This window comes from Dermacentor variabilis, chromosome 4 (assembly GCF_050947875.1).
Source record: "Dermacentor variabilis isolate Ectoservices chromosome 4, ASM5094787v1, whole genome shotgun sequence".
NCBI classification, from domain to species: domain Eukaryota; kingdom Metazoa; phylum Arthropoda; class Arachnida; order Ixodida; family Ixodidae; genus Dermacentor; species Dermacentor variabilis.
In genome coordinates this window covers 113947083-114523798 of record NC_134571.1, presented here as the reverse complement: position 1 = coordinate 114523798, position 576716 = coordinate 113947083, and the positions used below count along the sequence as shown (strand labels likewise).

The window sequence follows — 576716 nt, the reverse complement described above, 5'->3', positions numbered from 1 at the left end:
TCATAATTATGTGATTTGTAAAGAGTGCAAAGATGAGCTGCAGGACTACGCACTGACTAACCAGCACTGAATGCAACTTGTTGGTCAGCACGTTGTTCTGCTGCTCTCGCTGGGTACCGCATTTGGATTCTTTATACGCACGGCATTATGCACCAATCGGCCCAAATACGTACCAGCCTGAAATATATTGTAAATTACGAACAGCACTAAACAAAGACCGGACAGACAAGTACATGTCGATTTAGTTAGTGCCGTACACAATAAATTTATTCTGTCATCATACCAACAGTTAAAATACCACATGCCGAAACCGGACGCAGGTACGAGCTGCAGCTGACTGGCAATGCCATTTTATTGCCGAAGGTTTGTTGTCGATACGGCAAACGTTCGTCATGTTGGCTGTCTGTGCGTTTGCTGTTATGTGCTCTACCTCGTGTGCAAGATATGAAACTTGCTAGCAGCGAAAAAGAACCTATTGCCGCAAGGCTGAGTGCTATGTGCGAATTGCAGGCCGAGTGCTGATGTTGACTACGGCGCAGTAGAAACGTCCGCGCATTTTCAAACGAAATAACGCGCAGTTATCAAACCACAACATCTAGCTGGTAGACGGGCCTACACATTCCCCATATTGAATCCACCAATAAGAAGGAAAACAATAAAATTAGGGAAACGGCGATGAATTGAAATAAGTGCAATGTACCAGAAGCGGTATGCATATCAAAGTGCCGCTCTGCCAACTTTCTTTAGCTGAATGGTAAAATTTGTTAATGAAAATCGCATAACACTGCATATGAACCAAGATATTGAACCAGGGACCAAGATATTGTTAACGTAGAAGAATATAAATTTTCTTCAGTGTATTGAGGGTATCGATGTGGTTTTTACTTTAACGTGGTTCTTCACAATTGTTTTGCTGTATATCATAAATATTCCATATTAGAATCAGGGCCCGTATTCACATAAATTCGTACGCTATAATTCTCCGTAAGAGTGAACTCAAGACAATCCTGATGCTTGATATGCTATTAGCGACGACGGCTGCCTGGAACAATAGCAAACAACTACTAGCGAAAATCTTTGTGAATACGGCTTCAGACTTTTTTTCCTTTTCTTTTGATTTTGTAATGAATGCTCCCATGATGTTAAATTCCAGGTTCTCACTTCGCACACTGTCCAGCATTGGCCCTCGAACAATGTTGTGTGTGCGTTTAAGGTAGCTGAGCGCGATGGGCCCATTTGTGTGGCAAGACAATGCCCACCGATCTGGAGATGGAACAAGGCACGGGCTCCGCACACTGTTCGTGCAATGGCCAGAATGTTAATGAGCCTTCAAGTATCATTTTGCTTGACGCACGCGAAGTGTCCTCAAAGCCTTGAGCTTTAGAACTTACATGTTTTCAGAATCAGATCAGTATGTTTTGTTGTAACATGTTGTTATTACATGTTCGTAACTACAAGGTGGAGGGCCCAGTGTCATAGACTGAATTGGGGCCAACTTTGCACAGTAAACAATACAGTACTTATGTTTTCAAGCAGCACCAATAGAGCAACAAACTAGCACATGCTCAGCAAAGGAAGGAAGTACGCATTTCATAGAAAGAGAAAGAACATATTCTGCACAATGATTGACTTCAATGCACAAAGATCAAAAACAAAAATGACGAAACAACTACACTAGGACATGTTCAACAATAAGACCCACGCAGGAGCCCCATTGCGCACACAAAAGAAATCTAGACAAGTATGAAATTAGACGCATACATTGATTAACAGTGCATGCAGTAAAAAATGTGGTGCGTAAGATTTTTAATTTAATATCGGGGCACATAACAGAAAATGATTTAGTCCATGGTAAAATCTGTCTTCTTCTTGAACATTAATAATAAAAGGCAGTGTATTCCACAATTAAATCACTGATTTACTAGTGGATCGCTTCTTAGCCGTACATTGCTTTTGCGTATATGGCTTCTTTGTTTGTCTACAAGATTGAATGACAAATAAAGCTGCTGTTAACTCCGGTTCATACAGGAGGTGTCCGGTGAAATGTACCTAGTGGACGACCGGATGCTGGAGTCCCTCGACGGCCTCGAGTCGTATCCCGACGTCTACGTCAGGACGCAGCAAGACGTCGCGTTGCAGCCTTCGCCGCTCAACTCGTCTATCCCTGACGCCGAAGCGAAGTTGCGCTCCGGGGGTTTGTCTTCGACAGAGGGAAGCCAAAGACGAAAAGCCTGGATTTACTTCGTGCGCAAAGTAGAACAAGAACACTTGTCGCTGCCCTTCGTGTCTTGCTACACCTGCAGGCAAGATATTGAATACCCGACGTCAACTGCGGACAAACAAGAGTCGCTGCGCTTTTTCAACAATCACTTTAAACCCAATGCCGCAGACCAAAGCCACTACAGAGCCAAAGCATGATACAGATACACTCTGTGTGTGTAAATAAACGAACTATAACGAAGCAATATCTTAAGGGCATTGCTTGAAGTGCTCCCTTCGCGATTCTTCGAGAAATGCAAATCTTACGGCAAACGCGACAAATCACATTTGGTTGGTACCCCCCTTATTATGTTAATATTATTGGGTGTTGATGAGGTTCCGAATAAGGTTGTGATCAGACGTCCGAATTCACAAGGCTTTTACTTCGTGAACTATCTCTGCCAATGGACGGTCGCCTTCCCTATTGACATGTCCTGCATCAAAATTGGCCCTAATTTGTCTCTTACGAACAAATCTGGCATTAAGGGCTTTTTGTGAATGCGAGCCCGCTTCCGAGATCGGTGGCAAAATTTTGTTTCAAGCACACGTCAGAGAGAAATAACTTTACACGACCACGCTTCATATTTAAATGTTTAAGATTATTCGAGGAAATTAAAAGTGACACGTCGTAGCTATGCGCATTCTTCAACTGGTTAGGCTGCTAAGGGTAGGCATAGTCTTTTAACACTTGTATTTTAGCCGCCATGGAGTTTCATGCATTCTTCCTTTGCGTGAATGCTATTAGAAAGAAACGACTTACATGCGCACGCGGTTGAAACGAAACATATAGGAAATCTCCCAACTTTCATTGCCGGATGATTGTTTTTGCTCTTTCATTATACGGATGATTTATGTTTGAGGCACTGTTGTTGCGTACGTACTCATCCTTCATTACGCACATTGCGATGACTCCCGCTGAATTAATCAGTATTGTAAAATAAATAATAAAGAAATAAATGCACGGCAATGGAGTGAAAGAATAATAATAAAGAAATACTGATCGGTTATGATATGTTAGTATATGTTATGAGCTCATCCTAATAGTCGTTTCAGTTGGCGATTTTGTCCGCCGCCGCCGTCGCCGTGGACAACATCGCTCCCACCCAACATGAGGGATTGGCGAGAAAAAGGTTGTGTTGCCTCGAGGAAGGAAACGAAGATTAAAGAGACGTATGAAAAATTCTAGAAGGGAAAATATATATGGCATTCCTCATTAAATCAAGCAGGCTAGGTGACTATTTGTCACCGCTCTGTTTCAAAGGCAACGCCAATTTACAATCCTAAATATTATCGCAATGATTAACATCGTCTCCTGTTAATTTTCCCGCTATGTGAAATGCCCGTCACGTAGCGTTAATACGTGCGCACTTTGCATTGGAGTATCATATTTTTATACTCGGGGTGGCACGACATGTACCAGTTGCATAGGCACCGTTACAAATTAGTTTGCATTTCATCAAGCATATGGCTCCTACGCACTATAGGGAATTCGCCGAGAAATGGGCGGATTGTTTCGAGGAATAAAATGAAGAATAACGAGACGTATAAAGAAATGCTAGTATGAAAAACGTGCGCCGCATGCTTGATTACATGAAGCAGGTTAGGAGGCTGCCTGTCAGCACTACCTTTCAAAGGGGATGCCAATCAGTGGTCATCATCAGCAACAGCAGCGTAGAGTCCTGCCACTTGTGATTCGATCTAACATGCGCACCGCGTAGCGTGCCAAACTTTGCGTTGCAGTTGCGTTGTATTCCACCAGGTGTGCCCACATGTAGCAGTGGCAAGTAGCGATTGCGCGTTGTATGTATTTCGACCTCGTTAAGTCAAGTATGTCAGTGACTTTTTGACAGAGCCCCATATCGAAGGGGATGACAATAAATCATCATCATCAATAGTATTGTATCGTGCCACGGGTCAAGAGGTGTCACATGTGCGTCGCGTAGTCTCGATACTCGTGTTCACTCTTCGGCACTGATTATGGCGCCTGCTCGCAAAGTAGCAACCGCTGCTGAAGAAGCGAATCGTAGATATGCGCTCGCGTCCGCAACCAATCAGCGTCGGGCTCAGAACCGCTGTGCAGAGAGCTGCACAAGCCTTAATTCCACGTCAACGCCGGGCGGGTAGTTGACAGTGTTCTCATGAGAATGACGCAAAGAAATTTCGCCGCGAAGACACTCTGGTGCGCGCTGCCAAAAATGGAGCTCCCATGATGCCGCTCCTCTAGCTTACACTGTGATTGCGCTGGGTGTGTCACGCAGGTCTCAAGACTTCTTTAGTTCAGAAAGCCTTGCCACGCCCTCCTCGCGCCTAAAGGGATCACACATATCAGTAATGAAGGTTTGAAAATACTTATTCGATGTTTTCATTTCTTACCAAAATCGGACTCGAAATACCGGATCATGGCACAAAGCGAAACTCACAGACGCCGTGTAATAAAAACGCAAGTTATGATAACCTCGCGCACAAAAAAAAGATCAGTGGAGATGTAACTGTAAATGTTAGACGAATGCGTGAGATATTTCGTCGCACCTCTTTGAGGTCAGGAATCAATCATATCCAGCTTTTCTGGATGGATGGATGGATGGATGGATGGATGGATGGATGGATGGATGGATGGATGGATGGATGGATGGATGGATGGATGGATGGATGGATGGATGGATGGATGGATGGATGGATGGATGGATGGATGGATGGATGGATGGATGTTATGAGCGTCCCCTTTGGAACGAGGCGGTGGGTTGCGCCACCAAACTCTTACTATTATACTGCCTAATGTCATACTTAAGTTAAACAATAAAAAAATAAAAATAGAAGCACTATGAACACCCACACCCAAATTTTCTGATCCCCTATTGCTAACTGTGCTTTTGTACGTCTCCATTTTTTGTCGTTTCCCTACTTTTCGTCCACCAATCCTCCAATCGTCTCTTACTAATGCCTATTGCAGACATGTTTACTTTTCCACTGCTCCCGCTGAACCCAAGGGCTTCAAGGAGGCCAGTGGTGCCTAAATCGACCGCTGGGTAGACGTCTTCACATTCTAATAAAACACGCTCCATAGTTTCCCTAGCTTTACCGCAGCAAGAACATGCTTCTTCTTCATTCTTATACCTCGCTTTATAGGTGCGTGTTCTCAGGCATGCCGATCTCGCTTCGAAAAGTAATGAGCTTCCCTTTGAATTATCATAAATTGTTTCTTTCCTGATTCCGTTTTTTAATCTTAAGTAGTTACTCGTGGCAAGTTTGCTTTCCATTGCCGCCACCCATGAAATTATTTCAGCCTCTCTGACTTCCCGCTTGACCGTCTTTGTTGCTGTGTTACCCACCCTACCGGCCACACACTTGCTGGTAAGCTTCCTAGTTCTTTTCCTCCACTGTGAATCAATGTTTTTCCTGTACAGATACCTGAACACTCTCCCAGCCATTTACTTTCTTCCATACTCGCCCCATCAGGCGTTCTTCATACTCGATTTTACTGCGAGCTTCCCTCACTTCAAAACTAGTCCAGCCCATATCACCCTGCACAGCTTCATTTGTAGTCTTCCCGTGAGCTAGCAAAACAATGTCATCCGCATAAAATAAACCTGGGAGCTGCTGCTCTACTACTGTACCCGCCTGTTTCTAGGAGAGATTAAACCCGATATTACTTCCTTCTAGCACCCTCTCCATTCTCACCATGTACATCATAAACCGCATCGGTGATAAAGGGCACCCCTGCCTCAGTCCCTTGTTCATACGAACTTTCTCCTTGCACCTCATTCCTTCCCATTCAACGCAAGCGGTATTTTCTAGGTAAATCTCTCTCAAAAGCTGTAGACAATCGTTACCTAAGCCTTCCCCTTCCAGAATATCCCCCAAAATGTTGCGGTCTACGTTGTCATAGGCTCCTGTAATGTCTAAAAAGGCCACATATAACGGTCTGCTTTCTACTTTTGATATTTCAATACACTGAGTAAGAACAAATAATTTATCATCTAAACGCCTACCTATTCTGAATTCATTCTGAAGCTCTCCCAAAATGTCATTATTCTCTACCCAAACTTGAAGCTTTAATTTGATTGCCTGCATTGTTAGCCTGTATATTACCGATGTAATGGTGAATCGTCTATACGAGCGAATTCTATCTTTCTCCCTCTTGCCTTTATAAATTAAATACATTCTACTTTGTCGCCAACTGTCTGGTATTCGTCTATTTTTTAAAGATTGTTCCACTACTTTCACCAGAGCTTCCAACTTTTTGGTCCTAGTTCATTAATGAGCCTAACGGGAGCCTCGTCTAGCCCTGTGGCTGTGCGCTTAGGAATTTTCTCTTCCGCTTCTGGACACGTACAAACTAGCGCCCAGGTGGTCGCGGCGCAGAGCTAGCGCATTTTCAGCGGAACGTGCGTGCTTTTCGCGATTAAAACTGCAAGTCGCTTATTGAAAAAGACACGTGACCGACATGTTCTACAAGGCAATCCACACGAGCCAAATACAGTGATCACGCGGTGGCCAGCTAGAAGTTTCCTAGAATGGTTAAAAATTCTGCAGTGGAAGCCTAAGAAAACGACGAGAATTTGTACTCGATTGTCGAGACAAAAATGGTAGCTGTGACAAAACTACGACTCATATCGTAATATCTCCTACAGAGCATGTACTCCGGAGACTCAGCATTCGATTGATGCCTATCTCGACTCTCTAAGCATGACGTAACACTGCTCCGAAAAGCGATTTTTGAAACGCAGTCGTCCACGTGGTATATACAGAAACCCAAGTGTAGCACTGCGGAAGCGTTGCAAGCGATGGTCAAATGGTTCAATCGCTCGCACCTATCATTCCGCGTCATGGTGGCAGCGGTTCGATGCCGTGCTGCGCGATATTTTACAGCGAAGCTGTTTATGCGGACCCGGTGCGGTCATTTTCGGAGTTGCCTGAATGTATCATCATCAGCAATGGCTCGAGCCTCGTCGTCTTATTCTACCTCGCGCTTGTGTTCCTACCACTGCTCCCGTGCTAGTCGTCATCGTCGTCTTCTTCCCCAGCTGGCTCTGTTACCGCTCGTCATTCCAGCGTAGAATTCGCTTTTCAGTCGTCGTAACGGGGAGTCCACACATGTGGGGGTACGAGCCATTGCCTAAGAGGGTATGAGCCATTCATTGTCTTACAAGACGTACATATCTAAATTTCAAGAATCGCCAGCGGCAATGCCAGGCGGATGCTGCTAATCACACCACCGAGCTAACTCGAGACATCGAACGCAAACGAGAACGGCGGACTGGGCATACTGTCACTGACCTCGATCTCTCCGTCGCAGCCGAACTTGCGTGTAACCTCATTAAGAAGCACAAAGAGGTCAATTGTCAAAGCACGCTCACCGAAGCACGCTCACCAAAAGTGAAAAATTAAATGAAAGAATGCTAAAACAAAACATTTATAGTATAGACCACTTGCGAAGTATGACTTGCATGGTATAACACCCTGTGTAGCTGACACAGCTTAGCTGTTCGAAGGACTAGAAGGGCTGGTGATTTAATTTTTAATTTAAGCGTAAGAGATTTTTCTGAATTCGTGCCCTGATGAGTTACCCAATTCCCAAAGCTACTTGGTTCTACGTGTTGCTTCTCATCGGCCGACCACCGTTGCTAATATGTCCGTCATCACAATTAGCTTTCCCATCTGCGCTTAAGAACAGCTTTGGTGTGATGAACCTTTATTGTTATTTCCTTTTTTGTAAATGCCGGCCGTATTCACGGAAAGTTCTTGCTGTACAATTGTTCATAAGAGCAAATTTCACCCAATACTGAGGCTGGACAGATGATTAACGAAGGCGACTGGCTAATGGCAACGAAGCCTTACAAACGAGAACCGATTTGAGAAGGCTTTCCGTTGGTAAGTGCTGTTTCCAGTTACCTAAACATACTTGCTAATAATGTGTCCTAGATGAACAAGTGGCTGTCGTGAGACTTGTACACGTTGCATAAAAATAATAACCAATTACAACAACAATAACTTCTTTGAAAGAAAAATTGTTCATTGCAGTTACCAATTATCGCCACACGAAAGTAAGTGCCGAAGTATTCAAACGTAATCGAGTTTATTAATGCTACTTGCCTCACTACGTTTATCAACATCGCACAAATACAATAAACGGATCGAACTGGCCTTGCTTTTCCGACGCGCCCTCTGCAGCCTTCACACTGTGTTGACCTTTGCTAAAATTTATTTTCAAAAGTTGCTTCCGTAATCTTCTCCCGTGTTCTTGTGAAGGCATCTGCAGCAACACTGCGAAAAGAATGCTCGACGTGTGCGCTGAAGAGATGGGCGGTGTTGCAAACTCCGAACATGTTGCTCGCAACATGGTTACTCATGGCCGCCGTGTTCGGGTCTGGGTCTTCTGGAAACCGCTTGATTTTCATTTGTTGGAAAGCACTTCGTTGGGAAAGCGCTTTGGGTAAGGGCAGTCGAAAAAAAAACTGAAAAATCGTGCATATATAGGAGATTCCCGGGCATCAACGTCTGAAGTGGACATTGCTTTCGAGGCATAGCAGCGCCGTTTGAATTTATCGGCCAACATCTGCCGAGTCTCCACTGGATACTTTTCACTCGTTAGCCATTTAGACTTGAGCGATCAATTGCAACCGACGCCAGCAAACGCTCATGTTTCTTGAAAAGGTAACCTAATCTACATATTGAAAATGGTAGAATTAGATACATTAGATTAATGGTAGGAATGACATGATACCGTCGTAGTCGTTTCTTTCACTCAATATACCGGGTGTTTCTGCAAAGCAATTAAGTAATATTTAAAAGTTTCCTGTGGTGGATAGCACAATTGCAATCTTTGAGCTGGATTGGCCAAGCAGGCGGGAATAATTTTGTGCGATAAATCGAATTATACGGTCAAATAATTAACAAATATTCACTAATTAAGTTATTTAAATAATTACTTGACAGCACATATTGCCATTTACAAATTGTAGTCAGGGAGTTCGCAAGGGAGGATCAACTGGAACGAATTCTGGGTATTAAACAAGTTTCCAGATATTTATTCCCGATTTTTGCGATGGAATACATTGGCGGTTCGGTTACTTTTGTTGTTCAATGCATTATACGGCGTTTTGTTAAAAAAAAGTAAGTAGAATGACGGTTCATTTTGGCAGCAAGTTTGATTGTACATATCTCGAAAATGATGCCATCCTCAGAATCCTTTTCAAATGCAGATGCCTTGCCGTCTCACGAGCTACAATTTTTGAATTGCACTATACGACGTAAGATAAGCAGTTAAAAACCTAATAAAATAATTTTGTTTGATTATAGATTATGTATATTGATTTATCGAGAACATATTGTCCACCTCTTTGAGTAGACCAGCTCAAGGACTAGATTTGTCTGTCCTATCTTCAACAGCCGATTTTTTAATATTACTAAAATATTCGCAGAAGCACCTGGTATATAAATATATTAACAAAATCCATCGATGACATGACATTTATGGCATGATATGACAGGAATGACACGGATTTGATTACCCGTCATGCCAATGACACAAATGTCAAGACATACAGCGTATTCCATGTCATGACGTCAATGACACCACATGGTTTTCATCGCATGTATGTCATGGCATAAATGGTATAAATGACATGGTGCTGTCGTGGTCATTTCATTAACTCGATATATATCTGGATATAAATGACATGGCCTGCATCTGACATATATGTCATCACAAAAATGAGATGCGTGTCATGACATGAATGACATAAATTGCATGACATGACATTAATGACAAGACATGCATAAGCTTGTTAGTTCATGTCATTCTTGTCATGTCATACACGTATCTCGTGACACGCATAACCTGGTACATACGCAGTCAAAGAAATGAATGGCCCCGACGCCATCACCTCCTGCCATTTCACTCATATGTCATGCATGACAATAACATCATGGCCTTAGTTGAGCCCCCCCCCCCCCCCTGCTGCCTTGCACTCCATGGAAGACGGCGCGCTTCCTCCCCGCATTCCTCCCTTTCGAGCGCGAAATCGAATCACCATACTTCTCGGTTCACCCTCACACACTCTCACTCGCTACCACAGCATATGGAGCGCGGCCACGATGTTATCGCATTAAGGAGACGAGAAACAAAGGGGAGGAAAGACAGGGAGGTTAGCCAGTGTAAGTACCGGCTAGCTACCCTGAGCTGGGGAAAGGGGTAAAGGGAATAAAAGGAGAAAGAAGAAGTAGAGGAAAAAAGGGAAACCGAAAAATTCACACAGTAGCACGATACCACGCGCTGCAACACTCAAAGATGGTCGCACAATTCGCATGTCCTTAAAGACTGCAGCAAAGCCCTTAAGGCCTTGAGTGCCGAAGCCAGTCTGGACCAGGGTCCTAGAGTTTCTTCCTCTGTAAAGGGACGATTGTCCAGTTTTTCGAGCGCCGTTACGAGCACTTTTCTTGGCACTTTGTAACGGGGACAGTCACAAAGGAGGTGCTCAATCATCTCCTCGCAGTCGAAGGTGTCGCAAGTAGGGCTGTCGGCCATTCCAATGCGGAATGAATATGAGTTGGTGAATGCCACGCCAAGCCACAGGCGGCACAAAAGTGTTGCTTCCGCTCGTGGCAACCCTGGTGGCCGGCGGAGTTGCAGACGTGGATCCAATCTGTGGAGACATGCGTTCGTGAATTCACTTTTGTTCCACATATTCTGCGTAAGCTCGCGGGCAGGGGAGCGAAGACTTGTGGCTGCATCTGTTCGTGACAGTGGTATTGGTATAACATGTGCACCATCGTGGGCAGATCGGGCGGCGTCCTCCGCACTGTGATTTCCCGAAACTCTGCAGTGACCCGGTATCCACTGGTAGATGATGTTGCGCCCCTCGTTGTTTGCATGTTGATGGAGTAGTCGAATGTCTGCGACTAGTTGCACATTTGGCCCGTGGTTGAAAGGGGACATCAGACACTGGAGAGCTGCCTTCGAGTCACATAAGATGGACCATGACTGTGATGATTTGTGACCAATAAACTCCAGAGCAGCACTGATAGCTGCGAATTCTGCAGCCGTCGACGATGTAATGTGAGACGTGTTGAACTTGAGGGTGACATACTCTGCGGGAATTACCACTGCTCCAGCTGAACTTTTAGAGGAGACAGAGCCGTCCGTGTAAACGTGGATGCGTTCTTTGTGCTTGTCATGTAGGAATGAAAGCGCGGTTTGTTTGAGGGCGAAATATGCATCTCCGTCTTTTTTTTTATACCGGGAATAACAAGAAGAGCCTGGAGTGGATGGAGGCACCACAGCGGTAGAGATGGTCGTGCTGCAGGCGTGAACTTTGGCGGTAAAGTTCCATCGTTGGTGGCAATAATCCTGCTAAATGCTGAACACGGTCGAGCGGCAGGAAGGGATGCTAGATGATGCGATCAAGCAGAGTGCCTGATATGCATCCTTAAAGCGTTGACATGAAGATACGTATTAATGGGATGGTGATGCGCGATGGCTATTGTTGCTACCGGAGATGCACATCTGGGAAGACCAAGGCAAGTTCGCAGAGCTTGAGTTTGTACAGACTGGAGGTCACGGAGCTTGGTCTTACCGGTCCCACCCAGTACAGGTAAGCTATAGCGCAGGAGACCGATGAACATTGCGTTATAGGGTTGGAGCATCGCCCTCACCCCGTTACTTTCCCTCAAGAAATCTGAGCACGTGGGTTATCATGACTAATTTCCTTTTTATGTAGGAGATATGAGGACTCCAGAAAAGCTCTCGATCTATTACCACTCCTAGAAAGCGGTGCGTCTTCTCGTAGGCAATCGGCTCTCCATTAATTCTGACAACGTACGGTTTCATTGCTTTGCGCGTGAAAGCGACCATAGAGCACTTCTCGGAGGGCACCTCCAGACCTCACGCTCGAAGATAAGCTGATGTGAGTGTGGCCGCTTCTTGAAGTCTGGCGCGCACCTGGGGACGCGTCGCTCCTGATGACCAAATGCATATATCGCCTGCATAGATCGACACATGAACGGATTGCGGAAGGGTATGAACCAGGTCGATGAGCACAAGGTTAAACAGAGTGGGGCTCAAGACTCCGCCTTGTGGTACGCCACAGTAGGTGTTGTGTTGTAATGATGCACCACCCCCTGTTTGCACAAATAATGACCTGTCCTTCAAGAAGCTGTCTACCCATCTAAAAACAAGGCCACCTAGGCCGACATTGCCCAAGGCGTCCAGGATGGCTCGATGGATTACGTTGTCATAAGAGCCCTTAACATCCAGGAACATCGCCGCTAACAGCCTCCTTAGGCTTTTTTCGTGCTGAATAGACGGTACAAGATCTATGCCGTTGTCTACAGAAGAGCGTCCGCGTCGAAAGCCTGTCATAGCGTTAGGGTATAACATGTAGTGTTCTAGATACCATTCTAGACGCGTCAGCACCATCCTGGCCAGAGCAATGGGACGATAAGACGCCACGTCTAGGGAGTGATTTACATGGTTTCAGCAGAGGCACAAGGCGACTGGACTTCCATGCAGCCGGAACCACTCCTTCACGCCGTGAATTACTGTACAAGTCTAGAAGAGCATGCCGGGCTGTTTGACCGTGGTTTCCAAGAGCTGGGTATGTCACCCCGTCAGGCCCAGGTGATGAGGAACGTCTGCACGCTGCCAACGCCGCCTGCAACTCCTCGATGGAAAACAGATTGTCCATACGCGAATTTCGCGAGATTGGAACATCACGGGGATCACGTGTAGCGAACGATCGCGGTAGACCAGCAACATTGAAACAAAAGTCCTCCGCTACGTTGATCTCTCTGCGGCCTTGGTAGAGAGCCAGGCATTTGAAGGAGTGGCGTTGTTGCGGTGATGTTCGAAGACCACGCACCGTTTTCCATATCTGTGACAGTGGTGTATGCGGATGAAGGGAATCGCAGATTTTCCATTTAGAGACTGCAGGGTGTTGATCCGACGCTGGATCTTCTCCTGTTTGCGTCCCGCCTCCCTTAAGTCGTAGATGGACTTGGTGCACCTGTACCTTCGTTCCGCGTGACGGCGGATTGCTCGAAGCCGCCGTCGCGAGAAGGAACAGGCCTAAAAGCTATTGTGGCTTCTTGAGCAGCGGCGTTAATTAGCTTCTCGATGTTGCCATGTAGACAGTCCTGGATCACTAGGCAATTCTTCTCCATGAGCAACGTGTATTTAGGCCAGTCGATGGGATGAAGGACTGTGGTAGAGTGTGACTTGCGTATGCCGTCGATTTTAACATATGTTGGAATGTGGTCACTACCATGCGTTTCGTTGTCCGTAAACCATTTCACACTGGCACTGAGGCATTTTGAAACAAAAAATAAGTCCAGGTAGCTGCTACATGTCAATCCCCGCAGAAAAGTGGGACTGCCATCATTTAGGTAGCAGAGCTCATGGTCCGACGCGAAGGATAGTACACGTCTTCCTCGACAATCCATCTTTAAGCTTCCCCATAGCGGATGATGCGCATTGAAGTCGCCGGTAATAATCCATGGTCCAGGTGTCGTTGTTAAAATTGCGCTTAGTCTTGCGTTGTCAAATCGACTCGAAGGTGAAATGTAGGCACCTACGAGCGTGAGTGCGACGTTCTTGCATTTTATACTCAAACATACGTACTGATTGGCGTCATCAGGTGCCGCTGGGTATAAAACGTACGTGAAATCGCATCTGATATAAACGATGACTTTGCTGCGTTCGCTACAGGTGGTAGACATGAAAGCTTTATATCCTGATAGGCGGATGGCGCTCTCAATGTTTGGTTCACAAATCACGTTTATTGGAAATTTGTTCTTAAAAACAAACGGACGAAAGTCCGAAATGCGGGATTTAATGCCTCTGACATTCCATTGAAAGATAGACGCTTCCTTGACCTATTTAAGGAACGAGTGTAGAGGAGCAGCCATGGTGCTTCTCAAGACCGGACAGTACCCGATTCAGGGCATCCAGTATCTGAAGTGCGCCTCGAGCCCCCGGAGTGTGTATGGCGGTCAGTGGTACTCGTAGCGTGTCCATAGGGCCCTTATCATGGCGACAACATGTTTGTCGTCGTCTTGGCTGCTGCCAGAAGGTGAAACATGATTCGGCGAGCGTGCTACATCTTGTCGCTCCGCTGGTGGATCTAGCCGTGGCAACGGCGGCCACTCCGCTCATGGGGCAATGCTATTGGAGTCTCTCTGCTTAGGATCCTCCTTGCTACTATTGCTAGTTGTATGTGGAAGTTTGTGGACTGTCAGTGGAAGCGGTGCATCCTTAGCAATAACAGTGGGTTTCCTAGATCTCCGGCGACGTGAACATCGACGTAGCACCTTAGCGGCAGCCTCCCTGTGCGAGGAACCATCCCTGACCATTTGCCTCACGACTTTCGTGTCATATTTTACACATGTGGGCAATTCTTTGAAGTTGCATCGTGATAGCCTTGACAATTGGCGCACTTTGGTTTTCTGCACGACAGGCGTCGGAGCTGTGCAACCCAGAGCATCGTGAGCACACGGCAGCATTTGCGCAAACTGCACTAACGTGCCCTATCCTTTGACACTTCCTGCACTGAAGCGGCTTTGGCACAAAAGGCCATACTGTGTGTCGGAAGTGACCGACCTTGACGTCTGACGCATCGCATTAAGACTTTACATTCAACATCGCGGTGACGGTGAAAATTTATCCCGGGTGTCCATATAATTCCTATCGCAATAATCAATGAACAAGAATCGTATCCCGCTCTTACGAGTAAACATAAGGGCATCTCACTCAGTGGAATCTGTTCTTTAGTTGTGAATCAACGCTTGTCATTTCTGCATTTCTGCCGTCAGTGTATTTTTGGGCTCCACCCTTCATACTGAGTACCTATATTGTACACTGGTGAACTCTGGACACAGTTGGTTTCTGAAGGCTTCAACAACGAACACTTTAAAACCGCGTAACAGAAAACTCTTGATATTGAGTTTAAAATTTTTGTGAATCCCACGCATATGTGATAAAAAGCGGTGGCATGCCAAGCTTTCTTTGATGCTTACGAGAATGTCTTCGTTTCTTTTCCTTCTTAACTGCCGCGTAGCTCCACGCCTCTCACTCAGTGCTGGACCTGGTCCTACTTTGTTCACTTCGCTTCTCTCTCCGTAAGCCACTGCTTCAATTGCCGACTTGTTCTTCACCTTCACTGCAGCCGATTTCTTTGCTTCTCGTCTCTTATTCTGCTTGCATATTTGGGCACCTACGCAGTAGCTCGTATACATTCTGAGGTAGTGGCGAAGAATGTTAACACAGCATGTGGATATGCTCAGTTGCAGATATCCAGTCGCCCAAGTTAAGTTGTCTATTCTGACCCATAACCTGTGGCACATGCTGAGCTGCTCGTACCCAGCGGTCCAAGCGGCTTTAAAGGAGCCCGGGACCACTTTTTATTAAAGTGGAGATCTGAAGTTAAAATGGGCTATTTCAGGAATACTTTGTCGGCAAAAAGTACTTCAGTGCGTTCAGCAGAAGCGGAGTGAGTAATCAAACACGCCCTTCCTCATCAAATAAAACACTCCGTTACTTTCGATTTCAGCGACTACGACGCGCCAAAGGTAAGCCAAACGTGGTTGTCCTTAGCGAGCCGCAGTACCCTTAGCAAGTAGACACGTCGCGGCACCCCGCGGCGGCCGCGGTATCTACGCTACGTTGCAGATCGCAGCTACGTGTAGTGCGTATGCGCAGAGTTTGCCTTGTGCAGGACGGGCTTGAATGCGTGCTCGCGCTCATATGGTCCAGTCTAACCGTCCTACATGGCACGGGCCGGCTTTGTCCTCCACCAGTCTTACCAACAGATCGTGGCCTTGCATATAACTTGCGCGCTTTGAAGCGCTATCAGTAAGTCTGCCACGACGTCTAACCAAAAGCTTTAGTATAACCAGGGGTGACCAGGAGTCAACGTGAGCTGGCAAGTGTGCGTGTGGTCTGACCTTAAGTTTTGCGTGGTTCAAGGCTAGTCGAGCGTTCAAAACTAGTCGAAATTGGCGAGACCCGACGGCTACGATTCCGATAAGCAGGGTAGCGAAAGTTTGAGGCCTACGCGGGCGGCCGCTGCCGAGCGTGAGCTCGGCAGCGGCTTCTTCTGGAAGTACGTAATTCTTACCAAATTTGAAAGCAGATTTTCCCTTACTTAAGCCTGTTTGTTAAACCTCATCATTAGGAAGGAAGGAAAGAGATAAGTAGAAGGCAGGGAGGTTAACCAGAAGAACGTCCGGTTCGCTACCCTACACCGCGGGCATGGGAAAGGGGGAACAAAGATAACAGAGAGAGAGAGAGAGAGAGAGAGGAGGGAATGAAAGAAGGAAATTGCGCTGAGTTGGCTGACATGTCTGGTATTACATAAATTGCATTAATAGTCACAGATGGGGCCCAATAGCGTAAAACTATTCCAATATGTTTCTATTCCAATCTCCTGACGTCAAATTTGCGTAACCACCAACGCAAGCACCGGGCGGTCACCCGCAAGGTTGTCTGAACAGACCAATCAAACGCTCTCCGCGTTCATAGGAGGTCACTTTTGTTTGCTTGAAAAACGAATAACATTGCCTACACTGAGCGGCTTGTCGTTTCTAATTGGCTGACAAGAGGCGAGGAGAACGCTCAAGTGGAGAGGGATTCGATGGGGCCGAGCCACTGCACTGAAAGTCGATAACCGGATGAAGAGGGTGGTGCCGGCGGCTACAATTGGTCGGCTTTCCCTTACTTAGCTTGCGGTGGCTGGTCGAAAATCGCGGCGGCATGCAACGGAAGCTCAAGAATGACGCTAAAAGGGACCCTCAGCAAAGAATAGTTGGCAGAATGAGGGGATAAACGTGCCGAAAGTGCTAGAAAACGTTACACAGTCACGCAAGAAGCTTTATTATACGCAAATACACCCATGTTCTCCGGCAGGTGCGAGTAGCCAGCGTCTGAGCGATTGGCGGCAGCCATCTTTTATTCCTTTCGGAACGGGGCAGCCTGCGGCTATTCCGAAGCAAATTCAGTTTTGTTCGGCATATTAATGCATCTTTATCGCGTACACGTCACTTTGACGCGGTGAGTTCTTGCGGTTTTGTGACGTCGCGTGACAGGCAGGTGAAGTGGGTGCAGCCCGAAAACTTTTTTACCAATAGCCGAGGGCTAATGGCGAAAAGGGGTTGAATCAGAAATAACTGTTTTTCTTTTTTCTGTCAAATCATGCATAATCAGTGTGTACACATCATATCAGATGGGGAGGTATCGCGGTTTTCGTGTCGTCGCGTGACAGACAGGTGAAGTGGGGGTGGTCGAAAAAAGTTTTTGGCCAATCGTGGAGGGCTGGTAGCAGAATTGGAATAGAAAAGTTTGGAATAGTTTTACGTTATAGCGTCCATGGTCGCACAAGCCCGTCGTCCTTAAGAAGCACAAAAGCGCCTTCACCGCTTTATGGGCCGACGGGCGATGGGGGCGGTGTTCCAGCAGCACCTGCACAGAAAGCGGCCGATTGTCTAGTTTTTGGAAGGTTTTGGCAAGTTCTTGTCTTTCTGGGGTGTATCGTGGACAGTGGCACACCAGGTGGTCGATGTTTTCTTCGTTACCACAGACCTCGCATGCTGCACTGTCAGTCATTCCAATTAATGCAGAGTATGCCTTTGTGAAGGCAGCTCTTAACCAAAGGCGACAGAGAAGCGTAGCTTCACGTCGAGGAAGTCCGAGTGGAGGTCGGAGTTGCAGGGAGGGGTTTAGTCGATGCAGTCGTGTAAGTCGCAAGTTTGGCGAGTTCCACTCGGTCAGTGTGAGACTGGGTGCCAGGTGTCGAGGCTGCCTTGCGGCGTCTGTCCTCGAGAGCGGAATTGGAACGCTGTGCTCTTCTTGATGTGCTCTGCGAGCAGCGTTATCGGCGGAATCATTGCCACTGATTCCACAATGGCCAGGTACCCATTGAAAAACGACCTCGTGACCTTTTTGTTGAACGTGATGGTAATGTTTCGCGACTTCGTATGTCAATTGGTCATGGCATCCGTGTCGGTGAACTGACTGCGTACACTGTAATGCCGGTTTTGAATGACAGAACACCGCCCATATTATAGGCCTTTCTGAATAAATGAATTCCAGTGCTCGACGCAGGGCCGTTAGTTCTGCCACTGTTGAGGTCGTGACATGCGATGTCTTGAACCGAAGTGTCATTCCTCGCGTTGGTATAACGACGGCACCAGCAGAACTGCACGATGTAGTCGATCCATCGGTATAGATGTGCACTTGGTTACTCTACTTCTCATGCAAAGAAGTAAGCTCAGCTGTGTTAGAGCAGGGGCCGGTATATCTGTCTTCTTCTGTAGTCCTGGAATCATTATATGTACTTGTGGACGGGTCGAACACCACGGAGGAAATGCTGGCTTGGCCGCAGGTGCGTACCCGGTAAATGTCGAGCAGGGCCTTGCAGCAGTGAGGCTCGCCGAGTGGTGGGAAGAGGTTCTAGCATAATGCCTGAGATGCATACGCATTGTCTCAACGGTAATGTGCGTCGTGATTGGGTAATCCTGCGCGAGGGCAATGGTTTCAGCCGTTGCTGCACTACGTGGTAAGCCAACACATATCTTAAGGGCGTGGACTTGAATACTCTGAATCGTACGTAGGTTAGTCTTGCAGGTGTTGGATATTGCAGGCAGGCTGTACCGCAGGAGACCAACTAACAACGCCATGTACAGCTATACCATAGCGTGTATAGATAATCCCCAACTTTTTCCTGCAAGGAACCTGAACAGGCGACAGAGAGCAGTCAGCCGCTTTTTCACGTAATTCACGTGCGCAGTCCAAGATAGGTCTCTGTCAATTACGACTCCCAAGAACCTGTGACTTCTGTTGTAAGGTATAAGTTGCCCGTTAATAGATACGCCGTAAGCAGACATTCGCTTCCTCGTGAATGCCACCATTGCGCACTTCCCGCATGAAATTTCAAGTCCTTGTTCACGAATGTAGCATGATGTCATTGTGGCTGCCTTCTTAAGCCGAGCGCGAAGCTGAAGTCGTGTCACACCTGATGCCCAAATGCAGATGTCGTCCGCATAGATGGAAAGTCATACGGTGCTTGGCAGGTTGTCAACTAATCCACAGAGAGTGAGACTGAAAAGAGTCGGGCTAAGCACTCCGCCTTGAGGGACTCCTCGGCTATCGTAATGCTCGGATGTCGGGCCATTTTCTGTGTGCACGTAGAATGGTCTCCTCTGTAAGTAGCTGCACACCCACATATATACCTTACCACCAAGTCCGACGGCTTCTAACGTGCTAAGGATGACTTCATGGCTAACATTATCATAAGCCCCTTTAACGTCTAGAAACAGAGCAGCAGATAGTCGCTTACAGGCCTTTTGGTGTTGCACAAATGTTATCAAGGCAACAACGTTGTCTGTTGACGAACGTCCACGTCTGAATCCGGCCATAGCATCTGGCTAGATTTCATAGTGCTCTAAGTAACATTCCAGACGTGTTGAAATCATTCTTTCCATTGTTTTTCCGACACAGCTGGCAACTGCGATCGGACGGTATGAGGAAATGTCCAAAGGCGACTTGCCAGCTTTGAGAAGTGGAATGAGGCGAGTTGACTTCCATTCTTGCGGAACCGTACCCGTCTGCTAGGAGTCGTTGTACAGGAGCAAGGGTGCCTTCCGAGCTTGGTCTCCTGGGTTACACAGGGCACGGTATGTAATGCCGTTAGGTCCTGGCGCTGAAGAACGCCTCCACAAAGCCAGCGCAGCTTCTAGTTCTTCCATAGAAAAAGGGCATTCCATGCGGAGATCGCGTGAGAGCAGTGGGTGGTCGAGCGTTCTCGTACCCGTTCCATCGGAATTTGCTTAGCCAGCAATCTTTCTGCAGAAAGTTTCAGCGACGTCAATATCTCTACATAGTAGTTGGAGTGCCAGAGATTTAAACGGGTGGCGCTGACCAGAGGTTGTGCGAAGGCCACGAACAGTCCTCCATATAAGCGACAAAGGTTTTCGCGGATCCAGGGACTCGCAAAAGGATACCCATTGTCACGAAGCCAGCTTGTTCATGTGACGCTGTATTTTCTTTGTGTTCGTCTAGCCAATCTCAAATCATAATTGGACTTCGTGCGTTTATATCTTCGCTCCGCACGACGGCGAATTGCTCGAAGTTTCGCTAGTTCGATGTCCAAATCGGTGCGGGAAAAACTCTTCGAAAGCAAATGCGTGGTTGTTTGTATGGCATCCATTATCGCGCTCTGTAGGTTATAGGAGGTGCCGTCGCGACAACAGTCTTCCATTATTATTTTGTATTTAGGCCAATCGGTGCACTGGACTGTTCTGGAGGACTTGGAGCTAGTCAAACCTTCGATCTTCAAATAGGTTGGGATGTGGTGCTACTCCGCGTTTCTAAATCCGAAAACCAGTGCACTCTTCTCGAAAGCGAACGTGAAACGAAGGTAAGGTCCAAGCAGCTGCTATACGCTGATCCACGCAGATAAGTAGGGCTTCCATCATTTGACACGCAAAATTCAAGTTCGTAGGCAAAGGACACCAACGTTCTGCCTCTAGAGTTTAGATTGGAGCTTCCCCATAGTTAATGGTGGGCGTTAAAGTCACCAGTGAGCACCCACGGTTGTGGAGTCGATGTCAAAATTCCCCGTAAGCGCTCACAATCTAGACGGCTTGTTGGACATAAATAGGCTCCAAGAATTGTGAACGTGAGCTTTTTCTTCTTCACTGTTAAGCAAACGTATCGATTTGCTTCGTCAGGTGGCACTGGGTGATGTACATAAGTCAAGTCACGGCGTATAAACACAACAACCTTGCTGCACTCTCAGTGGGTAGAGGACATAAAGCACTCATACCCGGACACACACGCTGGCAGTACGAGGAAGCGCACTGATTCAAACGCCGTTTTTGACTGACGTCAGCTTTTGGCCAATAGCAGCTGCATATGGGTATCTGCTACTTTACGAACTAAAGCGACGAGAAAAGAGTGAGGAGAGGACTGCTGTTGAAAAGAGAGCCTTTGAGAGAAAGGCGACTTCGCGCTCCGCTGGCGAGGTCCACGCACCGCGCACTACCACAAAACTTGGCTGATATGTTCACAGCAGCGTACGCTATCCGCGGACTGTGTTGTTTCACCAACTCTGAGGGGTGGTTCAGGACTCCTTTAAACTCGGCAAGACAGCAGCAGCCAGCACCCTCAAGGTGGGGTGATTAGGCAAATGCTTGAAAACACTGAGTACAGTGAGTGGGCCCTTCACTTTAACCTTAGCACTATATTGACGAGTAACAGCAGCCGATGCAGAACCTTTGTAATAGCAAGCACTCGCGCTGGGCTTCACTGCGCCGCGGGTATTACACTGCTCGCGGCTTAGGTTGCAAGCTTTCCATGCTGTGCTTGCTACCTATGTACGGAGCTCACGTGTTGAGGCCATGCGACTTGGTAACCTCTTTTTTCATCTTGAGACTGGGAGTCTTGGCCTAGATCACCTTTTTGTTTGGCAAGTTGTCTCCCTGTTAATCTTCTTTCGTCATGTAAACAGTCGATTTCTAAGAGAGATGTTAAAACTTCGACTAATCAATTACCTTCCAGAAATAGTTGTGTCGTCATCTGTCAGAGATCCACCATGGGCTCCTTGGCGCTTCTTGAAGGAGGTCGTGGAAAGCTATCACTTTCTTAAAGCTCGCTTTAGTGTGAATTATATATTCACTGCCTCCCGCAAGGAAATTTCTGCCGCACTCAGAGACACATTGTTTCCTGTTCCCCATTATCATGCGCCTTATTTGGAATGTCGTTAACTAGATGTACTTAAGCGTGTCCGTCTAATGATCATTGGATCAAAAATCTTTACAGCGAAGCTGTGTAGCTCTACTGTCCAAGGAAATTTTCGTGTCGTAAGCAAAAACTCCCCATACGTGGGCCGATCCCGGAGATAGTGCAATGCCGGGCCGACACGCGGCGGATGTGAAGCAGGCGTTAAGAACTCCCTATACGTGTGCCGATCCCGAAGATAGTGCAATTCCAGCCCGACCCGCGCAGAGCTGAAGCAGGCCTTAGGCACTCCCTATACATGGGCCGATTCCGAAGATAGTGCAATGCCGGGCTAACCCGCGACAGAGGCGCAGTTCGCCACTAAGGCACCCACATACACAGCTTCGCTGGTTATCCTTCTTCACAGAGCGTAGGGGCAGTGAGCTTTTTTTTTCTTTAATTTAAATACGGCAACCATTTCTGCCAAAACCTGGCTAGAAAAAAGGGCTGTTTCGTGCCAGGGTCGAAAAACTGCCGCTTGTATCCATATGCTGAAGCGATTGATCACTGTTCTGTAAATTTTAGAGCTGCCATGTTATTCTGTGATATTCTCCAAACAACACTTAAAAATGATTTACATGTCACACCATACACAATTCGTTTCCCACCTTTTAAAGATTCCTGTGACCCACCATGTGACATGTTCATTTTAAAACTAAATTATGATGTTTTGCGCGTCAGAACCACTTTCTGATTCTGAGGCACCCCGTAGTGGAGGACTCCGGAAATTTCGACCACCTGGGGTTCTTTAACGTGCACCTAAATCTAAGTGCACGAGTGTTTTACCATTTCACCCCCATCGAAATGCGTTCGCCGTGGCCGGGAATGTTCGTGTTAATTGGGGTACATAGCCTTTGGCGCAGTAAGACGTGTGACAGGCACGCTGAACCACCACGAAGCACTCGGTGGTTTCTTTTTTTTTTTCAGGCATCTGTTGTCTACGTTCGCGGCGTGTACGCTGCACACGAAACGGTGCGGGACTGGACGCCCTTATTGGACGCTCGCACTTGCTTGCCTGACATTTGAATGTGTTTTCGATCACCTTAAATTTCTGTAGCGCTTTGTTTTTCTTATTTTGCTGAAGATTCTTTTCCCATGTAATAAAAGAAAAGGTTTCACTGCGCCCCGGAAAAACATCGGGCTTGTAATTGTGGGATCGGGGGTTCCAACAAACTGATTGTGAGAACTTCCTCTTTTTTAGAAAATTGCTGCATTATATTTTCCCGTGCGTCATCTACTGTACTTGTTACCTTGTTCTACGCTTCACCACCACGCCTGACACAGAGGGTTCCTGCCAAAGGAAGCGAAGCGACCCGAACCGTCGCGTAGACCATGGGGAGAGGGGGGGGAGCATGGGGAGGCGCTGCTTTAGCGGCCGCAGACTAATGATTAATCACGCATTAACACGTTGTTACTGCGCGCCACACCGATATGGGCCCTCCAATCCACTGACTAGCGAAACTTTGAGCACATAACATGCGATGGAATGAATAGGGGTCCCCTAAATTTAGCAGTGAAGGGTCCCGACCAAACACCGTATATACATTTATGATGGGCCCTCTCAGCGTAGTGAGTGCCTTGCTTTAATATGACAGTGGGACATGAAGAGGTGTCATCTGTGTTACAATGACAGATTACCTACCACGCTTCAAGTATTGCATCTTAAGAAAAAGCGCTTTCAGATTTTGTTTCAGGAAATTAATTATTCACAACATCGACAGCTTACACCGTATCAAAAGATTTCGTTTATTCGTCGTTTGATCAAAGTTTACCACTCGTCTTGCAGTAGTTCTTCTACCAACGTGCCCACTCGCGTTCAAACGTGCCGTGACTTTATAAGGGGACGAAATAAATTTATGTTATTTTACAGAGCTTTTAACACCATAAATATGTCAAAGGATGCATTGCTCGGGATTAGCTTAGGTCACTCGAGTCAGAGTGCGCACTAGACACGTGATATTTACGGTGCATGCTCTCAGCCTGTTCCAATCTCATTTTCACAGGTACATCTACGTGCTGCGGAACCCATATGACACCTGTGTGTCGTATTACCACCGGGTGCGAAGGGGAGTTTCAGGTTGCAGTGACATCAGCTTCGATGACTTCTTCGAGCCGTCATCACATTAAGTTCGCGATTTTATTCCCGTGCGCTCATGAACTAATATTAGGTTGGGACTTTCTCTCGTCAGCGTCCGCTTTAATCTCTTGCCGTCAAGGTGCAGTCCATATGACCGAGACTGTTCATTATAGCGGGAGTGCCGATGAGCCACGACTGCGTTTTCTCGCTGCTGCCGATTCTGTACTGCCTCCCGGCCACGAGCAAATCATGAGGTTCTCTTCTACGGACATCACCAATGGCGACGTGTTCATCACTCCTTACGGCCGCTGTCTTGCCGTGCGATTGCCTTCGCTTCCTGCCTGGTGCGGTTCAAAGAAAGTTCTGCAATAATCATCGCGTTAAACGCGACCACTGAGATAATCCTCCTACCTCAAGGCTACGCAGTGACCTGTTATGTGGACACCCAGCACCTCCACCACTTGACATACCACGATCGAGACGACGCTTTATTCCAAGAAGGAAAAATGGCGTCGATGCAAAAACGAACACGTGCCGATGATTGATGAAGACTTTGTACAGATGAAGATGAAGTCCGCATAAATGCTTACACTATATATATATATATATATATATATATATATATATATATATATATATATATATATGTATATATATATGTATATATATTAACATAAGCTGGTCCGCGAGCCGAAACGTCAGAAATATGTCTTGCAAGACACAACGAATATTGTTCGTCTTCTCTGAAATTCTCCGAAGCCACCGTGAATATACAGGGCGTCCCAATTTACTATCATGCACTCAGATCTAAAGATATGCAAATACCACGTAGCTGGTCAGAACCAAGGTAATGTTGTTTGCTGTCGCTTGGAGACACTAAGATTATTTTTTGCATTCGGCCTAATTAGGGGATCAGTTTTAATTAATTAACTTTTCAATATTCGCGACTTCAACTTTCCTTCAATAGACTGGTCAACGCTCACAGTTGTGTGCAAAGATACCGAAGCTAACGAATTTCTTACCACTTGCCTTGACCACTCGCTAACACAAGTAATAGATCAACCTACGCGGCACTCGGCAACTTCTGCAAATATTCTCGACCTCATCCTTACAAACAATCCTGACCTTTGCTCTGATATCACCCACTTAGATGGCCTTTCTGACCACGCCATTATCACCGGCAACCTCACACGCCCGTTTAACACACGACAAGCCACCAACAAAAAAATCAGATGCTACAACAGAGCCAACTTTGCTAATATGAATTCCGAATTATTGAATTTTTCAGAGCACTTTATTGACAGGCACCTATCATTCACGGTAGAAGAAAATTGGCTTCTGTTTAAGAACTTCCTCAAAGAACTAATAGAAAAATTCATACCTACCATTACAATAAAAAGCAACCGTACTACTCCCTGGTTCACGCAGCAGCTTCGGCGTTTAAACAATAAAAAAGCGACTCTACAGACAGGCCGATAGAAACGTTACGTCGGTTTCTTGGCTGCGTTACAAAGCCTGCGATAAAGAATACCAAACATTACTTAAAACCACACGCCGTCATTTCTTTTGTCATAACCTAACATCTATGCTTAAAAATAACCCTCGAAGATCCTGGCACATCGTGAATCCCAAACAACATCCTGGTATCACTCTTCATGATAGCAACAACATTTCACTTCCGGAATCACAATGCGCACAACTTCTAAATGAGGCATTCACGGCTGTTTTTACCTGCGAGGACATTACTACCGCACCTATGAAGGATTGTATATCTGACATCGACATGCCAGAAATTGATGTAACCGAAGCGGGCATATTTTCCCTTTTAAGTAAACTGAAAATTTCTTCTACATGTGATCATAATGGTATCAATAACACTATACTGAAAAATACACGCCATGGCATCTGCAGTATTCTGACGGCCCTTTTTTCACAATCTCTCGCGACAGGCACTATCCCCGATGATTGGCGAATAGCCAAGGTAGCACCCTTTTTCAAGTCAGGCGACCGTTCTTCACCATGCAACTACAGACCTATTTCGCTAACAAGTACCATATGCAAGGTCATGGAACACGTCATTCACTCCCAAACTGCCAAATACTTGGAAAGCCACAACATAATATACCAGTATCAGCACGGTTTCCGCAAGGGCTACTCTTGTGAAACACAACTTGCAGGGTTTGTTCATGACTTACACTCATCCATTGACGCTGGTTTACAAGTAGATGCAGTTTTCCTTGATTTCTCCAAAGCTTTTGATTGCGTTCCGCACCACAGATTACTTCTCAAACTTGCATGCCTAAACATTCACCCTAACGTCCTCGCATGGGTTAAAGATTTTCTTTCCTCCAGGCTCCAGTTCACTTCCGCTAACAACTACAATTCTTCTTTTGCCCACGTTACTTCCGGTGTCCCCCAGGGCAGCGTGTTCTTAACATATATTAACGATCTTCCTTCTTGCGTAACGTCCCGGGTTCGTCTCTTTGCCGATGATGTCGTAATTTACCGCACAATTTCCTCTGATATCGATCGCCAATGCTTGCAATCTGACCTTGATGCAATTGCCTTATGGTGCTCCAAATGGCTAATGTCGCTTAATATATCTAAAACCAAGTTCATGACATTTAACGGCCGAAAGTCTCGAATTGGAAACACTTACTTCATTAATAACAGCACGATTGAGTCTTCCACTTTCTACAAATATCTTGGCCTTCATTTCCAGTCTGACCTAACGTGGCATCACCATATAAATTTAACCCTGGCAGCTGCTAACCGTACTCTTGGAATACTTAAACGAACCCTCAAGCAAGCGCCACCACTCGTACGAAAACAGGCATATACCACAATCATTCGCCCGAAAATTGAATATGCTGCGGCAATTTGGGATCCCATCAGGTATATCTAGCCTCTAACCTTGAAGCCCTGCAGAACCGTGCTGCTCGATTTATTTTTTCAGATTATTCTACATTCACCAGCGCTACATCTTTAAAAAATCGTGCCGGTTTGCAATCCTTGAGCCTTCGTCAAAAACATTCCCGCTTATCACTATTTCATAAAATTTTCCACCATTCCTCACTTCGTGATGATTTCTTTCAGTCACCGCCGATTATCTTTCCTCGCCACGATCACCCTAACAAAGTGAAACGCATTTTGTGTCGGTCATTAACTTTCGCTCAATCCTTCGTACCACGCACTATCATTGATTGGAACGATTTACCCTCATACATAGCCATGGAAACTGACATAGCCAAATTTAAGGAAACAATTTGCACTACTGTGAGAAGCTGTTAAAATGTTTCCTTATTAAGTGTGTTTCCCTGATAATTTTTATGCTTTGTGATTTGTTGCTTGCTGCTGACGTTTTTATGTAACTTTTTTTTTTGTTCCTTACGATGTCTACACTGCCTTGTTGAACGAAAATCAAAAAACACATGTCTTGTAAATGTTTTTCTTTTTATGTATGCTGTACCTGAATGTACACTTGCTTTTCTTGTATCCCCCCCCCCTATGTAATACCCTCCTTCGAGGGCTTTTAGGGGTATTGTAAATAAATAAATAAATAAATAAATTACAATTCCATAATAAGTGTCAATGAGAAAATGGCAGTACAACTTGAGAAACTCCCAATACAGCTTTCTGTTGCTCAATACGTGCTACGCAGAAGTTTTATCCCAGAGAGAAAGCAGCCCGCCAATGCACGCAAGATTGCCCCGCGACTGGACCTTCGAGGCACATTGCGCGTATTCGCGGGCTTCATTCACGCTCGGAAAAAATACTTTTATGTAGCACGTGTTGAGCAACAGAAAGCTGTGTCGGGAGCCTCTCATGTTGCTCTGCAATTTCCTAATTGAGACTTTTCATTTAATTATAATAATTGAGATGTTCAATAATAAATTAAGATAATTATCTAATCAGCGTGGATGCAAAAAATAATCTGAGTATCTCAAAACGACGGCAAACAACATTACCTTGTTTTTTTTTTCCACCTACGTAGCATTTGCATATATTAAAGTTTGCCTCAAATTAAGTGAAACACTCTGTATACTTCTTTGCAATTCGAATTATTCTCCACGGTTTCCTATATCACCGCCGATGAAGTCCACAGGGTGGGACGTCACCAAAGATCATGTTAACTCGAACAGCCCGTATACCGATTGTGGTAAGGCGTGAGATGAACTAGAAAACAGCCGACATTGAAAAAGCCTTGTTTCTTCAGGTTTACATGCCGTCTATAGATTGACTAAAGAAAAAAGTTGTTGATATCTTTCCGACCCGTGTACGCTGTAACCAAACGCACGTATCGGCGGATAATACCGAGCTACGTTAGATGTAGGCCACTGGAGTTGTATGCTCCTGAGATTCCTTTAGAGCCTATTTGCAGACTTTAGTATACGTATACCCAGTCCTTCACAGGCGGTACTCCCGTGCGGCCAATTATATGTTTACGTCATCACTGTATTAATTGCTTTGACCTATCATCGGAACAGAAAATTTGCACTAACATGTGTGCAGGTATCCCATTAGGCGGTACGCTTTTAGATATGCTAGAAATACACTGTATTACTGATCGTCGTTGGCGATAATGGAAACGCCTGACGATCTTTTTAACGGCTTTTAGAAACAGTGCATTCATGCAACTGTGCGTTCCAGTTCCATACGATAGTACAGAGCGTTTGTAATACAGCGTTCCAACGCATTTCCTTCATCCATGGAAAAAACAGAAAAATGGAAAAGAAAAGCATCACGTTTCACCTCGCACGGCACGCAGAGAGTGAAAGAGATGAACAAACAAAAAGCTTTCGGACTTCACGCAATGGCAGTTAAAGCCGCTTAAACTTATGGCAGCAATGGCGGCGCGCCATCTGTCCGCGTCAATTTGAATTCTCTACGAGTGCGCCAGGCACGTATAACGCTTGTTGCAGCGGTGTACAAATGTTGTAGCGCTTTTTCAGAAACATCAGAGTATTTCATCTATATGCTATACGATAGCTGACCTGCATAACTTTTTTCCGGCTTTTCTTTAAGGTGTGCGAAATTACCAAAAAAAATACCACGTGACTGCCGGCTAATATACCGCACATTTAGTGCAGTCAAGTGTAGAACAAATTAACAAAGGCTGCTCCGCGCGCAGAGATCGACTGAACAGGCTGTTGGTGACTGCAATGAACGTTAAGTGGCAAAAGTGGCCTGTCCTTTTAAGAAAAAAAATCTTCAACGCAACAGCGACCGCCACGTGCAAATGCGACATACGACCGGAAGCAGTATTTGAAGCAGCGCAGGCGTTCTTTTTCTTTTCGGACCAATGAAGAAACACTTTGGTTGGAGGCGAGACTGGTAGTGCGATGAAGGACGGCGTTGAAAACCATGCTGCATCCGGTGGCATATCGCATTCGCACGCGGCAGCCGCATTTTCGTTGCAGAATTTTCTTTTCTTAAAACTGCACGCCCCTTCTGTCACTTAATGTCCATCGCAGTCACCGACGGCCTGTTCAGTCGATCTCTGTGCGCGGAGCAGCCTTTTCTAATACCTTTACCTTACATTTGGGGCCGCTAAAAGCGCGGCGCGTTAGCCAGCAGTCACGTGGTATCCTTTGAATTTCACGCATTTTAAAGAAAGGCTGGGAAAGAAATGAAACAGGGAAGTTATCTTAGCATAGATGACATATTCCGATGTTTCTGCACAAGCGCTACGACTTCTGTATTGAGGATTTTTCCCTAGAGTTACCGTTTAAAGAGTGAATTAAGCAATATTTGTTAATTACCCAGCGGGACGGATAGGGAAGAATATGACGGACTCCATATGGCTCAGAACAATACTGCGCCAATTCGGCACGCGTAGCGCCTATGTTTTTATTTATATACTTGGCTCAAGTTAGCTGAAACGCCCTGTATAGATTAGCTATAGACTGGTCTAAAGGAATTGTCTATAGGCAGTCTGTAGACCACAATCTACAAAAAGTGTAAGGCCACAAGTTCATAGACTAGACTGGTCTATAGATATACTCTATTGATAGCCTATAGGCACTTGCCTTTAGACATTTCATAGACTTCAATCCACAAAGGTATAACTGTATAAGCCTATATACACTTTTGCCTATAGACATTCTGGAGAAATTTGTCTTCATACGAATTTTCATTAATATATAGACAGTCTATAGACTGGTTTATAGGAATAGTTTATAGATAGCCTATAGACATTAAATAGACTTCAGTCTACAAAAGTAGAACTGGATAAGCCTATACACTTTTGTCTATAGGCGTTCTGCAGACATTTGTCTACAAACGAATTTTCATTAATCTATAGACAGTCTATAGACTCAGACATTTTATATACTAGTCTACCAACAGTGTAAGGCCATAAGTCCATATACTGTCTGCAAAAATTTTCGTAAAGGGAGGGGAACTCTGGCAAATTGGACCACCTGGGGTTGTTTAGGCGTGCACCTGAATCTAAGTACACGGGTGGTTTCGCATTTCGCCCTCATCGAAATGCGGCCGCCGTGGCAGGGATTCGATCCCGCGACCTCGCACTTAGCAGCCCAACACCATGGCCGCTAAGCAACCACGGCGGGTGGTTTGAAACCAACCACTGGACCAACTTGGGTCACCGAGTGTGTGACGTCTACATACGTGCGGCTCTTCAACGAACCTTTTACACGCCGACATGGGCCAGTATATCGACGCGGGACTGGGCAGGTACTGCTGTTCAAAGAAACTCTTTCACGCCGACATGAAGCACTGAATGTGCGCCACTTGGTCTATGCGGGCCTCCAATGAACCTCGGCGATACCGACTTGGGTGAGTGGGTATGTGCCATTGGAAACGTGCCTCCCTACTACGACGCTGGGCGAAAAGGCATCACGCCGAGAAAAAAAGAACATTCACCATAGTTGAGAACTATACATTACAAAAATGACAAAATATTTAGTAGGGTTGAGAAATGGGCGAGCTGGTATTGCATTCTATAACTGGTACAGCGAAACATGGAAGGGAAGAAACAAGCTGAGCCGGCCAGAAGAAGCAACAGAGCGCTGACTTCCAAAGGTCGGTTGCAAGTCAGCACTGTGTTCCTTCTTCAGGACGGCTCGGCTTATTTATTCCTTTCCGTGTTGGGCGCTGTATAAGTTTTATAATATTTAGTTCCTTAGCAAACTCGTGCAATGCATGCTTGGCGCAAACTATTCGTTGCTTACCGCTCCGAAATTATTCCACTCTTGTTCTTACAGTTAGAAAAAATTGGCGGCAGTTTTTTATGTTTCTTCCTGCTGCAAATATGAGGAAAGTTTGGTGTGACACCATGCGAAAATCTAAAGAAGAGGTGGGTAATTAAGAGCATGAACTACTAGGACAAAAGCAAAGGCACGAGAAAAGTCAAGGCACAGAAGAGACAAGACAGAGCCCCTGTCAATCTGGCGCCTGGCTGAGCTGGGCTGCGCGTCCACAGCAGCCAGGCGCCAGATTGACAGGGACCCAGGTAACCACCACAAGGCAGACATAGCGAAAGGGAAAGTAAGTCCAAAAATAATTGGTACAAAAACAATGAAAATATGAATACAAGCAAAGCAGTTCGTATATCTTCCAAAATGAGAAAAATAACATGTTAAAACATTTGAGGAAGAGTGGCGACATGTACAATCACTATACAAAGCTATATACCATAACATACATTATATATATATATATATATATATATATATATATATATATATATATATATATATATATATATATATATATATATATATATATATATATAACATTGTGCCAAAATTTACAAAAACAGGGAAAAAATGGAAAGAAACACAGCCTGTCATGTATATGCAAAATGATGTTGTAGCGGACATTTTGTTAAGTTGCCCATGTGCTTTTACTTAGTCAAAATTGAGTGGAGACTGTATTTCTACATCTGCAGCTTGTAAGTAGTAGAACAGCGGTGTAAAAACCACGCGACTATTTTCAGCGAATTAACGAGGCGCCCATATTCGTACAGGAGTGCTGTTCCGTCTTTAAAATGCCTGAAGCAGACATTAGAATAATCAAAAGAAGATTTAATGTGATAATCACACATATTTTCAACACTAATTATATTACATATTTTGAAGTAACTTACAGTGAAAGCAGCGTAGTCTGGTTTAGAGACGTGGCGAAGGGCTTTCTTTTGCAATCTTGCGTATTTTTTCTTCTCTATATATAATTTAGAAGTTGTTAATCCTCAATAACCAAAATAATTTATTCGAGAGTCAAGTAATGCAGAATATATTTCCACCATTACCTTTGAAGAGGCCCTTGACCACTTCTCATCGAAGTAGAGAAAGACATTTGAAGTGAAAATAGGCTATTTAAGAAATACTTTGCCGCAAAAAGTACTTCAGTGCGTTAAGCAGAAGCGAAGTTATTGGCAGTCAAACGCGGCCTCTAAAGCCCCTTAAACTTCGTTAACGGCCTCTGCAGTGCTCCCGTTGCTTCTTCAATGCCTTGCACTACGAAGGCTACGGCGCAGTGGGGCGTGGCCACAGCACTCCGCCTTCTAGATGTCACCGTGTCGCCCAGTTCAAGTTTCATTTCGGATGTTAACGTAGGCGCCACGACTTCCGCCTTTGGTGCCTGCGACGCGCTAAGCGCAAGCGAAACGCGGTTGTCCACAGCGAGCCGCAGTGCGCTTAGCCAGCGGACTCGTGGCGGCCGTGGTATCTACGCCATGTAGCCGACCGCAGCTTTGTGTCAACTACCGGCCAATAGCAGCCGTCTAGGGGAATGACGAAATAAAGCGTCCAGAAGAGAGTGAGGACAGGGCCCCCGGCTGAAAAGAGAGCGTTTGAGAGAAAGAGATCAGCTTGCGAGCTCAACGCAGCATGCATGACAACAAAACTTGGCTGAGATGTTCCCAGCAACGTATGCTACCCACGGATTATGTTATTTCACCAAGCGGGAGGGGTGTTTCAGGGCCCTTTTAACAGAAGATGTGCGTGGCAACGTGAAATCTTACGAGTTGCTGGCACCAAATTTTACATAGATTAATAACATGTGCGTCTCCTTTCTGATAGAACGGCACGCCCAGTAATCTGTGTTTTTGAGACTATATCTATTTCTTCATCAGCACACTTTATACCCTCTTCTATTTTCACAACTTAGTCTCTTGCACGAAATACCATTGTTCTAATTGTTTTTGCGGGATTAAGTTTAGTCAGTTTCTTGAGCACTGACGATAAAGGTTGTATAATGCTTCATTACATTTAGTTGCTGATACATACGCATCAGTATCAGGAATCATTGTGGTGCAATCATCAGGGTAGATAATAAATTTTTCTCCACTATCAACACATACTATGCTATTTATTTCATCATCATAATCATCATCATCATTAGCCTATTTTATGTCCACTGCAGGACGAAGGCCTCTCCCTGCGATCTCCAGTTACCCCTGTCCTGAGCCAACCGATTCCAACTAGCACCCGCAAGTTTCCTAATTTCGCCGCACCACCTAGTCTTCTGTCGTCCTCTACTCCGCTTCCCTTCTCTTGGTACCCATTCTGTCACCCAAATTGTCCAACGGTTGTCTAATTATTTCTCCGCTGCATGAAAGTAACAGCCCCAAGCCTTGACGGAGTGATCTATGCGGCCTTAGCCAATCTTGGTTCTCAATATACAGAACGTTCGCTAGCCGTTACAACGAAGTGAAATGATACCAAGTTCCCGAAAGATATCAAGAATTGACCATGAGCCAACGCCAGGAAAATGTCCCATGATATGGGATCACTCGGCTCAATAATCCTCAAAAACTGCATTTCAAAAATGTGGAATAAATGATCAATTAATATATGCCGCGGTGGAATGAACCATCCAGTTTGTTGCCCCAAGATTTGTCTGGATTTTATATAGGCCAATGTACAATGGACCGCATCATAAATCTGGTGACAACTGCAGGACACGAAATGCGAAAGAAAAAGGTCACAATATCTATTGTTCAAGATATTGGAAATTTTCACGATCTTGACCACTGTCGAGCAAATATGGCATCTGGATCCAGGTTTCCGTCGATGTTCAGTTTGAGCTATATCAGATCTTTGCTCGACTGTGATAATAAATGGCGGTGTCTTGTTGAAGGCGAACGTCTTGTGTCGGCCCAGCGCTTTGTGGTTGTTACTCTAAAAGAAAGAAAAGACGACGCAATAGAAGTAGTCAGGCTACGTTTGCAAATTTCAGCCGTGCAAACGGAGCAGCATGCCGTCTCGGTTCGTTTTCGTGATGCTTTCCCCTAATTCGGCGTTAGTGATGCTCAATATGTCTTCACAGAGGAAAGATCCAAGTACAAGCACCTCTACCGTACGCTAATATGCCGCTGCCGGTAAGAAAAACTTCAATTTGTCGTATTGTGTCATGAAGCAGGAAATCAACTGATGCGACTCACCGCGAAGTCGCTTGTTTTTCAGTGCAGAAATCCAATCGATTACAGCATTAGACACGCTAGAAATTCAGCGAAAGCGAGTGCTCGTAAAATATTTATTTCAATATTATTTTACTGAATGTACGAGTATATATATATATATATATATATATATATATATATACATGCTAGCGATAACACTGTGGAGTTGTCTACTATATTATGAAGGCACTTTGTAATCGAGAGCTGCCACTTCGCGATGCCAGCGAGTCTTCACCTCAGAGGCCGCGAGCGCATAAAAATTAATTATACGAGTTGCTTTAAGGTCGCCCGACATTTTGCGTAGGCATGAACTTCATAAAGCTTCACGTGCCTGACACCCGCATGTAAGCTTTTTAATCGGCACTACCGATTAGGACGTATGTCGACGTTAGTGTTCAGTGCGACTTCAAAAGAGATGCTTGTTTATTTGGGTTTTGCGTCGCTCAAGCCCATAGTGTGTTCTCTTAGGATCGGATTTACGGAGCTACCTGACTTAAGCTGCAGTGACATGGAATGTGTCTAGGCATTGGAAAACAAGTCGGTGCAAGAGACGTTCTCTGCTGCGGAAGTGGCAGAGCTGTGCCTCCGTACTACGGCATTTCTCATTTGGTATCACGGCAGAATAAGCATGTTGATGTGTCAAATTGAGCACCGATGTACATACATGTGCCCGGCTTCGTGTACCATCCTTTCGCGAATGAACGCACCTCGTTCTACCCAACACGCAGAATTGACGCAACAATTTCTGAGCCAAAGTGATTGCTTAACGTTTTCCTGTTCTCTGCTAGAATCGCCCGTGCAATCACTAGGGCTGTGTTCCAGTACACGCCGTAGACGGCAAAGTAGACGGCAATTCCGACAGCGGCCACTTCAAGTTTTATTCCAGTTCTGACTAAGACGTGAAGGAAAACAGGTTCGCGAAGGCAGCATCGAAATTAAAAAAAAACAATGAAGGCTATTTCGCTGTCCGAAAAAAATGGCGGCTGAGCAGGAATCCTGGAAACTCAGCGGGAGGATAGTTGCGCACAAGAAAACGCAACCACGAATTCTGGTGCGCTTAATGTAACTAAGGTTGTGTTTTTCGTAGATTCACAAGCGCGAACAGTTAGAGCACAGAAATACTACGCACTTTTCTCAGCTTTTTCATTATTTTCTCATTAGCTTTTCTCATTATTTGTGCTTGAAGCTGCCTCTTCAGCTGCTTGCGTAACTCTCTCCGGTGCTGGTCAGAATTGAAACACCCTAGGAGAACTCGAATGAACGACGTGCGTATAGCAGACCTCATCAGAGTCACCCATAACATGTAGTGTATCTGATCATCTGAGTGGTGCATGCCGTTGGCGAGGTTTGCCGACAATATGGCCAATAACGTGAAAAAGCATAGTGTAGAACGTTTTAAGGAAATTTGTTATGCATGCAAGCAATGCTTTTCGTGTGATCTAAGATTTGTTATCACTGATAAATGTCCCGTCACTCACATGCATGCGCACTAATCGCGGACCGAGTTGAATGCTGGATACAGCGGTTGATCCCATTAGCAGTCGCTCGTCGGCCTTAGTGCGAAAGCATGCTAAGCTAGCGACAACTTTGTGGGCTCGTGATTCGCGATAAAAGTCAAAATTAGTGCATTTGTTTATAACTGTAGAGATGTAGGAGACTGTGCGAAGTAAAATATTGAAGGGCCTTAGCTCTACAAGAGTAGTGCCAAAGTGCTTCGCCATCAAGCATGAACAATCAGGCTCTGACGTCACGTTTTCGAAGCCGCAAATGCAGCCACGTTGGTTTGCCATTTCCCTCTGCGCCTCCAATCCGCTCGCTCGAGCAGACAGGCGCGAGCTTCGACCTTGCACTGCTACGAGCCGCCGGAAGCGCCGGAAGTGTGTGCTGCCGACGCGCGCCAGAACAAAGCTTACGAAACGTCTGTAACCGTTTTAGTGAAGCAGATGCGCTCCTGTGGTCTTCCGAGGCACGTTGAAGAAGACGACGAAGACTCGCGCCATGATTACTTGAGCGTTTGTTGCTGGCTGACACTCATGCTCCTAGACAATAAACACAGCTTTCGAGCTTACACGCCACGCTCCAAAGTCAGCTTGTCTCGCGGACAGAATGTGCAGCTACGAGAAAGCCACGGGCCGAAAAAAAAACGCATCTCACTTTTCAGAGACCTAGAGCAGCAGCGAGACCTTCAGAGGCGCGGTTGCTTTGGCAACGTTGACGTTTGGCGCACCAGTCCCAGTGCTCCTTTGAGAAAAACAGCACGTGACTTCCACCACACTTTCTCCAACACGTCCGTGCTGGCCGGGGCCTCTCCAACACTTTGCTTCGTCCATGCCGTCAAAGAAAAAAACACGAAATCACGTAAATTCCCCTTCCTGAAAAAAGGAGTCATGTAAGTGAAAATGCAGCGAGCATACAACCATCGACGCTGTTACTGACAGGCCAATCCGCAGTTCCCGCCCCCGATATATCATAAGTCACCTCGCTGGCATTTGGGAAACAATGAAAGGATATCCGACTACTCCTCCATCTTGTTTAAGTGGAAAAGAGCTCGCAAGAATGTTCTCAAGATACTTTTTTTTTTTCCGCCGTTACCTGATGACATCTGAATCAAAGCGATCTACGCATCAGACGCTGTGATTTCGGAATTAACTCGCACGGTTTCCGCGAAGAGTACCTTGCCGCGCGGCTGCGCTGTGGCTTCCGTTTTATGAAAATCGCGAATATTCGCGTTCTCGAAGTGTTCATGGCTTTTGGTATGGAAGAAAAGGGTCTTCCTTTGCATCGCATTTTCTACAATAAATAAAGAGGGTTGTGGAAAGGGGGATGGCAAGACGCTTTCACAAGGAGTTCCGCAAAAAAAGCATACATCGTGTAATGCAGTAATGAATTGCTGCCCCAGCGCCTTCCACCAGATACCCCGTGCTTGAAGTACTGAGGCCGACGGAAACTGCATTAGGAATTCGGCACCTTCGAAAGAAGAAGCTCAGCAGTCATTACAGGCCGTATTCACTGCCGTGAGAAATTTGCTTCCTGAACGTAACACGGTTCCTCCGGCTGCAAGTCTTTTATTGTCTGCTACTGTGAATCGTTCAAAATACTTAAGTATACGCATCGACGTTTAAGCCATCGCTTCTTTCTTTTATGTTTCTGTTGTTTTTTTTAGAGTTACACTGCATAGACAGACGTGCCTCGTGGGGAAAACACTTGGGACTGTTGAAGACGAAAGTAAGCAATGTGGTGGGTGTTTCACGCTACTTGGTGAGTGCGCCATGAGAAAACTCTACAGACGCCTTGTTTATGCTCGATGCGGCTCAGGTACAGTCCGCACTCGAGTGCTTGTTGCCAGTAGTGTACAGGGTGTTTCAGCTAACCTGGGCCAAGTATTAAAAAACACTTACAGGCGCTACGTGTGTCGAATTGCCGCAGTACTGTTCTGGGCCATATGGAGCACGTCATGATATTTTTACAATCCCCAAGGTGAGTAACGATTGCTTAATTAACTTTTTAAATATTACCTCTAGCAAAATATCTTCAATGCAAAAGTTGTAGCGCTTGTTCGGCGACTTCGTATTTCTTCGTCCATGCAAAGATAAGTGCCCTGTTTAGTTTTTTTTTTCAGCTTTTCTTTAAAGTGCGCGAAATTTTTTTAAAATACCACGTGACTGCCGGCTAACACGCCGCGCTTTTAGTGCCTTCGAATGTAAGTTGAACTAACTAGGCAAAGGCTCGGCCACGCGTTGAGATTGATTGAACAGGCTATCGCTGACTGCGATTCGGCTTGAGCAGCCGGTTGTTGCGAAATATTTGATTAGTTTCGAGTATTCTAATATACTGAATAGTTCGTTTTCGTATACGAATCAAATACATTATATTTGCCATTCTTATTCGCATTGAGAACTTCCTGTATTCGCCGACTCCTACCTTTAAACATTCAAGTAATTTTGTGTCCATGTCTAACATAATCATTACAAAGGCGGGCTATAGTGACCCTTCACACATTTCAGAAGGCAAGCGATATATTCGGCAAATGTTAAATAGCGTTTATATTATCTACTGTAAGCTCAACGGATCTGTTTTATTTCATTATACTTTATGTTCCATTCTGTACTTTACTTATGATCCTTTCTGTGACCCAACTTCGTGTTTTCATTCGTGCGCTGTATACTTATGAGACAGGACTTAATGTTTCAGTACGTTTGACGCGACATCTTTTGTGAGTTGTTCTGAAAGTGTTCATAAGACTTGACTTTAGGTTTCGTGACTTTTAGCCTGACTGTATTTGACTTATGTATACTAGTTGACCTTAAGGGTTCGTGTGTTTTATGTAATTTTTCCATCGTTGTTGCCCGCTATCTCCTGAATGCAATATATTAAAAAAAGGTGCGGCTTCGTAGCAGGCAGCTTCCTGAATTTCTTTCGGAGGTGTGAAAATTGCTTGCACTTTTTTTTTGCAATTATAGAGGAACAGCCTATTACGGGACACTTTATTGAATGGACGTCCAAAAAAAAGAAATTACGAAAAAAAAATGTTGCATGCAAAGCATGCAAAGCGCCAACGACGCTTCGTGAGAAGCAGTCAGACAAACACGGCGGTCTATTTCTTAACCGAGAACGTCTCGCCTTGGAAGGAGAAGCTCTTGATAGGACCGCTTTTTCCGGCCACCTTAACACCAGCCGCGTTGAGCGTCTTGCGCACTTCATCCCAGTGCCACTCGCCCTTGGATAGCGTCTTCGCCAGCTTGCCGAGTTCTGCCGGCACGCGGAACATTGCTCCTGTCCTATCCACTTTCACGGCCACGTGGAACTTCTTAGGGAACCGCATTAGGCGACCCTTGAATCGGAAGCCGTAGAAGTTGCTTTCCTTGTCCGCCTCTACCTTAGCTCCCATTCGTATCAGAGCGACGAGCAGCTCGGCATACCTGAACCCTTTGAGCTTCTTGGACAGACTGAGCATTTCTCTGGGTATCCAGAACATCTTCCCGCGGATCTTCACCTGGACGCTGCCGTCATCCTTTTTTCCAGCGTTGTTGACGCTGTATAACTTTCCATCCATGAGTATAGAGAGGATAAGGCCCTTGGGCGACTGGTTGACTTTTATTCCGTGCGATTTGAACAACTCAACGAGCAGCTGCATGACGGCGGCTCCCTTGCTGTTGGCGTATGACACAATCGCCTTGAGATCTTTCGGGATGTTAAAGGTCATGTTGCTGATGTGTACAATAAGTCCCAGGTTGGTACCCACGCGGGACTTCAGAGATACTTCGTGCTTCATGCCATTCAACATTATGACGGCTTTGGTGCCCTTAACGGCAATGACCGCGCCATATCGGTTGAGGTCGGCTATAACTTTGGCCATATCTTTCGGCTTAAGTCTACTGATGGCGTCCACAAGGGGCGGAAGATCGTTAGGCACCCTGTATCGCTTTTTATTCAAAACGACGTACATGCGGAGTGCGAAATTAAGCTTGATTCTTTCAGCACCCTTCTGTATCGTTTGCATAGTGCCATCAGGTCCCGGGACAAAAGTGTAGCCAACCAACTGCAACGCCTGCAAGAGCTGCACCGGGGTGATTTTCTTGCTGGTCATCAAACCGTACATTTTGTCTGCATCCCTCGGCAACAAAAGCTTGACGCCGGCAATAACGAGGGCGGTCATTGGCCGGGCTTTCACGGGGATTGTGAAGTTGTTGAATGACAGTGCAATGACCACCTTGTTAGCGTTGAGCACGGGGGAGACGCCGTAGTAGCTGTACAGGATCGAGAGTACTTCGCTGGGCATATTTTTCTCCTCGAGCACGCTGACTATCTTGGCCAAGTCCCTAGGTATGACATACTGCTTCCCGTAAAGCTTGAAACGTAAGTCGAGCGCGACCGGAAACGGAATGGTCTCACCATTCACGACTACTCCTGTAACGATCCCGGTGTCCCTCTCAACATTCAGTGGTATGTGGGCGCGCTGCAAGGCCTGTAACACTGCACCGACATCTAGTCCTTGCTTGGTCTTGAATATTTTCTCAAGGTCGGCCGGAATGTTGAAGGCCAGTTCACCTAAAGTAATGCGCGCAGAGCCCTTTACGGGGATGTCGTAAGAATCTTTGCCGTAATTAATCCGAACCACATTTCTTGCGGAGGATTTGATGTAACGTACGCCGAAAGCTTCCAGTAGCATCTGTATCTTGAAAAACTCGGTTGGATTGTTTTTAACGACGTTTAGGAGTGCCTTGATATCCTTGGGAAGGTCATACTTCTTTCCTTTGACGAAAACTGCACCACCCAAGGACTGCGTGAACGATTGTTTCTTGCCGAAAATTTCGAAGCTGGTAATTTTGCCCCCACGGTCCACGCTGAACTCTGTTCCAAGCTGGCGCAATAAGGTTATTGCCACGGTAAGAAGGTGTTGATGAGTCCCGACGTAACCCGCGAACTGCTTCGCTTCCTGCGGTAGGTGAAAGCTTCTGCCGTCGATGTTGATTTTGTACCCCAGCTTGAGTGGCCTCGGGAGCCGGACAACCCTGTTGTCAACAGTGACGCTGTTGATCGGTTTCGTGAAATCCGAAAACTTGACGCCCTTTGTTACTAGGTAAGTTATTATGGTGGGAAAGTGGTTGGGAAAGTTGAGCAACAACTCGAGAATGGCGTGCGCTTCAGTGCGGACGCCCTGCGAAGTGGGCGGTATGATGATGGGCTGGCTGGCGTCTGGAAGCACGGTTTCCGGCTTCGGCGGGGTGAAGCGAACAGGAGGTGGACGCCGCGGCTTCGGCGGGGTGGAGCGGACAGGAGGTGGAGGCCGCCGCTTCGGCGGGGTGGAGCGGACAGGAGGTGGAGGCCGCGGCTTCGGCGGGGTGGAGCGAACAGGAGGTGGACGCCGCGGCTTCGGCGGGGTGGAGCGAACAGGAGGTGGACGCCGCGGCTTTGGAGTGCTCTTCTTCTTCCTCTCGTTCCGCGGAGGCTCAACCTTGGAGATCACCAATTCCAGCAGGATATTCGCAAGCTCCGGGAACCTCTTGAGGGCTTTCTCTACTTTATTCCTCACGGTGTTCGGCACCGCGACCGTTCGGCCGTTAAACTTCATTTCGCTCTTCCGGACGCCTGGTCTGACCTGCTGCAGCACGAGCGCAATTTCGGCGATGATCTTGGCCCGGGGTCCTTCCTCGGTGGAAACTGTGTTGTTGCGCACGTAGACGACGCGCTCCGCGCTGCAGTGTGCAGGGCACGGGCTCAGGCAGAAGCCCGCCTCAGTCCCCGTCCACAGCAGGAGCAGCGAGACGACCAGGAGCGTGGAGAGAAACCGCATCGTCCTCGTCGCTCACCGCCAAACACGTCACCGAGAGTCGCTGGCCGTCTAGGGACGCCTTGAACTTCCTCCTGCGCCCGACTCACTTTTTTCCTGCGAAGAGGCAAGCAGTGGCAGTTTATTATTATTATTATTTCTTTTTCAAGTGACGCAGCGGATATATGCGTCTTCTGCCAAAATGCTTTAGGCTTACGCGCAAAAGTGAATTAGCTTTTTTTTAGATATTGTTCCTTCTACTCATTCTTTAGTAGCTTTAAGGGAAAATTTTTACCTGAAACAGTATTTACTACGTATTTCCCGGCTTATTGTAACGTGTTTCGTAGGGATCGACATTACTCGTCCTGGAATAAGAAAGGTGGTGGCGTCTTTATCGCTGTAGATAGCGCGATCCGTCAGTTGGATCTAAAGCGCGATCACGATGCTGTTTGGACAGACATGCGCTGTCCACGTGGTAAATAGGTGCTACTTGGTGCATTCTATCTAGCACCTGACGTAGCTCCTGACGCATTTGGTCTTATCCTGGCATCAATCGAAACCCTTATAATTTCGCATAATAACCATGAAGTGCTAATTATTGGATATCTATTGTACCCGGAATTTAATGCACTCATGATATTGCCTGTCAGAATTCCTTTTGCATTTCTCAAAAAAATGCCACTCCTTGCTTGACTTTATCTCTTTTGATTCTCTGCAGCAGTTAAACTTCACTGAGGACTGATGAGGCAATGTCGAACATCACTGCCTCCCAAATTTTGATGCAGTTCCCGTCGTGCGTAGCAATGCCTATCTGATTGCGCCAGACAAGTCTTCCTTTAATTATTTCATTAGCTCTTGCAAAACTGAGCTTCAACTTGACCCTTCGAGACTGCGTTGGTTTGTACCAGTATTTGAAAACGCTGGCTAGTCCTTCGTGGATGGGAGAGCTGGTGTTAACTGCATGTGCCATCTTAGGCATAGACCTAAGGCATAGACCTTAGACATAGGCCTAAACAGGCGTCCAAGTCCACTTGGCGTATTAAGCACAGGGGGCAGTTCGTGGCATGCTTTGTGGAAGTTCTGTACGTCATTCCACTTTCGTGTAAAAAGTACTTTGGGCAGACCGGACGTTTCCTTAACACCCGCCTCCGGGAGCACCTAGCCGCTATCAGGAATTCAACCGGTGGGTGGGAATCTGGCAGCGCAGTGTATAATTTGCCCAATACAATCCACTGTTTCAGAAAACTTACATACTGTATAACAATGGAAGCCAAACCAACCGCGATATTGTAGAAGCTTACTTTGTGCGTGCCAACTCAGGCGCATGCGCGAGCCAGACTTCTATCGCTGTGCGTGATGGCAAGATAGGCTGACACCCTTTCATCACTTGTACGAGCCACATGATGCCATTCTGCCTATATTTAATCTCTTGCGTGGAAAAAAACTAAACCTTTCGGCCTGCGCTCGTATCGTCTGCTTCCTCTTTACTTCGTCCTGGTTGCACTGTCCACCACTAGGAACATGTTCAGTCGGTTAAAACACGTTGGCGGGCTAGTTGGCCAGAATCCATGGCAGAGTGTAGAAGTGCGTCTAAACGAGGACGTAGAAAGAAACAGACTCGCAGATACAGTGCTGTGTCTGTGTGTCTGTTTCTTTCTACATCCTCGTTCAGTGGCGCTTCTACACTCTACCATGGATGTTCAGTCGCCAACTCACCCAGCTTAATAATAAATAAATTGTGGGGTTCTACGTGCCAAAAGCACGATCTCATCATGAGGCACGCCGTAATGGGGAACTCCGGAATAATTAGGACTGCCTGGAGTTCTTTACTGTGCACCTAAATCTAACTTAACTACACGGGTGTTTTCTCGTTTCACCCCCATCGAAATGCGGTCGCCGTGGCTAGGATTCAATACCGCTCGCCCAGCTTCCTGTGTTAATTTAGCGCTGCAGTCTTCAACATTGCTGATGCCTTCGCAGAATATTTCCATTGTGCGTTGGGTCTGAAAGATGCTTTCTGTGCCAAGTAACCTTCCTTCCCAGTCTGGTGTAGTGTGTACGCTATCAGTCAAGGAATACCTGAGTTTCCAGTGCACGAAGCGCCTCAAACTATCCCTTTCTTGTGGCGGCGAAAGTATCTTTCCCACACTTCTTCAGACGTCTGAAAGCATACTGGTTCGTGTTTTTGCAGGCGTCTTCAAAGATCCCTAAAGCCGAGTAAGTTTCTTAGCGCTTGGAAAGAAGCACGAGTAGTGCCCGTACACAAACCGGGTTCTAAAAGTGTAGTTACTAACCACCGGTCTATATCTATCTTCTGCCTGAGGTCAAAAGTATTTGAATCTGTATAGCATTCCCTTCTTTCTGTTAGTGCTGAGAAGGCTTTACACTGTACACTTTTGTATGAGGGCGCTCAACAACAAAGAACTTGGTCGCAAAAATGACCCATGCTTCCGGTGTGGTACATAACAGGGGCCAATTCGACGCTATTTACTTTTACTTAAGCAGAGCATTTGATGTGGGTTCCCATGAGCTCCTCATTACAAAGCTCCCACAAATGGACACAATATCTTCTTCTATTACTGCCCTGGTATCTAATTACCTAAGCAATAAATCGTGCTTCGTCGGCCTTAATGGAAAAGTCAGTTAAGAGGTTACTTGCGGAATTCCTCAAAGAACCCTTTTTGACCATCGTCTCTTCCTACTGCTCATAAATGACTTTTCTTCAGCAATTCGAAACTCTTCGTTCCTTCTACATGCTGACATCTTAAAGCTATTTAAGAATGTGAAGTATTCAGGCCTTCATTGAACTCCAAAAAGACAATTTGTTTTCCCTTTCTCACTGGTGCGGAAGCAATAAGCTACTCTGAAGTGCTTCCGAAACTATGCTATAAGTTATGCGTGGGAAATGCACCATCTGCCATTTTTATACACCATACGGGATGCTCCATTGCCCAGGGTTCATGAAATGAAAGATCTTGGCGTGTGCTTCAGAAAAAAAACATTACGCTTCACTTCACAAGCTAAATATCCGAAACAACGTGTCATTCGCGCTTTTTGGTATTGCAATTCGTATGTCGCGTGACTTCCCCTCCCCCGTTGCCTTTCTGAAATTCTGTTGTACTGTATTGTGTCCCTTCCATTACTTGAGTAAACCTCTGTAGTTTAGGTGGGAATGTACAAATCTTATTGTGACCTCATTCAGCGCGTCCAGATTCAATTGATACCTATTTTCAAGCACTGCTTCTGCTGTTCTGGCGACCATGGTCCAGTCCCCTGAAATATAAATCAACTCACACCTTTAAAATGAAGATGTATTGAGTGAGACCTTCTGTTCCTCTATAATGTGGCCCATGGCATTATACATGGTCCAAAACTTCTTCATCATGTGCAATTTTCCGTGCCGCAGAAGTGTACCAAGCAGCATTACATATTTACTGAGCGGCGGTGTTATATTAAAGATTGCACTATGGCTCAACTCCAAAAAACATGTGGTAAGTTCGCTGCCTGCATTGACATATTTCAGAGTTCATTTCCTGTGTTTTGTATATATGCAGACAATCATGTTGCATGATTAACTTCTTTTACGCCATCTTAATATCTTCTGTTTACCTATTTGTTTCTCTCTCTCACATTGTTTTCCCTATCAAATTTACCTTCTTTGTGCATCTCGTCTCGCGTATTATTATTATTATTATTATTATTATTATTATTATTATTATTATTATTATTATTATTATTATTATTATTATTATTATTATTATTATTATTATTATTCATAGGCGGCAGATTTTGCCACAGCCTGACGTTTATTTTCTGCACAGGCGCTTCAAGGGAATGCAGACAAGGAGCATGCGTCGTATAGCCCGGGTCATCTAGCAATCGTCTGTCAGCAACCAAGAGTGATAACCGAAAGATCTTCACGCGGTGATTTTCAAGCTGGTATAAGCAAGATCGCCTCCCCATCGACCAGCCAGAGCACCAGAGAGCTCCTGTTCGTCTCAGCGCTGCCTTTAAAAGCCTGGACTAACTCCCGGCCTTCTGCAGTCGGCGGGAGATTTTTGCTACAGCCTGACGTCTATTTGCTGCACAGGTAGAGTGCTTTTCTCTTCCTTGTATTTAGTTTGTTAGTTTGTTTTGTTTGTTTGTTTGTTTTTTTGCCGCCGACTGCTGACTGTCGAGTGTTAGTGTGTATTGTTGCGCTGTTATGGGTGACGGTGATGAATGCATTGTGTGTCAGAAGGCGTTGCCTGACGATGGCCGTTATATTAGATGTAAGGACTGTAAAGAGCCATAATCATTTGGGGCAGAACTGCTCTGGCATTGCTCCAAACACGTTCAATACGATGGGACCACCAAAACGAGAAGTCTGGATGTACAAAACCTGCCGTACTAGCAAAAGATGTACTGGCTCCAGTTCGCAACAGGTGCCACAACCTACGGACTAGCAGCACTTTTAGCGGAGATAAAGGACGTCAAACGAAATGTGGAATCGCTGCCAGAGCTCCACGCGAAGGTGGATTCCCTGTTTATGTTAAAGGCAGAATTCACAAGGCTTTGTACAGTGTTTAATGACTTAGAGGAATCCGTGAAATTCCTATCTGCACAATACGATGATGTGGTCGAACTACTTAAAGCTGATAAAGAAGAAGTCTCGGCTTGCAGGAAAAAAAGTGCAGCAACTACAAGAAAAGGTGCTCGCCCAAGAATCATTGATTCATCAACGGCAGCAAGGCCTAAATGATTCCGAACGACATAGCAGGAACGTCAACATGGAAATTCGTGGCTTGAAATCGAGAACAGATGAAAACCTGACTGAGTTCCTTGATGAGCTGGCCGAGAAACTTGAGCTAGAGAAGCCTCGTAAAGGGGAAGTGGCGGCTATTTCCCGTCTTCCAAGCAAGAAGCCATCTCCGCCGATCATGGTACGATTCGCTTCAATTGCCGTTCGGGAACGCTGACACGCAGCGCGAGGCAAGCTGCAGAGCCTTTGTGAATCGGAATCATTGGACCAGCTGTATTTCAAAGAAAATCTGTCGGAGTTCAACAGGAGGCTATTTTGGTTAGCAAGGAACACAGGAAAGGAAGCAGGCTACAAATTCATAGGAGTAAGAGGCGGCAAAATCTTCGCAAAGAAAGACGAAGCCGCAACACTCCTTCGAATTTCTTGCGACTCGAACATCGATAAGATAAAATGATTGATCGATCATTACCTAGCACACTAGAATTTCCAGACTTTGCCACGTTTAAGGCAAACTTTGGCCGAAACGAAGATCATGAATTCACGTTGATAAACTTTAATGTTCGCAGTCTCCGCAAATATTGGGCACAATTCAAGATTTTAGCAGAAGTATCTATAAGTTTTGTGGATATATTTATTCTCACCGAGATAAATGCACCAGAGTCCTGTTTAGATACGTTCACAGTGAACGGTTATCGTGCCAGTTTTATTGTATGCCCGGTACGCCGTGGAGCAGCGATCGCTGTCTTTGTGAGTGAAAAATACAATGTTTCAGCTGTTGACATTACATTTATGCATGCGGAACGTTTGGCTCTAAACCTTAATTTATTACACGTGGCTTTTACATTATTCGCGGTATACAGACCGCCATCTGGTAGCATGACAAGATTTGTAATTGAACTCGAGAAAATACTTCTCAGGTACAAAGATGCTGAGTTGTTCTGCTTAACAGGTGATTTGAACATTGATATCTTAAGCACAAATAATTTCTATTTTAGATTACCTATCCTCACTTTCAGCCTATGGAATTGAAAGCACGATCACTGCCCCCACACGTGAAGATTTCTTGAACGGTCGTCAAGTTAAGTCATGTCTTGACCACATCGCTGTTCGTGCGCCAAATCGCCCTTTGACCTCATGCATCATTTCTCAGCGGCTAGCTGATCATTATTTACCCTCCTGTCTTTTTTCTCCTCAGTCTGGAACTGCTTCATCAAGTTTCAGTGATGTTAATAAGATACCCGTGTCAGTAACCGATGAAAGAAAGTTGGATGCATTAGTGGCGTCATTTCACTGGGCAAGTTTAATTGCGGACGATTCAGCAGAGGTAGCTTACTCAAAGATGTGCCGTAAACTGGACGAGCTCAAAAAAACTTGTACGCGAAAAATTACGCGTAAAAAAAAGGCGGAATCATGATTGGCTTATTCCTGAAATTTTACGGACAATCACGAACACAGACTGGCTGTGGAGCCGTTCCAAGCATGCTCCTAAAAACTCAGACATTCGCTCAGACTACACAGCCTCCAGAAACAACTTTGTAGTACTTATTCGATCAGCTCGACGGATGTACTTTCAGCAGCAGTTCAAACGAGCATTTAAATATCCTCCAAAGATATGGTCACTGATTAACCATCTTCGTAGACATGATGGGAATGTGCCTAATTTTGATCTTTTAGTAGAAGAGCCTGTTTCAAAAGCTGATAGTTTCAATAAGCATTTCACGCTCGCAGCTGAAATGGCTGCGGCTCGACAAGGCGTAAAATGCACTTTAAAAGAACCTTTCTCAGCTTCCGCATATGTTCCTAAGTTATTATAGGAAGATCTTGCCAGATTAATGTTTAGCTTCAAGCGGAGTAAGGCCTCTGGAATAGGTGGCTTATCGGCGGCACTGTTGCAACGGAATTTTGACGCTCTTTGGGACATTATGCTCTTTCTGGTTGACAATTTCTTAGAACATGCCGTCTTGCCAGAAAAGTTGAAGACCGCTATTGTAAGACCACTGTTCAAGGGAGGTCAGAAGAACGCAGTTGAGAACTATCGACCGATCTCTGTTTTGCCGATCTTTTCCCAAATACTGGAGAAATTTCTATCGGAACGCATGATGTCCTTCTTAAATAAATTTGCTGTACTTTCAAACCGTCAATATGGTTTTATCTCAGGAAGGGACACAATACGTCTCCTGGAGGAATTTGCAGACCAGTTGTACGAAGCATTTGAGGAAAACTCGTTTAGCTGCGCTGTCTTTCTAGACGTAAAGAAAGCTTTGGATACGGTTAACCATACTATTCTTTTAGAAAACTGTACTTACTAGGCTTTTGAGGTCCCTTTTATGCCATTCTCAAGAATTTTTTAGGGGTCGTTCTCAAATTGTTAGTTTAAACAACCAATCAGAATATAGTAGCAAGCTGCCTGTGAAGGCTGGTGTACCACAGTAATCCATTATATCCCCCTGCTCTTTAATATATTTACAAATGACTTGAGCTTAATAACTTCCAAGTGTTCAATATTTGAGTACGCGGACGACACTGTTTTGCTCACAATACACATAAACTACGAGACAGCAGTTAATATGTTGCAGGAAAACGTGAATCATGTTATGAAATGGTTCGTTGAGAACGGAATTTGTGTGAACACACAGAAAATCAAAATAATATGTTTTAGAAATCCGCTTAAGACAGCCCTTATAGACAAACAAGTATTTTTACATGATCATGATTCTCTCTCTTGTCGTTGCGAACCCATTGAATACGTATATTCGTACAAATGTCTCGGGGTGGTTTTCGATAGCAGTTCATCATGGCATGACCACATGGCTTACGTTTGTACCAGGCTACGGAAGGTTTCATGGTTACTCTTTAATATCAGATCTTTGGCTCCAATGTATGTGAAGAAAACTACAATTTATGCACTTGCGTATAGTGTTCTTATACGGAATCACTTTATTTGCGTCATGTCCTTCCCGCTGGCATTACCGAATTGATAGCATCTTAAAAAACATGTTAAAGAACATTGCGTATAATTGTCATATCCCATCCGAGGCGGACATTTTTCGCTTCATACGTCTTCCTTCATTCCATTCTCTTTTCGTACAAGCTGTTGTTCATCGCCACTTTTGGAATTCAGACTTTTTAATTAAGTATGATCCTAACCGGAAGTTGCGAAAAACCATTGGATATTATGTACCACAGAGCGTAACAAGGTATGGAAAGACAAGACGGTGTGCTTATGTGCCGGACATTTTTAATGGGTTACGAAAAGAACTTTTTGCTGTAAACTCTATGCGGAACCTAAAAACGCATTTAAGAACATTGTGTTGATTGTTGTATTCTTTTACAGTTGTGCTTAGAAGTATGAGATTATGTATTTTAAGTTTTGTTTCCTTGATGACTGATGTCCTTGGTACTGGTTTTGTGATTGCCTTGTTTTTTCTATTTCTTCAGCTGAACCTATTGTTCCTTTCAATCAGTGTTCTGTTTGCTGTTGACATTTTGTTACCTCGGCCGCAAACAGCCGGGCCCAGTCCTTCAAGCCTCCTGTTGGCTTTGACGGGCCTGAACCTCTCTGTATCCTCTACAAAGTGGCAATTATTATTATTATTATTATTATTATTATTATTATTATTATTATTATTATTATTATTATTATTATTATTATTATTATTATTATTATTATTATTATTATTATTATTATTATTATTATTATTATTATTATTTCAAGGCCAGCGCGCATGGAATCATTTAGGTGCCCCCCCCCCTTTAAATAGGATACGCTAAACTCTGTAAGCAGAAAACTACAGATTTATTGCCTTCTACCAGTACTAACATACGAAGCGGAAACTTGAAAGTCAGCAAGTAAGCTTGCAAAAACGATAACCGCACCCCAAGCAATATAACGAAAAATTACAGGGTCATCATTTTTTTAAGTTCTGCGGCTTCTTTCACCACCTTCGAGACTACACACGACGCGAGTGCTCAAATTCCTGACGCGTTAGGCGAGACAGCCGACTGGGTATTAACGGAACAACGACCTCTACAAAGGTGCAGCTCCAACCACAGTCACGTGACGTTCATCGCGTTTCGTTAGACAGTGCTTCGCCATTCGAACGATGAGATAAGATTGGGACCTTGTGACTCCGTGCGTCCAGGCTGCGACTGTCTGAGCCTTCTTTTTCAGCTTGTGTATTTTGCATAATAACTCAATAGTATACTTTGTGTTTCTTCATTTACGTCCCCTTATTATATCCGCACTAGATATACCCATGGGTGATGTTACCGGACGACTATATACGAGTCAAACATGTCCTTATTATGCCTCTGGCACACGAAGTCATATCCGTCGCTTGCTGTCCTTCGCGTTGGATATCACCGAGACAAGCATGATCTTTTATTTCTGTAACGCGGAAAAATTTTCACCTCAAACAAACAACTGAGTAATCAACGATGCACTCAACTATGTGCGAGAGGATTGGGAACCCTCTGAATTGAGCTTATTTGTCATCGCTGAGTGGAACATTCGATAAATGTCCTGTGGAGGTCATTGCACGCGAACAGCTCAGCTGCCACGTTACTGTATCCGCTAAAATAGAACGTAAAATAATAATTTTATAGTGTGTCAAACACAGGGCATTGTATGTTAAGTTAACGCCAGCTAAAAGGTAAAAGCTTACGACATACAAGACTCTTATTTTACCCATCCTTGAGTACGCTCATAATAGTTGGGACCCTTTTACTGGGGTAATATCAACAGATAAGAAAGAGTTCAAAATAAAGCGGCGAGATTTATTTTTAATCGCTATGACAGAGTATCGGTTTCAGGATTGGTCGCAAAAGCTGGTCTAAAACAACCTCGGAGAGGAATAAAATTGCACGATTACGCTTTATGTTTAACATCATGAAAGGGCACTTCGAAAGTGGCACTTCTAACTACGTGCGTTTTTCTGCATGTTATGTTACTAGAAGGCGCCATAGTCTTTCATTTGTTCCCTTTCAGCCGAAAAATAATGTGTTTCACTATTCCTTCTTCCCGCGAACGCTAATAGGTTGGAATGACTTAGACTCGCGCGCAATTGAAACAGAAGACATCGAAAATTTTGAAACAATCATTACCAGTTGATCGGTGATTGTATGCGTTTTCTTTTTTATGCACACATATTTGTATATATGTAATCACGGTGTGTTTTCTTCCTTCTTCATTTTCTTTACTGCTCTCTGTTTGAGAGACTTGTCATGATGTAATTATCGTTTCCTAGCCACTCTGCAACGACTCCCAATGGAGTCAGGAGTATTGTTAAATATATATAAACACACTAAGCTTGCGCGCCAGCGTGCGAGTCAGAGCGTACATCAGAGGCTTTTGCGATCAGGTGCCCCAGCTGTGGTTACATTCCTTCTCTGGCCCATCTCGTTGCTCTTTGAAACCGAAAGTTGGACCGGTCGCTACAAACAAGGCTCCAAATAATTACCTGTCGCGCTCTGAAGTAAATGAGGTTTTGCGCCGTGGTTACTGAGTCATTAGCTACTAAATATAGCAAAAAGGAAACAGATCGATTTTTTTTTTCTGTGTGTCAGTACTTCTTTAAGGTTGTTTCGGGTGGCACTTAAGGACTGCAGTGGTCCGACCCATTGAGCATGTGCGTGTGCATGTGCGTGACTCAGGAAAGACTAAGACGTAAGCAAGTGCTATTTGTTTATTGAACAGAAGGAAAGGGTGCGCGAGCGCGATGTCGCAGAGCGCGGCGTAGGGGCCATCGACTGACAGGAGTCGTCGTACGGCCTGGAGCTGCTATCCCTTGACGCCGCCAGACTTCAGGTCCACCACGTACCTGACGCTGTTAAACAGTATGGTTAGCTTGCTGTTTTTCTTTTTGACTTCTACGTCGAAGGCTTTGAGTTGTTGTATGACCTGCCTGACTTCTTTCGGTCCTGAGCTGCGGATGTCTTTCACGAGTCGCATCAAGTCTTTGGGCACGTGGTAAACGGTTGGGCCGTACGTTACCATTATGCGTATCTCCATGCCGAGCTTGATTATCTGGGCCCCCTTCTGGATCGAGCGCATCGCGCCATCGTCGTCGTTGATAAGCATGAAACCAGCCACCTTTAGCGCCTTCAGAAATTCGAAGCCAATCTTCTTATCTTTTTGCTGGGAATGCACCAACTCAACCATTTTTTCAGTGTCCCTCGGTAGCAAGAACTTCTTACCTCGTATAACAACAGCAGTCAACGGCTCCGCCTTGACCTTGAACTGTTTCCCGTTGAACGAGATGGCGACGACAATACCATTCGAATCGCGGACTGGGATGACTCCGTAGCGGGTGTACAAAATGGACAGGATCTTGCTAGGCATGCCTTTCTTTTCGAGAACAGCGACTAGCTTGCCGAGGTCACGGGGTATAAGGTAAAGTTTGTCATCCAGCTTAAAGCGCAGGTCGATGGAAACCGGGAACGGAATTTTGACTTTGTTTATGATGATGCCAAGGATGACACCAGTTTTTTCATCAACTTCAATAGGAACGCCTTTTTCCTGCAAAGCCGCGATCAGTGCGCCCACACTAAAGCCCTCCGCCTTCTCGAATATGTTCTCCAGGTCAGCTGGAATGTTATATTGCTTCTTTTCGATCGTGATCGTCACACCGCGCATTGTGTTCACGTTGTATTTTTTATTGCCATAAATCGCCTGGGTGAAGCCCTCTCCTTTCTTGACGAATTTCACGCCGAACGCTCCTAACACCATCTGGATTCTGAAGAACTCCCTGGGATTGTTCTTGACAGCAAGCAGAATCAAGTTGATGTCCTTCGGTAAGACAAACCTCTTGCTCTCAATGGAGATGGTCGTGGTTATGGCACTCGAAAAGCTGTACGTGTGATTGAATATACTGAAGCCGGTAATCTTTCCCATGCTGTCGACGGGGAAGGACGCTCCAATCTGGTGAAGAAACGTCGCTACCGCGCTGAACTGATCCATGTGGTGGGAAAGGTAAATGGCAAGCTGCTTCGATTCTTTCGGTAAGTTAAACAGCTTATTGTTGAGAGCAAAGGCGTAGCTTACCACAAATGGCCTCGGGAGTTGTATAACATGCATTCTGTAAGTGACCGAGTAGATCGGCCCAATGAGGCTCGGGAACGTTATGCCGTATTGCAACAGCATTCGGTAAATGGCGGCGAAGTAGTTGGGCTGGCTCATCATATATCCAAGCATAAGGAGCACCTTGATGTCGACCCCACTTCCAGCTGTGATTGAATTCCGGTAGTCCCCTGGGTTGGACATGGTCATATTCGGTACAGAAGTCACTCTGATGAGTTTGTTGCGACGTGGTATGTTCTTGGTCGTCTTCGCAGTGGTGATTCTAGCTGTTCGTTTAGTCGTTGTTGTGCGCTTTTTTGTGGTAGTGATGGTTTTAGCTGTTCCTTTAGTCGGTACTCTGCGCTTTCTTGTGGTAGTGATGGTTCTAGCTGTTCGTTTAGTCGTTGTTTTGCGCTTTGTTTTGGTAGTGATGGTTCTAGCTGTTCGTTTGGTCGTTGTTTTGCGCTTTGTTTTGGTAGTGATGGCTCTAGCCGGTGGTTTAGTCTTGGCTATGCGTTTTGGCGGAGGCCTCTTCGTGGGCTTTGTCGTCGTCGCGGGCGGAACGACAAGCTTACTACTCGGTGGCACCTTCTTTGTTTGCTTGAAGCTCATTTCATACCTGATGATTTTGATCAACAACTGCACCAAATCTGGGTACTTTTTCGCAATTATTCCGAGCGAGACCTCCAAGGATGCCGGCACCCTTACCTTTGTGTTGCCCATCGATATTATCACAAACTTTCCAGTACCGGAAGCCTTACGAAAATCATTCGTGATGCGAATAAGGACCTCCTTCCGCTCCTTATTCACAGTCTGGAGCGACCCGTCGGGCATAAAGATACTGACGCTGGCCGAACAGTGTAGAGGGCAGGGAACCACGTTGTTGCATAGGCCTATCTCGGCCACTGCCCAAAGCACAAGCAACGAGGCGGCCGGGAAAACGGTGAGAGAACGCATCATCTTCCGTGGTCACGGTATGCCGGACAGGGTCGGGACGGGTTGGTGGCGCTGGTTGTTCGTGTTCCTTCTTTCCTTCCTTCCTGCGCGTCATTAAATGGACACTATAGGGAAGCAATAAATCAATGCCGAATAGTATATTGTTACTTTGAACATCACTCGCCGTTACTTCTGCGACAGAAAAGTGGCTATTCAGATTAAAAACAAGTGCTGACGTTCCATTTACTTCGACCTTTTGCCCCAACGGCCATACCAATGACGCTACCGTGGGACGTGAAAGGTGTTGCTATGTGTTTCTGCGATTAGGACTCTTACAGCGAAGCTGTATACCTCTACCTTCCCAGGAAATTTTCGTGTCGTAAGCAAAAAAAAAAAAAAAAAACTCCCCATACGTGGGCCGATCCCGGAGATTGTGCAATATCGGGCCGACCAGCGGCGGAGGTGAAGCAGGCGTTAAGCAGTCTCCATACGTGGGCCGAACCCGAAGATAGCGCGATGCCGGACCGACCCGCAGTGGAGGTGCAGCTCGCCATTAAGGGGCCCACATACACAGCTTCGCTGGTCATCCGTCTTCACAGAATTGAAGGGCACTGAGATTTTTTTCTGCTTATTATTATTATTATTATTATTATTATTATTATTATTATTATTATTATTATTATTATTATTATTATTATTATTATTATTATTATTATTATTATATGTCATTGTCTTCGCAAATTATTATAGCAACAATCAGTGCAACCAGATTGAAAGTGTTGAAGCTAGCATGATTTGTAATTCAAAATATTTCTGGAGCTTCGTGCGCTCTCACTCCTAAATAAAGTATGCCAAAGACGTATCTCTTGTCGAGGAGATTTGCGATGTTTTGTAGAACACTGCTGAAGCCTTCGCCGAACATTTCCGTTCTGCACTTGGTGTAAAAGGCGCTTACACCTCAAGTAGCCTTCCTTCTCAGTCTAGTGCGATACCTGCAACATGACTCAATGAAGTCATTGTGTATCAACTTCTTTTTTCTCATTTTCATGTATTTATTTTTTTCTGAAAATGCCCAGGAGCAGCTTGCGCCTTAATATTGGTGCACTTGTGTTACAACAAAGAACATAAAACCGATAAACAAAACAGAATATCTCAAACAACAGTGGTGCAAAGTGCAACAAAAAATTTAATTAATCAAAGGCAGAAGTCAGATAATGGGCAAATAGCAGAGCTGAATATATCTAGATCATGACGCTAGGTATTTTGTTGTGTTACAAGACGGGTTATAGTGTTAGAGGTGCAAGAGGAATTCACGTAGAAAATGCTAGGATTACACAAGTTAGGGCAAGGCACGCAGAACGTTACAGCTGACAGTAACCGCGCACCGGAGAAGTGCTTGTGAATTAGTTGATACATGAATACGTAATCACTGTATGTCCGCCTTATTTCTAGGGATCTTATATTAAACGTGCGCAGTGTGCGCTCATAGGCATAAAATACGAGGCGTCCAAGAAATCGATCGTACAGGATACGAATGAAACGTCGCTTGAACACATTCAATTTTTTGCAACGTTGGTCAAATTAATAACGTTCCACACAACAGAACTTCGGGCGGACAAAAGAAGAATACAAGATAATAAGGCAGTCACATCCATAAACTTCTTAGTCATCCTTGATATGAGGCCTTGCTTCCTGTAGGATGCATTAAGGATGCTTGAAACGTGTCCTTCGACCGATACCAATACCGCAACCTCAACCAATACTCCTAAGCCCCGCGCACAACTCGCTCTTTTCAACGGAATGTTATCAAGTGAGTATGCATATAGTAAAGGGTACATTTCTTTGATTGAAGGAAACAACAAGTGTCTCAGTTGTATTAATGCGCAAAACGTTGCGAGCACACCACTCCGAAATAGAAATCACGTCTTCCTGTAATAATCCCCAATCCTGCTCTGATTCTCTTTCACGGTAAAGTTCAATATCGTCAGCGTATAAAAGGAGACGCGAATAACGCGAACATTCTTCAGGGTTATTAACAAAGATATCGAAAAATCACGGGCCTAAGATCGACCTTTGCGGAAAACTGGAAGTTGATTCATAAGGCAAAGAGTACTTAGCACCAACGCGAACATAATTTGGCCGAGTTGACAGGTAGTCTTTGATCAGCGTGCATAGGCAAGTACTAAAGCCGTAACTCAAGAGTTTATGGATAAGAAGGCCATGAGAAGGCCATCAAACGCTTTTGACAAGTCGAAATATATGGTGTCTGTCTTCGGTTAGCAACAGCAAGTCCTGCAGCATCAAGAAAAAAAAACAAGGTTTATTTCCCCAGACCTACCATGAATAAAGCCATACTAGGATGCACTAATCTTCTGCTTCAAGAAAAATGACAGATGCGTAAAAATAGCTATTTCAAACACTTTTGCAAACGGAGACAAGAGGGACACGGGCCATTAGTTTCTCATGCTGCCACTTTTATGAGCCAGCACAACTATTGCGTTCTTCCAACAAGAAGGAAAGACACTTGTACGCGAAGCAAGATTAAAGATGTGCGTAAGGAGAGGAACAAAAATAGACGAACAGCCTTTGATAACAAGACTTGGTATACGGTCGTAAGCAAGAGTGATTTGGTTTCAATTTACTTACGGCCGCCGCGATACCGTGTTCTGTAAAACTTGAAATGTTGAAGTGGTCGCTTAAGCTATCCTGCCAGTCACCAGAGCTAGGAGCATGCGATGTATTTAGGAAAACCGAGGAAAAACGTTCAGCAAATGCTTTGGCAGTATTGTCGCAGTTTCTAAGAATGCCACGATATGAATGATTTATAACATTAATCTCAGCCCGTTAAGAACTGTAATCTTTTACATAGGACCAAAAACGTTTTGGATGGGATTTTACGCGCTCTTCGACAAACTTACACACTCACTGTCTCTACTCATTACGCAGTTCACCTGGCTTCGCAAGACACTAAATATTTCGTACCACTCCGATGATTCTCTTTGCTTCAACTTCCTGTGGCACCTTAGCTTTTTCCGGCGTAGACCGCGTAATTCCTTAGAAAACCACGTAGGACAGCAAGCAGCACGAAACTCTTTGCAGGGAATGAAGGCTTCCAAAGCACATTTTACATTATCAGTAGGTATGCTGACTGCTTTGTTGGTATCTGTGGCACGGTACAATTCAGGCCAGTCGGCTTCATTCAAGTATAGTGGTGAAGACCTAGATAATCGCCGTCGGGAAAAACAAATGAGCGAACAGATCGCTCAACACATGAATCGCCTCAAGGAAAATTGCGCATTCGAGCGGAACATGCCAGCGGTGAACAGGAGCCGAAATTAGCCAAGATCGGATCTAAAACATTGACAGCGGAATTTGGAACCGTGTGAAACTGCTTTAATCCAAGAAATTCGATAAAGCCGAAAAGCGCATCACAACGAGGGGATAGCAAAGGCATGAATGTCGTGGGTGAAGAATTCCAAGCAATAGACGGAGCATTAAAATCGCCAGCTACCAGGACATCAATTTGCAACATCAATAACTTCAACTAAGTTATTCATATGCTCAGAAAATTGTCCGTTACTCAGGAGGGAAGTAGGCTGCGCAGAGCAACGAATTCTTGCCGCTTATACCGGGAATTTCAACCCACACAATTTCTCGTACAATCCGCAAGCCTTGTAACGTTAAGATTGTTCCGGACGGCAATTCTGCCACCACCACCGTATTTAACACGCGCATCATACACGCGGTCACATCTATGAACTGTGTATTTCGGTGGAAAGTAATTCTTCGGGCGCTATAACATAAAGCTATTTCCAAACTTTTCTATTCCGATCCAGCAATCAGCCCTACGCGATTGGTCAAAAACTTTTGGACCACCCCCACTTCGCCTGTCTGTACCGCGACGTCACGAAAACCGCAATAGCTTCCCATCTGATATGACGTGTACACACTGATGATGCATTATTGGACCAAACAAAAGTAAAATAGTTATTTCTGACTCGACGCCTTATCGCCATTGGCCTTCTGCTATTGGTCAAAAGTTTTCGGGCTGCACCTACTTCACCTGCCTGTCACGCGACGTAACAAAACCGCAAGAACTCACGCGTCAAATTGACGTGTACGCGTTAAAGATGCATTAATATGCCGAACAAAACTGAATTTTTTTCTGAATAGCTGCAGGCTGCGCCGTTCCGAAAGGAATAAAAGATGGCTGCCGCCGATCGCTCATGAACTGGCTACTCGCACCTGCCGCAGAGAATGGGTTTATTTGCCTACAATAAAAGCTTTGCGTGGCCGTGTATCGTATTCGAGCACTTTCGGCCCATTTACGACCTCGCTCTGCCAACTGTTCTTCGCTGAGGATCCGTTTTAGCGGCATTCTTAACCTTCCCTTGCACGCCGCCGCGGTTTTCGACCAGCCACCGCAAGCTAAGTAAGGGAAAGCGGACCAATCGCATACGACGGCACCACCCTCTTCATCAGGTTATCTATTTTCAGCGCGCTGGCTCGGCCCTATCGAAACCTACTCCACTTGAGCTTGTTTCTCGCCTCCTGTTAGCCAATTACAAACGAAAAACCGCTCAATGTGGGCAATGTTACTCATTTTGAAAGCAAAGAAAAGTGACCTCCTCTAAACTAGGAGAGCGTTTGATTGGGCTGTTTAGGCAACACTGCGGGTCACCGCCCGATGCTTGCTTTGGCGGTTACGCAAATTTGACGTCAGGGGATTGGAATAAAAACATATTGGAATATTTTAAGGCGTAAGCCTTTAGTGGCTCATGAGTGTCCGGGCGCAGTCCAAGGTGGACGCAGGAAAGCGGTGATCAGCGGCGAGGGGAGCAAGGAGAGGAGGCGTCATGCCAGCGGGCGCGTAGGAGAGCGCGGACATGCGCGGGGGGGTGCGCGCGCATCGGCGACCAACCTTGCAGCCATATGGCTGGGATTGCATCCCATGCTCGCGGCCACGTCGGCGTCCGTTCGCCGAACAGTTCAGACAGCAACAACAGAGGCAGTCATAGATAGGCTTTCGCCTAGCGCAGTTTAGCTCAGCAAAGTGCGCACAGATTTCTGCGTTATAGGACCCTTGGACAGTAAATCCTTGCAAAGCCAAGTTTCAGTTAAGCATATAACATGATATTAACAGGCTAGCACGTTCTCATAGAAATAGGAGGACTTCGTGCGTAGACCACGAAAGTTCTTGTAAAAGAACGGAGCACTTCATTAATGAGGTTAGAAAAGAAATAGCGTTATTTTGTTGCTGGCATCACTGGATGCATCAAGATGCCATAGAAAGGCGTGAAAAGGCAATACTTCGGCCAAATATCTACCGAGTTGATTTTTTCGAAGTCGTTTATGAAGCACCTCAAACCTTCCCTTTCTGGTGGCGCCGAAAGTATCCGTGCCGCGCTACTTAAGACGTATGGAAGCACACTTGTACCTGTTTTCGCAAGCGTCTTCAACTGAACCCTAAAGTCTAGTACGTTTCATAGCGCTTGGAAAGTAGCACGAGCAGTCATCATCATCATCATCATCACCATCAGCCTGGTTGCGCCCACTGCAGGGCAAAGGCCTCTCCCATGCTTCTCCAACAACCCCAGTCATGTACTAATTGTGGCCATGCCATCCCTGCAAACTTCTTAATCTCATCCGCCCACCTAACTTTCTGCCGCCCCCTGCTACGCTTCCCTTCCCTTGGGATCCAGTCCGTAACCCTTAATGACCATCGGTTATCTTCCCTCCTCATTACATGTCCTGCCCATGCCCATTTCTGTTTCTTGATTTCAACTAAGATGTCATTAACTCGCGTTTGTTCCCTCACCCAATCTGCTCTTTTCTTATCCCTTAACGTTACACCCATCATTCTTCTTTCCATAGCTCGTTGTGTCGTCCTCAATTTGAGTAGACCCCTTTTCGTAAGCCTCCAGGTTTCTGCCCCGTAGGTGAGTACTGGTAAGACACAGCTATTATATACTTTTCTCTTGAGGGATAATGGCAACCTGCTGTTCATGATTTGGGAATGCCTGCCAAACGCACCCCAGCCCATTCTTATTCTTCTGATTATTTCCGTCTCATGATCCGGATCCGCCGTCACTACCTGCCCTAAGTAGATGTATTCCCTTACGACTTCCAGTGCCTCGTTGCCTATTGTAAATTGCTGTTCTCTACCGAGACTGTTAAGCATTACTTTAGTTTTCTGCAGATTAATTTTTAGACCCACTCTTCTGCTTTGCCTCTCCAGGTCAGTGAGCATGCATTGCAATTGGTCCCCTGAGTTACCCGAGGTCCCGAGCAGTACCCGTACACAAATCGGGTGTTGAAAGTGCATTTACTGACTACCGGTCTCTAAATATCCTCTACGCGGCGTCAGAAATGCTTGAATCTTTATTGCATTCCCTGCTTTGTGTTAGTGCTAAGAACGTTTCGATAGATAAACAGCGCGGCTTTGTATGAGGGCACTCTACAACGACGAACTTGGTCGCGTCAATGACCGATGCTTCCGGTGTAGCATATAACAGAGGTCAGTTAGATGTTATTTACTTCGACCTAGGTGAAGCATTCTGTTTCCGTTTCAGTTTCAGTTTGTTCTTCATTCAAAAAACGATGAGTAAACAACAAATAGTATGCAGACGAAGGTCCCAAAGTCAATGACTGCAACGGGACCCTCGATGTAGTAGTAGTAGTAGTAGTAGTAGTAGTAGTAGTAGTAGTAGTAGTAGTAGTAGTAGTAGTAGTAGTAGTAGTAGTAGTAATAGTAGTAATAGTAGTAGTAGTAGTAGTAGTAGTAGTAACTCCTTGATATAGTTCACCTTGAGCTCCTTATTACGAAGCTCCCACAAAAGGACATGATACCTTATTCCATTACTGCCCTGGTATCTAACTACCTAAGCACTAAACCATGATTCGCCCGCATAGATGGACAGAAATCTGTTAGCATTGAACATACTAGAGGAGTTCCTCAATGATAATTTCCTGAGCCTCTTCTCTTTCTGCTGTTCATAACTGATATTTCTTCATCAATTTCAAACACTTCATTTATTCTACATGCTAACAACTGAAAGCTATTTGAAGCTGTCAATAGCGTTCACGACTGCATTGAACTCCAAAAAGACATTTTTGATGCGTAAGCATTCTTTGGCGAGTACCCCAGCAAAATCTCCGTCCAGTGACGCCTTATATCTGCAAAATAAATGCATAATTAGTCAAGTTAACACATGTAGTCGTTACAATAGAGCTATAGTAGAGCATTGTTAGCGTTAGCAAAAAAAAAACAATAAAGATACTTCAGACTGGGATTCCAACCACGGACCGCAACGTGGTAGGTAGATGTCTGTGAGAGTGACATTACATTTAAAAAAAAAACCAAGAGCTGGTTACGTCGCCGTAGCCGGGTCAAGGTATAGTAACAAAACAGAAAAATAAGAAATTAACGCATGTAATCCTTAATACTGTAATAGTAGATGAGTGGTAGCGTTAGAAAAAAAGAAAAGAACTAATAAAGTCACCGTCACCGCGTCAAGGTCGTAAGAAAAAAGGAAAATAAACAAAAGGAAAGTAAGAAAGAAGCATTGGTGTGCAAAAAGAGACCTGTTGTGAGAACTTCTCGGCTCAATTGATACGACGTATCTGCAAAGCACATGTGCAATCAGCACATATCATCCTCATAATCGTGTGCCAGCGATGGGCTTACATGCTTAAGCTAGCTAAATAAGTAAGCAAAAGCGAAGTAGCAGCCGAGGCAAAAAATGCTTACGCATTAGTCGGCTATTCTAAGAATTTCTGTAGCATTTTTCTTTCTAATAGTGGTGCAAAAACAATAAGCTTCATGCTTAATGCTTAAGCTTAAATGCTTCAAAAACTATGGTTCTATGTTTTACCCGGAAAACACACGATCTGTTTCGCTTCAAACCCATTCCTAATATTCTAAGCTGCACCGAACTCCACAGTTGTATCACGTTTCGCATTCGCCCAAGGTCGCCAGAGAACATAGACCTTTCAATGTTTCTGCATTTCATCACCGACACTCATCCTTTCACAGAATATTGAGACTTTATAATGCTTATTTTAGTGATCTCGATATTCTTTTCAAAACTCGCTGTCATTGCTCTTTTCCGAGCTTTGCGTTGTTGTGTCATAGTTTCAGACATTCTTCAACTGGCCTTGACCTCCTTTTCCTTTTATATTTACTTTGTGCTTTGTTTTATGCACACTCTTCTTTTCAAAATTGTTCGTTTCATCCATTGCTTTTTTTATAGATATATTCACGTACAGCTTTTATTTTCGTTTGGTTTTCAATTTAGGCTTGCTTATGCTTACTTATGCTTTTTAAATTGTGTTTCTTCTGTCATCCGCAAGTCATCCTTTCTGCAATATGCCGATGACATCAAGATTTTCAATGATATTCACACTACTGGTGACTCTCGATTTCTTCAGTCTAACCTGTTGTCGCTCGCACAATGGTGCAAAAATATTGGCCTCTGCCTCGACGCTTCTAAGACCAAAATTAGGACCTTTACTCGTAAAACCGGGAGCATTTTGTTTTCTCATTCTGCGGATTCTTCTCCGGCGAGTAGGGTTGCTGAGGTCAATGGCCTCGGTGCGCTCTTTAATGCCGCGTTAAGCGTTTTTATCCCATACTGTGTGCATTGCTATGTATTACGTACCAGTCCTATCTAGATGCTCGATCTTACCGTCTCTCACGCGGATTCAAATCTCCCACCCCTTTCGTAATGTCCTATCTGGCTATATGCTTCCGCAACTTGAATACGCATCGAAGGTGTGTAATATGAAACGTATAATTCCAAAGTGTGACAGTCTAGAAGGAGTTCAGAAAAAGGTCTTAGCAATTTACCGCCATCGTTTTTTTTTCTTTTTTTGCGCAGACATTGGTGAATCTTGTATCTTTTTTGCACTTTACCCTCACCACCGTCCCGTAGCTGCCGACGTGTTCGCGCAGACCTTCTGCTTTTTGTATGAGCTCCCACACGGAAACTTGAACTGCGCTCAGCTACTTCACTGTGTTGCGCTTCGGATTCCAGAGAAAGTCACAAGGAAGCACCGACCATTCTTCGTTCCGGCTGGTCAAAGCAAACGTTCTGCTATCTGTAGAATTGAAAATCTGTGTAATACCTATTTCGCTGATCTTGATACTTTTCCTCAGTCATTTTCGTCATTCTGTTTACAGCTTCGCATTGCCGTGTCCTGGTGGTTTTTCACAGTGTACGCGCTCTTTTTCTCCGTGTGATTTCGTACGTTTCCATCTTGCTTGCGATATGTTTCATGTTTCAGCGGCTTTTTTTTCTTGCATTTAGTGTTCATGGTGCATTGCATTTACATGTATTTCACATTACTCGTTTCCCCTTCCTTTATGCATTTGCTCAAGTTTCTCCCCTGTTTTTATGTTGTGATTTCACATTGCTTTTTGTTGATTCTTAAATGCCCTTTTCGTACATGTTTTCGTTTCCATGTTTCTTTGTGTATTTATATTTTTATATTGAATTCTTTGAAGCACTCAGACCTTAGGGTTCCTCCAGGGCGCGTTAAACAAACTGATTTATAAACAATTATTATTATTATTATTATTATTATTATTATTATTATTATTATTATTATTATTATTATTATTATTATTATTATTATTATTATTAATAATTCCAACAATCTTGAAATAATGTAAGCAAAACTTGGTCTTTTGTAAATAATCTCAGGGAGTGAGTTCCAGTAACCGGTCTGTTTTCGGTGCTTTTCAGCAACCTCCCACCGAAGTGGCTGACGCTTTCAACGGACACTTTGTTAGAGCGTCCCAAAGGGCTGTCTCTCCATCCACAAGCACTCGGACGTTAGGGCATTCCGTATCTGCGTGAGCTTTCCTTCCGAGAATTTTGAGGGGTGATTTGGAGGAAATTATTTTCAGTTTCCGTCCTAAAAAGCCCACTGGATGTGATGGAATTTCTTTACACACCATCAGAAGGAATTTCAATGCACTGTCAGATATTATCCTGCATATACTGAATGGTTTTTTGGAAGGCGACGAAATTCCAGAATGCTTAAAAACTGCGGTTGTACCACTACACAAGTCAGGGAAGAAAGGTATTATTGAAAACTATCGGCCAATTTCTATATTGCCGGTTATTGCTCAGGTCTCAGAAAAATTTATTTTCCACACTATGCTTTCTTTTCTGAACAAATTTTCTATCCTGATCAATCGACAGTTTGGCTCTGTTTCAGGGCGTGGTACTGTGGCACTGGTTGAGGAATTTTCAGATGAACTCTTCTCGGCATTCGATCGGAATCTTTTCACATGTGCGCCATTCTTAGATGTAGCGAAAGCATTTTACACCCTGAATCATCAAATCTTGTTTAGTAAACTGCATTTCTGGGGATTTCGTGGGCCTCTTTACAAAGTTCTCGAAAATTACTAGAGCAACAGATTTCAGTTGGTCGCTACCGATGATAAGGGCGTTTTTAGTTCTAAGCTGTCAGTGAAAGCTGGAGTTCCTCAGGGGTCCATTTTATCGCCATTGTTGTTTAAGATCTTCGTTAACGACTTCCCTTTGGCAATTTCGAAATTTTCAGTATACCAGTACGCTGACGACACTGTATTATTGGCGAAACACCTTCCTTATAAAACGTCCACTGAAATGTTGCAAAATGACGTGTACAAGGCAACGCTTTGATTCTCTAATAATGTAATTGTTGTTAATGCCCAAAAGACACGACTTGTTTGTTTTCGCTCCCCACTCAAGGCTACTGTTATTAACATGCCTCTCTACTTACATGTATCGGACTGTGTTTATTGTAAATGCGCGCCTATTCCATACGTGTATTGTGTGAAATATCTCGGAATCTATTTCCATAGTAATTTATCGTGGCAACATCACTTATGACTTATTTGTTCCAAACTGAGGTCAGTAGCTTGGCTGTTGTTTAATATCAAAAGTATTGCACCCTTGTCTGTAAAAAAAGATTGTAGCGCATGCACTAGGTTACTGTGTATTGAGATAGGGCATTACTGTCTTTGGCTTCTGTTCGGATCGTGGGAGATGCAGGGTATACCGGATTATAAAAAACATTCTTAAAAACGTTGCATACAATTCCCCAATAGTAACATCTGCAAATATCTTCCTTGAACTCCCTGAAGACTTCCTTGAATATCTTCCTGAGCTCTGGCGCCGTGATCGTTCAACCACCATAGGAATAATGTGAAGTACACGGATTTGTATGTTCTTCGTACTTGGGGCTTCGGGCGTTGTTGCGACATCGTTTATTACGCCTTATCTGCCTTTATTGTCGGAAATTTCAGAGCGATCAATACTTTTTCTAAGTGCAGAAGACTCTGTGAGCACACAGAATCATTGTAGGAAGCTCTATGCGCATAGTCACTACTAATTGCAGCGGTTCAGCCTGTCCAAGGGGCCGAATTGAATTGACTGGAAACAAGCGTCTCAACGTGCTGGCTTGCCCTCGTGAAATTCACAAGGGCTTCTGTCAGTGCATGCGTCAGTGTCCCAATGGATTCAATATCGGGCTGTTATGCCATAGGTCCTGTGTTCCAATCCTGCCATAGCGAAATTTTAATAATGTTTCCTTAATCATTATTACACAGCACTTTGTTAGAAATTATGAGTTTACAAAGTCACGAGGACGTTTGAAACCAGAAGGACGAAGTTTAGGCGAATCCATGAACTTCCCATAATTCCCATGATTGCGTAACCGCCCCGATTGCAGCTCCCGTAGATACTAGCTTCACAGTACCGTCTAGTAATTATTGTGTGAAACTTTATGCCCAACACCATCAAGCATACACACACATGTAACCCGCCGTGGTTGCTCAGTGGCTATGGTGTTAGGCTGCTGAGCACGAGGTTGCGGGATCGAATCCCGGCCACGGCGGCCGCATTTCGATGGGGGCGAAATGCGAAAACACCCGTGTACTTAGATTTAGGTGCACGTTAAGGAACCCCAGGTGGTCGAAATTTCCGGAGTCCTCCACTACGGCGTGCCTCATAATCAGAAAGTGGTTTTGGCATGTAAAACCCCATAATAAAGAAAACACACACGTAGGCCTTATACGTTCACCCGATTGCGTCATCCCGGAGCCAACGAAGTGGCGGCAGCGTAGATAACCGCCATTTCACATATTCGTGACTCTCACATGGCGTCACAGACCCAGCTTATCACCATGGTGGTCCACCAGCATGGCAGCCGCGATGACGTAGGTGCAAGCCATCGATACGTCAAGACTTCACCGTGCCGCGACTGTAGATAAACGCCTAGATTATACAATCCACTGATATGAAACCTGATTTACCGGCGCCAAGTTTAGACGCGACGGAGCAAGACATACACCGTACAAGCGCCAAAATGGCGTTTGTTCGCTATCACACGTCTGCTTTGTACCCGTCTAAACATGGCGCTGATCACTCACGTCCCGCAGCACTTGTAGCCAACTAGGTGCGTTTCCTTATTTGATGACCTGAAGTAGTCGTCGTAATTCGACTTGGGCAGTCACTTGGGCAGTCACTAAAAAATTAGAATGAAGTTAATTTTCTGGGGTTTTGACGTGCCAAAACCACGATGATTATGCGGCACGCCGTAGTGGGGGACTCCGGGGTTCTTCAGCGAGTCCCCAACGCACGGTACACAGGTTCTTTTTTTTTTTTTTTTTTGCATGTCGCCCGAATCGAAATGGGGCCGCCCCGGCCAGGATTCGATCCGGCAACCTCGGACTTGGCAGCTCAAGACAAAAGCCACTACGCCACCACGGCGGGTCGTGCTACTCTTCGCCACGGATAATAAGGGAAAGGGAAATGAAGATGGGGAGACAGATGTCAGCAGACGATGGCAACTGGTAACACAAGCTATGTCTATACGTTGTACGCCTTATATGACCACATCTGCAGTAATGCGGCTACACAAAGCATACACGCTCCTACACATTTTACGCATTGGAATTCACAGTGCCAACCCATACTAAGGACGACCGCCTAAGCAAATCTGACATAGGAAGTCACGTAGAAAGAAATGATAAAACTCGAAATAATTGGAAGGTACCGCTCAAGTCAAACGTAAACCTATCATAGCTAGAACGAAACTTTAAAAAAGGCTGCAGCCACATTACGCAATCTGCGCGAGTGAAATTCCGTAGTGTGCAGTGCTTTCTTTATGCTTTTAATATTTATTGCTTTTCATCATTCACCTTTTTTTTTCTTTATTCTTCCTTCGGTTTTCCTTTTCCCATTCTCCCTGCCATGTTTTTCTTTCAAATTCTTGGGCTTTCGTTCACTATTTTCGTCAGTCTGCGTTTTTTTTTCTCTTTTTCCTTAACTTCCTTCACTTCGGATACATCCTTATAACTTTCTGAATTTCTTCTTCTTCCTTGCTGTCTTCTTCAAGCTTTTTTTTTTGTCTTTTTCTTCGACTTCTTTCTTTCTTCGTTGCTCCTTCATTGCTTCTTCTAATACTTCTTTTTGCTGCTTCATATTCTTTCTTCGTGTATGTCTTTCATTCATCTTTCTTTCTCGACTACATCTCCACACATCGTTTTTATTTCTTGTGCGTTTTTCTTTCTTCTGTCTTTTCTTTAATTGTTCTTCTTTTCTTCTATTGGCTATCTTTCTTTTTTCTTTATTTCTTTCTTCCCACCTTCTATTTTCTTCCATTTAATTTTCTTCTTGTATTGCTTTCTTTACTTATCTCTCCTTCACATTCTTTTTCTTGCTTTATCTTGCTTTTCGTACTTTTTATTTGGCTTCGAATTTTCTTCTCTTTCTTCCTGCCGGTGTTTTCCTTGTTTATTTCGTTTTTGCGTCTTCACATTATTCTTTTTTCATCTTATTTTCGTATTCTTTGTTCTTTTGTTCATGTGCTTTCTGTCTTGTCTTCATTTTTCCCTTCTTTCTTATTCTTTTGTTGTTTTTTTCTTCTTCTCCTCACATCCTTTCTTTTTTTTCTAGGGCCTTTCTTCTTTTTATCATGTCTTCAATTCTTTTCTCTTTATATTTCCTTAGCTTTCTTTTCTTCGCTTCTTCACTTCACATTTCTTTGTCTTCTCTTTCTTGTGCTTCTCTTTCGTCTTTATTTTTCTTCTCTTCACATTCTGCTTTTTTTTATAGTGTCCTTATTATTCCTTCCTATTATTCCTAGTGTTCTTATTAGTCCTTATTATTCCTGTTATTATTATTCCTTAAGTCCTTTATTCCTTCTTAACGTTCTTCCTTTTTTTTCTTCTTCTTCCTTCTTTCTTTCTTTCTTTCTTTCTTCGTTTCGTTCTCAAATATATTCTTTTTCTTCCTTTTATTTTATATATACCTCTTTTATTCCTCCTTTATTTTTATCTTCTTCTTTCTAGAGCTTCCTCTTTCTGTCAGCCTTACAACAAAAAAAATGCTCTACGCGGGAGTCGTTAAGGTGACGTGACGTCACAAACACCTGCGAAAAAAAAAATTCGTCCAGCGGTGCTTCGGGAAACCGGGAAAAGCCCGGCTTGCACGTCGCACACCACTGTCCGCACGGCGGCGTCGCCGCCGACTAATCCGTTTTAGGGAAACCAAATGTACCGTGACTTCATTTCCGAGAAGGGCCCGCGAGAAATTGACAAGAGTGCTCTCTCCCTCGTCACGGCGGTCGCATCAAGGGCGACACCTTTCCTCCTTGCGTGTACTTTTCGTGCCCGGAGCACGCCCTGCGCCAGCAGTGTGAGACGAGGCTGCAAGGTTCTATGGATGCCACGCCATAACTAGACACACTCCGCTGGGTGCACGGGAGCCGCAGCTGGCGATAGCAGATGTTTTATTATTATTATTATAGTAGTAGTAGTAGTAGTAGTAAACAAAACAACGGGAAGATGCGCACCACGAGAGCCGGCTATTCCGAAGTACCAAGTACTCTTATTTCTCAGGGAAGAAATAGAGAAGCAGCGAGAGGAAGATAAAGCACGGCAAGTTTTTTTTTTTTTTTTTTTACTAGACTGTACGAATGACCGCCTGGCCTTGATCCCTGTTGCGGTTGCTGACGACAACGAGATTCTTCCCGGCAGCTTGTAGCCACATACAGGAGAAGTGCCTTCCGCGCCCCGTGCCTCCTAAGGTGCATAAGGGTGCACCTCCTGAAGGTTTGAAGGGGCACGTGTGGTACAAAACACGCGCCGACGCCCGAGCTCGACAGCGTCGGGAGGATTATAGAACTGCGAACGAAAGCGAACTGCGCATGTTGTTGTGTTCTAAGAATCATCGTTCTTCTTTGCATAAAAAGAAAATAGAAACCGGGCGATGCAGAACCTGGTCGTGCGGGCACACCTAATCGAAGCTGTAGCGCGTGAACACCTAGGTCCATTCGGTCCCCGCCTTCTTCAGTGCTTTCTGCTAGGCTTTTAGTCCGCAGGGTGCGAACGAGTAACGCGGTTCGTTTACTTTCGCCCGCAGTTCGCAGGAGACAGAGGGCTGAGGATGAGGCTGCTGGGCTTTGGGTGGACTTCGCACATGCGCCACCTAAGCACAACCTTTTGAGAAGATAAGCGCTCTTGTAGTAGTAGTAGTAGTAGTAGTAGTAGTAGTAGTAGTAGTAGTAGTAGTAGTAGTAGTAGTAGTAGTAGTAGTAGTAGTAGTAATAGTAGTAGTAATTGGCGCATTATTAAATAAATAACAAACAGGAAAGGGAAGGCGAAAAAGTTACGGCTGACCGAAGTCTAATTTCCGAGTGTGGTGTGCTGACACCTGAAGGGCGGTGAACGATGGGCATGCTGTAGTAAGTGGGTGATATGGCAGAAGAGAGCGGATAGTAGAGAGGCTAGGGTAAATAAGACGACTATTTACACACGCACACAACCCAGTCGCTGTGTAGAAGAAACGCCGATCAAATAGGAGCGGCGACGTATCATTGTCCCGCTCAGGGACAGCGCTCCACCGCGCGCCGCGGCTCGTCGCTCAGCCACGAACTGCGCTGTTCGATCGTCCCAATTCAGGGTGCATTCCCCAAAATTCAGAGAGAAGCGATGTGTAAATTGTTGAATGTTTATTGAAAGCCTCAGCGCGCCGCGTCCGACGAGTCGCAGGACAGTGGCGCTCCATTCACGTCTTCGTCCGGACGAAACGAAATGTCGTGGCACGGGGTTGTTAGCGGCGCTGTGCCCCGCCGGCGCCGACGCCTCTAAATGTTCACTGTGTACTTGACGCTGTTAAACTGAATAACAAGTTTCGAGCCGGCCTTGGTGACTATCACGCCGACCTTTTTGAGTTCCCGCAAAAGCTCCTTCATGTCTTTGGGAGAAATGCCCTTAACGACCTTCACCAGTCGGGGAAGGTCATAGGGCATCCTGTAGAAGACGTTTCGATACCTCACGGTGATTTGAATTCGCATGCGAAGAGTTATCATCTGGGCGCCCTTCTGGATGGTCTGCAAATATCCGTTCGTTTCGGGAACGAACATGAAACCGGCTCGCTGAAGTGCCTGAAGCATCGGCACGACGCGTTTCTGATCTTCCCTCACAAATGATATCATTTTGTCAGCGTCCCTAGGGAGGAAAAACTTCTTCTTCAGTAAGACCACGACTGTCTGCTTTTCCAACTTGATGGGATACTTTTTGCCGTTGAAGGAGAGGGCAATGACAATGCCAGCGGAATTGCGAACCGGAACGACGCCGAAGCGTGTGTACAGGATGTGCAGGGCCTGGCTAGGCATGCCTATTCGCTCAAGGTGCGCGATCAGTGCCTTGAGGTCGCGCGGTATATTGTAGACCTTGTCATTCAGCCGGAAACGCAGGTCGATGGTGAGTGGGAGCGGAACCAGGATTCCTCGGATGATGATGCCCAGCACGACTCCTGTACTGTCGTCCACCTTCACCTTCACCTTTTCACGCTGCAAGGCGTTGAAAATCATGCCGATATGAACCTCTCCCGGCCTCCTGAAAATTTCCTCCAGGTCAGCGGGAATGGAGTACTCCCGTTTGCCGAGTGTGATGCGCACGCTGCCAGGGATCTCTACTTTCGTCGGCCCTTGACCAGGTACACGAAGCTCAAAGAGCCCTTCGGCCGTCTTGCCGGGTTTCACTCCATACACTTCCAACAAAGGCAATTTATCGAACATTTCTTGGGGTCTGGTCTTGGCGATATCGATAACCAACTTGATGTCCTTGGGAAGCTCGAAAGCTTTGTTTCCGACATTAATTTTCATGCCAAGTGGCCGCTCGAAACTGTGAGTGATGTTAAAGATCCTTAAGGCGGTCAGCCGGCCTTGGCCGTTGGTAGGGAAAGTTGCTCCAAACTGCCGAAGCAAGGTAATCACCAAAGCCAGCTGTTCTGGGTGCTTGGACACGTAGGCAGCGAGTCTGTTCGCATCTCTAGGAAGGTTAAAACTCTGGTCATTGATGTGCACTACGTATTTCACTATGACAGGACGCGGCAAGGGAATTTTTACCCCACCCGCAGTCACTTCCTTGATAGGATAGTTCAAGTCGGTAAAGACGACGCCTAATTTGATGAGCGCTCGGTAGATGACAATAAAGTAGTTGGGCTGGTTGAGCATAAGTTCGAGCCAGAAACGGATCTGATCGGTGACGCCCCGTATACCGGGTGGAATAAACATCTGGTCACTGGGTGAAGGCACAGGAATTTCGGGCTTGTACGAAGGTACAATAATTTTCCCGAGTGGACGCCTCACGTACCCGCCGCCTCTCTTTCCCGGCCTTTGCAGCCTGCTCTTGCCCCTCTTTGGCGGCTTCTTCGGTTTATAATTCTCCAGAATGTACCGCACTGTTCCCGAAATATTCGAGTGCTCCTGGATTATCATCTCGACTTGCTTCTTCAATTTTCTCGGCACTTTGACCTTCCTGCCTCCAATACTAATGTATATCATATCAGCTCCCGGTTCGAGCTTTTCAAGCGTTTCGATAAATTTGATCACGACGGAAGCGTCGGTTCCTTGGACAAGCTTTGGGCCGTCCGGTAAAGCGACGCCGAAGCGTGCAGTGCAGTGAGACGGGCACGGGGTCAGGCACAGGCCCGTCTCGCTCACAGCCCACAGCGCCAACAGGGCTGCGAGGGTTATCGGCAGCCGCATCGCCATCGGTTGTCTCGCGACGAGGCTGTTCAGGCGGCTGGGCGATACCGGTGGCGCCGATTACTGCACGGAACTCCCCCGTCTCAAGGTTTCCTACGAGCAGGCATGTGTCATTAAAAAACGCGCGCATCAGCACAGCAACAAGAACATCAACAACAGCGATGATTGACCGATTAGTCGAGTGTTCTCCGCGGGGCTCAACTAGGAGGCACCTCGTATACGCTCATGAATTAGGCAACTTGAGTCAATTTTTACTCGAACAACATAGACGCACACTACGCAAAGCAAGTGGTCAGTGCTCATTTGTTGCCGCAATGTGGACAGTCGTCCCATGTAGCTAAACGAAACCACCTTCGACTGCAGCATGACAGTGGTGTGAATGAAGTTTATTATAGGCTTACGTCGGAGAAGTCAGATCATGCGCAGGGATAACGCAAAATTGGTTTGATTTTCAGTTGTTTCATTTATTCCGTTTCTTTGGGACAATAAAGTAAATGTCTGTCAATTCATATATATGCAAGAAAAAAACGAAACTCGTGGAACTTTCATGAAATAGATCTATTTGTCGTGCTGACAGAATTTGTCATGTTATGGCGATCTCACATGTGTGCACGTTGGTCATGGCGTACTATACGACTTGCAGTAGCTTCTTCGTTCAGCCTTTTACCTAACTAAAAGGGTAATTATTTTTGACAGTTAAACGCGAGGACGCGGCTGTTTTCTCGCGCCGTAGCGGAAGCGAGAGCGGGTCCGCGCGGCCCACAGCGTCCTGCTGCGCAGAGCTGACGCGCAACTTAATAGGGACGAGCAGTTTTGTGAAGAACCAGGGGTCGCGTTCACAAAGCCTTTTGTTCGTAAGTGCTGTTTGTTGTTCGTAAGTTGTGGGACGCCTTCCCTTGCATATGGGCCAGCAACGTCACGTGACTAGCCCTCAAAGATCTTACGAACAAATATTCCTCGTATATATAAGCAAGAGAAAGGTTATAACAAAATTAACTTGCGCCTTAGTCCAATTGTGCCGCGTTATGTCCGGTGTTGCCATCGTCCTTTTTCAGTCTGTTACTAAACTAAGGCAAAAACTTCGCCAAATCTTCAAAAAAAATTTTTTTTGTTTGCTCCAATGACGTTCAATTTGTGGCTAACTGTTCGAGAGAATTTGATATAATGAAAAGTGTTCTTGAAACACTATAATACACTCTAACCTAACATGGCATAACGCATCTGCCAAGACATTTCACGTTCGTCTAGTGCTCGTGCCAGTAAGGAGGAAACGGTGACTTTATTAGCAGGCCGTAGAGTACTTCGTTAAATGTAACATTGCGTTCCAAAAGCGATGCACGATTACAGCTGAAATCCTGCGTTTGCCATTACATATCAAGAAAAAAATTTTGCACGCTTCTAAAAATCGTGGGTTGCCTGATTCTCCCATCATAAATACGCACTTTGTACACGTTATGCCGGTAAACTTTCTGGCTTTAGGCACTCGCGAAAGGGGAAGTAAATTTTGCGATACCATCTTGCTCATGTTAACACGGCGATTAATATACTTGGCACTTGTGCAGGTCAACTTCTACGTTACCACTCTTTGATCCACCTGATTGCTTCGCGCTGTGCTGATTTGTCCGAAAACCAAGGAAAACGAAGGCGGCGCATCGACTCGCGTGAACTAATTCAGCCGCTTTTACATACGCACGCCTTTCTACAGTTTATATGTCCTATTATTCACCTGCTGCGTTCTAAATCTCCCCATAAGACTTAAATTTATGCCAAAAGGTCTTCGTGAGTTAGTTTACGTAAGTAAGTTTACGTAAGTTTAAAAAAAATGAAAATAAGAAAGAAAGAACTCAGTGCCCTTTCACTCTGTGGAGAAGGGTAGCCAGCGAAGCTGTGTATGTGTGGGGCCCCTTAATGGCGAACTGCAACTCCGCCGCGGGTCCGCCTGGCATACAGCTATTTTTTGGGATCGGCTCATGTATGGGGAATGTTTAACGCTTGCTTCACTTCCCTCCGCAGGTCGGCCCGGTATTGTACTATCTTCGGGATCGGCCCACGTATGGGGAATGCTTAACGCCTGCTTCACTTCCGGCCGCGGGTCGGCCCGACATTGCACTATCTGCGGGATCGGCCCACGTATGGGGAGTGCTTAAGAGGAAGCTTTAGCTCGGGCCCAACTCCGACGCGGCCTATTCAAATACATGTAAAACGCAAAAACGTTTTTATGAGATAACCCCTGGACCGATTTTGATGAAATTTGTCGCATTTGAAAGAGAAAGTTAAATTCTAGTGACTGTTGGAAGCGGAATTTCGATTTAGGGCTTGAATTTTCTTAAAACGATTTTCAAATATTTGACCGTTTGAAAAAAACAGAAGCAGGAAGTTTATAAATTCATAGCTCTGCATCAAGAACCGATATCGCGGTTCTGTAAACGGCATTCATTAGATCATTCAAAGCGGACAAATTCAATATGTCATTTTACATCTTACGTGAATTTGTTACGTTGGTTACAACGGTTTTGCAAAAGTTGTATTTCTCTAATAATAGATTTTTTTATATTTATGTGTAACATATCAATTTTGTCCGCTTTAGATGTACTATTAGATGCAATTCACAGAATTGTATTATCATTTTTAGTGGTTAAGTTACAGAGTTGTAAACTTGATAGTTTCGTTTTTTGAAAATTTTCGATTTTTGCCAATTTTTAATAAAAAATTGACAATCTAACTCAACAATTCGAAACCAACAGTCACTAGATTTTAAGTTTGTCTTTTAAATGCAACAAACCTCGTCAAATTTCGTGCAGTGGTTGCCGAGAAAAACGAATTCTCCTTTTACATGTACTTAGATAGGAGCACTCGAGCTAAAGCTTGCGTCACCTCCGCCGCGGGTGGGCCCGGCATTGCACCATCTTTGGGATTTTTTTCTACACGCGGACACGATAGTGTGGTAAGTAGCCCTTAACAGCTTCGCTATAGAAGGAGGTGGGGGCTCGACGCGCCAGCATGACGCTGTCTCTCGGCTATAGTGTGGGAGAAAACAGGGAAGGAACGTCGCTTGCGGATGCTACTTGAGGCAGAGGGAGAGAGTGCCCCCAGTGGCAGTGACCCTTGCCTCCTGGTGACCTGCTAACAGGGCAGTTAATTTCTGCTATCTTCTACAATAGTGCACCGATTTTAGAAATTAGGTTGGTAAAACGCACCTTAGACAGCGCTTTACAAATTCCAGTGGATAACCAAAATTTTCAGTGGAGCCTGGTGACGGCTTCTTTAGGTTGAGCTTGCGTTTCGGCGCGTCATTTCTTCGTCCTTTGTCCATAGCATCGCACTCATCTTTCCGGAATAAAATATATGCCATTCCTCGCGGCCTCAGATTTTGGCACAGAATGAGTGAAGCATGGACGACAGGATCTGTGATTACGATGTCCTTACGTAGTGGACATTAGCGCTCTGTTTCCGAACAATAAAAAGAGAGAGAGAAAGAAAAGACTCGAAAAAAATGTACGTTTGTCGTTACAGATAGTCAGTGATTTCAGAGATGTATTCTTGTACTTTCACTGCCCATCGTATGTTCTTATTATGAGGTGTACATGGTGTATAGATTATCTGCTGTCTGCCTCATTTTATTACCTTATTTCTGATTTTTTCGCACGAACTGCACTAGATCATTTTCCCACTTGAGAACTGGGATTGCGAACTTGTGGCCTTTGTGCCACGACTTGAGAACTATTCGCGGGCACTCGTTCTCGAATGCCTTTTTTACCGCTATGGCTTCGTTCTTCTCATGGCAGTTTTATCTTTCTTTTATTTTTTTACATGCCGGGTCAAGAGTAGCCGGATCTTCTATGTATATGGGGCGTCATTATCTCCATGCATAGATACATTTAATCACTCAAAAGGTTGTTAAGTAAGCCTAGTTGGTCGTGAAACGGCTATGGCTAGCACAACCTGGAAGGCAGCACAGTAATGTTGTCGTCCAATCGCTCTAGACGTGTCTGCTTTTCAAGAAACAAAATCACCGACAATTACGATACTTTCTAAGACGAAATTTAAGCGCAGCTCCACACGCGTTATCATTTCGCGATATATTGGCTGGCGAGGACAATCTGTCTCGTGCGGCACGTTGCAAACGGAGCGAAGTGTGACGCGACTGCCTCGCTAATCTTGAGATCGCATGAGCCAGCGCGTGCGTGAAGCGTCGACGCGATCTACAGGAGCCGCCTCCGACAGACCGACAGACCTCCCATACGACGCGCTCTACGCTCGTGCCACTTCGTAGCAATCGTCGCCGCACTACGCTTTCCTTCTCACTCTTTCACCGTACCCTTCTTCGCTTTCCGACTTGCGGTTCCGCTGCACCCTCCTCTCCGCTTTCCTCCTCGCGTCTTTCATCCCCCGCGGCGCTCTGCGTTCGCTCTTTCATCTTTCGCTGCCCTCGTTCACTCGGTTACACCGCCGCCGACGCCGACGCTCGCCACAGGAACCGGCGCCTAAGAGCTGCGCTCTAAAAAAAAAAAGAACAAAAAGTGTGGCTAACCGGGTCATGCAGTTGCTTGAGTGCGGACCATTAACCAGAGCAGCGGCGAAAACAAAAAAGATATGAGGTGGCGGCGGCGGCGGCGGTGGTGGTGGTGGTAGAAGGGTGGCCTTGCACTAGGGAGCGAACCACGTGGTTCGAATACACTAGAAGTGCGGGGACTTGCCACCTGCTGCTTGTCGTTCGGTGCCGCTTCTCAACGGTTTTCCCGTAAAGCGGTAATGTTTTCCTGCTGCCGAGCGAACAGGTCCGAGCGCTATTTTTGCCGCCGCCTTCCAAGCAAAGCAGCATTCAGGTCCTCGCGCGGGCGTCGTCATAGCAACGCACGCGGGAATAGTCTGAGAGCGACGGCGCCCGAAATAGCGTCCCTTTTTCGTGGCACCCAGCGGCATAAACTTGTACCTAAAGAATTACTTGTAATTAATTACTTGTACATATCTCGATAATTTTCCAATTTAACGATTAATTTGTTTACTCGGTAACCCTCACTGTAATTCAATTACTTTTATTTCAGTAAATCAATTACATGTAACCGTTTACGTTGCTGACGAGACGAACTGTGACAAGCAGTGGAGCTTGGAGCCACTCACTTTGGCGGGAACTGCAGTAGGACGCCCGAGATCGTGCCCCGCAGCTGCCTCTCGAAAGTGACGTTCATACAGGCAAATGCATGTGCTCAGTTTTGGTTTCCTCAATATAAGGCTCCACGAGTTGTTGGCCGATGAATTGAACCGGGGCTGGTATGTTTCGATAACGAGGACCACTTAGGGCACTAATGCTGCAAATCGCATACGGACTATTTTCTTCTCTATTTTTATTCTTTTTCGGCTTTCCATTGGCCGAACCGGTAGCGTATTTCCCAAGTATCACCAACAATGCAGCACTGCGCTTCATAGAGGACTCGGATGCTGATTAACGACAATGCTGTGCACTAAGTCCGCATGTTTTTTTCCCTCACTTTTATTTTCCTCCTCGAGGTAGTTTTCGGTGTCGTTGTTGACGGTGAAAGGACGGTGGGCGGAGCACCAAAAGTACAGTCCAGCTCATTCTGCTTACTATGCAATAGTAATAAATGCTTGGAGGAAAGTAACATAGAAGTAATCAATAACTCTCGAGTAATTTCTCAATTTTCGTGGGGTGGTAATTGGTAACCTTAACCAATCAGAAATTGAAAATTCAACCAGAAATTGAAATTGCGATCGCTTACTTTTCTTTTTCTATAATGCGTAGAAGTCTGCCCTGCGGAGACAACGCGCACGGACGGCGAGAGCGCGCGCCATCTCGCGCGTGCGCTAGCGGTCTCGACGGGTGTCACGTGACTCCCGCGCCGGCAAAATGGAGAACGGCAGGCGCGCCGCAGCCTGCCACGTGACGGCGGCAGCGTCACACGTCGTTTGCACAAGGCTTACCGCTAGCGGCTTTCAGCCCTTCATTAAGCCGACGCAAGCCGATCGAGTCCGAAGTCCTGCTCACACAGCAAACGTTGAGAACGAATACATTAATTAGGGCCAATTTCTGACTGTAGCGCGGTCGGGACGAGATCGCAGCGCCAGCCAACGTCGAGGTGACACAGCGGAGTATGCGAGGAAATTGTAGATGGGCGGTGTCTTCCAGGCTGCCTATATGAATTTAGACCGAAAGGTGAACAGCCTGTTACTAAACAAGCCCAGAGAATCGGCGAAACTTGACCATAAACATCCCCTTAACAAGTGGAATATGCTCCCAAAGCTTGTTGTTTAATTCTGCATTTCAACTAGAAATACAGCTTGTGACATATGCTTATGCACCACTTATGGGATGTACATGGGATTAGCAATTCTTCGTGCACCATTGAACAAACACTGATCCTCGGCCTTTGTTTTAAATCTAAAGTTGGGCTAAGCAATGATGCATACTAGATATAACTGGTAGAAGCTCACCCGACATATCTTATCGCATACCATTTACAGAGCAGTATGCCATGCCAGGTTATACATCTGGTTATCGGTCCCTCGGTTAGAGTTGTCCGAACTCCAAAACGCCCCTGTTCTGTCAGCTCATTAATTCAACAAAAAAAGAACGTTACAAGTAGGTAACGAGTTTCACTTGCGAGTCTTCGGAATACGCAAGCCCTATCCGTGTAACTGGGGTGCTATACTCGGCACCGTAAAATTCGGCCGTTAGCCTTTCTAACCAGAGAGGACGTGGCTTCCCTCTCACCATTAGAGCTGTCAAAAGGGCGACTTTGCAAATGAGGTGGCATTTCACCGTGTCCGGAATTGGTCAGGCTTGTGTCTGCATGTCGCCGACACGACTGCGTGTAGGCCCGTGTGCCTTTCCTAGGAGTCCGGACTATAGAGTTACTGTGCAGGCTCCCTAAAGGTAGCTTATATGCAGCAACTCTACTCCTGACTCGGCCCGCGCGCACTCTGTGAGCACATGGCCTGCCTCAGCATGAGCCGTGGTCACCTCGGCGTCGTCGGGCACAGCGTTTTCATCAGTCACAGAGTCAAAAGTTAGCCGAATATGCGGCTCCGGAAATGCTCCAAGCGGAAGACATGCGTAGAATCCATATTCCTCAACCGCGTATTTCCCCTTGTGATGCCAGTACATGGATGTATGTGCGCTCCTCCCCACACCTCGCTCCCTTTCTTTTTACATCACGGAGTCGGGCCCCGATTCCATGGCACAGCCGCTATACCTCAATAAGGACGTTTATTAACACATGCGCCAAACATGTCGACATCAGCCGTTTTTCTTTTTTCCTGTGAAATGCCATGTTTGAGCAAGGAAAGAACGTCTGTCTGCATGGACATGCGTGATCAAATCATCATAATCATTATCAGCTTATTTTACATTTTACATCTACTGCTGGAGGAGAGCGATCATCGAGTCTGCGACCGCCTAGTCAAAGGCCGTGCGCCGAAATATCATAGCTCCAATAAATACACTCGTCATCTGATCAGCGTTCCTCTTTTGAACATGATATAATTTTGCGTGTATGTGTGTGTTCAAAAAAAAAAACTGGGGTTTTACGTGCCAGAACCACAGCATGATTATGAGGTCCGCCGTAGTGCGGGGACTCCGGATTACTTTTGACCACCTGAGGCTCTTTAATTTGCGACCATCGCACATTAACCCACGCTTTCACCAACCCCCAACACGCACCGACCAAATCTCCAAGTTGGATCCCAATTGACATCGGGAAGGTCGAGAGCCGAACCCGCTACCTTTGGTGTTAACTAGAGCGAAACTAATTAAGGTAGAGTTAAGATAAAGTTACAAGTAATATAATGTAACAGCGCATACGAATGAAAGTGTCAAGTAATGCATTGAATGCCTCGTGAGTGGGTGGGCTTTCGCCTTCATCCTCTTTAGCGCATGCTGAAGTGACTGTGAACCAGTAGCTCGTATCGCTACTGGTCGGAAATTTCAGCCCAGGTTGGTCACGAGCACGTAAAGAGCTGTGGTCAAGGGCGAGACCTATGCACAAAAAGAATTAACCCAACTCACAGTACACGGGCATTTTGGCGTTTCGCCCCCATCGAAATGCGGCCGCCGCGGCGGCAATTTGACCCCGCGATCTTGTTTTTAGTGGCTAAATCACCACAACTGGTGTCTGTGAGTGTGTGTGCGTGTAGACGTGTGTGTGTGTGGACGCTTGCGTTCACGTTCGAATGTCTCTTGCGTCATTTTATCTTTGTTTGCCGTTATCAGTCTTCGAATAATTGACGTTCACAAAGCATTCCTATAACATTTTCTTTTTAAGGCGGTGGCGCCAATAAACCGTCTGCCAGCATCATCTCTTCACTCTCATCTTGCCATCTAGAGTTGGATCAGAAAAAAAATACATGTGTAGCGTAGCTCTTCTTCGGCCGCCGTCAGAGTTCGTGGCACGCGCCCGAAGAGAGACGTTAGAAGCAGCCTGTCAATTTGCGAAGAGTGAACTCGGTCGCTACTACAGCTCGGTTCAAGACATATGGCCTGGACTTAAGAAGCGCACATGCACATGCGACTCTCAGATTTCACGGCGTGTGTCGCTCACAAATTATCGGGCACGCGTTTCTCTATACTTTCATGCAGGGTCGCCTACCTAACTGGCGTCAGCGATGAAAAAGGAAGGAAGAGGCATCAGGCCATCGCGCAAGGATCGGGTTACAAGGACGTTTTGTTCAAGGATATTGCATGTACTGCGTGAAGCCATAACTAGACCTTGTAATAATCTATCTACGTTTTATTTGCGGGAGACATCAGACTATTCTCTCAGAAAGGTTGAAGAAGGTATATACGGAGACAGAAAAGCGCCTACTATTTCACTTGTATAGTACCGCGGGGCTGATGAAATCGTAGAGCGCAGTCTTTTTTGGCAGACAAAAGGTGTTCTCGTCACAGAAGCTTTCCTATTCCTGAATTGCAAAGCGATAGGTTCAAAGGCAAAGATTACAACTGCGTGCGTGGCACTGGCGTGTGCACGCTGCACGTTGTAGCGTCTAAAACGGCGTAAGAAATCATCGTCTGTTCTCATTACCACGGGTTGATTTATCAGCAAACAAGTGTACATGCGTTCCATCTTAATGGAGGTGACACTACCAGCCACGGCGTCTTTCTTCATTTTTTTTTCTCATCGGCTATACAGCAAAACTGTTACTGCGACCTCATGCGGTCAACCATGTCCGCTTCAAATGACGATGAAAAAATCATTGAGAGAACCGTGGGGATGACCACTGATAATGGCCTATTTCACATTGTTGCATCAGTAGCGCAGTTCGCAGCAACGCTTCGCATGCATTATCACTAGCCGTGTAATAGTTTCATCAGTGACAAAGAGAAATCAAAAACCTGCGGTTTCAGCTGAGAAGCCGATCGGACGTAGCTATCCTCTCAATATCTATGCTATTCTGCTGTCGCTTACGAGAAGGGCAGTTATTGAAGGCGACGGCGATAAGGACGAAGATGAGGAAATATATTGAAGCACGTATCTCTTTAGAGACGTGCGTCCAGTCCCCAGCTTCGAAATAGCTGATCATCGGCCCGGATCTGTGACACGTCCGTTATAGCGCCTCAAATAACAAATCCACGTAAGTAATAGTCGTGCGGAGAATTATTGGAACCGCCACGCTTCAGAGTACTCAGACGAGATATAAGAAAGAGAGGCTCATTTACAAGACACAGAAAAGCAAGGGCTAAAGGGCGACCGAAAATAATAGCGGCCTTCTGATTTTTCTGATCATATGTATTCCTGTGATGCGCACATCGCAATTCAAGGCCGGCGTAATGCAAAACGTAGCTCGAGAGGTGCGCGCCAGCACTGCATCTCACACTTCGGCCTCTCACTACCCCAATGCGGACAGTAAGTGCTGACACTTGAGGTTTTACTTAACTCTAATGGCCTCGAAGATAACTGGTATTGCATGCACTGAGCTAAAGGAAATGATCTCGTAATATACCGGCAACTTGCAGTGGCATCTACGAAGTATTTTCTTTCTCTTCCCGACGTGATTCCGCTGCCCGTAGGCTATGGGATGGCACGACAAGTGATTCGACATAGTATGAGCTGTCATTTAATTCTTCATACAATCTAGGACACTCTGCAAGTCGGCGCTTACTATGGCTTACGTCCTATGTGGCGACCTGCGTTCAGCGGATGTGCGGATCGGGCCTTCGCAGCACGGCAGAAAACTTTAATTTTCATTCGTGCACGCCGCTTAAATGGGCGAGACTTGGTCATACAACCATTTCGCGACTATGTGCTCATGCGTTGAAAGCGTAATCATATGGATACACTGTGTCGGTGTTTTTTGTACTTGTGAAGCGCATCGTACACGCACGCACGCAGGCGCGCACATATGCGTCACTGAATTCCACACGGACAAACAATACCCTTAATATACTGGCATGAGGCACTTAGCATAGTCAGCATTTGGGAACGAGCTCACAGCAGCGAAAAATATGAAAATGCCGCCTTACCTTGCGCCATTTAAACAGGATGCTTCTTGTTAGAAGCAAAACGCCTGCGCGAGCGCATCTCCAGAACTCTTCATACTGCGTGACCGAGCAGCACATGATTTATCGCAGCGTTTGCGAAACAAGAACGACATGAAGCGCAAGGCTGACTGCATTGCAAAACAACGCCGCTAGATATCATTATAGATGCCTGCATACGTGATCAATTAGCCCAATGCGCCAGCAGGAAAACGTGGAAAATAATGTAATATGAGACCGTCTTTGGAAAGAGCGCCTTGAGCCATCCGTCAAGGGAGGTGATCTATCGACTTCACACTTGAAACCTGCATGGTAAAGCATGTGCGGTATAGCATCGCTAAGAAATTTCGCGTCGTTCCGTTAGCTCAGTATCCATGAAGACACAGATAGAGCTCGCAAAAAAATTATGTACATGGTGTCCCCGTTTAGACAGTGACAGTGTCTTCGCTATCGTAGTGTTGACCCATCCTGTTGTCGAGAATCACCAATCCCCTCACGTTGGACAATCGCAAAGCACTCTTTCACGGATTTCTCTCTTTCTCGGTGCTCTGTAAGCCCACGCATTAGATAGCTAAACGAGCAAGCGTCCGCAGTGTATGCTATGTATTTGTATTTATTAATGAAGAGAAAATAAAGGGTATTGTGACATTGTGATATGACCATTTCACAAGCGAAGAGAAAAGCTCGAATAGGCAGTCTTTAGGCGAGAAACATCACAACCAGCTCTCGCCCGTAGAGAAATAAGTGGTTTGTTGTCATTTATTGTTTTTCTCACGCTCAACGCCGTAGCTTCCACCTCGGTTCAAAGGGGGAACACTCCATGTCCGCAGAAGCAATCGTGATGTTAAATCGCGGTCATAAGAGCGATAATTTCGCCTCACGGGAGTTTTTGTTTGACACGTGTCCCAACAGCGCCACGTTGCAGCTCGTCAAACACTGCGTGGAAAAATCTAAGCAGAGTGTGCGTTTTATTTATTAACAATAGCGAAGTACGCGGCTTCGCCACGAAGGTCGAGAGAAGTGGTAACGTTGCACCTATACGTATAGATCTCTGACTCGAAAGGTGGGCAAATCAGTCTAGCCTTTGATCATGCGGCGCAGTTCGAAGAACTTGCCCTGGAATCCGATGGCGCGAGGAGCGCCAACGGAGCCTCCCTGCACCTCGACGCCCGAGTTGTACAGCACTTTTCGGACGATCTTCCAGTTCCAGTTCCGGCCACTGGAGAGTCCTTGAGCCAGCTCCGCGAGGTCTAGCGGTACGCGATACTTGTGACCGCTCTTCTCCAGCATCACGTTCACCCGGAAGATGACGGCGAACTTGATCAGCCGACCTTGGATGCGCATGCCGTAGAAGTTACCTCGCTCATCTACTTCGAGCAAGGCCCCGACGCGATGCAGCGCTAATATGAGTTCACCGTACTGGAAACCTGGCAACGAACGGCGAAGGATTTTGATGTCCCGAGGAATCATAAAAGTACGGCCCCGGATGATGACCTGCACGTTCCTGCCGTCACTGACGCCACCGGCGACGGAGGGCGCCCGGCCGGTTCCCTGCACTGGATAGAGTTGGCCTCGGATGACTATTGATATGATGTCACCGCCGTCGGGTGTCATGTTGACAGTGATGCCTTGCGAACGCAGCGTCTTAATGAGAATCTGAATAGCCACCGGTCCGCTGGAGCGCGCGAAGGTCATCATATCCTGAATCTGTTCAGGAAGCGAGAACCAGCGGCCGTTTAAATTCACGCGAATGGTCATCGTTCCCGAGGGAGGCGCGGACGGTTCCCCGCCGGCACCGCGGCCGCCAATAATGTACGGGAATGAGTAGCGTTGGCCATTGAAAATGAGCGTGACCTGACTTGCGCTCCTCTGAAACATCACTCCCATCTTCTGGAGGCTACCGAGAATATCTTGGATTCCGCTGGGATTCCTTATGGTCTGTAAGACCTGAACGATTCGAGGCAGGTCTGCGGGCAGCCTGTAGCGGACCCCGTTGATGTTCACAATGAGGCGGATATTCATTGGCAATTCTAGCACGTCAAATCCCCTTTGGACGCTGTGAAGAACGCCATCGGGGCCCGGTATGAGCTTGTAGCCAGCCTGCTGAATTACGATCAGAAACTGTCCAATGGAGATTCTGTTATCTTTTAGCATGCGCAATAACCTTGGTGCTTCCCTGGGCAGCGTGAAGCGTCCTCCTCCGATATTGACTACGGTATCTGACTGACGCTTCACGGGGTACATGCGTTTGTTGAACGATATCGCTGTCACGGCATTGCTGCTGTCTCGCACTGGGACGATGCCGAACTGGTTGTACAAGAACGACAGGACTTTGGCAGGCATGCCATGCTGCTCCAGGTAGGTGACGACAGCGGGAAGATCACGTGGTATCCTGTAGACTCGGCCGCCAAGGTTGACGCGTAAGCGAACAATCACGGGGAATGGGATAGGCACACCGTCCATGACGATCCCGACAACATTTCCAGTGTCCGGGTCTACAGTCACGGGGATGCGTAACTTTTGAAGAGCGCCGATGAGTTCGCCAACGCTAATGCTACCAGGCTGCTTCAGTATGACGTCAAGGTCCGCGGGAATGGTGTACATTCGTCCATTAATAGTGACGCGCAGGGGTGCCACGGAGCGCACAGGATAGTTCCGGCCGTTAATTGTGATCGTTTTAATTTCCCCGGTAGGAGACTTCTGAGGGCGAGCGCCAAGCGTAACGAGAATAGGCAGTACTTTGTGGAATGCTTGAGGATTGCTCTGCACGAAGCTGATCAAGGACGTAAAGTCTCGAGGCAAAGTGAACCGGCGGCCGTTTACGACAACTTGCGTGGTGACTGGGTTTGTAAGAGGATATCTCCTGCCAAACAAAGTGAAGCCCGTAATTTGGCCGGAAGGGTTTGTCGTCACAACTGCACCGAGCTGCCGTAGTATCGTCGTGATGATGGTCATCTGACCCGGATTCTGGCTAATGAAGGACGCCAGCCTCGGAGCGTCTCTAGGCAGCACGAACGGCTGACCGTTGATCCGTATCGTAAAAAGTACCGTGACAGCCCTAGGCAGGTTGACGTGCCGGCCATTAATTATAACGTAAGTGAAAGGCCTCGTAACGTCGGGAAATCGGACGCCCTTATTGATCAGAATGTTGTAAATGGGAACAAAGTAATCAGGATTTTTGACGAGAAGCTCAAGGTAAGATAAAATGTCCGGTGGCACGGTTTGAGAACCGGTCGTAATTTCAACGGGCTTCATAACGTCGGGAGGTACATAGCGCCCACCGGGCTCTGGAAGGGCAGGCATAATTGGCATCCCTGGCGCTCCTGGCATCCCTGGCCCTCCTGGCATCCCTGGCGCTCCTGGCATCCCTGGCGCTCCTGGCACCCCCGGCATCTCCGGCATGCTCGGCACACCCGATACACCCGGAACACTCGGCATACCTGGCATACCCGGCATACCCGGCATACCTGGCATACCTGGCATACCCGGCATACGCGGCATACCCGGCACTTCCGGCATACCTGGCATACCCGGCATTCCCGGAATTCCCGGCACTCCCGGCATTCCCGGACTTCCTGGAATGGGTAACTCAGGCTTGAACATTGTCATTTCAGTAGGCACTCCGGGTTTCCCAGTGAATGAAGGTATGACTCCAGGGGATATAATTGACCCGGACGGATTGCCAGGAAACCCAGGCATCGGATGAGAAGCCCGCACACTTCCAGAAGGGTTGCCGTGATCGAAGGGCGGCGTCAACAAATCCGGTTGCATCGCACCTCCATTGGGCGTGCGTCCCGACGGGTGTAAGGGCCTATCCCGCAGGAAATCGATTATAATCTCGGCGAGGTCCGGGTGCCTCTTCAGTATTTCCAAAATCAAAGATTTTGAGTTTGAAGGCACAGGAACGTCAACGCCCTTGATGCGTATCGTGACGGTGGTCGTCGACGACCCGGGATTCAACACTGTCTTGAAGATCCTCACAAAGCTCGAGGCGTCCGGGCCTTTGATCCACCTGATGCGCCTGTCCTCGGGCCTGAACACCGCGAACGAATTGACGCAGTACGCCGGACAAGGCACATCACAGCGGCCGCTTTCGCTGGCTGCCCACAGCACCAGCAGCACGGGCGGCAGCAGGCGGGCCAGCATCTTCGTCTTGCGAACGCCGGTGCCGGTCGGGCATAGGAGCCACCCCTCACCGTACACTGCAAGAGAAAGTGGGAGTCGCGTGCGTCATGGGTTGCACACTGCACACAGCGCACGCATAGACTCTCCGAGAAACGCGGAACCTGCAGGGGGAACAGACAACTCGGCCGCACTGGCGAATATTCCGAGTTTTCACGCATGTTCTCCGGCGTTTGAGACATGCGACAAGGATAAACGTTTGTTCCGTTCTCAGGCGCACGCACAAGACGTTTTACCGCTAATACATGTTTGGTCTCTCGAATCGCAGCCTTACTATCACAAGCCTTAGCTGACAGGTTACGGCGTAGAAGGCTGCCCATTGGGGTCTGGGTACATTTACATTACTTCTCGCGGAAAGGAAGGCATCATGTACAGCCCATTGTGGCGATCGCGATAAACCTTCTCATGTGTCGCTCTTCTTGTGTGAACTTTAAAAGAATGCTTGGAAACTTCCTGCTAATCGTTGCTCAGATTACGCCCAGGGGGATTAGGTTAGAATACGTGATTTATATAAATTCATTTCTTTCTTTCTTCGTGGATGAAAGACAATTAATTCAATTTATATAACTTTTTTAGGGTGACATCGCGCTTTAACCATTTTGGCACCTTGCAGGGCAGAAACAATGCACAATATGGCACTGAATGACACGAACGTCAAATCCTTCCGTTTTTCTTCACAGGGTCCCGTAAACTCTTTTGGATCTCAGCTTACACGAGAACACATCAGCATGTCGTCATGACACTTCACTTGTTATCCAATAAGCATAGGTGACGTGCATCTCGACCAGTTCCCTGTGAAGTTCTTGCTCTCAAGCAAAGCGGCAGCGGGTTTTCCCTGTGATATTATCCTAAATGCAGGTGTGAAAGCCAGAAGAACTCATTCGCGATTAGCACACGAGTCCCTAGGCGTTCACTACTAAACAATCTTTGAGATGGCTGCACCAGAAGTTTCGTATCTGTAAAATTAGTTTCCGACATTTCGTTGCATCGTTTTAGGCAAACTAGTGCCCCGTAGCCAGTGTAATGGAAAATGGTCTCACACTCAGCCAACTGTCTTCGTTCAGTCATACTTGTTTAACTCAATACTAAATTCATATTCTGCAGAGGATGGCGCGAGCTTACAGTACACGTCGCTTGCCAGCAACTTCATGGAAAACCATGCCTCACCAATAGAAACCCTTTTTTTTTCACCTTCTGCTACCTCTACCAAGCAACTCTATTAGAACCTGGTCTGCATACGTAGCCTCAATGACGGCGCCCACGACAAAGTTATACCTAAACGTGGCGGACGCTCCTCTGAGCATGCTCCAGAAAATTCCGGTGAGATAAGAGCTATCTTCGAGCTCTGGAAAGACAGAAGTCACCGAGTCAACATTTCTACCACAGTGCCATCGCAGGGTTTATGACGTGCTCGAGGGACCCAGCTGAAAGAACGCAGCCGTTGCATGACGAGCGTAACACCACGGCACTCAACCATTAGATATCTTCCACGCCCGATTATCCGGCGCGCAATCTAACAACTGCGCCTGCTTCCGGAAGCCTCAACCCCTACTCACGAGAAGCTCTGTGCTCGGTCCGTGGCTGTCTAGGGAAGCCTCAACCCGAAGCCGGCAGCTTGGGGCCCCTAAGACCAGGACGCGGCTGCTTCTGCTGCTGCTGCTGCTGCTCGCAAAGCCGACGGCTCCGGACCGGAAGCTCCGGCGGCTTACGTGTAGTAGGGAGCGGATTGTCCGAAAAGGGTCCTTTTATCAAGCGCGCTTTATTTATCGGCCAACGGCCCGCAAATATATGACCAAGCAGGCATGACAGCTTTCCGGCAGTTGCCCCCGTTCAATGGTTGCTCTAATGAACTCCGTCTGGAGACGTCGGCGCGCGGCAGCCAATCCCGCAGCCCCGCGTCCCTTTCCCTGTCTCGCTCTCGATGCCGGGGTTTGCGTTCGCGAGCGCTCAAGCTTTCTCCGGCTCAAGCGCCATCAAAGAAAGGCGACACTTTACGGCTTCCACGAAGGCTTTCGAACCGCATCCCCTCCCTCTAAGCCCTCCCCCCCCTCCCGTCAGTGGGCAAGCCCTTCCCCATACTGCCATCCACCTCCGCATCTAACCTCCCGGTGGCACGACACGGCGTCGCCTGTCGCGACGGCAGTGCTTGCCTAACGCGACATATTCGATTCGGCGAAGATTTACGTCGGTAAGCGAACAAACGAAAGACGCCCTCTCTGCTGTTGCGCTTTCTCGATTCGCTGCAAGCGGGAGCCACGCGGGTTGACAGGCTGTTAAGCACCGCGATGCATGACACACGACACGTCTTCTGGCGGTTCGTCTTACCCCGGGAGAAAGGTGCGCGCTTCGTCGCGGTAATCGCCGTCGCTAAACTGAGAATGCGGTCCGTTGGTATGCGGGAGCTTTTGCCATCCGCATCTCCCGCGTCGAGGATGCTAAGTAGCCACCGCTTTAAATTTTCTTATCTCCCTCTCCGTTTCCTGTGACAGCAGCGAGCTATCGTGTCTCAGTTCTCGCAGGATGTTTCGACCTCCTCGGTTCCTTTTTGTTTCAGCGTGTCTAATATTGCAAGTACAAACGAGTGATACGAGACTCGTGTACTCTGATTCAAACACATGTATAGCACGTGCCACGACGCATCTCGGTCATCGACTCTCGTTCCTTCTCGTCTTTTGCATTATCTCGCGCGTTATGCATCCTAGAACATACTCTCGTGGCGGCTACAAGTACGATTGTCACAAACATGGCACCATTACGGCAGCCATTCGCTTTTCTTTTTCGCGTGTCAGCGCGAAATGACTCTGCGTTGAATTGCGCTCCATCCAAGTATACTTCGGTGACGCAACGAATTGGTGGGGCACTGCACAGCTAATATTGTTGGTCCGCTAACCCTACCCTCACCTGCAAGTGCAAATCTGTTATCTTTCTTTTCTTACTCCCCCTCAGCTGCACCACTTTCCCGCCAGTCAATATAACCTGTTTACTCGGGCAAGTCTTTCTTATCGCTGTTAGGAAATCGAATAGCGTGTTCACTACGCGTTCCCTAGGCTAGGTTACTGGCTTTACTTCCAATGTGGCAGTCAGCAGCGGACCTCCATCTCATCAACGTCAAAGGCGACGCAGGCCATAGGGCCCAAGCAGTCTGATCTTTCCTTATCTGAGAAAAACGGCGCGATATTTAACACCGCCCTCGGACGGTCAATCTTTGTTTCCTTTCTCTCTTCACCGCGATCAAGGAAGCAAAAGCAAGACTCACCTGCCTTTTTTGAAGAGGCGTCGTCCACCGTGGAGTCCGGAGTCCGGCCGTCGATTCTCCTTTATAAGGCTCGGGCTCTCGTGCGCTGCCTCCCTCCTCACTCGCACGGGTTGCAGCGGAGGGCTGATGGGTCGCGAGCGCAGCTCAGACGCGAGAAAAATACGGCCGCCGCGAGCACGTGAGCCTGCCCGTAGCCGGCAGCAGCCTCCCCTCCCCCTCCTCCCACCCCCTACCACACAGACCCCAGCTGCCGATCGACCATCTTCGGTCTCATGATTACTCTGACGCTCGCCGGTGAGCCCGGCAGCTGCACGAGGATTAACCGACGCCGCTGTTACTCGCCGAGGCGACGACGACGACGAGCAGCGAGAGGACGGCGACGCGAAGGCGCCGCGCTGCAGTGAACAAGCACGAGTTCTTCTTGCAAACTTGAGGACACCCGCAATAGCTTGTCTTAAAAGCACGGCAACAAAGAGGAACGTCGCACGGAGTTGTCCACAAAAAATTGCGCAAAATACCACTGACGCTGTACTCAGAAAATGCACGCTTGGTGAGAAATTTTCATAAGAGTGTTGCTGGGAAATTGTGAAAGATGAAGTGTAAGAAGTAATGTCACAAGGATGTCTGACGCCACAAGCATGAATATTTGACAAATGCGTGGGCTACGTATTGTTCCCCATGGTTGCTTAAAAATCGCAGTACCATAATTTCCTGCTCATAGTTTTTGTAGGAAACTCCATGTAACGGTGACATATTGGGCGCATTTTGTTGCTTCTACTACTTCTACTTCCATCTACTTCCACCCGCACGATGCAGTCAGTGTTCTGATCCTTCCGTGTGAGCGGATTTTCAATGCCTCCCCCCCCCCAGAGCGCTTTCCATTACAGTCATGATATAAGCGCAAAACAGATACGGCTAAAAAAAAGTAATCTGATCTGTCGTATGGCTACAGCCACGCGAACAAAGGGTCCCAAAAGTTCCTAACTGTCGAAGCAAGCGACCCGCCGTGGTTGCTCAGTGGCTATGGTGTTGGGCTGCTGAGCACGAGGTCGCGGGATCGAATCCCGGCCACGGCGGCCGCATTTCGATGGGGGCGAAATGCGAAAACACCCGTGTACATAGATTTAGGTGCACGTTAAAGAACCCCAGGTGGTCAAAATTTCCGGAGTCCTCCACTACGGCGTGCCTCATAATCAGAAAGTGGTTTTGGCACGTAAAACCCCAAATATTATTGTCGAAGCAAGCGATCGTCCCGACGCATAAACAGGCAGATTAGGCTTCTTTTTTTTTTTTTTGACGCACATGCGTTGCCCACTTCAATCTTGGACGTATAGCGTGGCGATAAATACATGCGGCGATGCCACGTCAGAAATAGGTACGAAATAACGTTCGGCCTAGTTAGCACTTTACACGTGACGCCCGAAAGCGACGCTCAAGCGAAAAGCCACATGAGGCTCACGGGACTGCACAAATCACGTTTGTACAATTGTATCCGAGCTTCCTTCGTTTTAGTCCGCTGACAGAGCGAACAAATAAAGCGCACAGGTATCGTTTCAAACCTGTTGATCTGCTATTGAGAACGTCGTGGGCTTGAGCCTTACAACGGCTTTGGCCGGGTGCATACTGGTGGGAACTGGTTATGCAAACGCACATTGCACCGAGCCTTAGACAGATGCGCTAAACAACCCCATTGAGGTGGTCAAACTTAATCCGTAGACCTGTACAACGTCTCTCATGCTTTGGGAAGCCAAGCCTCAAACAATCAACGTATTCTTAGACTTCACTCACGCTATAGAACAGCTGGAACGATGAACGTTTTGTGGAGCTAGATATTTACTAGCGCTATAGCTGATTTGTCCACTTTCTTTTCTGGGGAATAGGAAAATTACACCTACGCCAGACTTGTCTTAGCTCTAGAGCTTGAATATTCACCGCATGGCAACATCTAACCGAAGTATTTCACCCGAGGGCGGATTTTATTCTCGGTAAAAGGGTCGTCCCAGCAAGATGCCGCTGTTCGCTACTTTTTCGCGATGACGATTCTTTTTCTTTTTTTTTTTAGCGCTCATCAATAGAAACAGCTGGTCTGCCGCCCGTCTTCACGAAATTATCCTGTTTAATATCAGGTTCCAAGGGGCGGCAAGTCGTCACACTACAGTGGCTTATGTGGCAGAGGAAGGGCCGTGACGCAATGCGGCGAAGAACACGCACCGCACCGAATAAGACAGTATATGGTTTTGAATATGCTTTGTTCTTACGTTGGTTTTATTTAGAGATTACACATCTTTGGAAGTAGCGTCAATGCTTTTGACAGGGCGACCGTGAACACCATAAAACGAAGAACAAGATTGCGCCCCAGCTTCATGGCAAGAAACATGCCTCTTTTGTAACTCTGTTTCAGGTTGCTACCAAACAGAACCCGCCGTGGTTACCTAGTGGCTATGGTGTTGGGATGCTAAGCACGAGGTCGCGGGATCGAATCCCGGCCACGGCGGCTGCATTTCGATGGAATCGAAATGCGAAAATACCCGCGTATTTAGATTCAGGTTCACGTTAAAGAAATCCCGGGTGGTCCAAGTTATTCCGGAGTCCCCCACTACGGCGTGCTTCATAATCAGATCGTAGTTTTGGCGCGTAAAACCCCATAATTTTTCCCAACAAAGAAGAAAGTTTCGAAAAACACTCGTTACATATTGACGTTGAGAGGAACGAAAAGTTAGGTGGCTTTTATTATCTTTAATTCAGAGTATGATAGCGACCTTAAAGTGAGCGAAGTAAACCATGTCAAAATTAACCGGTGGCATGTTTCAGTGAGTGAGTGGGTGAAGAAACTTTATTGTAGGTCCGGCGAGGATGGCGAACTCGTCGTGCACGTGACTAATCTCGCGTCGGGACCGGCAGGTCTAGCCCACCGGCCCGGTCGCGGGCACGCCAAACAGTCAGGATTCGCTTTTCTACAGCGGGGCTACGCAGAAGCGAGTCCCACTCCTCCTTGATGAACTTGGGGTATGCCTACCCTCACTCCCGGAGCATGTGCGCTAGAGTGGAGGTCTACCCGCAGGACGGACAGGCGTCGTCGCGACATACGTCGGGGTAAGCCTCGTGGGGAGCGGACAGACACGGATATGTGCTGGTCTGCAGAAGTCTAAGCGAAACGGCTTGCGCCCTATTCAACTTTTGGTGAGGGGATGGAAGGACCCTTCTAGACATGTATAAGAATTTCACGTAGGGCCGGTCGAGGATGCTCCCCCGAACCTCAATGAGAGTCTGCTCACGAGGCTGCGCGTGACCTCACCGACCACGCTTCCTCTGTGAGGAGCGCCGACTCCGCTCCTCCCTACGGCCACAGGGACGCTCCCGCTACTCACAACGAGGCATGCTTCAGTGTCTGGAGATCCCGTTCAACTGCGTGGATATATCCGACACATCCCGGGACGAACGTGCAAAGAGCGTCTCATGTTTCTGCGCCCGGCTCTCATTGCCCACGCAAATGAAAGCATGTTTCGCGTATATTAATCTCAATATGACCACTGAGATCTGGTCAACGTGTTGCGCGTATGGAGCAACATCTTGCATTTTATCGAAACAGCAACACATACACAGTAAGTTCTCCTTGCGGTCCCTACTTCGTTGCTAGGCGTGTTGCTAGGCAACTTGCACGCTCCCGATCGCATTAGCATCCGCGGGTCGGTTCTTATACCTTGCGCCAGCAGTACGGCGACCTAACTGAAAACATTGCGGCTCAAGATGTATTGAGGGTCGTAACATTTACATTACTTTGGTGTGATCCTCCGGAATCTGTAAGACTGTGCAAAAAAAAAAGAAGAAAAAGAACACAAGAACGCACGTGTTCGCTTTCTTTTTTTTTGCTTTTTGCCAGTTTTACGAATCACGGGAACAGTATTTCCAATCCGCTCGTCAAGCTTTCGTGATTTAACGAGAAACTCCGTTTCGCATTTATTGCGGTGTAAAATCGCCGTTCGTTATGGAACAGATGCCATTTTCAATCTTGCACACAGACCTTTGATTCGGCCGAGAATCCCAGGCTACCTCCCCCTGAAACAACGCTAGCAGCACTTCCACCACTACGAGAGAGAAACACCTCACACATACGTGCCAGAAGAGGCCATGTGCATCTCGTAGCTTCCTGACCGGCAAGTTTAAGCCCGTAATCGCTTCCCAAGGTAAGGGACCCTTTATCTCGTTTTTCACTCCTCTTCGTTCCCTTGTGTAGGGCAACCAACCGGGCACTTTCTTGGCTAACCTGCCTACATCGCTCCCCTCATACTCTCTCTCTCTCTCTCTCTCTCTCTCTCTCTCTCTCTCTCTCTCTCTCTCTCTCTCTCTCTCTCTCTCTCTCTCTCTCTCTCAAGAAGAACCTCAATCCTGCCAACCGCGCTTTTCGCATCATTTGTTTGTACGTCTGCTTTCCTACCTCGGTGATGCATTCACAGTCACATGCCAAAGAATGTCGCAAAGAAACGTCACGATTGCGCACAAAAATTAAAAAAGAAAGGATAACCTAAGCATCGGTTGTCGACACCTGACATCGGCCGCTATGGGGGTCTACGAATGTGTCGACGTAGGACACGGTGCTTCCGTGTACGGCAGACTGGTCGTTTGTCACAGCGAACGAGCGTTTGCTGGACCTTTATTGCGCTTTTATGGGTCATTCTGCTTGCGAAAGCAGCTGTCGCCAGTAGCATCGCGGTGGCGAGCCTCTTTCAAAGGAACAACGCGCTCCTCAGCCGCCCACGCGCGCACCAACCCGACGGCCGAGCGCACGCGTTTTGTGATTTAAGACGAGTCATTCCGTAGTCAAGGTGCACCTGAAGCGCGCAGGTGGAAAAAAAATGAAGAATCTTCAAAATGCGTGTTCGGAGCGACACGCCGCTCGCGTACTCATCATAGATCGCACACGGGGCTCCTTTGAAGGAGCTTTTGCAGACTGAGGATATCATTTTTTTTTTAGTAAACGTTCCTTTTTTTTCACTTCTCGAAGCATAAAAAAAACACTGTTTGGTTCGTGAGTCCTTCGCAATTAGGTAGGCGACGACGCCGTGTAACAGCAATGATAATTTCGTCACCTGTGTTCTGGACAGCAACGCTGACTAGAAGCATAATAATAATAATAATAGCATCATTATACGTAACACATCCACGCTTGATAAGCTCATCAAAAAAAAAATTACGACCACTCGGCGTCACAAAGATTGCTTGGAAATTTAGATGAGAAAATTACGGTAGTGAACATTTTTTTATGCACGTCTGTGTAGAGGGTATAATCTTGAGAAGAGGCAGTCGCAGTTCCTTGTGGTAGTTGGTTTTTTTCCCCGTTTTTTTTTTGTGCAAGTTTCGCCAGTAGCCTTGTAGGCGATTTACTAGAGGAAAATAGCGGACTGGGGCGTCACTGTAGCACGCCGAATGAGCAGCAGTGTGGCACAAGGGGCAAATAAGCCATCGCGTTCAAATCCTAGAAGAAGGAGCCATTCTTGAACTTAATCTTGAAATGCCAGAAAACAAGCACGGACAGCAAAACCTACGCGCCCATTACAAAAAACAAAATAGGAATACTTATGTTTTTACGGGACCGGTGTAAATGCGAGTCTTTTTGTATTCTCTTATGCTTTCGGCATTCCCAAGTTTTAACAACGACCACAACTCTGAGCATGTACTTAGTCTTGTCCTAAAACGTCGTCCCAAGTCCAAGAATTGTTTCGTGTCGTCTTGGTTTCTTGAGCGTTCTGCCTACACCGTTAATCAGATACTATTGTCGGCGAAGCGGTGTCTCATTTGGCGGCCGTGTGACTTGGTTGACAAGTTTCGCATTTTGGAAGAGTTTGGTAATCCAAGAGAGGCGACAAAATTTGCTCGTCTTCTTTTTTTTTTCAATGCTGAAAATGTGTTGCTACTATGGTTTGACTTAATCAGCATATACCAAAATACTGGGACGCGTATTCCTAGCGTTGCGAAGTGTTTAAAATTCGATTGCATTGGAGCATCATTAGATTACCAGAAGAAGAGACGGAGACGGAAACGTTCTCCCGCGGTGCGATTAACACGAGCACACTTCAAGTTCGCATTTGCGAAGGTGTTTCGTGTGGCAAGGAAGGTTGACCAACAGTATGGTGAACATTTCTATTTCAGCGATATTATAAGTTCTGAAGCCAAGTTGAGCTTCATTTCGTGTAACAGCTTTCGAAATGCATTTGGTCTCTCGAAAGGAACCATTTATGTACGACTTCTGTGAAAGTGCGACGAACTCGGTGTTCAACTAAGTGCGGAAGGTCTTACCTTTTGCCGGAGGTAAGTTGGCCCGTACTCACTGACGGCGACCCATGATGAGGAAGGAGAAGTGGTGACTGGGTGACCGTTTTTTCGATGAAAGTGACTGGCCGAGGTGTGCGAGGGTTTTTTATATGAAGCCGAAAAGGCTTTGCGTACGTGTCTCAAATGCATTGGCGCCCCCGTGAAGTAAAAAAAAAATCTATGCTAGCTTTTTTTTTTTATATATGCATTATGCACACTCTATGCATTAAACAGCACTGTTTGTCTGTGTCAAAAAACGAGAAAACAATGTTTGACGGGAGAAAATGTCCTGATGATACGTTTGTCAAATGAACTAGACGGTATCATCATATCCCGGATCAATACAGAAATAAAAAGAAAAGGACTATTGACAGCCAAAATGGAATATAAGAACAAATGGAGTGAACTTAAAAAGTCGCCTTCGATCTTTCTGTTGCTCCTTGAGAATCTCCTGCATATCACAGAGCAGAAAATGATCATTTTCTGGAGATGACAATAAAACAATCGCCACTATACACGAGCACAAGTTTTGAAATACTTGCATAGGAGGATTTGCAGATCCTTCTTTTTCTTTTTCTTTTTTTATGCTTCTAATCGACAGTGAACTTTCAATTCATTCAAGACGTCATTCATTATTTTTATTTAAAAACGAAGCATATATATATAACTGTCACTCGCAAACAATACCAATATTATCTTCGTATATTTATTTAACTTTACAGTTCAATTGAATAGACCAGGTCAAGAGACGGTACACGCCTACCCAGATGCGAAATGCAAGTTCACAATCTCAGTAGCCTGCAGAGACGTTTTCAATTCTCTCCACACACAAGAATCCCGAGACAGAAGGCCAAAAGAGAAACGAAAAGAAAACACTTCAAACAGTCGCCAGATGTAAAGAACAATGGCCTTCTTTTGCGAATTCAACGCGCTGATCGACGCCACATTTCACACGAAACCGCCAGTGCACACGTTCGAACGCTGCCACGAAACTAACTACCGAAAAAAAAAAATAGGTTTGAAGCGAAAGGGCCGCTGCGGGGGCCCAAGAACGGCACCTGGCGCGAGCTCTGATCACCCGCACGAACGGCGCTATTCAAGAAACGGAAAGGGCCGCGTGTCACCGGGTGTCGAGGTTATATATAGGGCATACCGCATTATCCCAGAGGCTGACAGCCCCGACGTGGGCTCAAATGGCGCCGCTGGTGGCCGGACACTGGCCGCTGATTGCCGAATGTAGCAGGCCAAACACGCGATCGCAGTCCGTACGCGCACGCCGTAGCTCCGCCGGCCAGTCTATATTCACCGGAGTCGTAACTCCTTCGAGACACGGCGCGGGCAGCCCCCGGCGTGTGCCGACTCTGGCGTAGTGCTCCCGTTTCTTTACTCCCTACACAACCGAGCCACGTCGCTCCGTCGCACGCCATAACTCCGTTGATGCGGTAACCCGCGCGTCCCTACAGCAACCTATGTGAGGCTATATAGCAACTCTCAATGACTGCATGGGAGCGCGAGCCCTATATGATATATTTGCAGCAGAGTCTGGTGACACACACCGGCGTTACCGGTGCCGTTACCGGCTTGTGGTTGCACTCACTTGCTGCTGGATGTATTAAAGTGCCAGCAACGCCAACAGCAGGTCACTTGCTGTAAAACCTGGCGATTGTGCACTTAGCACTGGTCGAAATTCGTACGTGCTTTACACTCACGTGTTCCCTGCAGCAGCGGACCACATGGTATTACACGACCGCCTGCCGCGCAACAAACCATGCCCCGATCGCGTGGCCTTCAAAACTGGGAGCACTGCCTTGTTAGACTTCACGTCGAGACGCTGCCTCCAGCCTGAGCATCCTTTTCTTCTTTTTTTTTTCGACCATAGTCTAATAAAGACCAGGGGCCAGTGCGACACCCCCGTGACCAACGTATATGTGCGCAGGCGTATGCAAGCATTTACATTTGCGCACCACTCCTTGAGGCCACATCTGCACGGCCCCGAAATACATTCACGAGACATCTCAGTAGTCGTCGTTCATCAGCTGAATACGGCGGTTTATATCCGATCCCCCAAGTGTAGCAGCATTGCGCTTAGTCAATCATCGGGAGGAAGATCAATTGAATGAACGCCGAGCGATAATGGATCTCTTCATGGCGCATGTGCAGTTCAAGCACACTGTGGTGAACTGTTAAAAAGAACAGTACAGTGGGCGGCTCTCACTTTGCTGGCACTCTATACATAGCCGCAAGTGCCGGCTGTATACCTATAAATGTGCGTTGCACCCGCATGCGCATGGGGATTGGTCTTCGGCAGGCCCCCTGACGAAGGCAAATTCCCTTTGTGAAAACACTTGCTCCAGCTGGAGCACCCCTTGTTCCCCGGAGTTCATCACATCGAGTCCCAAATGTTCTGGTGGTTTGAACACAGATTGTTCACAGTGCACCGCAGCGCGTGTGTGCGTGTGGATGACGTGTATAGCCGGGCTTCGATAGGAACAATTACGCCCAAAAAAATGAGTGTCGCGCTACCAGCATATATACTTCCAAATATGCAGTTGTCAAGTTGCCAATGCAAGCGAAGATGCCCATGGCGCGGACATGCGGATAGCTAGCTATTCTAAAACCTTGATAGATATACACTGCTTTGTCAGCCAGTACACTAAGCTGCGGTGAGTTAATGCTGTACTTTACACCCTCGCATATCGTAGGATTCCTCCGCTTTAACAGAGAAATGTACACGTTTCATAACTGTTGCATAGTACATGTGAGCGCGTCGGCTACACCGATTTTCTTTTAATGTATATTTGTGCTTGTGTGAATAGCTGATTCAGAGTCACTCACGTCACGCAAATAAAGGCGCAGGGGCCCGGTGCTAACAGCTGTGATCAAACGGCTCGATCTTGATCGCAAAATGAAAGATGACTGTTATAGTTCCGAAAGAATAGAGCCACATATACTACGAGACGCGATTACTGCAGCCACCTAGGGACGCAGGCAATGACATGATTGACTTACGTGGAAAGCCGAAAAAAATAGATGTGCAAGCAAGTCTGAGAACTGCGTTAGGGAAAGGCCATATCACCTGCCTGTTTTCACGGGCAAGCGACGGAAACGAGCGGCTTCAGTGATTCTAGCATACGGAGACTATATGCAAGAGGTCCTCCTTTGTTCCCAATGTAGCGCTAATGAAATCCCGCTCTTAATTAGTAGGTATGAGTTCCTATACTGCCTGTCAGGTCGTACATGCTCCGAACCCGCCCCCTCCCCGCTTCCATAGCTTTCTAATTCTCTTCCAGCTCGCCGGAAAACCTGCGTATCGAGAATTGAGGGGATATTCGCGCATCCCACTTTCCTTCTCTCAGCGCGCGCGTGTGCGTGCGTGTGTGTGTGTGTGTGTGTGTGTGTGTGTGTGTGTGTGTGTGTGTGTGTGTGTGTGTGTGTGTGTGTGTGTGTGTGTGTGTGTGTGTGTGTGTGTGTGTGTGTGTGTGTGTGTGTGTGCGTGTGCGTGTGCGTGCGTGCGTGCGTGAGCGCGCGCGGATCGTGTAATTCTTCCAAAGCTAGCTTACTACGGCGCGATGCTCAATGCGTTCGCAGAAACGCCGGCGTTCGCTTCTTACGATCTGTCTGTGGGAGCCGTGCCCTCGAAGTTGAAGCGCGTCGCGCGCACGTGTTCTGATCAGCTGCGACTAGCATTGCGCGTTATGCTGCGCGCAATTCTAGCGCTGCTTCGCGCAAGGACGTCACGGCGCACCGAAGGAGCAGTTTTCCGGCGGCGTCCTCGCCCTTCAAACGCGCTGCACGCAATCTCGGAGGCACGGATTAATATAAGGTTCCCGGTCGTGCCCGCCGTGTCTCGCCGAGTGATTGCTGGCGATGCTCTGTCGCGCGCACGCGTCGGCCGATGGCGTCAAAAGCTGCGAATCGCGCTTGCTCCGCGCGCGCGCCTCAATGAGGCTGACGCGCGTACGGCCGTCCGACCGCAATGTAATCGTGTGCGCGAATTCGCGAGTGCTATAAAGAATCCGGACCGGACCCTGCGAGGCGGAAGTGTTGGACGCCTGGGCCGCAGGCCACACGTATCAGGCGTTCTGCTGTTCTCTTCTATATGCGCGAGGTTTGCTGGTCTCCGAATGCGCAACTCTGAATTGTGACGAGCTTCTCGAGGCATGCGTGATGCGAATTAAGGATGAAATATGGCGGCAGTGTTGCAAAGGAGTATCCCTGTATTTAACGAGTATTAAATGTGCAAAATATAAAACCTGCGACACATTGTGCGCCCTGGTGCGATGTATCGAGTCAGGCTGTTTTCCGTAAGCGAAAATTGCTGGCGAATCGCATCAATCATTTTAAAAAGTGGTAAAAATTGGAATGATGGCTCGGAAACACCTCAGCGAACAATTTGAGGTGATGGTTGAAGGAGCTTTCCGGCGCTTTTGGAACTCTTGCTTATAAATAAAAGCTGGGTTTTTTTTTAGAGCGTAGGATGCGAACCATTGAAAACTGCAACGTTTATCATTGCGCAAAAGCTCCTCAGACGGTGTTCTAAGAATACATGGGGGTGACATTTTCGCGCAGCACAGGACGCGAGGCACCTCATGCTAGCCGTTGCCGACGTCGCACTTCAGTCGCACCTGAGTGGTACACGAGACAAGACAGCAGGTAATTCAGCATTTGCAGCTTGAAGTGTTACTACCCGTCACGCTCAGATCACTGTATGCACAGCAGCGTGGTATGCACACAGCTGATACAGCAAGAACGCTGTAGTGTCTTGTAGCCCGAACGGTCATGCGGCAGACAAAGGCAGAATGCTGCCCTGCTGCAGAGCCGCTTGAGCGGAGCGTGAGCATACGTCAACTTCGATTCATCATTCTTTTGCAGCCAATGGCACTGCGCGTCTCCCTCGCCTCTACATGCCTTCTAACCCTTCCCACACGGGTCGCACATGCGTCGTCGACACCGTTACAACACGGCGGCGGTGACAAGGGAGGCGCCGACGGTGCGAACTCCGCCTTGATTGTCCGTATAATTCATATCACAACAAAATGAGGCTTTCGTGCTATACTAAAGGACAACTATCTGTGGCAATGAAGGCTATAGGCTACGGGGCTGGGGCGCGCACAAGAATGCTCGTGAAAGAAATTGCGGCAAAACTCGTCTCACGATGACTATCGATGGTAATGCGATTAGCATTCGAGCAATGTAGCGACACCCCGTATTTCTGAAATCGCGCTTATTTAGGACCTGTAGTGGTTATCGTGAGACTTCCGTTGCTTCGGCTATGTGCCATATACTGTGGTATTGTCCCGCTATGCTATCGCTTCGATTGTCAATGTCATCCATGAGCATGATGGCACGACGACGACTGCATGACGCCGGTAATGGCGGTGGAACGATGAAGAAGGAATGAACGTCGGTGCAAGACAGAGGTGATACGAGAACGACGGCATGACGACGATGGTATAACGATGACAGCTTGGTGACGACGACACGAAGACGATGGAGAGAGGATGAGTGAACGGCGACGATTGCACGACGACGAAAGTATGATGAAAACCGGATGACGAAGCTGGAATGACAACGATGACGCAACTACGACGTCATGACGATTATGGCATGACAACGACAGCGTGATCACGATTGACTGACGACAGCATAATTATGATAGAGTGACGAAGAAGGAACTATGTCGATGGAACGATGAGGCTGTACGTATGACGACGGTGTCATAATGACAATGGTGTCACGATGAATGTGTGACGGCGACCCCGTGACGATAGTCGGATGACAAAGTTAGGGTGACGAAGATGGAACAACCGCCGCAGCTTCACGACGACGGCATGACAACGAATGCATGACGACGACTGTATGACTACGATGCAATGACAAGGATGACATGACAACGGCACGAGGACAATGGGGTGACGACGAGTGTATGACAATAATGGCGTGAAGATGACTGTATCAGGATTTCTGTGAGACGACGACGTATGTGGAGAGTTGGATGACAAAGCTGGAGAAACGTAGATGGTACAGCCACGATGGCACGATGACGATGGTATGACAACAGATGCATAATAGCGACTGTGTGACGACGACGCAACGACTACAATGGCATGACAACGGCGGCATGATCACGATTCAATGACTAAAGCAAATTACTATAGAATGGCATTGACGTCGATGGAACGGCGAAGGCCATATGACGACGCCAGCGTGACGACAACGGGATGACGTTTCTGAAGTGATGACCATGAAAACCGACAGCGTCACGACAACGTATGACGAAGACTGTGTGACGACGATGGCGTGAAGACGATGGAATGAAGAGAGTCGACTCTCGAAGTTAGAAGAACGACGAGAGAACGACCGCAGCTATATCTCGACGACGGTAGGACAACGAATGCATGATGACGACTGTATGACGGCGACACACTGACGGCGATGGCATGACAACATCAGGACAATGAGATAGCGACTAGTGTATGACGACAACGGCGTAATGGCGACTGCATCGCGAAGGCTGTGTAACGATGATGGCGTGACGAAGACGGCATGATCAGTCGAATGACGAAGCTGGAGTAACAGCGATGGGATGACCACGACAGCATCACGACCACGAGCGCATACCTTGCGGTTCAAGCTATTAAACAACTGAGGCCACTTAATCGGCGGAGAAGGCGTCACGACGACGGCATGACGAGAGCCACTGGGTCGCCGTAAGACAGACAGACAGACAGACAGACAGACATAGGCATTTGCATCAGCGTTAGTTTAAGCTGTGGTATAGAAAATACAGGCGTCCTAATTACAACAGTAAAATGAAACAAAATACACAAGTAAATGTTCAATTTCGTTTACTTTTCTGCTTTTATCGTCCGCGTTTGACAAATGCGAAACGGTTATACGTGGAAGCTACGTTGGCTGAGTATCCATTCCAAGAAACCGATAGCGCTGTCGGACTATGCCGGTCCACTCGGCATGGTAACATATATGTGAAAAAATTTCGCCCCCGTATCTTACCCTTCACTACCACAAAAAGTTGTCCGCGTTAATAGCCTCCTCATTCCTAGTGGAGACAAGGTGGCCTGAGTTGAGCCCACGGTGAGTGAGCCTGCAGCAGCGGCAGTGTCGCCGTGCCTCCCGCTTTCCTGCCTTTAATGCGTTAGCATTCCTAGGGTACTTCACGCATTTTCCGGGAGCCAACTATCTACCTACAATTGTATCTAACCGTTTTCCCGCCTACCTTGTCCACTAGGTATAGTCAATGGTCGAATGGCTAGCGCATCGGACTGCTGTGCTGAGGTAATAAGTTTCGAAGCATGGGTCCCTGTGGACGCGACACTCGGTAGGTATTACTGTTCGAAGACGCTCTTTGACACCAACTTGGAGTACTGGATGTATGCCACTCGGTTTCTCTTGGTCTCCAATGAACCTCTTTGATGCGAACTTGGATCACTAAATGTGTCCGTAGATGTGTGCCGCTCTTCATTGAACGTCTTTGACGCCAACTTGGGTAACTAGGTATGTACCACTGTTAATGTGCTCCTCTACAATGACGTTGAGCGGAATCGAACTCATGTCACAAGGGTTCCTCAAGGACAGCAACCCGACACATTAGCGAGCTGCGTCACAGATGCACTGGGTGCGTGCCGCTTTTCAATAAACGCTTTCATGTCAGCGCTCTAGCGAGCTGCCCCATGCATGCGTTGGGTTTGTGCCGTTATTCAATGACCCTCTCACCAGCTTTTGTCACTGAGTATATGCCACTGAGTGTGTGACAAGCGAGCGAACAGTTCTCAGCGTTCACAGGAACCGGCACGCCATGCTTCTCGTCTCGGAAGGCACGCGTGGACTTCTCGGCAGTGCCGTTATACATGACACAGCGTGTTCAGAAAGAAGCAAGGTGGAAGAGCCCGGTCGCCGCATGACGCGTTTCTTAGCGTTCGCACGCAGAGGTACCATGCATTTCGGAAGCCACGCGCAGGCTTCGGGCGGCGACGCTAGAGGGCACCGCGTGTTCTTGGGGAACTTGGGGAAACGCGAAAGAGGAATCCCGCTGCAGTAGGCACCTCATACATAACTCGTTTCGACGGTGGCAATACGTTGTGTCGCTGTGTTGATTCAATGCGAAACGCATTACCGTCGACAGTTATCATGAGGTGTGCGCCGCTGAATTATTTTCTTCTTTTTTTACCCTCCCTATTTTCCAAAAATTCTGGAGGAGGTGAAGGAAGGATCGCCTAAAAAATTAACTCATTAAAACATTAGGACAGATCCAACGCTTGTTGGAATCTGCTTTAGGCGAAGCTTTCTTGAATTATTTCTCAATGAAATGCTTATCAATAGACGCGTGACGCGTGCAATTGTATTTTATTTCCCACTTCTGTGATTGATTAATCTTCTGCTTATTGCGAAAATATGTTATATGGCCTCATATGCATACGGCCGCAAGGATGCAACGCTGACTTGCCATGTTATACTGTCATGTTCTGCAAGTGCGATGTCTTTCAAATGCCACGTTTTGCAAGTGATGAACGAAGCATTGTGAGCAGAAGTGTACGTACACACAAAGAAATATTAATCGTAGTGATGCATCTCTCGCGCTTCAACATCTCTCACAAACATCACTACATCACCCCCACTTCGCGACCGCGAAGGCCTGCCGCTGAGTTTTTCCCGCTAGAATAACTTTGTAAATGTCATTTGTGCTGCAGACGTTCTTCGTGTTTTCCCAATCTCCGCGCCACAGCTGTGCGGGAGACATCCACCACGTTTGCTTAGTGATACACGGATGCCAAACCCAGAAGAGACAGAACGGTAGGTCCACATGCAATATCTCAGCGATCGTAATGCGATAGCATATCAGGATTGTCAGGGTTGCCCTGCCTGCATGCAGGATCGGGTCGCGTTACAAACCACATTGAAACGCTTGCGAGGACCCATATCCTGCAATGATGCAAGGATCAGTCCGCCAAATCCCCAGCTTTGATTACTACGCCTCCGAGATCGGCTCTCTCTACTCGGTAAGAAACCGACCGACGGTCATACAGGAGGAAACCAGGATGATAGTCAAAGAAAGCTTAATTTTAAAAAGTTGGGAGTTCAGTGCCAAAGATGTGAGCAGGGAGATGATAACCTCTGAATCTTGTTAACTAAGCGAGAAAGGCGCTAAATATGGCCAGTATTTAGTCACATTAGCACAACTACGCCTTTTTGAATCTTAGACACATTTCAGTGACGTAAATAAGCGATAAGCTTCCTTCGAAAAAATTTTAAGGGACTTTTTCTAAGTTTAATGCCTCGCCTCCCTTTTATTCCAACTCTTTAACTGGCTCTCGGTTTCAGTCTCTCGAAATGACTCAAAACGCCAACATCTGACTTGAAGAAAGAAAGAAAGAAAGAAAGAAAGAAAGAAAGAAAGAAAGAAAGAAAGAAAGAAAGAAAGAAAGAACATGGCGGAAAATCGACATCATCGCCGAATTTGACAGTGTCCCAGAAGAGCAACGCAGCAATGCCTCTCGTGCTATGTATATAGTCGGACAGTCTGCGAATGCCTCCACCCAGTCGGTCCACGGAAAGGGACGCGCCGTCTTTCGCGAGCGTGATCGACTCCTACACGCCTGGCGCGGATGTACCGACGAGAGCAGAGGAAGCGCCGCGTTCTCCTAATTGCCGGCCGGCAGCGCGGAGGCGGCTTCGTGAGTGATGCGGCATCGCGCGTCGGCTGCGACTGCTGCCGCCGCCGCCGCCTCAGCCGAAGGCCGAGCCGTGGCCGCCGTAGCAGCGGACACCGCATGCGCATGGTTCTGCATCACGCGCGCCGCGAACGAGAGGCCTCCCTCATTTGCGGATCGTGATGGTCTCGTGCAACAGCTGTCTCCGGCAAGGGGTAACATATTGGCCACCGCCGGCCGGGCTAGCGGCAAATTGTTCCGCGCGCCGGCCAACGAGCCCGAGCCTTCGGGCACGGCCTGTCTGCGACCTGTTCGCGGATGAAGTTGGCGTCGTGTGAACTGCAGCGCTACTGTGTGCGCCGCCTTCGCGCAACAGCAGCAGGAGAAAGAGCTCGCAGAGCGCGTTGTTAGTGGACTCTATAGTATGCTCGGTAACGTATAGAAAGGTGCACATTCTCACACTTTAAAGGAGCACTGACCGTTTCTCGCACCTAAAATGGCCGTATAAAAGTCGCAAACACCCCCCCTCCCTCCCGCCCTTCTTAATGTTACCTTGCATCCGTCCGACTTACCTGCCTCTGCCAGGTGGAGCCAAGAAAAAACGTGCAAACAGTACACTCCCTGTGTATAGCTTCATTCTGATTATTATTATTATTATTATTATTATTATTATTATTATTATTATTATTATTATTATTATTATTATTATTATTATTATTATTATTATTATTATTATTATTATTATTATTATTATTATTATTATTATTATTATTATTATGACGACAAGAAAAGGGAGACACTAGCTCAGAGCGAGCCCACATTGTAAGGTCAAGACACGGGTGGTTGGAAGAAATGCGATAACGAAACTTTGTGGCGGGGTATATAGCTGCATGAGTGATTAGGTATGTGGTTCACTTCTAGTGCATCATCGCGGACACATGAAGCGAGAACCGAAAATTGGAGCTCCTCTTACAAGTAAAAAAGCTCGAGAGCACCGTACCACGCCCCTATAAATATACTTGCTAGCCAAAGTAGGTGCAAGTTCCAGACTAAGTCTACAAGCCAAAAAACATACTGACATCACACAGAATGACCAAAGCGGGAGAGCGAGAACGCGTTCTCGTAAGCGCTAACTTGTTCGCGTTTCACAGTGTTCATGTAAGAGTGATTACATCGATGATTCACATGCGGATGCTTGCGATCCGTGCACGTGTTATCAGGCAATGTTTTACAATTTACTGCCTCCGCCGAATCAGTGGGACGCGACCTTATATATACTTATGTAGCGTATTCGATTATATCTTTGTTTTTGTTTTTTTTTCTATTCATGATCGTTCGGCCTATATGGCACTTTCATAAGCACGTCTAGGCTCAACGCTTAATTAAGCGCTGTGAGAGTACGAAGGCTCCCTAATTCAGCCTCGTCAATAAGCTTCTACTGATGAGGTACCTAGAGGAGTTCGCCCGGCCTCAACAATATCGTCAGCAAGCCCCAAATGTCCCTATACAACTAGTCCGTTGTTAGTGCAGACAACTTCGAGCAGTCGGACCCGTTCCCTTTCATCTGCGTAAAGCCGCGTCAGCGGCCAGCGCTCTCACCGATTTCCGCGTTCCTTCGGCGCAGCATAAATCGGCATAAACCTCAACGCCCGCCTTTCGTTCTCCATATACAACGGCGTTAAGTGCGAAAGTGAACGACAGCTGCGCGCAAGAACACGCGTAGTCCGAGTTGAAGGAGACCACACCGCGAGCCGTCTCGTGTCGTGTTTCTGTTCGTTTTTGTTCGCCCGAGGTGCCGATCGTTACTGGGAAAGAAACAGCAGAAGGCGAGGCAGATCGAAAGGTCCCGCACCTAAGAGCAATACGCGAGAGCAGCGTGTTTTTTCACAGGAAAGCGCGTCACTCAGACGGGGGCACAGCACCTGCGCTGCTCACGGTTGAAAGCTGTTCAGCCGTCAACCGTGGCGGCGCGCAGTGGCTCGTAATTAGGTGGGTACGCCAATTGGCGATCGCGCCTCCTTCGCCGAAACATGGTTAGGCCTATTGCTCACACGCGTGCCGCTGCCCCAGTTGCGCCTTGTTTCGGCGCTCCGCTTCACATGTTCCAGGCAGTGCTGCGTATATAGCCCTGCGGGTGCGCTTATAACCCAGTCACGAGGGCGAATGAGTTTCAAACTCTGTGTCACTCCGCACCCGCCTGTCATCTTTATTTCAATTCACCAAACGTCTCGTGCCAAGAGAACTTGTTATCGGTAGCTCTGCAGTTTATAAATTCACTCCTTGAAGAGTGTGGATGGAGCAGAGTAGCCGTCGACAGCGCGTCGCAGTGCGGGCACTATTTTGTCGCGCGCCAGAGCAGGCGTGCGTCGTCCTGGTCCCTGGCTCCGTAGCGCTGCACGGAATTAGCGAGGTGCAGAATCAGCGCGAACACGCCTATTCCGCTAAAGGACTAGCAGGAGCCGATGTTTCTGTTCCTTCAGTGTGAAAGGCGTCATGCAGAGAAGAAAGGATCGCTGTTTGGCGTCAGCGCCAAGAAAGGTACTATGGAAGCATTGGGTTCTTACCTTGCGCCGTCGAGCTAGGCTTTGTTCACCATACAGAGGTGACAGGCGAATCGTGCGCGAGTGACCTGACGGCGCTGTTTGTCGTATGTTTGTGCCAGTGAGCGCGCAACACTTGCACAAGCACTGCCCCCCCCCCTTTCTTTTAGAGTAACAGCATATTTTTTTTTGTCATGCCAGCGCATGTTCCTAGCCTGTTTTGGACGAAATACGGCGACAACACGAGAATACTCACTGAAGTTGAATCAATTTCTGCTGCCACCCGAGATGTCCTGCCGTCACAGAAAGGCCGCGAATACCCAAAGTGTGTGTGTGTGTGTGTGTGTGTGTGTGTGTGTGCGTGTGTGTGTGTGTGTGTGTGCGTGTGTGTGTGCGTGTGTGTGTGTTTGTGTTTGTGTGTTTGTGTTTGTGTGTGTGTGTGTGTGCGCGTGCGTGTGTGTGTGTGTGTGTGCGTGTGTCTGTGTGTGTGTGCGTGTGTCTGTGCGTGTGTGTGTGCGTGTGTGCGTGTGTGTGTGTGTGTGTGTGTGTGTGTGTGTGTGTGTTTCAGACTTGTACCCGCTACAGAAAAAAATTTACCGACTACAATTACAACTACTTCGTTCAAAAATTCAAATGATTACAGTTACCAATTGCGGCTCCATGAAAGTAACTGAGGGATTACTCGAAAGTAATTGGATTATTTTTTTACGCTACTTCCCTTCCAGAGAGATATATTGTATTTATAGGAAAAACTGAGAGGTCAATAGTCCCCTCTTAACATTGATAACACTGCACAGATAAAGTAAACAGAACCAGCTGGTCTCGCGCTTTCAGTGCGTCCTCTGCAGCTTTTCACACATTGGTTTTCTTCACTAAAAAATTTCTTTTCAAAAATTTATTTGGTCATCTTCCCTCGCTTATGTTGTGAAAACACCAGCGTCGACACTGAAAGCTCCCTCGATGTTCGCTCTGGGGTGTTTGTTGGGCGGTGTTCTAACGCATACGGTTCTTACGCACAAGATTGCGGTTACTCAGCATCAGTGTCATCTACATGAAGCGCAGCGCTTCATTGTTGCTGATGCTTGGAGAAGACGCTCCTAGTTGGGCCAAATGAAAAGTAGCCAATCGAGACATTCCAGAATCGGTTCAAAATTCTTCGGCCAACGTCTTGGAGGGAGCGTTAAGATTAGGAAATAAATACTGAGCTCCCGAATTTGCCCTTCTGACCATCCGCCAGGCCAGGCACGTACCCAGGAGGGGTGGGGGGGAAGCCCCCTCCCGAAATTAAGCAGCATACCCCCACCCCCGCTTCTTCGCCCACGACACCAGCCCTCACACACATTCCTAAGGCGCCGCCAAATCAACGTTGAGACTTGACAGCTATTCGGCGGTCAACATTTTGCTGGCTTTTTCACTCCTTTTGGATGGCGGTAGTTATCAGCACCTCCTGGAGTGTGCAGGCCAGTTTTCTCATCGATTCGGTGCCCGCGCGATTGACTCGAGATGCGCTCAGTTGTCAGCATCTATTCAGCGGTCACGCGCGTCGCTGTTGCTTCGTTAGTTCAACCTTCTTTGTTTAGACTAATCCAGGGACCAGGATTGGAATTCGGTTCGTGGTCAGCTGGTCCGCATGCTCGTTAAACGAGTTGCGGCCGAAGAATACGCCAGCTGCGTTTAACTTTTCCTTTTGCTTCATTATTTCCTCTAGTGACGGCTCGCCGCGATGCTGGAAGATCCTCGGAATCATATATACCCGCGATATGGGTTAGATAAGGTGGAAAATAAAGTAACGCGAGACAGCGTCCATCATCAAACCCTGCAATAACCTTTAAACCCATAAGCAATATGACTGTCACCCGTCACCTCGTCTGTTTCTTTTTTTTCCTAATTGTACAGCACTTCTCGTGCAAAATGGGCAACTGGAAACAAGAGTAGCAAGGAGTTGAGAAATTAAGCAATATACAAAGCGAGAGAGCCAAGGCAACAGCCAAACAGGAAGGTAAAGCGAAAATTAATAAATTTAACCGTTGTTTATGAAAATATTTATTGATCAACATTTTTATTTAGAAAGGAAGCAGAGAAAATGCCACCGGAAGTGGAGAACGATTCCGTGTGTTTTGAATCACGCTTCTACAGTTATCGGTCGAGCTGCCTGAGATAGCCACTTCTGTGATGTGCTTATTTGAGTGTTTTTCTGACCTTCCGCAGTGGGTACAGTACGTCTAGAACCGCAGCGTCCTGCGCTCTATACGCGGTTGTACGGGACTGGCGGCCACGCATCATTACGCAACTCCCCAAAATTAAGTGCCAAAACGAGTCGGTTTTGGCACTTAACTTGGTAGAGCATGCAGTAAACGAGGGATCCAAACGAACTGTGATTGTTCCGCAAACATATATTTCTCTATAATTCTTCCAGAGCTAATTAAAAAAAAACGCTAATATAGTCGGATACAACTTAAGTCTGCAATGAAGCCCCGCCCACGCCCTCATAACCGTCAGCCACTGTTCCTCCGCGAGGCTGCAAACAATTCGTACTTCAAACTGTTCCTGTTACCCAAGGAAGGCGGTAACCACAAAAATAATATTACTAGCGCCTAATTTTATACGTTTTCCCTCGCCTACAATTGTGGAATGGCGAAAGCCTAATTTTTTATTGAATTGAAATAAAATACTTCGTTTCGCTACAACTATTTATTGTCAAGTTTCACTTCAATTGGCAGTGAAGTTTCCTAAGTAAAAGGGGTTCAGCAGTGAAATGAACTGTACCGTAGACTTTTGAAGAGTGAAATGCTCAGACTCCACACACTTCGTCCGTGTCTGTTGCACACCTCATTGCTTCTGCCGATGAAAAGACTCTTCAATAACAGCAGATGCTGTTATTGATTGGCTGGCGGAGTAACACAACTCCGCGCGGTCCGTGTGCCTCGGCTGTGAACTGCTGTTTTTTTTTAGTTGTAATCTACTATGGTAATATTTATTTCACACTTACACTTGTTTATTCATTCTTGGCAGTGTTCTTCCTGCGCGAGTCCGTTTGACGTGGTTCCTTGTTTGTCAATAAATGAGAGGTGTATCTCACAGGCGTACTACCTGTGAGATGACGTAGTAGTTCTGCGGAAACCCGCAAGGTGGAGAGAAGGCGGAGAGAAGGAAGGCGGAGAGAAGGGAAAATCAGACATCCACCCGTTCGTAGCAATTGCTACAAAGGAAACCCATACGGGTTCCTCGAAAGAAAGGCCTCATAGTTGAAGAAAATTTCGTCCTGGTCCGGGACTCGAACCCGGGACCACCGCCTTTCCGGGGCAGCCGCTCTACCATCTGAGCTAACCAGGCGGCTAGCAGATGGCAGGGCGAAGTCGAATTTGTCGACAACACGAAGCAAAGGCAAGAGTTTGACGTAGTAGTTCTGCGGAAACCCGCAAGGTGGAGAGAAGTAATGAATAAAGGGAAAATCAGACATCCACCCGTTCGTAGCAATTGCTGCAAAGGAAACCCATACGGGTTCCTCGAAAGAAAGGCCTCATAGTTGAAAGGCCTCATAGTTGGCCTCATATTTGAAAGGCCTCATAGAAAGGCCTCATAGTTGAAGACCACCGCCTTTCCGGGACCACCGCCCGGAAAGGCGGTGGTCCCGGGTTCGAGTCCCGGACCAGGACGAATTTTTTCTTCAACTATGAGGCCTTTCTTTCGAGGAACCCGTATGGGTTTCCTTTGTAGCAATTGCTACGAACGGGTGGACGTCTGATTTTCGCTTTATTCATTACCTGTGAGATGCACCTTATTTCATTTCTGTTTTGCGTGTTTACGCGTTTTTATGGCGGATGGTGAGCGTTATTCACCTTCGTACTAGTAAAGGCGCCCCCCCCCCCCTTATTTGCTTGGAAAAGTTACCTTGGGTTGCCCCCCCCCCCTTCCCCTCCCCATAAGACGTGCCTGCTCGAAGCTGCTGCGTGGCACGATTGCGGTCGTTCTGCTGCAGTTCCCCGCTGAATTCGGCTTCTCAAAGCTACGTCGCATGTTACAGCTTGTCTCGTCAATAAAGTAACTGGCCACATGTAAGTGGTTACTGAAGAAATCAACTGAATTACCGCGAGCGCTACCGAATAAACAAAGTAATCGTTAAAAAAACAAAATTGCTAAAAGCTGTAATGAAATAAAAAGTAATTAATTACATTTAATTCGTTACGTACAAGTATGTGTGTGTGTGTGCTTGCGTGCGTTTCTTTCTCAGTACACCGACAGACTTTAGCGCTCTCAGGCTCCCTCCGTCTCAGTAAGCTAGATTTGGTGTATTTAATAATAATAATATTTGGGGTTTTACGTGCCAAAACCACTTTCTGATTATGAGGCACGCCGTAGTGGAGGACTCCGGAAATTTTGACCACCTGGGGTTCTTTAACGTGCACCTAAATCTAAGCACACGGGTGTTTTCGCATTTCGCCCCCATCGAAATGCGGCCGCCGTGGCCGGGATTCGATCCCGCGACCTCGTGCTCAGCAGCCCAATTGGTGTATTTAGTTCAGATGTGTGGCTTTATGGGAACTTTATTTTTATTTTTTTATTTGCTTTTTTATCTTGCCAAGAACAATTTCTATGCAACGCACGTTATGTCATCCTTGTGCACGACAACGTTACTGGTTCTGGCCTCCGAAATACATGTACAGACGCCACAGCTCTCAGAGTCTTTGTGGAGCGCAAAGCCTCACTCTAATTTCCCAGCACTCTTTCTGCGCGGCAGTTCGTGTAGAGCTTTGCAGACTTCTACGTCTGATTTTCATGTACTGACAAGAAGAAAAAAAAAGAAAGCTGCGCGATAGCTCTGTGGTTAGTGCGCTCGACTATCAAATGCACATTGCTTCACTGACGTGGGCTCAAATCTCGGTGGAAGCGGTTGTAGAGAATCGTTTTCTTCTTCAGGCTGTCGCAATAGCAAAACTGGGATTGACGAGGTGGCCTAACGACGTCCAAGATCGTCGCTTTGAGTCGCCGATCAACGATCAGCACGTAACTACGAGCAAAATGGTTGGACGAACAAGGAGAACCCAATTTTGGGCACTTAACAGCTGTCGCAGTAATGTTTACGGCTATTTGATTTCTGAACCAAACTAGGTTACCGCGGAAGCTGCGACAGCTCAGCGTCTCACAGGAACAGTTGAAGTGGTCAAAAAATCCGGAGTTTTTTTTTTTCCTTTCATCAAAACGCAAGCAATGAGCAGTGTCAATAGGTACATGAACGATGCGGACTGTAATCAAATTTGGTGCAAAACATCAGCAGGAAAAAAAAAGCAGTGATTAGTGCAAAAATTGTTTTCTAAGATTGTAAGTCAAAAACGGATATCCCTGTGTACGCCGATGCGCTATATGTGGTGCTGTCCTCTGTTGAGTTTTGGGGGGCGATGACAGTTTCCGTGCAAGGGTAGCCAACGGGAGACCTTGGGAAACAAACATTTCTGCAGTAAAAAAAAATGTCGATATGAATCTCCGTAGAAAATATATTCGTATGTTTATTGAGTCTGCATTTCTTTTCTCGCTTTATTAATTCTCTTTTAAGTACTGCGATCGTCTTGCCCAATGTTATGTAGCGTTGTGTGGCACACACACAACACTAGGGACATTCCACTGATTCGCTAGTACTAACCCTGTGCTTTATGTACATTCTTGGAAGAAATAAAAAATTACAATGGCTGCGTAACAACATGGCTCAAACAAAGTCTATGACCTCGTACAGGCATCGAGGATGTTGCGTACACCTACTTTTTGTACGTACAAAGCATAAAGTACTTAGAGCTTAAGCAGAGACGTGCTAGATGACCATTTCGAACTTCACTTCGAATTTGAGACTAAAATGATGCTGAACAACTGCATATCAAATGAAGGGGCTGCTCAGCGCGAAACCTGTATAGCCTTCGTCGAGCTCCTTTCCAAACGCAAATGTTGAATTCTCTCGTTGCAGACTTTGGTATATTCGTTGATGCGGGGCTCGGCAAAACGAAGGGCTTGATGTAGAAGGACTGCTTCCCAGCAACGCGAAATTAGGCATGAAAAAAGAGCAAGCTTGGCGCGCTCGTCGTTAGCTCATCGCACCACGTCCAGCGTCTCGGGTCTAACAATCGAACCCAGCGACTCATGATATCGTATTGCCTGGAAAACGCTGTTACTCTCGGCACGGCAGAAAGGAGACGAACACTCGCCGTGGTTCCTTAGTGGCTATGGTGTTGGACTGCCAAGCACGAGGTCGCAGGATCTGAATCCCGGCCACGGCGGCCGCATTTCGATGGGGGCGAAATGCGAAAACACCCGTGTACTTAGATTAGGCGCACGTTAAAGAACCCCACGTGGTCCGAAATCTCGCACTACGGCGCGCCTTATAATCAGAAAGTGTTTTGGCACGTAAAACCTCATATTTTTTAGGAGACGAACGACACGACAACTGATTGAAAATTTAAGATGAAAACGAAGCGGTATACATCGAACTACGCTTGCGCGCCGAGTGGTCCGGCTGTAGTTTGTCAAAAAAAATGTCAAGAAAATGAAGAATGTGTCGAGCTACAACAGCCCGAACATCGCATCGTACACGGCAGACATTCTAAGTGGGCCGCCCTCGTATGCGCACTGTTAGCTTCTCCGCCTCATTTTATTGCCATGTACAACGTATATGGCACCAGAAAACTGCCACGATCACCTGCCCTTGTACGTTGACGCAGAGTGCTATATTACGCACTTTTCACAACGAAAACTGTGGCTTATGTTTAACGTACTTATTTGCTGATGTACTTTTATTTCTCCTTATTCTTTATTTGTATGTTGCACTTGGGAAAGGGGAAAGCTCACGTAATTATTTAATTATGCATTATGCAAATGATGTACTAATGAATACCCACCCCTTATGCAATACCCCAATTAAGAAGTCTTTAAAGCATCAAAGTGAAGATTGGCCTTGCTAGGAGACGAAAGGCAGTACCAGTTCCGTCGAGGCCAACGCAAGGAGTCATTTTACGAAAGGCAAAGAGAATCACTTTTATCACGAAAACAATTTCGGACTAGCACAACCGCGACCTCTGGCTGCGCCGTGAAGTCAAAACTGTAAGCATTTGCCACGTTGTCGTATCATGTATATACTCAGATGCGATGCCTATTTCACCTCCTAAAGCATATTAAGGCAAGACCACCAGAATTTCACACTGGGGCTTGTCTCCACCTTCTTCCAGCAGTCTGGGCGTGGCTGTGCAGCATGCCTAGTCCTCTTTTTTGTTCTTAGGTTGTTATAATTCAATAAACGGGAGAGAGAGAGGCGTCTAGCACAAGAAAGGAGTGATAGAGCAACTTGACGTTGGCACCGTCACGCCTTTTCGGTTTGTTTGTTTGTTTGTTTGTTTGTTTGTTTGTTTGTTTGTTTGTTTGTTTGTTTGTTTGTTTGCTTGCTTGCTTGCTTGCTTGCTTGCTTGCTTGTTTGTTTGTTTGCTTGCTTGCTTGCTTGCTTGCTTGCTTGCTTGCTTGCTTGCTTGCTTGCTTGCTTGCTTGCTTGTTTGTTTAATTGCCCGTGACACCAGTTTCCCACATAATCAGACGTTTCCGTGTAACAGCTTCCGAAGAGATGCGAAAATGCCGAGCCAGAAATTTCCAGCATGCCGCCTTTCCAAACCCCGTCCCGTAAGCGGAAATGCCAAAAAAATTAAGCTGGCGGCTAGGTGAACCTCGTTCTCCCACGCAATCAAACATCAGTGGAAACCGGCTTTTTTTTTCTCGTTTCAGAGTCTGCATTCTAGTCGCCAGTGCAATTCCAGAAATTGCCGCACTATATATTCCAGCGTACAGGTGCTGTCCTTTTTCTCCTCTCTAACGAGGTTGTAAATCCAGCCACCGACCGTTTCCTCGAAGCCACGTCTGCGGATCTCAGCTTCACCGATCATAGTCGAGAGAAAAATTAAATATAAATATATAATAAAACAGCTGCCGTATAAGCCCCGCTATATAACTTGCCCGAAATCCTGCACGCGCGACCTGTGCCACGTTCTATGGTAACTGCGCGCGCTTGGACGTATTATTCGCTCTTTCCGTCACCCGCCTAACCGTCTCCTTATACGTTCGTACTAGGTGAACAACTGAATTCCCCCACGCACTCAAACATCAGTGGAAACCGATTCCGCCTCTTCTTAGTCAGAGCTTTACTTGTCTCACGGAGACAGCGTCATCCGGGGTCGCGTGGCTCACGTGGGTCGCACCTCACTGATTTACCGGTCAGGCACTTATAATTACTACGCTGCGAAGCGCTTTGCATAATATGAACGGTATTACGTACTTATTTGTCGGCTTCGCGAAATCATGAGATGAATGTTACCGCATTCTCGCTTCACTTTCACCTTCGATCATGTGCTGTCGATGATTCGAACTGTCCAAAAATTGTTTGCAAGAAATATTAGGATTTTCAAATTATGACCATTCGATGCGAAAACCGAAGTGAATAGGAGAATATTCGATTCGACATTCGAAAGTTTTGAATATTTGCACACCCTAACTGCACACACAAGCCGATTCGTTATATGCCTGTTTGACCAGCGGCGCCAAGCGCCGACGCAGGAGGTGACCGCCATCCTCCTTTCCTGAAGCCCCCACATTGGGGAGAGGGCAGCAAGGAGAAGACGAGGGCGGTGCTTGCCGAGCACTCCACCGCAGCATCTAAACATTCAGACGTCCCAAAGCTCTCAGCCGATATATAGTTCTCCTCAAGAAAGCTGTAATATGCAAATGTTACAGAGTTACTCGCAACTGCTGGCCCCGCTTAACTATGAGTACCTTTACAAAGTCTTTGGCTTCGGGATTTGTTGTAGAAGACTGCCGCGTCTCCCGTGCGACTCCTCTATTTAACATCTTGTCGAGAAGGATGATGAATAATTGCCGACCCATATATTAGACTTCTAACATCTGTCAAATGCTTGAAGATATAACAACATGCTTGAATAGGTTCTTAGAACTGGAGAATATTTTTTTCAGAATCTCAACTTGGCTTTCGACGCTCATACTCTATAACGACACAGCTATTATTCACTGTACACGAATGTGATGAAGAAATTGCGGTCACTGACCTAGTCAAGGCGAAAATAACACAGAGACGTTTCGGGACCCGAAACGTCTGTGTTATATTCACCTTGACTTGGTCAGTGACCGCAATTTCTTCATCATCACGTTACCTGACCAGAAGAACTTTCGTTGAACTCTTGACTGTGCACGAATTTGCCGAGATCCCAGATAACGGTGGTCAAATTGATGCTATATTTTTCGATCGCTCAAAATCTTTTGATAGGGTCATTACTAACCCTATCAATAATTATAACTAATCATTAAACTGATAACGATAGGTAACGTACGTACTCGCGTAAAAGCCAACCTTTTATTCGCAACCTTGACAAGGTGCGGCCCTTACATGCAGGTTGACCACTGCGCTACAGTTTTTCCTGATCTCGCAATAATATCCTTGATTTCTTTGTGCAAAAAAGAAAAAACCGAACGCTATTGCTTTTATTTGTCCACGCACGCACGCCACCACTCCTGGTGCCCGTCTATAGTCTTCACTACTGCCCGTGTCACCGCTTCTCAGATTCGGTTGGGTAGCGCGCTCATGGATATCCTCGGTGCCCTCCATGGCCTTGGATGTGACTATGACGTCAAAGCTTTTCACGACGACGTCACAAGACCGCGCACGCCCCGCGCTCGGAACCCAAGGGCATCCACCACAAGTTGCGACGTTCTCCGCATTATTCAAATTACATATTTCAACACCTCTTTCTTTCTTTTTCGAATTATGGGCTGCCCAGTTGGGCGTGCGGCTCTCATACGAGTGCGCTCCTTATTTCAGCGTACGCGGTGTTCCCTTTCAAATAGTAAGTCGGGTTATTTCTTATCTGCCAGAAGGTAAGCAGTATGTAAACGCTAATGGGTCGTACTCTCGATTTTCAGTAGTTAGCTCCGCAGTACCTCAGGGTTCAGTATTGAGACAGTCATTATTCAACTTCGGCGTTAATGACATCGTCAAAGTTGTACAACCAGAGGTATCTATCGAAATATTTGCGGATGATTGCATTATTTGCACTTTTCTTAGGAGCACATACGACCACTGCAGGTTAAGTGAAACCTTAGATTGCTTAACAGGATGCTGCGAAAAATATTTAAGGTGGTCGAAATTTTCGCAGTCCTCCACTACGGCGTGCCTCATAATCAAAAAGTGGTTTTGGCACGTAAAACCCCATAATTTAATTTTTGTAATTATTTAACTTCAGGGGTTTTACGTGCCAAAAACACGTCATGATTATCTGGCACGCCGTAGTGGGGGACTCATGAATAATTTTGACCGCCTGGAGTCCTTTAACAAGCACGCGATGCGTGGTACAAGAGCCCTTTTGCATTTCGCCGCCATCGAAATGCGGCCACCGCGACCGGGATTTAGTTCCTCGCCCTCGGGCTTATAGCAGCGCAAAGCCGAAGCCGCTATGTCACCACGGTGAATACCAAATGATATGAAAAATGGAAAATGATCATAAACGTAGAGAAAACAGCATATATGTATCTAACAGATAGGGTCACGAATTCAAATACGACTGTATAGCAAGAGGTAACTTAATTGCGAGTGTAGAGATGCTTAAGTAATAAGGCGAAAGTAAAACATCACACCTTAAATAGATCACTCATATCGATGACGTCTGCAACTCAGCACGTAAAAAGCTTTGTTTTCTGAAGCATAAATGAAGAACTTCTACTTTATCCTTAAGACGCATAGCCTGTAAAACATACATTAGAATCTCACTATAGCACGCGGGAATTGTCTGGAACACTTGCACAGCAACTAACATTGAAAAACTCGGAAAGATTCAGAAGCTCGCTGCTCTTTACACATATCAACGGTTCAGAACACGTGATTTCTTTTTTGGGATGTTGTAATTAGCGCATCTGGAACCTATGGCGCAGACTATGAACGACCAGCCTAAACTTCTTTCGCTTACTTCCCATCCGAAGACCAGGTTTTAACCCGGAAGACTAACTACTGAAGCAGGCTGGTAGGGTTCCTCGCCACAGACACAGTCAGAGCATAAAACCTATTTCTGCACGTACAAAAAAAATTGTTTAACGTTTCTCTACAAAAAAAATTGCTCTCCTTCCTTTCTTCCTAAAAATATCAACTACTGGAACGCATTACCACCGTATTCTTCACAGTTAACGCCACCCCAGTGATATTCCCCCCCCCCCCTTTTTTTTCTCTTTGTTAAACAATTGTTAAACTATGTAACATTTCTGGGCCTTCTTATTTTGTACTTCTGTTCCCTTCAATTATGTTCTCTTATTCACGTGTACAAGGGTTCATGGTGAATGTGGTGCACGACTGACTTACTCAAACTCCCCTCGTCTGCTTGGACTGAAAGTCTGCAGCCTTGTGGAGGCAAATAAAATATATATAAATAAATCATAGCTGGGCATTCGGCGACGAACACGCCCACCAACTCGGTGGCGTGAGTGCTCGTGCCCTTTGCGTCGGCGCTGAAGGTTCGATCGCCACCGAACAAGGAAACGCACGAAAGCGCCGCAGTGCAGAGGGAAGCACCATCAGCGCGAACCCGCGCGGCTGCCCATCACGTCTGCCGTCGGTCGTCACTGAGGCCAGTCGATTTCGCATCGCTTTGTGAACCTGAGACCAGTGGCGCCACGATCGGGGGGATACTTTGTCTCTTAAAATGTACGTCTTGTTAACTTGTGTTCTAGGAGGCAAGTTAAGGGGTATGCACGCAGTGAGGGAATTTTTTTTTTTTTTTTTTTTTTGTTCAGTTCGGCTGGGTACATAGTTCGTCCGTTTAGCGGTTACTGAAGAAATATTTGCTCAAATGTCGCCACGGGAACTTGAGTGATGGCTAAGGTTGCAGAAAAACATAGCTAAGAGGTTTTACGTTTTACAAATTCACAGTGGCATTGCAAATGTCTCGGGCACTGCAACCATCCTCCAGCACCGGTGTCCATCTGGTGCGAGCATCTATTCGCCCGTTTCGAATGTGGCTCTCGATCGTGACATTGGACGATGCTCGCAACTTCGCCGGCTATCACGTTTTAAGGGAACCGGCGAGCAAATGCTCTCTCCGCGGACGGACGACGGTGACCGGACGGAGCGGGCGACGACTGTGCGAACCAAGCCTTACAGAGCCCAAAGCTGTAGCATCGCAGCAGCTGGGCGAAGCGGTTGCTTTTTACAGCGGAGCTGAGATCCACACAGAAATGCTTGGTTCCACAGCGCTTTTCGGTCGATGTGGGGTGTCGGGGTCGGTGTCAAGTGTCAGTTAAAGAGCAGCCAGAGACACAACCTGCGTAGGAGCGCCAAACTTGACTTGAAACGTGATGATCAATCTTTATTTGGATACAGGTTATATGGTGTACAGCTCACTCGAATCGAAAAGCCCAACGTGACTTTTCTATGCAAAAGAGGGGAGGGGGTACCTTTACTAGTACAAATGTGAATAATGCCCACCATTCGCCACAGAGACGCGTAAACCCGCAAAAGAGAAATGAAATAAGGTGTATCTCACAGGTACGCCTGTCAGATACACCTCTCCTTTACTTGGCAAACAAGGAACCACATCAAATGGGCTCGCGCAAGAAACAAGTGCAGAAAGAACACTGCCAAGAACAAGTAAACAAGCAAAAGTGTAAAATAAAGATTTCTAATAGCGTTTTCTTTCATTACCTCTGGAAGAATTACAGATAAATATACATTTGCGGAACAATCACTGATCTTTTGGATCCCTCGTTTACTGCTCTACCAAGTGCCAAAAGCGACTCGCACTGTTATTTGGGAAGTTGGGTAACGATGCGTGGCCGCCAGTCCCGTACAACCGCGTAGAGTGCAAGACGCTGTGGGTTCTAGACGTACTGCGCCCACTACCCGGAAGGTTAGAAAAACATCCACATAACCACAGCAGATAAGTGACTACGTCAGGCGACTCGACTAAAAATTGTAGAAGCGTCATTAAAAACACACGGAATCATTTTCCAGTTCCAGTGGCGCTTTCTCTGCTTCCTTTTTAAATGAAAAAAAAAATGTTGATCCATAAATACTTACACAAACAGCGGTTAAATTTCTTAATTTTCGTTTTTCTTTCCTGTTTGGCTGTTGCCTCGGCTCTCTCCCTTAGTAAATCGCTTAATTTGTCAACTGTCAATTTGTCCAGTTGCCAACTTTACACGAGAAGTGCTGTGCAATTAGGAAAAAACCAAACGAGTGACATTCATACTGCCTATGGGCTTAACGGTTATTGCACGGTTTGACGATGGATGATGTATCACATGATTTTATTTTCCACGTTATGTAACCCATATCACGGTTACACGGTTCCGAGGATGTGCCAGCCGTCACTCGAGGAAATAATGAAACAAAATGAAACGTTAAACGCAATTGACGTTTTCTCCGGCCGCAACTCGTTCCACAAACATACAGACCAACTGACTACAAACTGAATCCTTATCCTGGCCCCTGGATCAGCCTAAACAAAGAAGGTTGAACTAACGCAGCAACAGCGATGCGCGTGACCATTGCAATAGATGGTGACATAAAAATTGTGTTGGGCATTATAGATAAAATAAAATAAAATAATGAAAACAACAAACTACGCCCTAACTGAACGCAGCTCGAGTTAATCGCACGGGCATCAAGTCAATAAGGAAACTGGCCGTCACACCCCAGGAGATGCCGATAACTACCGCCATTCAAAAGGAGTCAAAAAGGCAGCAAAATCGATCAAAAAGGTGCAAAAGCCGCAGCATCCGTGAATCCAAGGAGGATGTTCGGAGCTCCCGGTCTCCGCCTTAAGATGCGTGTGCGCACTCAGCGCCGGCGTACAGCGTGTGACTGACTCGTGAAGTCCTTCTTCCCAGTTGTTACTCTTCTCTTGCTCCGGAGGTGCCTTCGGGCACTTTTTTTAGGTGTTAGTTGGCCATCACGCGATTTATTTGGTTTAAAACTTGTTTGACGTTGAGTGTACATTAAGTGCTGGCCCTTCACTATCGAAGCGCACGCAGCGGGTCTGGTAACTTTAACTTGGAAATGCTGTTGTTCCTTTTTACGTAACTGAGGTACAGCTGCAAAACTGCTCTCTGTATGCCTCAGGAAATCCGTGGCGTTGTTGCCAGCCCAGGAATAAAGCGGCAGGCTTGAATGCTGGTTTTTGTTTTTAAAAAGAAATGTGTCGTTACAGCGCTCTCTGGGATGCGAAGAAAATTATTTATTTATTTATTTATTTATTTAAAATACCTTACAGGCCCTATGCGGGCATTGTGTAAGGGGGGTACAAAATCAAGGGGGAAAAGAAAGAGTAAACAGCCTTCTAAAGTGTAATACAAAAGATACGCCTCAATGCAGGGCTCATTACTACCAAAAACATGTTATTACCAAAATTATTATTATTATTATTATTATTATTATTATTATTATTATTATTATTATTATTATTATTATTATTATTATTATTATTATTATTATTATTATTATTATTATTATTATTATTATTATTATTATTATTATTATTATTATTATTATTATCGATAGTAAGCACCCGCGCAGCCATCGTCATCATCAATCACCATCTCAACGTCCGACCCCTCCCCCTTTGAAAGAAACCTGCATCCACACCGGCATCACAGTACTGCTCTTCGCCATCGCTCGAATATTTGTCCGCCTTCGTTTCCTGGCAACTAACGCAAAAATATTCCCGACCGCTGTGGGATCCGCAGCAGTGCACCTTGTTATAACACCATCTTCGAAATAATTTGCTTCCCTTCAACGATGCGCTTCTCATTCATCCATCAGGATGTGAATGGGTTGATCTCGGTTTGTGCAAGTTTCAGCATGACACCTTCATTCCATTGCCTCAAGGTATCGCTCGTGAATCACAAGTGTGCATCTGTGCTTGCGGGGATGCACTTGCACACAAATATCATAGAAGTGGTCGCGCGTGGTCATCACGTAATTATTACGCGCTCGCCGGCAGCTATACGTTGCGCTGAGAGGGCAACTTTCACTGCCCCCGCAGCTTTTCGCGTCTTGCCACGACGCCATAGCCAAGTCACCCCCTTTCCTCCTTTCACCTTTCTTCGTGGTTGGGAGACTCCCTGTCCGCACCGCAGCTCGGTGTGACACGTCTTTCTTGCGAGGTGGTTTTGCCTTTCGGCTGAAGAGTGTGCGACCGGCTGCATCTTAGCTCAGCCACGTAGACTGCCACATGCCGTCTACCTGCAGCGCACACTTGTACACGCTACACAAAAGGTAGCCAGTCACAAATACAGTCACTCCATTCAAAAATGTAATTGATTACAGTTGCCTATTGCTGCACCACGAAAGTAAATGAGGAATTCTGCAATAGTAATCGATTACTTCTAGGTTACTTTCCTCCGAACTTTGCATAGGTGAAGTAAACAGAATAGAATTCTCAGTGACCCGAGCTGGCCTTCAGTGCATCATCTCCAACCCTTGATACAATCCTCTTTTACGCTTCCCTACGAACAGGCAGTGCCATCTAGAGCCACCGCCATGAAACCTGCGCGTCGCCTCCTAAATGCATGGCGCGCCGGTGCGTGCGGACACTGGCAAACGCGTCATGCGGCAGCCGGGTTCCTCGCGTATCGGATGGATGGATGGATGGATGGATGGATGGATGGATGGATGGATGGATGGATGGATGGATGGATGGATGGATGGATGGATGGATGGATGGATGGATGGATGGATGGATCGATGGATCGATGTTATGCGCGTCCCCATTGGAACGGGGCCGTGGATTGCGCCACCAAGCTCTTGTTATTTAATTGCCCAATGCCATACCTATGTGAAAAAAGGAAAAAAAAAGAAAGGTAAAACACCCACGATGAATTTCCATAACCAAAGTTTCTGAACCCCTATTGTGAACTTTGTGTTTGTATGCCTCCGTTGTTTGTCGTTTCCCTACTTTTCTTCCACCAATCTTCCAATCGCCTCTTACTATTCTCTATTGCGGACATGTTTACTTTCCCCCTACTCTCGCTGAACCCAAGGGCTTCAAGGATGCCAGTGATTCCTAAATCGACCGCTGGGCAGATATCTTCACATTCTAATACAACATACTCCATCGCTTCCCTAGCTTTACCGCAAGAAGCACATGCTTCTTCTTATTATTATTTCTCGCTTTATAAGTGCGTGTTCTAAGGCGTCCTGATCTCGCTTCGAAAAGTAATGAGCTTCCGTTTGAGTTATAAATTGTTTCTTTCCTGATTTCCTACCTTTCCGGACACACTGGGCCATCTAGTGGCACTGCCGAGAAGTCCTCGCGTGCTTTTCGAGACTAAAAACATGGCGGGCCGCTGCCGCCGAACGCTGAGAGTTGTTCCCTCGCTTGCCGCACACTCAGTGGCACATGCTCAGTGACCCAAGTGGTCAACGGGTTTGTTGAATAACGGCACATGCCCAGTGCATTCATGGAGCAGCTCGCCATAATGCCTACGTGAAAGGCATTCATTGAAAAGCGGCATGTAGCCTGCTAATGCGTTGTGTTGCTGTTGTTGAGAAATCCTTGTGACGTCGGTTGAATTCCGCTCAGCTTCAAAGAGTTCTTCGAACAGCGCCGCCTACCCAGTCCTACATCTACAGTGACCTATATCCTACTCAGCGAACAGTTGGTGCGCTGGTTGGTTTTCAACGCTCTTCCCTGAGTACAGCAGCCCGATGCGCTATCCATTTGTCAGTGGGCTAACCTGTAACCCAGGTAGGCGGAGAAATGGTTAGACACAAACATAGATAGATAGAAACATAGCCCCCAGAAAATGGTTGAAGTATACTAAGAATGCTTACGCATTAAATGCCAATGCGCGATGCTGCTTACGCACGGAGTCTTCGTCTTCACCATCGAGCACTCGCAGTCGCTTGCAGCAATGCCATTTGGCAGTGGCACCACAGTTGATATTGAACCCTGTTCCCTCAGCACAGACCGAGTGGCACAAACCAAGTACTGCAAGTCGGCGTCAAAAAGTTTCGTCGAACAGCGGTGCCTACCCAGTCCCACATCTATAGTGACACATGTCGGCTTTAAACAGATTCGTTGAAGAGCAGGGCGTAAGTACACATTGCCACGTACACAGTCACCCAAGATATCCCTACGGTTGGTTTCTAACCCTGTTACGTCAGCGCAGCAGTCCAAAGCGCTAGCCATTCGACCACTGACTACCCAGTGAACCAGGTAGGTGGGAAAATGGTTAGATAGATAGATAGATAGATAGATAGATAGATAGATAGATAGATAGATAGATAGATAGATAGATAGATAGATAGATAGATAGATAGATAGATAGATAGATAGATAGATAGATAGATAGATAGATACATAGATAGATAGATAGATAGATAGATAGATAGATAGATAGATAGATAGATAGATAGATCAGGGTAATGAAATTTAGTGGGCGCAAAATTAGCACTGCGAGAGAAACTAAAATTGTATCGTCAAAGATAGCAAGCAGTAGGCGTTCAATGAAGAAAAAAAATATTATATGTTAAGCTAAAATAAAATTGCCTAGACCCAACGTCTGCCCTCTTATGCATATCGTGCATGAGTGAACTATTGCGAGAGTTGAACTACACACATTTTTCATTTTTGCTTTTCCTTTCCTTTCTTGTTTTATTTATTTATTTATTTATTTATTTATTTATTTATTTATTTATTTATTTGATTGAGGAAGTTGGAAACAGAATACCCCGTGCTTTTGTGAAACCCGGTCTAATTTTTAGTCCGAAGTAAAGAAAGACAGGGCTTTTTCAGTCGACATCATTCGCCCCTCTTTTAGTTTTCTTTGTCCCTCGCGCCTGCTAATCTTGGCATTCCGTATTAAAAACACTGCTGATATAAAATAAAATATGCGTAGGCAGTTGGCGAACGCAGCCCGCATAAAGGAGGTGCGTGAACGATAAATCATTCAACGTCAACCATTAAATCGAGCACATTTCATTCTCATTTTAGTTTCATTTCTCTTTCTCAATTCTTTCACTTCAATCGGCTCTTGTTAAAGAAGCAGTAAAAGCATACGGCGATGTCTGCAGTGCTGATGTTCTCATTTGAGAGATCTCACAGGGCCATGGATGCCTCTAGGAAAGTAATAGCAGGCAAGGCAACTCGCAGTGTACAGCCATGTGAACAATCACTTTTATTTTCCTTTTTTGCCTTAGCAGGAATCTTTCAGTATACGACAAGCACTGTGCCTTAAAATTGTCCCGAACTACTTGCTGTTGTGGTGCCCTCTTCCAGCGGGTTAAGAAGGCTTGCAGAATTAGCAAGCACAAGAGGAAGAAGAGAATAACGATTCATGGTTCGACATGGCGGGCAGACAGGTGTCGGAGTTAGAAGTCTTGTCCTGATATGCCGCTCTTACACTACTATGCGACCGCCGCAAGTTCGTTAGCGATCACTTACCCAAGTGAAACGTAGGCACGGGTTGGTACCATCAGACTGAAGAGGTTGGCGAGCGGGGCAGAGAGTACTATATTACTGGGGGAAAAAGAGTGTGGACAAAAAAAAATAACTCGGCACTCCTTCTTCCCGCTTTGAATGATAGAAACACGTTGCACTAGACTTCGCCCGGTTATGTGGTGGGTTCTATACCTAGTCGTGGTGACCGAATTTTACCGGGAGCAGAACGCAACAAACTCCCATGTGCCGTGCTTCGAGTGCCCTTTAAATAACCCCAGGAGGTCAAAATTAATTCGGAGCATGCACTCCGCTATGGCGCCCTTGCTAACCTGTGTTATGCCACTTTCGGTACGTTAAACCCCATTATTTTCCACGATAGAAACGTCATCCCCAAACTGTACGTTGCGGGTCGTACAAATTATTCGGTTTAATTTTAATCCTTTTCTTTTCATTTTGCTTACGGGCGCCTAAGGTAGAGTACGCTGGCGCTATCGTGTTCTGCCTTCACTCAAATGAGGTCCCCGCTAGGCTGGTGATCCAAACCGACTCCTCCTAGCCCGCAGCAGAGCTCCATACCCGCTGAGTCAACGTGGCGAATAACGTTCATAAATGGCGTAGCGCACAATAGCGGGCTGCTAGCGGTGGGACAGATGGGGATCTCGACGCCAGTGCCAAAATAGAAATCACTCGCGAGAACGCGCACATATGTCGCCTGCTGTAGACGCGGTTTCAAATATACTGAGGTCTCTTTTTTTTTTTTCGAGAATGCTTTAACGCACGAGAATCCCTTGAGAAATTGCACCAAGCTTCTTCACAGCGTACTCCTTTTCTCTCCTAATCATATTTATGCCGGGAGAGAGAGAAAGGAAGCTCCTTCTTGAAATGCAGAGAATTCTGCCGGCATATACGTGGACGCTTACTTGATATTTCTGTATATAGAAGGGGATCGGGGACAGAAATGTCCAGGAGGAGGAGGGCGGAAAAGGAAAAGAAAAGCTAGGAATTATCTGATCATGTTATGTACAGGTGAGATTCACTTTTCCTCTCCGTGAAAATAAGCTCAAATGTATTGTGTCATTGAAAGCTCCTAGCAAGAGGGATTGCGAATTTTTGTCGTGTTCTTGATATCCGCAATTCCACTCGATGTTTCTAAGTTTCAATGAGCAAAAAGGCCGTCTCTAAAAGGCAAAGTAGTACCTTATTATTGTCCTCGTTTTTTCTGCTGAGACCGCCATAGCGAAGCTACCTAAGCAGAATGGTACATATAGGTTCAATCGCTTTAGAAAGAAAAAATACTAAGCCACAACTTAGCACCGCTAACTCTCTATGTATGCGACAGCATACCTGGATTGCAATGTCTCGACAGCTGTACGCGGTACGGGTGACCTCCATGGTACGCTGTCTTTTATTAATGTGATATTAAAACCTCTTTTCTTTTTTTGTTCGCTATGACGCGCTCGCGTACGCTCCACACTCCTCGAGTTTCCTGTTAGGTATATACCATCAAAGTGGGTGAAGTCTGCCTATAATGCTATAAATAAATGAGTGGCCGATGGTGAGATAGAACCCCTGTCCTTTAGCGCAGCAGCCCAATGTGCTATTATTTCCACTAAGCCATGATCACATGCATTCTTTTCTCGTGAAAAAAAAAAACATTTAAACCTTGTGAAAAAGTATCTTTTTGAAACATCTGGTGCCTACATCACGTGCCATTTTCTCGCATTCTTCTTTTGTCAGAGCTAGAGCTTTAATGCTAGTAGCATTCTTTGCCTCCTTCAAGCGTTTTGGGCCTACCTGTCTACCTGTCCATCCATCTAGCCTCTTACGCAGACCCAGTGACCCGAGTTGTGTAGCAGCTTGGGCCACTATAGGTATGTGCTTGTCGTCGGGATGTCGTCGCGGCCGTTCCATTCTCTCAATGCCAACTTCCTCATCCGACTCTCGTTTTGCCATCGTCGTCACACAGGCATTGTCGTAGCATCGTCGTCACGCTGTCGTTTTATCATCGTGATCACTTCAGAAACGTCATCCCCTTGTCGTCATGCCGTCGTTCGTCATACTGCCTTCGTCGTTCTTGCGGCGTAATTCCTTCTTCTCCATTTTATCATAATCATGCTGTGGTCACTCAGTCATAATTATGTCGCCGTTGTCATGTCATCTTCCTCATTGCGTCATCGTCAGACAGTCACTGTCATGCGTCTGTTGTCATACCATCGTCGACATGCCATTGTCTTCATTCCACCTTCGTCACCCACTTCTCACACTGTCGTCGTCCCGCTGACGTCATCACTTCAGAAGCGCCATGTCATTGTCTTCACGCGGTCCTCATCGCACCGCTTTTATCTTTCTGTCACCGTCATTCCTCTGCCATTTCATCGTCGTCACTGCGCCATAGCCATGCCATGGTGCTCATTGGCTACCTTTTCAAGCGAGGGACACAGCAAAGTGGGCCGGTACCGGAGGCAGTGCGGGTCGCACGTAGCCGAAGTGGCGGAAGTCTCAGAAATACCAATACATATTTTTAATAAACGTAGCTTCAGCAATTAACTGTGTCGCTACATTGCACGAATAATAATCGCATTACCATTGACAGTCATCGTGACATGGGTTCTGCCTTAATTTTTAAGCCTTGTGTTGGACTGCACTACCTTCTGGACCTGCCCACATTTTTCGTCAGACTGTAGTCTGAAGTGTGTGAGATCTGCCAATAACGCTATCGCTTGCAAACATTTCTTTGGTAAACTTATTCGATTTCAGCCCCCCGTCCGAGGCTACTGGGTGTTGGGGAGATGATAAGAGGAAGCGGAAAACGGGGCTGAGAGTGACGTTCATGGCGTCGACACTAGATTGGGCTTGATCGGTCAGCTCCTTCAGGTATGACAAGCATAAGGACTGCGGTACGTATTAAGCGAAGTTTAACAGACTGGTAACGGGACATATCAAAATAACAAAGGTCAACGATCAGTGACAATGACGGGACAGGAAACGTGAAAGTAGAGTCCTCAAAAGCTACAACAGAAATGACCATACGCCAAAATGTCCATGTCACTTGTTAACGAAAGTTTGAAGTAAAGTCCAGGGACAGATGCCAGTGGCACACACAGAACTTTCAAGGACAGTCTACAAAGAAGACAGTCGCGGACAATAAATAATGTTATTACTGCAGCATGGGCAACGACACACTATTTTGCGTAACTATAACAAAGCGCATGGGCCCAACAAGGTATTCTTCCTCGAGAACCACAAGTTTGCTAGGAAGTTTTATTTTATTCTTGCAATGTATCCTAAAACGCACAAACACGAAATGCAAAATATGCAAACAGAACATTCATGGCCCTCACTTACATTGTTTGGTACAATAGTCATCGCTCAACCCAACTGCGAACATCTATTCGAGCAACAAACAAAATGATACACATTGGGTCATTCCGGACTTAAGGGGCATTATCACTCAATCAAGGAAAACAATTCTTGCTGAACCCATCTCAAGGTGACTGTCGACATTAATGCTATTAGCATTAAAGCAATTTAGCGATACTCCATATTGCCACTGCGGAAATTATCACGTATGAGCCGTGTACTGCAGCTGGCCTCCTCCCTCGTGCTTCCCTCTAGACACACTGCTCCATCTAGCGGCGCGCCCGCGAAGTCCGCGCATGGCCTATGGCATGCGTGGAGCGCCGGCGAGTGCTGACGCTGAGAATTATTACCTCGCTGCCCGCGGGCATTCGTGGTGCAGCGCTAAAGCGTCGGGCTGCTGTGCTTGAGGATACCGTGTGACAAAGGATCCCGTGTGATTCCGCGCCCCTCCTCAGATGGCTGTGGTCCGGCTTAACTTTGAAAACATCACTTCCACTCCAGACACATTTCTTTTTCAAACCTCCTTGGCCACTAACCACCAGAAAGTTCGCGAGACGGTACATTCAAAGAGCGCGCTTGATCATTTCTTTAGGGCCCCACTGTAGGGATGAGAACAGCAGTTTACGAAGAGAACAGCAGTTTACGATAGGTAGCGCGGCACTGTAAGTGGTAAGGGTAGTTGGAGAGTAGTTGGAGAAGTATGGGAGAGGCCTTTGCCCTGCAGTGGGCGTAACCAGGATGATGATGATGATGATGATGATGATGATGATGATGATGATGATGCTTAGACTATGGTTGAGCAGGCCGAGCAGCGTGGTGCTCCCTACAGCCGAGGTGCAAACCAAAGAAAAGTAGGCTGAGGGTGTTGTGGGTGAACTAGATATTAGGGAGGCACACGCTGCAGCGGGTTCAGCGGGTGGGCTTCTCTGACCCCAGGGCTGGTGCAACATAAACTATTCCAACCTATATTTATGCCCATATGGGCGAGGCCTGAGCCACTTTGACCTTTGACCGAAGGTCAGTTCGCTCGCTGCTGCGAGCGAACTGACCTTCGTGCTGTATATCGCTTCAACGCAAACTGAGGGGCGAGAACACAGCACACGCAAAGATACGAGCCGTCGGTCCACCTAGACTCTGCCCCCAAAGCAGATCGCTTTCACGATTAAGCCCGCGCGACCACGTGTTGCTGCCGAGTACAACGCCCCCCATACATCCCCTGCCCCCTAATTCCGTGCGCGCGACGGAAGACGGCGCGCTTCCTTCCCCCTTTCCTCCCACCCTTGAGCGCGCGATACTGATCCGCAACCGTCGGCCTTTGCACGCGGTCGCGAAATACGGAGCTGTTGCCAGAGGACAACACCGCACCCGCTTTCGCCCTCCCTTCCATCCCCCGACGGCCTTTCGCGCGCCAGGTTGAGCCGTGATCGCCGGCTCCCGTCACGTGTTTTCACTGGCACATAGTACAACATACTGCGCGCGGCGACGATGTTATTGCCCTTGGAGTTTTGTACGTAACATCACAGCGACGGTGACGCCAACGGCAAAAATGCGCCTGAAGTGTCCATATAGTTGCTATCGCAATAAAATATCGAGATAATGAAAATAAGCGCTATAAAGTCAGTATTCTGTGGACGGTGAAGTGATGGCGATGACAGGCAGGAGCACGGAGAAGTTCATGTTCTCTGGTGACCTTGCGCGGAATGCAAAACATGATGCAACTGCGGAGTTCGGGGCCGGTGAGGATACTGTGAAGGAGTTTCAAAAGAAACAGAAGGTAAGCGCGATTACTTCAGCAGCGAAGTAAGGGAAATGACAAAAGTTGACAGTCACCTCAGCATACGTTAAAGATGATGAAGGTGAAAGCCTGCGCGCTCACGAGACATTAATTACATTACTTGACATTCTCATTAGAATTTGTTGTTACTTTCTATTACTTGTTTTCTCCCACCAAAGGTCGTGGGTTTGAGTGCCTTAATTAACTGTATGTTACTTAAGTGTACTTTAACTTCGCCCTAATAACATCAAAGGTCGTGGGTTCGACTCCCACCAAAGATCGTGGATTCGAGCGACTTAATTAACTATATATTAATTAACTGCACCTTAATTAATTTCGCCATAATTTACACGAAAGGTCGTGGGTTCGACCATCAATAGTAGCACCATCAGTTTTGGTGCCATCATAACACCAACTGTCGTAGGTTCGACTCCATCAAGGCTCCTTGGTTCGAGTGCCCTAATTAACTTTATCTTAGCTAACTGTGATTTAATCAACTTTGCCTTAATTACCACCAAAGATTCCACCAAAGGTCGACGGTTCGACCATCAATGGCGGCACCACCCATTTTGGTGGCATTGAATTTTGGCGCCATACCGCCGGACGGTCAAATTTCAACCCATGAGCCACCTAAGGCTTTCGCCTTCATAATCCAATAGTGATCACACACTCTTTTGTCGCGTGCCTGCTTTCACCAACGGGCAGCTGGGACACGTAGAGACGGGCACGATTTCCCAGCACTCGAGCCTGTCCCGAGTAGGGAATGGCCGATTCCATTGCACTATAGGGAACGCTGGTCTGACGGAACCAAAGGTAGCGATATCGTTCATACGCTCTGTTCATCGCTGTCGGAGCTCAGCTTCCCTACGCGACGCTGGTCATATCATATTCTACAAACCCTTCGTCGTGGTTTTCGCATACTGAGAGTTATTTGTCAAAGCACGTTCACCGAGTTCGAAAAGACCGAGGCGCACAAGATATTACAACGCCGAATTTCGCTCGGAACGCGAGGCTGCTAACGTGGCAGCAATATCTTGGACGCCAAACATCTTAGAGCACAAGATTTACGTTGAAAATTACAAGCTGCTGCATGAATTTCGGCGACATTATTCCCAGATGAGCAAAGGCCTTCTAGGCGCGGACATACGGATATTTACGTAGATAGATACAGACATACCATAAATTCGGAGAAGTTCCCAAATAATGTTGATAGTATTACGAAATAAAGCAAGATGAGCGAGTGGCTTGTTTTGTATGCAGTTCTGTATGTCGTGGCATCTCCTCACAAAAGCCCGAACCCTGTTAGACTCTTACTCACCCCACCGAGAAAAAGAAAAGAGGAGATATTGTGGCCCGAACAGGGGCTGAAGAATTTCTCTAAAGCTTTCTTTATTTCTTTGCTTTTCTTTCTTTCTGGATACAGGGACAGAAACTGGAGTAATAAAATTGCAATGGTCGACCAGTTACTCAATTTGACAGAAATCCGTTAACACTAACCCTTTGTTCGACACTTCAGCCGCCTTCTCTTGCCGTTCGCGTCGATTTACCTCAGCTCCTGCTCGTGGTAATTCGGCATCTGCATCATGCTTAGCTCGTTTCGCATCGGCTTCTGCCTACCGCGTATATAGCAGGGTACCTGTGGCTTAGCCTTCTTCGTTTCAGCCTCTCCTACTAACCGACGTTGGCGTTCTTCCTCTGACTCTGCAGCACGATTTCGGCGCTTCGTTTCAGCTACTGCAGTCAAACGAGCCTTTCGGGCTTTTTGCGATTCGGCCTATTGTCGCCGTCGCATCACTTCGGACTTTCTTTCGGCGACGTTCCTCAGCACGACTTTCCATGCCACTCATTGACGGCACTGCATCCATTTTAAACTGTACTCAGGGACATGCGCCTACACAAGACATGTCTGAACCTGCCAAACGCCGCAGGAAATCTGCCAAGCCCGCCGCAGCCCGCCATAGCGAGATTCCCGCCTCTCGCCTCATCTCACGTCCGTAATAGGCAAAAGGTTCAACAGAAGGTCCCTCCATGGGCTGTTGCATGCGGACGACGTAGTACTACTCGCACACGATGCAAGGTTTTACAGAGACTTGCGAATATACGTGGCAATGCAGCAACGAATCTAGGCCTTATGTTTAGCACAGATAAATCTGGAATTATGATCTTTAATGAAGAGACAAGTAATAACGTGATATCAATTGATGAGGAAGTCATACCCAATACAGAAATGATGAAACATAGAGCACTTTGTGGCTACAATAAATGAAAGGTGGTGCGGGGAATTTGGAAATCTGTAATGGTGGCAGCGCTAACGTTCCCAAATGCAATTCTGTGCTATAATTCAGAAATCTTGTCGGCTTATGAGGTTAACCTGAGGTCGGTGGGCCGACTGGCTTTGGAGGCCCGATGTAAAACCACGAATGACGCAGTGTAAGGTGATATGGGTTGGACTTCTTTCGAAGTCACAGAAGCACAGAGCAAAAGTAGCTCTGAGGAAAGACTAAATAACACGGATGAAAAACGGCCGGCTAAAATGCACAAATATATGTACCTCAAAAGCGTGGGCACGGAATAGAGAAGTCAAGAAAGTAACCGAGAGTGTAAATAGACAACCAGAAGTGATAAAAAAGAAAGTCGGAGAAACAGAGACGATAAATTGGTTGTAAAGCATGGAAACAGATAAGACCATGGACATTTACAAAAACGGCAAGAAAAAAACCAGGACAGAAAATTTTTTCTATGCCAACTCAAAGGCCCTTGCTATTTGAGGTTCGAGCTGGCTGTTTAAGGACAAGAACACACCGGAGCTAATATGCGCCACGTGATGAGTCATGAGTATGCTGCAACAAAAGCCTGGAAACGACTCCGCACATCGTAATGGAATGAGAAGATATTCACACTACGAGGCCAGTAGAGTGTCCACCTTCTAGAAGCGTTGGGATTCAAAGAAGATAGAAGGTTTAACTGGTCAGTAGTGTCAGTAGTCAAGATAAGCAAATGATGATTAGAGCATTGGTGGAAAAAGAACAGGGAAGAAATTGATAGAACCGGAACCATTGCAAGCACAGGTAATGGTATAATATAGTGATAATCATCATCAGCAGCGGCAGCGGCCTATCTTTGTCCACTGCAGGACGAAGGCGATCTCCAATTACCCCTGTCCTACGACAACTGAGTCTACCTTGCGCCTGCGAACTTCCTAATTTCATCACCCCCCCTAGTTTACTGCCGCTCTCGACTGCGCTTCCCTTCGCTTGACAACCATTCTGTAACTCTAATGGTCCACCAGTTATCCATCCTACGCGTTACATGATCTGCCTAGCTCCATATTCTACAGCGAAGCTGTAAATGGCTAGGGTTCCGTGCATGTTCTCCGTGAACAAAAGCTATTATCATCAATGGCTCGATCATTACCCCCGTGCACTATAAAAACAGTTGCACCCTTTGGGGTGTATATTTGCCACACAACAACAATCGTCATCAGTCTTGCCCATAGGCCGGCAGTGTGGGAGAATACTCAGTCATACTCACTCACGTCAATTTTTCCAGGCCCCGCGCTCACTCACGTTCACGCTCACCTCCCCTCACACTCACAAGCGCCCACTCACGCTCGCACTCACCTCCACTCACACTCACCGAACTCATTCGCACTCGCGCTCACCTCCGCTCACACTCACCGACACTCATTCGCACTCGCACCTTTGAAATGAATGCGAGTGAGTGTGAGTGCGCCGACCTATGGTCGTGCCCGCAATTCCTTTCTTTAACGCTGTGAGCCCGGTACTTCCAAGTCACGAACGGCATGCGCGTTATCAGCGTGACAAAGCATTCTCGACAGGAAAGTAACGAGCGCAGCGTTTTCAAGAAAGGAAACGCAAGCAAGACAGATGACAATCATCGTTGTGCGGCAAATATGCACCACAAACGGCGCAACTGTTTTCAGAGTGTAAGCAAGCAAAAAAATGAAATGGCCCATAGCCCCGTAGGGTTCATGGCTACTCCCTTTGCGTGGATTAGTTGCGATGACACTACCTGATCGTTGTCGGTGATTTCATTGTGAATGAGTCGGGACCGAAAAGGGAGGGGTTTACGTGTTTTCTTACATATATATCGCTTGCGATGCCGCTCCGATCCGGCCCAACCAACCAACCAACCAGCGACGTGCGTGCATCGATTTGACATTATCAAAGAATGTGTTTGCAGTTGTGAGTAAAATAATGACCACCTATCAAAACAATAAATGAGCGTGCGTACCTTTAGTCACGGTGACCACGCATCAAGGCAATTGATGTCAATTATTGCTCTTTTTGTATTAGAAATTATCTTGGTGAATATTTTATACAATACTGAAAGTAAGCTAATAGGCCTGTAATTTTTCATTTCTTTAACGTCTCTCTTTTTGTGGATTAGTATAATGTTGGTATTCCAGTTCTCTGGAACACTTGAAGTCGTGAGACTGCGTATAAAGGGCCACGAGCTTTTCAAGCATGATATCCCCTCCGTCTTTGATTAAATCGACTGTTATTCCATCTTCTCCTGCCGCTTTTCCCCAGGCCATGCCTTACAAGGCCTTTCTAACTTCATCGTGAGTTATAGAAAGAACCTCTGCATTCCATTCATTACTACTTTGAATGAAAGTAGCGTGGCTGCTCTGGGTACTGTACAGGTCAGTACAGAATTCTTCCGCTGCTTTTACTATATCTTCTAAATTGCTGATCATGTTAATTTGCTTATCTTTCAGTGCATACATCTTGGCTTGTCCTATGCCAAGTTTTCTTCTCACTCATTTCATGCTGCGTCCATTTTTTTACTGCTTCCTCAGTCTTTCTAGCGTTATAATTTCGAATATCCCTTACTTTCTCCTTGTTGGTCAGTTTTGACAGTTCCGCGAATTTTATCTGACCTCTTCAGTTGGACACTTTCATGCTTTGTCGTTTCTTTATTAGGTCCTTTGTTACTTGGGAGAGCTTACCTGCTGCTTGCCTTGGTGCCGTACCGCCCACTTCAAATGCTGCTTCTGAGGCCAGCCTGGTTGCGGTTTCGTTCATTACCTCTATGTCATCTTCATCTCCCTGTGCGTGCGCCAGCCTGAATTGGTCTGCTTACTGCGTCTAGGTTTGCCTGTTTCTTCTTGACCAATTTTGCTTTCTTCCTTCATATGCAGAGAAATCCTAGACCTCACTGACCTATGATCACTGCACTCTTCTACATCCTGCACTATGTTGGTATCGGAAGGGAGTATGAAATCTATTTAATTTCTTGTTTCTCCATGAAGGATTTTCCAGGTCCAATACCAACCAGTTGCTACGCTTCCTGAAATAGCTATTCAGTATTCGAAGCTTATTCCTTTCCGCGAAATCTACCAACATCCCTCCTCTAGTGTTCCTAGAAGCGATGCCATAGTTGCCAATTGCTTGTTCACCAGCCTGCTTTTTCCCCAATTTTTCACTGAAGTCGCCCAGGACTACAGTATACTGAGTTTGCACTTTTCTCATTGCTAATTCAACATCTTCATAAAGCTGTTCTATTTATTCATCATCGTGACTGGAGGTTAGGGCGCATGCTTGTACTACCTTTATTTTGCACCTGCTATTCAGCTTTATTACGACTACGGCTACCTTCTCATTAATGCAGTAGAGTTCTTCAATGTCCTTATGAATTAGGGATCCTACCCCGTATTGTCTCACATCTGGAGGTCCTCGAGTAGCAGAGGACGTGGCCGTTAGTCAACACTGTATAAGCCTCCCCAGTTCTTTAAGCCTCATTAAGGTCAATAATATCCCGTGCAATGCCTGATAATTCCTCAAGGAGTTCTCCTAGGCCAGCTTCACTCGAGAGGGTTCGTGTGGTGAACGTCGACAAGTTCAGTTTCCAGTGGCGGCCTGTCCGGATCCAGAGATTCTTACCACCCTCTGCCGCGTCGCAGGTCTGACCGCCGCATTGGTCAGGTGCTCCGCAGCCGCTGGGGTCTGAGTGCCATGGGTTAAATGTAGGAGTCATTAGGGAAGTAGTGGCCGAATACTTCACCAGGGTTCACCAGAATTTCTGTTCCGGTGAGGGAGTGTTTTTTGTTGAAGCTAAGTGGACCTTGCTAATTTGGTTGCCCCTGGACTAGTATAGCCCCACTTGCACTCGCTATTTTCTTCACTACAAGCCTGGAGATGTAGTGTACTGGAGGAGTATTCGAACTTACCACCTTCAGATTAGAGGGCCGATATTCTACCTCTGCTCCACGCTACCGCCTCAGTCAGATAGCTACAAATGAAACACTTCCAAAATACATAGCTACAAAAAAAAGGGATTTGAACATCTGACCTATGGCAACGGAGCATCCGAGATAGCTCACTGAGATAACTTTGTAGGTGGCGAGGCCACCTTAAGGCGCCGAGGACGTGCCCAGAGGATCCTGCATGCCTAAAAACTCACTTGAACTATCCTCGAGCGGCCTGTCGCGCAGCAATTTTGTGCGTATTCGCGGGCTTCTTTCACGCTCGGAAAAACACTTTTATGTAGCACGTGTTGAGCAACAGAAAGCTGTGTCGGGAATTTTTCATGTTGCTCTACAATTTTCTCATTGACAGTTTTCATCTAATTATCATAATTATAGAAGTTCGTTCATTAATTAAGACCAATTGTCTAATTAGGCGGAGTGCAACAAATAATCTGAGTATCTCCAAGCGACGGCAAACGACATTACCTTTGTTCGGTCCAGCTACGTGGCATTTGCATATACTTAAGGTTTGGCTCAAGTTACGTGGAACCCCCTGCATAGAGAGAGAGAGAAAGAAGTGGTTCTTGTGGGGGAAAAGGAGGAAAGGCTGGCATACGCAGCAATCATACACGGAAAGTCACATCGAAACGCGAGAGGGGAGAGGCCGGTCATATGCGCGCTGCGTGTGCAGCCTTTCCAGTACGGCGAATAGCCTTGACGTCATGCCGATCCGCGAGCAATTAAAATGGCGGCTTCGCTTGAAAGCGCGAGGGGGGAAGGCGGTGCGGGCCCCATCAAAAGGATCCCGCGCAAACAGCTGCACGGTGAACAGCCGTGGAGTGAGTTCCTCCGCAACAATAACAAAAAAAAGACAGAAATAACTAGCCCCGTGTTCCCATCCTTCTTGTTTTTACCTTGCCAGCATCTATCACCGTATGCCCAAAGGGAAATAATAATAACAAATATAGATAACTATAGCAGCCCACGTTCCCACTCTCTTGTTTTTGCTTTACTGACATTTATGGCGTTACCGAAAGATTCCTTCTACGACACCATAGTACGGAATAAACGGCTTCAATAGCAAGTAAGTTTTAATTTTAGGCATATAAACATTTTTGTAGTGCTAATTGGCAAATTTAATTGTTTGTAATGCGTAATCTTCACCAGGTCTGGCCATTTTGAGCTGACAAGCGCCGTGTGTACAATGCACGCTAACAATCATGTCTGCTAAGTATTACGCCGCTAGCGTCGCGGGAAGAGCCGTTTGCCCTCCTCCTCGCGGGCGCCGCGCTCCCCGCCGGAGTCGACGCATATCGCACAAGTGCGCCTACGTACATGGCAGTGCTGTGACGTCGCTCTTATTGGCACGTGATTTGGATAATTATTCCAGGCAAGATCTGCTATTGCTGTAATATGTGGCTTCAATAGACGACTTAAAGTTTAGAGAAATAATAAAATCAATCAACTTTATTTCACATTTGTTCCTCTTACAAAAATGGGGGGGGGGGGCAAAATGTTTGGACAGGAACAAAAAGCTACAGCAAAGTAGCTTGACGAGGTTCCTGCCCATGTCTTGGCATAGAGGATAACAAGCAAACCATACAATTTATACGGCCACAAAAGAAAACGTACACACAAACCGACTGTTAGTATGCTTTTTTGTTTTAATTCCCACCGCAGCAAAATAGATGTACTTCCGTTTTGCCTGCTTATTTCCACGTCGCGCGGTCGCGCGCGCAGTCAACGAAACTATGTAATCTTCTACCGTGTTCCAGCGCGCGATCATGCTCTGTGATCCGCTTCTGTCCGCCCCAGTGTTCGTGTAGCAGTGACTCATACCGCTAGCCAAGCGCTCCCGTGCACAGAGCGGAAAATCGTGCGCTGCGCGAAGCGAGAGAAACGCAACAGCTCGCGCGCGACACCGTGAGCGGAAGTGCGCTGCGCAGCAAAAAAGCGCGGGAAAGAAAACGAAGGCGGGGCCCCTCGGGTATGGGAGAACATACGGAGGGAATTTCGCTTGCGGAGGCAAGACGGGGCAAGTGGAGAGAGCATCTCGCTTGGCAGTGGCGCTCGCCTCCTGAAATCATAACATAAGAGTTCGCAGCACTGAAATACTTCTATCTCGGCGATTGATCAACCAATTTGAACAATTCTTGCGGCAGGGCGCTCCCTACAGAGCACGTAACTTCCAGCGTATAACCGATATGTGCTATGTGACCTGGTGAGGGGCCCTTTAATGCGTTAGCATTCTTAGGGTACTTCGCGCGCTTTCCGGAAGCTAGCTATGTATGTCTATCTGAGTCACTGGGTAGTCCATGGTCGAATGGGTAACGCATCGAGTTAATGTGCTGAGGGAAACAGGGTTCTAGGCCAACCATAGGACCAAATTGGATGGCTGAGTATGTGACAATGTCTACATATGCGCGGCCCTTCAACGAACCTCTTTCACACCGGCATGGGTCACTTTAGACGCGGGACTGGGTGGTTTCAAGGAAACTCGGACGCCAACTTGGACCCACTTGGTATGCGCCACTCGGTCTGGGCTGGCCTTCAACGAACTTGTTTGATGCCAACTTAGGTAACTAGGCATGTGCCACAAGGAATGTGCCGCTCCACAATGAAAAACACGAGCACTTAAATTTCTCCGATACTGGGTGGAATTGAACCCACGTCACAAGGGTTGCTAAAGGACAGCAACCCGACGCATTAGCAAGCTGTGCCACAAATGGAGAGCGTAAGGGCCAATTTTCAATGGACGCCTTTCACGACAAACCTTTAGCGAGCTGCACCATAAAAGCATTGGGTATGTGCCGCTCTTCAATGATCTTGTCGCCAACTTTGGTAACCGAGTATGCGTTACTGGGTGCTCGGTAAGCGAGGGAACATTCATCAGCGTTATCGGGCACCGGCATCCTACGCCACTCGTCTCGAAGGCCACGCACGGACTTCCCGGCAGCTCCACTAGATGGTGCAGCGAGTCCAGAAAGAAGCGCGGGAGAGGAGTCCGGTTGCTGCATGACGCCCTTCTCAGCGTTCGCACACACCTGCTCACCGTGCATTTCGGAGGTCAAGCGCAGGCTTCGCAGCGGCAGCGCTAGATGGCGCCGAGTGTTCTTAGAGAAGCACGAAAGAGTAGTCCCACTGCAGTACACACCTCATACATAACTCGTTTCGACGGTGGCAATACGTTGCGCTGCTATATTGATTCAGTGCTAAACGCATTATCGTCGACAGTAATCTTGAGATGGGTTCTGCCGAATTCTGTTTCGTAAAAAAATTTGACATACATTTACATAATTTGACATGTAGCTAAGGCTATTTATGCATACTAGTTTTATGTCACTATGTAACGTTTATTAATAATGGTGCGCAAATGCGTTAGCATGTTTGTAGGATGTTTACATTAAGTGTTGTAATAACTCATGTTGGGAATAGATCCAACGATGTGCTAACGGATTGTTATATCGATGCTTGTTATGAAACAAAGAGAAATGTATGATGTCACTGATTTTTGTATGCGCATGTTCTCCTTTTAGCATTTTAGAAATGATAAATATGGAAAGTTGGGCGAGTTGGGGGGGGTGAAACTGCCTAATGCATGACGTAGATAATTCAGCTGTGTAGTCTTCTTTTCAGTTACAGGGTACGTACAGTATATTCATATATAAATGTAACACAATGTCTTGTCATGAGCAGCCATTGTTTTATGCAGTTGCAAATGTTATTCGTTATATTTTGTGTAGTGTCATATAACGATTTTATTTCTATTTATTTTGATCGCATGCTGCTTTATTAATCTACAGCCTGTAGATTATCAAGGAGTTGCGGCCTCGTCGAGCCGTTAATCGCAGCTTTTCTCCACTCTCTATGAGTCATGTATAGAAAGAAATTAAAAAAAAACCTTCATTCATTCATTCATTTGCACCGAAATACCTATACTCAGTGAACTATCTATCCTTAGACGTATTTAGAGCATTCAACTTGATGCCTGGACTGCTCTGCAATGAAGTGCAGAGCAGTCCAGGCAGCTGAAACACGCGGTCTGGTGTAATCGCCTCTTTTATCCTATGCAGTGACAATCGCTTCGTTCAGCGACAAACGTCGAAGGTACGAGGCCTTGTCGTCGCTGGCATATATGCTGAACTATCGGCGCCGTGGTCTACCCTGGAAACGCCCAATTTGGTGCCTGCGCAGGAGCTACTGACGTCATGGTCATCCAGCGATAAAAGACAGCAGCTTCGGTTCGCCGTCATTCATTGCAGAGCAGGCCAGGCAGCTGAAACACGAGGCTGGAGTAATCGCCTGTTTTATCCTATGCAGGTATGTGGGCGGAACACTTTTCTTAAATATTAAATTTCTTAGGTTTTCTGTAGCTCCTGGAATGCTCTGTACTACAGTTGTACTGACCTTGCGCATACGTGTAAACAGTTGAAATGTGGGTGATAAGGCACCGACGACCATAAAAGAGGTAGCTAAATTGATTGCCGAGCTTTCGGCTAAGGTTGATGAACACAACAGCCTTAAAGAAATTGGAGGACGCTTAAGCTTCGCCTTCAAGAGTCGAACGCGACAGCGTTCCCGTCGACTCGCCAAGGGGTGTAAGACAATGCGCTACTGCGCAGCGATCACTTACGAGGCGCCCCGCATCGAAATTTGCACCCACCAATCACGCGGTGAGCGTGATTGGTGGGTGCAAACGTGCCTAGAATTGCCTAGAATTCTTTAAAAGTTATCTGGAAACCCTAAACAGACACTGCGAATAGTTGATACCCGGTCCGAGCTTTTTTTAAAACAATTATAGGTTTACTCGAAGGCGCTCAGTTCTTGAACCAATATTTTTCTCAATATGCATTAACGACCTTCCTTTTGTCGTAAGAAACTTTTCAGTAGACAGTTTTAGCAGAGCGTTTGCTTGCGCTACGCTCCGCACACGTATCACGCGCACCGGTGGCTGCATAGAATGCATCGATTTCGCTTATCTAACAAGCGCGTCTCCCAGAGACGTCACTGACGTGCTCTAAGCTTGGCGGTAAAACGATTACGAAAGCAACTACACGCTCCCTGACGCACCGCTAAATCAGGTTCCTAGCGGAACGTGGTCAGCGTCCCACGTTCCGCTGACGCTATGTGTGCTGTGCGCACGCGCGTCAGAGTTCCCGGTAGCGTTTTGCTGAGCGGCTGCGTGCCAGTTGTTGTGATAGGCCGGTCTGAGCGGAGCGGACCGTAAACGCTCTGCTAAAACTCTCTAGTATTTATGTGTGCTGACGATACAGCTCTCATATGTGCCCAAGACTCTCCGGACCATGCCTTTATTTGTGCGAATTCAGAGCTTGATGATATCCACAAGTGGTTCTCTTCAAACAAGCTAACGTTAAACACACAGAAAATCAAGTGTATTGTTTTTAATTCACTGCGCAAAATTCTGGATGAACGCTCCATGTACACTCACAATAAATAATTCAGCGCTACAACGAGAGAGAGAGAGAGAGAAATTTATTTACAGAAAGGCAGAGAGGTCGGCCTGAGCTATAACTTGCTCTGGCCTGCTACTCTACTCTGGGGAAAAGGGACGGGGAGGGAAAGGGCTGATGAATGATGATGGTATAAGGAAGAGATGCGTATATACAAATTCACAGAGTTGTGGTATCTCTAAAGGCGTGCGTCCAGCCCAGTGGCTTGGAGAAAAGCTACAGCGGCTCTTGTTACCAGGGCTGGTTACCAGGGCTTGTTACCAGGACGAGTTTCTTTTAGGTCCTTGGCCTACAACGAGTGATTTCTATAATATACCTAGGCGTTATACTTGATTAATCTTTTAACTGGAAACCTCACCTAAACAAAGTCTGCAAGAAAATTAATAAAGCTTGTTCTCTATTGTACAAATTCCGAGACATATTTGACATGCTGACATTACAAATAATTTATTTCAGTATATTTCATAGCCACTTAAATTAATGTTTAGTTACCTGGGGTCAAACATATCGCCACATATCTAGAACCACTTATAACACTCCAGAAAATAGCAATAAGCTTAATGACAAATTCAGACTACCCTGCACATACGCTACCACTCTTCTGAAGACTAAATATTAGCATGCCGTTCACCACTCTAATTGATTTTAAAACTGCAGTAATGGTCCATTCTAGTATTAGCATCAACTATCCAGACTGCTCATCGCATTTTTTTTATGTTCTCGCTACGAAAGTCCTAACAAAGTAAAAGGTAACTACCTCACTCAGTAAACAAAAACATATATATGGTAATAAAAAACGTACAGCTAATGGAGTCGCCGTATGGAACAACCTTCCACTAGAACTAAAAAAGTGTACGAATTTCTCCTTAGCATTGAAAAGACATTTCCTACGTAATGTATAGCCACTTAACATATTAATTGCTAAAAAAACATTTTTCAAGACGAGTAACCATTTTGAATTGACTACGATGTATAGTTGTGTTGTACGTTATGCTCTATGCATACATGAATGTGTTGCTTGTATAATTGTAACAATATATGTGCTGATCTTGTGAAACAAACCTGTATAAAGGCGGAAAACATTTGAAATAGCTTTGCAGCGTAATAATCTTGTTATCATTAGTTTTCAAATGTTATAATGTTAGTAAAAATATTTTTGTTTGTATCATTACTGTTTTGTTATGCGACGCGCTCTTTTTCATAATTATACTTGAATGAATCCCAACCAGCCTCAGGCTAGGGATTCAGATGCATTATTGCAATTCCATCTTTTGTAAATTGTAATATGTCAATAAAATTCAATTCAAATTCAACTTGCACGGGCCTCGTGTGCTCAAGAATGCGGTTCTCGGATTTTGTGTATGACATCACACTATATATCTTGCAGGGGGCCCGGCAACACCATCTTCGGATTACCATATTTCCTCTAGGCATATTCTCAACATGTCATAGCACAGGAAGCAAATAAAATTGTGAGAATTTACCCGCGCAAACCCAAGCTATCGGTCAGACAAAATTCAAAATACAAGCAATAGCAGAATTACTGTCCGCTTGAATTTTCGCGGCTTTGAGTTGCACATATTTCACTCTTTCGTGACGTCAAATGACGGCACCCAATAAGAGCACGGCGTGTGGAAGTCGGTGCACCACTGTTGCAAATCCTTCTCAGCCTGTTGATGATGTTCTCATGGCCCATGTGACCGGGCGGCGAGGGTGTGATCTCGGTGACCTCGGTGACCTCGGTGTCACATTCACTGTTACAGCAGCTTCCACGAGGCAGCCGTTGGCAGGGCCGTCGGCTAGGGTGCCTCGATGTTAGCGCCGCCGCCCAAGACATATTCAAGAGTTCGGATGATGATGATGTATGGGGTTTTTTGGCGCAAGGGCCAGGTATGGCCAAAGAGCGCCATGTCTGTGCTAATGGGTTTGCAATGTACTTATGATTACTATGAGGTTGGTGTGACGTGGCTGTAAAGGGGCCTTAAAATATACGCAATAAAGTGTGTAAAATCTGTATAATAAAATTATGGCGATGACGTATGACTTGTACTATGAACATTTAGATGCAATTAAAAAGAATGATACGATAGGTAAAATATAGCAGATTATAAGAAATGCTAGAGCACTACTGCCTCCATATGGCCCTTGAAAACACAAGGGCCTGGAGGCATCTGCTATTCAGAATAATTATCGCAGCAGCATCCTCTGGAGCGAGGATGCTCTACGAATTTATTGGGCTTATAACGTGTAGAACTACATCCTTTAAGAAGTCGAGGACTGCCTTGGTGTTAAAAAGCGGTTCCTTACCAAGAAACATAGCTGGGTGAAGAGGTATGCAATGACGAAATGCAAGAGGAAAATGCTTCTTTCTTTCAGGTTCGGCTTCGCGACACTCCAAGAGAACGTGGAGGACGGTCAGCCTCTCACCACATCGACCACAGGTTGGCGGTTCGTTTCCAGTAAGAAGAAAATTGTGTGTACCAAATGTGTGCCCTATTCTGAGGCGGCAAAATAGGACATCTGTTCGCCGTGATTTTGATGGGAAGGGCCAAAAACCTAGCTGTGGCTTTATAACGTGCAGTTTATTGTTTATTTCTGCGTTCCACATGCGTTGCCAGTGTTGTCGCAGTTTCTTACGCAAGAAAGGCTTCAGATCTGTGACCGGGACAGCAACTGCAGAAGAAGTGTTTAGTGATGTGAGTGATGTGGCCATTTGATCAGCCAGTACATTGCCCTCGATACCTCTGTGGCCAGGTACCCAGCATATTATAATGTTCTGGTTAGATGTGTACACTTTACACAATACCGAATACAGTTCATTGAATACTGGATTTTTATGTTTGTAGAGTGACATTAGGGCCTTCACGACGCTTAGAGAGTCTGTATAGATCGCTGCTTTTGGAAGTTTTGATCTTCTAATATGCTTCACAGCAGAGAGTAATGCGTAGGCCTCGGCCGTAAAGATGCTTGTTTCCGGATGCAGTACATCGGATTCCGAGAGGATGGGCCGACGGCTGCATAGGATACCCCGGCATTTGACTTCGAAGCGTCTGTGTAGTACTCTGCGCAGGAGTGTTTGTACTGCAGTTCTAGGAAATGCATTCTGATTTCAGCCTCAGGAGCGTGCTTTGTAATTTTTATAAAGGATATGTCACATTGTATAACCTGCCACTCCCAAGGAGGTAAGAGATTGGTTAGGTGCATTAAGCGATGCTCGAGGAGTGGGACATGGATTTCATCGCTAAGCTCGTTCACACGCAGCGAGAAAGGCTGTCTTATGGAGGGGCGATTGCTGAAAAGTGTAGCGCACCTCATATCGGTAACGGTATCAAAACATGGATGTTCAGGATTAGAGCGCACTTTAAGGAGATATGTAAAGCTGATGTATGACCTCTGTAGGTAGAGAGACCATTCATTGGATTCGGCATATAGGCTTTCAATCGGGCTTGTTCTGAAAGCGCCTGTGGCTAAACGGATACCTAGATGGTGAACAGGGTCTAGCATCTTTAGCGTGCTTGGGGTGGCAGAGTTATATATCACGGCACCATAATCTAATCGTGACCGGATTAGGCTCTTATAGAGATTCATTAGGCACTTCCTGTCACTACCCCACGTAGTCTGGGATAGAAGTTTCATTAGGTTCATTGTTTTCAGACACTTTTCTTTCAGATGTTTAATGTGTGGGACGAAAGTGAGTCTATTGTCAAGTATAACACCTAGAAATTTGTGCTCTTTGTTTACAGGTATCTGTTGTCCACACAGTTCTAAGGAAGGGTCCGGAACCAGGCCTCTCTTTCTTGTAAACAACACACAAGAACTCTTGTGAGGATTGATTTTAAATCCATTTTTCTCTGCCCACCCTGACACCTTGTTCAAACCATGCTGTACCTGTCTCTCGCAGACTGCGAGGTTACAGGACTTGAAACCTATTTGAATGTCGTCCACATAGACAGAATACAGAATGGCCGGTGGTAAGGAAGCACGAAGTGTTGTCATCTTAACAATAAAGAGTGTGCAACTGAGCACGCCACCCTGGGGTACACCAGTTTCTTGTGTAAAAGGACGTGAGAGGACATTGCCAACTTTTACCCGGAAGGTGCGATTAGACAAGTAGCTTTTTATTACGTTAAGCATATTACCATTAATTCCCATTTCTGACAAATCTCTCAAGATTCCGTAGCGCCAGGTCGTATCGTACGCCTTCTCCATATCGAGAAATATCGATAAGAAGAACTGTTTGTGTACAAACGCGTCACGAATATGTCCTTCAATACGTACAAGATGGTCGGTTGTGCAGCGCCCTTCTCGGAAGCCACACTGATAGGGATCAAGCATTTTGTTTTGTTCAAGGAAATGGATGAGACGCCGATTTATCATTTTTTCAAATACCTTGCACATGCAGCTTGTGAGGGCTATCGGGCGGTAACTTGCCACTGAAGAAGGGTCTTTTCCTTGTTTCAAAACAGGGACCACAATGGCTTCCTTCCACGCGATTGGAAGGTACCCTGCATCCCAGATGGTGTTGAAAAGTGTGAGTAGTGTAACTTGCGTATCCGTGTGTAAATTTTTGAGCATTTCATACATGATTCGATCCGATCCTGGTGCGGAGCTCTTGCATGCGCTCAAGGCAGCTCTCAATTCAGCAATGCTAAAAGGACGGTTGTAAGGCTCATTCTCTCGTCCTTTTCTTGTTAATGGCTTACGTTCTTCTGTTTCTTTGTATTTGAGGAAGGATTGTGTGTAATTTGTTGGACTTGACACGCTCTCCAAATATTCCCCAAGTGAGTCTGCCTGGTCTTCCAGTGTATCTCCCTGCGTGTTTACCAGGGGGAGTGAATGTGTTTGCCGCCCTCTAATCCTATTTACTCTGTTCCAGGCTTTGGCCTCATCCCTAAACGAGTTAATACTTGATAAAAACTTGTGCCAGCTTTCTCTTCTCGCCTGTCGGCGGGTTCGCCTGCCTTGGGACTTTATTTTTTTAAAGTTCATAAGATTCTCTGCAGTGGGAGAAGCGCGTAGCAACCCCCACGCCTTGTTCTGATTCTTACGGGCGATCCTACATTCGCTGTTCCACCACGGCACACGTCGTTTGCATGCCAGACCACTCACTTCGGATATGCATTTTGATGCAGCATCTATTATAAATGATGTAAGATATTCCACAGCAGCATCAATTTCTAAAGAAGACATGTCGGCCCATGAGATGTTAGTGAGAGTTCGAAATTTCTCCCAGTCGGCTGTGTCTATCTTCCACCTAGGAGCTTGCGGAGGATATTCGTTTTCTTTAGATGTTCTTATCAGTATAGGGAAGTGGTCGCTCCCGTAAGGATTGTTCGTTACTTCCAATTCGAGTTCGGGCAGTATGGACGGGGAAACTATGCTAAGATCTATTGAAGAAAAGGTTCTGTTTGCTAGGGAGTAATACGTGGGTTCCTTCTTATTCAGTAAGCACGCACCTGAAGAAAAGAGGAACTGTTCAACGAGACGACCTCGCACGTCTGTACGAGAGTCGCCCCACAGGGAGCTGTGCGCATTGAAATCGCCGAGAACAACATAAGGTTCTGGCAATTGATCTATATAGGATTGAAATTCTTGTTTCGTTAATTTGTAATGTGGGGGTATGTAAAGAGAGCTAATGGTGATGAGTTTGTTTAGGAGAACAGCTCGAACCGCCACTGCTTCGAGAGGCGTTGGTAGCTGTAAAAGTTGACACGCAATGCTCTTATGGATAACAATGGCGACACCGCCCGATGATGCAACAGCATCATCGCGATCTTTGCGAAAAGTTATGTACTGTCGGAGAAAGTTTGTGTGTTTGGATTTTAAGTGTGTTTCCTGTAAACACAGCACATTTGGATTGTGTTGGTGGATTAGTTCTTGTACATCATCAAGGTTTCTAAGGAGACCTCTGACGTTCCATTGTATGATTTGTGTATCCATATTTAATGTAAATTAGTGCTGTGTGTACGGAAACGGAAAGATGCCTTAGGTTACAGTGCCCTTTCGAGGCCCTGTAATAGGCGCTTGGTTCTTTCTGAAGCGTTCGAGCGATTCTCGACGCTCCTTAGCCGTTTGGTGCGCCTTGGGTACAGGTGTAGTGTCCATTGCCTCTTGTGAGGCTCCGGACACGTGCTCTTGCGAGCGAGAGGTTTTCAGGGGGAGTCCCGCCTTGGAGGGCAAGACCCCTGCGCCCACCAGCCCGGAGGTCGATGGGGCTCCCTGAGGGATTTGGCTGTGCTGGCCGTTGCCAGCGCTGGAGGGGGCCTCGCAGGTTGGGGCAGCCTCGGCTGCGCCCACCTTCGGGGTCGATGGCTCCGTCTGCTCGGTTGGCGGAGCAGCGCTAGCTGCAACCACCGTGGGGGCAGATGGCGTGACTGCCGACTCACTGACTGTGGGTCGGACAGCCGCCGGAGGCCGTTGTGACGCTGCCCCCTGACGCGCCACATCGGCAAAGGTTTTGTTTGGCAGGTATGCTATCCGCCTTCGTGCCTCTTTGAACGATATATTCTCTTTTACTTTTATAGTCACAATTTCTTTTTCCTTCTTCCAGGAGGGGCACGAGCGCGAGTACGCGGCGTGGTCCCCGTCACAGTTTACACAGTGTAGAGAGTTCTTACATGCTTCAGTGGCGTGTTCAAGGGCACTGCATTTGGCGCATGTTTGGCGGCCTCGGCAGCTCTGCGAGCTGTGGCCAAAACGTTGGCATTTGAAACATCTCAAGGGATTCGGCACATACGGTCTTATACGAAGCTTGATGTACCCGGCCTCGATTGACTCGGGCAGGACACTGGAGTTGAAGGTGAGTATTAGGTGTTTGGTCGCAATTTCTTTTCCGTCTCGCCTTATCTTGATTCTTCTGACATTTATGACATTCTGTTCGCTGAAGCCCTCCAAGAGCTCAGCCTCAGTCAGCTCCAATAAATCATCATCGGAGACTACGCCACGGGTGGTATTCATGGTACGATGAGGAGTTACTGTTACTTTGGCGTCACCAAATGAAACTAGATTGGGTAGATTTTCATATTGTTTCTGGTTGCGGAGCTCCAAAAGGAGATCGCCGCTTGCCATCCTGGATGCTTTATAACCTGTACCAAAAACTTCGGTAAGAGACTTGGACACGAGGAATGGAGAGATTGTTCGCACGGGTTTGCCTGGTGTTTCAGAGTGCACTACATGGAAACGAGGAAAAGTTTCTTTTTGGCGGGCAAAAAATTCAAAGACATCATCGGTGCGCCCCCTCTTGAGGGAACGATCAGGTAATGCGGGGAAAGAAGAAGCCATAAGAGATTGTAATTTCGGCAGTAACGCCAGCCACCCACCGTGGAGTCCTACAAGGGGACGCTGCAGGATCCGTAAAACACGGCCTGCAAACGCCAGCAGTACGTTACCACTATAACCAAATACGAAATAACCTAGGTTGGCTATTCACACAAGGTTAACCCTTGCTGCCTGGAAAAATTGGAAGTAAGTGGAAGCTAGGAGAAGACAGGAAAGATAAAAAGTGAGAGAAAGACGAAGATTAGAGGAAGAGAGAGACAGGAAAAGGCAACTACCGATTTCCCCCGGGTGGGTCAGTCCGGGGGTGCCGTCTACGTGAAGCCGAGGCCAAAGGGGTGTGTTGCCGCCGCCGAGGGGCCGTAAAGGTCCAAACACCCGGCATTGGCTCAACCCCCAGGATCCCCTTTTCCCCGGACACGGCTAAGCCGCGCACGGCTACACGCGGGAGGGTCCAACCCTCGTGTGCTCGGGTCCGTGGCGTCGCAACACACCAAACGCCTGCTGACGCAGACGCCCCTGCGGGGCAAGAGTTCGGGTAATTGTCAATAAAAACATGTCATGCCATAAGGCACGCCGTCGTTGGCGCGGCTGATTATAATACTTTACAATCCCGCGCCCTTGGGTTAAATATAGCAAGCTAACTTTGTTTTCAAATGTGTTTATGTGGTCCCAAAAACTGGGCATGATGGAAGAAGCGCAACGTGAAATTCGTTGTGCCCCTCCACTTCTGACAGTGTGAGGAGGGCACTTGCCCTCCCCCAGCAAATACGCCTATAGTAGGATGCCTCGATGACACGCTATGGAGGCGGCGCTAACATCGAGGCCCCCAGCGTACGGCCATGCCAACGGCTATATATATATATATATATATATATATATATATATATATATATATATATATATATATATATATATATATATATATATAATGTTCACAGGCTGTCAAATTTTGTGTAATCACCACTTTTATATATTGGTTAAAAAGATCTTCAGGAACGTCGACAGTTAGGCGAGTTGGTGACAAATAATTTTGGCATCAGTTGTCCTATGCAGTACGTCTTTCTACGTTTTCTTTTTTTTTTTTTTGCGTTTCGTGCGTTAAGAAGAAAACGACACTGCGGAACGTGGAGAGCCATAGCAATACCATTACAACACTGCCTTGAATTTCTTTCTTATCGGCATGTGTCACTTCTGACGCTGTCTGTTAATTTTATTTTTAGGTTGTTGCAACATAAGAGTCACACTAGCACACATTCCCTGGCAGAAGCAAAAAAAAGTATAGATTTCATGTTTTCAAGAAATGGGGGTAATAATAATAATATTTGGGGTTTTACGTGCCAAAACCACTTTCTGATTATGAGGCACGCCGTAGTGGAGGACTCCGGAAATTTTGACCACCTGGGGTTCTTTAACGTGCACCTAAATCTAAGCACACGGGTGTTTTCGCATTTCGCCCCCATCGAAATGCGGCCGCCGTGGCCGGGATTCGATCCCGCGACCTCGTGCTCAGCAGCCCAACACCATAGCCACTGAGCAACCACGGCGGGTAGAAATGGGGGTAACTTTTTGAGTGTTATTAGCGAAAGTTTGAACCGTGTAGGCTGCTTATGTGCTTTGAAAATACTAAATGCCTGCTTCCTTCCAACATATTATGCGTTTATACAAAGTATATATAGTTGCGTTTCCTTGCTTCCTCGGTAAACTATGTGATTCACGGTGCTTATATTTCGTTGAATTAGGAATCGTGATCTGTGTGACGAGTGATAATTGTTTACTCTATCTGGGTTCATTGCAGCCTTTGTATAAAGTTCCTCATTCGAGCGCTCCAACGTGTTATACCGTCGTAACACCAAATGTTTCTCAGACTCCTAAAACAACGGCGCGATAGGGATATTTTTTACTGTAATGCGCTGCGAAACATTTACGTACTTGCTTTAAATGTAGCGTTGTAAATAATGACTGAACCCTCGTTTTTTCCCCTATTTTTGTTCGTCCTACGAGGTTCGCACTTTGTTTATTCACTGTATTTGGCGCACTAAGCAATAAGGCGCATTGTTCATATTTGGGGAAAATTAGAGGCACGGTATGCGTAACGTGAAGGCAACGTTCCAAAAAGGTGGGTTAAATGCGCCTTTTTGCGATATATTACGTATGCAAGTGGTCTGAGGCGTTATAAGTGCGTTTAACGAGCGGCGTAAGACATGTCGCTGCCCTGTCATAATTACAATTACAATCGAGTTCAAATTTTGCTAACATACGGGGAAACGTTACCCCAAATTTGTATGCGTTGTTAAATGAATTTTGATGAAATACACGTTTGTAAAAAAAATATTTACAAATATAAAAAATGTTCAGCAAGCGTTCGAAAGTGTCAAGCTGCAGTTATAAGCTACGTTTCCCAAATTCTCAAGAGTACTTTGCATTTCACAAACTTCGCATTTAGAAGGGATGGACGTAGCTTAAGTGGAATGTGTCGCGAAGTTTTAAGGTTTCTGGATTACTTAGGAGCGTTACGAATAATTATTGAACCCTCGTTTTCTTGTTGTTGTTGTTGTTGTTTTCTTCCTTTTCCTTTCTTTGTGCGTCTTTTTTTTTTCTTTGTGCATCTGACTGCTGGGTTCATCTGAACAGCTTCCTTAATGGGTAATGGGCAACGTTCAAAGTGGGTGGGTAATTAAGGCTGGTGGTAATAAATTACCAACTTAAGTGCTCTATATAGCGTTACGGGTATGTCCAACGAACGGGGCAGAAATAAACCCGTTGCGCTGGCAGAACTAAATGCCACCGAGACCAAATTTAGCACAAGTGGGCGGAAGGCTATGCAAAATCTTTCTGCAAAGTTAAATGAGTTGAATCAAAGACAGCTTTTGTAAAACAAAATGTCTTAATCAAGTTATATAGAACATGAGATATGGCCGTATCAGCTACGCTTTTCATTGTCCTGACATAGGTGTAAGTTACAACATGTTCATATTTCGTGGAAATTAGTGGTGTGGCCATGGTAAGTGCCATGTCTGACAAAATTTTTTACGTTTCTGGTCCATTTGGAACCATCGCAAATAATTACTAAACATACGTGTTCTTTTTTTTCCTATCTTCAAGCGACACAAGACGTTCGCAGTTGGTTTCTGCGAGCTCTTCGGTGAACTAATCGAGGTACCTTGGTTATATTTGGCGAAAATAAGGGGCGCGGTATGGGTAATCTGTAGGCTAAGTTCGAAGTGAGGGGACAAATTACGAAATTTGCAGTAAATTACGGATGCAAGCTTTATCAATGTGTTTTACGAACAAATCAAAATTTATCTCGCTGCTCTTGAACGTCTGGGAACTTAACCGAGATAAAAGTTAGAAAAAATGAAGGGCGGGGGGATGCTATGCCATCGGCTATGGTTATTGTCCTGGTGAAGTTAAATATGTGTTGATGGATCACTGGCTTCCAATATTCCTAACAGTAAGTGCTTGAAAGGGTTACATGCGGGCGAGGTTTCAGACGGAAGCGAACAACCTTTTAAAGTGCGATTACAGCAAACTAAAACTTACATCAACAGCTCTAAAGAAACAGCTTCGCTGGAAATTAGTTTGTAGTTATGCAAGGTCGCAAGCATCTGCTGACGTTTTCGTTTTTTTTTGTTTTTTTTTTTGCTATGGATATTGCGAGTCTCATATGTTCACTACTTTGATATGTATAACCTCAACAATACAATTGCCTTAATTAGCGATAAATTTGTACTGTAGACTTATACACCAAAATATATAGTATTATTTGTTGAATTATTGAAATTGTAGCACACGTCTATTTCTATAAGTGGGGTACTGCTGCTACTATGTGTGGTGAGGGACTTCGGTCAAGTAGTGATTGGCTTTTGTCACTGAATCATCTGGAGATATTACACAATTTCAGGGAATATATTCAAATAATTTTTGGTCCACCATGGTTCACCCTGAGGGGTGCGATCGATAATTGCGCATATTACTGGTAAATATAAAATTAACTGACAGACGCATTTACTGGCTTTGTCTTAATGCAACTACATCAGAGGACTCATCTCGTTCCAAGCGCCCCGCATTCTCACCTGCACACGCCCATCCCGCCGCCGCAGCGTCCACTTGATATGGGCCCCGAGCCACACAGGTCTCACGGGAAACTAAGCCACGAACGACGCCGCCCGAGCTAAGCGTCCACCGAGCACGTCACTTCTCTTCGGCCCAGCAGTTTTCCGAACGGCCTCCCCATCCGCAAGCTCCTCATCATGAAGTCGTAACCTCCTGGCGCAGCCACGCGTGCGAGCATATCATCACCTGTGGTGGGATCCTCACGTACTACCGTAAAACACGCCTCAAATGCCCCCTCCCGACAAATCTCTCAACAAGCATCAATCGAACACGTGGTGGCTCTTACAGACACGCACCTGTCCTACACCATCCCTGTATCATCACATCTACCCCGATGCCTTCACACCGAGCTGCAAAACATGCCACGCGCCACGCACGGACCTCGACCACATTATCTGGGCATGCCCGACAGCACCACACACCATCAACCACAGCACCAATCCTACGTCGTAGTACTCGCAGCAGCTGCCTCTCGTTTCAACGTGAACTAAGCGGCGAGAATACAGCACACACGAAGGCTTCGGCCCTAGGCGTACCTATACTGAGTACCCACCGCAGATAGCTTTCAAGATTTGGCCCACATATGGCCGCCCCATACGCAGCCGCCGCCGGATTAGGACGGCCCCTGCTGCCTCCTGCGATGGAATACGGTGCGCTTTGTCCCCGCCTTTCTCCCTTGCGCACGCGAGATCGAGCAAACTTCCTTTTCGACTCACGCTCACACGCTTTCACTCGCACCCACAGCACACGGCCGCGATGTTATCGCACTCGGACTTTATGCAGAACAAAGCGGCGACGGCAGAAATGCGCCTGGAGTGTCCATGGAATCGCTATAGCAGCAAAGTGCTCCGATTGCATTCGACTGGCCTTTTCAGTTGACTGATATCCAACTAGGAGCGCCCAGAAATGCTCTCACCGACAACGTCGGATCGGGCCGGTTCCCGCTCGCGCGAGCCCTAAGCAGCTGCCGTCAGCGCACTTTTGCCAGTATCGGCACGGCCGTTTAAAGGGACACTAAATGTTGATATTAGCATTTCTGGGCGCTCCTAGTTGGATTTCAGCCATCTGAAACGGCCAATCGAATGCAATCGGAGCACCTTGTTGCTTAAGTCAACGTGGATTGTTGAAATACCATCTCAGAAACCTCGAAACGCTTGTTTCATACGAAGAGGAGGCTTATTTTAAGAGAAAATGCGTTCTGAAGCGTCCGCGTACCTCTAGCGCAATTCAAATCGCCCGCCCTTCGATGATGATGATGATGATGATGACAATTTATATCACCGCCGGATAAGGAAGCCCCTACTCCCCGTCCCCGGCACACAGGCCTTGGGGACGGGGGTCGGAAATTAGAAGTAAGCAAAGAAGTCTTGACTCTTCGCGGCTTCTTCCGCCAGGCGGATGGCGTGTTGCTGTGGGGTAGGGTCCTCGCTCCGCAGCAGGGCTTCCCAGGCCTCTCTACGATTTATGTTTGCTTTAGCCCCAGGTAAGCTAGCGCATTCCCAGATTATGTGATCGAGGGTCCCTCTCGCCCCACAGTGTTTGCACTCATCGTTTTCTCTATCATGCATAACATGGTATGCCCAGACCGGTTTTACGAAGTTCCCAACTTGCAGGCGCCGCCATGCGACTGCCTCTCTATTGTTTAGACTTTTATCCGGTGGTGGCACCAGTCTCCTGCGTAGCCGATAATTTTCGACAATCTCCGTATAATTTTGCAGACGCTCGTCCATGTTCCGGCAGTCGGGCGGTTCCACAGCCACCCGGAAATAGAGAGCTCGGGCTAACTCGTGGGCCGCCTCGTTGCCAGGAACGGACGTGTGTGCAGGGGTCCAAATTAGGCTAATTTTTCTGTTCAGCAGTCTACTGGCCAGAACCCTTGCCGCTTCCGGCGAGATTCTGCCCTTTCCAAGATTCCAGATGGCCATTTTGCTATCGCTAATTATGAAATTTGCTTCCGTTCCCAGGTAAGCGAGCGCTATCGCAACTTCTTCAGCCGTTTCCGAGTTGCGGCTTCTAATGGTGGCGGCCGATACGGGGGCACCTCGGCAGTCGACCACCTAGGCGACCGCCGCACGCGACTTGCCACTTGCCGCGTTCACGTACGCAACCGACTTGCTGTCCATTGAATCAAAGCATTTGATTAGTGCTTCTGCTTTCTTTTCCCTCCCCTCCGTGTTGAATATGGGATGCATGTTACGAGGGAGGGGGTGAATGATTAGATTTTCTCGGCAGTCCAGCGGGATGCTTGTCTTGCCTCGTAGTCCCCTATCTGTTTGCAGGCCTACCATTTCGAGGATAGCTCGGCCCGTGGTCGTTCGGCTTAATCTTTCGAGCTGCGAAATTCTGACAGCCTCCACTATTTCGTCCCAGGTATTGTGCACTCCCATAGAGAGGAGCTTCTCTGCGGAGGTGCTAATTGGTAAGCCTAAGGCCCACTTTATGCACCGTCGAATGAGCCAGTCGAGTTTCCTCCTCTCCTCTGACCTGATGTTTAAGAAAGGCGTGGCATAGCACACGCGGCTTATTACGTATGCTTGGGTTAGTTTAAGCAAGCTTCTTTCCTTCAGGCCTTGTCCTTTCAGCGCGACCCTTCTAAGTATGCCAAGTGCTTGCGTGGCAAATCACTCTAGATTTTTGATTGGCCCATCATTATATCCGTTATCCTGAAAAGTCCTAAGATTCTGATTTGGTTTACCTTTGGGACTGGTTTCCCCTCTACTTTAATGTCAAATTCCCAGCTACGCTTGCAACGGAGCGACTTTGGGTCGTAGACGAATAATTCCGATTTTTGCGGAGAGCACGAGAGACCCCTACTGGCAGCATAGTCCACGACAGTGTCCGCCGCCGTCTGCAGGCGCTCCTCGATGCTCGCATCACTCCCCTGGTTGGTCCAGAGGGTGATGTCATCCGCATACATACTGAAATTTAGCCCCTGTATGCATCTCAGAGCTTTGGTGAGGCCCCTCATCGCCACGTTGAAGAGGAACGGGGAGAGAACCGAGCCCTGCGGCGTGCCCCTGCTTCCTAATTTCAGTGTTGGAGATTCAATATCTTGGAACTTCATGCAGGCAGTTCTGTCTGACAAAAAGTCCTTGACATAGTCGAATGTTCGCGCGCCTGCCCCGATTTCTTGGAGACCGTGGAGTATCGCTTCGTGTTTAACATTATCAAAAGCCTTTGTCAAGTCCAGGCCGAGGATTACCTTGGCGTCTCTAGAACGTGAGTCGATTATGTCATGTTTTAGTCGGAGCATCACGTCCTGCGTGCACAAGCCCGGTCGGAAGCCGATGATCTCGTGCGGCCACAGGTCGTTCTGCTCCATGAAGTGCATCAGTCTGCTCTCGACTATGCGCTCCATCAATTTCCCCATGCATGAGGTTAGGGAAATGGGTCTTAGATTTTCTAGTTTTGGGGGTTTGCCCGGCTTTGGAATTAGGATCACGTTTGCCATCTTCCACTGGCGTGGCAGGTGGCCTTTAGTCCAAATTTCTTGCATGTACTCCGTCAGAGCGCTGATGGAGGCATCGCCCAGATTTTTTAGAATTTTGTTAATTATCCCGTCAGGGCCCGGGGCTGATTTGGTTTTTCGTCCTAATATTACTGCCCTGACCTCCGCCTTCGTGATGGGTGCGTCGAGCTCCTCATTGGGAGCTCCGTCATACTCCGGGAGGAGGGTGCTATGAGTATCGCCAATGTACATGGTGATTAGTTTGTCCATAAATTCCGCGTCTGTACCCTCATACGCGTGCCTGGCTTTTGATAATCTAATTCCCGATAGGGTTTTCGAATTGGTCGCATCTAATAGGTCTCAGCAGACCCCACGTTTTGGAAAGCCTCATGCCCCTCTCCATCTCGTCGCATCTGCTGCACCAATTCTGTTCGCATAATTTGATAGCGTATTTTCAATTTCTGTGTTATATCTAGCAATCCGCCTTCTAAGATTACGGTTCCATTTTTGCTTCTTTAGTCTGCGCTCCATACCATGTTTTGCCTCCCACATGTGAAGCAGTTTGCTATCGACTACTTCCGGGGCGTCGTCCCCTTCAAGCGTCTTGGTTACCTCTTCAACGTGACGCGCGATGACCTCCGTTCATTTCTCTCTGTTTGTGATTTTCCCTATGGCAGCTTTCTATCGCTTCTCCCTAAATAATCCCCATTCGGTGATCCTCAGTTGACGCGCACGACGCGTCTTCACCCCTTTTTTAAGGATCGAGGCCAGAATGAAATGATCACTCCCGAAATTGAGCTCCGAGTTTTTCCAATTCAGATCTGTCATATTTTTGCAGAAGGTCAGGTCAGGGGAGGTGTCTGCGCACACGCTGTTACCCACCCTGGTCGGACTGCTAGGGTCCGTGTGTAGGGTGAATCCTAGCTCGTGCGCGTCCTCCCATAGCTGCCTACCTTTTGGATCTTGTTTAGCGTAACCCCATTCCGGATGCGCTGCATTAAAGTCGCCGACTATTAGCAAGGGATTAGTACCGGCTGCCTGAATAGCTTTGCGAAAGAGGGCCATAAATCGCACCTTTCTCTGCTGTGGAGTACTGTACAAGTTTAATAGGAACACGCACGGTCTCATAGTGACGTTGCGCCGTCAGTGAGTAAAACGGCGCCCGCAGGCGGCGCTGCAGCTTTTCTGCGCAAAACGCAAACGCGTGGCCAGAAACAGAGCCAAAACAGAGCCGACAGCAGCGCGAAAGCGGAACTATGGTGGATAGCGGAAGGGAAAGCGCGCGACGATAAGCTGGTTCTTCATTTTATGACGCCAACTTTGACGCTCGTTGCAATGGACGACCCTGACAACGACACATTGGCTCGCGATGCTGGGCTTGATTTCAGCGATTTAAGCACTGATGAACGTGACCTGCTGCTGAGTGCTCGCGCTGCCAGCGTGGTTGCGTACTACTACGACGGCAACTGTATGTCATGGTTGTACATATTCGCACATTTGTAGCTTTTCCTTCGTGAAAACCAAATGCCGCACTCACCGCCCCGTCTTCGACCTGCAGTTCTTGCGCTTCGGAGAATGCAGGCAAGAGCGACGGAACAGCGCTACGGGAAAGCATTGCTTTGAAAGGTACTCCACGCGACTTCAGTAAGTCAGCGTTGAACTCCTAACCCTCTGGACGAAAGTGCAGCGAGCACACTAAGCGATTTTTCGGCTCTTTGTCAACGTGCTGTGGCAGAGGTACGGCACTTAACCACTTCGAACGGAGAGGTTCACTCGTTGGCACACAGTAATAACGTTGGATTCGCCGCTGCAACTGCCCTTGGCCAAGTTGCGCGGACCGTTCGCGCATCACATCACATAGACGTGGCATTCTTGCTGCTTGTTCCAAATGCAAGTTTCGCGAGCCAGCAGAACCAGCGCAGCACGACGCGATAACGAAACAACTGAAACTCCTAAGCGCACGCGGCGCAGAGTCGAGCGAAAACGAAACCTTTCGACCATATACTACTAAAGGGTAACGTCAAAATGTTATTTTTTCTTAGAATCGAACATCAGTAGACAAGCAGCATTTTCTTCCGTCTTATAACCTAATGAAATGATCTTTTTAATACGAGTAGTTGAGTATTAGTCACATAAATTATGATGACGAGTGCCTTTGTCATCATGCTAGTACCGGAATGTCGCTGGGGGATCTCAAATCGTGTCATGCATTTACCTTAATTTCTTGATTACTAAAGCTCTGTTCGCAATTATATGGACGCCTTAGACGTTCTAGAGCATTGCTTTATCACTTTAACTAGACCTCATAGTAACCTTTAGTGTCCCTTTAAGCAGTTTCGTAACTGTGCCTTGTGGTATCACGTCAATGTTGGCAACGCTGCAACATTTGCATTTGTAAGCAATTTCAGTTCTACTTTTGAGTGGTGAGGCAAACCGTGGGACAGCATCATAGTGCTGAAAACTTGTTGTGCTGACTGGCATATGACTGTCTTGCAAGTGATGGTCACTGAAGCGGTCGCTTTCGTAGCCTACCAATTCCTGCGTAGCCTACCAATTCCTACAGTTCCTGCGGCGGGCGTTGGCGTAACCGGGCAAACGAGCACATTGAAGGATGAAAGGGCGAACGCGGAGCGCAGCGGATGATGAAAGACGACGATGAAAGCGGAGTGGGAGTGTTCAGCGGCACCGCGAGGCGGAAAAGCGGAGGAGGAGGGTATGGAGAAAGCGTGAGAAGCATATGAGGTGGCAATGGCTACGAGATGGCGCCAGAGTAGCGCGCGTCTCTGAGAGGTGTCTGCGGCGGCTGCTGTGAATCACGCGTGGGCGTGATTCACAGCAGCCGCCGCAGACATCGCAGATATCGCTGCCTCTCGCAATCTCCAGATTAGCGATGCAGTTGCACCACACTTAGCTCCGTTTTCAACGTGTTCCACGAGGAAACTTTTCCGCGCGAGTCAATATATCGCGAGAGAGAGAGCAAAAACTTTATATGAATATAAAAAAAATCGCGAAATGCAAACCCGTATAGGCTGCACTCAAGTTTTGAATTTGGGAGTATCGTAATCGTTGCTGAATTTTCCGTACGACTTGCGCTCTCGCTAGCCGTGATGCTATAAGGTTTCGCTATATGGCAGCGCTCAGTCGAGCATCACCAAAAGTTTGCCTCAGCCCTCGCTTCGTCCTTTCTCACTGATCCAGAAAGTGACCTGATAGTGTAGTTCGGGTGGCGCAGGTTTTCTCCGACTCTGAACTGGGGTGTCTTGCAATCAAATTCGGAGAACCGGATTGACCACCAGAATTTAAACCGCAATGCAAGTTATTGTGCCAAGTGTTAGAAAATGACGTAGGCCCTAAAATGCAATCTTTCTGCGAAATGTGAGCAGAAAGAGAGCATTCATAAGCAAAAAATTTTTTATGTGCTTTTGTGCTTATAAATTTTAAGCAAAATATGCATGTCCCTGAAGTAACAGCACCCTCACAGCTACCAGGCAACTCACAAAGCTGGCTTAATGAGGAGCATCGCCTGTAGCATTGCAGGTGTCGCACTTGAATGGAGTGTGATACGAGCTGACAGGAAACCGTTACTCAGTGCCAGATGAAATATTAGGTAATGTTAGCTTCATGCTAACATTACTAACTGCTAACACAGCAGTTCAGCAGTAACGCTAATGTGCTCATTACAGTGACGTGTGCACAACGTTCATGCCACTGATCAGTGGCCCATGTCAACAGTGGGAAGCAGAATTCAGGTGCTCAGACTTTCCATACTGCTTTGCGGCCACCGCTGAAGGTGTGTGCGCATTTCTGGAAAGGTCCATCATCACGACTCCACCAGCGAGCTGATTGAGCATAGCGTGGACGGTGAGTAGACTTTGCTTCATCTTTGCAGCCAAACGCACTCCGTAGGGAGGCCCACCTAGCATTCCGTGCCTATACCCTCTAACTCTCTGCGCGCTAACCGTGCATGCACCACCGATCGGGATCAGCACAACGGCAGTGGCGACGGCGTTCTTGCGCCTCGTGCATCCGTATAATTACTCTTGCTATAAAACGCCGTTTGTTGCCGAGATATTTAAAAGTATTCTATATGCACCTAGGTCTATTCATCTGGTATTCAATTCGTTCTGAAAATGTACTACTTGCCGCCTCTACTAAAATACACTGGCTGGGGTGTTCATGGGCCGTCGACCCTGTGCAGATGGGGAAGAGGACCGTGAAGATGGCCAACCACATCTGCCACCGCTACTTGCTAACCAATTAGAGCAAATAACGTTTTTCCTCCTCCTCCTCTCGGGCACAATAGCAGCTTTCCCATTGGAAGTCGGGCCTTTTATTCAGAAGTAGAAAAACTCACATTAAAATTTTCTCACATTAGCCAAGTAATTAGAAAATAAAGATTATCCTGGTGGCCATAGAGGACAGATGATTGAACACCATATGCCCTGATAATGTTTGTTGTATTTTCATTTTTCATAACAGGATCAAGTAGTTAGAAGCTGCTAAATTATTTGTTTCCTGTAACATTTCGCAACATTCTCAGTAGTTTTGGCCTAAAGTTATTACTTGCAAAGTTCGTTAATTAATCTAGACTAAATGTGCAATTAGGCAGAGTAAGAAAAACAGCAAGACTTGCTCCATACAATAACCAATGACACACATTTGGTTGCATCCTCCAAGAGTTCTGCAGCTAAAGTTAGCAAGGGCACCCTGTATAATCACTGAAATAGAGAAGCATTTCCCATCTGGGTAGCTTTTGCTAACAATGGTATGTAAACTGAAGTAGGTGCTACAGAATACACATATTACTTCTGAAATGAGCTTCTACAATGCAATGTTTCTTCTATCTTCTTGGGACCTAAAATTTGCAAGAATAGCTTTTCTTGAGCATTTCCATGCAGCTCAGAAGCACTTTCAATGTTTGTACAAAAAATTTTAACCTGTTTTCCTTTCATTATTCTTGGGTTAAGCAAACACACATAAACTGGTCACTTTCTCGCTCTGAGTTAACACGAAACCAAACCATTTTAGCTGAACCGTAAGAAAATAGTTCAGTTTGACACTCTGCTCACAACAGAGACAAAGTAATGGAACCAAAGCTGTGAGAACACATTTATTAAAAATTTAAACTTTAAAACAAACTTGAGAATTGGCATACAAACTTCAGCAGCAATGTTAGACTGCACAGTTCTAATTTTGATCTTGCTGGCCTCATACCCTGCTGTGTTAGGAAGAAGAAGAATGGGCATAATAAAATGCCTAACTAATGCTGCATTTCCAGCAAAGCTCGTTATGACCAGACAATAATGTAACTGCACTATGGCAAAGTATTAGCCCCCTCGAACAAAGTGAAAAGATTTATTTTCAGCAATAAGTTACTATGGCATCTCGTCGCATATTCCTTTCAGCCACTTAAACAAATATGTTTCTTCTCGCTCGCTAGAACAATCGGACAACACTGTGTGCATGACTATTGTGATCTTACAAATCAGCATACGAGGATTTTACAGGTCGTGTTTAAAATTTGAAGAGGAGAGACATTGCTGTTGGCAGTGCCAAGTCAATTCGTCACAACGCTAATGAAGTTTATCTTACACGCCTAAAAAGTTGCACCACAGCCACAAGTCTGAGGTTTACAATGCAAAAACCATTGTGAGCGTCACGCAAATGTGAAAAGAATACTTTCCCACTTCTATTTACAGTATCTCGTGCAATATATGTGCATTAGGACTTCACTCTTCTTACATTAGCATCAAAGCCACTGCCATCACAAAAGTCGTCGAAGTGCATTAATAACACGTTATAAGTAGAAATATATACAATCGGCGTCTCCTTTTACAATTAGAGAAAGCAGAAGAGTTGAAACTATTGCATGAACTGTAATCACATTAGTACTGTAACTAGGGGAAGTTCAGAGCCTTTATGCACATATCTGCGAGCTTGCATCGTAAATGAGCCCCATAAAATCACTATGCGTTTGTTACTGTGACGCCACAGCAAAACAAAAGTATACAACCCTGCCGCCAAGTAATAAAATGTGCAGCAGTGCCTCCCCTCCAATTCAAATGTAAGAAAAGTGCTGCAAGAACGTTACTTTTCGTTCACACCACATTTACCACATTGTGCAGACACTGGGGCAGAACACAGCCAAAGGCACACTCCTTGTGTCACAAGTTCAGACTCCCAAATCCAGATGTGGCTGACTGAAGCACACATGCCAGCCCATGTCACAATTCATCTCCCTGACACGGATGCAGGAAGATATGCAGTGCGGTCCCAATGCTGCAGTGAAAACCTCACAACCCAATGCCAAGTTGTGTGTTGTTGTAATGACCCCATGTCACGGAAAGTAAAGCCCCGAAACACCCCCTACCTGCATACCGTGTCTGAGGGTGCCTGCACACACAACAACAGCAACGAGTGATGAGTTCACAAGTTGGCAGTCCTTGAATTTCTATCCACATGGAGCTCAGTGGTGAATCACAGTCGGAGCTGCAGCTGCTTGTGCAGCACCTGCTGGAGCTTGCACTTGCTGATGGTGCTGCTGCTGACTTGAGTCCTGTTGACAAAAACACAGTCCACCTTGAGAGGTCCCGAAAGCAAAAGTCTTGCCACTACAGAGCAGTTATTCAAAGCTTCAACAGTAAACTGCTAGGCATGTGCACCATGTGTCACCTGCAACAGATGTTAACCCTAACTGCTGACTGTTTAACCTACAACTTGTACAGTAGAACCTCAGTGATACATTCCCATTTAGTATGATTTCCCAGTGCCAACGTCTGCAATCAGAATGCTACAATTGACTCGCATCATTGCGCTTCTTTCTTACCAGATATGTAATATGTTACTGAAGAATGTGACTTTTTAGCACTGATCTTCGATACGTCGGCAGAATGCGATCGAACAATACGTTTTTCATACCGAATACCATGTAAACAAGAAGAGGCACGAGGCAAGGCACTTGCAGCCAAGAGCAGTAGCTGCCCACCGTGGCAGCTTCCCCACAGTGCTTGCTTGCCCATGTCAGGCAAAAATGCCAGCACACACTCAGCGGTGCTAGCAAATCTTCTTGTGAGACTTCACACATAACTTTCATTGCAGTTTCCATGCTTGCGTTTGTCTCTTCGACAGCTGTGGTGACAGCGTTGAGGATGTGCAAGCCTCTGTACCTCAAGAAAACTTTAGCCAATACACTAGCAGTTGTCAAGAAACTGAAGAGAAATCACACGGACATAGTCAGCGAGTTTGGACAGTGGGCATCAATTGTCAACATGTCCAGCCCGCACGCAGCATTGGTGGTCAGGTGATCTCCTACGAGTGAGAGGCCAAGCCCGCGACATCAAGATGTGAAGGCTGGTGGCTTGATGCGGGGCCGTCTTTCTGTGCGCTAAAATTGTTGTACTTCATGCAATCAAGCCCGCACATCCAGGCATACATGCAGCCTCTGTCGTGTATGCCGCATGTCATGCTGCAAGTGTCGGGGCGGAAAGCTGCTAGAGAAAGCTAACGGCTTCACGTGAGCATTGCAGGCACGTGACCTGCCGAGTTTAGTAGACCCCTCACAGCTGAAATGATGAAGTTAGCACGGTACATAATCTTTAGGACAGGTATGCATGCACTCTATCATTGTGATAGCAAGTGCTTGCAGTCATCAGGTGAACTCGGTTAATGTTATCTCTTGGCTTTGTAACACCATGCGTATTTATTTAGTGAGTGAATGTTTACTGCAATTTATACTTGTCATAAAACTATAAGTCTTGCTTTGTGTGAAAGTCCGATAATTTGCTATTGCTATCAATGCTCTGACTTTCAGGCAGAACTGCAATGTTTCTTTAATGACTTTTGATTGTATTTTTTTTGTCGCTTTTTTCCCCAGAACATATGAACGAGGCTCTATTGTAATTTGTGGTATGTAATATACCTCACAAACTATTTTTTACAAGTAGAGGCGCATGTAATAAACACAATGTTTAGCAAGATTTGGTGATGCACAAAAGATAGCAGACCATTACACACATTGCCCACACACACTTATGACACTTCTGTAAGTGAAGAAGAATAAATTTATGCAAGTGCAACTTGGAAAGAGAGACAAGCACCTTAAGGTCTCATTGGGGGAGTCAACAGTTCTCACTGATAAATATAAACACTAAAGACCCTTCATGTTACCCAAAAAAAAAAATAAAAAATTTGCAGTAATCCGTGAGGGGTGAGAAGGCTGGCAGAAAGGAATCTTTGAAGACTCATGTCCCATCAAAAACAAAACTTCGGAGAGTTTTGATTTCTTTAACTGAACCTCGGTGCTGACAATCTCAAGATCATTTTATCCATCAGAAGAAAGTGCCATGCAGTCAGCGAGTTAAGAGCCCTTCCTGGGGCTGTCCTCAGCCTCAGTGTGGTGACAGTGCATGCATGTAAAGTTTCACCATGGTGACGTTCAAAAGCACAAAGTTGCTACAGGTTAACTCTTGCAAGGAGAGAGAGATGGGGATATTACTGATAGAAAAGTGAATATTTTGGCATGAGTAGTGTTATTGGAGGAATTAGAGGGTAGTAAATGGGATATAATAGGGCTCAGTGAGGTTAGGAAGACAAAAGAAGCATATACAGTGCTAAAAAGCGGGCATGTACTGTGTTACCGGGGCTTAGCAGAGAGACGAGAACTAGGAGTCGGATTCCTGATTAATAAGGAAATAGCTGGTAACATACAGGAATTCTATAGCATTAACGAGAGGGTGGCAGGTCTTGTTGTGAAACTTAATAAGAGGTACAAATTGAAGGTGGTACAAGTCTATGCCCCTACATGCAGTCATGATGACCAGGAAGTCGAAAGCTTTTATGAAGACGTGGAATCGGCGATGGGTAAAGTCAAAACAAAATACACTATACTGATGGGCGACTTCAATGCCAGGGTAGGCAAGAAGCAGGCTGGAGACAAGTCAGTCGGGGAATATGGCATAGGCTCTAGGAATAGCAGAGGAGAATTATTAGTAGAGTTTGCAGAACAGAATAATATGCGGATAATGAACACCTTTTTCCGCAAGCGGGTTAGTCGAAAGTGGACGTGAAGGAGCCCGAATGGTGAGACTAGAAATGAAATCGACTTCATACTCTGCGCGAACCCTGGCATCATACAAGATGTAGACGTGCTCGGCAAGGTACGCTGCAGTGACCATAGGATGGTAAGAACTCGAATTAACCTAGACTTGAGGAGGGCACGGAAGAAACTGGTACACAAGAAGCCAATCAATGAGTTAGCGGTAAGAGGGAAACTAGAGGAATTCCGGATCAAGCTACAGAACAGGTATTCGGCTTTCACTCAGGAAGAGGACCTTAGTGTTGAAGCAATGAACGACTATCTCATGGGCATCATTAAGGAGTGCGCAATAGAAGTCGGTGGTAACGCCGTTAGACAGGAAACCAGTAAGCTATCGCAGGAGACGAAAGATCTGATCAAGAAACGCCAATGTATGAAAGCCTCTAACCCTACAGCTAGAATAGAACTGGCAGAACTTTCTAAGTTAATCAACAAGCGTAAGACAGCAGACATCAGGAACTATAATATGGATAGAATTGAACAGGCTCTCAGGAACGGAGGAAGCCTAAAAACAGTGAAGAAGAAACTAGGAATAGGCAAGAATCAAATGTGTGCGTTAAGAGACAAAGCCGGCAATATCGTTACTAATATGGATGAGATAGTTCAAGTGGCTGAGGAGTTCTATAGAGATTTATACAGTACCAGTGGCACCCACGACGATAGTGGAAGAGAGAATAGCCTAGAGGAATTCGAAATCCCACAGGTAACGCCAGAAGAAGTAAAGAAAGCCTTAGGAGCTATGCAAAGGGGGAAGGCAGCTGGGGAGGATCAGGTAACAGCAGATTTGTTGAAGGATGGTGGTCAGATTGTTCTAGAGAAACTGGCCGCCCTGTATACGCAATGCCTCATAACCTCGAGCATACCGGAATCTTGGAAGAACGCTAACATAATCCTAATCCATAAGAAAGGGGACGCCAAAGACTTGAAAAATTATAGACCGATCAGCTTACTGTCCGTTGCCTACAAAGTATTTACTAAGGTAATCGCAAATAGAATCAGGAACACCTTAGACTTCTGTCAACCAAAGGACCAGGCAGGATTCCGTAAAGGCTACTCAACAATAGACCATATTCACACTATCAATCAAGTGATAGAGAAATGTGCAGAATATAACCAACCCTTATATATAGCTTCCATTGATTACGAGAAAGCGTTTGATTCAGTCGAAACCTCAGCTGTCATGGAGGCATTACGGAATCAGGGTGTAGATGAGCCATATGTAAAGATACTGGAAGATATCTATAGCGGCTCCACAGCCACCGTAGTCCTCCACAAAGAAAGCAACAAAATCCCTATATAGAAAGGCGTCAGACAGGGAGATACGATATATCCAATGCTATTCACAGCATGTTTACAGGAGGTATTCAGAGGCCTGGAGTGGGAAGAATTGGGGATAAAAGTTGATGGAGAATACCTTAGCAACTTGCAATTCGCTGATGATATTGCCTTGCTTAGTAACTCAGGAGACCAATTGCAATGCATGCTCACTGACCTGGAGAGGCAAAGCAGAAGGGTGGGTCTGAAAATTAATCTGCAGAAAACTAAAGTATTGTTTAACAGTCTCGGAAGAGAACAGCAGTTTACGATAGGTAGCGAAGCACTGGAAGTGGTAAGGGAATACATCTACTTAGGGCAGGTAGTGACCACGGATCCGGATCATGAGACTGAAATAACCAGAAGAATAAGAATGGGCTGGGGTGCGTTTGGCAGGCATTCTCAAATCATGAACAGCAGGTTGCCACTATCCCTCAAAAGGAAAGTATATAATAGCTGTGTGTTACCAGTACTCACCTACGGGGCAGAAACCTGGAGGCTTACGAAAAGGGTTCTACTCAAATTGAGGACGACGCAACGAGCTATGGAAAGAAGAATGATAGGTGTAACGTTAAGGGATAAGAAAAGAGCAGATTGGGTGAGGGAACAAACGCGAGTTAATGACATCTTAGTTGAAATCAAGAAAAAGAAATGGGCATGGGCAGGACATGTAATGAGGAGGGAAGATAACCGATGGTCACTAAGGGTTACAGACTGGATTCCAAGGGAAGGGATGCGTAGCAGGGGGCGGCAGAAAGTTAGGTGGGCGGATGACATTAAGACTTTTGCAGGGACAACATGGCCACAATTAGTACATGACCGGGGTAGTTGGAGAAGTATGGGAGAGGCCTTTGCCCTGCAGTGGGCGTAACTAGGCTGATGATGATGATGATGATGTGGCTGTAGCCTGCTACTCCATGCTGGGAAAGGGCTTTGTGGGAATGACAAAGACCAGGTAGGAAGATGATGGAGGGTGGCATGGCAAAGATGATGAGAGCCGCACGGTCTACAGCAAGGAAGCTGCAACATGCTTCAGGGGCAGACAACTGCCTGCTGACTCCCCGGGCTATGTGAAACTGCTAGTCGTACCTGAGGAATAACAACGCCAGGAGCCACCTGGGCCGCTTGGTGCACACTAGCCGGCTGTACCACATGAGGCTGCACAACCTGCGGCTGAACCACCTGTGCATGCTGGCCCGTCGCAACGTGCTGAGGCTGTGCAGCCTGTGGCTGTACCACATGCTGCTGAGTGCCAAGGTGCTGCTGCTGCTGCTGCTGCTGGGCTAGGTGCTGTTGTTGGGCCAGGTGCTGTTGTTGGGCCAGGTGCTGTTGCTGGGCCAGATGCTGCTGTTGCTGGGCCAGATGCTGCTGCTGTTGCTGCTGTTGAGCCAACTGCTGCTGGGCTGCGTACTGCTGCGCTGCGGCATGGTCATTTACATGCGGAGGAGGCTGGGGCACACCACCACTGGCTGGATGCAGCTGCTGCTGCTGCTGCAGGTGTCCCTGTTGTGGCTGGAATTGACCCTGCTGAGGTTGGAACTGGCCTTGGTGTGGTTGGAACTGGCCTTGGTGTGGTTGGAACTGACCCTGCTGATGCTGTAACTGGCCTTGCTGAGGCTGGAACTGTCCCTGGTGCTGCTGTGGCATTCCTTGGTGGTTAGGAACACCTGAAACGAGGAACAAAATCATCGGATTCAGGATGTCTTCAGAAAGCTCAGGTGTGAATGAGATGGTGTCAGGACCAGCACAAACAGAACTGCTAGAACTTCAAACTAAAGTGCTGTAAGGCTATGGCTATATTTGTGGTGTGCATGCGTAGCGTGTCGGTACGCTCAGCTTCAATACACAGACAATAAGAAATGCATGGCACCCACATGGCGCAAGTACAGGCAAGTGCAGTGCAAGATACATAATTACGACTGTCTGAGACACTTCTCACGTGAAGCAGCCAGAGCATGTGCACAGAAACTGCACTAGGTGCAGACAAGAACTGAAGCAGCCATTAAAAGAAACTTACTGGCGAAACTCTGCCAATATTTTCTCCTCCTAATAAGTTCAAGTTTTCGGTGGTCAAAGAACACTAATACAGAATTTTAAACATGCGCCTGAAACTTTTTTTTCTCTGCACCTTCGTGGCAGCCATTACAGTGGTTCCAGCCAATTATATCAACAAATCACCTGGGTATAGCTAAATTAACTGGAAGACAGAATTCTTGACATTCAGTACAGATTTCCCCCCACCCTTTTTTTTTTCCCTCGGGGCAAATGCAATTGTAAAAGATGGGAATGGCAGCTCATCACAAGGTATTGTATTAGTTTTAACCAACAAAGAAGTGTTCAAAGTCAATTTTATATCAAGTGAGAGCATGGTAAACTTTTAAATTAAGAACCCCACCCAGGACAAATTAATTACTTTTTGAAAATTTCTGTAACATTATTTGCTTGTATTATAGTCCTACTGCACTCTATAATTGTCTACTTTTTTTACAAGAATATCATTATTGTGATAGGGTAAGTAGAAGCAGAGAGATCATCACTCTAGAATTGTGCTACCATCAAAAACGACATTTTGATAAAATGAGAAAGAACATTTCACAAGATGTTCATAGTGGTTGTGGCAAAGGCCAAATCAATCAAGGATGATACAGACACCCAATCAAGCAAAAACAAATGCTCTACACCAGTCTGGAGCAAAGGAACACGGAAAGATATTTAGGCCAATTTCTGGCTCCAAAGAGCATTCTCCTCCCTAAATAGGGCCCTGAACCACTTTTTATTGAAGTCAGGAAATGCATTTGAAGCTAAATTGAACTACAGTAAAGCCTCATTAATTCGGATTTCACGGGACCGAAAGAAATGTTTGAATTAAACAAATGTAGAATTATCGAGGTTGTCAAGAAAACAACAAACAAACGTCCACACGCTTCTGTTTACTGGATGAATAAGCCAATCATGTTTCTATTTTGCACAAAAGCAGTGTGGAAGCTGCAATTATCATCATCTCGTGGCTGATTAGTGCTCGCAGCAGCGAAGGCCTCGCTACTTCCTTCACAGCATGGCCGCGGCGCGTAATCATCTGAGACAGGCTTTTCACTACCGTGCGCACATCCCGATTATTTTTTTGCCAGTGAGCTGGTTGCTGTCCATCACAATGCAGCCGGTGCTGTTCATCTTCGAAAGCTTGTCAAAACGGAACTACCGTTTGCCGCAACCACTGCGGATCAAGGCGCGGCCGCTGTCGACGCGACCCAGCGGTGCTGAAGGCGTGTGACCGACGCACGCACTGAGTCATAACGAAAGTACTCAACTTATACAAGGCATATTCGAGAAAGCTTTTTGCTGGAGAAGATTCACATGCTGTTCCTCAATACCAGGCACACACACTACACCTTTTGTAAAAGGCATTGCACCTCCTCTACAATTGTCACCTAAACTGTTCCTGACCTTGGTACTGGGCTCCCTGAGGCGGCATGTGTTGGTACTGGGGCTGTCCCTGGTACTGGGGTTGTCCCTGGTACTGAGGGGGCATCGGACCGTCATGGTACTGCTGGTATGGGTGCTGTAGCTGAAGGTCTGGGTGCTGCTGCTGGAACCGGCGCAGGTCGTCCTCAGAGTACACTTGCTGTTCATCCAGGCCCTGCAAGCAGGAGGAGAGAGCAGTGCGCCGGACCATTGCATGCCTCCTCAACAGTGGTGCTAGAGTGAGGAACAGCCACAGAAGCAGGAGGCCCACGCAACTATCCACAGTGGCAGCTTTTCCCTCGCTTGACTTTTCCGGCAACTTCGTTTCATGATTCATAACTAGGACTAGTTGCTACAACTATCTTATTACTATGGTAACCTTATGTACCGCTCAGACCAGGCAGAGAAACAGTTTCTGCTCCTTCGACACTTCATAAATTTCTTTTTTTTCCAGAGTGGGCTCAAGCTACGCATACAAGTAGTGCCCTTCTACTTCACTGTAGTACAGTTGCATTGCTTTCAGGATAGACATATATCTTTGCTTCCATTACAACTGTTTTGGGTACCAATACCTTGGAGTCACCTGATAGTGCCACTCTTTGTGATAACTTTTGCACTTTTACTACAGCACGGGGTTCTCACTACAATGGGTGGTGAGGAAAATGCCGCCCACTATTCCAGTTCATTGCTGCCACTCCTGTTGACAGTCCACCCCTTTGAGCTGCGAATGGACATTTAGAACGGTGTTTTTTCCAGCGATCCACAGGTGGCCTCATCCATTGTGGCCATTCCGTTATCACGGGGGAAATATTAACAAAAAACATTTATATAGAAGTTGGGGATATAATGCATCTTTAACGCACTGTTGACAAAAATTGGATAGAAAATTGAGCTTTGGGATGTGCCATTGCACTGTGAATCGTGTGGCTTCCATTGACGCAATGCCGCCACCTTGGCACTGTCATAATGACACCATCTTGATACCATCATAAAGACAATGTCATAAAGAGAGAGATAGAAGCTTTAAATAGTCGCAGCATGCTATTTCACTGCGCAAAAATAAAAGCAAGTGAGAAAGTAAAACTAGCATCACAGTTTATTACTGCTGGTACAATACACAGGGTAGTGCTCCTATTGGTTGATGCAGGTTTAAACACTGGCACGAAATGCACGCCATTTTAACAATGACGAGCTGAGCGTTTCTTTGCCCCAGCAACATTTGGCAGTCGCAGTAAGCTGCGTCGCTGGCTCAACTTTCTTTTGTTCACATGTCCGAAATGCAAAATTGTTGAATATGCCAGTAAATATAGCAGAATGGTCATATTGAAAAAAAAAGAAAGAAAGAAAAAGAGCTTAGTTGTCTGTGTGTGTAAACCCCTAGACAACTGTGTAAGTACTCTACAGCTGTTGCAAGTGTTAGAGAACTACTACAACAACTTAATTAGGGCAACTACATAGTTTGTGTACTACAATTGACTTTCTTTATTTTCACCTTGACAGGACTGCCGAAACTATCGAATTATCCTGAAAGTCAAACTAAAGAACAGTAAAAAAGAAAGAATGTCCAAACATGCTTAATTTGCCAGAATTTGCCCAATTTTAACACAGGTCCGAATCTAATGCACACCTGGTTTTAATGGGTTCAAAGCAACAAATTAACACAAGGAACTGACTAGGTAAGCAATTACAGTGATCGCTTCACAACTAATACAAATTTACCACAGAAAAAAAGAGCCTATCGTGCTTCTTTTCACTAACAGGTATTTCCTCTTCACAACGCAAATTCCATGCAACTTGCATGTGTGTTCATCACACTTTTCATTCCTAATAATTATCAGAAAGTACTATTAAAAAGAAGTTAAAGCCAAACGAGCAACTTTCTGTACCTTCCAGCCTTCGTCTTGTTCAAAATCACGGCGATGGGTCATGTCCAGGAACTCCTGGTGGCTTAGCAGGCCATCCTTGTTCGAGTCTCCCTGTACGCAAAAGACAAGCAAACATGCAGCTCAACTCTATCCAGCTTGCTGAGATATTCAAAGCTAAGAAACACAGCAACACAACTGTAACCAGTAAAATCGTTTACGAACTTCGACATGCAGTTGGTGGATATGCAGCTAAAGAAAAGAACACTTCAGTGCTAAAAGGCCAGTTGTAGAAAGGACGACCTGTTTGGCATTTCAGAAGTATAAACTATCAATCTAAAGTAACGTGGCATTTATCTATAGCGTTCCTTAAAGAAAAAATATCTCACTTCATTAAGAACATGCTCTCGCATGCGCTCTACTTCTTCATTTCTTTCCACCAGGTCGGTGCTATTGTCACCAGGCTTGTAGATTTTCTTCACCTGAAAGGTGAAGCCATATGTTACAGAGTGAAAGGCACAGGCAGATGAGATTCAAGAAGAGCAGAGCCTACCTCCAAGTTCAGAACAGCAGCGATTTCATCCGAATCAAGGTATCCATCTCCATTAAGGTCTGCAAGAAAATAACAATAAGATGCACGAAAGCCAACAATGACATAGCAGCAAAAAGCATGTGTGAATCCGCCACTGCTTTCTGTCACTTTGCATCCATGAAGGAAGCCTCCATTGCTTCACCACAGATCGTGCAGCCAAAGTGGAAGAGGTGCCCCGTAACCTTCAATTAATGCAGATCCAATCCAGAAAATGCGAATGGATGTTCAATAATCGTCAAACGAAATGAATGAGAACAAAATCACCGAGTATCGAGCCCATGTTTCAACATAGAAATACATTCTTGCTACGGTTTGCAAGTAAAAAAAAAAAATGCATATGCAGGAGCAGGACACAAGTACCAAAAAAATTGCTGAAGCCCAAAATAATTTCAACAAGGCACACAGTGCATTAAGCCTAGCATACATACTGACTTGCAAAATATAAGCACAAGCAAATGCAAGCAATACTGTGAAAATTTCAATGTCACTTTTTATATAATTTCCACATAGTAGTACATATTAAATAACTTTTTTTTTACCATTCTAGCTCACTTTTGCTGAGGATTACACTATTCTTTCTTTTTTTTCTTTTTGCGATTCAGAGAAATCATTTAGAATAGAACTTTCAAATCAGAGGAGCATTTACAAATTGCAAATGCACACGTAGGCTAGTCTGTCAGTTTGTCAGTCAGTAGGTTTATTGTGTTCAGTGACCCAAAGCAACAACTGTGCTACGAGAGACGTAGGTAAAGCTCCACATTAATTTTGACCACCCAGGATTCCTTGAGATTAAGTCAGACCTAACTGCACAGACAATTTTCCATTTTGTTTTAAATGAAATGCAGTCACTTTGTGCAGTAAAAGCTTGTTAATTTGAATTCCGTGAGGATGCTAAGAAAGTTCGAATTATACAAAATTCGAACTAATGAAAGTCAGAAAAAAAATCGATCGGTTAAGGCGTGTATATAGTCCGTGTATATAGACGCAGCCAACGTGGTCCGATATGCCCGACGTCGAGATGGCTCTTGCTCCATGCACGCATTCGTTGCGCTGACTGGCATGGAGAAAAAAAAATGTTGCAGTTTCACCCAAAAAGCAAAGCATCAACTGCGATAGCAAATTAGTAGATAGCTATACGAAGTAAGTATAGAAGTTTTGCCGGCCATGTAAACTAGTAAACGTTCGCTTACTAATTAAATTAACAAGCAGGGTGTCACGCGCGCACAGGTAAGCACGAACACATCTTACTCGATGAGCGCGGAAACTCGCTGAAGAACGCTGGAGTGGAGTGAGGAAACGCGGCAGTAGCAGCAAGCGAATTGACCTTTGTACAGCTCTCGCTTCAATGTGAACGAAACGTATCGTATTTGCATGATTGCAAGTCGACCTATTTCTTAAATTTGAAAATCTGAAGTGGGGGGGTTGACTTACAACCGAAACCGAAACATGGCACCACCAAAAAAGAGAGATCAATGAGGTATCAGGGGAGCTACGACGTAGATACAATTTTGTTTGCTCTATAGCCCTACCCATAGCTTTTCGCTATCCCGCACGTTCATTCGCTTTCTGGAAGGGTTTTTCAACATTTTTGAGAGTTTTACAGTGCACAACACTCATGGGAGGGGTAGGTTCGATAGTTGATGAAAGTGCCGCTGTTTGATTCGCGGCGGCACCCTCAGAACAGCAGCGCTTGCAGGAAGTAATGATAGTTCATGGAAAAGCAGACACTGCTCACGTGTTTCTCCTTCCCTGTAGCTAGTTTGACGTGTTCGACTTGACTGCCGGCTATGTGCTACCATGCTTCCTCAGCTGTCATGAGTGCTCCAGGCCCACTTAACATTCGGTGCTCGTTCACAGCAGCGTTCAAGAGGGCTGCCATCCTTTACGCCAAACAAACAAAAGCAGACCGCAAGTTCGATGTTTCTGAACAGGTGGTGCGAGAGTGGCAACCGCAGCGAAGGAAAATTTTCACCTGTGATAGCAAGTGAAGAATTTCCAACAGGTCGAAGTTAGGACACTTTCCAGAGCTGTAGGCCAAGCTTGCGGCTTACGTCGCTGAAATGCGTGATCGGTCCCTGCCACTGAAGTACGACATGGTCATGAAACAAGCCCGGATCTTCACCTTTTAAGGACCTGCTCTGCCGTAAGTACAACAAGTGGCTGGCGGCAGAAGACCGCTAACTTACGCCAACCGGGTCTGTCAAAAGAGCCTCGCCGACGGCTGCGTGTGGTTGGGTGCATTCAGCGTGGGCTGCTGTTCCACAAGATGTCGGGGTGCAGTCGTTTGCAAAATGTCGAATTTCGCTGGACGACGACTCGCTGTGGGAGCATAGCAGCGATGACGATGGCAGCACTAGTGAGGACGATGGCACAAGTGAAGACAAGTAGTCCAGTGACCATGTCAACTACTAATAAATTTTCGTTATCAAATGCATCCTCGGGTATGCTCTTCTTTGTTTTTTCCCTTGTCACACACAATATGGGGGGTCGACTTACATTTGAGTTGACTTACAGTCGTGTATATACGGTAGCACATCGCCGACGAAGCTACCGGCACTACACGCACTCTGCAAACATCACAGATTGCTTTGAAGATGAGGCCCACGCAGGCACACACTATGGCCATGCCACAGATCGCTTTGTAGATACGGCGCCCGCATGGCCGCGCCGTAAGCAGCAGACCCTGAAAAGAATGTTCCCCCTCCCTCCTCTCCCTCCCCTCACTTCACTTCATGCCTCACGCGCGACGAAAAAGGGCGCGCTCCGCCCCGCGTTTCTCGCTCGCACAAGCGAGATTGAGTCACGTTTGCAGGCTCACCCTCGCACGCTTTCGCTCGTACACAAAGAACACAGCACGCGGCGACGGTGTTATCGTCCTTTCCTTGCCGGTGATGGAAAAAGCAAAGCTGCGCGGCCCACGCGGGGACACCAGCGTCGCCAACGTGCTCTTGCGCACTAGCACTCTCCCTATCCATGATGGCGCGGAGTTCTAATTATCAGTGACAGTGCAGATTTCAGTGTTCAGGATTTCAATTAGCGGGATGTCTTACATATTGCTTTCAATACATTGTTTGACGGACCGCAGTGGCTACTTTGAATTATCCGAAATTCAAATTAATGAGTTGTTAATTAACAAGCTTTTACTGTATGGGAGTCAGAGCCAGAATCTCATCCTTAATAGCAATTCACTAGAGACGAGAAATCACTGCAGCAGAAACAAATTGCAGGATCCACTGTTGGCAATTTAGTGAGAGAGTCGCTAAATTGAGCAAGTTTTTTTGTCACTTTAATGACAATTTTGCCTTTGTGGAGTCTTAAGAACCTTTCTTAGCAACAGTTTTAGTAATGTAAACAGCCAGTGAATTGCCCAGGTAAAGTGCCTTAAAAGACTGGCTAAGTACAATGCCCTATCCCAATTTATTCTTTTTCCAAGGGGGGTATATATATATGTGCCTAAAATTTGTCTCTGCCCTTAAACACATACTGAATGTTTTTGGCATCCAACAAAGGACACACAGCATGGAAGCAACAAGAAGAATGATGTTTCTTCGTGATGGCTTGACGATATATGTAGCTTTCAGATAACTACCTGATAACAGCCACGTCATACCGACATTGTGCTAGGCGAAGGGCCCATACAAAGAGTGCATTTGCAACTGATATGATATACCAAAGAGCTTATTAGTGAGCCATCTGGGAAGCATCAGAGCTGCTTTTCTAGGCAAAGCACAGTCTTGACATCAGATACCATTTTAGAATATACAGTAAAACCTCATTAAACCGTACCCGCTTAAACAGTAGTTTCGTTTTAAAAGTAGTAAAGTCAAATCCCCGACTCAGCGGCTATTGAGGATAATGTGTTTTGTATCCACATAAACCGTACCAGCTTATTGCGTACGCATCGGTTAACATGTAGTGTTTCCACTTTTCGTCCCGCAAACATGGCGGTGCGTCGTCTCCATCGGGCGGCCCAGCAGAACAACAAGCCTCAGAGATCGGAACAACGGCCTCCAAGCGCCCTGTGCGTTTGCGCGTGAAGCCACATCAACATAATTTTGGCGCCGTGCAATCAAGAAGTCGCATCATACTGAAGCTTGCATAAAAGAGACGCCGGGTGCGCAGTATAGAAGAAAAATTAGACATTGTTCGTGCTACTGAACATGACACGAAGAAGTCGGCGCTGGCACGCGACAGGGATCTGCTGTTGACTATGGTGTGTGGCATTTGGAATGCAAAGTTGCTAGGCAGCGCTGCTGCGATTGTGAAGAGATGTCGGCTATGAGGTTCGACTTTTCACCATCATTGCCTCTGTTGTTGCCGAAGTGCCGACTAGCGACAGTGACGAGAACGACACGGAAAGTGATAGCACGGGCGATTAAGGCCCGACAGTGGCAGAAGCTTCGCGTTACGTCAGCCTCATGAATGCAATCATCATGACGAGAACAACACCCCGCGATGAAAAAGGCACCCCGTGACTTCTGCTACGCTACCGCGTGCGTGCACAGAGAATACGTAATGCCAACGAGGAATCTGCCATGCCAGTGTTTGCCAAGAAGAGGGGGCTGGCTGATAAGCTGGCTCACAGCTTCAGTAAGTCTGAGGCCACTGTCGTCGTTGCTAGGCCGCCGCGACATCGAATGAAAATAACACTTTTGTCGCGTGAAGGGAATAAATACTGCATGTTTTTCCCCTTTCATCACACTCTCTCTGAGTTTCGTTTTTGACAGGTAAGTGGGCGATCGCAGGCTATTTCGGTTGAGCAGTACCACCATTTAGTAAGTACTTCTTCCGAGCTGCGGCCAACTACGGCTTAACGAGGTTTCACTGTAGAGGGCTGTTTTACCTTTTCACATTCTGACTGTTGACTCACCACTGCTGAAGGCAATGAAACATTGAAGTCTATAGTTTTAAAAAGAACAAGCAAGACAGCCAGGAGCAATTAAAACAACGACAATATTCTTAGCAAGTTATTATTATCGCAACTTAGCAACTTCTCACTAAATATTGAGTGCTTTAGGCAGCGACCTGGCACAACTTTGTAAAAAAAAAAATTTTACCAGCACTGGCACGAGCAACAGTTGATTGGTATCAAAAGCTGGAGAGCCATACACGGTGCATTGCAGCAGAACATGCACCACTCACCGTGCATGGAAAAGAAAGTGTTGGGATTGAAATCCTCAGGGTCCATGTGATCCTGCTCTTGCCACACTTCCTCCAGTTGAGGCTTGCTGCCCTGCAAAGGAAACACTACATAAATTTACACTGCTGAAGTACCCTTTCAAGACTCTACTTGCATTAATCCCAGGGCAACAGGTTGATTACAAGAAGCAAAAAATTAAGGCCCAGGTTGCTTTTGTTTTTTCCTGCGTCGAAACTTCAGCACTGGTAAGTCAGTGTGATGTCAAGGATTTTCAAATTATTTTGTCCTATTTGGATCCTTGTGGCACGATACAATTTTGTTAGGACTTGCCAAGTTGAGTGTTTCATTCTTTATAATTAAGTGGGAAGATAAAGCCTTCCCCCAACCCCCATTTCTTTGTCCTCCCACTTCTGTCACCAGTGTCGGCAGGCAAAAAGAAGCAAATCAGCAGACCAAGCCCATAACGCACCGGCTCATGAACAGCAGGGTGCTCCTTGTGCTTCTTGATGGTCTCGTTGTGGTGCTGCTCTATCTTGACCCGTTCCTCAGCCGTTGCATTCTCCAGGGCCTTACGGTACTCGAGCTCCTTGCGCATCTCATACTCCTTGAATTCAGCCTTACGCTGCTCATCCAGTGCTTCCAGGTCCTTTGTCGCCTGCAGGCAAGAAGGGCAGCATACTGTTTGCATCTGCCTTGCACTTCACAGCAAGAGCAGCAGGTTACCATTAGAGCTAAACCACTACAGGTAAATTTCTGTCGCATAACTTTTTTTACAAAAATCGAATCGCAAGGTTTCACTGTCTAAATGCAACATGCATCTGAGAGGTACACTCGAGTTGGAGAGCACTGGATTAATATCAGCCAGCTGGGAGTCTTTAATGTGACCAGGTGGGCTAGTTAAACATGTTTTGGGAGCAAACAGTGCTAAAACACACACAGAACTAGAAGACACAGTGCACCATTCTGTGTCCACTTGCATTTTGTTCTGGGTTCTTTAATTCAGACCTAAATGCAGGTACATGAGTATTATTACATTCCGCCCCTACAGAAATGTGGCTGCGGCAGTTGGGAATCAAGCCTGCCACCTTGCGCTCAGTGGCTTAACATTGCAGCCATTGAGCCACCATGGCAGATTCAATAGCAGAATCAATCAAGCACAGACACAATTTTCCTAAAATTCCCTCTTCAGAACACTACATGTGCACCTACTACATGTCCACCAACATACCAATGCACATGTATTTGTTCAATGTGGAAACTTTTCAGCAGCAGGGCGTGCTGCCAGTTCATGCAACTGCCGAACAATCCACTTGACTAATACCAAGCAGTGCGACATCTCAAAATGAATGTGCAAGTGTTGTAAGATGTGTAAACCTGACTGCTCTGATGTGGGCAGTTTAGACAGCAGAACATCAGTCCTTGCAGAAAGCGCAAAAGCTCGACTTTTGATGTTCCCACTCATTTAAACTATTAACAATCAACCTGCTTGATCGACATGTGCAGTTCTGTAGTGACTCCATTAGCCAAGAGAAAAAGCAATGCTCTAGACAGCCACTACAGTGCGCCCCCGACGCAGCTACATTTGACTTGAACTTGAGCGTGGGCCTACATGCTTGACCAATGCTACACTACTGATGCCTGTTATGCCTCAAAATGGCAATGGGAATTGTTTGGGTGTTTCCCAGGAAGCGACTACTTGACAAGCCCACCCATATCACGACTGGAGCTTGGCGTTTGCTATTGACAGGTACACAAAGAAGCTCCCTTTGAGGCAACAGCAGCCATGGCATTCTGCAAAGTGGTAACGACAATCAGGGCCAGGCTTGTTAACTCACTACAACCCGACCGTCATGGAGAGCCCACTAATTCATGCAAGGGGCCAACATCGACAACTTTCATAGGAACAGTGTCGAGTTTAGATTCCCAATTGCCACGACGCTGAAACGTCATTGGGATTTTGTGAACAGTTTGACCATCATGGTTGGCTGACACACGGTCATCAAATACCATCATCTAGTTACTTAGAGTAAACAACTGTTTTAAAAGCAGACATCTTTGGTGCTGTCAGGTGTGTGCTCAGACATGAGTGCGCTGGCATGTGTGTTCTCATAGGTGCGGTGAAATCAGACACTTAAATTTCTCCAGCATGGAGTTAAATGCTATAAAAGTTTCAATTTTGAGCTAGTGTCCTGCTACTGCACACCTTTTTAATGAGACACAATAAACAAAATACCGGTAAATAAATCTACACAGGATCATTGCTTTTTGTCTAAACATTTTGGATGTTACAGCGTTGAGCACCTTCGGCTGCTCACTGTGCCCACTGCAAGAATATTTTTACTCGTAGAAGCTGGCAACCCCAGCAATCCTACTTTGCCATTCTATTTCTTTCTGCAACTCAAACAGCAAGTACATTCTATGGACAACATTTCACATAGACATTAGAACACAAGGCTTCCTTGAAAAACTGTCTTCATTGAAGGTTTCATACTGTAAAGAAAGCTCAAAACATTGCTTGCCTAAGTAATGAACAGAGCAGGAATAACCAGCTTACTTCACAGACATGTCTTTCAGCTTACTCTCATAACTCACAATGTACAAGGCAAAAACAGAAAAAGAAAAGAAAAACTACTTACAGTGACAATCAGCTTCTTCAGATCTTCAATTTCAAAGGTGTGTGGATTCTGGTAATCAATATGGTGGGGCATCTTGACACTACCACGGTCCAGGCCTGCTAGGTAAAACAAAAGCATGTACATTCGAAACATGGAGAAAGTAAGGCAAGCAGATGTGAGCCTGACACCACAGGTAGCCAAGTGTAGCTTTGAAATATGTTTATGACAAAATTGTGCTAATATAACTTGTCTATCTTGTTGAAAACAATTATTTCTTTTATTTATTATTTCATTCTTTTGTCAGTTTTTGCTGTTAGTGTTCTGTATCGCCCACTCCTGCTTAAAGCCTGGCACTCAGCATAGCAGTACTTTTCAAATAGATACATTCAAACAAATAAAGATATACAATACATACAATACATTCAATAAATAAATAACAAGTTAAAAGAGCACAATGAGTAAATGACACAAATACAATGTTTACCAAGAAAAAAAATGCAACACTGTCATTTTACTATTGAATCAAAAGTGTGACGCCAGTTAGAATCATGTGTTAAATGGCTTCAACTATTACCACAACTGTGAAACTACAATAAACAGCAACAGCACTGTGCCAAGAATGTTGTCGCTCATTGACGCTGATGTGTATGGTGCTGGTCACGTGTTGTGAAAGTCGAGGTATCCACAAAAGTCATCATCCGAGAATATGCCACACTTTTTTCGACCACTTTTGGAATCAGTCACTTTTTTGCTGCTGAATTCGATATTCCAGAATTTTAGGCAGTCCCCTTCAAGTCCAGATCATTGGTCAGTGACTGTAAATCCTTTAGAAGCTAAGTCGTGCATAGTGTTTTTGTTTTGTCATTTAACAGCATATTTGTGTAATAAGTTTCCTGGGCACGTTTTATTTTCTCACGAACCTGTGGCAAGCATATCAGAGGAGTTCTACTGTAGTATTAATTTAGCCTCGTCTCCAAAATAGAGCGCAGAGCCAAAGAAAACAATTGATCCAATCATCCACCAGCATGTTGTCACAGGCCGTCATCGTCATAACCGTTGATTTACACGCATTATGTAAATGAACAAGACTGTGCCTTTTATATGGCTAATTGCTCATTACATCCACATCACAAAATTTCATTGCTTATATTACATCATTGGTGCTAGCAAACAATAACTACATTCTATATCCTGCTACAATAAAGAGCAGGCCACATGCTTATGGAAATACCAAGAAACTGCATGCAGGGCTTTAAATATCACACAGTTGGCTGCTTAGACTCAGCCATGTTAAACTTATGAACTGGATAAAAAGATTAGGAGCATTAATTTATTAGCTGAAAGGTTAAATGAACAAATACTGAGCTTAAATAATAACTTTTACAAGGAAACTAATTTTTCCCACAGCTTATGTCTAGACCAGACCACAGGACTAATGTTTGTTAATTAAGAGCACTGACTGCAGCTGACATATCAGTTGGTTTCAACTGAAACTGGCTTCAGAATGAGCAAACAAGCAAAGAAGAATTACGATCACAACCTGGAAACCCCAAAACAGGAAAGGCTGTAGTCAAGCTCACCAAGTTCTTTCTCCTTGGCCTGCACAGTGAGCTTTCGCAACCGGTCCATTTCGATCCTTTTGAGCTCATCCAAGCGGTTTCGGACATCATGCTTCACAAACTCAAGTTCACGGGCCACGCTGCCAGACTGCAGGAAGAGAAACACATTTCTTGCTGCTACCATGATCGAGTACCCACATGCACCAACAGTCTATGCAACAGTCAGCAAAATATATTGGGAAGTATAGGTTGACCACATTGACCTGTAGTGCTAAAGACAGATCAGAAGGAAAGAAGGCAGTGATTGTATGTGTCTCCTTCTCTTGTGATTCGTCTTTTGCACTACAGTTCAATATGGTCAAAAGAATGCACAGGCTACAGTAGTAAACCTACTTAAAGAGACAATAAAGGCAAATACTAACTAGACGTGGACTGTTTAAATACCATTCCAGAAACCTTGCAAGGCTTGTTTCGTGCCAAGAAAAGACTTAGTTTACAAGAAAATTGCCTCTGAACGGTTCAAATACCAACATAGCAGTTCAAATCTCCCGCCATCCAACCGGGGACTGGTGATGTTGCATATGCGATAACCACCCTTTGCAGCCGTCAGTGAGTAAAATGGCACCTGGCAGATGGTGGTACGGCGTTCTGCACAGAACACAAATGCTCGGCCATGGAGAAACCAAGCCACGACAGAGCAGTGAATTCACCACTGCAGATGCTTCTGGTCAACTGGTGTGGACCGTTCGGGCACCCCACGACATCACATGGAAGTGGAATTCTCTGCTACTTGCAGTTTGTACGAGCTTCATGGACCAGCATAACCAGCCCAGCACTACACGATAACGAAACTACTGAAATGCGCAAGTCGAGCGAGAACGAAACCCTCTCACTGCCTGCGTCATTATGATTGGTTCTATTATGAAGCCAATGAATTCCTTTTCCTAAAAACGAAAAAGAACAAGACAAGGAGCATTTTCTTTCATCTTATCATGAAATACAATGATGCTTTTAGAACAAGTGGCTGAGCTCTACTAACAGAATCTAAATGAGGAGTGTCTTCACCATTGAACAAGTACTTGAATGTCCCAGGGGATTCTAATCGTCTCCTGCATTTACCTCAATTTCTTGATTACTAAGGCTCTGTTCGCAATAACATTGACGCCTTAGATATTCTTGAACGCTAATCTACACTTTAGCTTGACTTAATATTTGCCTTTAGTGACCCTTTTAAATACATTGTTTTTTTCCACAAGACACCCCATACTTTCGCTAGTGTTCACATAATAAAGGCCTGAATTTGTCCCTGGAAGTGCCCCAAATGCATCCCAGTTCAAGTACATTAAGAAGCAGACAGAATATTCTACACCACATCAGTTGCCTATTACGTTACTGCAAACTACTGCCAACTAGACCATGATGATGAGAAGCATGCGACTGGGCTCCACTCCAACAGATAAATCCTAATTCAATTCAATTCTGGAGTTTCACATGTGAAAACCACAATCTGGTTAAGAAGGCACGCCATAGTGGGGGACTCCAGATTAATTTTGACCACCTGGGGTTCTTTAAGGTGCACCTAAATCTAAATACAGAAGTGCTTTCACATTTCACCTGCATCAAACCTGCAATCTTGAGCTCAACAGCCCCAACGCCATACCCACTGAGCTACTGCGTCAGGTTAGACAAATCCAGAGCAGAACAAACATACGGCACATTAGAGTATTCCGCTATAGCGTTACCATTCTATCGTTACACTTACCAATACTACCTGCTGTTGATTAAGCATTCAGGCAGCTTACCACAAATGCGCAGTTCGGAGGAAGAGGTGGGATGGTGTAAACCTGTGCTAATGTACTATGTATTGTGTCATGCAACATCTGCAACACCTCCCACACTGAGTACATTTTACGACATCCGTGGCTCCCAACCATGGAGTTTTACGCAAAAAGCCTGCATGGCAATCTGTTCTTGCTAACACTAACATCATTTAAGCCACATTTTTTGCAGGCCTCAGAATGGAACAGCCTCCACACAGAATTTGCAACGCCTAAAATTGTTTGTAAATGAACATTTTGCACTTTTGCCAAATAAATGTATGCCTTCTTCTTAGCAGAATTTTATTAGCCCACAACTGCAGTTTAAACAGCATGTGTGAATTATGCAATGCAGTTTAAACAGCACGTGTGAATTATGCAATGTGTAATTAATTCACACCTGTTTCTTTCTATTCTCAGGTCTCTCAAATGCATGAACTTAATCTTGTAGAATAATGACACTGAGCAAGTGATGCAGTCCTATGCAGCATTAATAATATGAGCTACCCAGGCACAAAATGTAAAATGTTTGTGTCATCCACTTTGTGCGACATCAGAAGAGGTCAAGTCAGAGCTTGAAATGCCATCGTAGCATCACCGATTCCACTGTACAATTTGGCTTATGTTACTTGTTTTATTGAATTTACTTAGTTCACTTGGTTTACTAATTAAGAATTAGCAGAAGTTGCTTTTGTTGCTTGGTTTCGGTGTACCTTCTGGGGTCTGCTTAAAAGTGAATTGTAAAAATGGTTCACAAGACCTCAGAGCGATTACAGCAATTGTTTTAAAGAAGGTGGTTGCACTCATTCACAAAAAGAAGCCAATGTGGTGATGCTGGGCTTTCACACAGAGTGCAAAGAAATGTGCGACAAGAGCTTCTGGCACATGGTGCAACCTTTGCTTTATGAATGACCTCTCTCTTCCTTTGGCTGCTTCGAGCATATCAGCAAGTCCTCTATCACTGCTTCACAATTCACTCAAATATGAGCCCGAGCAGCATGGACTTATACATGCTAAGAAATGATCATCGGCAGAAGTACACCCAGATCACCATCACAAACCAGTACCCTACACTTTGCAAATAATGCCCTTAATTGTAATTCCTCTCACGTAGTATTTCCATTTTGAGTTCAAGGATGAGTCCAGCCAAAGAGTTAATGCATACACTCTTCCCATAATAAACTCAGCTGAGATTCCAGCAATGTCTTGCATCGTTTCTTGATTCTGAGTTTGAATGTGTTTTGCTCGCTGCCTCTTTTGTTGTTGTTGTTGTAATATCATGAGGAGTGAACATTTCCTAACAGCATGACATAACAATGATGAAATGTTCAGGCTTTAAAAGCAAGTCATAACTAGAAACAAACATTTTCCTAAATCATGCCATATACCACCTGTTGACAACTTTCATATGTTTTGAATGAGTACAATGGCTATGAAGTCAATGACACTCAGTTTTTTTTATTGTGATGAAACATGCAGGTACTGAATATTGCAAATACTGCTTAACAAAGCATGGAATATTGATGAACAAGCAATCAAAAAACAAACATGGAAAAAAAACCATTGTGAATCGTATGACACTTGATATGCCTTTTCCTCTGTGGCAAGACCTTTTTCTAATAAAAGGCAGCCTCACAAAAAAATACCATAGCTCACAATAAGTAATCAGTCACTGTCAATAGTGAACAAAGCACAACAGATGAGTAAAGAACTGAAGTTCTTTGTTAATGCAAATGCCAAGATGAATAGACACTTCAGATGAAATTTATATGCCCCAAGCAAGATACTCTGAGGCCACTTCTGAGTAAAAAACAAATGACATAACTGATCTTGTAGGCATATTACATGATACCAAAAATTAGATTAGAGCAGCTTTCTTACACTACTCTGCAGTGAGATGTCAGCTGATAAACAACTGCATCAGTACACTTTGAATCAATTAAGTGGCAGTCTAGAAATCAGATTGCATGCACATGTGGTCAGCCACAATTTATTTTCAAAGGAATATGTTTGCAACCTTTGAGGACAGACAAATAAGGCACAATTAAATTATTAGGTCAGATTAAACACTAAAAAGAAAGGCCGCACTTCCGATGGCAGGACAAATGATAACGGCAAGCTTTGTTAAGGCCTCTTGCAAAGCTATATTACTAACTCAAAAGAGACAGGTCGAGTTAGCAAGTGGGTGATGTAATCTGAACAAAAAGGGTAAAAGAGAAACTAACTGAATAGAAAGCACTAAAAAAAAAAACATGAATGACGTGCATGCTGGGCATGAATTTGGAACAATTAATGATATACAGAACATTAATGTACTTACCCTAATGTCATCTACGTTGACCGCTTTTAGCTTAGAAGAGAATTCTGGGTCCTCCTCAAGTGTTTGCACTACTTCCTGAAGGTAGCGGCTGTATTCCAGGCCCTGTTCAAATGACGACAGCAACTTCAGTGCAACTGGCAATTTGGCCAGGTAATTTACGGACACGTTACTATGCCAATTATGCATGCGTTGGCAAAGGTGGCACGACGGAAAAGCTGAAGGGTTGGCCGATACGTACGAAATCAGGAGGCTCTTCTACGGTGTTAGCCTTGGCTGGTTCTTCCTTTTTCCTCTTGTCTACTGGCGGGCCGACAACTCCTTGTAGAATAAGAAGCAAAAGGCAAGCTGCTTGGTACGCTTTCACGGCCATTCTGAAAAGAAAAAAAAAAATGGAGTGGCATATAGGTCACAGGGTCAACAAACGCCAGCGAAATCTGGAGCCTCACAACAATCACACGTGTAACAGCGAGATTCGAAGCGCTAAGGCAGATGATATGCCGAGGTCACGATCTGACAACGCTGACGAGGGTTTTCACACATTACGTGTAACCGGCGGTGTACTGCCTAGGCGAGACACAAAACCATTGATCAACCGGCGTACACTCACAGGGAACTGCGCTTGCTTTCTAAACGAGGAGACTAGAACGGGGTGCCGACTACGAGAACAAAATGTCTGTACGAAAACCGTCGAGTGACAAGGAGAAATCGGCTCTGATGCCAGACGCCGATAACTGCCGGAGAAACTGGCCCGAAAGAGAAAACAAAACGGAAGTTTCATCACATTTAGAGCGACTGATCGCAAACAAACGCGTCACAGACCGGTTTTCTCCAACGAAGGAAATCTCCAATCAGGCCCAGACGCTGAAGACCGACGGCAATTGAGTTGATTTAATCAAACAGATGCTAAGAGCAACCTGGCTCAGCTGTGGAGATTGAAAGCGCAAATAAATATCAATGCGCAAATCGTCATGCGCATATGCACGTCGCGTGCGTGAAGACAGCTGTCTAAAAGCACGAAGGACTCACGTTTTAGTTGAACTTTAACGAGGAGCGGGAACGGCGTGCTGTTTAAACAGCCGGCGGCGAGAAGAGTATTACGTCTCGCCTCATACGCGACGTGGAACTAGCGAGATTCGCCCTTCGCTACCCGCTGGATTCATTGCAGGCTGACAGGTAACAAAGGTATCCGCCAGGTGTCGCCTATCTCGAAATTTGTAGCGATGGTTGGGGTGCTGCCGGCAGAGCACAGAGCCTTTCTGTACTTTCAGGCGCATAAAGCAAGGTATAATACCTAGTTAAAGGTAGAATTACGTGATTAAAAGTAGAAATTACGACAAATATAGAACATACTGATGGATTAATTGATTATATTATATATGTGCTCGTATGTTCAATCAAAAAGGCATCGGTTCAATCGATTGAACTCATAGAGTTTCTCACTGAGAAACTCTATGATAGAACTGATGTGTCCTTATTAATGCTTGATAGCAATCGTATTATTATAACAGCAGCACAAAAAAGTGTATATATTTAAGGAATTCTCAACTGTCGCTCAATAACATTCTGGGTTCCAGTTTGGCAATACTTGTTGTCAGGGCTCACGGTTTTGGTTTCGATCATTTTCGCGCGCGCTCGTAATGCAGGGAAGAAAAAAAGAGTACACTGTAGAAAAAAGCTAGGCAACTTACTGCCAGCACTCTATGACTGCCAGCATATTATTGTAGGAAACTCTAAGGAGTGCCAGCAAATGCAGCCGTAAAACTACAAAACACACACGCATACAAATCGGAGGACACCTAAGTACTTCTTACGATTTGTGAATACGAAAGCGCGTTGAGACGCTTGGAGCGTTTTGATTTGACCTTAACGAAACCGATGACGAAGCGCAGTTAGAACGAAGGCGAGAGCTTGCGCGGACAAGGAAGGCGCGGATAGCACAGACTTCCGAGAGCGAGGGTAACGGGTCATTGCTGCGATGCCCTCCCCCCTCACGCAATACCGCGGCAGCAGGTGTACCTAAAGCCCCTACACCAGCTTCCGCTATTGTGGAGGGGCTTTTAAAAGTTCGATTTTGCCCGCTTTGTTCCGTCGAGGCTCGAGCCAGCAAACGCGAGCCAGCGTCACGAGCACCTGGCGTCGCAGCCAATGGGGATTTAGGCGTCGTTTTGCTGCTACAGACACCGGACGCCGGCTTTTTCGCTCAATGAGGCAGTTGACGCTTCCGAATCAATAAATTTTTTTGTCATTGCTCGTCGCATTCATAACTGTGTCACACCATGACGTGCTAATTTAGAATGACTGGGCAATGTATCGTTCTAGGCTACAGGTGTCAACTGCCTGCGACCAAAACTGATTACGGCGGTCGTCCAAGGTTGCGTCGTTACAAACAACAGGGCCAACTAGGTTTTCCTTCATAGGCATAGGAAGGTAATTGCCTTAGAGGAGGAGCAAGGTACTTGATCATTTTCCAGTATGACCTGCCCGAAAGCCTTCCAATCAAAGCACAATGTCACCTACAAGAGCACTATCAGTCGGTAAGCAATCCACCAAATAAAAAACGATAGGGGGAGGAGGTACCACATGGGGACTGCGACAAAAGCAAATTTAAATCACTGCTTCTTCTGTTTAAATAAGAGGAAAGAAAAAGAGCAACTCGCAATAGAACCAGGACATTCATCCGTTATGCAGGTAATTTCGTTGCAGAGGCATTCATTGTAGAGGCACTTGACTGTACAGAGACATGCATATTTCGCTTGAAGTGTTCAAAAGATTTCACACTTACCACTGCACAATTGTCGTTAAAATTTTGCAGAAAGATCATGTTTTCAAGTCTGTGTCGTTCAGTGTAATGCTTTGCACAGTTAATTGCCTGGTTGTTAAGAAAAAAGTGCAAATTTGCCTTTCTTTATGGGGATGCAAGCTGCTGCCACAGCGGTGCAAGCATAAACATTTATCACCACCTGCCGGCAGCTACAGAAAGCATTTCAGGGAGGGCTGCCATGCATTCCAGAGGAGCGGGCAACATGCGTCAACCCTTCTCGACAGGATGCTTTATTCAGCTGCTGGCAGGCAGCGACACAAGTTTATGTTTGCGCCGTTGTGGCAGCAGCTTGCATCCACATAAATGAAGGCAGCTTAGCACTTTTCTTCAAAACCAGGCAATACTGCGTTACACTGAATGGCGTAGACTCCAAAATACGATCTTTCTGCTCAATTTGAGCAAGAACAGTGCAGCGGTAAGCACAATATCCTTTTCTAGGTATACTTTGTGGCGCAAAATCCAATATATCCAATATATACAACATCCAATATATACAATATATATATATATATATATATATATATATATATATATATATATATATATATATATATATATATATATATATATATATATATGTATACAATATCCTTATTCGAACACTTGAAGCGAAGTATGGAAGCCTCTGTATATTATGCATACTTTAACGTGCGTAAGCCTATTATGGCTAGTATGGCAATAAAATTGGACAAAATTTGTTTCGTTTTGTAGTTGGACATCTGCTTCTTGATTAACTTATGGCATGTTGCCAGAAAAGCTGGTTCAATCATGCATATTGAACCACAATGTACAGTCAGTGCTATAAGCTCAAAGCACCAGCTCGGACAGGAGGTCTGATGAACCTTGCATAGTAAGGAAGCCAACAAACAACAGTTCAACAATTTTATTGCATAAAACACCATTCCAGTCAGTAAGCAAACAAACTTGATATTACACAACTGAGGCACGTAAAATTTTATAAGAGGATGTTTCCATCAGTGCAAAATCCAGTGATGCCTAGAATAACACCTTGCGTCGGTATATAAGGCACATGCTGATTTTCACTCGGCTTTTACAGTGAACAAATGCAGATGAGTTACCTGCACTGTCTTAAGTATGTGTATACGAAATGTGTCGTCACACTTTATTTCACCTCAACAAGCAAGGATGTTTTAGACTGTTCTCCTATATCAAGTGAAGTAAAACGTGTCATAAGAGCTGAGATCTTTAAAACAAAATCGTTATATCATAAACCTGTTAAACTACCACAACAGAACAAAATGGCAAAGCAGGCACTCGGATGACATTTGCTGCCATTTTCATGGTGATAATAATTCAATCTATCACACACCCACACACACACACATATATATATATCCTTTGTACAATAAAAACCTAACTTCCGCGTGTAGTGGCAAGATAAGACTAAGACAAGTGAATGTTCAATGTGATCCCGATGCCACAGACTTGGCTTTGAAGGGCCCTGAAACGAAAAACAGCCGAGCATTTAGCAGACAACATGCGAAAAAGATTAAACAAACACTTAAAATGCTAATCAGGCTCATGAATTTGGGACAGGTACATGACCGTTGTACGAGACCACACAAATGTAGGTGCAATAAGTGGAAATGAAGTCTTCCAGAAGAACTCTCTTGAGTTGTCCCACCTCCACACTGAAGCGGCCTTAAAGGACACTAAAGCGAAATGTTAAAGGGACTGCTTATAAGGCTTTTAAGTATCACCAATGTTATTATTTACTTATTTATTTATTTATTTATTTACTTATTTCACTTACTGTCAATCCATCATGGGATTATAACAGGAAGGCCAAGTACAAATGCTAGTATTTGCAAACAAAGAATATAAATACATTTTACAATCACGAGTGTGTTATTGCAAAGGTTTTTGTTTTGCTGAACAAAAGAATTTAGTACTCCATCACAAACGCAATATATCGGTACAATATACTGTAACCAAGAAGATTTTGGGAAAAGAAACCAAATAAGAAAGAAGAACACCTGAAAACACATGTGACATAAAACACCTAATGAAATGATAAACAGGATGCAGTCACACGTATAATGCATCATACAAAAAGAACACTTAAAGATTAAAGCGTTAGGCTATGAACGTCACTAACAAACCGGAGTAAGTAAATCAGAGCTGTAAGACGAGGAGATGTTTTTCCACTGAATTAGCAAATGTATCTCATGAGGTGCTGTTACTAATGGATTCACTGAGTTTGTTACACTCTCTTATCGCTAAAGGAAAGAATGAATTCTTGAAGCAATCGGTATAAAAAGAATACTCATTGAGTGTTTGTGTGTGTTTATGTTGCATTGGCAGTGTTTCATTTCTGGAGATGTATCTAGAGGCATCAATATTAAGCTTGTTGTGTAGGAGCTGGTACATAAGTTTAGAATGGGCTAGTACTGCTCAGTTTTGTACTGTTAAGATTCCGGTTTTGTTAAGCAGTTTGGTGGGCGAGTCTGTTAGTTTGTTTATTGTATATACACCGTAGAGCTTTCCTTTGTACACCAAGTTTTTTAATTGTTTAGTGTATGGGAACCAGATAACATTTGCATACTCAAAGACTGACCTGATGAAAATTTTGTAAGCCGGAAGTTTTGTATTGGGTGGTGCTAGTCGCAGGTGTCTTCCAAGAAAGAAAAGGCATTTCATTGCAGTCGCTTTAACATTGTTTATATGGGAGTTCCATCTGAAGTCATGTGTCATTCCGAGGTACTTAATCCGAGGTACTTGTGTTCATGAACTCATATTAGTGTCACGTCGTTAATGGCTTGAGTTACTTTTTTTTCTAGTGATTGAAAGAACAGCAGATTTCCTAGTATTGACGGTCATTTGCCAGTCAGCACACCAGTTAGACACAGCTTTCAAGTCGTTTAATGTTATGCGGTCCTCATGTGAGTTAATATTTCGATAAAGAATGCAGTCGCCTGCAAATTGCCTAACGTTTCTTGTGATCTTTTGCTGGTAGGTCATTAATAAAAATTAGAAATGAAAGGGGAGCCAGAATGCTTTCTTGGGGGACTCCTGATGTTACTCGGGCTGTCCGGGAAATCTGTCCATTCACTTCCACAAATTTGGTTAGTAAGATAGTTGCAAATGCAGTCAATTATGGGGCCTGTACCTAACGTAGTCTCAAGTTTCCTTATGAGCTATTTGTATGATACCTGATCAAATGCCTTTGAGAAATACGAGGTCTGCTTGTCTGTGTTGATCGATATTAAATGATATGTCGTGGGTTACTTCCAGTAGTTGACTAATTGTACAAAGGCCTCTGCAAAAGCCATGTTAATATGGTGATATGATTTATGATATATGATATGGTGATATGACTTTCCTACAAAAATGGTTATATGTTTTAGTATGATGTGTTCAAGAAGTTTGCGCACGGTACCCGCAAGCAAAACTGGCCAAAAGTTGGACAAATCATCTTTGTTACGATCATAAGCTTAGCATTGAAAGCTTATCCAGGGTTCATACAGGATTCAGAGACAAAAATTCAAGGGTATTCAAGGGCTTTCAAAACTCCGTCAAAGCTTTTTTAACATTGCAGAGCAACAGCCCATGCAGAAATTTTTACTGTAACGTTTCCAGGACACTATAGATAACTTTATTGCACTAGAGATACAAAAATTATACTGGAAATGTTCAGCTTTGATCATAGGTTCTCAACGAGACGTGAAGAAAGCAGCGTAAACATGTGAGGGGAACCACCACCAAGCGCCAGTGTGTCTTGCTCTCACCCGCTGCTGGGCTTTCCAGTTAGGCACAAGACGTAGTACGAAACAGAACTTGTGCACTCAGGCCATGGATTTTTATATATAACATCGTTTCTAAAATTGGAATTTCGCCGGCTCCACATTGACCTTCATAGTGGGCGTATCATATAATTGATCTTGGGTTGTATAACTCAAGAAATTCAAGGGTTTTCAAGGGGAAAAAACAATTTGAGAACCTTTCAAGGGCCTCGAAAATATACTCTGCAATTTCGATGGTTTCAAGGACCTGTGCACACCCCCTTATTTTTTTATTTCCTTGCATACAATAGTATTCAAGAAAGTGTTACATGTGTTTCAGCTAGCTCACATTTTGTATACAAAAAGCAAAAGTCGTGCATTTTGCATTGGTGCTTGCACTTGTTTATTTATTTGTGTTTGTTTGTTTGTTTGTTTGTTTGTTTGTTTGTTTGTTTGTTTGTTTGTTTGTTTGTTTGTTTGTTGAAAATACCTCAAGGACCCTGTACATAGGGTTTTAGATGAGGGGTGGGTGGAGTTGATGTTTACAAAGTTAGTTGATGTTTCCAAAGAGAGACTCAACGGCGGCTTTAAACTGAACAGGGTTGACGTGAAAGACAATGTTGGAGGGAAGTTTGTTCCAGTCGATGGCTGTTTTGATACACGACTGTATTTACCCGATTCTAATGCAGTTTTTTTTTTTTTTCAGAAAATGTATGTCCTGAAATTGCTTGGAAAGTGCAATCTTAAAACCAGAAGTGCGTTCACAACAGCCTACTGTCAGAGCCAGTCTTGTCAACGTCATCACCATTGCCATCACAAGGTAGTGACTACGGATTGCAACAGAATGAGTTCTTGCATAGCATGATGACGACAATGACACATCGCTTTCAGTCAGATTACGAAAGCACATTCATACAACCAAGTTATCTAACTTATTTTACATGTTTAGCCGGCAGCAACAAGTCTCGTAACGTGTTCTTGGCGTTCTGGAGAATTGCATACTTTGCAGGACGAACTAGACAAGTGGGTAGTTGAGGCATGGGCCACCATCCTGTTTACGATTGATGGAGGGTTGTATGATAAATGTATATAATATCAAACACGCTATGGACCATACGGAGGACAACATATTGTGGTTCTTCAGAGACAGTGACAAAGTGCCGTCTGAGAGTAATAACAATGGATGTAAATAAGCTTCAATTCTGTAAAGTTAAGGTATGCTTGTTTCGCCTTTTTCTTTTCACCAGAATCAGAGGCATTTGATGTTTGTGTAGCTGAAAAATCGGGTGCACGTTCAATTTATACATGTGTTTCCGAGCTCTGTCATTTTTACATTGGTTTTCCACTTTGAACCCACAAAAAGGGGGTGCACATTCGATTCAGGGATGTGCTCAATCCGGGGGCAAATACTGCCAAATGAATCAGCGGTGTGTGCTGGTGTTTCTTCTGCCTCTTGTTTAATTCGACCCGCCCGATAATAAGACCGATTTCCTCAGTCCCGTTAAGGGTCGATTAACCGAAGTCCACTGTGTCAATATGTGGGGCATGTTTCATATCTCCATATGGATGTATAGGAATCCTGCATTAAAACCTGCAACCTGCATGTTCCCATATTTTATATGGGGTGCTCCTACATGATGTATGGCAATATATGGGTTTTCTCGAGAGAACCTTAAGCCACTGCGGTGGGAAGCACACCGATACCCACCTATGTAGCTGAGCAGGACGGGAAGGAAGATGAGCCCGTGTGCGGCGCCCACCAGCACAATGGACAGGTACATGCGGAAGTAGAAAACCCGGAACAGCTGAGACTTCGAAAAGGCCAGCACTACGACACCGCCAAACTTTGTCAGCGTGATGCCAGACAGCACCTGCAAACACCACATGCAAGCACAGTCATTCACTGCCAGCAGCAAGCATCAGCAACTTACGATAGCCGCAACTTGCACTATGCCACACACAGTGGTAAAGAGCTGTCATGTTCAAAGAGCTGTCGTGTTAGTGGTGAATCTACCTGCTATTTTGAAAAGGCTTCGCAATATATCTACAAAATATTTTTGTCAGGGCCTTAAGCATTTAACACTGTTCAACATTTTGCACTGCTTTAACTTTAGTAAAATTTCACTAATTAGCTGCTTTAATTACTTTAGCAAACATATTGTAACTGCATGAGTGAAGATGGTCAATGCTCAAGGAACGCATGCACAGTAGCAAACACTGGGATTACCACCAATCTCATCCACAACATCTACCAAAAGATACATCGATATTCCACACACTCATGCCATGCAGCGTACATGGAAGGCTAAGCGGAAAACAGCGAAGGAAACACCAAAGCATTCTGATGCAGGTGTCAGCTGGAATCCTTGGCACACTGACTTGTCAGTGCATGAATTACCTTACGGTTCACATCGAGTGCAATTCAAAGTTTACAAGAAAATTAACAAAAGCCAGTGAAATAGGGCAAGCTGGTGCCAGTTCAGGATTGTAGACAGCATATAGAAAGAAAAAGAAAACACACAAGAACATACAAGAATTCAAACAAGACAAATGCTTGCCCTGTTCAATTTCTTGCAGGCTCTTATTTTACAGTACCCACAAGCATGAATCACTGAAACTCTTTGTCAAAGCAAAAGTGCACTGTAATGTGTTATTGGCATAGCCTGTTTCACAATACCGTAAGAACCCAAACATCACACGAGTGGGAATTTTAGGATTGCAAATAGGAAAAAAGATTTATCTGCATATAACATGGCTCTGAACAATTAACATGCTTCGATAACCTTTTTTTTTTTTTATCAGAGCTGCACTCCCTGCTCATTCACCATAATTTTCCTCTGACGACATGTTGTCAGGGAGGAATAATTAGAGGTACTAATCTGTGCCGTCAAGAGCATTCAATATTCTGCACAACTCAGAGATATGCAACATAGAAGCCAGTGCAACTAATAAAACAGGTCATCCAGTGCCTACTAGCCTTAGGCATCCATCACAGTGCAGTGATACTGTAAACGAACTAGCACACACAGGGGCGGTAAAATACATGATCATGCATTAAGGTGCAAGTTAGGAGGCATGGTCTGGTTCTCAAGGATGTGCAGACCATGCTCCAACACAGAACACAAGGTATAGCGATATGGGACAATCACGAAGACAACTGCAGCACAAAAGAAAAAGATATGAACATACAAGGGGAAACAAAGCAGGAACAAAATTACACCTAAGCATGCGATACGAAGCAAAATTATTAAAAGTGCGGCATACACCTTTCCAGTCACTTTGCCTCAACATCAATCTGATATTAGAGAATGCATAATATTTGCCTTTTTTCTATTTACCATAACAAAATAATATAAATTACCCACCCTGGTTACTAAATGGAAAGCTATGCCACAATTATACTTCGTGGAAGGAGAGTTAGAATTTGTGCATTCTTTTAGTCAGCGTGGAGAATGATGGCACCACAGAAAAGAAGGGACATGGGACGAGCACTGCTAAAGTGATAAATCTAAGACGTCAAATGATGCCTGGAATATTAGTCAGCTGTTATTACGAGACTTACTACAGCATTTGTGTTGTAAACTAGAAGTGCAACATGTTGTGAATTGCCTTTCTCTTCCTTTTCTGTACACTTTATTTTACACCTGTTCTTCAAATACTGAAGCATATGTAAAAGCGAATTTGTTCACTCGGTAGGCAAAACATAACTTAGGATCAACATCTACTCACAGAGCTTCCCATGGTTGCAAGAGATTCTTCAGACCGTGCAACACGAGAGGGCTGTACACTCATGAGGAAAGCCCGGACAATGTGAGAGCAAAACTCCACAGATATGCCGACAGCCTGGGTTGTTATAAGACAAAAAATGTGAAGTGTGTCAGCATTCCAACAAGCTGCAACAAGCAACAAATTACTGGTCAAGAATGGGTAGCATCACTGAATGCCAAATCAAGTTCAGGATAAGCTTCTGAGGAAAAATGCTTGAACTAGTAAGAAACCAAACTTCCTCGCTTCCCATTTTGTGTCGTGGCGCAGTTTACCACAAACGGCAGTTGCGACACAGAGGTTTGGCATGCTACAACATTGTCCATTCATGGCATGTGATGTCATGCAATGCCAAAGCCAGCATTGTGGGCAGCGCTAAAGCATGTCCGTTGTCACCTTCTACAGTAAACCAAAATAACTATAGGACTAAGGAAAAAAAAATAAGTCAGATTAATAGTCATTATTTGATACGCTACATTTTAGGCACTCTTGAAATGCTCACTTGAACAGCTATTCTGGTACTTATAAACTAGCCATAACCAAAGCATGAGGGCAGTAACTACACTGCTACAGCCTTGACAATTAATCAATGCAGCAGCATCTTATTGCTTATGCTAAACCATTTTCACACAGACTAAGAAAGAGTAAATGAGCTGCACTTTACACTAGTGCAGCATAGAGTGGTACCATATCTGCATGAATATATAATGCATATTTCTTTTTTTGCGGAACTGCAAACTCAAGAAAGCATGTCATCTTATATCCTACTAACACAATATTTTTTTTTTCTTTCTCTTCAATACATTGCGCGCTCAGCTAGCTGTCTTAAAAAGCAGGTCTCTCATTACATAAGGGAGAATGCACCAAGAAGGTGCACATGTACAAGGATGCAAAAGCGTAACGAAACGAAAAGGGGCATGACAACGAAGACACGTGCCTGCATTCAGTTACAAGGATCAATGCATCATGACCTTTTTGGGATGTCTTTAGCACAGCATGATGGCAATGTATTACGGCAATGCATGTTGGTTCCCATCTCTCTAGCAGACTGTTCTCATCATGCTAAACAAAAAAAAACACTTTTTACTCCGAGTCTATGGCTGCTGTTAACGCTAACCACAATAATTTTTTATTACCTGGTTCATAAAAATGAGCTTCTGGCATCGTATCTGTGAAAGTATGCTAAGCGGGTGTTCCTCGCCAGAAAATGGGGTGCTCACCATGACGAGGTTGACTAGAGAGACCGCATTGAGGGCAATGTCCCACAAGTACATGATGCCCAGTATGTCCACAATGATCATGACAATGGTGAAGCAGACAATCGCAGCCGCCTTCAGGTTCAGGTCGAGCAGCAGAAAGGTGATGCCAAAGATTCCCACCAGCGAGATGCTCAGGTGGACCGCAGACTCAGCCTCGATTGTCAGGTACTGCTCGTAGAACACGTGGAAGATGCTGCACGCACAGGAACGAGAGGCGGAGAGGCAAGTTATGAGTGACATGCACACTGGCATGAAAGCAGTGGACCACAAACTGACAGAGATCTGCGACAATGCTTGAAACTGGGCCAATTGGTGAAGTTATATCATATTGCACTAGTTTAAGGAAACAACTCAGACCAAGACTAACACAGAGACCGAACAGTCAAAGCAAGATGAGAGTCATCACCTTGCAGCAATACAGAACCACAACCAATGCTGTGTCAAAAATACTGGACAAGTGGTCCCCGTGCTCTTTGGTTCTCAAGGAGCTTTATATAAATAAGCTGCAAGGACACTAGTCGGTAATAGAACAAATTGAGAATGATATATATTACATGTAAAAAAATAACTTCACAATGTTTGTTCCATTCCAAGAGAAAATTAGGTTGCAAGTTAGACCCTTTGCCAGATTTGCAAGTATGCTTATCTGCACTGGACATTTTCCCTACTAATGGCAGCACCCGTAATGGTTCACATGAAGCTGAAGTGCTAGCTGCACATTTGTGGCTTCACTACAACAGCCGCATCTACATTTTTCATGTCAGAAGACAAGCAAACTGTGCTCGCACATGCTAGCTGCAAAAATACCTATGCCACCATTAGCTTGGAAAGCTGCCTTGCAGAAAAGCTAGATTTACAAATATGAAAAGGTCATACTTTTGCACAATTCCATTATATTTATTTTGCAAGAGAAAGAGAGGAGCACGATTAAGTGAAGTAACACACATTCACAATCCAGCGGTAGCAATGGTAGCAGGCAGCATTTTCAAAATCTGCTACTATGTATGTAGGCCTATAGAACTTAGAAACTTAATTGCAGATACAGTCGACTTCTGTTATTTCGACCCTGATAGGACCGATGAAACTGTTCGAATTATCCAGCGGGTCAAACTAAACAAGATTCATATAAATGCCAAAACACATCGCCAATTCATTTGGCAGTATTTGGCAGAATTTTAATGCGCTCCCGAATCAGATGTGCATTCGCTTTATATGTGTGTTAGTTACACTGAAAGCAATGGCCTAGCACTTTCTGTTCTTATATAGTGGATGAGCGTCCAGTCTATCAGGCACTGCACGCTCCACTTGTCTCTCAGCACTATAGCGCAGGCAGACAAAAAGGAGGTGTGTGAACATCTCATCACAGCTGTATCACATGCATAACTGTCGGCCATTCTAATGAGGAATGCACAGGAGTTAGTAAAGGTCGCACCAAGCCACAAACGGTAAAACATGGTCTGTTTGTGTCGTGGTAACCGAACTTGGGCGAGAGATATCGCAACCATTCGAGCCCCACAGGAGCAATGCATTTTCACCTTGCAACATAGCAAACATGACCGTCCTCACAGGTAGCAATCAGCTAGCTCAATATCAGCATCCATCACCCCTGCTCCACTCAGAATGAAGCCCATTTTGCGAAAAACCTTTTCAGTAAGCAATACAGGCCCCCAGCTGCTGCCCAGCTATACACAGGCAGCAGCACACACAGTTTTAGCTGTTCCTTAACACTTGAGTGTCACAAAATTGCACACACACAAAAAAATGATACAAACCTGTATGGAAACACTGTGGCATTATGAGCAGAAGAGGAAGTTTGGAGTTCATGCGTGACATTGTCAGCCACGAATCGTGCCATCCTAAGTGCACGTGTGAAGTCATCGGAGTCTGCCAACGCTGTGTGGTAAGTCATGAACTGTGTCGCTGGGAAAAGGAATAAAGGTAGAAAGAATTCAGTTGCTGAACCCAGACAAAATGAGAACATGACAGCTAACTCCCTTCAATTTCATTCACACTAGTGTCTGTCTCTCACATATACTGCCATCAACTTTCATTGTTTTTACATTGGTTATACTAACCTTCTGTTTAGGCTGACAATAAGTCCCAAAACGTGCCCATGCTATTTTAATGTGCCCTTGTAAATTTGTTCAATTTTTAACATCAGATAGTTTTAAACCTCCTGCCGGGAGCTAATTAGCCAAAGTTAGCTGCCATATAAAGTGAAATATAGGTCGAAATTGTTTCCTGAAAAAAAAAAGGGGGGGGGGGGGGCTAAAGTCACCCCTTCTCTTGTATAGCGGTCTTAGCACACTGTGAGTCATATGGCCAAGTTGAGGTCAGGGGTCGAAATAATCACACATCCTGCCCACTTCTCACTGAATGGCCTAAACTTGAAGGAATCCTGATAGGCAGCTATGTTAAATCGAAGCTAGATAATTGACAACTAAATCAAAAATACTAAAACAGGATGACATATTTCGGGTATACAGTAAACCCTGTTCCACTCGAACTTGGATATCTCCAAATATCAGATAAGTCAACATTTTTTCCCCAGCCATGGTATCACCCACGTGTTTTTCATCTCACATCTCAAAAAGCTTTTGTGTCAAACTGCGGGTAACTAAAAATCTCGACTTCCAACATACAGGGTAAAAGGCAACAGGGCAGCATTGCTTGCACTCGCTTTACCCCTGACGGCAACTTGCTATCCAAATCGGGCACCGCATCAAGCCGCACTCCCCGTTTATCTTTCCCCCTTCTTTACTCTATCACCGCTCATGCACACTTGCTTGGTTGTTCGCCACCACTTTGTTGTGGCTTCATGCAGCAGCAGAGAGCTGGAAGCCTGTCATTTTTTATCCCCTCCCATTTAGGACACTGTCAGTCACGCATCAATGTCATGACAGGGTATTACTCGTTACCCTGGGCTAGATGATTGGCACTTTTGATCAGGCACGATCAGCCTATGCATGAGCTGCACCCACAAGAAGCCAATGCGAGACCACAGCATTTCAGTGAGATAGTGGCTTCGTAAGGATGCTCACACATGGCTCTAAATGCTGCGTCACTAGTGGGCATCTGCTAAAGGCATGATAATTGCATTCTTATGCAGTTGAGGTTTTTCATGACGGTGCAGAAAGTAGCAGCATCAGCTTTTGAAATGTCTGAAAGAGGTTATACTCGGATGTCTGGCTTCCAATAATGCAGTAGGATCAATAGTCTTGATTCCACAGCTGCACCAAGCATACACGAAGCATGCCTCACGACTGCACGAAGCATGCTGTATTGGCAGAGTGGCAGTAACGCCGCTGCCTGTAGATGCTGACACTTCTAGTGCTGATGCACGTGAAACTGGTCGAAAATATCCCTAGTGGTACTATGGAAAGCCTCCATATGGTCTATGCGCAGCCAACTGTATTCTATTCTTGCAATTTCATATATCTCAAAACTCTGCTTATCTCAAAATTTCCTCTGATTTTTACAGCTTCGAGTTGAAGGTGGTTTACTGTACACAGCAAAGAAAAAGCAATATTACTGAAAAAGCACTACAGTAGAATTCTGCTATGTCTTCTGCCAATACATATACAGCAAAACCTTGTTAAACCGTACCCACTTAAACAGTAGTTTCATTTTAAAAGTAGTAAAGTCAAATCTCTGGCTCAGCGGCCATTGAACATAATGCATTTTGTATCCACATAAACCGTACCAGCTTATTGCATACATATCGGTTAGCATGCGCGTTTCCACTTTTCGGCGCAAAATCACAACGGTAAAGCGCCCGGGAAGAACAACGAGCTTCAGAGATCGGAACGGGCTCCAAGCGCAAATGCAGAGGGCACTTGGAAAGGTGAAGCTACATCACCATCAGAATCATTTCGGTGCCGTGCCAGAGTGTGAGCGTTGTGGCCCGTGTTGTGGTTGTGGTGTCATGCAAGCTAGGACAAAAACCGGGTGCTCAGCATAGAAAAAAAATTGGACATCATTCGTGCTGTCGAACGTGGCACGAAGAAGTCAGTGTTGGCATGCGAGAGGGGTCTGCCGTTGACTACGGTGTGTGGCATTTGGAATGCGAAGGAGAAGTTGGTCCGCAATAATGCTGCAACCGTGAAAATATGTCAGCTACAAGGTTCGACTTTTCAAGGTTAGACTTTTCGCCATCGTTTGCCTCTGTTATTGCCAAAGTGTCACCTAACGACAGTGATGAGGACAACACGGAAAGCGACAGCACGGGCGATTCAGGCCGGACAGTGGCAGATGCTGCGAGTTACGTCAGCCTCATGCGGGTGTTTGCCGAGTAGAAGGGGCGGGCAGAAAGGCTGGCTTGTAGCTTGAGTGAGTTTGAGGCCGCCATCATCGCTGCTAACCCACCACGACATCGAACGAAAATAACGCACTTTTGTCGCACAAAGTGAGGAAATACTGCATGTTTTCTGACCTTTCATCGCACTTTCTCATGCTTCCGTTTTTGACAGGTAAGTGGGTGACCTCACGCTATTTCGGTTAAGCAGTACTACCATTTAGTACATACTTTTTCTGAGCTCCGGTCAACTACGGTTTAACGAAGTTTTGCTGCATCCTGTTAGATTGCTGAAACTGTGTCTCCATGACTTTAGCTGCATGTTTACGCACTATATTCTACTAAAGTGTCACAACAACAAATTAGGTTGGTTTTACTGCATCTAACTGCACTAAACTTACAGTGGAACAATGCAATTTTCATTTGATGTGAAATTAAATACAACACTGTAAACCCTTAATCATTTTGGAGGAACCCTGCTCTTCCAAGCCCTCGCATCTCCAAAGTGGTTAGGAAGACCGCTGCTAGTCCTTGCAGTATTTGTTCTCTCCTTGAGCGTTTTGAACAAAAAACTCTTGTGCGCAGCTTAACTGATGTCTTGGTCGACAGGTGGCAGTAGGACCCTGTTGATTTCTTCCTTTCTTATACATATGGAGCATGTTTTTCTATGTGGCAACCGGTGTTTTGAAAATGGCATCTGATGGAGGCAATGCGTGTATGGCTGGCCCGTCTTCCGAAAAAGAGGGATTTCATCATCTTCCAGCTATGACTGTTCAGGCATTGAGGTGTACATCGTTTAACAAAGAGAAGACAAAAGAGATGATGAGTGAGGTCGGCAGCTCCTCTGATGAAGACAAATAGAAAACCTCACAGAATTACATCACAAGTGTGCATCTGTGGAATGAAATTGATGTGAACAGCGTTTCGCCAAAACCTTCCCTGCTTCCTTTTTTTCTGTCCCCATAAGAACTTGACTGCAAGCTCGCCAGCTGAATATTTACAATATATTTATTGTTTTGTAGAGGATGAGCTGGTTTTGACGATGGTCGACGGAACCAATCGGAAAGCAACTATGTGTAATTTCATGTTTTGAGCTGTACTACACCCTCCCAAAGGTCTGTTAGTCTAGTCACAGAGTGTTAACATGCACTGTCAATGTGACAAAGATAAATAATTTCTGTATACCGTATTTACTCACATAATGATGGCACTTTTTTGTAAAAAAAAAAAATGACTCAAATTCAGGGGTGCGATAATTATGCAGGCTAAGTTTCCTGCGAAAAGAAAAAAAAATTTTTTTTTTCATCTCGCTTGCTGCGGGATGAGAACAAGTCAACAAGCAGGCGGCTGCCACTGCGATCAGTATAGTAACCCTATGGCTGTGACAGTGCAGGAAAACAAAAACAAAAATGGCGGCCGGCAGAGCAAGCCGAACACGATTTTATTTTCTTCTCGCGCGTACATTACGCGCGAGAAGAAACAGTTTCTTCCATATCAGTAATGAATAATATCGTTATTATCGGCAAGTTTGCGACAATAACATAGCGATGTCCACTTTGAGGGGACAGAAACAGATATGGGCATGTTTAGCTGCCAGTGACATAGAAACACATGGCAGGCATGCTGCGGAAACTGCGGCATTTGTCTTCACTACTATCTTAATACAGCAAGTTTCCGCTAAGGGTGGGCGAATATCTTAGCCATGTTATAAGCGTCTGTGTATGAATAGGCTACACTTCTAACGTATCAGTGTAAACGTGACCACTATCGTTGCCGTTCGCGATTTGTTACGCGAGTGCAGACGAGAAGAATCGAAAGGCGCCTTTTTTGTTGTTGACCAAAACCATTATGAAGCCTACAAGTGATAAAGCCAAGGCAAGTTTGGTTGTAGCTTTTCTTTTTTTTTTTTTTCATGGAAGTGCAGAAAGTGATGAAAAGAATGAAACGGGGCATCTACTAAAGAATGTTGGGTTCGTGCATACCGCTTGGTGTGCCTTCAAGAGTCATTCGCATAGCATTTTGCAGATGGTAAGCGCGATCATCATTAGCTAGACTTGGCACACGACATATCGCTGCGACAAGTTCGGGGTGCGATCATTATGCGAGTGCAATCATTACGCGAGCTAATACGGTATATTCCTGCCATATTTTTTGCTGCTTGCTAGCATGATGTTGGTGCATATATATTATAGCATATAATAAACTTCAGTAACCTGCTTTTATTTATTCTACAAGTTGGTTGTTTCTTTCTTCCTCAAAAACCTGCTTTTTGTAACGATGTACTCACAAAAAGCAATATAAAAATAAGCATTACAGGGCAGAAATTTCTTGATAAAACAAAACGGCTAAGGGTTTAAAGTGTCAAAGAATCCGCACTCAGTACAATGTGCAATGTAACAAACTAAACAGCAGCACAACGGCCTTAGGTGGCTTTGTCCCTAACTTCTGCCCAAAAATGAGTTGACACAGTAAAACAAATTACACACACACACACACACACACACACACACACACACACACACACACACACACACACACACACACACACACGTTTTTCCAACTAATGTCACCAAGAATAAAAAATAATGGAGGGTTTTACATGAACAGCACCCATCAAATTTTGAGAGGCACTCGTGCTAGCCAAGAGCTTTCTCGTCTTGTTTCTTTTTTTTTTTCACTCAGCAAATATACTTATTCAAATCATTCAAATCAAACCTAACTTATCAAACTCTTCAATCTATAAGCTCTCAATGCAAAAGCTGCGAAGGATATTAAAAAATGTCCAATAATGGTGTTAAACCACCCTACACCATAAGAATTCTTTTTCTCCCACAGAAAAGGAAGCCTACAAAATTTCAACACGTGACAATGCATCCACAAGCCAGCAAAAGCAGTGGTCTGAAACGTAAATCTTGTCATTTAGTACCTCACGCATCTTATGCATGTTCAAAGCCAGGACTTCACATCTGATAAGGACTGAGATGCTTGCCAGAAGCTGCTGACGCGTTGGGAAAACAGCATGGTCGCTTGTTCCCAGTGCAAATAAGGCAGACCGAAGATTGACAAGTTCTACATTCCAAAGTGCTGCAAAAGTGGCAAGAAAGAAGACTTACCTCCAATATGAGAACTGTTCTTGTTATAGATCTGCACTGCATTTGCATAGGCAGCATGACCCCTACACAAATGAAAAAAAAAAAGTGTTATTACTGAATTTATTGTTTGCAGTTTGCACTACATGTAGTCCGTACCAAGGAAAAGGATCGTGAAACAATAAAAATCTAACTGCATCAAATTTCAATACGAGAGAGTTCTGTTAACAACCAACACTACTTCACTAAGGCTAACGCATTTCTGCAGCACCACTCCATACTTTAAAAAATTATTCCCACTATACCTAAGCATTCCTTGAACAAAAGACAAAAAGAAAGTCAGTAGGAATTTGAGTGATAGTAGTCAATTTGCTGGAGTAACTCAGGCTATCAATTGAATCCATAAAAGAAAAGCAGAGCAACGGCTGACAAAGTACAGGAGCATGCTGTAGACTTAGTGATGCAACAGCGAAGCCCCACCGCAGCTCATAAGGATGTGGTAAGGTTTTCACTCCCTACCGATTCCCTTTGTCATGCACTTGAATAGCTTGCAATTTTTTAATAAATTCCTTAGCATCAGGAGAAAAGAAAATTGTATTCAAGATGTCAGTGATCAATGGAGAAAGAACAAGAAAATGCACTACACATGATTTGCTAAGGCCAGCACATCTGTCCTGTATATTACTCGTCCCATCGTCTACATTGTTCGCCGCATTTAGCGGGAAGGAACAGGCTTCAGCCTGTGGCTTTCTCGTTTACCCGCTCTCAATTGCTTCCAAGTCCAACCCACCACGGTGGCTCAATGGCTAGGGTGTGGCACTGCCAAGCTCGAGCTCGCGAATTCAATCCTGGCTGCGGCGGCAGCATTCCAACAAAGGCAACATGCAAGAATGCTTGGCTCCAAAATAATTTTAGCCACCTGGATTTCTTTAAAGTGCACCTAAAATCTAAGTACACAAGCATTTCTGCCTATTGCCCCCATTGGAGTGACACCACCGTGGCCTGGATCAGACCTGCAACCGGTCAAGCAGTTCAGAATGATTTTAGCTGTAATGACAATGCATACTTTAGCAGATTCAGGGGATGGACATCTCAAAACTTTGCTAGCATTAGGACATCTGCCAAGCAGACAAGGCTTCCCAACTGCTTGGCTTCAATTTTGCAAATGTGCCCTAAATTTTATGATTAAAAAGGGTTAACTGTTGGATCTTTTTAATTAGTCACCCTCACATGTCAATTTGTCATGCTAGTAATGTCTGCCTCTTCAGGTAATTCCCTTCAACAGGCCAAATTGCACTACATGCTTTATACGATTTCTAAAAAAAAATTTCATAAAAAAAAAAAGGAGGGGGGTCATGCAATATACAGGACGTCTGCAAAGATGGGAGGCTCAGATGGTAATGAGACAGCCATGTGATCAAAGAGCATTACGAAACTAACAATAGCCCTGTCAGCTCACGGAGGCTCTTGTCTGTCAGCTGTGACGTATCGAACTTTCTTTGCAGGATTCCTTACATACATCCTCACAGGGTTTACCACGGGATCCCTCACAGCATTCTCTCCAAGGCTTGTCAAAAGCAGCTGGCCTGACAAGGCGGCAAGACAGTAAGTGCCAATTCTTATTTTTTTTTATCTATTGCCACATTTGTCCATTATATAAATAGTTCCCTTCATCCCAGCCTATCCTCTCTTCCAATCCTCTATCTATACCCTTTACCCTAAACCCCATGCATCCTCACTGCTGACCACCGTTCAGGTGTCAGCAGACTTGGATAGATCGTTGCAGTGCAGTCGGTAGCTATTTCCGTCACCTTCCTTTTGATGTTATCAAAATAAACAACCAATTACTACTACTGAACGACATCAGAGCCTCAGTAGCATCTTTCATGTGAACAGGCAAATTGTAAAAGGCCGCTCAAAGGGAAGTTGTAAAAGAACTTGGTCAGACAGCTTGGCAATTGAACATTCATTGTTTAGAGAAGAAAAGGAAGCCTGTTGCTTGCCTTTCTATTACGCAATGCCAGGTTTCGCACCGTCATTTTGAGATTTGTAAGCCAGAAATTATATGTGGCTAATTCTACGAAACAGTACACCATGAAACTTATCCGGTTCTGCTCTACCAAAGGTTCAAACAAGGTTTTCCCTAGCAGAGGTAAAGCTGCTAAGGCATTTGCAAAGGTTTCTCGTATGATTCATGCAGAAATGAAAAAAAAAAGTGCTTTTTTTTTTTTAATAAAGGTGGTACTGAAGCAAGAATAGTTAATAAAGAAAAAAGTGCAGCAACAAGTAAAAAAATAAAAGAACACTTGTCACATGTGGCTCTGAAACATACCCTTTGGGGCACGTGGCATCAGGGTTGTCATTCAGGAACTCCAGGAGGAACCTCTGAAATGTGTCACCAACAGGGCGTTCCTGCTGCTTTTGCTTTGACAAGCAGGGCACGCAAGTCTTTGGCCCTAAATAAAGGGAATGAAGGCCTTTACTCTTTCTAGAATTTGAAAGAAAAACTAATTTCCCAGCAAATCTGTTTCAATAAAGCAAAACAAAGCAAAACCAAATTTACAGATTTTGAACCAGTCAAAAAGCAGGGCTCAAACAAATCAAACTGCATTGCCACAGAACTTACCAATTTGCATGAAGAATACAGAGTTTAGATGAATAACGCTGATGAAACGGTAAAGAAGCCAGGTCAAGCACAACTACAATGTCTCCATGTGCAGCATATGAAGCCAGTAGTATATACTATGTACAGTGAGCTGCATTTTCCTTATAACTTTTTTTTTTTTAAATTTCATGCTTACTTCTTTGATTTTGCTCATATGTTGTGAGATTTCATTTTATGGTCCAGATTGTTCAACATAACGCTTGACACAGTTACGTGCTTGGTCTGTCAACAAAACAATGTGAATTTGTCTTTTCTTTACCTCTCTTGGCAATCAGATGGCACTTCCCACGGATTCACGGGAAAAAAAGGCCATGCTTTGCCATACTGCAGATACCAGAAGTTGCAAGGTAATGTCATAAAGCCGTGCTTTGATCATCACTAATTGGGAGAGGCACAGACAAAGGCAAGTTTGCATTTTTTCCTTAGCAAACCAGGCAAGTAACAGTGCCAAGTGTTATACTCAAAATGAGGACCACAAAATGTGACATTGCTGCAAAATTTGAGAAAGCAGAGGTAAGGTCTCTGCGCTGTTAGCTTTGTAGAAATAAATTCGGTGTTCACAGCTGGCAAAATGCGGGGATCACAGCACACAAAATACTATGGTCAGTCTGCGCATATTGCAACGAACTTACTTGTGTGGTTGCGAGGACAAAAGGCCATTGTAGAGTTGTCCATTGCACAGCACGATTGTGTCTTGGTCCACGTGACATAGTCATCCAGCCAAGACATTGGGGGCTGAGAAATGGTTGTCCTGTTGATAAAAACGGAAGACATGCCGAAATCAGGTTCATTTTAAGCAGCACAGAGCAAACAAACAGGACAAAACAAAATAATTAAACAGAAACAGCATTAGTTAGCCTGAATGTGTTGATTTTCTCTTTCTTCGTCCAGCCAGCACACCCGTGCTAATGGTCTCGCAATTCAATGCACTGCCTCACTGCCTTACTTTCTTAAACCTTTCTCGCTGCATTACGTATTACAATTTATTGTAACAAGTGTCGACCATACCACAAACCAAAAACCCTTCCTTTCAATGCTCTCCCGTGAAATTGCCAGGGGCCACAGAGCAGACATTCTGCAATACTAGTAATGTACAATGAAGGAGGAGGTCATCATTCAGAATTAATGGTAGAATTGAGAACGAGTAGCAGCCTTGTTCACAATGAGCAAGACACGCCTTCAACACCTGAAGCTTTAAAGGAGTACCTGTATTTATTTTCAGAGTTGTGAAACTTTCACTACATGCTTCTCATACATGAAAGGATGACATTTAGCCAGTATGGAGGCAGAGAGACACTTAAAACAGTCTTTAAGTTAATACTGAAAACTGGTCTCGAAATTCCAGACCAGGCATCATCAAGATTTTTCTCACGTCATAGCACAGCAAAATTTGCTTTGTGTAGCAATAAGGCTAGGTATGATGGCGTTGCTCATTAAAGAACTAACAAGGGCACTGTGGATGTTTCTCCCGATTTTGCTCAAGTGTGGCGCTGCATCAATCACAGGAACGGAGCCAAGCCAGAATATCATGACCCCACGACACATGCTCCTGAGTACCGACAGTGAAACACACTTGTAGAAACAAGCACAGTAGCAAATTAGTTGGGGTGCTCCAGCACTTCTCAGCACTGTGTCTAAGATTTAGAGGGCTTGAGCGTTCGTTTACCAAAAAAAAATTTTCAGAAAAAGTTTCAAACCCACACCTCCCCAATCTCAACGAGGTCACCCACTCCATTGCGCGAGGTCTAGTCAACCGCGCCGGAGTCACTGGAGATGAGTTGGACACCAGGGACAGTCTGACAACTTATAACGATCTCGTTAAGGCCTTTCACCTCAGTCGCCGAATCTTCCCCCCGCCTCACCCAAAGTTCAGCCGGGCGCAGGCTACCACCCTGCGTCTACTACAAACAAACACGTACCCTTCACCCGCCCGCCTCCACCTTATATTTCCGGACGTCTACACTACCCCCAACTGCCGGTGCTGTGGAATTCACCCGGCTACGCTTCCGCATATGCTATGGGAGTGCCCAGCACAGTACACCCAGACTAACACCACGACTCTCTCGTCGAGGTTGCACGAGGCTCTGCGGAGCTCAGCCCTCAACGACCAAACCTGGGCGACCCAGCACGCCCGCGAGGCGGCGGCGAGGCAAGCCCTCGACGTCCCTTCGTGGGAGGTTTAGGCCCGGCCATCATAAAGTGCTGGTTCTACAATAAAAGTTTATTCCTCCTCCTCACGTCAGTACTCACTTTTAATGCTTTGCCTTCCCTACAAAAACCTACACAAACCTATGAAACAATATGATGAAACAGGGAGATGCGTGCTCACAAGTTGTGGTAGAAAGCAGCCAAGCTGATCTGCGAGTACAGTGACTGCGAGCTGCATCCAGGCAAGCCGCAAATGAGATCCTGGTCCTTGTAGCGTGTGTAGTTGTAGCCCGGCTGGACTACAAAATACAGTGGTGGCCCAACGGCCAGTGCAGTCTTCTGCATATGGAAGTACTCTTGAAGGTAGGAATCCTGCACAAGAGAAATTAACACAAAGGAAAAGGAAACAGTAAAATGCATAAGTAAACAAGGAAGTTCTTGTGTTACTAAAACTAAACTTTTTTTTTTCCGGCCCTCATACACAGCCTGAAACTGAAGTTCAGCATGGAGAAGCAGAGGCAAGTGAAGAGCACTTGTCTACTCAGTGCTATTTGCACAAGACTGCTCTTTTAGCAGCCAAAGGTCTGTACCAGACCTAAGAGTATCACAAGTCACCGGAGGTATCTTAAGGATTCCTGAATGAAATGAAAATATGTATAAAATTATCTGCGGTTAGAGCTGGTGGAGGCAACCTTACATCATTAAAGCTATAAGCACAGCTCATTACAGCAAACAGCTGTGTACAGATGTTGTGGACAGTAGATACACAAAATCACATTCCCCATTTGTTACATCAGAACCATACTTTCATATTACAGACATCACTGAAGAAAACAGCAGTAAAGAGAAGTGGTGGAGTCCTGAGTAAATGATGAACTCCTGTCACAATAGAGGATTCCTTTACAGTTTATCCATGCGTCAAATTCACCACACGTACACATCAGCCTCAACAAATCTAGAGCCCTGTTAGAGGAAACGCATGACTAGCGAGCCACTCACGATAGCAAGTGGCATGGTGCATAACTTCATCATGGTTTACATATACATGACACCACTGAGAAAGCTGCTGCGTGAAATTTACCCCCATGCATTTCTTAACAGACATAAAAGTGCTATGAGTTATAGGTCATAATGGCATCCTGCTCTTATCAGAACACAGCCATAGTACTCAAGACAAAAAAGACAGTGGAAAGAAAAAATGCACACATTCGAGACAAGGCATGGACAATATGACTACTCGACTAGCAACTCGTTATTTTACTAGTAAAATAGTTCATAGCAGCTACTGCATAAAAAATTCTGAAGTTTTCAAGGACTTTCAAGGCATTTTTCAAGAATTGGTCAAACCTTCAAGCGCACTGGTTCTTGTCATGGTATACCTAATAACACACGGAGGTGATGCATTGTTGCTATTCGTGGAGGAGGTACAGGTTGTTTTTTTTATGTGCCATCTTCTCAACTACAGCTTTAACACATAACAAAAGGAACTCACAGCCACCACCAGGGATAAAACTTGCAGCCAGATGCACTAAACATTGGGCTATCACATAACTTAAATGCTTCGCAGTTTGTGCAGGGGTTTGTAGTGTGCTCAGTGCGGACTCAAAAGGCTGGTAGTGTCCTTGCATGCATTTTTAAGGGAGCAGCAGGCATTTCGCTTACACAGCATCATACACTCACAGCTGGTGCCTGATGCAACAGCAGTTCGCAATGCAGCTTTCAAATAAGATGTGTACTTGTTTATCCTTTTTACAGGGGCTCCATCTCGCCCGCCAACAACTTCAGGTTATCGCTCAGCGCAAGACGCACCTGCATGATTTGGAACTTACTCGAAGATTATCGTTGATTTCATCTGCCGTGTCGGTTGCCATTGAACATCGTTTAATCTGACTGTATTCGCATCACAAACTGGGTAGTATATTCTGGAAGATGCGCTGCCACCAGCGATTACGCTGGAACCTTCTACGAATCACGTATAGAAGTCGACACGCTTGGCCCACAGATCAGATTTCGACAATCACCGACTGTACTCGCCGCTATCGTTGTGCTTGGAGGGTCACTTGCATTTGTGGGCACAGGGTCGCCCGATAAAAAAGCTAGTTTCGCGATTCACAGTTTTGCTATACTGTGTTCTTCACTGTCACTACAACATGACACAACGTAGCAGTCATTGTCAGCATTTCTCTCGCAAAGACAGCTTTTTGCTACAGCTGACATGCCCGCAGCTGCCATAAGTACAATTATGTCATGTATGTAAGGAGCCCCGTACATGTTACTGCTTGCCTTACATGCAGGGCCAGCACCAAGCGCCGTAGCAGTTCTACAAATACCATGTGCTCCATGCTTCATTATTGGAAATCTGAATTTCAGAAACAAAAATCCAAATATGTACACTTCTTTACTGTAATGCCATTAGACTAAAGCTGAAAAACGAAGAGCCTATTTGAATTATGACTCCACCAACAAGATGCAACTCACAAGAGGCATGGATATCTCTTGGTCCAAGCCTATCTTAGTGTTTCCCAGAAATGCAAATGACAAGCACATCCATCCAACAAACACGAACATCTGCAAAGTACAGTGAAAAGAGAGAAAGAAAAAAGAAACATTAAACAATTGAAAGCGTAACTGCACCTATGTTTTGAAGTCTGTTACAGTCTCGAAGAAAAGCATTCCGTTGTGCCAGGCCACCAGCACAAGAAAAACACTTATTAAACAAAATAAAATCTAACAATCATTGGTTCTATCAGAACACAAATAAAAACACAAAAGTCAGAAATTAATTTTTCCTACCAACACTATGGCAAATTTCTACTTTTGCACTGATTGTGTGAGTAAGGATATGGCATATCTTTCTCAGCATTCAGCATTCTCATATAAATTTAGGTAAAATTTTTTGCGAAAAGAGATATGCAAGATTGAAAACAGGCATCCATCTGAAAGCAGCACAAAGCTAAAGTGAGACCCATACAGGTTCTTCAGGTGTAGCTTCGCAGTTGAAAAATTTAACCTGGGGCTGTATTTTGTAATGAATCTGTAATGAACGTAAGAATTTACATTTTTTCTGCCTTTTGCCACTGGCTCACGTGACGCTAATCTAGCCAAGTAAATGTGAGAACTGCCAATCTATCCAAGTACACACGAAGCCATTTAATGAAGTAAGTACTGCTGTTAGACCATTACATCGCTGTACAGCATGTTAAATTCCACATGAGCTTACTGAATGACTGACAGAGGTTTAGCATCCCTAAGACCCACAGGGGCTACAGGGGCTGCCATAATGAAAGGTTCTAGGTAAATTTGAATTGCCCGGGGTTCTATAGTGCTCCCTCGGTGCTCTGTACACAAGCATTTTTGTATTCCAAACCCACTGGAACCATGGCTGCCATGACTGAACCAAACCCATAAGCTTGTGCTTTGCAGAAGGATGACATGCCATTGACCTACTGTGATGGATAATGCCATATCTGCAGTGACCTTTTAAAGTTAAATGGATCTCTAAATTTTAAGGGAAAAGGTCAATATTCTGAGACAGCTAACAAAAATAGAAAAATTAAGAAATTTTGACATGTTTTTAGAATTTCTGCAAGACATTTTCATTAACAATTGCATAATCAACTACACACACAAACACAGAATGCTATATATGGGATAAAGCAGCCTGGCCAACACTAACCACGGTGAGACGAATTGGTTCCTTCATCAAGGCAGGGGCATAGTGGTTTTCAAAAAGCCTGTACAAAAATCCTTGCGATGACCCATCCTCGATAAGGACTGTTCTTGATCCAGAAATACAGCAGCATACATCCATGCGTTGCATCTGGGAAAAGAAGAAAGTCGCAGCATGAGAAGAATGGTGAACTAACGCCCCAATTCTCACAGCAAAAACTATCACAGGTCTACGTGCATCTACATGATAACGAATGTCAAGGTGGAATGATAGAACTCAAAGGGCAGACAGTGAAGTGCTTTGTTGTGTGGGGTCTAGAGTGACCTTGTGGGGTCTAGAGCGAGTCCGCAGCTGATGAAGTCCCACAGCCGAAAAGGAGGAAGCAAGTTCCTCTTACGCATGAGCATCCATGCCGTCAAGCCTCCCAATTGCCGGACGTAGAAATAGTGTGGACTCCAGGACACGAGTCCCTCCGTGGAAATCAGCGTGCGCACGCTGTAGCCCGAGCTCATGCCTCCCGGGCGCCACAAGAGAGGGATACGGCCGCCTCCATGGAGCCCGTACCTTTACAATACAACGCCATACTACAACACCACAGATTGAACAGACGACAATACCCGCCTCCACACAAGACCCTCTCACGTGAAGACGCCGTAACATGGCGACAACTACAAACCAACACATACCCCCATCTAAGCAGACTACACGCAATACACCCTACACTATATTCATACAAATGTCCCCTTTGTAATGATTACGCCTCCCTATATCACACCACATGGGCGTGCCCCAACGTGCAGGCGGCCCCTCAAATACCCAACCCCACACCCGAGCAGTGGGAGGCCGTGCTGACTAGTTCGGACCCTCGTAACCAGCAGCAACTGGTGCGGCGGGCCCGGGAGACAGCAAGAGCCGCAGGAGCCCTGGACTAAGGGCGCCTCCCGCACAAGCAGAAAGACACCTGCTTGTCCTTTCTTTTTAATAAATGTTTCTCCTCCTCCTCCTCCTCCATGCCGTCAGGTGACCCGATCATTAGAACACTCACTCCATTTCTCATACTGCAAAGCTACAGCACCGACTTCCTCCAAGCGCACATGCATATGCATGCGGGGAAACTGGATTCCAGGAGACAGAGCCATGTGGGGAAAACAACATCAGGAGATGGGAAAGAGCCGAGCATCCCCACAGCTGTGCTTGTCTTACTCTGCCATATCGAAAGAAGACGCAGCCCCACTGTGCCTGTTCTTTATGTTTCAGACAAGTTCAAGATGTTCCATTGCAGAAATTAACTAGCGACATACTGTTTTGTGCAAGACCACATGCCCGCATGGGCCCACACACAAGAATGTGTACATGTGCCGTGATATGCATTCCACATTGAAATGAGTCAAGAATAATTTGCTACTGGCATCAATTACCTGGCTGTTAGTAGTGCAAAAGGACCCAAAAAACTTCACGGAACATGTTAAGTTAGCAATCCAAGCAAGGTAAACCCACCAAACAAGATTTAACACAAAGTTACGTACCAGACCTGAAGGCAACCTGGAAAATTAGGCTTCATCTAGACAACGCAAGCTATCAAAAAGTTAAAGCAACTATAAAGTTGGTTAGCAATGCTATTTAGTCACATAATTGTACTGCAGACATCTGGTATGTTGACAACAACTCTGTTCCCTTCGGTCGCTTCTTTTTCCACAGGATTTTTCTCTGTTTGTGGCCATTTTTATTTTGATCTCATTTGCATAAATGACAGACTCTAGAACGGGTTTGAAAAAAGTGTTCACAATTACAATGATGCAGCTTCTGTGTGCCAAACAGAATGATCACAAGTCTAGCAACAGTTGTGCTAAAGCAGCGAAAAGCAATATCATACAGATACACCCCTATAACGCTTGCATTCAATGGCTTGCTGTCACTGGTATGTGAAATCCTGTGCTAAGTGTTAATATGTAGATGAACGTTCCCACTGAGCAATGTGCAAATGACCTTACAGGAAAAATTAGCTCAATGACAATGTTACCTGCTGGTTAAAATGCATGAATGACAGCAAGATTAATGCTTAGAGCAAAAGTTTACAACAAAGATTGTAATATTGTTCAATGCAGCTGAAGGCGTCACAGTGCCCTCTATGGTTGCACAACTGCATGTAGAATATTTCAGCAGTAAGTGTCAACCATGCATCTGTAAACCATAGCAGTACAATAGGCACAGGCAGCAAAGCATACCCGAAGTTACTGCAGCCTGTGGGTATGCTCACTTGTTGCGTGTGGATGCACACAGATATGTCAAGAAGTCTGCATGCACTGCTGTCACACGTCAACTTGCCACAGCCAAGCCAAGTCACATTCGAGATTGCTTCAGCAATTTCTAGATTGTAATAAAGCAGATGAAATCTCACCCTCTGTCTCTTTGCGTCGAGCGTGAGCAGAGCAATGAAGCAGGTCATCTGAAGCACAAAGTCAAGGAGAAGCGCGACGCCAGCATAGAGGGCAAACATCCTCACAGCTGGCATGGTGCTTAGGCCCCCTGCAATGAACAGAAAAATGCTTTGTATGCAACAGTACAAAAAGAATACCACATATTTACTTGTCGGCACACAACTACAGCCTTGTTCACAGCACAAGTTAATATTTAGCATGTGAAACCTCATCTGCTATAGTAACTTGTCGCCACAGAATGCTATGGATTTGTTTTGAGTGTGAAGAGAAAACGGCATAGAACCAACATTCACATATGCCGTGAAATCTGACTTTCCAGTTTCTGCCAATTTCACCGGTAAGTGAAGCTTTCCCTGTAATGATTTTGACAGCATATTACCATGTGACACTTATATGAGTAGTAATGCCAGAGATGTCACGCTGCAGATGAACAAGGGCAATGACAGTGCGCCTCAAGTGGGTGGCTTTCAGTATTGCCTGCTGTGTTCCAGCAATACATTTCACCACATTTTTTACAAGTTACAATATGAGACTACGTTTTTACGATGAGACTCAATTGCTGAATGCTTAGCGACAAAGCTAAAAGCCATATTAAGGACCCACAAATGCCCGGAATCCATGCTCTCCAGTGCTCGGCAAGCCCGCACATGAGATTAGTGATGCTGCTTTTTTGACTGTGGTAACAAACAGGAAAAGAAAAAAGAAATACAAAAATTATGACGAGCAGGTGTTGCAAGTTCTTACCTAGGAAAAAGCAGGTAGCCTCTGAGAGACTAGCCAGGAGTAAAGATGGCCCAAGGTTTCCGACCACACGTGCTACTTTGTCTTCAATAGGCTCTTCTTCTGAGCCATCATCTCTCTGCACCCCCAAAGTAAGAAGACTCGCATAAAACGGCTTGTTGTCGCAATGGCAGAGCCATTAAAGGGACACTAAAGAGAAACAAATCAGTTTAGACTGACACAATACACAATGATTTTTTGCATGCCCTATTTTTTAGGCATGTCCAACGCCTTCACGGCATCACCACATACCCCATAGAGCCAATGTATAAGGATGTTTGAAATTTAGGACGCTGAAACCCTTCGCCATCCGATTTATTTTTTAGGCATGTCCAACGTCTTCACGGCATCACCACATACCCCATAGAGCCAATGTATAAGGATGTCTGAAATTTAGGACGCTGAAACCCTTCGCCATCCAATTTTATGCACTTTTTGCTGTAAATGCAGGTTCAAGATGGCATTAGTTGAAGCTACCACCATTGCTATTTTGATGATCTCGCAGCCACAAACCAGAGCTCTCACATGCCGATATGCTGGCAGCCATAGCCACTGTGGCCTAGCTGCTTCGATGTTCACTAACAGGCTTCCTGCTGTTCGGTACCATGTTTTTCATCACAAGAATTCGCTGCTGTCAGCAATAATGCTGACTCCACCTTTGTCATCTTCACTGATGAATTCAAAGTGCAGGAAGCACTACATTGCATAATGTCGATTCCCAAATGTCAGTTTTGCTGGAATGCAGCGGGGTTACATGGTCAAGCATAGGTAGCATATTGCAGTGAAGCATACCAAGAGTGGAAAGGGGCCACTGTCACGGGACACAGTATGCGTTCCTTAATTATGCACGCATGCACCCATCTTTTGTCACAGCCCATGCACTGATACGCCTGATACGTGTACTGGCAGGCCCTGAAGGGATATTTCAGATGTGCCTGTGGTGAATTTGAGCCCTTGGGGGCAGCAAAAGGCATGATAGGCGATTGCAATCTTGCTGCAGCCACCGTACTGCCCCGATGTTAGCCGAGGAACCTTCCGCTGAGGAACCTTCACGAGGAACTTTCCGCTGCACTACATGGAGCACCTGGATACGTTGGAGAAGGATGTCGGCAAGCTACGCGTAAAGCATGCAAGCCTGATGGACATACGGTTTTCTCATGCAAGCCAGTGAGAAGTATGTGGCAAGAAGCTTGTAGCGATTTTGCCTCAGCGTGACTCAGCGCGTGATTTCTCAAGCTGACAGGCTGCCACAGCAACCTTCTCGCATTTTTTAAAGGGCCCCTTTCAGAGGCACCAAAGCAATGTCCCAGCGATGCTTGCATACCCCTTGCCACCCATGACCCTTCTTTGCAGTTGTTATAGCACTGGCATTCTTGTTACACGCAATTGGAGCGCCCAGGAAACACTTAAAATGAGCTAACACAACTAGCAGCTATGACAATTATGAGTTATAACAATGGAATTCACGTGGCACTTGAATATTGTGATAAGGGAATACTGTTATAAGACTGTATGTACCATCGGATCAATAAATTCTTCTAACCAGACCCAGTCTCATTACTTTACGGATGAACCCTGTACATACTGTAAACAGAACATACATTTTGTAATGACTGAACTGCAGTTTTCTATCGCATAGGAAAAAAAAAACGTCAACAAACTTAATCTTTACAGGTTTGAATACAATGACCAAGAGAGAAAATGCAACACAAATTATTTTATAAGACCAAATTGTTTAAAGGAGAAAACACAGCGCAAGTCCAAAGCCTCTTCGACAACCTCACAAATATTTTCCACACATTTGGACTTCAGCCACTTCAAGGGATACATAGTAAAGGCAAATGCTAACTCAAGCTAAATTAGTAAATTACCCTCAACCACGAGCAAGAAAATTATGCGTACGTAGGACAGGATCGGCACCACAAATGCGAAAAAAATGCTGCTGCCTCTCATAATGTAGTACATCTGCATCCCTATCATTGGCCCTATATACAGCAAAACCACATTAATATGAACCCGCTTAAAACACACTGGCTAAAATGCAGTTGTGCCAAATCCTCAACCCCATCTCCATGGAAAATAATGTATTGGCTCATTATATTCCTACCAGTTAGTGCTTACCATAAAATTTTTGTCAAGTAGAGGCAAATTGTGGCACCTCAACTTACAGTGTGGCGTGCTGTGCTGCAAAAGATCTGCTCTTTTTGTGAAAACTCTTCAGTGTAAAGAGCCTCCAAATTTTTTAAAGGATTTTGAAAATTCGTCCTTACATGCACAACAAAATTTGTTTCCAAAATTGTGGAATTTTATGGCTGTGAGTAAGTACAATTGCCATTTTTCAATGTTCTTTTGCATGCATTCTTAGTCAATGGCACGTCATGTGTACATATCTTGCTTTTATGTCATGTGTACAGGCCTTGCTTTTCAGTCACAAATATATCTGCAGCTAAGCCACCTCTTGATATAAAACAAATGCTGAGAAAAACTTAGAACAGCAACCTAGCAGTCTAATAGCCTACATTTATTCAATACATATAGTGACCCTATTCAAGCGTTCTTTTTCTTAATAATCTAACCTCTAGTGCAGCATGGCCATTATACACCCCGAGAAGCAAAACCACACTGATGCTCATGAAATGTATCCTCATGCTCAAACTATGCTGAATAACATGAAGTGGCCATGTCCTTCGTTGTAACTCGTCAAGAGGCAGCAAGGGCAAGCCTTGTTTCAAAGGCAGCCTTACTGAATTACACAATCTCTGCACTTGCAATGTCAACACGATCGTACCTGAAATCCCTGGACAAGAATGAAGATGTTGTCCACACCGACAGCAAGCACAAGGAAAGGAATAACTTCGATGATGATAAGAGTGGTTGGCGTCCCAAAGTAGCTGAAGAGCCCTAGTGATGAGGCCACTGAGGCAAGGACTATGACAACCCCTGCTAGGCCCAGCGTCACCTGAGAATCCACCTGGAGTTGCAGCAAGAGACACAATGTTGCCTCAACTTAGCCTGGGTTACATTTTTAGCATAATAAAGGCAGGCTTCTCAAAACATAAACATTGTGTATCTTCAATTTACCATGCCGGACTGCCCTGGACAACCCAAGGCACTGCTTTCAGCCAATAAGCATTGCCACGCATAGCTTCTCAGACAGTCTTGGGCAGCCCAGGACGACAAATCGTAGAGGCCCACTGTGTGCAGGGCTATTATTCGCACGCTAAAAGTTTGGTACTGTAAGGCGCATAGTAGATTCTGGATTCGAAATAATGTCACGAACTATCAATCGCCAAGACAAATGCCCTTTTTTTTTTTCTTTCTCTCAATTGGCTGGCGATACATTTAGTTCCTAATGGCACATTCAGCTGGTAATTTTAGAATGCTCCAAGTGCTCTGACGGCGTGGCATGCCTCACATTCGGCTGGTCAAAAGCGAGGGCTCTGAACACGTTCAGCTGTGTTCACATTCAGCTGTTTTTCACAACACCATGCCCCAGCTCAGAGCACTCGGAGGAGCGGTCACCTTCGACCTGGGAGTGCGACCGAGATATGGTAGAGTTTCAGTCACATGGCTCCAGTAGCTGTTGATGTGCAAACATGCCAACCTTAACGATGAGAAATACTGCAGTCGAAGCAAAAAAAAAAAAAAATACTCAATTTTGGTGGAAAATATTAAAATTGTTTTAATAGTGAAGATGCTGACCGTTGTGGTCTCCTCACTACGCTCACGGCACGCGCGCTCCGATATCGCGCGCGCCGGACGACCACCGCGAGAGCCCGAAAAATGCCGCGAGAGCCAGAAACCCCACCACCGTGTACTAAAAAAAAACGCCAGAGCCTTTGTTCTCAAGGAACACTGTAAAGAGGCAAACTGCTATATATAGGGAAAAAAAGAATGGTATGTGCCACAGACAAACGAAAATATCCACGAACTATATTTCATTAAATATTCAGAAAACGGACGTTGAAATTTCAGTTGCCATTATACATTGATTTTGTGAGAAAGAATGGCACTGTTGTGTTGGTAGGTAAGAATAAATGAGTGGATCCAAACATTAACCAATGAGAAATCGGTAGGCTCCTGCATTTGTATTCCTTTAAAAATGGGTTTCACCCTAAAGCGGGCATGAATGAGAAATTAAAATTACTGGTGTCAATATGACAACAGTAAAGAAGCTCTATAAATCGGGTATTTTATGACAAAATCGTGCAGGTTGGCAAGTATGGGCATGTATCTGCACTTGCCGTGGTTGAACAGGTCAGTGCCTCAGCACCTGTGCGCGTTTGTTTGCAACAGAAGCACTGATGCGTTTCTTCTTCCGGCCTCAGACTGCTCCAGTTAGTGGCTTCACATACGCCTCAATCACACTTCCTCTAGCTCCGATCTAGAACGAGTTCTGCATCATGGCAATCTCGAGTTTGAGTGCAGTAGGAACCAGCCAAACGTATACTAAGATATGGCCACAGGCCATCTTCAGAAATGTAGAACCTACTTTCCCTCCACATCATGACATGGCTTGCCAACATGGTAGCGACACCACTAAGTGCTCTCATTTGTTGTTTTGAGTTTTAACCCCCACAAGGTGTGTGTGGCTCACCTGCTGCAAGACAACAGAGACATGATGATTGCATGATGTGATCATGTGCAAATCTCAAGTGTTTGGACTTTGAGTTAGGCGAGTGACAATCAATGCTGTCAATGCTGGCTCGGCAAAAGTGCAATGCGAAATAGCAGCAGCCACTGCTTGTCGATGTGGTCCAACCAACACCAGAAAACATTACATAACTTGACCACGAAGACTAAACTGCTTGTCAACGTAAGCTACAATATTTCCCAAGCTCTCTCATATTCCACATGGCAGGATATCTGCCCAAACTATTTCAGAGATGCATGGAAGCATAGCATTCAGTTGGCTAAGTGTGCCAATGATAGAAAGAATAAGTGTACAAAGTAAAGAAAGAGGCTCTGCTCACCAGTGCAGTTTTGACGGAACGGTACTGGCCCAAGGCAAGAGACACGTACACAAACATGACAAAGTAGCTGAGTAGGACAGTAAACACATCAGACTGGCTCTCTCTCTCCAGCTCATCTTCTACGGAATTCTGCCAAAAAAGAAAAAGGACAACAATAAAAACACACAATTTACCTTGAGGCGATGCTTAGTAATACAGGAAAGAAAAAAAATGTGAGTGGTGAAGTCATGACATGGATTTCAACAGCGTCTGCTCGAGTGTGGTTATATCTTTATTGGTAAAGATTTACCCCATTGTATTCTAAACAAGCTGGCGATTGAACTTAGCAAACCGAGAGAACTTTTGCTGCATCAGAGCAACCGAAATGCAAGAAAATACTTTTATATTCATGACATGACACTGATGTGCTGGCCCTTGGGCTTTGTCATGGAATTCGAAACTGAAGTATTACCCTAATTTTCTCTTAAATTAAGAAAGCTCTTCCTGCCAAACTGACAAAATAAAATGAATTCTTCAAACACTACTTTACCAGTCAGGACTGATCTAGCGTCTCTTTTATGTATGAAAAATTGTGAAATAAAAAATATCATCAATGAACCACAAAATTACTGAAACAATGCTTCATATCTGTACAGGCACCTTGTACACAATGAATAGCAATCACCAATGAAACAGTTTATTCCTGCTGGGGTAAAGGGTAAAGAAGCTGCATAAGCAGTGCAGTCACAGATGTCACACTCCATGCATTTAAAATTGGAGCTGCATTTGATCTGTGATGCTTTCTAAAAAATAACCACTTCATTTATCACAACTAGAATGTGTAGACTCAAGGTAGAGCTTAAGCTCGGGGCCAACTCTGATTCCTCTATTCAAGCACACATAAATGCAGAGATGTTTTTACAATACAACTGCTGCACCCATCTGAATGAAATTTGTTGCATTTGAGAGAGAATGCAAAAATTCTAGTGGCTCTAGGAAGAATTACAATTTAGAGCTTGGAATTTTTAATGAAAATTTGTTAAATTTTTAAATCATTTATGCATAATTTCCAGAGGTCCACACATTGCACCAAAAACAGATCACAGATGTGCAAAGTGCATCTGTTGAAGCATCTAAAGCGGACAAATTTTACACACAAAGGTTTTGCAATAGTCCTACTCACAAATGAGTGGTATACTACATCAGAGCAGCGTATAATACATCAATTTTGTCTGCTTCACATGTATTATTAAGTGCAATTTAAAGAATTGTGATGACATTCCTTACTGCTAATTTACAGAGTTATGAACTTGCTACTTGTGTGTCATGACGGCACAAATGCCTCAGGACATTGTGCACACTGACTGCGGGCCACCAAGCTAACAAGGTAAGATGCGCCATCACACATTTCAATTAAACGAGCAACTATGACTGGATGGAATAGTGTTACTTTGCTGCCATTACTCTGGCATTTCTTGCAAAAAATCCTAACAGGAATTTGGCTTTCAGTCATATCACAAAGAAGCACCACAGGAATGAGTGCCGCATCAGCGTGCGATATGCCACCCGCAAGCTCAAATGGCAATTTGCTTCGTCGTGTGAATACAACTTTAAAGTTACATCAAATTATCTGTGCACCTTTGTGCTGCCTGTATGCGAAATACTATGTTCTGGTCGCAAGCGCAGGTGCTGTGCTGTGGCCTCTGGTCACATAAATGTGTCACTTCGCTCGTTCGGTAGCAAATAGGTTCAGATCTGCAACGCCTTTCATGTAATAATTGTGCTGCATCCTGAGACATACAAGTATGATACTTAATGCTAAATCTAATTGCATGATGCATGTCAGTCTTTTTCTTTTATATGCGATGCAATATTTTTTAGTCGCAGATGCGAGCGAAATCGCTCTAGGCTTGGCAGTGTTGCCTGCTATGCATGAAACGCGTACAGCACCCCTGTATATCCTCTTCCCTTTTGCATTGTGCTTGGCACCTACGATACTATGACGCCCACATATACCAACTAGGCCAAATTTCAGTTCTCGAAAGAGCACGATGTGCTGTGGTGCACCCTTCTTTTCTTGGTTATTGCTTCATGTTCCACTGTTGCAGCCACGAATGCATACAAACTTAGCCAATTTTGATGGCCTTCAGGGAACCTCTGTTACGCTGAACTTCTGATAGAATGAATGGACTATAGAAAAAAAGTTATGTATACTGTGTTTAGTTCTTTACCGTGTTGTGGTTTCCTAATTGCCAATTCTAGTACATGAGCCTAATTGTTATCAGGTATGCCGACGAAATACAGACAACTTCTGCTAATTTGACCTTGACAGGACCAACAAAACTTTCAGCAGGTCGAACTAAAGAGGCACAAAAAACATCCAAATGCATTGATGCTCCATTCGGCACCATTTGTTTGGTTTTAACACACCCCCAAATCTAATGTGCATCCAGTTTTTATGGGTTCAAATTAGAATCCTAAAGTAAAAATGACATTAGAACTTCCAAACAAAGCAAAAATCTAATGCAAGCCTGATTTTTTTTAAAGAATATATTGCACCTTCCATACTGGAAAACAGGAAAAGGTGAAAGCAGCAAAGTTTACTTTTACTGAACAAAAATTTATTAGTAATTAATGTAACCAGACAGCACTTTATCGTTGTGTGTAGACGACGACAAGTTGCCTCTCATACAGTCTACTATGCATCTGACACTCAGCGTTTACCAAATGACTCTGCAGAAATCGTAAATGGGAAGGTGACCCATGCCTGGGCCATGATATTGTAGTAATGCCTCTTTATATTGTAAATGCAAAGGCGGCCCACACGTGGGCCGTGATTTTGTAGGGATGCTTTTTTTTTGTGTGAGTTCTTTTCACACTTTTCATTCTTTAGCAGTGGCTCTACCTGCATTCTCAATGAGATCAGCTGGCCATGAATAGTCAACAATAAGAGTGTCATAGAATCGAGCGCGAGGCATCGCTACAACATCACTGTCCAGGACTAACCATTTCGCTAGTTGTCCTGTGACACATGCAATTCTCAGAAACTCTAAAAACATGTTATGCAATCGTGTTACTGCCAGCTTGGCATTTAAATATAACATATCCTTTAAATGAGGTTTTGTAACCAAATACTGAAAGTGGCACGAGCACTAGTTCTATCACCATTTTGTGATGACGATGAAGATGACGCTGACTATAACTGTAGGCTGGTGCAAACACAGGTTTGTATCAAACTGCCCTGTGCAGCCAATTTTCAAACCAATGTTCATGGAAAAAATTGTGTGCATTAGAAATGTATAAGTATGGTATTCATTATAAGCTGCTGTTTTCACTAGAAAATCTTCCTACGGCAGGGCACAAATAGGCAATTTTGGCGAGAAATAATGTGTGACGCATCAATTGCCCCTAGCACTGCCAAAGCAGACACTGCAGCCATTGGGGTAAACATTCGGGCCAGGTGTATTCGTGCTGACCATACAAATTTGCCTATCCAATGAGGGTCAGCTTAAGGACTGAAATAATGAATGTTTTGGCCCATAGAAATGTATGGGTGCCAGCCGGGACTTTCAGTCATAATCAAACGAACAGAAAAATCAAATTGACCGGAATTAATGAAAGTAAACTGTATTAAAGATGTGTGCAAGATGCCAAAGGAGAATATGAGCCATAAAGTTAGAACACTAACCAAATGTATCGCATGCACATCTTTCATGTTCAACACAAACAGGCGCAGCATAATTTGAGAGCAACTCTCACCTCTGAAATGAAGGCGATGCTCATGTTTGCATTGGAGAAGTTTTTGAGAGTTTCAATGAACCTGCATGAAAAAAAATTGATCACACATGCTTCTACACTGCACCGGTGAGTTACGAAACCAAATGCCTTACTAAACATTTGCCTTAGATTATTTCACTGTGCAATGAAATGTTTTCTGATGTTGGAAATACCATGAAATGCACCTTAATATGCATATATTTTTATCATCCTATATCATCCCAGAGAAACAACAGCTTACCATCTTTTTTCTAATGCCAATTTACTTGTGTATTTATTGTTAGACTTTTCTCAATTTATCCTCCAGGGTAATATGATCATAAAGTTTTTTTTCAAATAACATTCAAGCTTTGTGTACACTTGGAAATAACGGATTGTTATTGTGGTGGTTATATCATTTTTCTGTCGCTGTTGTGTGACCCACATGAGCAAAATTAGCTAACGGGATAAATAAATGGATAAATGGTCATTCAATTCATTTGTGCATCTACTTTCGAGCACTCGTCTCGATTGTAAGGCCTCCTTTTCCCTAAATGCATCTGCACAGCTAAATTGAACAAGATCGCTAAATCTTGGCAAAACAGAGTAAGGCTGAAGAGAGACTCACTTCCGCTCCCAGGCAATGGCAGGTCCGAGAAGCAATGGGTTCACATTGTTGTTCACAAGAATCGTGATGACAAGGGCAGATGCCGAATAGTACTGGTCACCAACGATGCCGCCAAGACCAACATAAGGGAACACAGGACCTCCGTACTGACCCAAGCAAGGCATACCACCAAAAGCTTCATCACTAGGCGACAGTGGCGAGCTGGGAAAACCAGAAGGCTAACTTGAGCATTTCACAACGGCACACCCAAACAATCATTGCAATCATTTCTTTAAGGAACCAGCCAGAAGTTTCATGAACCACACAAACACACTTTCACTGCGAATCGCATTCTTGGCATTGTCAGACCAGTTTTCTTTCTGGCTATCTAACTATACCTCCCTATTCCATAGCGGTTTTAGTTACGAACTGATGTTGGCAATCTTGGGTCTTTTGACTCTGCATGAAAGACTTCTTCATTGTGACAATACTTCTGTGCCAAGTTGTGCAAGGTGACATTGACTGTGCCACACTGTTCACGACCTTACACTTTCATATATCATCTGGTAAAACTACCAAGTGTCTGTGTACATTTTGTCCTGACATTTTACCATGCCCACTGTCATGACTGCAGGAAACATATGATTGTACGTTTCTGAACAGTGACATTTTTCTTTGACTTTACGTGGAAGTTTGCGTGTATTCTGGTTTGATTTTGTAGTTGTATTATTCATGGTCAGCTTTGTCATCGCACTTCTGCTTGTCTGCTGCACCAATACTCACTTGACAAACGTTTTTTTTTCTCTTTCTGCATTATTCTTTTCCCATTGCGCAAAAGGTGTGATGTATATGGTGCAGTGAGCTGTCACCAAGGCTGTAAGGCTGTTAGCAGCCACTAGAAATAAGTAACTCAAATCCAAATAAAGAAAGTGTGGGCTGACCGCGAAGACAGTGCCGCCTACAAATGCCTGCTGATCTTGAAGGTAGTGCAGTCTTGAAAATGTGGGCAGTTCGTGTAGATAATGCGCCCATGGGTATGTTCTGTTCTTCAATGAACCTCTTTACCGTCAATTTGGATCACTGTATACGTGCCAGTGGGTATATGTGGACATCATGGCAATGCTGTCAGAAGGTGCAGCGTGTCCAGAGGGAAGCACGAGAAAGGAGCCCAACACAGCTCGTACATGATGTGTTTCAGCTATTCACATACTTTGACAGTCATTGTAGACCCATTCTGCCCGTATTTTTTTCTTCAAGCATCATGTGACTTAACAAAACTCTGCTGTAAAGGTTTTTTTTTTTTTTGTTCTGAATACGAAGCGGGACACCACATGGCTCGGTTGACATAATATGAAATAATAGGTGGCTCATTGCCTTTTGTGTGCCTACAGGTGACTGCCACAGGAAAGAAGACAAATGGCACATGGCAATTCACTGTTTTAAATTTGCCACAGATAGGACATATGAAAAATAGGGAAGCTACAAACAAGCATAGCTATGCTAATGTATAGCACAACATCAAACACGAGAGAGCTCTAATCTCCATTCTACTGAGGAGCAGAATATGTTAACAGACCTAACATACTTAAAATGAAGAGGTAGATTTGCTGTGAGGCATGAAAGGTCAAGGAATTTAGTTTATGGCCATCTGTGACATTATGTGCCACTCTGCATAGAAATTTCAGAAATGCCTAAGCCATTCCTAATAGTTGTGTTTAATGCTTTTACACTGTGCTCTTACTGTCAGTCTATGCGTACCAAGAAGATTTCATATAAGGTAAGTTTTTTTCCATGTCTAGGTGACCAGACAATCTCACTTGACACAAGACACAATGAAATGCTCTCCCCACATCTGTTTAAACTGAGATGGCTAACCAAATGCCTAACTGAAGTTAGCAAGCACTGGCATGTGCCTAGTACTTCCCAACGGTCCAACCACTAGTTAGCAAGCCATGATTGAGTTTACACATTTCCAAGTTTTGCAAGATCACCCTAGCGTCGTGAAGAGGTGCCGCGACTTATGTATAAAGTTTGTGCTCGCTTCCGTGCTGTTTCAAATATCCAGTCATTCACTGAACACATCTTATATGCCACCGTTACCTGCCAACCAGCCGCTTTTTTTGCCACAAACCCCACAATGCCCTTGCCACAAACACGTAGAGAAAGAATATTTTAGAGCAACTTCTGCATTTTAACATGTGCCTCAACTTGAAGCTCTTCCTTAACTACACCCAAATCAGGACAGGACTGCCACTTAACTAAAATGGTCACTGCACTTCAATAAAACAGTTCAGCAATTGTTGCCATGAGTTTTTGATGAGATCACCCAATTATGAAATTCTAGCACATGAATTGGAAAGGATCGCTACTGCAGCACACTGGCCACTTCAGTCGAGGGCAGGCACCGTCCTCTACTTGGCAGAGGCGAGGAAGAGCAGCATTATCAGACTAATTATCGTTGTCCGCTGCACTGAGGAGGACTTCTCCGAGCGATCACCAATTGCCCTTGTCTTGGATCAGCCGACTCCATCCGTACACTGATATTCTTGAAGAGCTTCAAGTAAGAGAATATTTGTGAATTCAAAACGAAAAATTAACTTGTCACTACTTGACATGCATGTCTTAACGCAAAAGAAATTGCAGTCTATGCTACCCTTGAAAGGCCTTTCTTGTGGAAGAATTGCACCAGGGGTTTGTGGCACAGCTTTCTACACCTTTCAAGGACCAGCAGCTTGCAAAAGAAATAGGCAACCTAGAGGAAGTGCTGTTAAGAGAAGAGCCTCACACCCCCAGACAAATATACAAAGAAAAAAAATGCTGTTGCGCTGCTTTTCACCTGAAGCAGAAGAAGAGGTGTTCCAGGTAGGTCCTGTTATTGTACTGCTCGTCCAGACGCGAGGCATTGTTTTGGAACCAGTTCAGAGGCGACTGCACCATGCACTTTCCATTACTGAGTGGTGAAAAGCAAATGTCTTCCAGGGTAACATTTCGCCCTTCGTACTCTGCGCTGAGTCCCAGAAGCTTCTCTTGCAGTGTAGCCACCTACACATCAGCAGGAAGGACAGACACTCTTGAATTATATGAAAGGCCTTGCTGGGGACAAAAGATTCACTACACGATTGATTCTAGCCATCCAAAGCATTACTGTTGCTACAGTGTGTTATGTACACTGTAGCCCTCCCCTCGGATGGTTTCAGAATAAATTCAGTCACCACACATACCTGTTTGACCACCTGTATCTAGGAATACGGCCCCTGTAGCCATAAATCAAACCTGCACCTTCACGACTCTCATCAGCACTTGACCACAATGGCTAGCAGGTGGAAAACATCTGATAGGAGATGATCCATATTGAAACCATACCAAGGATATTAGCTTTTTTCGGCAATAGACAAAGCGGCTCACTGTAGTCGTAACCTCTGCGCTCTGTCAAGCTATACGCAGCATGCCTTTAGCAGACAGTAAAGCACACATGCTAGTTTCCAGCACAACACCGCGGCAAAACCTAACTAAACACACTAGGACTGTGGTATAATGTACTCTCTTTAGTTCTGAGGCTTCACGCGCCAGAAATTATAATTTGATAAGGAAAATCAGGGGTTTGGACTTCAAATTAATTTGAACACCTGGGATTCTTTAACATGCAACTAAATCTAACGACATGAGTGTTTTTACATTTCACCCTCATCGAAATGCGGCTGCCATGGCAGAAATCATAGAATGTATTCTCATATGCCAAGATGCAATGTCATGATACTGTCTCCAGTAGAACAGGCAGCACTGAATACCAGCTAGAAAACTGTTTACAAAGCAAATTTGTCTTCAGAAATCAAGAGCAACTCAGTCACACCAAAAGTATGAACCAAGTTGAAATAAAATCTATGAACCTGAGCTTGTTCTAGATGGCACAATGCTCCATTGTGGCAATTATGATAACCATCAGTAGGCATTCATTCAACTTGCAATTAAACCATTAGGGCCATGACCATATGTAATGACTAAACAATAATCTAACTCTTGCTCAGCTCAAACATCACCATCTGCTAGGAAGTGCTCCACAGCACACAAATGCTGTTCAAGTTTGTAAGGGCAGTTTCTGCAAAACTGAACAAGGCAGTCCCACATTGAAAGTTTATTCAAAGCATGAACCATGGCCTGCTTACATTGAACCAACAATAACTACACAAAGGACACAACTTTGCAGCGCATTTTCTTTCAGCAGTGTTAGTTGTCAGGAGCTCATCCACCCTTTGCGCCATCCATCCCCCATTCGTCCCCATAAATCACCCACTCATACTCATCAACACTCCCTTGTGTTCATACTCACTTGCATTCACATTTACCAACACTCATTCACATCCAGCCACACTCACCAATAGTCGCACTTGTTCATACTCCCGTCCGCTCAAAATCACCATCACTGAATTTCATTTGTATTTGCATCAACTGGCACTCCCATATGGTCGCACCTTTCGACACTCACTAGTGTACTCATGAGTGAGTATGCCCACATATGGCAGAAAATGTACATACTGGTTACCTGCTTATTAAAGTGTGTCTGGTGAAATCCTGAAGACTGTATATTTAACAAATTAGCAAAGAACCTTGTAAGCATGGATTGGTGCATTCAGGTGGACATATCCTTCAGTGGCACCCCACTGCAAGTGTCAGTGGAGGTCATGCTTGTGAACATCGTTTACAAGGAATACTCACAGCCAGAAGCACACAAGTTTTGATGCAAGACATTGCAGGTACACTCACAAACAACGTTTTATGGCAATAAAGGTAAAGCTACGGAGGGAAAGTGCGTGCAAAAGAGTCACATTCTCATCCATGTCGACTTAAGCTGGGGATGAGGAAACATTAACATCTTATTTACAACAGCAAAATAAGACAAAATACACCACTCTGTGTAAAATGTGGCTTATTCTCCTGCTTTTCTCTTCCACGTTTGGGGATACGCAAAACCATCGCACACTGAAGCCACGATGATTCAGTACCTGTTCAAAGAAAGCAAAGTCAAACACTGCACGAATACTTGGCACAGTCCCATGTACAAAGGCTACACCCCTGTAGCTTTCCCTTCATCGCCACGTAAAGTTGTTCACGGGTATGGTTAGTATAGCCAGTACAGCATACTTCCATTAATTTGACTCTGGTTAATATGATTTTTTGTTTAATTCAATCCAGACCAAAATCCTGGCCGGCACCTATACATATATATGGGCCCAAACTTTCGTTATTTAAACCCTAATATTGGCCTTTGCTGGATAATTTGAACCTGACCAGCCAACACGAACATGGTTGGTCCCTATGTTGACCCCAATCGTGACCCCTTTAGTAGAAGCGTCTGTCTCCACAGAGCTAGGGGACAGTGAATGTGCTGAACACATGCCATGAAATAATCTCTCCCATCAAAAATGCCTATTTTCGGCCTGCCCTAGAAAGATTTTCAAGCAATAACATTAAATCACTATGTCTGAATACAGTATTTACCCAATTCTAATGCACAACTGTTTCCTTTCTTCTTTTTCTAAGAAAATTGGGCCTAAAATTGCCGGCATAGTGCCAATTGCCAAACACGAAACCAAAACAGTGTTTGCGACGTTCATTCGTTTTACCGCATAACACGGATGCCCTGCGGCGAAGCCGACCTTAAAAAACCGGCCACATTACACAACACATATATTAAACCCTTGCCCATTTTTCATGCTAGAAGACGAGCTGTACACTGTATTTATACTTTGTTTAGGGAGCTTAAATGATATTTATATGCTAGTTCTTTAGTGGGCACGCATTTGATTCGGGGGCGTGTCATAATAAAGACATTTACCTATATGTACGATTTTGCGACCCTGTTGAGTGATGCAACACGAAACGGGCTCACAGGAGGAGCTACATGCTCATTTTTGTTACTTGCTCAACGCTGTGGTTGCTACTTGCGCATGAATTTAGGCTTTCATGGCAGTAACATTCTATGCCCCAAAGCTCCGCAATAACTATAGCATCAGTCCTTTTAACGTGTATTTAAATCTTCATGCACGAGGGTTTTCAGTTTTTGCCTCATCAGAATGCCGATGCAAAACAAACCTGCCTTCTGCTTAGCAAGCCAACTGGCACAAAAAAGCAAAGCAGACGAAAAATAGGCAACCTGTCATGCAATATTAAAACGGGAATTACGATTCATCTGTAACTCAATTTGCATGCCTACTGTTAAAGGGAACAGTGCAGAGCACGTCCCGATTTTTCTGTCTCGTAAGAGTATAATCGCATATATTTGCAGCAGATAACTTGAGGTTGGTAGCTTCAACCCCTTTCAACAAACCTGTGCAGTGCACTGACATTGCTCCCAAAGCCACTCGCTGCTAGAAGGCCAGCAAAGTTAGAGCTGAGCATTTACGTTCCCACATTAGGTAGCTAGCAAGACAGTCTATTGGGCTTGTGCTGTGGTCTTCCTTGTTTGTGCCCTATTTTGCGCTCTTTTTGTCTAAAGTGTTTATTAGCTACTTTTAATGCGAGAATGTTAAAGGCCCCGTGTCCCAAAAAATCCAATGTTGGCGTCAGACGTCGATTGGTGAAAAATAATTCCGAACCACAACCACGCAGGCCCTCCGAGTGGCGCAGAGGTGTTACTGAACTAACTGAATTCCTCAAATTAACATGCGTCAGAAAAATCGTAAAGTACAAGTCAAGCACAATCTACAGACAGGATAGCGTCAGATTGTCATTTGAGTATACGAAAAAAACATAATTCTCTTACAAAGAAACAAACACAAAACCCTTTTCCAGCATTTTCTACCAGTCATAGGGCAGCCATAGACTCCAAGATTTGCGCGCGCCGGCTGGTGCACATGCGTACGCCAATCTCTGAAGCCATGGAGCGACGTGCCCATTACCTTGCAACAACTCCAGATGGCACTTGCCTCTGCCACATTGCGTTCCATTTCTACCAGTGACCTTTTGTGTTAATGATGCCTTTACCTGACCAGGCTGTGTTCCATCAAACTCTTGATTACATCATTACATTATCTATTCTGATAACTGGCTGCTGAACTGCAGCGTATAAATAGCACTTGACATCTATATTCTCTGCATACAAAGATAAAAACAGAATAAGTTAGTGCAAGTTCTCACCTGATGGAGGAACTCCTTGTCAAAAACTGCTCCAAAATTGATGGTCAAGTTGTACCGCTTCAGGCGAAGTGTGTATGGGAATGGCTGGCCACCGTTACGTGTAATGACCACCTGTTGAACTCTGTAGAAGGGCCTGCGCAGCCAACACACAGCCCAACGTCCAGTCAGAACACGCTTCCACAGAGCCCTCAGAGTGTGCTCAAATTTGATTGAACGGAGACATGCAACACATTTACTTCAAGCATAATACAGCTCGCTCATTATTATTGAAGTTAATTATCGAAGAGCATAATGACTGATCTCTGATGCTTTACAAATAGAGAAAACCTTTCTCTAAAGGAAGCTTTGTGTTAGTTTGTGATTGAATGTACACACTATGATGCGCCCATGTGTGTTGTTTATGTAATGAAGTTACTAATGAGCAACTCCAGTGACGTAATTATTCGAGAGAGAAGATAACTATGCTATAATTCACTGTTCCTGATCAGTTCTTTCTACTACAGACTCAATGGTCTGAATTCCTTCCAAAGCCATATTCATTTAATATCAACCAAATACACCTGGCCACCTACAAACTGTTTTGCTGCATATTTCACAAGCTGTTACAGTTCACATTCGAATTTGTGTGAGACAACAGGAAGGTCAGTTCAGGCAATAAATCAATGTGAAAAAAATGTTAGAAGTAACTACCACATGATCAAACTGAATATTTGCAGCGCGGGAACAAAGGACAGCATATTTTAATTTAATTTATTGCATACTGCAGACCACAACAGGGTCCAAGCAGGACAGGCACAACATAGTAAATAAACAACAAGAATAATAATGCGGAACACAATACAGTACAGATGGCAAAAAAAAAGTGTTATTAAAATTACGACGAAGTTGTAAGATGGTTCCATTAAGATATGGTACGTGGGAAAAAAAGAAAATTTATGGCAGTTAAGTTTTTGCAAAATATGGCGTTAGTGACTGCGTGTGATGGTGTCAGGTATGTCGGGTAGATAGAGGAGATAAGTATAAGGAGGAGTCTATTGTGAGTTTACGATTCAGTAGCAACTGAAGGAAGTAAAGGCGAGATTTACTTCTCCGATCTTCTCTCGGCTCTGACTTCATCCTTGGACCACAACTGGCATTCTCTGGTGCACCAGAGGGCCTTTCATTAATTGTCCCTGCTTTAGTGGGGTTATTTTTGGGGGCAAGTGTTTCAGTATTGTGTGACCATAAGATCGGCAGGAGAATCCGTTATTTTAAATTTTGAATAAATAAACATGACAGCCTTTCATTGAATTCTTTCAAGTTTATTCATGTTTTCTTTAGTAAAAGGGTCCTACACTATAGATGCATGTTCTAGTTTCGGTCTGATGCAGATGTAATATGTTAGAGGAGTTTAATATTTGGGGGAGGGAAGAGGGGGTGGGCATTTCCAAGTTTATGCTTTAGAAAACATAGCTTACGGAATGCAGACAAGCATTTGTTTTTATTTGCATGTTCCAGGTAAGATTGTTAGTTATCGTTACACCTAAATATTTGTGACTATGAACGGGATTCTTTTTATGGGTTATCTGAATAAAAACAGTTTTCTTTTGTGTTAACAGTCATAGAAAATTCACTGCACCAATCAAGCACATTGTCTAGACTCACGTTAAGTTCGTTTTGACCTTCCGGAAACTTAATTTGACGAAATAACAATTACATGGACAGAACACAATGTATAAATTTTCTTACGACCATTTACATAATCTTTACTTAAATTAACAAGGTTATTTGTAACCATATTATTGATACATTCAGCAGTTGACTGCACCAGTAAGCTGTTGGTTGGTAGTCGGCATTATGTCGTGTCCTGCTCAATGTCTTCGTCACAAACATTGAAATGCCTCAAGTTTAGCAGTATTCCTTAATCATTAAATGAGTCAGATGAAAGGCAATATATGAAGCATGTTAAAAAAAATTTCAGGACTTCAATTCTGATAACAGAGGTTTTCGGGACTGAGGTGCACCCCAGCACCTCAGTAGGTGTGCAGGCATTCACCTATATTGCCATAACTGCACCACTCCCTTCTCACTGCGACGGTTGTCAAGGGCGACTGTTCCCGCAGACCAGCTTGCGACTGTAGCACTGAGGAAGCCTTCTCCAGGACAGCACCAAGCACATAAACATTTCTTCTCTTGTCTGCTGTCCTCTTTGTTTTGGGCACCTTTTCGACCTGAGCTCGTCTACGGTGCCTCCATCCACAGCAAGTGCATATCTGGTGTTACTCCTTTTCCAAACGCTAAGCCGAGGAGTGGTGCCAGCACTCATGGTGCGCGGTCATACTACACCGAGGTTCAAGTGTAGTGCTATATTTTCGCCATGTTAAGCTGATAAACAAAGTCAGCACTGTGGCAGCCACATAAGTACACCCACCCGAATTCTTGGTTGAACTGCTCCCGCTCCAGGCGTGCCCGGCTCTTTGGTGCAGACCACAGCTCAACAGGATTGGAGCGAATGGTGAAGAAGGTAAGGCCAGCGCAACAGATGGCCACGGCAAGCACAGAAACCGCAATAGCCGTCAGCGGCCAACGAGCGCACAGTCGACCCCACTTAGCAAACTGGGCCACCAGCTCTCGCTGCAGGCGCCCGCCCTTCAATGCGGATCCATCCTTTACATACAGGGGTGCATCGTCGGCACACTCAGACGAAGTGCCTGGCGACAAAACAAAAGGAATGACCGGATGTTGCAATAGCAAAATAAAAAAGGAGCAGTAGCAGCTTGCTTACTTTTACAGCAATAAAACCTAGCATTTCACCATGGGACAAAATTGAGAAACTGTCTTTTGCGGAATTTGGCAGTTAAATTCTGAACAGAATACATGTGAAGCTACAAGATTCAAAGTGCTTTTGCCAAATGCACAGTCATGCATCTACTGAGCCTAGCACATTAATTAAGAAAGCAAGAGTTCCCCAATGACCACTGAAGCAGGTCATGTTGTTGAAGCATGCACAAACGGCCCTTCAAATTTTGGTAGCCACTGGCTAAAAACTCATCTAATATGTGTACACAAGGTGTAATCTTCTTGTACTCAACATCATGGCTGTGCTGCAACTGCAATACACATAAAGGGCAACCAAGCTCCAGCAAGTTACCAGAGGGAGGCATAAGCCAATGAAATCAAGAAGTATAGGAGAGCAGAAACAATTTTAGCAGGATGTTTATTTTGTGCTTTTTGGCTCCAATGTAGTTAAAGCTGCAGCATGGTAGAAAAAAAATGGAAAAAGAAATAAGGAAAGCAATGTTGGAGATTGAGCCCATAATGCTGCATGTCACATGTAGTGTCTCACCAATTGAGCTATCGCCAGTGGCAGCCATCCATTTCACTACCGTAGATATTTACGTTTACACATGTTACATTAGCTTTAATTGGTGGCAACAGCCATTATGAAAACACTAGACTGCTGATATGCATATTTCATGGCCACTGCATGTGATGAGCTAACTGCTGGCTAAACAGCACACACTTCCGCACAATTACTTTGTGGTATGCACCTTGACTGCACCACCAACCTCCTCGCAGCATAAGCAGCAGGAAATCTTACACGAACTACTAGCCCTACATAGCAGCCCCCAAAATGTTCCAATAGGAATTACCCTTATGCAGCCTAGCCTCAAGAGTGCTGGCCAGCACCACCCTTATGGCGAATCCAGCAAATTGCACCAGTGCACACCGGGGCGCCCCAAAGCATGGTTCATTCAATCATCGTCGCCCCAGGGTGCCCCGGAATAATTTTCCGAATTCACCATTAGTCAGAGCAAGCAATGCTGAAAGAAAGTAAGCAGGCTACTCACTCGCATTCACACAGCCACCCGGTGTGCGAGAATTCCTGCAACGTGCAATGAGGTAGAGTGTCATGACGACCACACAGAAGACTGCGTAGATGACAATTGCCAGCAAGTAGAAGCCATTCATTCCAAGTATCTTCCAAGGCTTGTGCATTTCTGGGTAGTCCGAATGGGCACATGACTCCCTGCAGGTGGAGCAGCTGCAAGGAGCAGCACCGGGTGCCCCTGGCTCGGAGCATTTTTTGTAGGTGGCATTCATAGGTGTGTATGTGTGTCCGTGCGAGACAACAGGAGAATCTGCACAAAATGAACAGCATGCTCTGGCACAAGGCTGCAAGGAAACCAGCTGGTGCATCACTGTACAGCGCTTTTAAACACAGCACACAATGCAGGCAAACTACAGGAGGGGTGGCGGCAATGTGGCTGGTTTAACATATCTGGTTCTGGTATGTGAGCACACATGCAAATTACGTAATATAACCTGTTCTTAGAATAGTTGGTTGATACTTGAAGCCACTGTAGTGCAAATAAAACAGACTAAAAGAGCACAAGACCAGTGCCCGTGTTGCCCGATCTTGTGTTCTTTGTGTCCGTTTTTGCTTGCACTACAGCGGTTTCACGAACAACTACATGCGTGAAGTAAACAAAGCCTGAATGCTTTAAGCAGACGTTACAGAGGAAGGACCAAGAGCCCAGTGAAAATTATACAAAGCCCATGCACACAAATATACAAGATGCAAATGCAATGACACACACAAGGGCAGAGATGTGTGCTCGACGATGGTTACCCAGAAAAGTTTTCAGAACACGTAAGCTATGCAAAGCTGAAAACTAATATTAATTTCGTTGTACGCATCTTTGTTTAGTCATTTGTTAAACAGAAGACACATAAAAGATATTCAAACATTAAGTGCTAAGCGAACCTAAGGGGCAAATAAATACAATAAGGAGCAATGTGGAACCTTCAAATTGGTTGGTATTTTGACCATACAAAGAGCAGATGCTTTTAACTATGTACTGTCAAGTGTTGGGACCCGCACACACAATATGTAGCGACCCATGGGCCATAATACAAGGTGTTGGAGGGTGGGAAAGGACAGATTTCCCTAAAGCTTAAGGCAGTTCAGGAAAGAGAGCCCAATATTCCTGAGAACACAGCATGAGCCCCACTCAAAGGCTTAACAGGCCACATGTTTGAGATCCCAAATACAAAAGGCTGCGAGACAAGACAGAATTCGCACGCACACAAAAAAAGAATAAGATGCACTGCACAGTTTCCCTGAGCACAGACAGCATGATCAATTTGATCCTGCACACCTTTCAAAATGCTACTTTCAAAAGGACGCTGTGAAATGCATTATATAGTGTGGAATTAGGGTCCTCACCACTAAACACAAAGTCCATCTGGAATGGCGAATGCAATGGGTCATGCATCCCAAGACCCATCATGAGTGTCTCAGGGTCACAGTCGTCACTAAAGCTGCCACAAAGTGCACCCAAGATTCCAGAATCTAGCCCCGAACATGATGAGAATGCACCCACAGCATAATGCTGTGTCATATAATAGTTGACCTCTGAAATTCCTTTGGTAGACTTGTTGAATTGCGTAACCTGCCAGAAAAGAGCAGACATTTACATTTACAGACACACAACACATCCACTGTAGAAACAAAGCGCTCACTGGAAGTAAACACTAGCAGCTTAAGGCATAAAGCTTTGATTGGTAGAACTATGTGCCCCTGCGCCATTGCCAAAAAGAAGTGAAAAAAGAACAATCAAGAGAATCGCGCAACGTGATTTACTATACACATTTTTGCTCAATAATAATCCAATGCTGCCACAGGTAGCAGTTGTACTGACGACTCACAGAAATTTGTTTACTGAATGCAATTTACGAACATGTTCAGAAGATGCTGTTGCATTCAGCTGAGTCTATGGGGGGCTTCCACGCCTGAGGGACGTCAACTCAGGAAGGCTTTTACAAAGGTTTATTACAGACTTCTTTTGAGGCGAGTCAGGAGCACAGCTAGAGAACGAATCTCATGGCACCCATGCAAAAAATTTGAAGCTTTCTTCGCGAGTATCAACTGTAGCTGTATGCTGCAACTCCACACCACGTCCGATGCTCAATAGTCACGTTTCCAAGGCACCTACCTAAGCCCCTGTAAACAGATGCTACTAGAGGCGTGCCACTTCAACAACCTGGTGATGGTCCTTTTAAAGTTGTTTTGAGGGGCTCATCCAGAAAAAATTTTTCATGGGGCTCCCTGTCTTTCAGGAGCCCGGAGTTTCAGCCACTTTATCTCATAGGTTGATCTATCTCTGTTTACAACATATATAAATATTCTCAAATAAATAAGGATTAATTTGTCATACAATGAAAAAAAGAAGGAAAGTGCCTTGACAATTAAACAGGTGGAACACTGCAATCAATGCTCTGTGCCAGCAATTACTTGAACTGTCCAGCATAGGGAAAGGCTTGGAGGAAGCAAACTTTTCTTTTGCTTGGGCCTCCACTGGAAGTAGGAAGTTTTCAAAATTCCTTGCAGCAACACATTCATCAGCTTGTCTTCTTTTGCGGCCAAGACATTTTAAATTTGTTAAATGTGTTGGGGGCCCCTGTGCGATACATATGTACCACATAAGTTTTTCTAATACAAGTAAATTACTTAGGCCTTCCAAGGTATACGATTAACACCTACACAACGTTTGTATATGAATTTTAAGGCCTCAACTTAATGAGCAACATCTCCATCACTCAATGAGTGCCACCTTGTTTGAGTGTGTAAAAACTTGAGCTTCAAAGAAGGAGCTGAGTACCAGTTAGTTCCTGCCTCTAACCCACTTCAGCACTTTGCAAAGCTGGCACAAGTAGTAGTGCAAAAAAATAAAAACACCAAGAACAATATTAAAGAAATTAAATCTCCAGAGGGTATCATTGCATAAAGTTATAAGGACTTGAGCACAGAAAACATCATACCTCAAGAAAATTGTCCTGGTGAGGGGAGCATGTCACCATGCAAAATACACGTGCCAGGTTGAAAAAACAAGATGGGCAATTCTGGATGAGCCCACGCATAAGTTCAAGATTTGTGGCAAGAGCAGTGACCTGGTCATCGTCACAACACAATGCTTTCTCTTGACCTGCAAACAGAGCATGAATGCTTTCATTTCAGTTTTTACTTTACGAGGCTCAAAATTCCGCAGACTTAGCAAATATTCCCACTCTGAATTCCTTTATGTCAACAGAAGTTACTCTCCCCAACTTATCATATGCCCCCAACTTTATGCACTACTATAGAACAATCCCGTGAAGACTACACAAACTGTATGCAACAATAGAAAGCTTTAGCCTGTTCGTAAACATATTAATGTTTACAGAATACCCTGTTATCGGAGCCAAGAAATGGCAGTAACAATGTTGGTAGCGACACTTTGAGATAATTTATCCAACCACAATGTCTTCAAAATGTTTGTTAAATTAGTTATCATTCAGGAATACAAAAAGGCAGAGTGCGTGTTAAAATCTTGGTCGCTGCCAAATCTTTAAATCGGTACTGACAGATCACGTTTGTCTAGTTTTTATTATATAATTGGATAGCCGCCGACCCAATAATAATGATATGAGCCTAATCCCACAAGAGTGCAACAAATAATTATGTTATCTTTTAATGCGACTAGTTCAAAAGCCTTGGCAAGAGCAGTGCAGCTTCGGACATGAAAAAGGAGACTCATCACATCACCAAAGCCTGTTGTGGTGGTCTCGTGGTGCCAGATACCACCGACGCGAACATGTACAATGTGCCACGAGGCCGAAAGCTGTGTCCATTCAGCATTGAACCGCAGAAGCGACAAGAGAGCGTCCCGCTGCATTCCCAAGAGAAGCACACAATTGGAAGGGCCAGTTTGGCAGCTTAGGGCGACATGGTCATCCTTGTATGACCTTCAACCATCTCACTCCACAAACTCAGCTTTCATTGAGATGAGGGGTCTTCCTTTTCACGCCTGAAGCCACACTGCACTTCACATGTGTTTTGGATGGTTCGTACAAAAAGTGCGGCGATTAAGCATTTGTGGTGCTATTGACGGATGATGCTTTGTACCACAATTATGGAGTCGACAGCTACCCAAAAAGAAAAAGGCAGGACACAAAATTTCTGAGTCAGTACTCCTTTAAGCCACCAGCCGAGTATAATATGGTCGGTCAACACTGTAACAGTGCTGTGTCCTCCATGGTTAAACTCACCATCAAAAGAGGGCACTACTAACGTGGCTGCTCAAGCAAACATCTATAGCAAACTGGCATTCCGTAAACTGCGATACGCTTATGGACAAGCTAAAAATTTATTATGACAACATGATAATGATGACAGCATGACAGTGATGATATACACTACAGCATAATATTATGGATGGACGAAGCCAATCCTGTTTCAAGCTTTTCATTGCTGCTGCAGTAAAATAACTTCTGAGAAAAATTTTGAGGACAAGAAGCGTGACACTGACTGCTACTTACCAGAGTGACAATATGCAGCAAAATATTGCATAACGTCCCGCACAACCATTACAGTGCTCTAAGTACACAACACTGCTGCTTTGTTTTACTAGTTTGCAGAATATAAGTAGTGTCCACAAAGTAAGTTTTGATTAATTTTTGATTGAGGCATAAAAATTTGAAAATTGCTTTTATATTTCTAGCTAGAGTGATGCATAGGCTGTTTTTCCATATGTGAACCATATTTCCTTAAAAACACCATACCAGAGCACCAGCAATCAACAGCGCAGCTTAAAGGGGCCTCGCAATGCTTTTTTAAAGACACCATTTTTGCCCTAGCCCTTTTCTTAGCTTGCCAAGGAACTAAGAGCAATAATAATTATGATAATGCATGAAAACCAACATTATCAGTAACAAAAAGTTCAAAATATGAACAGAATGAAAATAACCCTCAACTCAACTTTCAGCCGCTCTGGAAGCAACATTTCACTCTTCCATGACGTGGTAAGGTGGTGCCCAGTGGCCGCAGAACGTTGATGTTAAGCAAAGGAAGTTTGTGTGCCACGATTGCCAAGCCTGCTCAGCTTGTTGACAGTGTTTGCCATCAGGCAGCACATGGTGTGATCTCAAAGGCAATGGCATCACTTCTATGGTTAAAACAGCTTGCACACATTGACATTTTGCCATGGTTGCAACATTTTGCCAATGGCTGTATGATAATTAAGTGATACTTGAAACAGCTGTAAAATGCAATGCCACAGATTTTTTGTTTGTTATTTTTTTTCAGTACCCACAATATATTTTACATGTAAATTGCTCCCTACATTTTTAACCTATCATCATAGTGCCACTCACTGATGCCACGTCCACTGCACAAAGTGCACAACATCACCGCATTGTGATGCTGCTACCCCAACAAGCTTCCTTGAGCATGTTGCGGGGACCTTTTAATGCCCCAAGCCATCACTTGTGCTACCCAGCCAACTTCCTCACTCCCCACGATACTGCACCATGGCACACTAAAAATTACAGCACAGCATCCCACTTTTCTTTTTCCCCTGTTTTGGAAGGTAAAACAATTCTTTCAGCAATGATTTGAAAGATGCTCTTTTCAATGTGTTGAAGCGAGTTCATGCTAAGAACATTCATTCACCTGATACCAGGTCTGGACAGATTCCCTGGAGCAATTTCCAGGACTTGGCACTGACAGCTTTGGGGGGACCTGGGTCAACACAGGGCATGGGCTTTTCCGTCACTGGGTCTATTCCACAGGCCCCCCTCATGACACATTGAAGGCCAGAACCTGCGGCATCAGCAGACATCTGTGCGAGAAAAAGAAAGAGTGGGATATTCAACGAGTTCGTTCGGTATGATATGTCCTACAATGCTCTTGGGCAGAAGGCAAAGTTTTTCCTTGTTTAACTCTTCCTGTACCACTGACAAGCACAGTTGTGACAGGATTTTGGACCAAGATAGCCAATGACAAGTCCAGTCGTGACGAAGACATACACTTCACAATGTGAACGCATGATGAGTATATATGTCAGCTTGCTTCAAATTGCAGTTTTCAACACTAGATGGCAGTGCTTGTCAATGGTAGTGATAGACGTCTAGAAAGCGGTCGATTTAAGCACCACTGGCCTCCTTGAAGCCCTTGGGTTCGGCGAGAGCAGTGGAAAAGTAAACATGTCCACAACAGGGATTAGTAAGAGGCGATTGGAGGATTGTTAGAATAAAAGTAGGCAAACGACAAAAAAAAACAAAAAAAACAACGGAGACATACAAAAGAACAGTTCGCAAAAGGGAATCCGAAAATTTGGTTGTGGGAGTTCATAGTGTTTTTTTTTTCTTTTTTATTGTTTAACCAAGGTAGGACATTAGGCAGTATAATAGCAAGAGCTTGGTGGCACAACCCACTGCCCCATTCCAAAGGGGATGCTCATAACATCCATCCATCCATCCAGTGGTATTGTTTGTTCTTTAAGGGCCACTTGAATGCTACACATTACATTTCTGAGAAATTTCATGCCATTGCCTGTGGTATTGAAAGGGTTAAATCTGCCTTGTGCTGCATAATCAATAATCGCTATAGCGAAGCATTCTGTGTTCTTTATTTTTATGTGCACTTTTTTTTCTTGTATATGCTGAGAATCAGAAGCCTAACAAGCAACCTATATGCAAAGCTCTAGCTTGGGCCCAACTCCGATGCCACCTATTCAAATACAAGTAAAATGCAGATATGCTTTTCTGAAATAACTCCCAAGCTGATTTTAATTAAATTTATGGCATTTGAATGAGAAATTTAAGTTCTATTGACTGTGAAGCAGAATTTCGATTTAGGCCTGAATTTTTTTTTAATAAGTCACAGGCCTGCATGGAGCTCCACTTTCAGCACCATGCACTCCAGCATCTTCACAGTGAAGTCTCTTCGCGTCCTTTTTAACGAGACTGGTCTGAACTGTTTGTCTGGTGTCGATGGCGAGCGGAGGCTCGTGCTGCAGCCTGTCATGCTCTCTGCACAGTGGTCTGCCAAGCTCGATGTTGCCTTGTTGCAGCCACATGCATAGCTCTAAGATTTGCTTCTTCAGCTGCGGTTGGTACTTTGCGAGGAGGCGCCGTAACATGTGCCGAAGAGCAAACACAGGTATCCAGACTACGCGGCGCACACATCACATCCCTTGACACGTGGCACAGTATGTTGCTGTTGATGACGATGACAATTCTGGATTAATGGCATCCCCTTCGAAATGGAATGGTGACGAATAGTTACCTAGACTGCTTGAGTTAGCCAGGTCCAGCTCATGCAGCATGAAACTGCTATTTGCAACTGCTACATGTCAGGGCATTTGGTGAAGTATAACGGAACTGCAATGCAAAGTTTGTATCTATCGACACCAAGCGGCATGCATGTCCCATCGCATGTCAAATGGCACGATACGATGCTAATGATTATTTCATGGCATTCCCTTTGAAATGACGCTAGGTGGGATGGAGACAGTCACCTAGCCTGCTTGAATTAATCAGGTATGCCGTACATTCTTCTGCTGCACGCTAGCAAGCACTGGCATGGCTCCACGGTGGTTCAGCATGCCTGTCACACATTCTACTGCCCCAAAGGCTATGAGCCCAAGTACCATGAAAATTTCACATGGTGGGTCACAGGGATCCCTAAAATGGAGGAAATGGATTGTGTATAGTGTGCTTTCTAAATCTTTTTTAAGCGTTCTTTGGAGAATGTCCCAGGAGAACACAGCATCCCTACTATCTACAAAACAGTAGTGAATCATTTCCGCATGTGGCCACAAACAGCACTTTGTCAACCGTGGCACAAAACAGCCTTTTTTTTCTAACCAGGTTTTGACAGGAAGGGTTGCTGAATGAAAGCACTTGGTTGTTTATTCTGGAATCTACTGCTGTGTGTATGCTGCTCAAACAGTGCCGGACTGGATGCCTTTATTGGACGCTTGCATGTGCTTGCCCAACTTTTGAATGTGTTTTCAGTCACCTTAAATTTCTGTAGCACCTTGTTTTTGTTGTTTTGATAAAGGTTCTGCTCCCATGTATTAAAGACAAAAAAAAAAAACGCTTGCGTGGCTCAATAAGTAGGGTAGCTGACTCCCATGCAGCGAGCCCAGGTTCGATCTTGGTCGGAACTGAGTTTTTTGTCTCTCTCTCTCTCTCTCATTCCCAGCGATAGCTGCTACAGACACTGATCGCAGCCAACCAAAATGTCTATTGGAATGAGCCCGTAACAGCGTTTTTGCAGCATGAAGCTAGATGTCTGGATACCACATAGGGTGCAGATATATTTTTTTAAACATGTCTTGTGTGACATTCAAACCACTGGAGTTCAGTGTGCTATAATATAAGAAATAATGACCCAATCATAAAAGTGCTTCCATCATTGTGTGCTGTCTTTCTAGTACTGATCCGCATGTCATTTGCATAATTTGTACAGTTGTTATTGATCTACTGTTCAAAAAACAATGGTGATTTTTAAAATATTTTATGGAATAATGAACCTAGAGAAAAAGATAATTGAATTTTGGAATTGGAACAATAAACTAAACAACATGCCAATTGTTATTGAACTTGATTCAAAAATACATAAAGATAGCTTTAAAACCCATGTCCCCTCTTTAAACAAAACAACAAAGTAGCTTACTAACAAATAAGATGTATCATCCATGCCCTAGAAAAAATGTGCTTGGTGTGACACGCTTGATAGGCTTACACTGACAAAAAAAAAAGATTATTGCCAATGCTTTTTTGTCGAAACAGAGCTGTAATGAGTCCTCGAATACTAATTTGGTGTTCCCTTTAACAGTGTGCCACTGTGCACATTAGCCGGCATCCTTAAAAATGCCGTATTTTAATGCATGAGAAATATATCGATGGCAGATAATTTTATATAGTGCAAGATAGGGCAGGGCTAACTTTGCTGTTTCAGCCAGAACTGCTGAAAATGAACTTTTGTGCCTTTACACAAAGGACACAGAAATAATTGGTTTGTCCCTGTCAATCTTAAACACTTGTTTCAATTATGGACTTGTGTCCATAATTCATGGGCACGATGGTAGTGAGGAGCTGTACAGTCAAGAAACAGGAATGTATTGGTAAGGACGGCATACACTAGTGTAAAGTAATAAAACAAGAGGCAGGAAAGATAAACGATAAACAGGGGGCAGATGCAACTTAAAACTGAAAGCTAGGTAATCACCTGCATTATTAAATTATAGAGTTTAGCATCCCAAAACTACACAGCAGGTTATAATGGACGTCATATGGAGGACTATGGATTAAGTTGAGTCCCCTGGGGTCCTTTAACGTGCACCCAAAGAATGGCACACGAGCATTTTGGCTTAGAAAGTGATCCCAGAACATGATATTCGATCGAGAGCCGAATGCCATAGTCACTTAGCCACCGTGGTGAGTCACCAGTCCCATAATTGATCAGCTAATTATATAACTGGTTACATTAATTACATGATCATCACATGGTAATCACAGAACCATTTCATTACTTAGGTAGTCAACCTGAAATGTAGTTCACAGCTCAAAATGAAGCCTATGGAGCGCATGACACTCACAAATGAGCTATTGTCTTTGTTTCTCAGTGCCAGCACTCCCATGTATGATCTAGTTGCATGTCCATGGGCAGCAATAATAATTTTTCTTTACACACCTTCTACGTAACATGAGCCAATTCCATGCTACACAAAAGAAATGGAAGTGCACAAAGAACAATAACATGACAAATATGAGAACCTCAATGACAAGCCACTGTGGGCCTGCTTGAAAGATGAAAACTTTGCACTAAATATGGAAGTCTAGAGCTTTAAGTGAACACTCTATTCTAACCTATTGTATTGAACAAATTAACCTGGTGTAAAACATTTATGGTTAAAGCATTATTCAATTCGTACCATTCACTGGTCAGTTGCTTAGGAGGGAAAAAAAACTCAAAAACGGAATGCCCTGTAAAAACTGTCCATAGCTCTATGAGAAAACGTTGCCATGCAATGGGCCAAATTGTAGCTTGCAAAACCAAGAGTAATGTTATGTTACATTTGTATACCATAAGCAGCTCTTCCGACAGATTATACCAGCAGATAAGAGTGGGAATCCTTGCCTTAACAGTTCTTCACCTAAACACATTATTACAGAATGGCAGACCTGAAGAAAGAATGCCATTGACACAGCAGCTACAACATTCCTTCAAATGTAAGGGCCCTTGAAGTAATGCAAAAATGGACTTTAGCATGAGCTTATTTAGGCCATGCATCTCAAATTTTTGACAATAGACTTTTTATCAAGTTCAATAACATGTCTGTTTGGGCATGTTGGTAAGACATGACAAAAACTTTTCAAGTGCACAACCAGACAAGGACGGCGTGTCTCAGTCTTCTTTCACTGTCCTTGTTTGGCTCTGCCCTTAAAGTTTTTGTCCTTAGCAAGGAAAAAGTAAATGATCCCACTCCCCACAGCTGTGACATTAGCTCTGAAACCTTGCTATTCAAATTCTCACCAATCTTTACACATCATAAAAATATAAATGAACATTTGCAACTATGAAGCTGTGCAAGGAAAAAAATAAAAACAGCTGGGAAAGGGAGGAATGACTATGACCATCAGCTGTACAGCTGTAGCAGCTACGATGTTTCACTGCTAAGCATAATTCCCAGCTGTGGAAGTCACGTATTGAGGCGAAAAGTTCCATCCAATTAATTAGCAGGCATTACAGAGCCCTTCACTGTTACAGCATCCATCAGTGCCTATAAGACACAAAGACATACAGGATGTCTTTTTTAGACCACACCGATTTTTTATAAACAAAGTAATGAGCGCAGCAAACATGGTGTTCTTGCAGGCGAGTTCCTAGGTAAGGTGGGCATACTTTTCTCCTAATAATGTGAGCTTAAGAAGACGAACAAAAATTCATTAACTTTTTTATTAGTGTCTTGGGGGCAGTTGTCTAGATGGCAAATTTGACATAATAAATATCTCAAATTAGGTGAAACTTTCAACATCTTTAAAAATGGTGGTGCATTAAAAAGTGACTGCCTTCAAATTCGCAATTTAAGTAACTGTCCCTAAGACTAATAAAAAGGTTTATTACATTTTTGTTAATTAGCCTCCTGAAGCTCATGTTATTTGCGGTGGAGTATGTCCACCTCATCTAGAAATTTTCCTGCAAGAATGCCATGTTCACTGCACTTATAGCCTTTCTATAAAAAATCTGTATTGTCTAAAGAAAAATTGTATAAAGCAAAGGCCAGTTTGGCCTCAGCAAAATGAGGAAGCCCTTCATTCATGCCCTCAATTCCACCATGCTCATAAAGAGCCTGTCCAAAGGTCCAACAAATGGAACGTCCTTGAAGTGCCTTTTCCCTTCAAGTGGCTAAGGAATGTCCTTGAAGTGCTTTTTCCCTCCAAGTGGCTCAGGCCTCCCCCAGCTGCTTATCTCAGTAAATTATGTTCGCTTGTTAGAGCTTGTCCAATGACCTGTTTGCTCACACGTGAACTTTACACTGACTCAGGCGCCAACAAAACTACATTTGCAAGGCTAAGCTAATCTTTCTTGTACTCAATCTTTTTTTGCTATACAAGATAACAAAGACAACAGCTGTCAAGGGAAAAAACAAGGCAACGTAACCTCTGCACAGGCTTGCCTTATGTTCGAAGCAACTCTCGAGTGGACAAAACAGCAATCACGGAACAATCAGATGTAATTATCTTGTACTTGCAGTGATCACAGTGACTGGCTCTAACGAAGTGCCTAGATATTAAAGCACCTATGGGTGGAAACTACATACCAAGCAACAACTTCAAAATTCCCAGAAAACAAAGCTAATGCTTTACTTTATTACCACAGTAATTTCGCTATGATCACTATGCATAAGCAACATTCATGGTAATAAACGAGAAGAAAGGGGGTTAACCGAGGGGCCCGATTTCATGGTAATAGAAATTCAAGTTAATATAAGTGCCAATATTCCAGTTGGTATGAAATGTTTTAAAAGCTAATTAAATGAAAGTCTTTACAGATATTAGTTCCGAGCTTTTTCACAGTTCCCAAATAAGTCGACTGAAGAAAACTCATAAAATATCAATAATCAATACACACACACTGAAGCTATTTTGTATGTTGGCAGGTGCACCATCCCTAGGAGCTGCCAAAAATGCGACTGGGTATAGGTATTAAGATCTGTTCTTCAACAAGAATTGGGCTCGCATATCTTTGTAATAAGCTACAATTTTGCACTGGACCATACAGTATGCAACTTCAGTTAATTAAAAAACAAACCTATGGTCTCTACGAGTTTTAATCAATACGGTAGACCACTTGTCATACAACCATATTTCCAGAATAAGTTTCATGAAACATGCCACAAAGACAAAGCGATGTGTTAGGAAATCTTGCACGTATGAAAGGACAAATGGAGGAATAAAACGAGGTAGACAGAAAGAGTGCAAAATATCAACTCGTTTTATTCACATATATGGCTGCATATATGGGCATGCAGTGTTCACACTTGACAAAAAAAGAAGGGGGAGGGGAGACTGCAAATGAAGCCTGCCTCATGTCAACAAAAGCTGCACAGAAAATTGTTTTCCTCATGAAACAAGGTAACAGAAGTGTCACTTACGCAGACATCACCTTTTTCCTTGATGTGAAAAGCTTCTAAAAGCTCACAGGCTATTTTGTTCTTGTTTCTGCCCAGAATCTTCATTCTGTTGAACAGTGGTCTACATCCTTTATATGCAATGCAATGTGCGGGCAAGTGTGCTCCTCTTTTCCGAATTGACGATGCCTGCTATCCTACGTGTTCATTCATGTAAAGCCTTGTTTGGCCCACATAAACTTGTCTATATTTGAGTGGGATTTGATATAGCACACCCATGGCACATTGCACGAAAGTTTCGGCATGCTTTATTCTGCAACCGCCTCATCGGGTACCTTCTCCGTTGTTCCTCGGGCATAACCCAGCGAGCTCTATCTGGAGCAGAGAGAGCCCCAGGGACATCATGCCTTTTTGCCACTTTTTTTTATGTTGCGGGCGACTTTGTGCATATATGGCCCAACCGTGGTTTTTGTTCTGAGCAAGCAATCAGTCCTGCTGCCACGTTTCTTTTTTTGCCTTCTTGAGAAGGTCCTCGGCCACTGCTGTGATGACCTCACAGGTGAAGCCGGCTGAAAGCAGCATATTAATTTGATTATGGAAGCTGTCGTGCCTTGCGTGCAGGCATGATTTTGTAAGAGCAGATTACAGGCACAAACTTGCAATTTCCCTCTTAACTATCTTCGAATGCACAGAATCGTAAGGCAAAAGTTCTTTCTGTGCTCGTGGTGCATAATGCCAGCAGATATGATGCAAGCCAAACTGCAATTTAAAATTTAGAAACTGCAACAAACCTTTAGTAGGAAGTTTGTGCGTAAAGGCCAAACCCTTCCCATATTGTCTAAAGAAGGGGTTAAAATACTGCTCACTGAATCAGTGCAGGTCAAGGTACTTTGTTTGGATATAACAATTAAAAAGACGTCAACATATCTAAAAGCCTTATGTACCCCCTGATTAGAAAACTCATGATTCAGGGAGATGTCAATGTCAGCCAAAGATATATCACACTGGATTGGGGCGACACAAAAACCAAAACAAATGATTTGCCATTGAATGTAAAAGTAGTTAAAAGATATAAAAAAATGTCTTGCAAATAAAAGTTGAGCAAAGACATGAAGCTGTCTACTGGTACCCCACCGGAGTTCTGAAACCCTATTTCACAATTCCTTTCAATGCATTCTGATAGCTACGAACAATTCATCGTGAGGCACCGAATAAAACAAATCCTCCACATCAACAGAAAAAACGTAGCCAGCATGTACATCGGTATGCACCAGCTCACCCAGCAAGTTCCTCTAAAGACAGAGAGACATAGGAACATCGAACACTTTGAAGTTTACTACACCACATAAAGTTCTAACAAGATACAGCTCATGCAAACATTAAAAAGCACACTACTAACCATGACATTCAATAGTATATTGTCATTTTTTAATGTTGGTGTTTCCATTGTGTTATAACCCTTCCCCCATGAAAAAGTGCTCTTTGCACCAAGTAAACACAGATTAAAAAAGAGCCTGTATCACCATTTGTTTTCCCACTTGAACTCTGAGCACTGCATCAAAAGCTACAGTTCATGTCAGCAAAGCAGAACCAAGTTAGTGGTAGGTGTTTTCTGCTTGAGCCAGCTGCATGCCTCAAAGGATAATAGCTTGCAAGCTCTGCAATTACTAGCATTTTTTCTATCCTTCTTGTATAGCAAGACAAGACGAGAGTTCACAGGATCATTGAAATTCCAAGTGGCCAACAGCAGCCGAACAAGGGAAGCCACAGCTTGTAGCTTCTAGAAAAGGCACTGCCCTGGAATCCTCGCCCGCAGACTCCCAGCAAAGGCTGAAGCGTTTCTCAGCTTCCTCTTCTGCCACGACGCCGCTGCTTTTCCCACATTGCGCCTCCCTCTATGAAGGCAATGCCACTGGCCCTCACTGACATGGATCTGAGTCCAGCAAGCAAGGCGCTAGCTGGTGGGACACCGTACCATAACTACAGTTGTTCACAGGCCAGCACCATCACCTTTATGGAGGGAGGGGTAGTGATTCGGTGCTATGTGTAGCAAGAATGCACAACTCCAGCGCCACGGAACAGGACAGTGCTGGCCTGGTCTTCAGATCCGCAATTTCTCCACAGGCTTCATGTGGAGGACTCATAGTAAGGTTCGTTACAGCGCAACACAAGACAAGACAAAAGAAGGTATACAACGACGTCACGGTGCTGACTCTCAACTGATATTTCACTGAAGATATGTCTAACATTTATATAGGTGCCAGTTGATAACCATGACATGCATGAGACACAGGGATGCACCGAGGCAACTGTGACAAACTGATGCATAATATAAATTCACATATAAAAAACGTTGAGAGTCAGCGCCGTGTCGTCATTTTATACCTTCTTTTGTCCTGTCTTGTGTTGTGCTGTATGCATGCACCTTACTATGAATCCCAACCAACACGCCCAACTTGCAGTCTTGATGTGCAGGCCTCCCTTGTTCACCCACTGGTGATCATTTCTATGTGACAGTGCTACGAACAGGAGGTTCAGGCACAGAGGACAATATTGAACAAGCTCTTATCCTGGGTATGCATTATATGTAACATTCCATTTCACTTTGCATCCTTTCCTATCATGTGTCACATGAAGTGGGCAATCTCATAGAGATAGTGGCAGCACCTAAGCTTTGTCCGAGCGATTGACAAAGGGTTAAAGCAATAGAAAATTATATGGATTGTTAGAAAATTAAGACCATAGCTCTCAATCCTCATGGCTAATACAACACATGCCCTCTGCTATGCTGAAACAAGTTCGTGAGACTGAGCACAGATGTCATGTGTTCAGACCTTCAGCTGTTTCGTCCTGTCCCTTTGACCAAGTTACGCAGGAGTTCTCCTACATGCAAAGTTAAGAACGCTCCAGATATGGTGACAACAAACACTTGTTTATTCTTAGATGTTACCTAGGAAGAGGATACCACCAAAAGTGACAGTACAACAGCATCCTCAGGTGGCGCACAAAGTCAGCAATTGTTTGGCATCCTTGCATTATTGTGCATGGTTGCGTGAAGCAAAAGCTGGTTAGTGCAAGGGTTTCAATAAGGCCTATAAAAGGCACAGAAAAATTCTAAGTGCATTACTAGGGGCCATACCAAGTGGTTGTATCCTTGAGCTTTCAACCTGCTATTTTTTTTTTTCTAAACTACGCTGTGCTCATTCGAATGTAGAGGATGCGGCAAGGCTTATAGCTTTGGCTGCTTACAGATTTAACTGAATACCCAATAAATATTACAGGACATGAAAAAAATGGCAATCAGTGGCCGTCCATTGTTAAAGATAACGTCTCCGCACTTATTAACCACTCCTCTCCCAGGGCCAGATCAAGGCTCTGACGCGATTTTTCTCGTATTAGAAGTATGAAGTCGCAGCTGCTGCGAACAATCAAAAGCCCTTGTTTATGATGCATTTCAACAATAGCAGAGGAACTATCTCAACCCGGCATTGAAAAAGCGTCAGAAATCTGAGTATGCAATAGAAGCTTCGCTGATAGCAGCTGCTGAAAACGTGCACTGCCGTACAAATAGGACACACTGCGGAGAAGAAATTACTCATTTTCTAGTGACAGGTGATGTGCGCCGAGTTTGCTGGCGTCATTCTTATCCATCGAGTCATGGGCGAGTGACTAGCTGCTTACAGGAGCTTGAAGGTTTGAGTCTACCAACGAGAATGTCCAGATCTGGTCATTTAACTGCATACATTGTTCGATGAAGGCGGCATGCATCCGATAGCGAGCGCCGGGAATGAAGTGCGCATGATAAAGAATGAGCGAACTTAACGCACCTTCCAGGCCCAAGCAGCACGCTGCTACGCGAATCTCCGAATGAAAGTTAGCTTTCTGTCTTTTTTTTTTCCTTGCTTTCTAGAAGGAAAACATCGACACGGGCGGTAAATAAAAGCTGTCTGCTACTCAGCAGGTGGACGCATTTTGTTGTCGATCATGGCAATATTTCACGCAGGTGTTGTAAAGGCAAGGAGGGGCATGAATTACGGCGCAGTCGACGAGCTCGAAAGCAGTGCGACGAAGGAAAATGAACGGCCGTCAAAAAAGCGGAGGCGGTAATTTTCTCTAAAACAAAAGCACCCTGCGACGGAGCAATCTACACGCCCCCAAGACAGGAGTCTCCTGCGATTACATAAGCTTAGATATCCTGCCTGTAAAGACGTAACGCCACATTGAGGGAACGACACTGCTTGCGCCGCTAGTTTAGCGGCTGTGGGAATGAATGGAAATCCGAAACGGTCAACTTACGCGGCAGGTAAACACTGCCAGAGTGCAGGCCACGAGCAGACGCATTTTCTCAGTGAACACCAGCACAGCCGCCAAACTCGATGAACTCCGTGCAAGGAATCAACGCCTGCTGGACGACCGACGTCCAAACAGTACGTACAGCAGTGCTACAAAACGACCATCGCTGAAGCACAAATGTTATCGAGTTCTTCACGCAGCTACCGATGACACAGCGCATGCCGAGTCCCCCATCGCTTGTCGACTGCAGCGACGTCTGAATAGCTCTCACGTGACAGGTCCGCATCACGTGACACCCTCTCCGACCGTTCCGCCACCACCGGCGACTGTAGCAACCACTAGGGTGGGAGTGTAATAGCGTGCTCCATGGCGTGCACAGACTGCTGTCGCCGCCCCCCCCCTCTCTCTCTCCCCCCCCCCCGAAATATGTCGTACATAACTCCCCGATTTGGGGGAATTCGAAGCTTTTGCTTTACAACTTGATCAATCGTAGCAGCTTTCTCTATGGTAGCAGCCTATGTACAATCCAGCAGGGTTCGCACTCATTGATATTTCTGGAGCAGCATGCACCTTGACATTTCGAAATAGCCAATAGTCGCTTTCACGACTTGTAGGCCGTACGTGCTGCATTGTCTTCACGAGCCTTTAACTGGCCAATACCAGTGCTTCAGTGAAATTCAATTCATGCAGTGAGAAGCTTGAATGATTGTGCACAAGAAACAACTTCAGGGTGGTACAGCTTGGCTTTATTTGCGTCACTTTAAAATAGAAACACCCAATGACAACATCTCAACAGGTAGGGGCACAGACGTTTTTCCTCCTGAACTCTTTGCGGTGACATTGACACAGCAACCAAATGTTGAGAAACAGGGTAACCAAAAACTGAGCCAGGAGCTTTTTCCCAGCTGGGGGCCAGCATGCGTGCTGCTGCTCTTCAGAGGCCCTGCCAAGCAGCCATAGTTATTTCTTCTTCTGGGCCTTCTCAGCAGCCTTGGTGACCTTGCCACCCGATGCCTCCTTAGGTTTGACAGACTTGATGACTCCGACAGCAACCGTTTGCCTCATGTCACGGACAGCAAAGCGACCCAGGGGTGGGAAGTCTGTGAAGGTCTCCACGCACATGGGCTTGGAAGGCACCAGGTCGATGATGGCAGCATCGCCTGACTTGATGAACTTGGGGTTGTCTGTAAAGACGAAAGAAGAAAACGCGTGAGAACCCCCCGCACAATAATAAAACCACAACACTCCATACCTTCCAGCTTCTTGCCAGAACGACGGTCGCACTTTTCCTTGATCTCCCTGAACTTGCAGGCAATGTGAGCTGTGTGGCAGTCCAACACAGGCGTGTAGCCGTTGGCGATCTGGCCGGGATGGTTCAGCACAATAACCTGGGCGGTGAACTCCTCCGTGGACTTGGGCGGGGTGTCCTTTGAGTCTCCGCACACATAGCCTCGGCGCAGCTCTTTCACTGACACGTTCTTCACGTTGAAGCCGACGTTGTCACCGGGCACGGCTTCCACGAGGGCCTCGTGGTGCATCTCCACGGACTTGACCTCAGTGGTCAGGTTGGCAGGGGCAAAGGTGACGACCATGCCGGGCTTGAGAACGCCGGTCTCCACACGGCCGACGGGCACCGTGCCAATGCCACCAATCTTGTAGACGTCCTGCAGGGGGAGTCGGAGGGGCTTGTCCGTGGGCCGGGTCGGGGGCTCCATCGCGTCGAGAGCCTGAAGAAGGGTCTTGCCCTCAGACTTGCCAGACTTGCGCTCAATAGACCACCCCTTGTACCAGGGCATGTTCTGGCTAGGCTCGAGCATGTTGTCGCCGTTCCAGCCAGAGATTGGCACAAACGGAACAGTAGCAGGGTTGTAGCCAATCTTCTTGATGTAGGCAGACACTTCCTTCTGGATTTCCTCGAAACGGCTCTGAGAGAAGGGAGGCTCGGTGGTATCCATCTTGTTCACGCCGACAATCATCTGCTTCACGCCAAGGGTGTAAGCCAGCAGGGCGTGCTCTCGGGTCTGGCCGTTCTTGGAGATACCAGCCTCGAACTCGCCGGTACCGGCAGCCACAATCAGCACAGCACAGTCAGCCTGCACAAACACGTGCGTGCGTCAAACACCCGAAAACAACTTAAGGGGCCGCTAAATTGAAAAATATAAGCGTGAGGCATGCGTGAACGAACCTGCGACGTTCCAGTGATCATGTTTTTGATGAAATCACGATGTCCGGGGGCATCAATGACAGTCACGTAGTACTTCGGCGTCTCGAACTTCCAGAGGGTGATATCAATGGTGATACCACGCTCACGCTCGGCCTTCAGCTTGTCCAACACCCACGCATACTTGAAGGAACCCTTGCCCATCTGCACAGAGGGAAAAACAGAAACCGGCGGACATGTTAACGACCCGAGTAGACCACGCCGGCCGGCGCGCCGGGCAATATGGCGAACACGCGACGCCCGCCGCAGCACTGTGCAAGGGTTAGAAACCGCGGAAGAGAAGTCGGCAAGGCACTGACCTCCTGGGCTTCCTTCTCGAACTTCTCAATGGTACGCTTGTCGATGCCACCGCATTTGTAGATCAAGTGTCCGGTAGTCGTAGACTTTCCGGAATCGACGTGGCCAATGACGACGATGTTAATGTGGGTCTTTTCCTTTCCCATGGTCGCGGTTTTTGCGTGTCCCTGTCTGCAAATCAAACGCAACGCAGCCCAACGGCAAACACAGGTGTTAGCGAGAAGCCGCGCAATGACCGTCGAACTGGTCCACCAACCCACGCCCCGGAATACAGCCGGCGCCAGACAAAAGCACGTCAGAATGGCGTGAGGCCAAAATGGCGACCGAAGATTCATTACCACGAGGCGTCAAATACTAATTACCAGTATTACGCTTTACGTAAACGACAGAAGCAGTACAACTGGATCAAGGCAAAATTAAGGGGCAGGTCACTGAGAACTCGGAGCACTTAAGAAAAGAATCAACCGGCACGAACGCGAAGGGCCTATCAGAGCGCCATGATTGACCCGTTTCACCGGCTACCCCGTGAACTGTGAAGTCTTTAGATGCTATAAAATACACCACATAGGTTAAAATACTGCTAAAGAACGTAACAGAAGCCATCAGAGTACAAAATCTCCACAATATTTCTTACGGATGACACTTGCGAGCGCAAAATCATGCGGATGAAAACCAGCCGCAACTCACCAACACAACCGACGAAGAACGAAGAGGAATGACGGCGAAGGGTCACGTGCTATATATCGACTTGCATATGACGTCATTAAAACATCTTAAAACTTTTTGTTTCGTTATAACCTTTATATTTTTATAATAAAAAAATTATAAGACATTTTATTATGTATTTAATAAAAATTACGTTTGTGTTTAGTTTGTATTATTTGTCTGCGGACTTAGGTTTTGCACATGTGATGGCGGCGTACATGTCGTTCATTTATTGATCCGGCGCCCAGTTTCTTCTCAATATGGCAATGAATAAAGTCGTCAATACCGTTAAATATATGTTAGGCGCAAAGTTTCCAAGCCAGGCAAGTTCCATATTTGTTCAGTTTGACGTTCACTCTTTGCTTGACACCTCTCCCGAGTCGTACGCCATGTGGCTCAGCCCTATCGCCGCTTATGAGCGCGTCGGAAGATGCGTCTTGAGAGTTCGACTTGCTTCTCACGATTAAATTTTCTTTCAAAATCTGTCGCAAGTGTTTTATTGCGCTCCCGTCATGGGACATGCACGATCTAACAGCTCTTATTCTCGTTTAAACTGCGTGCAACGCACTTGTACGCTTTTTCTTGCAGCCACGCACGTGAAGTTAATGATACCCTTGCTACGCTTTGCAGAATGCCACGCCGCTGGGGACCTTAATGCCCTCTCGGAACATGTACACCGACTGGCGAATGGCTCGAGACGCCAAGAGGAGAAGAACGGTCAAAGAATACGCGCGTCTGAGGTTAAATATCAACTCCATGAGAAAGAATGACATCCTGCCGAAAAGTTTGCAGGTACTGTGGCACTTCGATTAAACTTATTGATATACATGTTGGTCACGCCCGCATTGTGTTCTAAGCGTCGCGTTCGTGGAAACAAAAAATATAGAAGTAGCCCATACTTGTCGCTAGCAGCGCTGTATTTTATTTCTCTAGTGTCGTCTCGGCGTTTGTTCAGGTAAGGCTCTTCTGAAAGCCGTACTTTCTCAATAATATTGCCGTCTTTAGGCCTTATTCCCGTGCGAGTAACGAAGTTTGGCGTGCAGTAAAGTGGAGCAGACGGTATTATTGACTTTCGGGAAGGCCGCCGCCCCCCTCGCTTTCTTTTTTGTGTCCGCGGCAGACGCTTCTCTCGTGGCGGACTGTCGGCTGACGCGGCCCGCCACGTGAGACGCGGATGTGCAAGCGTGCGCCGTCGTTCCGCGAGAATTTTATTCGTTTTGAAAAATCAAGCGGCACCGGTGTCACCGCGACGTTGTTCAACCGCTGTGAGGCGCCGCACAACTAACGTATTTTGAAGCTATCGTGCTGGCAGAAAAGAACAGTGACATACATCAAACTCTCCATTCATTGCGTATCGCTGTGGGTGGCCACGTGTGAACCTAGGGACGTATTCCCGGACGGTCACTTTCAATGCGCGCTGATTGGCTGGCTGAGCACTACATCAGGAGAAAGGGAAAATATCGCCGAAAGTTATCGGCCCAAAATGCGTCCCTTGAAGAAAACGGATGTGCGTTCTCATCGTCGTGCCGTGTTCATTTCTCGGACCGCCCTAGTGACAGGTGCGGAAAGGTGTCAACGGCCGTTTGCTAGCTTCTCATTTTATCTGAATGAAATAGCCACATGAACACATTTACAGAACCATGTTGTGGTCGTGTGTGAACATTGCCAATTCGTTGATTAAAGAGGCAAACGAGCTATGGCAGCCATAAGTTCATCCGACAACTGAGACAGCATAACGCAGCACGTCGTTCTCAGAAATGAAGGAAGCACAAGCTAGCATATTTATTTCTTGGGGGAAAAAATAAGAAAATGACTTCTTAAATGGGTGGAGACAGAGTGACCAAACAGCAGTGCTGACTCTGTAAATGTAAAAGTGCGCTGTTCCTTTTTTTTTTTTTTAATGCATCAGCAAAGAGTGTCAAAGCGAAAAGAAGTGTATGTGTGTGAAGCATAGGAAACCGGTCATATGGTAGAGGTAGAGAGGGGATGGGAGAGCTTGGAAGAGCATGTGTGTGTCAGTTGCACTATATATATGTAGTGCAACTGATGGTGGTCTGCTTCGGAACACCGAAAGTTGCACTTTGCTCCTCAATGACGCAAGTGTCCAGTGAGCTCCTGAACAACACTTTGCTATGTGGTGAACTCGGTTTAAATAATGTATTCGGGACTTCAGAGAGGTGCGACTCAATACTGCCTAACACATTTCTCTCGCATTTACCACTGAATCTTTTGTTATGTCTATCTGTACCAACTTGCTCAACTGACACTCTCGCGAACATGTTTATTTTTCAGCCAAACCTTACCGAATATAGTGTCCTGCACATACAAGCAGTAGTTTTGAAATAGAGTTCCAAAGGGCAAAGGAATTGTTTGCTTTTGAAAAGGGATGCAAGGCTACACTGATACAGTTGGTAATGAATGAAATTCAGTTATGCAAGCTCCTGACCCTCGTCCCACACTTCATGGCATGGTCACAACCATGAAAGTAGCATACGGACACTCAAAAAATTTTCCTGAAGCAGGCCATGAGCGAAAAGATTATTCAGGACATCTTCATTCAACAAAGAATGTCCTCAAGCATTTGCACTTGCTCAATCCTATTTCGTTTTTTTTTCCTGCTGTACTACTACAGAACAGGTATTAATAAAAGGCGCAGTGAGGAATGCAGGCCAGATTGGTCTGAATTTAGCTGCTAATAAACTTTTGCACAAACTATTACATCCACAACACATTTACCGGCACCAGCTGTGTCGATGTGACATTCTGTCCAAATAAGTTTTAGTTACTAGTGTAAGGTTACTCATGGCTAGGTTAATGAAATGGAATGTTCTTGAGAGCCCGTATGTTTACGAATATCTTCTGAAGCACTTGATGTCTGTCAGGACCACGTATAACTGCATTTCTTTCTTTGCCAACTGTACCAAACTACCAATGTATGATGTATGCTTCACAGTTCCAGCCAGCAGCATGATATTATTCTGCATTGGGTCTGAATTCTGTTGGCTCTAGAACTGTGCATCAATGAAAAACTTTAGGCCAATTAATTGGATCATTTTAATTGCTGAATCAGATTTGGGTATTTGCATCCAAGAGCTAACCAATAAACGGGGCACATTTATGTGTAAACACAAACGCAGTTGCTTTTAACCTATTACTGCACAGGGACGGATCCAGAGCAGCCTCCATGGGGTGGGGGATCAAAATACACAGAAAAAGAGGGGCAAGGGGGATCGCTGCATGCTTACTGTTAGTGTTAAAGTGCCAGCATTCTTAGGGGTGACCCAGCCCGCTGTCCTTCTGGATTTGCCAGTGTTAGCACCCAGTGCAATTTTTAAAGTAAATCAACACAATGTATTGTTTTTCCTTGGTACCATTTTGCTAAGGAAAGCCTTGCCAAGGCTACCACATTGTAGTTTTTTTGTCAGCTCTTTGATGTCTTTGATCTGTTCATCACCAAATTTAGAGAAGTGCTGAACATTGCAACTACTGCTGTACATGTAGCTTTTTCATTTTTCATGAAGCTTAGTGTTAGCTTCAGGAACCTAATTTTCGTGTGAAAGTTTTAGAAAAGAATGCCATAGAGGATGAATGTATGGTTGCATATGCTAGGCATCTTTCTAGCATTCCAAGAAAATGAATGCACGCATACTTTATAGAGTATGCTGGCCTCAGGTGTATGCTAGAACAGCTTGCTTGTTTTCAAGCACATATGACATTTTTCTATGTATATTTTGACCAAGTATTTTTTGCTGGCTACTGAAACTTCGAGATGGTACAAGTACAATGAGAGAACAAGGATCTCCTCAGCTTTGTTATTATTCCTATGAGTCCCTTTATTTGCTGCCTACAAAGATGTCAATGCTCTTGTCTTCACAGTGAATAAAATGGTAAACATTGTTGCAGTAAATTTAGATAAATAAAAAAATACAGATATGAATATTTTCTACAAATAGAGAGAATTTATGCATCACTTTATTAAAAATTGGAAAATAAGTGGAATGAAAGAGAAAATGACGGAAACAAGGCATATTCCTCTGCCAAGCAAGATGAGCTATGCACTGAGAGTAACGTAACCCTTAATTTGGACATAGATGCAGGCCCCACCTCATAAGCCAGAATATACTAATGGACATATTACCAAGCAAAGCATGCAATAGGTTTCTGATGCAAGAAATCGAATGTCATCACAAAGGAGACCATCAGTTAAGTTGTATATTTCAAACACCATTGAACGTAATGCTGAATGCTTCAGTCTTGTATGCCTGCATCCATCATGAACTTTAATGTCCTCATTTGCCCAAATAGAATCCAACTGTGTCAGTCTGGAAAAGCAACATCAAAGCCGTTCCTTGTGTTACCTGCTGTAGTTGCACGTCATGTACACTTAAATAGTAAAACTTCATAACAGTGAATAATTGCCACTAAAATGCTAATTGTGCCATCAGCAGACTAACCGGGCCTGTATGGAGTTTGGCTTGACCCTTCATTCTGTGCATTTCTGTTATATGAAGTTTCAAAATATAACAAATCTCCTAGGAGCTGTATCAGGTTTTGCTCCCATAAAGCCCCAGCATACTTGATAAAGTACACCGTTGTAGCATTTAACAAATAAAGCAGAATGATTAAAACTTTCAGAATGTTTTAACAGTGGCAAAAAATTTTTCAGTGCAAAAAAAAAATCAATGAAATCTGGCTGGTAGATTAGGAATAGGAATGGTAGGTAGGAATAATGTAACAGTGAAGCACTAGCGTGCACATTTCACACTTCATCTTGATTTGACTGGTCACCTAAGCCACCAGCTGATGGTCACATGTACAGTGTGAGCAAGTGCACTTGCAAATTCAGAAAATGGTTTGTCAAGGAGTGCACGCCTAACTTTACCGTGTTCACGAGCTTGAGGCTTTAACTGCAAAATCACAACATAATTTATTAAAGAATTTTTTTTTTACATCATTGATGTTAAAAACTTTCACTCCAGCTGGCATATGTAGAATACGACCGATTCTTAAAGGAAACTCGTAAAATGCTTGATGTGGCATGTTAGATAAACCAAAGTATTTAACAGAAAGCTTAGCTGTGATCACAGCCGAAATACTAACATGGTTTTCTTTTTAACAGTAACGCATACTATACACGCATACAACCTCAAAGATTCTAATGCTGATTCCACCTGGAACAACAATTAGGGCACTGTTTATTATTCAGATTCACACATTTGTGAATGACAGGATTTTCCAGCTTAGTGTGCAGCAGTGACCCGTTTAGCAAACCCCTTTTTTTCCTTTCTGCCAGAGCTATATTGCCGCAGAGAGCTCTCCACATGCCAGGTACGAGCACTCTCGTGAGGCACCTTTGCAAGCGTCTCATCGCTAAAGCCCATTACTCGTCGCATCGCCATTAGAAGAGCGCCAGCAACGCCTCGCGCGTGGCGATACAGCGCGTGTCTCCCGTGCACGCGCTCACGGCAGCGCCCGAGTCTGCCGTCCAATGAGAAGCCACGGCGTGGCTCTTGGCCTTCGGGGCGCGTGAGAAGTGCGTTCGGCGGAGAGACGCGGTTGACTGTGGAACAGGCTGCTGTTAACTTCTCTTTTTAAAAAGTGTGTGAATGCTTAATATTGAGTTTCCGGGCACAAGTTCGCCCACAATAAACCAGTGTGTTTAGTGTGCTTCATTGAAGTGTGCTACAATATAAGCTAAGCCTGCACTGGGTTGTCAAACATGCAGGCGACAGAGCCCTTGTGTGAAGCCCACATGGCCCAGCTGAAGTTTCAGCCTCTCCCTCCTTTTACAAGTTCTCAAAGCCCTATATCAGCTTGCCTTCTCTTACAAAATGGCATAAAGGTGCACTGAAGCATTTTTTGAACATGATAAGAGAATGTTCCTGATGTGTTAACAATCCTCCCTTGGACATGGGAGCCAAATATTGCATTGTATGCAGCAGGGAATTCACAATCTCATCTCAAAAGCAGAGAAAAATCGCTTGCTCTCGCTTCTGCAATGTCGTCGTGCAGCATTATTGCAAGCAGGTGGACTCGCAACTGCTGCTGGCTGATTTTGCAATCGTCAGAACATTATCAGTAATACAAGTATAGGTTGCTTGAGTTAGATAAGTGAAAGAATTGTGTCTACAATCTCAAAAAGACAAATACCATTTCATCTTTGCACTGCCGGTCTACACACGACAGTTGTGCATTGCTGCGTCTGCTTTACGACCCCCCCCCCCCGACATGAAAAGCGTTGCATGGATACTGGAGCCACCACGAGCTGTCTCGCCCAGCCATTCAACCTTTGGATATGTTGCCAATGGGGCATGGCTCCCTTGTGCACCCTCGCCGTCTCCTCTGTGTAGCTTCCAGCGATAGTGAAAATGAAAGAAGAGAGAAAGCCTTTGATCAGTGCGACAACTATGTCTAACTTCGCTTGTGCTTGAATATTTTGAAAAAATTTTGAGGCAGGAGATTCGTGAGGTGACATAATTAAAAAAATGTTTCAGGGCCCCTTAAATGCTGCTTACTGGAAGCCATGTCTTTCTTTGTTGTCGGTACCTACCTTAAGTTTGAGATACCTAAGCTACACGGTGTCTTTATTTAGCTGCTCCAAATTTTAATAATTGCCTGCGGCAGAAAGCACAGTTGTAACCATTGATCTAAATTATTCGATGAGGTGGCCATTACTTCTACTAGAAATCAAAATACCTAATTGAATAATTTCGCTAGTTATGCTAATTAACTGAATTAGTTACATTTCAGCACATATGTCAATCTACAAATTTGAGCTAGTGAGTATGCAAGGCATATCAATTCGGCATGAATTCTTGGGACTACACCAGTTTCGAGATATTCATTTTCAAAATGTCCGATGAAATGCCATTTGCTTTTGTGCTTCAGTGTATAAAAACAGTGTCTTCTTTAAAAGTAGGTGGAACAACAACACATTTTTACTGCAAGTTTCACGGCCCATATCTCAAAACTGGTGCAATCCTCAGAATTTGTTCTGTCTATATGTCTTGCATACTCACTAGCTATAATTAGTAGTTTGAGATATGTGCCATAGATGTAATTAATTAAAAGGATAATTACTGTAATTATGTTATTTATTCAGGTAAGTATATTTATTTCTCATAGAAGTAATGGCCACCTCATTGAGTATTTTTTTATCAGCGTTTAGAATTGTGCTATCTAACCAGGCACATACCCAAGGGGGGGTCCGGGGGGACCCCCCCCCCAAATTAAGGCGCATACCCCCCCCCCCCCTGACAGGCTTGACAGCTATTCGGCGGTCAACATTGTGCTGCCTTTTTCACTCCTTTTGGATGGCGGCAGTTATCGGCGTCTCATGGGATATGATGGCCAGTTTCCTCATCAATTCGGTGCCCGCGCGATTAACTCGAGATGTATTTAGTTGTCACTGTCTATTCAAAGGTCACGCCCATCGTTGTTGCTTCGTATATTCAACCTTCGACGTTTAGACTGATCCAGAGGCCAGGAAAGGGATTCAGTTCGTGGTCAGCTGGTCTGTGTGTACATGGAGCGAGAGCGAGTTGCGGCCAGAGAAAATACCAATTGCCTTTAACTTTACTTTTTGTTTCATTATTTCCTCGAGTGACAGCTCGCCGCGATGCTGACAGACCCTCGGAACATTATACCCGTGATATGGGTTAGATAAGGTGGAAAATAAAATGATGCGAGACAGCATCCATCATCAATCCCTGCAATAACCCTCAAACTCATAGGCAATATGACAGTCACCCGTTAATTCGTCTGGTTTTTCCCTAACTCTACAGCTCTTTTCGTGCAAAATTGCCAACTGGAAACAATAGTCGCAAGGATTTGAGAAATTAAGCGATCTCCTAAGGGAGAGAGCCAAGACAACAGCCAAACAGGAAGGAAAATCGAAAATTAACAATTGTAACCCTTGTCTATGAAAATATTTATGGATCAACATCTTTTTATTTAAAAAGGAAGTAGAGAAAACGCCGCCGGAAGTGGAGGACAATTCCGTGTGTTTTGAATGACGCTTCTACAGTTATCATTCGAGCCGCTTAACGTTGCCATTTCTCTGATGTGCTTATGTAGATGTTTTTCTAACCTTCCGCGGTGGGCGCAGTACGTCTAGAATCGCAGCTTCCTGCGCCATACGCGGTTGTATGCGGCTCGCGGGCACGCATCGTTATGTAGCTTCCCAAATAACAATACGAGTCGGTTGTGGCACTTGTTAGAGCAGTAAACAAGGGATCCAAAACAACTGTGATTGTTCCGCAAATATATATTTCTGTATATTTCTTCCAGAGCTAATTCAAAAAGCGCTACTATAGTCGGATACAACTTAAGAGGAAGCTTTAGCTCGGGCCCAACTCCGACGCGGCCTATTCAAATACATGTAATACGCAAAAACGTTTTTCTGAGATAGCCCCTGGACCGATTTTAATAAAGTTTGTTGGATTTGAGAGAGACAGCTAAACTATAGTGGCTGTTGGAAGCGGAATTTCGATTTAGGGCCTGAACTTTGTTAAAAAGATTTTCAAATATTCTACAGTTTGAAAAAAAAAATAGAAGCAAGAAGTTTACAAATCCATAGCTCTGCATCAAGAACAGATGTCACAGTTCTGTAAACGGCATCTATTAGACCATTCAAAGTGGACAAATTTTATGTCATTTTATATTTTATGTGAATTTGTTACGTTATTTACAAGGGTTCTGCAAAAGCTGTATTTCCATATTACTAAATTTTTTTAGACTCATGTGTAACATATCAATTTTGTACGCTTTAGATGTACTATTAGGTGCAATTTACAGAACTGTGATATCATTTCTCGTTGCCAAAAGACAGAGTTGCAAACTTGATAGTCTCGTTTTCTGACAATTTTCAATTTTTGCCAATTTTTAATAAAACATTGACAATCTAAAGGAAAAATTCGCAGCCAACGGTCACTGAAGTTTAAGTTCTTCTTTTAAATGCAACAAAGCTTGTCAAATTTGGTGCAGTGGTTGCTGAGAAAAACGAATTCTCCTTTTACATTACATGTATTTAGATAGGAGCACCCGAGCTAAAGCTTCCACTTAAGTCTGCACTGAAGCCCCGCCCACGCCCTCATAACTGCCAGCCACTGCTCCTCCGCGAGACAGGCTGCAAATCGTTCGTACTTCAAACTTTTTCAGTTACCCAAATAAGGCGGTAACTACAAAAATAAAATTATTAGCGCGTAATTTCATACCTTTCCCCTCGCCTACTATAGTGGAATGGCGAATGCTTAATTAATTATTGAACTGCAATAACATGCTCGCTTCGCTACAACTATTCGTTGTGAAGTATCACTTCAGTTGGCCGTGAAGTTTCATGAGTAAAACGGGTTCAGCCGTGAAATGAACTGCACAGCAGATTTTGAAGAGTGAAATGCTCAGATTCCATACATTTTGTCCATGTCTGTTGCACACTTCATTGCTTCCACCGATGAAAAGACTCTTGAAGAATAGCAGACGCTCCAGAGGTATCAAGTACGACGCCATATTGAAAAGGCCACATGACGACGATATTGTTTGCTTCTGTGATTGGCTGGCGGAGTAACACAACTCCACGCAGTCCGTGTGCCTTTGTTGTCAACTGCTGTTTCTTAAAGTTCTGTTCTACTAAAGCAATATTTATGTTACAAGTTCGCTTCTGTACTTGTACTTTCCTGCGCGAGTCCATTTGACGTGGTTCTTTGTTTGCCAAGTAAGGGAGAGGCGCATCGCACAGGCGTACTGTAAAATACACCTTATTTCATTTCTCTTTTTTGGGTTTATGCGTATTATGGCGAATGATGGGCGCTATTCATATTTGTACTAGTAAAGGTATCCCCCCCCCCCTCATTTGCACAGAAAAGTTACCCTGGGTTGGGCCCCCCCCGAAAAAAAATCCTTGGTACGTGCCTGTATCTAACACAAGCAATTTTCTTAAAATTTGGTGCAGGTAAAAAACGAATGCCCTATATACTGCAATAGATACAGGCAGGAGACACCATTAGGTTTGCTTTCGCACTGTGGACTGATTCACCATGGCCTTTGTCGACCTAGTCCTACATTGCAGTGCTAAACTTCCTTGCAGGAACAATGTTCACAAAACGTGCTGTAATGATTTGTAGACCGTGTGGGGGCTTATAACGAATGAATAAATGTGAACAATGTTCCTTGCAGTCTGTTATGGTACATTGTCACTTACCTGTGCAGTTAGCCTCTCATGAGAAATCTATAAAGCAAGTGTTTAATGTTCAGTCTTGATGGCCAGGTACTTGGATGAACCACTGAAATATATTCTTGGGTCATTTTTGGTGTAATTAATTCCTGGATATATTTATTCTAATAATAAGTTAATAGTCATTAATAATTGTATTTCCTTTATGTGTAGAAGTATTGCCTGTCAGATGCCAAGTTGCACAGCATACGAGGCATTGCTGTAGAGAAATATTACTTATGCTGTTAGTTTTAAAACAGTGGAGCACTTGATGGATGCAGTCAGTTGGTGTATTGATTAGGTGGAAATTTCTTTTTTTGCACCTCTTACATAACTCAATACCGTGTTTGAGCTGTACGTGAAATAGAAAAAGGTTCGCAGGGGGATCATTTTAGAAATCCAGTATATTTTGCTTAGATTGAAGAGCACAAGGTTGGTGCAACAGTGCACCAAAGAAGACATAGCGAAGCTTGTTTTGGTAGTGTATGCACTGTTCATATGCGATACCTCTAACATATTGCTTGATCACATGGGCTGGTAAGCAGCAACACAACACTGCACAGTAAATGTACTTATTTCACAAAATTAACACTACTTGCTAGCACCATTGCTGCATTCATGTCAGTCATAACAGGTGGGAAAGAGAGAGAGCATTGTCCTAGCTAAACCTCTCATCCCTCTCCTCATGCCGCACTGTTTAGTCATTAAAATTACTGCATTGTGTTAGTATCGATTCTTATTGTCTGCCTAACATGAAATACTTAACACCTGCCAGGCCCTCTGGGACAAGGAGTTTCCGTGAGCTTAATTTCATGCCTTTCTTTGTGCATACTAATATCTTCAAGCAGTTTCTTTCGGGGAACCATTGATCGCTGGAATTCATGATCAGCTGATGCAAATTCCTTACCACTGGACTGTCTTTTAGACACACTTAGCCACGTTTAATTTCCTTCGTTGTTATTTTTAATTTCTTTGTGTCCATGTTGATTACATGGCTGTACAATTGTGATGGTTTTTTTACTTCCTGTACATATTCATTCCGCTACTGCTGGAACTCTTAAGATGGGCTGCAGTAACCAAGTTATGAACATGGCAGCCGAGTCTACATATTCCAGCTTATCATTTGTATATTCAAGATGTCTTTATAAGCCACTTCTGGAAGTTAAGTGTTAAAATAATACGTCTTTCCTGTGCTTTCTCAATACAGTTTTTCCACTACTTTTCATCACTCTGTATAGGAAAAGGGAAAACATGGGGAAGGCGGGAGATGGAAATTCAAGACGATAAGCAAACCGAGAACTAGGTGAAAGCAGGAGCCAACGTTTTGACAAGTGGACTTGTCTTCTTCAAGGCGACATATGCTTTCCTCACCACAGTATATATACTAATGTATACTACGGGCCATGTGGACGCGGGTGAAAAGGTTGATGACGTCCACTCCTTCTCTTCTTTTCCCATTTCCTTCCGCCAGAACCGCGGCTAAAGTGTCTATCTGCATCTGAGACAGTTGATTACGGCAGCTTTCTTCTTTTCATAGCCACTTCCTTATCCTGCCAAGGGCAGTCAATGGCCCATTCTGTTTACTTCTGCTCAGCAGTACGGAAAGATGGCCTGGGTTTTAAAAGGTTGAAGGAGGCAGTCCTTAGAGCAATATTGTGGGCTCTGAAGTGCATTTACAAGAATTTGGGCATATTTTTTTAATGAATGCATTATCTAAGCAACTAAGTAGGTTCTTTTTGCCATCTTGAAAAAAGTTTGCAGCGCCCTTTCAAGTTGCACGGCAAGAAATCACTCAGGTTTGAGCACAGTGAACACAGCACGTTACACAGTAATAATGGCTCAACTATTTCCTTACCACGCCCATACAGCAGGACTCATATATGTGCCATACATGTCGTGCAAAAATTTAAAACTACTGATGCTGCTGAAAACATGCTGCGCCATCTATGGTTTATTCTATAAGAATTAAAGTTGTTTCCTAATTAGTTTTTTTTCTTCTTATTCAGTTTTTTTTTTTTTTTTTTTTTTTTCAAATAGCGGTACAAAGAGCATGGTTCTCATCTAATTGCGAAGATGGCAGTCCTCTCAGTCGCCGGACCTCTGCGCAAAGGACGTCGTTCTCGCGATTCTTTCTTTATTATTATTTTATTTTATTTATGATGTATTGGCAGACCACAATTTTGTCCTTGCAGGACGCACACTCATACAGTTCATTCTGTGCAGCCTGTTGCGTCCTCAGGTGACTGTTTGGATGCATCTAACGTCAGGGACTCCAAGGATGAATCGACGGCTCCAAATTTTTGTACGGGCAACGGTGGAGACCCTCAGAACCACTATAGGCAGTTTCCACTGAGTAAAAAACAGCTTTATTTTTGGTATCTCATGTTCCTTATGACCTAGAACGTGGAAACTTTCACGCGTTAATATAGGCAGTTGGTATGAAAAACATTTTTTATATTTGTGTTCTTTTTTCCCTTTATTACTTTTTTTATGTTATGAATGCTCTGATGCAGATGTTTTATCCATTTCTCAGTAAGTTTCTTTTTTCTTACAAATAATTTGCATATTCACCCTAGCATATGTTTCTAAAATTAAAATCTTTAGAAAGTACAATTATTTGGGTTTCGATTGATATATAGCACAACATTGTAACCGTGATAATATTGATAAAAATGTCATTACTAAAACCTTCACAAAGTGGCCAGTTTTCCCATGGTAAGGAAAGAGTTTACTCCCTACATGCATTCAAAGTATTCTCTATCATGCACATTTTAACACGAAGTGTTGAATATAATTATAGGTCTTCCTATACTATGAGTGCAGCACATGCTTTCATACAGCAGATGCATGAAACGGGGGCTATGGTTGCCCATCTAACCGCCTGACCTTGTTTCTGTATACTAACTTTACCACTCGCTGCCTCTTTATTGTCATTGCAGTGTGATGCCTTCAAGCTTTCTCTTGAGAACGCAATGGGTTGCCGCACCTCAGAAAATATTTTTTTCTAACCAAAAAAGCAATTTCTCTAGCCCGCGTTCGTTAAGATGCGAGAGGTATAGCTACTAACTATGAACATATCGCGTACGGAGATGCGTTGTGGAATAAACGTGCTGGCGTCTAAATTATGTGGGTTCGAATCCCACGGGTACCACGAATAATTTTTCTCCAGTCCTTTTCCCTTTTTTTGTATCGCGTGAACATTGATGGCTAACTAGACGCAGGCTATAGAGAACGGACACAGGCAGACGCTTCCACAGGCCTTACTAAATCTGTTCCCGACGAACGCAGCAATTTCGCCCTTGAGCTGCGCGCACTGTTGTCGGAGCCCAGACGGCGGAAGGTTGCATTCGCATCACTCATTCTTTCGATGCGCCGCTTGGTATGCGGTAAATGACGCGCTTGATCGAGACTGGGCCAACGCGCGGTGCATTATAGGCCGCAGAGTGCGTCGCCGGCGTTTCCTTTATTTTTTTTTATGCGCCATCTTTTTTCTTTCTTTTCTTTAAGTCCGGCGAAACAGGTTCAAGTTCGCCGCCGTCCGAAGTAGGGCGTGTCAGTGCCGCGTCCGCCGGCGACTTTTTTCTCTTGCTGTGCGTGTTTGTGGAAGGTCAGGAATGGATTGGAAAGCCGGCACGCTCAAATACCGCGTAGAAGCAGCGTTCGTAGCGGCCGCTGTGCTGCTCGAAGTATTGCACGGTGTGGCGTTTGTGCCCCACGTTGCGCAGCTGCTTGAATGATAAGCTACCGTTAAATTAGCGCTGTCGTCCCGATTTCTGAAAAGGCAGTACTACTTGGACAGCGTGAGGCAACAAAAAAGGAAGGCGCGGGTTTTAAAAAAGAATGGACAGGATTTAGTTCTTTCGTGTGTCTTCTTTTGACCGATCCACCCGAGTATAAGCTGTTACAGTCGAACGCCTTTATAACGAAGAGCTTGTCGGCTCCAGAATAATTCGTTGTACAGGTCACTTCGTTGTAAAGGTCGCGCACAGCCCAGCTCACAACAGGGGCAGAATTTTCCCTTCATTATACAGGTCACTTTGTTGTAGAGGAGCGCTCGACTGTACGCATCCGTGCAGACATGCGAATGCCTTCCCATCCGCTCTGCCTTGAAATGCTAGGTCCAAGGAAACGGTCATCGTGCCAAATCTCCATATTTAAATAGAGGCACATTTTCCCTCTCTCTGCTCTCTTCCCAAGATGAGCTGTTATGGTTAGGTGACCCATTTGTTCCTCATTGCACATCACCTCATTTACACCAGAGCATCAGGGCGGGTCGAAATTTTCTACTGCGGTCTCGTATATACTGCAGGTAGTACAACATGCCATTGTTTTGGTTTGGGGATCACAAATATACGAGAACGTACGTGTTTCGCTTAAAATCTTGGGGGGGGGGGGGGGGCGAAATGTTTGCTCTTACTGCGTTGCATTGCTCCTGTTCAAATTTCGCTTAAAGATCAAATTTTGGAGTCTATGTCGTTTACTGTAACACTTGGCGGAGTTTTTTTTTAAGGAAAATGCTAATTCGCCATCGTTTATGCGGATGAACGCTGTCGCCGTTGAGGAAGAACTGCCGTGCGTTCCAGAGGAGCGGACAGCACGCAGGCAACCCTCCCTGAGCGGGTGTTTTCTACAGCTGCCAGTGCACGGCGACACAAGTTTACGTTAGCGCCGTCTCGACAGCAGCATCCTCATACACGAAGGCAAATTTCCTTCGAAACGCCCATGCAACGCAGAATATTTTCTACCGCGTCGTGGCTGAACTAAGCGTCTCACTGTGTCATGGCCTTCCAACGCTGCTGTGCTGCCGTCACTGGAGAAGGACTTCCGTGCACCTGTCTCATCTCTATAATCATGTTCGACGAGGCCGACTATTCAACATTAGTACTACTTGGTATTTTTAGACCGCTCACGTTCGAACTCGCCGTAGGGAGCAATTATTGGTTTTGTGTTAACTTTTCGCCCCCTTTGATATGGCGCGGAACTCTGAACACGACGTCGTCGTCCAGAACAGTTGGCAATTTTGATTTTTCCTATTGGCTGTTCGTTGTAATTGTCAATGTCTCGACCACGCATGTGCAACGTGTACCCATATGCGGTTACGCGCGCATTTTACGCGGATATCCTGTATTCAGGCGCAGTTCAACTTTTGTACGTCTTGACGCTGTTTTGCCATACAATGGGCCCCTTTGCCAGTAAAACTCGTATATCATCTCTGAAAGGCTAACCTCACTCACTTACTCGGCTTCTTGAGAGAAATGGACGGCCGCTGACACTTTGCCCACCTGGCGATACGTATAGGGAAAAAATACAAAACGCGATAAAGATACAAAGAGCGGGAGTTCGGTACGAGCGGCACTAGCAACCGCACGTGCGATGAGTGCAGCTCAGCGTAATAACAACGCGTACTTGCGCTGAAGGGTGCCGGTATAAACAGTGAGCTTTTCTGTCTGTACATTTCTTGTATACCCTTCGCTGCGTTTTCCAACGCGTCCCTTACTTTCTCGTGCCTCCGTGCCGCACCAAAGTTATTGCTACCGCTGACACGGGTCGGGAGGTGCCTGTTCTACGTGTCTTTGTAAATGTGATCCGACGGATAGGATTCGTGGTGCGCTGTCGGGTGACGTATACCAAAGACAAGTATTGCGAGCGCGTAAACATGCTAGCTCATATATGTGTGTCGCCCTTTCTTTCGTCCACGTCTGTTACGCGGGTTTACACTCCCGCACTGCTCTGCCGACTAGCCCCACTGGCTGTGTTGACGATATAAAAGTACTGTAATTCCTTTGGCTAGCCTGCAAGAACGTAACAGTATTAGAGACGCCGAGTATGAAGAGCCATGGGTGATTCCTACTCGTTGAGCAAATTACTGCAAGCAGTTGCTACGCGCTACGTTCTCTGCTAAACGGCATATGGAAGTTGTAACTTCATAGCCCTTTCTCGTTTATCAGAATGGTTTGTTCGCAGCGCTACGTCCTAAACAAATTTCCGGCATTTACCGCAGTTATTTTGTGTTCAACCACATTCTCGACACGTAATCGCGCGGAGTTCAAGGGACCCTGAAACGATTTTGGACATGCGCACTGAGGTGCTGGGATAGGTCCTTCTGGTAATTAATTGACACACTTAAGCGCTCCGCGTAAAGCGTGTAATTTATTACAAGGTTTTAAGGGGACAGGGTAGGCCCTATTCTTGCCATGCATTTTAGGCTATGTTCGTGACCCTTTTTCTCATGATCTGCTGGAGTTAGAACAATAACCTTGGTGACATTGTAATTAGCAATATTAGCTAGTGTTACTGAACCAGGATAATTATTTTTAAAAGATTAGTTTTTTATTTTATTTTCTTTTACTGGACCCACCAAATTTTAGAGCCAAAATCTGCAGTAAATAGCCTGTAAACAAAAATCCCCTACAAGAATATTTATAATCCTGGTTCAGTAGACTGTCTGTATTGTTTGCTCAATATGTGGAAAATATTATCTCCCTAGCGCTTGTAGTTTCTGAAAAAAAGGGTCAAATGCAGCAAAATTTGGTGTTTTGAGATAATTGGCTTTGAAGTGGAAGAAAGAGCTTTATTGTAATATAGGGCTATAGAAACAAATTCTGGCGCATATTTTCAATAGCCACCAGCCTGGTAGTCCCCTCCATCGTCAACACTTCTTTTCTGTGCTAGCTGCCTTGTTTTCCGGGCCTCCTTAGTGACCAGTCGTGTAGCCCTCTCTGCAAAGTAGAGTCGCCGCCGGTCAGCTTCGCGCAACCACTGGACTGTGAACCGTCCTGGAGAAACTCCGAATGACCTCAAAATGTCGGCTCGAGCAATGCTGCGGTAATTAAAAGTTAGCACAGCATCCATTGTCGCTATTTTCAGCGTCTTGAGGCCAAGAAAGACATTCTTTGGAGCGCGCTCCCATACAACGTTGTTGAACGCCTCATTCGCGTTCTGAGTTTTTTCCGTGGAGATATTTCTAGAGAAGGTCATGCTTTGAGAGCTGCTGAAACACCGGCGTTCCGCTTTAAGCGTTTCGCCGAGCGCGAAAGCTTCGATGCAGACGCGCACGTGGTGGCCGCGGCGCCCACTCCTGGATTGTGTTGCGGAGAATTGGCGTCATTGGAGATCGACTTATGCCGGTTTCCGTGAAAGAGACGTTTTTTAAAGCACTTCTTTGGCTTCGTCATTGCATTACCGCTAAATAACCAGCACCAAAGTATAAACAAACTCGATTGTCCGCGAAAACACGCCGAAGCACGAGCAAAACGCCGCGCGTTGCGAGTAATCCAGCTACGTCTCAGGATTCGTTTGGCTAAGTGAAATATGCTGGCTAGGTTTTAACTGTTGCCAGATGAGTGACAGCCATTCCGCTAAACGTGACAAAAAATAGGTGGCAAAAAAAATTTTTTCTTTCAGTTTAGTAGGGGCACAGGTCCCGAGCATGTGTCAAAGGGGGCGGGCTGGATGCTGACTAGGTTTCGGAAAGTGTTGATTTTGAGATAAATATTTCGTGCGCGCGCAAATGAAACACTGGACCATGTTAAGGAAAGAATAGAGATTTTAATATACACAAAAACAAAAAATCGATTTTTTTCGGAAACTTTGCCTGCCCTGTTCCCTTAAAAATGTTCATCGCTACCGATCACGGCGGGGACGCTCCGCTGAGTTTTCAGCCGCCCCGTTACAATCTATGTAGTTGGCGCAGGTGGCATCAGTTGGGCGAGCTATACGATTGGCTATCCAGGTAGCATCATCGATCAGTTTTCCAACATTACAGTGAACGAATGTTGTCCGTAATAGTTGAAATGTCGGGTACCGTGTTTCTATAAAAAAAAAGTGACAGAAGGAGAACGTACTATGACAATTTATCCTCAAGCACTTCCGGCACACGATAACTGTCGTCTGCTTGTCTTACAACGTGCTCCGTGTTGACGCGAGCTGCGAGGTCAGTGTTGTTGTGCCATAGTACGAGCTCCACTTGGCGACCACGTGGCTACCACGAGGTGCCGAGAGCTCCCACTTCTCCGCGACGAATCAAGAATTCGACACGGGGGGCGAATTGAAGGAATGCCCAGCCATCACCGCGACGAATCAGGAATTCGACGCGCGCGAGGTCATCACCCTTCCTACTGACTACAGGTCTCCCAAACGAGGGGTCGCCGAAGGGGTTTAAGGGAGAATCGGTCCCTTGTGAGGGCAGAGAGAGTCACTTGCAGCCGCCCCGCCGGTCTGATGCGCTCCTGCTACCTGTACGCTATCATCCACTATCTGTAAATATTGTATAAAGCTTTTCGTTTTTTAAGGCGGAGTTTAGTCCCGACCACTCGGCGAACGAGTTAGGGAGAAAGAACATGCCTAGGGAAGAGTAATTTGTAATCGTTCGTAGCTCTCTTAATGTAAGACGCTTCACTTAAATTGTGACGCTAATGCTTTACTGTAGCTGAACCCTACGCTTCTACGAAATTTGTCCAAACCGTTTCAGGGACTGACCAATTTTAATAGTAGCCATTTTATTGGTGTAACGGAAGGCTTGCCGGTCTGATTGTTCAATCATGTAGTGGTAACGCGGAAAGCGCCGCGGAATATTTTTGTTAGAACGCGGAATATTTCTGTCAGAATTTTTCGATTTACATTGAGAATGTAGTCGTGCCCAGGAAACATGCTGGAAACCATGATAGGCGCCCGCATTGGTGGGAAACGGACAAGTGCGACTCTCGCTGTTAAGAGTGTATTTTGTTTATCAAGCTGATGCTCCTGAATTATTTCTATTATGATAGGTGGTGTCCAAATCTGCGGCCCAGCGACGCCTCCCACCCGCTAACGGAAACCAATCTAAAGCCTGCATTGGCTGGCTGCATGCCCCCTCTTTTTTTTTTTTCTTTTTATACGCGGAAGCGTACATTCGCCGCCCCGTCTGTGAAATCGGCGTGATTATGTATGTCGCCATGAGGGAAACGAGCGCCGGAGGAGGAATGCATGCTGCAGGCTGGAGGTGGAGAATAGAATCGCACGCCTAGGAAAGTTCGGAGGAGCGCGCTGAGGATGGATGGATGTTACCAGCGTCCCCTTTGGAACGGGGCGGTGGGTCGCGCTACCAAGCTCTTACTATTACACTACCTAATGTCCTACCCAGGTTAAAATATAAAAAAAGAAACACTGAACTACCACAACAAAATTTTCTGAACCCCCAATGCGAACTGTGCTTTTGTACGTCTCCGTTTTTTGTCGTTTCCTTACTTTTCTTCCACCAGTCCTCCAATCGCCTCTTACTAATCCCTATTGCGAACACGTTTACATTTCCACTGCTCTCGCTGAAACCTAGGGCTTCAAGGAAGCCAGTGGTGCCTAAATCGACCGCTGGGTAGGCGTCTTTACATTCTAATAAAACATATGCTCCTAGCTTTACCGCAGCAAGCAAATGCTGCTTCTTCCTTTTTATGTCTCGCTTTACAGGTGCGTGTTCTAAGGCATCTCGATCTCGCTTCAAAAAGTAATGAGCTTCCCTTTGAGCTATCATAAATTGTTTCTTTCCTGATTTCGTTTTTTCCTCTTAAGTAGTTACTCATGGCAGGTTTCTTTTCCATTGCCGCTACCCATGAGATTATTTCAGCCTTTCTGAATTTCCGCTTGACGTTCTTTGTTGCTGTGTTGCCCACCATACAGGCCATATACTTGCTCGTAGGTTTCCTAGTTCTTTTTCTTCACTGTGATTCAATGTTTTTCCTGTACAGATACCTCAACATTCTCTCAGCCCATTTACTTTGTTCCATATTCTTCTGTCGTTCTTCATAATCAATATTACTGCTAGCCTCCCTCACTTCAAAACTAGTCCAGCCCATATCACCCTGCACAGCTTCATTTGAGCGCGCGGCAAAGCAACGCCACCTAGAGGAGCCTTTCCATCTTTCCTAATGGCACTTTACACTTTGTCAAAATCGGGAAACAGACAAAACATACGAAATAAAAAATGGCCGACGATTACGATGCTCCCTAATGCGAAATTTGAGCGCATCCCGATATGGGTGTTCTCACTTCGCGATATATTGAGGCAAAGAATTAGAGACCGAAATCGCCGCACCGACTGGCAGTGGGCCAGTGCCGCCAGTGCCTTCGCAGAGGGAGGCGCAGTATGGCCACGCTGGCATGGTGAGCGGCATCGGAGCCAGCTGTAGAAGAAGGCGACGAGCAGTGGTACGAGCGCCGAGGGGCAGTATGGGAACGCTGACAGGATGAGCTTGCTTGCTTGCTTGCTCCTCACTTATGTCGCTTACCCGCTACGGGGAATTGACCAAGAAGCCGACGGTTATAGGTTAAACGGAAGGTGACAGAGAAAAAGCTGAACGGAAAAGTAAATCAGGGTGAAGTATAACGTTCATGTTAACTAATAGATTTACGTGGCAGATACAAAAAATGAGAATGTTTGTATTTGTATATGAACAGCAAATTTTATGTTTCTTTTTTGGGTGGTATTAGAATAACTTCTAACACACAATCAGCGATTTAATGATCCGTCCAATTAGTAATTACGAGAATTAATACGGTAGCGTTCTTGTGTCACAGAGACAGTCGCAAATGGCCACGCAGATGTTCCTGTGGCCAAAGCCCAATGAAGAAGCCCCGAAGGAGATGTTATTAAAGCGGAAGCTTTACTGGCCGCGAAATTGCGATTTCGCCGGGACCGTGCTGCGAGGAGGCACATGGCGTCACACCGCGTTCCTCGTCGTTGCGTTCGCCTCCGCTCGCTTCGCCAGCTGCGTCGCATGCCTGATAACATGTCAGAATATTGAAAAGGAGAGCTCGCGTGCGCCGCGACCACAGTTGAAGCGGTAGTATGGACGGCGACAACTCTGATAAGCAGGAGGAGGCCTGGAATCGACATCGAAACGAGATGAAGAGGAAACGAATCGCCCAGGAAAGAGCCGAACAGCGAGCCGAACGATTGGCTAAACGCCGCGACATAGCTAGACAACCAGACTAATCTGGACTTGCAATCAAGATTAACCAAGGCTAGCCATGCTATACCTTAGCTTTCGCTACGTATATCCTGGCATAGCCGAGCTAAGCCGCTGCCAATTTTTTGAGTAGGCAAAGAAATCCCCCGTATTTTCGGAATGAAAATTCTAGTGCCTTCCTTTGATTTCTAAATTGACGGCATGCTAGTAGAAAGTGCTCACTGTTTTCGAGTTCCTGGCAGGTAGGACACAAAGTGCCAGACCAGACGTGTAGGTAAAAATTTAGTGGTAGGATGCGGCATAGTAATTCGCTTATGGAGGTTTATAATTTACGTGTGGGATACCATTTATTGTCCCACGAAAAGAACAAATGATTAAGTTCTGACGTTTGTATTTTCAGTTTTGTAGAATCTTGGAAAAAAGAAAATTTTCTAAACCTAGCCGCGGTGACGTAAGCCGAAGTAGCCATAACGGACATAGCTGGTCCACCAAGAGATATGCGCGGAAGTGTGTCTGCCATTTCATTTAAGAATATACCACGATTGCCTGGAACCCGTACCAACCGCACCAGGCTTAAGTTTGAGGGGATTAACGATTTAAATGTATTGGCTACAGTAGGGGGTGTCTGAAGCTGAAGTGAGTGATGTGCGTACTGACAGTGAATCAGTCACTGTAACCGCTGTTGAATAATTTGGAGGAAGTTTTCGAAGAGCTAATGTAACGGCTGATAGTTCAGCCAGAAATATAAGCGTGAATTCCGGAAGGCGTAATGTCCATGACCAGGATAGGAACTCAGAGAAAATACCTGCACCCGCTTTCGCCTCACTCATTGACGCATCAGTCGCGATCACATGATCTATTCCCAATTGCGTTAAATGATCTTGTAACATGCCATTTAAGTATGTGGTGGGCAGGAGGTTGGCATACTATATAAATCTATCATAAAATTCAATTTTTATATTAGGCAAGGGCTTGTCTGGACAAATGATCTCGTGTACATTAACGTTTAGTGTATTTACTTTATCTTGTACAAACGAAGCCTGAAGTCTATGTAAGCGGGGCCAATGCTCATCGAAAAATGCCCTCATTTCACTAATAAATACAAATTGTGATCGTCTCAAAGAAGATTCATAAATGTTTAAATACGTCTTTACTGTTAGAATGCGGAATCACCAAGGAAGAGTAGGCACTCGTGCTTCTTGATATAAAACATCGTTAGCTACAAATTTCGGTAAGCCAAGACAATTCCGGAGAGCCTCTAGCTCTAGAAAAACCAAGGGGTTAATTTTGTATGCTGGCCCACCAGAGAACAGCACGCACCCAAATTCCATTATCGGTCGAACGTACAGGCGATAAATCAATATTAGAGTATCCCTGCGTAGCCCATCGCGATGTCAGCCAAGTATGCTTATCATGCCAACAGCGCCTGCTGCGCTAAATTTAACAAGATCAATGTTATTTCGCCAGCTCAGTTTTGCGTTGTATATTACACCTATTATTTGACAAAGTCATATTGCGGAATTATTTCCTGACGGGATTGGAGAGAGATATTAACCGGTACATTCAGTGGAGACACAATCAAGAAACTTTTGTTGACATTAAGCGACATTCGAATATCTGCAAACCAAGCTTCAAGCGTTCCTAAGTATGACTGCAGTGTTCTTTGTAATGAGTCAATATCACTTGCAGACGCAACGAATTCTATGTCGTCTTCATAGACATATGCTTGTACGGTATCGCACTATGGAATTGAGAGTTAAACAAAATAGGAGAAAGAACAGGTCCCTGGAGAACTCTTCTTGATTGATTATAATTTTGCGTCGACGAGCCACGTTGAGAACAATAAAATTTCCTATTTAAAAATTCATATATCCAATTTATGATATACCAAGGAAAACTCATGCTATTTAAAAAGTTAAGTAGTATGACATATGCTCTACGCTGTCGCATGCTTTAGCTAGATCAAGGGTCGAGCAAGCTTAATGCGACCCTCTAAATCGACATGTGCGCAAACTGTCGAACATCCAGGTCTCAATCCAATCTGACATGGCTTTATAATGGGTTGTCATTTAGAAATTTCATGATACGAATGTGCCATACCCTTTTTATTAATTTTGTAACATTCGAAGTTAGTGCGATTGGCCTTATATTATCTATATTCATTCCTGCTCCTTGCTTTTTAAGCGGGGGGATTATTTTGGCGAGTTTCCAGTCTGGAGCTACTCGTAGGTTCATCAGGGAGTAATTAAGTATATTGGAGAGGTCTTGCGTGGAGAGGACAAACACTATTTTAACATGCCTGATGTAATGCCATCTGGACCCGGAGCTGTTCCAGGGAGCAGTTGGAACAACGTGCCGAAGCTCTTCCATTGTTACCTCTAAGAAATCATCCCCCGACAGAGCCCCAACGAAGTTTACCTGCAGCTGAGTTGCAAGCACTGCTCTAAACTTTTAGCAGTTTTAGCTGACGATTCTAACCATTATTTTGGTGGCAGACAAAGAGGACGACGACGTTATAACCTGGGACGGACTGTTCGTTCTTGGCAGTGCTACATGCGTATGCGCTTATAAATATACTTGCACATACTCATTCCCGTGCATCTTTATACGTAAAAACTAATTCGTTGGGGGTCTCTTCAACAACAACAAAAAGCGCAACTACTATAGACGTGGCAACATTTTGCCGCATTAAAGCACCGCAGCGTGAAAATGACAAAAAGCAAGCGGCCGTCCGGCATATCAACACTTCAGACCACGATGCGATGCGCCGTGCGAGGGAATGACAGTGCTAACGTTCTCGCAGCCTATACGTACAATGGCGCTACAGCAACGCCTCGAGAAAACACGTCTCGCTGACTGTTCTGCGCACTATACGTGGACAAACACAAGTGGTGCACGCAAGGTAGCATTTAACATCGCACCACGAACCGTCGTCTGCCGTCAACGTCGCCGGCAGTATCGTTAATGAACGCAAACAGAACAGATAGCTTCGCATGCGTCGATTCCCCACAGTGCGTAGGATCTGCATAATCCTTTCTTCCTCTTTCTTCAATTTTGCAGGAAATTGCTGACAAGGAGATCGCAGCCCTGCCGTTGAACAGCTGCTACACGCGCTTCCATGGTCGCTGCGTCATCACGTCTCGGGCGAGGGGCTTCGTGCGGCCCTGGCGGGTGTCGCGCATGATGTTCCGGCACCTGGCCGACTACAACTACCTGTCCGGGGTGCAGAGGGCCATGTGGTAGCAGGGACGACACGCTGCAGACCGGACCTTGTTGAGACTGTTACTTAGTTGACGCACGCGTTGTACAGAATGTGCGGTTGCTATAAGGCGAGCATATGTGGCCGTTTTACGCCCCTTGTGTAGTCCTGGCACCGCGGACTGCCCGCAAGTAGTGCCTTCTTCGTGCACGTACGTATCACGCACCGTGCTGCCTAAAAAAAGGGTGTGCGGAGAAGTCTGTGTCGTGTGAACGTGCCAAGAATAAAGTTTAGGGTTCCACGAGTATTACCTTCTTTGTTTTCTTGGTGACCGTAATGCGTGTAGATCACCGAACGGAAAGCGTGGAGGGCATTTCCATGACGCGAATTGTGGTAGTCACGTGACTCAATCTCCAAGTACTTCGGAGCACCACCGGAACGGGACGTCACACTGGCCTCCATGTCCTCGGCAATCGGAACTGATACCGACAGCTGTGGATATTGTAGTAATTAAATATACGTTATGCTTTCGCACTGTGTATCAAACCTTGCGAAAACTTTTTTTTTTTTTGCGTATGTGTGATAAATGTGCCTCCGTTTATGTGCGCGTCAGAGACGGGACCCAGAGTATGCAGTCCCCGTATCGCCCACCCTATATGGACACTAAAGGGAAATACTTGATCAGTCTAGACAGAAAAAAAAAAAAATCTATTCTTTCAGGACTTCATATTGGTTAATTTCGCGGTAAGAGATCGTTTATCAGAAAATAAAGGTCAAAGTTGAATTTTTTTTTTCGCGCCGAAACTCCAGCGCTGGTATATCAGTGTGACGTCACGAATTTCTAAATAATCTTTCACATTTTTTTGTTGTGGCGTAGTAAAGGTTCTCAAAACTTGCCAAGTTCATTCTTTACGCTGTTTAAAATACAGTGTAGTTCATCTGTACCGATAAAAAATTTAATATGCCTGCGAGCAGACGCCGTAAAGGTTCATGACGTCAAAGCAAGCTGGTTCGGGAACCTCAAGGGCGTCGCCTGTTTTTCATTGTTGCATCTTCTCGGAATAACCAAGCCTGTTCTCACGCACTGGCTTTTTTTTTTTTTTTTTTGCTCTCTTTCTTTTTTTTTTGGGGGGGGGGGGCATTCTAAGAGGGTAATGGCAAATCGTAAAGACACAAGAAAGCCGTACTGTGTTTCCTTTGCAGCATAGAGTTTCCTACAGTAGTTACTAGGGGGAACTCTGGCGCTGCAATCGTTCAGTCGCTATGGTAATGATAGTATAGTGCAGTATGCTAGAATGCAAAGGGTAGTGTGCTCACTGCACACCAGTCTTGTCCTCGTTACTTTGTGGCTGCATGTGTTAGCGCTGTTACAATATTCAAATCAAGTGTGCACCAACTCGCCCAGAAAGAAGTTTTAATGCACAGCAGCGGTAACGGGGTGAGGTGGAGCCGCCGATGTCAACTTGGAGCTATATATTGAAAACGACGGTGCGATGCCTGGTGTGCCACGGCGAAAGCGCGTATTGCTGCACAGGCAAAGAAGAGACGCCGCGAACATGCACAGCGAGCACCCGGCGCCGCTCAGCCCACAAGCCTTATATTCTAGTATACTGTAGTTATCGTAGTTATACTGTAGATGAAGACATGGATTTGTCTTTATCTTCGTGCTTGTGGGTTCAGGCATTCTTGTTGCTTTGTTTATTACGCTTTATCCGCGCTTGTACGTTGTCCTGAATTTCAGAGCAATTAAGTGCAGAAGACTCTGCGAACACGTACAATCGCTACTGATTGCATCGGCTCAGCCTGTTGAGGTGGCCAAATCGAAACGCGTCAAGCTTCTCAACGCGCAGGCTTGCCCGCGAGAATTTCATACCGACATTCCACGCCGCTTGCCGATGTATGCGTGACACGATGTTCTCGGTGTGGGACGCAATCTCGGAGGGGGTTAAAATGACCTGCAAGAACTGCGCGACCAGTCTAGTTGTTGATCGGGAGCCAGCGCAGAGAATTGATGTTAACGCATCCGTATGGCAGGGGTGCCCGTTGTCGCCTTTGACTGCGTTGTATTTTCAGTCATGTGAAAAAATCACAACTAGCAGTAGCATTCGAGGCTTCGCTTTGGAGGACATTGAAGTTAAAACACTGGCTTACGCGGACGGTGTTGCCGTCTTCTGCTCTGACAGAGAGAGTCTTACGAGCGTAATGTTAATGGTTTCTGTGATGTCACTGGCAGCCGGCTGAGCATAGACAAGTACCAGGCGCTTTGGCACGGCGAATGGTCATCGCTGGCGTCTGTGTGCGAAAACGTCCGCTGGTCGACAACAGACTCTACCTCGGAATCCCCCGCAACAAATGTCGAAACACGGCTGAATTGTGGAAGGAAAGGGCGTAGGAATTGAACACACAGACTCGGCGATGGGTCAGGCCGTGACCTGTCAGTGCTTGCACGTGCGACAATACATGTCATGTATTCCTGTTGTCGAGATTACGGTACGTCCTGCAAGCGCTGTATTATTCACGCATGAACATACAAAAAAATCCACGGAGTATTTGCGGTTTTCGTCTGGCAATAGGAGCGAATGAGTCGGGACAATTTGTTCCGAAGCTTATAGGTGGAGGAGGGATCGCGCTCCCGCACATTGTTATGCGACAGGTCATTTCGCATTTTCTTAGAAACCATCCATTCCAGTTCAGGGATGGAAGTGCTGCGCCCATTTCGCCATCTTGCGCCAAACCATCGAGCTGCTCCAGCCTGCGCCAAAACACTAATTTCGAATGAATTTTCCAAATTTGGCAGGATGGTGCTTGACTGAACATGCGCCGGTTAGCGCGCATATCCCTGCAATCCAAGCCTAAGCGATCTGTTTCAGAATCGGCGTCTTCAGAGTTTGGTTTTGTTCGGTAGCATAACATGTAACTAGGCCACCAGAAAATGAAAGTCGTTTTGTGCTGTAGAATGCATTACGAATGTTCCATAAATGTACTGCGCGCTTGCGTACATGCGGAGCGGCTAAGGATGACGAATTGACGCTCACTTCATGGTGGCAGTCGGGAAGAAAAGCTGCGCTGAATGCATAAGGTCGTACAGTCTGCTCAACGTTTAGCTCATCACTTTCGTTACATATTTTTGCATTCGATTTTGCGACCTACTGGTACATCTGAGTCGATTAACGGGCAAGCGCCGTACGACGTTCGAAATCTATTTCGCACGTACATACCACGTCCGGTTACTAGTGCGGCGCTGCTTCCTTCATGAAATAAACGACCTGCTTCCTTTCGTGTAACTTCCTTGTCACAAATATCCAATGGCAACCGCAATCTTCGCTCAAATTTGCACTCGGGCTGCACAAGATTAGGCTTTTGCCGCCGCAGAAGGGAAGTCAAGGTTGTAAGCTTTTAGTCAACCTTAGCGGCCAAATAGTGGTCCCAATTAATGATTCTGCGAAAGTGCAAACCTCCGAAATTGCGTTCGCGGAAACTGATCGAGTTCAAAAAATTTTAATAAACCATCGCTCGGCGCATGAAATATGGGCTGTCGTTATACGCTGGCTTTATGGCGCCTTGGCGCAACGGCAAATAAGCCCGAAAAGTCGAGCTTATGCAAAGCATTGGTCAACCACGCAGACAGGAAAAGACAAGTGAATATTTTTTATCTTTATTGTTTTCAAAAAATATCTTGGAGCTTTTTCTCGGCAAGCGATGTGAAACACTGACAATCGTCCAATGACCAGTACGTCACTTCATATTTATTCTGCGCTGTTTCGCTATCTTAACAGCAACCCGCCGTGATTGCTCAGTGGCTATGGTGTTAGGCTGCTGAGCACGAGGTCGCGGTATCGAATCCCGGCCACGGCGGTAGCATTTCGGTGGGGCGAAAACACCCGTGTACTTAGATTTAAGTGCACGTTAAAGAACCCCAGGTGGCCGAAATTTCGGAGTCCCCCACTACGGCGTGCCTCATAATCAGAAAGTGGTTTTGGCGCTTAAAACCCCATAATTTAATTTTTTTTTTTACCTTAACAGCAGGTCTCCAAGAATTAAAGGTTACCAGAGATGGTGCGGGGACGCGTTGTCACTACACGACAACGCAACAACTGTACCTTGATGAGTGTTATTCATGGTGGCCACTGCGAATATATCTCGTTCATTGTGCACGGATGCGTTTAGTTAGCTAAATTTATACATTTACCAGTCGCCCTAACGGGCGGCGCTTCTCAGTATGCTTTTAATAAAGTTATTCGCATCCGTAATCGATGAGATGTCAATGAAAAAGTTTTGTATGACTGTGAAAAATGACCGATAACGGCACTTAAAACAATCTACACTCTTAAAGTTGCACCCTTTGGGTCGTATCTTGCCACACAACGATAATCGTGATCCGTCTTGTCCGCATTTCCTTTCTTTAACGCTGCGAGCTCGGTACTCCGAAGTCACGAACGGCATGCATGTTATCAGCATGACAGAGCATTCTCGACAGGAAAGTAGCGAACGCAGCGTTTTCAAGAAAGGAAACGCAGCAAGAAAGAAGAAGATTATCGCTGTGTGGCAAATATACACCTCAAATAGTGTACATTTGTTTAAAGAGTGTAGGATTTGTGAAGGTTTTTTTTTTTTTTAACGAGAAAGAAAGCACGGGAAATAAATAAAAAGTAAAAATAAGCTGCTATCAGCATGACAACGCTTCTGCACACCAAATATTACATCAATCCTTAGGCAAACTTTGTCAAACAGGGGCACTGGAAACAAGCGGCCGCGCCTTTTCTTTCTTTTTTTTTTGGGGGGGGGGGGGGCGTATTGGCAGTTTTTGGCGCGCAACTTCGGTCCCTACACCAAACGCGAAGTAGCGCGATCTTGCAACGGTTCGCTTTCCGAACCGTTACAAACCGCGCCACAGGTTTGCACGTTCGTAATATACACGGTGCACTGATGACGACGGTTACGCCTGAGGTCACTTTTATTACTGGTTCTGGGACGCGTTGTTACGTGGATTTAATATATATATATATATATATATATATATATATATATATGTTTCGCAGGTTTTGTTCTTTCTTTCTTTTTTCAAAATAAGGACCACACTTGACCTAGGTCATTGTATACGCTGTTATTGGTCATTTCTCGACGTATTCCACAACCTTTGCATTGGCACCGTATTGAATAAGTAATAAATATATGCTCATTAAAATTAAATATTAGTTGCTTGTTCGCAATGAAAAAAAAAAAAACAAAAAGCTCGGCTGGCATTAAGATAAGCCTATCACATAGAGTGGGTGCTGTTCACGGAAAGCCCTCGTTTGCATCTTTCTTGGCCACAGTTAGTTGCGCATACGGTATGTAATTTAATGGAGGTTTCTGAGAAACCTATACCGTTTTCCATTGTAGGTCGATGCTACAGCCGGGTGGATGACAATTTTTCCCTGTCATGAATTTTACTCCTCTTGCAGGCTTCCGCAGAACTTATCTGCCGTAACCTAGTAGTGTTCTGCAAAGTCAAATAAGGAACACCTTTTCTTCACATGCCTGTATTTCACTCATATTGACCTTTACCAAGCTGCTCCAAAACGTGTATTTACTGCTCCAAAACGGACAATTGATGCTCCAAACCTGCTTCAATGTGCCAAATTTGTTGCTCCCAGAACTTCTACAAAACTGTCCTTCACCGCTTCCATCCCCGATTCCTACGCACCTATTTCCAGATACGGTTGTCGTCAGCGCTACCAAATTTTGTTGTATTATCTAAAGACGGATTACGATACGGTGCCAGTAGATTTCTCCCTGAAGCTATATTTTCGTGCAGCTTTTGACAGCCCGTTTTAGCTTATAGCTCCTCTCAACTGTGGCACGTAAGCGACTATCGAAAGATCTGAGGGTGTATATGTTTCCGGGATCATCGTCCAGAACTATGTATACCGTGGAGGCAGAAGGAGTGATGTATTAAAAAGAGTTAAGAACAGATGCTTGTCCCAGTATAGGGGTCAACGCTTCTTTCTTTAAGCTACATACTTGGACGTTGCCTGTGAAAACTTGGATGTAGGACAAGGGATTGTTAGTGTCATGGGGCATTGACTGCCGATTGTGCAGGAAGCCCGAGTCAATCGAACATGTCTTCTTCGACCGCTGGGGCGCTTTCATTTTCTGGAAGGATTCTCCAGCGGACGCTCAAAAAAAAAAAAAAAAAAAAAACGTACCGTTGAATTCACGTGGAATGCGTGTCTGAGCGCTCGAACCCGATGACTTAAAAATGTGACCTTTCCTTCCTCCTTGGCCTGCACAGCACCTGGCGCAGCCGAATGGCTGTAAGGAACTGCGACATTTATGCGCGACCTGTTCATATTCCATTCAGTATGACGAAGACATTTTATGTCATATGGACCCACTGGTTGAAATGAAATAATTCTGAATGTACTCGTTTTCTTTTTTCACTGTATAAAACTGAGCACTAACCTGAATCGTTAGTGTAAAGCAACATTGATCTCATTATCTGTCGCAGTGTGTTTGTTTTGTCCGTTTGTGTGTCTTCACTTGTTGTAAAGTGTGTTCTACATATTTGACATTATTTAAAGTTAGGTGGGCGGATGAGATTAAGAAGTTTGCAGGGACAACATGGCCACAATTAGTACATGACCGGGGGTAGTTGGAGAAGTATGGGAGAGGCCTTTGCCCTGCAGTGGGCGTAACCTGGCTGCTGCTGCTGCTGATGATCATAATGATGATGATGATGATGATGATGATGATGATGATCAGTGAAGAAGAAAGAATGCGTCCGTGGCATAATCGGTTCAATATCAGGCTTGTATGCATTTGAGGTTATTGCTATAGTAGGGTGGATCACGGAGTTTCATTCAGTGATTGTATGAAACTCTGTGGGGTGGATGACATTTTTTTCCCCTTTCGTGTAACAGGATTGTAATTTGCTAGCATAACTCGAATAATATCTCTTTCTAGTGTCCCTTTCAGGTCACCGCATCAAGGGATTCTTGTTTTGCGAAGAACTGCTGAATGAATTTTTCAGTCGCCTATAGGGGGAGCTGAAGTTCTGCTAGATGTAGAGTTACTGTATGTGCTACCGCAGGGTATATGCTACCTACGGTAGCATATACAGTAACTCTAGCTAGATGCATATAGAACCATTAAAGGCTAGGTGGCGCGCGCCGCCGCCGCCCGATTCAAAGGGTTGAGCCACAATCATCCATCCATCCATCCATCCACGTTTAGCAAGGGGAACAATACTGCAAGTAAAAGCCTCCGGGAGCTTAGCTCTCTCCAGTAGCTTTAACCGGCGTCCGGCGGTATATGCACCTGTCTTCAATTAAAAAATCTGCAAGCTTTCCTCCTAAACCAGTTGCATACAATAAGAGAAAAAAAAAGCATTTCATGCTTAAAAAGGAAGCGCAAAAAGAAAAGTAAAGGAATGCGGGACCTGCCATCCGCTCCTGTTGAAAAACAGGATGTAGATCTGCCAGATTCACCCCATGCATGCTCGCCCTCTCGCATTTTTTAATCATTCTTTCCGTTCTCAGCTGCATTGCTTGGCTCTAAATTTAACTCGTCATTTGTCACTTGGGGTGGTAGAACACCGCGAAGAAGCAGACATGCGTATTCAGGAAAGAGGCAAAACAAAATGCCGAAGAAGTCGGTATCCTCCGAAGACTTCTAACAGGCGGACCCTTTTTCAAGTGCGCGCGCTGAAATACTTGTATAGCATTGGTGCTCTATACAGGTGCTTGGAAGAATGAAGAGTGTATACGTATCTAACAAGGGGACAAGCGGATTTGCGGAGTGGGCATGGGCTCGAAAAGCATTCTAGGAGCTGCGGGCCAAACTCGGTCGTGGTTGACAAGTTTGGTAATGTGGCTGTTTGGGCTAGTTGGTTGTACAACGTATTGATGAATTGCAGCGCAGATATGTACGAGGACGGAAGAGAAAAGACGACAGACAAGCGCTACCTTTCTTGCGCTTGCTTGACCTTTATTTATTTATTTATTTATTTATTTATTCATTCATTCATTCATTCATTCATTTATTTATTACTTGATTCATGATAGATAAGTAGCGCTCGCGCAGGATGTTTAACTCTTAGAAGTTGTACCGTCCACTGAAATAGGTCTAGGTGCTACTTAGTGAACTCGCACGCTCCGTAACGCCGATATTCGATAACATCATGTCATCATACAGGATTGTATTTCCTGTGAGGATTGTAGAACCCATGTTTGTTCTTTTTGTTGTCGTTTTTTTTTTTTTTTTTTGTTATTGACAGCCCTTGGTGGGGAAAAAAAAGAGGGGGGGTGCTATAGGACGTCATCCTTTATTACTAGCATTGATTGAAAACGCGAAGGTCTCGGGCTTGTTAGCTTCTTTTCTTTCCTGTCCAAAATGCCAGGCGTTTTTCTTTTGTTCGCGACTGTACCTGGGTCGATGGATTCCTTTTCATATAGAACGTGCATTTTCTGCCTCATTGATGGAAGTACATTCACTTCGCAGATGGAGTGCCTGTGACCTAGTGCTGCAGGTTGCGTGTAGAATCGTTATGGTGTTTACTTTTATACCTTCGTCCGTCCCCCGTCCCCCATTCCCCCGTCCGTATTATCGCGCGCTGCCTCTGCGTGCGTGTCCTCGCTTTCACTCTGCGCCTCATTTTATCGCATAGTGGCCTTGCTGCGCTGACCCGCACTACCCGCACGCGCGACTTCCTGGTTGCTGACCAGGCATAAAACTGTTGACAGCGTGCACAGCAGCGTCGCTTTCTCTTGCCGTCGCATTCCCGCCGTACCTGCCATATGACGAAGTTTTGTTCCCGAAATGCGTGTCGCAACAGCTTGTTAAACTGGTGATGTAGCTGTACTGTCAAAACGCGCATCTTTTGAAAGCTATATAACGCATAGTCGCTGCTGAGAACTGCATGGAGGTGTTTGGTACAACCAGCGGCAGCGGCGTTTGCGACGCGCGCAGATGTGTTGTGCCAGAACTTTGGCCTTCTCTTTCAACGCAACAGTGCTCCGTGCGCTCATCACGTCTTCTTCACTTGCTTTTTTCTCCGGCAAGATGCACAGTGATCACGACCTTTCTTCTTTTTATCTACGCATACATATATTTGTGGGAAGACCGGGCGAAAGGCCCTTTATATCTGACAGACGTGCGTGCGGCTGAATTTAGATGTCCTTTCTCTGCAGCTGTCATTGCAGGTTAATCAATTCATGACTTCCAAGGCGAAGAGCCTTGGAAAGGACACCCTACGAACGTTCTTACGGCGCTCATTTTCTTTTAATGCATACATAGCTCCATATAGCTCGACATTGTTTTTTTTTTCTCCCTACCCGAATCGCGCTCTTGCTAAGGTCTTGCTTGCTTGACAACGTCCACCATCCCCAATGCTTAAAATAAGGGGGAGCCCCCCTCCCCCCTCCCTCGTACCTCCCTCCCCCATCTCGGCAGGTCAACTGTAGCACTGCGTCACCCATTCGAAAAGCGCTGCGGGTGCTCTTATTAGCAGTCGTGCCTTGTGCGGGGCAGTTGTAACTCTGCAACTTTTCGATTAATTGTTTCATCGCGATTATAATCGGTTGGTGTGGCATGAGCAAAAACAGGAAAGCAGGTATATTGTACTGCTGCATGCATTTCTTCGAAGCACGTACTGCTGTACTGTTTCGTGAGCCACCTGATCGCGAACCTACTGGCTCGTGAATTAGCGAAGGTTCACCTTCGTCTCTTTAAGTTACCATATTAATTTTCATTGAAGGGTAGAAACTTGGGCATGTTGGTAGTTTATGTTTAAAATAACAACAGCGCGAGAAACGGTCAAACGAAGGAAGACAGACACACAGCTCTGCGTGTGTCTTCCTTCGTTCGTCCCTGTTTAACATAACGTAAACATAATTTGCATACTTTTAGTTGTGCACTATGAGTGCTGTGTTATACCAGCGAGGCATGTATTTTGTCGTCTTCTGTAGGTAACTGGGTGTGAAAGCGTGATGTATATTGTTGTAGTGCCTGAGGTTGTCAATGAAGCAATGCAACTAATGGTCTGTGTTGCCGCTAGACTTATTTGCTTTCAGTTTAGATATCTATACCCCTTGGCCTTGACTTATTTTTGTTTTAATTGGAAATTGTATTATATAATTTTAATTAAACATTTTTGTCTTAATTGGAACTTATTTTTTAATTTAACATGTGTTTGTTGCTAGAGAAAGTTGGCTTCACTACACTGCTTGTAGTTGGCTTTCTCAGTGCCAATAAAGTAAGCAATAAATGAACGTCCAAAACACAACTTCTGTGGCCTGTGAGCTCTTAGCAGAATCACATTTAGTTTTGTAGGAAGGCCCTATAGCACGGCGCCCATCAAACCCAATATCACAAGGCCTGCCATTGCACAGCCTTGACAAGCGCGCATGCGTTTCCTTCTTTTTATACTTTGTCCGTAATATCACTATTGGCTTTCCATTCCAAGTGCAGTATTCTTCACAGTTTGAAGAATTCTCGCTGATTGCCTTTTTTTTTCGGCAGTTTCTTTGCGGGAAGCTCCCGTCACGTGTTCCGTGTCCAACGACGACGCCATTTTTCTTCTTACCAACCTTAGTGGTGAAATCGGTTGGCCCATTCAGTCCTCCGAATCAGAATCCAAGGCGCTCCACATCCGTAGATCTATAGAAATGGAAGGCCGAGGGGAAGTTTTGACGACGCCCGACTAAACGCCGTCGCACCACATGGCATTCTATTAATCGCTGCGAGTGATAGCGAAATAGTGGGATAGGAAAGTGACCCTTACGGTTGCCATCGCTTGCAGTGCCGCTCTTCAACGAAACTCTTTGACGCCGACTTGGGGACACTCGGTATGTGCCATTTGGTCTGTGCGGATCTTCAATAAACATCTTTGATGTCAACTTGGGTATACTGGTTATGTCACTGGGATGTGATGCCTTTTTTGCATTGAAGAGAAAAAGGTCCTTCATATATCTCTCATGCTCGGCAGAATAAAACCCGCGCCAATTACGCGCGGACTTCATAGCGGCACCGCTAGATGGAGCTGTATTGCTTAAATGCTAGTCGCATTGACGTCGCCATTCAAAGTCAAAGTTTATTCGACAACAGTGCAGATGCAGTTGTAATTCACATTGTGATATGGGTTCTGCCGGAATATTTCTCTTTACAAACCCCCCTCTCTCTCTCTCTATCTATCTCTCTCTCTCTTCGAAATCTGTAGATAACCTATAAAAGAGGTCGACGAAATGCGCGTATTTTCTGTCTGTATAAGATGCCGGAGATGAAGGCTCAGTATTCACCTTTAGAGCCATTTATATATATATATATATATATATATATATATATATATATATATATATATATATATATATATATATATATATATATATATATATATATATATATATATATGCGCTGATATCTAATTGCGTTAGCTCTGTTTTACGTTGCGTCTTTGTGCGAAAATTCAGCCGGTGCGGTCTGGGTCGAACCCGCGACTTCACACTCGTCGGGACGCGCTTGACTTGCGCGACGCGGATGAGTCGATGCTATAAGGGTACACAAATCATGCTGCCGTCTGGAGGACTTCCGGTATCGCTTCCTTTTTTTTTTCTTTCGTGCACCTTCTCAACCGCATTGCGTCTGATGCGTTGTTCGTGTCCATCGCGTCCTTGTCCGCGAAAATGTCGCGCGGTATATCATCCCCTCACATCGTCGTTCTTTTTACTGCTTCGCTTTGTTCATTTAACCGCTTAATGCCGCAAACTCGACCCGTACAGTTATAATGCTCTCTCAGTTTCTTTTTCTCCCTATGCCGGAGACGTACGAAGATTTGGCGTGAGAGCATGCAGTTATCCCGGATTCCGCCGTGAAATCGTCAAGAACGCCATCGTGTACTGTGTGTATATATATATAACGACCGGTCTGGGCTTCGTCGTCGGTCGCCTTCGCTCGAGGCACGCTTTCATTCTTTCGTAGAAATCGTGGTCACGTTTGGCTCGGCCCACTCCGCCCGCAGTCTCGTTGAGAGAGCTGTGTAAGGCTCAGGTGGCAGCTAACGTCGCGTTTCTCGACAAAATGTAGAAGAATGGGTGTATGTACGGAACATAAGACTGGGAATGTCATATTGAATCGCACGTTTCTGTGTGGCTGGCATGTGATGTCACACGATTGCCAGACGCAGCTAGTTTTGTTATACAATGCCGCATCGCATTACCCTCTCTCTCTCTCTCTCTCTCTCTCTCTCTCTCTCTCTCTCTCTCTCTCTCTCTCTCTCTCTCTCTCTCTCTCTCTCAGGATGGTGTGCATCAAGGCCACATTAGACAAAAGGGGAGCGAATGTTCGTGGAGGCGCGATAAAGGAACGGAAATAAGAAATTTACAAACACTAGTGCAACTCACTGCACGTCATTATTGCTGAAAACTGGGCGAGTTAGGTCATTTGAATGCATGCTCGTGCGTATTAACAGCGCTAAATAGACGGGATCATGGATCACGGCTTAATTACTGTTCGAAGCTGGTTTTGAACAGTGCAATAGCGTTTTCGCACTATACCTTTGGGATCGGCCTACATATTTTTTTTAGATAGGTGTGTAGTTAGATTGCCGGAAAGAAAACTGGCCTGGCAATTTCAAGAATTATACTCGCATTAAAAACCTACGCTTATTTTTTCTTTCCTTAGGGAATGCGGTTTTAACCGAAAAGGGTTCATTTAATAAAAAACATTTACAGGAGTTAGACCGCAATCGACGCGTATCTACAAAGCCAACGTGCACTTGCCGATGTCAAAGTCATATGCCGCCCACGAAAGCTATCTTTTCTGTTTTCTTATTTGCGTCCATTTTTTCTTGTCGCTGTGACGAAAACTAGCATTAGGGAGTTGGGGTTACGCATAGGGGTCAGGGGAGCCCTGGCCCAGGTCCTCGCCGTCTTCGCTCGACATTCAAGGAACTGGACAAGTTCACTGATGTCAACACGGGGTCGTGTGTATACCTTGTCCCTTTTATTTTCTATATTACTTGCTGGAGCGCTGTACCCGCATAATGTTAAAAATGTGTAGCCTCATTTTGTTCGTGCTTGAGTATGAAATGCATTCTGTTAATTCCTGCATATACATCGCCGTATGCGCTGTGCCCTTTGCTGTGTAGCCTAGCTTCTGTAGAAAACTGTTTTTCTGTCTATCGCATGCAACTACGGAGTTGAAAGGCAGGATGTGCAGTCATACATGCGTGTTTGAGCGTCAACAAAATTATTGAACCCTGGTATTCACCGAACGAATAAAGACCAGGTGAGCTGAACGCGAAAAATAATGAACAGCGAAAAAATCTCGGTGAAAGTGATCTGTAATAACCGATGTGGACGCAGCAGCAGCTTTTGCAAGATTGCTTTATTGCACAAAAAACAAGGGTTTATGTAGGCACGGTGCATCGCTTATCGGCGCACGTGCGATGAGTTTAAATATGGACGACATGCGCACAAGATATCCAATTCAGTCACGTCATTCTGTTATCACATCCATTCATATACCTAGTAGTCAATGCCATAACGAAGCACTGGTCGACGTACAGTACACGAGTACGGCATGCTTGTGGAGCTTCTGGCATAGGCGATCTCTGCACTGCAGTTTCAGTCGCTGGAAGCTTGAAGCAGGGGTTAGCGTGAGAGACTATCGGTGCAGCATCCCATATTCCTCGCACGTAGTTGCGATGACGTCGGTGTACTGAACCATCCGAACCATCTAGGGGGATTTTCCCCAGCTCTCATAGCCAAAAATGAAGTGTGTGGCTGTGAGAGCTCGGGAAGATCCCCTTCGAGAAGAGGTGGTGAGGCCTGCGGTGGTGCCCCATGTACACAATGAGATGGCCCACTATTTAAAGAAGGTTGCTAGCCTTTGTTCTCGTATCGAAAGAATACGGAAAGCTAAAAATGGATGCGACACCAAGCATGGGCGACCGTTTATGAAGTGCGCCGAAGGTGTCGTGAACGAAATCTCCCTCTCATATGCGGCCGCACCTACATAGGGCAAACTGGGCGCTGCGTTAACGACCGAATTAGGGAACATGAAAGAAACGTAGAGCAAGATAGAGAAGGGCCAAGCATACCCAAGCACATTAAGTCCTGTCCGTCACGCTCTTGTGAGCTACGTTTTGCAGGGGCGCGGATTCTAGCAAAGAGTAAAGATACAAAAGCTCGGGAAGTAATTGAAACTTTCTTTATCGGAAAGAAAGGAAGCATATGTGCGTCAGCGACCCGTCAATATCTTTATATATGGCTGAAAAGAAATATTTAACCAGTTCGCTCCCATATCAATCTTGATCGTGTTCCTTGCGTCTAAGACGGCTATATAAGTGTGTGGTGTGCCTCCGAATAAAGCTGTTGTAACTGGCGCTCTGTCCCGTCTCCTTCCTTGTTTCTTTTGTGTGTTCGCGTCTAGTACCCAAGATGAACTGTGACCAGCTCGCCCTACAAGACGTCCTTTTAAGCTAAATTCATTCGTTGTGCACGGAAATTCGTGGTAGTTTTCTTCAATGTATAGAGGCTTTCACAAAACATATGAAAGATAGAAATTCGGCCTGCACATACAAGTTTTTTCGTTATATATATATATATAGGTAATTTCGTTGTAGAGAAGAAGTGCAACAGCCAGACTCCTTCGTACTGTTCATTAAGGCGTTTTTCCTGACATTGTATGAATATTGTAAGCGTTTGGCTCGGGTGTGTAGGGGTATAGCTGGCCTATGCCGTCGTTCGGCTCATCCCCGCTAAGGACGTTGTTAAAGGGAGGAACGCGTTCGCATTGAGAACGAGGAGTACAAGGTTTATTTACAATATATACACGAAGAGTGGAGAACGTTACATCTCATCAGTCTAGCATGACTGAAGCGAAGCACAGTTCGCTTAAAGTTCGCTTAAACCCCTTCTGCCGATAGGCCAGTGAAACTGCCATCCACCCTTCGCCCAATCGGAGCATCCAAAGTCGTCGAAGTACCCGCGTTGAGGGTGAGGGTTCACACAATCCAGCGCATGGTCTAATTTTTGCAATGCCAGCCAGATGCGGCCGATCCGACCGTTCACCACCTTCTCCTATCGTCCTTTCCTACTCTCCGCCGTCGGCTAACGTTTGTGCCTGCTTTACGATCGTGGGGGAGAGTAACATCTGGGTGGCGCCTCACGACGGAAGTCGCAGCAAGACGGACAGAGTGATAATCTGAAAGACGCAAGTTACAGCTTGAGATAGAGATATTGTGAACAGACATTTGGAAGAACTCGGAAGCATAATTGTGACTTGTTTGGGAAGTAACTCGCGTGTGCAATGCGGTCTTGACCCGGGTGATCAAGACCGGTCTTGACCCGGCCCGGGTGATCTCGTTTTGTTTTCGCAACTTCCCCGGATCTCCTCTTTTGAGTGCTCGGATAACGGCTCTGGCTTAAGGGCGCTTGAAGGTCGCCGATAGCTCTAAAAGCATTGCATGCATAAAAAGCACCACTGACAGCCTGTGCAGGACAGAGCTTCCAACAAGATGCATATGCAAATTAGCGATGTCACTTTCACACTACTGATTTCACCTTCTCACAAATGCATAAAAAAAAAATAAAAAACTACGCCCAACGTGGGGCTCGAACCCACGACCCTGAGATTAAGAGTCTCATGCTCTACCGACTGAGCTAGCCGGGCGCTTGCTCCAGGGGTTAAAAAAGTACTACTTATACCATTTACTCAACTTATCTCGCGTATTTGTTGAAATTTTTTTTCTTACAAAAGTTCGACACAGCGTAATTTATTCAATATTTAAAAAATAAGTGCGCAAGGCTTTTCAAACTTTTGACTTAAAAATGCTTTCACACGTTCTCCAAAGAGCGAATCATGTTGTTGGTCACGTGACGTTGTGTTGTTGCAGTGCAGCTGACGCATCCAGCGCTCGACTGAAAGTAGTTTCTGTTGAAAGTGATTTCTCTTCAAGCTACCCTGACATTTGAACATGGGAGCACTTATGAGCCTTTGTTCAGTTGGCTCAGTAAGTATACTTGCTTCAAACTTCAGTTGTTTGAGTGTACCTATATTGACAGACACTGGGCCATGTTAGGCATGCGCCCTCAACTATTGCATTGAGCTTGACAACTAGCTTGTCGCATACGGCTTCACCTGTACGCATTGTTTCTTCCCATATGCACATTTCGTTTGTCATTAAAGGTACTACTGTGTGCTTTTGCTACATTCAATTATCGTTGCTACAGTATTTCATAGAAAGTTGGTACAGCGTCTGGTGTACAAAGTTTATAAGGGGAAAGGGGGTGGGGGATCCGGAGGCAGGCAATTCGCAAATACTACTAGGTGCTCACGAATGTTAGATTGAATTTGGCAATTGCTCGGCTTCACTCGGCATCAGAAAACAGTTAATTATGGTGATATAGATAATCGTTATTGTCAAGAAGTATTGTTCGCTGTGACGCAGTTATGTATTGCTCCGTCCTATTGAAAGACCCTGTAGTCGTTGGGATACCTGAGGATGCATATTGCAAATTTTTAAAAATGTATTCATCAATCGACTTTCCAGGCCATTAGCTTTCTTTTTTTTCATACCTATTTCCAGTATGAAATTGAACTTACAGGCTGGTATGATATATATTAATTCCTTCCATTGTAAACTTTCAAAGCGTTATAGATGCCACCTGCAGTCCTTTTGTAAAGCTTGTGAATTAATAGAAAAATGAGCGAGCAGACGTTGGACGTATAATCCAACAACGCCCCATTTGCGAGTTTCTAGAATTCCCATTGGTTCGTGCCGTGCAAGCATCCAGGCTCTCTCTTTATGAAGGAAAAGCTGTGTTGCTTTGCCTTGGAAGTTTCTGGCTGTATATCTGTCCAGCAGTCTCGTTCCAATACCACTCAAAAGAAGACTCCCAAACGAATTTGCAAATATGGTAGTGTGGGCAGTGGTTAATTAGCATAAGTCGTTATGATGGTATGTCGTTTCTAGAATGCTTGGAGGCTTGTTGCCATAAATGGCTACTGGTTGTCATTGAGCTGAAGGAGTTTTTTTGTCGTAGCTCCAAATTCTGAGTATGTGGCAAGTAAGTACCTTAGGCAGTATTTAGCAGCATTCTTACAATGTTGATAAGGATTGCATGCTGGTCGCTGTTCTAGAAATAATTTAGCAATACTTGATGCAGTCACTTGCACCTGCTGTTCACTTAATCGAGACCAAGGCATTAGTTAAGGCTAGGGAATCTGTGAAAGAGTACCAATGAAGCACAAATATACGTATAGTTACAACACATGGCACTAACTTTCAGTTGTTCACTTTGAGGAATGAGCACTTAAACCGAACACAATGCACATAGCCAAGAGGCATGACATGTCAAAAGTGGCGGAAGTGACAAAGAAGGCTAGTTCATTATGAGGTAGTGAGAGGGAGGCAACACTCATACACATACCTGCTAAACTTTTTTGTGCTTGCTGCTTCACTTACCTGCTGCATTAGCTGCCCTCTGACTTTGCCCATGGCATTGCTCTCAGCAAAACATAGTGGTGCAAACCACTTGATACCGTAAATAGCAGTGAAACCAGTGGTGAATGTCTTTGCATCAGAGGAAGCAGTAATTGCATTCTAGAAGTATGAGCATTATTGCCCTCCCACAGTCCAATTGAATTGGCATATATGTGCGTCAGCTTTGACGTAACTTTATACTTTCTTGCTATGCACGGTGTGTTCTGTATATATATATATATATATATATATATATATATATATATATATATATATATATATATATATATATATAAGGCGTGTGTTCCTCTGAATAAACCTTGTAATTTTGAAATGTTCTTGCATCCTCAGGGAAATGTTCTCTGGTATGATAACATTTTTTTTTTTAACATGGGGTATATTTTGCCCCATACTTGGCACTTAGCACAAGTACGCAGGTTCCTGTCTCACCTCGCCTTAGGTAAAATAATGTGTGACCGATGTGGAAATTGAACCTCCGCCATTGCGCAGCAGCCTGGTGTTCTAACCATTAGGCAACGATCGCACATGTGCTTGTCTTGTTCCAAAGCCAGCCTGCTCTTTGAAACACTCAGCATGCGCACCCCGTGTCACTTTGCTGTCTTCTTTTTTTGTGACAGCTCGCGCTCTGAGGTGCCATGTTAGACTGCAATATCTCGGAGACCAACCCACTACTTTCCTCATAGCAGCTTCTGCTATGTAAAAACAGTGCGACGTTGTACAGGCTTATGATCGGCCAAGTTAATCAAGCTTTAAAATTTCTTTGCGAAAGTACAAATGCCATCATGGTTTTAACTTGTGCCACATGCAATAGCCACATGTACATACAATTGTATAGCAGTCACATGTACATACAATTGTATAACACATAGTGGATGATGACGCCGCAATTCGAGTTTCTCTCGCTTGTGCTTATCCACAAACAATGTAAAAACCCAACAGTCACCACGTCGTAGGCTCGCATCGAACAGCTGGCGTAGGAATCATGCCATTGTTGTCATACGATTGTCTACAATGGGGTTGTCGTCATGTTGTCGTCACATACACATTCACGACCCACAGACGCAACTACTCAATTGACAGGAGTACATTGATCCACTGGGTATTATTTTGTAGAACCCCAAACAATGCTGGATAGCAGGCTACCTGCAAAATGCTTTGCATAACATAGGTTGCCGCAGAAGGTGGGATCTACGCAAATGTTTTTGTTAATAACATTTACTCCTGCCTTGTTTTTTTACCCTCTTCGAGAGACAGTTCAACCAGCCAGTAGAAACGAAAACATGCGGACAGTAGAAGGTGTGAAACAGTGGAGGTGTTCTCATATAATTTAGGCTGCGCTTCATGCTAAATTGGTAGTAAATAGCACCGCATCTTCAGTTTGAGCCTGTGATAACAGTGCGTGAGAAAGTGTCATGCCATCTAATCAACAAAACTTTGTCCTTGTAAGCACATGATGGGATTACTGACCAGACTCAAAAGTTTCCTGTTCCTTGTGAGTGAGGCTTTTATAACACCCTGCAAGAAGGTTTGAATAAATATTGTTGCTCATCAAGTGGTACTGCAATATATAGCAACCAGACTGCTAGTTCATGCGTACAGAAGTCGTTGCTTGGCAGAACGTGGGGTTTCGTTTGTTCATCACTTGTTTCTTCTGTTCTTGCATGGTGAGGGCTAATTGTATGTGTTCTCTCTCATTGTGCAGCTGGCATGTTGCTGTGGCTCAGCAGCATGCAGCCTGTGCTGCTCGGCATGTCCAAGCTGCCGTAACTCGACATCTTCGCGCATCATGTACGCACTGATGCTGCTTCTTACCACCATCGTGGCCTGCATCATGTTGAGTCCCCGTATCGAGGAACTACTGGAAAAGGTAAGTTTGCTTTTTGTCTGTTTCCTGCAGCTTCTTTCCCTTTTACAGTGACAACTGTATGAAGAGTGTTTTGCAGTGTTGGCAGGTTTTGCAGTGATAGATGTTGTAAAGGTGTAATGCAGATTGTCATGTGATGAGCCTTAAAAAAAAAAAAAGAATGCATTGCAGGGATTTGGTCATGGTAAGCTCAGTCCTACAGGTCGTATAATGGTGATTTCTCAAGCACAGACTCGTGCCACTGATGCCATCATAAAAACTAGGTTTTTGTGTATGTAACAAAACAAGTGGCTATGCTTTTTCAAATCTAATTCGTACGACTTAGAATCTGTTCGCAAACATAGCCAGTGCATTTTCGTGAACACATGTTGGCATTACATTTTTAAACATTAAGGAAGGGGACATGCTAGGCTGCACTTGTGAAAAAGAATATAATGCATGGGAAGAGAAGGACCGAACACTGGCACTGCACACTACTTCAATAGGGTCTCTCTATTCACATCATTGAAAGTGGAGATGTCGATCACCTGGTACCAGAAACAACTTGCGAGGTGCCAGTCAATCTGGTGCAGTGAATGAAGGCCATACAATGAGCGTGTTGCCAAAAGCTGTCACATTTGCCCTTCGAATTGTGTGCTTCTCTTGGAAAAGCAGGGGAACCTGTTCTCCCCTCTTGGCTCTTTGATTGCTGAAGGGACTTAGTTTTTGGCAGCACTGTCATTGTTTGTGTCAGTGGTGTTTAGTTTCCCAAGACAGTCACATCAGGTATTGGTGATGTGAATAGTCTCCTTTTTCACTTTTTAGGAATTGAAGCTCTTTAACACAACTACTGAGTCAACAAATATCCACTAAAGAAATGAAAGCCAGATAAAAAAATGTTCTGTCAGTACTTCTTCAACTTGCATGAGTTTGTTTCCTTTTAAGAGCAGCCATTGTTGTTTCTGGCAGGATGCTAGTTCTAGCCTTTGTCTTCATAGGGCTGGTATGAACAGGCCAACTGTTGCATTGAAATGTGGCAAGCACAAGAGTCCCACATATTTGCTTGCTCAGCATTGCCTCAGCTTGGGCAGCTACAAGCAAATGCCACAGAGGAGCCCACCACGTAGCATTTGAATTTCTGTTCCTGTAAAGCAAGTGCAAAAGACATGTCAAGTTAGAGATTGTTTCATACAACAGGATTTGCCTCGGGCATTATTTGTTACGATGAGATACAGTACCTATTTTGGTTAGGACAGTGCAGATTGTGCTGTCTCTGCTGGCATTCTCAACAAATAGTCCATTTCCCCATTGTGTTTTCTTCCATGTTGTGCCATATCAGTATGCATATCATCAAACACCTTACTACCAAATCAGTAACACTTGTTGCTAAAGATGCATTGGAAGTACTTGGATTGAGATAGATTTCCTTTACTGACAGACTGTTTGACAAATCCCCAGATCTCAGAATGAACTTATTGACCCAGGGATGCCGCTAAGGCACTGTGATAAGCTGTAAACTTGTGGGGAAACATTCGTGGCACAGTTGTGCAAGGGCTTAATCTTGCTTAAGTGCACGACCCCAGATCCAGTAATTGCGTCACTGTGGGCATGCACACTGCACCACTGAATTTCAGATTGCATGCCTATTGTGTATGGAACTTTGACTTGGCAATGCTGTGAGCACAGTAGCATGAGGCTGCATACTGAATGCCAGCTTGCCCGTATGGTGCAGTCCACTGTTGAAGGGAAAACACCAAAGTATAATTTTGGGACTGATCACAACTGTATTTTGACACAAAGGCTGTGGCCATAATTTCTTGCCAATATAGGTTTATCTGATACATTGCACTAACCACATTTTTTTCCCCTTTGAAGTTGATGATGCGGTCAAGTTACATTGGTTTAGGGTCAGTTAGAATGCTGCTTAGGTGTTCCCTTCAAGAGTGAACAATTCTCTACTCAGGCTAGCAGAGTCAAGTGCATTGGTGTGTTTCTCAAGCTGTCGGCGGCTAAATTTTTAAGCCTATGTAAAGCGCGCACTTAGCTTGGGCATATACTTATGAATATGTACCACATTCCCTGGCTGGCATCACTCTCTTTCGCACAGGTCCCCCGTCTCTGTGAGAGCACGGATGTCTGCAAGAGTGCAGTTGGGTACTTAGCAGTGTACAGGCTGCTGTTTGCATTGACACTCTTCTTCATTGCCTTCTCCATGATGATGATTGGTGTGAAATCGTCCAAAGACCCCAGAGCTGGCATACAAAATGGGTATGTATTAATCTCTGGCTTCCTTTTTGTCTCTTCCCTGCCATTTTTATACATGTAATAAATTACCGGTGTGCCTTTGCTTTTTTTATTTATTTTTTTTTTTTTTGCTAAGTGGTGATGCAGTGATTGGTGGTGGCACATACGACATTATGTCACCCTATGTCCCACACACTGGTGCTTTATGTGGCAGTGGTTCTGATTATGGTTTTCACATTAAGGTAGAAGGAAGATAAGTTTGACGTGGCTGATGTAAACATTGACGCGGCACGGTCACATTTCGACACAGCCATATGCTGGTCCTGGTGGAAGTATTTGAGGGTTCTTGTTATTTGTAAGCTGAAAACTGTGCATTCAAAGCACGAATAAGATTTTTTTTGTTTTTGTTTTTTAGTGTTCTACTGAATTTTAATTTCAGACTCAAACATTTCTATGGTCTTATTTGTTTCCCTACATTTTCCCGACTTGGTCCTGCATTCATGTATGTCAAGTCGTTTTCCGAGCAGCATAAACAATAATGTTTGCAATCAGTGCTCTTACTGTGCAGGTAAGAACTGAGTCAGGTTGTTCATGCTTGCTCTGTTAACAATAGTGACCACTGTGATTCAGAAGAACCGTGTCTCTGTTTAATGATTAACGTGAATAATGTCTTAAAATGCTTGCTTTATATGGTGCTTGCAGGCTAGCAAGCACCATATATGTTACTGCGTAGGTGTGTTAAATCAGTCTTGGCTTGTGACAGCAATAGCTGGGAATATCTTTTGCATTTGATCGTTTTTCTTGCAATATGCAAATGGCAATTTTTTTTTTCAGATTCTGGGCCATAAAGTATCTAGTGTTAATTGGTGCCATGGTAGGTGCATTCTTCATACCAGACGGAGCATCATTTGGTCAAGGTACATGATTTGCATACATACCATTTTTTTTTTTTTTAAAGAAAATTTTCTTATGGTCAGATAACGTTCTAACCTAGCTTGCATTCCTATTGCTGCTTACACATGTGCGTCCTGTGTTCAGTGTTATGAACGCCTTTGCAAGGATATCACAACTGTTTCTCACTCGTGTGCTGTTATTGAAACTGGTCCTCTGTGCTAGTGTGTTTCAATTAGCAAAAAAAAAAAAAAAAAAAAAAAATTGTTGGCTAATATTTAGCTCTTTTCATGCGTAATGAACTTATGCAGCCCAGTTTTTTGGATTATCGTACAAAATTGGAAACTGCTTGTCACCAATGGATGAAGCCCCTGTTGTATGGTATAATAGTTTTTACTTCCAACATGGCACTTGCTCTTGGTGACCTTAGCATTACCAGGCAGCTGTCATATCAATGCAATTTTGTGTTGCCATGTTCACTTATAAGGCTGCATGCTGTTGATTATGTTCCTTACGGCTCTAATTTGAACATGCTTTGCTAGTTAACCTTAATGCAAAGCACACCTATTAACAGCAGTTTGACTGTAGCCAGCTAGACATGAAATAGACATAGCAGTGGGAGTGACAACTCTTATTTTATTATTTCTGTTCATACCTCAAAGGCCCAAGGGCTGCTTTCCATTGTTGTTGGATGTGGGTCATTCTTTTGCACTTCTCGGCTGGGTGACCTGCCTGCAATTTCAGCCATTTATCAGTGCCTTAAGCAGTTGCATCTGCGTTCCTCCTCGTTTACAGTTTGGATGTACTTTGGCATGATTGGAGGCTTCCTATTCATCGTGATTCAGCTTATTCTGATCATTGACTTTGCCCACAGCTGGGCAAACAGCTGGGTTGAGAAGTTTGAAGAGAGTCAGTCTAAAGGCTGGTACTGCGGTGAGTTTCCTGATCACTTCATCTTTATTTTCTATTTTTTTTTTTACTATAGGGTCCTTCCACACCAACTGCCCCAACCGTAGTGCGTGAGAAAAGTTATTTCCCTCAAGAAATTGCTAAAAATTGCACGCATATAAGCACAACTTGCACAGCATTTTCCCAAAATATTTGAATGGGAAAGAAAAAAATTTTTCGCCATGTGAGGACCACTTGAATTTCACGAAATGGAAAATTAGGTGAAAAAAAACAAGTTCATCAAAAATTGGCCGTTTTGCACATTATTTCAAAATTTGTATTGTTGCGTTGCTTGAACATTGTGCTTTCACTAGAAAACAGTTTCACAGAATAACTTCATGTTTTTTAGTCCTTAGCACCGAGGTGAAAATGTGCAAATGATAGCATTCTTGCAAAAATTTTCACAAATAACAGTCAGGGGAGAAAATGTGGGATTACTTTTATAGAACTTTCCCTAAAATGTACTATTTTCTAAAATTTTATTTTCGCTTATGTGCTGTGCACAGGCTCTAAAATAAAAGCCTGAATTTGGCAAAAACGCTATTTTGGCCTATGTTTAGACCTTAGTAATACATTGAGGTGGTACATAAAAAAATAAGCAGAAAAGGAGATATCATTGAGAAGAATGACAACTTTCGCCACGGAAATTTTAAAGTAATTTGAGCTTTCATTGAGAAAAATGTTTTTCAATTAGAGTCCCACCATTGCATTATTTTGGTTTGCACTTTCACTTCACCTGATAGCATGTTGGCACGTAATTCACACCAGGGTGGTGCACATGGTCGTCTGTGTGGTGAGAAATAAGAGCCGAGATCACTAGGAGTTCGTAAGAATTCAAATCTTGAAGGTATGCTTACTTCAGGTAGATCGACATTGTGCACTTCCATGCTACTGGAAGTATACATATGCGGCTGTCTACTCGTTAAGTGGTGGAGCGGGCCACAAATCATTTTCATGAATGTTAACTGGAAGCACCACTTGAATGACACACATTCAGTCACTGGAAAATCAATGAAAACAGACAGATTATTTGGTGAATATTATTGATAAGGAACTATATTGAGTTTATTTCACCAGTTGTGTGATGTCTATAATCTTCCTGCTGCTTCGGTCCAGACAGTAGTCGGACCGAAGCAGTCGGCCCTGTAGTTTGTTGGTACACAAACTACAGGGCCTTTGTGATGTCACGCCGCAGGAAATCATTTTGTCACATTACAGTTATAAGGGTAGTCTGAGAAAATGAAAGTGGTTTGTGGCCCGCTCTACCACATTGTGCATAGGCGACCGTGTATTTGTATTTTCAGTAGCATGGAAGTGCGCAATGTCGATCTACCTTAAATAAGCATAACTGCAAGATTCAAATTCTTACGAACCCCAGTTGATCTCGGCTTTTATTCCTTAACCTACAGACAACCGTCTGCTGGTTTGTATTTCCCACCAACATGCCATCAGGTTAAGGGAAAGCGCAAATCAAAATAATGCAGTGGTGGGACTCAAATTGAAAATAATTATTTCGGTGAAAACACAAATTATCTTGATTAAAATTTCCATGGCAAAACTCGTTATTCTTCTCAAGGATATCCGCTTTCCTGCTTATTTTTTCATGTACAAGTTAGTGTGTTACTGACTTCTAAACATAAGCCAAAATAGTGTTTTAGCCAAATTCAGGCTTCTATTGTAGAGCCTGTGCACGGCCCATAGGCGAAAATAAAATTTTAGAATGTAGTATGTTTTAGGGTAAGTTCTATAAAAGCAATCCCAGGTTTTCTCCCCTGACTGTTAGTTGTGAAAGTTTTTGCAAGAACGCTATCATTTGCATACTTTCACCTCGGTGCTAAGGAGGGAAAAACATCGTTATTTAGTGAAACTGTTCTATAATGAAAGAACAATGTTCAGACAATGCAAAAATGCAAATTTTTAAATGTGTAAAATGGTCAATTTTCGGTGAATTTTTTTGCACCTGGTTTTCCATCATTTCATATAAAATTCAAATGGTCCTCATGTGGCCAAAATTTTTTTTCTGTTCATAATATTTTGGAGAAATGCTGTAAAAGTAATGCTTATATACGTGTAATGTTTTTGCAATCTCTTGAGAGAAATGACTTTACACGAATGCCATGGTTGGGACAGTTGGCGTCGAAGAACCCTATATTTATTTAGGGAGGGACCTTGTAATCAAATCAATGCCATATAGATTTATGATAACGAGGCAAGTGAAATAGTGTCCCTGCTTGATATTTCTTATTTCTAGTATTGGTCATAGCTCAGAAAATAGCAAGTAAAGGTGGGATATTGTCTGATGAGTAGCTAAACTTTAGAAAACGGCAGGCAGGAAACACTAGATACACAAATGCCTAGTGAGGATCTACACACAAATAATTGACTTATCCCAGCAGGAAATGGGTGTCTCATTTGTAATGTTGATTTCTTGAGTTAAACTGTCCTTGAACTATGAACTGACAGAGTCAAAATGATATTCAAGAGATCATCCTTTTGCATTATCAACTCAATAATGTTCACTTTGTCTCACTAAATGTTCAGTATGTAACGGGGCATACCATATTGCTGATCAAGTGATTGATAGCTGTGGTGTGTCTCGAGTTGTTAACTTTGATACATCATCATAATCTTTGGGGCTTCACATATTTAGATTTAGAGTTTGCACTTTTCTTGTCTCAACGCACTGCAAGTAGAAAGTACTGCAAAGTAGAAAGGGCAGATGATGTTCGTCAATAATTGTGTGAATAGTCACTCTTGTAGTAAGTTTTCATTCTTGCAGCCAACTTATGAGCTTTGTGAGGCTGTTGGTTATTTATTGCTGAGAGCAAGTGCTAATGGAGTTAAGTACAAAATTGCAAAGAATGCACTACAGTATTAGCAGTTGTATCAGCGTACATCTCTTAGCCTTGGTGTAGGATGTCTCGTAGCCTCGTGTACAAGCCTTGGCACCTTTGCAAGCAGCAGGGAATATACAGTGCACCTGGCCTTTCGCATTGCCTCTGTGATGACTTCTTTCAAAATTGCTGTGGGAAAGTAATACTGATTTTTACCAAATGATGAGCAGTAGAAAACACATATTCTGACTGTGCTTTTACAATTAAGAAGGTATGTCCCGAGACAGAAACGCCTAGAAGTATGTCAAGCTTTTGTGCAGCATAAGTCTGTGCTGACAAAGGAACTCTTTCTGAATGTTGTCTTACGCGTTTATTTATGTACGCTTTCTGCCTGAACGCATCAACTTTTGTAAAAGAACCCCATGCCAACTGCTATTGCTGACTGCAGCTTTCTTTGGCAGAGCATGTGCGCGTCAGAATTTTGATTTGGGCCACTTAGTGCTTGCTGAGACTCGTGTCTTTAGTGCAAAGTTACAAATGCAAAAGGCGCGTGCAAAGAGGAACACACAGGATTGTATGCTGCCACACCATCCAAGTATCTTGCGTGTCTGTCACTTTGCCCTAGATGCATCTGTTGTGTGGATGTGGTTTTTTCTCTTCCTGTCTGTTCCAATGTCAGCTGCGGTCTCGCCTCTTTGCAGCTTTGCTGACATTCACCCTCCTTCACTATGCCCTGGCCATTGCAGCCGTCGTCTTGTTCTACATCTTCTACACTCAGGCAAGTGCAGGAATTATGTTGATCATGCCTGCTATACAATGCAGTATGTGTTACTGTGTGTGACAGCACATCACAGTGCGGGTTTCACTTTTCTCTGATTGTGAAACACATCTAAGGGTAGCAAATTTTCTTTCAAAGCAAGTGCTAAATAAGTTTACAGATTTTTAGTGAATGCATGCACTCTGAAGGTGCCCAGTTATGATAGTCAAGGTGATATATCAATGTGGTGGTATACTGGCACTCCTATCTTCGTATCATCATAATGGTGACTAAATTGTGGCAACAAAAAAAAAATGACGTAATCATATAAGAGAAGGATTATTATCTGCCATGAATGAAGCATCTTACAGTGATGCCACCGCTGCGCCAATTATGCCGAACTGCATCGAGAGGCAAACTCTGCTACATCCTGCTACAGTTCAGTAAAACTTGAGAAATCTGAGCCCACTCTGCGCCACAGGGGTTGCTTGCGCTTTCAAAAAAAACTTGGGGGACCCTTAAGCTTCGCCTTTACGGCTGGAACGAGATAGTGTTATAGGGCCCCAATGACGGCGACATCGACGCCAGGTGTTCTATGACACAGGGCCAAATAAAACAATGGTGAGCTGATCCTGGTGGCAGGGCAGGGCAGAGCAATAGCCCATATACCTTTAAGGCAGAGGCTACAAGCAGTGACTCATCAGTGGTTCATGCCCCCGTAAGCAAAGAAAAAGAGGTTTGTACTTGAGTTCCCACGTAACAGAATTAGGTTTTCTCGTATGTTCAAATTATTTTCTCGAATATTCAGATTACAGTCTGATGCTATCATGTCTGTAGTTTGTAACTCGGATATCAAGAATTCTCCAACGCATTTTATACCCCTGTCGCATGGGCAAACTAAAGTTCACTTTTGAGCAAGTGCACTACAGTGTGCAGAGTGTCATTTTGGCAGCACGCTGCTACACGAGAAAGAAAAGTGTCCTTTCAGATTGGTGGTGATGGTGATTGGGAGCCAGAAGGCAAAGCATGTATACGATAACTTAAAAATGCATGCACAACAACTGTTTGTAATTGTTAGAAACAGAATTGTTAGCTACAGCTGAACCTTGATATATGGAGCAGCGAGGTGATCGCGAAATAGTTCGATATAGCCAAAATTCAATTTATAAAATCATGTAAAAAACGTGTAGAAAACTTGTACAAATGAATCAATGAACCAATTGTGGCACAGTAAATACTCACTTGAAGCTCCAAATGAAGTATTTTATTTGGCTGAAAGCACTGCAGCAGCATAGCCTGCTTCTTATTGGCAGCCGCATGCTAAACCATGTCATTCTCAGCATAGTCTAAACGATCCACAAATTATAGGCTGGTGCCTCCTATTGTGCCACAGTAGCTGCGTAGAAGAGCCAAAGCATCTACATACAGCCTCAGTTGAAGTTGGAGCGGGGCAACATCAGCACTTGTGGGATCAATCTTGGCAGCATCTTCGTTTGGCTGCTACTTCCGCTGTGATCTCCTTGTCTGTCAATCGAAGCATTTTGGAAAGACTCAGTAACAAAGTATTAAGTGGTGCCTTTCAAGGCACCTGAACGAGCCCAGTGAATGCGCGCTGTCTTTGTGGAAGCAAATTGCCATTCCTCGCGAGGCGCAGCAGGTGTAGAGCACGGCACCGAGAAGTCAGTGCGGCAAATGCAATGTGTCATTGACGTTGGCGAACTAGCCAAGCCGCCGCATGCGTATGTCGCTACGTTCAAATGGCACCCTCTGTGCAATCAATGTGTGCAGCTATAGTGCGCAGCAGTCCGGAACGCCCCTCGTGCCACCACTATCTTCGAGCGTGTTGCGGGGAAGCTCGCCACCTGTCAACAGAGCACACGTGGTTAGGGGTGGAGGAGTTCGATATATCCATTTTATGTCTGACACCCCATTCGAAATAAAAAATAAGAAATGATATAGAAAGTGTTCGATATATGCAATAATTCAATATATCCGTGTTTGGTACTTAGAGTTTTGACTAATTCATTACAACCTCAATAACAAGATTAATCATCACGAGCAAAGACAACAACATTTGACCAGTACCAGTGCAAACAACAAGTTCCGCCAAACTGCACGACCATTAGTCGGCGTGGCCATAAGCAGCCTGAAGGTAAAAGTAGTCTTGTGCTATATTTATTTTCTGCAGTATGGCACATTTTATTCCCTTGTAATGTTAGCCATTAAAAAAAAATTTATTAAAAATTACTCCTGATCTGATTTCAGTGTATTTTACTTCCTTTTACTCAATGCTAATGAGGCTACACACTTCGCCACGCTGAAGTATGTTTGCCGAACACACTCGCCGAGGTGTGAACTCTCCTGGAGCGTTCCCATGTGGCAGCCTGTGAATGACACTAGCGATGAAGTGCACTCACTCAAAGTTCAGAGCTCAATTAAGTAACACCTGTACGCCGCGCGGAGGGCCTGAGTGGTGGTTGTTTGGGATGATATTTTATGACTGACAGCGTCGCCAACAGTGGAAGTCGACACTAGATTTTCTGCGACATGGGGCCCTAAATGCTGTCGGATTAAAACATAACTATGCCCTCAAGTGCCGTTTTACTGCGCCATCTACGCACCACGTGGACCAGCAGCGGCATTAGCTTCGCGGTGGGCTGAGTCAAAGGATTGTAGTGATGTATATTCCTTGGGATGCTGTCTGTATTCAATAACTTCCAACCCGACGCGTGTGAGTTGTTCAGGCAATGAGACAACCTCAATTTTCTGGCAGAAACGAGTGCTTACGCTGGTGCCGAGCCAGACCCCGTGCTCTTGTATGAGCATTGCAAAATGGTGATGGAAGTTTCAGACACTGTATGGTGTGTCACTCAATTTTTCTAGCATAATGTGCACATAAGCATGGACATGGCAGCCATGAACAACTTTTCTGCTATTCAATATGTCAGCTATTCCCCACTTAACTTGGAGTGGTAATTTCACGGCGTATGAATGGCGTACGGCTGCTACCAAGATCTTAGTCGACTCGGCACCGAACAGCAACTTTTTCCATTGGATACTGATGAAGTGACGCTGGTTAAATTTTGCGGTATTGTATACGGCTGTGAAAAAAATTCGCTGCCAGCTAACGCAATGGCAGTTGATTGGGCGTGAGATCACAGGCTTGACTGGTGGCCGGAAGCAGAGATTGGGTCGGCGGCTGACATGCTGGCAACTACAGCGAACGCTTTCGTGAAGTTTGTTTTTGCACTTACTGGACGGAATGGCAAAAGCTCGCGTGTAGGCAGAAAGCTCCAAGCTGAATTCGCTGATCACTGCCTAATCTGACAGCCTTACATGTGCACAGTCAAAGGTAACGCGCTCAGGCGCGTCTATCTGCATTTCATGGCGGTGCACGATGCACATCGAGCTGCATGACAAGCAAAAGCGAACCGCTCTGGCAGTGTCGACCATCTCAGTATCTTATGTAGATGGTTGTCAGTGAATCACAGCACAGGGAAATATTAAGTAAATATTTCATATCGCTGGCGGTACATTTTCTCAAAAGAGGGCTCTGTCGTAAAAGTTACAGTTGTTACGAGCAAGGTCACATTGAAGGTTTTCAAAATGCTTTTGAGTTCCACACACAACACAATTTCTGAAGTTTTTGAATGCATTGACCCTTTCGTGGCGATTCCATGGGCACTGCCATGTTTGATCTCATAGTGATGCGTTCATTGCTTGCCTTAGCTGCCTCTGTTGCCTCTGTGCTCACAATGGATGTACATATGCCGGTGTGGCTCTGCAAGCCTCTGTTTGGCGGATATCATATATGGTGACTGGGTGGACGACATGTGAACCTTTGGCTACAGCTTCAAAGGACATGTAAGCGCTTTGAGAGCTCATTACTCTTAGGCCAAATGGCGGGAGCAGTGTATACTTAGTAAGGTTCCCCGGCCGGTCACTATCTGATTCTTTATTTTCTGCCTGATTGCTCATGCGTGTGCTCAGTTGCGATAGATTTGTTCTTGCTGGGCACAAGGCTTGTAGCAAATACGTATTGTTGCGAGTCACTTGCTTACTGTGTGGACCAATCCGAAACATTCAGCTTTGAACTTTAGTTGGCTGTCGGTGTAGTCGCTGGCGCCCATGCTCTGGCGCCTTGATTCAAGTGTGCACCTGTTCACTTATTCTTGATAGGTTGGCGATAGAGTAGACGTAAGTTTGCATGTAAGTTGGGGTGTATGTGTGTAGGTAACGTGCAAGAAATGAAACGGCGCTACCATGTCACCGCATAACGAGTGGTATTCACTCGTGCAGAGGTTCTGGGGTTCAAGTCCTTTCCTTCGAGATTAGCACTACAATGCTTATGGATGAGTGAAACTCCTTTATCCTTGAGGGAAGCCATGCACTGCAAAGAGCCGGAGAACTGAGCAGTCCTTGCGTGGAAGCAGTTTGTGAACTTGGACAAACAGTTTCATTCCATTCCTTACAGTGTCAATTTTTGCAGCCAACTACTCCGCATGTCTTCACTCCACTGCTTCATATTTTGCAGCATGAAGGGAATACAGTGCTTTAGCGAAAACCCAGTTGCATTTTCGACAGCTGATTGCACAGAAGCAGGGCAGAAGAGGTAATGGTTTCATATTTACACACTTTTGCTGAGGCAACATGCAGCACACTACTGAAAGCGCCATCTCATTTCTCTAGAGCAAACTGCTTCGCGAAAAGGGTCAATAAGCAGCAGCAGCAGTGTGCATTGCTATGTATGAGACCATTAGAAAAGGAAAAAGGACAACCACCACCAAAGTAAAATAAATTTACCATAGTTTGTTGTCATGCTGAGTGAAACACAGAATAGTTCACAAGGAAGAAAGAAAAGCCATGATGCTGCAGGTGTGTTGACACCCAACTTTTGAGGACACATTCAAGCACTTTACAGTGCAATATGGAGTAGATGGCTGATTTGTGTAGCTGCTTCCTGTGAATAAGCTTGGTAATCTCTAGGGTGTCGGGCCTGGTTCGCTGAGACATACTTTGTCCCATTACGTCATGTGTTAGAGCATCTGTGATGGCGATGTTTGAATGCACTAATAAATGGGGTCAGACAGTGCCTGTTCAAGTGCTGCTGCAACAATAGGGAGTTCTAGATATTGCGCACTTAAAGTTAAGGGATGCAATGCAAACCACCGGGCATACAAAAGAAAGCAAAAGGAGTACAAAGGAACACGAGAGCTGGGGCTTTGGGTATGCAAGAATGCTTGGGTGTGCTGTATCTAAGGGGGGAAAGCATTTTTTTTTCCTGGACGAAGCACGAATTATGTACTGTTGACAACTGGGCCAGGAAATGCCATAGTTTTCCTTGAGGCGAGAGGAGTCTGTGCAATGCTGAAGGCATCATCCTGTCAGAGCAGCTTGGTACTTTGATTAGAAGTTAACGACATTTACATAACTTGTTAAGATATTACAACATGAGTGTGGCCTAAAGTAGTAGGACCATACGAGAGCACTTACTGCTAGGCATATGAAAAACATGGTAGACAAGCTAATGTCTGAGCAGTTCCCAAAAGGGCTGTTGGACTAGAAGAAAGGTGTGCGAGTGGCCTTGTGCTGTCTCGGAGAGGTCTCCTCTGCACGCAGTTGGTCACACTGTGTGTGGCAGGAAGAGTGAGGACTCAATTTTCATCATCTAAGGTTCAGCGGAAACTGCCCATTTGACCTTTGAAGACGAGCGGCAGCTGAATGACAGCCCAGCCATCATATGGTCCCATTGCGACTAGAGAGGTAAAAGGAGTATGATTGGGATAACGGGCAAACGCCAGCATGAAAGCACGCCACAATCGCCATGTCTCTTGTGCATTAGGGGTGCCAGCTGTGGACAAGTGTTCGGGCAAAGCATGGCCTAGGCCTTCCTTTGGTGTTGGAATTTGCCATTCTTCAAACAAAAAGGGCATCACAGCACTGGTTTTGCACAAAAATATGATGTTGGTTTCTTCAGGTTTTTATGCAGAAAAGAGCTTGCCCTAGGATGGCATCTTTATTATACTGCAAGGCATTGCATGTTGCAAGATTTTAAAGATTTTGTCTTTATGCCAAAGCTGGTATTGCTCCTTCAGCAGACTTGTAGACGTTCATGCATGTGGTTTCTGGCTGTGCAGGGGTCAGACGGCTGTACACTGCAAAAGTTTTTCATCAGCATCAACCTGATCATCTGTGTCATCCTCTCGGTGGTTTCTGTCCTGCCCAAAGTTCAGGAAGGTATGCGTCTATGCGTAGCACTAGAATTATGATGTGGCTTGCCGTGCATGCCGATGACATAGCACTTACAGCAGGTCTAGCTGTTAGACTCAATTTCTGAGCTTTGTGTTGATGTCACATTATTGATAATGAAATTAAGCTGCTTTAGTAAATTACACTTGGGCATAGTTGCAAAATGGCCACATCTGCCGTGACGGGTAGGCTTGGTAAGCAGTAAAAGGAACTGCAAAATTGACAGTGCTTCCACCCCCAAATTAATGTGCCAGCTTTCTATGATGTCATGGATTTCGAAAGTGTCACATCTTTAGAAAAATAAAAGCACACCAAGGGCTCAAGCTAGAATGTTTTGAGAAATATTTAATGTGCCAAAATGGGGCCAGGTATGAGAAAGTGTTCTTTGAAATTAGCAATGTCTTGCCAAGATTGGCATAGCATTCAAGAAGGAAAGCTTGGCCTTGATTTTCTTTAGTAATTGGCTCTTTCTCGTCAAATGAATGAAAGTATAGTTTTGAAGGAATGCCAGCCTGAACTTAACCATCCAGTATAGGTCTTGAGTGGTCCTTTTAATGTGCTTAAAATGTGTCAAATTTCATCTTTGCCTACATAGTCATGTAGTGGTACTCTATATCTGAACAATTTGTACTTGATCCCTAAGCAAAAATCACTCAACCATGCATTCTATCATAGTGTGCAGTTTGTCACAGGTGCCCATGGACTGTACTTGAAATTTCTGCTTGCTACAAGAGGAGCTAATTTTGGGTGACCAAAATAACTTTCTATTGCCTTTTGCCCTATGCAGCCCAGCCGTCATCCGGTTTGCTTCAATCATCTGCCGTGACTCTGTACATCATGTATCTCACCTGGTCTGCCATGAACAACTCTACAAGTGAGTGCCTAATATTTTAGTGCATTATGACTCGCAGTTGTGATGTGTGGCAGAGCCAAGGTTCTTGTGCCTACTCACTGCAATTGTGTTTTCTGTCCATGGGGCTGTGCCTAGGTCTAGACACAATGTGATGAATGCATTCATTGGCTTTGTTAGTATGCATATTTATATATTTATTGTATTTAAGCCTCTGCACCACCACATCTGTCACATTCGTATCTGTGGCAAGCTGCAATGTGACTGGTCATGCAGGATCGTTGCTATAAGTTCTATAATTAACTCAGGGGTAGGGACCGGAGGTGAAGCTTGTTATTTGGACTATCTTCATTTCATTCTGCAGGTTCCAAGAAAAACTTAAGCAAATTCTAATTCATTGTGTTCCTCTATTAATGCATTAGAATTAGGAGTGTCGAAGTGGAAGAACATTTTTGTGTGTGAAATGTGGGAAGCCATTCACATGGTAGAGGTAGACAGTGGATGGGAGAGTGTAGAAGAGTGCGTGTGGTGTGTGTATGTGTGTGTGTGTGTGTGTGTGTGTGTGTGTGTGTGTGTGTGTGTGTGTGTGTGTGTGTGTGTGTGTGTGTGTGCGTGCGTGTGTAGACCGACCCGATTTATCTGCATTTGTTATATCCAAGTTTGACTGCAGATAAGCTGTTCTGAGTGGTTCCCAAAAGGGCTTTAGGCAATACAGTATATATATATAGTCAAATCATTACCCGCCACAATGGCGTAGAGACTATGGTGCTGCGTTGCTTAGCACAAGGTTGGGGGATCCAATCCCGGCCGCTGTGGCCACATTTCAGTGGGGGTGAAATGCAAAAAACACCTGTGTCCCGTGAATAGGTGCCACGTTAAAGAACCCCTGGGGGTCAAAATTGATCCAGAGTCCCACACTATGGCGTGCCTCATAATCAGATCATGGTTTTGGTGCATAAAACCTGGGAATTCAATTCAGTCAAATCATAAGATGCAAACAAACAAATCAATGACTCTGAAGCTGGTGTCTACAATTACGATTCCGATACCACTTTGGTCCGAAAATCAGTTGCAGCATTTTCATTTTCGTACCTGGCACTTTCCCTCATCTAGTTGCATGTTTCCACTAAAAACATCACCTAAGGAACAAAACGTGGCATCGTAACTCTTTCAAAACGGCATCTAGTTGGTACCAATCACCTGCAATATTGAAACAACCACAGTTGCCACCGTTCTTTTTTTGTTTTTCAGTAGCTTGTGATATATATTACTATCAGCAAGACACGAGTGGATTTTGTATATGAGCTTCAGTGTCATTCATTTTTGTGCATCTGTAAGGTGAGTTCACATATATAACAAACTGCTGATACAACGACCACATTTCACGGAACTATAGAATTTGTTAAGAATGGGTTCGTCTGTATGATTGAAGTATGATGTAAACCTTCAATTCACTTTCCTGTCTTTGTATAACACAGGAAACTGTACGATTTAATAACTATGTGCTGCCATGTAATGTCTTATCTGCACTGTGAAATTCTAGTTATTTGTGCTTGCTTAACCTGCTGAACAAATGGGTCAAGCTTTGTTTATCTGAATGAGGTTCTTACTTGATTTCGCACTCAAAGCTTAGATTCGCAGGTTTCCGAGTGTGCTTCTAGCATGACTACTCTGTTGCAGGCAAGCAGTGCAAGCCATCACTGGGCCTGACTCAGGAAGGAAGCAAGTTTGACTCACAGAGCATTGTTGGTCTCGTGGTTTGGTTTTTGTGCGTTCTCTACTCGAGCATCCGTACATCATCCAACTCACAAGTTGGCAAGCTCACTATGTCCGAGAAGATTCTTGTCAAGGAGACTGGGACTAGTACGTGAGATACCAATTTTGCCAACAACTTCTTTCTTTAAATGGAGGAAGGCAGGATCTAATCACATTTCAGGAAATGATGTAGCTGCCAAGTTATCTCCATGGCTGCTGCTGTTGGGCTGGTAAGCTTGAGGTCATGGGTTCTGATCCCGGTTGCAGTGGCTGCATTTCGATGGGTGCAGAATGCAGAAACGCCTGTTTATCATGAGATACATGGGCAAACAGACAGACTGGTTACATCTGAGGGCTCGTGGGTATCGTCCTCTTTCTTTTTGTCCACGTGTCAAAGCACTGTGGTTCCAAGAAAGCCATACTGACAATCACAAACATCTATTGTCAAAAGGTGCCTTATTTTTGCCTTTCCTTCTCTCTCTCTGTGTCCCTCAGAGAAAATTGTCCTCTAAAGGCATGTTGACAAACATACCTTGATAAAACTTTCTTTTCTGCGCAAAAGCGGCAGGTATGATAGTTACTTGTGCAGCACTTCATGATATTAGTCACATAGCAGAGTGTGGGTGTAGGCCAGCTGGGGCTTCATGATTTTAGGAAGTTACCGCAAGCAAAACACAAGACTTTAAGAAAGGGACAACACGGAGTGGTGCATGTTGTCTGCTTCGTGTTAACCCTTTCTTCAAGTCTTGTGCTTAGTTTGCGGTAACTTCCGAAAATCATAAATATTACTCACCTTTGTGCTGAACTTGTAGCCTATCTATGGAAGTTCTTGGATCATCCTTGTGAATTTGACTGATCCATGTACAGCTAAAGAATGTGGTTGCCAAGCAAGTTACCTTTTTTTTCCCCATGTGTGGGCACGAAACCAATGCTGAAATAGTAGGCTATCTGACTATATTTGCCTGACAAAAGCACAGTGTACATATGCACATTATACAAGTGCAGAAATGTACAGTACTTGTGCATGACTTGTGCAAGCAGAAAGAAATAACTGGGCTCGAGTCGCATGTTGCGTGTCCAAATTGTGAGGGCATGTTAGAATCGAGTGAATACGGTATTAGAAATAATTTTGGAACAGTAAGTATTCCTTATGAATGAAGAGCGCCCTTATGGAGAACTTTTTTATTGCAATTTCCAGTAGTAGAAAACGATTCGAAACTCATGAATACAGTAAAAATTTATTGCAAGCAATATTTTGTCTCAAAAATACTTTACTCACACCAACAGTATACATACAAATATGCTATAGTGTATGAGATCAAGATAAATGTCTTAACAAAATTTCAAAAACTTGTTTCATCAGAAGAAACGTGTTGGGAAGGCTTGAGCAGTCTTCCAGAGAAGAGGCATTGTGTGCCACCATACCGAAATCACAACTACATGCAGTCCAGGGCACGGAAATATGCAAACTGCAACAGAAGGCAAAGAAAAAGAAAACTTATGAGTATCTCTGAACTTCGGCCAAGCAGGGCTATATCTAAGCTACCGGAAACACGATAGCGGCTACCATAAAAAATGATAGCATTTCCTCCATACATGGCTTGGAGGTAAACAAGTTGAGTTGTGCACCTCAGGGAGTGAAAACGCAATTTCAAATGACTTTGGGTGACGCCATAAAGATGGCAGCCAGTGGTGTAGAATATGTGCAAAATATCAAAACAAAATAGTGCTGCAGATTTACGGCAAAAAACTTCAAAGGGTTAAAACTGCTATCCTCTCTTGTGGTGAAAAATAAAATGAGCGTCTGCCTTAAGAATGCGAAGAAGAAAAAAATAATGCAATGTTTGTTTTCAGCCTTCTGCATAAGTGAGTGCTCATTTTATTTATGACCATGGTGCTACCCTCGGATGATGAGTTTTTGCAAAACACTTGTCTGCATGTCTGTCTGCAGTACCTGCATTTATTAAGGCTGTTTCAAACTGATGTTCACTGGTTTCTGGTTAGCTTTGCGATATTGAAGACCATTCTGGTAGTGCGAGTTATTTGCAATATTCCTGCACAAAAAATAAGTAAGAGTATATGGGTTCTACTAGGCCTTTGAGAAACAAATTGGTAAATTTCTGCTGTTCACAATCTCTGGAAACTGACCAAGATGTGTGGAGTTTTCAGATAAGCTTCAGATAGTCCTCTTTTATATTTCAAATGATCTATATATCAAACTATATTTCGGAATTCCCTTTTGAGTTTGAGATATCCAGGATCAACAGTATTTATACAGTTAAACCTCGATATAAAGAACTTCAATATAACAAAATTCTTGATATAACAAAGTATTTAACTTTTCATAACCTCTTCTCCATAGAACACCATGTAATTAGAACCTCAATATGACAAAGTGTGTTTGTATGCAATTTCAATATAACGAAATTTCGCTTCCGCAAGAAAGGATGCTGAGAAAATAAATGGAAACTTCCGTGGACACAGATGGTGAAATGATTGAATTAGAAGCAGCTGCTTGCAAACACACCTCAAATCAAGAGCGACCGCCAAAGTGAAGCCACATCATGTTCCATATAAAGTCCAAGTATGATAAGGTCCTATCGTGCCCCACGCGAGCAGCGGGAAAAAGGGGAGGGGTCAAAGCATCCGCTCCTTGCTGTTGGTGCTTTTCATGATAGTGTTGTCCCAGTGCAGGCAACGCTGTCAGCCGCGGGGACGGAGTGCATGTGAAAACATGGCTGGCTTCACTTAATTCATACCGCCTATGTGAAGATATCGTCTACGTGGCATGAAACCGTATCATTCGTCACCGACTGCCAAATTCATCTAAATGAATTGTTTTCTCATTCAAATTTGCTTTTTTTTTTTCGATTGCGCGATAATTTGGAAAATTCTTTGGCCCCTTTCCGACTAAGAAAAATCTATCAGTGACTGTGCTTATTTGCATAAAAGGTCGAATTTCAATACAACGAAATTTTGATATAATGAAGCAAATTGATGATTTTACCTGCTTAGTCATATCGAGTTTTTACTATATGGCAATGCCATGGCTTACCCCACGTTGGTGGTCAGTTGCCTGATATATTTTGTGAATGTCAAGTTGTTCTACTCTGGCCGTGACAGTGTGAAGGAGAAAAGGCTTTTCTGCTGACTTGACTCTCCAGAAACCTCTGTTGCACTGTATAAAAATGCTAGCAATCATGCCCTCAAATTTTGTCTGCTGCGTCATCACAATGAACAGAGCACCTCGTGGGCTGATGCAGGGAAAAATTTTATTTCTTTGTGGAGATTTCTTGCTGCAGCTCTTGATCACATAAGGAACCTAAAGCTACTTGTTATGATTCGTTGCAGAATTTCTTGTAACAGCGACTTACTAAAATGATAAAGCTTGCTTTGTAGTGTTAGTAATCCAGTGCTAGTAATGAACCAGAGTTGCAGAGTAGCAACTCCAGAGTTGGAATGATTCTGGAATCACTTCCCATTTTCAAACGCCTGGAATGCAGTGGCAGCGGAATGATGGCAACAGCCTGTCAGATACAATGGGAATGAAATGGGAGCCAAGATTCTGGAATGGAGTTGCAGTGGAATGGGCACATAGTACCGGAGCACTAAATGTTGATTTTCAGAGAGACTACAAAACTTCTAAGTTTGGCAATTAGACGGAGTTGGACTTAGTTTATTACATTTATAAATTTTTACTCAATATGGCTCTTTCAGTAACTACCGTATTTACTTGCATGATGATTGCACTCGCGTAATGATTGCACCCCTGCATTTTGTCGTCAAAATTCGATTTTTTTTCCTTTCCCGTGTAATGATCGCACCCCGACCTTGCCACAGCGATATGTCGTGTGCCAAGTCTAGCTAATGATGATCGCGCTCACCACATGTCGAATGCTGTGCGAACGGCTCTTCAAGACATACCGAGTGGCCAGCACGCCCGAATATTCTTAAGCAGATGCCCAATTTAATTCACTTCCCGCACTTCCATGAAAAAAAAAAAAAAAAGCTACAACCAAACTTGCCTTGGCTTTATTATTTGTAGGCTTTATAATGGGTTGTGGTCAACAACAACAAAAAAGTTTCTTTTCGATTCTTCTCGTCTGCACTCGTGGGCATGCAACAAATTGCGAGTGGCAACGATAGGAGCCACGTTTACACTGATACATTAGAAGCGTACCCTATTCATGCACCGACGCCTGTAACAAAGCTAAGATATTTGCCCACTCATAGTGGAAGTGTGCCGTATTAAGATAGCAGTGAAGACAAATGCCGTAGTTTCCGCAGCATGCCCATCATTGGTTTCTGTTACTGGCAGCTAAGCGCCCCCATCTCTGTTTCTGTCCCCTCATTGTGGTCATGGCTACGTTATTGCCGCAAACTCGCCGACAGTAATGATATTATGCATTACTGATACGGAATAAAATGTTTCAATGTACATAATGTAGTCACGAGAAGAAAAAAATCGTGTTCGGTGCGTTTGGCTTGCTCTGTCGGCCGCCATTTTTGTTTCGGTACCCGCACTGTTACAGCGGCAGCCGCCTATTCGTTGACGTGTTGTCATCCCGCAGCAAATGCGGGAAATTTAACCCACGTGATGATCGCACCCCTGAATTTGTGTCAGTTTTTTTACAAACAAGTGCGATCATTATGCGAGTAAATACGGTGCCTAGTGGGGACTACCCCTGCCGTAGTAATAATCATAAACAACACGGTATTCTACATATTCTGCACTTCTGATGATCCAGAAACTTTTCGTAGTTACAATGTTGAAGTGCATTTAAAGACGGCAACTAGTTAACTCCTTTACTACTTCTTAAGAAATGAAGGAGTGCCTGGAGCACTGGGCATGAGCCCCACTCCCTGAAATTTTTGGGTCAGTATGCGGCCTGCCCAAGCTCCTGTCCCAAGCCAAGGAAGTGCCTCCCACCCCCTTCCAGAAAATTTTCTGGCTATGCCTCTGCCCATTATGGGGGACATAAAGATTACAATTAGCAACTCTCTGAAGAGATGAGAGCCCACAAAGCTTGATTGCTCTTGTGCAAAAGAAATTGTACATAACATCTTTTTTTACGTTGTTATAACTTAAAAAAAAATATTTTTTTGTTGCTAGGCACGCAAGCGCAAGTAGTAAACAATTATAAGAAAGCATGTCATTTACTAGAATTAGAGGAGTGGAATGAACCAGCCCACCGACACCAGGAGTGGGATTGGTCCAACTCACTATTCCATGGAGTTATGAAGGAATGGCATTGCGGGGATCTCCAATGTCCGAAAAGGAGTGGGAATGCAATTGAGGGGTGCACCCTGCAGCTCTAGAGCAAACACACTAGGAGTGTGAAGCTATGGAATTTTCAGTATTGCTGGTGTTTTATTTTTCTCACGCACACAGCCCTGGGGTTATCTCTGAGAGAAAGAGGGCAAGGGAGGCAGCTGTGGAATGTCTTTCTTTTTTTTTTTATTCTAGACCCAAAAGGGGTAGGGATTTAAAAAATTGCACATTTGCATGCCACCTCACTGATGGCCTGTTCTCTTTCTCTTGTTCTCTTTTATCTCTCCTACACTCTCACAGAGTCCACTGCACTTGTGGGGAGCGAAGGTAATGCGCTGATTTATTTACCGTTTAAATAGATCTTTTGCTGCCTGCCTTCCTTTCTTCGTCTTTCTCTTCGTTTTGCCTTGTCATAACAAAAAGTAGCACTGCATTCCTGTGCAGGACAGTGATGACTAAAGAGGGGGAGTTTAGCATGAATTGTTGCATATTCTTCACTGCTTTCATGGGCAAGTGGTGGGATGCTCATTTCCATAAGGTTGTGCCAAAGCTGTGCTTGATGTGCACTGTTAAGCCTGCTAGTGGGGCTCAGACTTAAAGGGGCCCTGAACCACCCCTCGGGCTTGGTGAAATAACATAGTCCGCGGGTAGCATGCGCTGTTGTGAACATCTCAGCCAAGTTCTGCTGTCGTATGCGTTCCACAAAGCTCGCAAGCGGAGCGCGAAGTCACCTTTTTCTCAAACGCTCTCGTTTCAAAAATCCCATGCTCCTCGCTCTTTTCTTTGTGCTCTATTTCGTCATAAAGCACACTATTGCTGCTATTGGTCGCTGCACTCGGCTACACCGTGGCCGCCATGAGTCCAGTAGCTAAGCGAACTGCGGCTCTCTGAGGACAGCCGCGTTTGGCTTATGATTAGCGTGGCATAGGCACCAAATCGGAAGTTTGAACTGTGTGCCACGGTGACGTCTCCGCCGTAGCCTTCGAAGTGCAAGGCATTGGAGGAGGAAGGGGAGCACAGCTGAGGCCGTGTTTGATTGCCGGTAACTCCGCTTCTACTGAACGCATTGAAGTACTTTTTGCGGCAAAGTGGTTCTGAAATAGCCCATCTTCACTTCAAATGTCTTTCTCCACTTCGATAAAAAGTTGTTCAGGGCCCCTTTAAGGTCATTTTCTACAGGTGTTTTTAAATAATGTTTTCTAATCAAATCAAATACAAGTATTTTTAAAATGCGACCTTTGAGTATTCGAGCTGATTAGCGAATATTTTTCTGGCAGAAAAGATATATATATATAAACTGGTTTATTTTAGGGGTGGGTGAATATCCGAATTTTCGAATATGAATAGAATATTTCACGCTATTCATATCCAAAGAGGAACTATTTGGTATTTTCAAATATTCGGAATTGCCAAATATTTCACAACAAATGACCGTTAAAGTATTGTTATTGTACACTGTTTGCTAAACAAATTGTTGCAAATTCTAAGAATTGAAACAACAAAAGTTTTCGAAGCAATGCAGAAACAAAATGGGTAATGCAAGCCCTGTTTCAGGTTTTGCAGTGGAGGCCTGCATGACAACCTGTGATTTTTGCTTGTATTCTGTCATTTAGTGTTTTTGGCAGTGTAGTCATGTAGAAGTTTTGTATTTTACGCTACTACCAGTGATGCGTTTCTTTGCAGTGGGCCCTTTTGAATGTGTCTATGACATGCAAGCTCTTCAACATTTCTTCCCTGCACCTTGTGATTTTTTTTTAGCAGTCATTTATTGGGTGTTTTTCGAAAGCTAGTCATACAGCATCCATTCATTCTTGGGGAGCTTCTTTGCAACCAGGCTCTAAAGTGATTGACAGGATAAATTGTGCAGTTTTCTAAATGAAGAATTTGTGATCTTGCATTTAAAACTGATAATTTGTAGCTGTTACAGTTTGCTGCCTCTTTCGCAGTAGTCAGTATAGGCATGGTATCTAACTTGAAACAAAATTATCTGACTTGTATTCAAATTTCTGAGTACTTGAACACCCCTAGCAATAAATGCACGCACACACACACACATGCACGCACACACACACAAACAAACAAACAAAGAGAAAAGAAGACTATATGGTGAAGTAAGAAGCCCATTAGCTGATGTTACCATAACCATGTCCTCAGTGTTTGTGTGGGGATGAAGGCCAGCAAAGAGGAGCCCGCTGTAATGAAGGGAAGAGCATGGAGGGGAACAAAGTAAAGCAATGTAGAGAGGACGGTTACATGCTACGATGCAAATTTCGCTGTTGCGGCATTGCTAGTCACGTCTGTGAGTTAGCACCCAAGACGAAAAGCAGGAGCGGTATCATGTGAACTTCTTCTTGTGGAGCTTGGGCTGGCGCAGGGACCTGTGAACTCATGTAAATCTTGCTCCATCCCCTGCTGTTGCGTGACAAACATTTTGTTGTTGCCCACACTACTCCTGTTGCAGATTCCAGTGCTGGAGGTGATGCAGAGGCCAAGGTGTGGGACAATGAGGATGATGGGGTGGCATACAGCTGGTCGTTCTTCCACTTCATGTTTGCACTGGCTTCACTTTATGTCATGATGACCCTGACCAACTGGTTCCAGTGAGTGCCTTGCCTTGCTCTCTCCATTGTCTTCACTTTTTGACACTGAAAGACAATTTACGTCATAGTAGTGAGCATTGGTTGGCAAAATAGACTGTACACTCTCAAGAGTCATTCACAAAATATATTTCTTGGTTAGGGCCTCACAAGGACTTCGACTCACCAAAAGTTCTACTCAGCCAGGTTCACTTGGACTTTCGAGTCAGTCAGAGTTAGTCTACTCGTGAGTGAGTTTTCTGGCCTCTTGTAGGGAGAACTTAAAATGGGATTAGGTGAATTCAGCTGCCAAAGAGGCCAGCAGATATGAAACGGAGAAGCACGCTGTAATTGAAGTGCCTTAAAAGGAGAAACAGGTTTTATTTTAAGTGGATCTTTCATTGTGGAATAAGGTCGGTTTTGATACTGTGGTGGTTGGACTGTGCAGAGTAGAGAATGTTGAGAGAGTTCGGGGGGGGGGGGGGGCATAGTCAAGTGGAGGATGATAGGTGTGGGGTACAGCACTTATTCATTGGTTGTGATATCATACCTCTGTCCAGTCGCAGCAGAAGGGATGCACTTCTGTGGCATGTGTTTTCCCAGCGCTCTGGGTTGTTGCATTGTGTAACACTACACAGATGGCTCCAGTTGGAGCCACCTTCTCAGTGAAGTGCTACTCGGTGAATAGCAATGCAGCACATGAAGTTGCTTGGCCAAAAGACAAGAACCTCGGTATTTGGCAAGAGGTAGCCAAGACATTCGAACAGTGAGGAGCTTCACACACTTTAACACTAATCTTTGATGCTCTCTGCATAATTTTTAACTCAAACATAACCAAAACAAGAATAACAACATTGGATGATTTGTGGTTTTTCTTGTTGGCAAAGGTGGCACTTGTATTTACAGTCGCCGACCATTTATTCGGACCTCACGGGGACTGCGGAAATGTCCGAATAAACAGGTGTCCAAAAAAGCAGATTAATAATAAAAAAATATCCTTGATATCCATGCGCTTACTCTGGCTCGGCAGTAGGCTTGAAGAAATCGTAAATGCGGCATTGCACGCTGTTCCATTTACACGCAATGAGATAAGCCTGAATCTCGGAGAGAGTCGTACGGTCACTATAGGTGGCTGAAAGCACAGTCGCTGCTTGTACACACTCTGCATGCGACGGCAGCGTAGCACATGGTACGTCATCTTCCGACTCATCGTCCAGCGGTGCAGCCGAAACCTGACGAATGATCTTGCTGTCGTCGAGTTCTGCGCATGTCGGTACAGCAGTGTCAGCACCTGTGAAACTCAAATGAGATGGTGCCCAGAATCGCAATGCAACCACTGCACAGGTCTCGGCAGAACATTTTCGGCGTCAGTAGAGAGCACATCGGTAGGCGACAAATCCTAGGCCTCCCGGCACTCACTTGCCGGCATTGCCCAGCGTTGTCTGCGCGGACATTGTCGGCGCCATTAGACGCTTGACACGATGTTTCTGTATGCTGCGTTGGATCCCCGCAACCTCGACAGCACACAAAGCAAACATCACCACGCCGTCACGCCGACACCAGTTGCACAAACGAAAAACGTGGCCTACTCGCAGCGTCGTGCACGAAGAAACAAATCAGCTGCTGGATTGTCTTGACATATGGCTTACTAAGCTGAGCCCAGAACTGCTGTAGCCACGAACCAGGCAGAAACGATGATGATGAGCGGGGATTTGCAGTAGCGCCACTTCGTGGGGCAGCAAGGAGGCTTCGTTCAATATAAAAAGGGCGTTCAGCAAGTCTAACCATGCAGCGGTCAGAGTCGTCGCAAGGTGTCTGAACTTTTGGCAGTTGTTATACATTATGGTCTATGGGGAGAATGGCGGTGCCGCGAAGCAGACCGAATAATTGAGCATGTCCGAATTTTTGGAGTCCGAAAAATTAGTCGGCCAGTCTGCATCCTTGCTTTTGAATATGAATGTAAGACATCAAAGTTTCATATGTTGACAAACACAAAGTTTCAAGTGTTTCCAGGCTGTGGTGGTGCTGACTGTGGCTGTTGTGACCGTGTTCCAGGCCAAGTGACGATCCCAAGAACCTGATTGAGAACACTGCCTCCATGTGGGTCAAGATGGTGTCGAGCTGGATATGCTCTGCACTCTACCTGTGGACCCTAGTGGCACCACTGGCCCTGCCGGACAGGGACTTCAGCTAAATGCTTCCTATGTGGCTGCTTTTACTTTTTTTTCCCCCACTTTCTTTTTCGTTATTGCTGCAGAGTTTCAAGCAGCTAAGAGAAGTCATACCTTGTGTTGTAGAATATAGGTGTTTTTGTTTTGAAGCAGAAAAAGCTTGTTTGTATAAAAGCCTGTAGAGACTTATCGTGAGTAAAATATTGTGATTGTCATGTCGAGTGTGCTACTTAAGTTGTGTCTGTGCAGCTTTATCCACATGGTTTTCTGTATATAAAAGGGTGTCTCATTAAGTGTGTCAGATGGTCAGATAAAAATGAACAAACAATGCTAGAGCTTGCCTTTCATCCCTTTACCCTCTACGTTCTTGTGATTGTGTGTAAAATGTCAAGACTATTCGTCCCTCAGGAAAAGGTGTCTTGTTTTTATGCCTTCCAAGTTTTATTTCTGACAGTGCCAATTACAACACTGTGTGTGCATCGTTTTTCTTTTCAACCTGGAGATGTGTTTGATTTGATGTTCAACTTCTGGAAATTCAAGGAAGCACACTTCGAAACAATATGTACACAACATCTTTAATCTCAGTGCTCCTGTTGTTCACCGAATTAGACACAAATGTTCTTATTTTCAGTCCACAATAAAGTTGGCTGAATTGTACTGGCGTTTGTTGTGATGGTTAGGCATTTATTTAAACACTTGGCAGTACTGTTCTTTGCATGGTGCATCTTCTCGTATGCAGGCCGTACAGCTGAAGAAATTTCTCTTGAGCATGGCTACTAGTACACTCGAGGAATATTAAAGGGGGCAGTTGAGCTTGTACTATAGCATCTAGGTTGTGCGGGTAAGGTTAATGTTTGCAGGTGAGAACTCCAGTTCTGTTCTTGTTTTGAAGTGCCATTCTTCTGAGTTGGTGTCAGATGCCAATACTTAATGCTGCTGTAAGTCAATTTAGTTTGGCCGACACAAATTCTTGGCATAGTCATGTTCCCCGTTATATTTATGCAGAACAGCATATTTTACTGGCAGCTGTTGGCCAAAGAGTGCATTTCAATAGCAAAGGGCGCTTAGGGAAATGACCAACAGCAGACTTTTAAGCTTGCATTTGTTTAGTGCGACAGAAGGCTTATGTTACCCAGTGCCCAATACTGCAGCATTTCTGTTGAATTGTTGCAGAAAATTTTAATTTTATATGTTCATATTTATGCCATACTCTTGTCCTCCACTGTGTATGCAGAACAATATTTACGTCTTGTGCAGAAGCAGTTGTGCGGGTTTTTATATAATGAATGGCAACATTGTTCCAATTACTGATGAAAGAACAGTGGAACTTATTAGAGAGATTTAGTATAGCGTAATATGTTAGCGTTAGCAAGCGACGCAATGTTAGTGCTAACGTACATTTCAGAGCGTTGCACAAACTAATCTTTTACAAAAGCGAAACCGAATGGAATGTGAACGCAAACAGCTGTGATGCCATCTAGATATAAAAGTTCACAGAGCACACACAAGTAAACCTAATATACATAATATGGCAGTCTAAACCAATGATTTATCTATATTATGAGCTTAGCAACGACCATGGTGGCTCTTGGCTTTTCTGCAAATTATGATTATTTAGCTTGTGGCGCCATCTGTACTACAAACAAAATGCATTTGTAATCTGTGGCCTTTTTTAAAGGCTGTTTATGCGACTTGCTGCTCTCGCTGCCAAGTCTCAGAGGCCATGTACAGTCATCCAATTCTTTAACAGTCCACGCCAGCAGTCAATGACCAGCCGCTCAGTGCCTTCTTACTGCGCGAAGCAACAACATCAAGAGTTGCACACGTGCACCAAGTTCGATGGAAGCCGTTATCTCCCATAAGAGCTTGCACAGAGTTAATCGTCGCAAGGGCTGTGTTGTGCTGGTGGAAAGAGCCTAGCACATGAAACTTGCGCTTCCAGGGAACTTGGTGCGCATGCGCTACTCTTGCTGATCTCGTCGCTTCGCGCTGTTAGAAGGTGCTGACCGGCTGGTCAGTCAACGCTTGCACGGTACCATTAAAGAGTCGGTAGACTGTGCATAGCACAGCTACTCTTGTTAAGCTTAAAGCCCTGAAAAATTGATGGATTTAGGAAACAGTGCCCTATTGTCACTAATATCACAGCTACTCTTGTTAAGCTTAAAGCCCTAAAAAATTGACGGATTTAGGAAACAGTGCCCTATTGTCACTAATATTTTGCTGTTGAACAATCATGACACAAATCTAAGACAAACACTAGCATCTGTAGGGAATGAATAGACCAAACAGCACAGGACGACGACTTGACAGATCTCAAGCAGCCGACTCTGTCCTCAAAGGCACTGCCATGTTTTCCATGCTAAACCGTCTTGCAAGCATTAGTGTCTCGTGCTAAATCCCAAAAACAGTGGAGGCATGCAAAGCTGCCATAGCGTCTGGCACGTGCACAGTTTGACCCCACTATTTTGTTGCGTACAGCATGGTGCCACTTGCGCTATACTAAAACTCTCAATTAGCATGAGTTTTTTACGTCATAGTATGCATTGAAAAGAGCACAAATGCGAATGAAATCTGACAGAACACTTCGAGCAAAAATCGCACTGCTCTTAACAACACAAAGTTACGCATAAGGACTTGTAATCATGTGGAGAGGCTGTGTAGCACTAGTGTTTTGTAGCAGTGCTGCTTCATCTGGTATTCTTCACTGGTTTAATATTAACATTCCTGATTGTCACTAATATCACTCACTGTATATACTGTATATTGTTCTATCAACATAAAGCACAATCTTGTCATTTCCACCGCAACCTCCTAGTGCGTTTTTGTTGGTTGTTAGTTCCTTTAAGCTTGGCCTTTTGGCACCATTAACTGTTGAGGCACTAGACAGTTAACACAGTATATTTTGCCTGTGCTGTATGGTCATGGACTGAAAGACCCAGTTTGGGACTGCCGGAATTGCCAAGTGCAAGCTGTGTTAAAAAATGCCCATTTCGGAATGGAAAGGGCAGGAGCTCTTGGTGAATGTCGAGTACACATACTTTTTCTCTCTCTCTCTGTGTCATTTACACTAGCGATGGACTTTTCTGGCGCCACCAACCAAACGCTGTTTAAGCATACAGTGTCGATATAAACTTTGCATGCATGCCTCGAGACCCCCTCAGAAAAAGTAAGTTGCACATAGCATGTCATATTGCACTATGATATATAGCACTGTGAACAAAAATAAAATGTGCATCAATGATTTCTGCAATGGCACACACACAACCTCTGGTCAAGAGAAGCGCCAGGTCTACCACAAAGACCGTGGAGCAAAAATGGGGAGATCATAGCCGTATGCCACATCTGGCAGAGAGTTTCACGAGTTGGTGAACTGCAGCTCTCTTCAAAAAAAGGAATTAAACATAAGACCTTTATAGCACTCTTCTACTGCTCTAATAAGCACACTTGCAATAGTTGCATAGCTCCATATTACTTTCGTCATTGCTTGAGTAATTGGCCCTCTGCTTTTTATGGCGATGCAAGCAACCTTTTGACTCGTCAAAGCTTGTTGTGCTGCTGGCTCATGTGTGTTTCGCTTGGCATAAAAATTGGTGCAGGCAACAATAGGGACCATTATCTTGAGCGACCACTAGTAAAAGGGCTTGATGTATAGAAAGAGGCTTTAGCCACCAGTATTTTAGATTGCTTTGTTTTGCTTTGTTAAACAGTGGCTGTCGTGCTGTAAACTAGTGGCGGTGATTGAGGTACACTGAATGAAAGTTGCCAATTGAAGAGCCTTGCGAGTTTGTAAAGTAAGGGCGAACTCTGTACTCAAACTGTCAATGCATCCTCGGGATGTAACACTTACAAGAAAGCATAAGACTACATCAAGCCAATAAGTCTGCATTGAATTGAAGACTAGCCATGGGCACCTCAGAAGTCCCCAGGCTTATTGCATTGCTTTCGAAAGCAGCGACAGCTGAAAGTGTTAACATAGGCCAGGCATGAAGCTGCCTTAGGAAGAACATGGTGGTCAGGGGTGCTGATATAAAGGTTGCCTTAAGATGGGAGCAAGTGAAGCATACTCCAATGTTTGGTAAAGAAAAGATGATGGGTTCCAGACCTTCAAAATCACTTCATTCACATGGAAAAAAATGGAATGCAGTCAAAAGTTCTTTTATACAAGTGCTAGCATTTCTACCTGTGTTAAAAAACCTATGTGAGCTCTGAACTAAAATGTACAAATATGCTGCCATATCTGGTGAAACGCCAATAGGTGCAACTGGAAAGTGTCGCCTTGAGCTATTGGCATACCAAGCTCAAATCGCAAAGATGATTTTCTGCTTGGGAATGCCCACTGACCTTTATACTTGTTTTAACGACATGTTTTTCCACCAAACAAACTTTTCACTACTTCTTATGAGCGGAATCCTGCAGCCACTTGCATCATGATTGCTTGTGGAATCACTGGGCATTATTATTATTATTATTATTATTATTATTATTATTATTATTATTATTATTATTATTATTATTTTACAAATGTAAAGCATAGAGAAATGGAGAATTTTCAGTATTGCGGGAACAGCTATATTCTTTTCATTTAGTATTGAGTGCCATATATGCTTCAATATAAATTCCTGCACAAAGCTTGCCCTGCCAGGCACCTGTACAAGGTAAGAGCAACTTTGGCTCGTATGTACTGCTTCTATGCCTGGACATGCAAGAGCGCGTGGCTCCTCTTTATGCGACTTGCAATGGAGGGACCTGGGCAGTGGGCATATCAGTAGATAACCTCGCAAAAGTCTGCCTTCTTTACTGAGAACTGTGCAATTAAGTAGAGTATTTTTTTAATTTTTGCCATTTAATAAGAATGGTGATATCAAGCATGATGTTATGCCAGAAACCCAGTGGTAGCTGCAGGCAAAAAAAAGAAAGGCAGCACCTTCAGCTACCTTTTCTCGGGATGAGCCGGTTAACAAGATTTATGTGAGCCACATAACAGGACCACATAAATGGAGGGAGAACTAGACATCAGTTCGCAAGGACCAAGGTCAGCAAGGTGTTGACTTGGGCTAGTTAAGTTCTACACAGTGAACAGGGTAACAGACAGAAAAAAAGGTGGGTGACACAAGTGCCAACTTGGACAGATAACTATAGGTACTAAGAAAAGCATGAAAGAAAGAAGCAACCATTGTTCTTGCCAACACCATTAAGGCAGCATAGCATAAATAAGTAAGATGCTCTAAATGATGGGATGGCAACGAACCCACCATCTCGCGATCCCACTTTTCCTGGCTGTTCATTTGTCAGCGACCATGATGACTGCTTTCTTGTACAGTCGACCATGAAAGTCTACTAGACATAGGCTCCATGATGAATGTCGATTTCTGCTCTGTGAAAGCATGGTGCTTCCAGTTTAATGGATCACTATGCATGATGCAAAGGCTACTACCCACTGAAACTTCGAAATTGAGATTATGTGGGCAGGCTCTCTGGGAATTCAGCTTTCTCGTAAATCCTGTGTCCTGCAAACTTTTGTGGCCTACTGCACCTGAGAACTACACCTCTGTTCAACTTTATTGTGCCGAGTGCAGCAAAAAGATTTTAGCTGCCACTGGGCACTTGTGTACGTAGTCTTTTCCTTCACCTGTGTCTTTTGCACTGTTTGGTGTATGTCAAGAGCAAAGGCACCTTATCCAAACATATCAGCCGTAGCAACTGCTATGCATTTCCGGATTGCATCATAGGCTCGTTTGCATTGAAAGTTACATGCATGCTATTTTCTAAAGATGATGTGTAGCTCTAGCTTGAGTTAATTCTGTTGTTTATAGTTCCTTTGACTAGACGCATAGGTTAGAGCTAAATCTAGAGGTGCGTTACTGTGCATCAGTTTAGGCAGATGTAAAATATTTTGATTTTGGCAGTTAAAACGCAACAGAATCGTTACTAATACTGAAGCAAGAGGAAACAAAACACTTGCCAAAATAAAGGAAAATGAAAGCTGGTGTTTCAAATCATCGCATATTTAAGATATATGATTTCTGCACTTCCGTAGCCGAAATTTTTCGCAAGATATTTAGGTTTAATAAATATGTAGTTATTATGGATGGCATTAGCTTAAACTTGAATGAGAACTGTATATACCACAAGAAATACATGAACCTTTGCTATGAACATGACCTTGTCTTGAGGCCCGATCATTCACCAATATCCTGTTTCTGCAAGCCAGAGGCACCTGTATACCATTCTGTCTTCATTTGACACCTGAAGCTTCCATGTCATGAATGAACCTTTTCTAGCTGCTTAGCACTGACAACCACTGTGTTATACCAAAGAAATCATGCCCTGCTGCTTGAAACTCCCACTTGACAGACGTCATGTGTACTGAACAATTTAAGAAAGGCTTTTAAAGAACAAGTTCTTGAAACTTGCCATGGACGAAACATCATAAAAAGTACTACAGCACATTTTTGTGATAGCTAAAAGAAAGAAATGCTATGAATTCCATATTCTATGTGGTTACAATATTACAAAAAAAATAATGCAGCACAATGCAATGATGACACCAAGGCAAAGTTTATGGGTGCAAAACTTCACTTTTAAGTGGCACCACACATGGACAGTGACAATGAGCAAATGGAGATGAACAGAATGAGTAAACTCCTCACAGACGGCTGCTCTAAAAGCCCTTGCACAAAATGTTTTTTCTTTCTATTTTTTTTTTTTAATTTTCTAAGGCCTTGGCTAGAGTTGCAGTGTGAAGTATCAGGCCATGTCAGAGTCATTGCATTAATTTTAATTCTTATAAAATTTATCAGGCCTCGTAAGGTCTGCTGCTTTATGTAAGCGGCTGCATTACATTCATGCAAACACAGTAACAGTGCACCATTTTGTAACACCATGGCAGGGTTCTTTCCAACTTTTTTCCCTAGTTGTTTCCTACCCTTGCAGCATGTCAAAAGGACTGCATTTTCGTGAAGGCCTACCTTCTTTGAGACTACCTACTCATAGCAGTCCATTTGAATTTTCCATGCCTCGTAGCATCCATCACCTTCTACAAGGCCTAGGTTTTGTCAAAAACCACTCTTGTGAACAATTTCTGCTCGCACTAAACACACATCCACTCCCTCCATTTCACAAAATTTGATGTCTGTGAACTATTCCAAATCATGGGACTGGGTGTAAAATTAAGAAGGTGATCTATTGAGCTTGCAAGTCAATATTTTTACAGTATTCCAACGAAAATGACACCGAGCTGTGCAGCTATAGTGCGGTGGAATTGCAGTCACTTGCATTGTGAAACCCTCGTCAGCTGTGGCGTGGCTAGTCTGGACGGAATGTGTATGGACAATGCAGCCTTCCAGCACAGTCACTCAAGTCTTATGTACAATGACGGCACTCGAGAGTTCAAGTGAGAACACAGCTTGTCAGGCTGTGCATGTTGTGGGCCTGTTGACTTGGGTGATGGAGTTGTGGTCGAGGGGCCGTTTGCATTCGGCCTGGCGGTTAGCACTTCACACGTTGGCGGCTTCGCACCGTGATTTGTCCACCATTTTGAGATGGGCACCAACTCGCTCCACTTCTCCGCGGCAGGAGCACCAGTGCCTCGGTGCGCTGCTCATGCATTAACGAGTCATGCGTGGCGATTCCTGCTTCACTTCTCGCAGTGCCTGTGGAATGTAATGCTGTAGTCCCAGAACAATTCGCCAGCCTTGCTCTTTGGTAAGCTGCAGGGCTGCGAAACGAAACAAGTCTGTAAGTGTTTCACATTAAAGAACACCAGATGGCGGAAATGAATCCGGAGCCCAAGTACTTATGCGTCCCTCATAGCCTACTCTGTAGTTTGAGGATGGTAAACCGTGCATTAAAGAAAACTCTGCTAAATATGCTAAATACACTTGAGTAAGCTTCCTAGTTAGTTAACTGACAACTGTGGCACGGTTCTTTGTACTAAAAGCTGATCAACTAGCAGTGTTTTGTGTTCAAAGCAGAGAAGCCTCAAAAAAAGATGCGCCATTCAGTAATGGCATTCTATTAACTCTCCCTACTGTAGCTACTGTCCTCCCAGGTTTACTTCATCCTTGTCTTTTTTTTTTTTTCGCCACTACCCCAGAATAAATTCTCAAACCATCATCTACCTTAAGCCAAGGTTTTGCCATGACAAGATAATTTTGCGGTTTTTCTTTATCAAAGGCAAAACTAGATATGTGTCATTTACATGTCTTTTGAAGCTTTGGCCAATCATGCCACTCATGCAGTCACTGTTGGCAACGAACGTTGAAACAGCGACTTGCTGGGCCGCATCGGCGTCGTGCACCGCCATTGTAAGTTGAGGTAGCTGAGGCCAGTTGAGGCAAGTAACCCCTGCTATCCTAGCCTGCATGATAATTACTTAAGTCTGCTAATTCGAGTTAGGATCATTATGGTCAAGCTACTCTGACCGGCCTAGTGTGACAGCAAGTCGTGGGGCAAGTTGTACCACTCTTAATTAATGCCAGAACAATGACCGCACATGCATTTGAACAGAAAACAACTTACATTAATGTGATGCTTTGTTGTCAGCATGCCAACCATAACGAGCATGCAAAAGAAGCCTGAGACGGAGTTTAACATTAAAGTCAGTATTTTCTCAAACAGTGAGCATTATAATTAAGTAAACAACATTATCAGAGGTGGGAAAGTTCTTGTTCATGTTAAATCACAACACCTAAAACACAAGTTTTGCTGTATAGTATGCAACTGATGCTAACTTGTGCTTAACGAACTATGAAATGTTTGACTGGCACAAGCCAAATTTTTGCTGCTCCTGAGATGGCCTGTGATGCAAGCAGCAACAGGAAGTTGAGAACACCACTGTTGTCTGCTTTTACGCACCACAATATGCTTGTGACTGTAAAAGTCTTAAATGAATACAAGTGCATTATGACAAATTTAGATTAATAACTTCCACAATAGCACAATTCTATCATGCTCATTGTGATGAAAGATTTGAAGATCAGAACTGTCTAAGGAACCAGTGTTCTTCAGTTGAAGCTGAAAAGTCAAAATCCTTGCGATGACTAATTAGCCATATGCATGTTGCACTCATCGTTCACCTGTTCGAAGTGTTCCCCTTGTTTGAGAATTCTGAAGTTGTAGCTGCTTTGCAGGAAAAGTCCAATTGGTACTCTCCAAGATGGCACAGCTTCCTATAGATGGAAAATAAATGGTGCATGTAAATGCAGTTCAACTTGAGTGCATGGTTGTTACAGCAATGAGTTCTATGCACCTTTGAGCTTTAAGTGCTAATACTGTGCCAGTGAAAGTGATACGTGCACTCGCTTGTACTGCGTCACTCGCACAAAGTTGTATTCATCAACTTGTCGTCAATAATACAGTGGATAATCAGCTAAAAAGGGACAAACATTTCAGGTGAAATAGTATCTGATAAACTGGACAGATTGGGGGCCTTCGCTTAGTTTCCTATTGATGCAAGCACAAGTGAAGTGCTGAAGTTCTGGAAAGATTAACATATTTTGGAGGTTTCCTTACATTCAACTTACAGGAAGTATGCCCTTAATAAACATTAAATGAACAAAACTTGAAAAAGCTTCTTGATGACTTGGAATCACGTTGACTTTGTGCAAAAAAAGAAGTAAGATACTCCAACTCATGCAAAAGGTATATTTTATTTTCCTGTTTTTTTTTTTTTAAGTAGCATTACCTTGGTGTTATTTTGCACAACTCTGCCAATGAAAACATTCCATTACCTATTTGCTTCTTCACCCAGTTACCTTGCACTTTGATTTCCATAATGTCTATTACATATTACATATGCCTAGAATTGACAAAACAGTCTATAACTCATCATGATAAATGACACCTTTATCTACAGCAAAGACCAACGGCAAACAAACTTTCACAGTATACTCACAGTTATACGTCACAATTATAGTCAAATCATGCTGCTGGTAGTCGCATGGCTGTTAAATATACACTAAAAAGGAATGTCAAGCTGTATCTGTAAATCATGCTTATGCAATAACAAATATGGCCACTCGTACCATGGAAGAGGCTTGGCAAGTTAAAAAGATGCAGAAACAAAAAGCAGCTGGTGCCACCAAGCTAAACTTGCCACACTGGCTTGCTCTGATTCATGAATTTTGACAGTGTCTATTTGGATCCCTTTAATGATTTATCCGCAAAGGAGGGCTGTATTGCACTCAACAGGCACGACCTAGCACATCTTGATAACTTTTTGTGCCAAAGCAGCGTAAGCTATTTGAAATTATGCTTGTCTCGGTACTTTAGGAACACTTATGGTTCAATTGGATGCCTTCTGCAATTTTTCTTTGTTCAAGTTAGTGCAGGCATCTAGCTCCAGCTCACCTCTGCCCAGTGGTTTCTGTCTTGAGGCAGAAATGAAGCCATGGGTCGTGTATCCAGCCCTGGCAGAGGAGCTGGACAAGCTATCTGCTTCTCCGGAGGGCTGCAGCTTGCCATTTTGTGCGGACCTGTAAGGCTGCATGTGATAATAACTGAATCAATGGCGTGCGTAAACTCTGCATTTGCGTCGTAACTACATACACATGCTGTCAGTGGCTACTAGCCAGTTTTCTTTCTCACTTGGTTTTGCCTGTGTAATTAATCTTCTTCTAATGCATTTGCTTTTTAAATTTTTATGCTTAAGTATGTAGCTATTTACTACCAGTAATCACTTTCCTAATTTCATGCTAACCATACGAGCCCCTGGAGCCTGTTGAGGGAGCGAGAAACTGCTCCATACTGGTAAAAACACTGTGACCTTTCAGTGTGTCAGTGAGTGCAGCAGATTTGCGCCCATTCCTTCTTCCAAATAAGCGTGCTTCTCAATGTGAATGACATCTACGTAAGCATTCCTACATCGCAGTATCTTTTCTGGCATAGCAAGCACTGGTACGACATGACATGGGATAACAGACCTCCAACATACCTGAACTGCAGAGTAACATACTGCAGAGGCATGTAACGTGACAGTGGCACCAGGTAGCTGAATGTAGGCCCAGACCTCAGGATGCATTGTAGTGTATTGCAGTACTCCTGGCCAAGTGTCACATTGAGTTCAAGTAGTCGAAGTGACTGAACGACTGTGTGGGTCCCTGGGTCAGAATATGAGCATAAAGTCAAGCTTACTAACATTTTACTGTTACAAAACATCAATTCTGCTGTCGGATTCCACTAAATAAACTTAGGTTAATTTGCTTGTTTTTGTTAATTTGGCCTTGGCCTGCACCCGTACATTTTTATTGAGCCAAACTTTCGTTATTTCGATCCTGAAATTAGCCTTGGCTGGGTAATTCGAACTTGGCTGGTCATCATGCATGCCCCCGACCCTAATGGTCTGCAACGGTGAGTCCAACAGCAGCAATGTCCGTCTTGGTGGCGTTAGGGCACAGTGGATGCATGTCGAACACACAACATCGCTAGTCGAAAATGCCTATTTTCAGCCTACCAAAGGAAGATTTTAAGGTGAAAATGGTAGCTCACAATAAATTACTATGGTAAATCAGTTCTGTGGAGTTCCGTAAGGTGGAGGAAGATTCATGAAAGGAAAAATTGACATCCACTTGTATGTAGCACGAAGCTACAAAGAAAACCCACATGGGTTTGTCAGAAACAAAGCTTCATAGCTGAAGAAAAATTCGTCCTGGTCCGGTATTCAAACCCGGGACCAACACCTTTCCAGGGCGGTCACTCTACCATTTGAGATTACCAGGAGGCTAGCAGATTGCAGCCCGAGGGCGATTTAGTTAACAGCTTGAAGCACAAGGACAGTGAATATGGCAAACCAGCTCTGTGGAATTCCGCAAGGTTGAGGAAGGTTTATGAAAGGAAAAATTGGTAGAGTCCTTATGCTTCGACTTGTTGATTAATTCGCCCTCACGCTGTGTCTTTTAGCCTCTTGGTTAGCTCAGATGATAGAGCAACTGCCCCGGAAAGGCACTGGGTCCTGGGTTCGAATCCCAGACCAGGACGAATTTTTCTTCAACTACAAAGCTTTGTTATAAGAAACCCATGTTGGTTTCCTTTGTAGCTTCATGCTACATATGGGTGGATGTCAATTTTTCCTTTCATAATAAATTATTACAGTATTTAACCGATTCTATCGCATGCATTATTTTTTTCAAGAGAATTCTTCCAAAGATTGCTTGGGCACTGCAATTCAATTTGAAACCAAAACCGCGTTGAAGTCATTGCAGTGCAAATAAGACAAGACACAAAAAGAAGACAGAACAACCCCCCCCCCCAAAAAAAAAGAAAAATTGCCTTATTTTTGTTGCAATGGCTTCATCTAATATCAACCAGTTAGACCAGGAACAATTTATATTTAGTTATATTGAAAACTGCATTTGCGATGTTTGCAACAGTCCAGCATCAGAGCCAGTCTACCCCACATCACCACCATTCCTATCACAATTAAGATGGTGACCATGAATGAGAACGAGTTCTCGCATAGCATGATGATAACGACACACCACTTTCTGTCCAATTTCAAAAGGAAATCCAGATGATAAGTTATTTTACATGTGAAGCTAGTGGCAACAAGTCATATCACATGTTTTTAGCGTTCCGGAGAATTGGATACGTTGCAGGATGAGCTAGCAAAATGGTTAGTCGATGCTTATGCCATCATCCTGTTTGCGATTGTTGCAGGGTCATCTTATAAATGCATAATATCAAACGTGCTATGAACTGTACGTAGGATGATATGTAGTGGTTCTTCATAGACAGTGATAAAGTGCCATCTGATAGTGGTAATGATAAATGTGAAGTAAATAAATTTCTATTCTGGGAAAGCATGGTTTGCTAGTTTCATTCATTTCTCATTGACAGAGTCATCCACATACTACGTTTTCCTTGCTAAAAGATCAGTCGTACATTCTATTAGTACATATTTAGGAGCTCTGTCAATTTTACTTGAGTTTTATACTTTTAACCCATCAAAAGTAGGTGCATGTTTGATTCATGGATGTGTTAGAATTGGGGCAAATACTGCCAAATGAACCGGCGGTGTGTTTTGGTGCTTTTTTTTACTCTTGTTTACTTCGACCTTCTGGGTAATTAGACCAGTTTCGTCGGTCCCATCAACATTGAATTAACGGAAGTCGACTGTAATAGAGATTGCTTTAATAAGGCTAGTGTACAGCTTTATAATTTCTTTTGCAAGGGGAGCTGCCAAAGCAATATTGTGGTATTAAGGCCCCTGCTATAGTTCAGTATATTTGTCGACAAAATCCTCCAGCTCTAATCTCTAGAGCACATTTACGCTTATAGACAGACATGAAGGACACTTTTGTTGAGTGGAAGTTTGGAGCCCCCCACCCATTCATTTACTGAAAAATTTATTATCCAGTAACAGTGTGCTGCGCTTATAGTGTCTGTCAAATATAACAGCTTGGCTGAAGAGAATGTGGAATCTAGCCGAGGCTTTGGCGGGCAAGGGCAGCCTGACAGCCCCGCACACTCGTCACAGAACTTTCACCCACGTGCATGCAGACACACTTTGTACATTCTGCGATGCCTGCATGGTGCAGACAGTAATAAGTACCATGCACGCGCACATCCCGAGGGTAAGTGCAAATCGCTTTCATAAAGTTTTAGGGACTGCACTCATGGCATTTCCAATGCATGCAATGTCCTCTGTCGCCTACTGTTAGTATGAAATTAAAGCTGGCACAAATAAAACAGCAATCACCAAGATTTAAGTATTATCAGCAACTTTGCCCACAACCTTGAGGTGGTACGATGATGCCATCAAAGACAGCATCCCATGATTTCCCCTAACAGTGAGCCTGCCATGTACTATGACTACCTCGTGGGGTGCGGATCACTGAAGCCTCAGCCATTACCTGCAAAATCAAAATGCTCTCATGACATTTATGCATGGAAGCTACACTAGGAGGAATATTGGAATTAGTTATGTGTACTGATGACGCCTAAACACATAAACATCTTGTATTCCAGGTGCTGCTAATGTAAATAAATGTGTTGAGTGTGCAGTGAAGTGCAGGTATGACCATAGATTTGATTCAAGATTGGAAGAGAACCCACTAACACTCTCACAATGAAAGGAAATTTAAAGTTAACTACCAATGAAAGTAAGGAGGTAAGCAAAGAGCACTGAAAATTACCAGCATGCAAAACTAACTTCATTGTCATTAATTTCTTTGTGTAATTGCCACAGGAAGACATAGCAGAGGTGTTCAATGAAGTGCAACAATAGTCTCACAAGGTGGTTGTACTATATCAGATTCCTATGTGCATCAGGCGTTTTCTCTTGGAAAATTTCAGTACCTTCTCTTGTTAAATAATAAAAATTACATATGTTACTTGGAGGACACCAAAGAAACCTTAAATGAAGCTAAGGACAGCTCAACAAGCAATGAATCAGATAATAACATGTAAAGAGACAAAGACAGTGACGTGAATTAGAGATCATATGTTGAAATTTGACGATGATAGATACATGAGGCGACAAATAAGTATGCCATTAGAGAAGGCACATAGCTTCATCCGAAAGCAAAATACCATCCGAGGGTGACACACATGTAGAATAATGAAATATAACAAGTGTCACTCTCTTTAGGTATAATCTAAATAACACGCTCACCACTCAGGCACACAGACACAGGCACAAAAAAATTTTCAGTGGAAGAGAGCCCACTAACACTCTCACAATCAAGGAAATTTAAGGTTAACTACCAACGAAAGCAAGGAGGTAAGCAAAGAGGACTGGAAGTTACCAGCATGCAAAACTAACAGAAAAGGTGTTACAACACTGCAGACCTTTCCTGCCATTCATGGCCTTTGAGCGGCGGTGGGAGGAAGCCAGCGCATCGATGCTGTCAGCACCATTGTCGGTGTGCTCGGCACGCTTGACCTCGGCATCCTGGACGTGGTCTGTCTCCACAGCCGTTGGCAGAGACCCCAGCTCAAGTGAAGGCTGTGTGGGTGGCACGAGGGCAGTGGGCACCACCCCCAGCTTGCCCCACTGGGCACTGTTGTCTTGCACATCCACGAAAACCCGGCCACTGCCAGTGTCAGCCAGGTGGTCCAGCAAGGGCTGGTCATCCAGTGGCTGTTTTGCTTTGGACAGGTCCGGTGAGTCTGGTACACTGTTATTGGACTTGTCTGCAAGGAATACTTGTGTGTTTGAGGCATCCTCTACAGTTTTGCTACTCCAATTTCAAAATGCAATTTGTCTTATCTCTGCTTTGAGCATGATGAGTCATTTGAATGTGCACTTTCAGGTGAAGAAAGGCAATTTAATTTTTAATTTTGGCATATGCTATGATCTACTCAGTATGGCCAACCGGGTTGCACGGCATGTAGTGAATGCTTAATCAGAGTGTAACATTAATGCAATGCCATGACTGGTATGTTATTTTGACAATGCTGAGAAGTTTCCTTATGTTTACTACTGGCTAAATGCGGTAGTAAGCGTTCTCCATCGTGGTTTAGCTACCACTGCCTCAGAGCCCTTTATGATCACAACACTAAGCCATGACTTTTTTAAAAGCAGCTTCGCTTGGGTGTGAAGCCTAGTGACAGAAGTTTGAGCCGGAGAGATACCATGATGTCTGTATATCTCCTGTCCTTAAACACCCATCCCCAAGGTGAGTAAATGTAGGACATATTTCTGCTAATATTTTCCTTACTGTGGTCAGGTATGCCATGCAAGATGCAGGGGATAAGCAGAGATGTGCATTCTGTATTATGTCTAGGTGTCCAAAAGTCTTGTGATGCAACAGGAGGTTACGGGTTAATTTTGGTTCCATCTGTGATGAGTTGCTTTCCTGTTACTGGTAGGTGCCTCGCTCTTCATTAAGAATATGAAGATAGACACAAATCTAACCCTTCCCTATCACTTTGGTTAAGACAGAAGTTCATTTCCCTTGTTCTTCCTTTGATTGCAGTGTGTGTTAGCTTCATGTGTTCATTACTTAACTAAATATCAAGTCCATCAATCTTTCTTATTATTCCCACATATTTTGCATTTTACTAATTCAGCAAACTACTGGCAAGTACTGAGCTAGTAATAAAGCATGAAATATGGTACGATAAATAAAACATGGTACATATGGGGCATTCCAGTGCCCATTCACTAGTCTATGTGAATGCGCATTGGCAAATTTACTGCTAATTAATGGTCAGATTATGCAAATTCACATAAATATTGTTATGTAGAAAGAGGCACAGGAACAACTATACACAGGTGTGTTTACAAGCACATATGCATGTAACATAGCCAAGAGAGAACAGTCCATGCAACATTATATAGTCATTGTCATTATTGTCTTTTCAAATGTGATAGACGTGCTCTCGGTCAATAAGAACTGTTCTGTAGCAATATGAAGAGTTAGCATGTTTGAAATGGTACATTGTAAATGCATCTAAACAATTATTTTTGGTTTTACAAAGGGCACCTCTTCACACAGTTTCTAACAGGTCGCTGTTCATGCATGATATGTCTGGACTACAAATGAAAGTACAGTTCAACATAATGTAATCACATCTCTCATTACCTGATGACTTGGAGGCCTCGGTGGCAGTAACAACTGCAGGTCCCACCCTTTGAGCATTGCTGTCTTGAGATTCAGGAGTAGCAGCCACACAGCAGTGGGCACTACACGATGCCAGCACGCCATCTAAGCACTCTGGGGGCGTACCAATCACCTGCAGCAAGTCCAGTGGTCAGCCTGATGAGTCACTACAAAATGTACACTGATGTTCCAGACACAGATATGGTCAAGATGAAAAGTCAGTCAACCTTTGGAACAACCCTCTGCATGTGTCTCTCGTTAAGTGTTTCTTTCTCTCTTATTTCTCATGTCCGTGTGCATGTGGCAGTTAATTTCAATTCACTGATATGGAGGTGAGAAAATGTGACCAGATGAACTACATAAGACAATTTCTGAGAGGCCCTATTTGTTTTTGATCATTTCTTACAGGTTCTGACTGCCTGCTAATGGCAATGTCTTTAGTGATACAAACACACCGGTATGTTTCATGTGAAAACATGCAATATGTGCACAGTTAACTGCATGTGATTGCAATGCATTGTTTGCTGCACTGAATAAGTTTTGATATATGCATGAACCAAAGTATTAGTGTAATGTACATGAATTGACTTACCTGTATGCATAATTCTGGGAATGTGTGAATAGTAGTTTTTGGGACCGAGTCAAATATGAATCTAATAGTGCCAGAATCGAATAGAATAGAATACTGTTTACTTTTGAAATAGCTTTTGAATAATGAACAGCCATTATCACAAATAATATAAACGATGTTCACATCCCAGTAATCTTAAGTTTCTGTCATTGCATAGTACGTTATGAAGTGTTGTTCTAAAAGCACAAATGGAGCATTAGCAGAAAACAAATAGTTCGTTCAAATGCACAGGGCTCTTCACAGAGTACAAATTATTGTTGTACAGCCTGTAAAGTATGGCCACCTAATTGATGTAACCTGTTCTATTATGCAAGCCCTCATGTTTTACGCCTATACTATGCCCATTGGGGTCAAAATTTACCATACTTTTGCTCCGATTGTATGTTTATTTAGGTGCAGTTGATGTTTCAAAATATTCAAAAGGTATTGGAAAAATATTTACATTTACCATACAGTGACTATTTAATTCGAAGACCGAATCAAATAGGACACCATTTGATTCATTATTTGAAAGTTTTGGATATTCACACACTCCTAATGATTACCTGATTTGTGCAACTGCCCATATGCCAAGAAACAGCTGCATTGTCAAGCTCCTCAATGTTGTAACCCTTTTATGGCTGCTCCTTCCTTTCACGTGCATGAAAGACTGAATCTGGATGAACTGAACCTCAATTAAATTCAATAATTCAAGTGTGCACAAAACATTACCAAGCTTACTGTCACTGAAGATATGGAACTTCACTATGGGAAGCAGATTAAAAAATGTAAACAAAATGACAAAAAATTTAAAAGAATGCAAGGGGAATGTATACCAATATGTTTACTTCCTAATACCTGTATAACTCAAAACAAATTCTTTGGGAGTGTTTTTGCAGCTCACATTCAGAAAATTTTAATCACCATGTTGAATGAAAAAGGTGTACAAGCAAAAATGGCATCAAGTTATGCTGAATAGATTTCTTCTGACAGTTTTGATAGCAACATATACTTTGCATCAGTAAGGCGAAATGTTACCAGACTCAGCTTCTGCCTATAAAGTGCATATTTTTGTGCTCCCTTGTAAGTAAGCCTGATATATATGAAAGAACCAAATTTACCTCTGAAAGGATCCCTAAAGGCAAAAGCATTCATGCAGAAAATTCTCTAGGAGTTGTCCAAGTATGTGCAATCACTGTGCCACTTGCTCATCTCCATGCAGCCCAGTGTCATTATCGATGTTATGAAACTTGATCTGACCAACATAAACGATAGCGCTGCGACATGAACTGCCGCGGACTGCGGCACAAGGTGAATTGATGACGCAAGCAAACTACTGCAGGCGGTGGCGCCAGGTGCGCCGATGATGTTCTGATCATTATCAGCAATTATCGCTCTTTAGCGCCTTGTCCATCCGCGTTGAACCATTATCAACCGTGATCAACCGTACTCCAACGGCGGCTGCGTATGGCATGGCCGTGCAGCCCCTATCTTGAAAGTGACCTGTGATAGGAACATAGTGCACCGATTGCTGATATGCAATCGATATAGCTTTGCGTGCGATGTGTTCTCGACGGTTAGTTAGTTCACGTTGAAGCAAGAGGCTGCACGAAGGTCAATTCTCTCGCTGCTGCTGGCCTTATCTTGAAAGTGATTGTCTTAAGCGGCGGTAAATGAATGGCTTTCCTAGTTGGGTAGGCAAGTTGGGTAGGCATAGAAATGCCTAAACATTTAATATCAATGGCATATTCGACTGGTCATTTGAGAGCACTCCGGCAATGCTCTGAAGCTAGTGTAACATAGCAGCTAAGGTGTACTGCAAGCATAAGCAGCCTGCAATGGTAATAATGAAGCCTGACTATCATTATTAGCTGCACTGAATTTTTTAATTTGAGAACTTTGAGATGACCAGTTGAACATGCCATTAAATCCAACTACAGTGATTGATTACAGTCCTGAATATACCTGTGTGTGGGTTTTGCACCAAAAATTAACTTGGTCAATAAGGAAACTGCAACTGCAGATATTGAATCTTTTGGAGACAACAGGTTGCTCGAGAAAATGAACAAAGATATGGTCATCCACATATCAGCACAACGTACCAGTGAATGCCATTCCCTCCTGCAAATCCCAGCTTCAAGGAGTCAGAAGGTAACATAGAGAGGGCGCAACACTTCTGCATGTAGTATCAGTAAAGTGTATACTAAAGAAAAATTAAGTAATAATTGCCAAGCTGCGTTTTTTTGCATGCTCAAATGCTACTTAAATACAGTAGAATCTCGCTAAACGGAATGTCAAGGGAATGGTGAAATGTGTTCCGGTTAACAGGTGTTCTGCTTACTAAGGAAGATGTGCGGAAAGAGAGAAAAGCTTAACAATACGAAAGGCAAAGAGGGTAGCCTGAGGTATAGATTCCTCTGGCCAGCTACTCTGCACTGGAGAAACAGAATAAAGAAAGGACTGTGATGAGTGATGATGATGCGGTCGACGGCTACTGGATTGATTAGGCATCACTCGCTTGGTTTCAAGTTACACACTGTCAACCTATAAAAACAAAAACTTAGCTCTTACTTCTCCTGTCAATGGCCTAATAACGTGCAGTTGTACAGGGGGAGTTGAAATAATCGAACAGCGCACTGTATGGTGTCTGAAATTCCAGTTGTCCTTATTTTGGTTGCCTATGAGACGCATTGCCGTGCTGCAAGGCTGCCCAGTTCTGTACATATAATGCATCAAAATTATATCAAATTTTTGTGAGCTCAAGTCTGCCACTGCTCTTTAAAAATAGATTTCTGTGTAGAAGACAGGTGTCGCAAAAGATATACTTCATATCCTGCCTCTTTCTGAAAAAATCTTTTAGAGCTTGCTTCTGCGGTTCCATTTGCAGAGTTGGGAAAGTTTTGGTCAGGATTAACACAAGTTTTTTTCCATTACCTTAATACAAAACCTACCAATTTAGAGGCTGTTGTTTCATTTAAGCGGCAATTCTCTATAAGCAGTTTCCGTTTACCAAGATGTTACTGTATTGTTTCATTATCTGTTGAGCACAGCTTGCCAGTTATAAGCAGTAAATAAGATTTTACCAGCCCTCATTCCATATTTTTTGCAATCATAGATCCAACCCTATTCTCTGGTTACATTGTTTTCTTGTCAAAGTTGCAGTCTCACTAAAGAATTTCAACATCTCTGAGCGCTAAGATATCATTTTAGTTTGACTTAGTGTCTGCATTGAGTGTTCATTTCATGTGGTAGAAAGGAAAGCAGCACAGGCTCACAAAACTGTTCTAGTGCTTTCGAATATTGGCAAAGCATGCCTAATGTAAAAGCTTAGCTTTTCAAATGTATGAGACACACTCCAGCTGTTTACCATTATCTTCAACCTTCAGAAAAAATATTTTGTTCAAGATTTGGATAGAGCTGCAATTCTATAAATTCACAGTGAGACATTGCGGTTCTTCATTGCTTCCAAGAAACGTGGAGAACAGGCAGGCCTTACCTTGGGCTGCAGGATGGGCACAGAAGTTGTGGCCAAGGGAGGCGTAGGTGTGGTTGGTGGCTGCGTCCATCGTGTTGCTGAGCCAGCAGCATTGGAAGGTATTGGCACCGCATTGCTTGAGTTTGTTCCTTTCCGTCTTGAGGTGGGTGGCAGTTTGGGCTCTGATGAGAGAAATGGACATGTGTGAAGCAAATGCCAGTTCTTGTGGATGCAATCCAAGTACAAAATGAGTGCTTTACATACTCTGATGAGTGACAAAGAAAAATACTAGAAAATGACGTCACTTGCAGAACAAAGATGAGGAGGAAGCCAAAGCTGCAGAATCAGCAAGCCAAAGCAAAGAGAAAAAGTCGCTGTTTCGCCCAACAGGCGAAGCACTGATTGTGACAGAAAATTATTAGACAGCTATACAAAGTAAGGCTAGTCATTTTAACAGCTGCACAAACTGCTGTAAACATTCACCTACTACTAACTAAATGACAAACACATTGCACGCACAGACAAACATGAACACACCTCACTCGATGACCATGGACACTTGCTGTGAGAGTGCTACCACGATGAAGAGCGGCAGCAGTGGCAAGCGAATCCCCTTTCATGTTGACACTCGCTTCAATGTTAACTAGGTGCAAGAGATCACAGTGCACATAAAAACATAAGCCATATCTGGTCGACTAGCCTTCGAGCCTAGTTCAGATTGCCTCCAAGATAGGGCACGCATGGCCGCACTCAGCTGCCGCAGCTGGAGTCGACGAGAAGAAGCGCACCAAGAGGAGATGCGAGCACCGCCCAGCCTTCCTCCCTTGCAAGCGCAAGTAGAAACCGCCACATCAAGCCACCATACTTCTTGGCTCACTCTCACAAGCTTTTCACTCACACCTACAGCATATGGCATGCAGCAGCGATGTTATCGTAGTTGTACTTTATACGGAACATTATAGCGATGGTGGAGATTCACCTGGGGTGTCCCTATAATTGCTATTACTATAAAAAAAGAAGAGCTCATGACAAGAAACATGGCAGCATGCAAGGAGCAAGGAGATATGGCTGATAAGGATCGGACAATGTAGACAGGCTATAGAAAGTAAGATTGTACATGCAAGCGCTGCCTTCCCAGTGCAGTTGGCCAAGGCCTTCGTGAGCTGGTCTGTGCTCTCCCTGCCTCGACACATGTCACCCAAGATTTCCAGTATGGTGACCTGGCTCCATGAGCCATGTCATCAAATTTAGGACTGCCAGTCTTGTCACATGTGCACAGAACACGTGGCAGTTCGTGGGCCACATAAAAAAATGTGTCAAGTTCGTCACTGTGACCTCTCTGCCAACACAGTCTACCCATTCTCTTCTTGTTCAGAACTTTCACATATCGATGCTAACCAGTTTCAAGGAGTGAAAGTAACTGCATAACTTATGTTTTGTTGTTTGCCTGTAGTTAATAAGATACAGCACCTCAAGCTTGGTACCACTGCCTGTTTGCACCACAGCATAGAAAGGAAGCATTGTATTACATTACGTGAACTACTGTTGCCCTTGTTTTCATTTTTAGGTTTCTCCAGTGTTTCCTCTTACTTTGTGTGTCATTGAAATGAAGTACTCTTTTCATACCCCTGGAGCGCTGGTGTTCATTCTGCTGAGTGCAACAAAGATCTGGGAAAAACACACATGGACACATCATAGGTGCATTAATGAGCTGCAAGTTTCAGCATCTGAAAGTGGGTGTACAGCATACAAGTGGCGCAATAGCTGAGGGGTCTAGAATAGCCTGGCTTAGCCAAAGTTAAGCAGTGTGGCCCTTAGAAGGACTGAATTTTGACCAGCAAAAAAAGGCACTGGATAACTCAAAAAACACTATAAAACTAAGAGCAGTAGATGGGATGAGCAATCTTCTTCTTTGACAGCCCGTCCAAGGGGAGTATAGTAGCAAATAAATTTGCTATTCATGGTACTGAGGAGGAGTCATGACAAAGAAAACTGACAGAAACAAAGTTTCCAGATATCTCACATGGTTTTGTTGTAAGTATGAGTGCACTTCGACACTCACATGTACAGCTCATGCAATAGAGATGGCAGCATCTTTTGTTTACACACCATGGACCTTTCTTCTGTCATCGGCAACATTGCACCACTGTCTCTCCAAACCAAAGAGGTTAATTGTTAAGAAATGAATCAAAAGCATGAATTAATCAGAGGCACTCTTGTTCTCGGCTGCATCACTGATTCCTTTAGCTAATAAAAGCACAAGTCAAGTAGATGCTGTCATAGCACATGTTACTGTTAACAACCAGATTTTTTAAGATCTTTAATTCCAAGCCCAATTTTGTGAGCTGGAGATCTCTTGCTGCAAAGGTCAGAACTTGTCAAAACTTTAAACCTTATGTGAATCTAAAGAGAGCATCTTTGCACAAGTATGGCCTTACCATTTTCATCATGAAGAAGTTTGGTTGAGTCTGCTGGGTCCTTGTACTTAGTGGCATTGTCAACAGAGTTGCTGTGTCCTTTTGTACCCTGTTCCGCTTGGCTGCTACTGTTTACAGGCACTCTAAAAGTTTATGCAAGAAACATGAGCATAGTTGACCAGTGCATGCATAAACCACCTGCAGTGGCATGCACTTGCACACGTAGATTTAAATATAGAAGGCACTGGAAACTATGTTAAGCATGTACCATAATTTTAGAGTCTAAACTCGGCGTAGGCTCTGTAACAGTCAATTTGGCTAAAACTAAAGGCTTTTTATTATGTTGTCCACACATGGCACACAATCTGCATGGTCAACTCCACAGCCTATAATATTCTAAAAAATCTATACAGCAGTCAGTGCTAGTCCCCACTTGTATAATCAGTCACCCACGTTATGGCAACAGTGTACAGAATGGCTGTGTCTATTCATCGCAGTGAGAATTGCACTTAGCATACCAATTGGGTGCATTATACAACTACAGTGAAGCCTCATTAAACTGTACCCGCTTAAAAGTAGTTTCGTTTTAAAAGTAGTAAAGTCAAATTCCCGACTCAGCGGCCATTGAACATAATGTGTTTTGTATCCGCATAAACCGTACCAGCTTATTGTGTGCGTATCAGTTAACACGTAGTGTTTCCACTTTTCGTCGCGTAAACACGGCGGTGCGTCGTCTCTACCGGGCAGCCCGGCAGAACAACACGCCTCAGAGATCAGAACAACAGCCTCCAAGCGGCCTGTGCGTTTGCGCGTGAAGTGACATCAACATCATCTCGGTGCCGTGCCAGAGAGCGTTGTGGCATCGTGCAAACAAGGACTCGTGTCATGCTGAAGCTCGGATAAAAAGATGCCAGGTGCTCAGCATAGAAGGAAAATTAGACAACATTCGTGCTATCGAACGCGACACGAAGAAGTCAGCGCTGGCACACGACAGGGATCTACTGTTGACTACGGTGTATGGCATTTGGAATGTGAAAAAGTTTCTTGGCAGCGCTGCTGTGACCACGAAGAGATGTCGGCTACAAGGTTCGACTTTTCGCCATCGTTGCCTCTGTTGTTGCCAATGTGTCGACTAGCGACAGTGATGAGGACGACATGGAAAGCGACAGCACAGGCGATTCAGGTCTGACAGTGGCAGAAGCTGCGCATTATATCAGCCTCATGAATGCAATCGTCACGACGAGAACAGCACCCTGCAATGAAAAAGGTGCCCCGTGACTTCTGCAGCGCTGCCGCCCGCGTGCGTGGTGAATGTGCAACGCCAACGAGGAATCTGCCATTCGAGTGTTTGCCGAGAAGAGGGGGCTGGCTGAAAAGCTGGCTCGCAGCCTCAGTAAGTTTGAGGCTGCTGTCGTCACTGCTAGGTCACCGCGGCATCAAATGAAAATAACACTTTTGTCGCGCGAAGTGAATAAATACTGCATGTCTTTTTCCCCTTTCATCGCACTCTCTCTGAGTTCCGTTTTTGACAGGTAAGTGGGTGATCTCATGCTATTTCACTTATGCAGTACTAACGTTTAGTACGTACCTTTTCCGAGCTCTGACCAACCACGGTTTAATGAGGTTTCACTATACAACTAGCTAATTATTTCATTGTCCAGGTAGTGATTATAGTGTCTCTCACAGGTCTTTCAATGCCACTTGATATGCTTACTGATGGTATTTGGCTCCTAAAAGTTAGTTTCGTAATGGTTAAAGTCACTCACTGCCTTAACGGTTCCTATTGAGAGGAAAGCTGCATTGAGTAGTTCAAAACGCCACATTTAACAGGGAACTTGTAGTTCTTTAATTTGGCTCTTTTAGCTTTAGCATTTTTTTTCTCATGCTTCATTAGACCAAGTGATACAAGTAACGAGAATCATCATCCTCGGCTTGATATCAGTTTGACAGCAACTTCCACCAGCCTGCACCAATTGTCATCAGTTTCTTCAACTATGCCTCTCGTGTGTTAGAAAAACCAATGGAGCTTTAAATAAAATGTTGCAGGGCCTCTTTAAGGTTCAGCAGGCACATGTCTGTGGGGCACTGTTGTTATACTATGGAGATGAGGAAGATGGGCTTTTCTCGTACATATTGCCTTTGGAAATCAATGCTAGATCCACAGTGCTCACACACAGATGAAATAGGCAACTGAACAGTCTGCAGGTTTTCCCGCTCAATTTAATCCAATCGCCAGTCAATTTAATCTGACTGCCAGTCAAGTTAATCCCAGCGCCAGTCAAGTTAATCCCAGCGCCAGTCAATTTAATCAAAGTGGCAGTGAGTTTAATCTGAGTGCCACTCAATTTAATCTAAATGCCAGCCAAAATAATCCAAACACCAGTGAATTTAATCCAGGCATAACGGAATTCAAGAATCTTCAAATTTCAAGACTTCTGAAAATTTGTGAACACATTATGAATTAATACCTTGAAAATTTAACAGCGAGGTGACAGACCAGTAGCTATCCTGCCACGTGACTGACGACAACTTTTGGAAGTTTTTATTTTCTACTTTGTTGAGCGACACAGCAGATGACAATTCTCGGAATAGATTGAGAGGAAACGTCAGCGTGAGTTTGTTGAATTAATGATACACATGCAATTTGGTCATGGCTATCAAATGAAACAATAATGAGTGATTCGATGATAATCACTAGGCCCTCGCCAGGAGGCTTCTGTCGCTCGCGAATATGATTCACTATTCTACTGTGATATCCGCAGCCTCTAATCGAACACCTTGTCATCGATACCACTAAAACACTCATGAATAACATTTATTTGCATAATACACCTAACTGATATGGTCGAGTCACTAGTGAGCACAACTGAAATATAATGCACAGTTCAGGGTTCTCGGTGTTTTGCACAACATAACTTCATATATATCCAACGAAATGCAATGAAACGAGTGACTCACTATGCCTACTATAAGCTCGTATGCTCAAGTTACTGGTGAATATTATTCACCCATTTTACTATCACTGAGGCACCTTTCACTCGTGAGTGTCGTCAGTAGTATCAATCAAGCTGTAGCAAGATGAGCACTTTTGTGTTACCGCTGTTAACTGATACCGCCGAGTTTTTAGTGATCACTAGTGATGCGCACACTGCGATGTTCTCCAACTTTCATGCAGAATACCGTCATAGATATAAAATGAAATGTCATTCAGACGGCGATTCAATAACTATTATTTTTTAACTACAGGAGATACTAAGATTGATTCACTAGTGATGAAGAATAACTTTGTGTAATGTGATGGTCACAGCGATCATTCATGCACGGCGTCAATGGTATAAATGAAAGTGTCAATAAATGAAAGTTTTAATCAGTCAACATTACTAATTGACATCACAGAGCCGTTAATGATAACTAGCGATAAGCTATGTTCGGTGTTCTTGTACTTTTATATAGCATAGCGAGGGCCTAGTGATTATCATCGAATCACTCGTTATTGTTTCGTTTGATAGCCATGACCAAATTGCATGTGTATCATTAATTCAACGCACTCATGCTGACGTTCCCTCTCAATCTATTTCGAGAATTGTCATCTGCTGTGTCGCTCTCATAATGAAGTAGAAAATAAAAACTTCCAAAAGTTGTCGTTAGTCACGTGGCAGGATAGCTACTGGTCTCGCACCTCGCTCTTTCATTTTCAAGGTATTAACTCATAATATGTTCGCAAATTTTCAGAAGTCTTGAAATTCAAAGATTCTTGAATTCCGTTATGCCTGGATTAAATTCACTGGCATTTGGATTATTTCAGCTGGCGTTTGGATTAAATTGAGTGGTGCTTGGATTAAATTGACTGGCGCTTGGATTAAATTGAGCTGGAAAACCTGTAGTTACACTTTGTCACAAGTGCAAAAGAAGTTGTTCAATGCGGGAAACATTAGCTCATACTCCTCTGTGACTATATAAGGAACCAATTGCACACCTGCTAACATTAAGGTTTAAAAAATACTACAGTTGAAGCCAAAAAATACTAAAAAGTAATAAAGAATACTAAAAAAATGTTTTAACGTATTACTCATGATGTTGAATGTTCATTAAAAAAAATCCGAGACTGTATTGTAGGGAGCCTGTGAACAGGCACAGTGCTCTATAGTCACAGCATGAATAATCTGAGTTACAGGCAATCATAAATGTTGAAGAAGTCTCTGTCTCTATTGTTCAGATATAAAATTATGGGAACTTTATGACTGGATAATATGTTTATGAAAGGGAAAAATTGGTAATCCACCCGACTATCATTCTGTAGCAATCCACCCAACTGTAGGGATCCTCACATAAAAATTAACATTAAGAACCTAGAAAGAATTCAAAGAAAAGCAGTACGATTTATTTACAGTAAATTTAAGGCTACTGACTCCCCCACTCCATTACTAACTGATAATGGCATTGAACTATTACAAAGTTGAAGAAAGAAAGGTCGGCTAGAGTTTCTTTCAAACTTAAGTAATTATAGGCTAGCCTTAGACACCGCAAAATATATATCTCCCTTGATAAACAGACCCACTCGACACCACTACCCTCATTCTCTAACACCAATTTTCGCAAGAACTGACACTTTTCGGTATTCTTTTTTTCCACAAACAATAGATGATTGCAATAAACTAACTGAAGCATACCTCCCAGCGCCCGTGAGCTGTATACCATTTGTGTAAATAATCTTGTAATTTCGTGCATTAACTATAGTTATTGTAATCACGTTTGAAATTTTGTTAATTGTCTACCTTATGACCAACAATTTGTGTGAAAAACGTGTTACAGACTTGTTTCACCTTGCTCTTCTGTGTATATAATCTTTTGTATTTTGCTCACCCTGCTTGGACTCCTTGTCCACAGTATTGTATAAATAAATAAATGAAGCTACAATCATAGCGTTTGCAGCTTTGTGCTACAGTCAGGTGGATGACAATTTTTTCCTTTTCATATGCTTTCCCCCATCTTATGCTTACGGGCTTCTGCAGAACTGATTTGCCAGTTATATTTATATAATGTACTATAAACATAATAAACTATAACATATTTTGTCTATGAGCATAGCAAGAAGACCAGCAACTGAGCACTGTGCTGGTAACTTTGCATTGCCACCATGCTAACTTTGAGCGTCTACATGGCTATAGAAATAATGCATAATACTGGAGTACTTACACATGACGATTGATTGAACTACTTGCTACCAGATCATTCCTTCGCTGCCATTCGAGAATGTACAATGATGCCATGGCAGCCAGGCTGCAAATGTTGAATAGTACAGATTTGTTCAAGGCTTCAAACATAGCCAAGGGCAGGCATAAAGGCCAACAGAATAAGAAATGTGATTGACATGCTGCCACAGAACGATAACGGCAAAGGTTTCAACAGGCTAACATTAGATACTGCATGCACTTAAGATACACACACAAGATTAACCTCAGCTTGAGAACTTGCCAGACAACAAGCTTATCCTCGCACAGGATTTACCAATTCATTCAACCACATTCAAAGGCCTCAAGAGCCTTCTTGGACACATTAAGAATGGTAGATATGACAAATTCTGAAAAATATTAAATGATTCAAGGCTAAGTGCCTCGTGACTAGGCTACCATAGCTATTTGCATTTAAGCTACTTACAAGGTTGTTTCATAATAGAAAGTTTTGTCCACACACATGAAAAAATTTGATTTCTTGACTAGTAAGTCTCTCAAAGAGTGTTCACCAAATAAGCATAAAGAAACAATGGAAAGCAGTAATCAAATACAGACAAATTATCGTATACAAGTACCTAATACAAACTAATAATTGCTAACAGGACACATGGTATTAGATTCCTGGATACTTTGCAAGCTATGCCATTTGTGAATACATTCGCTAGAGAAGAATGGAATGCTGGCTAAAACATTGCATTCAATACAATCAAAAATGTTTTTAAAAAATGCCCACACACATTATTTAGAAATGGGGCTCTCATTTCTTTTTATTATTAATATATGATAAAGTAACTTAAGTTGGCTCCATTTTCATTTAACATTATTTCTGGTGTTTCATTTTTGTACAAAGCTTAATCATATTGTTACGGGGATGTTAGGAGTATATAAATAGGATTGCAAATACGAGTATATCGGATAATCTTGTTAACAGAGGGACATGCAGAGAGAGCAAGAAGCAAAGATAATTTAAGATAATAACAATGTCATTTTAATATATAGAGGGGCAGGTTGTTAAATTTGCATTAGGGAATGGTGGGGAAAAAGAGTAACATAGCAGCTCTGCTTGTTATCTCTACCCTGAGTGAGTGAAATATGCCATTTACATGTTATTGAAGTACTGCATGTTGCAGTGTGGCTATCACTGTTCATGGCTTCAAGACTGTCTTGAAACATCTTTCAACATGAACCTGCCAAAAATTCCTCTGCCTACACAAAAGTTCCTCAAACTACTCAATCAAGAGAACATGCTGTTTGAACAACAAATTTGCACAGTATTGCTTGAGTATGAAAGACTACGATTTGCTCAAGAGCTCGTGTGCATGAGCATGTTGTAGAAATTGTGTAGCGATAAACTTGAAATGGATAGCATTATATAGTTAAACAATTTCCTGGAAAGAGTGAATTCCTAATTGTTTGGAGATGTGAAGGTGTGATCATCATGACTTTTCCTAATAACATGGAGAAGTCATGACTGGAAAGTTTAACATGACTCGACCAGGGGTTTGCCACTCACCAGAATGCCATGACAAGTATGAGAATGGTTATGGTCCCTTGAACAAGCTTGTTGCTGCAGAAGGGCTTTTCCTGTTTCTTCTTGCCCCTCAATGCATTCCTCCTTGAGGGGAAGGAACTGCGACTGTTCACAGAAAAGAGTGTTTTAAAGGTAATTCAATGATATGATAACCCCACTAACAAAGCATCAGTCCGTCAAAGGAGTATTGACACATAATTTGGCGATTGTACAAACTCTAACACATGCTCCCTGCACGTAAAATTACATTCAGCAAGATTGGGAAGCACTTATCAGAGATTTCCACTCGATAAGGTAATCTTGAAATGCTGGATCAGGCATCATCGGCCTTATTGTGATGTCGTGACACAGAGCAAAATGTGCTGATGTCATGTAATATTAAGGCTAGGTATAATAGTAGTGCTTACAAAAAAAAATTACCAGGAGTGCTTCTGGCATTTCATCAAGCTGTGCATGTGTATGCGGCAGCTGCAGTGATAACAACAAAGAAACAAGGCAGTGCCTTGAGATGAGATGACAAACCCACCTCCTAGATACCGATACTGAAACTGCTTCACGGAACCAAGTATCACAGTAAATTAATTAGGTGTTCTGGTGCTTTCCAGTATTTCTTTTTCTAAGGTTTAGAGGGCTTGGATCATCATTTAATGCAAAATAATGCCTAGCTGAGAATGTAATGCCAGTACTCCTTTCAGTGCTATTTGAGAACAACAGACTGAATAATTGAAATTGGTGAGGAGCTTTCTACCAAAAGCCTGTTTAATGCAGGCCCCATGTGCATAAAGATGCATCATTTTGTAAATTAAAGAACTAAATCCCAACTAGCCTAAGGCTCAGGATTGAGACACTACAGAAATATTTGTGTAAATTTTGCAATACAGTCTAAACAAAACATCACGAGATGAAACAGTATTGCAGCCCTAAATAAGTTTAGAGCTTTTGTTCTCTGTACTTTTTTTTCCAGTCAGAATACAATAAGTATGTGTGTGCATTGTCTAGATTACAATACGTCCAAGGCTTCAGACTGAAACAGTTTGGGAGAGGATTCGCAAATGCTTTTTCTTTTAAAACTCACCTGACAACTGTGCTATTACTGCTGGAACAGGACCTGACACTGTCAACCCGTTTAATTTTGTTGAGCGCACGGTTCATCTTTTCCAGCTCATCAATTCGAGTCCCAAGGCTGTCGGTCACCTTGCAGAGTTCTTTGACAGCCCCAACATTTTCCATGAAAATGCGCTCCTGTGAAATAAAGAAAACATACAGGATAAGATTGCTGTGCTATTGGGGCACCTGCCAATTAACTTCAAGAGAAAAGAAGAACTAGTAGTTACATACAGAATAGATGTGTAGTAGTACGTTAGTACGTTGTAAGCAATAAATACCATAATACATGACACTAGACACGAAAATATATCATCCTTGGTATACAATGGGGAAAAGTGGAACGAGCTCAGTAAAAGCAGTGATGCCCTGTAAAAATTGGATCCAGCTGTCACCAGAAGACCAGAACCTTATACAGTCATAGTGAAATATTTAGCGCACACAATTGACAAGGACACACTGAAGGGGGACACACGAGTGCTTACTCGCAACTGTTTTATTTTCGGAAAGAAACCGAACATCAGATCAAAAAAGCCCATATTACAGTACAAATCAGGACATTCGAAGATTGTAAAAAGCGGAATTGCAGTGTCTTGCCTTCGGGGCGCTTTAGTAAAATCTTGTTGCCACCAAATAAAAGAAAGCTTTGCCAATCAGGTAACAAGACTAGCTTCAGTGGGATTCCCGGAACACATTATAGTCAGAGCAGCCAAAAAGGTAATAAATATAGGTAAGGGGTGTAAAACCCACAGATTCAAGTAACAGGCTTAGCAGGAACAAAAGGCGCCTTGCGGTTGTAGCTTAAGTCCATTATTTTTCCCACGGGCTAGAGAATGTTGCCAGCCGGTATGGCGTTGAAGTGTTTTCAGTGCTCCTAACAAAGTGCACAAACTGTGCCAAGCTATTTCAAATAAGTGTGACAATAGGGTAAGAAAATGCAGCTGCAGTCTTAAAGAAGATCAAAAATTAGCAAAATGCAGAATAGGTGTCGTGTACCGGCTTCCGTTAATCTGTGGCAACATGTACATAGGACAAACCGGTCGGTGCATAAACACCCGTCTAAAAGAACATGAACGTTCTCTTGGTAAATAAAACTATTCTCACTTAATGTTGAACCAATGTAATCTATGTCATTGTGATTCGGTATTTTTTGACACTGCCATTTTGTGTTCAGATAAAAACAAACTAACACGTGAAATCACAGAAGCGTTTCATACCAAAATGTGTGCTGAAATATGTACAAGCCAACCATCAGTTGCAATCACTGAAAATGAATTTGCTTTTTTAAATACTGGTTGAACCTTCTTAATCTGTTTTTAATCTGTTTCTGTTTTACTGACGACTCTTGTTGCACATGCTCAGTGCTGATAGCTGGGGTATATATGTTCTGTATCTTTCCAAAAATGAACAGTTGTGAGTAAGCGCCTCGTGTGTCCCCCTTCACTGTGTCCTTGTCAATTGTTCGCACTAAATATTTCACTATGAATTCGTACCAACTCGCCCAACTATCAGTTCTGCTGTTTATACAGTCAAACCTTGAGATTACAAACATGGATATTCAGACTTATTGGCTATAACAAAGTAAATATAAAATTTCACATTTTTGACGATATCAACATTGCCTTCCAAAGTCGCCTTCCGCACCAGCACTGTTGGATATGACACGCATATGACAAGTACACCTATATGTAGAGCCATCTGTACTACCGTTATAAATGTGCTGGTTAGCAGCTCCATTATCTATGCAATTATGCAACGAAAAGAGAAACGGTACATGAATATCTCGACTATAACAAATACAGTTAAACCTTGATATAACAAAGTAGGTAAAATCAGCAATTTGCTTCGTTATATCAAAATTTTGTTCGATTAAAATTCAACCTTTTATGCAAATAAGTACAGTCGCCAATCGACTTTTCTTAAACAGAAAGGGGTCGCAAAATTTTCCAAATTATTGGGCAATTGAAAAAAACAAATTTGAATGAAAAAACAACTTATTTTGACAAATTTGGGAGTCAGTTGCGAATGATATGGTTACATGCCACGTCGATGATAACTTCACATTGGTGGTACGAATTAAGCGAAGCCAGCCATGCTTTTGCGTGCACTCCGCCCCCACGGCTCATAGCGTTGCCCGCACTGGGACGACGCTATCACGAAAAGCGCTGGCAGCGGCAAGCGAATGCTTTGTCTGCCCTCTCACTACAACGGGTCGCCGAAACTCGAGACCGTGCAACCTCCAATTGTAAACGCACGGGAAAGACAGCTTACATGATGCCACACCGTCTCTGCATGCGCACTCTTTGCACACATGGTAGATTACCTCTAAAGCAGGGTGCGCAGCTGCGTATGTGCTCAGCCCCCCTTACAGCCATGCGCAGCCATGGCCGAGACGCGTACCAGAAATTGCGACACGCACCAACTTACCCTCTCCCACCCCAACCACCCTCTGTGTGCGCTTGATCGCGTTACTGCGAGCTCGCTCACCTCCCCATCTTTCCCTTTGCTTGTGCAGGCAAGCAGCACTTGTGAAGTCACCATCTTCCCTGTCTCACCCTCGCACACTTTCACTCGCACCTAAAGCACAAAGTGTGCGGGGCACGATAGGATCTTATTGCACTTGGACTTTATACCAAACATGATGCGGATCCACTTCGGAGGTCGCTCTTGTCGTGCCACCCGCAATTTGAGAGGTGCGTTTGCAAGCAGCCGCTTATAATTCAATCATTTCACCATCTGCATCTGTGGAAGTTTCCATTTATTGTTTCAGCATTCCTTTGCGGCAAAAGTGAAATTTTGTTATACTGAAGTCGCACACAAATATACTTCATTATAATGAGGTTCTAAAATATGGTGTTTCATGGACAAGAGATTATAAAAAGTTATGTAATTCGTTATATCAAGAATTTCGTTATATTGAAGTTCGTCATGTCTAGGTTTAACTGTATATGCCTTCAAGTGCATTATTTCTCTATAAAGTGAATGACTTTCTAGAAGCGGTCGGCTATTCACTTACATTGACGATTATTGTCTGTGGTTGCTGCACAATTTTTTTCCTGGTATCCATTCTCCGAGCCACATCTTATCTGTTTACGTGCTCGCTTGCTGATCTCTAATCTGTTCCCAGTGAAAACACTTTGTCCATAAGACATCTGAATCATGTCCCAATGTCTATGCACCATTTTGAAAACAAATAAGACATCCGCCAGACTTCCAGTTTTGGATATCCTACCATAGATGTTTCGAGGTTATCTCACATTAACCTTTTTTGACATACACGAGAATACTTGTCCTCCAGTTGAGGCTTTGTCCGAGTTTCCTCATAAGAGAATTATGTTTTTTCACATATTTGAACTGCAATCCAAAACTATCATGCCCGCAGCTCATGTCAACGTGATACTTTACAAATGTTTTCGCACAACTTACTTTGCGAAAACTTCAATTATAGTTCAATAAGCCACTTGCACTTGGTGAAAGGTCTAGAAGAATGAAGAGTATGCTGCACTTCTGCACACGTGCATGCACATGTAACGTGTGCACACAATGTATCCATTCTTGATGTGTGGACGCTCTGCCTGTGGCATTTGTCACACAGCGTGCGCTGTGACCGTAATAGACAGCATGGCAAACGCTACAAAAGGCCCTGCTGTATATGTTCATAAAATATATGCAGTATGTCCCCATGATGCCCTTCACCGACATGCAAGGGATGCTGCAGGACACAGAAAGTGCAGCCAAATGATCATGTGAAGGGCACTCACAGGACATATTTGACACATCCCTAGGATATCCATGTCCTGGAAGTGGATATTCATAGGATATACATAGGACATCATTATTGTCACTGGGTTGTGCATTTTTGTTCTACTACGAAAACAAAAGCAAGGACCATTCTAATGTTGTTATGAAAATTGCGTTCTGTTACATCCTGACTGTGACTTCAGCTTTCTGATAAACGTTCATATCAAGTTGGAACTTCTTTTGCTACTTTTGGCAGCTTTCTGACTCCTCTTTTGCAATCCCTGCAACACCTGCAATCCTGCCAACAAGTAGCTAGACTAGCAATGGCACAACGAGGCATTGTGCATGCCGGTTTAGAGAAAAAATTTTTCATAGAGGTTGCTGGAATACATATGTGATGTATCGTGCTTTGAAAAATTGACATGATGTAAAATTATCTTGCTTAGTTGAAAAAAGTAGCATGATTGTTAATTATTTAATTTATGGTTCACCATACACTGAGAAACGATGAGGGCAGGCACAAAATGTTTTCGGATACCTCCAAATGCCCCCTCAGGAGGGTAATTAAGTATTAAATGTTACACTAGTGCAAAAACACACAGACCAGCAAAGAGATGACATCAGGATACACACAAGACTTTCAAATGGTGCATATCCTGTCATTCTATTTCCACATATCTATGTGTATCTTTTGCTAGCACAATGTCTATGCTCCACCTAACTAACTTCGCACAATGCAGCACAAGCTATGGGTCACGTCAGCCAACCAAAAAAGTTGTGTTGCTGATGTGCAGTAGACTTCAGCTGAATGTTTGGAGTGCCCTCGACTCAGCAAACGTGAGGAGAATCTTTAAGCCAAGAAATATTTCTGACTATGAGCGTCGGCATTACAACTGGCTTTGAACTGAGCACAACTGCTATCTTTTATATGAACAAGCGAATAACAGCATATCTTGACAGTAGCATCCAAGAGAGCAGAGGCAAGCAACAATGCCTAACCTTGTTGACGACCAGGAAGCCCTCGATACAGTCGCCGTTGCCAAGGAGCACATCACCACCGTCGTGCACGGCATCAGGAAGAATCTGCTGTACTTCTTGTGCCAACACACCGGTGTCCGTCGCGTCTTTAAGGCCCGCATGCTCCACATACTCGGGTATGTAGCGGTAGCGATAGATGCGCATGTTTGCCACATTTTTTAGCTGTTCTCTGGTGTCAAGCTGGAAGCAAAATGGGATTGTGTGAAGCACTGGCATGACAAATACAATGAATGCATCAGCACTGCCATGCATTGTCAAGATTTTACATGTACTTTTTAATCACAGTGTTTTCATTTCTGATTATGGCTCCTCCTTAAGTCATATTTGTACTGTTTGCGCTGCTACACTTAAATGTATATTTGTGCATGCGTCTAAGGGTATATAGTCTTTGAATACAGTACATTGTTTTATATCATATATGTTGTGTTTTTAAAGTTATTAAAGTTGTTTTGTGTCTAATAGTATCTTAACTATTCAATGCCCATTCAATGCCCTGTTTAAAGTCTGTGAGGTACTACAGACATTCATGTTTACAGATTTACACCTTGAATATTCAGTTAATCAGCCAGGAAAGGCAAGAATTTCAAAGTACTTAATGGAATGTTATACTATATTGCACTGAGTGAAGTAGAACTCCAGCCAGAATGAAGACCTCTCAAATTGAATTTTTTTCGACTGCACTCAACTGTGTGTCAGTATTTATAGGTGGAAGCAAACATTAAAGAAACATGAATCTCGTGTAAGAAAAATTTTCACATGATACTGGAGGACAACTGGGAAAAAGGCGGTGGATTATGCTGAGATGATGGCATGCACTATCAGCACAAATTCAAACATGAACGATTCCGAAACTATTTTGATGTGTTGTTCCGCTTCCAGCTCCACATGCAACAATGACTTAATTCCAACTGCAAAACATACACTTTTGGTATAATCCATGCTAATAAACTGCCTACAGGGTGATTACAAGTCACACTAGTGCACTTCCATGTAATTACGTGGAACAGGCGTTCTGATCAGTTATTTTGTGTTCACGTTTCACTTTATGGGGATGGTACATGTGCAAAAGATATATTCCACACTGGCTTGCTCTAGTGCTTTATGTCTGAAAGCAACTGTAGAAAAACAAATAAAACCTTAGCATAACATAATGCAAGTACAATGAATATGCAGCAAGTTATTCGCAAGCAACTATATTACCTCTATGAAGCATCAGCTTATCCTCAGACTCAGTCTATTTTTGAATGAACTGTTCTCTGAGAACTTACCTAGTACATGCCATTTCCTCACATGTCTGCTACTGTTAATCTAGAGATGGCCCCTTGTATAATGCACAATGCAAGTAAATTGGTTGTTTCACACAGCAAGAATTAGTGTTAATCCACTGCGACATAATATGATCGTATATGCAGTATGCGTAGCTTCTTATGGCAAAATAATGGCAGCAAAATGTGAGAACACAACCAGAGCACAGGAAACACACCTTACCTCAACGACATCTGATTTTGCTCGTTCATCGGATGGCTGAATGAGATGGCCTGACAGCAATATATTTCCATTAACAACCAGCTTCTCATCAGTTCTTTCAGTGTTTATTCCAACAGGGCCCTGCAATGAGGGAACATTCAAACAATGATACATGCAGTCACTCTGTAATGGGAAAGATGCCAAATAGTAGCTTGACTCTGTACGGAGTTCCCTCCACAAGGTTAAACTTACAATCGAGTAATTCTGCACGGTGATTCAGCTAGTTCATAGTATTTTTTACATTGGTGTTTCACCTTGAGTACTTCAGTGTGAGGGAGAGAGAAAACGAGCAAAGAAAAAGCAGGACGGTTAACCAGACAGGCGTCCGGTTGGCCAACGTACACAGGGGTAAGAGCATGAGTGCTTGAAAGAAAGAAGGGGGAAGGCAAAATTAGAGAGAGAGAGAGAGTTCACATGCACAGTAGTAGACATGAGGTGTCTCGAAGTGTCTTCTCAGGTTTGTTGGTTGGTTTTAGGGAAGACATTAGAGTATGCGTAGCTTTCTGAGTTGACAATGGATGAGGCCATGCACCCAGGCTCTTTGCCTCTACTGTGTTACAGACATGGCAAGATATTCACACGAGACGGGCTGCAAATGTACTGTTGCATAACTGAAACCTTAAAGCACCTACCAAATGGTAGATGGCGTCGTGCGTTGATCCTTTTTGCCAGGTTAACTCCATGTCACTTTCAAACTGGCCCGGGTTGGAGGCCTGCAATGTGTTCGGTTGACAACATATTTTGCCAGCCATCATTGCACAAGCTTCAACAAGCAGAAAAAATTGGTAACTTAAACACAAGAAGGATTTGACACGGACTAATGCCATCTGGGCTGGAATAGTTTCTGCAATACACATGCATAAAGAAATCAAACCATAAACACTGCGAACTTGGCTGTACATAGTTGTAAGAACTACAATAAGGAAAAGCGTTCACTGTCATTCATAACACCAGCTGTCAGTGAAAATGAACTTACTCGCACAATGATTTTTTGAGAGGACTGTGCCGCGATGGTGTAGACGGCATCACCACAGTGGGCACATAAGCTGACCACCAGGTAGAAATAGCGCTGGTCTGGGTTTGGCTTTCCCTTCTTGCGCATGTTGTTGGATGTTGTTTCGCTGAAGTGCAGCCTTCCTATTGTGCGCTTCACAGCCTGGTTATTGCTCAAGTCGACCCTGCAGTAGTTATGGTGCAAGCAGATTTAAGGTGCAAGCTTAATGAAGGTAGCAGTTAATTAAAAAAAAAATTTTTCTGCTTAAGCAACTTTAACTAGAAAAGGTGGACTATAACAAGACAAAAACAAGTTGACAAATGTGGTTATCCATGGCTAACCAGTTTTGGGTAATTCTCGCGAATGAGCACATGCTTTGAAATACTGGTGGTGCGTGGCTTGACACTCCGCGACAGCAGCATTGGGCTGATGTCCTCAATTTTGTAATATGTACTTAAAGTGCTTAATTAAACTGTTAACAAAAATTTTTGCTAATTCCATGTTCCTGGAATTTATGCCTTAAAGGGGCCCTGAACCACTTTCTATCGAAGTCGAGAAATGCATTTGAAATTAACTTAGACTATTTCAGAAATACTTTTCCGCAAAAAGCTCTTCAATGCATTCAGCAAGAGTGGATCAGATTTTCACTTACTTCAGCCTGTTTATTAAACTGCGTCAATAAATATATGCAGTAACAATAGGAAGGCGCATACAGAGCCAAACACCCGTCTTGATTGTGTCAACTTTTAGCCAATGGCAGCCGCATGTCGGAATCTGTTATATTACGAAATAAAGCATCCAGAAAAGAGTGAGGAGCATGCTTCTGTTGAAAGGAGAGCATTTGAGAGAAATCTGACTTTGTGCTTTACTTGCGAGCTCCATGCGCTGCGCATGACCGTAAAATTTGGCTGAGATGTTTACAGCAACGCATGCTATCCGCAGACTGTGTTTTTTCATTAAGGCTGAGGGGCGGTTCAGGACCCCTTTAAAACTGAGTCAACCTGGGCAAATAGTAATTTGCATAGCAGTTATAGCCTACTTTAACTAATCCTGCTAAACGTGCTCAAAGACACATGGTAGCATTTATGTGAACATGACTTGTGTTATACATAAAAGCACAAACTTATAGGTAGCATATTATTGTATACGTACATGGGACATATGTATTTGTATATGGAATAGATTCCTTAAAAAAAATAAAGAAGTAAATATTTTCTTAAGCACACATTTAGTCCAACATAGGAAAGAATCCAGACCTTAAATGTATGACAACATAAAACATCATCAAATAGATTTAAAATTTATGATACACCTATGAAGGATGTTGATAACTGTATTGGTGAGACATTTGTGCAATATAATATAATAATATCCGCTATCATATTTACTCACGGAAGGGGATAGAAAGGCTTTTTGGTGCGATCAGCTTGTGACTGTTCCACCTTGATTGTCTGTGATGGCGACTCCCTCTGCATGATTGGGGCACATTGGAGACACACAAATTAGCTTTATTGCAATTCACACACAAAGTCTCAACAAGCCTGAGTCTCAGCAAAATTTTAGTGAAATGCCATAAAGTTCGACATGGAACATTTTTTGTTTGTATCTGGCTGGTATAAAATGACAATCAAGACCAAGTTCCTTATATAGTATTATAAATGTTTGCAAATATATTTGCTCTAAATCATTACAGAAAATTTAAACCAATGTGCTGCTCGTTGCCACCCCTGTAATTTTTTGTACCAGCCTGTTGCATCAACAAAAAAGCAAAGTGACAAATTATTCAGCACAGTGTAAAATAAAAAATGATGGTGCAGTTGCTACGACACAGATCCATCTATTTGGCTACCCATGGGTCATGGCAGACTTCTTCTAAAAGGTGGAACCAATAGCAGTAAGACCTTAGAGCATACTACTAGCAGCACAGAGATGACCGCTTCATTAACAGTGCACTTAATTTTTTGCTTTTTCGAGCATGAAAGCTTCAGGCATGTTGTATGTGACTGGCATAGAAGCAGTAATGTGCTCAGGCAACCGTACTGACTCTGGAGAAATACGACTGCATTGTTCAACTGCAACATCAAATTTTGCAATATCAGGCTTCATTTACTGTGGAAAAAGCATCTTGCAAAAGGTTAGTTGGTTCAAATCTGGCACTCTAGAACAGTGAAAGCTGTACTGGCTCCGTTATGGCCCACATCAATGAACCAGTAAGTCTGAGATTTCAACAGTCATTGGTTTTCATTGGCAGTTCATTATTAACATTACATTCAGGGCATGTTTGAAACTGCTTGTCGCATTTGATAAGAAAATATTTGCTGGAGCAGAAGGGCATTCCATTCTTCACAATAAGCTCAAGTGGCAGTGAAAAGAAATAGCAGGATTCTCTCACATACCCTGCGTGAAATAGGAGCTCTTGTCTGTGTTTCATTTCCCGTGTAGGTCTGATTCCAAGTTTTCTAGGTGCACAGGCACACACTGTAGCTTTCATTTAAAGTCGCAATGCCCATTAGTATGTCTTTCCTTCCCTCCCATCAGCCACGGTCTTACAAGGTGTTCTGCTATGTGCATAATAGAATTCTAGTACACCCTTGCCTTTAGACTCGTTTTACTCCATGATTCCAGAAAGACATGGCGGCATTGACAGTGGCAATGGCATTACCGCTGCCTACCCCTGCTAAAGCATATAGAGTCTAGTACTTCCAACCACACTCTAAGCTGCTTGAACACAGCATTTTTTTCAGATGTGGCCAATGAGGAAATGCTTTTACGTAGAAGAAGCTTTGTCAATACCAGCTAAGGTCACAGCAGTCTTTAGGGCAGTGATGTCACTGTAATCAACAGCTGACACTGCCCAGTCAAGTAGCTGGTCTTTCCATGGTTATTACGCTGCAGTGCACTAGTGAATTTGCAGCGTCTCTGTGTGCACAGATGTCTATACCTTGACGCCAAAGAAGTGCAGGTAGAAGGCATCAATCTTTTGCAGGCGTCCATCGGGGACCTTGACGTAGGCAGGATCTCCGAAAGCCTGCACATGCACGGTGACCTGGAAGTGGTTTTTCTTCTGGCAAACGTGTGCCTCATCTGCGGCACTGAAGTTGAAGCCCTTGTCGGCATCGGCTCGAAACACAACTTGCTGCCTGCGAGTGGTACACACACCATGTACCATTGTGTGCATGACAGTGAGGGGAGGATGGCATTTAAACATCAAAGGCATACATGCGTGTGTGTCTGTATGTATGCGTGCACATACATGTTTAGTATGTATGTATAATCACAGATCCCCACAGAGTGCGTGCGTGTGTGTGCGTGCGTGCGTGCGTGTGTGTGTGTGTGTGTGCGCGCGCCTATGTGCATGTGCGTGTGTGTGTGCAGTTGAGGCACACATTAAATCCATATCTGTCTGTGATTATACATGACACTATAGAATGTGATGTGTGATGTAATTGCATGTGGTTCCCAGTAATGAAAAAGGGCTATATATGTCGACCATGAAGGCAGTACAGCATTTCACAGTTTCTACATAGCGTTAGCTGCTGCGATAAAAATACAGGGGATACCTTTGTGCTCATATACTCACAGTGGTTGGAGAGTCCTGTCATGGAGTGGGAGCCATGTGTGCTCCTGGAAGTTTTGGAAGCTAATGCAGGGCACATTAGAGTCCGCAAAGCCACTCCCATCGAGCGAACCACCTGCAGCAGCATCATAGCTGCACTCATCATCCACAAGCGACAGCGAAGGTGTGGCAACATCAGATGCCACTGCTGCTGTTGCTGCTGATGATGCCGCTGCTGTCGCTGCAGGCCCAGCTGCATGTATGGAATTTACAATCACGGACAAAATACGAGCAGGGCAATTTAAACAAGAATAAGAATGTAAGAAATATGTTGATACATTTTGTGATACTTGGCCGTCTGCATTACGTCCCTGAACAGACACAGTACCATGGTACAGGACCTGACAGGTCTACAAATATCGCATCTCATGAAGCCTTCAATAAGGCAAAATAATTGTGCTGCACTCAACTACACTATTTTCGAAGCATGTTCATAAGATATGTGTTAAAAAAAATCTGTTTATCTTTACCTGAGGACTTCACTTTCAGCCTGCCCCCAGAGTGTGTTTTGCAAGTAAAATACACACTGATCAAGCTGTGCCACTGCTGCATATGCAACATGTGCATGCAATGAATGTAAGCATAGTGTAATCCATAAGAACAGCTGCAGTGTGCTGTGCCACCATGGCTTTCGCAGACTATAGCAGTAACTGTTACTAAAAGAATATGCCACAGCAATGAAACATATTTTTCTGCCCAAAAATTTCACAGATAGTTATTGTTCCGACTGCAGATAAAAGTGATCACAAATTATACATTTGCTGAATTTTCTGCCATGCTCAACCTAAAGCAAAGGCAGTAGTCTGTAAGGAAAAGAAAATGGCAGCTTAGCTGTGGCACTGGATTGGTTAATTGCAATGACTCCTGCATGACATAAAAGGTTGACTGGCAGGTGTGCTTCGACACACATTTCATGCTACTGTTTTATGCCTCTGTTAAATGCCATTGCTGGTGTGATAACACATGGCCCAGCATCAAGAATGCCATTTGAGCAACACAGATGCATGCAGCTCATGTGCAAAACATGCCATGCGGGTCAGCCTAATTCACTACTGCCCATATTATGGTTGAATATTATACAAAAGTACAGTAGCTAGCTGGGTGAGTCGGTACATCTGAATTATTACTTACAGCATGAACGAATCAACAAAGAAGAAAGACATACAAGAAGAAAGACGGCAGTGCTCGTGTTATGTCTTTCTTCTTTGTCCCTGTTGATTCACTCATGCTGTAAGTAATAGAGAATATCATACAGTCAAGGCTACTGGCCAATGACTCCCAGGCTAAGCTTCTGAACACAACACTGTGGGAACCCTCTTGGAGCACTCCGACTCTTATCACCAGGGACAATTTAACGTGAACCAGACATTCAGTAGACAAGCTTTCCGCATTGTGCCTTTGCTGAAATGCAGCCGCCGCAACTAGAAACTGTATCAAAAACACGTTCTCACCAGCAAGAGGTCATAGCTACCAACCCACTGTAGTGGGTCAAGAAGTGAAAGCCAAATGTGGCTAGCACAAGTGACTTCTCACCTTCTTGCTTAGGTGGAGACTGCAGTTGTTCATAGCAATGTAAAATTATGACAAAGGAAATGTGCTGGTGATTCATTGCATGATCAATGAAGGTACTGATGTGCGATCAGGTAGACGAAGCTTATTTCGTAAGGCAAACAAAATATTTGTAGAATACTTCATTGTAGCAATGCTCATATGATACATGTAAAAGATAGAAAACTAGCTAGCTTATAATTTTGCCCTTTGTTATAGAGGTCATTCCCTAGAAAAAACATTCATTCTGAATGCATTCGAATGAACAGGTTAAAAAGATACCAAAGGCAGACACCAAATCAAAAGGGCACTTTCAAGTGTGCTTGAATTTGATCCTGCTTTGCTCTCATGCTTTGAGCATGCCTCAAATGCTCAACGCTGATTGGCTTCAATGAAAATTGAAACATCCCATGCAACAGGGCTTCAGACTTTGACATAAATCACTCTTTCAACCATTTTCTGGGTTTGTTCAATGGAAATTTGGGGAGAAAAAAAAAGAGAGCAAATTCTTTTTTTATAATTACAGAGTTCTTTCTTATTCACATTATGACCAATCCCTTTGATAGAGGAACAAAGGGTCGTATATTGTAAGGAATATTTTCTGCTGGCTCTAATAACTTCTTATCACACAGGCACGTTGACATCACTGAGCAGCCGAGGCCAGTGATACTATGCATGCAGTTTTACTTAAGGCAAAAGGAATGGAAAATGAAAATGTTCGTTACAAAGTACAAACCTAACATAATTTTCCCTTTTCTATATTTTCGTTGCTTAGTGATATCTAGAACTGTATGCTCACAAATGAGTCTTTTTTGTTAGTTTCTTCACAGCACATAGAAACCCCCACCGTAACGCATCAGAAAAGCATTGCAGTACCTGGTTCCTGCTTCACTTGCACGAGTCCATTAGATTGACCCGCATCAGACAGCCGTCTTCGCTTAGGATTTGAGCTACCTGAGCAGTCGGGAATCTCTTCACGTATGAAATCATCTCGGCTGGTAGGAAGATCAAGAAGACAAAACGGTCAAGGACTGTGTAGTTTAAGAACCAAAGTAGGTAAATGCAAGGGCTGTACACTTTATGACGATTTGTAGGACACCTTGCAATAATTTTAGGGCTCTAATCAAAAAGAGCATGACAATTATAATGTTGCACCACTGATAACCTCAATAGAGATTACCATGGGAAGTTGGTGGAATAGCAAGAGAAAAAAAAGAGAGTGAGAGTGAAGAAAAACATACAAAGAAGAAAAATATGTTAAAAATAATGCCAGTATAGTATATTTGTCCTGATATGATTATTTTAAAGTTATGGGTGATGAATCAGGAAACGCGATTCCATCTCACCATACGGGTTATTTTAAGAGACAAACATTACTTGCTGAACAAACTTGAGTTCCCATTTAGGTAATTAACAAAGTTCCACAAATAATCTTTTAAGTTAATTACTTCTGAGTGCATACTGCAACTGGGACATTCAAACTAGGCTGTAATGACATCATGTCTAGTTAGCAAAAAATCTTGAGACAGGGGTCAGTTTCAGGGTATCAATTAACAATATATGCCATGAAATAGACCAGTGCACTCATCCATGCCTAGTTGCGTGCACTTTACATGGGCACTTGAATTTGAACCTGGTTGTGTGCATTTGCTTAGCAATTGTGCATGGGGGCATGATATGTGTGATTCACTTTCACAGAAGTCACCTGAGAGGATAGTAACACTTGGTGTACTCACCCCAAGTCTTCCAGATCTTGAAGGTGTGCCTGCTGTTGGAGGAACCTGAAACACAAAAGGAAGCTTCTTGGTCTCTTCTGTTCCGCTGAATGACTCCACACTACAGCATACTGAGACCATGCGCTACTGAGATCCCAGTGACATTGATAACAGAGCAGCATGTACATATGTCAGTGACAACGGGTTATAAAAATGAACAATAACAGAATCATTATGAAAGCTAGGCAAAAAGCAGATAAACAAAAGAAGCATTACAGACTACTGTACTCTCTTTATCAATTACTTTCATCTTTTCTTTATCCATTCGTTGTGGCTTTCATCCCTGGCCAGCACAATACCACACTGCCATTACGTCGGCATTGTTTATACGGCAAGATAGATGAGACGAGAAGAACTGAAGGGAACAAAACGGCCAGAGGCAATCTGAATGGCTCATTCCATGAATCTGTGCAGTGTCTAGTTCCACTGAGTTAATGATAGACTTCGTGCATTGTACTTTTACACTTGCTTTTGGAAAAGCGCTGAATATGTAACAAAATATTAAGAGCTAGGTACTTGAAAACTAGCTCTGTTGATTGTTGAACTGATTGTTGAACTATGTTGGGAGCTATGCAAATGATGATAGTAGCTTCTGGTTTCCTCTTGTAATTTCCAGTTACAAATATAAATTAATGCTCCAGTACAGGTCACTTCAGAGCATGGCCACACAAAAGAATGAAATAACTAATGAATGTGAGAATACGTATGCCAAATTGCCATTATATAAATGAAGAAAGCTCAAAGCTCAAAGAGCAACAAGGCCAAGGACTGTCCACAAGTGACAAAACTTTAGAAGCAACTTGGAAAAATCAACAAGCACCAATCTCCACTTATAGTAAGTGAAACTGACTGTCCTATATATGACAGACCTAGGCTCAATCAGATGGCATAAATGCCTATGATGTTACAGAAAGCATGTTCAGCCTTTTGAACGTGGTATCACTGCTGGGCTTTCACTGTTACATTCTTTACAGCACACCCAAGCCTCTGGTCATGACAAGATTGATGCACATGCAATTCTAAAAGAATAATTTAACTACCTATCTAAACACTTCTGCATAATGCTACTAAATACTACCTCCACAGGAGTGTTTCTAAATTTTGTTGTAGTGTGATCTTCCTTCAACACAGAAAAAGAAAGCTTTATACTTGACTTAAAGGACATGTCACATGTCCTGCGACATAGGTCTGATTGCCATGGCCACTGGTAAGCACATTTTCTTTATTTGTCCATTAAACCATCACTGAAAGTGCCTGTAATGGCTATGGTTGTAAGCTGCTCTTTTATGGAAAGCGTTACTTCAGCAATGTGGACAAGATAGTAGAGAGTGAGGGGCTGTCCGTGGCAAATAGCCAGCATATATGGAAATGCACACTCAGAATTAGGCAGCCTTGAACCAGTATCCTCTGACATACTGTGCACTCATACTTGGGAATGCGCTACGCCTATGCTCTGAGAGATGGTAGTTACAAAGCCTGCATGCTTGGGAGCAATATGAAAGGGAACAATTGGTATGGATCCAAGACCACAGTATGTCTTGGCTGGAAGGTTTGTTACTAACACTGGTTTTTCTTCAACAGATGCGCTAAATATAACAAGTGCCACCAGCATGTTGGATTTCTTCTGAGACTTCTGCAATGATATTTGCTTCATTCTCAACATGCTCCTTTCCATATTGGGTCAAACTGTATGGGTGGGGTCTGAACAACACAGGTAACAAGAGGTATGCAGGATCGCACCTTCTGTAGAGTGGTACAACGGATGACTGTTGAGGAGGCATGCTGAGCATGCTGAGTAACTGTTGCTGTTGCTGCTCACTGTCAGTGGCAAGATTACCAGGCAGGAGTTGCAAACCATGACCACTGGCAGTCCCAGTTGGGTCCCTGGTCTGGAAGCCTCCAGGGGCCTGCTACCGATTCAGGAGAGTGGGAAGCACATGTGGAAAGGTCAGGAAAAAGGTTACCACAGCAACTTCTGGCCCTGCAGTGTACATGTCTAAACACCGTCTTCAATAATCAAGTAACGAGCTTGTTGACGAAGTCTGAGGTTATATATGACACGCACAGGCACCAACGATGATAAATCTATCAATTCATCAGTCAAACCTCTATTTGCATCCAGGAGCAGACTGGAAGGCCAAGAGGTTTGTCACATCATCCTATTCACGTTTCATAAGCGTTTCATCACTAAAGCAGAACTGAATCTAGCTACGCTTTCATGCGCAGGCGACAAACTGAACTATAGTTCTTTTACTCACTTTACCATAGCAACACAACATTTGCCCTTAATTGAACATTTTTCCAGCCCCTCATACTTTGACCTGTCTCGATCATGTGCACAAAGTATCGCCCATTTTTGCCCAGACGAAGAAGTAGCAAAATTTGCCTTTAGCATTGTGTATAGATGAATGGAACTCCCTGTGTCCAACATCGCCGAGATATCAGATCCTTCAATATTTCACTCAGCACTCCTGGGCTATTTACAAAATGAAAAACATTGCTAACCCGTATCTGCCTGTCTTCATTTCATATATGGTCCTTGTAGGCTATATGCATGCAGCGTTATTTCCATTGTATTTATGATCAGTGTTTTAATGTCTATTTAACAAAATGTTCTATATTCGTCATCAATGTATTTGGTTGATTTTTTTAAATGCTATTCCAGACACCTTTGCTCAAATCATCTTGCTGTTTCTTTTTTCTTGTTTTGTTGTTAGTATTGTTGTCTTCAACTTGTATTGCTTATAAATGGTATTTATGTACTCACCTGAATTCCCCCCTATGTAATGCCCACTAGGGCCTTTAGGGTATTGAAATAAATAAATAAAATAAATGAAATAAATAAAATACTGGTTATAGTGCTTGTGTGCAAGGTTACATAAGTTCATAACTGACTGTGAAAATATAATAGTATGATAAATGCGGTTGTGGCATGACAAGGTAACAGGCAGAGCTGTATGAAACACAATGCATATTTTGTGCATGCATGCATAAATACATATTAAAGTGAAGCTTTCTTTGCCTCTTCTTTTGACTTCCTCACCGCTGTTGCTGCTGGCTGTTGCTGCTGGCTGTTGCTGCTGGCTGCTGTCTTGCCGACTAGTTCTTGCTGAATATGTATGTCATACTGAAATTAACGTGATCATCATGCCGTTATCGTCATATCATTGCCATCCTTACCATCCTGGCTACAGTCTTGGAAGTCTTGGTGGTGGACACCACCAATTGTAGTGTGAATCAAGGCCATGTGATGCAGGTAAGTGCGGATGTGTGCTCCAACACTAACATGCCGTCATCTATCTATCGTCATCAGTCTTTTGTGGTCATCCAGTGAGACAGTGATTCCCCTGTTGTCATCTCACTGTCATCATGCCTTTTTCATCATGCTGTCATAGTCATTCCAGCTTTGTCATCCAGTTGCCGAAACACCGTCATCGCCATACAGAGTCGTTGTCATTCCAGCATTGTCATACCATTGTTATCATTAAGCATTGTCATCCTATAGTCATCCTGATTCATCATCATTCCAGCTTCATGATTCCCTTCATCAAATCATCAATGTCATGTTGTCGTCATCATATTGGCAACATTCTACCATGGGCACCATGTTGTCATCATGCCATCATCTTACCTTCGTCTTCATTGTAGTGTCACCATTCCATTGTCATCACCATTTCGTCATCGTCCTTCCATTGTCGTGATTGTACCGTCATCTTGTTATCGTGGTTGTATTACTGTCACCATTTTGTCATAGTGATTCTCACTGTCATGCCGTCATTGTTGCCGTCAGTTGGAAGGTTTACAAAAAAAAAAAGCAGCTCGATTCATCTACAATACATATGGGCGTATTTCAATTACTGACCTTTTATTTCAGAGCAGGCTTGCCTTCTATAACTGATAAAAATCGTGTATGTCGTTTAAAATTCTTTTTACAGCTAATAAATGGTCACAACAACATCGACATGTTTTACCTTCTCATCTATACGACAGGTTACACTACCAGACACAGACACTCGCTAGCTGTAACTCCATTTACTACATGTGTCAACTGCTTCAAGTATTCATTTTTTCCTAGAACCATAGCAGATTGGAATAAGCTGGCCGATAAGACTGTAACACAGGACTCATTATCACTTTTTGAGACATATCTTCTATGAAAAGCATTCTGCACTTGCTGAGAGTGTTTTGATGTCACTGTTTGAATGCATGATTTGAAAATTGCTGAACTATGTCGCTTGACTTTTTTTGTTTCTTCTTGATTCTTTCTTTTTTAGCACTTGTGCGAAGAAACTTGAGTGCAGTTCTCCATCGTACTGTATTTATTCTGTACTTATTCATATACCATGCTGCTAAGATCTTGTATAAGATCGCAGTATTTATAAATAAATAAATAAATAAATAAATAAATAAATAAATAAATTGTCATACAGTTGTCACCACAGCATCATCATACCGTTGTTGTGATGCCACTGTCATTATGCCATTGTAATCATTTCAGCAACATCATCATATTGTTTTTATGCCATTGTTGTCATTTCAGCTCCACAATTTCCTTCATCACACCATTGTCATAATGTCGCCATCGTCATACCATCAGCATCATTCTATCAACTGCATCATGTCATCTTCACGCTGTCATCACACCGTGTCATCATCCCATGGTTGCCATGACATCGACATTGTCATATTTGCACTGTCGTCATGCTGTTGTGGTTGCTCCATCATCTACATTTTGATGATGGAGCAAAGGGTGCTCAAAGCACCTTCCAAGTTTCTGCAGAACTATTACGTCAAACTCTTGCCTTTTCTTCGAGTTGTTGATAAGTTCGACTGCCCTGCCTTCTGCTAGACACCTGGTTAGCTCAGATGGTAGAGCGGCTCCCCCGGAAAGGTGGTGGTGGTCCCAGGTTTGAGTCCTAGACCAGGATGAACTTTTCTTCAACTGCAAGGCTTTTCTTTCGAGGAACTCGTATGGGTTTCCTTTGTAGGAACTGCTCCAATTGGGTGGATCTTATTTTCTCTTTATTACTTACTTCTCTCCACCTTGCGGGTTTCCGCAGAACTATTATGTCAAACTCTTGCCTTTGCTTCGAGTAGATAAGTTCGACTTCGCCCTGCCATCTGCTAGCCACCTGGTTAGCTCAGATAATAGAGCGGCTGCCCCAGAAAGCTGGTGGTCCCAGGTTCAAGTCCTGGACCAGGATGAATTTTTCTTCAACTGTGAGGCTTTTCTTTCAAGAAATCCATATGGGTTTCGTTGTAGCAATTGACTGGGTGGATGTCTCATTTGCCCTTTGTTGTTCTAATGGATATGTATAATACAGAGTGGAGCAAAAAAAAAAAAAGAAAAGACGAGGATCAAGATAAGTAAAGGAGCATAAAACATACACATGTGCCTTAAATTTACTCCTGTCCTAGTCTTCTTGGGGACCGCTCACGTTTCCATTACAGCAGTAAGCTATGACTAGCTCAGACAAAGTTTTGACTGTAAATTGCCATTTGATGTAATTCTTCTTGTGAACAAGGCCATCAAGGAAGTGTCAGAAATGATGGTAATCAAGTGTTGAACATATGTTACAAACAATGTCTACGGCAGTGTTGAGATATAAATGACCATTAAAAGGCCAAGCGTGTAAGAAAGTGGACTGCGTGTCGAAGTTCTAGTCAAGTAGCTTTGTTTTCATTTGCGTCGCCCAATTTTGCCATTACCCTTCTTTTCATGCGGGTAATACAGGTGGAGCAAAAATGGTAATTCTTAAAAAGTTATCGGACCCATTTACATGGACACCAAACAGAAGCGTGAGGTCAGTCCAAAGTGGTACGTTAACCACTAAGAAATCTCTGTGTGATTATTCGGTGGACGAAAGGAATCGTTTAATAGCAAGGAAAAGGATGAAAAAAAAAAAATAAGATGATGCTGGAGTCTCAAATTTGCAGCTATTGTTCAGTATTTTTGGTGTTTTTCATGTATAAGCAGCCCACGAAACGTTGCCAGGTTGAGAGCAGTTAACATCAACAGAAGTACGAACTTAGTATTTCTCCCTAGAGTCCTGGGGCCTATAAATTTTTTAACCTTTCCACTGAAGTTCACAAGGAGCTTAGGCAAAGAAACCAAGAAGCCCACCGTGGCACCAAGATGTGGTGGTGGAGGTTGCTGGTGTTGCACCGAGGCTGCTGCTGTTGACAAGTGGTAGGATAGATGTAGTGGCAGAATCGGAGGAACCTGCCTTGGCGACGACTGCATCACGTGGCCGGAACTGGTCACCTTCGTTCCGTCTGCTGCTGGAGATGAGGAAAGAAAAAAAGAAAACGACCGTCAGTGCACTATGAAAGGGTCGAGGAGGAAAGGGCAACTCATAGGGAAAAGAATGGCGATTGATGGTCATCAATTACAAGTGCATTGCAATTTAAGTACACTTCAATGTAAAGAACTCTCCACATCTTCTTTAGTGGCTCCCTGCCCGGCATCCACTTTGACAACTCTGCGCTAATGAAATCTATACCCTCTTTCTTGAAAAAGATCGGTTACCTATTCTACCCATCACTTAATTATCTCCCGCTCATGTTCTGCATGCTCAAGTCTTCATGAAATTCCGTTTGTCATGTTCATCCATCTTCTCAGGTCCTGCTTCTTCCTCGTAGTTGCAGCTAAGTATGTGCACTTCATGCTAGCATCTTAATGTGCTCCCTTAAGTTTAGAGGTACGAGAGCACCACAAGACAAGCGCGCAACCCGCGACGCGCAGTGTACATTTGCGAGAGAGAGAGAGAGAAAAAAAGGCCCTTTTCAGAGGGCGATTTTTTCCGTGCTTTTGCGCCTGTTTGTGGCTCCCGCATTTGGACGGCCGGCTTTGCCTCCTCACCCGACGATGCGGACGGCGGAAGGGCAGCCTGCTTCAAATTCATGACCAATCTGGAGTACGCATGCGCGCGCACTTCAGACCGGCGGTGTCAATAGTCTAGCAGTTCAACTTTGCCAAAGTCCGCATCGCTTGTGGCGAGTGAGGGGACAGTCGTCCTCATAGGTGTTTTAAGGCAAAAGACCTCTCCCAGAGATCGCCGACTGCTTTTATTGCGCGCCAGCAGAGGCTGTTATGTGCCTAGAAGTTTTCTCACCGCACCACTCTCATCTGATTCTTTGCCGCCTTCGACTGCTTTTCCTTTCGCTCGTCAGCCACCGGTTATACATGGCACGTGACGTTGATATAACTACAGACATGTTCCGCGTGCTCATGTCCATTGTACGTATGAACACCGGCATCACGCGCAGCGGGACGGAGGAGTTTCAACGACCGGTACGGCGAAGCACTGAAGCGAAATTCCTTATGCGAAATCAGCATTGGCCATTTATCCACACGAACAACAACAACAACAACAACAACAACAACAACAACAATAATAATAATAATAATAATGGGAGCCGCACTCACCATCTGCGATTGGAGAGAAGGGAGGCTCGGAGCCGCTGTCAGGTGGACTCTCCGGAAGTAGGTGCTGCCGGCTACCGTTCCTGGTACGACGAAGCACCCAGTAAGTACCGAAACCCGCTTGTGCACAAGATGCCCGAGACTATATACATATATGTGTTTATGAAATTCATATTGCGGTCCTGTATTCAGAGTTTCTCCAGGAGATATCGCATACACTGGGTGTTTCTGGGACGACTGTCTATAAATCATCAATCTATGGGATTCTACGAAATGTAACTTTTGCCGGCCGAAGCGATGGTCATGACCTTGAAAATTATGCGAGAATTAAAAATTTGCCAAATCACTATACCCAATAACTATAGCGCACATGTTAAAAACGGCGAAACTGAAGCCGGCCAATGCTAAAAATGGTCAAGGCAAATCGATTTCTTGCGAATGTTTAGGCTATAGCACCACTTCCATCGAAATGCATTGACGTACGTTATTTTCCCGCAGACTCAAGCATTGTTGCACAAAGATGCGAGGAACGCCAGTACGCATTTCGTCGCCAATCTTGGAGAAAAACATATTATAGCTGGTATTAGTATTATGGTTCCTAATAAATTAACAAGCCTTGTTTCCCGTCGGGTTCTCTATTTTGTTGAAACCTGGATACAGCCGTTACTGAAACATCCCACGCAAAGCAGCAGTTGTATTCGTATCGATTGTGAATGGCACATTCCCACGAAGTTTTCACGAAAATATTTTCCTGATTGTTAAGTTGTATGCGAGACAAAACGAAATGTTCAAGGCGCCAATGTAGCAAAGAAAGGAACAAATACTCGTTTGTTCAGTTAAGATGTAGCAACATTGCTCGGTGCATTTGTCCAATGTACAGCGTTCAAAACTGCAAGCTGCTTTCGCCGCATTAAGACCACTAATGTGGCAAAGCGCTCCTTTACCGAGAGGAAGCGTTTTTTGAGTGACCGGGTTGGAATGTTAAAGCGAGGTTGATTTACTAGCTAGAGTCGTTCGCTCGCCATATGCAGTGACTCATACCTGACTGAACTAACAAGTACATAACGGCCATTTTACATAGCATGATTGGGAGTCTTTAAAAATTATTCGAGAGAGACGATGTCCATTGAACAAGATTTACAGCAATGAACTTGCGCTTAATTTACCCGTCGCTTCAGTCATAAGAATTGCGTAAATAATAATAAAAAACTTTCAGGTTCGTACAAGTAATATAATTTGCACATAGCTCGGTGTGCGCGCTTTACGTTGAGCCGTCGTATTGGTCTTTTTTGTCATTCATGTTGATTAACACGCCAGACCTGCTATGGCCATGTTAACGTCTCGCGTTTTCACTAAAGTGAGCATCTCCTCCTCTCTTTCTGTAGGTCTTCCACGTGACAATACGGTAATAGATACCAGATAATATCACTCTTGCAGGTTCTATAAAATGCGTGTTGCATTACGAAAAAAAAATAATAACGATAAAGGCAGGAAAAAAAAAAGTCGCAGTTTCGCCAGAAAGGCGAAGCATCGATTGCGATAGCAAATTAGCAGACAGCCATACGGAGTAGAGCACTTTTATCAGTCGTATCAACTTGTAAACATTCGCTTGCTAACAAAATATTAACAAGCACAGTGTCAGCGCGCAAACACGAACCTATCAGACTCGATGACAGCGGACCCTCGCTATCGAAACGCTGGTGTGAGGAAGCGCGGCAGCAGCAGCGAGCGAAGTGACCTTCGTGCCGTCTAGCGCTTCAACGCAAACTGAGCGCCGAGAACACGCGGCACGCTCAAAGCTACGAGCCGTCGACGCATCTGACTCTGCTCCCAACGCAGATCGCTCTCAAGACACGGCTGCGCGACCGCACGCAGCCACCGTATAAGCAGTTGCAGCCGGAGTAGAACGTCTGAACCCCTCTCCCTCCTCTCCGCCCGGTGCGTCGCAGCGTTGGGTTCCTCGTGCGCGACGGAACACGGCGCGCTTCCTCCACGATCTCCTCCCTTTCGCGCGCGCGAGATTGAGCCGCGATCGTCTGCTCTCCAAAGCGTAGGGCGCGCGGCGACGGCGTTATCGGCCTTGAACTTTATACGGAGCATCACGACGACGGCAGAAGTGCGCCTGCATATGATTGCTATCGCAATAAGAACAAGTCGTAAGGAAAGAGCCCGCTTGTGTCGACAATGCGGTTTCATTGTTTTCTTAATTACTCACCCGTGTGCTTGGCCGGAGTTTGCCGTAGGCTGGGGTGCGCTGGTGGCGGCCTCTGCCGGCGAGAGAGCGCCGTGCAGCAGAGCGGCCACGGAAGGCAGCGCGTCGCGCTGCCCCAGAGAGCCGAGGCCGGAGCCAGCCGGAGTTGGCGGGGCGGGAGCGCACGGTCGCTTGCCAGGCGTCGGGGGCTCACCACTCACCAGCTCATCGTGGAAGTAGCTGCGCAGGGTAAGAGCGTTGAGATCGCATCTGCGGACTCGTTCTTGTCGATGATCAACCCGATCGCTCGAGAGCAATGACAAGGACGCATGCGCGCACCGAAACTGCGCCAACATCTAGTACACATAAAGGTATGTATACTAGATGTCGGCGCAGTGTCGGTATATATATATATATATATATATATATATATATATATATATATATATATATATATATATATATATATATATATATGTATGTATGTATGTGTGTGTGTGTGTGTGTGTGTGTGTGTGTGTGTGTGTGTGTGTGTGTGTGTGTGTGTGTGTGTGTGTGTGTGTGTGTGTGTGTGTGTGTGTGTGTGTTTGTGTGTGTACTTTACAACGAGGCTGTCGGTGCAGAAAACAGATTTCGTTACAAGCGATAGTTGGTTAAAAGCCGAAAGCCCCATGAAACAGTGGTTATGGGGAATGTGTAGCCAAACAGCGTTGTACCTAGTAAAACTTGTACTGAAACAAAGCCGAGCTCGACAGCGGCGACACGACATCATTTGATTTTGGAGGACGACGCGCTAGTAGCCTTTAGAGAGCGTTTCTCTCTCTCTCTTTTTTTTTTCATGCGCCAGCAGTTTCGTCTACTAGAGCTTTCACCACTCATGCACCTCATAAGGCACCATTTGCTGCCAATGCAAACAGTGCACTCCGTTTCGAAACGAACGAATAATATACTTCGTGTCTCCGAAGTCGAGTGAAAATTTCAAGACGTTCTTAATCCATCACTTTGACGTTCGCCTCTGAACACAGCTTTGATTATTTCTGTGCGTCCTTGCGGCGGGCATGCAAAGCAGCATGAGCGTCGGCAGGCGCCTACGATTAGAAAGAGCATTCGGCGTCTTCGCTGACAACCCGGGCCTCTTTCCTAGGATGTGTTTACCACGGGATAAACTTAGATCTGCGTAAATTCAGTTTCAGTTTATTCAAGTAACTCAGTGGTGTACGTACATTCGTGTTGAAGTATGCAGGAGGAGGTCCCAGAGCGTAGAGCTGTATGGGGACCTTCTGTTCGTAAAGGAATGGTGTAGTGAGTTTAAAAAAACAAAAAAAAAACAACAACAACAACAACAAATTTTGATATGTCAGCGATTAGGCAGCTCGTAAATATAGGCGTATGCATAACATAACGTATGCATTTGCATTGTCAGTGGTAAATGCTATAGTTTATGTTATTGTGTTTAATATTTTATCAATGACGTGTGGAATTGTTAAATCATGCCGCTTTCTTGTTCAATTTGTACATATTTCTATATGTTGCTGATTAAGCTTGTCGTATAATTGCTTTAATTCGTGTTCTAGTGTTGCTTATATTTGCTGCCTTTGTAATTTGTTTCTAGAGTTATTGTTTCCTTTCTATCGTTGCTATAACTAAGTTTACCTTTATTTCCGTGTATACCATGTACAGGAAGTCCCAATTCAGTCTCCGACGCCGGGACTTTCTCCTGTGTATTGCATTTCGTAGTAAATTTATATATAATAATAAAATTTGATTGTTTCTGAAGAGACTGGTTGATCAGTGTGCCAGTGAGATTTAGGAATACAGCTGGTCGGAAGAGTAACGCGCACTGAAGCCAAGACCAAGGAGACAATCGGTTTAATCTTTAGATGGTGTATTGGGATGGTCTAGTGCGTTGGTACTAGTGTCGCCAATTATTACACGTTTTTTTTTTAATGAGAGCGGATATTGAGGACGGTGTTAGTTAAAAAAAACGCTGATACTGACGACGATGGGAATCGATAGACTCGGAGATTCAACACTGTTTCGGGAAAATTGTGTGTGTGTGTGTGGGGGGGGGGTGAGGAGGGGGAGAAGTCAACGACAGCACCATATGTGCCCGCTCCCTGAGTCAGGAGCGTCGCTCGGTTCCTCCTGCAAGTCCCGCTGCCATACAGCCAAGGCACCCGCTGAAACGGGATCAACGGTTCGCAAGAGCGAGGCGACGCGTAGCCGCCCCATCATCGGTGCACTCGTTTCGTGCACGCGAATTCCCGACGCGAGTATATGTAGTTTACAGCACAGCCAAGAACTGCAGGGCACGCTTGCAGAGGCACCGGTACGGCGAGCAGCGTCGTGTCGGCATCACGCCTTCGCGGTTGAAACAGTTCCGCGCGCGACGCCCTGTCGTCATTTCCAACTCTCTCGCGGGTTTGTGCAGTCGCATGAGGAGCGCCCGCAGCGATACCTCTGTCTCGAGTAACCAGCAGCGTCAGCCACGTTGTTCGTAGTGCAGTATACATATATACTGGTCGGAGATTTTGTCGCGAGGACGGCTGCATGTATGCGACATGATCTAGGCGCCGATACGACGCGGCTGCCGCAGCAACTAGTGCTATTGTTGACGGCATTTTCTCCGAGTTTTGTGCCAGCGTAATTTTTACATCGAAGCTGTACATGGCTAGGTTCTTGAAAAAAATTGTGTGCGTCTATCGAGCCGTGTAGATCGAGAATTTCTCCCCATACGTGGGCCGAGCCCGAAGATAGTGCGATACCGGGCCGACCCGCGGCAGAAGTGAAGCATGCTTTAAGCACTCCACCAGCTTGCAAAAATAAGGCGAAAGCCTTAAGTCCCTATGCTTCAAGGTCCCGTTGTGAGGCAAAAAAATAACCGTGACCCAAGGAAGGCCAGAAGCGAAACAGAGCATGTCCATCCTTGTATAAGAGATGATTAATGATTAGCAAAATTTATTCATGGTTAATCAGTAATTGGATTAAAATGCATTAGGGTGGACTAATGTCGATTAAGGTGGATTACAGCGGATTAAGGTAGATTGTGGTGGATTAAGGTGGCTCAGAATCTATTAAGATAGATTGAGGAGGGTTGTGGTGTATTAGGGTTGATTAAGGGGGATGAAGGAAGATTAAGGTATATTAGGGTGGATTATTCTGAATTAAGGAGGATTCGGGTAGATCGATTAAGGTGATTACGTTATATTAAGGTGTATTAAGGTGACTTACAGTAGGCTTTACAAGGCTTTAGCCTTCGCGTCTCTTAGGCTATAGCTAAGGACAGCTGGGAATTTTCTTAGGTCCAAATACAACCTGTATCAGATATTAAGCTGATAAGAACAGATATTACACTTTGACTCGCGTCGGCCATGTCTACGTTCGCACCGCCCTCTCTTTGTCGGCGTTCCAACGCTTGCGTATCTCCTTTCCTTTCCTTCCGTTCTCCCGCGATGGCGGTCCCGTAAGCGTGCTGCCCGCCATGGACCGCGACGTGGAAAGAAATGCGAACCGTCCATGTGGCCCCGATCCCGCAAGCTTGGAACGTTTCACCGGAGCAACGGCCAGGTTTCAGAGGGAGTTAGTGGAGATGTGTGGCCTGTGTCTTGTGTGATCGCTTGCGGTTTTCGAGTGACCTCACAACCATTACTGCGCTGCGGGACTTCGACCAACGCACGATCGCCTTGGCTACGGTGAAGCAGTGTGTGCCCTCGGAGTGGGGTGAGGTGCGTGTCTGTTCTACGTGCCGGGATTCGTTAGTAAAAGGTGGCATGGCACGTTTTGCAACAATACATGAGTTTGTATAACCCCCGATGCCTCATCATCTGCCGAGGCTCAACATCGCGGAGGAGCGAATAGTAGCGCCCTTGCCTTCCATTTACGTGCATGCGGTGTTCGACGCACAGCAATGGACAGTTCGCCTTTAACCTTCACAAAGTAGAATGACACTAACATTTTGAGTGGTAAATGAGTTCCAGCAAGCAGACCATGGCGTACGCCCTTGCAGCTCGCAGCCGCGTTTTTTCGCCTGCTGGCTCTAGGGAACTTAAGCGGCAGAATGCATGTTTGGTGCAGTTGCCGATATTTGCCAAAGCCAGTACCTACTACTATTGACTTCACAGATGCATAGATCCCAGAAGGGTAGCTGCCGAAGCCTCCCATTTCGCCGTATAGGCTACGAGCATGTATCCTTTGTAGCGTGCTCTTCCGGTATACGCTAACTCGGATTGTCGTCTCAATAATGCCCTCATCAAGGCGCCAACATATATGTGCGCTGACATAAACTCAAGAAAAAGTCACTCTTAAGTTGTCATTCCTTCCACGACTCGAGCAACTATCGACCGCGCTGCCCGTCAAATGGTGTACGGTTACGAATCTCCGATTGGGTAGCCCGGGGCGTTGTGCTTAAGAACTGTCGCCGTCCTATGCCCTTCGGCAGCGTGACGTTTCGAAAGCACCAAGCGGTTTCTGAGCCTTACCTGCATGGTATTAACGAGACGGCGTGCCCTCGCCTGCGTCGTATACGCCAAACAAACCGCACGTCCGCAGCTCTATTTGCTTACCCAACATCCGTTTTGTGTGTTTTAAGTGTGCTTGGGCAAGAGTTCGTAGAAAATTGCGTCTTTGTCGATGTTCTAAATGCCGTCACCATCGTATTCATTTAACACACACGCACACGCACACGCACGCACGCACGCACGCACGCACGCACGCACACACACACACACACACACACACACAGAGAGAGAGAGAGAGAGAGAGAGAGACAAAAGCTTTAATGATATGCTGGAGATGTTAGCCTTGCTGTTCGCCTGACATGCTACTCCAGGTGCTGGGCGATGATTATAATACATGCAGCGATAAACACTTACCAGCACATACAGTCACACACACACATACATACACTATATAGATATATTTACAAAGCTTCGGTAAGGCTCGTGGCCCGCAATAACGCCAGCAGAACTTCCGTGGCGCGTAACGCGCAGGTGCATGGTGGTTTGCCATAGGCCGAGATTGTGCTGCAGTTCCAAGCTCGAGTACTGTTGCGGGAGCAGTGCCGCCTTCAAAGACTGTCGCATAGAACACGCTGCAGCGCAGGTGTTCAGGGGCATTGCATTCAAGGGGCATTGCATTCAAAGCACATTAGCGAGCCCGTCAGTTTATTCTTGCACTTGAAGTAGTTCGTGGTAGAGCATGCACTGCACGGGCATGCCCAGACCCGGCCCAGCCCGCGGGCTAGGCTCGGGTAGGGTAAGCTATCTTTATTGCGGGCCCGGGCTCGGGCTCGGGCCAAGGAGCTTCGGGCTCGGGTCGGGCTCGGGCCTCGGTCAGTTCCGTAATAGGACCGGGTCTCCGCCAAAATAGGCCGGGTATGTTATTGTTAAAAATTTTATTCCGTCAGCGTTAGATGGGTTGATTAGGCGTGGTTTCTTCAGGCGGGCCGGAAGGCCGTCAATTCATGTTTGATGGCGACCTCCACAGCTCGTTCTGTGGCCTGGAGTTGGGTGTCCAGGCTAGAACTGCGCAACACCGTCTCCCATGGTTCAGGCGAGGGAGGAGCTATCAGTTTAGGAGGAGGCATGTCCTCCTCGCAGTCCCATAGTTTGTGATTCAGTGTTGCTGGTTCCCCACAGAATTTACAGGGTGGTTTTCCATAATAGAGAGTTTTAGAATAGGGGCCCCTAACGTTTTGGGGCCCCAAAGAAATAGCGTCGAAGCCACTGCGCATGCGCAAGACGCACACTGCCTTTGGGTTTTGCGTTGGGAACGCTATTTCACCGATTTAGCGGGAGCCCAAATAGCGGCCCCAAAAGTTTTGCGTCGGCAAACATGGCGGCACCCATAGAAGCGACGGCTCTAACCTAGCACCAAACTGGGTTCGATTCGCCGTAACGCGTGAAGTTCGCAAGCTAGGAGAAGTGACTGCGGTTATCGCTTTCTCTCAACTAGCGTGTGTTATAAATATTGACTCATTAGACGCCGCTGATTTTGAATTCGATTGTGGATTTTATGGCTCGTATGCCTAACACGGCTAAGCTTGGCTGGTGAAGGCTAGTAAAGTCGGTTTGCTCAAAACTAAGCGCAACTAATTGTTTGCTGCTTACAGAAAAACCTCTAAATTGTAATTAAATGCGAATACACGAAAGTCAAAATTACTATTCCTATCATAAAATGGTATATATATTTTTAATTATTTCTAATAGCTTTTCTTTGAAGCCGTAGTGGCGCTGTCAGCGCAAGACGTTATCCGCAAACGTAAAACCCTATTCTTAAAACTCTTCACTCCTACGTGCCCCAACGCTAACACCCGCAAAGCTCTTTGGGGCCCCAAGCTACTGGGGCCCCTATTCTAAAACTCTCTAACGTTTAAAAAGCAGCGCTAGAAACGTACACCGGACAACAGAAGAGAGGATGAGTCAGGCCAGGTAAAATAGAACAGGTAAAATAAACCATGGGAAAAGGCCCGTGCCCTGTAAGATTGCTGTTGTTTACCACATGCGGCCTTTCATACACAGGGCAGACAGGCCGATCGATGCATCAATGTAAGGCTATCGGAGCACCAGAATTTATGCAAGAAATCTACAAACCTGGCAAAGCACTGTTTCGAACGCAAGTGTAAACCGCTCTTTGATGACACAAAAACCCTGTTTGCGCACAATTATAGAATTACGAGGGAATTGGCGGAAGCATTTCACATAATGAGAAAAGGTAGTGGGTGTGTTAGTCAGCCTTCCGTAACCTTATCTTTGAAGGAAATGGGCTTGCTGAACCGGAGTGAACAACGGTGCTAATCTCACCCGCGACCATGCACGAGACAATGTGCAGGGAACGACAAGTGATTTTATTCACATCGGCTTAATGTAAGACTTTAAAACGCCATCATGTTTTTTTTCCAATCAACACAGTTGTAAGTCAGCGCCGTGTGTATCCTATCCCCTCTTCTGTTGTCCGGTGTACGTTTCTAGCGCTGTTTTTTAAACATTATATAAAACCCCCAACTCGTTCAATCTGCCGTTCTTCTACAGAGTGGGCTCAGCCGCGTGGACGCAGTCAAAACTATCTCTAGAAATTCTAATGTCCTGTGCCACGGATGGTATCTTCACAATTTCCGAGAATTGGACCATGCTTCGCTTACGATCGATCAAGCGCTAACGGGCCGAACCGGACCGGACCGGACCGGGTCGGGCCGGGCCCAAATCTTTCGGGCCCCGGCCGGGTAAGAGTCAGCTAGGCTTGAAACTACCGAGTCGGGCTCAGGCGGCCCGCCGCATAGCACTTTCGGGCTCGCGGGCCTGACCCGGGCCTGAAAGAACAGCCCGTGCAGTGCTCTAGTTCGCGTACAGGCCACGTTGACTCTGATGCGGTGAAGACATGTCTGGTCTTGTCTATTGAGCCCTCGGGGCATGTAAAAGTCGCACGATGGGGCAGTTTTGTGCATAGGGGCCCGTATCTGTCCAGAGGGATCGCTGGAAACGCCAAGCCAGTGTCGCCGCGTCTTGTTTTCTTTTCTTCTTTTTTATGTGAAAGGTATCTGGGCCATTTCTCTCGAAGTACCATGTCCAGCTTTGGCAGCACGGTCATCCTGAACGTTCCCTTGTATTCCGCAATGGGCTGGTAACCACTTCAGCACAACGTTCGGATGCAATGCGCAGGCTTTATTGCACAGGCGTCTGATGTCCATGACGAGTTGTTGCTGCGTGCGTGGGGACTTCAGGGACTGCAGGGCCGCTCCGGAGTCGGTGAAGATGGCCCGAGACTCGGCTGTCTGGTTTATGACGTAAATAAAAACCTGCCTGGCAGTGCAGCTAATTCTGTTCCTGTAGCTGAGGTGCGGTGACTGAGAGTGGCAAAGATGGTAACACTTCATTTAAAAGGTCGACTGCTTTATACCTACGTGAAACGCTAACAACTGCACTTTCGACTGCGATCGTCTTTGAATAAACTCTACAGGGCGCGCGCTTCTCAATTTGTTCAAACCATCCGTTGCTGCAGTAGAACTGCGGGTGGTTCGTTCGAGTTAACGGCGCCTTAGCCTTGACGAACAATACCGGTCCATTGAATGGTAAATCTTGTGACTCTGGCAATCTTTACCAGTTCAAAGGCGCAGCTTCTAACTCGGAGCATCTGGAGCCACGTATCAGCATTTCGCTTGCTTGAAAAAAAAAAAAAAAGAAATCTCAAATCTTCCCAACCTACACTGCTTCGTATTCCATGTGGTTAACAATGTCGACGGCGAGATATCGAATGGCTAACCAATTTCCGATTTGCTTGGGGATGGTACAGGTTTAGGGATATGCGCCGTCAAACTGGCGGCAAATATGTCCTGTTGCATGCTCAACTTCATCTATTAAGAAAACACCGTTTTAGGCATTCAAGCACTAAAATAACTGGAAAGTCAACGTATTTCGCCGCACACTTTGGGAATTATGGATGTATCAAAATGGTACCCCCCCTGAAAATTATAGTTCCCAGTGGATGCGCCCAGCGAACTCACCGGCTACGATTCGTCTGTTGTGATATATGCATGTGTCGCAACGTAATTAGTTAAATATTTATTTGTCAATTAACCGAATATGCACTTTGAGTTCTCGTGCAAGTAATGTCCGCATCTTCGAGAAATCCACTTCAAATATTAGATTAGAACACACGCGCAAGTACACACGCGCGCGCGGTATAGCTTGTTAGGCCTTTGTAGCCTTTTGCTCCTGCTCCTGTTTCTGTAATAGACGCAAATAAACCTTGACCTTCACCTTCAAAGTTCGCGCTGTCGGCTACGGACGACGTCCTCGCCTCGACCGACATCAAGCTCGACTGCGATGGAAGACTTTCGGCAACAAATGGCAGAACATGAACACGACAACGTCCATGTCACCTTAAGCGTTTAACTTAAGCGTTTGTACCGTGCACATATATACAGTATAAGGACGGTACACGAGCGTTCCTGCTTTTCGCCCCCATCGAAATGCGGCCGCCGCGGCCGGGATTCGATACCGCAACCTCGTGGTTAGCAGCGCTACGTCAAAGTCACTAAGCAACCACGGCGGGTTGCTAGAATACTGCACGTACAGAAGACCAATAGAAGGACTAAAAGGTCAAGACAATTAAGCACAAGTTTTTCTTTTTTTTCCTTTTCACTAAGTTAACGTACCTAAATTGGAAAAGAAATCAGGAGCGCACTTACATGTTCCCGTCGTTGTTGATGTAGTCTTCTAACTGGCTGAAGTCGAGGGCGTCGTTGTCGATGCCGCCGAAGTCAGTTCGGCCTGGGAACAAAAATATGCACAATAATTTGACAGAATGTAAACAAGATTGCAGAAAACAAAAACGGCGTTTAAGAACTTAGTAAACCGACATGTTAAAACATTTGGCGGGCATAGCTTGCAGCATGCGTTCAAGAAGCTAACGTTTCCATAAGCTTTCGCCATTAATTCCTTTGCGCTAATATATATATATATATATATATATATATATATATATATATATATATATATATATATATATATATATATATATATATATGATGGGCCTACATAATATGCAAAACAAAGATATGGTACGATCCCGTTGCTTTAGCCTCCTCAGATGCCTCCCTCTTCTTCCCTCTCATAAAAAAGAAAGATCAGTGGGGAATTGTAACATACAGATTCCTTTATTTAGCACCTGTTCCTATATACCAAGAAAAAGAAAGCGAATTATTAGACATAAACAAAAATCTACTAAAACAGTAGCTTAATAATAGTCAGGTTCTTTTGGTTATCTCTTTTGATTAATTGTATTATTTTGAAAAAAGTATATGACGCTACACGGTGGAATGGTAACAGAGCACAGCGACTCTATAATGTCTCCGTTTCTTTTCCGTTCTTTCTTTCTTTGTTTTCTTTTTCTTTTCGGTGGTTAGCAATTGACATCATAATTACGGTACGAAGTCTCAATTCCTACAAGGGAGTAACCTGAGTCATTTTCAATGCAACCAGTTGAAAACACGCGCCAAGTGCACGCAGCGGCTTCGGATGTGAATCTGCAGACTGGATAGGCCGTGAAAATAGGAGGAGGTGGTCTTGTGTTATCAAAAAACACGCACGCGCGTGCCTGTCGGTTCGGTGCAGTGGTTGAAGTGGTGCAGCGGCTTCGGCGACACACTGAACCATGTCGCCGAAAGCTAACCGCTCGCAAGATGTGGAATGTGCCGTGCTATTGAGCGAGAGCACATGAAGAGTGTAAAGAAAGATGTACAGAAAACCGTCGGCGATGATTGTCAAGGTTAGCGAATAGAACGAACAAGCGTTTTCCGTGTTGAACAGATCTTGAAGCGCACCGGAACACAGACAAAATTTTACCGAAAAGCAGACAGGACAGCGCTTCACTGGCAAGTGAAAATGTTTATTGAACACAAGCAACTAGCCGGACTTGCCACCTTGTTGAACGTTTTCCATTGCCGAGCGCTCCCGCTACCGCATTTAAACCTTCAGACACATCTAAGGTCACGCGCAAAGGTGCGTGTGTATCAAGTAGCTAGGAAGCTACGAAAAGGTTAGACATCATTAAGCATTCCGGCGGTCGCTCAAAATCCCGCGGAAAACGTGGTTGCCATGACGACGTATATCCTGGTTCCTTTAATGCGAACAGCAGTCTTGGCATTGTCAGACCAGTTCTCTTTTTTTCCGGCTATCTAGTTATCACAACAAAGTGTGGGCCGATCCTGAAGGTAGTGCATGTATTCTAAAATGTGGGCCGTTCACGTAGGTAGTGCCGCTCTTCAATGAATATCCTTGATGCCAAGTTGGGTCATTGGGATGTGCCACAGGATACGCGCGGGCTTCACGGCGCCGCCGCCATAAGGCGCATCGTGTCCAGGGGGAAGTTCGATGGAGGAGTCCGGCTGCAGTACACGCCGCAGAACATGACGCGTTTCGTCTATTCCCATGCCGCTACATGGATAGTCATCGCAGATCAGTTCTGCCCGAATTTTTTTGCCGCAGGTAGCGCTTCCGTATTAACAGCAGTCCCGTATTAGTGTAGAAATCTAACGATATTCGATTTGTAACCTACAAGACGGCGGCTCTGCGTAAGACGTCGCAGGTTTTGTCGGCGTGCGCACGTATACGTGTGACAGCAAGCTTTACTGCATTACTCACACGCATTGCGGCGATTTGGACTTCAAGAACATAGGTGCAGCTGTGCTGCAATGGCGATCTCCGCACGCGTCAGCATGGGAGGAAAGCTGTGCGGCTGTTCTACGCGATGTGTTTATGGCAAACGAAAATAAGAAAAAAGAAAGGTTATCGGCTCTGTATTTACACGCGGTTGATATTCTAATGAACATGCACATACAACAGCCTTCTGAAATCATGTACTTGTGAGCGGGCGGTTGACTTTCTTGGAACACGCAAGCCTGCTGTGTAATTTAACGACATCTATGGTAAGATAATTTCTTGGAGCAAATACACTTTTCTGCAAGCGCGCATCAACCCACGCCCATTTGGCGCAAGAGAATGCCACCGGCTATCGTGCTTGAGCGTACGAAGCTCCGCTCTTTCGCGCTGGCCCGCAATCGACGCCAAGCATATATAGAACCAAGAAGTACGCTCCAGTCGGACATGACGCATGAATACACACGTGTCGCTGAATCACTGCACGTACATTCTGCCACTACAAGGAAAGGCTGCATGATCTCGCGACCTCGTGTAGAATGCAGTTCTCATGTCTTTCAGGGCGTGCGTGGCTTGTCTAAGCTAGTCAGCATGCAGGGACTGCGTTCGCCCAATCTCCGGAGTCGACAAGACATCCTTTTCGTTCAACGTCGATGCGCATCGGCAAAGCCTAACGCGTTCTCTCATTCCAAACGATTACAGACACACTTTTCAGGGCGAAGCTGTGCTGGTATGTTCAACTATGTTTTTCGTGCGATGACCTGCATGCATGGTCGGTATCGAGGAAAGCGGAGCCGGCACAGCATACAGGAACATGTCTCGGACATAGCGGAGGGTGGAGAATTACCAAGCTCGGACATAGCGTATATTGTTTGAAAAGACGAGCATAGCGAAGTAATCACGTCGTATACAGCACTTGACGGTTATGGCGTTTGCAAACTGTCGGGTAGATTTGGAGCAGCGGCAAACCAGAGTCCTACGGGACTTTCAAGGTCCTGCATTTACATAAAGCTGCGGAGAATCTTTTTCATTACCCGCTTCTGTTTCAGGCACACCGTGATAATGCTCGAAGGGAAGAAGGGCGCGTGAAGTCTGGCGTTACAAAAGCATAGTCGCTCGAAGTGGCGCGCATGGATGTATACAGAAGACACCACTTAAACGTAACTCGAAGCGACCGAAAATTTTCCTTTTATCAGAAGTTTCTTTTAAGCGTAGGACACATATATTACCAAAAATTGTTTTATTCGAAAGACGTCCGAGTATTTTAATATTGCCGTTTAGACAGATATATGTAGAGAGAGAGAGAGAGAGAGAAAGAGAAAGAGACGTTATTGTCCTCTGCTTCTAAAATTGTACCTTCTTTCGCGCTGCAGTTTGCGTTCATCCGCGAAAGGCGCGCAGCCTTCGCATTCGAAAACGCGCGGCCGACTTTTCGACTTCATCTCCTGCCGTCTTGTCCGAAGCATTAATGCGCACAGTTAAAGTAATATTTGTCTCTTCGTCAATAGAGTCATGGCCTTTCCTAAGAACTTCACCGATGCTATATTAAACTGTCTTCTCAGACAGGGTAACAAGTGCATCACCTGATGTCTCTTATAATATTGGGGCTGCGAGATGAAGCAGTAGTGGCAACTTCAATGACCAAACATTTACCGACTTCGTATTGTTTTTCCCTGCTCAGGGGCCATTACTTGCCTAGCCAAATCCTCGTGATGAGAACACCGTTGCAACTTCTACATCCTTAATTTTCATTAACTCTTCCGCAATTGCCTGATGGATTGGACTCGCTTCGCTATTTATAGCGTCATCATTTGACATGTTTGTCGGACTTTTCCTGTTTTATACGCCGATGAGGTAAGTGGTAGTTTCGGTTACAGTTCCGCTTAACCGGAGCTCACGGGAAAACGCGTACCGTTTAGCCCAAGTTTGTTAACGTTGCGCCTAGGGGTAGCCAGCCAAAGTTAATATCACTGTTCCGTTCATCCAGCACTTCCGTTTCAGCGAGTCTAGTTTATTGGGAGTTTACTGCATCCACCCGCCTTCCCGACATGTTCTATACCAAGTTTTGGCTTCGAAGAAAATTACGCAGCATAGCGTCGCGTGTGTTAGAGAGTGGACGCCTACAGTTGATAACAGCATTTGCTACCAGGAGAGTTCGATGTCGCGCTCTTTTATCATAGCTGTCGACGCAATTCTCAATGCTATGATCATCACTCGCTCGTGCGGACAAAGCTGAACCTCAAGAATGTCTAAAAATTAAATTATGGGGTTTTACGGGCCAAAACCACGATCTGATTATGAGGCACGCCGTGGTGGGGGACTCCGGAAACTTGGACCACCTGGGGTTCTAAGTACACGGGCATTTTCGCATTTCACCCCCATCGAAATGCGGCCGCCGTGGCGGGGATTCGATTCCGCGACCTCGTGCTTAGCAGCCCAACACCATAGCCACTAAGCAACCACGAAGGGTTCAAGAATGTCTGACCCGTAAGAACCTGCAAGACAATATTTTGTACTAGCCGCCTAAATACGCGTATGCTTCGTGTGCTTAAAGCGAATGGCATTCCTGACATGCTCGGACCAGCTCTCTTTACGGCTATCTAGCTACCTATAGCTATTCCACAAAATGTGGACCGATCCAGGAGATGGTGCATCTTAAACATGTGAACCGATCCAGGAGATAGTAGTCCAAAAATGTGGACCAATCCCGAAGGTAGTACAGTCCAAAAATGTGGGCCGTTCAATGTGTATGTGGACGCCTTTCAACAAGTTTCTTTGACGCCAATTTCTGTCACTGTGTATGTGCCACTGTATGTAATATGTGCGGACTTCGCGGCGGTTGCGCCAGAAGGCGCCACGTGTCTAGCGGGAAGCGCGAAAGAGGAACCCGGCTACAGCAGACGCCTCATACATGACGCGCTTCGGCTATTTGTGTACTTGGAGTGTCGTCGTAGATGAGTTCTGCCCGAATTTCTTGTGCAATCGCTGTGCTCAGAAAAATAAAGGTTAGACTGTCTATCCACATAAGAGCGACCCTCGATCATGACTGTTCCGTTACATGCATCTGAAAGAGTTCTTTGCCTCGACGTATTGCTGGGTAAGTTTTGCTGCGGCTGTATCCCAACGACGGCGCGTAGTTTAATGATGGCCCTTGAACCCCCGGCGGCTCACAGTACCGATGTCGCTGCAGTCGTCGAGGTTTCAGCTACGTTGACAAAGCTTTGGATAGCACAGCTCCATTATAACTAATCTAAAGCGAGAGCTATAGCGCGAACTTGACACATTACAAGTATGCTAGGCGACGAATAGAATCAAGGGATAACACTACGCAGCTCTGGAGTGTATAGACACATGTAAAATCTTTGTGTCTGTCTTTCTTCTCAGGCGCAATACGGGCTGCTGTAATGAATGAAATCCTCTATTAGGGCATGCCGAAACGCAACTTCAGATCTACCAAACGGGCGCGTCCTTTTACAAGCACCGCTAAGCCAGTTAATCTCCCACCGAATTAACCGCGCGACTCGGGAAGCAGCACGAGAGGCCCCAGCGACTCACCGTGCTGGTGTCGCTGTGGCGAGCACATACCACGCGACGCCGTGGTGGCGCCCGCGGCGGCTTCTGGATCGCGCTGACGTCGGCCGCCGAGACAGCCCGTCGCGCGGCGGGCAGAGGTCTTCGACGGCCCAGCTACGGGTCCAGCAGCGCGCAGCTAGGTTCGCCGATCGTCATTGTCGTCGCCCGATGGTCGCTATCGCTCGTCGCGCCCTCCCACGGAAACCTGCGTGCCGCCGTGGAGACACCCTCGGCGCGCTGTCCCCTTCTACACCGGCCGAAGTGCCGCCGATGACCGCGCCGCGTCGTCGCCTCCGACGGCCGCCGGCCCGCTCTCGTTTCCTGCCTCGATTCCGCCTCGCTCTCCTCCTGCTCACTTTCTGCACTCACGCACGCGCCACCCCCCGTCTGGTCGCACATCACCAGGTGTGGAGGACAAACACACACACACGCGCGCACTCTCCTCCATGCAGTTACCGTCTGCCCTTTCGCTTTTCTTCAAAAGAAGGCGGGTAGTGGGGGGGGGGGGGAGGAAGAACGGCGATCGTTACAAATATTCGAAACTGTCGGGGCGGAGCGGAGAATATTGGTTGATGGGCGTGCTTCAACGTTTACGCGTCGTTTCTCGTGGAAGACGCATCGGCATTGGAAGGGGGCCCGAAACGAAGTGGCTTACATAGAAGTGGCGTTCTCGGCTCAAAATTTCTCTCCTCGCTTTCCCACTTCCTTGAGAGAGGACCGAACGCGTCAAATGTTCGAACCCCCTGGCTCAGCGAAGTCAAATGCTTTTTGTACGTGAGCACATTTCGCAATTAAGTCGCCAATCCTTTCTTAGGGAGTATGCAAGCTAAGCCAGTATCTCTCTATGAATGTGTCGCCCAAACATGACGGAATGACGACTAGACGTGCACACGAAGTCCTTGTTGGTATAGCTTGCCGCTGACCTCAGACAAGAGTACATTAAAGGAAAAACGCACGCGCACAAGCACACACATATGCACATACGCGCACACCTAAACGATGTCGGTATTTCTCGTCTGACGCTTTGTACTCAAAGCTCGGCTGTCCCTAATGCGTGTTCACACGATCGCTGCTTCACTTAGCGGCCGGACTAGAGATCGAGCCTGCCCCTACACGCGATGAAGAAGCGGGAGAGGGTGAAATTTGTTTAGGAGGAAGGCAGAGTAGAGGGATGGCGAAGGTAACGTTAATATATGAGCTCCCTAACAGCCAGAAAAACTGTGAATCCAACTCCGCCTTCAATTAGCAATCATGTGGCCGGGAGGCACTGCAGACAGGTGCCCAAGTAAAACGAAAACTCATCAACAAGAACCAAAACGATCCCCAACAAGTCTAAATGCGAGTCGCAAACGTCATGTCACTATATTTCTCATGGCTTGCAAAGGGGTGAATCATGCACAACTGACGATAACACACAGTTAGGTAGAAAAAAGAAAACCGCGCCTGGCCACCCGACTGTTGCCATCTCTTTTCAAAAGGAAAGCAAAATTGCCTTGATGCACGAGAGCGAGCCACTTGCTCTGGAAGTGGCAACGTGCTTTCGCTCTGTATAAAGACTCCTCTACGTGAGTGCAGATCAGCCAGCGATCAGTCTAGCCCAAGTAAAAAAAAAAAATGAAAATAGAAGTTCGCTATCATTCCGGCGCACGTAGGCACGTGTCCAATTTCATTAATGCGAATTACTTTTACTCTTCGCACGTCTGCTTTTCTCTTCGACTTTTTCATTGACTATTTTTGAGCTTTTCTAGCACGCCGGGCAGACGGTCATCGTGGCTTCCCTTTCTTCCTGTCGACTGTGGGACGCGTTTGCGGCATCCCTTGCCGCCTGAAACCTTCAATGAACACGTCGTTGAGAACGTTGCAAAATGGACAGTTAATGTATTCGACCGAAATAAGAAAAAAAAATCTCTGGAATCCTGAGCGCCGCCCACAGAACACTGTCAGCAATAGCTGAATGCTATTGGCTGAATGCGGTTTGTGAGTTAAAGCGTTGGCTATTGCCACCAGTCACTCCGATTATTGTGCGTTTTCTCCTTCTCTGTTGCACATACATACATACATACATACATACATACATACATACATACATACATACATACATACATACATACATACATACATACATACATACATACATACATACATACATACATACATACATACATACATACATACATAAATGGTGTCCCCGATATGGAAGTGATAGCGTGTCGCAAACAATTAAAAATATGTTTTCGAATGTGTTCTAAAACATAGTGTTGACATACCTGCCTTAATTATAATGATAAAAGGTTTACTATCTCAAACAAAGTAATTAATTGTTAACAATACAATATACTGGACGCTTTTTCGGATTGCCGCTGATAGCATGCAGTTGGCTTCATCAGCATAAAAGCAGCTCGATATTTCCTCTTTTTTTTTCGTATTTATTATTATGCTTATTTTTTCAAAGCGAAGTCAGAGGGGACGATGCGACGTTGATGGCATCGTCTCTTGACTGGGGTTGATCCGCCATCTCTGGTGCAGAACGAGGTGGGCTTCACCGCGCAACAAGCACGGTAACAAAGTGCGCTTCAAGGGAGCTGTAGTATACGCTCAATAAAGGATACGCCGAATTCTGCAAGTGCACGGATAGCATGGAGATGCTAACATCTCTGCCTTACTACATCCTCGCTGCTTGCAAGCCAACCCTCGGCTCAATGTTGCCGTGAGCGATAGGTTGGTCATCTTACGTATTCTAGTACAACCTAATGGTGAGGAAAAGCCTACTTGCAGTATGTCGCGCGGCGGGGTTAACGAAAGTGCAGAATCGTATTTCGACTTACACTCAAGAATAGTACGAGTGTTAGTGTGATTTCAGACTTTATTCACCCTTACCACGTTTTATGCACGAGCACAGTGCAGACGACCATAATAGACGGGAGGTGAGCAGCTACCTTGCGGATCTCTGGAACACGTGAGTGTGTGTCATTATCGGGCTCAAATTTGAAACAAGACGCAGACATCCTCGGCGCTCATCAGTTTTTGCCTCCGTTGCGGTGAGCCGTTACGATTACATTTGTTTTGCGCCTCTGCAACTTCGCCGCGGCACGTCGAACTTTCACATCACAGGATTTTTGGTGTAGGAACACTCTCTTCACACTCTCTTACGTGAGAGGGGGCCGCTCGAAGAGCCCGCCACGAATGACGTCAGGCGTGTACACCTGTAGTCCGCCTCTGTTCAGCGATTTTTTTTTTTCACGAGCCTCCTGCATTCTCTCGTTAACGACGACTCGCTCGAACTCACACTTTCACGCCTTTCGATTTTCTTTTTTTCTTTTTTTCTTTTTCACGCAAACTCGACCGATATTTCGGCAACTCGGCGCGTGGGTTCACGCAGCTCGAAGCGTCACGAATGAGTCGCGCCGACGTTTGACTTAAGTGCGCGCACAGACAGCAATGCCGAGGCAGCGTGCGCACACGTTTGTACGCACGCTCGTGGGTCCGTTAGTGTTCGTGAGACTACGAACTTGAAAAAAAAAAAAAGCAAAGAAACGAGGTGACGATAGAGGAACGACAAAGACACAGAATCAGCGAGGTAAGAGCAGTGAAACGAAGCGCAGTATACTCGATCGCGGAAAAGCAGAGAGTTAAGAGACAGTTTCTCGGGAACAGAGGGGGAGCACGTAGAAAGAGAGAGAGAGAGGTTGGCTTTTTCGCTGAAAAGAAGCGCGACCCGCTGCCGAAGTTGGTCGCTAACGGGACACACTTTTTTTTTTTTTCGGTGATGTTCAATACGCTTCACTGACCCCCGTGAATGCGCGCACAAGCACACAAGCGCGTTCGAACGACGCCTCTCTTTGCGTTTGTTTCAGTGAAACCTATTTCTTTTGTTCGGCTCTTTGTTTTCTCTTTTCCTGCACTCTTCCCTGTCAGGCATTATCACGCAGACGCATGGGTGCTGCACTACTCGCTTCGTCTGCTTCGCTTTGGAAACCGTTCCTTTTTTTCTCTTTATTTTTCTGCTGTTTGTAGACAAGTGTCGCGTCTGAGAAATCGGCCGTGGAATTGGAGCGAGCAGGTGTACGTTCTTTCGAGTTTGTTTATATACTCCTAACTTTTCGTTCCTTCCTTCTTCTCCTTCTTCTTTTTTTTTTTTTTGCCTGTTCTACCCCGATATGCCTGTGCGCAGTGTTAGAAGACGAGGAACGATAAAAAGGAGGAGAGGGAGAGCAACCCGAAAGAAAACGGACGCTGCAAGAAGTGACGCGACATAAACGATGGCGGTATGACTTTTGCGGACACGTTCACCGATGTGCTCGGTGGTGCACCACGGTGTACAGACGTATGAGAATATGTCAGCCGGAATGATGGAGCTCGAGAAACAAGTGAACAGGGATTGAGTGACCGCTGGAAAGCTTATCTGGTGCGTGCGCACCGTTCCCATTACGTATATAAGCTTATTGGTGATCAACCTGTATAGGCAAGTAGTGAACGCGATTTCGTTCTCGAGGAAGGCCTTCGATATGTGCGCTGATTGTTAATTTCACTTGTGTGCGGTAGCGTACGATTCGACATCGTCAAGAATCCCAGGTATACGCTTCTCTCCTACAGGAGTGGATGTTAATTTGCCAGTTTTAAGAACGAAATTCTTAGAGCTTTTATTCTTAGAATTCGCCTTTGTCGCATTCCATGCTATAGTTTTACGGCACGAAACGCGGGTTCCCTCCTCGGCAATGACTGTCAAATAAGGCACGCGAAGCCTTGTCCTCTCCGACACGTTCTACAGGCACCGAGCGTCCTGCCACTGCAATGCGATGCAATGTGCGCCCACGTGACTATACCGTGGGCGCCCAACGAACGCCCGTAAGTATGCAGCGGCGACCTTGCATCGCCGGCCCGAAAATGCACGACCCGCCACCACGCAGGAAGCACTCGCACGTCTGCTCCTTCGACCACGACGAGCTGTCAACGCCGACGAGGCTGTCAGCGCTGATACGCTGCTGAAACACACGCGCTGGCTTCTGCAGATCGCGCCTCGACACGAAAAGGTTCTAATCCTCGACAGGTAAACGGGCCATACAAACTAACAAGCCTGGTGAGTACATCACGACGAGACGATCGTGCGTATTAAAATTCACAGTTTCGCCCGACAGGCGAAGGCTTGATTGCGATAGCAAATTATTACAGCTTTACAGCTGTAAGAAGTAACATTAGTCGTTTTATGAGCTGCATAAACTGCTGCAAGCATTCGCTCACTAACTAAATTAACGAGTACGCTGTCAGGCGTGCACAGACAAACACGAACGCGCATCTCACTCGATGACCACGGACACTCGCTGTCAGAACGCTGGCGCGATGAAAAGCGTCGGCGGATGCTGCGAGCTGATTTACCCCTTTAACTTTCGTGCTACCTCTCGCTTCAACGCGAACTATAGGCGCGCGAGAGCGCAGCGCACACGAAGCGATCAGCTATCGAACTCCTTCGAACTCGGCGCAGATTGCCTCCAAGACAGGACGCGCGCGGCAGCCGCCGCAGCTGGTGCAGAGGAGGATACGCGCACACACCTGCTCGCCTCCCTCAACCCCCTTCCTAGAACGCACATTTCCTCGCTAACCTCCCCCTTCCCGCAATTTGCGCGCATGAGAATACGGCACGCACCCTTCCCACCTTCCTCCCTTGCGAGCGCGAGAAGACATGCCGCATCAAGCCACCATCCTTCTCGGCTCATCCTCGCAAGCTAGCTCGCATGCGGCGCGCGGCCGCGATGTTATCGCACTTAGACTTTATACGGAACATCCCGGCGACGACGACGACGACGGCGTACATTCGCCTGGAGTGTCCATAATTGCTGTCGCGATAAAATATTAAAGAAAAGCTTTATTTGCCTTCTCCGCCGGGGCAAGACAGACAAAAGGCGATTAGAATGCCGGGAGAAATGAATCGAAGAGGTGTACGACTAACGGCCAACTATCGGCTACTTTGCGATACGTAACGATACCTAACTACGTCCTGGAGGCAGGACGTAGTTTGTAGCACAGCCAAGTTCAAGCACGAAGGTGAACAGACCGAAAGGGGTGTAAGCGCTGTATTCGTGATATGTATGACACGCTCACAATGTGAAGCGAGAGCAGAAACATAGTCCAGTAAGTCTCAGCTCAGGGTAAGGTGACAAAAAAAAAAAAAGAACATCTGGGAAACACAACGCACTCAACACGGTATCGGATACCGTCGATGAAAGCAAAAACTGTACACTGCCAGTCGGGCAGGATCGATACTTCGTTAGTGCCACGCAATATAATTTCAAAATAAGACGCCTTCTCTTACCGTATATATATATATATATATATATATATATATATATATATATATATATATATATATATATATATATATATATAGGCGTGAACGCAAGTCACTACAGGAACAAGAAGAACAGAAACGGCCGCCGTGATACCGAAGAAAACGTGAAAGAGAACAGCTTCAACAGTTACAGATGGCATGTTGGCTGGTAGGTTAGGAGGAATCGGTGACCAATAGGAAACAGTTTGCCTCTAGAAACTGCTACACTTAGTTTTCCTAGTGTTATTCCGCAGGCTGGAAATTGGGCAGAAACGGTGACTTAGAACGGCGGTTGGGGCGAAGGAAGCAAGCTGGAGGAAACGGGGAGCAACGGGCAGCCGGTTAGCCAGGAATGTTTATTCTGGAAGGAGGGGGGGGGGGAGGTCTGCAAGTGTGCGTGTGTGGTAGTCCAGGTAGACGGAACCCTCTCTCTTTCTCTCTCTCGTGTTCCGTCCTGCTGACGTTTGCAGCTGAATCGAGAAATGTGCCCGCGGATAGAAATGGATGAGATTGACGACATGGCAGCTGCCTTGGCTCCCATCGAATTCAAGTACCCCCCATAGGCGGCAGTAAGTGTGGTGGGCGGCAACGAAGCAAAATTCTCGTACGTGCACGGGTATCGGTTGTACTACCGGAGAATCGGGAATCGTGGGCGTGGTCATCGACGGCAACTTGCGAAAGCAGAAATATGGTTGCGAGTCTCAGGCATCCGGGAGAACGCTTGAACTCTTACTCTTGAAGTCCTTCTGGTACTGCGGTGCGGATAAGAGCCCGTAAACCAGATACTGCGGGAAGGCGAAGGCTTCTGCAGACTCGGCGAAGCTACAAAGACTGCAGCTCGTCCAGGCGCTGGCATGTGATTGTAACGTATATACGTCGCTAACAGTGGTCGGATTGCGCGTTAATTCAACGGGACGGAGTTGACCTCTCTCAAGATGTGGCGAAGGCCTCCGTCGTGCCACTCTTTTCACCACCGCAGAGAGCCAGAACATCCTCAATATGACTCTTCAATATGACTCGTCAACATGACTGAATCGGAGGCGCAAGGCTATAGCGCCTGTTTGGCGACATCTCAACGGCCAGATGACGAATCGCCGACTTGCCGCAACTGGCCGGTAAAGTCACGTCAAATGGAACGCAACTTTAGCCAGGTTCTGAGGGTCGTCCCCCATGGTTTACGGAAATCTCAAACTGCTGTTGGTGTCCTGCCAATCGCCGACGGTCGTCACCGCGGAGCACGGCACAAATGCGACGGGATCGCGTTGACGGCCGCTGACTGTCCAAGTGGGCGTGGAAGGCGATGTCGTCAGTTTTGAGACGTTGGAGACACCGGAAGGATCGCGGCTTCCGGATATTTCCATTGCTGCGACGTCACGACGCAAGAGTCGTGACCCACCTCCAAAACTCCTGAAAACGGAAGCCCATCGAAGTTCGCGGTGCATTTTTCGGAGCAGCGCACCAGCGTAACACCCGGCGAAGAAGGCAAACACAAGGAATTAAGATGACACGTACACGCGAGAAACGATGAATTTCGCAGAATGCGGCGTAGAGCGCAGTGGTACGGCGTGGCGTCTCGTGTTAATTTGTAAATGTATGGTATGTGCTGTTTGGATCGGACTGCTGGTACGATCTGTTGGGAACTCGGCGCTGACGCCCGTGGTTGTACCTGGGTCGCAAGCCCCAAGGGTAGCGTTGGCCTGGCGGCCTGGGGTACAACTGGAAGCATCCGAAGGTCCCGGCAAAGCATGAGTCGACTGGTAACAACGAAACAACTTGTTTATTTTAACATCGCAAAGAGTTGGCGGTCAGGTTGACCGAAGTAGAGAGACGGGAGAGCACTTCACTCAGCAGAAGAAATCGGAGCCCTCCTTTTGGCGTCCGGGGGCAGCTGTTTTTATACTCTCGCAGTTGAGGGCAAGAAGGAACCCCTCAAAAGACGAGCACGTGAATGTACAATGGGCTAATGGTGACGCACACTGTCGTGGCGCTGCGCACGATCTCGTAGCACCCTGTCGTGGCGCTGCGCACGATCTCGTAGCACCCTGTCGTGGCGCTGCCGGTCGGACACAATGACTGTAACGAGAAGATGGTCCCTGCTTTGGCATCGCCTGTTTCGGGCACAATGACTGGAACGAGATCCCTGCTTTGGCATCGCCTGTTTCGGGCCCAATAACTGGAATGAGATCCCTGCTTTGGCATCGCCTGTTTCGGGCACAATGACTGGAACGAGATCCCTAGGCGGTCGCATCGCCGCAGACGCGCCTGGAAACACCTGGCGATGAGTGTTGCGGCGACGACGATCGGGCCAAAATGTCTGCCGCCCCGCCGCAGTCGCGCCGGCAAAACCACGTGTCGCAGGCGAAACGCAACAGACCGCCCCGCCGGGGGAAGGAGATCCCGATGGACAGGGGACTGCATCCGCTGTCCGGAGGGATGTCGCTCGATGATGCTCATAACCGAAGTCGGGCGTCCCTCGACGTTTCTTGAGCGCAGCGCACAGAGAAAGCCTCGTTCTCTTGTTCAGGTTCGCACGGGGCACTGCAAAGTGACTTCGGGAGAGTTCACATTTTTGTTCTCGTTCCCGGCAAGCGTTAGAACTACGCTGAAAACTCAACCGCTCAGTCAGCAAGCACGGCACAACCCTCACTAAGCCCTGCCAGGCTCTTTCCCCTTTTTATACCACTGCCTAGTTCCTTACAGTAGTCTAGCATCACTCAGAACGCGTCCACAAATTGAAAAATTGCACTAGAAAGCATATCATCACTTTGAAACACTAAACAAAAGCAATATGTTAAAAAAAAAATCCTGCCTCAGGAAGAAAACATCAGTAACAAACAATTTTGAGGCTGATTCCTACGTTAGGGGCTTCGACTTAAGCCATCGGCGTTACCGTTGAGACTCCCCTTTTTGTAACGCACCTCAAAGGAATATTGTTGTAAAGCGAGGCTCCAGCGCAGGAGGCGGCCATTTTTGGGAGAGATGGTCTGCAGCCATTGGAGAGGGCAGTGATCCGTCTCAATGATAAACCTCGAGCCGGCTAGATAGCATGACAATTTCTGAACGGCCCACACGAGACACGCACACTCTTTCTCGGTGGCGCTATACGCCTGCTCACGACTGGTCAGCTTACGACTAGCATACAGGACGGGGTGTTCTACTTCTCCATTTTCCCGTTGGCACAGTACAACGCCCATGCCTCGCTCACTAGCATCGCACTGAACAATGAACCCTTTTGTATAGTCTGGCGATCGTAGCACAGGCTGGCTTGTTAGGGCACTCTTTAGGGCGCTAAAAGCTCTTTCCTTTGTCTCGTCCCAGACGACTGTTTGAGGCTCTGTCTTTCTTAGAGCATCCGTCAGGGGAGCCGCGATATCAGAGTACCTAGGGATGTACCTCTGATAGTAGCCGGCGACACCTAAGAACGACCGAATATCGGTCTTGGTGCGCGGTTGCGGAAAGTCTCGCACAGCGGCCACTTTTATTTCAGAGGGGCGGCGACAACCCTGACCAATCACGTGACCGAGGTAGACAACCTCGGCCTGTGCTAACTGGCACTTAGGAGCCTTTACTGTCAAGCCTGCTTCGCGCAGGCGGGTTAGCACTGCCCGCAAGTGTGTCATATGCTCAGACCAGGATGCGGAGAATATCGCTACGTCGTCTAGATACGGTAAAGCGAATTCTTGCTGTCCCCGCAACACTTTATCCATGAGACTTGAAAAACAGTATGGCGCGTTCTTCAAACCAAAACTCAACACTTTAGGACGGAATGTTCCCATTGGTGAAATGAACGCCGCATACCTACTAGCCTCTTCTGTAAGTGGAACCTGCCAATAACCCCTGACAAGATCTAGGGTGGAAATAAACTGAGCGCTACTAACTTTCTCAAGGCGCTCCTCGATGTTAGGGATCGGATAAATTTGATCCTTAGTGATGGAATTAAGCCTGCGGTAGTCGACGCAAGGACGAGGTTCCTTGCCCGGTACCTCAACTAAAATCAAAGGGGAGGTATAATCACTCTCACCTGCCTCAATAACACCGAGCTGTAGCATTTTCTTTACCTCAGCCTCCATAATATCGCTCTGGCGGGGTGACACCCGATACGCCTTGGATCGTACTGGCTCTGTGGAGGTAAGTTCTATATCATGAGTAAGTACAGAAGTCCTACCAGGCCTCTCAGAGAACAGACCTTGAAACTCTTGTAATAGCTGGTGTAGTTCGGTTTTCTGCTCAGGCGACAGCGGTGCTTTACTGATAAGGTCACTAATGACTTGACCGGTGTCTTCCCTGTTCGTCACTGAGCCTAGTCCCGGAAGCTCGACCGGAAGCTCTTCAGGAACGTTTACCATCATGCACACCACTGCTTCCCTTTGTCTATAAGGTTTGAGCAGATTACAGTGGTAAACTTGCTGTGCTTTCCGCTTTCCTGGCAGACTTACCACGTAGTTAACGTCCGACAGTTTCTGAACAATTCGTGCTGGGCCCTCCCACTGCACGTCTAGTTTGTTGTTTAGCGATGTGCGCAATATCATGACCTCATCGCCAACCTCAAAACGACGGGCCCTGGCTGTCCGATCATAATAAACCTTGGCCCTCTGCTGGGCCTTTGTCATTGCTTCACCTGACAACTCCTGTGCCCTTCTTAAGCGTTCGATGAGCTTAAGTACGTACTCCACCACGGCTGGGTCGTCGCCCCTACCTTCCCATGATTCTCGAAGCATGCGAAGCGGAGATCGAAGCGAGCGACCGTACACCAGTTCAGCTGGCGAAAACCCCGTAGCCGCATGCGGCGCGGTCCTTAAAGCAAACATCACCCCAGGCAGACACAGCTCCCAGTCAGTTTGATGTTCAAAACACAAGGCTCTCAACACGCGCTTCATGACGGAGTGGAGCTTCTCAACGGAATTCGACTGTGGGTGGTACACTGAGCTGTGTAGCAGCTTTACCCCACACCTTTCGAGAAAAGTTGTCGTCAAAGCGCTAGTAAACACTGTGCCCTGATCTGATTGGATTTCCGCAGGGAAACCAACTCGCGCAAATATGGACAGTAGTGCATTAACTATCTCAACTGAGCTGAGTTCTTTAAGCGGCACTGCTTCAGGGAACTTTGTCGCTGGGCAGATCACAGTCAAAATGTGTCTGTACCCCGTGGCTGTTACCGGCAGAGGTCCCACAGTATCAATAACGAGCCGTCTAAAAGGCTCCGTTATGATAGGTACCAATTTCAACGGCGCCCTTGATTTGTCCCCTGGTTTGCCCACCCGCTGACAAGTGTCACATGTCCTCACGAAATGGTCTGCGTCCCGAAAACACCCTGGCCAATAGTACTCTTGCAAGAGACGGTCCTTAGTTTTCTTAACTCCTAGGTGTCCGGACCCCGAACCCCCATGTGACAAGCGCAACAGATCCTGACGATAGCATTGAGGCACGACCAGCTGATCGAACTCCACTCCTCTGCGGTCTAGATACTTCCGGTACAGGACTCCACCCCTTTCCACAAAACGCGCAGTTTTCCTGGCGATACCTTCTTTGACATTGCAGCGCACGTTTTCCAGGCTGCCATCCTTTTTTTGCTCGGCTATCAAAGCCGACCGGCTGACTTTTAGCAACCTATCAAGTCCGTCTGACGTAGGCGCGATGAGCAAATCAGTAGATAGCTCTTCTAACTTTCCCGTATCGGGCATTTCCTCTCCAGTATCTGGCGCCTTTAACGTTACAGACTCAAGTTTATTCAGTTCGGGCGTGCTCGGAATATCAGCTTGCTGCGCCTCTGACCCTTTTTCGTTGTTTGATAACGTCGGCCCCGCAACTATCGCCTTTGCAGCGAGCTCCCGAACCTTCGATCTGGTTAAGGCCTGAACACTAGCTTCACCAAACAAAAGCCCCTTCTCGCGCAGGAGGTGATCGGACCTGTTTGAAAATAGGTACGGGTACTGGGGTGGCAGCATAGATGACACTGCCGCCTCTGTCTCAAGCGCTCCGAAAGGTCCTTCAATAAGCACTTTTGCTACTGGCAGACACACGCTATGAGCTTCCACGGCTTGCTTGATCCACGCGCACTCGCCCGTGAACATATGGGGTTCTACGTAAGACGGGTGAACTACATCCATCGTAGCTGCGGAATCGCGAAGCACTCGGCACTCTTTCCCGTTTACGAGGAGGTCTCGCATGTAAGGCTCGAGAAGCTTCATGTTCTCGTCAGTGCTGCCTATTGAAAAAAACACAACTTTTGGTGTTGTTTCCGGACACTGCGCCGAAAAGTGACCCGGCTTCTGGCACGTATAACAAACGCCCGCTCGCCTCATCTCGAACCGCTTTCTGCGTTCGGCTTCGGCTGCCGTCTCTTTACGTTTGGTCGGATTGCTTTCACTCGCATCCTCACTACGCGTGTCCCCCTTAAATCTCATGGGCGTGAACCTTGGCCTCTCAGACTTGGAGCCAAATTCACCCTTTTGACCGTCCTTAGCTCCGCGAGCTCGACGCGTCACAAACTCCTCGGCTAGCTCAGCGGCTCTAGCCACCGTACTCACGTCTGGCCTATCCAAGACCCAGTATCGCACGTTCTCCGGTAACCGACTATAAAACTGCTCTAGCCCGAAGCACTGCAGAACTTTATCGTGGTCACCAAACGCTTTCTCTTCTTTGAGCCACTCCTGCATGTTCGACATAAGCCTATACGCAAACTCTGTATATGACTCACTTTTGCCTTTCTCATTTTCCCGAAACTTCCGACGGAACGCCTCCGCAGACAGCCGGTACTTTTTTAGCAGACTCGATTTTACTTTGTCGAAATCCTCTGCTTCCTCTCTATCCAAGCGAGCGACTACGTCGGCCGCCTCGCCGGGTAACAAAGTGAGCAAGCGCTGTGGCCACGTTTCCCGAGAGAACCCCTGCTTCTCGCACGTTCGCTCAAAGTTAACCAGGAACAAACCAATGTCCTCTCCAAGCTTAAACGGCCGCATCAGGTCAGTCATTTTGAACAATACTCGTTCTCCTGCACCGTGTGCCTGACTTCCATTACGAGCGCGTTCCATTTCTACCTCAAGACGCTTCATTTCCAAAGCGTGTTGACGGTCACGCTCTTGTTGCTCTCGCTCTTTCTGTTCTTTACGTTCACGCTCTTCTTTTTCTTTTGCAGTCTCCCTCTCTTCAATAGTCTCAAGGCATTCCGACAGCTCGTCATCCTCAGCCTCTAACTCAAGAATAGCCTTTAGCAGTTCAGGTTTTCTTAGTTTGTCTGAGACATCCAGACCCAACTCTCTTGCAAGCTCCAACAATTTCGGTTTGCGCAACGACTTCAAATCCATGGCTGCTCTGAATGCTGCTTTCTCTACTGCTTACTATTGTCTTGCCGCAAACTAACCCGGCAGCAACGACAACCACAATTACCAGCTCTGTTTCTAACACTAACAAAAAGCCTGGCAAAGCTCAGAAGAAGAAAGTCCCGCACTCACCAAACCTCGCAGGCAGGAATTCCGCGCAGTCGTTCCGCTGCAGGCAACCAGTCGTCACACAGGGCTCGTTGCACTGCTCCCGGATCGTCGTTGAGCTGCTCAGCATACTGTCAACTGCATCTCTTTGCTGCTGGCCTCCCTTGTCGCGATCTCGCCGCTGGCAGACCGTTGTTTGAAGTCGTAGGCGATCTCACCGCTGCCAACCAGATGTTTGGATCGGACTGCTGGTACGATCTGTTGGGAACTCGGCGCTGACGCCCGTGGTTGTACCTGGGTCGCAAGCCCCAAGGGTAGCGTTGGCCTGGCGGCCTGGGGTACAACTGGAAGCATCCGAAGGTCCCGGCAAAGCATGAGTCGACTGGTAACAACGAAACAACTTGTTTATTTTAACATCGCAAAGAGTTGGCGGTCAGGTTGACCGAAGTAGAGAGACGGGAGAGCACTTCACTCAGCAGAAGAAATCGGAGCCCTCCTTTTGGCGTCCGGGGGCAGCTGTTTTTATACTCTCGCAGTTGAGGGCAAGAAGGAACCCCTCAAAAGACGAGCACGTGAATGTACAATGGGCTAATGGTGACGCACACTGTCGTGGCGCTGCGCACGATCTCGTAGCACCCTGTCGTGGCGCTGCGCACGATCTCGTAGCACCCTGTCGTGGCGCTGCCGGTCGGACACAATGACTGTAACGAGAAGATGGTCCCTGCTTTGGCATCGCCTGTTTCGGGCACAATGACTGGAACGAGATCCCTGCTTTGGCATCGCCTGTTTCGGGCCCAATAACTGGAATGAGATCCCTGCTTTGGCATCGCCTGTTTCGGGCACAATGACTGGAACGAGATCCCTAGGCGGTCGCATCGCCGCAGACGCGCCTGGAAACACCTGGCGATGAGTGTTGCGGCGACGACGATCGGGCCAAAATGTCTGCCGCCCCGCCGCAGTCGCGCCGGCAAAACCACGTGTCGCAGGCGAAACGCAACAGACCCCGTGAACCGAAACCTACATTGCACCCATGAAATCACGCGTATCGGCTTTAGGACGCGGATGACAGCACGACAGATGAAGCAATTAGTCCATGGTGATTACACGGGCGGTCACCATTTGAAGCGCGAGATGCGAAAGCAAAGTTTGAGATTACGAACCGTTGAGCAAACTGAGTTAGAACCCGCGAAAGATTTCAGGTATACCTGCATCGCTGCCGTGCATAAAAACTCGGCAGAAAAAAAAAATAACATGGTGACTAACTAGTTAATACGGATGCCGAAATACACTAGCTACCCGAGTTACCATAAGATCTACTAACTAACTATGAATGCCAGAGAGACAGACATTAGAGCACCTGCATGGCGGCTAAAGAAAAGATTGAAAAGACAATCTTTCGGCGGGAGTAATATATCTTTTTTGGGTTATGTTGGTCGCTTCAGCACAAAATTCTGGAGGCAAAACTTTGGCGATTTTAAGAGATCGCCTGTGGCAGATAGTATAATTCTTGCGCTTGACTAGTATTATTCAAAGAGGCGGATATTACTAGCAAGAAAATTCGAAACACATACTCAGTCAGTTAACAAAAACGCACTTATTAACTTTTTTAATTAATTGTGTTACGCACATATTGCAATTCACGAATTGTAACCGGTGATGTTTACAAGGCGTGTCCACTTGAAATGAATTCCCGGGATGACATCAGTTTCGAGATAGTATTTCGCAAAATATGGGACGGAATGCATAGGCTTTCCAGTTACTTTTGTGCTCTAATGCATAAAAGAGCGTTCGGTCAAAAAAAAAAGGAAAGAAAATAAGTGGAACAGTGAATTTTTATGACCAGGTTGATGGCGCGTTTCCAGCGAGTAGTGTCATCCTGGACATTTATTACAAGTGGATACTCCTCATAATCTAGCCAGCTACAATTCGTAAATTGCAATATGTGCCATGAAGTGACTAATTAAAAACAGTTAATTCGTCACTTTTAATTAGTTGAAATTGTGTTTCGATTTCTCGTGCAACTATAATGTCCGCCTCTCTGAATAATCCAGCTCAAGGATTACAATTATGTTATCTGCAACAGCCGATTTTTAAAAATTACGTGAAACATAAAAATGATCGCCCCGCACATTAGTTCCGTGCATATATCGTTTATTTATTTATCTGCTATTATAAAACCTTTTTGACAAATATATTTTGGTAGGATGCCCATGAGCGGCGCTTTACAACTTTCTGTGCACAATGAAAGTTTGCGCGGGATCGAATCCCGGTCAAGGCCCCGTGTACTTAGATTAAGGTGCAGGTTAAAGAAACCCAGGTGGTCAAAATTTCCGCAGTCCTCCACTACGGCGCGCCTCATAATCAGAAAGTGATTTTGGCACGTGAAACCCCATAATCTGTTTAATGAAAGTTTGAAGAGATGAATGCACGAATTATTCTATAGTCTATCAACCAATCAGTCAATCATATGTTCACCACTTGACTGCACGTTCTTCATGTTAGCAGCTATACCGTGTGTCCCAGCTATCGTTAGCCAAGCTGCTCAAAAAGAAAAATCATTATATATATATATATATATATATATATATATATATATATATATATATATATATATATATATATATATATTAAACTCGATGCAAGATATGATTTTAAGACCTATGCGGTGCTCGATAGTCAGAGGGCTGACAATGGAACACCCTACGCCTTAAAATAGTATCTTGCGCTATGCAGTTCTTTATCTTTTTAATTAATTTTTTTCCGTTGAACACTCTGGCTAACGTTATCTGGGACACCCTATAGATTGTATTATGCATGCTCTGCTATAACCGAGTAGCGGAGGAGTACTTACGCTTGGGTGACTTGGCGCGACACGTTGCAAGTTAAACAGCGCTAAACAGATATATATATATATATATATATATATATATATATATATATATATATATATATATATATATATATATATATATATATATATATATATACGCTATGCATGGCCCTGTCTGTGTACGCGTCGTCTCGCGCTATTTAACTTGCAATAACCGAGTGTCAACGAGCCCAAAGCTCACGGCGCCGCGTTCGGTTTCTCACGGCGCATGTATATTCAATGCCCACTCGGCACCGAAACTCATTTGGCCATCGCGATATACTGAAAGTACAAAAACAGGCAAACTGTTCCCCGACTAGACGCGAGTTCGCAATGCGATGATATAGTTGTAAAAGACGGCGACCAGCAAGGTCGCCCGAGTGTATTCACCATCCCGAAGCGTGCTCGAAAACTGCGCGGCTGTAGTATTATGCACTCAGGGCGTGCAGATTGATATACGTATCGTGTGAGAGAGCTCACTGCGTGTGCGAATCGAGATGTACGTATACAGTATATACTTGCCAGTAATGTAGTTTCTCGGGGTACATGATTGCGCGCGAAACCCCCCACGTATATATATAGATATACTGCAAAACAAATTTATAGATATCGACGATCATTTTTGCGCCCACGCGATCGGGTACGCTGATCACCATATAGGTGGCAGTTCGTCTTCATAATTTTTTGATCACCCCGTACGAACCTATCGGCGTCGATCGGTCGAGCCCCCAGTAAATCTCGCACGTTCGTAGTTTCGAGAGCTGCGTTATTCAGAGTTTTGTGTCCGTATTTCGCTTCTGTATTTGTACTTCGCCGCGTGCCACGTACGTGACATCGCCGATCTGGGTATACAACGCGCGCCACTGTTATTTTACGCTGATGAGCCTTCCGACAAAAGGAGTGCCGCCGCGACGCTCTCAGTCCATTACACTTTTTGTCATAGAAAGGAAACGAGGCGCGCCCCTCCTAGGTGCATATACGGCGAAGCACCACTTCTCCGCCCCGCGTCAGGGCTGAGGGACGCGCGATTTTTGCGACGCCCGCGTATGCACTTTCGATGCGCTTGTACACCGTGATCGCTTTAAGATAAGGACTCGCAACACGCCAACAGAATCGCGACGAGCGTCTGCCCCATCCCTATCAGGCATGCATTTATTCATGCAACAAAACAACGAGCGTTCCCCCCAAGAAAAACAGAATAGAAAGGAAAAAAGGAAGGTGGCAGCTCGAATACACGGCTATAGCGGGTGAGGACGTTTGTGCGTGAGAAGGACGCGACGGAGGGCACTGCCATAGAGAGCCGTGGATGTGTGTGCGCACGACGTGTCGACCGATATTCGAAACAACGGCGGGAACACTTGGCTCCGGGCGCTCGCCACATGCACAGAAAGGAAGCGTGGACGGCGCAGGGGCATCGCCAGACGCGCTCATATAGTGTATACATACACGTTCAGCGTAAACGCGGCGACTATCGACGTCGGTGAGGAAAGGCCGTCGAAAGCCAATAACAGCGCGGGGGCAATTCTTGTCCCGCGGCGACGATTGGCTTCGATTTTTCAATGTATACCGCCGGACAGTGGAGACGCGGGGGTGAAGCCCCCCTCAACGACCCAACCTTCCCTCCAACACCCCCGTTTTATTTTTCTATTTAAATTTATTCCTCGTCGCCATCGCTGTGGTAGAGAACAAAAGGGCGACGACGACGGCATGTGCTCCAAACAAGTTGCGGTCCTCTTTTTCGTTCTTTTAAATGTTTCCTTTTTTTTCTCTCGTCTGTCGCTCGACGCTGGCGGTGTACGGCGGATATGTACAACGCCTACGCAGTGGAACCACACGCGTGGTCGGCAAATGTGTGCGAGAGGTAAAGCGGCGGGCGTGCGCTGTCGAAATTTGCATTTTTGCGACAAGAGCGCGCGCGCGCGCCCGTGTGTGTGTCTGTGTGTGCGTGCACGAGCAGCCGTTTTATGCAATGCAAATGAGTCGCCTCGCACGCACAGGACGACACGTGTCCTTCCCCCGTTCTGACACTCGCATTGTGTCCGAAGTCCTTTTTTTTTTTTTTTGGCTGTGAAATATGGAAGCGACGCTCACATTTTTTCAGCGGGTGCTTTTCAATCGTTTCCCGATGTCCACGCTCAATTTCCTTTCTTGTTTTTTTTTTATCTTGTCCGTCATCGTGCGCACAAAATTCGCGTCCACCTCGCATGCTAATGAAATGACGCTCTCTCGGCGAGGACGACTAGGAAGCGGAACAGGTCGATGCGATACAACTCGGCCACTGCGGGAAACAAAGTGAACTTTCGTGAGCCACGAATGTAGCTAGGAACGCCTTTGTGATGGGCCAAGTGCGTACACGCGTAAACAACGCGCTCGCGTATCGGGAGTGCGTACAGCCAGCGTACTTCGAAGGGAGTTGCCTTATTTTGCAGCGAGAATCTTATTATCCGAAGTGTTCGTCGTTAAGATCGGACGTTCCATCTGCGACCTTAATTCGATCTTCTTTTTTTTTCCCCGGAAAACTTTCGGGGCGAGGAATACTGAAGCGGCGCATAAGTAAAACAGAATGCAAATGTGTTGTAAATTGAAGCAGAATCTGTTATGACAGGGAGTAAATAAAAAAATATTAGTTGCAGAAGAATTTGTAGATATATACGAACAAAGTGAAGAGGAATGACCAGTTCAATAATAGCACGCCTTCGAAGCCAGAACCAGACATCTACGTGGACCACACACACACACACACACACACACACACACACACACACACACACACACACACACACACACACACACACACACACACACACACACACACACGCGATAGTTATTGAATCATGTGCCACATCCGTCGATGGCGCAGGAAGTTATTCGTGCGCTACGAAGAGGACAGGCCACAGTTACTGCTTGTAGTCCTGCTGTTCGCCCTATTGTGTGCCCGCAGTGCTCACCCTCTCCCTCTTTTCCTCACTTCCTGGGTAGGATAGCTAGCAAGCCAGATGCGATCGTCTGGCTGATCTCCCAGACTTTCTTATCCTTGCCTTTTTTCTGTTTCTCTTTATAGGGATCACCTAACGGGATTAACAAAACGTATACACCGTCATGAGTTAAACGGATAGAATTTCTGAGTATAGGGCTAAGTTGGCAAAAGTCAAGTAATCTGCTTAACGATTTCAAGTAAGCTGCAAATTGACCGTCATACTTTTCGCTTTATATGGTCTGACAAATATACTGAAGTTTCTGAGATTCATAAGTTTGCGTATGTTTATAGTGGCTAGATCAATGACTTCTGGGGAGGTTCGGGTGCTCCTTGAGATGTTCACTGCCCGTGACAGCGAGCTACAGGAGACTATGTAAGCTAAAGTAGGATAAATATCCTCCCAGTCTCGAATTATGCGCGTCTTCCAGTTACGAATGCGTCATCAGTAACGCCTCGTGTACTTGAGGTTGGTGTTAAGCCTGAGTCGGCCAGATGTAACTTCAAGGACTGATTCACGAAGTCGGGGAACCAATTGTTTTCGGGTTAACTGAAATGTTAGTGTTAATGTCATATATACTCAATCTACATGTCAAAGCATGGGCTTATGTCTTGCGTTCGTAGTACGGAAGCAGCACGTTCAGGGCGCAATTGTCACGACACTTATGGAGGTCAATTCCTAGACTTGCTCTAGTCAAGAAAGCACTTGCTTTCTTGACAAGAGCAAGTGCAAGCAAATTAACTGGTTGTTTGATCCTGTGTGGTCACCTACGTGACTTATTACGAATCATAGGCCGTGAATCGGTTGACAGTAAAAAAAAAAAGACATAACTAAAACGAATTTTAAAAGTTAAAGGTAACATACGTGTTGAATGGGTATTCATAGTGTATTAATAAATAAGCATAACAAAGCTCGATGGTCTGAAACATGCTAATGTGAGTTTTTAAGAAAGCCAGGTCACACAACATAGAATTCGTCCGCTGCAGTGTCGCCTGGTGTGAACTCGTTGTTACCAAAGAACCAGCTATTTCTCGTCGCGAAGAAATAAACTCATGAATTAAATAAAAATGAAAATTAGACAATACGAAAATATTCAGCACACTTTATGCAGAAAGAAAAAGAAGGACAGTATCCACAGTCTGAAATCTAGCGCACCACTGAGATCAACACGAGAGTAAAACTTGTCTGCAAGTTTTCCTTTCACTTCTTTTTTTCTTTCTGCATCTTCTGCGCGCTCCTCAACACGGAAAAGTGGAAGCGATAAGCTAAATTTGCCCCGGTGTTATTTATCTGCCCTTTCTTCACACTTCGAGGTTCTGGAAAACTAACGCACACACACAAAGGGCAACGTCAGCTAGAAATAACGAAAAAAAAAAAAAAAAGCACGCGCGCGCGCGCGCGAGCGAGCGAGAGAGAGCGAGTGAGAGAGAGACGAGGAAGCGACAACTCTGAGAAACAAACAGGGCTTCCTCCTTTACCGTGTACTTATAGCTCTGCAGCACACGCTCTGATTCGTGCCGTCAATGTCTGCGAGACGACCGCAAGACCACAACAACGACGGTAATCACAGAAACAGCGGTACGCGACTCATTAGGCGAACAAAGAACCGAAACCGAATGGCTGGACATTCGGCAGGAAAGCGAAGTGCGGCGGGAGAAAGGCGACGCACAAGGGAACTAGAAATGACAGCGCTTCCAGGCCAGAAAACGCATACAAGCAATAAAGCATGGCAACCAACCAAACAAACAAACAAAATTGAGACGGGGTTCTAAGGCCAATTTGTGCGACTTCAAGTACAGTAAGGCTTGGCTAAATGAAGCACGTTTGGGCTATAACAGATGCAACAAGCTTATCTTCCTTTCTATCGAAAGGAAGATAAGTTTGTTTCTTTTTTTCATAGTCTCCTATAGAGCTATGAAGTTGTAAAAAAGAAGAAGACGCTTTGGGAAGTTTGGCATTGTAATGGAAATATATATAAGCCGATCATCAGGATGTCGCAGCCCTGTCTGAATGACCGAAATGTTGAATCATCGCGGGACGGAAGCATCAACGATTCCAGCTGTATGACAGCGGTGACGTCATCTCCGTTACACACATTTAGGAGGACCGTCGCCGGGAGACCAATACAGAAACAGCCTCTCACCAGCTCGTTGCAGCGCGGAGGTTCGGGTGGTGTCGGGAGACCGAGATCGAGAACCGGATGCTACAAGTGCGGCCCATCCGTTACCCCCAACTATAATCCTCCCGTGATCGACACGGGTTGCGTGGAAGGATGACGGATAAATATGGATTGGCGAGACGTAGTGAGCGACCTTTTCTTTCTTGAAGACCTGCAGTATATAGTTCCTGGTTCGTTCACGGGCCCATAGAATTTTCTTCATTGCGTGGAGTTGATGAAACCCAGCATAAAAAAAAAAAGAAACACTTTTCCGTAATGGTGATGATGAATAGACTTTTATGGAGCAGACGGGGAAAAAAATTGAGAAGAAAAAGATATCCGCCAATGTATAGGGCAACTTGTTCAAACACTGATCCTGTGATGTGCACACATTACGCACATTGCTTTTCAAAGTGATATATGACACAAACGCACGTTTCAGTGCAGTTTTAAAAAACCTTTATTTTATTTATTACTTTAAGATGACTGCTATATCTGTTTTGTGGTCGCTATTATACACGCAGATGTTCTCCATTCTACTTTGAGAAATGTTTTTGGACAAAGTTAAATCGATGCATGGCCCTTGTACGGTAGTTGGCTGATCCGGATTGTTGAAGTAAAGGAGGCCAAACTCTTCCACGAATTGAATAAACCACTGCTTTGTTTCCGGTTTTGAGATGTCTACGTTAATGTCTCCGACAACGACCACCGCGGCGAGGGATTGGCTGCAATGATCAACGCGGAAGTGCGTGCGCCTCGTCATCAATCATGTAGCTTGACGGCCGTTTTTATTTGTGCCTTTCGTACTGAAACGAAAGCTGTGCTGTATGTTCGCTTCACGCCTCTGGCCTTACGGGGAGGTATGAACATTTGCTCCTGGCCCTGCACGGCCGCCGGGATCGGCCCATTGAGCTTTCTGTCAACGTGACGGACGCGAAAAAATCGCGGGATCCTAGCCATAGACAGCTACGCTGTAAGGAAAGAAAAAAAACTATTAACAGACTTTATCGATTCCTGCTGCTCCGAACACACATCTACTGCGACAGCGCTCTCAACGGATACTGCCACCATCTCAGGAACATCCTGAGTAGGGAATTGACCAACCAAAGGGTGGATTATTCCAAGCTATTATCGTAAATTCAATTCCCGATCTGGCATAAAGTGCACATGATGGCGCTTCTCGGCCTTTTGGCTGAAATAAAACAACAAGCTATACTTATTTGTTGTGTGCGCAACGTCTTCTTCGTCTGAGGGAGGGGGGGGGGGGGGGGCTGCTGTGGACTCCGAAACACATGCGAAGGTGCCACCGCTCTCGGATACTATGTGGGGCTCGAAACGGCGCACACATTACCAAGAGCCAAAGCTTCGCGATGGTACAGTGGTTGGCATATCCAGTTCCCACCTGCGTATTTCCGGTTATGCAATTGCCGTATTTCCCGGTCTATAGTCCGCAGACTATACAAGTTTAAAAGTTGGAATATCGCGGAATGCGGACTATCTACGTGGGTGCTGATTATCTACATGGGTGCGGAATATACGTGGATTTGGACTATAGTCCAGAAAACACGGTACTTACGGCGCACGTAGTCGCAAATACATTGCGTTCGAGATCTGCTTCTGTTTGTCCGAGGCAACCGTCGCTGGGGAGTAGATTTCGACTCCACCTATTGCCGTAGGGTCACAAATTTAATCCCCATTGGCGGCTGTGGGCAGCGCTGTTGCCCTTCGCCATACGGTTACGGAGGAGTGAAAGATGAGGAGGCGTCATGGCGACAACAGCTTAATGGAAACGACGCACGGATAGACACCGCAAAACCTGCTTCGAGCTTTTAGCTTCTCTCGCAGTAAAAGGTAAGCCCCGGCATAACCCACATGCGTTACATGCGCATATCGCTTCTGACGGCGCCACCTCCTGCTACGACTATAGACAGCGGGAGAGAGACATATATTTAGTGAAATGCAGAGAATTCTGCCGGCGGTTGTGTAAGCGTCTATATACATGTTTTCTCTTCACATAGAAATGGATCGAATACATAAGGCCCTGGAGACAGGAGGGCGGGAAAAGGAGAGAAAAAGAAAGGCAAGAAAATATACGATAATGGTTTGTACAGGTGAGGTAATGGTGATGGTATAGATACGAATAGGTTAGAGCTTGTCAACTAAGCCAATGTCTTGAAGGAATGAAAAAAAGAAAACTTAAAGCTTACCGCTGCTTCGAAGGAGAAGGCGTAGGAGCTACTATGCTTCGTAGATTTAGTTATAATTGCGTAGGGTGAATAGGACGCTACAAGCCACCTGAAAATGAGCTATAATAATAAGTAGAGTATCCCGAAGTCTTCTGTTTTAGATTGATGGAAAAATACGCTTAACCGAAAAAAAAAATAATAATAACGAAGGGATAAATCTGGCGTCGATGACGTAACCTTGCGACGCCGCAGGTTTCGCGGTGTCTTATGTACTGATTGATTGCCCCCTTTCTATGTGTGTAAAAAACGTCCGCGAAAGCTTACATATCGAATTAAAGTTCATTTTCGAATGTAATGCTACTACTAGGGGGGGGGGGGGGTCTTCCGTAATAAATAATTGAGCCTGCATATAGCCGGCAAACCAGCAGACGTCGCCACAATCTGTAACGTCATAATAACGTCACAGGGAGCATCTTCTCGAACGTGGCGTCGCCAGTGGCCTTTCGCTTTCACGCTATATATATATATATATATATATATATATATATATATATATATATATATATATATATATATATATATATATATATATATATATATATATATATATGGGGTTTTAGGTGTAAAAACCACGGAATAATTTGGACCACCTGCTGGGGTTCTTTAACGTGCACCTAAATCTATGTACACGGGTGTTTTCGCATTTCGCCCTCATTGATATGCGGCCGCCGTGGCCTGGATTCGATCCCGCGACTTCGTGCTTAGCATCCCTCGCTTTCACCTCGTTTTCTGTATAGCATGAAGCGTCTACTTAAAACAAAAGTGAACTGATACCCGCCACTCCAGAAGCGTCCCGTTCTGTTTGTGTGCTTTGAGGAATTAACATAACTATCATAACTAATTAACATAACTATCGCCTGTACTTATTCGCTGCAGGGTGTTTAGCGCTTTAAGTTCCCTGACTTCTGAACTTTATTTCATCTTTATTTTGCATCTTTGAGAAGGAATGCAGGGGCGAGGCACCACACAAAAAAAAGGGGGGGGGGAGGCAACAATAGGGTTAGCTTGACAGAAGCAACCAAAGCCACCTGGATATCAGAAGGACTGCGCACTCTGCTTTACGACCTTATGCTACTATCGTCGAAGTTTCCATTGTCAAGCCAGGCGTGATGAAAGCGATCACGTCGAAAATATCCGCGGCTTACCCGGAAGCATTCCCATTAGAGTCTATGGCACTCGGCCCTATTGTGATTTCTAGGTGGCTTTGGAGCCACGCCCCCAATTAAGCATATATCTAAAGCAAGTTAGTCTATCACACGTTACGTAGATGGCGATCACGGCTTCAAAAAATAAGGGAGCTCTTTCACCATATGTCTGTCCCTTAATTCATTGCTTACGTCTGCGTGCGCTGTGAATACCATCGAAAAAGACCCTAACTCGCCGCAAGCTTCCATATATATACGCCCAAATATTTCAGCAAAATATTTGGGAGTAACCGAAATTTCCGTGAAGTTTCCGTGACATGCGAGAAAAGAAAGCGGGAAAACCTAAGAGGTACTCCTTGGTCAGCTGCAACACCATTAATTCGCCGTGCAGGGTGTGCGAATATTCGATTCGAAACGACGAATCGCACATCGATCGCGCATACGGCATTCCCGCGAAGTGGTTTCATATAAAGCGCAGTCAAATCGAGTTATATTGAATGAATGCGTTCCGCCTTCCTCCAGCTTTCTGCTCCGTGTATCACGCGCCTGTAATGAACGTGTTTTTTTATGCCAAGTGAGATTCTTTCTCCCACTCGGCGCGGGGCTGTAACAAAGCGAGCTGCATGGCTCCGACAAGGAGGAGGGGGGCAGGGGTAACAGCGGCCGGCGTACGTCGCTACAGAAGAGAAACACCGGCGTATCCGGAACGAGATCGGCAGAGAAGGAGGAGGAAGGGGAGGAGGGAAGGGAGAGAGAGAGAGGTTCGGAACGCGTACGTCTCGTGTTACGAGCGCGTCCCCGCTATACGGTTTCTCGGCACTTGCTTGCGCCCCTGTCCGTCGAGAGACGAACGGTATATTGCGATTCCGGCAATTCCGAAACCGCGTGCAACCCGCAGCGAAGATGCGAAGCATCGCAAGAATCTGACCGCACGCAAATGGCACTGTGGTATAATTCGTTGAGTTTTTGCATAACGCCGACCGCGGAAGCTTTCTAAGCTCGCTATTTGAGTGTGAAATGATAAGTAATAGAGGAGGCAATGACTCGCCGTGGACCAACTCGCTCACCCAAAAAAGTGCAACGTGTGCGGCATATACTTCCCCGTGCGACCGCTTCGTTACGGCTCCCAAATTCGAGCAGAGTGGGGAAGCCGCAAGGCAGTGAAACTTCTTTCACGACTTCCGAGCTCCGCGTTTCCTTTTCTTTTTTTTCCGGCCTAGTGCACACGTATCGGAAGGCGCATATCTAGTAGCCTCGCGGCGATGTCTTGCACGTAATACTGTATATCCAGCCAAAGTTGTGTCAAGAAACGTTATCTTGCTGCTCGATTTCTCTTAAGGGGTGGGGGGAAGGGCGGGGGGGTGCAGACCAAGTTATAACTACATGAAGGTCACGTCGCTGCCGGACTCATCTGCGCCGGTGGTTACGCAGTCGACACGCTGCAGTATAGCACGTTGTTCGCCCCAGCGGTTCGTGAGGGCCTCATGCTCCACGGCATCGCCGACGGCGTTTTTGGCGCCGCGCTACATCTTCGAAAGTAATACGATGATGGTAAAATACGGGCCCGCAATGCAAAAGTTACCTGCTGTTGGTGTATTCATGCAGCTGCATCGGGAGAGATAGGGAGATATAGATTTTTATGCAAACCAAACAAGTTTGCTCGGCTACAGTATACTGGCATCCGCTACTTAGGGCAGCTTCCTGGAAGTCGTCGACATAAACTACGTGTCGGGCTGTTGCGAACTACTTGGACAGATTTTCTTTTTTTAGAAACACGAGGCCCTATAGTCTTGACGCGTACAATTCACAGGCCTAGCTACGTGCACTGTGTAGGTAAATATGTGTTAAAGGAAGGACGCGTGCATAAGAGAGACAAACACGAGCGCTTGTGTTTGTATCTCTTATGTGTTCCTGCTCTGCACCGCTAATACATCCGAATAATAACGCAAGACCAACTATCCCAAAAGCTAGTCACTCTTGCAAGGATCGCTCCTGCAAAATGTGATTTAAGAAAAAAAAAGGTGTTCAAGAGGCACTTCGTTATACTTACGTCGACGAATGCGAAAGCATTGCGGCCACGTAAGCAGAAGTGCAGCGACGTCCGGTGTGAGCTATACTTACATGTGGCCAAATCGTAGCTTATCGTTCTATCTATCTATACTATATCTATAAAATTACATATACGGCCGGGAAAAAAGAAAATCTGGAAAGCTGCGGCGCTACGTGTGGGCTATGCACCTCGCTCGGCGTCAGTACACTGTGTATATTTAATTTAGAGTTAGCAGTGGACACGTCGTGGTTCAGCACAACGTCTTCAAGGCAAAAAAGGGTGTTTGGATCGCACCGCTGGCGCGATCGGTTGGGAACTCGGCGCTGACGCCCGTGGTTGTACCTGGGTCGCAAGCCCCAAGGGTAGCGTTGGCCTGGCGGCCTGGGGTACAACTGGAAGCATCCGAAGGTCCCGGCAAAGCAAGAGTCGACTGGTAACAACAAAACAACTTGTTTATTTTAACATCGCAAAGAGTTGGCGGTCAGGTTTGACCGAAGTAGAGAGACGGGAGAGCACTTCACTCAACAGAAGAAATCGGAGCCCTCCTTTTGGCGTCCGGGGGCAGCTGTTTTTATACTCTCGCAGTTGAGGGCAAGAAGGAACCCCTCAAAAGACGAGCACGTGAATGTACAATGGGCTAATGGTGACGCACACTGTCGTAGCGATGCCGTAGCACCATGTCGAGCACGATCTCGTAGCACCCTGTCGTGGCGCTGCCGGTCGGACACAATGACTGTAATGAGAGGATGGTCCCTGCTTTGGCATCGCCTGTTTCGGGCACAATGACTGGAACGAGATCCCTGCTTTGGCATCGCCTGTTTCGGGCACAATGACTGGAATGCGAGGATGATCCCTAGGCGGTCGCATCGCCGCAGTCGCGCCTGGAAACACCTGGCGATGAGTGTTGCGGCGACGACGATCGGGCCAAAATGTCTGCCGCCCCGCCGCAGTCGCGCCGGCAAAACCACGTGTCGCAGGCGAAACGCAACAGACCGCCCCGCCGGGGGAAGGAGATCCCGATGGACAGGGGACTGCATCCGCTGTCCGGAGGGATGTCGCTCGATGATGCTCATAACCGAAGTCGGGCGTCCCTCGACGTTTCTTGAGCGCAGCGCACAGAGAAGGCCTCGTTCTCTTGTTCAGGTTCGCACGGGACACTGCAAAGTGACTTCGGGAGAGTTCACATTTTTGTTCTCGTTCCCGGCAAGCGTTAGAACTACGCTGAAACTCAACCGCTCAGTCAGCAAGCACGGCACAACCCTCACTAAGCCCTGCCAGGCTCTTTCCCCTTTTTATACCACTGCCTAGTTCCTTACAGTAGTCTAGCATCACTCAGAACGCGTCCACAAATTGAAAAATTGCACTAGAAAGCATATCATCACTTTGAAACACTAAACAAAAGCAATATGTTAAAAAAAAATCCTGCCTCAGGAAGAAAACATCAGTAACAAACAATTTTGAGGCTGATTCCTACGTTAGGGGCTTCGACTTAAGCCATCGGCGTTACCGTTGAGACTCCCCTTTTTGTAACGCACCTCAAAGGAATATTGTTGTAAAGCGAGGCTCCAGCGCAGGAGGCGGCCATTTTTGGGAGAGATGGTCTGCAGCCATTGGAGAGGGCAGTGATCCGTCTCAATGATAAACCTCGAGCCGGCTAGATAGCATGACAATTTCTGAACGGCCCACACGAGACATGCACACTCTTTCTCGGTGGCGCTATACGCCTGCTCACGACTGGTCAGCTTACGACTAGCATACAGGACGGGGTGTTCTACTTCTCCATTTTCCCGTTGGCACAGTACAACGCCCATGCCTCGCTCACTAGCATCGCACTGAACAATGAACCCTTTTGTATAGTCTGGCGATCGTAGCACAGGCTGGCTTGTTAGGGCACTCTTTAGGGCGCTAAAAGCTCTTTCCTTGGTCTCGTCCCAGACGACTGTTTGAGGCTCTGTCTTTCTTAGAGCATCCGTCAGGGGAGCCGCGATATCAGAGTACCTAGGGATGTACCTCTGATAGTAGCCGGCGACACCCAAGAACGACCGAATATCGGTCTTGGTGCGCGGTTGCGGAAAGTCTCGCACAGCGGCCACTTTTATTTCAGAGGGGCGGCGACGACCCTGACCAATCACGTGACCGAGGTAGACAACCTCGGCCTGTGCTATCTGGCACTTAGGAGCCTTGACTGTCAAGCCCGCTTCGCGCAGGCGGGTTAGCACTGCCCGCAAGTGTGCCATATGCTCAGACCAGGATGCGGAGAATATCGCTACGTCGTCTAGATACGGTAAAGCGAATTCTTGCTGTCCCCGCAACACTTTATCCATGAGACTTGAAAAACAGTATGGCGCGTTCTTCAAACCAAAACTCAACACTTTAGGACGGAATGTTCCCATTGGTGAAATGAACGCCGCATACCTACTAGCCTCTTCTGTAAGTGGAACCTGCCAATAACCCCTGACAAGATCTAGGGTGGAAATAAACTGAGCGCTACTAACTTTCTCAAGGCGCTCCTCGATGTTAGGGATCGGATAAATTTGATCCTTAGTGATGGAATTAAGCCTGCGGTAGTCGACGCAAGGACGAGGTTCCTTGCCCGGTACCTCAACTAAAATCAAAGGGGAGGTATAATCACTCTCACCTGCCTCAATAACACCGAGCTGTAGCATTTTCTTTACCTCAGCCTCCATAATATCGCTCTGGCGGGGTGACACCCGATACGCCTTGGATCGTACTGGCTCTGTGGAGGCAAGTTCTATATCATGAGTAAGTACAGAAGTCCTACCAGGCCTCTCAGAGAACAGACCTTGAAACTCTTGTAATAGCTGGTGTAGTTCGGTTTTCTGCTCAGGCGACAGCGGTGCTTTACTGATAAGGTCACTAATGACTTGACCGGTGTTTTCCCTGTTCGTCACTGAGCCTAGTCCCGGAAGCTCGACCGGAAGCTCTTCAGGAACGTTTACCATCATGCACACCACTGCTTCCCTTTGTCTATAAGGTTTGAGCAGATTACAGTGGTAAACTTGCTGTGCTTTCCGCTTTCCTGGCAGACTTACCACGTAGTTAACGTCCGACAGTTTCTGAACAATTCGTGCTGGGCCCTCCCACTGCACGTCTAGTTTGTTGTTTAGCGATGTGCGCAATATCATGACCTCATCGCCAACCTCAAAACGACGGGCCCTGGCTGTCCGATCATAATAAACCTTGGCCCTCTGCTGGGCCTTTGTCATTGCTTCACCTGACAACTCCTGTGCCCTTCTTAAGCGTTCGAGGAGCTTAAGTACGTACTCCACCACGACTGGGTCGTCGCCCCTACCTTCCCATGATTCTCGAAGCATGCGAAGCGGAGATCGAAGCGAGCGACCGTACACCAGTTCAGCTGGCGAAAACCCCGTAGCCGCATGCGGCGCGGTCCTTAAAGCAAACATCACCCCAGGCAGACACAGCTCCCAGTCAGTTCGATGTTCAAAACACAACGCTCTCAACACGCGCTTCATGACGGAGTGGAGCTTCTCAACGGAATTCGACTGTGGGTGGTACACTGAGCTGTGTAGCAGCTTTACCCCACACCTTTCGAGAAAAGTTGTCGTCAAAGCGCTAGTAAACACTGTGCCCTGATCTGATTGGATTTCCGCAGGAAAACCAACTCGCGCAAATATGGACAGTAGTGCATTGACTATCTCAACTGAGCTGAGTTCTTTAAGCGGCACTGCTTCAGGGAACTTTGTCGCTGGGCAGATCACAGTCAAAATGTGTCTGTACCCCGTGGCTGTTACCGGCAGAGGTCCCACTGTATCAATAACGAGCCGTCTAAAAGGCTCCGTTATGATAGGTACCAATTTCAACGGCGCCCTTGATTTGTCCCCTGGTTTGCCCACCCGCTGACAAGTGTCACATGTCCTCACGAAATGGTCTGCGTCCCGAAAACACCCTGGCCAATAGTACTCTTGCAAGAGACGGTCCTTAGTTTTCTTAACTCCAAGGTGTCCGGACCACGAACCCCCGTGTGACAAGCGCAACAGATCCTGACGATAGCATTGAGGCACGATCAGCTGATCGAACTCCACTCCTCTTCGGTCTAGATACTTCCGGTACAGGACTCCACCTCTTTCCACAAAACGCGCAGTTTTCCTGGCGATACCTTCTTTGACATTGCAGCGCACGTTTTCCAGGCTACCATCCTTTTTTTGCTCGGCTATCAAAGCCGACCGGCTGACTTTTAGCAACCTATCAAGTCCGTCTGACGTAGGCGCGATGAGCAAATCAGTAGATAGCTCTTCTAACTTTCCCGTGTCGGGCATTTCCTCTCCAGTATCTGGCGCCTTTAACGTTACAGACTCAAGTTTATTCAGTTCGGGCGTGCTCGGAATATCAGCTTGCTGCGCCTCTGACCCTTTTTTCGTTGTTTGATAACGTCGGCCCCGCAACTACCGCCTTTGCAGCGAGCTCCCGAACCTTCGATCTGGTTAAGGCCTGAACACTAGCTTCACCAAACAAAAGCCCCTTCTCGCGCAGGAGGTGATCGGACCTGTTTGAAAATAGGTACGGGTACTGGGGTGGCAGCATAGATGACACTGCCGCCTCTGTCTCAAGCGCTCCGAAAGGTCCTTCAATAAGCACTTTTGCTACCGGCAGACACACGCTATGAGCTTCCACGGCTTGCTTGATCCATGCGCACTCGCCCGTGAACATATGGGGTTCTACGTAAGACGGGTGAACTACATCCATCGTAGCTGCGGAATCGCGAAGCACTCGGCACTCTTTCCCGTTTACGAGGAGGTCTCGCATGTAAGGCTCGAGAAGCTTCATGTTCTCGTCAGTGCTGCCTATTGAAAAAAACACAACTTTTGGTGTTGTTTCCGGACACTGCGCCGAAAAGTGACCCGGCTTCTGGCACGTATAACAAACGCCCGCTCGCCTCATCTCGAACCGCTTTCTGCGTTCGGCTTCGGCTGCCGCCGTCTCCTTAGGTTCGGTCGCACTGCTTCCACTCGCATCCGCACTACGCGTGTTCCCCTTTGCTCTCATGGGTGTGAACTTCGGCCTCTCAAACTTCGAGCCAAATTCACCCTTTTGACCGTCCTTAGCTCCGCGAGCTCGACGCGTCACAAACTCCTCGGCTAGCTCAGCGGCTCTAGCCACCGTACTCACGTCTGGCCTATCCAAGACCCAGTATCGCACGTTCTCCGGTAACCGACTATAAAACTGTTCTAGCCCGAAACACTGCAGAACTTTATCGTGGTCACCAAACGCTTTCTCTTCTTTGAGCCACTCCTGCATGTTCGACATAAGCCTATACGCAAACTCTGTATATGACTCACTTCTGCCTTTCTCATTTTCCCGAAACTTCCGACGGAACGCCTCCGCAGACAGCCGGTACTTTTTTAGAAGACTCGATTTCACTGTGTCGAAATCCTCTGCCTCCTCTCTATCCAAGCGAGCGACTACGTCGGCCGCCTCGCCGGGTAACAAAGTGAGCAAGCGCTGTGGCCACGTTTCCCGAGAGAACCCCTGCTTCTCGCACGTTCGCTCAAAGTTAACCAGGAACAAACCAATGTCCTCTCCAAGCTTAAACGGCCGCATCAGGTCCGTCATTTTGAACAATACGCGTTCTCCTGCACCGTGTGCCTGACTTCCATTACGAGCGCGTTCCATCTCTACCTCAAGACGCTTCATTTCCAAAGCGTGTTGACGGTCACGCTCTTGTTGCTCTCGCTCTTTCTGTTCTTTACGTTCACGCTCTTCTTTTTCTTTTTGTTCTTTACGTTCACGCTCTTCTTTTTCTTTCTGTTCTTTACGTTCACGCTCTTCTTTTTCTTTTTGCTCTTTAAGTTCGCGCTCCTGTCTTTTTGCAGTCTCTCTCTCTTCAATGGTCTCAAGGCATTCCGACAGCTCGTCATCCTCAGCCTCTAACTCAAGAATAGCCTTTATCAGTTCCGGTTTTCTTAGTTTGTCTGAGACATCCAGACCCAACTCTCTTGCAAGCTCCAACAATTTCGGTTTGCGCAACGACTTCAAATCCATGGCTGCTCTGAATGCTGCTTTCTCTACTGCTTACTATTGTCTTGCCGCAAACTAACCCGGCAGCAACGACAACCACAATTACCAGCTCTGTTTCTAACACTAACAAAAGCCTGGCAAAGCTCAGAAGAAGAAAGTCCCGCACTCACCAAACCTCGCAGGCAGGAATTCCGCGCAGTCGTTCCGCTGCAGGCAACCAGTCGTCACACAGGGCTCGTTGCACTGCTCCCGGATCGTCGTTGAGCTGCTCAGCATACAGTCAACTGCATCTCTTCGCTGCTGGCCTCCGTTGTCGCGATCTCACCGCTGGCAGACAGTTGTTTGAAGTCGGAGGCGATCTCACCGCTGCCAACCAGATGTTTGGGATCGGACTGCTGGTACGATCTGTTGGGAACTCGGCGCTGACGCCCGTGGTTGTACCTGGGTCGCAAGCCCCAAGGGTAGCGTTGGCCTGGCGGCCTGGGGTACAACTGGAAGCATCCGAAGGTCCCGGCAAAGCAAGGGTCGACTGGTAACAACAAAACAACTTGTTTATTTTAACATCGCAAAGAGTTGGCGGTCAGGTTTGACCGAAGTAGAGAGACGGGAGAGCACTTCACTCAACAGAAGAAATCGGAGCCCTCCTTTTGGCGTCCGGGGGCAGCTGTTTTTATACTCTCGCAGTTGAGGGCAAGAAGGAACCCCTCAAAAGACGAGCACGTGAATGTACAATGGGCTAATGGTGACGCACACTGTCGTAGCGATGCCGTAGCACCATGTCGAGCACGATCTCGTAGCACCCTGTCGTGGCGCTGCCGGTCGGACACAATGACTGTAATGAGAGGATGGTCCCTGCTTTGGCATCGCCTGTTTCGGGCACAATGACTGGAACGAGATCCCTGCTTTGGCATCGCCTGTTTCGGGCACAATGACTGGAATGCGAGGATGATCCCTAGGCGGTCGCATCGCCGCAGTCGCGCCTGGAAACACCTGGCGATGAGTGTTGCGGCGACGACGATCGGGCCAAAATGTCTGCCGCCCCGCCGCAGTCGCGCCGGCAAAACCACGTGTCGCAGGCGAAACGCAACAAGGGCCTTTTGGGACGCAGCGCGAAATGATCCTTGCGCTGCCTTGCTCTGAGCTTACTCGCGAAGCAATGGACGCCTCTTTACCGGAGCTTGCTTTTAACATTATCAGAAGGTGTTACCGTTTTATTGCGATAGCAGTCATGTGGACACGTCAAGAGAATTATTGCCGTCGCATTGAGGTTCCGCATATATTTAGCATATATGCATATATATGTATGCTATATTCCACGCTATGCTATATTACATGCGGTATATGCGGGTTATATTGCCACAACATTATATCAGTAATGTTGCTCATACCAGGTCTTACATTCTTGACAAAATTGTTTCTCAGAGTCTTGAGAATCGTAGCCCACGAGAAAATGTCATAAAACAAAACATTGACAGCGCATGCCTTCCATGTTAAATCTTCTCAGACCTAATATTAAAAGCGAGAAGCAATAACAGAGCTCGAACCTTAAAATGATGTAATATGTTATTGGCGCGGATGCGCACTACCTCCGGGATTGGCCCAGGAAAGAGGTTTGAAACATACCCGATACGGAAAAGTGGTGCTAAAGTTGCTAAGAAAGACGTTGGCTTTGATTAGTAAACACATCGAATTGTCCGATGGCAGGATTCAAACAACTGTTCGTTTTTACTTGCTCAGCTTACGTTTACTGCAATTCATAGTGTCCCTATACAGCTACGAGACTTATACTTCGTGTGATATCCTAACATGTTATTAGCTACATCGCATTCAATGCTTCGCCCTTATAGCGAAACTGTGATAGCTTTTTTTTTTATCACGTCGGTACTTTCGCGGGGACGACGCAATGCTCAGCGACGGTTTTATTACTGCGACAGCAATTACACAGACACTCCGGGAGAATTCCAGTCGTCGCCGTCGCCGTGAGGTTCCGTATAAAATCCAAGTGCGATAATAACGGGCAGTGCGCGCGCAGTTATAAGCTGCGGGCGCGACGGGAAGCGTGCAACGCCGAGCCGAGCAAGGTGGTGGTTTAAAGCACGCGGTCTTCCCGCGCGCCCAATGTTGAACGTCACGTGATCGAGCGCGCGCTATGGAGAGAAGAGTGCGCGTGACGCACATTGGAGGTACACCCTGCGGCGGCGGTTGCAAATTTTAACGGCGAACTGAGATCGCTGGTTGGTTCATGCGCGCTTTTTTCCGGCGCGCCTATAGTTTAGGAGTTCGCGTAATTCAAAATTTGGGGAAGCGGCGAAGCGAGCGCGAAGATGTCGCTCCACGCTGCCGGCGCTTTTAATTCGCCAGCGTTGCGCACAGCGTGTGCGCGCCGTCATCGAGTGAGATCAGTCCACGTATGCATGTGTGCGCCTCACATCATGCTGGTTACTTTAAGTGGTAAGCTAATGTGTAGTGCCATTTACACGGCCGATAAAAACTTCAAGCTTCGTGTAATTCTCTGTAATACGCTTAGCCTTCCGGACGAAACAGCAATTTTATCGGGGCCAAGCCAGGCTACCAGTGGTGGTGATTTGTGCCCTTTGTACACGACACGCGGTTGCGTCAACGTGGGTTACGTGAATTGGCTCTTACGCTGGATGTATATAGCGCCGACCTGCGCCCAATGTGTGGGCAAGCACAACAACTCAGCATATTGGACCGCGAATCAGCAAAGCTTTTCGTTCGTATAAGTGCTGTTCGCTATAGGCCGCGGCCGCTTTCGCTATAGTAATAAGGCCGACATCACGATTGCCTGGCATTTCCTCCTAACAGCCCTAGCGTAAGAATTTCTTTGAGAGTAATAGGAGCTATATATGGGGTCCGAATATGGGACTGAATAAGTACTTACGTTAGTGCTGTTTGTGGCGCCAGAGCGCTGACCCCACGGCTCAATCGCCTTGATTACGTACCTTGCCCATATTGTACGAGAAAAACAGAGATATAGATACGCTTTGCTCTTAGAGCGTCGTCTGCTGTCTACGACTCCGGAAAGAGCAGCTTAGATAGTAACAGGTTTTAAACATTCTCCCCGCGGCAACAAAACAACGCACTTCGCTTCTATCGTGTAATAGGGTTCACTGCACGCGTTGTACTGCTTGCCGATCCACGTAAAAAAGATAGTAAAAAATATAACATTGATCCACGTAAAAAGATCTTAAAAAATAAAACATTAAAAAACCCGCTCACCAACCACACTGTGACCATACGAGTGAGTCCCTTCTTATTCATAGCGACAGCGACCCTGAACGTATAGTAACTCAGATGAAGCTCTGTGCTCGCCTCGAAGGAGATCTTTGCTTTCCTGCTGCAGCGACTCTTTGTTATCAGCTCCGCGAGGACGTTGCGGGTCACGTGTCGTTCTTTATACAGCGTACCCGTCGGCGAGTACGTTTGCCGCTACGAGTCTATGTTCGCCGACGAGTTTATCGAGTTCATCTCCAGGCTTACCGCGTCGAACTCGAACCGTGCAAATATATACATATTGTCACGTGGTATAGCAACGGTGAAAAACACAGCAGCAAAACTGTGAATAACTTTTTGTTGGGAGAACCTGTGCCCACGAAAGCAAGTTACACTCAAAGCACAACGATAGCGGCGAACACAGTCGGCGATCCGACGTCGAAATCTGCTGATCTGCAGGTCGAGCGCGTCGGCTTCTATGCATGAGTCATCGAAAGTTCCAGAGTATAATCGCTGGTGCCCGCGCGTCTTCCAGAAAGCACTGTACGATTTGCGTCGCACGTGCAATCAGATTACACAAGCTTCGGCGACAAGAGACAACGGAAATAACCATCGATAACATCGCAGTAAGTTCCAGTCATGTGGGCGTGTCTTGCGCTGAGCGATAACTTTTAAGTCGCTGGTGGGTGAAGTGCAGTCCCCGAGAAAAGGATAAGTACACGTGTCAATATCCTCTCCGAGCCGAGTACCACGTAATGGGAAACGTCGTTTAGGAAAATATCTTGCGTCGACAAGAAAGAAAGAAAGAAAGAAAGAAAGAAAGGAAGAGAATTAATTCCTGTCTTTTATTTGTTTCTTTATTGGATAACTGTCTATATCCAGTAATTACTCTACGGAGCCTCTATTATTCTACAGTCGAGGGCGCAACAAATAATTGCGTCACCTTCCAGTGCGACCAGTTCGAAACTGGCGGCTTCGAACGCAGAAAAAAAAAAAAGACCATTCTGCTCATCCAAACTTCATGCGGCGATCTATAGTGGTACCAGACACCACATCCGCCGTGTACGCACACACTTTGAACCATGTTGCCGAGTCTGTCCGCGAATCTGGCACTGGACGGGACAAGAAGGGAGGGCGGCTTTCAACCACCGCGCCGAGTTGACTGGCGCGCGCTTGAAGCGCGCTCTTGGCGGTGACCGCCACCTCCGGTTTCGGTGACGTCTGCAGTCTCCTTCTTCGACTTCCAAAACAGGGCTACACTTGGTGCACGTTTCGAACGGCTCGCGTAAAAGGTGCCGTAATTAATTATTTGTGGCGCTCTACGCTTGTTCCGTAAACGTGGCGTCAACATATATATATATATATATATATATATATATATATATATATATATATATATATATATATATATATATATATATATATATAAGGCGAGTTACAAAATCTTACAGCGCAAGCTGTTGTGGGCTCATTCCAACGCTGTGACTGTGCTGTGTGTGCCGCGCAGGCCTGGGACTTCTATATATACATATATATATACATATATATATATGCTGCTGACCGCCCGTAACAATGCCCCGTGCAAATGGGTCCGAAGCAATAACAGATTTAATGATTTAACCCGCAACACCGTTTACGTTTTACTGGAGATAAATGCAGTAACGTTAAATGCCAAGGTCACCAGCCGTATAGTAGCACTATACTGACTCGACTTTCTTTCTAAGCCATCGAATGCTAATTATTCTCGCTTTCTGCATTCCTACCGAGTAACGTATTCTTAGCTGACTATAAAATAGCCCGTAACAAAGAATATCAAGCATTATAGCATTTTTAAAACGTCTATTTTATTTTTTATCAGAAGGCAGCTTCACAAACGCATGAAAAGTCGGGCCTGATAATTTGCGGCGTGACGTCACCGAAGCTGCAGGCGACTGTTTTGTCAGCAGGATTGGCTAGCAGTTTGTTTTAACAAGTCCGCTTCCTTCTATATATGTAAAGATACGACCGCGTTTCGTAGCCTATTACAACTTTTCAAAACATTTGACGTTATCGTTAGCTCTCTCAACCAATAAAGCGTTCTTCTTCTTTTTCGTATGGTCCCCAAAATTACTATTCCAAACCACTGCCTTTTGGAGCGGCGTATCTCGAGAACTACGATTCTAAACTACTGTTTTTTTTTTTTTTTTTTTGCGCGCGGCGTTTAAGGACACTTAGTATGAACGTGTATATTATTACACACATAACCTGCTGCACTCCACGGACAGACCGTGTTGTAATTCTGTAGTACCACCCTTTTACTCCTTCCTCGTGGTGGCTAAGGAAGAGTAGAGTGTATAAGGGTAGAGTGAACACGATCAAAGATGATTTAAGTCAGGATTTTGAAGAAAGAGTAAAAAAAACGGAAGAACTAACCGAAGCCAGCGCACCTCACCAAAGTGCTGGACACAACTCCCTATAAGCAACACAGATAAGGGAAATTCGTCCGTTCAAACTCCCACTAACTTATTTTTCTTTTCTTGGCCTCGACATAAACGCTTCCTAAGCCGGAAACCCGCTGCGGCTTCCGAGCATTAGCTGGTAACACGTTACGCAAAACAAAGTGCAAAATAGGAAAGCAAGATATAAAGAGAGAGAGAGAGAGAGAGAGAAAGACAGACAGACGATGCGCCAGCCCCAGATGCAACCGGGCACGGCCCCCGAGTGCTGCCAGAACCATGGAAACCGTTTTTACTTAGTGCACAAACGCCACACCCCCTCGGAGAAAGGCCAGTGACGTGCGCTTCTCCTTCGAGCGAAGGCGTAGCGCGGAGAAGCCAACCACCGAAGCGCAGGACGAGACTCCGCCTCTCGAAAGAGGGAGAAGGTTAGGCGCGATAGAGAGCAACGCTGAGGCACTTTTTCTTTGAAGCCTAGCGGTCGGTATTTTTCTGTTCTTGGCGCGTTTCTTTCCGCTGAGAACGAAAAGAAATTGATTGAGTTATGAGCCTCAGCGCCGTAATGAAAGTGAACAGCGTTCGCAACGCAAGCTTATGGATTTGATTGATTCAAAAACTTTATTTAATAGACAGGGAAGACAAGGGAGCGGGAAGGGTGGGCCCCTAGTCCAGGACTCCAGTGACCGTTGCAGTATGCTCAGCCTGGTCTAGGGGACCCTTCTGGGTCTCCAAGTCAGCTCGAGCGAGGACGGCCTCCCAAGGCTCCCTGAGTGAGTTCAGTATCATGGGCGAGTTTATGTTCGGTGGCCTATAGATACATTCCCACATAACGAGGGGAAGAGACGGCCGCTTTATGGAAACGCGATACAGCGGAGGATAAACGGAAAATAGGCGGTGTTTTGGCAAACCTCGCTTCTGACGTCACAGCATCAGCGCAATTCAATATCATCATAAAGCGACGTCTAACGTCGATACACCGCGCGACTTCCTTTCCCGAAGTTTATTTCCATTATTTAGTCTTAGAAGCCATGCTCTTCGAGAGCCAGCTGTTCAGCATTTAAACAAGTTCTTCATTATTTATCGTCCCAGTTAGCAAGTGTGGAGATTGTGCAGTATTTATAAGACGTTTTAATATGTGACTAAAGTTGGTCTTCAGGGCCCGCATTCACAGAAAAACCTATTACGCTAGACTAGTTGGCAAGAGCAAATTGCAGGCAATCTCGACGCTGGACATTATTATTAGTGAAGTCTTTAGCCTAGTGAAGCCTTTAGACTTGTGAATGCCTTTAGCCTCAACCCCCTCTTAGACTGTGTCTGAGAAAACAATAAAGAAAGAAAGAAAGAAAGAAAGAAAGAAAGAAAGAAAGAAAGTCGGTCGGCCAATGGAGCTGGCGCTTACGGACGAAAAGGTTTCCGAATGCGGCCCCAAATGTCGGACATGGCATCATCGACATCGTCGTGACGCCATGACACATACCAAAATTTGTTGACGTCGTGTAATGACGTTTATCGTAACAACAACAAGAACAACAACAACAACAACAACAAGAACAACAACAACAACAACAACAACGACGACGACGACGACGACGACGACGACGACGACGACAACAACAACAAAATTAACAAGGGCAGTGCATGCTCCTTCCTTTCTTGCAGCGATCGCAGGAAGCGAACGAGCCAGTGTATCATGACGTCACCACGCGTCCGCCACCTTAGTACCCGAAGGTTATCCGTATAAACAGGCATTGCAGTAAATTATTTAAGGTGTTCCGACGTTTGCCAGCATTTCTTTCTATGCTTTAGAGCGTTTGGATCTCAGCTGACCAGAGAAAAAAAAAACATGACAAGTCGACAATGTCATGTCAGAACGCCGCTTCCAGCGTTATTATAGCCGTGGAGGATCACAGGCTATATGAAATTTTGCTGCCGATTCGTGAGGTTAAACGTCGCATGTCAAGATTGCGGCTATGAGAGATGCCGTATGAATTGCAGGGGACCGGATAACTCGACGTGCGTTTAAATTTAACCACGCGAGCTGCGCTTTCGCCCCCATCAGAATGTGGCCACCTACGGCGGCTGCAAATCAAATCCGTGACTTCGTGGTCAATAGCAGAACACCATAACCACTTGGTCACCGAAGCGGGTTCATTCCGTGCCAATTCCCGAGGTCTAGGGTTCGACTCCCAGCTGCGGCAGATCTGCTCGGATGGGGGCGTAATGAAAATAAGGAAGAGAAAAAAGTTGCTCGTGTACTTAACTATTTATTTCGAGTATTAACACCCCAAGTGGACAGTATTAACACCAAGCCACACACTGCGGTGTCCATCGTAACATATGTATACTGTGCAGCTCTGACAACAAAATCCCGTAAACTGTTACTTTACAGCATGTCGAGGCTTGTCCTAGACATACGAGTCTTAATCACAGTCGTTTCCTCAGCAGCTGTTATGACCAAGTTTGGAGCCCGCAAGACAAATGAAAACCTCGGAAAATATAAATGTGACGTGCGCGTGCTGCCTGTTAAATTATATTGCCGCAACATCGAGACTGAAGTAGGAACCGGTGACGTAATAATGACGTAAAGATGCAATAAGTGGGCAAACGAAGTTCGCGAGGCCTTGCAACTGGCTATTCGCAGCATGCAGTCATGCTTTTTTGCTCGTGCGGGGAACATAGTTTTCGTTGTTGTTGTTCGAACTTACGAAGGTATCGTCACACACACACACGCATTCAAGAGTAACAAGACTAAATGTCGCAGTCACGTGCCCAAGTGTATGCAAAAGAACTCCGCTCTGCTCGACTACCGTGTTCTGCTTAACCACAATGCTATACTGTGGTTACTCTAGGTCACGGTTCTAATTTATATTCCATGTGTGACTTTAATTGCTCTCCCAGCATTTCTATTTCCTACTTTTTGCTAAATTCATCAAAATTCTATCTTTTTTTTTCTTTTTTCTACGCAACCCGGGCTTCGTGTCTTCCGGGTTGACTGCGCTTCGATGTACGAAACGAAAAAAAAAAAAGAAAGAAAATCTTTTAAAAGGCGGAACTTGTACTCTCGATGTGTTCTTATACACAAACCGGTCTTTCGCGACCGCCCCCACGCCCTTTCTTTATAAGCCTTCAAAACGCAGTAACTGAATAAATAGGCGTTTTAATGTCATTCTCTCTTTCCGTTTTTTCGCTGATGCTCCGGCTGATCAGACTGGCAGCACTCCGCTTAAACGCGCGCACGTGCGCTGCTGGCAGTGACGGTAAGTGCCGAGGAGTGCAGAGCGGTTACCGTTACGACACCGGCGCTTCATTCTAAGCACGGAAGGCGACCCGACCCGCCTTCCCCACCTTGCTCCGAGATTATCGTAGGCTAATGCCAAATATGCATCTCGCCTTCCACGCACTCTCACTCCCTCTCTCCCTCCATATTCTATCCCTGTGTCTCTTTCCGTCACACACACACACACAGTGAATGTGATCAGATATTGTTCTAGAAGCGGAAACCTAGAGGCGACCCCCCTGACCTGCTCTCTCTCTCTCTCTTTCTGGAAAGCTCCAGCAAAGGATATACGTTGCACCTCGCAATAGGAAGCGAAAGAGGGGAGCGAATAAGAAAACCGGTCACGCAGTGGAGCGAGCGCCTCCACCCTATCGGGGCGCGCTCATGCCATGTATGCGCTCGAGGGTCGCGCTCCAGACGCGTCTCGTCGCCGGAAGGCGCCGTGCGAGGAGGAGTTGGAAGAGAGGGAGAGAGTTGTCGCCCATCGACAGGCAAGGTCCGTGCACGGCTGCTCGAGAGCACGTCTTCATCTGTAGATACAACGAGGCGGCCAAGACAGCCCGCCGACATCCCGCGGCGGCCTGAAATTGAACTTATGAATTTGAAAGCAGAGAAACCTGAAGATGGCCGGCAGGGCGCCGGCGTTACCGAGTGAAGTAATACTCGCACAGCACACGACGCGAGTTCACGCGCAGGCGATGTAGCTGGCGTGGGAGGAGGAGGAGGAGGAGGAGGAGGAGGAGGAGGGGGTGATTCGGAATGAAAAATGACGAGTGTGGTGCCGAGCGAACAAAGAACAATCCATGAATCAAGCAGGAGGCGACGTGGACGCACCGAGCGCCGCAGGAGCGCGGGTGCTTCCAAGTTGCCGTCGCCAGAATGGTGAAAGGTGTCGTAGTCGCTGCTGGAAGCGGCTCGAGCAGGCAAGACCTTCCACGAGAGCAAGGACACCAGGAGGCAACAATGGTTGTGTTAGTACGGCACAAGTACATTGTGACTGAACGAACGAAAGAATTGAATGAATGAATGAATGAATGAATGAATTTGCAACCAAAACAGAGATGAATCAAGCGGGTGGTTGAACAGACATTCATTAGGTGTATGAGTGGAACGATGAACCAGAGCGTGACGGAACGTTGTGCAATATAACGAAAGAGTGAACGAAGAACGTGGGTAAAAGTCAGCGAGTGTCAGCGACCGGTAAGTCATGGTGTGGCATATTAGCGGATGAATTAAAAAGCGATTGATTTATTGGGCGACAGTTCGTGTGGTATAAGAAGAGCATGAGGGGCAAAGGGAAGCCACCAGCATCTCGCTTTTTGTTGCGCACGCATTCTCTAACATATAGAACACGGCTATCCCAGCAGCGCGTGGTTTCACCTTTACAAGACCCCCTAAACAATAAGAACACGGGGAGTTAACCGTGTAAATGCATTTCAGCAGCCACTATACTTCGACTTTAAGAGAGAGCTCGACGCATAACGGCTCTACCTTGCAGTGGAGTCCCAAAGGTTCTACGGGCAGTTTACAAATTGCCTTTATAAGCCGCAGATATTATTCCATCCTATAGCATGACATCTGGGGACGTATTCTCGAACGGTCATTTTCGGAGATTTCGCTTTCACTGCGCGCTGATTGACTGGTTCAGCAAAACCGGTTGAACTTATTGGCTGGTTGAGAAAAGCCCCTCGAGTTACATAGAACTCGTCGTGGTGCTGCGTCACGCGAAAGTGACTGTCCGAGAATAAGCACCCCCTGCTGACAACACTCGCAATCATCGTCACCCTTCACTGTGCGCGCGTGCGTTTGTGTGTGTATATTTAGATGGCGAGGGTGCATGCGTAAGCATATTTATATATTTATTTATTTATTATTTATTTCATATACCTCAAAGGGGCCCTTAATAACGGGGTGTTAGATGAGAAGTAGCCTTCACGTGACGTGATGGTATCACATAACAAAGACTAAAGGCATGGTTGTATGGGTTGAACATAGCCACTGTTGCAGGGGGCAAATCATTCCATTCCTTTGACGTCATGGCAAAGAATGATGCTAAGTGCCCATATGTTCGGGCGGAAGGAGCGTAAACTGCACATTGATGACTGATGTGTGTTGACGTACGATGAGCCGGTGAAATGACAGAACGGCCTAGATTGGAGTGGTAGAACTTGTGAAAAGGAGGGGGGGGATACAAAGTCCAGCTATTTTATGGCGAGATGACAGGGTAATGACGTTGGCATTAGATTTGAGCTCATATGCATGTTACTTTGCAGCTATATACGGGCAATTGTTTTTAAGAACCTATGGAGTTTTACGTGCCAAAACCAAGATTTGATTATGAGGCACGCAGTAGTGGGGGACTCTGGAATAATTTGGACCACCTTGGTGCTTTCTAATTTCGCCCCCATCGACATGGGGCCACCGTGGCCGGGATTCGATCCCGCGATCGCATGCTTAGTAGCCCGACACCATAGCCATTAAGCAACCACGGCGGGTGGGCAAATATTTATCTCATGGCTTGGTTAAGACCACATTACAGCGCAGTAGAAATGGCGATAATGTGAGTGTCCCAAATGGCGCATGCATATCCCAGTTTGGGAAGAATGCTACAAGTATAGCAGTTTAGTAGGTGGAGCGGCCACGCGTAGGTTACACCGCAGGAAACCAAGGACACGGGCAGCTTCGTTGACAATTTTCGTTATATGAGAATGCCAATTAGGGTAGTGGATGAGCAGAGTGGAAATATTTTGTTACGGAAACGGAGTTCAGGGTGAAAACCATTATTCGTGTAAGTTCCTGGTGTGTAAGAATGACGCCGATGAAGGAAGGAAGGAAGGAAAAAGTGGAGAAGGAAGGCAGGGAGGTTAACTAGTTTAGCCTAACCGGTTTGCTACCCTACACGTGGGAGCGGGATGGGGGGGGATGAAAGATGGGAGGAGAGAGAGAGAGAGAGCACATAACACAGCAAACACATCGTCAGTTACAGTCCGTCACTCTTGCGCGGTACGCGACATCACTGTCACAGCCGCTTGTCCAAGCCCGTATCCTTCATAAACCGAAGTAGTCCCTTCGTCACCTTCGGCTGCGATGTCTTCTGTCGGCGATATATGAAAATGGTTGCAACTGACAATGGTCTATTGTCCAGGACGCCGATGAAAGGAGATTAAACAAGTTATCGGGATGTTAAGAGACAGGAATCAATTCGTGCGCCAATAATAATAATAATAATAATAATAATAATAATAATAATAATAATAATAATAATAATAATAATAATAATAATAATAATAATAATAATAATAATGCAAGATTGAAGGATGTTAATAGAGAGATAGGTAGCAAAGGGAAGGAAGGCAACCATCGGGGAGGGCGGTACTCGTGTCATAGTGGGTAAGTCATTCACATAGATTTCCACAGCTCTGACCCCATAGGCGACACGCGTTTTAGTCCCTTGCGTCTATATGTGGTCCGTAAATTGCGAAGAATATCATCATCATCAGCCTGGTTACGTCCACTGCAGGGCAAAGGCCTCTCCCATACTTCTCCAACAACCCCGGTCATGTACTAATTGTGGCCATGCCGTCCCTGCAAACTTCTTAATCTCATCCGCCCACCTAACTTTGTGCCGCCCCCTGCTACGCTTCCCTTCCCTTGGGATCCAGTCCGTAACCCTTAATGACCATCGGTTATCTTCCCTCCTCATTACATGTCCTGCCCATGCCCATTTCTTTTTCTTGATTTCAACTAAGATGTCATTAACTCGCGTTTGTTCCCTCACCCAATCTGCTCTTTTCCTATCCCTTAACGTTACACCTATCATTCTTCTTTCCATAGCTCGTTGTGTCGTCCTCAATTTGAGTAGAACCCTTTTCGTAAGCCTCCAGGTTTCTGCCCCGTAGGTGAGTACTGGTAAGACACAGCTATTATATACTTTTCTCTTGAGGGATAACGGCAACCTGCTGTTCATGATTTGGGAATGCCTGCCAAACGCACTCCAGCCCATTCTTATTCTTCTGATTATTTCCGTCTCATGATCCGGATCCGCCGTCACTACCTGCCCTAAGTAGATGTATTCCCTTACGACTTCCAGTGCCTCGCTGCCTATTGTAAATTGCTGTTCTCTCCCGAGACTGTTAAGCATTACTTTAGTTTTCTGCATATTAATTTTTAGACCCACTCTTCTGCTTTGCCTCTCCAGGTCAGTGAGCATGCATTGCAATTGGTCCCCTGAGTTACTAAGCAAGGCAATATCATCAGCGAATCGCAAGTTACTAAGGTATTCTCCATTAACTTTTATCCCAAATTCTTCCCAATCCAGGTCTCTGAATACCTCCTGTAAACACGCTGTGAATAGCATTGGAGATATCGTATCTCCCTGCCTTACGCCTTTCTTTATTGAGATTTTGTTGCTTGCTTTATGGAGGACTACGGTGGCTGTGGAGCCGCTATAGATATCTTCCAGTATTTTTACATATGGCTCATCTACACCCTGATTCCGTAATGCCTCCATGACTGCTGAGGTTTCGACTGAATATAATGGGACAAAAATGTCACCGGTTCTGTTTAGCGCGTGTGCTAGCGCTCCGGCCGAAAGCGAAGGGTGAGAACGGGGAACGCCAGTTCCCTCCGCCCCCCTCCTTTCCCGGAATTTCACGAGCTCATGCCCTAGACAAAGTACCTGTCTCGCTCTTCCCAAATCAAGCGCCTAAATACGCGCGGGCTTTCGACTTTTTTCGACCGGTGCGGACACCATAATTAAGAGAATCGCCCGAGCCACCACCGCGCTTCCGTTCTGGCACGCGTCGCATACGAGCGGGTCTCGACGTCAAGAAAGATGCACAGACGACGGCCCCGGACGCGGGGGGTGGGGGAGGCATTTGTCGAGCGAGCGTAGCACAGAAGAGGTGCCGCCTCAAAAGCGTTGCATTAAGTGCCGCCGGCGCGGCCGGGACCTCGCGCGAAGAAGAGGAGCTGTTTGTCGTCGCGTGCGTATGCTCACGTCAGCTGCCTTCTGCTGCCGCTGCCGCTCGAGGAGGAGGACAAAAAAAAACAAACAAGAAAAGCGATAAAGCTGCAATAAAGACCAGTATCGGGGCAAGCAGCCAAGCGAGACATAAAAGAGTGCGCGGCGGTGGGCCGATCTCGGCGGCTCTCGTAGACTCGATCATCGCGCCGGCATGGTCAAGGCGAGCGGGTCTCGCGAGGAGCATTGCAGCCTCCCGGCCCGCGTCTTTCGCGTCGCCGCCGCAGCACGGCGCTGGCGCGGTCGCCGCCGCCGCATAACAAGCCGTGCCACGCGGCGCGCAGTTCTTTTCCATTAAGCACGGACTCCTCCTCTCCGCCGCTGGTTGTGAACGGTACATACGCTCGTTCTATAGTAGTCTGTTTAGCTGGTTCTAAGCGCGCTCACGTGTCTGATATTTATTGAGGAAGACAACAGGAAAGCCCAGGGCCCGTATTCACACACAAACAAAAAGAAAAATTAAAGCAAGAAAGAAGAAATTAACTCTTACACGTTATAATTCATTGTCCGGAAGAACGAATGCCTGACGATCATGATGTTTGGACGTATCAGCAAAGGCAGCCGGCCAGGGGCCACTTTACGAACAACTTACGAACAACAACAACAACAACAAAAAGAAACCTTCGTGATTTCGACCCCACGGACTGAATTCACGAAGTGTAAGCAAGTTCGTAAGTTAGTTCGTTAGTGCCATTTGCTATAGGCCGGTCGCCTCCCGTAATATGTCCAACATCACAATTGGCTCGCATCTGCTGGCCTCATCGCGAATGGCTGCCATCTTGTGGCAAAGCGCCAAAACCACGATCTCGGTATGAGGCATGTCGTAGTGAACAGTATATATGTGTGTACGTGCGTGCGTGCGTGCGTGCGTGCGTGCGTGTTTGGGTGTGTGTTTCTAAAGAAACGCGACGCTTACGAAAAAGCCAACTTCTTGTATGTTCCGCATTCACTTTCGCAGATGGGGCAAGTGCCATATAGACGGCTTTAATAATTCGGCCTTGTTGGAGCGGGCAGTGGTCATCGCCTTTGGACGTGTCCAAACTACGTACTTTGCGGCAGCGAAGGTTTTGTTGATAAGGTGTTGAGTGCGTCGTTTTTTTTTTCTCCCCGAACGCCAAGACTTATGAGCGTTCCCGTTCATCTGACGTCATTAAAGACCGAAAAGATTTACGGAAGGGGAGGCATCACGATTGTCAGTGCAAGTTCATCGACACGATGCTGCCTTGTTTACACTGCGCTTTATACTCTTATCATCCGAGCAACGGTTGCTTCAGAAGTTCATCGCCGTCACTGAATTAGCAAGCCCAGTTTGTGTCCGGTGTACCCTGCCACCAACAAATCGGAAAACATCTTATTACTCGTATTGTTATTTGCGACGTATGTCAATAGCGAAATGTATTTATCCTATACAGTATACCTGCGAAGCGCAACAGTTTAGACTTTCGAATAAACAAAATAAATAGACGGCGATTGTCACTGTCGATGTTTGAGAAACAATGTGTGCGTAGGTACGCGAACGTACGAGACAGAGGGTTAGCCCATCTTACCCTCGGAGGAAAGGGGGGGGGGACTATGAAGTGCTTCTATTACTGTTGCTTATATATACAGCTGTTACATCGCAACAAGTTGTCCAACAAGGGTCCGTATTATGTCCGTTGCTGTGTAAACGATATCAAAGGCATATGCCGGGATCGCAAGTGACAGTACGCGTATAAATACAAAGTTTTCAGAGCCGATAGCATAGCGGCACTGCAGGAGACTATAAATTAATACTGTATACGAAAATACTTTCAAACAGTTGGAGCTGAAGACATCCAAGACAATGCATGTTAAAAGAAAGAAAGAAAACTGATAATCGGGCTTAACATTGCACTTAAAGGGACACTAAAGAGCAACGTTAAGTTATTCAGAACGGTAAAATGTTTAAAAACTCAATTTCAATACCATAGTCGGTAAATTGTTGGTCATCACTCGATGACGTGACGCCAAGCTTTCTCTCCTCGAGCTTCGCGCCTAACCTATACGCAACGGTGCGTCAGGCGTGACGTCACGAATTTAGAACGCGATTCTCGTGCTAGAGCCGCCTCTGCGATCAAAACTCACTATGGCTGGAGTCTTCGGTTTCTCGAGAATGCAGTGCAGTGCTTTTTCACCGCTGAACAAATAGCTAGACTCAAGTGGACGCTGCCAAATATCCATGACGTCATCACGAGCTGGCGAACGAACTTTAGGACGGCATCGCCAATTGTCTTTCACTTTTTGCGCCCATCCTGGCTAACCAACACTCCAGTCACGGTAAGAGTGGCCGGCTGGATATTGCGAAAGTGTAATTCACTAATAAAGCTTAGCTCAATACCATTGTTTAGTGTAATCTCGTCATAAAGAAGGTAAAAAAAAGTAACAGAAGCTTTTAGCAATAATATTTTAGCTAAGAAAGGAGATGAAATGATATGTATCTTCTCGTTTTACAGCGAAGCGGTAAATATTGGTATTAAGCGCTGCCACGTTTCCGTGTACACTCCATGTTTGGTGATATGCTGGTCACCTGTCTTGCACGAGCTCCGTTATGCATATGAAATGTTTACGGTGCGACTCAATGTTCTTGCGTATAGGTTAAGACCGCATGACTTAAAACAGCATGGCCACTAGAATCACATTACGCTCGTGTCCGGAAAAATCGCGCGCAAACACAAACACAAACACAAACACACACACACACACACACACACACAAACACGCGCGCGCGCGCGCAGCAGTGAAGCGTTCGGCGTTCAGTTAGTTACCAGCGGTCATGCATAGGCCAGTGCATCTCAAGAATCCCATCAACGCCTTTGTGACTTTACAAATTCTCGACGCACGGGGCCACGGTACACCCGCCGCGGTGGCTTAGCAGCTATGTTGCTGCGCTGCTGAGCACGAGGTCGCGGGGTCGAACCCAGGCCGCAGCGGCCGCATTTCTGAGGGCGAAATGAAAGGGGGAAAAAAGTGCCCGTGTCCCATGCATTGGGAGGTCACGTTAAATGTGTTCACAACTAATCCGGAGTCCCCCCACTACGGCGTGCCTCAAAATCAAATCGTGCCATTTTCAAATGGCATTGACAGCCCCCTTCACCGGTAGGGCGGTTCAATTTTCTTAGGAATTCATCAATAACCAGTAAACGAACTACGGAAACGGGTAGCTGTTTCGTGCGACGTCTACGATGAGTAGACAGCGGCTATTTCAGCGACGATATGAGCGCTTTTCTTTTTTTTTTTTTTTTTTTGGGCACGCCACCACGGCGCGAGGCCGCTGACGTTCCCCGAGCTCGACGTTGAGGCAAGACGAAGAGAAGCACCGGTTATCACGCCTGTCAAAATGATGATTATCGGCCGTCGTCTCGTAGAAAAAAGGAGCCAGCTTCATCGTTTCTGGACGAGGTGGCGGTGTAGCCTTTGACGTCACAAACACGTGGTGGCCAGTAAAAAGCCATACATTCGTGGGCATGAGTCGGGAAACCGCAAGCAATTTTTAAAAAAATAATTTTCAGGAAAACTAAATGACTTGTAGTCATACCGTTTCGCACAAATAATCGTAGGGCAAAAGAGAACACATATTCAAAATTTTACTGAGGTCAGTAGATACCGAAATATCGCCGGAGCTGCCATTTTTGGGTGACCTCTCTATATCTCGCTCTCCGTTTTTCTAATTCTGTCGTACTCCTGTTTATGGTAGTGTTTTCTTTTTTTTCTTTATTCGTTTAACTATAGGGAGTTTGCGGAAAGGCCGACGATGATATATAGCTTTCGAAATTTCCAATCCTATACCAATCAATCCCTCTTCAACCAATCAATAGACTTCACAAGTCATCACATCTCAGTTCGAGGTACAATTTATTTATTTATTTATTTATTTATTTATTTATTTATTTATTTATTTCAATGACCAGTGGCGCCTAATGGAGAGCATTAATGCAGGGTGTACAACGGATAATATATAACAACGAAGCCCGCGCATTCATACACGGACAAAGTAATACTGTGAAAAATACTGAAATAAATTGAAACGCAAAACAAAATAAAACACATAGTGAATAAGTTGGAATGAAACAACACTTTAAAAAATCAACCTCAGGCCGTCAACATTGAAAGAGTCAAGGTGTTAACCCGCTTGTTAAGTAGGATCTTATACAGGGGGAGTTATTGCAGAGGCAGCGGTGTGTTCTTTTTCTTTTTTCTCACCAGGGGGAAAGTAGTTTTTTATTGCGCTTACAGAAGCAGTTAAACCGCAGCCTGTGAACCCATATGACAACTCCTAAAGCAATTCAGAGCACACCTCGTGGAACGCATGAAGGCGAGAAATGTAGCAATTTCATTCAATGAGCACGCGGCAGCAATAAACGGAATATCTCCGCTCCATGGAGCTGCGCGATCTCGGTGAGCGCGCAGCTCTAATTGCTGCGTTAGCAAAACACACAGCGACTGTCCGTATATACGTAAACACCGCTCACGCAGACGCACAGTTGATCGCATTAGTTTTCTATACAGAGACGCTGTGGTTGCAAAACTAAAACAGAGCGGTAAGATAGCGCTTACTTCTAAATGCGAAGCATTTCTTGGCGAACACTTGCCACTTTGACAGTATCTGTCTAACCGCCTGCGTCTTGGTGCTCTCATGGTCGTTTCACTAACTTGGTATGTGCGAGAATTGGCGTAGTATGATAAGAGTGTATGACGAACATAAATGATCGATCATGGCATGAATGTCATGATATGCATGTCACGTAGGTCACGAAACAGCCGCCTACATCTTGGTACATGTGCCAAAACTGGCATAGTATGACAAGAGTTCATGCCGAATATAAATGATAGGTCATGACATGAACATCGTGACATGCGTATCATCCATTTCATGAAACAGCCGCCTATGTCTTGGTGCTCTCATGGTCGTTTCGATAACGTGGTAGTCTTCTTACAGGGCGTGGAATCTGCCGGCTTTTTATCTACTTTTCTTTCGTAGGTGGATAGTGGTCGTCTTACTAGTAATGGCAAACGTCAAGTACAACGATACTCGGTAGATGATTTCTAAAATCTCTTTTCATTCATTCATTCATTCATTCATTCATTCATTCATTCATTCATTCATTGCTTATTACGGGACATACAGAATATTAGGAAAGTCAACTATATATACGCAGGTCTGGCTTGCTACCCTATACAGGGAGAAGGGGCTTAGCGGAAATAAATAAATAAATGAATGAGTAAATTAATACTACGGCCCAGCTGGACAGCGTTCATCAATACCGTCGGTACCGGAACCTCATCGTCTTCGCAATCCGTAGCAACGTCAACGCTTGGGCGGCGTTATTTGTCTTACCGAGACGGGGGGTCGCATCGAAGCACGGTAGAACGCGCCAGGTGCTAACCATGACGGAAGTGCAGCCGCACAAAAAGAAGACAAGGACGCAAGAAGGCGACCAAATACAAACACCGCTACTACTACTACTACTGCTACTACTACTACTACTACTACTACTACTACTACTACTACTAATAATAATAATAATAATAATAATAATAATAATAATAATAATAATAATATCAAAATACAAATTCGGGCCTGCCGAAGTCAAACGAGGGCTTGAAAGCAGCCGGTAACCGGCGCACCTAAATAGATGAGAGCACAGCCAAAGAAAAATTGAGAAAATCACGGTTTCAAATGCAGTAACCGGCAAAAGTTGTTTTCACAGCTTTCCCGCCATTCAATGAGAACCTCTATATAGATGCAAATATATTAAAAAGAATGCGTCGGGCACGTAGCCTTGTGTATCGTTACACACACACACACACACACACACACACACACACACACACACACACACACACACACACACACACACACACACACACACACACACACACACACACATATATATATATATATATATATATATATATATATATATATAGTGTGTGCGTCGCCTCCTCTGTCCTTGTCTCGTTCTTGCGCTATCGCATTTTTTTTTTCTTTTTCGTCATGATGCCCTAAACTGCTCCCGCCGACGCAGACGATGGCGCTGGTGAGTTTGCACACTATTGCTGAAATGTAGCGAGTCGCCTAAAATGTTGGAGTCGGTATAAACATGGCTACAGCTATCGAAGTCACGGCGACCTCGATCGGATAAGCCCAACCCAGAGCATGATATCTGAGCAACTCTTGACTCTTTCGTTAGCAGCGAATGAGATAGCGCAGACTATCGCTTTCTCTCGTCTCACGCGAATCAGGATTATCGAACGGTAAATCACCGCTGTTCCCGAGATCCACTGTCGATTATTGGAGCTCGTGGGCCAGAAGAGCTATGGAAGGTTTCTTTTCGTCATTGTTACATAATCGGGCGGATGAAAATGGGGATCTATAATGTTTAAAAAACAGCGATAACGGCACAGGGAGAAGAAGGAAGACTAAAGAGCGCCGTGTGTGGCCCATTCTTTTTTCCGCGTCCTGTGTCGTTAGCGCTGCTTTTAACATTAGAGATATTTAGTTTAGGGGACGCAAGCACTAGAGGCCACGGTACTGCGCATGCGCAGACCTCTACGTCTCGGTCTGCGCATGGGCAGTACCATCGCCCCTATTTCTTGCGTACGCCAGCCGCTTGCGTCCCCTAAACTAAAAATCTCTATTATGGAAAACGGGGACTTGGCGTACGATACAACCTTCAATTAAAAAAAAAAAGAAAAAAAAAGGTCATACGAAGCTTCATATGAACTGCAAGAGAATCTTGGACGGCGTAAAACGCCTAGTTTCATATATAGTGCGTAGTAGTGTGTATATATATATATATATATATATATATATATATATATATATATATATATATATATATATATATATATATATAGAGAGAGAGAGAGAGAGAGAGAGAGAGAGAGAGAGAGATCAGCGTCTGTGGAAATTCTTACATCTGAAATACGAGCATAGTGGATATGTTAGGAAAAGCATGTAAATTTTAGATAGACGTGTTTCATAACGAAACTAAAAGAAAAAAAGTAAGAAAGATAGAAAGGAAACGCATTAACGTTCGCCGCCGGAAGTGACGTTTTGACCCAGAACGCTGTGGACCAGCGCGACTCCGCGGCATGAACCCTGAGATTGGTCAGCGCCCGTGGCAGCGTGCGGCGAGCTGGAAAAATCTCGCATGTGCGGCCTGGTAATAATACAAGAATATCCGCTAACCTCCAGTTGGCACGCGTTGTCTGCTTAGGTGGTACGTAGATGCTGATAATAAGTGACAATGAGAAAATTAGACGACTGCGATCTCTGCAGCTGATTCGGCAGTAAACGCTGCTCATTTATATAAGCACAATTCAGACAAAACGAAATTTAGTCGCACTTAGCCCTTAAGCTCTGCGCATGCGCTGGGTACTCTGGGTATACGCTCTGAATATATGCTATGAACATTTTGATTATCTTTTTTCATATGTATATTAAAACTCAGGAATGGCTATTAACAACGAAACAGATGAGCAGGACGTTATTTTGCTTCGTACCCGCTAGTCGATCCCTGGCAGGCATGAATCTGACTCCCTTTAGCTAGCTGCTGAGCACGAGGTCGCGGGATCGAATCCCGGCCACGGCGGCCGCATTTCGATGGGGGCGAAATGCGAAAACACCCGTGTGCTTAGATTTAGGTGCACGTTAAAGAACCCCAGGTGGTCAAAATTTCCGGAGTCCTCCACTACGGCGTGCCTCATAATCAGAAAGTGGTTTTGGCACGTAAAACCCCAAATATTATTATTATCCCTTTAGCTATATAGCATATAGGAAACCTACCAGCCTTAAAATTTGAAGAATACTACCGTCAAAGCAAAAAAATACAAAACAACTTGTTATAGATAGCTAAATGTTGTATTAATCAGGACGTTGACTGTTTATTTAAACTTTTGCATACTTTGGTCTGTAGCGACGCCGTGAAAAGGCACACTGCTCTAATTCACATTGAGTATGATCTGCGAAACGAAAAAATAGAAACGTTCGTGAAACTTATTCGTGAGATACTCGTGTAGCGGTAGCCAAATTTTCGGCTGCCATTTGCACTGATCTTGTTAGTGGTGGCACTGCTTCCGGGAGGTCCGAATTATCAAGCGCGTCCGAAAAAAGCAAAACAAAAATATATCAGCCTTTTAAAAACCGGTTGGTGGCATTCTGTCAAGATCAGTTTTACTCTTAAAGGGTCACAAGTGACCAATCGCGAAATAAGTGGTGTAAACACGACAATCGTAAACAACCACTATAAAAATCGGGCCTTTTACGATTCGCCTAATCTAGCGGCATATTCGCTAAAATGGCAACAGCGGTTTGCCAGTGTAGCGCGGAAGAGATGCGCTCACGAAGATCCATCCAACATTTACAAATGATGAAGCCTTGTGGAGCCGATAGAAGATACCTCAATTGAACGTTGCTCGAAATAACACGCTCTGCCGCATAATAGCCATCGCGAAACGACAGCGTTTAAGCCAAAAACCATTAGAAGACACAGGCACTACAGACGGCGTGTGTATTCGATTAGCAATAATAACTTCCATTACGTTCGTTCCTCCAGGAAAATGTTCCGAAGGAAAACGACGAACTACAGGACATATTATCGTACGACTGAATAAAGTTTTCCTTTTCACAATGGCTCGAAACAAATCAGGGCGAGACGTGCAGTGAAGAAAATTACGGAGAATATTCAACTCTTCTTTTTGTTCGAAACCCAGGAGAGGTCGTAAACACCAAGGACGACGCTTTCTTCATTATGTACGATACATGGTGAGAATGAACGTCAAAATGACGTAATCCTGTTCAAAGTTTTCAGCAAACTAAAATTTCACCTCAAATACTTTTGACCCACCTTCAAGTAATCCCTCCATTATATTTTTCTGCCTACCTTTTTTTTATTTTTTACTTTCAGCACTTATTGAGACCAGTTCCAGCTTTGGTTTCCAAGAATACATCAACGAGCTTCGTTGGTAGTCATGTGGGCACACACTAAGCCTGAATGTTTTAACTGCTCATGGCCATACCATTTTCATTTTCACCCGCCGCCACATTAGCTTAGTGGCTACGGCGTTGCGCCGCTGAGCTCGAGGTCGTGGGTTCGATCCCGACCGCGGTGGTCTCATTTCGGTGGGGTCGAAATGCAATAACGCTCGGTTGCACGTCAAAGGATTTTAGACATTACCTCCTTCGGCTATCTGTGAAGCTTGACCGCAGTGCACCAGCGTAACTCAATGGGAAGCACTTAAAAGAAAAGTGACATTTCAAAAGGTATCATTAACTATGCTTACAGCGCAAGAAATTCACGTGTACGACAGAGGAGATTAGGACAGAGACAGCGCTGACTTCCAACTGAATCTTTAATCATCGATAAAACACTTACATGCTTTTATGCAATGAAACACCGACGCACTGTTGTCATCTAATCGCACAAAAGTTAGTTATGAGCGATATCAGGTGAGCAGGTTACATTCGCGTAGTCTATAGCTCGTTGCTAGCTCGCTACATTGCCAAGTTATTAATTCAAAACGTAACGCGAATTCCAACAAATTTCAAGCAATAATAACGTTGAGAGGGCATACGCCGTTTTTAATGCGCAGCATTCTTTGCCGCATTGTTGCCACTTTGCGCTAGGTAGGTTCCTGTCTCGCTTCGGTTTCATAAGAACAGATTTATGTGTGACCGACGGTGGAGTCGAAACTCCATCGTCGAGCACAGTTCTCCAACCCTTAGGCCACGATCGCACATTGCCACCCCCCCCCCCCCCCCCTTTAACACATGGAAGCAAACACATAGAATATGGCGCACTACACACATGTCATTGCGGCACACTCGATCAGAAACTCGGGTAAACAAACGCGTGTGTCCGATAAGTGCAGCCAGCCCCGAGGAAGTTCTTGCGCAACATTCGACCCAAGAGGCCACGATCGGACGCACGTTATTCTCTCGTTCGAAAGCCAGGAACGCTCGGCGCGTGCTCCCGCTGCCAATTCCTCGCCTTCTTACCTCGTGACAGCTCGCACTCCGAGGCGGCGTGTTTCTGCACCATCTCCGGGACCGGTCCGCTTTTCTCAGTGCCATCGCAGCATGCTGTATGCGTAGAAATCGTGCGACGCTGTAATATACTGACTTCACAATTGCTTAGGTTAAGCGTGCCTCAACATTCCTTCACCGGAGTACACACGTCACAGACATGGATACGATTGCATAACACCTGATGACATCACCGATCCGTGTTCCTCTATAGTTTACGCTCGTCCACTACCTATGTAGAAACCGACAATTGCCACTGTAAGCTCGCGTCAAACGGCCGGCGTAGCAATCTTGCCCTTAGCGCCGTACGATTGTCTTCAACGTGGTCGTCGTCGTCGTCCTGATGCTGTCGTCACAGGTACGTCACAGGTACATGCTCACGACTCACACACGCGCACCTACTCAATTTGCACAAACACTTTGGCCCACCTGGTATGGGCCAGAGTGTTTGGCCCATACCATGGTATTGGGCACACGCGGTACTCTCAACATGTGCACCGCGTCTCGAAGCGCTGTAGATTGCCACACGAAGGAAGACGGAAACTTGAGCTCGCTCACTTTTACTGCGATAGCAAATATACAGACGCCCTAGGTGCATTAACGCCCGCCAGGTACCTGTAAAATGTTTCGCATAACGTCGATCCCACAGTGCGTGGGATCTGCACAATTATTTATTAACATGCGCATTTACGGCACCATAACGTATTTGCTGCGTTGTAGCAGAATTTTTGTCAGCAGAAAAAAAAAGCTGCCATAACGCAGCCGGAAAGTTACGATTAAGTGCCGTAAATGCGCAAGAATGGCGTACCTTCTCGATATTAATTGGCAACTGAAAGTTAGGTTTCTTTTTTCTATATTAAAATTCGTGCGGCCTTTCGAAATATTTTTTGTTTAGGTTGCTGCCCGTTGAGTCACTTTGGTGCACTGAGATGAACTTCGACAGATGGACGCAGGGGCAATGTCCGAAATTCGATTTAGGTGCATGTTAAAGAACCCCAGATGGACAAAATAAATCCGGGGTCCCCCACGGCTTTCCTCATAATTATATCGTGGTTCCGGCACGCAAAACACTGTAAAGTAAGTAATTGTTATTTTTTCTGTTTTTGTTTGCCATAACAAAACTACGTTGTTAAAAAAGAAACAATTGTAAGCCTTAATTGACTCGAGAAAGCAAACCATCTCCTCACATAAGTTACATGACCGCTTTCAAAACATCTGACATTGCGCAGGAGTGACGCTCGCATTGCGTGCACCCGAATTGATACAGCACCCCAGCACCCCTCGTCGAAAATTCCGCGCACAGCCTCGTTTGCCGAATGAGATATGCTGGCATGCAGACAGTAGTCGGTAAACCACGCATGATGCCCGAATCCAGCCTTCTCTGTTCTGAGCGACCCCACCCGGATTTAGGAGCCCAAATGATCAGTGTATGCTGCAAAACCAAAATCACGACAATCGGACAGAAGAGGTGTTAATAACGTTCCAAGCCAGAGTCGGCGCGCGAACATGGCGTCACGGAAAAGCGGAGGCGTTGCCATCAATTTCGGTGTGCAGCCGATGTTGTGTATACACAGCTAGTGCGCGACGGCGATAGCATAATAACGGGGATGACTCCGTCAAAGCAGTCATCAGCAACGGCAAAGCGAAGCACACGTGGCGATCGAACGCGTTTTCCTGCAACTTAGACGCTTAAGTGTGTGTGTGTGTGTGTGTGTGTGTGTGTGTGTGTGTGTGTGTGTGTGTGTGTGTGTGTGTGTGTGTGTGTGTGTGTGTGTGTGTGTGTGTGTGTGTGTGTGTGTGTGTGCGTGCGCGTGCGTGCGTGCGTGCGTGCGTGCGTGTGTGCGTGTGTGTGTGTGCGTGCGTGTGTGTGTGTGTGTGTGTGTGTGTGTGTGTGTGTGTGTGTGTGTGTGTGTGTGTGTGTGTGTGTGTGTGTGTGTGTGTGTGTGTGTGTGTGTGTGTGTGTGTGTGTGTGTGTGTGTGTGTGTGTGTGTGTGTGTGTGTGTGTGTTTTAGAATGAACACCCGCGACCTTCAGTAAGGCGGGAAAGCAACGGAGGGTCAATGCCTGCGTCTGCTCCCTTCTCCTGTACCTTGTCGCCACAGCGTCTTCTTTGTTTACAAACATGTAGCTTGTGTACCGAATGCTGCGTAAATATACAGGTGTAGGGTAGAAATGACACCGCCATGCTTAACCAACTGCGGTAGTAAAGTTGCGTTGCCGCTGCGTTGATCAACAGGAGAATAGGCGTTACGTTTTGGTAAACAATACAGCGGTCAAACGCTGTGGTTGCACCCGAAACCCGGGTTCCCGTAAATGACTATATGGGAGAACCTGGAAAATTTTACTAGCGTCAGATTTTGGGGGGAAAGCATTAACGGGATTGTGCCAGTGAGAGAGCGATGTCGATTACGTTTCCTTGTATATAGTGATATGGTGCCACCGATAGACTGGGGTCTCTTAGACCTCAGTGTATGCTGACAACTTTTCGACACTGTTTTACAAATAGGATCCCGAAAGAAACGTCGTTCGCCATTTCATACGGAAGTCCTACCGTAAAGCACCGACGCAGTGGCATATGGACTTATAAAAAAGTACTGGATGATGCAACCGGCAACGGCAGCGCTTATTGGCGACGCGTCTCACGACATTCATCACCTACAACGAGCTAGAACAAACGTTCCTGTGTTGTATGATTCTCCTGTTCATGTAACATAACGTACAGTCAGCCCACTGCAATCATATAGTATTTCATACAAAAATTACTACAGCGATATCTTCAAACGTAGTGTATACGGAACCATGGCAACAGCAAGGCCTGGCGCTGCAGCTGGAGAACCTCTATTTCACTAAGCATGCTAATGATGAGTGTACAGTACATGGATCTGCCTAAACTTCGTCCTCCTGGCTTCGAACGACTTTGTTACTGGGCCCACCGATCATTTCTGACAAAATGTGACGTTAGAAAATTCAACAGTTAATCCGCAACAATTATGCATGTTCGCAGAGACTTGCCTTTACTGCATTTCGAAATATATGAACGCTTGCATTTCCATATGGTAGCTAAACAATTTCAGCGCCTGAGTTCCCCTCTAGCAATTTTAGTAGGAAGCTCTAAGATTCCAATAAAGGCAATAATTGTTCGGCACGCTTTAGTTGAAGACAGTGTCGCCCGGTGCCGGCCACAAGCCTTCCGTTATTCTGGTGTACGTCTACGCTACTAGATATGTCTGTTTCATCACCGGGACAATGCTGTACGCTCTCTGTGAACGACTCGCCGCTCGCAAGAGCGAGCAGAGCTCTCTCTCTCTCTCTCTCTCTCCTCGCGCAGGGGAGCCTATATATAAATCGTGGTTGTAGGTGTTTCGCGTATAAATCTTGTCAAGGCCCTGACAGCACATCACATTCTACGAGTGCCAGCGCCGGAGTGAGGCGTCTCTCGATCCCCCGTTCTATACCCGCGCTATTTCTTGACAGAGAGTGGGCGGTGGACAGTGGTGGATCCAAAGAAAAAAAGAAGGGGGGGGGGGGGGTAAGGGAGGTCGCTTCCCCTTTTTTCCAAATCCGGTGTCAGCACCCTTCCCTCCCTATCCCGGTCTCACTTCGAGCAGCCGCTCCCCACCCCAACCCCCCTTCTAAAATGAGCGGCTGAATCAGCCACTGCTTCTGGAGGATGTGTTGAATGATCACAGATTGTGCTTCAATGGTGTAGGCGCCCTGCGACCAGCGGCAGTGACAAGTGTGCTGTTTCCCCTGTAGTCCTGCTTCCGCTATTTCATTGTATCTGAGCGTACCAAACCAACGCGTATACGGGTAAAAGTGCAACAACTGTTTGCATGCTTCAAACTGACCACCTTCCGGCCTCATACGAACAGGAAAGAAACGTTTACGAAGAAAGAACGGGGTGGTTTCTAAAGTATACAAACTAACAAAAGGATAATATGCGGTATCTGCGATTAAACTGACTGTATTGGATTGGTGTAAAATTAATCTCCGTTTTTAGATCACGAAAAATAACTTGCTTATTTAAAAACTAAGGCTTTTACTGAATCATGTCTCACCACCATCAATTGGTTCACAACATCTTATTGCAGACAGACTGTGAATTCCCCAGACACAAAAACACGAAATCGATGTTGTGATGTAAACAATATGCTACAGGTAAGTACAGATGCCGCAGAGTCGCAAGCCGCACTTGGACTCTCTATAGGAGACGCATGCGGCTTATGCGAGCAAGAGTTTCTGTTTGGCCACGTGGCCAAACCAGTTTTTTTTTTTTTTTGCAAGCTTTCAAATTTACTAACAGGCTCGGGACAAACGTCTAGCAACATTGGCCTTTCGTGTGTCTTCCTCCTTTGTCTTCCTCGGTGTTCGCTATTAGTCGAGCATTTTCTTAGGATGTGATCTCCCCCATTTTCTCGCCCCTTCTATTTTTCTAAGGTACACACCTGCTACAGCACTTCTGGTAAGCTAACCGCATTTCATATTTTTGTTACAAGTTAACCTCTCTGTGCGTTCTTTCAAGATGTAAATTTGTTTGACGGCGATCATCGCCATCACCATAATCACCATCCTTGTGGGCTTCTTGTTATTTCAACGCTGCGTGCGGCTACTTTCTTGACAGGAAAGTTCACGGCACACAGCGTTAGAAAGAGGAAACTGTTTTATTACAATTTCTAGCGTGTCGCAGTCATTTCGGTCTCTGTCAAACGTCTGCAGCGGAAGGAAGCTACACCCGCTGTGGTTGCTCAGTGGCTATGGTGTTAGGCTGCTGAGCACGAAGTCGCGGGATCGAATCCCGGCCACGGCGGCCGCATTTCGATGGGGGCGAAAACACCCGTGTACTTAGATTTAGGTGCACGTTAAAGAACACCAGGAGGTCTAAATTTCCGGAGTCCCCCGCTATGGCGTGTCTCATAATCAGAAAGTGGTTTTAACCCGTCATTTAATCTTTTTTTTTTTTTAAAGCAAGCTACGGTCCCCGTCTGAAGCATATGTGAAGTTGCGGAATGGTGCGGTGCTTTGATCTTTTCATTTGGGCTCGAAATTACAGTAGGTTTTCTGGAATATATCCAGTGTTAGATGTGCGGGTCGTTCGTTCTCCTATACCTTGATTTCGAAATCAGACGCGCGATTGTTTCCTTCGCCTCTCGCTCCACTTATGCGTACATCTGCGCGCTGCGACGCTCTTGCCCAAGAACATGGGCACGTGGCTCAGTGACCGAGGAGATATATATGCCGTCGACAGCGCGAGACGTCGCAGGTTCGGTCCGTTCCAACTTGCAGCAGGTTCCGTGGATTTCTGCGAATTGCGAGAACTTGCTCCGCGCAGGGAAAACTCGGCGCACGTTCCCACTTGTGACCGCGATCAATGACAAGGCTGCCACTGCGAAGTCTGCGTGCTTATTACAAAGCTTCGTTTAGACGGTGTTATGTCAAAAAAAAGGAAGAAGAAAAACAATAAAGTGCTGGCAGCTTACTTGTGCGAGAACAGCTGGCGGCCACTTTAGCTGCATTTGCGAGAGTTTTCGTTCTCCTATAGGTGGAACACGTTTAAACTGCTCGTGGCCCAATCAGGGTAAACGCGCTCCCGTGGGGAGCGGGAAGGCACAAGTGCTCGCTCTAAAATGAAGTCAAATAAAGTAAAGGACGTAACTTCGGCAAAAGAGATTAGAAGAACCCCATTTGTCAGAAGCGTTTGTAGGTATTTCACACACACACACAAAAAAAAACTTTGCCTGTCTGTAATATTTTCCTTTTGCCCGTACATATTATACCGGCATCCCGCACGCAAGAAAATGATCAAAAGTGTAAGGTCACATAGGACCACACAGTGTCCTTGAACAGGGTTCTGTGCTTAGAGATTATTTCGAAGAAACATCGCATGATGTTCATTTTTCTTTAGTGAAATTAGAAGTATGTCGTAGCGTCCATTTTCTAACCATTAAAAAGCCCATTTATTTATTTATTTATTTATTTATTTATTTTGTACTTCTTCTCGACAAATTTTGGAGCAGGCAACGACCTAATTTTGAGAACGTCTTTTCGACGCAACACTGTGTCATACCAGCAAAGACAATGGCCTCCCAAAGCATCGCTTCTAACAATTCCGATGCTTTTATTTACAGAAAAAGAATGCTTAAAACCTCTCCTGACCACTCGGCCTGGAAATATTTTTTTTTTCTTCGACTTCCCGGAGAACACAGGGTTTGTTGTGTGGATATTTATGTAGTCTGCGAGAGGCCGATTATCGATATTATCGAGGAGCCGATTAATGAATCAATCACCAACATTTCATACGGTTCTAGCAAAAGCTTATGCCACTCGCAGTTCGGCTATGTAAGAGAGAGAGACAGCGAGAGCGTCAGCGCATAGTGACATTGGGCGCAAGCCATATTGTTGACCTTGGCTACTGGTATGTATGTTGGCGAATCCCTTTCCCCCACCTCCAGTGTAGGGTAGCAAACCGGGTGCTCGTCTGGTCGACCTCCTGCCTTTCCTGTCCTTACTCTCTCTCGCCCCATAGAAAAGCGTACGCCCATTGTTGCAGTTAGTGACAGCCAAAGAATGCAGTGGCAAATGCACCGCTGTCCAACTCCAACAGAATCTGTAAACCTATTACGGGTCAGCCAATCACGTTCGCTCAAATCCGTGACGCAACGACGGGGGCGGACCTTCTCAACGTCATCCTCTCTCTGCAGGAAGTGTTTTCGAGCGCGGTGGCGGAGCTTGCACTGGATTATTTGCTTGTCACAGGGAACAGTAAATGCTTTGTCAGCAGTGCATACATTCTGTCTCTTAGACTTCGCGCAGAAGTCTATGGTCATCAGCTGAAAAAGAAACCGAACGATGGATAAGATGTCCGTAAGATAACGTTCACTAACAGTGTTCTCATTTCAGCAGATGTGTGGTGACATTTAGTGGGTATTTGACTTCTACAGCAGCAAAAATGCGCATTGACCTGGATCGCGGATATCTCTTGTTGTTGTTTTTAATATTCATGGCGATATCTTTAGCGGATTTCCGCACGAACTTCTTCCTTTTTTTCTCTTCTTCTGAACGAACAGCAGAGAATGCTAACAAGAGCGAATACTTATCACGGCCATAAGTACGAGAAAAGTTCTGCGATAAGTACAAGGTTGGTTCTTGAAACGCGTTAAGGGCTGTTCACTGACTTAAGTCATAAGCATAAGTATAAGTTTGGTTTGTGAATACGGCGGTAAGACGACTCTCGCAGCCTTTTGCACTGTTCATCCACAACTATCAACCGCCGATTCTAGCCCCCTCAGTCACCCTGCTGTGCTTTTTTAGCGCATTTTAGCATATTTCGAGGAAACTTTGATACGGCGTGCTGAATGTCATTTCCTCAAAATATTATGCTTTGGAAAGCCATCGCAACAGTAACTCTCAGTGCCCTTATATACGACTAACTTACGAGAATTTACAAGTAATACAGAGTTTGCGATCAAATTACTTTCATAAAATTCTTCTGCCTAGTTTATGCCCTTTCAAGCCTCGAAAGGTACATTCAATGAGCACTTTGCTATCTACGTAAACGAATGTATTGTGTCCGTTTTGTAACTTTGCACCTGAGGTGTCGCTACCGCTATGTGCCGTATAAACTGCTACCAAAACAGGCATTAAAAAGGCCAGTTTGCTATGTATGCTCTTCTTTCCCGTGTATAAACTTCAAGGTGAATTTTTAACTGATTCAAAACTTTTACCGGAATCCCTACAAAAGAAAATACGGCAATGCAAACTGAGAAGCGGACGTCCATCGTATTAGTTTTTTAGCCAGCGTTCAACTTCTCAGACACTGTTATTTGCGATGCAGCCATTGAAGAAGTCTGACGCAAGGCAGCCATGTGAGGGGGCACGGAAAAAGAAGTTCGTGGAATTGGCTGCGTCGGTTACAGTAAAGAATATATATGTTTTGCTGACTTGTGTTTGCAAATGAGCAACAAATGGACCGCCTGATTCACGTAAAGTGTACGGCCTGAGACAAAAATTTTGAATCCGCTTCACAAGTAACACGAGCTACACGAATCCGCATCCATCCTCCGTGATGAGTATGACGACACTTCCGACTATTTTACGTAAGACAACAAGGCAAGAGGGGCGGATTACGGTTTTGTGTCCTTGCAACTTCAGAAAAAAAAAATGTTACAGAAGTGTCCGCACCCGTAAATATCTTTTACAACCTTCGGAGGTACACTACTGCGCGCACAACGGTAATCGTCGTCATTCTCGTGGGCGATAGACAGCTATAGGTAGTTTAGGTATAGGAGGAGGCTATAGGGAAACAGCGCTATAGAGCGCGTGCGCGTATGAGAGCTAGTTTTAGCGTAAGATTACCACCTTACTGAGTACGTAATCGATACACTGTACAATAATTTACACCCCTAAAAGTGAATAAGGCAGTACGTAGATCTATGACTCGAGCCCTTACACCCAAGTGTAAGAAGGGCGTGATGGGGAGTTAAAGACCTAATTACACCCTTACTCAACTTTAACGGCGTCAATTATGTTACCGTGCTGCTGAATTACATTACAGTGCACCTGCAGCCACGACTGCGCGCGTACGGAGTTTACCGGGCTCCGGTAAAGTTTGCGGAACCCTCCCACCATATGCCGTGTTTGCATAACAACATGGCAGCGCCCAGGCGGTGCGCTTCCGAGCCTAATTCGCTCGTGATTCTTGCGCTCCGTTCGTAACAGCAAAAAGTAAACGGTAAAATGGGCCATCGCTTTGTCTCATATATCACGCCGAGGACTAAGCATTGTTGTTATTGTGTCGTTATTATTCAGATCGGTTGTTCGTTTTGACGCTCCCATAGGCCAAAGACAACGGCATCGACGCGACATATATCCTCCGAGATGGGGCCATTCGTGCCTCGAACGCTATGCGCGTCCAAAAATTTACGTATCGCTCCTGACACACACAAAGAAAGAAAGAACACCAGTATCACGGAGCTTTAATTAAAGGAATTTCTTCCTTTCGCGATTTGTCGTTGCACGCACAATTGTGAACCCGGAGCACGCGTGAAAATCTTAACTGGATTTTCAAAAATGCCTTGTAAAAGAATTTCTGCATTCATTCTGCTTGTGTTGAACAATATTGCTAGAGATAACGAAGGACATCTTCGCCTTGACGTCCTCGTCGTATTTGGCGCTGTTCACGTATACACCCATGCATGATAGCAATAAGGCCCAGAGGAGTAGATTTTAATGAACAGAAAGGAGGAGAGGTCGGCCTGGAGAGCGTGTCTCTAGCCTGGTATACTCCTCACTGAGGAAAGGGGAAGTAAGAAATACAGGGAAAGGTAGGTGGCAGGTGATTATGTTATGGTACAACGAGATACTATATACATGTTGTCCAATATGCAGATGCGCACTGTAGACGCAATACACGTAAGAGTAATCTTGTCCACGCAATAAGTAATCTTGCACAAAAAGCTATTGCGCAAACACATTTCGCACTGACTGAACGTCTCACAGGTTCTAGAGGCGATCGTATAAACCAGTCTCACTTAAAAAGTTCAAAAGTGATTTTATGGCACGTTGGGCACAGTCAACACTCCTACAAAACATCCCTCACCTTCGGCACACACTCTATGCTGATGATATCACTCTATGGACTACCCATGGCAGTGATGGAGACATAGAGAACACTCTGCAGTCGGCAGCTACCCTCACCCAAACACATGCACGGAGTATCGGACTCTCATGCTCTCCGGAGAAGTCGGAACTCCTCATACTTCGCCCCACAACCCGAAACTGCCCCACCACCCCTATAACCGTGACACTGGAAAACCGGTACATCCCTGAGGTACACACTCTCCGGGTACTGGGCCTCCACATCCAAAATGACGGGAAAAACACTCTCATCATCCACAAACTCAAGCGGACGGTGGTGTCGATATCCCACCTAATCCGCCGAGTTTCTGCACGCCACCGGGGTATGAGGGAGCATGACTTATGTCGTCTCATTCATGCCTTCGTCCTCAGCCGCTTTCTCTTCACGCTCCCCTACCTTAAACTCCAGGGCAGAGAAATCTCCACCCTGGATGCCATGATCCGAACAGCATTTAAGACAGCACTACACCTACCCCTAAATACCTCCACCGAGAAACTCCTCCAGCTAGGCCTACATAACACGATAGGTGAGCTTATTGAGGCCCACAGACAGACACAATACATACGTCTCGCGAGAACCACCACCGGCAGACACATACTACACACCCTCGGTATCAGGATACCAGCCACGGATCCCACACAGCTCCAGGTGCCCCACCACATTCACCGCGAACTTCTCATTAAACCTCTCCCTAAAAACATGCACCCCACCTACCATGAACCCCGCCGCAGAGCTCGCGCACGGGCGCTCCACAAACACTATGGCACGGAACCGGATGCTGTGTGGGTGGATGCCGCATGCACAGGTGAGGACGCGGTTGTTGCCATCACGAACCTCTCCCTACAACCGATTACCACCCTTCACATATCCCCAACTGCCACTTCGGAGGAGGCTGAAGAGGCTGCCATTGCCCTAGCTATTATGCGCACGGAGGCCCGGTATATATTATCAGACTCTAAAACTGCGATACTAAATTTTGCTCGCGGGAGAGTTCACGTCCCTGCATTTCGCATACTGAACTCTCTCGCTGCATACCCGCCCCGCCACATGGAGCTCATATGGGTGCCTGCCCACTCTGGGAATCCTGGAAACGAGGCTGTCAACGCTTTAGCCCGAGGTTTTCTCAACCGGGCAGCGGCGGCCTCCGATCCAGGGTTCTCACGGGAGCGCATGCATTCATTCACTGAATTGACGCAAGCCTGCAAAACTGAGCGTCGGCTCTACCCCCCACCCCATCCCTCCCTCGACAATTATCACCAGACACTTTGGAGGCGGCTCCAAACACGCACCTTACCCTCCCCTTATATACGCTCGCGCTATCACCACGTCCACACCGACCCCTCCTGTACCCTCTGCCACCACCCCAAAGCCACTCTCGATCACATTCTTTTCCTCTGCCCGGCGGATCCTCCCCCGCGGGGCCTGGAGCACCTTACTACTTGGGAGGCTTGGGAGACCCTACTGCGCTCCGAGGACCCGGCCAAGCAAGCCATCGCCACAGGCCGGGCTGCCAGCGTCATGAGCCTCCGGGACATGAACGTTTGAGTGCAGTGGGGCCGTGCGGGGGCCCAAGGACCTGCGTGTCCGCAACTCCCCTGTGTGCAATAAAGTTATCACCACCACCACCTCCACGCGCCCAAAAGCTTTTCTTCTGAAAAGGGGCGGAAGTTCAAGCAGTCAGCAGTAGATTTGAGTGTTCTTCGTTCGGCCGCATATTGAGGGCACACGCAAAGCACGTGAGCTATTGTCTCGGGAGTGTGACAGACGCTACAGTCAGGGTCCCGTGTTTGTCCAATCTTGTGAAGGTATCGGTGGGTGTATGCCACACCCAGCCGTAATCGATGAATGAGTGTTTCCTAGCCTCTCCGCAACAGAAGTGGAAGCCGGAATTATAAACGAGCGTCAAGTCTATGGAGCAGCTCTTGTCGATGTTCGGGGTTGTCCCAATGTCGCGCCATAGAAGTTTCGATGGAGTTATGGAACAAGGCGTTAATGTCATATCGGGAAAAATAAATCTTTATAATGGTGCGTCAGTGTGCATCCAGAGTAAAGTTTTGATTGAACTGCTTTGGCTGTGCCCTGCATGGGACGCATTCCACTCAGGCTGAGTATGCTACGAAAGGCCAGACTGAAGCCCCAAATGTACCGGGAAACTAAAACCGTTAGATGCCGGAGGCGGAGCCCATACATTGCAATTACTGACACAGACTAGCATGGGCTTTCTCTTTTTTCTTTCTTTTTTTTTGCTGCTTTATATGTTATCTATCCCTATAGTTCATCCAAAATAAATCATCCGAATTTAAGAAGAATTTGTGGAGAACTTTTGTTTTTATTGCGGAGGTGTTCTATACTGACGGGTACTGGTCTATGGGGGTCACGGAGGCGTCGGGTGATGCGCTCCTATTATCGACTCCGAGACCTTAGGCGCAGGCACGCTGAAGGTTTGAGACGGCACGCTCCCATCTCGCTTTACTCAGCCATTGCCGAATACGCCGTTTATTTCCAGCTCGCCAAAGCTCAAGTTAAGCCACACTGGTGTCGGCCAGTCGTTCAGAGGCAGATCACCTAGTTTTTTCCTTTTTATTTTACAAAGGGCACCGAGTAGTGAAACACTCGCTAGTCGCGCTGTTTACTTGTGTACAAACGCAGACACTAATCTGCGTTTGTGTCACTGACCTCGCGTTTCTGCTCTACGATTCTGCATGCTTTATAGTTATGATACAAACACACAAACTGGTCCTATTTAGTGACTTGCTCATCTATAGAAAGCCAAGGGCGGATAGCTTAAGCGTGTTACGCTTCCACAATACCAGTAAGGCCACTCATATCGTGAAGGGAAGGTCGATATAAGCGAGAAGAACGCGCAAAAATCAAGACAGGTGGCGACACCGCCGCGAAGTTCCCGCCACAGCACGCCGCGACGTCACATATTTTGACGGCGTCTGCTTGGTCCTATATAGTTTTTTTTTTTTTTCGTCGGTAACCATGGCATTATACAATCTATTCTAAAGATGCCGAAGACTGATTTTAGCCAGTCTTGAGAACATTTACTGCCCCACAAGGGCCCCAAATACGGGAAAATACTTTATGAAGTCAACTGAGTACACGGCCTTACAGGCAATAGGGTATGGCGGGAAATTAAAAAAAAAAAAACACGGAAGTTTGTTTTTCATTTTATTTTCTTCTAGTAATCATGCATCCTGTTACCGCGAGATTATATCGAACAGAGTTTTCAAACGACAGTTTATCGGTCAAAAGTGTCTTAGTGCCTCTTTTTAGTGGCCCTGTGAAAACATCTTGCGCGGCGGTATAACGTTGTCGAACCCTTTCGGCACGTATACGAAAAGCTCTGCCAACTTTGACCTCTGCAGCAGAGGGTCGTCCTTCCCCGCCTCCGCTGCCCCCGCCCCGATTGCTCCAGTGAGCGCCGTTTCGGCAGCACGAATGGAAGATTATAGGCGGTGGCTGTTACGTACGTCAATTATGAGCTTCTCCGTAAATACCTGACTCATTGCGCGTCTTTCGGCTCCCTCGACCCTCTTGTGCGCGCGCTTCTAGCGCACTGTGCTCGTCGTCGCCGTTGTCGCTGTTGTCATTTTGAGCACTTTCTTCGTGACGCCACGCTGCTTGTCACTATGGGTAGGTAGTTAAACAAACCGAGAAAGCGAAGCCATAGTGCTGTAAAAACATTGATAGCATTTGTCAAGCGCCGTCAGCAGTGATTGGTATAAGAGGTACTTGAATGAGAATGCTAACATGCATGTATGGAACGACGAACAGAATAACGCCGTTACAGCAACGTTAGAGAGACCATCAAGACAGTGAAGTGCTGCAAAATGGTCACTACGGAAGAGAGAAATGCCCTGAACGCGTGATGAGAATGAACTGGAACGCAATCGGTCAGGAATAAATAAAATTCAAGGTGGTGGCGAGAAAAAAAAAATTGATTTTCCCTCTTGCAAAGGTGGCAAGACGCTGCTGTAAATTAAATGCCAGGGAACTGACGAAGGATTGTGAAAAATGACGGGGAAATGTCGAAGAAAACTCAACATCACCGGCCCCCGCGTGAGAAGTGAGCAGAGCTGAAAGAAGATAATTGCGCCCTGGAGGCACACTATACGCTGTGATTCATAACCACTGGCTGCCTGCCTAATACAGAGGCCACGCACTGACGTCACTGCAGCGGCCGCCATGATGACGTACAGCTGACACGACCAAAAGCAGCGCATCGTCTCGATGCGCTTATCCATGGAGTCGTTGTGGAAGCCTTCGATGGGGATAACGAAGTGGGTGTCCGTGAGTTCGCGCGAGGGGCCTCTCCATTTCAAAAACAAAGGGACACAATTAGAAAACTGCAGCGCCCCGTTCGCATACCCGAGGCGAGTCTGGTTCCACACATTGCGCCAATCGCACGAGCGAGGTCCACCACAGTTGTGCAGCCTGAAAGCGCGAATAAAAAGGCCGAGGCGCAGGGCATCGACGATACCGGTGTACGCGAGGTGCATGAATTATTTTTCCCCGTCGCGTTGCAAACCCCTTGCGAAACCCGGCCTGACCACCACCGCGGAGGTGCATGCGAGGACCAATTACGACTTTCTCTCCCTCTCCATCTCTCTCGTCCAACACTTCCCCTAGTTTCATCGGCTCCCTGTCTCTCTCTCTCCTCCTCTCCCACTCGGCCGCTGACGTCACAGCGAGCCGAACCGGACGGTTCTTCCCATGGGCGCCGCTTTTTCAGACACACATCCTGCCGGACTGCAGCATGGGCGCGACAAATCTCCTGCCTGAGAGAAACATGGCGGTCATAAAATTCTGCGGCCGCCGCCTCCGCGCTGTCGTGCGCTGGCGCGCCGGAATCGGGCTTTCGAACGCGCCAGATGAGCCCGAGGCATCTTCAGAGAGACGGCGTACGCGTGCGTCTGTTTCTCCACCACCTCCTATATTCCTTATCAGCAAACGCAGAATCCGGGATATCTATGCACTCTCTCGAACGCTACCAATGTCTGGGGGCTGCGCCTGAAACGATCTGCCGCTGGTGTGTAGCCATAGCGCACGCAGCGTCGCACTCTGGAGCGCAAGGACCCGCGCCGACGCTATGGCTTCGTTCGCGAGTTCGCATCAATCCGACGAGTGGCCCTCGTGATTCACTCTGGAGTATGAAGAATCAAATGCACACACACAAATAAACGAGGAAGGGGGACGGTTGCGCCTCGCTTTGAAAGCTTGATGACCGCGGATCCGATCGACGTGTAGTCTCTCCGCGAGCGTTATACAGTCAACAGAACACGTCGCTGATGTCTCGGCCCTCGAATCGTTTTCCCTTCGCTATAATGACGCGATGGAAGCACTAAGAAGCACGTTAAGGTTGGCGCTGCACCGGTACACAATCCTCGTTGCACGTAGCCGCAACACCAACTACAGCAAGCGCACTTTTATACAAAATAAAACTCTATGCCTTTCACGGTCTATTCTTGTCGGCGCTAGACGGTATACGCTGGCAATGCAATGCGCACGCATCTTCCTAAACTATACATGGCCAGGCTACACACCTAGAATGAGCATCTACAGATGTTTTCAGTCTGAACATTTCTATGTGCTCGCTGACATGTTTCTTGACTGCGAAGAAGGTGACTAATCACATCACTCGAGGAGAACGTTCGGTGAGATATACTTACAGTTATATAGTGGCCATCACGGGCATGCGCGTTAGCGGCGACGAAATTCCGCGAAAGTAGGAGATCGTAATAATCTTTATCCTGCATACACTGCGCGAAATATACGTATGGACGCCGAAGATCTCACCGAACGTTCTCCTCGAGCGATCTGATTAAGTAAAATGGCCGACAAACAGCCGTGACCTGGGTGAACGCTGTTGACACCCCGGTCACACGAAGAACTTTCGACCGCGATCGAGCCCGATCGGAATCCAATTACTGGAGCGCGATTGGATCCTTTCTCTGCGGAAGGGAGCCAATTGCGATCGAGAAATTCGATCCGGATCGGGCTCCATCACGACTGAAAGCATAGCGAGCGCTATATTAAATATAGCACCGCCATCTCTGTTACATAAATGCCGAGCTGGGAAACAAACGCGCAACAAGCGTCCTCGCATGAATGAACCAGAAGGCCGGCGTCATGGCTGCTTAGGAAGCTCTCTACAGAAAATTGAACTTCCGTCTCTGAATCTCATCTTGTTGTTGCAGGATGTATGTGGATGTCACGTTGCTTCAGCGCATGCAGCAGTTCGTTATATAACGTAACGCGGATGCGTTACATTGCAAAAACAAAGCAGAGCCCTATACACAAAGCTCCGGGGGTGCCGGGGGTGTGATCGCACGCGACTACGCGGACCTCTTCGCGCACCTTTCATCGGCGTTGTTTCCGTGTGTCTCAAGGGCGCGATTACTGGAGCGCACGTTAACCTTGCGCGCACCGAATGAACGCTCAACCACTTCGAAATATAGCCTCGCGGGCACTCAAGCGAAGACTGCGAAAGGATAGACATTTTGCGGAGATGTGCAACGTCATTCGGAGCTTGCGCGTTGAAAATGATTGCACTCCAATCCGAGGAGGTGCATTCAAAACAAACTGATGTGATCACCGCTTTCGCGGCACGCGTCAAAGAGAGTTGGTTTCCGCCTTCAGTGCGCGCACTTTGCAAGAATTACACCGCTGCGTTGTTCTTTTTCTTTTTTTTCAAAGGAGCAAGGCGCCGGAGCACGCCGGAGGCGGCGGCGGCAACAGCTAGCCGTGGCCTCCTCTCGCATCGGAATGTGAATGACCGTGAATGTTGGGCTGAGCAGGCGCTAGGCCTAACCAGCCGCACCGACCGGCTGACGTCGTCGTCCGGCAAGCAGCGGTCGGTGGCACGGGCTCCCTCGGCAACGACCCACCCTTTGACGAAATACAGGTGGGACGCGGCCGACGAGTAATCTCGAAAGCTACGGGCGTGCCTGCCGAGACGAATATCACTTCCGAGTCCGAAGCTCCGGGGCGCGCAGGGACTCGATAAACAAACGCGAGCGCGGAAGAGATGCGCGAAACTTTCGGAAACGGTCGTCGATTCACTGGAGCGCGCGCGTGCGGGCCAACAAGGAACAGCATTTTCGCGAGTGCGGGAAGGGGGGGGGGGCGAATAAAAAAACGGCCAAGAGAGTGGTGGGGGGGGGCACGCGCATTTCTCTTCCTTTCCCCCCCCGGAAATCGAGAGGTCCCGCCGCCAAGAGAGTGCAATAACAACATGCAACAGGTAGGCAGGCTCTGCTCTGCGCCACGGGTGTGTGTGAGAGAGGGCAGAGAGAGAGAGAGAGCGAAAAAGCGCGCTCGAGAGAAGCCGAGGAGGAGAGGCAACGGAGGCGAACTTACCCAAGACCGCCTGCAGCGCTTGGTCCTCGCCGACCACATCCATGACGCGCGTCGTTGTGTTTTCGGGGGCCGATTGAGCGGCACCGGTGCGGTAACTCCGGGTTACGACGTCGATCAGGAACCCACCATGGTCACTGGTGCACGCACACTGGAGACACGTCGGGAAGCACCGCTAGCTGGCCACAAAGAAGCGTCGCGAACGGCGGGGCACCATGTTCACTGTCACTTGCGCAGCGCTGGCTGCGGCTGCTCGGCGCTGGCTGAACGCCGCTGCGGCCGCCGCTGCCGCTTCGCCGTAGCGGCCGCTGCAGAGGAGGAGGAAGCGGTTCGTCGAGAGGAAGGGGAGGGTGAACGGTGGTCACGTGATCACTCTCGCTCCTTCCGACGCGGGACGGCCCACGAGAAAGGGGCGGCTGTCCGAGCGAAAGCAATTTCCCGCCGTGCGGGAATCTTCCCAGAAAGGTGAAGTGACCACTAAAGAACTTCGCCGCAAGTTCTGGTTGTGACTGATGGCTGATAGCTTTAAAGTATAGATGCGTGTGTAACAGGTCGCAAGGGTAAATAGTTCCGCATGTAGCAGCAACGCTATAATTCGGGAGTATCTGAAGCGCCAGCGTGCTGGTGTGAAAAAATGTCAAATTGCGGCTAATTTTGAAGGACTTCACTAAGCGTGTGTAAAACAATGAAAGTCATCGAAAGTTCGGCCGCTGTAACGTGTTATCACCAACGCGCACAAGTGCGAGCATAATGCAGCAAAACGGGTTATTTCAGCAGTATCCAAATGTTTGGCACGAAAATTATAAGTTGCGTATCAAAAATCGCAGCTCGGTGTCACTGGTGCAAGCAAAATTTCACCCTGAGCACATTCCACAGCGCACATGAACCCTGCGCACTTCAGCTGAAAATAAAAGTATGAACCTCTACAAGAACGGGACCTGCTGCACACTTGTAAAAGATGTCGCCTACTTAGGAGCTCGGTTAAATCTTCCTTCGTCATATCAGCGTCATTTATTTAGGGCTCAACACTGGTGTCCCGTTTCTTAGCGGGATCTCTGTTTCTGATTACCTTCTTCATATTCGCCCTGTTATAATCGCCCGCTGCTCTATGTCCCTAGTGTTGGGATCTTCCTCAGCATCTCATTGCCACCTATTAAAGATCCAACCCTGTGTCCCGCTGCGACCAGGGTCAATCACAATTGCTTTATTGCCAATATAGCTCGCGTCTTTCCCCATTATGCCACCAAATCCTCCCAGTTTCTCCCCTTTAACGTTTGCTACAATGTCCCGCAACTTTGACCATTCTCCTGGCGTAATCCTTCCGAATTCTTTATCTTTGTTCTTCACTCCGTCAATCCATCAAAGCATCCCCATTCGAGCCACTTGTACCATCTGAAGGGGGAGAGTGGTCAGGGGCAAGCGCCCCAAGTACCAACGGGTTTTTGCAGCAATAATTTACAAGAATAAGAATCGAGTATATCGTGGACATAGCGGCATGTTGTTCAGGTTTTACGTATGGAGGAAAGTCATGACCGATCGCGAAAACAGTTATTCAGATTTTGTTTTGAGTATAATGTCCTTGGACTCATAATCCAAAGGAAGATCCTTTGGAAGACTGCATGCAGAGTTGGTGTGTTGCTGCTCATTGTGTTATTTTACACTAAGCGATCACGCAACTTCCGACAAATAGGAGCGCTGCTCTGCTGTTTCCGATGAGAGCGGTACCACTGCCTGAGGAACTGTGCTTGCCTTGTGGCAGCCATTCACGTGTGTACATTCGGTACATGTGTGACGGACTGTACCTATACGTTCTGCTTCAAATTAATTTCTTTATATTTTTTTTTCATTTATCTCTTTTTTTATATCTAAATTCTCACATCACCTTCACCTCGTGCAGGGTAGCCAACCGGATTTCCTCTGGGTAGCGTATCCCTGCCTTTTCTTATGTCTGCTCCCATCCCTCGCTTGATTTTCGTTGCCGCTTGCTACCACCCCAGCAGTTTTGAAACGGGGGCCGGAATCCAATAAATGTTTATCTCTTTCTATCTCTCTTCCTACTCCTCACATATTGTTCCATGAGAGCGGCAATCACCGCGTTATACGGCTTCTCTGCAATGGCGTATCCAGGCGAGTGGCTACGCGTTATGTGCCTATCCCCCTACCCCCAACCCGCGCACCCCACCCCGAAAAAAATTCCTGGCCACTCCAAGCTGCTTCTCTTTATGGTTTCTTCATTTATCTTTCTTGAGCTTCCCCGGGCTCTCCACTTTGGTCCTTCATCGAGAGTTTTTTTCCAAATGCATGAAGACAATCCACAGCCACTTGGTCGCCATGTTTAAGACAGTCGTACTCTAATACGGTAAGCAAATATAGGATGCCGCACACGGCTGTCACAGCCCAAAAAGAAGGCATCGACGGTGCCTGGGGAAGGCTACCTCTAATACTTTTTCACCACTCCCGTCAAGCTGAAGGTTGCATCAGCGCTAAAATTGTGCTGGGTATACCGATACTTCTTTATTTTCGAACTGTTTTGTCTAGAACCCGTTCAGAGATGTTCATGGCATGTAACATAGTAATCTCTCCGTAGTTGCTGTAGTCATAAACGTCGTATTGTTCTTGAACTTTTGGATTTGTTCTTGCCCACAAATCTCCGTCCTCACATCTCACAAATGTGGCGCTCCTGTTTGTATTATCACCTTCCAGGCGATAATACGAGTGGGTACTTATCAGTATTGAGCCTTATCCAGAAAAAAAAAATGAGCTAAGAAGCATGAAACTGCTACACAATTCTTCACAATCCCGCAAGAAGTCAATGCGCTTGCGACATCTGTACTGCAGCTTCTTAAGTCTCTGCAAATAAAATTCTGTCTGCTTGTGCGACCACTCATTAGCGGCGTTACAGTTTCCTCCAGAACTCTCCCCCTTTAAGTGTTTTTTTTTTCAATATTGTGTAGCAGACAGTCAGAAGGAGCCAGGTCGGGCTAATATTCACACCGCAAAACGCAATGCCTCCTCAACCCAGTGGTAAGGCCGTGAAGAAGGCCCAGATGTGGCATCACTTGAAAACCTAGAAAGGTCAGTTCTGCCATTGTTTCACCTACAGTGTGTGGCGAGTCATTGTCATGCAACAGGATGACACCTTTGAAGAAATTTCCCCGACATGTTTTCTTGATGTTTTGTCACAACTTCCTCAATAAAGCCCATTAATATTCTGCATTAATAGTCAACCTTGTTGTATGTAGTCCACCAGTAGAAATCCCTTCTTATAAAAAAAAAAATGCAGCCATTTGCTTCTGAACCGATCTTTGTACGCGAAACGTGCTTCCATTCCTAAGACTGTTACTTGTCTTCGGATCCTAACAGTAGATCGATGTCCCATCACCAGTTACCTGCTTTTTTCAGGAAATCTGACTCATATTTTTGCAAAATATTCGAAAACAGCCACCGATGTCTCCACACATTTTCTCCAGTGTTGTCAAAAGATTTTGGATCCACTTTTATGCATGCTTTCTCAATTCCGCGTCGTCGTGGATAATGGCACCAAGCCACCAGCTCTCTCACGTGACATTCCCCCGACAAAATGTAGCAATATTTGTGGCTGATATTGGGGCGATCCTCCATGATCATGTCATAGATAGCTTTCACATTTAGCACATAAACTGGCTCCTCCACGGGGTTTCACACTTTCAACAGCGAAATAACGTGTTTTAAGGTTGACAACCTGACGTTTCACAGTGGCATACGAAGGACCACTGCCGTCGATTTCATCGTGGATGTGGTTCGCACCGTTTCCCTGCGACAACGGGACTTAAATTATGATCCTATGTTCTTCCACACTGATCTCTTCTGGAGGAGCGGGAACTGCCGTTTTCAATGTGTACCTGAAAAAAAAAGAAGATAAGCTTAGAACACAGGTAGCTTATTTTTGCGCCATTGAATATTAAAAAAATAGCCAACGGGTAACCAGCGCTGGCCAGGAGGCGCTACGACAGCTTTCATGTGCAACTAAAATATGCTGACACCGTCCGGTAGAGAGGCTACGAAGATGGCACGACATATTTAACGATAAGAGACGCGCGCCTGTATCAACGTTTGCATAGCCCGATGCGCCCAGCCATGTTCTGTCCATGTCCATCCGAGTTGCGAGGAGCGCATGCGCTGCTACGTCCTATAGCAGGTCGGTCATGTTAATAATAATAATATTTGGGGTTTTACGTGCCAAAACCACCTTCTGATTATGAGGCACGCCGTAGTGGAGGACTCCGGAAATTTTGACCACCTGGGGTTCTTTAACGTGCACCTAAATCTAAGCACACGGGTGTTTTCGCATTTCGCCCCCATCGAAATGCGGCCGCCGTGGCCGGGATTCGATCCCGCGACCTCGTGCTCAGCAGCCCAACACCATAGCCACTGAGCAACCACGACGGGTGGTCGGTCATGTTGAAGGCATGAAAAGTGTGTCTCAAGACGATAGGTGCATTTGCTAACACGAAAGCACTCTATATGCTCGTGGAAACTTTGTCTCCCGCTCGCAAAACAGTGTGTTACGGCTCTGCTGATGAAACGCGAAGCTTCAGCGCTGGTTGCCCATACACCCTGCGATTTACATCTATCCACCTCATTTTCTTTCTTTTTTTGTTTATGGGCAAGGCTCAATAGTCACAGCACCTCCTTGCAGGAGACATAATTAGCACTTAGTCGGATCCCATCTGCTTCAGATGTTTGTTGACACAGCAGTAATGAGCTTAGAAAGTGATTTGCTCTGCGTAACGTTGCCGGACGACGACACAACCCCCTTAGTGGTCCAGGTCTACAATGCCGACCTGAGCAATTCCGCAAATTAATTGCATAACGGTGCATGCAATTCGTTCTGCTATGCAAAGGCACGGTGAATCACAGGCCTAAATTCTAATCACTGAGACTAATGTTAGTTGGTTGCTGGCTTGATGGAACATGGTTATAACGGTGGGTTTTGAAGACAGGATACAGAAAGAATGCACACAGGGCAGTCGCCGAACTTCAACTTCGACCCCCGTAGTTGAAGTTCGGCGACTGTCATGTGTGCATTCTTTCTGTGTCCTGTCCTCAAAACGCGCCGTTATAACCATGTTCCATCAAGCTAGGTTGCAATACTTTGGACCGCTTGGCAGTTCGCGCAGTCTCCCCTGCGTTGCTCTGTAGTGCGTCTTCACTGCATCATAACAAGCTCTGCAGTGAAGACGTAAAGTGAAATAAGGCTGGGGATTCAGTTGGCTTCAATAAGAAATTTCACTGAGACCTAAGAAATTGGCTTAATGTGTGCCTTCGTCCGTTAGCAATAACCACTTCCTGTCCCGCCACGCTGAGGCACATGATGACGTCTGAGCCGCTCCTCTCGGAACCAGGGTAGGGCGCATAGGCGGACGCAGAGATTTTCATCAGGATAGCCGAACCATCAGGTAGCGGCAGGGGCCAGGTAGGCAGGGGGTGGCAGACCGGGCACGTGCCTCGCCCCCCCCCCCCCACCGAAATTACTGTGTTAGCATGCGGCCTTCCCAGCCTTCCTCCCCCCCTCCCATTCTCCTACCTTCCGTGCTCGGTCAAGTTGAAGCCAACCTCCTCCTACCCATACAAAAATGTTTGAGTATGGCCCTGGGCAGCGCCTCCCAACCTCACCGTCTGCCTTCCTTTTCGCAGGCTATACGCCCCGGTATGTGTCAAGGACATTCAACAAAACATGAAAAACCAACATAGCTAATTATATTTATTATTTATGCAACGAATACCACGTTGTGCTGTTGTGCAACGTCTATCTTTTTGGCCACAGCCTAGAACCATGCACTATGATACAAACTGGGGCAAAGAAACAATATTAACGACATTCTATTTTTTTGCAAGAAAATCCTCGAGATGTTGACTGGCGCATTGTCATAAATATGTAGGTCCCTCTTGAAAGCTCTCCTCGTAGCACGAAGAAAGGCACTGTTGAAATAGTTACATCTGCGTATGAAAACAACCTCCGCAGACATCCGGCACTGTGTTTTTGAAGGAAGTAGGCCTGAAACACAAGATGCTAACAACCATAAATAATCTGAATAAATGAATGAATAAAGTAAAGGTTTTGCGCTTTCACATGATGTCCGCGTTTAGATTAAATAAAATCCTACACTTTATTGCCGAATGCCGAATGATCTAATCATAGCTGGTGGACGGCGTTATGCCCTGCTCGATAAAAGGCAAAAGTAACCGTTCAAGGCACTCATACGACATCCCACAACTGCGCACTGTATGCGCAGGGGAAAAGGGGAAAGCAGCACTCGTGGTCGAACGCCTTGCTCCCACCGTTTCGTACGTCGCACATCTTTTTTCCCTTGGCGAGCATCCGAGGCCGTAGCACACTTCCGAGGCCTACCACACAATCCGCTAGGCCCCGGGTGAGCATCCTCCATCGCCACCTGTCTCACTTCGCAGTCGACTGTCGCCACAACCGCCGTCGCCGCCGCATGACGTCAGCGATGCAACACCTGTTTTAAAGCGAAAGCTTTACTACGCCAGCCAGCGAGCCATTCGGCTCGTCGCGCCGTATGATGTATGCAGGCAGCCGTATGCCGCATGCCGTGGCCGACGAACGACCTTGAGCCGCCGTTGCCTAGCAACGCCGCAACCGAGTTCCAACGGATGGCGCCGCCGTCGACGCCCGCTGCCGTCGCCGCTCGCTCCACCAGATGTGCTCCGTTGGGGTAGATGGAGAGCAGTTATATATATTGTGACTATATATATATTGTGAGTTATATATATTGTGAATATATATATATATATATATATATATATATATATATATATATATATATATATATATATATATATATATATATACATATATATATATATATATATATATATATATATATATATATATATATATATATAAGGTGCAGCGGTGGCGTAAAGGTAGAACACCCGCCTCGCATGCAAGAGGTCCGTGGTTCGAATCCGGGTGCCGCGCAATTCTCCACCGGAAAATACAAAAAAAAACCGTGTGTTGAGAAAATTGCACAAACAGGCCTGGAGTGCGGCCTGATCCCGGTGACCAGAACCGGTAACGCACTCTCTCACCAGAGCAGGATTGGCCACCCTGGTGCAGTACTTGGCCACAACCTCCTATATGAATACAACAATCAAACCCCGGCCCTCAGTCCCCAGCAGCCGCGAAGCAACTGACCACGGCGGCGGTCAGATCTGTGACGCTGCAGAGAGTGCTAAGAATACCTGGCTCCGGACAGGCCGCCATTGGAATCTGAACCTGGTAACGTTTAACGTTAGAACGCTATCTAGTGAGACGAGTCTAGCAGTGTTATTGGAGGAATTAGAGGGTACTAAATGGGATATAATAGGGCTCAGTGAGGTTAGGAGGACAAAAGAAGCATATACAGTGCTAAAAAGCGGGCATGTACTGTGTTACCGGGGCTTAGCGGAGAGACGAGAACTAGGAGTCGGATTCCTGGTAACATACAGGAATTCTATAGCATTAACGAGAGGGTGGCATGTCTTGTTGTGAAACTTAATAAGAGGTACAAAATGAAGGTTGTACAGGTCTACGCCCCTACATGCAGTCGTGATGACCAGGAAGTCGAAAGCTTCTATGAAGACGTGGAATCGGCGATGGGTAGAGTGAAAACAAAGTACACTATACTGATGGGCGATTTCAACGCCAAGGTAGGCAAGAAGCAGGCTGGAGCCAAGGCAGTGGGGGAATATGGCATAGGCACTAGGAATGGCTGGGGAGAGTTATTAGTAGAGTTTGCGGAACAGAATAATATGCGGATAATGAATACCTTCTTCCGCAAGCGGGATAGCCGAAAGTGGACGTGGAGGAGCCCGAACGGCGAGACTAGAAATGAACCAGACTTCATACTCTGCGCTAACCCTGGCATCATACAAGATGTGGGCGTGCTCGGTAAGGTGCGCTGCAGTGACCATAGGATGGTAAGAACTCGAATTAGCCTAGACCTGAGGAGGGAACGGAAGAAACTGGTACATAAGAAGCCGATCAATGAGTTAGCGGTAAGATGGAAAATAGAGGAATTCCAGATCAAGCTACAGAACAGGTATTCGGCTTTAACTCAAGAAGGGGACCTTAGTGTTGAAGCAATGAACGACAATCTTGTGGGCATCATTAAGGAGTGTGCAATAGAAGTCGGCGGTAACTCCGTTAGACAGGATACCAGTAAGCTATCGCAGGAGACGAAAGATCTGATCAAGAAACGCCAATGTATGAAAGCCTCTAACCCTACAGCTAGAATAGAACTGGCAGAACTTTCGAAGTTAATCAACAAGCGTAAGACAGCTGACATAAGGAAGTATAATATGGATAGAATTGAACATGCTCTCAGGAACGGAGGAAGCCTAAAAGCAGTGAAGAAGAAACTAGGAATAGGCAAGAATCATATGTGTGCGTTGAGACACAAAGCCGGCAATATCATTACTAATATGGATGAGATAGTTCAAGTGGCTGAGGAGTTCTATAGAGATTTATACAGTACCAGTAGCACCCACGGCGATAATGTGAGTGAGAATAGTCTAGAGGAATTTGGAATCCCACAAGTAACGCCGGAAGAAGTAAAGAACGCCTTGGGAGCTATGCAAAGGGGGAAGGCAGCTGGGGAGGATTAGGTAACAGCAGATTTGTTGAAGGATGGTGGGCACATTGTTCTAGAAAAACTGGCCACCCTGTAAACACAATGCCTCATGACCTCGAGCGTACCGGAATCTTGGAAGAACGCTAATATAATCCTAATCCATAAGAAAGGGGACGCCAAAGACTTGAAAAATTATAGACCGATCAGCTTACTGTCCGTTGCCTACAAAGTATTTACTAAGGTAATCGCAAATAGAATCAGGAACACCTTAGGCTTCTGTCAACCAAAGAACCGGGCAGGATTCCGTAAAGGCTACTCAACAATAGACCATATTCACACTATCAATCAGGTGATAGAGAAATGTGCAGAATATAACCAACCCTTATATATAGCTTTCATAGATTACGAGAAAGCGTTTGATTCAGTCGAAACCTCAGCAGTCATGGATACATTACGGAATCAGGGTGTAGACGAGCCGTATGTAAAAATACTGAAACATATCTATAGCGGCTCCACAGCCACTGTAGTACTCCATAAAGAAAGCAACAAAATCCCAATAAAGAAAGGCGTCAGGCAGGGAGATACGATCTCTCCAATGCTATTCACAGCGTGTTTAGAGGAGGTATTCAGAGACCTGGATTGGGAAGAATTGGGGATAAAATTTAATGGAGAATTCCTTAGTAACTTGCGATTCGCTGATGATATTGCCTTGCTTAGTAACTCAGGAGACCAATTGCAATGCATGCTCACTGACCTGGAGAGGCAAAGCAGAAGGGTGGGTCTAAAAATTAATCTGCAGAAAACTAAAGTAATGTTTAACAGTCTCTGAAGAGAACAGCAGTTTACAATAGGTAGCGAGGCACTGGAAGTGGTAAGGGAACACATCTACTTAGAGCAGGTAGTGACGGCGGATACGGATCATTAGACTGAAATAATCAGAAGAGTAAGAATGGGCTGTGGTGCGTTTGGCAAGCATTCTCAGAGCATGAACAGCAGGTTGCCATTATCCCTCAAGAGAAAAGTGTATAACAGCTGTGTCTTACCAGTACTCACGTACGGGGCAGAAACCTGGAGGCTTACGAAAAGGGTTGTACTTAAATTGAGAACGACGCAACGAGCTATGGAAAGAAGAATGATAGGTGTAACGTTGAGGGATAAGAAAAGAGCAGATTGGGTGAGGGAACAAACGCGCGTTAAAGACATCTTAGCTGAAATCAAGAAAAAGAAATGGGCATGGGCAGGACATGTAATGAGGAGGGAAGATAATCGATGGTCAATAAGGATTAGGGACTGGATTCCAAAGGAAGGGAAGCGTAGCAGGGCGCTACACAAAGGTTGGTGGGCAGATGAGATTAGGAAGTTTGGAGGGACAACATGGCCACAATTAGTACATGACCGGGGTAGTTGGAGAAGTATGGGAGAAGCCTTCGCCCTGCAGTGGGCGTAACCAGGCTGATGATATATATATATATATATATATATATATATATATATATGCGCGCTTCGCCTCACTGTATTTAATAGGTGTCCTGGGGTACTTAGTCGTTATGGAAAGCGCGAAAGAGACGCAACAACGACAGAACGATGCGAGGAAGAGACAATGCGCTCAAGAGACGCCAGAAGAAGCGTAGCCATGCAGCTCTTGCTTTCGCAATTCAACGAGGGTTAACCAGATAGCTAAAACACAGGAAATTTTTGCCGTCTATCCAGCCGCTGCTCACTCGGGAAAGGTCAGGTGGGTTATTTTCTACCAGTCGACTAGACGCCGCGTTTTCTTTTTCAAGGTCATCGCCTAACGAGCCACTTTAGTCTTTCGCCCTAAAATGCAATTTTATATGAAACCGGTCGACGTTGTTCCCACGAAGTCGTCAGCGTAGGCTTCTTGCGGCAATTGTTGAACGTTGCACATTGTCGATGACCCCTTTACAATTTGGGGTGCCAGAACTGGTTTCGTACGTCAGCTCCGAGTCGTTGAGCAGACGAAGACGCGACACATAATCGCTAGTCAATTATCTTGACCTGATGTTGGTTTCGTCGCGAGCTCTACGGCGTCGAAAACCCCATGAAGCGCGAATGACATTCCATAGTTGCACGCTCGCCGCGGCGTGCATCCTTTGTCCAGAAGGACTGCCAGGCACAACATCCCCTAGCCAATCAGCACTTCAGCAGCAGACCAAATGGACAGTCAGGAACCCTTGGAATGTGGGTACTGCGTATGTGCTTATTTCGTCACAGTGACTGCGTGGAAACTCGCACCACGTGGCTAATGCGCTACAAGAATAACATCCCTTATCGCCGCGCGACGAGGTTATTGTGTGTTGGCAGGGGGCGCGACATTGCAGCTTACGTTGATCACCTGGGGCAAAAATGACATTTCGAAGAAAAGTAACCTCTTCGGCTCGCTTTGTCCATGCATGCATGCTACGACGAGTGGGACGTGCTATTGCGAGGAAAGAAGTGCTGCGGACTGGACTAGAGCCAGCGAACCAAAGACCCTCCATCTACGCACCACCAGGCGAAAACGCATGCGGAGTGGCTCATGGCGGACTAATGGCCAGTTGCCGCGTGCTCCTTGCAGCCGTGCACGATCCCTCCTTGCGACCTCGGTGATCATCGGTGACCTCGGTGATGACCGAAGCTTTGGGCGAATTCGGTCAAGTAATGGCATTGCCTAAATAGAGGGAAGCCCGCGGTCACTAGATGAAGTCTCAAGAGAGAAGCCAACATCAATTACGTGATGGCGCCGCTGGAGCCAAGAAAACACGTGACGGTTCCACGGAAACGAAAGATGATATAGATATAAAATGGCGCGACACTCTTAAACAAATGTACAGCCTTTGGGGTATATACTTTCCAACCAACGATCATCGTCATCTGTACTTGCTTGCGCTTCCTTTCTTGAAAACGCGGCGCTCGCTACTTTCCCGTTGAGAATGCTCTGTCATGCTGACAACGCGCATGTTGTTCGTGACTTGGAAGTACCGGGATGGTAGCGTGAAAGAAAGGAAATGCGGACAAGACAGATGACGATTATTGTTGCATGGCAAATATACACCCTAAAGGGTGTGAGTGGTTTAAGAGTGTACAAGTCGAGAAAAAATAGCACTTTCTTCACTGTTGTACTCAGTAACTTTAGTTATGCTTCTTTTCTTTTTTTGCTTACATTATACTCTATACGCATTGTAATTAAACGTTCGGCGAAATTTTTCCGAAGCGTCTTGCAAAGTTTTTGCTTGACGTCAACACGAGACAGCGAGGAACTCAATGTCTGGGTTTGGCTTAGCAAAGCCCTCCTTTATAGTGGCCTCTTCACAAGCCCAGTATCTGAGCCCTGCGAATGTTCTTTTTTTTTTTTTTTTTTTTGCTGGGTCATGAAGGACTGTATGCTCTTGATTGTAAATGTCACTTCGATCATTTCATTTGTCGTGAAATTTATTTATCTCCGTCATTTCAGATTACCTTTCTACTGATTATTTTTACAGCAGCTTGCGTGTATCTAAGCATGTGAACGAGACTTATTGCTATCTATGAGGCTCATGGGCCTCTTCACCCATTGTAATTCGTCAACAAAACATCCACTGCGGCTGAGTGACTATGACGCTCTTTTCATAGACCTTTCGTAATCTATGAAAGCCATGTAGAAAGGCTATGAAAGCCTCTCTACATGGCTTTCATTGATTACGAAAAGGCATTTGATTCAGTAGAGATACCAGCAGTCATAGAGGCATTAGGTAATCAAGGAGTACAGGCAGCTTACGTAAATATCTTGGAAAACATCTACAAAGATTCCACAGCTACCCTATTTCGCCACAAGAAAAATAGGAAGGTACCTATAAAGAAAGTAGTCAGACAAGGAGACACAATCTCTCCAGGGCTATTCACTGCGTGCTTGGAAGAAGTATTCAATTTATGAAATTGGGACGGCTCAGGAGTAAGGATCAATGGCGAATAGCTCAGCAACCTTCGGTTTGCAAATGACATTGTCCTGTTCAGCAACGCTGGGGATGAGTTACAACAAATGATTGAGGACCTTAACAGAGAGAGTGGGGTTGAAGATTAATGTGCAGAAAGCAAATATAATGATCAGTAGCCTGGCAAGGGAACAAGAGTTTAGAATCGCCAGTCAGCCCCTAGGGTATGCGAAGGAATACGTTTACCTATAGGACAATTACTCACAGGAAACTCTGATTATGAGAATCAAATTTACATAAGAATAAAATTGGGTTGTAAAGCATACGACAGACACTCAGATCCTCACCGGTAGCTTACCATTATCACTAAAAAGGAAGTTGTGCAATCAGTGCATTCTACCGGTGGTAGCTAGCATATGGGGCAGAAAACTGGAGACTGACAAAGAAGCTCGAAAACAAGTTAAAGACCGCTCAAAGAGCGATGGAACGAAGAATGATAGGCGGCAGAAGCTTGATGTGGGCGAGTTGGTTTTGCATACTTGAAGAAAAGAGTGCTACGAAGACGCGGACTAAAAGAGGTACATGTACGACGGACAAGGCACGTTGTACGTCTTACATGTTCCTCTTTTAGTCCGCGCCTTCGTAGCGCTCTTTTCTCCAAGAATGATAGGCGTAACGTCAAGAGACAGGAAGAGAGCGGTGCGTATCAGAGAGCAAACGGGCATAGCCGATATTCTAATTGACATTAATAGAAAGAAATGGAGCTGGGCAGGTCATGTAATGCGTAGATTAAATAACGGGTGGGCCATTAGTGTTACAAAATGGGTGCCAAGAGAAGGGAAACGCAGTCGTGAACGGCAAAAGACTAGGTGAGGTGATGAAATTAAGAAATTCGCAGGCGCAAGTTGGAATCTGTTGGCGCAGCACAGGCCTGGGGTAATTGGGCCATCATCAGTTGCACTTCGCTTCTCAAAGAGAAGAGGCAGGACGTGCGCCGATTAAGCTCCGGAACAACACTTTGGAAAGTGTTGAACGCGGTTTGAATTGTTGATCTGGGACCTCAAAGAGGTGCGACGCAATGTTAACGTATTTCTCTCGCATAAATCGCCCCTCAATTATTATTATTATTATTATTATTATTATTATTATTATTATTATTATTATTATTATTATTATTATTATTATTATTATTATTATTATTATTATTTAGAGCTTCGTGGTCCTCAACAATTGATCCTTCTGAGCTCCACGATTTTCAGCGATTTGTATCCTCTGAGCTTTGTGACTTTCAAGCCAATGGTCTCAGTTGGGCTCCATGCTTTTCAGCGATCAATTGTATCCTTTGAGCTTCATGACTTTAAGCGAATGGTCTCAGTTGGGCTCCGTGATTTTCAGCGATTGGTCTTCTCTGAGATGCGTGGCTTTCCGTGATTGGTATCCTCTGAGCTTTGTGGATCCCAGTGATTGGTGCTTGTTTCAATTGTTTTCTTGCATAGCGTGCGTCCGTGCCGCACTATTGGTCGCTGCATTCTTCATCACCTTTTCTGAAATCTGTGCAGTCACGATAGCGCACTTACTCATCGCACAGTTGCACCATGGTCTCTCGGGTGAATATAAAGCCTGTACGTTTCCGGCATGCCTACCGCTCCGTAATTCTCTTGCTGAGCTAATATATATATATATATATATATATATATAATTGGGGCAGTTATTCCACCTAGGTTCCTGGTCGGATCCCGACGGTACAACTACTTTTGGGGTGCGCATCAAACATGTTCAATGGAGCTTACTTACATATACGATTGCAATTCGCTCACCTCCTTCTCAAGACGCGCTATTTCATAATTTCTCTCTCGGCCGCTCGCTTTTCATAATCCTTGGCCCATCATGCACTCGCCGACCCACTTTCTGAAGTTAGGTTCCTGCACTCCCAGATGCTCTAGCCGTGACTAAATCTATCAGACGCCTTTTGCTAACTTGTTGCTAAATGTGCAGCTACAAACGGCTTGTCCTTTTGCGAGAGGACTCAATTTTGTGCGGACGCGCTGTCCTTTAGTGCATCCTCACGCGACAAATTACCATCTCGCCAAAAAACGCATCATTCTTATCATAATTCATTCAGGCTACACACCTGAGGATAATGGCATACACACACACAGCCCTTGGGTGTGTAGCGCTGCGTGCGTATTCTTATGTGCCTTCTCGTGCCCTTGATGCAGCGTGTTCAGCTTTTACACGCTTCTCAATGAAGCGGCTGGCACTCAGGTTGCACTGAAGTTGCGTCAAAAAGTAGTTTCGGTTTTTGTCGCCAAAAAAAAAAAAAAACCTTGTCTGTAGTTTGATAGAAACAAAGGACCAGACAGTACCGAAATGTGCATTATTTAGTAAAGTGCAGCTTTGTAAATTTAATACCGCAAACAAATACGATATCCTCATCGTTATTATGACACTCAAGATCTCGTGGAAGCGTGGATCTCGGATCTCGTGCTCAAAGCCGTTGGGCAGAAAGCGTTCATTGCTGACGCGGGAGGCGCTGCTGAGGTCGCAACTTGGAACGGTACGGCGCACAAGCCGTAGCAAAATATCGCTATGTCAAGCACCGGCGAGTCTGTGCCGGAGTCCTGCGTTGAAAAGTATTTTGGCCTGGAGCTGCTCTTCAAGTCATGCAGGGACACCCTGAAGTCTAAGAGCGATGCTCTCGTCCTGCTGGCCCATTACCTGCTAGTGAGAAGCGGCAAGCGCTGCCATGGCATCGGAGAGCAGGTACTGCGCGAAGAGTCTCGTCCTCTCCACTGCGCCGCACCCCTAAAGTATTTTCTGCTTCTATCCAAGTATCGCATGATTGTCAGCGCCTAGGATCTTGTGGTTTATGCTAAATGTACAATTTAATGTGTGCTTGCATCCGCCAAGGGATAGAAGCATTCACAAATTTCAGGTTCGGGAGCAGTGAACTTCGGTGACAATCGCAAATATATTTGTGAAGTCATTAGATTCGGAGAATCGGATTTGTTGTAAGTCGTGGTAGAATTCTGGACCGCCGAAACCTTGAAACGCGCAACGTCGAGTTCGCCAATTTATTTCGTCTCTAGCTCTTGCCGATTCCACTTTCCTTTGTAGAAGAACCCTCTAGAAATTTGTACATGTAACTACCAAGGTAGAGCTCCACGCACTAACACAAGGCGAACAGAAGGCAAAAAAAGAGGCACGCAAAATTAAACCTCGTTCACCTGTTAATCCAGCCGGAACTGTAACCATGCGCCCCTACGTGATCGAAGTTATCTGATTATCTGAAAACATTTCCCTGCATTATCGCTTTAGGTGTCGTACGTTGGGGCGTGCTCACTGAATGCTTCATTTGCGTTTTCCTTTATTTCACCCGCCGCGGTGGTTCATTGGTAGCAGCGCGGTTCAAGTTGTGTTTTCTTTTTTAATTCCCTATCGCATTCCGAAGAAGGGGGCGTGGAAGAACACTCGCATACAATAATGCTACTGTGTACATAGGCGACCCCTGCCCCCACTTTCCCATTTTGTGGTTTCTTTCATAGCCTATGAGTTGCTTAAGGACACTAAACCCCACTATCCTTTTTTGTCCCATTATTCTGCCCTGTTGCAGTGGACGCAAGGCTCAAAGGGCACAGAGCTGTTGCCTGACAAGTGGAATGACAACCAGTCCCTGTACACGCTGCGCTATGCCTCCATACAGGGCTCTGAGCGCTACGTGCTCAAAGTGATTCCTTCGGGAGGCTTTTTGCTGGTGAACGTGCTGGTAAGTAGGCAGGCATGTAAGCAGCTTTGACAAGCTACCGTGCAGACAAGAAAGAAAAGTTGTCTGTATTCAACCTTGGAGTAGGTTGCGATGCTGTCCTCTTGTTTCTAGTGTCTGGAGGCAGAGGGGATGAGTAGGGTGTTGAGGTGGGGAAAATGCAGCCTTGACGAGGGTCTGCAGGATTAGCCTGCAATTGTCAGGCAGCTTTGTTCATTAGGTTCATTCTACATATATCTGAGTGCAGTGTGGGTGACACTGCCACCACTATGCACCTAAAGATACGGGTAAGATTTTTATGGCATAAAAAGGATGTGTTATCTGTCATGTAGTTGTTAGTAACAGTTTAACTTACCTGTCATTACTCTGTACAAAAGCACCAAAACTGTGCATGTGGGCCTGTTGTTTGCTTGCCTATAGGCCTGTTGTGTCAGGGTGTATAGCATGAAGCAGTAACAGCAGCACATCAGACAGGGGCAAGTACCCTGCAACATAATGGAACACTAGTTAGCCCAATCTGCCACCCTGTTGAACGGTAATGCCATTGTGTGCTTGGTACTACACCCCGCAAGCTGTGATGTCGTGCCATTGCTAAAAAAGAGTTGTGTTCACGTCCTTTCAGCATGTGCAAACTGCACTGCTTTAAGAACTGCTTCAAGACCATAAAGTAGTATGGCAGCATAGTGTGTGCCTCTAGAAGTGGTACTTCTAGGGGTGTGCATATTTTGCTTACGTTTGAAAAAAAGATTTTGTGCTCACCGCTGCACGTTTCGTGCTCAAATTTTGCAGAAAGATCGCATTCTAGAGTCTACATGGTTCAGTGTTACACTTTTGCAAAGTTAATTGCCTGGTTTTTAAGAAGAAAGTGCAGGGTTGCCTTCGTTCATGGGTATGCAAGCTGCTGCCGGGATGGCACAAGCATAAACTTGTCAGCACCTGCTGGCAGCTGCATAAAGTAGTCGGTCAGGGAGGGTTGCTACATGTTGCCCATTCCTCTGGAACACGTGGCAGCCCTCCCTAAAACGCTGCTTTCTGGAACTGCCGGCAGGTGGCAACACAAGTTTATGTTTGCGCTGTTGCGGCAGCAGCTCACATCCCTATAAACGAAGGCAAGTATGCACTTTTTTTCTTAAGAAAACTAGGCAATTAACTGTGCCAAGTGTTACACTGAACGATGTAGACTTCAAAATGAAATCTTTCTGCATAATTTTAACAAGAACAGTGCAGCGGTAAGCACAATATCGTTTTTTGAACACTTTAGGAAAAATATGCACACCCCTATAATCTGAAGCAGAGACAGAGCATTAGGAATTGTTGCAACAAATAAGTAGCACTGCTAATGCAAAATAAAAAGTGTAAATAAATAAAATGCAGGCATTTTTTGAGCTGCCTCATTGTAGTCTTGTAAATTACATTCTCTTGGTCACACTGCTACAATATTTTTTTTTTTTTTTTTTTTACTTTGGCCCCATTCTTTACCAGAATGTCCGCAAGGAGAGGACAGCTTCAACCAATGTCACCATGAACAAGTTTGCAAGCGGCAAGTTCGACGAGCTGTCCAGGTGCGTGCAAGGCAGAGTCTAATCATTGTCATTCGTATTTGTGTGGCTTTGTTTGCATCCCTGGTAACAATTCTGTTGCATGTCATATCCACAGCCTTGAACTCGATGTGAACTTTTTGAGACCATGCAGCACTTCTTTTATAGGGTAGAGTTACAGTATGGTGCCAGCATGGCACATACGGTATTATACTAAGGTGGATATTGTACAGGCTGCTTTGCACAGTCAAATCTCATTGGCACGGTCACAGTTGATTTGAATTTCAGGGTGATATGAATTTTGCTGGAGTTCCAGCCAGCATGCATTAAATACAACACATCCCACTTCAGCGTGACTGGAACATTCTCCTGGGCCAGAGTGAATGAAACGAATTTCTCAGCTGCCGCAAGATCTTTTGGACTAAGTTGCAGCGTACCATTCCGAAATTGGAGTTTGAAATATTGGTCTTGCTGATCCCAGCAAAGAGCTGCCAAAACACTCGCTTTGGCTTGCACTGAGCACCGACAACGGCAAATCGGTTCTCCCTTTCTTCTTTCAGAGGAACGTGCGACTTTCCATGCTAGCTTTGTGCTGCCTTCAGTTGAATGACAATGTTTCCTTTCATTAATGCTGACAACATAAGGGAAGAAATGAGTGTGAAGCTTTACCTTTTCCAAAAGGACCTCCTCGACAACATTGAGAAAAGAATGGGCGAGAAAGCCATTGATGAAGGCATGTTAAAGAAAAAAATAATTTGAACTGTATTAGTAAATTGCCCCTTTACAATATCAAAAGAGCCACTCTTACCATGGGAAGAGACTTTGTAAGCCAGAAAAGATGTAAGGATGAAAGACTGATGGTGGCACTACCACTTTGAAGAAGTACCTGCACCAGCTCACCCTGATGTCATCAATGTTGACAGTACCAGCTTGTGCCTGGTTAATCTATCAGTACAGATGAAATGAATTGCATTGTGAAGCAACCAAAGACTGAATTTCGCAGGTATCGAGAACTTTTACTGTACACAGTGCATCTGCTTGGCACATTGAGTCGTTGGTGCGGTTTTGCTGAGCTGCTGCTTCTCGCGTACAGTGAAAGTTGTGCAACATCCTGCTCCAAGTAACTTCTTTGATTTGTTCACTCGTAAATGTCAGTGGAATTTCGTTTTGTTGAGAGACAAAGGGAAATGAAAATAGTGCAGTGTCGCCATCTTTTCTCTGGTGGGTTCACTGAACGAAGGCAGCATTTTCTTAACGTAAGTGCAGCTGGCAGTACTACTGATGCTCCACCTGTTTCAAATGATCAGTACAGAGTACCTGCCTTCGATACGTGAATGCTTTAGTTATATGAATAGGGGTAATCCTGATGGGGACATGGGAGTATGATTGGCTGCGTTGTGCTTCACCCTCACCCATTAACGTAAGCCATGCTGAGCGATAGAAGCACGTGTCATGTATTGTGAATGGCTGGTGTAGGTGACGGAACCCTTTTTGTTTTTGAAACAGGGCATACAAGAGCCTGGATGACCTGATCTCCAAGCTGAACACGGAGGTGGTCTCTGTGCTGGATACGATAGACAGTACCACCCAGGCCTCGTCGTCACGTGAGGCCTCGCGCATGGTGTCCCAGGAGAACAATCCCCTGCATATCCCCAGCAGGCAGCCTGGCATCGAGTGGTGAGCTGACTGCACTCATTCCTCCATACTGGATTTAGTGTCACACCTAATGCTGAACAAGGTTTTCTTTAAAGGGACACTAAAGGCAGCAAATATTATGTAAACGTGGACTTAAATTCCAGAAACCATGCAGCGCATGTTGCATGACAAGAAAACACTTAGTTTAAGAGAACTAGCACAATTTAAGTTGCCTGGCACGATTGGGGAGGTGCGACACTGCATACGTCATCACCCTTTACTGCTGTCGGTGAGCAAAACAGCACCTGACAGCCGGCACTACGGTGTTCTCTTTCTTTCTTTCTTTTTTTTTTCATGAAATGCGACAGCATGGCCAGAAACCAAGCGAGGACACAGCTTACAGCATCCCAAGACATCACATAGATATAGCATTTTCAGCTGCTTGCAGAAATTTCACTTGTCGTCCAGAAGTCTGTGCAGCAACCCGCCTGCCACCATATCATTGCATAACAACGTGGCAGCAACCATCAATCCAAGTTTGCTCTTGCTACTTGCTCTCCTCTGTGGCAGCAAGAGATAAATGTTTAAATGAGCCTTCGCTTCATTCAATTTATCACCAAGTACAAATTATCTGAGATTGCACGGACAAACAACCACAGAGACATGGATTCTCGAAAGTATTATGATTTCTAGCTATCAGATGGCACCACAGCATTTACCGCTGGCGGCATGGAATGCATTTGTGCTGGCGAAGACAGGACATTAAAACTAGATCTAGTACTCTCGGGTTTCGTGGAACGTTTGACTTCTTTATGGGTGTGCATTCTTTACAATTAATTGTTTTATTTATTATTTGGCCAGTGAGCAAGCAAACTCTGATTCAGACACTGAAAGTGTGTCACTACTTTTTTTAGTGATATGCAGTGTCATCTTTCTCGCTTCCGTTACTCATTCTAGTTCTTCGCAAGTGTCTCGTCGCTTGTTGCTGTCGCTTAAATATTGTGTGCCTGTAGTTGCTCCTTGAGTATGAGCTTCGCAAGCCAGCAAGACAAGTGCAGGACTATGCGATACAGAAACTACCATTCATAAGAGCACCGGCACTGCTGGGTTGAGTGAAAACAACCTTTTGACTACATGCCGTGTTGTTGTCAAGGGTAACTGGCATCTAAGTGTAAAAAGTTCTCGACCGCGGACTTGGCTGCCTAACCGCACACTTGTTGGAAAACTATCTCTGGTCGACAGCGGCCCGCGAATGTGCCACTGTGGACCAGAAACAGGCGACGCAAAGTAAGGCACACTTGTACACTTGCCCCAAGCGGCTCCCACACAAAAAGGGCGCGTCGTGTATTTGAGGGACCAAAACATAAACACAACCTTTCTCTTTGAAACATGGTTTTACTCTCTATGACAGAGGCTACTGTGCACCGCCGGGGTCGTAAGACGCGGTGCTCGAGGCGGAGGGAGACGCGTGTGGTCAGCGAAGGGGGTCGAACAGGGGGTGGCGGCGAGGCTATAGGCGTGCAGCCCACCGCTTGCGGGACTGTCTCCTCAATGTCTTCGGGGCACCTCAGTTTCGGAGAAAAACAGTACCTGGTGGTTATGGCGCCGTGTTTGTTGCTTACATAAGGGTAACAGGCGTCAATTAGTTTTTTTCTAAAGATCAAATAGAAGTGGGTAAGTAGCATTTTCTCCCATCTTATAATGCAATGATGTTTTTAATATTAATGGTTGAGTTCTTGTGTCACAATTATAATGAGGAGTTACATCGTCGGGCTAGTACTTGGAATGTCTCAGTAGAGTCTGAAATCATGTCCTACATTTATCACAGTTTCTCACTTACTAAGGCTTTGTTCTCGATAATACTGATGCCTTATACATTTTCGGGTATTAATCTATCGCTTTAGCTTGACTTAATGTTTGCTTTTGGTGCCCTTGTCAATGTTGAGTGCTTTGCTGCATAGGTCAGCAGAAGTGATCACTCACTTGTACTCATTCACAAATATTTTTTTAGGCTATGTACTCACTTGTGCACATGTGCAATCACTCGCATTGCTGCTCATCATCACCAGCAATTCACTTGCATTCATAGTTGCTTGCATTCACACATACCGGCACCTACTCATGCTCATACAACTCCCATTCGTGCGTACTCATGTCCACTCACGCTCACCAGAAGTCACTCAAGTTGATACTCCAAGTCCACTCAAACTTGCCTTCATTGACTTTTGTTCATACGTGTATCCTCTCAAACTCTCAATCTTGCTCATGTCTACTCATACTTGCAAGCGAATGTGCAGCCCTATGCTTTGCTGACTGAATTATACTTTTGTTATGGTTGTTACAGTGAACATTGATATAAAAAAGTAAACTTAAAATCTGGTTGGCCACGTTTCGTTTCATTAAGTGCTTACTGCCATAACCGAACAGAAAAAAAATGCTAGATCCATGAGAATATCAGTTCCAATGAAGCAAATATATTTGTTTGTACACAGCTCGATATATCTACTCTGGTAGCGAAAATGTGAAATACTCTGCAGGAGCAACTTAAAACAGCACATTCTGGACTCTCATGTGCATTTTAACCAGTGGCCTGGCTAGCTTGCAGCCAACATGCTGATTTCGTTTGACAAGACTTGACACTTAATTGCATTTTAAGGTGCATTTTCAGTTTCAACACTGTTCACATACTCCGCATAACGAATGGCAACCCACTGCCAAGCCACGAACATCGACAGTAGAGCCTTTGCAAACTCGTCTAAGACATCATGCTTGCATTTTTGTCATGCATACCTAATTGCTCCTTTTTCCCCCACCATTATCGGTGTGTGCTCACTTAGACGTAGGGTATAATGAAGTTATTTTAATGTTGTATGCAACTTTGTTATATACGAGGTTTGTTTGTACTAACGTAATCACCTTTATTGCCACTGGAGCACTAGTAGTTACCCTCGTCTCAGACCCATGTAAGTAATAAATAAATAATGCAAATCTTAGAGCAGTTATGACGCAAGATTTTAAAGGTGGAGTGCCTGCATGATTCACTCATTCTATGCATATAGATACCTTTCATAAAGCTTTGATGGCAAACGGAGAATGCAGTTCCATATTAAAGGCTTCGCTGTCATCAAACTGTGGCCCTTTCAATGCAGACATCAGCGTGTCAAAAGAAGGGCCCATGACAACAGGGACTTTTGACATAAAACAGCTCTTTGCACACTCTGAAACCGAAAATTGTACCAGTTTTAGCTAGAGATGGATGTAATAATTCATCATGAACTGAAGCTCATGAGGTTCACTGCTGTGGTTTATTGTGACAGTAGCTATTGACCGCAGTAGAAAATCCACTACTCACAAAATGTGTGTCCTTGCTTTTTTTCCTGAAGACACTGTGCTATCACCCTCTGTGTTTGTTCGGCCAGCGAGCAAGCAAGCTCTTTGCCACTATCGTGTTCACAATGGAAATGTGCGTAGTCGTGACAGTGGCAAACAGCAGCCAGAAAGAGTGGTTGTCGGTTGTTGTGTGCCAGGTCCCCGCTGCAGGAGGTTCCACGGGTGGGCCAGCGGGATCTGAACCCCTTCTACCAAGGGCCACCCGGTGGTGGCATGCTCATGGACCCCCGACAGCTGCCCCGGCCACACCACTCGGACCCCGGCGTCGGCATCCCTGGCATTCCCAGGTAAGTGGACGACAGACAGCCTCTTCAGTGGTGGTGGACCCTTTTTATAATGCGCAAGTGCACTTCCCTGCACCACACATTTTCCCAGCTGTGGCACCAGTAATGGTTTAAATGAAGACGGAAGTGCTATCTGCATACGCCCCTTCTGCATGTCTTCATTACGAGATCCACGTCCACATTTTCCATGTCATAATGCAAGCGAACTGTGCTTGCATGCTGTGTTTGCAAAAATGACTGCGCTGCCATTAGTTGGCCAAACTGCCTCACAGGAAAGCTAGCTTTGCAATTCTGAAAAGGGTCTATTGATTAGCACAGAGGTAATAACGCACACACCCAGACTAGAAACAGTTGTTCAGCCATTCACGTGGCTGGGCCAGTGGTGGTAAACTATGGTTCAGTGTATAACAGCACGACTTCTTGAACGATAACAAAACCAAAGAAGAGACAAGGACAAGCGCTGGCTTTCAACAAGGAATCTTTATTGTAAACGAAAGATATTATACACATGTTGAAGAATGCAAACAAACATATCTACTTTGCAATAAAGATTCTCAGTACTTGTCCTTGTCTGTTATTTGGTTTTGTCCTCTTTCAAGAAGTTGTGCCATTGAACTTAGAATTGTGCAGAACCAACTAGCCCAATCTTTGATGTTACTAATTATACTGTGGTGCCATATTACGCTTGCTACACATTGGGATACTTCTACGAATTGGTGTGCACCTAAGTTATTTTGGCCGCCATGTGAACAACTCATGCTCAGATGTTAAGCAGGGTGCTGGGCAGGCACACGTGTGTGTCATGACTTGAGAGGCAGGCATGCGTCTACTGCAGGCCGCGACACTTGGATGTGAGTAAGTGTCATTTTGGAAAGAGAGGTCACGAGCGATGCCCAGCCTTCTAGTTTGGAAGCCTTCACTGTTCATCCTTGCCACCTAATGGACTAAATTTGTGGCTTTCATAGGGATTGAAAGAAAAATTTCTCATTGCTCCTGAGTGAGACTTGGCACCCAGTGTTACTTGGGAGCAACAAGAAAAATTTCCTGTCAGAATTGCAGGACCATGGCAAAAGCCTCACTAGAATTCTTACCCACATTTTGACTGATGATATCAACAACATAGGTATTTGGAAGTTCGCCACAGGTAGCCCTTTAGCTCTGTTTTCAACCTCTCGGAGTCTTCTGCAGACAGAGCTTTAACGAATAAAGCGCAGTCAAATTTTTGATGGCTGATTTTCATTTAAAGAAACACTAAGAGCAAATATTTAGTCAAGCTTATGCAATTGGCTAGTGTTCCACGATGTCCGAAGCACCGCTTTTTCTACAAACAAAGCCTTCATAAGTGAGAGAAATAATACAAATGCAGGACAACATTGGCACTACAGAGCACTGCCCGTCTGGAAATATGGTACTGGCCAGGCACGTACCCAGGATTTTTTTTCGGGGGGGGGGGCACCACCTCCATCATCATCATCATCATCATCATCATCATCATCATCATCATCATCATCATCATCATCATCATCATCATCATCATCATCATCCTGTTTTATGGCCACTGCAGGACGAAGGCCTCTCCCTGCGATCTCCATTTACCCCTGTCCTGTACCAACCGATTCCAACTAGCGCCCGCGAATTTCCTAATTTCATCGCTCCACCTAGTGTTTTGTCGTCTTCGATTGCGTTTTCCTTCTCTTGGTACCCATTCTGTAACCCTAATGGTCCAACGGTTATCTAACCGGCGCATTACATGACCTGCCCAGCTACATTTTGTCCTCTTGATGTCAATTAGAATATCGTCTATACCCGTTCGCTCTCTGATCCAAACTGCTCTCTTTCTCTCTCTTAACGTTATGCCCAGCAATCTTCGTTCGACCGCTCTTTGCGCGGTCCTCAACTCATTCTCAAGTCTCTGCCCCATATGTCAGCACTGGCAAAATGCACTGATTGCACACCTTACTTTTCAATAATAATGGTAAGCTTCCAGTCAGGAGCTGGCAATGTCTGCCGTATGCGACCCAACCTATTTTTATTCTTCTGTGAATTTCCTTCTCATGATCAGGGTTCCCTGTGATTAATTGACCTAGGTAAACGTACTCCTTCACATTCTCTAGTGGCCGACTGGCGATCCTGATCTCTTGTTCTTTTGCCTGGCTATTTATCATTATCGTCATCTTCTGCATATTAATATTCAACCCCACTCTTACACTCTCTCTGTTAAGGTCTCCAATCATTTGTTGTAACTCGTCTGCATTGTTGTTGAATGGAACAATGTCATCGGCAAACCGAAGGTTGCTGAGATATTTGCCGTCGATCTTTACTCCTAAGCCTTCCCAGTTTAATAGCTTGACTTCTTCTAAGCACGCAGTGAATATCTTTGGAGAAATTGTGTCTCCCTGTCTGACCCATTTCCCTATAGCTATCTCCCTGCTTTTCTTGTGTTGAATTAAAGTAGGTGTAGAACCTCTGTATATATTCTTACGCGAAGGAAGAGCCAGTAAGACGAGAAACTATTTACAGATTATATTTACAACAACGGTTGCAGCGCTGACCGGTTAGATTCACAGCGCAAGCCCAGTTCGTTCTTCCTCCTCTTTTCTGGAGTGATGGCGCCCACGCACCTCGTTCAAATAAACAAATACCACACACATGTAGCAATATTTTTCAAGCTTTTTACGTAAGCGTTCTGTACTCCTTGAATACGTAGTGCCTCTAGACTGCTGGTATCTCTACTGAATCAAATGCATTTTTGTAATTTATATAAGCCACATAGAGAGGCTTATTGTACTCTGCAGATTTCGCGATAACGTGATAGATGACATGGATGTGATCCATTGTAAAGTATCTCTTCCTGAAGCCAGCCTGTTCCCTTGGTTGACAAAATCCAGTGTTGCCCTTATTCTATTGGAGATTATTTTGGTAAATATCTTATATAATAGTGGGAGAAAGCTAATGGTCCTATAATTTTTCAATTCTTTAACGTCTCCTTTTTTGTGGATTAGTATAATGTCTGCATTCTTCCAGTTTTCTGGGACCCTTGCAGTCTATATACACTTCGTATAAAGAGCTGCCAGTTTTCTAAGCATTATGTCTCCTCCATCTTTGATTAAATGGACTGTTATTCCACCTTCTCCTCCCGCTGTTCATCGTTTCATGTCTTGCAGTGCCCTTCTGACCTCATCGCTAGTTATAGGAGAGTTTCTGTATCCTGTTCATTACTGTTTCTAAGTGAGGTATCGTGACTCCTCTGGGTACTGTATACAGGTCAGCTTAGAATTTTTCCGCTGCTTTTACTGTATCTTCGAGATTGCTTATGATATTATCCCTCTTATCTTTTAGTGCATACACCATGGTTTGTCCTATGCCAGGTTTCTTTTTTACTGATTTCAGGCTGCGTTCATTTTTTTACGGCTTCTTCAGTCTTTCACATGTTATAGTTTTGAATATCAGTTATTTTCGCCTTGTGGATCAGTTTTGACAGTTCCGCGAATTGCGTGACGCTGTGCGGCCGCCAGTCCCATACAACCGCGCAGAGCGCAGGACTCTGCGATTCTAGACGTACTGCGCTCACCGAGAAAGGTTAGAAAAACACCCACATAAGCAGAGAAGTGGCTACGTGAGGCGGTTCGACCGATAACTGTAGAAGCATCATTCAAAGCAAGTAATTATTCTCCACTTCCGGCGGCGTTTTCTCTACTTCCTTTTTAAATAAAAAGATGTTGATCCATAAATATTCTCATAAACAACGGTTAACATTTTTATTATGCGCTTTTGCTTGCAGTTTGGTTGTTGCGTTGGCTCTCTCCCTTAGTAGATCGCTTAATTTCTCAACTCCTTGCGATTTTTGTTTCCGGTTTCAAATTTTGCACGAAAAGTGCTATACAATTAAGGAAAAACAGACGAGGTAACTGGCGGCAGTCATCTTGCTTATGGGTTTAAGGGTTATCGCAGGATTTCATGATGGACGCTCTTTCACATCATTTTATTTCCCACCTTATCTAACCCATATCACGTGTATATGGTCCCGGGCATCTGCCAGCGTCGCGGCGAGCTGTAACTCAAGGAAATAATGAAGCAAAGAGAAAAGTTAAATGCAATTGGTGTTTTCTCCGGCCGCAACTCGTTCCATGAGAGTACAGACCAGCTGAGTAACAGCCGCATCCCTCTCCTGGTCCCAGGATCAGCCTAAACAAAGAAGGTTGAACTAACAAAAGCAACAGCTATGCGCGTGACGGTTGAATAGATGGTGACAACTGAGCGCATCTCGAGTTAACCGCGCGGGTGCGGAATCTATGAGAAAACTGTCCTTCACATTACAAGAAATGCCGATAACTACCGCCATCTAAAAGGAGTGAAAAAGGCAGCATAAGGCTGACCGATGAACAGCTGCCAAGTCTCAACATTAATCTGGCGGCGCTTTAGGAATGTGTGAGGAGTGGTGGCGTGGGTGAGGAGGGGGGGGGGGGGTATGCCACTTGATTTCAGGGGGGGCCCGGGCCCCCCCGGGCCCCCCCCTGGGTACGTGCCTGGTACTGGCTATACCATGAAGTAGCATGTCTGGTTTACATTTGGTAAATCATAGTCAGCCACTGTTGGTAAAGTCAATTATGCTGCATTTAAACATAGGACATAGAGCAGCTTGGCCAGTTTCATTGATTTTTCCCACAGAGTAACTCCCTGGTGCTGCTACTTCATACTACTCTGTCAATGCCTGTCAATGCCTGTCAATGCCTGTCAATGCCTGCTCTGTCAAAGCTGGCAGTAACACACTGCAGTGCTTGAAAGCAATAGCAGTAGCATTTACAAGATGGACACAATAAAGGCGCCAAGTACGAAATGACAAGCCCAAGGGCATGTTTTGGTAACCTAGCAGTGCTTGTCATCCAACGTCAATGGCACAGCTGCACTGGAATGTGCACTCGCTGTGGACGATTTGAATTGCTAAAGAATTGGGCAGTTCATTCAGTCAGTTTTCTCAGAAAATGAACCATATATTGCCATAAAACAAGTGTTGCAAAGCTTTTAGAAGAGTAAGCCAATAACATCTTAGATTAATTCAGGTTTTGCCTTCAATCTCTCTATAAAAGATCAACAAGACTTTTAGCGTGGACAAATCCATATCTGCCAATCTGTGAACATTAAAATTCATAAATATCTGCGAGCATGACTGGGAGGGGTGAATGGGGGGAAAGGGGTGATGTTTTCTTTCTCCCCCCCTTTTTTTTGGGGGGGGATACCATGCGCACTTTATTTACAAATAAACACGGTACTTGAGCAGTAGTAAACGTTCAAACAGCAGAGACTGAAGAGCAACGCTGTTCTTTAGATTGCATTGCCTTTCCTGGTGACATTGCTGCTGCAGATTTTTCCTGCTTCAACTTGCTTAAAACAAGTACACTCTTCTTGCATATGGCATCTTGTGCTGCCAAAACAGGATGGCACAAGTAGCATACAGTGAAACCTCGTTAAACCGTAGTTGACCGGAGCTCGGAAAAAGTACATACTAAACGGTAGTACTGCTTAACCGAAATAGCATGAGATCGCCCACTTACCTGTCAAAAACGGAACTCAAGAGAGAGTGCGATAAAAGGAGAAAAAAAAACACGCAGTATTTATTCACTTCGCACGACAAAAGTGTTATTTTTGTTTGATGCCGCGGCGGCATAGCAGCGACGGCAGCAGCCTCAGATTTGCTGAAGCTGTGAGCCAGCTTTTCAGCCAGCCCCTTCTTTTCGGCAAACACTCGTATGGCAGATTCCTAGTTGGTGTTGCATATTCTCCGCGCACAGGCGCGGTAGCATAGCAGAAGTCGTGGGGCACCTTTTCATTGCGGGGTGCTGTTCTCGTCGCAACGATTGCATTCATGAGGCTGACGTAACGCGCAGCTTCTGCCACTGTCGGTATTGGGCCTGAATAGCCCGTGTTGTCGCTTTCCATGTCGTCCTCATCACTGTCGCTAGTCCACACTTCAGCAACAACAGAGGCAATGATGGCAAAAAGTCGAACCTCGTAGCCGACATCTCTTTGCGGCCGCAGCAGCGCTGCAGAGCAACTTCTTGGCATTCCAAATGCCACACATCGTAGTCAACAGCAGATCCCCGTCGCGTGCCAGCGGCGGCTTCTTCGTGTCATGTTCGACAGCACGAACAATGTCTAATTTTACTTCTATGCTGAACACCCAGCATTTTATTTATTCGAGCTTCGGCATGACGCAAGTCCTCGATTGCACGACGCCACAACCTTGCCACAACGCTCTCTTGTATGGCACTGAAATGATGTTGATGTTGATGTGGCTTCACGCGCAAACGCACAGGGCGCTTGGAGGCCGTTGTTCCGATCTCTGAGGCTTGTTGTTCTGCTGGGCTGCCCAACGGAGATGACGCACCGCCGTGTTTGCGGGACGAAAAGTGGAAACACTACGTGTTAACCGATATGTACGCAATAAGCTGGTACGGCTTATGCGGATACTATCACATTATCCTCAATGGCCGCCGAGTCGGGGATTTGACTTTACTACTTTTAAAATGAAACTACTGTTTAAGCGGGTACGGTTTAACGAGGTTTTACTGTATTACAATTCGTTTCTTGTGTGCATCACTCACCATGTATTGTGCTGCCGCATCCCTCAACACCTTTAAAACTTATGAACCTTTAAAAATGTCTTGAACAGAATATATTTTTCGTAGAACTTTACACAACAGTCGTAAAATAGCACAAATTTGTCAACATTAAGAAAAATTTGGGAGAGTTGGTAGGTACACTAACCATAGCCATGGTATTTGGTGCAGCAGTAACAATCTGCTTCTCTCTCGCTACTTGCGCAGGGGATCTATTCCACCTGGTGCCAGGTTTGACCCATTTGGGCCCCCGCGACCAGATGCGCCAGGTACAGCCAACCCGCGGTTTGCTGGGTGAGTGGCTCCTCGTGTTTTTACGTTTTTGCCCATTTGGCAGTCTCAGCTTTACTGTCTTTTTTTAAAATTCTGCAGCAGCAGTAGCAAACGTGTTGCAAAAGTAGAATAAATTTTGAACTGGTGGTACCAGATGGTAGAAGCTTACATGAACTGTATCGAGCAGAACTTATTACAGCTAAGCTTAAATTGTCATGTGCAGTAAACAGTAGGCTAGATTTGGTGTGGTGAATACTTAGCTATCCCTAGCGTGATGCCCATCGTATGCAGTGTAATGAAACTTGTAGTGCACTTGGTATTGGATAATGTTGTTATTGTGTAATGTGTTCCATATGCTGCTGGAACGTGCAAATCGCATATCATGATAACTGCATTATGATTTAAGTTTCACTCTTATCTACGGAAACACGAACGCATTTAATTTGTCAGCTTTACCACGAGCCATCCATTTGTGGAATTTCCTCCATGACAACACTCTCATGCAGATGGACAGGGATAAATTTAAGCAACTTTAGAACCTGCAGTTTCTGTCCTAAAAATGTGTCATTCTGTGCACATTTTCTGTATATCTATGTAATGTCACACTGATTTTTTTTTTCTATTTCATGCTTTAAACTACACTTTATTTTGCATGATGTTTGATTATGTGTGCAAGCAACGAGCATAGTAAAATTTATCCGATGTTTTGTACACTACCCTGAACTGTGATTTCTGCTTATCCAAGTATTGTTAGTATTGTTTCTTTTTTGTTTTTTTTCTTGCTTTAAGCTATGTTTTATTACACTATGTTTGATTACGTGCGCGAGCAACATGTGTGGTAAAATTTATCCCATCTTTTGTAGGTATGCTATTGAATCTTCATTTGTAACCCTGTTTTGCAGCTATAATTTTAATCATCTTTGCGGTTCTCGTGTCTAGGTATTCATGTGTACAACTGTCTTGCATTGATCCCCCACTTACTCAGTGCTCCTCATGGGGCCTGTAAGGTATCTTGAAATAAATAAATAAATAAATAAATAAACAAATAAATAACCATCTACTGTAAATTTCAGAGAAAATTCTAAATAGATGCAGAGGTTCCCAGGCAGTCTGCGAATTGTGACAACTTTTAAGAATTACACAAACATCGCATTGGTTGAATTGATCTTGTTTCTTAAAACAAAGAAGCTCATGCTTCTGTTGAAACAATGAGCCCGAGGAACTTTTAAAAAAGTTTCTGTAACTATGTCTTGCCATTTTGATGAAAAGTGCACCGTCGTGATGAAAAGTGCAGTGAAAAGTGATAAGGCCTTGCTGGTCACAATAGCAATTGTACTTCATGATTGTGCGTTTTCATTTCCTCCAACAGCCCAAACCCGGATCACCTCCGGCCGCCGCCAGATTATGATGACATGTTCAGCTGAGCTGATTGTAATATTTTTAATAAACAATTCTTTCTATGACCCTTGGCCTTGTGATGTTTCCTTATTATGGCCACTGACATGGTACTTAAACATCTAGTTTCTCTCGGTGATCCTTGAAGGGAGAGCATTTGCTGTAGAATATTTTTAAACCACCCTCACTCCGATTGAGATGCTTCATCAATGCAGCAGTTGCTTGTAAAAATTTAGAAACTGCATCGTTTTGGTAAATATTTCCTGCGCTGGTTGCTACATAGTAGAACCTTGTTAATTCAAACTCCAAGGGGCTGGAGAACTTCAATAAAACGGAGCCAAAACTAAAGAGATTCCCTTTGAATATTGACGCACGCACTTGTTCTTCCTTTTTCTGAAGACTGCATTTCTCCCGCTAACAACTTGGTTATCGCTCAGCTTAAGACGCACCTGCATGATTTGGAAATTACTGTTATCATTTACTCTATTGTTTATGTTCTCATTGAATTTTGTGTAATCAGATTGTATAGTACCATCTAGAAGGCACACGGGAACCACCAATTATGCTGGAATGTTCAAGAGTTGTATACAAGCTGACTCACTTGACCTACAGGTCAGATTTCGACGATCGATGACTGCGCCCGCCGCTATTGTGCTTTCAGTGTCGCTTTTGTAGGCACAGGCTGGCCCAATAAAGAGTTCGCTTCATGATTCACAGTTTTGCTGCTGTGTTTTTCAGCCACTAGGTGACACTTATAGTACTCAATAATATGCACGGTACAGCGCACAATTCTGTATCACCAAGTGCTAGTGTAGGCCTTGCCACGTATTTTTGGAATGGGTGCTCAGAAACTACTGACCATTGAGTGAGTGTGGCTAATTCAAGCTGAAAAGAATAAGCACATTGGTGTGCGTCTGTGACCAACGGCAGTCACCGCGAGTACCTAGGCCACCCTTTTCGACCGGAATTCGCTATCGCTATTTGCTCTCGGTCACGAAAGCAAGCAATCAATTGTATAATAAAATCAGCCATTGCTTAGTCTCGCCTCATGTTGTTGACAAAGTATTGGCAAATTTTTGTCATTGCTGACTTTAGGACTAAGGCGCCAGTGAACTGCCAAAGCGTTTCAATTTCTACCTGTCAGATGGCACCGTAGCATTTAGTGCTGGTCGTGTGTTGGCAATGTGGAATGTTCTAAAAGGCTAATTCTTCACTGCATAATTAATTCTCTTATCCGCTGAAGCGCGATGAAGGTGTGCAAAAATGTTGATCATGCGGCACGCTACCCTTGTTTCGCAGAGAGGGCACATGAGCTGTGGGCCTAACATACCACAATAAAGCAAATCAGTTCTGCAATATCCCACAAGGTGGAGAATGGTTCATGAAAGGGAAAATTTGTTATCCACTAAGCATTAAGCTATAAAGAAAAGCCACACAGGTTTCTTGGAAGGAAAGCTTTGCAGTTGAGGAAAAATTCATCCTAGCCTGGGACTGGGACGAATTTTCTAATGGTGCAAATTAAAATGAATATTTTTCAAATTTTGAAATAGTAAGCAGCCACTTCCACCATTAGTGTAAAAGGATCTTTATATCCAAGTATATTCAAAACGTTAGCAAGTTCCTGTCATTAGACTGCACATTAGGAAGAGTTTTTAAATGCACAAATGGAACATAAGGAGCAAATAAGCACTCCAGTCACATATGCAGAGCTCATTGTTTGTACGCATGATGGGAGTCTAGCTGGAAAAGTTCAACTCCTTGATCGACATAGCATGCTCCACTAAGTAACTTCTCGTGTTATATGTCTACTATGGCTGCCGGGATTACCTGCACATTTGCACAAATTCTACGCTTAATCACGCACAGTTGACAATTAGAAATATTAAAAAGGTATTCATATTTACGACTATCGACTATTCGGTTTGAATACCAAATCAAATAGGGCATTATGTGATTCATAATGTGAAGTTTTGAACGGTTCCACATCCCTATGGTTTAATGTTTATTTTATTGAAATTAGCATTCTTTGCCTACTTCACGTGTTTTGCGTGTATCTAGCCTCTTACGCTGGCACAGTGGCCCAAGTTCACTGCCAGCTTGGGCCACCAAGCTTGTGCTCGTGATGCCATCCTTGTCGTTCCATCTTCGTCATTCCACTTTCATGATCCAACCCTTGTCACTCTGTCATCGCACCTTCTACGCCAACCCAGTGGCCCAAGCTGTGTATAATACCTTGGCCAATTAGGCATGTGCTGTTGGTTGTGATGCCATTATGGTCATTGCATCGTCATCATTCCAGCTTTGTAATCCAACTCTCGTCATGCCATTGCCATAGTCTTATTATAGTGCCGGCATGGTCATTTCATTGTCGTTATTTTAACTTCATCATTCTGTTGTCAACACAGTCATCATGCCTTCGTTGTTCCACTGACATGATCATCATCAGCCTGGTTACGCCCACTGCAGGGCAAAGGCCTCTCCCATACTTCTCCAACTACCCCGGTCATGTACTAATTGTGGCCATGTTGTCCCTGCAAACTTCTTAATCTCATTCGCCCACCTAACTTTCTGCCGCCCTCTGCTACGCTTCCCTTCCCTTAGAATCCAGTCTGTAACCCTTAATGACCAACGGTTATCTTCCCTCCTCATTGCATGTCCTGCCCATGCCCCATTTCTTTTTCTTGATTTCAACTACGATATCATTAACTCGCGTTTGTTCCCTCACCCAATCTCTTTTCTTATCCCTGGGTGCAGCGGTGGCGTAGAGGTAGAGCATCCGCCTCGCCTGCAAGAGGACCGTGGTTCGAATCCCAGTGCCGCGCAATTTTTCACAGGATTAAAAAAAAAATCCGCGTGTTGATAAAATTGCACAAACAGGCCTGATCTTGGTGACCAGAACCGGTAACACACCTCACCAGAGCAGGATTGGCCACCCTGGTGCAGTACTTGGCCACAACCTCCACTGACATCAATCCTTCACAATTCTATGGTAATCAAGTTGTCACCATTTAATTGTGATTAAGCCATTGTTATGTAATCGTCATCATTGAGTCATCATCAGACAGTTGGCATCATGCACCCATTGTCATATCGTCGTCATTCCAGCTATGTCATCTGTTTATCGTCTTACCGTCATCGTCGCACCATCATTGTCATACACTCGCCTCATCCATTATCCTCATGTCGTCGTTATACCATCATGATCACTTAGGAATCGTCATCTCATTGTTGTCATACTGCTTTTGTTCCATGGACATCATTCCGTCTTTGTCATTCCATCACCGTCACTGTATTGGCCTCGTACAGTTGTGGTTAAGGTCCCTCGATGTCAGCGCCGCCTGCCGCTGTTCAGGGTGGTGATCTGTTTTGACCAGGTCCACGCTGCACCTCCACTCTATTGTGTCAGAGCTGTTCAAGCAGCCATACATGTACAGGCGCCGACAAAAGTGGTATACTCCATGCAGCGGGAGCCTGCATCGCAACGCCATCTACAGGCAGCATCTGGGATCGAGGCAGATAATAAAGGGCACCAGTGGGTGCCCTTTATTATCTGCAGGTATGTCGCTTGACTCGTATCAATGTAGATGGCGTCGCGATGCAGTGTGCCGCTGCTCCGGCTCCCGCTGCGTGGAGTATACCACTTTTGTCAGCGCCTGTACATGCATTAGTCAGTGCGGCGCTGTTGCGTTCTCTGGTCTTTGTAATTTCCACGGTGATGCGGACATGTTCAATAAGTTCTCTTCAGGCTCACAGCATGAGATGAAAGATGCATGACAGTTTTATATCTAAAAACGTTCCACAATGCCCCTTTGCTGTGTACATTTGCGCATCAGTTCAACAGAAAAACGACAAGTGTTTCAGACTTCCCCGTTCTTGACGTTCTTGCCGACTTTTCCCAGTGTTCAGGGAAAAGTCAGCAAGAAAGTTTTTCATCTAAGCCATGATGCTTAAATTTGTCTTTGTGTGAAATGGTCTTCAGGAAATTTTCTGAAGCACTAGGCATTTGCCGTCATATGAGAAACCTGCTCAAACCCAATGTGTCATTTCCAACAATCACATGCACTGAGCATTTAAATTATAGTAAAATGTTCTTGGGGAGTTTTGTCTTCTTGCAGCTCAGCATTTATACTTGTGCTGATTGTACCAGCCAAGTGTAACAAGGAGCATAGATGTGGCAGCAGAACCACTGCAGGTGTGAACTTGGACTGCATAATATATTTTTGTTTGTGGGAAGTGTACAACATTAGCTTTATTCTGCCAATGCACTCAAGTTTAGATGCATGACCTTCTGCGGCTTGAGGCAGGTGAACATATTCGTGAGCTGCTGATAGCCACATCAAAAGTTATTTCTACGCTGTCTTCCTATGGTTTAACTCAAGTGACAGCTATATAGCTTCGCAAAAGACTTTTCCTTTCTTTTGGTTAGATGTGTCACTATTCGGCTCTTTCTCACATTCTCGTGCTCATCTATGAGTTGTTGCATACCAGAAAATTGTCAGATGTGTTTTTCAACAAAGCATTTAGGAACTACACTTATATAGATATGACATACTATACTGTACTACAGGCCAGAAATATTCACACGGGCTTATACATTAAGCTAGATGTCTGCAATGACGGTGCTCATATACAAGTGCTTAAAGGCTGTACATTGTGCCTTGTTTTTGCTTTTCACTTACTAAAAATAATTATGTGTTTTTACATGGCAAAACCACAATCCGATTATTAGTGAGGGACTTCGAAATAATTTTCACCACCTATAGTGGACCAAATAAAGTTGTTTCACTCACCACCTGGAGTTCTTTAACGTGTACCTAAGTCTAAGTACACAATCGTTTTTGCATTCTGCCCCCCCTTGAAATTCGGCAGCCTCGGCCGTGATTGAAACTTGTGGGGATGTGCGACGTCCCCTGATGTTTTCCTCGCATGGCTTCAGTCTCCTGTAATCCGGCTTCGCCGCGTGGCTTTATGGCTGCGGTCGGTGTGGTTGCAGAGTAGTACGAGAGATGACGCGAGTTTCATGCTGCTAACACCACCTAACGCTGGGGTTACTTGGGCTCAAAAAGGGAGAAGGCTCTTCCTCTTTGGCTCGGGATCGGCAAGCGGCGTGGACGTTCCGTGCATGCGCCGATCCATGCTACTGCGAGACCGTCTTGCGAAGCCTAGGAGCAGGACACCGGAATGGACTAACACAATCATTCGAATGCGCCACCGTTTGCACGCCCAGGCATTGGTGTCCAGCATATCCGCTCGATATCCAGTCACGGTAAGTCAGATTTCCTCAATTTGTTGCGTGCCCATCGGCACGTTCTGTGGATAGAAATTCGGCTGGCAGGCATTGGTGTATGAAAGGTGCAATAAATGCCATTGTGATTGTTTGCACTACTGTGTTGTCATTCCTCTGTCCTAAGAGCAAGTATGAAAGCCCACAAGCTACTACCTCAAGCTTGCTTTTTGACACTTCTGTCTTGGCTACTGTAAGAATATTTTGGCCACATGCTCTTTATCAATATTACTTCTCAAATGCACAATTTTTATCTCAGCAAATACTGTGACTTCACTTATTGGTAATGCTGCCATACTTATTCACCTAGTTTTGTCCTATATCTTTTCACGTCATTAAAGCAGCTACTGTTTTACAGTCAAAAGTTGCGCCCTAGAACCTTTAGTATACACTATATATGTCGATTTTGTTTTGGAAACAAAGTTATGGGCATAAGTGAAAGTGTGGCTAAAGCTACTAGTTATCTGCTGGGCTTGAAACTTTTTCTAGTATTGCCTTAGGGTAAGCGTTCCACCTCCGTTTCTAAGGTGAAATGTAAATATTACAATGCATTCAAGAGCACAAACTGTGAAAATTAATTTACTACACTGTCGATGAGTGTTGAACCTAAATTCTCACAGTCCGTCATAGTGCAGGTTTATGTGTTCCGACACAATATGGCAGTACAACCGGGATTGTCGCCGCCCTGTGCTTCGGAGAAGCATGGTATCGAGGCACCCTAGTCATGGTCTTCACGCCATGCTCATGGGTGACCTAGGTAAGCGACTACCGTGTGAAAGTGGTACGATACCGGAGTATGTCACGTATAGCCGAAGCTATGGAAGTCTCTGAATGAGCACTACAGTGGTTAAACAAATGTGACTTCATAAGCATGTCGTGTCGCTATGTAGCTCAAATGCTAATCGCATTACCATAGACAGTCATTGTGAGACGATTTCTGCTGTAATTTTTTAAAGTGTCTCTCTAAAGACATCACCGAGGCAGAAATATATTGTAAAAAAAATGTGTTTATTCAAGGGCACCATGACAATGGAAGTGGTCACACTAATTGCATAAGAGTGCTGTACAAGTGACGTAGCAAGAAGATTTGCATGTAAAATGTAAACAGTAAATATAAAGTTTGTATAAAAGAGTTTGTAGAATTGGTCAATACTAACAATGCTTAGAAGCGTGCACAACACTTGCAAACATGGACGGAATTGCCACAGATGGCTACATAAAAAGCAGCAAGCTGATGTTGCCAGACAAAATTTAACACACTGTTAAGACTTTTCTTTTTCATCTGCAAGCTTGGAAACTGATTTTGAGTTGGCAAGCTGAATTATGCAGCTTAACTTCTATGTCACCGGTATTATAATACACATTCACAGTCAATGATATAGTGTAGAACACTAATACTGCACAGATTGTCCTGGCGGGAAGTTCAGCACTTTCAGGTCAGAGTCCTAAGATGGCAAAAAAAAGGGGGAGGAGGGGAACCACTTCACAGAAATGAGAATTCATGCAGTGTTGTTGAGAAGCAACTACATACTTCGCACAAAAATTGCATGGGCACTTCACCTTGTTCTGAACAATGTTCTCACTAGAAGTGAGCGAATAATTGATTTCATATTTTGTGGTTACATTGACATTCAGGATTTCACTGGGATTTGTGTAAAATGTAGTTTCGCTACAGAATTTTATGTGAATATAAATTTGCTGCCAATAAAATCCAAGCAAATGGAGAAATAGGCTGGGCTAGTTGGTTGCTTGGTTTATGTGAAATATTTACGATGCAAAAGATCAAACACAACATGAAATAGGTCAAATTCTCATGCTATTTCCCATTGTATTCGATGTTTAGAGCTGTAAATATGTCATTCAAACATATCGACACTGCGATAAACAGATCAACTCACTATATATCACTCCAAAACAAGTGTCAGCAATTTTTGCGGGCAAACATTGGTTATCCTGCATCTTTCATAAGGGCTGCCTTTCTTGAAAGTAGGCATTCATTCATTAGATTCTTTTATAACTTGGTAGCACTAGCTAATACGGCACTAACTTGTTTCCTCAATTGTTTTTCAACTGTTCAAGATACCTTTGACTTCTATTTGATGTTTGACAGTTTTTCAGTATTTAGCACCATTTTGTCCACGCACATACCGTATTTACTCGTATAAGGCCCACACTTTCAAGTGCGAGAACTTGGAAAAAAAAGTTTCACTATGTGTCACACACATACTCTCATGAATTCCCACCAGTTGCTACAAGATGGCACTAGTCCATGTACAAAAAATCAGTCAGTGACCGTGATTGCATTCATTGTCGACAGCCAGTAGTTGCATTTATTTGCACTGCAGTCCGAGTGCAGTGAGTCGTAAGCCTGCCTTGTGTAAGGGCCACAGCCGATAAAGATCAAGAAAAGAAGTTGGGGCCTTACACAAGTAAATATGGTACTTACTATGACATCTGCATGCATAAAAGAGCTCAGGCAAAACAAGACCTTCTGAAATGAGACCATAAAGATGTGAATCTGTAAAGAAGCATGGCACTCCACATACAGAGGCAAAAAAAACCTGGCAGCAATGATACAAAACATTGCATATTGCAAGAACGACTGTTAAGTGCAGAAGTATGTGTGGACTAAAGGCTCACAAACTGTTACAGCTTTCTGCTTATAGAATGAAAGAATGAAATGAATGCACTTTCACTTCACTGTGGAATGGGTGAGTAAAATAAATTAAGCGTTTGATTTGAACAAGGGCCAAACAGCATATTTTTGCTTTAAGATATGCAATGAAGGTAGCACTACAGCAGCTAAGGCAGTTCATAAAGGCCAGCATCTTCATTGCTCACAACTTTTGTGCCCATAATATGGAGCGACTATGAAGCTGCCCTGAGACATAAAAGGCATCATTAGTATATTATTCAGGCACCGTGTGTACAATAGCACATGCCCTAGTATCATAAGCAGGAATGGAAAAAAGATGTTTGAAATACACCTTCAGGAATATCTGATGCTCCAGAAATCAGTATGTTCCTAGTTTGTCAAGAGACAAGAGTTGAAAGCCATGATTGCTGCATCCCAGTATGTTCTCTTGTAGTGTTTCCTCTTTTTTTCGTTGTCTTTAGAGTAATGATGCATACTAGGACAATTTCTCAAGTGGCCTGCCGTTTCTCATGCAAGAAATATGAAATAGTCTGTATACTGTCTTCGCACCTCAGGTAATTTTTAAGAACTTGGACATGGAATGAAATAAATTTATGAGGTTTAGAAGGCCCCTAAACCACTTCTGACATTCTGAAAACATTTTAAACAAACATGCCCATTGTGTACACTATGCTGTGACAATCACCTCGGGCGAACATGGCAGCACACGCTGTGGGGAAGTCACAAATTAAAAAAAAAAACAATCCCGTACTCTGGACCTTTCTGGTCCCTCCTCCACAAGTCGTGATGTGAAAAAGATCATGCATGTGACGTCAACAGGGTGACAGCTGTCATTTGGTTGGTTGACGAGGGTCAAGAGTGTCAATGTAACGAAAGCCAGCTGTGTTTTCTGACAAGAAATGGGGAAGGGTGGGGGGGCATTGTGCACTGCTGATCCATCTGCACACCTTCCATTTAGATGACGTCACACAGAGGGCAATCAGCGGTAGACAATGGGGGAGACCTTCTGGTTCTCTATTGTCAGGGGTGCGAGGAGGAGAGAGAGCACCCATGGGAACTGCAGGGAAGGCAAGTGAGAAACCTTGGTGCCTGCCTAGTCACCCACTAAATACCTGAAACTCTGCTGTTGCGGTAACATTTTGAAAAATATTTAAGGCTCTATGTTCACTGTAAACTGATGCTGCCCCTATATAACACATTTTAGAGTTCAGAGAGAGATTTAGGGGTCCTCTAATGTCCCAAAGCAACACGCGGGCAGTATGGGATACTGTAGTGGGGGGGCTCCAGAATAATTTAGAGAACGAATCTAAGTCTAAGCAAACAAACATTCGTGTATTCCGCCCCAATTGGAATTGTGACCCCGCAGCAGGTAATTGAATCTGCGACCTTATGCTCAGCAACAGAACGCCACATAAAATATGCCCTGCATAAGTATGTCTTCAGCTGTGGAATCCATATTGTGGACGCAACAAAACATTCAAGAACATTAATCTGTTTTGCTCCTGTGTGTTTTTAATGATGGTGAGTTAATGATGAAATGAGCTAGGGCTAAATTTTCAACAGATGGAATTAATAGGTGCCTGATGGAGATATGGTGGCCTTCTTCATGCCCTCAGTTTAGTGGACGGATGGAATGTGAAAACCTCTTGCAATGTACTGAACATTTCACAGCAGTAGGTGATATTGGTAAGGCAAATTAGTATACAGAGACTAAACCATCTTAGCAGTACACTTGTTTTGTCACCTCAGTAATTAAGCAGCCTGACCGCTGTTGGGCACTGTCGTACCTTCACATGGCTGGAAGCGCTGCTAAGATAACCACTCGGGTTTAGTGACACAGAGTACAGAATTGGTTAGCCTGTGTTTCCGTGCTTACAAGCCCGCTTCATTGAGAGCGCACTTGCTCCTGAACTTCGTCATGGAAGTTTGTGGGGCTGGGGCTTTCACAATTATATTTACTAAACATTTGCATGCAAAGGTTGTGGCAGCACACATACATAGCTTTGTTCATTGGCAGTGAATGAAAGCAGAAAATAGTATGGACCTCTTTATGAAACAAACCACAGGCACTCCGCATTTAGATCACACACAACAGTTCATTTGTACATTGGTGAATGTTGCCTTTGCAGTCGCTGTAAAATGATGCAGCTTCCAAGTGTCACCACAAAATCTGTATTAAAAGGATGACGTGGACTTTTACCCCTCTTTTTTTTTTCATAGGATTTCAAGTCCTGAATTAGCTAACATTAAAAACCTAACACCACACATGCCAGCGGCGTTTGACTCTGTACTACCCAATGGTTCTAATCTGCTTACTATGACAACACTGTTCATGTCCACCTTGTGAGCCATGGAATGTCAGTTCACAAACAACATTCAACTCTTCTCAAATAAAAACACTGCGCGTAACGTTCACAAAAGCTGCGGGTAGTAATAGTTCACCTCGTTCTGACTTTCAGTTTCGAGATCATAGAAAAATGACACATATGGCTTCCTTTGAGTTCAAGTAGAAGCCACATACTCTATTGTGGGCACCACAGCCCAACTGATTAAAGGTGGCCTTCTTTAGATTTCTTGTAGCATTGCTTTCATTTATAATCTAGTCCTCATCTTAACTTATGTAGCTACAAATACACAACCAGTATGTTACCAATAAGTGGCCCGTATGTGGCCTGCATGACCAATGTTTACAAGTGTGAAATCGATCATGGGAAATTAACAACTCTGTTGGTGTCGAACATTTGTCTCGCATGTTTTACATGCAGTTGCATGTATGTTAACGAGCAATGGAGCCGCTAGTATAGAACAACTGAAATACCAACCTACAACACTAGTGTGTTCAATACAGGTTGAGCACAGCCACATCTTCATGGGAAACACAGCTTTTAAACACCATTCACAACGTTCCAGATATTGCGCCACATTTGTGACCTTGCACACTGCTGCCAAGGGTGATTCTTGTAGTGTGGTATGCGTCAACGATTCCTTCCAACACCTGCTCTCGATTGGGTTGGCAGCTTCACTTGGCTGTGTTCGGATGAAAGTAGTAGTCAGCCGAGACGACTTTTGAAATGATCAGCACAAGGGAATTCACAAAGCGCTCTCTTCCGAACCAATTCATTTGGACTGCCCCAACCCTGCCTGCCACTAGTAGAAGGCACAGGGACTTCAATATTACAAGAGCTGCCTGTGCCGGTGACTTTCACACACTGGTGTTCTTGAGAGACCTTAGCTCTCCTTGATCTTCAGGTGAAGCATATTTGTTTTTGAACTCCATTCTTCTTATGCTGTAAAAGGTGTGAAATAGGTCTCGAAATGCTAAGCTGCACCATACATGCAAGAAGGTAAAGTAGTTTTGGCAAGTGAGTGTGTATTATTATTATTATTATTTGTTTTTTTTTTTCACACTTTCCACAAAGTACAGTCAGTGTTCATTTATAAGAGATCCAGATACAGCTGACTTTCAGGCAAACTATCCACGTTTCTTGTTTGCATAGTTTCAGCACAAGCTGTTATGACAGACTAGTAGCTAACACATTAAAGTGGGGCATTAGCATCAGACAGTTAGGCTAAAAATGACCACTTGATGCAGACTTAAGTGGGAAAAGGGCACTTGCCAGCGCTTTTTCTGTGTGCTGCACGTTTCTATTTGTCCCAACCTTGTTTATACATCACTCACAATGAATTTTACTGTACCGACGCTGGCTACGTTTATATATCATTTGGGCAATAAATAATTGTCTCTCAGCATGAAAAGAATAGTGCGACTATATAACCACAAATTCGCATGTCCACAATGCTGATTCCCCGAAGTACGCGTGGCAATTTCAGCTCAGCAAGTTCATTTCACAAGCTTATGAAATGTAGCTAGTTCGCAAGACATTAAAAAGATCATTTTTGCAACGAGACAACTTCTAGACTGTAGTTACAAAACAAACTGAAATGCATAGAAATGTTGCATCAGCCTTGAACCCTTATGATGGATATTTTATATCAACAAAGGCGAATTAGTCTACGAAACACTGATTGTTCAAAAGTATTGGTTCTCCTGAAATGCCCATTGTTTTGAAGAGTGCACAGTCCAAACCTTTTCCACTGTATCATGAGGATTCATTGTAAAGAGCACTGACTGTACAAAGTGATCTTGTGCCACTGTACTGAAATGAATCATGCTGCACTGTGAAAAGAAAACATGCGCCATTCGTGCTGTTTGCATGCCATGCTATTTTCATTGACATACTGCATACATGCGGAGAGTCCCACAAGGTTTTTGCACTGATGAAGTGTTGAGGACGCTGAAGGCTCACTCTGAGATAGATTGGCTTTTTCATGCATCATACCAGCAAAAAAATTTATCCGCAACTGTTTTTAAAGGGACACTAAAGCGAAACAATAAATCAGTTTAGACTCATGAAGCATTGTTTGAGAACCCTGCAGGCAGTCATTTAAAAAAAATAGTTTGATTATTAGATGAGAAAATGAAGGTACAAGTATCAGTATTTGAATTTCGCGCCGAAACCTCAGCGCCGGTACGTCAGCGTGACGTCAGGGATTCCAAAGTATGTTTTCGCATTTGGGCCGTGTTGGCTGAATAAAGGTTCTAGAAACTTGCCATGTTTAATATTTGGTTCCTTTAGAACACAATGTAGTCAATCTGTACCGCTATATATATTTAGTAGGCCCTAGAAGATGCCACCAAAATTCAAGACGTCACAGCCTCCAGGTGCGGGAACCTAAGTAGGTGTCGCCATCTGTATTTCGATCTTGCTGTTTTTCTGGCTTACCAAACGTCGTATCGTTGTAGGACTGGTGTTTTTGGTGTTGTAGAACGGTAATTTACTGATGCAGAAGAAATCACTTTTCCCTTTAGTGTCCCTTTAAGTATTCAAAACAGACAAATACAAGAAAACATTATAATTGTGGAGATCGTGCCAAGCTGCCAGCTTGAGCAGTGGGCTCCTCAAAGACAGAAAGTTTACTAGTACTGACAGTGAACTGCCAAATAAGGACTGCTCATGGCTAGTTGCAAGCAGCAGAATAATGACTTTGTAGGCAACCTGAAGCTTTCAAGAGTTCGTTAAATTGGCCATGCTCAAAGTGTTCTTGTACCGACAGCCCACTGTTCAACATGGCAGGCCCATCTAGGAAAGCTAAACAACCATGTCTATCCATGTTTCATTCCATGGGACAGCTGCATCACTGTACATATAGCGATGAGTCTACACATTTCCAAGATGAGGAAATGTTTACAGGGCCAGACTGCACAGACAATGCAGATGAATTCAAAACATGAAGCATTTGCTAATACAGAATGCAAACGAATGGTAGACAGATGCATAAAGAGAGCCAGCAGCACACCCATTCATGCAAATGTGGCGTTCTTGTTGGAATATGACAGGGAGTATCGTGGCACATCCTAAGTTAAAATGGGGGACTCACCTAGAGGTACTCTCCGTCAGGGAATGCATTGAGGCGTGCGGAATATCATCTTCGTCAACCAGATGACGGCTGTTTCAAGAATAATGTTACAAGAAGTGAACATTTTGCTTACTTGTTGGCTACACTTATTTTGCTCCCCCAATAATCGGGGTGTGCAAGGCAAATAGAACAGCCGACTCTGTCAACATACTGTATTAATATTTCATTAACTCTTGGTTCTGGAGCACGCATTTTTCCCGTGGCAAATTATTAAAATAAAATGTGCAATAGAAGCTTTTTTTTTTAATTACACTATTTAGATGCATCGTAATCAACAACTGGGACAGAACATACTTTTTTCACAGCTTTCATACCTAGTGCAGTTGCTCTCACTAATCCTTTTGCCGTTCCTCAAATGTTAATGGAGCACTTCTTTTATATGCATTCGGATACTCGGGAGCATAACAATGGCACCCATCTTTTTGTCTGCAAGCATTAAAGGGCAACTCTGCAAATTTTTTTTTTCTGTGAATGAGGGGATGGGAATCAATCGCAGCACACTTTTGAGGGAAGAGCTTTTCCTGCATTCTCAGGTTATCATTGACTATAAGTGTGTCCAGATGTACTTTCTCGGACAGTTCCACTTTGTTCGCAAGCAACATTGCTGACAATAGCCAATGCAACTTCTAAGTTTCTGTTGTTTACTTTTGCACTTTTATGAATAAAAATCTGCAAGCAAACTTTGGACAGATATTTGACAAGCAAGGAGACAAGCTGTTCAGTAAGAATATCACATGATAGCAAGATTCCTGAAACTGTTGAGCAGAATTTTGTAGCATGTTAAAACAGAAAGCCAATTATTTGAGAAACACAGCAGAAGGGAGAAAGCAGCACACGTGATATGAGATGGTCATAATATAGTTGCAGGTGTTTTCACAGAATGAACAACAGCGTAATGTTTGTCAAAAGAAATGGGGCTGCCGTGACCAGCTACAAGGACACACAAAAAGAAAAAAAAAAACACTCGTGATTTTAACAACTCAGTTTCTTTTGACAAAGGCAGTTCATGCCCTAACACACTTGCTGCAAGAAATAGAGTGAAGAGTGGAAAGGGGAACAGACAAAGACAAGCATTACTGATGCGTCAGTTTTCTTTCTCTTTCCAACATGGCACTAATTTCTTTCTTAAAAAACATTTGCTCATCTAGATGTGCTATTGGTACTATTCATCAAAGCAATTACAAAAACAAGCTGCCCTTTTTGCTGAGACAGCAGAGATCAAGAAATTAATGAAACAATGTGCTATGTGCTTCTCCTTATTACTGTAGTACATACTTTTGGGTGCTGACAACAAAAGTAATATGTATGAACATTTAAATGTGGAATATATCTGCAGGTTATAGAGTACCCAAATTTAGTGCTTGCATGACGTGCTCATTTTTGCGAGTGTTTATGGTGGACTATGACGGTAAACAATACATGAAAGATATAATGACAACATACAAATGCTAAATGTTAATCCAGGACATGTTGCCAAACAATATGTTCAAAGTTATGCAAACTGCACCTTTTGCACACACACTGCAACTACAGAAATACAGCTTCTGGCAGTGTTAAATGTGGTAAATGCAGTCAACGTTAAAGCTGCCATGACACCAAATCTGCCAAGTTTGAATTACACACTGCATGTTGAACTGTATGTGTCCCACAGCAAGCTGGCAAAATTTGAGTGCATTCAGTGCAGGAGAGAACATATATTAGAATTTCTTATACCACAGTTAAACCAGTTCGAGTCCCGGACCAGGACGAATTTTTCTTCAACTCTGAGGCTTTTCTTTCGAGGAACTCATATGGGTTTCCTTTGTAGCAATTGCTACGAACGGGTGGATGTCCGATTTTCCCTTTATTCATTACTACTCTCCACCTTGCTGGTTTCCGCAGAACTACTACGTCAACTGATGTTTTTCTGTTCACCTACATTTAGCAAATAATAGTCGTCAAGGCAAGCTGCCTCACTCTTAATAACACTAAAGGGCGATGTGAACATGATGCATGAAGGAATGCTAGGCACAGCTGGCACTTTGTACTATTTTTATGTATGTATTCACTCAGCTCCTGCAATTCATAGCCTTGGTCTACACACACACGCACACATGCAAACCACTTTGATAAGATTTAATGGGTTCCGAGAGTTTGCTTCAATGCTGTCGCAGCATTTCTGATATCGTGTCTTGTGCAAAGCAGTGGAGCAAAGTGAGCTAACACACAGGCAAGCTATTACAATGAACTGAAGGACATGTTACCTATAAAAGAAGAAGCACAAAAACACAGGAACATGTATGACGACGGAGGAGGTAGCTCGCAACTATTTCATTTGTTACACAGACCCATTCGTATGCAAATGAAGAGTAGCTGTGTGGTAATCACAACAATGAGTGGGCACCCACTCATCACAACAGTCAGTGCCTAATGGGACATCTCAAAACCACACACTTGGTTGTCTCCTTATGCAAGTATTGTTGTGATCAGTCGATATTGTCATGACCTGTGCATGGCAAGTCTTTATGTGTGCTATACTCTTGCATGAAACATATGGAAGTTGCTGCTCGTGTCATTCATGTTTCTACGCTTGTGTCTATCTAGCACTAAACATTTCCTTCAGCAAATACCAACTAGTCCGACAACAAGCTGCACTTATCACAAAGGACATCCACAAATACATGCTGCTTTACAACGCAGAGCACACACAGCTAGCATGGAACAAGGACAGACAGACAGGCAGGCAGACAGACAGCAAGGCAATTCGTGGCAGTGAGATCGCATGCTGGGGCCGCCCACGTGCAGAGGGGAGGAAGGACTGAGTGGCTGGATGCGGGACATCTGATGCATCAGGCCTGGCCATACCTAGCAGCCTTGCAGTAGCAGCAGCACGCAACCACTGCCAATATGAGCAGGAGGCAGGCAAAGGCCGTGACGCCCCACAGAGAGGCGGTGACGAGGCGATTCTCCCGCAGCAGCGGCTCATCCCAGGGCGGCCATGTAGGCGCTGGACGGAGGGCCAGATCGGGCAAGTAAGCGTTCCAGAACTGGCTCTCCTTCTGGCGGTAGTCACGCAGCATGAAGCTCGAGGAGTTGAGCGCCTCATAGTATGTGCCATTGATGCACAGGTACTGTAGCAGACCCCGTGTGGCAGGATCCCAGCGGATGGAGCCAAACAAGGAGGTTCCCCCCATTGGGTCTCTGCAGTGGAAGTGGGAGCGAATGAAACTGTGTTCAAATGTGCAACTTTGACTGAGTTAGCACCTGCATGAGGACTAAATTTGCGTAAAATGCTAGCATGTATAGCAGCAAGAGTTCCAGTGTGCCTGAGAAGGGAAATGCTATGTTACAGGTAACCAACAGACAGTAACTTTTCTCACTTTTTCATGCCAAATACAGTAAAGCCTCGTTAAAACGTAGTTGGCTGGGAACATGCATCAGGTACGCACTAAGTGATGTGCTAATTAACCGACAATGGCAGATGAGTGGCTATAGGCTTGCCGATTAGAAAAGAACTACATCTTATCTCACTCAAACACACACACAGATAAGTCTTGTTTGCGAGCTGGCAGTAAAAAATCTGTGATTTTCACTTGAGGCCGTGGCAGCCTTGCAGTGATGACGGCATCTTCATACTCCACAAGGCCAAGAGCCAGTTTCTCTATGAGGCCCCACTTCTTTACGAACGCCCTTTTGACAGTCAACGCATACGTCGCATTGGATATGGAAGGGCCATCATCCACTTACACGTAGTCGTTCGGGGATGATGTGAAAAATAACAGAAGCTGTGGAATAAGGAAACATGTCATGGCTGCCATGCTGCCATGTTTTGATGTCGCTATCAGTGGCCACTGCTGAAATGTCTGTGCATTTAAATTTCACTATCTATGGTCTGCGTGCACAACATTTCGCCAATCCTCTGCTTGTACGCACAGAAAAATGAAGTAATTTCAACACACTAACTGTCTGGCATGTGTGGGGACGCTCAACTCTCGCACGTCCTCTGAGGTTGCTTTCCCTGCATGGCTCTTGCATCTTCTGTAATTCAGTTTCTCGGCGTAACTAAGTGCCGGTGGCTGTCGGGATGATTGCAGCATATTATGAGAGATGGCGCAAGTGTTGCACTGCTAATGTCACCTAATGGAGGGTTTACTGGGATGCGAAAGGGAGCTTTTACTCTTTGGCTTGGCATCGGTGATTGGCACGGACGTTTCATGTGCACATCCACCGTTAGCGGGGCTGTCCTGCGAAAGGCTTAGCAGGACACCAAAATTGATGAACACAATCGTGTGAACGTGCCATCGTTTCCGTGGCCGTACATGCAAACGATTACGCATTGGTGTCCAGCATGGGGGCGAACATATTCACTCACTATCCGGTCGTGGTGAGTCAGACTTCCTCGATTTGTTGCGCACCCATCAGCATGTTCCATGGGTAGTAATTCGGCTAGCAGGCATTAGTGTATGAAAGGTGCAATATGTGCCCCTTTGACTGCTTGCTCTACTTGTCGTTCCTTTGTCCCAAGAGCACGTGTGAGATCGCCACACATGCGGTAAGCGACTACGGCTTAAGCGGTCAGCCAATACATTGGTTTCGATGGTGACATTCATCACAATTATATTTAAACCATAATTACCCATTAAGCAGACACATATTAATGAGGTCTCGCTGTAATAGCGTTAACAAGATAAAACTTGAATGGCAGTAAGCTCATCCTAATTGTAACACAGTAGCTAGCAATAAGCATGTAGTGCAGAGTTGCTTATTCTGTTCAGAGAAATGGTACATTTAATATTGAAAAATATAATAACTGACATGATTATGAGCTGGGGTTCTAAATAAGATGGGTGTCCTTTACTTCTATTGCTGAACATACTTTGAAGCAGTGAGCTATCGGCACTAGAAGTGATTAACTGCGGATAATTTAGGGGAGCTTTTCAGGCTCTTTTGCAAGTCGCCATCTTCAGAATCATTTTTTTTTTCTCATATCAGGGTGCACTTTTGTTTCCGATCTGCATTAGAAATATTTTGATTGTTAAGTCAAATGGGATCATGATTCACTGGCTTCAGCTTTTATCTCTGCCTCTCATGGTGACCACTTCTTGTTCTAGATACTCAGCTCGTCACAGTTTGATTCTAGGTTCTGTTGTGATGTCGTAGAATTAAAATGCCAAAGCAGACTTTCTATTCCCTTAATTTCCTCTTTCTGGACACATCTGCATTGTCTCACCCAGTTTTGGCAAAGTTTGCCCAGGCCTGCATAAACAGCTGGCTCATGTTGCGGTCTCCCTCACTCCAGAGGACGTCATTCAGTTCCAGGTTATCCGGGTAGAACTTCGGGTCCATGAATGGCGCACCAGACACCATCAGGTCGACCATGCTTTGTGGTATTCCTGAGAGTCAAAGTACCACAGTCATCCAGAGTGCTATGTAGACAACTAAGAGATGTTTCTATGCTGTGCATCACAATAGACCAATTTGACTATGAGTTTCACAATGCCACTGTTGCAATAAAGCATGCTGCTACCAGTAGTCCTTAGCAGGCTCAAGGGCAACTATGTTAAGAAAGCCTGTTGTGTTTATACCATAACAAGCCCACTTGCTCCTTGAGAACAAAATGCAGAAAGGGAAGAATAAAAGGTTCTACAGTAGGAGTGGGTTTGAGGAGATGCACCCTATGACTTCCCCCTAAATGTCGCTGCACAGGCCAGAAGCCTCCCTGCTACATCGCCTCCCCACAAGGTTGGTGCATACTCAGGCATGGCTATCAAGATTTGTGAGACTCATGACTATGTCAACACTATTTGTTGGAGCGTCCTAAGACTCATTTCAGAATGCAAATTTTGGTCTGAAGCACCCTTCCAGCAGCTAGGCGCTCCATACGTTAGTGTGAACAACGTGGTGCTTCCGCGAGGACACCGGACATTCAAGAGGGAGGTGTCCCGACTCCTCCAGAAGTGTTTAAGTGATGTGGACTTAGCCTATGATTGGCAATGTTTGGCAGACTCATTTCAGGGAATTGTGTCAGAAGGTGGGCGGCCCAGTGCAACATCGTGCACAGGATGGCTCACAGGCTGCAGGCTTATGTCTTGTTCCACCTTGCTGGGCGCATCATGTTCACTCGTCTCGCGCTGCACTTCTTAATGGTGAGAAATTTTCCTGAAAGGGGGAACTTGGGTGGAGCAATCGCCAGCATGTTTTGCAAGGCTAGGTCTGCCCGCCGCCAACAACATACCTCTGCCCCCACCCCCTCTAAAATTCACTAGAAAAATCCACAGTGCCATTCCCTTCAACACTCCCCTCAACATTGCCTCAAACCCAAGTACACTAAGCAGTACCAGCAGGAATATAGTCCATCGCTCCGAACATGCTAAAATTGGTCTATTATCATGCAAGCACCCTTGCTCTAACTGCCAGTTTTTATTTACGCAAGAACAGCACAGCAAACACTAACCTAAAAACTAATACTTTGAGCCCTGTAGCAAGCAAAATAAAGTTTACTTGTCCTGCTTCGCCAATGTCTAAGCAGAAAAGTTGCGCTGCTACTAATGATTCAAAAGCATGTCGCCATTTCAGTCACCTAATGCAGTGTGCTCACAAGCAAGAGCAGGGAAGCTAAGCAGGAATCTGATACTTACCATCCCAGTCATAGATGCGTCTGCCATACTGCAACCTAGGATAGCTCTCAAGAGTGTAGTTCACCACGTAAGCATAGACACGAAAACCTTTATCCAGCAGAAGCTTCATCACCTTGTCATGAGGGGCCACAAAGTAGGAGTCCGAGAGCATCTGGAAGAGTTGGCATACGCATACATTCAGCCGCATCGCATGCTAGCCGACAACCCATTCATCAAAGAAATTCAAGTGAGCTTTGCTATGTTTTGTCATGTTCACTTAACAGGGTTTGTACTTGTTCCAGAGAAAAAAAATTCAAAGGTATTTAAGGACTTTCAAGGCCCTGCTAAAGCTTTTCCAAGGGTGCAGAGCAGCATTTCATGTTGTAAGTTTTTACTATAATGCTTCCAAAACACTATAGAAAGCTTTGTTGCACTACATTGGAAATTTCCAGCCTTGATCACTTCAAGTTACTAATGAGACATGTATAAAGCTGCATAAACACAGAAGGCACTAGTGCCAAATGCTGGTGTCTCTCGCTCTCGCCTACCGTTGGGCTTTCCAGTTTTGTGCAAGTTGTCGTATGAAGTGGAATGCGTGAGCACTCGTGCCAGCTTAAAATTTTTATACTACCAGTGTTTTTAAAATAGGAAGTTTCCCAGGTCCACACTGATCGGCTGTAGAAAGCAGATCACACAATCAACCTTAGACTTTATTATAAAAAAAATGCAAGGGCTACCAAGGGTAAAAATGAATTCCAGGACTTTCAAGGGTTTCAAGGACCTATGCACACCCTGCTTCAGTGAACTGTAGTTCTCATTTCTCACATGAAAAAATAAGTGGCAGTACAGTTGAACCTTTTTATAACAAACTCAATACTAGTTCCATGAGAAGTGGTCGTTATATCAGTAGTTTGCTATATATGGACTCACTCTTAAAAACTGTAAAAAAGTTTACTGCACTGAAGCTGGTGTCAGCAGTTAGAACTCGGCAGCACTTCGGTCCAAAAACCAGATTTTCAGTGCTATTTTTGTTCCCAGTATGTTCCCGAACCTAGCTGCAAATTTCCGTTAGAAACTTCCATCTGAAGAACGAAATGCGGCATCATAAAGCTCTTTTAAAACAGCACCTGGTTCTGACCATCTGTCATTTCGAAACCACAAGCACAGCTGCCATTTTTTATTTGAGAGCTTGTGATATATTTTACTCGCCGAACTCTGAGAATTGCTCAAATTAACCGGTGTGCAGCCAAATATGTCCAAATTAGTGAGAACTTGATTTTATTAAGCAATGCATGTGCCTGCAGGAATTGGAGGACGAGTCCAAATTACCCAAATTAATGAGGGTCGAATGAACAAGGTTTTACTGTACTATGCCATTACAGGGTGTGGCAGTCTCTCTCTGACACTCAGTGCTACCATACAGAGAAATAGCATACTTACATCGACGTATCCCCTCATCAGTAGGGTCTGATTGTCCTGGTCACTCCACGGAGTGTACATGAAGGATAAGGCACTGATGACAGCTTCCTCGTTGAGCGAGTAGTTGAACTGGCGGGCGTAGCGTTTCAGGTACATTCGAAATGTGTCTGGTGTCATGACATAACGGTTGCTCTTGAGTTCTCTGTCTTGTTCTGCAAATTTGCAGTGTATATTTAGAACCTCCTTCTAAGATGTATTTTATGCACACTCATTTACCTGTGCAGACATCAATAGACTAAAACATGAAGAGAGAAACAAGCTAGGATACACACAGTTATTTCGATGCCTTCCAATGTCTAACTCTGACATGGTTTCAGATAATATATGGAGTACCAGGGTAAAGCTGCAGTAAAGAAATGTATTGCAGAGTGGCGCTGTACTGTTAGCTTGATCCCTAAGGTGTGCCACTTGTTTATTGCTGCTTACTCACATTTCAATTTGTCTCAACATTGCGTGCATAAGAGTCTATTTAACAATCGTCAGAAAGGCAACGAAAGATGTCCTCATAGTCAAGCTTGTGTGGTGAGAATGGATAGGATGAACTGGCAAGATTACTCATGCTACTTTGCTTAGCCTGCCCTCACCACATCTGCTTTAGAAGTTCTGATCAGATGTGCATGCAGTACTACTAAGGTTTAAATGTAACGGTTTCAGAGGTGTGTATCGAACCACCCATATTTTAATATTTCTCTTTGCTATGAGATCACAAAAATGACACAAGGTGATGAGGTGAATAGTTAGGCGACTACCATCAACTGCAACAGCAGGTTACACAGGGCTTTGGTAAGATGTATGCAACTCACTGACAATGTAGGATGCCTCGTCACGTGTGACACCAGTCATGTACGCCACCTGGCTACTAAACAGGTGGGCCTCCTCAGGTGCGAGGTCTCGAAGGTAGTCTTCTGGGAACACGGACACAATGCTGTCCGAACGTGTGTGGCGGTCCAGGACGGGTCCCCATGGTAGACGTCCAACTGTTGGCTGCACATATGCAATCACCAAGAATGCTCAAATCTTCCACCAATGATCACATTGCTAACGAGCTGCAACTGCATTTGAGCAGCTAACAAGTTGCCAATGAATTGCTGATAACAGCAAACCTCTTAGGAACTGGTAAATCTGCCACATATTTGTAAACATGCATTAGTGGTCCGTTTCTTCTCTGCATCAGAAACCTTAGCATTGCTTATGTGTCATGTGGACTTGTGCTGTACAGCTAAGTGATGATGATGATATATGGTGGCCCTTGGCAGGGTTCTGCGTGCAGGGAGGAGTGTTGGTTAGTGTGAAAGGCAAATCAAGCAGCAGGGCCTTGACTGTAAGCACTGTCGCTGTAATGCGGTGGCACTGACCGCAAGCTAAAGGTGGCTAGCCTAAGAATGAAAAGACCAATGAGTTGCGCTTTGTGTACTGCTTCCAATTCAAGTTTGCACAACTTCAACACATTTGATAACAAATACTTATATTCAAACAAAGTACCTGCACCGTACTATGATAATTTTATGACACCCTTAGTTGTAAGCAAAAAACACTTTAGAAAAATTGTACCACCCTGAGCTAGACCCTGCTTATAAATGGGATAGAAGAGAACAAGATAACTATATCTGAGGCAGATTTATGAAAACAGTTAACAGCACTGTAGAGTTTGCAAAGTTGTTTCTGCCATTAAGTATGAGTCATCTGGTACTGTGCACAAAAAATTATTACAGTATATATAATAATTTATTTAATAGAATATGATTAATGCAACCCATGCAAGTAAAAAAAACTGACTAAGTACAAATACAGCTCTGCACCAACACCAAGTCATGAAGATTTTCATTACACTAGCGCAGCCACAAATACTGCCAACATGAAGACTTTTGTGGGGAGAATGGCAACAGTAGCAGGTGCTTCATTCACCAAATGATAGATAGTTTGCTGTCTCTATTATTGCTTGTTTGAATGTGGCTAAGAAGGAACCACCCAAGGCATTTTACAGTGTGAACTCTTCAAGAACATCCAAAGAAAAAAAAAACGCCAACAAGAACGCTCACAAAATAGTCAACAAAATCCTATGTGGCTAGTGTCAGCACTAGCAGCACCACAGTGACAAGACAAACTGAGCACGATGCCGCAAGTGTGGCAAAACTGGCCTGTCACTACTGCACTTGCTAACCAGATTACTAACACTTACTAACTGAACTTACTAACAAGTGCTCTCACCTCGACAGTAGCCAAAGTGAATTCAGAGCTGCTGTTCCCCTTGCTGCGCAGGCAGTCCAGTAGGCGCCAGGTGCTGTCACCATAGCAGCCCACCTTCTCACTATACAGCCAGCTCATGTTGCGCATGCGTATAGGGTCTTGGTCCAAGGCCCACTCGGCCACCGGCGAACCACCAGCGGCAATCACCCGCTGAAAGGCCACTGCGCACGTGTCCACAAAGGGTTAGGCATGACGTTTTCAAAGCGATGCCAAGAACATACAAAGCTAGCAAAGCTTGGGACTTTCTGGCTACAATTGATTATGCAGAAAATGTAGTGACAATAGCTTAAGCAGTGTTTCTTTGTTATTATTTTATTTATCTCAATATATATATATACATTTTAATTCATGGAAAAATTAACCGTGACTGTTGTGCGCTTTTTGTTATTGCAGACACTGCATGGGAAAATGCGTGTAACCGTGACTGTTGCGTGCTTTCTGTTAATGCACACTGCTGATTGTTTTTGTTTTGTTTTGTTTTGTTTGTTTATGCTGTTCCATGCTTGCACTGTACGCTGCTGAAAACATGTCACATTGTATTTCATGTTGGGGGGGGGGGGGGCAGGAGCAAGTCAAGCTGTTTGTACAGCTTTCTTTTTTCCTAGCCTCCCCCATCTCAAAGGATGGAAAGTAAAGGAATTATTAATTACTAATATAGGCTACCCCTGTTTTTTCTCTAACCCATACTGCAGCCTTCCTGTCCCTTAATGTTATGCCTATCACTTCTCATTCCATCGCTCATTGAGAGGTCCTTGGCTCCCACTCAGGCTTCTTTGTTAACCTGTAAGTTTTTGCCTTATATGCTAGCTGAGATTAAAAGGAAGAATTGGAGTCGAGCAGGCAGTGTAATGCGTACAGGGCAGATAGCCAATGGTCTACTGGGGTAATAAAACAGGGCAAAAAGGGAAGGAACATGTAGCCAAGGTAGGCTGAGAACTAGCTAGTGCAATGAAATTAGGAAATTTGCAGGCATAATTAAGGTGGGGTCAGCTGGCGCAACACAAGGGTGACAGGAGATCACTAGGAGAGGCCTTCGTCCTGCAGTGGATATAAAATAGGATGCAATGATGATGATCTTTCTACATGGCTGGCTCCAACTATGCATACTCAATGCCACCTTGGCTGCCTGGCACTGCCTAAGCTTTCGCCACCCTTACTTCGTGCAGGTGCTCTCATAAACTTACAGAACATTCCTCATCCCCTTTAAACACAGACTTGAACTTAATGTGTGCCTCTGGGAGCTGCACGGCCAAACATTAAATGCTTTGCTCTCTTCATGTAAACATATTTCCAACTCCTGTTGAGCAATCTCTTCTAAGATAACATAGTTGACTTCTGCTAGCTACACCAGCCACTCTCTCCTCTTGCTCTTCTGACATCGGCATCATCTCAATCTGCCCCCAACCTCCTCTCACTTGCTGTAGTAATAACTCCTTCTTTACTCATTGCCACTGAGAGTAAGTGCAATTTCTTCCCTTCAGGCAGCAATTTACCACCTTCAATTTAGGCCCTTCTAATTTGCACCCTTCCATAACAGACGCTGCACAGGAGAGAAATCTAGAAGCAGTATTTGCAGAGGACAACCTTCAAAAAAGCAATCAGAGTGACTTTGTATTGATTTGCATTAACTGATTATGCAAAACACACATGCTAAAAAAATCATACGTAGTACTTTCATGGTCTCCAGTGTTTTGTCAGTGCATCACTACTACCACAAGAGAGAGTGCTTTTTTTTTTCTCTTTCATACATTCCTCACCTTCAGAGCTCTTGCAGTATTGCCTCATATGCACAAAACAAGACTCGGAAATACTGTCCTGTCGTGCTAATGACAAAAATGCAAGCAGGTCAAACACACATCATATCAACTGGCTGTCAGTTTCGGCTAACTTCTTTGACCTTACTGCTGGTTTACAGTGGCCTTATGCACCTACACAGAGCGTAGGGAGGGCTGTCCTATGCACCTCTACCTTCAGTGGGCAGGGTACGCCCAAACTCCTAGGCTATGTATAAAATAGTGAAATGCTATGTTTGCTGCACATATATAGTAGCAGCCCTGGTTTCTGCGGCATGTGCATATGTTACATGTTCAACATTTTCTGATCCCCCACCTAATGAACCTTTTGCACTGAAAAGTAAATTCCTTCGCAACCTCCACAGGCATTGTAATCAATGGTGCAGGAGATCAGCTGCACATAGCACTCAAATGTTATAAGAAAGCACTGCATAAAAATTTTGCTCTACCAGAAACTTTGAATGCAACAAACTTGCCGTTTAAGACAGTAGCTAACAGAAATATCCAATATGAGGCAATATTTTCTAGCCTCTTGTAATAATACTTTACCGCAACCACGGAATAATTCTCTCGCGAGCCACAGATTTCATTTTTATTTTACAGCGCAGGGCAGCTCCTGCAGCGAGCATTGGTGTCCCTCGTAACTGAGCAAACGACCCCAGTGAATAGAGCGCGAGGAGGAAAGCAGAGAAGGAGGGTATGGCAAAAACATCAACAAAAAAAAGTGCAGTGCCACACAAGACAGGCTCTGCAGCAATGACGGCTACAACATAGCACCAGAGTAGTGCGTGTCGTCTGTTCACCGATGTTGCCACCAATCCTATATGTGGAAACAAAGCACTGCATGAGTGGTGGTCTGTCTGTGGCAGCTGCTGTGAATCACGCCCACACATCAGTCACGAGCTGCCTCTCGCAATCTCCCAATTAGCGAGGCAGTCGCACTACTACACTTCGCTCTGTTTGCGACATGCTGCACGAGACAGAGTGTCCGCACCAGCAAATATATCGCAAAATGAAAACACGAATACAGCTGCACTTGAATTTTGCATTGGGAAGTATGTTAATCGTGGGTGAAATTATTACTTTTCATTTTTACAAGATTGATATTTACTTTATTTTCTGTGCAGATAATGGTAGGCAATCACAAAGCAGTACAATGTGGTAAGCCATTCAACTACATTTTCAGTGGTTCAGTTAAAGATATAATGTCCGCATTTGTGTAGCCACGGAGCACTGCCATATTTCTTGCAAGAGTTTAAAAAAAAAAATCACAGACAATTACGATACTCCCTAATGCAAAATTTGAGCACAGCTTTAAATATGTTTTCATTTCATGATATATTGAAGCAAAGAATTTGAGAGAGCAATGTAGCAGAGTTGGCAATCGTCCAAAATTTGATCTGTGGGTCAAGTGCGTCGGCTTTTATACATGACTCGTTGAAGGTTCTAGTCTAATTGCTCATGCCCGCAAGGCTTCCATAAAGTACTGCACAATTCGTGTTACGCATACAATCAGATCACAAAAATCTTTGGTGACAATAGCCCACAGATGGAACTATCGATAACATTCAAGAAACTTCCGATACATGCAGGCGCGTCGTGCGTCAAGGGATAATGTTTAACATTTGTTAGCCAGTGAAAAGAAGTGACCGAAGAAAGATAAAGAAGTAATCGGTGAACAGACGTCGGTGCACTACTCTGGAGCCAGCTGGTAGCGGTTGTCGCCGCAGACACTACGTTTTCGTGGCACCACGCTTTTCCTCTCACGCTTTCACCATAACCTCTTCCCCCACTTTCCGCCTCATGCTTCCGCTGCACCCTCCTCTTCCACTTTCCTCCTCATGCACTCTTCACTCTCGCCACTTTTTTTCATCTCCCGCTGCATTCTGTGTTCGCTCTTTCATCTGCTGTGCTAGTTTGGTTACGACGGGAATGCTGACGCTCGACACAGGAATGGGTGCCTGAAAACTGCATTGTGAAAAAAATTCAGTCTGCTGGAAAGTGGCAAAAGTCCACTATGCGGTATTTTGACAAAGAAAATAAACAGGTTTCTTTAAGACCTGTATTAATTATTATGCAGAGAGAGTGCAAATACAGAAAAAAGCAGAACAAAGACAGTTGTTGATGTTGATGTTGAAATGTCTACCAAATACATTTCTAAAAAAAGAAAGAAAGGAAGAAAGCTTCAGACTTTAAAGGTACAAAATGTGGCAGAGAAGTTGCATAAGTTGTTACTGAAACACCCATAAATCTAAGAATCACACAGCAAATTAGTGTTATAATTGCTCTAAACAAAGAATCAAAATCTTCAACAATTTGATAAACATTCTTGTGGATCTGCTAAAGAGTACTGAAATGGGCTGGTTGGTACATAATGACAAGGGAACCAACAAAGCAAGAAATGGGATAAGGTTTAGGATGACACACACAGCACTCATCTACAACCATTGTTTAGTGCATACTGACACCAATTTATTGGAGCAACACACAGTATGAAGAAAACAATGCCAGCAATATCTACCATATGAGTGGCTGTCACACATTCGATAAGTAACAAATCTCACTGCACTGCACCAACGCAGAAAGCATGGCAACAGATTAATTGCCGTTTGGCAAATGTGAAATACTTTGCAGATCTTGTGAGCACAATGCCCTTGCCAACACTGTAGCACTGTGCATTTGTGAAGCAACGGTTCACATCTATGTTTTCACAGCCATGCGTGTTGTTCTAGACTTCTCGTCTGTTGAGCTGTTTATGGTGTATCCACACGACGGACGGCTCCGCGCAAATATGTGCCGCGGACGCTTATTCCGCCGCCCGTCCGGCTGCGAACCGCATCCAGACGAGGGACGGACTCAGCAGACGACCGCGCCGGAAAAATAAAGATGGCGGCACCGCCCGAAGCGACTGCCATCCACCTCGAACTTGTCAAGTCGTCGTCATCCACTGTGTGGCCCGTAACTTTCAAACTGAGGCTTGTATTTGGTTTAAATTTGTGTCCAGAAGCTTCGACAGCAATGCATTCGTGATGACTGGGCACCGTTTCCGAAAGGGATACTCAGATTCTCTGCGTGTCGGCTTAGAGTGGCTGTATTGGCTGAACATGGCCTCGAAGATGCTGCGGCAGCCCGGGCGGATCTCAGTGGCCGTAATTTAATATCATTGCTTGTTTCTACTCACTGTGGATGACGCCATCAGTGTAACAAAGACTTTGTCATACGTGTTTTTCACTCTGAATGAAAATTGAGATCGAAAGGAAACGAAGGTTGGCCGCAATGGCTGTTGTTTTGTCCGAATTGGATGATGACGAGTGCTTGTTTAATCGAAAGAGGTCTTGTTACGCTCTCGTGTCTGCGTAATCGGTGAGAGTCATGTCCCACAACGCGGGGAACTGCTCCACGAGATCTAAGAACAAAGTTGCCTCGTCACTCAGGTTCATTTCACTCGCTCTTGTGCGAATCGCGCGCGCGAACAGACACGAATGGTGTCACCAGCGATGAAGCTGTTTCAGAAAGATCCCAAAGCCGCGCTTGTTGCCAGACTGTAGAGCATGCCGGGCTAAATCCGCAGCATTCGACCCCCAAAATCCGTATGCGAAAAATAGTTCGGCATTTTCCGTCCATGGGGGTCGCGGACGACGCGCGGACGGCACAAATCCGTGATGCGTAGTCACGTGATGCGCCGTCCGTCCTGAAAAAGACGGATTTCGTCCGTCGTGTGGATCCACCATTATTTACTCTTCAAATCTGCTAGAATGTCCACTAAGCACTAAAGGAATACTCCTCCTCCTCCTAATTAATCCAAATATCTGCTAAAATGGCAACACTACGCCAAAGTAGCTCCTGCACATGTTCACATTCTCAGTGGTCACCACTCACGGTTGCGTCTGCTCATCTGATGGACCAAATGGAGACCAGCGCTGGCGGCTCCAGCACCTGGACCAAATAGGGTGATACGAGATGGGTCTCCGGAGAAGCCTGCAATGTAGTCTCGCACCCACTGGATAGCAGCTGCTTGATCCAGCAGACCATAGTTGCCTGGCGAAGCACCATCCCCCGTTGCCAGAAACCCTGTAAAAGAAGGGGAAATGCCAGGCTTAAGCGGAAGCTTTTGTGGCATCGGGCTCAACTCCGATGCCACATTATTGAAATACATGTAAAATGCAGAAACACTTTTCTCAGATAACCCATGGGCCAATTTTAATGCAATTTGTTGCGTTTGGGAGAGAAAGTTAAATTATAGTGACTATTAGAAATGGAATTTAAATTAAGAACCTAAATTTTTTTAAAGGGATTTTCAAAAATGTGTAAGTTTATAAAAAAAATAGAAGCCCGCAGTTTATGAACTCATAGCTCTGCACCAAGAACAGACATCGCAGTTCTGTAAACTGCAGCCATTAGATTATCCAAAATTGACAAATTTTATATGCCAATTTATGCCTTACATGAATTTATTAAATTGATTACAAGGGTTTTGCAAAATCTCTACCCACAGGATAGTCATCTTTTTGAGTGCCATATGTAAAATACCAGTTTTGTTCACTTTAGATGTACTAAAAAGACGCAATTTATAGAACTGTGATATTGTCTTTTATTGTTGAGTTACAGAGTTGTAAACATTATAGCTTTGTTTTCTGAGAATTTGCTATTTTTGCCAATTTTTATTAATAAATTTACGATATAAATCAAAATTTCCCAACCAACAGTCATTAGACTTTACCGTTTTCTTTTAAATGCAATAAACATTATCAAATATGGAGCAGTGGTTGCTGAGAAAAACGATTTCACCTTTCCCATGTATTTAAATAGCAGCCCCCAAGCTAAAGCTTCCTCTTAAGCGATTGCTCTGGTTCTAAACTCACTTACTGCGACATAACCGTGCTTTCACAGTGAACGCCAGCATCTTGTCAAGAACACACACACTACTTTTGCACTGACACGTGTCACATGTGTGGTGCCTGATGAAGTTGTTGTTGCTACAATGGAGATCAGTTAGCATTACACTCACCTAAAGCACCTAGACGATAATTGAAGGTGACCACAACAACCTCTTGTGAAGCAGCCAGCATGTGACCAGGAAACAAATTTCCAGATCCATGATCGAATTCACCACCATGTATGTGCACCATGACAGCAAAATTACGGTTCACATCGGCCAGCTGGGAGGAAAAAAAAAAAAACACAGCACGCCAGATTACCAAACAAGCATGCCAAGCAAGCACGCTTAAGATGGTAGCTCAAGAAATCTTATAAATCGCTTCACAGATCGTAGACAAGCTATTTAATTAACACCAACTCTCAGGAGAATTTTGACAGGAAATATAATCAAGTTGGCATAAACATTATTCACACAAGGCACAATACCCACTGACTAGAATAACAATGCGTAAACACTGATTCGAAGTGATTTTACCATGAAAGAAGGCTACATACACACCATGCAGATGCACACACGTGAGAGAAGTCTCAAGTAGTCATTCGATCAAATACCCTGTGCATAAATATGATGTTTCACAAACTGTCACAATGATGTCATTCGACAACACTACTGGCAGCAATAAAAAGTGCCAATGTGAAACAGTGAAGTGTACATGCAGTCCTTGAAAATGCAGTATGAATGCTACATCAACATGGGTTCACCTACAGTCACCTGTTAATGTCAGTTTAAACAAAGAGAAATGAAGAAAAAAAGAATGCAATAAATATTAACCATTTTAACTAGGTTTGTATAAATACAAGAGATGAAAGGTTTGGTTAATGACAAACATTCTTGTACAGCCTTGTGTGAAGGTTTTCATACAATTAGAATTTTGCTTTTCACAGTGTACCTTAGCATGACTTTTCCATAGACTTTCATTAAATTTCAAAGAACTGTACCTTATATAGCATTTTAAAATAGCATACCACGCTTCAGTGATGAGCAGCAAGAGTGAAAAAAAGAAACAGACTGAAGCTAAACAAAGCATAGGACTTCAATCCACCCACTGCACTGATCTTTCAATCAAGCTGTCCATTCCAAAGCTTGGTGTTTAACAATAAAATGTACTCACATTAGGTGTGTAGATATTAAGGTAGAGACAATCTTCGCTGGTAGAGGGGACGCCCATGTGTTGACCTTTGTAGTCAATATGTTGTATACATGAGTCCCTGAAATTCAAGGCTTGCACATTTCCCAAGGGACCATGAGCCTGAGGTTCCTGTTGACAAATGATTTTTATGTCACTCTCATGGCACACACATCACAGGAACTAAAATAAATGCCAAAATTGCATCTGCAGATCACATAGAGCACTCGATACAGATTGTGGTAAATGGTACAGCACACCTCACAATGCCTCATCCTTTGTTGATGAGAAGAGAAAGCACGTAAAATTGCACTGATTTTTTTCTTCTTTTTTTTTTGCTAGCAGTTTACAGGTTAGGCACAGGTCAATGAGCACAAAACAAATGATAACACTGCTATCAGTTGGTAACATTTAACAACATTGTTAAACATGCAAGCTCTCATTAGTAAGAACAAAAAGGGAACAGGCAGAAAACGTAAGACATGAATTAAAGTGTGCTGCAGCTTTTTTGAGTTCTTCTCATGAAGAAGTGGTTATAGTACACCTTGCGCAAAATTTCGCAACTGAGCTCCACACATATATGACTGACCCAAGATACACAACTTTGTGCCTAAAGTGGAAACAAGGCATGAGCATGCATAGAGTTTCTTACAATAATTACTAGAGGGAACTCTGGCGCTGGAGTCGTTGTACCCCCATGGGAATGACGGGAAGTACATGGATTTGTCTGATCTTCGTGCTTGTGGATTCAAACGTTCTTGTGGCTTTGTATGTTATGCAATATAAATCTTATTGTCATAAATTTCAGCGCAATCTATACTCTTAGAAGTGTAGAAGACGCCAACAACACGCACAATTGCTATTAATTGCAACGATTGAGCTTGTCCAGGTGGCCAAATCGAAATGCGCCAAGCGTCTCAAGGCACTGGCATTCCCGCGATAAATTCACATGGGCGTTGCCCTCGCTTGTCGTTACATGCGTCCGTGGCTTAATGGTTTTAATATTAGGCTTCTGTTCTAGAGTTCCTGTGTTCAAATCCTGCCGTCAGACAATGTTAATGATGTTTATTTATTTATGTATTACGCAGTACATTGCTGAAAATGACGAGTTTACAAAGTCACAAAGCCGTTTGAAGCCAAAAGGACGAAGTTTAGGCAAATTCATGTACTTCCCGTAATTCCCATGCTGGTACAACCGTTCTTGCTGCAGCTTCCGTAGACACCAGCGCCAGAGTTCCCTCTAGTAATTATTGTAGGAAACTCTATGTGAGCAGGTAGCAAAGCTCCGTAGCATGTAGACCAATGGTAATTCCCATATGCAGCACACATGTATGACACCTCTGTCCCCACATCCTATTGGTGTTCCTTGGTCTCCTGCTTGATTATCCTCAGTACTATGTAGCTACACCTAGTCTTGTAATACAAAGTCCTAGGCAAACCTAGGTATGACAGCCATTTGAACATACAATACATTCTGGCACAGAACAGCCTGCTGCAGCAATGTTATTTGTTACTTCACTTATTTAATATCACCACTTTGGGATTAATACCGCGCCTGTCATGCAGTTACTATTGATTGTGTTTACATCAATGAACATTATATATATGGTATATATATATATATATATATATATATATATATATATATATATATATATATATATATATATATATATAATTGTTTTTTTCATTCAGGGGGAAAAATCGGGTGTTATTTTTAGGGAGGGAAAGCAAGCAGAAATCAGCCATTTTGTTTTCCAGCAGGCCAATGTTCGGGATTTTTCTGGTGAGCTTTACAAACGATTAACACAAGCAATGGCCTCCTTTTGGACGCAAACCTTTTATCTAAACAAGCGAAGTCACTCACATGGAGATCTAAAGGCAAGGAGAGCAACTCACTAGTCATATGATGAACTCATCTCTACAAATAATAGTTGTCATTAATTATGAATACATTTTAAAAAAGCCACATTAATAAAAAGAACAAATTGAGATGGGTATGGTGATCCATTCTTTACACTGTTCTTTGCACATTACAAAAATGTCCCTGAAATTGTTCGGACAGATTTTGTAGATGCATAGGGCACAGCTTACAGTAAAACATTTGCGACACAATTTAAGTGAAGCATCTCATATTAAGAGAACTACGGACGATTACAAGTTACCCTCCTCCCTAGCTATGTCTTTCTCCTCAACTCTTTCGCCATAAGATTGGTGCTAAGCTACACCTTCACTGGCTCTGCATCATCATGTGATGTCATGTTGTATACTTCCAGTGTCTTGCAGCCAGTGCACAAAGCCTCTCCAACCACTGTGCTAGCCACCTGGCAGTCGATTCCCAGTGTGAGCTATCCAAGCAGTGTGCATTGCAAGCGTTCTGCCATGGTGCTGAGCATGTCCGGTATTACAGTAAACGCAGGTGAGCTGGCTGTTCTGACGGATGGGCGGTGGAGTAAACTAAAGCCTCTCCATACTACTACCACTGTGATGAAGGGACTTTAGCATAAACGTGAGTGGCCTGCACAGTGCAGCCACCTGGTGGCGCAGAGCTTAACCAGCCAAGCACAGAGCTAATATTGCTGTAACCGGGAATAGCTTGATTATAGGAAGAGAAAACAACAATGAAAATCTCGTTCTTGAATTTCGTGCCAGAACCCCCCAGACCCGATATGTCAGTGTGTGGCCGTCGTGTTCAGTAAAAGTTTTTGAAACTTCCTCAGTTCATTCTTTGCCTCCTTTAAAATACAATGTCGTCCATTTTCATTTATAAAAATTTAACTATGCCCAAGGTGTGGGAGTCAAAATCCATGACACCACAGCAAGTGGTGGGGGAACTTCAAGGCACTGTTGCCACGTGTATTTAGTTTTTTCATCTTTTCTGATGTATCAAGTGTCTTCTGGCAAGAGTGGCTTTTATTTTTTTGGTAATGTGGCACGGCAAATTTACTAAAACGGCTAAAATCATCGCTCTCTTTAGTGTCCGTTTAATTTCAGTAGTGGCAACATACAAATAGCATTTGAAGTAGGCAACTTCAGACTAATGTGGTGATGCTTAGTTCGTATGGAAGCACCCTGTGGGTGTTGTCAGATGAAACAGCAGTACCATGCAAGGGGTGTATTTCTTTGTGCACAGTACACTGCTAAATGGGCATCGCACCTGTTTTCAGGCTAGTTTGGTCAATTTCGCTGCATTTTTGTTTCAGTTATAGGCACAGCCCCCCCGTTATGTTTATACGTTTTACCTCTGTACAGATGCTGCCATCTTCATTGCATAACAAGACAGAAGCACATAGGGTCCACTACAGTCCACATTGAAGAAAAAATAATAAAAACCTTCAAATACAATTCAGACATAATTCTTGAGCAGGCCATTCTACATTGTACCAATGCATTAACAAGAAGAAAGCAGAAAAAGGAAGCTTTGAAACAAAGTAATTTTTACCCGATTATGCTGCCAACACCAGTATTAAACTTTTATCGTTGCAGGGCTGGTCTGGCAGATCACATAGAGCACTCAATACAGATTGTGGTAAAGGATATGGCACACCTCACAATGCCTCATCCTTTGTTGATGAGAAGAGAAAGCACGTGAAATTGCACTGATTTTTTTTTTTCACTAGCAGTTTACAGGTTAGGCACAGGTCAATGAGCACAAAACAAATGATAACGCTGCTATCAGTTGCCCAATCTGTGCAGAATGATACTGTAGGTCATATTTTATTATTCTGTCGCCGCTTTTCTTCTTTAACGAAAAACATTTTAGAAGCAACGTTCAGGCAACTTGGTTGCAATTTTTCCAATCTAAATATTCTTCCTGTAGGAGCCTCTTGGAAACTACCACAGCGATGTTTGCTCAACCATGGAGGAATTCAGTTATGCCAAGGCGATTCTCTTCAGTTGTTCAACCGTTATTTTTATCCATTTCCACCTGACACATTTACCAATTTTTGTATTAATAACAGCTTCCTATCAATATCTAAATCTTGGCCAATCCCCCGCAGTGGGTTTGCACCATCGTATACAAGGATGTCCTATCCTAACCTATCTGAAACATTTCTAAGGAAGGCAGTGCTTTTGTGAAAATTACTCTGTGATTGTCTGAAACATCATGATAAAATAAACGAAGTCGCGCGGACGCACTTTATCAGAGGTCATGGTCAGTCAATGAGTACCATTGTCCCTTTCGCCATACTCATACGTACTATTACGCAAATGCAGGCGAATTAAGGTGCGTTGCGTTACCTCTTGTTTTTTTTTTCCCTTTTTTCCATAAAAATAAAGCTGTACTTTCTCTATTTTGTAGTCGCTAGGGGACCGCACATGCAGTCATCACAGCGTTACTTGACACGCATTCGCAAATGCTAGCTTAGCGGGGTGAACGATCGTTCAGCCGCGGACAAAACGGCGCAAGTCGGCACCGCTCCTGACAGGCCGGACACGGCCGACCGTAAATCGATCGCTGTTTCAGCCACAAAACAGAGACCTTGGCGTCTACGCGCTGTAAACGCATGCAATCGTCAAGGCCTCCCCGGAAGTCGGGTGAAGTCACCGCCGTGATTAATCACAAAACCCCGCAGCCATGCCCACTGCGACACAACCCCACTGTTCGACGGCCAGCAAAGAGCGCGCGCGACTGCCGTACAGACCGATGCACAGACTCACCTTAAACCTGTTGTGTCCGAGCGGTGGCTGGGCGTATGGAATGCCCAGGTAGGCCACCGCGCTGGAGGGGTACTCCAGCCTGTCGTTCCAGTGGTCGATGCCGCCTTGCGCCACCGGCCGTTGGTCGGTGCGCGTGAACTCGGGAAGGTCGCAGAGGTAGACGATCCTTCCCGTAAAAACACCGATCGGAGTCTTTGCTGTTCTGTACATGGTCGGCGTCGAGGTCGGTCGTATCGAGCACCGTGCATCGCTGTACCTTTGAAAGTCGTCCGTCCGCTCGTACAGTCCGGACGGCCTCAGGTCGGCACGGTACAGCGTGGGACCCGGCGGGGCTCGGTTCCGAGGCAAGAAGTCCGGCGTCACTGGATCGGGATACCTCCGGTTTGGGTCATTTTTCCACTGCTGCCCATGGCACGCCGACCACGGCCCGATCGCAGACAGTAGGAAAAGTGCAACGGGTAGCGCGGCGGCACCAACGGCTCCGCCGCCGCGCCTCATCGTACGGTTCAGCACAGTCGTCCCACCCGATTCATAGCCGCGCGCCCGACACTATGGAGGCATACCGATGCTGACTAAACAGGAAGGGCCGCTGCACCCGCGACAACGTGAACCCAACGAACCACGCCTTTAACGTACGCTTCAGTTTTTGAACTTTGAGCCCCGCTCGTCGCCTCTCCTGGGACGGTAAACAACTTTTAGTTTCACACCTGCCCGATGGGCGCCGCTGGCGTCGGCAGCGCGTTGTAGCGCGTTGGCGCGTTCGCGTCGGTGGCGCACGCGCGCTGACGCACGCAAACACGGGGACGAAAGCGAGAATGACGCACGGCTCCAACCATGGTTCGTTCAACGCGCATGGCGCGCACGGCAGCTGTGGCCGGCGCGTATGGGAAGTGCGCATAGCAGACACTTTGCTCATTGGTTGAGCTCTACCATCTGTAGACAGGTGCAACACAGCACCTGACTCTGCCATTGGTGAGATAAAAAATAGAAAATAAATATGCCAAGCGGCTCCTCGTCGCGCCGTGCACTTTCCTAGCTTATCGAGCAGAACGCGCAAGTTCGCGTAAACGTTGCGTGCGAAGATACGCGCGATAAAGCTGCGGAAAGCGGAAGGAAAACCGCTAAGTATACGATAGCACAACAGTTGCTGAATTGTTCAGTGATACTGCTGTAAAGCACATCCTATGAGCTATGGAAGCAAGGACGCTTGCAACTTTGCCATCCAAGCAACGCAAAAGTAAGGGTTGCATTTACATGTATATATATTTACAATCTTACGTTGTCAGAAGTAAACACGGTAAGCTGTGCAATAGTTGGCTACTAGCTATGAACAATACGAGTAAATCTTGCTCTATTTGCAATATTCCTTATGTAAATTGTAGTTATTAAACAGTGAAAATATTTCTAAATGTACTTTATTACTTAAATATATACTTTATATATATATTTAAGTATATATACTTATATACTTAAATATACTAAATATTCCTCTTATGCGCCCTACATGTGCAAGAAACTGCATGTTAACATGCAGCTCATTCCCAACTCATAGCTGCATTGGTAGGTATTGGTAAATATGTTGCATATAGCAATTATAGTTTTTGTTCCTAACTGGGTTTGCAGCAACATAAAAGTGGTCTAACACAGAAGTACTTTCAGTTGGATATTTCTGATGTGCTTGTAATACATTATATTGTTTAATGGTAGATGAAGTTTACTTTTACATGGACATATATGCCTATCAATATATATAACTTGAAACATATATAGTATCTCATATTCTTTCCTGTAAGTTCTTTCTTTTTCTCTGTGCAGCATGTCGACTTCAAGTCCGTTACCTAATGAGCTGTATGATCTCGATCGGACTCTTCCTGGTGTATTCAATGAGGGTGAATCTCAGTGTGACCATAATTGCCATGGTCAACGCCACAGCTGTGAATGGCAACACAAGCAGTACATCAAATGTCAGCTGTCCTGTTCCTTACCGGAATGCATCGTATATAGATGGAGGTGATGAGTCAGGTGTACGTTTCATTTGATTCTTTAGTTCACTGAATGCCATATCTGTAGCTGACCTGTTTGCGCAATGTACTCACTTAAGGGTGTCTGGAAAACACACGGTCAAAAAAAAATAAAAAATCTTGCAGGCTTCTTCCAGACTTTTAGTAGCACTGGAAGCAATGCTGTTGCACTTTGAGAAATTTCCTTGGCTGAAATTTTCTTTCATTACGGCCTTTGAGTTCCCAATGAAAGATCTTTAAAAAAAAAAAACTTTTTTTTTTATGTGCTCACATACAACTGTTGTAACTGCGACTTTTTAAACCTGTGAGTGATAGCTCATTTCTGAGCTCAATATTGATCTAGCCAGAAACACTTTTTCATAATGTAGGGAAATAGAAGAGGCAGGCACTTGATCACAAGTATCCCACTTCCCATAAACTTCTGTCATCATGAGCTCAAAAAATTACATTAGATGCCTAATGTCTGCACTGCAGACACTATATTTTCGCGTTGCTAAATGAACCAATTAAGAGTAAATACAACCTTATATGATTTATTATGTCCAGATGGCTTGTTTTTATCAATTGTATGTAGTCCTGCTTACCATGTTTATTCAAGAAAAGGTAAAGGTATTTCCACGCGAGTGGAGAGAGCTTCAATTGCTTGGCAGTGGAGCCCACCTGCTGAACTCGTGGGTTTGCAGCACTGAAATATTGCTATCTAGGCTCCGATTTGAAAACATTTTTGCGGCAGAACGCTACCTAGAGGACATGTAACAACTTGCAGAGTATGACCAAAATTTGCTATGGGGCCTGGTGTGGGGCCCTTTAATGTTCAGCAAGAAAACAAGGATTAATATATAGTGATAGACATTTGAAACAAGCAAACTATTTGTCTTTGTTTATTTATCAAGAATGTAAAGTTTGCTAGTTCTTAGCCAGGTGAAACCAACATACAATTTTTGTTTTCTATTCAAACTATTACTAATTATCCCAGAAGTGTGAGGTACTTTACATTCTTGATAAATACACAGAGACAAATAGTTTGCTTGTTTCAGATGACTATCTTTATTAATCCTTGTTCCCTTGTTGAACATTAAAGGGCCCCTCACCAGGCCCCATAGCAAATTCTGGTTATACTCTGCAAGTTGTTACGTGTCCTCTAGGGAGCGTTCTGCCACAAAAAGTTTTTCAAATTGGCTCATTAATAGCCAAGATAGAAATATTTCAGTGCCGCAAACCCATGAGTTCAGCAGGTGTGCTCCACTGCCAAGCAAGACGCTCTCTCCACTCGCCCCATCTAGCCTCTGCAAGCGAAATTTTTCCCCTGCGTTCACCCATACCGGACCTCGAGGATCGCGTTATGCATATGTCACAGGCCAGGCCTTCATTTTTTTTGTTCTCCTAGCTTTTTTTCTTTTTTTCGGTACTACACACTTCTGTTGACAGCATTGCGCGCGAGCTGTTGTCTCGTTCACGCAGCGCACGATTTTGCACGCTGTGCTCAAGGGCACATGACTAGCGGTATAATTCAGTGCTACACGAATACTGAGGCAGAACAAACAGATCGCAGAGCATGATCACGTGCTGCAACACGGTAGAAAATGGCATAATTTGTACTTGATCAGGTGACTGCACAACCGTGGGAACAAGCAGACAGACGAAGTGGAAGTACATCTCTCTTGCTTCAGTGCAAAGTAAAAAAAAACAAAAAAAACATGCAGGCATTCCGTTTGTGATTTTCCGTTTTATCATTTCTCTAAACTTCAATTCCAGCAACAGATCACACAAATAACAGATGGTGCCTTGAATAATTCTCGAAGTCACGTGTCACCACGAGCGATGTCACACTGTGGACTCGAGTACGTAGCTGCAGGGACGTGAGTGCGTCACCGTCCGGCTTGGAGCGAGGCGACTGCGAGTGAAGAGGGAAACGGCATTCGGATTGAAATTTCAGATCTTTCCGTGGCGCGTAGCGATGTACTACTTTGCAGACGCGATCGTTGGCACGCATTGTATGCTCTGCGCTTGTCAGCTCAAAATGGCCAGACCTGGTGAGGGGCCCTTTAAGTAAAACATCTTTAATCACAATATTCAGACAAGACTAAAATATTTCTGAATGTGTAACTCATTTTTTTATCACACAACTATACTGCCTTTCACATATATATCCAATATGAATCTGGCTCATCTATTGTGAATCTTTCGAAGCTTACTAATTGAGCATATTTCTGACGAATCTCAAAGAATACAAGCATATTTTAACATAGCCTTAACCTCTGTGAAAATGCACTTTTTCTAATGTTTGTAGTTTGTTAATGTTTCTAATGTTAATGTTTCTAATGTTCCAGATTTTAAGTCTGAAAATACCAGCTGATGCAACTGCTTCAGCAACCATGTAGTTGTCTTATGCATACCAAGAACGATCATTTACACTTGAGAATGGTGCACATAAATATGTATGCATAAATTTCTAATTTACTGCTTACATGATTACTTGCCCATGCATACAGATGGTGTGCATGTACATGTGTATACAGATGCGCACACACACAAAAAAAATGTTAACATAGTTTTTATTATTTGATGTCATTTTTCACATTTATAATGTGCACATTGATGCAAGAAATCTAATATGTGGTGACAGTAACAGTCTGAAGAAAAGCACAGTATTTATTAGTAGTTGTGAATTTCGCTGGCAGAGAATGAAGGAAATTATCAAAAATAGCTTGGCAAATGTAACATATTGGTATAAATATTGCACAAAATAATGACAGTAAGAAGCATCAAACTGTAATCTTACTGGTCCTTTGACATACCTGAACAGAAGTATGCTTTTGTTTAATGTTCTCACAGCTTATTAGCCTACTAGGAGACAAAATGTGCGACGACAGTACAATGAATGCACATGCGATATACTGCCCTCGTGCCTTTTGTGCTCTAGTAGGCTATTTTATGGGATGCCACCAAGCAAAACTTACATTCTTTCTCACAACTCTATTGAGCAACATTTGTAATGCCTCAGAAGCTTAGCATGTTTGCTTCTCTGGACATGCGCAGGATGGAGAATTTCTCTGGGACCCTGTGATGCAAGGCTATGTGTTAAATGCCTTCTTCTATGGGTACATAATAACACAAATCCCTGCTGGGTGGCTTTCGGAGGTCATCAATCCTGCATGGATCCTTGCAGCAGGTGTCGGCACCACGTCGCTGCTCACTCTTGCCACTGCAGTGGTGGCAAGAGCCAGCTTCGGTGCATTTCTTGGTCTTCGGGTTCTCGAAGGCATCGCTGAGGTAACTGCATGAAATTTATCCCTGCTTATATCCTATTGCATGTTCAAATTAACTCTACAAATAGGCGATTGAGAGGCTAATAAAATTATTATAATTTTTTAGCCACCACAATGTATAGTTCACCAGTATCAATTGTAGCTGAAAATTAATTCCTCTTATTAGACTGTCTGTACATGGTGCATAGCTTACAGTGGTAAATGTTTTGAATGCAAGATGAAACTGACAGGATATTCAGCAGTATATTGTGATGGCCAGAGGTGTTATAAGCACAGCTACACACATGCACTGTGGAATTCAGATGCTGAGCATTAGCCTCATGTTCTTTTTTTTAATGGCAATATGCATGAGTGGAATCCTTAATTACAGGCAAAAACATAGCACCAGTTCAAGAGAGACAGAACATGTCCCAGTTTAAAAACAAAATATATTATAGGCAGAGCATGGTCATTTACTCAGAGTAGCCAACAGCTTATATACTTTCTTGGTGTGTACAGGTAAACAAAATATTGTTGCTGCAACTGTTGCCAACAGCCCCTAATGTTCACGGGTAAGTTGTGGGTGTCATGTGGTATGCAGAGTTTCTGCAGGGGATTCCTTCATGTGTTTTATGTAGTTAATATTTTGCAAGCAATTGACATAGTTGGGTGATGCCTGAAAGGTGGGTGATGACTTAAGATATTACGATAAGTGCAAGATTGACCGTGAGCAAATAACACTGTGGGCTACAATACTGCTGGATGCGGAATTCTAGTAATAATATTAATGGTAGCATATCCCATAGCCACCGAGTACCTTGATGGTTAACCAGTCATTCAAGTGACATATTAGCCTGCTAGCACCAGATGCCATAGTGAGCTCAGTAGCAAACTATATTTGATTGATAAAATAGAATATAATGTTTAGAAAAGAGAAAACAGATGGTCACATGGTGTTATTGGTTAGTATTGTAGCATTTATGTGTGCATGGCTAGCACGAGCTATTGGAACAAAAGCGAAGGCATGAGAAGAGACAAGATACAGCACTGCGTCTTGTTTCTTCTCATGCCTTTGCTTTGTTAGCCACGCTTACATATCAACACACCCGTTTTTCACTTTGGGTCATTTATGGGTGTTGAGCTGGCAGTGCCAATTGAGTGCAATATTCAGCTGCTTTACGAGTATGCTGTACACCAAAATTTTTCATAGTGACTTTAATCGCACCAGTGTCGCAATCTTTGGCTAATTAGCTGAGTTTGTTTTATGTGATGTTATGTAAGATAAAATATTTTGAAAAGTAACACTAGGAGGCTTTTGCATGAAGTTACAGTCTGGCCATTTTGCCTAGCATCCAGGAGAGCACTTTAGAACTAGCTTCTTGCAGCGGTTTATGACTATAGTGCAAGACATCTTTCTGTGAACTTAAAAGTAGTCTGTTGAAACTTGATTGGATGTGTAATGTACATGCCGCAATGCCTCTGGACAATATATCTCCACCTTTGTGTCAATGGTGATAGCACTTCTATCAGAAAAGGCAACAGGAGGGTGCCTGACAATGTTATCTGATGACACAAAAACCTTTCTTTCTTCCTTGAAGCACTCTTCTCCGAACTTATCTCATGGGGTTTGGCATGCTGGTACACTTGGGAAAGAGGAAAAGGCATGCATTGATACAATTGATGCACAGGGTAAACTATAAGACACATCATATTCCTGTAAGCTTTAGGCGGGAAGCCGTGACTCCAGCATCACGGATAAGTTGTATTTGCGAGATCTTTCACTGGTGAATATCTCGGGCTGTTAAAAATAGAGGATCTTATATAAAATAATAATTTTTATGGTGTAAATGTATAACAGCAGCAGACATAAGCAATTGTTCAATTATCATCAATACAGTCTTTAGAACTTTATATACGGTAACATAACTGTAGAATTGAAGCAGCTCATGGCTCAGTTAAGACATACTCAAACAATAAGAGTTGTTAATAAAGATCAGACATGGGGTCTGTCAATCTTATGTGCTCTCTTGTTTATGAGCTCATTTCGCTTATTATTCTTGTATTCCTTAGTATTGTTTAGTGTTTGTACTGGAGTGGCAACATTATTTTTCATTGTTTATCAAAGGAACTATATCGTTTGTCTTTTTCTAATATGTGCATTCCAGACCTTGTTATGTTGTGCAATGCTTTTAATACTTGTATAAGATATGCATACATTTTTTCACTGTCAATTATTAATGTATGTCTATTATGTTTTTATATGTTCTATATACTCTGTTAATCTTATTGTAACGCTCCCCTTACCCAATGCCTCATACGAGGCCTGTAAGGACATTGTCAAATAAATAAATAAATAAATAAATAAATAAATAAATAAATTTAACTGTATTATGTCTGTGCATGGTGTTCACAGTCGAAATAAAGAAAGAATGTTGAAGTGAGAAAATGCGGATAAGGTAGCTGTTGCTGGTGCTTCAAATGCACTCGTCATCCTATTGTCAGGAGTTACAGAAATAAAGCAAAAGTACGAATTAAAAGCCGTGCACGTCCGCACCAACAATGATGCAGTAAGCTTTGAGCCGCAATAACATTTTAAGTGAACAGGTAGGGGCAACTCAAAAGGAACCACATATGATGTGATGTGGGTGACTGAACTCTGGTAATGACACGTGGGAGGAAGGGTAGGCGTCGGCATGTCCAGCAGGTTCTGCACCCCCCTCCCCTCTCCCGGAGAACTTCAGAGGGGGCTTGGGCCCCGGAGCCGACCCCTTAGTCGGTGCCTATGACCAGAGGCTTATGATGTTCAGTGGTGGAGAGCACAGAGGGCCTGAACATTTAATTGTGGGAACATATGAAGGACTAGTACAATATGTGAAGACATTTTTTAGCATTATTTATTTATTTTCTAGTATTATTCTCAATGCGTCGGTAACAGTGTGTGTAAGCTAGCTAGCTGCAAAAACTGTTTGTTGCCATTTGAGGAGCCAAGCTGTATGGGGAGAGTGCACGTTTGGTCTATGCATCGGTATGTATACTCATTGTTTCAAATGGAAAGGTAAAAGACAAAAAGACTAATGGAATGGATAAGGAAGCTGCACACAACTAGAAGAATATTATATAAAGGGTTGCACTGTTTGTTCTTTGTTTTTCACTCTTTTACATATGCCTTCTATCACTGACTTTTCTATGTGTAATAATTATTAACTAAAATTGTACTTAGCCTTGTAGCTGCACTGGAATGACTCTCAGCACGTAAAAAGTGGTGAGTCAACAGCTATGGCCTGTCACTCCTAGTTGCATTACAAAATGTATAGCACACGGATGGCACAGCTAGGGGAAAGGAATTCCACATGTACATGTACTTGTGCTATGCATAGAAGCTAGCTTTATGCATTACTGAAATATTTGTTTCCTGTGCAGTTGCCATAGCAACTCTGCTGAGTACAGCTGTGCTGTTCGTGATATTGAAGTTCAAGAACAGCTGTTCATGCGACGCTGTTGATCACCAATGAGCAGGGCTACCAAACCATTGAGCATAAGCCATGCATGGGCAATACCAGGCTTCTTTCAACATGGGCACAGCTATAGGGGAAGCTGGGACTAATTTTATATGCTATCAGTTAAGTTGCTGTGACAGGGTTTCAGTTCGACATAGGCTTATTGTAATCTCACTATCTCAGAACGGTTAACAACAGCATGCAGCCATATTTATCAACTTATTATTGTGATAGCAATCATATCCAGGCACATTTCTGCCATCGCCTCGCTGTGATTTTCCGTATAAAGTCCACAGGCAATATCACCGTTTCCGCCCGCCCTACTCTGTATGTGTGAGTGAAAGTGCGCGAGGGGCGCCGACAATTGCGGCTAATCTCACCTGCGCGAAAAGGGAGCAGGGAGGAAGCGCTCCATCTTGCGCAGCACGCGAGGCACCCAGCGTTGCGAGCCACTGGGGAGTGGAGTGGAGTGGAGTGAGGGGAGCAGCCTTCTGCTCCGGCTGCAACTGCGCATGTGGTGGTTACACACAGTCACGCAGCTGTATCTCGATAGCGATCTGCGTTGGGCACAGAGTCTAGATGCGTCAACGACTCGTAGCTTTGTGTGTGCTGTGTGCTCTTGGCGCTCAGTTTACATTGAAGCGATAGACAGCACGAAGGTCACTTCACTCACCGCTGCTGCCGCATTTCCTTATGCCAGCGTTTTGACAGCGAGGGTCAGCGGTCATAGAGTGTGATGTGTTCATGTTTGCTGTGCACACCAACACCATGCTTGTTAATTTAGTTAATATGCCTATGTTTAAAACTTTATATGGCCGATAAAACTGCTATCCTTGCTTCGTGTGGCTGTCCACTAATTTGCTGTCGCAAATTACGCTTCGCCTTTCAGCCGAAACTGCGACTTCATGTGATGCTCACTGCTTACGTAACAGCACAATAATAACATGATTACCTTAGGACACTCTTTTCACTACATGTCCTACCAATGCAACTGCATCACACACTATGATGTGACAATGTGCAGGGGGAATAGAGAACTTTTATTGCATTTTCATGTGCGGGTTCAACTGCACGTGTGCAGACTCAAATCTTCCTGGTTGCGCATGAACCACTGTATTGGTGCTACAAGGCAAACACAAGTGTGCCTTTAGCAATGCTTTGTATGTCCACACGGCTGCAATTACACAGTAAACACAATTTCATGCCTTGTACACGGTTGTATATGCAATCATGCCTGCTACAATCGCATGACCGCAGCTGTCACTGTGCACACAGGCAGCCACCAAGAAAGCATCATGATACAGCGTCTGCAAATGACTGGCCAAGCACGATAACCAGTTTGTGTGCTGTTAGTCTGTTGCTCCGTAATTCTCATGTGCATGGGAATACCTCAAAGTGTGGTCAGCGTAAGACCGCTGCTCCAGTCCGACCTTTAGATGTGCTGTCTTCCGTTGCACCGCATAGTCAAGGCTATCTCATCTGCTCATTCTTTGACGTGCTGCACACATGCAATGCGGCCCGGATTGGCGACACAGAACGTCTATAGCCTTCGAACCTGCATGCGCTGGCCACAGGAGTCACTTCTCAACACCACCATTTCACACGCGCCTTGTCATGGCCATCCAGTCTCTTTTCATATCGGTCTCGCTATGCCGCGGCACACCTGCTTACTTAGCAAGCTCATGTTTATTGCAATTCATAGCGCTCCTAAAGCTGCCAGTCTTCCTTTGTATAACATTCCAATGTGTTGCTATTACATTCATTGCTTCGCCCTTGTGGTGAAACTATGTTTTTTTTTTTTTAACAATGCACTGCTGCATCATTCACACGTATTTAGATCATTGACCACTGGCTGGCTCATATTTACAGGGCTGTCATTCATCAGATTAGTCAATAACCGAGAAGAAAAAAGGTTAACCGAGGGGCTCGATTTTATCGGGCCCCTCGGTTAACCTGCCAAAAATTTATAATTTCTTTAATTGAATTAGTAAATATAAGTGATTTCCCCTATGTTGTCCTTGGTGTCTTTGTTTGTTGCCTTCTTATGATATGATACATTGGGCAGTAGCATCAAGAAAGCAGCATGTTGAGATTAGAGCTGCAATTCTCTAATTTTCTGGTTCTTTTTTTTTATCCAAATTTCTTTTTACATGCAATATTCATTTTAAGGAATACAGTAGTAGATTGTATGAATGACTTCTCATTTGTGTTCACCCAAAATTGAAAAGGAGGTATGGCTTAAGTGGCTACTTTTTCTCAAAACATGTAAAGGTTTCAACACTGTTACTGTCTTGACTCACAATACTAATGAGACTGTAAATCCTGAAAGAAACTAACACACATCTCTCTGCACTCATTGTTTCAACACAAACATTTTGCTTCATGCTGTCTTCTGTGAATGTTTTGAGCAATTCACAATTTCCTCACTACGTGGTGGCCCATTGGTGTAGTCTTTCTCTGTACAGTCACCACAACATGTTGGTCGACAAAGTGTTTATGTGTGGATACATTATGTATGCTTCCTTCTTTAAATCACATGGTGCTTGGCCCGAGTATGTACGAAATAGAAAAGAGTAGTTTCTTTTCGTCTCTGACAGCTGTCATGAATTTTGTTCTTGTGTGTGGTTCATTCCTGGCAAGCAAAAGGAGCTCAGCCTTGGTGACAAGGGCTCATTGACTTTGGCAATACTATATTGGTGCGTATAGCTGAGGCTCAGGAGTTTTAAGATTTAAGAAAAATGTGTGATTGTGTTGCTGTGGAAAGTGCAATCTTCTTGGTATGATGGGGCCACATATAGATAAAGCTTGCCTATTTTAAATACATTTGTTTCTGCTTTTTATTCCCGAGGAATTGTGCAGTTAATAAGTGTATCCATCTCTTTCTCTATATTTTATAACTTGCACTCCCTGCTCATAAGTATTTTTAATCTTACTCATGGCATCTGACCTTCTCGCTTCTTCTAGTCTGTCAGATAGAGCTAGTAAATGTTCCCGCGTCATAGTTGCTTACAAGCTAACTATTCAGAAGATTCTCCTGCAGAAGCATGTTGATCCTACTATTCATCAATCCATGCTCTATAAAACAAGTTTCGACCTATCTCGTGCATTCATGAAGAGAAGGCAGTGCCATGCCTCGGGGCTAAAACACGCCGCAGTTGCTCATGCACATAGCGAGGAAAACCCATTTGTGAAGGCAGCATGAATTCTCAGAAGCTACAAATCCCTCTGCAAACACACATACAAAATGTGGGGAACTATTTCAGTAGGGAGTGGTGCTGACCAGCAAATGAATGCATGTAGACCATTGCCTTGATGAAGGAGCTGTGTTTGAACAACAGCACAGATGATTAACATTGAGCATGCTGTGCAAAGTTGTGGACACATTCAGTTACACACAGCAGTGAATTTTGTGTTGAGAAAGCAGAGAAAATGTGAACATGGGCCCCCCTAGGAGAGGGTAAAATAAACAGTCATATTTGGCAGACAAATGCACATGAATTCCTGGGGAGCTGCGTTAGTGGCTGCATTGTTACACTGTAATATACTGTGAAGTATGCATAATTCATGCCAGCAATTCCACAGGCATTCTTGCGTATGTATCACTTGCATTTCATTATTTTGTTTTACTTGGATGCATTAGTTTTCCTTGTGTGCCCGACCCCTTATGTGGGTTCTTTAAGGTAATAAAATTAAATAAAATGAACCAGTACTATTCTATTTTTCATCAAGCGCTCAAAGTAGAATTGAAGGTATGAACCTTTTATAAAATATCTTAGCGTGTAAAGAGGTGATGATATGTACATCTTTGTTATATGATTATAAGGTTTTCTACAAAAGCGAATCAGAAAGCCTTTGTCTCTTTGTCTTGGCGAATATAACGTAAATAGAGATAATTACAAATATAATGTACTATTCTATACACTTTACACTATTTTTCCACATAGTCCCCACACTGGTTCATACATTTGTTTCATTTCAGCACTAAATTTGAAATGCCCCTATGGTAGAATTCGTCCAATTGACTGTGGAACCACAGTCGGACTGCTGTCTTGGCTTCATCATGGCACGTGAATTGCTGTCCTGCCACGAACTTCTTCAGCCTTTCCACATATGTGGGCTGCATTTACCTTTGGATTTCAATGAGCATACATCCCTTGCTCCATAGAAAACTATTCACACTTCATTGTTCATATGCTGTGAATGTGTGAAGCACAACTGCCAACCTGCCACCTTCAACAACTGACAGCAGTGCCATGCTGTGGAGCTACCAGCAGATATGGCTGGGCCAGTCCAAGAAAGTTCCACCGCTGGGAATGAATATGTTGACTTCGCATTTACAGCCCGTAATTTGGCTTAAAAAAAAATAGGGGCAAAGACTTTCTGATTTGCCCTCGTAATTATAATGTGCATAGAAGAGCACAACAAAGCACGAACAAATCATGTTCTATTCATACCTGTTGTCATGCACAGCGTTGCATCCAAATCATGTGCTGCCAAGTGCTGTTTCTTTCCTTTGTGCTATTTCTTAACCTTTTCCCTATATTTCTGCTTACAGGGCGTGACCTTTCCATCTACGTTTGCCATCGTGGCTCGCTGGTCACCCGTGCAGGAACGCAGCTTCCTTCTTGCCATCAGCATGCTAGGCAGCATTCTCGGTACTGCTGTGACACTACCTATTTCTGCTGTTCTGTGCCAGTATGGCTTTGCTGGTGGCTGGCCTTCAGTATTCTACCTCACAGGTGTGTGTGCCATCCGTGAACTGTTCTTACAGTTGGTGATAAGTTGTATGGCTGTGAAGCTAACATGCCAACACAACTATCTGAATGAATACCTTGGACACCATCTTGGCACATACATGTTCATGCATGTAACAGCTGCTTATTGAAGCAATGCTAAGGGTGAATGTTATATCAAGCCAGGTTGGTGCCTCACTTTTTGGAGTCCTATCCATATTATTCGTTGTTTGTCTTCTTTTTGATGTGTGGCAGATAATTACTGGTTAAGGAGGAAAACTGTAGTTGAAAGCTCACCTTCAATCAGTCAGTCAGTCAGTCAATCAATCAATCAATCAATCAATCAATCAATCAATCAATCAATCAATCAATCAATCAATCAATCAATCAATCAATCAATCAATCAATCAATCAAATTGGATTCCATGAGATGTTAAGGAAACACATTGAGAGAGACTGCATATGTTCTTAGCCAAGCCACGCAAAGAAATGCCACTACACTGAACGGTAGAATTAAAAAAAGGATCCTCACAAAGTGCATATTTTGCATTTTTGCTAAATTTTCTGCATGCACTGAAAGTCTACGAGTCTTGTTCCACATGTAAATCAGACAAAGTCACATATTTGTTTTTATCACTGTGACATATATTTGGCTTTGGCATTAGCCCTTTTTTTTTATGGTTGTGGTTAACCATTTTTATTCAGTACCACAACCTGAACACCTTTCGTAATGTTATAGATTCTGTTCTTAGGTCATACCCTAGCTACAGCATACAAAAACAATTTTGGTTAATCCATAGACGACTATTTAGAATTTCTGAGCTTTTAACTTTCATCTACATTTATCAGCTATAATGCCAACATTGTTATGCAAGGGACAAGATATGCGTTGGCTCCTGTGGCTCTTCTGCTATGTGATATTTTTCTAACCTAATGTGACAAGTGCACAGAGGTGTGGGATAGTAGTATATAGCCAGTGTTACCAAATATCATATAGCTCCCAAAAGGCATGGTTAATGGTATTTCTTATTTTCTTTGAAACTTGTTTTCTGCGTCTGAATTTCTAGCATGAAACACCAGAGAAAGGTTGGGAGAAGGGGGGGGGGGGTCTGCAGTTTATTTATTTTTAATTACACACACATATACTGGAAGTATCAACCACAAATATAAAAGGAATCATAACGTGTGATGCATTGAATTCAGAAATGCTAAATTGAGGAATCACCTTAAACTGCTTTCATCCACCACATGGATTAAGATAGCAGTTCATGCTCACCTAGAATTAAAACTTGTCGCAATGCTATATGCCTACAATTTGTTCCACCTTCTACATATGGTAGCAGCGAGGTGTAGTATCTCCATAGACATTGTTATTTCTGTGCACACTATGAGTGTGCCTGTTGTAAGCGGGATGACGAAGAAGAAAGCCTGTGCCAAGGAGTATGCCATGGGGTTTGTTCTGCACAAAACTAAGGTAGTTAACAGAACACCCCTCTCGCGTTGTCGTTGCTACGTGGGCCAAACTTGTAGACACCTAAGTGACAGGCTAATGGAGCACTGCATGCCTTAGCAGGTCCAGCACACCTGGCTCATCACTTCCAAAGGTGTAAGTGTGTTCCGCATCTTGACACTGTACACCTCCTTGGTCATTTCAGTGTAGAACAAAGGTTCATGTGTTGCTACTAAAAACTAAAGGTATTCAAATATGACAATTCCAAACCAAATCAAATACAAATATTCTAGGAAAATGGCCACCAAATGTCCAATTGAATATGAAATATTTCGTTTCCTAACAAAGTGAAATATAAAGCACCCATGGAATAACTTTGGCTAAAAAGAAGGCTTATATACATTGACATTATTTACATGGATTACTTACAGGCATATTTAAATATGCATGTTACGCCATTTGCAAATGGACGTTTGGTCAACTGAGGAGGTTGTAAATGAGAAACTGCTTTCAGATATCTGGTACGCCGTAAAAAGGACACTAATATAGCAAGGGACATTTCATCATCAGTACGCCGTAAAAATGACACCAATATAGCAAGGGACATTTCATCATCAGTTGCACGTAGAGCATTGAGTTCATTGAAGGAGAGAAGTGCCTAAAAGTAGGACGTTCATAATGAATGACTAAAAATTATAGAGCAGGAGTTATCTGCTGCATATGGTGGCTCAGGAAGTGGGGCACCTGTGCAGCAATCGCAGCTTGTCGGCAGCAGAATAATTTGGAACAGCCCTAATTTCCATTGTTATTTTCTTTAAGTCTCCAGTAAATGTCATTATACCTTATATATCTGAAAAGAATGAGTATTCGACGATTTTGATTATTGAATTATGAAATGAAGTGAAAATGGAATAGCAAAAAGTATTCTATTTTTATTCAAAGCTTTGAATATTCACACACCCTTATTAAAACCAAGAGCAATCAAGTTGAGCGATGAAGTTGATCCCCTAAGCAACTGGATGAGTGGCTTAGGGGGTGAGTGGCAAGCACCGTGATGTTTGCCTTTCTTTTTTGTTTTATTTTCTTTCTGCTGCGTATCGATCAGACTTGCATGTAACAAATTACATGTTGTTAATTACTTGTAATCAATTATGCTTTTTTGTAATTTTGTAATTCCATGATTAGGTATGTTGTTTACTCAGTAACACTCACGGTAATTCAACTACTTTTTTCAGACACCAATTAGTACGTGTAACCAGTTACATTTTTAACCAAACAAGCTACCCACCGTGGTTGCTCAGTGGCTATGGTGTTAGGCTGCTGAGCACGAGGTCGCGGGATCGAATCCCGGCCATGGCGGCCGCATTTTGATGGGGGCGAAATGCGAAAACACCCGTGTACTTAGATTTATATGCACGTTAAAGAACCCCAGGTGTTCGAAATTTCCGGAGTCCTCCACTACGGCGTGCCTCATAATCAGAAAGTGGTTTTGGCACGTAAAACCCCATAATTTAATTTTAATTTTAACCAAGCAAGCTATGAAAGGTTACGCAGCTTTGAGCACTTAAATTTAGTAGCAACTATATTGTGCAAACATGCATGGGTTACCTCCTTTGCACAATCAGCGTCCTGCAGCTAAGCCTCGATTACATGAACATGACACGTACGCTTATAGATTTGCACACTCCATGTGGAAGTCCAAGCTCTGAGCTTTTCTCTGACAAGAAATTTCTCCTTCTCTTTGGGAATTACTTAAGGCAGCGTTCATTGGTGGTATGAGCTGCTGCTCATTTCTAAATTCTTTGCCTAGTGCAGCCCATGACTTCTCTGATATGGACAGAAGTTTTTGGCCATTATACGCATCTAACTGTTTGATGTATACATTACTTATGACACCTATTTTTGTGATTGTAACTCATGAACACTATTGTTAGGGTTGCATAATATGCAGCTTTATATTAAATTACGTTACAGATTTGGCCACCTTTTCAAAGAATGTGCACATTTGCTGGCATCCATTGCATTTAGTTGTTTATTTCTAACCGACTAACAAGTGAAGAGTGCCGGAATTACGTCAACATGTTGGCCAACAAATTGAAATGGCGCTTCTATGGCTCGATAGTAATGGCCACGTTGAACAACATTGATGCCAGGAAATCACCTATGGACAATTTTTCAATTACTTTTTGGGGTGCACAAGTTAGTAACTGTACTCAATTACATTTTTGAAGGTGATAATTGTAATTGTAATCAACTACTCTTTGATGATTTTGATGGGTATGAAATGCAAAAGTGTTTGTGTGCTTAGATACAGGCACATGTTAAAGAACCCTAGAAGGTCAACATTAATATGGAGCCTCCCACTATGGTGTAATTTACTGCGCAGCTTTGGGATGTTAAGTTCTGTTATATGTTATGTTTTAGCTTTTTCTCATGTGAACACTACTTGTAGCCTAGTGCTCATTCTGTCCTTTTTTTGCGTGTGTGAGTCTTGTTCTTTAGCACTGGTAAATATGCATCCCAATTTATTTGACTCCGATCTCAGAATACGCATGTGTACTATATGGTAGCAATAGGCGAGATATATTGAACATCAATGTGGTTGCAGTGATATCATGGTGATACTTGCCTGTATTCTTATACATAATCTCATTACAACCAAAATGAGTCACCACAATCATGCACATACAAATAAAGAAATCAAACATTTAAAAACTGTGACAACAGCTGAGAAAGTGTTGGAAACTGGAGCGGTATTCACGAGCGATCACTTTCAGGGTGCGATCAAGTCCACGAGATTTCACATCACTCTACGTACATGGCCGACAACCTTCTTGGTACTATACCAAGCTTCACACAGTGTCAGGAACACTGTCGGCTGTATACTTTGACGTGTCTTGCTGCAAGTCTCACAAAATCTTGTGCAAGTGATCATATTCTCAAAAATGATCACTAGTGAATGCTACGCTTGGTGTGTTTTGGCTGGAGTATATGCTTCATCGTGATGTGTTAGTGACACATTGTGACATTCGCATTATTGACACAGGTTGTGTGGAAAATACAGTGGAGTTTCTTTTGCTGATTAATGTAAAAACTAGGCTAACCTTTGTATGTGGCAATGGATAGATAATACAAGGTGAAATGCAGACAATAGAACAATAGTCTTGAAGCAGCAGCTTGTTTGTCGTGATAAGAAGCAAGTTGTCTGTGGTTGATAGCAAGTTATGCTGATGGCAAGCATATGTCCAACACGAAGCCCTTAACACTCACTTCGTGTGAAAAGATGATGTTCATGAAAAGAGTCATGCTTCAAGTATTATTTGCATATATGTGCTACTGAATTAAACTTGAGGAATGTTTCAAGCAGTGCTTATTTAGTCATTACAATTAAGTTTTAGGAAGTTCACCACAACTCATTTTAATCAGACTGTAATAAAAACAAACTGTGGTTCTTCAGCAGGATTACATGGTCACATGGCAGATCACGCTCACAATAATAATCAGTCATAATCACAATCGATGATCACAATCATAACATGATCACATCTCTTTTCTATTTTGCGCTGATAGCCCTTTTGTGCCGTAGGTTCCCTCAAGGAATGAAACTGAGTTCTCTGACAAACTAATAAACTCGGAGGCCCTTTCTTAGCCTCTCATAGATTCAGAGTACTCCCGTCATACATTTTTGTCTTGGAGGAAGTCGATTGCAGTTTCACTATACTAGTGATAGTAGCAAGCTGTGTATTTCAAAAGAATTTAGTAGCAACATGGTGCATGCATGCTTTACATTCCATGCAACTAATGATCTTGCTAGAGTAGGAAAGAATGTAGGACAAACTTGTAATATATGGTAATGTGCACCATTTTGGACTTGCAGGTATCTTAGGCTGTGTGTGGCTTGTCTTCTGGGTTCTTATTGCATCTGACAGGCCAGAAAAGCATCGCTTCATTTCTCAAGAGGAGAAAAAACACATCGTAGAATCACGTGGTGCAACATTTTCATTGCACAAGGTATGCTGTCTTAACGTACTGGTATTTATTGCTGCTTTGGATTTATTCTTCGCATGAAGAAAAAAGCATTTCACAGATTGTGTCTCACTGACCTGCATAACACACAGACATCATCGCCTTGTTGACGTTTCTATTTATGTCACCATCAACTTATATAATTTACTATCATGTTCTACTGTGACCATCTTTCCTGAATTCAAGAGTGTACATTTTGATATGACCACTCTTACCATACCTTATAATGCAGCATAAATAATTTGTTGCGTCCAAACACCATTGTAGTTGCAAAATTATTTTAGCTGGTATTTTCAGAAATCCATGCATGTTTTTTTAGCACATATGATCAGCTAGCTGCTATTATATACATATTTTCTTTGTGCTATATCATAGGAGAACAGAGCTAAAGAGCTCCCACATGTAACACATATATGGTGTCTGATTTTAGGCCAACCCAAATAGCTCACAAAGTTTTTTTCTTTGACATAGTTTCTTGTGCAAAAACATTTTTCTCTGGAAAAATAAAGGAAACCAGTCAGTGCTGTAGCTGCAGCTGGCCACTTCGCTGACCACTGCTACAAATGCAAATGCTCGCCATGTTTTGTTAATGCATGCATGCTCAGGCAGCTCAGCAGGCAGATTGACAGGAAATTATTCTAAGCTTTTTGCATATTAGAAACTGGTGATAAATGCATAAGCACATGTCTTTTACACTCACAAGGAAAGAAGTTTCATATCTGAACAGTAATGTTCAAGTCAGTGACTTGCAGTGGCTTGCTGTCCGTGGTTTGTTTGTTCTTTGCTGGTTTGTTTGGACATTTGTTTGTCCTTTTGTTCACGTATGTGGTGGTCTCCTTGCGCATCTTCGATTCATCACTAGCACTCCACCCTGTCCCCTCTCTCTTCCCGTCAAAATTTTTATCGAGCTAAAAGCTATGTCACAATAAAAGAAACAGCACCAACTAGCCCAACTATCTTCTTTAGTTAGTTCACGAAGTTGCGTATTATATTGGTTGTCTGCAGTAGATCTTACATTGAGCTGTTATAAAAAAGGGCCCCAAATGCTGTGAAGTGAAGAATTTGGGCTGCTGTTGACATCAGGATATAGTAGTGCATCGCAATATAGTTGGGTGAGGGAACAAACGCGAGTTAATGACATCTTAGTTGAAATCAAGAAAAAGAAATGGGCATGGGCAGGACATGTAATGAGGAGGGAAGATAACCGTTGGTTATTGAGGGTGACGGACTGGATTCCAAGGGTAGGGAAGCGTAGCAGGGGGCGGCAGAAAGTTAGGTGGGCGGATGAGATTAAGAAGTTTGCAGGGACAACATGGCCACAATTAGTACATGACCGGGGTAGTTGGAGAAGTATGGGAGAGGCCTTTGTCCTGCAGTGGGCGTAACCAGGCTGATGATGATGATGATGATGATTATGAGTGTTTCTTATTCATACACATTCATAGCCTCATTGTTTGCCCTGCTTTGAAAGGACAAAGGGGCCATCTGATGCTTATATATTGTTTTTAAAGCTGTCTAGAATGGGTAGCTTGCTGGTACTGAGTGACATTGTCCGTTTTCTTTTGGTCTTAGTCTGTGCCTTGGGCGAGCATACTGACGTCACGAGCTGTCTGGATGTGCGCCCTCATCAAGTTCTGTGGTGCATGGAGCTTCTACACACTGCTCACTGAACTGCCCAGCTACTTAGCTGATGTGCTGCATTTTAACATCCAGAGCGTACGTACAACTACTCCAGTTCCTCCCAGCTACCTGCTGTGTATTTACGTATATATCTAATCATCTATTTCAATGGGAACAGACTGATTAAAGGTCTCCTGAAGTAGATGCTGCAATTCTGTAACGTCAGCTGGATTACTTGAACGTGCATGCAGGCTTGCAAGACACAAAATATACACTGCTTACATGCTGTAGCATGTGCATGTTTATGAAATTTCCAAGTAGTACATTTTTCTACTTTCCTCCTTTTTTAGGTGCTTAATAATTCTGTAATATGCTAAACTTTTTAAGCTAAAGTTAAATTCTCAAAAATAAATTTAGGATACTCTCTAAATAGTATTATTCAGTATGAAATGCAGGCACCTATCCTAAGTACCAGTAATGTATGTTATGATTTTCTGATGAGCACATTTTGCTCATTATGGGTGCCAAGGCTGTTGACCAATGTGCACCAGAAAATCCATTGGCAGAGAATGTGTTCAGTGTGGGATAGCAGACGTAGAAGCAACAACAACAACAACATCCAAAAGACACAAGAAATTGGAACTAGAGTGAGAGTAAATTTTGACTGTGATTTCAATCCTTTAGAATTCACCACACAGGCTCGATCTTAGTGTTTGGGAATAGTATGATACGTTCTGACTGTACAGTTTTAAACATGTTTGTGGAGGGTAAGAATTTGAGTAATTATGAATACTTAAGAATGATGTTTACTTGATTAATAGGATGAGGGACATCATTTTCTTCTTTTTTTTTCTTTCTACAAAATGTGAAAGCATGTGCCCTGATGTGAAAAGTGCTTTGAAAAAGAGAGGGAAAAATGAACTCTGTAAGTATCTTCGAAAAACACTTTGAGGAGTGTTATATTAAATTTGCTGTCACTTTGGAAGTAGTACTATCCTCACAATTTGACACTGCAGCAGCCATTGTATCATATTATTCAATGTATATATTATGTCAATAATGCTTGAAATTGGGATAGTCAGTGACATTCCGTCATTATTGTGCCAACGTTAAGGAACATCCATTATGCTCTGCAACTGTCAATTCATAGATTCTGCACTGTCATTATGCTGTGTGTCCTGAAGTAAATAAGATGAATATGTGGGGCCTTTTTTCGGTCTGTTACCTCAATTTCAGGACGGATCTCTGAATGCTAGTGTCTACTTAAGTCAAGTGCCTGTGGGCCTTGGATGCAGCTACTTAGCTGATTATTTGCGAAGAAAGGAAATTCTTGGCGTGACAAATGTGAGAAAAGTTTTTGAAAGTATTGGTAAGTTGTCTGCATTTTCGTAATACTAATAGCATTGTCTTAATTCTTTCAACGTATGTGCGAGAAGTGTTAGCCAGCATTGCAAGATAGTTCATTATATTTTATTTCAACCACTGAAGAGGGCAGTGCGCAAAACACATAAATATGAATGAGTAGGGATGAAAAAGAAACGCATCTGTGCATGTGTTAGCATGACAAATGGATCAGAACTCTATGTAGTAAATATTTTCTGGAGCCCCTCATCATAGCTTTCTTCACATACAGATTGTTACTGTGGGAATAAGGCACCATAATATACATATAATTGTAAAGAGACCTCTGACTATAGTGCACATTTGTCACAAATATATTCACTCAATATATACGAAGGCCATGTATTTACTTAACGAGGAACATGTGCTTTTGGGCCATTCTCTCAGCTGCAATTTCTGGCATGCTTTTGCATAGTTCTGGCACATTCTAATGCATGTTTTGTACAGTTAAAGCTCGATATAACGAAGTCGGTAAAATAGACAATTTGCTTCGTTATATAGAAACTTCGTTGTATTGAAATTTGACCTTTTATGCAAATAAGTACAGTCACCGATCTATTTATTTTACACGGAAAGGCACGACAGAATTTTCCGAATTATTGGACAACCTAAAAAGGCAAATTTGAATGAGAAAACTATTCCTTTCGATGAGTTTGGGAGTTGGCAACGAATGATACGGTTTCATGCTACGTCGACAATATATCTTCACATCGGCGGTATGAATTAAGCAAAGCCAGCCATGATTTCATGCGCAATCCGCCAAAACTTGGCTGATAGCGTCACCCACACTGGGACGACGCCACCTTGAAACGCGTCGGCAGCGGAGAGCGAATGCTTCATCTGCCTCTCACTCCAACGGGTCACCGAAACTCAATATTACACAACCTCCATATTAAAACGCGCAACAAGATAGCTTACATGATGCCATGCCATTTCGGCACGCCCACTCTTTGCACACGCGGCAGGTTCAAGTTTGGTTTATTTCAACATCAACATCTACAGACAGTGATGCTGCGGACAGTGGACAAAAAGCCTCAAATGTGTAGGTTACTTCTAAAGCAGGGTGCGTGGCTGCGTATGCACTCAGCCGCGCTTACAGCTGCGCGAAACTGCGGCGAAAACGTGCGCCAGAAACCTAGACGTCTGCCAACTGCTGCTGCTGTATGACTGCTGCTGTATTCCACCCCCCGCGGCATGGACCGGCCACATCCACGTAGAAGATCGACTCTGCGTTTGTTGCCATAGTGGCGTTGCAAGGCATCCGTCCTCGCCTGGCGACGACCACTGTGGTCTTCCCTATCCATCTTTGTGGGGAGAGGTCGAACTCTGATGGCGCGCCTCCAGTGTTCGGGCACTCGGACCCGTTCCTGAATGTGAAAGCTGTGTTTCAAGTGGAGCCGGTCCAGCAAATGCCATCCCGATTTTGTCTGAGCTAGATGTGTGTATTGGCTGGTAAGGTGGGCTTCCTTGAGCTCCTGAAAGGTGTTCACTACTCCCAAAGCGAGAAGTCTCGAGTTCGAAGTTGCGACATGAAGGTCAAGGGCCCTCTTCATTACTTTGCGGAGGATGACCTCAAGTTTGGCTTCATCCTGTTTCCGCAGATGGAGATAGGGGACCGAATATAGAATTCGGCTGGTTACAAAAGCATGAGCTAGCCGCACAGCGTCCCTGCTTTGTAATCCCCCTCTCTTGTTCGAGACACGCCGGACCATTCGGCCCACTTGGTCCCCAACCTTGCGGAGCTTTTCTAGTGTTGTGTCTGCTCTTCTTTGATTGTGGATAAAGAGTCCGAGAATTCGGAGCTCTTTGGCCTCATGTATGGGACTACTAGCCAAAGAGAGACATATTTGTATGTCCACTGCAGGACGAAGGCCTCTCCCTGCGATCTCCAATTACCCCTGTCCTACACCAACTGATTCCAACTAGCGCCCGCAAATTTCCTCATTTCATCACCCCACCTAGTCTTCTGCCATCCTTGACTGTGCTTCCCTTCCCTTCGTACTCATTCTGTAACCCTAATGGTCCAACGGTTATCTAACCTGCATATTACATGACCTGCCCAGCTCAATATTTTTCTCTTAATGTCAATTGGAATATCGGCTATACCCATTTGCTTTCTGACCCAAACCGCTCTTTTTCTGTCTCTTAACATTATGCCTAGCATTCTTTGTTCCATTGCTCTTTGCGCAGTCCTTAATTTGTTCTCAAGCTTCTTTGTCAGTCTCCAAGTCTCTGCCCCATATGTCAGCATCAGTAAAATGCACTGATTGTACACCTTCCTTTTCAATGATAATAGTAAGTTTCCAGTCAGGAGTTGACAATGTCTGCCATATGCACTCCAACCCATTTCTATTCTTCTGTGAATTTCCTTCTCAGGACCAGGGTTCCCTGTGATTAATTGACCTAGGAAACATACTCTTTCACAGATTCTAGAGGCTGACTGGTGACCCTGAACTCTTGTTCCCTTGCCTGGCTATTGATCATTATCTTTGTGTTCTGCATATTAATCTTCAACCCCACTCTTACACTCTCTGTTTGTCTGCAGTGTTGCTGAATAGAACAGTGTCGTCTGCAAACCGAAGTTGCTGAGATATTCGCCGTCGATCCTTACTCCTAAGCCTTCCCAGTTTAATAGCTTGAATACTTCTTCCAAGCATGCAGTGAATAGTATTGGAGAGATTGTATCTCCTTGTCTGACCGCTTTCTTTGTAGGTATCTACCTACTTTTCTCGTGCAGAATTAAGGTAACTGTGGAATCTCTGTAGATATTTTCCAAGGTATTTTCATAAGCCATCTGTACTCCTTGTTTACGTAATGCCTCTATGACTGCTGGTATCTCTACTGAATAAAATGCCTTGTCTGATCTTATCGCAGCTGGACTTTATATGGAACATGGTGCTGCTCCACTTCAGAAGCCACTCTAGTCACATGGTGTGCGATTTCAGGGGTGCATTTACGTACAGCCACTTGTAATTCCATCCTTTCACCATCTGCCTCTGCGCAAGTTTCCGTTCGTTGTCTTGGTATTAGTTTGCGGCGGCAGTGTAATTTCATTATACTGAAATTGCATACAAACACACTTCATTATATTGAGGTTCTAAGTACACAATGTTCTATGGACAACAAGTGAAAAAAATGTAAATACTTCGTTATATCGAGAATTTCATTACATTTAAGTTCGTTTTATCGAGGTTTAACTGTATTTCTCTTCAAAAGTAAGCGTTCTTGCTCACTTCATTAACTGCGTTACAGAAAGTGGGTGCAGGCTGATGACTTCCCTGTGCTTTCTGTGTGTCAATGAACTCCTGATGTAGCCAAACCTTGCTGTAGTATAGCTAAGGGGGAGCCAAAATTACTTCAATATATTTATTGCTCGATCGTTGTCTATATTAATGCCCAACATTGTATACCGTGAGGGGTAGGTGTGTTGCGGTGAGTTACCATTGGGAAAGCCGAAGTTAAAGCATTACTGCTTTTGTCAGCAGATTTAAGCCTAATTGCCACAAAGGGATCATAAATTTTATCTTCCTCATAAAATAAAGAAAGATGTTTATTCTGTCCATGAATTGAAACTTCCTGCTTTGTTATAATGAGATTTTAAATGTGTAGGTTTATATGGAAATTTCAAGGGGAATTATCATTCGTTTGGTATATTCGTTAGTTTATTATAACCTCTTCCATTATATAATGAGGTTTGGTTGTAAACCAATTAGTCTGTACATATACCATTTGCTTCCTTGCCACAATGCCTCTTGCCCTGCTGGGGTAGCCTTTTGGGTATCCACGAGTGATATGTCATTGAAAGGATCTTTTGGTTCATATTCAGTCTTTCCCAGTACATCACGACAGTGGCATGCACCCATGCATAAAAGGCAATGAAGTTGTCAATGTTGGCAATGAAGTGCTATGTGCATGAGGTCAGTGAAATCATTCCCCTTATTCTCTTGTCAAATAATTCCCTTCAGTACTGTGAGCTGTCTCCTTCGTCCCTATACTTGGGGATCCTGGCTGGTCAAGTGTGCAGCCGTGCGTGACCTGATGTTCTTATTGTTGCTGAAGAGTTAGGGCTCCTCCTGTCTGTGCCAGTGACATTAAACAACAACAACAACAACAACAACATTTCTTTAAGCACAAATAGATAAATGTCAGGTTTTTCACACTTTTAGGGGCAAAGCCTTTCTGGTATTCTTTAGACTTGTCACTGGCTATAGCTTAGCTTAACTATCTCAGACTAAAATTCCTGAAAACAGCTATGCACAAAGATGGGAGCATGTGACAGCACTTAAAGTACTGACAGGGCAAGTTCTGTGTTGGTATTTTGGGTTTTTTTTGCATGCCCATGATAGTTTTGTCTGCATTCTTCTCTTGTGTTCAGGATTGCTTGGACAGGCCATTGGCTTGGTTGGTGTTGCATTTGCGGGCTGCGACTGGAAGCTTGCTTTTGCGATGCTGTTAGTTGCCTCCACATCTGGTGGTGCACTGTACGGAAGTGAGAGTGTGCTACCTGTAGATGTTGCTGCAGAATATGCTGGTAAGTTGTATATTTCCTGTTTTGTTTCTTTGTCTAATTTTTTTTTCCATGACTAGCACGTACTATGAATGCGTACTCAGCGAGTGGAAAGAATGTGAATTCATAACCTTTAAGCTTTAAAATCTGGTAGGCACTCTGGGGTTTACCTATGAAGTGGCAGCTAGTATGTGGAATTTCACACTGACCCTCGGCTCACTGCAGTGCTTTTTCTGACATGTGCTGGAAGGCACTTTTGTTGATAAATAGGTTTTATCATCTGATAGGATGAAATCAGGAGTGAGTTTCTTGTTTAGGCATTTAATGAAGTAAAATGAAAGTGTAGTATAGCCTCAAATAAGCTATTACATGCGAGTATTCACAGAGGAAAACTAAGTGTGTTTCTTTTAAAGATTATTGCGCGGTTTCTCATGCGATAAGTAGAAGTGTAATGATGCTTTTCTGTTGTCATTATTTAGGGGCTGTCATGGGCCTGGTCAACTGTATCTCCAACAGTGCTGGCATATTTACACCTCTTGTTGTTGGCTACCTTACAGAAAGCAGTGTAAGCGGATATTTATTTTCAGTACTTATCATAAGTGAGAAGCAATCAGCTGTACTGTATAATTGCCGTACTGTATGATATTACCAGTGACTAATCATTGTGCAATTTGTCTTTGAGCTTGCCTCCTGTTGTGGCTAACAACCATCTATACTGTGCTCTTGCTTTCTTTGTGAACAATACTGAGAGGCACTACATTGAAAATGCCACCTTAGCCTAATATGAATTAAACTGGCTGGTTTGGATCAGTTTTCTTTTTTTACAGTACAAGATTTCTTTTCCGCTGCTTGATTAAGAGTAGGCTCGCATTTTCATCCGGTCATTTTGAATCAGCTTATACTGCGGCACATTGCTTTGTGTTTTTCTGCCGCCAATGCAGGGATTTGACTGGAAGCTTTAAAGCGCATCATTTCACTTGCATCGGCTGTGGATGACACGTTCCACTGCGATCCTGCGTGGGATGCTGCATTTATCTGCCGGATTTAAATTATTAAAACCCGAGCATTAGCAGACCACTAGTTCAGGTACTCAGGTAGCTTCTCCGAAATAACCAGTGAAATTAAGTTGCCATTGCTGGAAATATATTTCAAAGCACTGTAAGGTAATTTGTGCTCAGCGCAGGTAGTGTTAATTAAGTCAGGCTTATTACGGATGAGCTTACTCACAGAGTTTATATTTGTGCACCTTTAATTTCATATGACATAAGGTACATAGCATACTGAAATTTTCTTAGCTTCACATCAATTTTAATCCTCTGTGTACATACATTTGCGATCCCACCTGATTGAAAGCTAAATGCCATGTGAACACTGTATGCAGGAAACCACTGAACAGTGGAACAAGGTCTTCTTCGCATCTGCCGGTGTGGTCACCTTTGGGGCAGTGGCATTCCTCCTTTTTGGCAAGGCTGAGGTGGAGCCTTGGGCACGCCAGCCATGCGGCTCCATCAATGACTCGTGCTCACTTCTGGTCCCCGCTGATGAGGCAGCAGGAGACAGCGACTCTGTCTCGCAGACCGCAGAGACTACATAACTGGTCTGTGTGCAGTGTTATCTGTGACATTACAGAATCATTCACAGCTAGCTTTAAGCTTGTCTGTTAACACCACTGCCACTTATCATGTAAAAATAAAATTGGGACCTTTCTCAATCTCTGAGGAATGACTAACACGTGTGTTACGACTGATTAAGGTAGACTGAGCGGCACTGAGTGCTAAGGAAGATGACATAAGGTAGAACAGGAACACCAGCTGATGTGGCATTTCATTCGGTGTGTTTAGTACTAAAGGTGCAGATTATACCCACTGGGTAGGCTATGTTCAGCACTGAAGGGGGAAACATAGCATCACAACTCTGTGAGGGAGCTGATAAAACAGCGGGAAATTCTTTGGGAGTAATGAATAAAGTGATTTGAAGTATATCTTTTTTGCTGATACCGGCCATGTGCAGAATGAGAAAGAAAGGAAAGAATCTGCCTCCCTTCCACCCTGTGAAAGTGGATTTACAACGAAGCTGTTGTGGGAATTCGACAAGTACCACCACCGAAACTGACGTTAGACGAGGTTACACAAGCACCACCACCACGAGCGACTTACGCCACGCACACACACATGTACGAAAGTGCAGCATGCACCTTCATGTTTCTATGCCCTCTGCCAAGTGCAAGTGCCTTGTTGAACTAAATGAATAGTAAATTGCATCAGAAAAAGTTTTAAGTACAACTTACGCACAAGCTGCAGACATGATAGCTTTGGGCTATAATATGAATATATGAGAAAACGAAATTATGTTACGCCGAAACTGAAGGACAAAGCCCTTTTTCAGCTGCTGCTTGAGGTCTGTCTGAGTGGCCGTGGCTGCTAGGTGGCGGTACTGTTTTTGGACAGTGTTTGCCATAATGTCGATTACGATTGCAGCACACATGCGACAGATGCAATGGGCAGACTGCCCACACACCAAGCACAGATACACTGTGTGCACACGTCCGTCACGTGCGCATGCACATGTGCAGAAGTGCAGCATACATCCTAATTCTTGTAGGCCCTCCACTTAGCACAAGTGCATTGTCTAATTAATTGAATGTCTCAAAGTTCAATGCGTCAGAAAATTCTTAAAGTACGACTTACACGCAACCTGCAGGCATGATAGCATCTAAAACACAGAGTCCTTTTCCAGTTGCCTTTCCAGGTCTGTCTGAGTGGCCGCAGCTGCTAGGTGATGGCACTGTTTTTTGGTCGAGCCCCCGACGAAAAATCCCAACCAACTAGAGGATAACAGCTTCGCTGTAAAAAAAAATTGGTGGATCCAACACATATGTGTGAATTGGTGATAAGTGAAGTTTTATTTGATGTTTACTGAAATGTCTTCACTTCACTTCTCCCGATACTTCACTTCCATGTAGCTCAATGCTCCTTGCTCAATCTACACTCTTGTCCCATTTTGCTCACTTCACCTCTCAGTGACAACAGTGACGTCCTATGGGTATCTGTGGACGTCCACGGCCATGGCATGAGTATCCTAGGGATTTGTCAAATATGTCCTGTGGATGTCCCTCATGTTACAGTTTGGCTGCACTTTCTGTGTCCTGTGGACATCCCTTACCCTTGCATATCCTGAAGGGACATTATGGGGACATGCTGCATACATTTTATGAATGTATGCCAGGGCCTTTTGCGCAGAGCTTGCCATAATGCTAGTTATGGTCGCAGCACATGCTGTGTGACAGATGCAATGGGCAAAGCATCCATGCATAAAGAACTGATAGATTGTGTGCACAAATTACACATGCACCTACGTGTGTGGAACTGCGGCATCATCCTTATTCTTCTAAGCCTTCCACTAAGTGCAACTGGCTCATTGATTTAATTGAAGTTTTTGAGAGTAAATTGCTCGAGGAAATTCTAAAATATGACGTACACACGAGCTGCGTACGTGGTAGTAGCTCTGGATTGTAATTTGAATATGCGAGAAAACGTAATTCTCTTACCAGGAAACTCAAAGACAAAGCCTCAATTGGAGGACAAATATGCACATTTATATGCTCATGCACCTGTGGGATAACCTTGATACAGTTAAGACTCGATCTAACAAAACCTGATTTTACAAAGTTCCCAATCTAACAAAGAAATTTCCATTTCCCGGTCGGTACCCATCTGGTTCAATGTTGTCATAAGCCCAACTTATTGAAACTTACTTGGCTACCAAACTTGATGTGTGAAAAAGTGGTGATTTCTGCTGATTTCTTTCTAATTTTGACACAGATGTGTTTTTCTCCTAGCCTGCACTCTAACGCAATCATGTTAAAACATCTGGCCGCCCTAGTCATGGCCCTAGCTTTGTTTTGACGAGGCTGCATGCTTTGCCCATGCATGGAACAACGGACTTAGCAGTCGTTGATCTCTTGAGACGGTTTGCTGGGACCCGCAAGGGAACCGAGGATGCATTACAAGCACTTGTAGGCTATGAGAAGTGTGCGCACCCACTGTTGGTGAAGCGCACACATGCGAAGATGAGTTCTTTCACTACAACGTACTAAATTCGCAGTTCTCTCCTGAGCACCGAGGTGTGTTTCTTTTCCTTCTGTTTTACGCACTAACAATTCGAGCCGGCCTTGCGGACTTTTCACACACACAGGCCTGGTTTAGCGGAAAATACAGTGCCACAATAGCTTTTGGGTGTCATTATGTTACAATTTTAGATTTCGAAGGACTGAACAATCTCTTTCTCGATTTTACGAACTTCCCGATTTAAGAAAATAATTCGAGTATGGTCATCACTTTGTTATATCGAGCCAAAACGGTGCATGGACATTGGGACGTTATTCAGATGTCCTATGGATATTATGTTCCCTGATGGAACGGAATGATCGCTGTGTCTAATGTGCTGCTGGATAAAAGCTAGGTCAACCTTGAGCAGTTTTTTCTAAGAACTTTTATGCAGTTTTTGATGGCTGCTGTAGTATATGTATATATATATATTGTATGCTGTATGTGCAACAAATTTCTGGAATTATATTTTGTCACGGGTCGTGATGCTCATTTTTGCCTCAACCATTTCTTCTCGACCACCACTTTATTTAGAGATGAATCTGTAATCTATGACGTATCTCTGCTTACCAAAACTGTGGAATCCATTGAACACCATTGTTCCAGATGCTTTCCTTGTGATCTTGTCAAAGCCGCACAGCACTGCTAAAGCTGAGCTTTGTGTCCTAAGGAAAGATGACACTGTAAACCTGTGGTTGCTCAACCATTTCTCTGCAGTTAATTACGGATGCAATTGAGCATAATAGGGTACTGGACACTCATCTTTTCCCTGTCAGGCTAAGCAATGCACTGCAGACAGGTATGTATGACGTGGTCCTTCAACAACAGGGTCATTTATTGTTGACCGGCACTAACATTTTGGGTTCAGTGTCCAGCCTTTGAATATACCAATGACAAAAGGTAAAACAAAGCTGGACATATGTAATGTAGTTTTCGTGGTGGATGCTTGGCAGTCTATGGCAATGCCATCATATGCTTACATTTTAGCAATGTGTACGAGCATATTAGCAATATACTGAAACATATGTGCTGAAAGATGTGTCTTATTTCCTCAGGACCAGTGATACAGTATGCTGTATGTGTTATTGCATTAACTATAGTGAGTATGTGCTATTTTGTTCCCTTTAGTACTTTTCTTTTGGTGATGCATGTTTGCCATACACAGACTTGCTCTTTGCTGGAAAATGTGTTTTGTTTGTTCACTCTGGCATGGACCTATAATAGAATTGCAGTATGAATGAATAAATATATATGTGCTCGTCATTGTTTGAAGTGGAAAGAAATGCAGTTTGTTTAGGTCATCTTGAGGTGACTGATACTATACTGCCAGCTTAATTTTAGGCTGTAGCAAACATTGTACACAGTTTAATTTTTGTGATTTTCACTGCCCACCTACAGCTAACAAAAATTTGGTCCCATGAACAATTTGTAAGACCAGGATTTCCTCTGATGCAATAATGATGCAATGCAATAACACCGTGAGTGGTCAGATTTCCAGAAAAATTGTTGCTCTCAGTACCTCTGTTAGACAGTGCTAGACATTGTATGCTAGATAGTGTGAAAAGTCAAATGATGAATACATGTCTTCATCTTTGCCACACTGTTAGTAGCCACAAAAGTCAATGAATGTTATTGGCTTTATGCATGGCAAATATACGCATTTTGTACTTTACTATATCAACTTCATCAGTCATGTTCTGTTTCTGTATTTGTATACACATAACACTGACATGACTGGCTGGCAGCTCATAAATGCTGTCTTGAAATGTGATGTAATAATGTATATTATTTGAAACTTTCCTTTTTTTTTTTTTAGACGTATGGTTTTTATCAAAACAGAGCTGTGAGGGCTGACAAGATTTTTTTTTTTTTTTTGTGGTGTCATGCACTTTTCATCACCACTAAATGGCTTCATTTTCTTACCTTATTTAATTTGATATCTTTCCTTATTTTTTATTCATATCATAAGCATGCTGTGTACTGCAACTAAATATTCATAATATTGTTGATACTTTTTGCCAGTATTATAGTTTCATTTTTACCATTGTTACTACACAAAAGCTCTGTCTGCCATTATTTTACTAGAACATCTGCTCTGCTGATGATCTCTGAGGGTGTCATGTTGTTTTGTTTTGCTTTGTGTACTGTCAGTCAGTCAAAAAACGGAAAACCCTGTCTTATTAGGCAAATAACTTCAGTCAACATTTTCTGTGATACCACATCTATAGATGACCACAAAGAAAGCTAAAAACTTGTGATTTGAACTGACCTTAAATTATTGCACAATTTACACATAAGAAAATATGAGTCTTATGATCTGTTTGCACATGAAAAATGCTTCCAGAACTAGCAATAGCTATGTGTGATATCTGGGGAGCATGCTGCTGAATGTTTCAACAGCAATATCACTGATGTGTACGAACATGCTTCATTAGTTACCAACGGTTTTGTAATGTGCTGGTAGCAATTAGTAGCATGATACTGGATGTAGTGGTACAAAATGATATTTTAACTGCATAAGTTGGTCCACATTGCATGCTTTCATGCTTACGTACAGAGTGTCCCAGCAATCATGCATGAAGCTTTGCAAGAAGACAGATCATTCTATGCGAATAAGACCAATCGAGTGCATGTTGTTCGGAGTACAGTTGAGAAGTCAGCAGCAAGATTTTGTTACTGGCCATCTAATTGGTTAATCAAAATTGATCAGATAACTTTCTAATTGTAATTCTAATTGTCAAGTTATCAATTAGGGAGTTGTAGGGAATTGTGAGAGGTGTTAAAAATCAGATTTTTCCAGCAAAGTACACGTCACTCGTTTATGTTTTCCGGTGATGAGAGAAAGCCCCAAAAATGTGAAAAACACCACGTGACTATGTGGCCCTACACATAGGATAGCAGTGCCATCAAAGAGTCCCATTGGGAAAGCAAGCTGTCCATCTTGCACATCTCAACTACTGTGGCTCAGCAAGTAGCTACACGTATACTTATTCCACGATGCACCCTCAACTCCAGGCATGCTGCCTTGAGCAACAAGCCTGAAAGGAACAGCTTACTTTACCGCTGAAACTGTTTGATGGTACTGCTGTTTGGGGCATTCAGGTGCATATGGTCATATATAGTAGGTGTTACTTCATGTTCATTGATTGTGTTAATTTTGTTTAGTGTGCTTGTGCTGCGCAAAAATAACAAAAGTAGGTTGCCATACTTATCAATAATGCTTTTACTTGGTAGCAAACATACCGTAGTATATGTCAGTGACAATGTAGGTGCAATTATAAAGAGATACTTTATTTTTTCTGACATGCCTGAGCCACTTATTGAACATAATCTCAAGCTCACCTTTTTTGGCCACAGAAGTGTCATGTTGAGTGAGTTTACTTGCTTCAATTAATTAATTTAATTATGGGGTTTAACATACCAAAACCACTTTCTGATTATGAGGCACGCCGTAGTGGGGGACTCCGGAAATTTCGACCACCTGGGGTTCTTTAACGTGCACCTAAATCTAAGTACACGGGTGTTTTCGCATTTTGCCCCCATCGAAATGCGGCCGCCGTGGCCGGGATTCGATCCCGTGACCTCGTGCTCAGCAGCCCAACACCATAGCCACTGAGCAACCACGGCGGGTAGTTTACTTGTTTCTGTGTAGTTGTTTGGTTGTGTGTGTTTATTCATGTGCAAGTTGCTTAATTATGTGATGTAAATTACACAATTATGGCAGGCAGAGATTGACATCAGTGTAGGAAAATTATGAAAGCATTGCTTAATTACTGGTATTGTAGGATAACTTGGCATTCTTAAATGACACATAGATGGAAAAAGTTCGGTAGAGCTCTAGTGTTCAGCCATATTGTTTTTAATAATAATAATAAAAAAAACTTTTTACCTGTGTGTCGTGCTGTGATCATTTATACTTTGGCTGTAAAGTAATAAATATGCTTGTTTTGTGATAAATAAATGCTTGTGTATACTCAGAAAGAGTTGGTTCTGTCTCTCTCTTGTGTGCTGCGGACAGCAGGATATTCTAATACATTTCCTCGAGGTAAAGCTACTGAGCTGCTACATAACAAGCAGCAAACAGTGCTAAACAACAGGACAAAAAGAGGGACACAGAGCACAGCACTGTCTGCTAGATAAGGCACAAAACTAAACTTTTTAAATATTCTACTCATACTTTTGTAAGGACACTCTTGCAAGATTACGTGTAATACAATCATTGTAACTCTGTAGTGAAATTCTTATTCTTGGCCATGTTATTGCTGGTCAGTGGAACACACATTTCTACGGACACTATGGAATTTCATATCTTCAAGGCTAACATCATTCTGAAAGTCCTTCTTAAACTGCAGGCATGTGAAATGCTGAAAGAAAAAGAAAATTGCATTTCCTTACGCAAGCTGCACTAACGCGCACCTTCATGCATATCCCGTGTAAGCTAAGTGTTTTTGTGGAGCAAAATATAATTTTGCCTTCTCTAATTTTCTGCATTGTTTACAAA

General features: G+C 44.8%; 12 protein-coding genes, 1 non-coding gene and 1 pseudogene across 23 annotated transcripts in view; 5 read left to right on the top strand and 9 right to left on the bottom strand.

The window, feature by feature from the left end:
- Nucleotides 1-2418, top strand: part of LOC142578299 (uncharacterized) — a 4468-nt gene extending 2050 nt beyond the window's left edge. Inside the window, exon 2 of the mRNA XM_075687697.1 lies at nt 2017-2418. Within this exon, the coding sequence (XP_075543812.1) occupies nt 2017-2418 (402 nt within the window). The remainder of the gene's footprint in view (nt 1-2016) is intronic.
- Nucleotides 2419-38997: 36579 nt separating this feature from the next.
- LOC142579648 (uncharacterized) lies at nt 38998-96965 on the bottom strand. 2 transcript variants are annotated; one of them, XM_075690057.1, is made up of 2 exons: nt 96810-96965; nt 38998-41917 (listed from the first exon to the last, which is right to left on the bottom strand). In XM_075690057.1, the coding sequence occupies exon 2, from the start codon at nt 41822-41824 to the stop codon at nt 39125-39127; it is 2700 nt and encodes an 899-aa protein (XP_075546172.1). In that variant the 5' UTR covers nt 41825-41917; nt 96810-96965; the 3' UTR covers nt 38998-39124. The 2 variants fall into 2 exon arrangements, with proteins under 2 accessions (XP_075546172.1, XP_075546173.1); XM_075690058.1 differs by lacking the exon at nt 38998-41917 and adding an exon at nt 52208-54638 and having other exon boundaries at nt 96810-96951.
- LOC142579647 (uncharacterized) lies at nt 83671-90653 on the bottom strand. 2 transcript variants are annotated; one of them, XM_075690056.1, is made up of 2 exons: nt 90516-90653; nt 83671-87279 (listed from the first exon to the last, which is right to left on the bottom strand). In XM_075690056.1, exon 2 carries the CDS (start codon nt 87221-87223, stop codon nt 84155-84157), a length of 3069 nt encoding a protein of 1022 aa, XP_075546171.1. In that variant the 5' UTR covers nt 87224-87279; nt 90516-90653; the 3' UTR covers nt 83671-84154. The 2 variants fall into 2 exon arrangements, with proteins under 2 accessions (XP_075546171.1, XP_075546170.1); XM_075690055.1 differs by lacking the exon at nt 90516-90653 and adding an exon at nt 88816-89000.
- Nucleotides 96966-164240: 67275 nt separating the features above from the next.
- NUCB1 (Nucleobindin 1) lies at nt 164241-190105 on the bottom strand. 4 transcript variants are annotated; one of them, XM_075690050.1, is made up of 13 exons: nt 189947-190105; nt 189159-189291; nt 188921-189022; nt 184805-184931; nt 183246-183343; nt 181079-181264; nt 180612-180702; nt 175431-175489; nt 175267-175359; nt 174902-174991; nt 172998-173190; nt 170643-171220; nt 164241-165701 (listed from the first exon to the last, which is right to left on the bottom strand). In XM_075690050.1, the coding sequence occupies exons 2-13, from the start codon at nt 189288-189290 to the stop codon at nt 165612-165614; spliced, it is 1839 nt and encodes a 612-aa protein (XP_075546165.1). In that variant the 5' UTR covers nt 189291; nt 189947-190105; the 3' UTR covers nt 164241-165611. The 4 variants fall into 4 exon arrangements, with proteins under 4 accessions (XP_075546165.1, XP_075546168.1, XP_075546167.1 ...); XM_075690053.1 differs by having other exon boundaries at nt 183246-183340; XM_075690052.1 differs by lacking the exon at nt 189947-190105 and adding an exon at nt 189740-189883.
- Nucleotides 190106-192609: 2504 nt separating this feature from the next.
- LOC142579645 (NPC intracellular cholesterol transporter 1-like) lies at nt 192610-257117 on the bottom strand. The gene is made up of 25 exons (XM_075690049.1): nt 256783-257117; nt 245514-245682; nt 242846-243009; nt 241251-241476; nt 239872-240162; nt 238452-238731; nt 236042-236174; nt 231744-231949; nt 228929-229129; nt 228304-228364; nt 224566-224694; nt 222381-222563; nt 219557-219671; nt 218773-218900; nt 216381-216524; nt 215183-215272; nt 212886-213076; nt 211189-211307; nt 210224-210347; nt 207916-207977; nt 202281-202428; nt 200470-200701; nt 199214-199327; nt 197193-197355; nt 192610-193203 (listed from the first exon to the last, which is right to left on the bottom strand). The coding sequence occupies exons 1-25, from the start codon at nt 256825-256827 to the stop codon at nt 193163-193165; spliced, it is 3759 nt and encodes a 1252-aa protein (XP_075546164.1). The 5' UTR covers nt 256828-257117; the 3' UTR covers nt 192610-193162.
- A 386-nt stretch (nt 257118-257503) lies between these two features.
- LOC142579643 (elongation factor 1-alpha 2) lies at nt 257504-260057 on the bottom strand. Its single transcript, XM_075690047.1, has 5 exons — nt 259985-260057; nt 259300-259468; nt 258965-259144; nt 258032-258872; nt 257504-257963 (listed from the first exon to the last, which is right to left on the bottom strand). Exons 2-5 carry the CDS (start codon nt 259441-259443, stop codon nt 257740-257742), a joined length of 1389 nt encoding a protein of 462 aa, XP_075546162.1. The 5' UTR covers nt 259444-259468; nt 259985-260057; the 3' UTR covers nt 257504-257739.
- A 132-nt stretch (nt 260058-260189) lies between these two features.
- On the top strand, nt 260190-284658 carry mRpS14 (mitochondrial ribosomal protein S14). The gene is made up of 3 exons (XM_075690048.1): nt 260190-260325; nt 260633-260794; nt 284213-284658. The coding sequence occupies exons 1-3, from the start codon at nt 260263-260265 to the stop codon at nt 284393-284395; spliced, it is 408 nt and encodes a 135-aa protein (XP_075546163.1). The 5' UTR covers nt 260190-260262; the 3' UTR covers nt 284396-284658.
- Nucleotides 284659-299929: 15271 nt separating this feature from the next.
- Nucleotides 299930-300002, bottom strand: TRNAK-CUU (transfer RNA lysine (anticodon CUU)). The gene has a single exon. It is a non-coding gene; the product is annotated as a tRNA-Lys (tRNA).
- A 184-nt stretch (nt 300003-300186) lies between these two features.
- Nucleotides 300187-330883, top strand: Serinc (serine incorporator TMS1). Of its 2 annotated transcripts, XM_075690044.1 has the most exons (12): nt 300187-300342; nt 303539-303703; nt 305787-305947; nt 306758-306840; nt 307610-307747; nt 311298-311374; nt 317491-317590; nt 318390-318476; nt 320133-320315; nt 325780-325806; nt 327941-328079; nt 330111-330883. In XM_075690044.1, the coding sequence occupies exons 1-12, from the start codon at nt 300307-300309 to the stop codon at nt 330247-330249; spliced, it is 1335 nt and encodes a 444-aa protein (XP_075546159.1). In that variant the 5' UTR covers nt 300187-300306; the 3' UTR covers nt 330250-330883. The 2 variants fall into 2 exon arrangements, with proteins under 2 accessions (XP_075546159.1, XP_075546161.1); XM_075690046.1 differs by lacking the exon at nt 325780-325806.
- Nucleotides 330286-474216, bottom strand: LOC142579641 (uncharacterized). 3 transcript variants are annotated; one of them, XM_075690041.1, is made up of 26 exons: nt 473926-474216; nt 394182-394263; nt 385022-385237; nt 382810-382889; nt 381505-381662; nt 377121-377290; nt 375342-375386; nt 374482-374600; nt 372022-372250; nt 371383-371581; nt 369834-369910; nt 368424-368625; nt 368080-368160; nt 367409-367528; nt 365882-366100; nt 361113-361279; nt 360020-360142; nt 358469-358552; nt 353294-353415; nt 350877-351037; nt 346753-346903; nt 345014-345358; nt 341160-341325; nt 340577-340709; nt 339304-339396; nt 330286-337943 (listed from the first exon to the last, which is right to left on the bottom strand). In XM_075690041.1, the coding sequence occupies exons 1-26, from the start codon at nt 473966-473968 to the stop codon at nt 337863-337865; spliced, it is 3666 nt and encodes a 1221-aa protein (XP_075546156.1). In that variant the 5' UTR covers nt 473969-474216; the 3' UTR covers nt 330286-337862. The 3 variants fall into 3 exon arrangements, with proteins under 3 accessions (XP_075546156.1, XP_075546158.1, XP_075546157.1); XM_075690043.1 differs by having other exon boundaries at nt 377121-377287; XM_075690042.1 differs by having other exon boundaries at nt 381505-381659.
- LOC142580659 (U2 spliceosomal RNA) lies at nt 388298-388353 on the bottom strand (annotated as a pseudogene).
- Nucleotides 474217-488969: 14753 nt separating the features above from the next.
- LOC142579640 (proteasome inhibitor PI31 subunit-like) lies at nt 488970-505420 on the top strand. The gene is made up of 7 exons (XM_075690040.1): nt 488970-489214; nt 490065-490217; nt 491697-491776; nt 493259-493429; nt 496915-497064; nt 503886-503972; nt 505321-505420. The coding sequence occupies exons 1-7, from the start codon at nt 489041-489043 to the stop codon at nt 505373-505375; spliced, it is 870 nt and encodes a 289-aa protein (XP_075546155.1). The 5' UTR covers nt 488970-489040; the 3' UTR covers nt 505376-505420.
- A 6199-nt stretch (nt 505421-511619) lies between these two features.
- Nucleotides 511620-542279, bottom strand: Gli (carboxyl ester lipase-like protein Gli). Of its 3 annotated transcripts, none has more exons than XM_075690035.1 (12): nt 541607-542279; nt 536930-537076; nt 535888-536038; nt 534759-534950; nt 529048-529247; nt 527643-527823; nt 526801-526991; nt 525382-525532; nt 523974-524136; nt 521609-521944; nt 518726-518794; nt 511620-516573 (listed from the first exon to the last, which is right to left on the bottom strand). In XM_075690035.1, the coding sequence occupies exons 1-12, from the start codon at nt 542102-542104 to the stop codon at nt 516489-516491; spliced, it is 2364 nt and encodes a 787-aa protein (XP_075546150.1). In that variant the 5' UTR covers nt 542105-542279; the 3' UTR covers nt 511620-516488. The 3 variants fall into 3 exon arrangements, with proteins under 3 accessions (XP_075546150.1, XP_075546152.1, XP_075546153.1); XM_075690037.1 differs by having other exon boundaries at nt 511620-516313; XM_075690038.1 differs by lacking the exon at nt 518726-518794 and having other exon boundaries at nt 511620-516313; nt 541607-542278.
- Nucleotides 542280-542356: 77 nt separating this feature from the next.
- On the top strand, nt 542357-576194 carry LOC142579639 (sialin-like). Its single transcript, XM_075690039.1, has 10 exons — nt 542357-542843; nt 543422-543630; nt 546667-546900; nt 554928-555111; nt 560433-560566; nt 562154-562297; nt 563438-563570; nt 567978-568133; nt 568589-568674; nt 569491-576194. Exons 1-10 carry the CDS (start codon nt 542798-542800, stop codon nt 569701-569703), a joined length of 1539 nt encoding a protein of 512 aa, XP_075546154.1. The 5' UTR covers nt 542357-542797; the 3' UTR covers nt 569704-576194.
- Nucleotides 576195-576716: the final 522 nt, after the last annotated feature.

What these genes read in the sequence shown, in the direction of transcription:
- LOC142579648 (XM_075690057.1), bottom strand. Translation starts at nt 41,824, where the DNA reads ATGCGGTTTCTCTCCACGCTCCTGGTCGTCTCGCTGCTCCTGCTGTGG.
- LOC142579647 (XM_075690056.1), bottom strand. Translation starts at nt 87,223, where the DNA reads ATGCTGGCCCGCCTGCTGCCGCCCGTGCTGCTGGTGCTGTGGGCAGCC.
- NUCB1 (XM_075690050.1), bottom strand. Translation starts at nt 189,290, where the DNA reads ATGGCCGTGAAAGCGTACCAAGCAGCTTGCCTTTTGCTTCTTATTCTA. An exon ending in TAGAAGAGCCTCCTGATTTC is followed by an intron (nt 189,023 to 189,158) that starts GTACGTATCGGC and finishes TCATTTGAACAG; the next exon opens with GGCCTGGAATACAGCCGCTA. An exon ending in AACAAGACGAAGGCTGGAAG is followed by an intron (nt 173,191 to 174,901) that starts GTACAGAAAGTT and finishes TCCTGCTTGCAG; the next exon opens with GGCCTGGATGAACAGCAAGT.
- LOC142579645 (XM_075690049.1), bottom strand. Translation starts at nt 256,827, where the DNA reads ATGCGTCTGCTCGTGGCCTGCACTCTGGCAGTGTTTACCTGCCGC. An exon ending in ACAAGGAGTTCCTCCATCAG is followed by an intron (nt 231,950 to 236,041) that starts GTGAGAACTTGC and finishes GCTGATGTGTAG; the next exon opens with GTGGCTACACTGCAAGAGAA. An exon ending in GAACAGTTCTCATATTGGAG is followed by an intron (nt 202,429 to 207,915) that starts GTAAGTCTTCTT and finishes TCCTTTTCCCAG; the next exon opens with CGACACAGTTCATGACTTAC.
- LOC142579643 (XM_075690047.1), bottom strand. Translation starts at nt 259,443, where the DNA reads ATGGGAAAGGAAAAGACCCACATTAACATCGTCGTCATTGGCCACGTC. An exon ending in TCGAGAAGGAAGCCCAGGAG is followed by an intron (nt 259,145 to 259,299) that starts GTCAGTGCCTTG and finishes CCCTCTGTGCAG; the next exon opens with ATGGGCAAGGGTTCCTTCAA. An exon ending in TTCTGGCAAGAAGCTGGAAG is followed by an intron (nt 257,964 to 258,031) that starts GTATGGAGTGTT and finishes TCGTCTTTACAG; the next exon opens with ACAACCCCAAGTTCATCAAG.
- mRpS14 (XM_075690048.1), top strand. Translation starts at nt 260,263, where the DNA reads ATGGCAATGAATAAAGTCGTCAATACCGTTAAATATATGTTAGGCGCA. An exon ending in GCGCAAAGTTTCCAAGCCAG is followed by an intron (nt 260,326 to 260,632) that starts GCAAGTTCCATA and finishes TACGCTTTGCAG; the next exon opens with AATGCCACGCCGCTGGGGAC. An exon ending in TCCTGCCGAAAAGTTTGCAG is followed by an intron (nt 260,795 to 284,212) that starts GTACTGTGGCAC and finishes TCAATTTTGCAG; the next exon opens with GAAATTGCTGACAAGGAGAT.
- Serinc (XM_075690044.1), top strand. Translation starts at nt 300,307, where the DNA reads ATGGGAGCACTTATGAGCCTTTGTTCAGTTGGCTCA. An exon ending in TCGAGGAACTACTGGAAAAG is followed by an intron (nt 303,704 to 305,786) that starts GTAAGTTTGCTT and finishes TCTTTCGCACAG; the next exon opens with GTCCCCCGTCTCTGTGAGAG. An exon ending in TCTACATCTTCTACACTCAG is followed by an intron (nt 311,375 to 317,490) that starts GCAAGTGCAGGA and finishes CTGGCTGTGCAG; the next exon opens with GGGTCAGACGGCTGTACACT.
- LOC142579641 (XM_075690041.1), bottom strand. Translation starts at nt 473,968, where the DNA reads ATGGATGTGGTCGGCGAGGACCAAGCGCTGCAGGCGGTCTTGG. An exon ending in CACCACATCTTGGTGCCACG is followed by an intron (nt 377,291 to 381,504) that starts GTGGGCTTCTTG and finishes CTGAATCGGTAG; the next exon opens with CAGGCCCCTGGAGGCTTCCA. An exon ending in CAAAATCAGATGTCGTTGAG is followed by an intron (nt 366,101 to 367,408) that starts GTAAGGTGTGTT and finishes TTTTGCTTCCAG; the next exon opens with CTTGACACCAGAGAACAGCT.
- LOC142579640 (XM_075690040.1), top strand. Translation starts at nt 489,041, where the DNA reads ATGTCAAGCACCGGCGAGTCTGTGCCGGAGTCCTGCGTTGAAAAGTAT. An exon ending in TTTTGCTGGTGAACGTGCTG is followed by an intron (nt 490,218 to 491,696) that starts GTAAGTAGGCAG and finishes ATTCTTTACCAG; the next exon opens with AATGTCCGCAAGGAGAGGAC. An exon ending in AGGCAGCCTGGCATCGAGTG is followed by an intron (nt 493,430 to 496,914) that starts GTGAGCTGACTG and finishes GTTGTGTGCCAG; the next exon opens with GTCCCCGCTGCAGGAGGTTC.
- Gli (XM_075690035.1), bottom strand. Translation starts at nt 542,104, where the DNA reads ATGAGGCGCGGCGGCGGAGCCGTTGGTGCCGCCGCGCTACCCGTTGCA. An exon ending in TTATCGTCTAGGTGCTTTAG is followed by an intron (nt 534,951 to 535,887) that starts GTGAGTGTAATG and finishes CTTCTTTTACAG; the next exon opens with GGTTTCTGGCAACGGGGGAT. An exon ending in ACGCATCTATGACTGGGATG is followed by an intron (nt 524,137 to 525,381) that starts GTAAGTATCAGA and finishes TTTGACTCTCAG; the next exon opens with GAATACCACAAAGCATGGTC.
- LOC142579639 (XM_075690039.1), top strand. Translation starts at nt 542,798, where the DNA reads ATGGAAGCAAGGACGCTTGCAACTTTGCCATCCAAGCAACGCAAAA. An exon ending in ATGGAGGTGATGAGTCAGGT is followed by an intron (nt 543,631 to 546,666) that starts GTACGTTTCATT and finishes GGACATGCGCAG; the next exon opens with GATGGAGAATTTCTCTGGGA. An exon ending in TGTTGCTGCAGAATATGCTG is followed by an intron (nt 568,134 to 568,588) that starts GTAAGTTGTATA and finishes GTCATTATTTAG; the next exon opens with GGGCTGTCATGGGCCTGGTC.